Source organism: Felis catus, chromosome C1, assembly GCF_018350175.1.
Source record: "Felis catus isolate Fca126 chromosome C1, F.catus_Fca126_mat1.0, whole genome shotgun sequence".
Classification (NCBI taxonomy): Eukaryota; Metazoa; Chordata; class Mammalia; order Carnivora; family Felidae; genus Felis; species Felis catus.
In genome coordinates this window covers 21637037-22213752 of record NC_058375.1, presented here as the reverse complement: position 1 = coordinate 22213752, position 576716 = coordinate 21637037, and the positions used below count along the sequence as shown (strand labels likewise).

Sequence of the window (576716 nt, the reverse complement as noted above, 5' to 3'; positions counted from 1 at the left end):
ATGATGGTGGTGATGATGGTAATGATGATGATGGTGATGAAAGTGATTGAGATGATGATGGTGATGGAGGTGATTGAGATGATGATGGTGATGGAGGTGATTGAGATGATGGTGGTGATGATGGTAATGATGATGATGGTGATGGAGGTGATTGAGATGATGGTGGTGATGACGGTAATGATGATGACGGTGATGAAAGTGACTGAGATGATGATGGTGATGGAGGTGATTGAGATGATGGTGGTGATGACGGTAATGATGATGACGGTGATGAAAGTGACTGAGATGATGATGGTGATGGAGGTGATTGAGATGATGGTGGTGCAAAGGAGAACGGTAACGATGATAATGGTAATGATGATGACAATGGTGGTAACAATGGTGATGGAGGTGACGGAGATGATGGTGGTGATGATGATGATGGAGGTGATTGAGATGATGGTGGTGATGATGGTAATGATGATGGTGATGGAGGTGATTGAGATGATGGTGGTGTTGATGGTAATGATGATGATGGTGATGAAAGTGACTGAGATGATGATGGTGATGGTGGTGATGAGATGATGGTGGTGTTGATGGTAATGATGATGATGGTGATGAAAGTGATTGAGATGATGGTGGTGATGGAGGTGATTGAGATGATGGTGGTGATGGAGGTGATTGAGATGATGGTGGTGTTGATGGTAATGATGATGATGGTGATGAAAGTGATGGAGATGATGATGGTGCAAAGGAGACGGTAATGATGATAATGGTAATGATGATGACAATGGTGGTAACAATGGTGATGGAGGTGACGGAGATGATGGTGGTGATGATGGTGATGATGATGGTGATGGAGGTGATTGAGATGATGATGGTGATGGAGGTGATTGAGATGATGATGATGATGGAGGTGATTGAGATGATGGTGGTGATGACAAAGAGAATGGTGATGATGATAATTTACCAGCATTAATGAAGGTTAAATTATTTCTATGGTTGGCAGTGGTTGTGTGGAAGGCATTCCACCACCAAGCAGACAAGAGAACTAGAAGGCCACTAAGTTCTCTTCAAATACTAAATTTTGATGAGAAAATGCACTACAAGGTAGCTCACTCCCTCCATTGACATCAGCGCCCCCTCTGTTGATTCTCCCACCATGGGAGAGTTAGACAGAGACAGCGCTATAGAGACAGTGGGTTGCAGACTCTTGCGCCACCAGGCACAGCCTCTGGACGGGGAAGCCCTGGCCCAGATGGGGGTTGACACTGTGCTTGCCCATGTTCTGGGTAACTACAGGAGTCAGGAAGGCAGTGTATGGTCAGCTTGGAGTAGGCTCTTAGTTCTGTCAGCATTTACAGACATAACTACCCACACAGTTATAGTCAGTTGTCCTTGGATCAGAAAGAAACAGACATCTTCTCATTCAACTAACTCCTCTCATTTAACACAAGGGAAATTGAGGTCCTGGAGGAAAAGGGACAAGCTTAAGGTCACAGGTGAAGTCCAGGTATCCTGACTTCCAGTCTCACTCTTTCTACTTCAATAAGGTGGATCTGTTGTGCCAGTTATCAACTGATTGTCTCTCAGCTCCAAGTTCACCCTTCAGTATCTGATCTATAATAGTGGGTTGAATTCCTTTCAGCCTTTCTCCTTTACAGCAAGTATAACATTAAGCTTTCTCAGTGGAAAGTGCTGAAGGAACACAATGAGAGAAAGGGGCTTCCCCTTTCTGGTTCTAGCAGCTTCACAGTCAGTCAGCAGCATGGATCTGAGAACATCTGGCCATGCCTGGCCCCAGCTAGGTGCCCAGAACATGCATTCTTTGTGGCCTTGTAGCCCCACCCTGACCTGGTGATCACCCTGTGGTGACCTCCCCCACCAACACCAGCACCCAGATTCCCTCTGCATGGCTTCATACCCAGCCACCAGCTGCAGCTGGCTGCACCAGATGGTTGCTTCCTGCTTGCCTGGTGACTGCAGACCAGCTCTGGCCTGGACAAACCACCGAATGTCTCTGTCATCCAGTAAGCTACAACTCTACCTTTTCTATGAGGTTTAGACCATCCTTGAAGAGCGGGACCCCTTCCAAGCTTGTCCTTCCTTGGGTACTCTTCCTCAGTCCTAGGGTAGCACATGAAGTTTCTTTTATTGTGTAGTTACTCTTTTTTTAATTTTTTAAATGTTTATTTATTTTTGAGAGAGAGAGACAGAGTCTGAGTGGGGGAGGGGCCAAGAGAGAGGGAGACACAGAATCCAAAGCAGGCTCCAGGCTCTGAGCTGTCAGCACAGAGTCAGACACGGGGCTCAAACTCACGAACCACAAGATCGTGACCTGAGCCAAAGCCCAGTGCTTAACCATGTCATACAGTTACTCTTTATCATAGTTTGATCGTGTTTTATATCACACTTGCCCTCCCTGAACCACCGTGTGGTTTCTATCTCCTGGTTAGACCCAAGTTAATACACTGTCAAAACTTGTGTTGGCACAAGGAATCGACAGCAATCCTCTTGCCTTCCCATGTGGGGCTGACCTACATTTATAAGTACCCATCTGGCTACAAAAGCCAGCTCCATCTAGCTCTTATTTTCTAGAATATTTTATTTAGAGGTCTCTGTTCACTTTATATCAGCCCTGTCCTGCTCGCCCTTGCACTAAGAGAAGTTGCTATTTTCTTACCAATTCCATTAAAGTTCCTCTGGATTATCTGGGGTGTTGCCAGATCTCAGCCATCCATGAGCCTGCCCCAGAGTATCTGTTAGAATACGCACTCATCTGCCAGAAACAAGGATCCAGAAAATAAGGTCTTAAAGCAATTATTTATTTTTCTCTCATATAAAAGAAGTCTGGATGTAGGAAGTCCGCAGCTGCTACAGTAGTGTCAACCTTAAAAGTAAAACAGTCAGCTATTTTACTAACAAAGTGGGTTTATTCGGGAATAGCAGGGGAATTGCAATTCGGGACATGCAAGCTATAGCAAAGCAGAGCTCAAAGGAGAGGGAATTTACAGAGAAAAAGAGGAAGTTGGGAGGGGCTGCTTTGAATGACAGCCCATTGGAGGAAAGCAGAGTTCCGGGGTGATAACAATTTCTCATTGGCTAAATTGTATTTTCTTATTGGCTGAGCTTGTTGCTGGGCAAAGAGAAATTCTTCCTTCCTCCTGCTGGAGTAGTAAAGTAGGATTCTTCCTATTGGAAATGCAAAATACTTCTCTTCCCCTTGGTGTCTGCAATTAAGGACGAGTGGCATGGTGTGAGAGCTCTCCCTTCAGGGCTTCCCAACAACATTTTTTAAAAGGTTTTGTGTATTCAGTTTCACAATAGATACACAAAGCTGTCAAATCCCCAAGTTCCCTGTTTCTGTTCCACCATCCACAGTGGCACATGACTTTATCCTAAATGTTACCTCATGGTTACATGATGGCTGCTGAAATTCCAGCCCTTGAGAGCTGTTTTTTAGGCAGGGAGAAAGTTGGCGGGGGGGGGAGGTAGAGAAAGGGGAAAGAGGCTCCTTCCAGCTGAAAAAAAAAAACTCCCAAAGAAGAATTTTCCTGGAAGCTGCCTCTACCACCTCCACTCATATTTCATTGGTCACTGCTATCTGCAAGGCAAAGCCACCCGAACGGCACTGGCCTCTTGTTACTAATAAATAAGGGAAGACTGGATTCTGGGCAGATGACCAGCAGTCTCTTCCACAACCAGCAACCAGGAGATTAAACACAGAGGGAGCCTGAGATTAGAGCTCCAACCATAGAACTTCTTCCAGAAATCGCCTGAATGGGAGAAGAGAATCCCTTCTTCCCTACATCTGCTTTTAAAAATAGTTAAAAATAATAAAATAGCAATAGATATTCATTGCAGAACAATTTTTTAATAGAAAAAAAAACCAAGGAGTGCCTGGGTGGCCCAGTTGGTTGAGCGTCGGACTTCAGCTCAGGTCACGATCTCGCGGTCTGTGAGTTCAAGCCCCGCGTCGGGCTCTGGGCTGATGGCTCAGAGCCTGGAGCCTGCTTCCGATTCTGTGTCTCCCTCTCTCTCTGCCCCTCCCCCGTTCATGCTCTGTCTCTCTCTGTCTCAAAAATAAATAAATGTAAAAAAAAAAAAAAATTAAAAAAAATCCCTCTTAATCCCACCATCCACTGTGATATTGTGGTTTATCATAAATATATATATTTGTTCTTCCCCCACTGTTCCAGGCACAGAGTTTCTAAAACCCTTGTAATTTCCTATAGAAGAGCCTAAGGGGCAGCTTTTGTTACAATATTTAGTTTCCTTCTTAGTTCCTGAAATAGCTCCATAGCATAAAGGTGAAATAGGTGTCTTTTGTTATTCATAACCAGCCCCCTTTCAATGGCACCAGAGTTTATGTTAATGAGGTGACTTTCGCAAAGCCCCTAAGGATGGGGGCTGGTTGCCAGGGGAACCAACCACAAGATTAGAGGATAGGAACTTTTTTTTGAGTTTCTGTATTTACTTTTTTGAATTTTTTTAATGTTTATTTATTTTGAGAGCGAGACAGAGCGCAAGCAGGGGAGGGGCAGAGAGAGAGGGAGACACAGAATCGGAAGCAGGCTCCAGGCTCTGAGCTGTCAGCACAGAGCCTGATGTGGGGCTCGAACCCACAAGCTGTGAGATCATGACCTGAGCTGAAGTCTGGCGCTTAACCGACTGAGCCACCCAGGTGCCCCAGTTTCTTTATTTATTCTGAGGGAGAGCATGTGCAGGGGAGGGGCAGAGAGAGAGGAAGAGAGAGAATCCCAAGCAGCCTCCACACCACCTTGGCAGGAAGCCCAACTCGGGGCTTGATCTCATGAACCGTGAGATCATGACCTGAGCAGACATCAAGAGTCGGACACTCAGCCGACTGAGCCACCTCCTGGGAGGGGAGAAGGGCTAGAGATTGATTTGATCACTAATAGCCAAGAATTTAGTAAACCGTGCCTACGTAATGAAGCCTCCATAAAAATCCCGGAAGGGTTCTGAGAGCTTCCGGGTTGGTAAACAGAAATGCCACCAGGTGCTGGGAGGGTGGTGCGTGCTAAAGTTCCCGGGGACAGAAGTTCCTGTGCTCTGCCTTCTGTATCTCTTCACCTGGCTCTTCGTTCATATCCTTTAATATCTTTGGTAATACACCAGTAATCTAATCTAATAAGTAAACTGTGTTTCTGGGGTTCCATGAGCTGCTCTAGCAAATTAATCAAACCCAAGGCAGCGGTTGTGGGAACCTCTGGATGTACGACTAGCATCTGAAGTGGGGGGACAGAATTGGTTGGGGGCTGGGACTGAGGCTTTAACCTGTAAGATCTGACGATGTCTCTGGGTAGAGAGTGTCAGAATTGAGTTAAATTGCGGGACACCCCGCCGGCTGATGGTGAAGAATCGCTTGGTGTGGAAAAACCCACAATGTGGTGTCAGAAGTGAAAGAGTGCTACAGCAGAGGATTGAAGGCAGAGGAGCCTACTGGAGGGTGCTTTTCCTTTACATTAAAAATTGATTCAAAACTGTTGGTATTCTTGCACACTTCCTCCTGGGATTTCTTTTTCTCTGGGTATATTTAGAAAGTACTTTATATCCAGATCATCTATATGTTGGGGTTTTTTTCCCCTCTCACCCCTATTTTATCAGTATCTCCCCCGCATGAATTTCTTTTTGACTGTCTCGTTTTTAATGGCTACAATTACATTCCATCACGTGGTTGTTCTGTAACGGATGTAGCTAATCCCCCATTGTCAGGCGTCTAGATGGGTTCCATCTGAATGTGTCTCTTAGCAGGGATGTTGGATGACTGACTCTTCACATAGATCTCTGCCTCCATCCGATTGTTTCCTTATAACAGATTTGTGGACTTATCAGGGCAATAGGTATGGGTATTTTTCTTTCTTTTTTATTGAGGTATAATTGAAATACAGTATCGTATTAGTTTCAGGTGTACAACACAGTGATTCGACGTTTATATACATTAGAAAATGATCACCATGATAAATCTAGGTACCATCTGCCACCATACAAAGTTAATACAGTATTATTGGCTCTATTCCCCTGGCTATGCAATATATGCCCATGACTTATTTATTTTATAACGGAATTTTTCTAGGTGAGTCTTTTTTAAGGCTTTGGGATTTTTTTTTAATGTTTATTTATTTTGAGAGAGACAGACAGCATGTGAGCAGGGGAGGGGCAGAGAGAGAGGGGGTGACACAGAATCTGAAGCAGTCTCCAGGTTCTGAGTTGTCAGCACAGAGCCTTCTGGAGGACTTGAACCCACGGAACTGAGATCGTGACCTGAGCTAAAGTCAGACGCTTAACTGATTAAGCCAGCCAGGTGCCCCAAGCCTTTGGATTTGCTTTGCCAAATTGCTGACCTGGGTTCTGCTCCCCATGCGGGATTAGGAACGTCCTCAAATGGTTTCTGAGGCCCTCCTCACCTCCTCCCAACACCAGCCTCAGCCTCCTCTCCCCTGCTTCTCTAAGGAAACACAATGGAAAAGTTTATATTCTGAAATATTTAATCAGGTATTTATCTCTAAGTACTTTAAAAAGTCAACATAATTACTCTAGTCCCATTAAGTTTAATTTGTAGCAAATTAAGCATTTAGCATGAGGTTGGGGTTGCTTTGCTGGTTTCAGTGGAGCTAGAGTTTGGCTGTTGACAGCGGGAGCCGAGATGCCAGCACAGGCTGGGTGGGCTGTTTGGGGGGTGGCAGGGGGGACCCTCAGTGCCTTGCATACCCTGCCCCAAGTCTCCTGGGCCAGCTCGGCATCCACCTGCAGCAAAGAAATGCAGTAGTGGGCCGTTCCTGGCACACTCCCCACTCAGATCCTGCTTCCCGAAGCTTCTCTGCCTGGGGGATTCCCTAGTGCTTGGGGGTTTCTCTCCATTGTCTAGGAGGGGCTTGGCCACCCAGGCACAGGGCAGCCTGGAAGTGCCAGGGACTTGACACCCCAGGGCACGCCTCAACCAGTGAGGGATGGAAATGAACAGATAGATAACCCAGCTTCCCTTTGAGGGACAAGTCTAGGGCACATCCCACACACTTCCTCGGAGGTTCTCCAGCAGGACTGGGCCTGTGGTGGGACCTGCTCTCCGATTCAGGCTTTGGGGCTTTTCTCCCTGCAGGCCTCTGTCCCTTCCTCACTGTGCCTCTTGGGATCACCTCCCATATAAGCCACCCGCATTCTCAGAGGAACCCAAACCCAGATAGGGCTGGATCACTCCAGAAGGATGGAATGGAGGGTCGGAGAGGGCAAGACAGAAGAGCAGGACAGTGATGGGCAGAATGGGGCATGATGAAACCAGACTTTTCCCCATTCGAGCCTTTTGAGACCCTAAGCGGAGGAGGCAACTAACCTGTGGCCAACCCCTGGTTCTAGGCACTGAACACCTGCCTTTTCCTGAGGGCATATTATCCCTCCCAGCTAGTGTCTGAGGCTCTTCCTGTTTGCATGATCACAGTTCTTTTACGTCTCCAGCCTCCATCTGGGGCCCAAAGCCTACTGGGAGGTCTGCCTGATGTCACCTTCCAGCCAGGTGGCTGGGGGTGACATTAGCCCCATCTCAACCATTCTACAGCCAGGCACCAGGTGCTCCTGGACAACTCTTTACCCCCTAGCCTGGTCTGACCTTCCTTCTCCTGCCTTTAAGACCCCTGCCCCACATATCCTACCATGATAGTTAATTTTATGTGTCAACTTGGAGGGTGATTTGGGTAAGAGTAATGTCTAAAGCAGTAAACTTTGAGCAAGCAGATTGCCCTCCCAAATATGGGTGGGCCTCATCCAATCAGTTGAAGGCCTGAACAGAATAGAAACACTGACCTCCCCAGGCAAGAAGGAATTCTCCATCAGACTGCCTGTCCAGGCTGCTGCTGGTCCCCATGGCAGATTTTGAACTTCCCAGCTTCCATAATTGCAGGAACTAATTATCTATAATGAATCTCTTTATACCTATGTATATGCAACCTATTGGTTCTGTTTCTTTGGAAAAACCTGACTAATACATCTTCCCAGACCAAGAGCCCAGGGTTCCCAGGGCTGTTCTGATATTGAGCAGGTAGCCTCCCAAAGCCAGATGTCCTGGGTCCAGAGGCCACATCTTTGCTTGGCTCCCTCCCCTGCCCCAGAATTCTCCCCTCACCCCCTCTTCCCAGGGAGCCACTTTCTCAAGAATTCTCATCTCAGGCTCGGTTTCTAGGGAAGCCAACCCCAGTTGATTGGTAGTGGGTATGGTCCTAGGAAGACTCTAAGATGAAATTGTGCAGTGAGGACCCCATCACTGGGGTCACAGGGAGTAGCAGCAGCTCCTGACCTGTGGTAGCAGGTGCCATTAGTAAGACATCTCACTATAGGGAACAGGTGGAGGGGGGACACTGGCTGGGGGCAAGGTCTCTGGCACCAGAAAGTGTGAGAGGAGCATCATTCGAAGGAAATTGGAACTGTGAGCTATTGTTAAGTACCATTGATACATGAAGACCGAGAATTATAGACTCAGATTTATGAGTCTACAATTTGAAGCAAAATGTTCATCAGAAAACCTACTTGGCAACATATAAGAGACCCCAGCTCTGTAGCAGAGGCCGGGCAAAGGATGTCTTTGTAACGGTTGCCGAGCTTTAAAGAAGGACGAACTCTCTGCCCAAGAAAGTCTTCTGATAGGCCAGGAGTAAGTCGCTGAGACTTGGAGTGAGGTTATCTGGAGGGATGGACTCAAGAACCCAGATTCCCCTGCAGCTCTGAGGCCTGCAAAGTGACCTGTTCTTCCTTTGCTGGAAGACTGTGCAGAGGCCTCAGGTGTGGGGGTACCATATGCCCTAACACAAGCCTTCTTCAGGATCTGCGCCCTACCTTTCCTTTGGCCACCAAACCCATAACTAGGCTCAAATCTGAGCATAAGCTATCTGCTGAAGTACTCGGCCTGCCAGGGGAGGAGAGAGATTATATATCCAAGCTGCTGCAGGACCTGGCTGCAAGGACCATCAGGAACCCAGGAAGTGAACTAGAAATGGGTTGTGGAGGTGTTGGATCAAGGAAGGCAGAATACAAAGCCAGACAGAACAGCATGTTGATATAGGACTGCCCTGTGACACCGGGTGTAACATTCTGGGGAGCACCTGTTCCAGAACAGGCAACTATAGGGATGATAGGACCCCACAATGGTAGATGCCGTAAGTGTATAGTGGACAGCAAGTTTGGATGGCAGCCCCATGAAATTTAAAAACTGTTGAGCATTAAAACACACTGGTAGGAGATTGAAAAGACAAGCCACAGACTAGGAGCAAAGACCTGTAAATCATATATCTGATAAAGGACATGTTTCCAGAATATATAAAGAACTCTCTCAAATCAACAACAAAGAAGATAAACAATGTGATTTTAAAATGGGCAAAAGACTTGAACAGATACGGATGGCCAATCCATACGTGAAAACACAAACGGAAACCACAGGGAGATATCACTGCACATGCGAAATGGTGACAGTCACAGACTGAGGATGTGGGGAACTGCGGCTCCCCACGCGGCAGGTGGCAATGGAATACAACGCAAGCCCTTTGGAAACCAGTCTGGCAGTTTCTTAAAAAGTTAAGCATGGGGGCGCCTGGGTGGCGCAGTCGGTTAAGCGTCCGACTTCAGCCAGGTCACGATCTCGCGGTCCGTGAGTTCGAGCCCCGCGTCGGGCTCTGGGCTGATGGCTCAGAGCCTGGAGCCTGCTTCCGATTCTGTGTCTCCCTCTCTCTCTGCCCCTCCCCCGTTCATGCTCTGTCTCTCTCTGTCCCAAAAATAAATAAACGTTGAAAAAAAAAATTAAAAAAAAAAAAAAAAAGTTAAGCATGCCTCCTACCACATGACCCAGCCATCCCACTCCTGGGTAATTTACCCAAGAGAAATGAAAACATGAGCTCACTCAAAGACTCGTACCCAAATATTCGTAGCAGTTTTATTCGTTAACATCAAAAACCTGGCAATGACCTAAATGCCCATCACCGAGTGAAGGGATTAACAAACTGTGGTCTATCCATATATTGGATCACCATTCAGCAATAAAAAGGAGTGAACTATTGATTCACACAACCGCAGTGGATGAAGCTAAAAATAATTAGGCTGAGTGAGAGAAGCCAGGCTAAAAAGCACCTGTCCTAGGATTCTAGCTACATAAAACTCTGGAAGATGTAAACTACAGTGACAGAAAGCAGAGAAGGGGCGCAAAATGGGAAAAGGGAGAGGAAGGTAGATGGCTCTCAACTTGTGGTCCACTGGGGCTGGGAACTCTCTCTCTCATGTTGAGCTGAGCCCCTGCCTGTCTCAGTGTCTTTCTGGACTGTCCGCTCCTGGAGTGAGTGTCTGAGGAACCAGGCGAGATCTGACGGCAGGGATGAGAGGACCCCTCCCGCACTGAGGCAGCTCTCTGGGACAGTTACAGCTGCTGGCCCAGGGCCATCCTGGGTCATGAACAGTCTCTCCTATGTCAGCTGGGAGATGGGCCCCTCCCGAATCTGCTGCAGTGTCATTAAGACAGAAAACATTTGTTCCATGGGGCTCCTGATGGCCTTCAGAAACTGCAAGTTAAACACCAACCAGGAAGGGCTGCTCAGGGCTTAACCCTCCCCTTCCCAGCCCAGGCCTCGCCAATGGGGCCACAGATCACTGGCCTGGACTCTCAGGAGCCTCTCCCGGCTCTTCTCCGCCTGGAAGTGAGTGGGTGGGTGTGGGGGCGGAGGGGTGGGTGCACAGGGAGAAGAGGAACCTTTGAGGCTCTGGGCTCAGGTGTTTGTAGCCTGAGGCCAGTTGGAGAGCAGAGCACTGGGGGACCCACCTTGGGGGCTGGGCAACTTGAGGCCACTCCCTTAACCTCTCTGTGCTGGCTTCCTACAGGTGGAGGGGCTGGGTGGGCCTCCCAGGTCTAAGGTTCCAGGGTCCGTGTTCCACAGCAAGCAGGGCCTGGTGGTCTTTCCCAAGAGGCCTGATGCGTCCATGTCTCCCAGGTCTGTGCACTGAAACCTGTCACCTCTGGCCCCAGTGGGGAGGCCAGCCCTGGGGACAGAGGAGAGCAGGTGACCTGGGTGAGCTGACAGAGGGGAGGGAGCCCCTGTTACCCAGCGTCCCCTGAAAGCCCAGCACTGTGCTGGGACACCCCCTAACACACACACACACACACACACACACACACTACACTGCCCGGGGCCAGCCTCACAAGACAGAGTGGTCTCACCTCAATGCCTTACCTCCTCCCTGTGTGTGCACATGCAGTCTCCTTTCCTAGCCTGCCTTCCTCTCCTCCATCCATATCCTACACAGCCCAAGGTCTGCCTCCTCCAGGAAGTCTTCCCTGATGTCTCACATCCAAACCCCTCATGTCTCCACCCAGCTGGCCCTCTGGTTGTTTCATTACACCACACAGTTTTGGATTTTGTGCCATGAGGCCCAGATCCAAACATGAGCTCATTTCATTATCTCACTGGGAAATTTCCTGGGTGCTAGCTTGGAGCCAGCCATGTGGCGGACACAGAGGGAATGAGAATAATCATCGACCAAGCACCTGCAGATGCCCCCGTGCCTGGTCAGCCCACGTGGGGTCCGGGCAGGCTCCTCGCCCTGTTGGGAGGGTGAGAACCGAAGATCCAGAGGCAGGAGGAAGGTGCTCCGGTCCCACAGTGAGTCGGTAGCTGGGATTCGAACCCAGGCCAGACTCCAAGTCCCACCCCCGCCCCCATTACCTGCACCCAGAACTCTCTTTTTTAACTATTAATTTTTTTATTAATTTGTTATCCATTCATTACTTCCTTCATTTGGTCAACTAACATGTACAGAACAATATTACTGTCTGTATTCAATAAACTGCACATGAAATTTCTGGCTAGTTTAGTAACTCATCACAAGTCCATCACCCTAAACATCGTCGATACTCTACCCTGACCCCCGACCCCTAGTAACCCCCATTGAAATCTCTGTTTTTATTCTTTCACGTGCTTGATTACTTTTACATTTCAAATATAAGTGGTATCATACAGTACTTGTCTTCCTCTGTCTGGCTTATCTCACTTCGCATAATGTGTTCGAGGTCCCTCCATGGTGTCGGAAATGGCAAAACAGCCTCCTTTCTCACGGTTGATGAATATCAACCCATTGTGTACGTGTACCACATCTTTTGTGGCCATTCGTCCATCAATGGGCAGGGGGGTTGCTTCCGTATCTTGGCTATTGTCAATAATGCAGCAGTAAACATGGGGCACATACATCTCCTCAGATTCCTGTTTTCATCTCCTTTGGGTTCATTCCCAGAAGTGGAATTGCTGGATCAATATGTATGGTAGACCTATTTTTAATTTTTTTTGAGAAACTTCCATGTCGTTTTCCATAGTGGTTGGGCTGCTTTGCATTCCCACCGACAGTGCCCAAGGGCTCCCTTTCCTCCTCATCCTTGCCAACATTTGTTACTTCTTGTCTTTTTGATACTAGCCGTTCAGAGACGTGAGGTGCTCTCTCACTGTGGCTTTGATTTTCCTTTCCTTCACTGATGATGAGTGACATTGAGCGTCTTCTCATGCGCCTGTTGACCCTTTGGATGTCCTTTTTGGGAAAATGCCCAGAACTCCTTAAACGCCCTCAGCTGGGGGAGGATTCGTCCTGGATCCTGGAGATGTCTGGTAATACAAGTGGGGCTCAGGTGGCCACAGCTGTGCAGGGGAGGGGAGAGACACAGAGCAGTAAAACAGGGTCCCTTGGTGGAACCAGGGCAGGGGGACAGAGGCACCTAGGGAGAGTGCAAACTCTTTTTTTTTTTTAAGATTGTTTGTTTGTTTAAATGATTTTGTTTTGTTTTGTTTTATTCTGTTGGAGAAAGAGAGAGAGCACAAACACAGGAGGGGTAGAGAGAGAGAGAGAATCCCAAGCAGGGTTCCACTCTATTAGCGCAGAGCCCAATGCAGAGCTTGAACTCACAAACTGTGAGATCATGGTCTGAGCTGAAATCAAAAGTCGGACACTGAACCGATTGAGCCGCCCAGGTGCCCAGAGAGTGCAAACTTTTACGGGGGCGCTCACTCTCTGGGCATGCAAAGGCCAGCCTGCGGCTCGCTGTCACCTTCTGTTGGCTCTCCAGTCTACGATCCACCAAGGACTCCAGGCCCCCTGGCTGTATCCCTGCCTGTCCCCTTTCTCCAAACTGTCTCCAGGCCTGTCTGTAACCACAGGACATGATTAATCTGTCTTTAGGCTTCTGGTTCCAGATCTTTTCTCTTGCCTTGCCGGCCTGGTCTCCCCTCACCAGTGAATTTCTCAGAGAAATTCTAAAGGAACAGATGGTGGTCGCTGATCCCAGGTGGTAGAAGGGCCAGGCCTGGCCCCAGGAATGGCTCTGGGTGATAAATCCCATCCCTTCGAGCTGGTAATAACTTCTCCTGCAGATGTGGCTCAGCGTGAGAGCAGAGCGTGCCTGGGTGTCTGCGCGTGCTCATGCAGGGGCAGTAAACCCCTGCTTTTGCAGGCCCGGACTCCATCTCAGGCTCTGTCCTTGGGCTCCTAGTGTAAGTTCCCACTTTGTTAAGGAAGGCTAATAATGACTGTCAGCTTGTGACCGCACTCTGTGCTGCCCCTGGGTCAGAGAGAGACCGACAGACAAAAGAGAAAATTAAACCCCAAGATGCCACAGTCAGAAGGGTCCCCGAAAAACTGAGTCTAACTCTCGTTCAGATGAGGAAAGTGAAGCTCTGAGAAAGTGCCAGAAGTTTACACATCTGGGAAGTGCTGGGATTAGCACACAGGACCCTGAGTGTCGGTGCAATGTGTGAGATGGTGTGTGTGTGTGTGCATGTGCATGTGTGTGCGTGCGCGCACACACACACACCTGTCCTCCGGGTGTGTATTCAGGCTTCATTAGACATCTGCGTGTGACAGTCTTAAGTTGTGTATATGTGACAATGTCAAGGTACCCATGTGCAGGTCACAAGCACAGCTGTGTGCACTAATATCAGGGTGTAGATACGTGTGAGCATGACTGTGGTGCAAGAGACAGGACGGTGGCTGTCCTTGAGGATGAGAGTGATGGTCTCAGGATAACGAGGCTCTTTCAGAGCATGTGAGTGCGTGTGGGACCACACAGAGTGGGATTCAGTAAATATTTGCAGGATGCAGGGAAAGCTACGGGGGCTGGGGGCAGATCAGTGACAGTGTGCACAAGGTGCCCAGCACTGAGGCCGAAGCCCAGAGTCACCCCAGGGGTGAAAGTAACGCCCACCCTCTCCCACTACAGGTCAGGACCAATCCAGGGCTCAGACGGTGAGCCTACAAGTGGGGCCAAGTGGCCTCAACTATTGTGGGGTGGGAGGCCAGGCTGCCAAGCTCTGTGGGCAATGACTCACATGGCTCAGATGGCAACCAACATGCCTGGATGTAGGTTACAGATGCTCAGGACGAGTTGGGGTGGGCCCAGGTGTCCCCTCCAAGGGGTCCTTGGCCAGCGACCCCACAGCACTCTTGCACTTGCCCTGGCATTTTGCCTTCTCTGGTTTCCTAAGATCATTCCCCATCTTTGTTTATGGTGAAAGAGACTCTGTGATTTAGGACATAGATAGGACGCACCATCAGAGAGGGATGTGAGGAAAGGTTTGTCCAGGAGGCCAGTGCAGGGAGCAACACCCTGATCCCAGTTCCTGAGCGCCCCCCCCCCCGGTCCCATGATGCTGGGGAAAGTACAGCCCACTGATGCCACACCCAGGAGGGAAGAAAAGGGCAGACGGCCCAGGTGAGACCAACAGTGTGATGGTTAAGAGTTCAGGTTCCAGAATCAGACAGACTGGGGTTCAATTTGCTTGTGGTATGACCTTGGGCAAGTCTCCCCACCACTCAAAAGACAGACAAGTTATCTGAGCAAGCCCCACTCTGGGCTCTGGGACACTGGGGCTGTCTCTGAGACTCTTCATATTCCCAGAGAAAAGAAATTATTCTCCATCTAATTAATCTAATTAGAAGTAATCAAGTTGTGGAGACATGCACAGCAGGGTGAGTGATTACGAAAAATCACCTCCATGCAAGCAGTTTAAGTGTAATTTTTTTGGTTCCTCAATCTAAAAACCAAATAAAGAAGAGTGCGCTCTCTGTCCCAAATCCCTCTGGCAGAGGGTTCTCTGAGGTGGGGGTACCAGCCCAGAGAGAGGGTGAGACTACCACCAGTTCGGCAGGGGGCGTGGCCGACTTGTTTGAGACAGCCACCCACATGCTCTGGAAGAGATGCCCAAGAACACCCCCCACACATCTGGGGACAACCCCAGTCACACCCCGGGTCAGGCCTCTCTCTTACACACTCAGTCATGTTCATACACACTTTTATGTCCTTGAGCTTCAAGGTGTTCTTATATCTACTTCAACAGACCTTCCCTCAAGAGAATGCAGAATTCTTGTGAGCCAGAGATGGTTATATCGTGTGTGTGTGTGTGTGTGTGTGTGTGTGTGTGCTGAAGGAGGAGTTGCACTAACATCACCGCACTAACTTCACTGTCTCTGTCGGGTGTGTCTTAGATGGAATCAGGTGGGTAGAGTGGATTACCAGTGACCTTCATCAGAAGAAGCTGGGGAAAGCAGCCTGAGGGATGACAGTGGGTCACAGCAATGCTTAATCCAAAGGGATGAGTCCCTGATGGTGTTCAGTGCCTTTAAGAGTCCATTAATTCAGACTCCCTCCTTCTTCACTAAGGAGAAAGCCCTCAGGTTACTTCAGGACTCAGGACCTCTTTACTGAGAGCAGTGCCCTGTTCAGGCCATCCATCACTTAGGAAACTAAGTGTCTTAGGCAGAGCCTAGAGACAGTTATGTTTACCCCTGCTGAGTCAGGTGGACTGGCCCTTCCATTCACACCTTTCTCATTTCTCCCTCAATCTACCTGGGGCACCTCTTTGGGAGCAGAGAAACTAGGAAGAGAACCTTAGAAAAGGGTGGGAAGGAGGGGCTTCACTTGGCTAGTTGTCTGTTGGCAGGGAAAGGGAGACAACATTCTTCAGAGGAGCTGGAAGGATATCAGGATCTCCTCTTCCCTAGCATGTGCTTTTGGGTTTGAAGAATAATCTGATAGTACTCAGAACCATTAAGTCCAGAATGCAGTATCCAGAAGTATATAACCCAGAATCAAGACTGTGGAATCCCAGACCCCAGAGGTACGGATTCTAAAACCCAGAACCACAGAACCTAGAGGTAGAGATTCCAGATTCACAGATTACTAAACCCAGAAATTTATAATCTAAATTCATAGAATCCAGAGCCATGTAACCCAGAATTACAGAGCCCAGGGTCCAGAATCACAGACCCTGGAGCACTAGAACTAGGATTTTATTCTGTCTAGAATGCTCTCTGCATCCTATACTATCTTAAATCCTTCAGTGCCCCACTCAAATACGCTTTCCCACAGGAAGCCTCCCTAGTGCCCTCAGCTTTGGCAGGGCCCTCCTTCCTCTGGGCCTTTTTGGATCCTGTGCTACTGTCCATGCCTATCCTCTCCTGCCATTCAGATCTGATTCCCCTCTACATCCACTCCATCCTTGCATTGGATCTGACCCAGTTCCTTCCTCATGGTAGACACTCTAAGCATGTTTGTGGAGAGAGTGAATTCTTGAACTCCCTATTGTTTTTGGAGGGAATGCCTGAAGCCCAGAGAGAGTATATTTTCCTGTGGTCATACAGTATATTTGGGAAATCCCAGGGAAGACCTTAGTTCTCTTCATTCTAAGCCTAGGACTCCTTCTGTTCCCCAGAGTAGGTATAAAGGACTGGAGCACTGACATGGAATTCTATCATATTTTATTGTTTTTTAGTGTCCCCATGTTGGTTTAACTCTCAAAAGCCTCCAAAGTTTAGGATAAACTTCTTAATCTGGGAAAGGTGGTGATGGTGGCAGGGATGACAGTAGGCTTCCTGGAGGAGGTAGCACCTGAGGTCAGCAACAATGTAGGAAGCTATGTCAGTCAAAGAGCAGTATGTGAAAAGGCCCAGTGGTAGGAGATGCATCCTATGTTCAGAGACTACAGGTGAAAAATAACCATAGAGACAAAAAGGTCTTATTAAAGGAGACCCTGTAGGGTTGTGTGTGCCATCCTAGGATGTTTAAACCTTACTTAACATACATTTTACACTATATATATATATATATATATATATATATATATATATCATCCCTAGATTGCCTATAGCTCCTTGGGGCAGGAACTATGTCTTTCTCCCTAAAGCCCAAGGACAAACACAAATTTGACCAAGAGAAAAAGCAAAAAGTGTTCTGGCTTGGGAATACTACTCATCTAAGTTTCAACTGGGGAAGTTTATAAGAAAAGGAATGAATGCCAAGTTAGACCAAGTGGGTGTAATCAAGAGTAGCCTGAACATGCTGGATGGTAGAGGTTGAGTTGGAGGGCAAGAGAAGGTGTGTGAAGGTCAGGAGAGTGAACAGAAGGTCAAGAAGATTCCTGTATCTGTTAGTGTCCGTGGTTTCGGAACCATGGACAGCTCCCAAGACTGCTAGATGGCTTTTCTCTTCAGATTCCTGGGATCACTTACTTCCCTCCGTGTTTTAGATGGAATTATCTGGATTGTTACCAGGAATGAGGGAATGGGCCCTAGAGCCAGACTGCCTGTAGTTAAATTCTGGCTCTGCTCCTTGCTAATTACACAATCTTGGACAATTTTCTTAACTTCTCTGGGCCATAGCTGACTTATCTGTCAAATAAGGAGAATATTGGGACCCACCTCATAGGGTTGTGGTGAAGAATAAATTAAAAATTATGAACGTAATAGTTTAGCAATGTGGTTGAACATAGGTAGTGTTAAAAGAACATGTGAGCTATTATTGTTATTATTATCCTCAGACCTTTCTGTGCAAGACAGGACTTCTTGGACTCAGTTCCCTTTAAAATGATGCCATTTGTTTCATCTGTATCATTAGACTTTTTTACTATGTGTTTTTACATTACTTGGTCAGTTATTTAAAATAAAACAAAATAAAGAGAATGGACTAAGAAGCATTTGTGTTCCATAATTGTCCATTCAAAATGGTTCCTGGGTCTTTGATTCTGGACTTCCTGAGTGGATAAAGAGTTGAGCATGAGGCATAATGAGAGGTGAAGACTTTGGAACACATCATGGGGTACATCCATTGTAAAGAATTAGAAGTTCTTACTAATATGTTTAGCCTCTACATTGTTCCTCTTCACTTTCCTCAGTGTATGCTCAGGTTTCTTGACACCTTTAGCTATGATATGCACATGTTCACCACTCATCCCTCACATACCACACTTCAGTCCCATTGGCATTCTTTGGATTTCTTGAATAGACCATAATCCTCTCCTCTGAGGCTTCTCATATGCTTTTTCCTTTGTCAGGAAGTTATGCAGTATATATAGGATTCTTTGCAAATGGCAAAACCATAATTCAAAACCCAATTCAACCTGGCTTAAACAAATTAATAAAAAAAATGGGGGGGGCAATCAATTGGTAAATTTCCTGAAAACTCCGGGAGTTGATGACTTCAGGCATAGCTGGATCCAGGAACTTAAGTGATGTCATCAGGACATCGTCTTTCTACCTTCTGCATTGGTGACATTCACAGTCATGCTCTCCACTCTAGCATTAGAACTGTTAGCATTAGGATTACAACACACTGATTAGCATCTCTCCTGATTAGCAAAAGTTCCATATGATTCTCATTGGTCTGGTTTAGGTCATCTTCCCATGACTGAAATCATTATTACATCCAAGAGGTGAAATTAACTCAATGGCCAGCCTGGGTGGCTGGAGCCAGGAGATGTGTCAGTCACACCTGGATGGACTGAGAGTGGGTAAGAGTTGTTTTCAAAGCAAAATTGGGGAGTAGTCCTACCAGAAAAGGAATGAACTCTAGACAGGCACAGAAAAAAAAAAAGAGCCCATTACAACATTATGACTTGGTCTCTCTTCTTCTTGACATGTAGATCACCTTTCAGATCTCAGCTTAAGACACATCTCTTCAGAAAAGACTGTCCTGACCCCTGAGCTAAACCACAGCCATCTAATCCTTTACTTTACTTTCTAGATCTTTTGTATTCAAATTTGGAATTTTTTTAAGCACTGTTAAAGAGAACCTGAGCCAGATGCTAGTTAAAGTGATACAGAGAGATTTTATTCAGAAACTACTGCAGTAGGGAAAAAGAGACTTCAGTATAGAACTGAGCACAATCTCAAAGACAACACAAACAAGTGGGGATTTATAGCCAAGGAGCAGGGTGACAATATCAGTGAAGACACCAACCTTAGGGGGATTTTTGCTACACTGCCCAAACAAAATTCTTACTGAAGGCATACCAGTGTGATCAGATATCAAGGATGAGAGAGTCTCTCTAAACTGACTAAGCAGGATTCTTGCTAAAATTGAAGTTGGCAAGGATGGATATGCAAGCTCAAGGTCAAGGTCTGGTGAGAAGAGGGCTTAGAGGAGCCTGTCCAAAGTTCAGTCAAAGAGAATCTTTGTGGGGCGCCTGGGTGGCTCAGTCAGTTAAGCGGCCGACTTCGGCTCAGGTCATGATCTCACGGTCTGCGAGTTCGAGCCCCGCGTCGGGCTCTGTGCTGACAGCTCAGAGCCTGGAGCCCGTTTCAAATTCTGTGTCTCCCTCCCTCTCTGCCCCTCCCCTGTTCATGCTCTCTCTCTGTCTCAAAAATAAATAAACATTAAAAAAAATTTAAAAAAAAAAGAGAATCTTTGTCATTAGTGAGTAAGCACCAAGCACTTTCTAAGTGATTTAGACATATTACCTAATTTAACCTCTCAACTTCCCGATATAATATGTAATTTAATCTCCATTTTGGAAATGAGGAAACTGAGGCCCAGAGAGGTTGAGTAACTTACTCAAGTTCCCAGAGTCAGAATGTGACAGGGCTGGGATTCAAATCCAGCCATTTGTTTCTCAGAACTAACTTCTTTAACTACCCTGCGACACTTCTTCTAAACATAATTGTGCAAATAATCACAAGCTCAATGGTACTTAGGTTTTCTTGATGTGATTACTTACTGAATGAATGCCTGTTTTATCCATCCACTTAGACTGTGAACCTCACAGAGGCAGAGACATTATCCTCCTCGTCCATTATTGGATCTTGTCTGTCTTGTCCATCAGCTAACACTGTGTAGCACATAGGAGTACTTAGGTGTCTTCACTTTTCCAATGGGAATAATGAACCCACACAATGTTCTCCTCCCTACAAATGGGATTTGGAGAGTCAAATCCAAACTCAGACGCCATCTTGCCTTTTCCCCCTTCCTGGCTTACTCCTTTCCTTCCCTCAACTGCTTCCCTCCTTCTTGCCCTCCCTCATCCTCTCTGCCCTTCCCCTATACCTCTCTCCCACACCCTCAAGCTCTCCCCTTCCTCTGTCTTTATCCCATACTATCTGCTCCCAACTCTGGCCCCCAGCTAATTATATAACACTGTGGAAGTGTTTTATTTGCACTTGGCTCTGGGGCTGAGGAGGGTGGGCAACCATGTGTTCATTAAGCAGCTCTGTGCAGAGGAGTTTAAAGAACCAGTCTTATTGCAACCATTGTCTCATCTTGGCTCATTCTATGAGACAATTACATATTCAAGGGGGGGGTGGGGAGAGAGAGAAACATGAGTGCTTAACACTTGCGAATGGGTGAGGGGAGGAAGGCCCAGCTCTGAATCCAGGAAGAATTCACCTGCTTGCATGTCTGGGTGGGGGAAAAGTGCAGGGGAGGAAATGAAGCTGGATCCAGGATACTCCCAAACTCCTGTTATTGCAATGTCGCCATAACTAAGCAGGTCAGAGATCCCCCTTGGCTTTGACTAGGTCCAGGACAAAGTGTGGTTATCAAAGTCCTGGGGGTGGTTACTGCAGGAGTCTTCCAATCCATCTGTTGTATACCTAGCACCTAAGAGCACCAAGCACAGCACATACCTGGAATATGTGCATTAGCACACAACAATCCACTATTTTATTATACTAGGTGCTATTGCCATTATAGTGACGGAGAAATTCATCGAAAGCACTTCTGAATTCCTGGTAGCTTTTGCCCATTCTGCATTTCCCAGTCACTAGTATTGCATAATAGCAGTTGTAGCAGTGATAATAGCAGCCAGATTGAGCACTTAGTGAATACAGGCAATGGGCTTAGTGATGGAGTAGATTATTTGTTATTGTTATTGTTCCCCTTTTATGTGTAAGGGTTAAACTGAGGCTCAGGAGTAAAGTACTAAGACCGAGACAGTGAATATTAGACAACGGAAGTCAGTGATCCCTGAGAGATGGGGCACAAAGCAGTGAGAACAGTGAGTCCCCAACTTCTCATCTAGAGAGAATTCTAGGCCATGATGTAGGAGGAGGAGCCAGGTGGAGCTAGGTTAAAGAGACAGAGCTGAGAAAACAGGAAGAACAAGACAGAGTTTGTAGGACAGGGTAGCAAGAAGAGAGAGAGGAAAACAGAAAGAACTCTGAAGATGTGCATAGAGTCCCTTTTGAGTATTCAGCTGAGTACTGATGCATGCCTCCATTTCAGGAAACTGTCAAATACTGGGGAAAGAACCACCTTAAGCGATGACAGGTAAGAGTGCCAGCACTCCCATAGTGCTGGAAATAGTGCCTGTTCCCACTAGCCAGACTGGAAAACCTTATGGTTCACAGGGATTTGCATAAAGTGCACAGAAGGGTCTTTGCCTGGACAGTGGGAAGAAAATAGCCCTAGATTAAAGACTACTTCAGTTCCTCCTTGTTTTTAATTCTTAAAACCAATACCTGAAAATATCAAACTGTTAACAAGTAACTACACCCCCAAAAATAGCTTAAGAAATTTTATAGAAATACAAAAGTATCCAGCATCCAGCAAGGTAGGATTCACGATGCCTTGAATTCAAATGAAAATTAGCAGGCATTCAAAGAAGTGGGGAAATGTAACCCATAATGAGTAGATAAATGAATCAATCAAACCAACTCAGAAGTGACACAGATAATAGAATTCGCAGACAAGGACTTTAAAAGTTATTATAATTGTATTCCATATGTTTGCGAAATGAAGTAGAGACATGAGAAGATATTAAAAAGATCAAGTGGAACATTGAGAGGTGAAAACTACAATGTGTGAAATGAAATATACACTGGATGGAATTGATAGCAGATTAGAAATTGCAGAAGAAAAGATTAATGAACTTGACACCATAGTGGTAGAAACTGTTCAAACTGAAAAAGAGAGAAAAAAATAATTTTTTTGAAATGAACAGAGCAGCAGTGAGTTGTGGGACAAATTCAAACTCTCTAATGTACACATAGAATTGGTTCCTGATGGGAGGGTGGGAAGGGGGCAAAATACTTGAAACAATAATAGCAGCAAATTTTCCAAATTTAATGAAAACTATAATCCCACAGATCAAAGGAGCTCCAGGAAACAAAGTACAAGAATTATGAAGAAAGCTTTTTTGTAGAAATTGACAAATCGATTCTAAAATTCATATGGAAACAAAAAGGATCTACAGTAACTAAAACAACCTTGAAAGGAAAGAACAAAGTTAGAGGACTAACGCTTCTTGATGTCAAGACTTATAAAACTATGGTAATTAGGACAATGTGGTATTGGCATAAAATGAAACAAATAAGTAGGTCAGTGGAACAGAATAAAAAAGTCCAGAAATAGACTCACAAACATATAAAGACAATTGATTTTTAACAAAAGAGCAAAGGCAATTCATTGGAGAATGGTTAATCCTTCCATCAAATGGTGTTGGAACAATTCAATATCCACATGCAAAAAGTGAACTTCAATCCATACCTCATGCCATAGGTAAAAAATGAACACCAGGGGTGCCTGGGTGGTTCAGTTGGTTAAGTGTCCAACTCTTGGTTTCAGCTCTGGTCATGATCTCACGGTGAGTGGGTTCGAGCCCCACACCAGGCTCTGTGCTGACAGTGAGGATCCTGCTTGGGATTCTCTCTCTCTCCCTTTCTCTCTACCCCTCCCCTGCTCATGCCCTCTCTCTCAAAATAAATAAATAAATAAATAAATAAATAAATAAGCATTTTAAAAAAATTAACTCTAAATGGATCATAGACCAACATGTAAAACCCGAAACTATACAACTTTCATAAGAAAACGTAGGAGAAAACTTCTGTGATCTTGGATTAGGCAAATATTTTTTAGAGACAACATCAAAAGCAAGATCCATCAAAGAACTAATTGATATGTTGAACATCAACATTATGCACTTCTGTTTTTCTAAAGACACTGGTAAGAGAATGAAAAGACAAGCCACTGACTGGGAGACAATATTTGTAAACCATAATCTGACAAAGACTTGTATCCAGAATCTATAAAGAACTCTTACAACTCAACAATAAAAAGACAAATAACCCAATTTATAAATGAGCAAAACATATGAATAGATGTTTCTCCAGTGATATACAAATGGCCAGTAAGTACAGGAAAAGATGTTCAACACCATTAATCATTAGGTAAATGGCAAATGCAGGTCAAAACCACAATGAGACATCACCACACACCTATTAGGATAAAGAAAAGTAAAAAGACTGACTGTAACAAGTGTCTCAAGACTGTGGAGGAACTTGAGCTCTCATACTGCTGATGGAGTGCGAAATGGTGAAATGGTGCACGTACTTGGAAAAGTTTGGAGCATCTATTAAATATGTGACCTAGCCATTGGACTCCTAGGAATTTGCCAGGTGAAAGGAAAGTGTATGTCTGTACAAAGACTTGCACACAGATGTTCACAGCAGCTTTATGTTGATACCCCAAACCAGGGAACAACCCAACTGCCCATCAACAAGTGATTGCATTAACAAGTTCTGGTATATCCCCATACAGTGGTAGTGTACCCCTCAGCAGTAAAAAGGAATGAACTACTGATAACAGGCAACAACCTGGAGGAATCTCAAGATTATTGTATTGAGTGAAAAAAGCCAGACAAAAACAGGTAAATACTATGTGTTTCCAGGTACATAAAAATTTGGGAAATTCAAATTAGCCTATAGTGACATCAAGCAGATCAGTTGTTGCTTGGGGACAGAGCAGGGGGTGTGAGGATGGGTTGGGAGGGAAAGATTATGAAGGGCACAAGACAACTTTTAGGATGATGGGTATGTGCTTTATCCTGATTGTGATGATGATGATATACACATAAGTTAAGACTCATCAAAATACACATTTTAAGTACCGGTGACCCTTGGGCAACGTGCTTTGAACAATGTGGGTCCACTTACACATGGATGTTTTTTCAATATGTACAGTACAGGACTCTAATTGTATTTTCTCTTCCTTATGATTTTCTAAAGAATATTTTCTTTTCAGGGCGCCTAGGTGGCTCAGTCTGTTAAGCGTCCGACTTCGGCTCAGGTCACGTACTCGCAGTTCGTGAGTTCGAGCCCCACGTCGGGCTCTGTGCTGACAGCTCGGAGCCTGGAGCCTGCTTCTGATTCTGTGTCTCCCTCTCTCTGCCCCTTCCCCGCTCATGCTCTGTCTCTCTCTGTCTCTCAAAAATGAATAAACGTTAAAAAAAATTTTTTTAAGAATATTTTCTTTTCTCTAGCTTACTTTATTATAAAAATTCAGTATATATTACATATAACTTACAAAATATGCATTACTCAATTGCTTATGTTATCAGTAAGGCTTCCCATCAACAGCAGGTTTTAGTAGTTAAGTTTTGGGGGCAGGGTATTGGCGTCCCTAACTCCTGTGATGTTCAAGGGTGAAACTGTACATGCAGTTTATTGTATGTCAACTATACTTCATTAAGGCTGTTTTGAAAAAATGAAAATAATAGAGGCGCCTGGGTGGCTCAGTTTGTTAAGTGTCTGACTCTTGGTTCCGGCTCAGGTCATGATCTCACAGTCTATGGGTTCGAGCCCCCCATATCAGACTCCGTATTGACAGCTCGGAGCCTGGAGCCTGCTTCGGATTCGGTGTCTCCCTCTCTCTCTGCTCCTCCCCATTCATGCACGAGCTCTCTCTCTCTCTCTCTCTCTCTCTCTCTCAAAAATTAAACATTAAAAAAAATGTGAACGATAATAATAAAAGACAGTTCATAGCACATTAGATCCCATATTTCTTTGTTAATGATAAAAGAAAAAAATTTTAATGTGTATTTCTTTATTTTGAGAGAGAAAGCATGAGCAGGGGAGGGGCAGAGAGAGAATCCCAAGCAGGTTCCACACTGTCAGCATGAAGCCCGACACAGGGTTCGATCCCATGAACCGTGAGATCATGACCTGAGCGAAATCGAGAGTCAGACAGTCAACCAACTGAGCCACACAGGTGCCCCAATGATCAATTTGAAACAACTGTCCTCATACTCAAAATGCCCTGGTGATAAGTGATAATTTCTACAGAAGGCTCACCTCCCTCTCTGGGGTTAGCGTGGAATGAACAGTAAAGCATCTGAGTTGATTGAGGCAATAGACACGTATGTGAATGCAAGGGGACATTTGGGGGTCAGGAACCCTGTCTTGGCATTTATAGGGAAATCAGCTAAATCTGGGGAAGCTTCTGGCCCGGGAGACACGGGTCTGAGCCCTGGCGGTACCTCAAACTCACTGATGACAGCAAATTCAGCACGTAACCAAAGCTTATTGGACACCTACCAGACCCTAGTCTAGACACAGCGGATACATCGGCAGACACGGCTCAAGCAGTTCCCGTCCTGGAGAAGGTGACATTCCAAGGCAGGCAAAAGACACTCCCTGGCCATACGTGGCCTCACTTTACCCATCTGTATAGGGACTGTGGATCTCAGTCACACGCTAAAATGTCGTCAGGTACCAAGCAGGTAATGAGCATGACTTCACATAGGCTGGTGGGGACTCTGGAGACCCTGGGCCCCCAACTACAGGGGCATCTGCTCCCCATCTCCTGATGATTTGCTTTGCGAATGCCAACCCAGCGTCTACACTTCTGACTTCCCCGACGAGCTGGAAATCTGGATTTTTGTATGAAACCTGCAAACTGTTAGCGATTAACAACTAGTTCAAAAATTTTTTTAAAGCCGCCATGAATCTCTTCTGGGAGCCCTTGGCTGTCAGTCCAACTTCAGTGAAAAACAGAGGGCGGCTCCAGGAGCTGTGGGAGGGGAGAACCGGCCCCACCCACCAATCCCCTGCTGTGACAGTGGGTGCCCTGGCTGGGCTAGGGAGAGGCCCCCTTGTACTTTGTCAGTAGAGATGAACCTGAAACAGTCCTGGGCCCCCTGAGTCAACGTCACACATACTTATCGGTTCCTCACCGTGACCTCATGTGGAACATGAAATATAGCATAAGATTATCCTATTTTGCAGATGAGGAAACTGAAGCACAGAGAGAGTAGGCTACTTCCCGAAATCCCAGCACTGGTCCAGGCCAGGCGGGGATTCTACCCAGCGGTTGGACCCCCGAGTCCACACCTGACCCAGTTGGCTATGGTTGCACCATGACGGATATCCTCCGTGGAGGACCGACTGTATGTCAGATAGCGTCTTTACTCACATTACTTAATCCGCTCAGCCGAGTGAGGGAGGGATCCCTGCTCTCGTTCACAGCCCCCCCCCCCACTTCCTGACACTGTGCCCTGCCATCTGCAATAGCAACTTTGAGAGTGGAAGGGTGGTTTGGAGGTCCCCGGATACCCCTTCAGAGAGAGTGGAGCTGCCTTCCCACCCACGCCCTCCAGGGGTCCAACCCCAGCCCAGTTCAGACTCTGGGTCATCTGCCCCAGTGAGGCCAAGGCCACCACTCCCCCCTCCCTTATTAGAATTCAGACAGGCTAAAGGATTCTGCTGACCCCCTAGATCAGCAGAACTTCGGGTCCCAGAGGCCCTTTACTCTGCCAAGGGCCCTTTGCAGACAAGATTTGTTAACTCATTAGCATGGAAGCAGCTACACTGCTAACAATCCCAGGACATGTGAACCATCTGTGCCTGGGGCCCTGGCACGGAGCCGGTGCAGTCCTACCAGCAGGACCATGTCCCTCTCTTTACTGAGATGCAGGGAGGCAGGAACTGCAAAACTGACAGGGTCTGCTCTCTCTGAGGGCAGATCCTGGTGTAGGGGGGACTTGGATGAAATCTAGATGGGTGACCCGGAGGAGGTGATCTGGGCAGGGAAAGGGATACCTCAAATGGGCTAGAGGGGAGAATTCAACTTTCCTGAGCACCTACTATGTGCCAGGCATTTATACATAGCCTCTCATCCCAGCCTCATCACCTTGGGGAGTAGATGTCACCAACCCTACTGTGTGTTTATGCCCATTTTGCAGACAAGAAAATTGAGGCCCAGAGAGATTCAGTGACCTGCCCATGGCACACAGCTTAACTGTGGAGAGATAGGCTCCTGGTGACCTCTAAGTCCCTCTGCTTCCCCCAACCACGATCTAGGTCTGCTCTTCACTGCGTGGGGCTCCCCTTGGCTCCCCTACCTCTGTTGCGGCCCCAAAGCCACCGGGCCGCCCCTGGGAGAGGGAAGCCTCAGTAAATCCCTGCCTTCAGTGAGGAGGGGCCGAGAAGATCCTTCATGAGAAGCAAACACTTCCCGGCACAGTAAATCACCCGGCCCTGCAGCCACCCTCCCTCCCCAGGAAGTTTGTAAATCAAACCTTAGACCTGGATCTGCAGCCTGTGCTGCAGGGAAGTGAGGCAGGAAGCAGGGGGAGAATCGCAGGGAGAAGAGCAGAGCCCCTAGTCAGGCCCTGGGGGGCTTGTGGGATGGAGGGGGGCACAGGGTGGCCAGCGAGGGACTACTGCCCCCACGTGTCCCCCAGGGGGATGGACCGGACCTTCCTGGGACCCCTGTCAGCCCCGACATTCTGCGGGTCCCTGACCCCATGTGGGGAGCCGCTGGAGCAAAGGGTCTGGGCTCAGGGATGAGGCTGGGCAGGGGGCTTGGGGTCGGCAGCATCTCTGAGCTAAGCCCTGGGTGGGGGCGATTGGTGGGGAAGAGGGGGCTGGGGGCCACAGGGGACACGCCCGGGGTGGGGGTGTCCGGCCGGGGTCCTGGGCCAGGGCAGCAGGGACGAAGCCAGAGGGACAGGACGCCACCCTGGGCTGGGAGGCAGAGCCTGGGTCGGTTCTGGTTCTGCAGCTCACCGGCTGTGTGACCTTGGGGAAGTCACAGGGCCTCTCTGGTCTCTCTCAGCTGCCTCAGCTGCACAGTGGAGATGATTATTCCTGCTCTGGATGGGGGGCTGCTGGGAGGACTGAAGGGGGTCCAGCAGGGAAAAGCCAGTGGGGAAGGTCCCTCAGGAGCACAGGGGTCGGCCCTGCCCCACCTGCCTCTGCGCCCAGCCCCCTGGTGATTGGCCAGGCCCTGGCGTCCACGCCCCTCAGAGCGCAGCTGATTGGAGGAGGCGGAGCCTCTATGCAGATGAGGCAGCTCTCTCCCTGCCCCCCCTTCTCCCCCAAGGCCACCGCTACTGGGCCTCAAGGGTACTGGCTTGTTTCCCCAGGAAAGGCTGCAGCCTGGAAAACATGGGCTTTACTGTCTGAAGGCAGGACCTCTCTGGCTGTGTGTCCCCAGGACCCATGCTGCTCCCCCAGCCCCACCACCGCCCCTCCCTTCCTAATCCCTGTCCCCTCACCAGTCAGGTGACTTCAGGCAAGACCTTCAAGTCTCTGAGCGTCGGTCCCCTCCTCTGTTGAAGGGGAGACGAATGCCCACCTCATGGATTTGTCCTGTGCATTTACAAATCCCCGTGTCCTTAAACAAACGTTTTCTGGGAGCCTCCTGGGTGCCAGGCCCTGATATGGGTGCTGGGGACACAGAGGGGGGCAGTGGGGACAAGGCCCTGCTCTCTCTCAGCTTCCATCGTGGTGGGCTGGAGGTGTCCACGGCGAGGAGCTGGCAGGGAAGGTTTCTGTAAGTGACCAAGAGGCAGGGCAATGCAGAGTGGGTGGGTGACACATCCAAAGTCACAGGGTGGGTCATCGGCAGAGCCCAGGCCAGGCTCGTGACTCACCCCTGCTACGAGACCCACAGGGTAGACTTCCAGACCCACAAGCCAGTGAGGACGCCCCCTCATGCCGGAATGTCCAAGTTCTAGGGCATCAGCTCTCCTTGGAGGCTGAGAGGCCTGGGTCCCCCTGTCTCCTCGGACCCAGATGCAGGCTCTCAGGCTGTGCAGGTGAGGGTCACCTGGCCATGTGCGTCCCCCTGGAAGAATGACTCACAGCTTCCCCTTCCTGAGCTGTCACCCTGTCCGGCAGCACGAGGATGTCCAGCAGGCTTACCCTGGGACTCCAGGAGGTTTGGGACTGGACCCTGTCAGCAGAACATTCTGCCAGATCGTCAAGCCACAGCTGGCTGTGCAGGCAGCACCTTCCTCCCCACCGATGACAACAGATTGTTTAATTGTTATAATTATCACTCGAAATATTGTTTTGCTGGCACTGACAAAATGAAATGGAATTTGGCTCCCCTGCCTCTCTCTCTCTTCATCTTTGAATCCGATGGCGAGTTTCATAACAGACCCAGAAACAGGAGTTGGAGGAGGAGGTTCCTGAGGGAACTTCATGCAGGAAGGAGTCTGGGTAAGTGCGGGCGAATGTGGACGTAGAGACGCTTCTGGGCGCGAGGGTCTCTCATGCATGTGTGAGCGTGCACGTGTGTGCGCACGTGGGGTCGTGTGCTTGTGTGCACGTGTACTGATGGAGGGGGGCACAGGGGGCAGGCAGCACCTCCCTGGGGACAGGGCATGGCGGGTGGGGTCAGCTGAAGGTACCTGGGCAGTAGGTGACGGAGCGGTCCCCAGGGGTAACAGCCGGGGCCCTGGCGGCAGGTGGGCCCAGGTGCCTGAAGGCCATAGGACCATCAGCTCTCAGAATTAAGTGCAACAAGCCGTGAGCTCAGCACTCACAGGGTGAGTGGGGCAGTGTGGTGACCGCACAGGTGACAGGGCATGACTGTGGGTGATGAGGGGTCAGGTCCTAGGATCCAGGCAGCAGGCCCCGCTGCCTCCTCTAGAGAGACCTGTCCATCCTCCCAAGAGCTGGCTGGCGGGTACGGTGGTTTACAGCCCAGCCTCTTCTGCCCCCAGTATCCCCCAGTGGGAGCTTAAGACCCCATAGAGGCAACCATGAGGCCCCCGTGCTGGCACCTGCCAGAGCCTCAGTCTCCAGCGGGGGATGGGAAGGCACAGCCACTCCTGAGCACCTGCTGTGTGCTAACCACCCGTGCCTGCCTCGGCCTCCATCCTCCCAACAAGCTGCCGCTGCCCCCGTTTTACAGAGGAGGAAACTGAGGCTCAGAGCAGATGAGTGACTGGCCGAGGGCCACAAGCCACTGAGTGGCCAGGCAGGAACATGAGCCTGGGTCTGTCAGAGGACGGGACCCCACTACCCTCCCAGGGCCCCTCCGCTGACTACTCACCCGGGTGGAACCCTGAGCACCCTCTCCCTCTAGAGTTGGGAGAGTAGAGAGAACGTGAGGAGGGCAGATACCCCCTCCCAGCCCGGGGTGCAACTCTACCACGGGGCTTTGCAGCGAGACCTTGGGTGGGTCCCTCCCCTCCTCTTAGCCTCCATTTTCTCACCTGTCCCACGAGGACAAGGATCCCCACCCTGGAGCGCAGCGGGGTCTACACCTCGGGTGCAGAGCTTACACCCGACAGCCTGGGTTCAGCACCTGTGAGCTGCATGGCCTTGAGTAAATTGCTTAACCACACAATTTTCTTATCCACAAAGTAGAAGGGCCATAGTAAAAGCATCCGCGTCTTGTGGACGTGTCATGGGGATCAGATAATTCGGGAGCCTTAGGGAAGTTAGAGCAGTGTCAGGCACAAGGTCAAATCTCAATGAATGGGGGCCATTTTCATTTGCGGCTGGATGATCGTGAAGATTAAGCATAATGGTAACAGCGGACACGTATGCGGCATTTTGAAGAAAAGATACGACGCGGCGAGCATTTTATTCGGGACGAACTCAGCGAGTGTCGCTGTCCCCGTCGCTCCCTGCCCACCTCTGCTGACCTCTCCTGACCTTAGTGGGATGAGAGCTCAGGTTCTCTCTCAAGATAGAGCTCTTCAAACCACTCTGATGGGGATTAAAAGACTTGAAGATTTGTTTAAAGGAGAACAAACAGATCACTCTGCTGCTACATGGGAAAGAGGATTAGGAAGGGAGGCCTCTAATGGCAGAGTGAGGACATTGGACTGGATTGTGTAGGCAATAGGGAGCCATGGATGGTTCTTGAGCAGGATAGTGACACAGTCAGAACTTGCTTTAGGGAGCTGTCTCTGGAAGCAGCATGAGGCACAATTAGAGATGATGAGTCTAGAGGCAGGGAGACTGGAGAAGAGCCTGGAACAGTGACTCAGGAGGGTAGCGACGTGTGACCGTAGAATAATGATGTAACACTGGTGACCATATACTGAGCATCTGTGGATCCCAGGAACTTCACACGCTCCATCTTGTTTAATCTTCAAAGCCATCCCGTTAATGATTCCACTTTTCAGGACCTGAAGCTCAGAGAGGTTAGGTTAGTCCCTGAGAGTCACACATCTATAAAGCAGCAGCCCTCAGGCTTGAATCTGGCACTGCCTGCTCCCCCAGGGCTGGCATTTCTGGGATCCTGGAGGTGGCTGTGGGGAGGAGGGACATTCACACGGAGATTGGAGGGGACAAAGTGACAGGAGAGGGAGGTGGCAAGGTCGGATGAGAGTTGGGAGAATCGGCCTGGAAGTTTGAGCTTTTGAAGGGATGTTGGGGTGGAGCCTGGGTTTGTGGAGCAGGTAGTGAACCCGTTGGACAGTGTGTAGCATGAGGCAGGGACTACAAGGATCATTCCTCTCCCCGCTCTCTCTCCCAGTGTCTTCTAATCTGAAGGGGTTTTAAATCAATCACTGATGGCTCCCAAAATGACACGAGCGCCTCTCTGAGTTCCAGACTCTCTGCCTTGTATCAGTCAGGCTAGGCGAGGCCCTGCTGTGTAATAAACATCCCCCAAATCTCAGGGGCTTGAAGCCACAGAGCCTTCTTCCTCACTCATGCTACCTGTCCTTCTTGTCGGCTGGGCCCCCTGATCCACATTATCCTCTCTCCCTGCTTCAGGCTGATGGGTCTGAATGGATCTGGTGGGTCCGGTCATTTGGGCGCAGAGAAAAAGGAGCAAGGTGAATCGCGCACAGGTTCTTAAGCACCACTCTGCACATGTGACTTCCACTCACATTCCACCGAGCAAAGCAAGCTACTTGCTTGATCCAAATTCAAGCGGGCAGAGAAGAGAAATCCACCACAGGTCTGGGAGGAAAAAATTTTGGTGCACAGTACAAGGGTCAACGGCACATTCAGTATCCCCAGTCGTGCACCCAAGGGGCAGCTGAAACTTAACATATCCAAAAGAGAACTTCGTTTTCCTCAAACTTACCTGCTCCGAGACTTTCCTGTGCCTACAAACGGCACCTCCGTCTACCCAGTCAAATCATTCTGAGCACCTGAGAATCCTTCACATTGACTCTTCCCTTTTCCCACCACCTACATCAAATCCATCACCAAGTTCCATTGATTCAGCCACTATGCTGTGTGTGTCGCTTTCCTGCTCAAAACCCTCCGGGGGCTCCTGCTGCTCCCAGAATAAACTCCAGAGTCCTCGCCACGGCCACGAGGTTGTGTGGGAACCAAGAGCCATCTCCAGCCGCTTCCACGGCCTCCTCCTGTCCCACGGTCCCTCGGGTACCACGGCTCGGCCATCCGGCACTTTGGGACACTCCTGGATGGTGCCGACGTCTTCCTATTCACAGTGCCGGTACCTGGGACGACCATCTCATCCACAGACCCCGGCCTGAAGCCAAAGCCTTCCCAGATCCCATGGTGAAAGGGATCCCCCTTTCACCTTTTTAAGCATGGTCAGGGGCCGGTCCCGGCCCTTCCTGGTCCGTCCTAGGCTGGACGACACAGTGGGCATCTGTCTACATCACCCCTGAGCCCTGGTCCTCCTGACAAGGACCTTCCCCTGTATCCAAGGGGTTTGAGAACCAGCATGTGGCTTCTCTTCCACCTCCAGCTTCCTGCCTATACCCCACCACAGAGCCAGCCTGACCACTGGGACTTCCACTGACTCCGCCCATCGCAGGCCTGTTAAGAGGCCTGAAGACAGGATGTCCAATGGGGGAGGCCTCAGGATGGTAAGGAGAAGGGCAGTCCTGACTTTAGGAGACCCCACTCTAGGGAGAAGACACACATCTGCTCTTAGGAGCCACCACCTTGGAGGAAGATTCAGAGAGTCACCAGTGTAACGAGGGAGACAGTCCCGCCTTCAGTCCTGCCCCAACATCCGGTCAGATGGGAGCATCCTAGTTCTGATTTCAGGGTCAAGAGCTCTCCTGCTAAGGAGACCCCAGTCCCTGCAGACTCACAGGGGCATGAGCTCATGTTGTATCATGTTGTATCGACATGTTGTATCAACACCATCGGCAAGGTGGTCCCCTCATACGTGCCCCCCTCCCTTCCTGAGGCAAAGGAACAATCTGGGAGCAGATAGAGTCTGCCTTCCCCAGGTGAGTGGACCCTGGGCCAGAGCTGCTCTCTCCTGGGAGGCCAAACTTTCAGGTCCCCTGGCCTGGTGGAGGGAGGAGGGAGCCTGAACCCCAGCCCCACTGGGCCCCCGGCGTCCTGTGTCATCATGGACAAGCCCCTGCCCCTCTCTGGGCCCCTCTCCTCATCTGTGACTTGGGGCTGGGCCGGGAGTGACCTGACGCTGTTCCCACCCCCACACTAGAATCTCTCTCCTCCCCTTGTCTCAGGTCCCCCCGCCCCCACCCCTCTCACCCCATCCCCCCTGGTTCCTGTTCCTACAAGTGGGAGGATCGCAATTTGGCTAATTTCTTGGGCCCGAAAATCACCCCATGGGGAGGCCAGGAGGGCGGCCCCGCTTCACTCCATCACCCACCCTAATGTGTCGTCTGACACTTTCAATTTATTTTTCAATTCCTTTACCATCAGAAATGACGATTAAATTTCCAGCGTAAATACCGCTTTACCAAACTGAATTAATCCCGGGTGAGGAGGGGCAGACAGGCTCCGGCAGCCATCAGAGCATCTCAGACATTAACCCTTGTGTCCTCACTGAGGCCCCTCGGGCAGGGCCGAGGCTCTGGGTGCCTCCCTGGAGGGGAGGGACCTCACCGGGGTCACCTGTCCCGGACCACTTTGCCCTCTTGCAGCCGTTGTCCTGTGGGGAGCCCGGGAGAAGTCTTGTCCAAGGTCACCTTCCCCATCAGGGCAGAGTCAGGGGACGCCCATCTCTCATCCCCCGGGCTCTTTCCTGACCCTCCCCCAGCCGGGCCAGGATGGGGGCTGCGTGGTTGAGAGAGGGCATGATGTGGGGAGTGTCCAGGGCTTGGGATCATCCAGGCCACCCGTGGGGCCGGGGCTCCTGCAGGCATGAGGGCAGGGACCCCAGATGATGGCAGAACCTGGGCCGACAGGGGTCGTAGAGGGACGGTGGGGGGGCAGGGGGCAGCTGTGGTCCCCTCGCCCACGACCTTCACCATCGCCCCCCTCTGTCGTGGCTGCCAACATCAGCCCAGCCAACAGCCGCATTTGATATCTGTCTCTCCTCCCCCCACCCAACCCCCCACCCCGTCCTCCACCCCCGGACCTGACCATGGCCTCCTCACTGGCCTCCCCACTTCCGCGCCTGTCCCCCCCCATTACTCGTTACTCCCATCCATCAGCAGAGTCATGGTCCCAAAGTGCAAATGTAGCCCCCGTCACTTCCTGACTCAGAACCTTTCAGCGCTTCCCTCTGCTTTCAGGCCACGTCCCCGCCCTCCGCGGCCACGAGGACTAGGGTGACTTGACTCCTTCCCCCTCAGGTGGTCCTTCCCTCTGAACGGCCCTCTCCCTTCCTGACATCAAATTAGATGTCATCACCTCAGATGACCGTCTCTGACCATCCTCCCCCCAATCCAAATTAGTTTCTACCTCCTAAGATTCTTCCCTGAAATGTCTATTTCCTTTCCTTCAGGGCACTTAACACAAATGATAATTATGTATTTATTTGTAGGTTTATTTGTTTAACAGACCCTTCAGTGAAGGGGTTCTGCCTGGCTCACTCAATGCTGCAGCTGAAGCTCCAAGAACAAGACCTGGAAAGTAGCAGGTGCTTGCTGCAGACTTCTGAATGAATGAATGAATGAATGAAGGTTAAATCCTTTCCGTTAGCAGGCTGGGCTCTGGAGGGAAGGACCGGACACAGCCTTGGCCATCACACTCCTCACAGCCTTACAGGATGTCAAATATGCAATGACAGCACAGCAGTCTGGGGCACAGGGGACGGCTGAGAGGGCCCAGGAGAGAGCAATCAGCCCTGGGGCCGTTGATGAGGGCTTCAAAGAGAACCTAAAACCTAGCTGGGCTCTGAGGGATGAGTAGGAGTTTGCTCAGCACTCAGGTCATGGAAGGGCACTTCTGGTAGAGGGAACAGAAGATGCAAATGACAGGATTGTTCAGAGAATGACAGGTTGAGTGAACCTGAACATTATGAGGTGTGGGGGTGGGGGCGGGGAAGGGGCATGGAGGGTGGCCTCCATGATGCAATAGGGGCTGCAGCGGCCAGACCTAGAGAGACGTTGAACACCAGGCTGAGGTCTGCGGATTATCCCCCTGAGCGTGGTTGAAGGGGAGAAGTCCTTGGGAGAGTTCTCAGCTGGGAAATGTTCAGACGGCTGAGGTACAATGAGTGGTTGTGATATTCAAGACACAGATGCAAATGCCTGAAACAGTGCCTGGCAGAGCAGGGGGGTCGAGGAATAGTGGCTCCTTTATCATTATCACCACCAGATGACGGGGAAGAAACCATACTGGCAACTCTCAGTCTTTCAGATAACTCCCTCCTGCCGCAGGGCCTTTGCACAGACCGTTCGTTCCCTCTGCCTGGAATGCTCCTCCTCTCTCCCTGTTGCTTTGCTAGTATCTCCGCATCTTTCAGGTCCCAGCTCACCCATCGCCTCCCCAGGAAAATCTTCCCTCGCTCCCAGCTGACACAGGCATTAACGACCTGCCTGGTGGGCCGAACCCTGTAACCGAGCTCTGCGCGGGGAGAGCCAAAGTGACCCCCTTCCCCTCCTGGAGCCCCAGGCCTGGCTCAAAGCGCCACCTCCCCACCCCCACCCCGGGCCTCCCTGGACCAGGCTGTTTGTGTTTGCACACGAGCGGGCCCCGGGGAGGAGAGGTCACAGGCCCCAGGTAGAGCTGGGACAAGGGGCCCCTCCTCTGAGTCCTCCTGCGTCCGTCATCCCCACCCCCACCAGCCCCGCAGGTGGCTCTGACTACAGAATCCCTGAGCGCCACCCCGCAGGGTGCTCCCCCTGCCCGGCTCCCCAGTCTGCTTCTCAGACTGAACAGCTCATCCCCAGGCCCCAGCTCACACACCCCCGCCCCCTGAGGCCAGTGGATTGAGGATTACAGAAGATCCCCCTAGGAGATGTCACCTCAGCAAAGCCCCTAGAGAGGGGACCTAAACTCACATCCCAGATCTCCTGTTCAGTAACTTTCATTAATTCATTCACACATACACACACCCACCCATCCCCACCCCGACCCTGCCGCCCTCCCCGCCTCCCCTCCGCCCGCCCTCCCATCACTGACGAGCAGCTGCTCTGGCCGGCACTGCTCCAGGCACAGGACAGGGAGGCAGAGGACAGAAGGCACCCGGCCCCTCCTCGCGGCCCACGCGGTCACGGGGAGAGGCGACAGACTCACCAATGACGGGCCAACTCCGTGACAGGCCAGCTGGTGAGGAGCATGTGAGGAGGACTCTGCCTCTGACAGGACAAGAGAAGGGCCCCATGGACAGGACGGGGACACAGAACAGTGTGGAGGGCACCGGGTGACCAGAGGGGGCCGGGACCTCAGAGGGAGGTCAGGAGGGGCTGGGGGGGGGGGGGAAAGACACATGAGCTGGGATGTGATGTGAAGGAGCCCGGGGGCCAGAGGGGGGTCATTATTAACAGAGCCCCTCACTGTCCCCAAGTGTCCCAGATGTGACATAAGCCAGGAGGTTCCCTTTGCCAAGAGAGCTAAACGAGCTCATGCATATATGTCTGAACCCAGTGTGGCGCTCAGGACACGAGAACTGTGACGTCCTCCTCGCCATCACCCCTGCACTTTGGTTACTTCTGTCTGGACCCAGGTGCTACCCGGTCACCTGCTGTTTCGAAGTCTTACAAACCGGCAACGAGGGGCGTTTGGGGTGAGCGCCGTCCCCCCGTCGGACAGAGCCGCCCCCTCTTGCCCCGGGGCTGTCGGGGGAGACAGACCTGAGCCCCCACGGGCGGGGGCGCACCCAGGTGCGCGCAGTCAGCCTGTCCCCTGTCCCCAACTCCGCAGACCAGGCAGCTCCTGCTGACAGGCCGTCCTGTCGGGAACCTGGGGAAGTCTAATTAATTATGCTAATTGACACCTTCACCAGATGTCTGCCGTGTGACGCCCGCTCCAGCAATACGACGTTCAGATAATTCTGTTTGAACAGCACTTTCCGAGCAATATGCTTTCCATTTGGCTCGCCCAGAAAATGATTTCTTTTCAAGGACACTGCCTGGGGTGGGCTGGCTGGCCACTTGCTCCCCTCCCGGAGGGGTCAGGGGGTGCCTGGGCATCAGATCTGTCTCACTCGGGCGCAGAGAGGGCTGCTGGGAGAGGCACGTTCTCCCCGGCGACCTCAGGGCAGTTCAGCTTGGTGACTCTCCCCTCTCCCCTCTGCCTGGTTCTTCTCATGGTTTGCAAAGTCACATACCTGTGCGGAGGACTTCACCAGCTTTCAATCCCCTTCCTCTGGCCCCTTGCCCCCCGTCACACAGATCTTGGTCTGTTTTGTTCCCGATGTGCCCCCCCGCAAGCTCCTGGAAGAGTGCCTGTCACACAGTAGGTGCTCAATCAATGTGCACATCCTCAATCATGACAGCACACGCGCCGGAAGGCTCACTGGGCGCCCTCGCGGGCTCTGATTCAATCCCCACCACAGTCCTCTAAGAATAAGCAATAACCAGGGTTGGCATCTGTTAGAGCTACGCGCTGGCACCGTTTCAAGCCCTTCTAATGGATCGGCCACTTAATCCTCACCAAGCCCCACGGAGCGGGTACCGTTACCAGCTTCTCTCTTACACGTGACTTAAGTCCCTTGACCAAAGCCCCGTGGCTGCAGAGTGGCAGAGTGGCAACCTTGACCCTGGGGGTCCTCTGGACGTGCCAGAGTCTGCCTCGGACCCGCGTGCTGTACTACCCCATTTTACAGATGGAACACTCTAAGACCGGGTGGCTGTAAATAGCCACCGTCATATTATATTTCGCTCACAAGTTTCCGAGTCAGGAAGTTGGGACACGGAGGACAGTGTGTGTCTGCTCCACGGTGACGGGCTTGGCGGGTGGCCCTCAGGACCGCCCATCGCTGCCACGGCGCGACGGGGCCATCTGTCTGGGCCTCGGTTCTGGTTGTTGGCTGGCTCCTGGGGGCTTCTCCCGTCACGCCTGCTGGGGCCGGGACATCCCTCACACGCGTGCCACCTGGGCTGGCTCAGCCGCCACAGAGGGGGTCGGTGGGCACCTCTCTCTCCCTGTGGCTTCTTGGCTTCCTCACGGCCACAGTCCCACGGGTTACCCTGGCCTCCCCCCAGAGACAGGCAGACAAAGCCTCTGGTTGCTTGAGGCCCACACCCAGGAACAAGCACAGCATCACTTCTGCCACAGTCTGTTGGTCCAAGCCAAAGACCACTCCCCTCCAGGTCCGAGGGGCCAAGCCACACAGGACTGCAGCCGTGAAAACATGCAGCCTGAAGCCCGTGCGAATTCTGAGGCACAGATGTTACCCAGAGGTAGGTCTCACGTGCCCTCGGGGCCTTGAACGCCCATGCTGTCCAGTCTGGCTTTCCAATAAAGCCCTCTTCTCCCACCCCACCCCCACCCCGTGAGATTTCCACCCCTTCACCAGTCACCTGCCTTGGCCCTTGGTCCTCCAAGTCCAGCCCCGTGCCTGAGATGACACCTCAGGGTCCCCACAGTGTGGCTGACAGCCTCCTGGATGGGGGAGGGACTTGTGAACATGCTGATCCCAGGACCTTCCCCGGACACCTCAGAACCGGGACCCCTAAGGGTGGGGTGCGACCAGGGATCCGTATTTAACCTCCTCCCCGAGTGAGTCTGACGCTCTCCAAAGTCTGAGAGAGAGCACCTTGTCTGAGTCTGTCGCCTCCCCGCCCACCTCACCCCCCCCCGACCCTCCCCATAGCTGCCCGCCTGGGCTGACCTCCACCCCCCCACCCCCCCTGCCCCACGCCATCCGCCCAGCAGCTCTGGGCCCAAACCGCCACCACCCTGCCACTGTCCGCTCCCTGCCCTTGGCTTCAACCCCATCACCCTAACCTTCCCCCTGGACCCCGACCCGAAGGCCCGAAGGCACAGACGGGTACAGCCCCTGGGGTGGAGGCGGAGCCTGGGTGGAGAGGCCCCGCCAACTCTCACGCCCGCTCCCCAGGAAGGACTGACTGGGGGGCTGGGCTTCGAGCCCCCAGGCCCAGACCTTCAGTCCTGCAGCAGCAGAACGAAATCCAGAAGCCCTCCGTGGGTCTGGAACTCAGCTGACCCCCGCAGTGATTTCACCTGCTCGTCCACAGCCCCTCTCCGTCCACGCCAGGACCGGATCCAGCGGCGGGAGCCGCACCCCCAGCACCTGCCCGAACCCTCAGAGCCCGACCCGCGCCTCCTCCTTCCATTATCCCTCCCGGATCGCACCCGGCTCGAGGTGTGCGGTCCGGCGACAAAGTTAACCACCGCTATTTGCCTCCATTACCAGGAGACTTGGGTCTGATGGAAAGTTCTGGAACCCCTCCGTTTAAGGTCCTCGAAAGCTTGTGCCAGGCACACAGACTTCACCTGCCTCACCCCACCCGACCGTCACAAGATTCACCGGGGTGTTGTTACTCCCCATGGTGTACATGGGGAAACTGAGGCAGGAGAGGCGTGGATCCCGGCCCACAGGCAGCAGGCAGTGGCCCTGAGCCCCCCGCCCCGGCGGCGCTGTCCTGGCGCCGCCTGCCGTGCGGGGCCTGGAGCCACCACGGCTCCTGGGCAAGGATCTCGGGGCTCCACCGCGAGCACCCCTGGGAACGAGCGGTCACGTGCAACCGCCCCCCGCGGAAGCGTCTGCACCGGGGATCCCGGCGCCGGAAGAGCTCGGGTGAAAGTCCCGTCCGACGGCGCCACCGACTCGGACCCACGAGCTCCGTTCCGACCCCGTGACTTGCTCCAGAGGCTGCGTGGGGCCCACGCTGTGCTCGGTAAATGTTGACGCGGCCTCTGGCCAAAAGCAATAAAAATCTGACCTAGAAAAGTGAACAGGACTTGGAAATCATGAGCCCCAAGCCCCGGCCTGACGTCTGGGGGAGGACAGCGCGGGGCAGCAGAAGGAAGAGAAGGAAAGCGACCGGCGATCTCCCCTCCCGCGCGCTCCCTCCAGGCCTCCATTAACCTCTGCGGGGCCAGAGCCCGGCCTGCGAATGGAGAGCGGAGGCGGCAGGGTGGTGTCAGGAGGACGCCCGGCCCCCAGCACCGGGAGGCACCCTCGCAGGGTCACCTCGCCCTGGAGGAACCCCCCCCCCCCCGACCACCTGCAGCGGAACAGCCCAGAGAGAAGGAGCGAAGGGGCACCTGCCGACCCTGCCAAGGTCAGGACTGGTTCTAAATATTTGGGGTCACAACAATTTTTGGAATTTTTGACGGCCCCCTTGAAGGTGTCCCAACAATCCAGCCATGAGGCCAAGGCCACAGCGATGGCAGGATCCTGTCCACAATACCATGTTCTGCAATGTCCTTAGTCTCTCTTGCCCTCTGCTCTACATCCCTGCGTACATCTTGTCCACCCACCCCCCTCCGCCCCCCCCCCCCCGACCGTGCCTTCTTCCATGCTCGTGTATAGAAGTTTCTAGCCTAGGCTCAAAGCTTAGATGGGGCCTCCTATTCCGCTCCTACGTGAGTTCTGAGATTGGTTCACCTCTGGCTGACCATAAGGAGGAAAGACTTCCAAGAAGGGAAGCGGAGAGCCAGATGGCTGAGTTTGCAGTTTCTGGTCTCACTTACCCACCCAGTGGTTTTTCGGGCAAAGTGGGAAGGAAGAGGCAGGTCCTGTCTAAATCTCCTCACCACATGTCAGGGGCAGAAAGGTTAGGAGAAAGGCTATAGGGGCTCCAGCCTTGTGCCACAGTAACCCTGGTCCCAGTACCATGGCTCTGATAAATTAGATCGATAGCTCCTCCTCTGTTGTGGACTGGGGGTAACCAGGAAGGCAGAGGTGAGCTAGGCTAGAAACGAGAGAGAAGGTTCCCTACTGCCTCTGTCAGTCATACACCACAGACAGCCTTCCGCCAATGATGGGGAAGGACCCGGGAGGACCCTCACCCCGGCTTCCCTAGCCCATTGGTGGCATAGCTGGGAGGAGTGTTCTAGAAAGTCTCCTGGCATTCCCCACTGGGATTGAGCCCCAGTTGCCCTCAGTGGTAACCGTTCAAAAAATGTGCTTTGGCCTGCTGACTCTGAACCCTTCCTAGCTGTGTGGCCGTATGTCCCCTCAGACCCTGACTTCCATTTCCTCCTCTCGCCTGCAGCTTGCTGTGATTGGTGATAATGGGTGCCACGTGCGGGAGGCAGCATCTAGGTGCAGGAGGTGCTCCATCCAGCAAGGGTACCCTCGTGGGCATCAGTTCTTTGTCTCCCCAGGATCCATGTCCTCTTATTTCAACAACAGCCCTTGATTTGGGGAAGGATCAAAGGTACCCTCCTTTGTCCACTCTTAGTCTGTGGTTCTGGGTGAAGCTTCACCCAGGCCCCGTCTAGTCAGGGCATTCCATTAACTTGGCCATAGTTATTGGCTCAAGGATGGTCACACAGCCCAATAAGAGCCAACAAACTACACAGAAACACTGGCTGGGAAAGCTGGGACGGAGACATAGGTTCTTTGCCTCTGGGATTGAACCTGAGGGGACAAAAAGACTGCTGGTGACATCTTGCCACCACACAGCATCTGAGGATGGAGCCAATGGGACAGAACCAAAGCAAAGAGAGAGAAAGACTCAGATCCAGTGACATTACTTAAGCTCCTTCCTGATCAAGCCATTCCTGAAGCCCCACTCTTTGACTTTTCAGTTACCCGTGCCAATAACCTCCCCTTTGTGCTGAAGCCAGTTTGATGTGGATTTTCTTCTCATCCTCTGCAACTGAAAGCATTGACACAGATGCTTATTATCACTAACATTATTATTGTTGTTGTTGTTATTTACCCTCGGGCCTCAGTTCCCCCGTCTGTGTGAAAAGATTGAGCCTGCGGCCAGCTGTGACAGGCTGGGATTCTGCAGGACCTGAGGACCTGGCAAAGCTTGGAGCTCCCAGAGGCAGGGGTGGATTTTCCTTGCTCAGTCCACAGGGAGGACGGCAGACAGTGGGAGGGATATTGACAAAGACAAGTCAATCACAGCTCCCACTTATTCCCCTGCTAGGGGATTTGGCTCAAGAAAAATGGTGTCAGAGGAGGAACGAAGAACTTCTTCCTGGGTGCCAGCATTGCTAGAAAATGGGAGGAGGCCCTGGTGGTGACAATGACCCCCCCAGCCTCATGATAATCTCCCTGTCCGCTCAGATCTATAAAACGTATTCTTATCCGTTTGAACCTTCTCACTGCACCAGAGCTCAGGAGGGAAAGGCAGCTCAGAGAGGTTAAGTGGCTTGCCCAAGGTCACGCAGCCCTCGCAGAGCAAAGCCAGCACTTGAACCCACCTCCGCCTGTTTAGTCCTCAGTCTCCCCAGACAGCCCGACTGCCCCCTGGCTGGTCAAGCGTGTCCCCCACTCAGGTGGCCACGGGCGGCTGGGCTGACAACAGACACTTCCGGCTGACCACCCACAACTGCTAGGCGGAATCTTCCTGCTGTAACATACGAGCTCCCAGGGGCTTGTTAGGTGGGAGGTGGGTGACGGGGGTGGCCGTTACACGCAGCAGGGTTGTGGCATCCTGGCTAAGAACATAGGCCCTGGAGCCACAGGGATCCTGGCTCCACCACTCAGCGCGGTGGGACCTGGGAGCAGTGACTTAACCTCTCTGTACTTCATTCTCCTCACCTGTAAAACCGGCACCAATAAGAGTCCCTACCTAATGAGCAGGTCAGCTAACATTTACAGTGCTGTTCAGTGTTGCCAGGCCCACGGTAGATGCCACATAAGGGTCCGTGAGTGACCTATTTGTAGAGAGAACCTGTTCCAGGACACATAAGTCCCCTCGTGTCTCCGACGTCATCTAAAATCTTGGCCCTGACTCTGAAACCCCCTCCCTGATCTCAAATACTCGGCACAGTCCAGATGGAAAACAACCTTCTTTCCTCTTGGCCTTTGTACCTGAGCTCACCTTCAGCCCTCAGATCTGGCCTCCTTTCTCACCAATGCTCATCCCTTTGAACCTCTTCAGCGGGCCCATGAGTCTGCCTCTTTCAGGAAGCTCTCCCTGATTCACCCCTGAGCCTGTGTCCCTTTCTTCAGCTTCTCTCCCGTGTTCATGAGCTCCAAGGCCAGGGCTCCAGTCCTGCCTCCGCCACTAGACCCCCTCTCCCTCCAGTCAGGTCGGCGCCCCTCCCAGGGCCTCAGTTTCTTCACCTGACAAGTGGACAAGATGCCTACTGCATCTTACAGGATTTGAATGAAGAGCAAATGAAAGAGTGGCTGGGTGGGAAAATGCCCTGAAATGCCAGAAACCCGAGTGGGGACCGTGGTTGCTATGAGCTCCTGTGGGCCAGAGGGTCTTGTTCTGGCCATGGGTCCTGGGAGCAGACACGCCCCACGGTCAAGGCTGTGTGGGCCTCAGGAGGGTCTGGCTGGCGACCCACTCTGGCGGGTCCAAGCTGTGAGATGCTGGGTGAGTCACACCCGCTGCCTCTGGGAAGTCATTCCTCATCTGTGCAAAGGGGAAGCGCTTTGCCCACCTCTCGGAGGAGGTGTGGTGTTGCGGGGGGGGGGGGGGCGGGAGGGGGGGTGATGAGGGGAAATCTGTACCAAACCCAGGGATGGTGACAGGGAAGGGCCTGGACCGAGCAGTGGAGCAAAGACACGGGGAGCATTTGAGGTTTCTGCAGCTGGACCGGTTGGCTGTAGCCCACACTGTGGGAAGAGAAACGGAGCCAGAGAGGAAGGTTTAAGTCTGGTTACTCAAGGCTCTGAGTGCCAGGACAAGGCGTTGGGGCCTGGAGCAGGAAACGGGGAGCCTGGGAAGGCAGCTTTCTGGCACATTCAGCTCATACTCTGCCCCGCCCTCCCTCCCTCTCTAGGGCAGGGGGGGCAAAGCTGAGGTCAGGGCGTAACGCACTTGCAAAGATTTTCATCAAGTTAGCCATCTTGTACCCGTGTCTGTGCAAAAGTGATGTGACTGCTGCAGAGGAGATCCTGGGAGGGCTGTGTGGAAATCGGGCATGTACTTCTCAAGGCCTCCCCCCGCATCCCTGCTTCTCGGTACAAGGCAGCCCCTTCCATCCGCTGTGGCCCGGGATGGAGGAGGGCCCAGGAGCCCGGCTGCCCCGCCCGGCTTTGCCAGGAAGCGCCCAGGAGGGCATGGGGGCACATCAGAAACTGCCCGGCCCCGCAGCACCTCGTGCCTGGGCTCCAGCTTCCTCTCTGGCCTCCCACCTCCCTCCTCCAGCAGGCGGCCAGGGTGGTGTTTGAAAAAGTAAATCAGATCACACCCATCCCCCACCCCAGCTCAAGACCCTGGGTGGCTTCTAGCTGCGCTTGGAAAAAACTCCCGGCGGCCTCCTGTCTGCCCACAGTCTGGAATGCCCTTCCCCCACTCTCCATGCCTCCAGCTTCCCCTCATCTTTGATGTCTCAGCTGAACACGAGTCAGCACCCACAGTGCCACCCGGATTTATGCCCCTGGAATCTGTCTCCCTGGCTCCCTGGGAGGACAGGGACTCTGTCCATCTGTCCACCACTGAATCTCCAGTGGCCCCTGCAAGGCCTAGTGGGTGTTTGATAAAGGTTTATTTAGGGGCTCCTGGGTGGCTCAGTCGGTTGAACGTCCGACTTCTGCTGGGGTCATGATCTCATGGTTCATGAGCTCAAGCCCCGGTTGGGCTCTGTGCTGCTGCCACCATGGAGCCTGCTTTCGATCATCTGTCCCCCCTCTCTCTCTGCCCCTCCCCACTCATGCTCTGTCTCTGTCAAAAATAAATAAACATTTTTTTAAAAATTTCATTTAATATGCAAGTGAAGGACTGAGTCAAGTAATTAGTGCACTAGAGCAATACTGTTTTATGGAGAGGAAATTACTAGAGGTCACAGGACTAGGACTCAAATCCCTGACTCCCAGGCCAGGCTCCTACTTGCAGCCACTCCTAATTTCACTAGGAAAGCTGGGGACGGGGTGATGAGGAAGAGAAGGGCCAGAGGAGAGACACCAAATCCATTTCTCTCTTCCTAACTGAAGCTCACCCAGTCCAGCCTTCTCCAGTGTAAGAAGAGTTGGAGGCTGCCAGACAGACAGGGAGTGGGAGACATGCTCGGGGTCTTGGTCTTTGATAACTAAGCCCACAGCCCCTGGAGCCAGACTGACCAGGTTCAAATCTCCCGTTGTCCAGTTACTAGCTGTATGATCTGGGGCAAGTAACTCAACCTCTCTGTTGGGCTGAGAGCAAGAGGAACCCAGGGACGGGTTTCAGCAGGCAGGGGGCTGGCTGATACAACTGGCTTACAAAGGAACAGACTGGAAGGAGCCAAGTTGGATGTAAGGAGCCCAGTTGCCATTTGTAGTAATAGTCCAGACCCAAATGGACCTGGAGAAAATTGCAGCTAAGTTGGAGTCCATGAGTCCCGTCCCGAGTCCCACACCAGGGTGGCAAAGATGGAGATACTCAGACAGCATTGCACCCTGCCCTGTTCCTCCCCCCCCAAAACAGTTGCTACCCACCCCAAAGGTGTCAACTCAGCTTTTCCTCCCTGCAGCCCTCTGATAGCATGCTGTATTTTCTGCAAAGATAGCCCCCAGCATCCCACTTTTGTCAAAATCCAGATTTGAGTTCATTGAGCAAGACGCGATCTGAGATCTGATGCCCCCGAAATAATTTAACTTAACCGTGAATTTTAATTTTGTAAAAATGAATTTTAGCTTTGTAAAAAATGGCAAATGTATAGTGTGAAATATTCAAGCAACACTGAATGTTACCAAGAAAAAGTTCAACTCATTCTAGGCACCTCTCCACGCACATATGTAGCCTAGAAGGAAAGACCCATGAGGAAAAATTATACAGGCTATTTTTAATTAAAAAGTGTTGGATGTAATTTTACTTAAATGTAATGGAAGGATTAAAAACTGAGGTGAAATAAAATAAATATTAATTTCAGATAAATGTTGCTTCACAAGAGAGTTCTTGCCTAAAAAAAAAAAATACTGTTATAGTTAAGAAGAAAGTTTATAAAATATTAAGGTGTTGTGGTCATGCTTTTTAAAAAAAGCTGCATGTTTTTATTTTAGACCAAATGTATTGACTCCCTGGTAATAAGGTCAGGAAATTAGCACACTTACACCATTCCTTAAAACGTTATTATTACCTTGTCAGTGTTCATAACATTTCACGCTGTTCTGGAAGCACATTCTCATGGCAATTTAGAGTGAGCTCTGTATTTAAGTCGAATCCATTCGCATGCCTGGCCCTTCCCTTCTTCTTTTTTAATCTTAATTTTTAACCCTATTTTTTACCTTTCCTTTGTTCTTTTTTATTGCAAAGTTTTATTAATAGAATTTTTTCCTCAAAGACACGTGAATGTTGTTTCCTGAGCTCTGCACACTTGTGAATGTCTCTTGCCTTATTACTTGACAGACAACTTGGCTGGGTATAAAATTCAGGGTTGTACTTTCTTTCCCTCAGATCTTTACAGACATTGTTCCACTGTCTTCTAACATTACCACAGAAATATTTGTGTCAACAAATATTTCCCCCTACATTGTGATTTGAACTTTTTTGCCTGGAAAACCAAGTGAATTTTTTCTTTTTGAAGCTCAGCAATTTCATTCAGATTTGTCTTAGAGTTGATATTTCTTGGGCAATTTTTCCTGCAAGATTATGTGTACTTTACATCTTTGTATCAAGGCTTTTATTTTAGTGTGTCTTTGAATCTTTTTATACCATTTGTCCCAGACAAGGTTGATTTGCTGGATAACCTTTGTCTTTCATGCCATGTCATTCTAATCTTTGACCAAAGAAAGTTCTTCTCTTCTTTGTAATGTATCACTTTCTCTAGCTTATCCACAATGTTTCTTATTTTAGTCATACTCATTTTATTTGTTGATGTTTCTAATATGGTTTTAATCTCTTCTGTTTCTCCTCTCTCTCTCTCTTTCTCTCTCTGTCTCTCTCCCCCACCCTCCCTCCCTCTTTTATTCCTAAGAGCTGCCAGCTTGATTTTCATCTCATGCTGTTATTTTATAATCACTTCTTTCAACCCTCTTATTTCTTATTCAAGTCTTTCTAAAGAGACACTGTGTCATTTGAAATTAAGACTGAAAAAAAGTATTTTTCCCTATTTGGGCAATTCCTTTCACAATGCATTTTCTCATCTGCCTTTGCTTATGTTCCCTTTCTCCCTTTTTGCAGCATCCATGCACAGTTCCTGTCTTAGCTTATTTTGGATGGGACCAGCTTGTGGAAGGGTAGCATGGGACAGGGTGGGAGGGCAGCCTCCAGAAGCCTGCAACTTTCATCTGGGCTTGTTGTCTTAGACTCTCTCTCCCTCCACATCAGTTGTTGCCTGCAACACGGAAACACAGCTCATTGTTTGGCACCCAGCAGTCAATATGGCCTCAGCAAAGCCTCTGGGGGGGGGGGGGGCTGTGTCTGGGTCTCAGTGCTCTAAGTCAAGGATTTCTGGATGAAGTTTTCAGGTCTGGAATACTTCCTTTGGGATATATCCCATAAAGCCTAAGCTTTCCAATCCACAAAACATATTGCGGATAGTTGGCACAGATTCTCAATCTCTTCTGTGTGCTGTTCTAGACTTCACAGCATTGGGGCAAAAAGGCTTCAGAGTTTGCGGTTTGGGGCTGTGGTCATTTCTGATTTCAATAAAAATTTAGAGGAAAAAAATTCCCCCTATATACCATTTGCTGTTGGCGACTTTCATTGATTTTGAGAGGGGAATGGGATTCAGATGTCTTTATGCCCTCGTTTCTACCTGGAAATTAAATGCTTTTTAATTCATTCTGTCTCTCAATCCTGACACCAGCCCTAAGAGGTGAGCAATATTTTGTCATCCTGAGCTGGATAGTGGTGGCAGCAGGGCTGATAGCTAGAGGACCCAGGACTTGAACATAAAGCAAGCATGCATGGTCATTTTCGGTAAGAGCGGGTAGTGCTCACAGTTACCCTGCTCTGCCTCTGTGACAAATCCTGATATGTTAGCCAAAATTCTCTCATATTCTGGGTTTTGGTAGACTCAAGACTTGCACGGTAAATACATAGCACTCACTCTGCTGGTCCTGCATTCACCACTGATGGCAGACATCACTAATCAACCACAGTACTCTTTTTCGTTCCCCTGAATCTTTTCAACACTACATTGCAAGCAGACATTACCGAGCACAATGAAACCTATTTGCCACCTCAGTATTGGAGATTTTTCAGCCACATCAAACATTGACAGAGAAATCAGAAAGACCTGGGCTGTATATTAGCTCTGATGAAAGTGAACTACCCAAGGTGACCTCAAGCAAGACTTCACTTCTCTGAACCTCAAATTTTCCATCTGTAAAACAGAGATCCTGGTTATCACATGAAATTATTGAAAGGAATACATTAGCCATGGTAGCCATGGCTGCATTTAAAAAAAAAACAAAACTCTAAACTCTAACTTCTTAACACAATAAGCACATATTTCTTAGCACAATAGGCACATATTTCTTAGCACAATAAGCACATAAGCACAGTTCATGAGTCTGCAACGTAGCCAAGGGATTCTTTTCATCTGGTCGGGCTTGGCTCATTTCACCTTACTCAAATGAATGACCGTTATCTGGCTGCCATGTAGGGTAACAGGAGTGATTATGCCATGGGGTCTCCCATCTTCCATCATGCTAGCCCAGGCTTACTCCCATAGCAGTGGTAGGATTCCAAGGGATCAGGTAGAAGGATGTGAGATCTCTTGGGACCCAGGCTCTGCACTGTCATATTACCATTTCCATCCTGTTCTACTGGACAAAAGAAGTCACAAAGCCATCCCAGGTATGGGTGGTAAGGGGCAGGGAACAAACTCCCTCACTTAATGAAAAGAGCTGCAAAGTCATATTGCAAAGGGTTTGATTATAAGAGGCGGGGAGGATTGTGGCCACTCTTGCAAATGAGTCTACCATGGCACTTCACACACGAACAGCCATGGCTGACACTCAGTAGTTGGCTTGAGGAAAAAATTAAAAGTTACAAATTGCCTACTTTTTCTCTTAGTTGGTGGAGCTTATAAAGACTAGGTATGGCAAATAGTTTTCATCTCATGAATTAACTCCAGTATTGAATGAGACTGCCAGGTCCACACTCGGTGGGAACAGTGCTAAATCAACCCACACCATCTGCCGTCAGTGGTGACAGGGAGTGGCATGAACTGTGCCACCCTGTGCGTGCTGGGCAGTGAGACAAGAACATCAAGGAGCCAGACCCTGCCTCATCATGCCCTCCCCACTGCTTCTCACGGATCACACAGCATATGAAAAGAAGGGTCTCCTTTTGACGACATGGCATTTTTTGGTGGCCCTATGACAGTCTGGTTGCCCTCATCTTTTCACCAAGGCTGACAGGGACCAAGATTAATTCATGCAATGGGAATGTCACTGGGCATAGCATCAGAAAGCCTGTATTCTGGTCCCAGCTTCCCATGGAGCAGCTACGTGACATCAGGCAAGCCTCTTCTTCCCTGAGGATGGCAGGTAGCAGAGAAGGGATGGTGAATGAGAAAGAATGTTGTCTGACCCAGGAAATGGAGTTCACCCAGAAGAACCCTGAGAGGTACAGAATCAGTTTGTTAAAGAGAAGCTGCCACCAAATTACCACACCCAGCCTTCACCTTGACTTCCACCCCCTTTCTGGTTTCCTAAACAAACCCTAGAAGGTCACCATCTGCCCCCATGGAGTTAATGGGCACAGACCTGCCGCCTAATTTCATGCAAATCCCAGCCCACCTTATCGTGCCGGGGTTTCGGCTCATCTGTGTTTTCTTGGTGACACAATCCATCCTTGTCTCCAGCCGAGTCTCTAATCCCTGCAATTTCCATGGCGCTCGTAATTATGAAAAAAAAAACTGAAGCACAGAAATTTTTCACCCTGTCTATGAGATTACACACTTTAATGGACTTTATTAAATTTATTTTGCAGTTACTGAGGAGATGAAACTCACTGTGCAGCTCCAGAGGGCAAAACAAGGACCAGTTGGCAGAATCTTCCAGGGGGTAGGCTGCAATTCAAAGGGAAAAAGAACTTTCTGATGTCAGAGCCAGGTGTCACCAAGTGCCTCCCCCAGAAGGCCAGGGACCAAGCCAGCAGGACAGAGGGCCTGGTGTGGTCACTGCAGGGGACAGTGAGGGACGACAGCTATAGATCATAGCTGGGTCCATTCCCTTCCCACCCTTCTCAGGGCTTTGTTTGGAAAAGTGAGTTAACTTTTCTAAGCCCCTGGCTCCCACTTTCCTCCCCTGTAACTAGCCTAGAATGATGGTCAGTGAGTAGTCATGCTATGATTTCGTTAGAAATGGAGGGTGTCTTCTCCCCACTCTAAAGCCTCTTGACTTTAGAAAGAGATCTCTAGTGGATGGTCTAAGAGGTTAATCTAGAGACACAAAACTTGAGCCTGCTGATAGATTTTGAAGCAAGTGGCCGTCATCCAGTGGAGAGTGACACAGTGGCACTGGTCACATCTAGCTGTGGAGCATTTGCTTTGCACCAACTCTGGATGCACATCAATGTGTCAAACTTCCATATTGGCCTCAGACCAAATTACTACTGGGGAAACTGGCATGGGAAGCCCCCAAGCCAGTGGTCAGTGACAGATATGTCACAAGGGGCAAATGTGCTGCTCAGGACCGCTGTTGACAAAGACTCAGATTTAGGGCACATGGTAGAAAGGCTTATGTTGTAGGGTAGTGACATCAGGAGACAAAGCAGTAGGAACAGAACCATCAGGGACACCATCTGGAATAGATGGGCCCTGAAGTCCCCAGAGTGGGAAGAGAGAGAGAAACATTAGTTCTGCGTCACCTCAGTGACACCTGTTACTTCTGCTCAAAGCCCATTGGTCATAATGAGTCACATAGTGTGGCCTCAGCCACAAGAGAGGCTGGGAGATGGAGGGCAGCACACAGGCTATTTGGTGACTAATGTCCAAGCCACTGACTCCATTGAGATCATTCAAGTCACGGTTAGTCTTAAATCACCTGTCTGACGACTGCCATCAGCTCTCTTCTCATAGGTTGATAAGAAGGAATTTCCTCAAGGAAACATCCAGTCAACATCCTAAAGCCCCGAGTCTAGGAGCCCCTGCAATGCCACACACAGCCCAGTGGATGCAAACAGTCCCACAGGACCAGGAAAGATTCCGGAACCCAGAAAGGGCCAAACCAGAAAAGCAGCCCATTGGAGAATGTCACCTCAGCAAGGCTTAGCGTTTCCTCTGGGTGACAGACACCTTGAACACCACCGTTCTCCTGGACATGACAGGGAGGGGAAGAGAAACGAGTCTGGAGAAAGGTCTGGAGTCCCGAGAAGAGCCTCGTTAGTGGGAAGGATTGGGGGCGGAAGAGGTAGCTCCGGGTGGGGTTTCCGACGACAGTGACCGAGTGGCTGGGCTTGGAGCCTGCATGAAACGTCACAGCAAACAAACCAGCAGACGTGGCCCACTCACCACGTCTCCTCACCCGAGGGGTGTTAATCTTTCTGAGTGACCGGGGCTCCCTGCCCGGGAGGCTTCTGGAGCCGGGAAAGCAAAAGGCACAGAGTCAATGGCCTGGCAGGGACCCCGGCACGGTGGCCAGTGCAGGCTCTGCATCCCAGCCATGGTCCCAGTTGGGCTGTGCTCCCACGGTCATCACCTCAAGAACCTACGTGGGGGACGAGGGAGTTGGTGGTGGCGGAGTGAGGGGTGTGGCTAGCTCTTCTCTGCACGCATCAGAAGCAAACATTGAGCCACAAAAAGGGAGTGCCCGGTCTCAGGCCACACAGCTGGTGTGGAGAAGTGGGCTGCAGAAACCAGGCTCTGGGGCTTTCCCACTGCCAGTCCCCCCCCCCCCCCCGGGAGCCAGAGAAGCGACGAGGCCTGAAGTCAAACAGCAATAGCAATTCTGAGGTTGATACAGGGAAGAAAGCCTGAGGCCTGAGGGCATCAAACACAACCACCATACAGACACCACTGGGGAGAACGAGGAAAGGCTGGGCCCGCGCGTCACAGCCCACGGGCATCATACCAATGCCCATCTACCAGGCTGGTGGCCTGTGGGGCCAGGCAGTTCTGAACACACTTGTTAATAAAGATCTGAAGAGAACGTGTGCACAGACAGGCCTGGGGACACCGCTAAAGCCAAGCGCCGGTGTGGAACCAAGGAAACAAGGGGGCTGGTCTAGGCTGGGCAGGAACCAGCAGGCAAGGTCCTCCGGGCCTCACTGGAACAGCCAGGGCAGTTGCTAAAAGGCAGAAATGTGCCCTTTCTGGTAGGGATTGGTTCCTGTACTGCCCAGCCCCTCTCTCCGGACCCTCCCACCTCCTCACTCTCCAGCCTATCAGGGGCCTCTGGGGCTCTGACTGCCTCTAACCTGATTGGTCAGTGCCCTTGGTCCACCGGTTGGTAAATATTTGCAGCCCTATCCCTGCTCCAGAGACTATTTTTACCTGAGTGGAACCCATGCGGAGTTTCACTAGAATACTCTCTCCTCATTCTTCTTTGAGGACCCACCACCACCACCTTCCCAGATCCTCAGTGGTTTAGGTTCCAGAAGATGGGCTCATAACCTTGGCCTGGACGATTAGTAATTGGTAATATTGCGCATAACCTCCAGCCATAGTAACTGGCTAGAAGATGGGCACATCACTCAGAACTGACCAGTGAAATTCTGTCCTGAGACTTTTTCTGGACTTCATGGGCTAATGAAGCTGTTCCTTCTGTTGGAACTTCTGGGGGCCTCCAAGACGAAGGAAGCTGTATAGTAGAGAAGTGAGGAGAAAAGAATGAGATACGTTATAGGGAAAGAAGGATTCCTGGAGGCCTCATCTGATCGCCTGGATCCAGCCATACCTGAAATTCCCCTGGACTTTTTACTTAAGAAACCTATATTTCCTCTTTGGCATTCCTTTCCCTTATAACAAAAAGGGTCCTGACTCACACAACTGTTAGCCCCATGAAATCCTATTCCCATAAAGTAAATCATCTTGTCCCACACCGGGTCAAGCACAGGATTCAACCCCAAATCCACTTGTCTCTAACGGCAAAGATCTCTGAGGAGAGCTTTAAGACCTGAGGCCAAGGGAAGCAAAGTAGTAAGCCTTACTCAGGATGCAGTTTGCAGAGTCTGAAACCACTCAGCAAGGCAATCTAATTTGAGGGGGTCCAAATTGCAGGCAATCTTCACAATTTCCTGGAATCCTCGCCGCTCACCTCCCAGGGCCAGGCTGTCCGCAGACCATGACAATTCTGTTATCAAGCTTGGCAGGACACAAGCTGTTGCTGTGACTGCCGCTCCAAAGAGGTAGTGAGGTCCTGCCTTTCGCTTGCTGGGGAGCAGCTCCTCAGTGGCCATCAAGACAGTCTGGTGGGGGTGGCAGAATGTCTAGGAGGCCAATGGCTCAAATGAACCCTGACAGGTAATCATTCCCCTGAGGAGCAAGTGAATCCTGATTAGCAGCCCTGACCAGAGAAAGAAGCGGCCTTGTCTCTGCCAACTCCCGGGGACTCCAGCCGGAAGTTGTTCGAACCAGTGCAGGGGAGGCCTCCAGGTGCTGTGGGATCCTCTTTCTGCTATGGGCCAGTACCCAGCCTTTCTAAATGGCTCTCTGCTTGTGGATTGGAGGCTAAAGGTCAGGGTGAAGCACAGACCACGATCCCTGAATGGTCCTATCATCTGTCTCTCCTTTCACACGGCGATCCCCTGGAGGATGGGAAGGGTCCCTGGCCACCCTTGGCTGATCAAGCCCTCACACAGTGCTGGCCCCTTGGGCAGCTTTATTATTATATTTCTTGAGAGATTGAAGAAATGAAAACAATGAGTGAACTGAACTGAGCTTCACAGGTGGGGAAATCGAGGCCCACAGAGGACTCATAGCTCATCTGCAGTCTGGACATTGGAGCAGCCGCCACCAGCTACGAAACAAGTGGGTAGGGTAACCTTATGCCCCAGTTTGCCCGGGGCACCACAGTCTATGCCTGTTTCTCTGGGGTGATCAATAATAGTGCATTCTCTCACTCTCAGAAGTGTCCCCACTTGGACGATTTCTCAGGGTGGCCAGGGGGTGGTCTTTGGAGAGAATGGGGAAAGCCCCATTGACTGATAACCAACCAACAATGACCGGGCTCACCCTCCTCCGCTCAGTTCTCACAGCTAGCCTCCGTGCTACGTGGCTTTCTCCTACCATGAGCTTCCCACTGTCCGTAGATGCTCTATGACAACGATGTCTTATGACCAAGTGAGTTTGGGAAAGCCTGAGTGGAACAACAGGAAACTGGTTTCCTCGCCACAGCATTTCTCAGTGCCCTCGATATGCTAATAAGAGTGGCAGGAAGGAAGAAAAGACTCCCCCCCCCCCCCCATGACTCCGGGAAGGAGCTGGTGTGGGATAAATCTTTGTACTATTTCCCTCTGGTTTATTCCTTTGCCCAGACAGATAGATTACTGTGCTTCAGAGTGTTATTGAGTTAACAGGAAGGAAAAAACACACACACGTATTTTATGAAGCTAAAGAGAAGCTCAGAATAGATGCTTTTTGTTCAGTCAAGCAAGGCAAGGGCTTTTGATTATGCAAACATGAGCCCTAAGCTTAGTGTGGAGAGGAAGTGGAGAGGAGAGCAGACATAGGAAGGAGATGGACAAAATTCAGCAGGAAAAGGAAACCGGAAGAAGCAATAATCAAGAGACCCTAAACCCTGGGGAATTTGTGGGCCTCTTAGGGAGTCCCCTGGACTTTGCACAGGGCATAGGATGGGGCTCCAGCCACTTTACAAGACACTAAAGGAGAGGGTGTCTCCAATCATCCGAGAGAATGGGGCCAATCCAGCTGGAGCTAACTGAGCTGTGGGTGTTCTGTGACACCAATGGCAGGTTGGATTTTTATTCCCAACCCTTCACTCCCTTTCTGCCTCTGCCATGCGGGCTTGCAGAGTACGGGAACAGGTAGACGGTGTCTGCCGGCCTCATTGATCTTGGGCTGGCCCGTATGACTTTCTTTGGCCAATGGAACATGGGTGGCAGAGAGAGTGGCAGTTCCAAACTGAGGCCCTAAGAAGTAAGGGGGCTCCTGGGATTCAGAGAGTACGGGAGAAAAAGCACAGGGAAAGAGGAGCTTGAGGCATTCCATAAAGCTGTATATGAAGTCCTGGACACACCCCCAAACTATGCATGTATGACAGTGGCCCCAAACAACATAATGGAGGCTTTGAGAACTGAATGACAATGTAGTGTATTGTGTCCTGGGGACACACACATGGGAAATATCCTAATAGGACTGCAAAGTCTTTGAAATTTTAACCGAAGTTGAAACCACAGCCCACAGAAGATGGACCTAACCAAGCGGACAGTCTGCTTAAAAAAAAAAAAAATTCTCTGCAGAATTTTAAAAGAAACTAAAATCTCTAAATGTCCAGGATATAATCCAAAATTGCTCAATATACAGAGTTGAAAATCCCAACAACTTGCAAGAGAGTCAATAGATGCCAACTCCAGGGGCACCCGGGTGGCTCCGTTGGTTAAGCCTCCTACTTCGGCTCAGGTCATGATCTCATGGTTCGTGAGTTCAAGCCCTGCGTCGGGCCCTGTGCTGACAACTCAGAGCCTGGAGCCTGCTTCGGATTCTGTGTCTCCCTCTCTCTCTCTGCCCCTCCTCTCTCTCTCTCTCTTTCTCTCTCTGTCTCAAATAAATAAAATTTTTTAAAAATTAAAAAAAAAAGATGCCAATTCCAAGATGACAGAAATGTTGAAATTATCAAAGGTTTTTAAAGCAGCTATAACAATGTTTCATGAAATAAGAGAAAATCATCTTAAAACAAATGGAAAGACAGAATTCTCAGCAGAGAAATTGAAACTTAAAAAGAACCAAATTATATTAGCCTTAAAAAGGAAGAAAATTCTGACATAGCTACAACATGGAGAACCCTGAGAATCACAGGGAGGTCACAAAGAGATAAATGTGATCAATTCGCCGAGATGAAGTACTTAGAGTAGTCATTAGCATAGAGACAGAAAGTAAAATGCTCGTTGCCAGGGGTTACAGGGAGGGAGAAATGAGCAATTATTACATCATGCAGAGTCTTACAGGATGAAAACAGTTATGGAGATGGGTGGTGGTGATGGCTGCACAACATTGTGAATGTATTTAGTTCCACTGATGCACATTTAAAAATGGTTAAGACGGTAAATATCACATTATGTGTACTATACAATAAGAAAAACCGGGGGGGGGGGGGGAATAACCAAAGGAAAGTTTTAGGAAAAAGGGCACAAGATACAAATTACTGATATCATAAATGAAAGCAGGAGCTTTACTATTGGAATAAATAAATACCACAAACAACTCTATGCCCATAGATGAAATGGACCAATTTCTTAAAAGATACTACCTACCAAAGCTCACTCAAGAGGAAATTGACAACCTGAGTAGCCCTATATCTATTGAGAAACTAAATTTGTAGTTACAAAACCTTCCAAAAAGAAAAATTCCAGGCACAGATGGTTTCACTGGCAAATTCTACCAACATTTAAGGGATAGAATAATACCTCTTCTACACAATCTCTTCCACAACACAGGAAAGGAGGGAACACACTTTATGAGGTTGGGATCACCATGGGCAACAGATAAAGAGCCTATAAGAAAACAAAAGATTAATATTCCTTGTGAATAGAGATGCAACAATCCTCAGCAAATCGAATCCAAAAACATATAATAAAAATAATACATCATGGCCAGTTTTGTTTATTGCGGGGATGGAAGGACTGATTGAAATTTGAGAATCAATCAATGTAATCCACTATATCAACAGACTAAAGAAGAAGAAAAAATATGATCATATCAATAGATGCAGAAAAGACATTTCACAAAATTCAATATCTGCTCATGGTCAGAAAGAAAAACTGTCAACAAACCAGCAATAAAAAGGAACTTCCGTAACCTGGAAAAAGGCCATCTACAGAAAATATGCAAACTGACATTATACTTGATGGTCAAACACTGGTGGCATTTCTCCTGAGATAGGGAACGAGGCAGGGATAGCCACTCTCACGGGTCCTATTCATCAGCGTACCGAAAGCCCTAGCCAGGGCAATAAGGAAAAGGAGAGACACACAGATTGCATAATTTCACAATGTATACACGTATCAAAACTTCAGGCAGTATTCTTTAAATTTCTGTTTGCCAATTATACCTCAATAAAGCTGGAAAAAAAGAAAGAAAATTGTCTCCACTCACAGGTGACATTATTGCCTATGTAGAAAATCCCAAGGAATCTAGAAAAACTGGTTCCTAGAACGAACAAGTTCTAGAAAGTCCATAGGATGTATCTTCAACATACACAAATCTCTACAAACTACCATAAACAGCTAGAAATCAAAAATTTTTAAACAGTTAAAAACTGGGGCACCTGGGTGGCTCAGTCGGTTAAGTGTCCAACTCTTGATTTTGGCTCAGGTCATGATCTCCGGGTTCATGGGGTCAAGCTCCGTGTCCAGACTCCAAGCCCAACGTGCAGCCTGCTTGAGATTTTCTCCCTCTTTCTGTCTCTGCCCTTCCCCTATTCATGTGTGCGCTCTCTCTCTCTCTCTCTCTCTCTGTCGCTCTCTCTCTCTCTCAAAATACATAAACATTTTTTAAAAACAGCAAAAAACAAAATTTATAACAACTCAAAAAAATTTAAATATATAAGTATAAATGTAACAAAGTATGTACAAGATCTACATTGTGTAAACCACACACACACAAATAATGAAAGAAAACAAAGAAGACATAATGAAATGGAGAAGCATATACTCATGGATTGGAGTGCTCACTACTGTTAATATGTCAATTCTCCCCAAAGTAACCTATAGATTTAACACACCTACAATCAGAATTGTAACAAAATGTTTTGTCAGACATAAACAAGTCAATTCTAAAATTTACATGAAAAGACAAAGGAACTGGGTAGTCAAAACAATTTTAGAAGATAAGAACAAAATTCTTAAAGACCCAACTTGCTGATTTTAAGACTTACTATAATCAAGACTGTGTTCTCTGCCTCAGTGATAGGATAAGTATACAAATGAATGGAACAGAATCAGAGTCCAAAAATATACCCATACAAATACGGTCAATTGATTTTTGACAAAAGTGCAAAGGTACTTCAGTGGATAAAGGATTGTCTTTTTTTAACAAATAATGCTGCAACAATTGGAAATCATGTGCAAAAAAAAAAATCTTTAAAAGGTACCTCACACTTGACATGAAAATTAACTCAAAATGCATCACAGACCTACATGTAAAATGGCAAGCCTATAAACTTTAGAAGAAAACAGAAGAGAAAATCTTTGTGAACTTGAATTAGGCAGAGTTCTTAGATGTAACATCAAAAGCACGGTCCTTCAAAGAAAAAGTTGATAAATTGGACTTCATCCAGATGAAAAACGTTTGCTCTGCGAAAGACGTGGCTGAGAGAACTCATAATCGGAACAGGTAAAGAACTCTCCCAACACAGCAAGGTGAAAACACACAACCCAAAGAAGAAATGGGCAGAAGATTGGAACAGACACTTCACTGAGAGAGACGTAGGAATAGAAAAAAGGCACATGAAAAGATGTACAACATCCTCAGTCCCTTATTGTAGTGTCATCAGGGAAATGTATCCTAAAACCACAATAAAACACCACTATTTTATTAGACTAAATATTATGTATTTATTCTAGTCTATTAGAATGGCTCTTCGTTTTTTAAGTAGTGGTAATATTTGGTGCTGACCAGGATGTAGAGCAACTGAAAATCCCATACAATTCGAGTTGAGGTGCAAAGGGGAAAACACGTCGTTTCTGGAAGTTGAGCATACGCTTAAACCACGTGCCCCAGCAATGCTATTCCTATGTAGTTACACTGGTGAAGTCAAAACTTGGTGGGAAAAAGAAAAGAATTTACGATTGTCCCAAAGTGGAAACAACCCAAATGTCCTTCAACAGGTGAGTGGGTAGAAACCCAGGCACATCCGGGCAGTGGAACGTGGCTCAGGAGGACCGGACTACCGACACTCATCATAGGTAGATGGCAAACTCAGGTATGCGGAGGGGAAGAAGCCAGAATCAAAGGGACACCTGCTGTATGTTTCCATGTGAATGGCGCTCTGGAGAAGGCGCAGCTGTGGGCACGGACCACAGACCAGTGGCTGTCAGACTTGGAAGTGGGGAAAGAGTGTGACCACGAAGGGGTACACAAGGGAATTCGGGGGTGATGAGACTGTCCTGTGCTGATTGTGGTGGTAGTGACACGAATCAGCAGGTGTTACAACTCAGAGACCTGTGCTCCACCGGAAGATAGATTTCACTGTATGAAAATCTGAACAGATTTTTAAGACAAAGCGATGTTTAAAAGAAAGTCGCTGTGGGGCGCCTGGGTGGCTCAGTCCATTAAGCGTCTGACTTCGGCTCAGGGCATGATCTCACAGTTCAGGAGTTCGAGCCCCGCGTCGGGCTCCGTACTCACAGCTCAGAGCTCGGAGCCTGGAGTCTGCTTCGGATTCTGTGTCTCCCCCTCTCTCTGCCCCTCCCCTGCTCGCACTCTGTCTCTCTCTCAAAAATAAATAAACTTTAAAAAAAATTAAAACAGAGTCGTTGAATGTTCCTCCTTAGCGCTCTTATGGTCTTGTCATCCATCGTGGAAGAGCGCACCCAGGGGAGCTGCTGGCTCCAGGAGAGACCTGAGGGCATACCCGGAGCCCATCCCCACCCCGAAGAAGAGCTCTCTCACCTGCCATGAGCAAGAAGAATTTGCTATTATAACCCGTTTTGAGTTTGAGCTTGAGATGACTATGTAGCAGCAAAGTGACTGATACAGTTATGCAATCCGATCTGATTACAGAAAACACCTCTTAGCGTCTCTCGGCACACCCCGTCCCTCGGAGCTGCTGCTCTGGGAGGGGAGATTATTCTCCCGCAATTAGAATGGCTCAGAGCAAGACATAAAGGGGCCTGGTTAACGTCAGACGACAGTCCCTCTCCCACCCGAGGAGCACAGAACCTCGCTCCCTGCTCGGGTCTCCCCCCGATTATCTGTGAGCGACCAGGGGTGGGGGACTCATGCTCAGGCCTCCGTCCACCCTCAGCCGTCCACGCTGCCCTCTTTGTGGACTGCCGACCCCTCCGGGCCATCAGTGGGGCCCATCACCCCTGCCACCGGTGCCGGGAGCTTGCGCCCTGCTGAGGGCTGGGGTCTCTCCCTGTCGGATAGGCAGTGACCCCAGAAGGCCCCGGGTGGTGCTGGGTCGGTGGCCCGCTCTGGGGAGAAGGACCCGTCCCCACACTGGATGTGACCTGGGCCCCACACAGCAGGGCTTGGGTTTGGGGGCTCACGCGGCCTCTCATGACACAAACGGGCTCTGGTTCTCACCCCTCTGCCCAGGAAATCAGAACCCTGTCCCGTCCGCAGGGGAGGGAAAGAGCTTGATAGACACCCCCGCATCCCCCATCATCACTTCCGTCTTTCTGCCCAGACGCCTGCCTCCTGAAATAAACTCCCTTCTCCTTTATTCCAACGCATTTAACTGAGACCAACACGTACTCAGGATGATGCCTAACTATCCACTAAAGAACAGGGACCCAGTTCCAATCCACCCAGAACACCTCTGCCCATTTAGCAGATGGAAAAACTGATGCTCAGGGAGGTGCCACAAGTTGTCCAAGGCTGCGCAGGTGCTGAGGGATAAAGACGGGGTGGGGTGGGATGGGGGGAGTCCTGGCCCCGTTCTCCTGAAGATCTTTTCCATGTGGATAGCCCAGGAGGTGAAGTCAGGAGATGGGGGCAGAGGCCAAGGAGTCAGGGGCAATTGGAAAGTCTTTTGAACTCAGGTGTTTATCTTTAAACTGCATGTGACTTCATGATCTATCTTGGTTTTAATAAAAAGTATATTTGCCACAGGGATAAGGTAGGGTTTCTATCTGCTTATTCATATTCCCCTGGCATGGTGCAGATCCTCAGGGGGACGTCTGCCCCGGTTGAGAATCCCCAAAGTGCATACAATGCCAGACACTGCCACCCGCTCTGGGGATGGGGCAAAAGGTGCCAGGGGCAGAGGGCGGGCACGATTGTCCTGCCGCTAAAGGCTCCGGAGGATTGGGCTTTAGGGGGAAGGGGGGTCGTCTGGCTGTCATCCGCCAGCACCGGACGCAGAGACCAGGATATTCAACCTAGAAAACCGAGGAGCGTATCCTGGATGCTGACGCCTCCGTTTTACAGATGGGGAAAGTGAGGCCCGAAAAGGGAGGGCGACCTGCTCAGTCACCCAGAGAAATGGCAGCCAAATCTGAGCCGGAATTGGGTCTCCTCGTGCCCAGTCCGGGAAGCCTGACTCCTCGGAGTCCAGAGTGTGGAGACCGCCCTCCCTCGTCCCCCAGTCCCAGCCCTCGGTGGCCTTGCTCGTATTGCTGTTGACCAGAGGTGAGCGGTTATGGGTTCTGTTCTCCAGGAGCCCGTGAGTCATTGGCGTGAGGAAGGAGAACGGGCCACCTCCCCGGGCCCTGCTCAGGCACCTCCAGGCTGTGTGACTTTGGGCAGCAAACACGTCTCTGAGCCTGCGTGGCGTCAGCTCTGAAACGGGGACAATAATAGACACGTAAGGTGAGGACCGACTGAGATGGGTCAGAAGGGCACCGACCACGGAGCCCAGCGGAGTGACCGCTCTGCCTGGGTCACCCCTCACTTTCCTTACGACTTTGACTCTTGTCATCACGGTCATTCCTGGAGCCAGATTCAGGCTGCGGGAGGCTCTGGATGGAGTTTCAGAGCCAGGTGATCTCACCTACTCAGGGCCCAGGGGGCAGCACCTGAGTCAGGTCCCAGGGCCCTCGAGGCAGGGAGCAAAATCTCAGTGCCAAGGGTAGAGGGGCCCAGCGTGGGGGGAAGGCCCTGCTTTGAGCTTGGTCTGCGGGGCCAGGCAACAGCCGAGGAACCAAGAGAGATGCTGATGTGACCTGATAAGGATATGGGTCCAGCACTTGTCACGTGTAGACCATGACCTCATTCCCTGCTCAGAGCAGCCGCGTGAGGCAAGCATCATGTATGGGGAAACTGAGGCCCAGAGAGGGGAAGTCCGTGTATAAAACTCGAGCTTGGGTCTGTTTGCCTGCAAATCTTGGCCCTCTCTCTGGTTAGCATCCGGGCTCTTTCCACTTGCCCAGAGATTTGCAAATCGGCAGCCTCAAGCAGAATCCTACTCCCAGATGGAATTTGTTTGACACCTACAGTGTAATAAAAATCTGGAAATTTCATAGAAAAAAAAAACCCTCTGATTTTTCTTGAAAAAGCAAGAAATTGGGACGCTGCATTCCAAAAGTCCCAGATGGCAACCATTACCAGGAGCCAAGCTCCTCTCCAAGAATAGCTCAGGCTTAGGAGCCAGAGGCCTGAGTGACCTTGGGCAAATAACATACACCTCTAAGCCCCCCATTACATCATCTGTATGATGGGTGTGCCCCTGGTGCCTACCTCGAGGGCCATAGCAAGCAATAAATGAGCTCAACACATGTAGCATACAGGTTCCAGCAGGGCTATCATTGGGCTCACTCTGGCTCTCTTCTGGAACCTGCCCTCTCCTGCTGTCCACGGTTTCTTCCTCTGCCCGTTATCTGGCCTGCCTTCACTCCCTCACTCATTTATGTGGCTGGCCTGCCCACCCCCTCCAGCCCTTAGAGCTTCTGACCTCTGCGCTCCAAGATTTGGGCTGAAAAAGGAACAGGACTCAGCTATGGGTCACAAGTACCCAGGCCAGAAAATGCTCAATGTGAGTTCCAACCTGGACTCTGGCCTCAGTCTGCATACATGAGACTGCCTGCCTGCCTCCAGAGAACCCTCACCAGCCCACAGATTTATCCATGGGGTCATGGAGGCCCCCAGGGCAATGGGATACAGAGAATAGTCTGACAGGGGCAGAGACCCTGGAGGACCCACTAGTATCCTGCGGTGATGTCTACACAACCGTGAGGACAGGCGCATCACCTCCCATGTTCGCCCACCCAGGGCCTCTCGGGCTCCTGGCTTCTGCCGCCAGGTGACAGCTCCCAGCAGGAGCTTCAGGCCGGTGGAGGAAGAGGACCCCCCCCTGCTCCATGGTCCTGAAAAACACCTGTCATCATTGACAGGACGTGTGAACCGTCCATCAGCTTCCGTGGACACTGTCAACGGAGCCAAGCAGGGCACCTGGGTGAACTTGGAGGGAGAGAGCAAGATTGATTTTCAGATTATCTCCCAATCCATAGTTGTCAAGGAAGAAAAAAGACCTAAACAATCGTGAAATTAAATCAAATGAGTTTCTGGATGCTGAATGGTTTCTCTCTCCCGCCCACAGACTCCTTCTACGCGTCCCTAGGGAAGGGATGATGAACGCACTCCCTGCGTGTTTGTTCCCCCGGCAGTTCCTCTGACCATCCATGCATCTCTGCAGTCAGCAGGGACTTAGTGTGCGCCTACTGTGTGCTCCGCCCTGCATTTGGCGCCAAGAATCTGGAGGTGAATGGGCAAACACGACCCCTTCCTTGTGGAGCCACCGACCAGGGAGTAGTCAGACCCTCAAAGAGCAGTTACCACCCAGGACTAAGTGTTGTGTTGGGGTGAGCACAGGGCTCTGTGGGAACACCCTAATCCAGCAGGGTTGGGGGTGGGTGGAAAGGCAAGGAGGACTTCCTGGAGGAGGCTGAACTCTGCACTTTGAATAGCAGTGAGCCGGGCCAAGGCAGGGCCAGATAATAGGGGGGAACGGGGTGGCTCCAAGTAGCAATGTATGAAGACTTTGGACTCTGTTCCAAGGGCAGTGGAGGATCATGGGAGGTTTTAAAGTGACACCTGAGCAGATTCATGTCAAATCTTCACTCTGGCAGCTGTGCGGAGAACGGACCGGAGGGGAGCCATGCAGGGGTGAGGAGCACAGACAGGAGGGTCTGCATCCTTCAGCCGAGAGGAGATGGAAGCCTGAGTTCACACTGCAGTGAGCATCACCAAGCAGCCAAAATCACTCCCTCTCCTCCTGCGAGCCTGTGACCATCAGTCACCTGAGTGAGCCCACCCTGACCACCCCACATAAGACTGCAGCCCCTCCCCCAGCTCTTCCAACCCCCCTTTATCTTGCTCTTATCATCATCTTTGAACATACTTATTTATTAACTGCTCGTTGTCTGTAACACACATACACACACACACACACACACACACGAAGGAATATAATCTCCAGGGCAACGAGGACATTGCCATGATTTCTTCTATGATGCATCACCTGCACCTACAATGGTGCCTCGCACAGAGTGGGTGCTGAGTAAATGTTTGCTGAATGAGTGAATGATCGCCGACCTGGTCACCATTACCGTCACCCACCAGAACAATGACAGTCTTGAGACTAAGAGTGGGCGTCACCTTCCTCAGTTGCCACTGGGGGTCAGTGGTGGATGGCGTTTGCAGCTGCAGGGGGTAGGAGAGAGCTGGGGACGTGGTTCTAGGGCTAGTGATACAACTGGGAAGGGATTCAGATCGGAGGTGGCGAGAGGTTCAGAGTGCACCCAAGGGAAGGGGTGGGAGAGTGTGTGGCCAAGCTGAGAACAGGGGTGTAGCTGATGGCGGCGGTGGGTTCAGAGAGGTGCTAGGTGTGAGCAAGGTCTGGGCTAGGAGGGGAGGAGCGAGGCTTGGGTCCAGCCCAGGGCAGGGATGAGGCCAGGAGGACCAGTAGAAATGCCCTGCCCCTCACTTAGCACTGCTCTGGCCACGAGAGCCAGACAAGGACAGGGGGTCCATCCCCAGGCTTCAGCCCCCCAGATTGTTCAAGCCAGCCAGACATCTGGGAAACCCTCGTCTACCCACCACTGCACCCACGGAAAACCCGAGGCCCAGAAACAGCGAGAAATACCATGGATTTCTTCCCTTTCTGCTTTTCCTGCCTCTGAAGAGCGGCAGGGCCCCGGCTGGGAGATCAGGAGGCCTAGACACTCCTCTTACTCCGCCTGCCCCCTGCCCAACTCCCGTGCCATTAGGCAAGTCATTACACTGGCCTCTATTTCCCCACCTGCAAATTGAAAGCAAGAGACAATACCTTATTCCTTTGAGCCTGCGCAAAGCTGCACTCTCCAACTTCTGCTCATTTAATACATCCTTTAAACCGAACAGAATAAACCTTCTGTTTGCCCTTTGCTGGAGGGGAGGGAAACCCAGATTTCCCGAGGAGCTCCTGCCTGCCAGATTCATCCCCATTATGTTCTCTTACCTGATACGACAGTCCCGCGATCGTTTGCATTTTACAGACAGGGAAACTGAGGCTGGGGACAGGGTCATATGAGACACTGTAAAGGTTTCCAGCCTGCTTGTTTACTTACTCAGATATTCATTGAGCATTTACTCTGAGCCAGGTCCTGTCCGGGGGCCCGGAGACATGGCCTCAGGCAAAACCAGCCTCGCGGGTCTCTGCGGAGAGACAAATGGTGTCTGCCTGGCTCATGCAGTGCTAGGTGCTATGACACGGTGACATGCGTGCCATGATGACACATGAAGCAGGGTGGAAGCAGGGGGTGACGATGGGGGCATAGTGACTTACACAAGGTGCTCAGAACAGCTTCCCTGAGGAGGTGACAGCTGAGCAAAGACCTGGCGGGCACCCAAACGGTGTAAGTGCCCGTCGCCTCCACACCCCCCACTTGTCCTGCAGACGGTCGAGGCCCAGCTAGACCCCTCTGCCCTGGCACGTCCAGCAGAGGCCGGGGGCAGAAGGGCCCCTGCCATCCAGCAGGCCCCGGTTCCAGTCCTGGCTCCACCCCAACTGGCTCTGAGATCTTCAAGCCTCAGTTTCTCATCTGTGAATGGGGATAACTGTCCTCGTCTGAGACGATCCCAAAAGAATCTGTAAGAGTGTGTGCCCAGCAGGACAGGGGTAAGGAGCATGGGAAGCCCAGGATCAAGTAGCCCCCACTCAAGGGTCGGCAGACAGGGAGCACGTTGCCAGGGAAATCTGCCTCTTGGGTGCTTGGAACCATGCATGGCTATTCCTGTCCTTCCAGGGGACACACCTGTGGGGAGCTACCTCCTCCACTCACACGCCTGGGCGAACCCCCCTCTGAATTGACACTCAGTCTCCCCATCTGAGGACTGGGGCCCAAACAGTGCCGGTCCCCAGGGCTGCCCAAGCCGCCCACCGCTGACCTCACATTGGCACCTTCACTACAGACCCAGGGCAGGGCCTGTCCTCCCGAGACGGGCTGGGCCCAGAGCCTCTCAAATAGGAACTGCTGCACAAGGTGAGGACCACAGGTGGGCCCAGGTGGGGACTGGAGTGCAGTAGCTGGTGGAGGGACCTGGTTAGAGGAGGTTTTGAAGAAAGCAAGGAGGGGCGCTTGGGTGGCTCAGTCCGTTAAGCGTCCAACTTCGGCTCAGGTTATGATCTCACGGTTCATGGGTTCAAGCCCCGCATCGGGCTCTGTGCTGATGGCTCAGAGCCTGGAGCCTGCTTCAGATTCTGTGTCTCCCTCTCTCTCTGCCCCTCCCCCACTTCTCCCCTCTCTCTCTCTCTCTCTCTCTCTCTCAAAAATAAAACATTGAAAAACCCAAGGGTCCAGAGAACAGGGTCTCCCCTAAATGAGCCACAGGCTAGGCCTTATTCACACAGCGGTCTTCCGGGCTGGATTAAGAATGAAGATTCCCCAACTATGTCCCCAGAAGGCACTCCCAACCCAGAGCCGTGTCCCTGGGCCAGGGATCTCTGCTTCCTGTCTTCTCCCAAAGCGGAAATCCCCTGCTGTCTTTGCTCTGATTACACCACACAGGCCAGCTCCACGTAAAACCAAACCCCTCACGGAGAGTCCAACGCTCAGGAGCTGGCCTCCCAGGCTCCAGCCTCTGAAATGGGGCAGCACAGAGACTAATATCTGGATACCAGCATCAGTCAGTATGAGCATTTTTCGGTCTCCGTTGCCTAGTCTACAAAATGGTATGATAATAATACCTGCCTTAAAAAGCCATTGAGAAGATTAAATGGCTTAAGATGCTTAGAACAAAGTACAGACAAGTTTGATACACATTAACTGTAAACAGTAAAAATAATTTAGTCTCTACAGAATGGAAGAAAGAAAAGACAGTAAAATTCTCTCATGACCCTACTGCCTGGGGATGCCTACTGTCACGTCTCCATTTGGGGACATATCTTGCCTTTTTTCTGTGCATAGAAATATACTGATTATCTATTTTTTAATATAAAGGGGATGGTACAATAAATATGGCTTTGAAACCTGTCTTTTCCATCTCACAATATATAGATTTACATAATCTCCGTAACTGATGTCTTCTCCCACAATTTTAATTAAAGACCTATTGTGGGCCAGGCCCTCCACTGGGTGTGGGCTCTGCCCTGAAAGTGTTCATAGTCCTGTCTTGTCCGGCTGATGTTGTCTATAACAGGTATGTGTTCAAAACCGTGAGGAAATCCTCGTGTGTGTGTGTGACCACACCTGGGCCCTTCTTAACTGTTTCCATGGGATAAACCCACTCAATGGAATTGGATTTCTGGGCCAGTGGGTGGGCATATTTCTCAGGTTCTTGATCCGTGGAGTCAAATTGCCCTCCGAAGGCTCTGGCAAGTTACCCTTCCAAACACTGGGTGGAGTTTTAAAGGACCAGCTCAGCTTCAGGCTCACAGGAGCTCTGGGTGTGCAGAGGACACAGAGGAGCCGGTGCACAGGGTCGTAAGCCTTCACTGGAGCGTCTGCGCCATTGCTGACACTGGCTGGGATGACTCAGGCTCTGTGCTAAAAGTAGGACCCCAATCTCTAGGAACGCAAGGCAGACCTGTCAAGACTCGCCCTTCATGCCACAGACTGTCACTCTCCTGGCTCTAGTTCACAGCTGCTACCCCAGGACCAGACGGTTCTGGGCAAGATGGGGGCTCCGGCTTGAGGGGTCACATGGTACGGCATTTTCATGCTTGGGCTTGGAGCCAGCTAGACCTGCGTTCAAGTCACGGCTGCGCCCCTCGATACTCACAGATGAGTATTTTTTTACAGGATTTATTTTATACTATACAGTGACGTTATTTTTTTTTTTTTTTTTTTTTGGCACCCAGTTCTATAAATTCTAGCACAGGCATAAGTTTGTGTAACCACCCCCGCAGTCGGGATACAAAACAATCCCTTAACCCCAGTGAAGTCCCTCCGTAGTCCCCAAACCCCAGAAACTGCTGATCTGTTCTCATCACTCTAGTTTCATCTTTTCAGGAATGTCACACAAGGAAGTCACACAGGCAAGTGATGTTTTGAAACTGGCTCTTTTACACAGCACAGTGCCTTTCAGATTCATCCTGATTGTCGCATGAATAAATAGTGCGTTCCTTTTCGCTGCTGGGCAGTATCCCATGGTGTGGATACACCTGCATTTGTTCATCCAAACAGACATTTGAATGAAAGGATATTTGAGTTGTTCCAGTGGTTGGGGATTATGAATAGAGCCACTAGGAAGCATTCATGTGCAAGAGTGGGAACCCCGGATCCTGTGATAAGCACGTGTCCAGTGTTCTAGAAAACTACCAGTGTTTGCCAGAGTGGCTGCACCATTTTGCATTCCCGCCAGCAAATGTGTGAGAGTCGTTAATACACCTTGCCAATTGTTCCGCATCCTCGTCAGCACTTGTCATTGTCAGGACTTTTATTTTAGCCACTCTGATGTGTATGTCGTGGTATCTCATAGTGGCTTTAGTTTGCATTTCCCCGGTGGCTAAGAGTAAGGAACATCTTTTCATGGGCTTATATACCCCCTGTATCTCCTCTCTGGGGTCTAGTCAAGTCTTTTGTCCATTTTCTAATTGTGTTTTCTTCCTATTGGATTTTGAGAGCTCTTTATATATTCTAGTTACAAATCTTCTGTTGAATATGTGATTTCAGACCTTGTCTTCCAGTCTGTGGCCTGTCTTTTCATCTTTTTACCAGTGCTTTCTGCAGGGCAAAAGTTTTTCATTCTGATTAAGTTTATTTATCAACCTTTTATTTTGTGGGTCATGCTTTTGCTGTCACATGTAAACCCTAAACCCTTGCCTAAACCCAAATTATGAACATTTTCTCCCATGTTTTCTTTTAACAATGTCATTGTTCATTTTCCATTGAGATCTATGGTTTACCTTGAGTTAATTTTGTATAAAGTGTATCTTTTTTATTATTTTTTTAATGTTTATTCATTTTTGAGAGAGAGAGACACACAGAGTAGGAGCAGGGAAGGGGCAGAGGGAGGGAGACACAGAATTGGAAGCAGGCTCCAGGCTCCGAGCTGTCAGCACAGAGCCTGATGCAGGGCTCGAACTCAGGAACCATGAGATCATGACCTGAGCCAAAGTCGGATGCTAACCCAACGGAGCCACCCAGGTGCCCCTAAAGTGTGATGTTTAGAGAGAAGTTTACTTCTTATATATGGACATCCACTTGGTCCAAGGTCATTTGCTGAAATGACTCAGGCAAAGTGTTTAACCTCTCTGAGCCTCAGTCTCCCCATCTCTAAGATGGGGGGGTTGGCAACCACAGAATCTGTTTCAAGGGCTCTTATGTCATAATCTTCCCCTGTTCCCTCCTGATTTATAAAGTAACCAGGTTCTGGGCATGTTAGGATTTTTAGGCTTTTCACCAACTGTTTATTTCAGAGGAAGTCTGTAAAGAATAAAAGGATGATGTTTATCAAAAAGTTCCTGGTGTGCCGTAGGCACACAGCACATAGGGAGTGGCTGCGGCCAGGCAACCCGGGTTCAAATCCCAGCTCGGGTACTCCCTGGCTGCGTGCCTTGGAGAAGCTATTTAACCTCTCCGGGCCTCAGTTTCCTCACCTGTAGGACAGGGATGAGGACAGTAGCACCTACGTCTGGGACAGAGCGTGGCATGTGATGTGTGTGACACGTGTTCACTATCACTTAGGGCTCTTGACCCTCCTGCCTGTGGCCAGTACCTTGAATGCCGACCTCATTTCCTGCACATGTTGAAGGATGTGGGCAACTGCTTATGAAAAAAACAAGTTCAGGGGCGCCTGGGTGGCTCAGTGGGTTAGACGGCCGACTCTTGATTTCAGCTCAGGTCATGATCTCACGGTTGGTGAGTTCAAGCCCTGAGTCGGGCTCTGTGCTGACAGCGCAGAGCCCGCTTGGGATTCTACCCCTCCCCTGCTCGTTCGCTCTCCCTCTCTCTCTCAAAATAAATAAACAACCTTAAAAAAAATTAAAAAAAGACCGACCCCAGGAAAACACATCCACGGGCAGGTACAGATGCACAGACAGGTCAGCAGAAGCCAGAGAATAAGCAGCAACATTCTGGCGAATGACCACCTGTGAGGATAAACCTCCCTTCAGCTGGTGGAGCAGCCCAGGTGGGAAGAGCGGACCACATCAGTGCACCTGCCCCTGTGACGCATGACCGGAGGGGTCGGGAGGAGGGGCGTGTGTGGAGGGCCCACTGCATCCGACTGCAGATGGTGGGTCCTCCCAGGCTCAGCCCCACAGGCCCCTCCAGTTTCCATCACGCTGCCCAGTAGCTGTTAACTTCTTTTTTTTTCTTTTTTTTTAATTTTTATTTTTTTTACATTTGTTTATTTTTGAGACACAGAGCGAGACAAAGCGTGAGCGGGGGGAGGGGCAGAGAGAGACGGAGACACAGAAGCCGAAGCAGGCTCCAGGCTCTGAGCAAGAGGTCAGCACAGAGCCTGACGTGGGGCTCGAACCCGCAAAGTGAGATCGTGACCTGAGCCCCAGTCGGAGGCTCAACTGACTGAGCCACCCAGGCACCCCCGGTTGCTGTTAACTTCTTTGAGGTGGTCCCTCTAAGCCCCGACCAGTGAATTTTGAAAAGACTTTGTTGCTTTTATTTTATTTTTAATTTTTTTAACGTTTATTTATTTTTGAGAGAGAGAGAGAGGCAGACAGAGCACGAATGGGGGAGGGGCAGAGAGTGAGGGAGACACAGAATCCGAAACAGGTTCCAGGCTCTGAGCTGTCAGCACAGAGCCCGATGCGGGGCTCGAACTCGGGAACCACGAGTTCATGACCTGAGCCGAAGTTGGGTTGGATGCTCAACCGACTGAGCCACCCAGGCGCCCCAAGACTTCACTGCCTTTAAGTCAGACCATCCAAACGAAGCCTCCAGATTTGGTGAAAACCTTCAGGGCCATTTTCATCTGCTGGGATAACAGGCAGACAGAAATTTAATTTGATTTATAATAATATACATAAAAGGAAACTTGAAATATGCCATCATAACAACAGTGATCATCTCTGAGGAATGGGATGATGGGACACTGCTACTTTCTTCTTTATATTTTTTGGCGTTTTCCAGAAGAGCTATGCATTACTTTCAGAATCATCTCAAAGCAAACAGTACTAGCGAAAAGCCTGCTCTGTGATTTGTGTCTTCCCCCACCAAGCCGATGGCTCTCCCCCCAGCTGCGTAACCATAAACAGGTGTCGTGCACATTCATCACTGTGGGGATGTCCGGACCGGTTGGTACCCAGGTCAGGAAATTTCCAGAAAGGCGGGTGTTACCTGCATCTTCACAACCTCACTTCTGGCCCCTCTGCCCCTAAACTCCACTGATCCTGTCCAGTGGTCTCTGGGTGGCCCTGGAGTAGTGGCAGCCAAGGCCACAATGGCTGTGACTGGCCAGCCTCCAGTAACCACCAGGGGCCTGGGCCCTCGACCGACATGATCCCACTGCACCCTACAACAACCCTGCAAAGTAGGCATGGCTAGACCCGTTTGGCAGATGAGGAAGTTAAGGATCAGAGAGGTAGGGTAACAGGGCTGAGGTTACGCAGCTTGGACGAGGTAGAGCCAAGATCCCAACCAGCAGCCGCCACGGCCTGACGTAAGGCACAGAGTACCCCGACGATCTCCGTCGTCACCCCCAAGCCTTCTTAAATAAAATATTGCCAAAGATAAAGGTAGCTTTAAGACAACATCTCCGGCTTCCCCGGGCCTGAGGTGCCTCCAAGCCCCATCCGTCACGAGAACCCTGGAGCAGCCCAGGGCTGGATCTCAGGACGCCCTGCTCCAAAGCCCAGGGGCCTCCCTCCTCTCCAGATGACCTCTCAGATTTAGCCTTCACGGCGGGCAGAGACCCCAGAGCCTGGCTGTGCGAGGCCTGTTCCAGCCTAGGTGGGGGTAGGGGGCCGGGACGGGCACGTGGGGCCTCCTGAATGCGTTGACGATGTGGAGGCTGAAGGAGGCAGGGGAGGGACGGGTGGTCTCTAGGACGGCGGGGAAGTCAGAGAGCCTACAGTGTGTCCAACCATGGCCTTTCTGAACTGTTCCTTCTTTGCCCCGCTAACCATCGTGGGGAAACCGAGGCAGCCCGCCTCAGTCATCTCTCTTGTCACCAGCCCAGATCGCAGAGCTGGGGTTCAGGCACTTGTGGTGACCTCTGTCCCCATCCCTTCTCCAGGGCCAGTGAGCAGGCAAAGTGGGAACACAGACCACCAGGCTCCTGGTCCTCAAGGCCGGGGCCCGCCTGCGGTGGGCTGGGGGAGGGGGAGGGGGGTTGGTGCTTGCATTGCGTCGAGGGACACAAGGTTGAAAACGAAGCTAAGTGCAGCTCGCTCCCAAGCCGGGCAACCCTAGTAACATCAGAGGTCGCTGTTTCTTTTCCGTGGTTTCTTACCTTGGCTGTGCCTGGGCGGTGTTTCAGCTCCCCATCCTGCTGTCCTTGACAGAGGAAGAGAGAGAAGGATCCCACCCTGACTCAACCCTGGCATCAGCAGAAACTCTGGAGTGAGAGTCACCTGTGGGTTTCAGATGCCCCTGGAGATTTTAAAGGTTAGAGTAGGGGCGCCTGGGGGGCTCAGCCCTCTGAGCGTCTGACTTCAGCTCAGGTCATGATGTCGTGGTTCATGGGTTTGAGCCCCACGTCGGGCTCTCTGCTGTCAGCACAGAACCCACTTCAGATCCTCTGTTCCCCTCTCTCTCTGCCCTTCCCCCTGCTCATGCTGTCTCTCTCAAAAATGAATAAACATTTATTTTAAAAATACTAAAAAGAAAAAAAAAGTAGAGGAAGGGCATAATAGTCTATATTTATGGAGGGACAGGAGATTTATGTTACCTGTGTTTCTCTTACGTGCTGCCTCATTAAACCTCACCATAACCAGCGTGGGGTTATCTTATTGTCTTATTATCTCCATTTTAAGGATGAGGAAACTGAAGCCAAAAGCAGGCCTGACGTGGTCAGGTGACAGCAGGAGTGGCAGGGCCACCACTGGACCTCGGGCCAGAATGACTCCTTTGTCTGTCCTGTTCCCAGAGGACATCTGCCACCACAGTCACTCTCGGGCTCTCATGTGTCCTGAGAGGTGGGTGGCATGGAAACCAGGGCCCCATTCTACAGACAGGAAAACTGAGGCAAGGCAACATGGGTGACCTAAGGTTCTGTAACTTATTTGCAGCTGGGCTTACTCTAGAGCCCTGAACTCCAGCTTTTGGGCCAAATATGTATAATTAATTACATTGCAGGCTTTGTCTCTGGCTCAGTCTTTATTTTTTTTTTAATGTTTATTCATTTTTGACAGAGAGAGAGAGACAGAGACAGAGCATGAGTGGGGGAGGGGCGGAGAGAGAGGGAGACCCAGAATCCGAAGCGGGTTCCAGGCTCCGAGCTGTCAGCACAGAGCCTGACGCGGGGCTCAAACTCATGAGCTGTGAGATCATGACTTGAGCCGAAGTCAGACGCTTAACAGACTGAGCCACCTAGGCGCCCCTAAAAAAAATTTTTTTTCATAAAATAAAATAGAATGCACATTCCCAGGCCCCGCCCAGAGACTCGACTCTAGTAAAAGTGGGAATGGGGCCAGGGAGCCTGTATTTACACCGAGCCTACCCCCTCATGTAGGTACTTGGAGCAGATCCCGTATGTGCCTACCACCCTCGGAGAAACATTGGCGCGGGTGTTCCAGGCCCCACGCTCAGTTCTATGCGGACATTTTTAGAGCCCACTGCTTAAGATCAAAGATTCCAGATCCATCCAGTCCACACTCCAGAACCAGCTCTTCTGCCCCCAGCTTGAACCCACGGGAACTGACCTGACCACTCTGGGTCCAGTGTCCCCCGATGAAAGTGGGGATAATAGCCCCTCCCTCGTGAGGTCTTTGCAAGGAACTTTGGGTGAATACAAACAAAGCAGAACAGGGCCTGCACAGAGCGAGGCTTAATAATGACAATCCTCCGGGCGCCTGAGGGGCTCAGTCAGTTAAGCTCCAGACTTTGGCTCAGGTCATGACCTTGCGCTGACAGCTCAGAGCCTGGATCCTGCTTCCGATTCTGTGTCTCCCTCTCCCTCTGCCCCTTCCCCACTCGTGTTCTCTCTCTCTCTCTCTCTCTCTCAAAAACAGATAAAAACGTTAAAAAACTTTTTTAAAGAAATTACAATTCTCAAAACAGCCCTACTATGAAGAGACTCGAGCCCCGCTCCAGACGAGGAAATGTGGGTGCACAGATCAAGTCACCCGTGCGAGGACACACAGCTGGTGGGTGACAGAGCAGGGGCCCAAAAGCTCCCCCATCCGTGCGGACCACAGGATTCCCACACACACGAGGCTGCGGGGCCTCAACAGCGCGAGCTCCCTGACCCTGCCCTTGGCACCTGCACCCACAGGCTAGTGCCACACAGGAAGGGGTCAGGAAAGGCCGCCTCAAGCTTCAGGTGCAGATCCACTACGGAGTCCTGGAGACCTGCACCACGGTTCCATCACATGTGGGGAGTCTGTGTTGTGTGCGTGGAGGGCTCGCTTCTTGGATTCCCCACGAAAGGTTTACTTGAGGATCCGCACTGGAATAGAAACAGCCAGAAGAAAAGTAGCCAGCACACAGCAGGCCACTGAGGACAGTGCACTCTCAAGAAGGCAGAGCGGGCAGGCCCAGAGGTGGCAACTACCCTGAGGCTACAGGGGTCCTTTCTTTTTATGTGAGGAGTGGGGTGTCTTGGGTCATGGACGGAGTGGTCCCTAAAGGAGGCGGCTTCCAATCTTTTGGGGGCCGCCTCCCATAGGATGGGAGGGAGAGTCTTTGATCCTACAAGGTTTGTACTGGGGCTAAAACCACACTGCAAATGTATTATAATGAGTCTAGGGGTTACCCCAGAGCAGAGGGGGAGGAGGAGAGCCATGTTCTGTACTGGTGGCTCACTATTAGCCCCAGGGTCTTGGGGGCCCCAAGGCCAAGATGTTGAAGGGTCTTAGAAGCCTACAAAGTCAAGATGTGATGTCCCCAGCCTTCTAATGTGTGATGTTGTGCCCCTGGGCTTCTACCGTGCAACCTTTTTATCACTGTCCTTACCTCCAGCTCATGTCTAACTGTCTACTCTATCGGGTCTCCAACTGGTGCTGGCCACAGGCTCCAAATAGCATTCCTCTTGCCACAGATTCTTTAAGTATCATTGGGTCCGTTGTATCGCAAAGCCGAAGGGATGGAGCAGTTCACACTCGGCCTGGAAGTCCTGCAGACTTCCTCGGTTCCCGGAAGGAAATTCCTCGGTTCCCGGAAGGAAATTCCTCGGTTCCTGGCTGCGGTATGCATGACCCTGTCGTTGGGTGGAACTGGGCCAGCGTGATGTTCTGTGGAAAGTCAAGACAGCCGAAACTACATCATGAGCGATGCAGGACATTCAGCGTGCCCCTTAGGTAAGATTCTGACCGTATACAGCTGGCCCTGCCAGGTCACAGAAAAACAACTTCTGGTGGTCCCTACAAAATTGGTTTAGAGGAAAAGGCACCAGCAAGGTCCAGCTGCCAGGGCCCGTGTTGATTTGCTCCGGGGACACAGCTGGGGACACATCTGCAAGCAGAGTAACCACCTGACCATTGACAAGAATCCAGTCAATTCTCCGAGATCCATCTGACTTCTGAACCAAGCTCATCAGATTCGTTCACGCGCCCATTTAGAAGCACCCTTGTGTCTCTCAAGTTTGGACGGTGGCATTGATCCTTATAATCCACCCCCCGCCCCTACACACACACACAGGCAAACATACACTTACAAGGAATCATTATCACATTGGGTTTACCGCCTTTCTAGGAAGGGCAAGTTCCAGGGACTTCTACTTCGCCCTTCCTGGGCCAGAGAGACAAAGTGGGAACTCTACCTGCTGCCATACATGCCCAATCCAGTTGTATGTTCAGAACTAGGGAGATCACAGACCTGGTTCACTGCTAGATGAACTTGAAATCAGATTCCATCTATCACCTGCAGATCCCCACTTTGGTGGGCCACAGTGGCATGTTGGGTCCCCAGGATTTTGTATCAATTCGTAGCCAGTATCTGGTCACCTCTAAAAAGTCTGGGTCTGGGGCACTTGGGTGGCTCAGTCGGTCGAGCATCCGACTTCAGCTCAGCTCATGATCTCACGGCTCGTGGGTTCGAGCCCCACGTCGGGCTCTGTGCCGACAGCTCAAAGCCTGGAGCCTGCTTCGGATTCTGTGACTCCCTCTCTCTCTGCCCCTCCCCTGCTCGCGCGCTCTCTCAATCTCTCTCTCGCTCTCTCTCTCTCTCCTTCAAAAATAAACATAAAAAAATTTTTTTGGAAGGGCTGGGTCTGCCCTCTTCCCCAGCAGACAGTCACTCTGGTACAGGGATTGGCAAGCTGTGACCCGTGAGCCAAGTCTAGCCCGTGGCCTATCTTTGTATGACCCACCAGCTAAAAGTGGTTTTTAGATTTTTAAAGGTTGTTACAAAGGAAATACCATCTCTGCTGGCCTATATCCTGGGACCAGTTCCAGGACCAATTCTGTATCACTCAGGATCTAGACAGAAAATAGGATCACACAGTAATTTTATCAGGAAAGGTTGACATAAAGAACGATCGGCTGGGGGCGCCTCGGTGGCTCAATTTAAAAATAAAATAAAATATAATGAATGATCAGCTGGTAATGGGATGCGCTGCTAAGAAGTAAAAAGAAGTCTGGATTAAACAGAATTAGCTAATATATGGAGTTGAGGTGGCTGTTTCCAGGAACCAACAATTTTGAAAGAGCCACCGCCCCCCGCGCTGCGATTCAGACCTCAGGGGAGAGGGGTGTGGCTGGAGCCACTGAATGGGGAAGAAGTCTGCTGAGGTCCCCACAGGCTGAGAAAGCAGGAGACAGCCCGCTGGAGAGCGAAACCTACTGGCCAGGCCTCTCCTCGCTCCACCTCCTGTGTAAAACGGAGATGTGATTCAACAGCTCGGCACATGTGAAAGTCCTGAAGCAAGTGGGGGTTTTGTAAGTGTGCTCAAGTGTAGGTAAGCCCTCAGTAAACATTAGCTGTCTCATCATGACCGTCATCATGGTCCATCATCATCATCATCATCATTACCGTTATCACTATATTCCCCACGGGGAGAAAACTGACCTTGGAGAAGTGACCTGCCTGAGGCCACCCCAGGACACAGCAATCCTGGACTCCAAGCCCCAGCCCAGCTGGTGCCAGAGACCATGATCTTGGACGCCAAGCAAGAAACCCATAGCCCAGTCTCTGCATTAGATACATGGAGAAACTGAGGATCGGACAGTAGAAGGGCCAGAGTCAGGGCATAAGCCTCGCCCGCCACCACCCCCCCCCAACCCCCCCCCCCCCCCCCCCCCGTACCCGCCACCCCACCCCCTCCTGTTGACCAGAGGCAACAGGAACTCTGGTCACCTGTGCAAACGTAGCATTTCCTGCACCTCCTGGCCTCCCTCCTCCTTCCCTTCCTCTTCCTCCCGGCCTCCTGTCTGACGCTGATTTAACCTGTGGTTTTATGGTTAATCATCTCATAGTAAATCTCTGTCTTAATCTCCCATGGGCCACCCAGGCTGTCTTTTTATTAGGAAATAAATAGCGCGGGCACTCTGTGCCACGCTGCGGCCAACACGGGGAGCTTGGCGGTGGGAGGAGAGGCTGAACGAGTCTGGAGGAGTCTTGAGGCCCCGGAGACAAAGCGAATATGAGAATAATTACAAGACGATAGGTGTCTGGGCATTGTTGGTGCAAGACACAAAAGCTGTAATAAAATCGGCTTTTGCTCCAAAGCTCGAGGTGAGATTTTGAATGAAAGGATCAGGTCAGGGATGCTGGCTACGCTTGGAGACAAGAGTCCTTGACTTAAGTCCCTGTACCGCTGGTTCCGTGCTGGGTCACCTGAGGCCAGCCAGGCCCCTCCTCTGGGCTTCAACCTCATTGTCACGGGAAGGAGGGGGGAGGGGATGGTGCAATCTTCCCACCCAGCTGGACAGGCCCCGGCTCAGAAGGAAGCTGTGCCCACAGAGCCCTGGGCTGACGGCCTCTGAGGAGCCCTGCGGGTCAGCCCTGCCCTACTCAGCTTCCTCTCCATGACTCTGAAGGACGAGAACATGGACAAGAATCAAGAAACCTGGGGCCTCGGCCCAGCCTGGACAACCATTTGCTGTATGACCTTGGACAAGGGTCTTCCTCTCTTGGGGCCCAAGATACTGTGACTGATAAGAACTATATTTTTGGTCTTTATCCACTGTTTCTGGCACAGCAAGGCAGAAACCTTTGGAATTTCCTCTGTCGAAAGCAACCAGGGTTTTTGTTGTGTTAATGAGACGACTTTCAGAAAGCCCCTAGGTTAACCTCAGGACAGGGCTGGTTGCCGGGAGAACCAATCTTGTGATTAGAGGGTTGGAACTTTCAGTCCTTTTTCTGCGAACCTCCAGGGAGGGGAGAAGGGCCTGGAGAAGTCAGTTCCATGGCCCAGGGCCAACGATTTCAGCAGTTCCCACTAGGTAATGACACCTCTGCCCACATACCTTGCCCTAGGCCTCCCTCCCCTCTGGCCAGGTCCTAAGTCATATCCTTTCTTATAACAAACCAGCAATCTAATAAGGAAAATGTTTCTCTGAGTTCTGTGGGTGGCTCCGGCACATCATTCGAACCCGAGGAGGGGGTCTTGGGAACCTCTGATCTGTAGCCAGTCGGCCAGAAGCACAGGTAACCACCCAGACTTGCACTTGGCATCTGAAGGGGGGCACAGGGGGGTCTAGGGGGACTGAGCCCTTAACCTGTGTGATCTGACATCATCTTCAGGTAGACGGTGCCAGAACTGAGTTACTTTGGTGACATAGGAAAACCCCACATATCGGAGGGCCTCATCTGTGAAAGAGGGACATGCTGGACATTAATGTTCTTTCCAGTATCCCAGGTTCTGAGATCTGCCCCAGGATGGTCCACTCAATGGGAGGAAGGTGTGGTATGGGGCCTCTCTGCCCAGCCGCCCGCTACCTCTCCCCTGCCACTGTGGTTCCCGGGCGCCCGTCCGCCTCCTTGTCTTATCTCTGGGGGCCCCATATGGCACCGTCCTCACTCCCTGCTCCCCAGATGCTGGTGGAAATATTTCAGTGTCTCAATCGGATGCAAAGAACTGAGTCTCTCCCTCCAGATGGTGATGTCCTCTCCTGCTCCAAGCCCTAAACTTAGCCGTGTTAAAGATGAAAACCAGAGGCTCTAACTCCTCCTTGCCATAGCTGTCATCCTACAACCTGTGCTTCCGAAAGCAGTGCCACAAAAGAACCGAAAGCGGGGTTCTGGAAGAGATATCTGCACACACATGTTCAGAGTCGCGTTGTTCGCAAGAGCTACGGAGGAGTGGATAAGCAAGATGTGGGGTACACACACAATGGAGTATTCCTCAGCCTTAGAAGGAAGGAAATTCTGACAGGCGACACATGCCGCAACACGAAAGGAGAGTGGGGGTTGCCAGGGGCCGGAGGGAGGGGGGAATGGAGAGATGTTGTGTAATGGGGATCGAGTGTCTGTCTAATGGTTTACCGGATGGTGGTGATGGTTGCACAACATTAAGAATGTATTTACCGCCACCGAATTGTGCGCTTAAAAATGATCGAGAAGGCAAACGTATGTGTTGTAGGGGAGGAAAGCTTTTCCTTTCTTCCCTTCTAGGTTCTTGCCTTGGCTGGTCTGATAACCAAATGGAGGTAAGACAGATTAACAGGGGCCCCTGGGTGGCTCAGTAGGTTGAGCATCTGACTCTTGATTTCAGCTCAGATTTTGGCCCAGGTCATGATCTCATGGTTCGTGAGTTCAAGCCCCATGTCGGGCTCTGTGCTGACAGCGCAGAGCCTGCTTGGGATTCTCTCTCTCCCTCTCTCTCTGCCCCTCCCCTGCTTGTGCTCTCTCTCTCTCTCTCTCTCTCAAAATAATTAAATAAACTTCTTTTTAAAAGTTTTTTAAAAAGACAGATTAACAGGAGAAAAACACATTTAATTTTGTACACACTGGAGCCTATAAAAATACGAAGCTTGGGGCATCTGGGTGGCTCAGTTGGTTAAGCGTCTGCCTTCGGCTCAGGTCGTGATCTCGTGGTTCGTGGGTTCGAGCCCTGCATCGGGCTTGCTGCTGTCAGCATGGAGCTGGCTTTGGATCCTCTGTCCCCCTCTCTCCTTGCCCCTCCCCTGCTCGTGCTGTCTCTTTCAAAAATAAATCAACATTTTATATATATATATATATATATATATATATATATATATGTATATGTATATGTATATATGTGTGTGTGTGTGTATATATATATATATATATATATATATAATGGCTCAAAGAAGTGACCCAATAGCACTTTGTACACACTTTTTAGACCAAGAAACAATAATTTGTGAAGATTGGCCAAAGCAAAGAGGTTTGGGTCTGGGGGAGCAAATTAGTAAGGAAATAACAAGGTTAGTTTATACAGCCCTCTCGGCCTTAAATCCCCTATCTCTGGTGCTAAGGATGCCCCGTACCCTCCTGGTGCAGGGAGGGCGGGCACCTTTCACACGGGAGATTTATTTCCTGCCTTCGAGGAGATGGAGGAGGTCAGAGAGTCCTTCTTGTACCGGCTGTTTCTTAAGTAACTTTAATTCAAAACAACCAATATGCCAAATCGGCATATTTGGGGATGACACATGCTGCTCCCCTTCAGTATTTTACCACAATTTCAAAAACTGAAAAAAAAAAAAAAAGCAGTGCCCAATAATAACATCTACTCCTCTACTGATGAGTGAACGCTTACCACCTCAATACGAGGCACAGCGTTAAATGATTTACATGCAGGAATTCATCCACTGCTCATAACAAGCCTCCCAGAAACTATTATCTCGTTTTGCAGATGGGGAAACTGAGGCACGGAGAAACCAAGTAACTTGTCCAAGGTCACACAGCTGGTAACGGCTAAGCCAGACCCAGACGAGACACACTGGCCCTTGAGTCCCCGATACTGTCACCCAAAACTGGGTCCGCCCCTTGGTGGGTGTCGAGCCAAGAGACACAACCAAGCCAAGGACGAGGCAAAGGAGGGTTTTTACTTGCAACAAGCAATGGAGAACTCGGGGATGTTTCCCAAAGCAGCGTCTCCTCCAACAACAAAGCTGGCGAGGTTGGAATCCAGGGGCGCACGCGTATTCATGAAGGGGCGGCAGGACGGGGAATTAGCATGGCATTGGGGCAAAAGTCACCTTAAAGTGACAGAGTCCGGGTCCAAGTCACGAGGGCGGCGAGGGTAGGCATCGTCAATTCTCTGGCTTCAGTTGGTCCCGTATCTGGGTGCTCAGAGGGGTTTAGATCCCACAAAGATAACTCAGCAATGTGAGGCCGGTCAGTCTTCACTTTTTAGATCAGCGTCGGGAGTTTTCCACCACTGTAATTAGACTATCTCCTGGCCCGAAAGATCTCCCATCTTTCCTAAGATGCCCCGGGGCCTAAAATGACTTCTCTTATGTCAAGAAAACCATGTCTTTCTTTTTGTGGGGCCCCCTAACTCTTTCTGCCTCCAGTAATGACCTATGTGAGAGGCCTTATTAGGCCCAATTCCCTTTTGATAGACTTGTCCAATGAGACCCCGGGGGAAGGCTCTGGGGAAGGTGGGGTCAACGGAGAGTTCCACTTGGAGGACGAGGACTGTCGGCCATCAGCCCCTTCCCCCCAGTCCCAGAGCAGCCACCAGGCCATCCCTATGGAGAATGAACCACACTCAGCCCTCCAGGAGCCTCCAGGCCTGAGGCGGTGAGTACTGGGCTCAGCCAGGGGCATAGGGGTGGGTCCTGCATCATGTGGGGCCGGACCAGGAGCAGCCTGAAGACTCCATGACCCCTTGTTACCGAACCAGGCCCTTGGGCTCTCAAGCAACAGACGTTGACAGGAGGTTGAACGGGAGGTTCGGGCAAGGCTTTACTGGGGCTTACGCTAGAGCACAAGGGAGGCAGCCCAAGAGAAAGAATCCTCAAGCTGACTCCCTGAGGAGAGGTCGGGAGACTTTCTGAAAGAAACTTGGGTGGGAGGGGGGCTCCTGGGTGGCTCAGTCGGTTCAGCGTCCGACTTCGGCTCTGGTCATGATCTTGCGGTCCGAGGGTTCGAGCCCCGGGTCGGGCTCTGTGCTGACAGCTCAGAGCCTGGAGCCTGCTTCGGAGTCTGTGTCTCCCTCTCTCTCTGTGCCCCTCCCCCGTTCATGCTCTGTCTCTCTCTCTCTCTCTCTCTCTCTCTCTCAAAATAAATAAACATTAAAAAAAATAGAGAAACTTGGGTGGGAAAAGGGTGCCATCCAAGCCTGCAGGGGCAGGGATGTGTTAGCATCTGTGCACTTACAAATCATGCTTCTTCATGCGTTGTGTGCCTGATTGATAATTAAATCTCCACCCCTGGGCATGATTCTTAGTGGTATATTGAGGGGGAACTCGGCCAAAGGTCAGCACTGGGGTCCATCTCGGCACAAACTGGTTTCGTCTCTGCCAGGCTCTGTAGTCCAGTCCCTCCTGTCGGTAAGCGTGCTGCCCCCACGCTCCTGCGTGTTTCAGTTTTGGGTTTTTTTTTTATTTCTCATGGAGGCAGTCAAAGAACGCTGGCTTTTGCGATCAGGGTTGCGGGGATCTGTGTCCAATCCCTGTTCCGTCTCACTCCGAGGAGGAGAATCACTGAGAGGTTCCTGCTCTCAGTAAAGGGAGCCGCCAGGGCTGTCTGGGTAAGAGAAAGGTCAGGCCTTTGATCACCCTCCAGGAGGCTGGAAGCAGCTATGGCTGAGCCTTGGAAAGTCAGGGGTCAGCTCTGGTTATCTTGTCTTTCCTCCTCTGGAGGTCGTGACCCCGGTACTGGTCACGATCACCTTCAGGAAGTGACCACGGCAGGGACTGGCTTCCTTCCCCGCCCCTGGCCGGTCCCCCGGGGGCCTCGCCGGCTTGCTTCGCAAATTAACACTGTCTTTAAAAATCAAAAAATACAGAGCTGATCCCAGATCTGTCAAGGGCTAGAGGGGAAAGAGGAAGGGCTGGGGAACAGACAAGTCTGGGGCACTTACCGGTGCAATGAACTTGTGCCCTCGAACCATTCGCAAGCCACCCCTGATCCTCAGCCCTGTTGGCAGTAAATGGGGACAGTGACCTGAACTCACAGGCCTTGGGAAGATTAAATATGATGACGTTGGTGGGGTCTGACGCTCACAACTGTTTCATCACCTCTTTGCTCTTGATGGAATGTCTTTTCTCTCTGTCCTTGATGGAGCGTCTTTTCTCTTTGCTCTTGATGGAACGTCTTTTCGTGACCTGGGAAGGGAGGGAGGTAGCAGCCAGTGAAAGGGAACAAGAAAACATCTAAAAGTAAAACATTTTGCCTGCCTAAGCTTTGAAAATCAAACCTTCCCTCCAGGCTCAAGCCCAGACCCTCCTGCTGGGCCCGGCTCTGAGCCCCACACTCAGGGGCTCCAATGTGGCTTCTGTGCCTGGGCCAGAGGGAAACTGACACCTAGAGCCAAGCCAGCGGCTGAGCTGCGGGCCAGAGAAGGGCCCGGTGCCCAGGCAGAGGGAAGGAGCTGGAAGAGAGGCCAGAAGCCAGTGGGGAAGAGAGAGGGGGAAGGAGGAGGACGGGAGGGAGAGAGAGAAGGAGAGTCAGAGACAGGAAGGAGGGAGAATGACAGACAAGAAAGAGAAACAGGGAGAAAGAGAGACAAGGCAAGTGATCTGTGTGAATCCCTTTTGCTCAGGGCCCTTTCCTCCTCCCTGTCCCCTCCCTGCCCTGTCCCCCGCTGCACTCACCCCCACCTCCTCTATAATACTGCTCTTCTCCTGTAAAGCCAGACAAATCACAGCCAGCCCCTGGGGGCCCAGTGAGCCACCACAGCAGGTGTCCTGGGAAAGGTGACTCTTACGTTTGTTCCCCCTTCTCAGGAAGGCACGCGGGCTATGCCCAGTGGGGCCTGAGGGAAGCATCCAGGGGAATCAGGGTGGAATGGGGGCAGGAGTCACCGGCTCACGGCACAGGGAGGCAAAGTGAAGTCACCTCAACATATATAAACACACACATTAGCTGGAGCTGGGATGATAGTGCAGACTTTTCAAAGCACCCAGTAGGTACACAACAAAGATGTGTTGAATGAATGAAGGACATCCCATTCACAGATATGACTTGGTTCCCAGATGCCCCTGTGGATTGAAGAGGGTGATTGCCATGATCTCATCTTTCTAGACAAAGAAGGAAAGGCCCAGAGAAGTCAAGCAACCTGCCCAAGGACCCACAGCGGCAGCTGGTACTCCTGACACCTGGGGACCACTGAGTCCAGATCTCCTTTGACAGATCGGGGGCTCAGGCTCGAGGAACTGCAGAGTGATGGACCCAAGGGCACCAGCCAGGGTGGTACCAGGACTGGCCGGGACTTGGACCCAGGACTTCTCTGACCACAGGTTAGGTGCCTGGATCTAGGCTGTCTTTCCCTTGGGCCCTTCTGCACTGCCTCTTCCTTCCCCTCCCAACCCAGAGGTGTGAGAGCCCTGGTCCCAGCCCCACCCTGACCTCAGCCTTGGGAGGCCGGATGCCTGGAACTCGCCAGGAAAATGGAGCTGTGTGGTCCCTTCAGCTCTCTGTGGCCTCCTCCAAGATGTTCTCCTGGGTTCTTTCCCCACCAGAAGGGCCCAGGAGAACATGAGCACTCCTGTAGATGCTCTACGTTACCCTAGAAGTGAGCCAGCGCCCCCCCCCCCCCGCCAGCCCCCGACACAGTCTAGGACTCTAGATTGCCAAGTCCAACACCTGAAAGACACTGAATACAATACACCGAAATATCTCTTAGGACGTCGTCCCCAGGCCTTACTATCAGGCCTCTGCTCACACGCCTTCTGTGATGGGGAACTCACTCCCCCAAGTCACCCACCACACGGAGACAGCCCTGACTGTTAGAAAGCCTTTCCTTAGACTAAATGGGAAAGCTGTAACCTGTGGCCTTACCGCTCTGTCCTAGACACAACTCCCAGGGCTACGTAGGCTGAATCCCTTTTTCCCAAGGTAGCTGTTCAAATATTTGAAAGAATAATCATGGTCATCTATTCATTTCTGAAATACTTACTTGAAGACAGCCACCGTAGCTCTTTTCATCCATTCATTCATCTTCCTGGCTCCCAGGTCCTGGGCTGGCTTCTGGGGATGCGACTCCCCCGTCTCAGCTCTCAGAATGTCCCCAGTGTCCTGGGGGAGACAGATGCTTGGGCCAGCCGTTACACGCAAGGTCCCAGTGCTGTGATGGGGGGGGGGGGGCGGCCCAGCTGACTGTGAGAGCCCAGAGAAGCGGGGGGGGGGGGGGGGGGGGAGGCAGGGGCCGGGGAAGCAGAAGAAACAAGTTCCAGACAGAGAAGCAGGAAGGTCCGAAAGACCCCTGGCCCCAGGGGCAGTGAAAATGGAAGGATGATGGCTGCAGGGGAGAATGGGGGGAGAATAGACCCACTCTGGTCGCACCTGCATCCTGGACCACGCAGGCCAGAGACCCACCTCGCTTTGATGTTCAGGCAAATGTAAAGTCCAAGCCCACGGGAGCCAAGAGCAAAGGAGAGAAAAGGGCTGTGAGGGAGCGGAGAGCCCAGGCCCAGGGTGAGGGCCAGGCCCTGGCTGGGCTTCCCACGCGCAGTGGGGAATTGTCCTCACTGCAGTCCTGCGGAGGGACCCTTATCCAACTGCCAGACGAGCTGGTGGGGCACATTCGGTCACAGTGGGTGACCCTGTCAAGAGGGGGGCCCCCGGCCCTGTGTGCGGGCTCAGTAGCTCATCTAGGCTCAGGCTGGTCTCTGACCCCAGAGCTCAACCCGTGTCCAGGACTGCCCTGGGGCAGTGGACAAGGAAGCCAGGGTAGGAGTGACTGGGTGGCCCAGCTCATGGAAAGGCCCAGTGGCCAAACAAGGGCCAGCTTTGCACGACCTTGGGCTCAGGCTCAGGCCTGTCCAGCCCTATCCTGGGCTCGCTCCCTGGGAGCTGGGGCCAGTGGGGTTAAGGGCTCTGCTCTGGTTCAGACAGACCAGGATTTCAGTCCGTCCTGCCTCTGGGCTTCACCGGCTGGTCCCCCACCAGCCTATGGGCTCCAGGAGGCAGGAGGGGGGTCACTGGTAAGAGACCTGGAGGGGTAGACAGGAGCGCAGGCTCTAGAATCAGAGGTCAGAGCTCAAATCTTGGTTCTGACCCTGAACAGCCATGCCCTGGACAAGCCACATAACCTCTTAAGCCTCAGTGCCCTCATCTGGAAAATGGGCTGATAACAGTAATCCCCACCTCCCCAGACACACGGGCTGGTTGTGAGGGGTCCGTTGCCCATCGGGTGGAGCATTCAACATGGAGTCAGAGCTCTACTGAGGTTACACATAATTATCTTCACCTCTTGGTTCCTGGACAGAGCCCTGGGCTGGTAAATGGGACAGAGGCATTCACTCTCCTCCCTCCCTGAGCATCCATTTCACACGGATGAGGTAATGAGGCTGAACCAAGCCCCGCCCCCACCCAGTGCCTGGCACCAATCAGGACCTAGTGTATGGGGTTCCGCCCCTTTCCCCTTGAACTTGCCCCAGGCCTCGCCCTTGGTGGGTTGGCTGGTTAATCATCCTGGAGCTGGGCCGCCTGGGTGGCTCAGTCTGTTGAGCTTCCGACCTGGGCTCAGGTCATGATCTCAGCAGTTTGCGAGTTCGAGCCCCACATCAGACTCTGTGCTGTCAGAGCCCACTGCGGATCCTCTGTCCCCCTTCTCTCTGCCCCTCCCCCTCCACCTCCTCCATCCCCTGCTTGTGCTCCCTGTCAGAAATAAAAATAAACATTTAGGGGCGCCTGGGTGGCGCAGTCGGTTAAGCGTCCGACTTCAACCAGGTCACGATCTCGAGGTCCGTGAGTTCGAGCCCCGCGTCAGGCTCTGGGCTGATGGCTCAGAGCCTGGAGCCTGTTTCCGATTCTGTGTCTCCCTCTCTCTCTGCCCCTCCCCCGTTCATGCTCTGTCTCTCTCTGTCCCAAAAATAAATAAATGTTGAAAAAAAAATTAAAAAAAAAAAGAAAAAAAATAAATAAACATTTAAAAAAGATTCCTTTAAGCTGACACTTGTGATGAGCGAAATGCTCACAGCTGTCATCCCCCTGAGTCCTCCCAAAGGCCCCAAGCAGGCAGGCGCTGACCACCCCATGGAGTGAACTGAACAGCTCGGAGGTGAGCAGGGACTTGCACAAGGCCCCACAAGTGACAAACTGGGGAGCCCAGTTGGAACTCAGCCCCCAACTCAGCCACTCTCTCTGCCACCCACCCTCCCTGCCAGCAATGACAGGATGAATAACTAGGAGGTGACAGTCCCAGCTGTGAGGATGAGGCTTGAAGGGACAGAGCCCTCTGATTCCCAGTGACAAACCCGGTGACTCAGCAGGAGGGGGGCTCACTACCTGGCCTTGCCCACTGAGTCACTGTCTACGCAGACATGTCCGGGACACCCGCTCCTGATGTTTTTTATCTGTTGACCTGAGCAAGCCTGAGGGACAGAAGGTGAGCGCGGCCACGGCATTGCTAACATTCCTCCAAGATGGGGGTGGGGGGAGGGTTGGGGGGGAGGGAGGCTGCTCCACAACCAACACGAGATGTTGAGGACACCTATCCTGTCCCCTCCTGTGGTGGCCTCCCCGACTCCTTGGCAACTCAGTGACCTTGTTCCTTCTCCCCCTCATACTCTACTCCCAGGAACAGATAGCTCTCAGTGTGAACATGGACAGAGGGAGATGACCACTGTTAGTGGACACAGAGGGTTCCATCCCAGCAGGGGAGGGGGCCGCTGGTGACAAAAGGGACGAGCTTTGAAGTCAAGTCACTTAACCTTTCTGGGATCAGTTTTCTCATCCATAAAATGGGATGATAAATCCATGCCTTGGGAAGAGTATAAGAACTCTTATGAGGGCCCAGTGCTGGGCAAGCCCACCGCGGGTACTCAGTAAGCACTGGCTATTACTGCTATTATTAAAATAAAGACCATCTAGTCCAAGTCCCCTTAATTGTACAGAGAGAGAAACTGAGGCCCAGAGAGAGCAAAAGGTGGAATCCACGCCCCAAAGTTGTGAATAGGGGGCTGGAAGGAAGACTTAAGGTCTTTTGAGCCCGCAGCCCTGAACCTGATGGGTCTCAGCCCCACTGGGGATCTTCTGAGCCAGGTAACCCCCACCCTCCAAGGGTAATTTCCTAAGAGAGGAAACACTCCCTGTCTCTGATCTCAAACCCGGAGTCATGTCAGTGCCCTAAAGGGGGTCTCTGGAATGGGGAGAGGTCTGGGGAGAACCCAATAGGGGCTTCGCAGACACCCCTTTAGGAGCCCACCCACCCGTTTAGTACCTACTGCATGCGGGACGTGGTGCCTGGTGCTTCAAATCAGACAAGGCTGTGCTCAGAACCCAGCTCTGCTGCTGACTTACTACGGCCTCGGACAAGTCCTCCAACCTCTCTGAGCCGCCGTGTTCTCATCTGTGAAATGGGAATATACTCTCCACCTTACGGGAGGGCTGGGAGGAATACGTATAGTAATTTGTATGGGGCACCTGCAGCCTAGTGGGAGCCCACACACTCTAGCTCTCTTCCCCTCAGCCCTAACGAGCCTGGTACGCTGGATAAGCTTGGGCTCCCTGGTTCCAGCCCTTCCTCCAAGAAAACTGGCCTCGGGACTTCCATACTCCTCCCCCAACCCAGGTTCATCCTGGGGGCCCGGCTGCGGGCAGGGCAGGTAGGGGTGGGTGCAACGGTAGGGAAGAGGGAGGGGCCACTCTTTGAGAAAGAGTGGGGGGTGGGGAGGCTGGGGACAAAGAGAGTCTACTCTTCGCTGATTCAAGACTGATGATGAGGGGGAGGGTGATAATGGTAGTTGGGGGGGGATGGTGATGATGGTGATGATGATGATAGTGGTGATGGTGGTGGTGACAGTGACAGTGACACTGTTGTGCAGACAGCAGCCAGGATGACTGTGTCAGACAGTGGCACGGTACCTGCCCTGTGCCAGGCAGTGTTTGAAGCACTCTACAAAGGCGTTCACCCTTCCCAACCACTCTAAAAAGTCAGTATCGATATTATACCCATTTTGTAGATGAGAAAACCAAGGCGTGGAGAGGTTAGGCAACCTGTCCAAGGTCATCCGGCTGGTAAGTGACGATGTTGGGATGCCAACCAATCTGGCTCGAGTCTACCCGCTTACCCTCAGTGCTATGATAATAACGAGAGTAAAATAATGGCGATAGCAAGAGCTCCCAACGTCTATTAAATGTTGACAGTGTGCCAGGAGCTGTTCTCAGCACTTAGTATCGTCTCATTTAGTTTTCGCTAGATTCCTATGACAGAGGTACTATACCCCTGCCCCCGCCATTCTACAGATGGGAAACTGAGGCTCAGAGAGGCAGGGTAACTGGTCCAGTGGCTCAGTGATGGAGCTGGGATTTGTATGAGGCACCTTTCAGACTCCAGAGCCTGTGTTTTTCACAGCTGTAGATGGCACAGGGTACAGTCGGTTGTCCCTCCCTGGAGCTAGGACTCGGGATCAGGCTCAGCTTTGCTCTTCACTCACTATGTGACCTTGGGCAAGCTGTTTGCCCTCTCTGATCCCCATCAGCCCTCAGAGTCCAACCCATCCCTCCTAACTGGCACTCTCCCACTTACAGCTGCCTTCTGGATCCTCTCCCCTTGCCCTCCCCCCGTATGTCCCATGTCCGTTGAACCCACCCATCCAAAGCCAACTCCCCAGACACTTACCCCTGCCCTCTCTCCAGGATTCTGCCCACCTGAGGCCACAACTCCTGGGTCCTCGGGTCTTGTGAAACTTCCAGGCTCCCTCCCAGTAGCCAGCATACTGGTACCGGGCCTGCCTTTTTCTCGCGCGTTCCTCCCCACCCCTGCCCCCACATACACAACCATTGAGCCAATTCTTCCCCAGGAGCCCAGAGATCAGAAGCCCAGGCGCTGGACAGTAGCAGACCCAGTGTTGAGAATCTCGGCTCTGCTGCTTTCTGTGCGATCTCGGGCAAGTTTCTTTACCTCTCCGAGCCTCAGAAATACGCCTGCCGGTTATGGATAGCAATACTAACTACCTGGTGGGGTGATTGTAAGGATTAAATATGAGAATGTAGTATAAAGTGCCTGAGTGGTAGAAACTCTCGGCCCACGGTAGCTGCAGTCTCATAATTGTCTGCCCCTCCTCCACATTCAGCCGCCCCCACCCTGGTTCAGGTTCCCATCTCATCTCTGTCCTTGCCTAATGAAATGCCTCCTCCCCAGGTCCCCTGCCTGAGGTCCTCCCTCCCACCCCATCCTAGCCTCCTCTATCTTGCTTAGTGCTGACCTTCTTCGGCTTCAAGACCTCCCGGGCTCCCACCGCAAGGTCTTAACCTGGCATTTGAGGCTCTGCCTCTTCGCCCCACCAGCCCCCGACCTGTGTTGCAGCCACAGCTCTGACCATTCCCCTTCCGGTCCAGTGTCCTAAGTGACCATGGCCCCCAGATCCCCCTCTGAGCTTCCCCACTGCCAGTCCTTTGCGGAGACTCTTTCCTAGGCTGAGAATGCCCTGGTGCTTCTCTCCACATCCCATCTAAATTTCAAGACCCAGCTTGAGTCTCCTCCGGGAAGTCTGCTCTGATCTCCTCCAGTACTCCTGGGCCCTACCACATTCTCACTGAATAAGAGTTCTCCCTCTGTCCATCCCCACGTCCAGAACAGTTCTCTGGTCTGTGCTCATTGATAGCACTTACGCAGCCTATTCAAATGTTTACACACACACTGTATTCTCCGCTTCGCATGTCCTGCCAGCAAGAACGGGGCACTGTGTTCCCTCCCCTGGAATGTGGAGGCTGTCCCTGCTTCCACCGTGGAGTATGGCAGAGGTGACGCCAGGCCGGTTTAGAGCCTACCCTGTAAAGGGTCTAGCAGCTTCTGCATTGGTCTCTTAGAGCCCTGAGCCTCTGCCTGAGACCCCATCCATCCAGATGCCGCCATACTGGGAGGAAGCCCAGGCATGTGGACAGGTTCTGGAGGAGAAGGCGCCGTGGGAGAGAGAAAGAGAGCCAAGGGCACCAGGAGGCCAGCCATCTGGGGCAAGACGCCGTCTTGGAAGGGATCCTCCCTCCCAGCTGACACCAAGTGGCCCGGATGAGCCTTTCTCAAATCCCTGACCCACAAAATGGCAAGGAAAAGAAAATGGTTGTTTTAAGCCACTAAGCTTTATGGTAGTTTGTTCTCCTCCCCAGCTGAGAAGAGCTCAGCTCCTTCTCATCCTTCATGCTCTCGCCTCCAACATCACCTCCTCAGGGAAGCCCACCTTGACTTCTGGATGAGGTCAGATCCACACGCCCCCATCAAGACGTGCGGTCACCCACGTGCCCTGTGTGTGTCTGAACCACCCCCGGCGCCCCCTCTGGACTGAGCGGCCCTGCTGTACGGCCTGGTGAGCAGCCTGGTGAACCAGCCCAGGACCTATCAGGGCTCAATAAATACTTGTGAAGTGAATGAACATGTCTGTCTGAGAGGTGATGCTGTCTGTCCCAGCCCCACATGCAGGGTGTGGGCAGGATAATGGGCCCAGCCCTGCCTCCCAGTTTCCTCCTAATGATGAGATTCAAGGGGCTCAGTCACTCAAGGGGCTTGGTCACTCTGCCAGCCCGAAGGCTGCACCTCTGCGGAATCTTGGGGGTGGCCTTCCGTAGGAAGGGCACCGGGAGTACTGGGTTGCCAGGACAAATAAGGGGCTTCAACCTCCCGTTGCCCTCCCTGCCAGCACCTGCTGTCTCCACACCACCTTCTGGAAGCCTCCAAGGCTCCTCCAGGACCCCCAGCGGTTCCTCCATCCAGCGTCCACCTGAAAGCCTCTGGCCACACTTTGTGGCCTGTGGGTTTTGCCTCATCCTCCATTTATTGCCCCCCACCCGCCCGCCCACGCTGTGCACAGGCTTCCAGTCCTACAGCAATTAACTTTGTTTAATCTTTACAACAGTCCCGTTTTACTGAGGAAACAGAGGGTCAGAGAGGTTGAGTGGCTCACCCAAAGCCACACAGGAAGTTGAAAAGGCAGGACTGGGCCTTGATCCTCGGGCTCTGGGTGCAGTGTTTCTTCCACGAAACCAAGTGAGATGACAGGCTCCCCTCAGCTTTGCAATAGGTCCTGTCCCCGAGGATCAGCTAGGAGCTGCCTCCCTGCCAGGAAACTGATTTATCCTTCCTCAGAACTTGGGGCCCTCAGATCTGAGTCTCCCAGATCCCCGTGTTGCTATCAGCAGCAAATACAGGGTTGGGGGTGGGGGAATGAGCAAGTTTGAGAAGTAAAGACGGAGACATCAAGCCAGCCTTTATGAACACAGAGACATCACGTGCACACACACACACACACACACACGCACACATACACTCACACGTACAAGGTGAAAGGCGGGGGCTTGGAGATGAGATAATAGAAAGAGAAAGGAGAGGAAAGAAAAAAGAGGGAAAAGTAGATTCACCCAGAGAAGGAAAAACAAAGAATAAGAAATACCCAGAGGAAGATAAAGACAAAAATACAGCAACAGACCGAAAGATACAAAAAACATGCACATATACACAGTTAGACACACCCATGAAGAGAGCCACTGTGACAGGATGTGAAATTCAGAAAGAGAGAGAGGCTCAGGGAGAGAGTTAGAGGCACACACCCAGGAGATAGGAGAGGCCACCGTGAGACAGAAGAGGGATGAGGGAGGGGATAATAGAGAGACAGAGAGAGAGAGAGCAAGAGAGGGGCAAGAGCCGGCAGCCCAATCATCAGAGGCTGGAGCTCACACATTTCTCCCCCTACCCCCACCATCACACCCCCTTCCCTCCGCCACCTCCTGACCTGGCTCACAAGAGCCCGAAACGTTGGCCCCAGGTGACAGGTGAATTCTCCCAGGCCCAGCGGCCCGGCCCCCATCTGCCTTAAGCCAGAGTGCCCTTGACACAGAGAGTGTTAAGGAGTCCTCTGCATGGAGCAGGGACTTCTTCTCCATCTTCACTTTGAACCCAATGCCCTGATGGAAGGAGAGAGACCTGCCCCCCTCTGCTCACCAGGCCCAGGCCTCAGAGTCACTTGGTTCTCCCTGCTGACTTCTGAGCCACAGGGGCTGGAGGCAGGTGCAACCTGCAAACCTCAGCGGGCCTCTGGCGGGTGCCCACCGTGGGCAAGACTCAGCCCCCGCCCCAGGGAGCCTCTACCTGAGAGGCGGGCACCCGGGCTCCAATGCCCCTTCCTGCGTACGACTATGGTGAGTCACCTGACCTCTCCAAGCCTCAACACCCACCTCCGTGAAGTGGGGACAATCCTGCCGACCTCACAGATTGATAAGAAAATAAAAAGTGGGTGCTAGTAAACCCCTTACACAAAATCTGGCATATAGTAAGTGCTCAATAAACACTGGCTTCCTCTCATTGGGAAAGCTTGGAAAATACAGAGATAAAGGCAGAAAGTGAGACAGAGCCAACAAGAGTCGGGGGTCTTGGGAAGGGACAGGTCATTCTGTCCTAAGGGCAGACTTTGGAGGCCAGGTCTTGGAGCCCAGGGAGTGTTTAGAAGTCAGAGACGGAGCTCTCTGTCATCTTAATGATGAATAAATGTTTAAAAAAATTTTAATAAAATAAAAAAAAAGGAAGTGAGAGACAGAGATGGGTGGAGGGGTTGGGCACTCCTGGCAGTGAGAATGTCAGGCACAGAGGCAGGAAGGCAGGGACTGTCTGCAGAGCAGAGACCCGCTCTCTTTGGCCGCAGTGTAGGACAGATGTGGGACATGGGAGGATAACTTAGGACAGTACTCACATCTCACAGATGGGGAAACCGAGGCCTACCGAGGTTAAGTGACTTCTCTAGGCTCACTCAGCTGGCGAGTGGCAGGCCCAGCCTGCGAATCCAGGCCTGGGTCACTCGGCCCTTCTCCCTGTGCCAAGCCGCAGGTCAGCCCCGCGCAGGTGAGAGCAGGGACGCAGCGGAGGGGATCTCAGGGCTTCAGAAGTTTGGTGTTTGCCTACCAGCGGAAGTCCCCGAATCCAAGCTCAGGGAGGAGAGTAGGTTCCTGACGGCAAGGGTCGATGTCCGCCGGAGAAGCAGATAGAGCACATCCTGGAAAGCCCAAGCTGCAGCCGCAGGTGCCCCTCAAGTGGGATAAGGGGATCCGTCAGGCCCGAGGACTTGAAGGTGGGGCTCAGCCTGGGACTGGGAAATCCTCTCGGGGTCCTGCATCAGGCACGTGGGAGGCCGGGAATCGTCTGCCCTTAGGCGAGAGCTGGGGCTGTTAACCTGTGGCTTGTGAATCGGAGGGTGAGGTTCAGGAGATCAAAACTCCCTGAAATTTGGTCAAGCTTGATAGCACAAACACATGCACGGACAACTCCAAATTCTGTAGTGCTAATTGTGTTCCCTCATGCCGTCTAAGGAGGGTGGATGCTGCTAAAAGCAGCCGTCCTTTCTCCTGACTGCCTGGCTGGGTTTGGACCCACACAGGTGGGGCAGGAGCAAGGAGCTGGGTTGCTCTGCATGAAGAGGAGAGAACCTGGGGCTCACAGAGGCCACCAGTGAAGGGGAAGCAGGGGAAAAGAGGGGCGACCGGAGGGGAAGGCCGCCATTGCCGCAAATCAGGTCACAGAGTACGCAATGGGCAGTGACCTGAGCCAATCATTTCTAGAGCTGGGGGAGAAAAAGGGACCCTGGAAAGGGGCCCTGTAATCTTATGATTGTACAAATGTATATTTTCCCAAGGAGAAGATCATAGTTTTTATCAGATTCTCAAAGGGGTCTGTATTTGTCAGGACAGGGTAGCATTATTCTGAGTAACAAACATCCCCAAGTCTCTCTGGCTAGCAGTTTCTCCATCTCTTTATCTCTCACAAACTGCACTGAGGGCCGGGGGACTCAGGCGCCGCTGACTCCCATTGTGTTGACCCACTGATCCAGGCCGCTCGGAGCCTAGGTCTCATCCATCTCGACAGGCTGCCTCCATGATCTCTGACAAAGAAGAAAGAGCTGGAAAACCTTGCAGGAGCTCTTTACTGCTGTGGCCTGCAAGTGACCCACATCATTTCTGCTCACTGGTCACTAGCCACAAACAGGTGCAGGGTGCACCAAACTGCAAGGGAAGCTGGGAAGACTTCCAAGTGCCCAGGACGGCGAGGAGAACGGGACACGAGCTATGTTGGGGAACACCCAAAGTGCTAGCACCATTAGGATTAGAGCAGTGAGTCCCAAACTCCGACTTATAGACCACCTTTATCCGCTTTCTCCTGAAAGCTTTCAAGAAATGTAGATCCCAGGCCACGACCTTAGTTATACTCTAGGGTCCCAGAATCTGTATTTTTAACAAGTTTCACAGGTACAGAACAGGTTTGGCAATGCCTGGGATAGAGGGTCCTCTGATCACAGGACTAGCAGCTGCCTCAGAAGTCATCCTAGGTTAAAAAAAAAAAAACCCTCCAACTTGCTTGGTCTCCTTTCTCAACATCCTTCGTCCTGCCATGGAAATGCAACGTGAAATTCCAAAGTTCTCTGCAAGGATGATGCCAGGTGTCACTCAAAATTCCAGAACCTAGGCCTGTGTTCCTCCTACCAGCACTAGGATTGGGCCCATTTTACTGGTGGGACAACTGAGGAACAGAATGCTGCACTAGACCTGGGATTGCTGACTCCCGTCCACGTCTGGTCTAAGGAAGAAGCAAACCTCTTACCCCACAGTCCATCCCCCAGAGATCCACTTACCTGGTATTTTCCAGGGCAGTGGGCCTTTAAGACACAGGGTGCTCAGAAGTGCTCAGATATCCCCATTCTGGCCAGTTCTCTCTCTGCTGCTGTTGTTTAATTCCTCTGGAGAACGAGATTGGAAAGACAGTGCTAATTTAATTTCCCAGAATGAATAAAGATAAGACAGTATCGGAGGGTGATGAAGCGCGGGGAGCATATAATTCGCATCCCGAAACCAGACTCCCCGCATCACGACGGCCCTCCCCACGCTGGAGCTGATTAAGCCGGAACGATGCCAGTTAATTATCTTCCTCTGTCTCAGAGGAAGGCTGGCTTCCCGGGCCAGGCGGTGGGCGTGAGGGGGTTTGTAACTGGGCAAACGAGGTTAAGGGAAGGAGGGAGCCAGGGTTTGCAGACCCCTCCAGGGCTCACAGGTCACCATTGAGGTGGGGGTGGGGGACCGGTTAGGGGGGTGGGCACAGGTTCACTAGCAAGTGATTCACCAATGAACCTCGCAGGGTTTGGAGTCCAGTATTCCTGGAAGCTGTTTATGGGTCTCCCTAAAAGGGGGCCCTCCAAGAGGCAGTCAGGCTGGGCTGGATCCGGAGTACGGAACATCAGTTGCGTTCACAGGACAGCATCACTGTGCACATGGGGGCATTCATCCCCGCGCACAGGTTTCCATCCCTGCGCACAGGGATGTTGCGCATCAGCAAAGCGAGGAGTCTTTTCATGGAACCTGCTGGAGTGCGCATCAGTGGGAGGGCATGTGGGGATACATGGGGGCTGGTTTAGCTCCATGCACATGGGTGCGATGTCGTCAGAAGCACCCATGTTCAGACAGCCCTGGGGGTAATTCCTTGCCCCCCTGCTAACTAGTTGGGTGACCTTGGCAAAGTTTCTTTCCTAAGCCTCGGTGTCCTCATCTGAGGACTGGCGCTGGGAACAGCACCCCCTTTACACAGTTCTGGCGAGGACTGAGACATGGTGCCTGGAGGGAGCCCCGCTCAGCACCCGGCCCACAGGAGGGGCTCCATGATCATGAGTTACCATCAGTGTCATTACCGTGAGGATCACATGGCTCCTTCCCGGGTGAACGGAGGGCGTGTGTTTATCCGTGAACGCCGTGAGCGGGCCTGCCGTGCCGGTTATCATCGCGGTGGCATCTGTGGCCATAGAACCTTTCTGTCACATGCAAGGCTCCCTTCCACCTCTCTCTGTGGCCCAGATGAGGACTGGGGCGGGGCGGGGGGGGGGGTGGAGTGGGAAAGAAGGTGGAGAGCTGTTCCTCCAGGGTCAGAGACTGGACTTTTTCCAAAACCGGAGACCAACTTTGGTGGAGCCGAAAACGGTTTGCAGCAACCCGAAAGGAGGCCTCAGCGAGAGCAGGAGCCCCGGTGGTGACGGGGACTGATGGCGACAGAGTGATTTACATGCAGCCACAGCCGCAGCACACCTGCCAGGGACCGGCTGCCATTCTCACGGAATGAAGAAAAGAATCTGCTGGTTGGGGAGGAAAGCAAATCCCCACAGTCCCCAGACTCCGTGGCTGGGTTTTAATGTCCTTTTTCTTGGAGTCTAAAATGAAGACAGCTCGAGTTGGCGGCCTGGAATAGGGCGATCTTGGGCTCTGGGTCAGATGGGGCTGGAATTCTTCTGGGGATAAGGGAGAGGATGGAATCACAAAGACAAAAGGGGTTCAGGGTTAGAAAGGCTGGGGGGTTCGGTCGGTTGAGCGTCTGACTTGGGCTCAGGTCATGATCTTGCAGTTCACGGGTTCGAGCCCCGCACCGGGCTCTGTGCTGACAGCTCAGAGCCTGGAGCCTGTTCAAATTCTGTGTCTCCTCCTCTCTCTGCCCTTCCCCTGCTCGTGCTCTGTCTCTGTCTGTCTCTCAAAAATAAAGTTAACATTAAAATTCTTTTTTTAAAAAAAAGGCTGGACCAGGCCTGGGTTCAAGGAGTGATCTTGGCTGTGAGTGTGGGGTTTCAGGGAGCAGGTGGGAGTGAGGAGGGTCAGGTAGTGCAGAGTAAAAAGCCGAGGATCGGACTGTGAACAGGGGAGAGTGGGGTGGGGCCCAACAGCTTAAAAGAACAGGAGCCTGGCTCTTAGCCCCTCACCCCAACCCCAGGTCACTGTCAGGCTCCACCACCCCTCCGAAGTCTGGGCAGTCCTGGATTGAGGAAACGGAATGAAACCCTACCATCTCAGGGTCACAGAGAATCACAGAGAGTTAGGGATGAGAAAGCTCTTGAAACTAGCCAGCCCGTAAGTAGATTTAAGGATTGCCAGGTCTAGAGATGGGAGTGATATGCCCAATACCTCTCTAACCATCTGGATCCTTTTCAGCAAATATTCCCGGGCCTCGTTCCTGAGCCACAGTGTAGTTCTCCACCCTGCTGACGTAAAGCTTGGCCACGGGGCTGATTCCGGCCCAAGACCATGTGCGTGGACATGACGTTGCTGATTGTGAGTCAAGTCCTTAAGAAGACGTCCAGTGTTTCTGTTTACAATCTCATGTTTGTGCCGTTGTTGACGAGAAGAGCACGTCTCAGGAGCCACTGAGTCACGGAGGATGAGAAACACACGGAGCAAACCGGAACCCAACCCGTGTCCAAATCGTGTGCCGGGACAGGCTGCTCCACGGTCCACAGACCCACGGACAGGACAGACAGATGCCTAATGCTATAAGCGACTGCACTTTAGGTGGTGTTTCTTTACACATCATCACGATGGCGATAGCTGTGTGATATTTTTTTAAATGTTTATTTTTAAGAGAGCGAGTGCGAACATGCATGGGGGAGGGGCAGAGAGAGAGGGACAGAGGATCCGAAGCAGGCTCTGCGCTGACAGCAGTGAGCCCGATGCGGGGCTCGAACTCACGAACCGTGAGATCTTGACCTGAGCCGAAGGTGGACACTCAACCTCAACCAACTGAGCCACCCCAGCCGTGCGATATTTTGATGTATAATGAATATATATTTGGTCTTCACCTCCATGCCTGGCACAAAACTCCTAAAACTCTTGGAATTTCGTAAGTGCAGAGAGAGATCCATGTGACTTTTGTTACGCTAAAGGTGACTCTGGGAACACATCTAAGGATGGGGGCTGGCAGCCAGGAGAAACAGCCATGTGATCGGAGAGCTGGCAGTTTCAGACTCACACTCCACCCCTCCACCCTGCCCTCTGACCTCCGGGAGGAGGGAGCGTCTGAAGGTGAAGTCAGCCACCCATGATTTATTCAAGCATGCCTACATAAGGAAGCCTCCAGAAAAACCCGAAAGAACAGGATTTGGAGAGCTTCCTGGTGGGTGAACACTGTGAGACTGGGGACGGGGCACGGAAGCCCCAAGCCCTTCCCACGTGCCTTGCCCTATGGCTGCTCTTGACGTACATAAAGTGCTCGGATATTAGGCCGGGGCTCTAGTGAGTAAAAAGTTTCTGTGGGTTCTGAGGGCCACTCTAGCAAACTGGTTGAGCCTGAGGAGGGGGTCACGCGAACCTCTGATCTCCAGCCGTTGGGTCAGAAGCTCAGGGGACAACCTTTACTCGAGATTAGCATCCGAAGTGGGGAAGCCGGCGTCGTTCTTGTAGCACTGAGCCCTGAACCTGCGCGGGATCTGACGTCATCTCCAGATAAGGTTGAACCGCAGGACATCCAACTGCTATTGGACTTTGCTTAAAGTGGGGAAAACGCCACACGTGTCAGACGTGGGAGAAGTATACGCGGACAGCCACACAGTGAGTCAGGGCTGAGCCGGATCGAAGCCCAGGCCGCCCGCAGAGAGCGAGGGACACCCTCTGGCGCCTCCATCCCACCGGGGCATCAGCCTCTGACAACATCACAGCTCAGGTCTCCCTCTGAGGAGTCGCTCCCGCCGGGTGTGGCCGTCTCAGGAGGCCCCTGCCAGCGGCTCCCCGCTCCCCGGAAGGGCTGTGCCAGCCCCACCCCGTCAGCCCCCAGCGGGTCCGTCTGGGACCAGGCAGTGACGCTGCGTGACGGGGGCGGGGTCAGCAGGCAGCGCGAGGCCCAGCGAGCCCGGGAGGAGGGGGGGCCCGAGGGAGACAGGTGCAGGTGCCAGGTGGACGCCGCACCCCAGGGACCGCTCTTCCCGGGGACGAGCCGGGTGTGGGGCGAGCGGTCTGCCCCACGCACACTCCTCTGTGCCCCGGGCCGGCTGTCTCACTGCTCTGAGCCAGGGAAGGGGATAACGACACCGGCCCCCGATGACCGCCGTCCCAGGACCCAGTGATGTGCCTTGAAATACGCACCACGCCCGGCCCAGAGCCTCGCATGTGAAGGTCCCAGAGAGACGGGGCTCCCTCCCGGCCACCCCCCGGGGCAGGAATGTGTGCTCCATGGTCACACTTCTGTGACTTGTGCCCTGCTCTACTGTTTCCTGGCTGTGGGACCATAGGAAGCATGGGAAGCCCCCTCCCCTTCCCTGGGCCTCAGTTTCCTCATCTGCAAAATGGGAATCATGACAGCACCTCCCTCCAAGTCATGGTGAGGACTCAGTGAGATCCTCGCAGAGTGCCTGGCACAGGGCTGGGCACAGAAGACGCACGGATCAAAGGCAGCTGGTGTCCCCTCGAGCTGGGGCTCTGCAGGGGCCTTTTACTCGGTGAACTCCTAGACCCACAGGACGGTTGTTAGCCCCACAGCTACCGTTCACCCCGGGGTGTCCCCTCCAGAATTTCACACGGGGTCTGTGGCTGTCCCTCTCCTGCCCCTGACACCTTCCCTCTCCCACCCCATCCCGCTTTGACCCTGTGGGCCTAGCCCTATGTGAAAATGGATTCTCTGTTCACATGAAAATGTCAGGCAAAACAGTCATTTCTTCTACCTAACTAATGACAAGAGCAAAAAAATTTCAGTGCTCTTCCATTGTGCCTTTATGAGCACAGAAGCCGTCCCTGTATATGAAGCTCATTAAAAACCATCTGGCAGCACGTGGCTCCTCCTTTTAAGCCACATTATGTTAAAAGCGTTTCCTCTCCACTACCTGTTACCTTTTGCCTTTCTTTTCTTTTGAATGAGAGAAGAGAGACACCTGGCTTTCCTCAGGGGTAAAGGCTCTGTCCTTTTGCATGCTGAGCTGCTAACGTCTATTCTCCCCACTGACACACGCACACACACACACCCATGTACGTCCTGCGGGGGGAGATACAGGAAACAAGATGGCGCTCTGGAAGCAAGGAGCCGGAAGTAGGGCCATCAGGCTAAGAATCTCGGTGAACTGGGTCCTCTATCCCTCCTCTGAGAAGAAGCAGGTGCTGAAATACCGGAGACTGTTGTCTGGTGGTCAGGCTCCGACCAGGGCTGTGGAGTTGATCGCATCTGAGAAGCACTAGCTCCTCCCCACTCCCTTGAGATCTGACATCTCAAAATTTATGGAATCACAGCATCTCAGGGCTGCAGGGACTTCCGTAGGCACTTACTGATAACCTGCCGTGCCAGCAACAGGATTTATGGTCACGTTCGTGTTTGCTACCATTTTCTCACACACACACACACACACACACACACACACACGAGAATTTTATCTTTCCCCGCCCAAGCTTCCCCGCTTCGCCTGCCCTCCAAACAAGAATGTGATCTGTGCAAGATGGTTTCTGATGTGCGTGTACGCATGCTCGTGGCGCCAGATCAGGAGAATCGGTGACGGAGAGAGAAACAAAGGCGAAACCAAGAAGACCGCAGTGATCGTTCCCTTTAATGAAATGAGGGGGTAAAGGGGAGCGAAGAGAACACACAGCTCGGCAACCCTGCAGTCTGGGGAGACTTGCGAGCTTCAGCTTGTGAGAGGCTCTACGGCTCCCCGACGTGAGGAGCGGGGCCTGGAGAAAGGTGTGGTGCAGGCACACGTCGCATCTCCGTTAGTTCTCTTCAGGAAATGGAAGCCAAGTGGGAATTCCTTTCCAAGCGATTGTTGGTTACTGGACTGTCGGTTGGGCTACAGGACTGAGTGGAGACTGGGTCTCACAGGAGCCCAGTTATCAGGTCACGCCATCATGAAGGATGCAGAGGTGGGGTTGAAGGTGTCACCCGGCCTGTGGGGGGAGACGCTTAGAAAATAGTTGCTGACTTTCAACAATAGCCAGATTATGGAAAGAGCCTAAATGTCCATCAACTGATGAGTGGATAAAGAAATTGTGGTTTATATACACAATGGAGTACTACGTGGCAATGAGAAAGAACGCAATATGGCCCTTTGTAGCAACGTGGGTGGAACTGGAGAGTGTGATGCTAAGTGAAATAAGCCATACAGAGAAAGGCAGATACCATATGTTTTCACGCTTATGTGGATCCAGAGAAACTTAACAGAAGACCATGGGGGAGGGGAAGGGGAAAAAAAAGTTAGAGAGGGAGGGAGGGAGGGAGGTGAACCATAAGAGACTCTTAAAAACTGAGAATAAACTGAGGGTTGATGGGGGAGGGGGGGATGGAGGGGGGAGGGGAGTGATGGGCATGGAGGAGGGCACCTGTTGGGATGAGCACTGGGTGTTGTATGGAAACCAATTTGACAATAAATTTCATATTAAAAAAATAATAATAAAATAAAATAATCTGAATATTAAAAAAAAAAAGAAAGAAAATAGTTGCTGAGCAAACAGAGAAAGAGGAACAAAGGAGAGTCTACTTTTAGGAGTTCATTTGATAGAGAGTTTGTGGAACAACAGTAATGAATACAAGACTGTCCTGAGGGGAGTAATCGAGTTAACACTTACCAGGTGCCATACTGAGAGCCCGGCTGTACGAGGACTTCAACTCCCTCCATCTTGACCTCAAACTTTCTAAGTGATTAAGTTCTTTCCAGCTTACCTCTTAACTCAGGCAAAAGGCCCAGCAGGCAAAGCATCCCCTGATGGGAACAGAAACTACCGCCTCAAGCAATAAGGGCCGCCCTGAGCCAGCGAGACGCCGCGTGACTCACCCCAAGACGACGATCGACCCGACCTTCACGGTCACCTGCAAGGATGCACACGACCTGTGTCCCTCATTTGCCTTATGTGAACCTGAAAGTGTCTTCGGCACTTTGGAGACAGTCTTTGGGACACTCCCAGTGCTGGCCTCACATAAATAAATTCCTTTCTCATGTCACCGCCACACTCTTCTCTACCTTTGGATTTCTTCAGCAGCGTGTGGCCGAACCTGGTCTGTCTGGGACCCCGGAGCCAGGTGCTCGAGCCCCCCCCCCCCCACCTTGGGCCACAGTTACGTGGCTGGTCAGTGAGTGTCACCTCCCCACCCCACAAATGAAAAATAGACTCAGTGAGGGGCAGAGACTCACCCAAAGTTACGCAGCCAGGCAGGCTAGAGCTGGGTGCAAACTCTGCCTGCTTCTGCAGCCACACTCTCTCCACCCATACCCCAGGGAGCAGAGGAGGGAGAGGCAATCTACAGCTATGGGTGGGGGGGGGGGGAGGTTCTGGGCAGGCTTGGGGGGAAAGTCACATGAGCTGAACTTCCACGGAAGCTAAGGATTGTGACAGGCAGAGGTGTTAGGACTCAGGTCGTAGTAGAGGGAAGGCCATTACAGGTGGAAGAAGCCGCAGGAGGAACAGCCAGGAAATCAGGAAGCCTAGAACATCTTGGGGGAATAGAGACAAGTGGACTTTGAACCCCCCTTCTAGCACTTGACTTTTTTTTTTTTATTTTTTTTCAACATTTATTTATTTTTGGGACAGAGAGAGACAGAGCATGAACGGGGGAGGGGCAGAGAGAGAGGGAGACACAGAATCGGAAACAGGCTCCAGGCTCTGAGCCATCAGCCCAGAGCCCGACGCGGGGCTCGAACTCACGGACCGCGAGATCATGACCTGGCTGAAGTCGGACGCTTAACCGACTGCGCCACCCAGGCGCCCCTAGCACTTGACTTTTGTGTGAGACCTGGAGCAAGTTATTTCACCGCCCCACAGAGCCTTGGTTTCTTCATTTACAAAATAGGGAGTGACAATCTCGCTGAGCTCTTTTGAGGATCCCTCGGACAAGTGGGTCGGTGCCTGAATTGTAGTAACTACTTAGCAAATGGTGGCCTCCGTTATTCTCAGTGTTGTTTTATTTTTTTTTATTTTTTTTAATGTTTTTATTTATTTTTGAGACAGAGACAGAGCATGAGCAGGGGAGGGGCAGAGAGAGAGGGAGACACAGAATCCGAAACAGGTTCCAGGCTCTGAGCTGACAGCACAGAGCCTGATGCGGGGCTTGAACTCATGAACCGCGAGATCATGACCTGAGCCGAAGTCAGATGCTTAACCGATGGAGCCACCCAGGTGCCCCAAAACTGGAATATTTTTAAAAATAATGACGATAGGGGAAACTAGGTGCGGGGTTCATGGGAACTCTCTAGACCATCTTTGCAACTTTTCTGCAGATCTAAATCTCTTTTAAAATAAATTTTTTTTTGTTGTTAAAGAAAAAAAAAAAACCCACGAGGGCCAAAAGAAATAGACGTGAGCTGGATCAACGCAGTGGGCAGCCGTTTGCAAACTCTGTTCCTGATAGCACTGAAACTAAGCACTGCACACACATCAATGTGCACAGTCCCAGCCCTCACTCACTCCCACTTCCTGCTCAGGCTGGGTGGGGGGAGACGGGGAGGGTCCCCCGGAGCCACAGGGGTGAAAAGCAGAGTAGAGCAGAAGTGGGGTGCTGTGAAGCTGGGGAGTTCTGGGCAAACGTGTTAGGTTGACAGGCCAATGGGTTGTGAGAAAAGGGAACCCTCGTGCACTACAGGTAGGAGCGTAAGTTGGTTCAGCCATTATTGAGAACAATAAGGTGTTTCTTCAACAACTTAAAAATAAAGCTACCCTGGGGCACCTGGGTGGCTCAGTCAGTTAAGCATCCAACCCTTGATTTCAGCTCAGGTCACGATCTCACAGTTGCTGAGATGGAACCCAGCATCGAGCCCCCGCATCAGGCTCCGTGATAACAGCATGGGGCCTTCTTGGGATTCTCTCCCTCTCTGCCCCTGTCTACCCTCACCCCAAAATAAATAAATAAACTGAAGAAAAAAATACAGCTACCCTACGATCCAGCAATCCTACTTCTGGGTGTATATCTAAAGGAAATAAAATCGCTATCTTGAAGAGGTATCTGCACCCTCATGTTCATTGCAGAATTCTACACAAATAGCCAAGACATGAAAACCACCTAAGTGTCCATGAAGGGATGTATGGATAAATAAAATGTGATATATAGGGGCGCCTGGGTGGCTCAGTTGGTTAAGCATCCAACTTCGGCCCAGGTCATGATCTCAGGGTTCGTGGGTTTGAGCCCTGCATCAGGCTCTGTGCTGACAGCGCAGAGCCTGGAGCCTGCTTCAGATTCTCCCTCTCTCTCTCTCTCTCTCTGCCCCTCCCCCACTCACACACACACTCTCTCTCCCTCTCAAAAATAAATAAATGTTAAAAAAAGATTAAAGGAAATGTGGTATATATATCACATTGTGTATAATGAATATTATTCAGCCATGAAAATTTTACCAAAAAAAGGGAAATCCTGCCATTTGCAATAACATGGATGGACTGTGAGGACATTATGCTAAGTGAAATAAATCAGACGCAAATCCTGTAAGATCTCATTTATATGTTGAATCTCAAGGAAAAAAAAATCCAAACTCATAGAAACAGAGAGGAGAATCGGGTTTCCAGGGGGCATGGGGGTGCAGCCATGGAGAGATGTTGGTCAAAACGTACAGACTTCCATGGGGACTCCTGGGTGGCTCAGTCAGTTAAGCATCTGACTCTTGATTTCAGCTCAGGTCATGATCTCACGATCCGTGAGTTCGAGCCCTGCATTGGGCCTCACACTGACAGCACGGAGCCTGCTTGGGATTCTCTGCCTCCCTCTCTCTCTCTGCCCCTCCCCTTCTATCTCTCTGTCTCAAAAATAAATAAATAAACATTATTAAAAAAAAAAGTACAGACTTCCAGTTAGAAGACAAGTTCTAGGGATCAAAGATACCACCTGGTGGCTATAGTTAATGATATACCTGAACGTTGATAGGAGAGTCGATTCTAAACGCTCTCAGTGCACATGCAAAACAAAAACAAAAACCCTGTAATTATGTGAGATGATGGATGTGTTAACTAACATTATTGTGGTAATCGTTTTGAAATACATATGTGTATCAAATCATCACATTGGACACCTCAAGCCTACACAAGGTTGTACGTCAATCACATCTCCGTGAAGCTGGGGGTGGGGGCAGAAAGTTGAGAAGTATCAGGCACCCAAGGGGAGAAGCACAGCAGGCAGGTGGGGTCTGAGCCAAGCCCATCTTGGAGCAGCATCATCTTGGGAGTCGCCAGTGTGGAGGCGGTGTATCTGCGGAACTGGATGGTCTCCCTTTGGGGGAAACATCGCTGGAGGGGAGGAAAGGGCGAAGCACTGAGCCTTGGCCCTCTGTTAGCGACAGGACAAGAAGACAGGAAGGGTCCAGCTAAAGGAGACCAAGAAGGACCCGCCGGAGGGGTAGGAGGGAAGCCCCGGGTGTGTGTCCTGCACACAAGTGTGATGGGTGGGGACCATACGAGACTTGGCCATCTCAAGACCCTCTTCGATCGGGGTGAGAATGAATTCTGAGCTTGTTCTCCGAGTCTCTGACTCCAGCAGTGCAGAGCAAGGTCAAAGGCCTTGAGCTTTAGAGTCTGACACATCCTACCTCGACCCCTTACTAGCCGTGTGACTTCAGGAAAATCACTTCCCCTCTTCAAAGCTCACTTTCTTGATCTGCGAGGTCACAATCACTTTGCCTCATCTCACGGGCCCCAGAATCTCCCTGATCCACGTCACGTCAGGAGAGAGGGCACACGACGTCTCTCACTCTGACAGCCCCGCTGACGGCCAGCCGCCCTCACCGGTGACACTCCCCACGTTGCTGACAGCTCGGCTCCTGGGCTTCTCTGCTTCTCTGCTCCGGGCCTGGCTTCCCTTCCGGAGTTTGGTTTTGCCTCTTGATTGCAGCTTGTTTGTAGGTAGAACCTTTTCTTGCAAGGGGGCGGAACACAAAAGCCAAAGCAAAAGGTATAATGAGTTCTTGGCCCACGTGACTGATGGAAATACAGGGGTGGAACTGGCTTCAGGGAGGGCCGGAGGCAGGGGCTCAAACCATCCCCCCAGGGCTCTTTTTCCTCCCTCCTTTTAGCCCTGCTTCCCTCTGCTGCTGGCTTTTTCCTCCCTGGGGGGAAGGCAAGCCACCAGTAACCTCAGGCTTCGATAATCCTCACAGCCTGTGATCCCACAGAAAGGCCTGTCTCCCTCCCGGTGCCCATCTGTCAAATCAGAAGATCGTTAATGAAAGAGGGGTGGAGGGTCTGGACAAACACCTCCAAAGTCCTGTAGATGATCTGATGCCCCCTTTACCACTTAGGACCCTGAGGGCCCAAGGGTATGTCTCCCTGGGTCCACGGGGTCAGCAAAGGCAGGGGTCGGAAGACCCACTTAGTGGAAAATGCAAGAAAGCAGGAATCTGCCCCCTGGGTCGTCTGATTGGAAGCACAAGGGAAGACTGGAAGGACCGGAAGCCAGGCCTGAACCCCTTACCACAGTCCCCAGAGGCCCCAAGGCCCCATTAGAGGCAACGTCCCAGCTGTGCTGCCTCCTGCAACCGGGGGCAGAGCGAATAAACAACACGAAGGCGGATGCCTTAGAATAACCCAGGATTGCAGAGAACGGTATTTCTCAAGCAAGCAAACCACAAGAAGACCCAAGGAGCTGGGCCAATCAGCAGGGACCCCAGTCAGCAGGACCAATGAGATGGACTCATCTGTTCGGCCAATCACGTGCTGGGCGCTGCGGTGGGCACCTAGGAGAAGACAGGGGGGCTGGCATCGGTGAGGCCTCCCACTTCGCAATGACCTAGGACGTCCCGGGGCCTCCCCACCTCCCCCAGGAGGGGGTGCGTCGTACCCACCCCACGCAAAGGACAAACCGACCTCCCCTGGGGTGGCAGCCTTTAGAGGCGGGCGGGGAGGGGGCCCCTTGCCTGACCTTCGGCGGCGCGTCGCTACCCTGGCATCTCCAGGCTCCTGAACGTGTCAAAATGTTGTGATTTTCCTGGGAGAAGTGATGAGTGGAACCAGGTGGGACTAAATATAAGCCTGACTGGAGAGGTGGGCTGCTAAGTGGGTAGCCATGGTAACGGCATCCCTACCAAAGGGGACACCAGCAGTTGGAGGCGGAGGGGCCTGTCGGGTCCTCCTGGGGAGCCCACTCCCCAGTCTTGTCTCATTCGGGAGACTGAATGAACTTTGCTCATTAATTCCCTGACTCGTTCCATGTATTTACCTAGGCTCCGTTTGCCTTTGAACAGCAGGGAATGTCCCCTGTCCTCAGAAAGCGTGTGGTCTAGGGGAGGAGGGAGGCATAAATATTATACATCATATACAGACATGAATATTCAACAATTGAATATTACCTGGAGTCAGGATCAGTTCTTGTGAAAGCCAGAGAATAAAACAACGTGAGGGAGAAGGAAAAAAGGACATGACTCGGGGGTCCAGGGAGGTTCCCCTGAGGAATCATCTGAACTGCGACCAGAAGCCTCAGGAGCCAGTCCGGCAAAAAGGCCTGTGCAGAGGCCCTGAGGCAGGAAGGAACCCGTGGCATCCCGGGATCAGAGGCCACCGGCGTGGCTGGAGGACAGCTAGAAACCGACAAAGAGGTGGGACCACGCGGCTGGGCCAGGGTCTAGTGGCTTATCCCAGGGCAGTAGGGGCCACAGGAGAGGTGTAAGTGGGTTGTGAGGTCACTGGCACGTTTTTAAAGCTCTTTCGTAGGGCGCCTGGGTGGCTCAGTCGGTTAAGCGTCCGACTTCAACTCAGGTCATGATCTCGCGGTCCGTGAGTTCGAGCCTCGCGTCGAGCTCTGTGCTGACCGCTCAGAGCCTGGAGCCTGTTTCAGATTCTGTGTCTCCCTCTCTCTGCCCCTCCCCTGTTCATGCTCTGTCTCTCTCTGTCTCAAAAACAAATAAAACATTAAAAAAAATTTTTTTTGAAAGCTCTGTGTATACACTGTGGGGAGTGGACTGGGGGAGGGGCGGGAAGGGAGAAGAATGTTCTAGGAAAAGGCAGGGCAGACCTGAAGGAGCAGGATGTGTTCTAGGAACTGCCAGAAATGGGTGGCAGGCAGCATGGAGGGAGGGGAAGATGCTTGAGATGAGGGTAAGGATTTGGGGCATTATGGCCCCAGCTCTGTCCTTCCCAGCTGTGTGGCTTTGGGTGAGTTCCTGAACCTCTCTGAGCCTCAGAGGTCCAGAGAAGGGAAGCGACTCTCCCAAGTGTGGCAGATGGCAGTGGTGGGCAGCACCTGGGAGACTGAGAGCTGAGGATGCCGGGCATTAGGGTTGGTGCCCTCTGAAGCCCCGTGGACGTGGGTTCAAATCCCATCTCCTGCTCACCAGCTGGGTGCCTTGCTCAGGCAGCCTAACCTCTCTGGGCCTCAATCACCGCATCTGTAAAACAGGGTCATCTTCACACTGCCTCCCTCGAGGGGTGGCTGTAGGAACTGCAGCGGGTGGTGCGAGGGGGGGCAGCCACAAAGTTTCTGGCACCTTCATTCCAGGTTCAGTACCTGGTGATCGTGGCGCTGGAATCTGGCGCTTTCCCGGCCAGGCAGCAGGTTCAGAGTGACCGAGCCCACCCCACACGTGGCTCCTGGGACAGGACAGATGCTGCTTAATGAACTGACCAAAGAGAAGAACAGCAGGGCAACATGGTGAGGCACGGCCTGTGGAGGAGAACGCTCTCTCCTGGGGAGCAGTCACTCCAAGCCTTTTACATTTCAACTTCTCTTCTCCCAGTTGGACCTGCCCGATCTGCTGTCGTTTCTGCACAGAGGTAACAGTAACAGCGATGAGAATAATCCCAATTCTCAGGTCCTTCCCGTCAGCTGAGCTTTGCCAGCATCAGCGGCACCCACACACCTCCCCAGAGAGAGAGGTGCTCTCTCTGAGCAGGTCCTTTCCCATTCTGGGCCTCAGTTTCCCCATCTGCACAACACAGGCATTGAACTAGGTACTTATAGAGAAGGGAGGAGTCCCTCACTTGAAGCCACTAAGTTCGGAGGATGTTCAGGGAGTGTGTGTGTGTGTGTGTGTGTGTCCGCCCCTCTGACTTTATCCCCTTCTCTGCCCAACTCACACAGCAACAACCACAGTGACCTGCCATCCTCAAACAGGCTGTGCACATCCCCAGCCTCAGGGCCTTTGCACTTGCTGTTCCCGCTGCTTCTGCTTCTCTCTGCTCTAACCAGGTTTTTCCCGTCATTTCATTCAAGTGTCAGCTGAGACATCCTCCGAGTATTACCCACCCCAGCGTATCACTCTCTGACCCCCTGAATCTGCCCCCCCAAAATTCGCGTGTTGAAACCCTTAACCCCCAGTATCTAAGAAAGTGACTACATTTGGAGACGGCAGCTTCAAAGAGGTAAGAAAATTCAAATGAGGCAGTTAGGCGGCCCTAACCCAATCTGACTGGTGCCCTCTTAAGAAGAGGAGATTAGGACACAGAGAGACGACACGGGTGTGTGCACACAGCGAAAAGTCCATGTGAGGACACAGCAAGACGGTCGTCTCTGCAAGCCAAGGAGAGAGGCCTCAAAGAAACCGAATCTGCCAACACTTTGATCTTGGATTTCTAGCCTCCGGAACTGTGAGAAGTATTTCTGTGGCTTAAGCCACGACTGTGGTATTTTGTTTTGGCAGCCTGAGCAAACTGATATGCCCACCGAGCCTGCTTTGTTTTTCTGTACAGCACTTATCAGCCCTGACATGCTCGACACATGTATTTGTTTATTGTTTGTCCCCCTCCCCACCCCCTACACTACAACAGGAGCTCCGTGAGCCCAGGACTTAGCCTCTGTTCCCCAGACCACAGGACAGCCCCTGGTACTTAGTAGATCCTCAGTAAATGAGGAAGTTGGAGCCAGACATCCCTGAGCTCAGGTCTTTGATCCGTAGAACAGATCCAGTAATCGTGCCAGACTCAGAAGGGGATGGGAAGCTACGGTGAATAACTACAGGCAAATTGCCCAGCGCAGTGCCTAGTACACGGGGTACGCTCCAAAAATAAGACCTGCAATTGTGGCCGTTGTTATCTTAACAGTAGTCAGGTCATTCATTCATTCGTTCCCTCCACAAACACACACTGACACCTCTTCTGCTGCCGGGTGCTGGGGACACGGAAAATCAGACTCGGCTTCTGACCTGGAGATGCTTAAGGTTTAGTGGGGGAGACAGACCAGGGGGCCAGTAACTAAGGGCCGTGGGCAGAGATATAAATAGGCTCAGTCAGGAGGGCTCCACAGGAAAAGGGATGTTGTCTGGTGTGTACCTGGCTAATGTCCATGCCTCCGCGTGGCCGGTGCAGGGCTAAATAATTTGGATCATGATATAAGGACGTTGTGAAACCTGGGAAGGGTTTCCAGGGGAAAGGTGGGGGTGGGGGGACCCAATCGGCTTTGTGCTCCTGAGGATTGCTCTGGGGCAGAGTGGCACGTGGGCTAAAAGGGACCGGCTTGAGAACAGAGATGGTGTTGGTGCATAGAGCTGGGGCACCGGGGGGCTCGGCCAGAGGACCAGGGCAGGACCCAGTGGTCAGGTTGAGCCCCAGGTCAGCTTAGAAGAAGCAGCCAGGTCAGTGGGCTTGACGTGGAAATGTCTGAGCTTCGCAATAGGTTTCCCCCATCAGGCAGAGCAGGGCTGACAGGCAGGGCTTGGTGGCTGTGGGGTGAGAGAGCTGAGGAGGGTCAATCAATGCATCATTTTCACAATTCACAGTGATGTCAGGAAGGAACATTCTGTCAACCAGAACCAGGGCAGAAAACCTGACGGGACTAGAGAAGTTTCCTCCCACCAGAAAGCCAAAGGGAAACACATTTGTTTCCATGACACTTATGTTTTCAGGAGACCATGTGATTGTTTTTGCACTGAAAAGCCGTGAATGGAAAATTCCACCTGCCGTTCTTTCTCCAGGCACTAAACAATAGAGGAAGTTTCTGTCCCCGGTTTACTGGTGCCTGAATTTCTACCATTGGAGCGTCATTCCTAAGACTTGAAGCTTTGTCCTTTACTAAAATGCAAACAACTGCGCCGAAGTCATGTCTTCAACACAGACTTATTTTCATTAATTCAACAAATATTTATTGACTTCCTGGTCTAAGCCAGACAGTACCTAGAAGCTGGAAAGGAAGAGATTAATTAAGACTTGTCCTGTTTTTTACCTTTGTTTAAAAAAATGGCTGTAAAGAAGACAATGTAGGTGATACAAACTTTATTTAACACTTCATGAAGCAAACAGTCTGCGGCCAAGGGTCCAAAGAATTGCAAAATTGGGCAGAAGGCAGGAAGCTTTTATAGGATAAAGAACAAAGGAATGAGATAAAGGAAAAAACAGAAAATGAATAAGGAACAAGAAAATGAGCACAGAGCCCAGAGTTGGCTTAGCATGCAAGGCTTGACTGCCTGGACATACTACATTTCCCATGGAGGGAAGCACTTACAAACACAGGAAAGTTAGATTCTGAGTTTCCTGAGCTTTGGTTTACTGACCTGGAACCCTAGTCTAGAGCAGCTCCATCTTGGGCCTAGAAATTTATTTCAACACCTTCAAGGAGCTGGCAAACTCTGTGTGTATTGGGGGCAGCGTGGGGGATGATAGTCATGCTGACCATAATGGAGCATCAAATTGGGAGTGAGGTGCTGTGGGAGCCCCCAGCAGAGGTGACCCATTTCGTAGTTGCAAAAGCTGGAGCTTGAGCCTCAATCTACAGGATAAAAGGTGGGGGGGGGGGGTTGAGAATCCCAGTGGAAGGGCACAGCCAGGGCAAATCAATAGGGTCATTAGCCAGTATGGCGGCACATGGGGACGACATAGCACTCAGCAGGCTAGGGTTTAAGGCAGGATATGCCAGGTGGGACCGCAGCTGCAGGGAGGACCTCTCATTAATTGGACGCTACCTGTCATCGCAGGAGGTGGCCTCTGTCACAAAGCTTTCCTGCCTCCCCAGCTTCCCTCTCACCTCCTCCCACAAAGCCCACCAGACTCTCCTTTGGGGACTGCCCTGTGCCTCTCTCAGTCATGTGGTCTGAATGACTCACCCTCAGCTCCAGGGGCGGGGCCTGGTTAGTTTAAGCAGTCTGGCCCCGCCCATCCTGCTGATATCTAATTGGTTCAGGAAAGGGCACATGACCCAGCTCAGACCAATGAAAGGCCAGATGTTTGCCAGGGGTTCTGGGAAAGGGCTCCTCCCCTCTCCTCCAAGGGAGCTCCCAGATACAGCTGCCCTTTTTTTCTGGCTCCAGGGAGGGAGGGTGGTGGAGGCCAGGGGTGAAGACGACATGGGGAGGAGGCAGAGAGGAGAGAATGTTGGAGAAATGGGGTCTGGGTAGACCTACCCCTGCTGTTCTCAGCTGAGCCAGAAAATTTTTTTGCTCAGCCTGTTTGTTGTGACTTTCAGGTGAAACTTTCCTCACTGATGCCAGGCATTTCTGGAGGACAGCATTGGGTGGAGCTGGAAAAGGAACAGCCCGCGGGTGCCTGGACCTGGATGGGGCGGGGTTGGCCAAATCCTTTCCTTTGGATTCCACCTCCAGGTACAGTTCTTACCATGAATGAAGCTCTTTCCCCAGGAAACATCTCCTGACCCCTAACACTGGCAGCGCGCTGGGATGGCAAGTCCTGGTCAGACAGGCCAGCATCAGCAGTCCTGGGTTCTATTCTAACCCATCCTCTGTCGGACTGTAAGGCCCAGTGGAATCACACACCCTCTCTGGGCCTCCATTGGTGGTTCATCTGCCAGCCCCAAAACTGAGCTCCCCAAGGAGCCCACCCAAGGGGTGATGTCCAAGCCAGCCCCGCAGCCCTAGAGCAGGTGTCAGTGGGGCTGTTGACCAATTGGTGTGGGAACTATAACTTCCTGCTCTAACCTCTCAAGGTCAGGACCATGTATGATGCTGACAGGGACCAGCTATTGTTCTTCTATCCACCCCAAGGAGCTTCCTGGAGACCCCAGCCCCAAGGTAGAGTAGATGGAAGAGATTTAGCATTCAGCGTGTAGGCTGGAGGCCTCAGCTTACACAGAATCTCTAGTGCTATTGAAGGCTCACTGAGCCACAATTATACTGCAGGGTAAGAAAAAAAAAATCCCCCAAAAGCTCAACTCTTTGCTTTCCAACTGCAGCTTATCTGAACAGTCATGCTCTCCTCAGTCTACTCATTGCAATCAATGATGAAGAGCCCATGCCTGGAGGTAAGACTCAAAGAATAAAATAAATCAATGGGGGCCAGCCTTGGTTTACTACTTAAAAACAGCAAAGCCACTGCCCTGCTTTCTGCTGGATAGTATGGGCTTCATCTCAGAGTGCAGGACACATGTCTGCAATCACAGGCAGGATCAGGGAAGGCAGTGGTGGAGGGACTCACTTCTCTCATGGAAAATTAATACAACCTGAGAACACTGAATCCAAGGCCCAAAGGATCCTATGTATGTGTGGGATGTGTGTATGTCGTGTGTAGTTCTTGTGTTAGATGTGAGGGTGGATCAGGGGTGAAAGTGGGGGAAGAAAAGGAGGAAATGGTGGATAATTATACGAATTCCAAGCTAAATATCTGAACTTCACCCTGTAGGCAGTGTACCCCCCCAACACACACACACACACACACACACACACACACACACGCTTGCACGCACGCCAAAGGAATATTGGCCATGTGCCCAGCAGTACAAAAAGCCATAGGATAGGCATAGAGCATCCTTCCTCTGTGCCAATTTTACTCCAGAAACATGGAAAATGTCCATTATTTTGTATTTTATGTTGAAACAATTGTGGGTATGATAGAGGGCAAAATATGCATAGATTTGAAATCTTCAATTGGATGATTCAAAGAACCTGTGAGCCTGTGATCAGTCTAGATGAAGGACTGTCCGATGCTTCTTTAGGTAACTTGGGTGTCCTCATGTCCTGATGCCATTAGCAGGAAGCTTCCCCTTTTTCCTTCCTAAACTTGTCAAAATGGAACTGGAGGCTCTTCCAAAAGTGGGGGTGCTCTGTCCATGGTACTGAAACAGTATGACACCATTTCAGCAGGTGAGTTCAGACCTCAATGTTTCTATTGTGTCTCCATTTCTTGGAAGGGGATGAAAGAGATGGGCTCAGAAAAGACCCCAAGAAGTTGAGCACCCCAGAGAGCCAAGAGTAAATATCCCTTATTATTTGTTCTTCAGTTTAGGGGACAGAAACTTCAGGGCAAGATAGAGCTAGGGGGTAGGAAGGGATGCTGGAGGAACAAGATTACAATTATGTATGGCATTCACAGGTTCCAGAAAAAATACTTTCTTGAGTTTGGAGACTTTTTCTGCTTCTTAAGAACCATTCAATGGGGCGCCTGGGTGGCTCAGTCGGTTAAGTGGCTGACTTCAACTCAGGTCATGATCTCACGGTTTGTGAGTTCAAACCCCGTGTTGGGCTCTGTGCTGACAGCTCGGAGCCCGGACCCTGCTTCGGATTCTGTGTCTCCCTCTCTCTCTACCCCTCCATCACTCACACGCGGTCTCTGTCAAAAAATGAATAAACATTTTTTTTAATTTAAAAAAAAGAACGATTCAAGGTTCTTGAAGAAGGAAAATAGCCTCAAAAGATATTTGTGCATGCACGTGCACATGTACACGTGTGTGTGTGTGTGTGTGTGTGTGTGTGTGTGTCTGACTATTCAGGCAATAGATTCTGTGACTGATACTACGTCGCTCATACTTAAAAAACTGGCATCTCATAATTCAATTACTCAAGAGAGAAAATCTAGGACAAATATTTAGCTGGCATTTTATCCCAGTTCAAAACTGTGTGCATCCTAAATTGTTTCATCTCCACTCACAGCTTTGTGGTCATAGCCACCTGGGCATAACTGCTAAGAAGACAAAGCTCTGGCATCCATGCGAAGTGGGTGTGCCCCTACTGATGGTTACTGAGGGGACAGCTTGCAAGGATTTCATAATTCTAGGAAGCTGGAAAGCCCATAACTTGGCACATCCATCCATCTGGCCTTGCAGTCATGGTCCCTGGTTATGTTTCCTGTGCAGACCATCAGGACTGCAGGGAAGGTTTCCTCACCCCAGCTATCTATACTCCTCAGTTTATGGCTGCTCTGTCTCCCAATATTGCTGGGTTAGAAAGGTCTGGTAAGGTCTAGTCCAAAGACATGGTGTTGACCAACTTTGATGACTGGTCAGAGCCTCAGCTTCAGATGGCTGGGTTGGAGTCTGGGCTCCACTCACCTGCTGAGGGATTTGGGGGATGTTGTTTCACGTACTGCATCCCATTTGATATCAAGTGCCAATCCCAGTGAGTGCTCCAGGGTGGCTGCATACAGTCAGTGCCATCATTCCCTCTTCCATCTCTCTGATATCACACTCATTTCTTATACACGTAACAGTCATTTGATCATGGTTCTCCATTAACATTTTTTTGCAATTGATCTAGTGACATGAGCTTTGCCATATTATTGTAATCAGTTTAGCCAGCATTAGCACATGAATTGTTGTCCTCACTAACATAATTGCTGTTAGCCACATAAGAATAATTTCTACTATAATCAACACAATAAAAATTTGCTAACTGCGTTCTTTTGTGAGATCTAAGTTTTCGTGCCTCTCCAGGCTTCTTTCAACTTGGACAAACCCACCTTCTCCTCTACAAGAACAAGCCCTCTTGTGTTCCTGCATCCAGTCAGTGGGATGGATTCTACAGCCAGTCCCTGAAGAACACATTAATTTATAGATTTACAGCTACTTGCCCTGCATGCACTCTAGCTACTGTGTTTTGAGAACTTTGGCTAGGCATGGTGTCAAGCACTTTGCCAAGACTAACCCTAAGAAAGAGGCATCATGGATGTGCTCTGAGCACCCCGTTCCCCCAGGGGTCTCGAAGCCGGACGTGGTCTACACCACTGCTTGGCTTGGCACAATGCTCCACTTCCCCAGCAACGATTTTCATTCCTCCTGCTGGAAACTTGGCTCCATGCATTTGGGCTGAATAAGTTGATTTGTAGAAATTACCCTTTCCTGGGGCTGCTCACATCAGAAGCAGCAGGTGGGTGCTCTGAGTGCTTCTGAATGCGCCCCGGAGTCCAGCTGGGACAAATCTATCCCTCCAAAGCGACATCTGCTGGAAGGTGGCATTGAATTATGTCACATTATAATAGCATCTCACTCAGTTCCAGTAACCTTTATTTAACCGGCGTCAGAATCTCCCCTCGAGAGGCGCACGTCCTTGTCTGGGACTTTTTCTGGCAGGAGGGGTCCTGGGAGCCCACTGTGTTACAGAGGACGGAACCCGTGATGCTGGCAGGGTGAGGGGCCACAGAGCCTGGCAGGGGGGCAAGGGATAGGCCTGATGGGGGAGGAGAGGCTGGTTGAAAGGGCCACACTGATGGGATGACTAACTCTGCAGGGTCTGTCACCCTGGATGGGTGCCCTGGAGACTGTTGTTCATCCATTCACTTTCTCACACACTCACTCAACAAACACTTGTGGTCAGGGATGGCCGAGGAATGTGCAGGTGAAGGGGGACACAGAGGTGAGTAAGAGCTGTTCTTTACCCTTGAAGGGCTCAGGGTCTATCGCAAAAGATAGACTCTGCCTCAAGAAATACAATAATAGACACTAGGGAGCGGGAGAAGAAGCATGAACTCCCTTGGGGGTCAGGTGGGACAGGGGTGAGACAGGTGGGGCAGGTGGGTGGCAGGTGTGGGGCAGATATGGGGCAGGTGTGGGGTAAGTGTCGGGCAGGTGTGGGGCAGGTATGGGGCAGGGGGTTCAGGTATGGGCCAGGTGGGGCAGGTATGGGGCAGGGGTGGGGCAGGGGTGGAGCAGGTATGCGGCAGGTGGGGCTGGTGTGGGGCAGGTATGGCAGGCAGGAGTCTGAGGATGGGTGCCCAAAAGCAGACCCTGAAACAGGGGCTCTGGTGTCAATAGTTTATCTGGGAGATGAGCCCAGGTGAAGGATTGGAGAGACTGATCATGGAAGAGAGAAAAGCCAATTACACATGGATCAATGAGTGAGTCACAGCGATGGGCACCTGAGACTCAGTCCTGCTGGGGATGCTCTGAGGATCATGTGGAAGATGATTCAGAGCAATCCTCCTGGAGCAAGGGAAATGGCATTTATCCACTGACTCTCAGGGCCTTAACTCCTCCTGCCCCCTGTACTTCTAGGTGGGACCTACTACACACACCTGTCACACCAAAAAACAAGTTCTCCAGGTGCCAGAGAAAGAAGACAAGGCATTCAAGCATTTGAGGCGGGGCACTGTCAGCATACCCAGAGTTGCCTTAGTTGCCTGTAGAACTCAGAAAGTTGAGGGCAGATGAGGTGGGACATTAAAGCATCTGCTATGGCATCTCAGAAAAGCTAACATTTGAGTTGGGTTGAAGAATGAGTAGGAGTTTTGTAGCCGGAATGGGCATAGGGAGTGGCTAATCCAGGCAGCTGAAACAGCATGTGGATGAGAGGGGAAGAAGTGAAGGTGGCTCAAAGGGCCTGAGGATTTCAAGAAAAGAATTTATTTTAGAATTAATTAGGGGAGGGAGATTTGAGCAGACTCTACACAGGGAAACCTTAGGTGGTGGAATTGGAGGAGCTGACAAGTGGAAGAGCGATTAAGAGAGAGAAAGAGAAAGAGAGTACTCATTAGGGACAGCCTCCTGCACAGGCAGAAATGAACGGATCCAGAGGACAAGAAGAAATTGGCCTTCCACCAGGAGAGAAAATTTCTGTTCCTGAGCTGGTTGACAATAGGTTTAACTGTAGGAGAAAAGGGAGTACTCTCGGAAGTCAGTTACCTCTTGAGAGTGAAGGAGTCGACAGTTGGTGGGAGCGGGCTTGGGGAGGGTGGAGGACTTGAATAGTCCTTGAAGGTGAAGGGAGAGGGAGCAGACTGCAGGAAGGTCAGAGGAAGGATGGACGGTGGTAGAGCCAGCTTACGTTGGCACTTACTCCTTGGCAATGCTGCCAGGACTCACTGAGCACAGTGTTCTCAGCGGCTTCCCAGCAGCTCAGAACGGGAGTTGAGAAAGCAGATGGTTGCATTGAGAAATGACTGGGGTTTGGCAGGGCAGGGGTGGCAAGAGGAGAATGCCATCCACCTATAGGCACAGTATTTCTGGGGAAAGACCTCACTGGCTTCCCCCTCTCTTTTCCTATCCTTGCACCGGGGAGAAGAATGAGTGAGGGTAAGAGTTGAAAAGACCCCAGCTCAGAGTTAGGGGTCCTGGGCTGTCACCCAAGCTCTGCCACTCACTTTCTGTGTAAACCTGGGCAAGTCACTTCTCCTCTCTAAACCTATTAATTCAGGACTGCTGAGGCTCAGCACCGTTCATATTTGGAGCCAGATAATTCCTTATTGTGGGGAGCTGTCCTGTATGGTATAGGATATTCAGCAGTATCCCTGCCCTCTACTCACTAAATGCCAGTAGCACACAGGACATGCCCACTGTGACAACAGGATGACCCCTGACAAGCAAAACTGCTCCAAGTTGAGAGCCATTATGTTAATTGGAAGAAGAAGAAGAAGAAGAAGAAGAAGAAGAAGAAGAAGAAGAAGAGGAGGAGGAGACGACGACCACCTATCTGGCCAACCCATGAGAAAAGGGTTCTCATGAGGAACACATAAAAGAATGGGAACTAAGGCAGAGGGGACCCTTGACAGCTGATTAGAGCAGCTTGGAGGTGAGTAGTTATTTACTACAACTTCTCTTCCATTTTCCCACCTGTAAAACACATGGGTCAGTGACTGAGCTGGGTCTAGAATCCAGGCACCCTGCTCCCAAGGTGCAGGCTCTAACCACTCTACCAGCTTTGTGAAATCTCACCTTTTTGCAAAGCATCCTGAGAGGATGCCACATCCTTGTCTTTGCACAGTAACTGGGTTGTTCTTAAAAGATGGATCTGAAAGAGCAGAGGTGAGGAGAAAGGTTGAGATGAGAAGAACAAGAGGGAGCCCAAATCTTCCAAGGACAGGGATGGAGGCAGCAAAGGAGACTAGATATCAGGATAGAGAGTATTTGAGCCAGGGTCCACTCAGAGAGCACACCAGTAAGTTGAACATGGACATTTTAATGTAAAGAAGTGATCATTAATAAAAGGGGGTTAATCACTAGAAGGAATAAAAGATGACTCTAAAACACACAGGAATAGCAAATGTAGAGAAAACTTACTACCCCTCACCACGACTAAGGCTGTGGCTGAAGCTGGCCTGTAAAAGTGACCACTATTAGTGAGGAGAGCATAGCCTGAGGGCACAGTGGAGCTGGTTCCTGATGGCCACTGCTCTGAATGTTACTGGACAGCTCCCAAACCAGATGAAAGAAAACAGAAGGAGGTCCAACACAGGAAGAAGGGAAAAAAAGGTGCCTCCCAACATTATCATCTTGCAATATCCCCCCAGTGCCCTCTGTTAACAGATACTAACATTGCACCAGCTCGTGAAGAAGAAATGTTAATAGGGTCCAGCTCCAGTATCACAATGCAGGGCGAAGAAGGCTAGACTCAGAGCTGAGAGACAATAAAGTGATAGCTGCTGTAGTCCTCGTTTTTGGCTAATCAGCTTCTATATATACCTTCTACACACTTTTGAGCTTCTTTTTTTTTAATTTTTTTTTAACATTTATTTATTTTTGAGACAGAGAGAGACAGAGCATGAATGGGGGGAGGGCCAGAGAGAGAGGGAGACACAGAATCTGAAGCAGGCTCCAGGCTCTGAGCTGTCAGCACAGAGCCTGATGCAGGGCTCGAACTCACGGACCGTGAGATCGTGACCTGAGCGAAGTCGGACACTCAACCGACTGAGCCACCCAGGCGCCCCTACACTTTTGAGCTTCTATTCACAACACAGCAACTCTATATTTCCACCTAACAAGATACAGTTGTCGGGGCACCTGGGTGGCTCAGTCGGTTGAGCATCAGACTTCAGCTCAGGTCATGATCTCACAATTCGTTAGTCGAGCCCCGTGTTGGGCTCTGTACTGACAGCTCAGGGCCTGGAGTCTGCTTTGGATTCTGTGTCTCCCTCTCTCTCTGCTCCTCCCCTGCTCACGCTGTCTCTCTCTCAAAAATAAATAAAGATTTAAAAAAATTTTAATAAAAAAACAAAAAAACAAGACACAGTTGTCCTTGGTACAAATAAGGAAGGTCTTGCACTTGCCCCAAAATGAAATACATAGTTGCAACACCACTGTATTCATCACCAGCTATATGAATGACTCCTCAAGTTCAGCACAGTCACACTGACTATTTTGTTTATAAAGTTAACCTCTAATAGCCTGCATATAAATAATAATGGAAATAAGGAGAGGAAAGAAGAAAATGGTTAACATAAATATATATTTGAAAATATAACAATAGCGGAGAAAATATGCAAAGCGACAATAGTCTTCATTTCTGTAATCGATCACAAAGCTATTATTTATATACATGGCTTCCTTCTTCCACTCCCCATTCCACGTTTTCCCCACCCTCTACCAGAGCCTCAGTTAGTTGGGTTTGTTTTTTTTTTTTTTTTTTACCGGGAAGAGTGCAGTTAGTTGGGGTTTTTTAACCGGGAAAGAGTGAGCCAAAACTGTGTTCCTGAGTCATAGGAGTCTTCAACTATCCTGCTTTGTTGGGTTGCTGAAGTGTTCCACGAACCTTTACAATTGAACATGGAAGTCCTGAGACATGTCCCAGAGAATCCAAAGTTCCAAACAAAGTCCTCCAGGCCTCCATTGCTTAGCAGCAGCCCTTGGCAATCAGGATCAGTCATTCCACCGAGTACAGTAACCCTTTTTTTAGCTTCAATGTCTGTTTATGACACAGGGCCTTAAATGACTAGATAGCAGTCTCACCCTTCCCTTCACTGGAACCATTGTTGCATCCTCTCGTATGCCCCTCTTGGGAACAAAGGTCTCCAAGCCAGCAGAGCTCCAATTTGCTGAGACAAGAAGCAAAACTTCTGCAAGTGGGTGATGAAGAACAATAGTGAAAGGGGCGTGCGCCAGTTGTCATTTCTGGCTTCTCAGCTCTAAGTCCACCCTTCGGGGCCTGCTTGTGGTACTAGAACCTTTTTCCCTTGCAAGCATGATGTTAATCTGTCAATAGGTGGCACTGGTAGACCCTCTTTCTGAGTCCAGCATACTTTTTCTTGTTCCTGAAGCATTAGATGTGTGCAGGGCACTCAATGGAGCACATTCCTAGTGGTATCGGCAGCACTCCCACCACTGGCTTCCCAAAGGCAAGATTGTTGGGATCCCTGGCTCACTTCCAAGCTTTTTCCCAATGGTGTTCCCTATTCTCTGCCCTTCCCCCCAACTCAGTGAGAAACTTATTGAAGCCAGTACCCCAGCTGGCTTCCCAGCAAGTTCAACAGCAACCTCCATGGGCAGCTTCTAGATTGAATCAGCACCTCAGCAATTCTCTGCCCATTAACCTTGACCATCTCTGGCCTGGACAACCTAGTGAACTTTTCTGCCAGTCAATGGGCTGCACCCACATCCTTTCCAGTGTTCTGTATCTCAGCCATGGGGAGGATCTTCCCTCCCTTCCATGTTTGATTCATTACATACTCTCCTTCAATTAGTGGTATGCTTTAGAGTTCTCTCTTATTCCCCTCTAGTTAATTTGGTGTGGTTTCTGTCTCCTGATTAGACTTTGACTAACACAGAACCACTTCCGTTTCCACGCCTTGATTACTGGACCCATGTATTCTAACAATAAAGGAAACAGCACTATATAATGGCACCTGCATCAAAGCATATATTGTCAAAATATGGGTTTGTCTCTCCACTGGCACCATACTTGAGCCTTCAGTAAGCCTTTCCACTTTAAAATAGCCATTCATTTCCTGATGATGACGTATGTGGTAAAACCAGTTAATTCCATAACAATGAGCTCACCCCTGCATTTCTTTTGTTTTGAAATGAGTTCTTTGAGAAGAGGCAATTCTAGGTAGAATACCATAATGGTGAGTGAGGCATTCTGTAAATCCATGGATGGTGGTATGGACAAAAGCGTTACAGTCAGGATTAGCAAATCCATATCCCGAAGATGATTCTATTCCATAAAGGAAGAATTTCTGCCCCCTACATGATAGAAGAGGTACAATGAAATCAGTCTGCCATCAGGTAGATGTCTTGTCCATCCGGGGAATGGAGCCATATTGTAGGCTCATGTTGATCTCTTCTCTTGGAAGACTGAGCACCCAGCAATGGTGGTATCCAAGGCAGCTCTTGATAAGGGGAAGTTCATGTTATTGAGCCTATGCATATCCTCCATTCTTGCCACTATGGCCACTTCATTCGTGGGACCATTGGATAAGCACAGGGACAGCTGGCTAAAGAGGCTAACTGATAACCACAAAGCATGTCATATTGTTCACCTGATTATTGAAAGCCTGCACTGTACTTGACTCCCTTTAGTGAGCATTCACATGGGACACAAATCTTCACAGTCTATGCCCATTCGGAAGAGTCCATCCATATACCTTTCCCCCCAGAATTCCTTGTCACCAATCTTCTAATTATGTTTCCTCCAAGTCCCTAACAATCCAGCCAAACCATACCATGAATAATTGCTCATAAATAAACAGAGATCCATACTTCTAGCCATCTCTAATTCCAAAACAGACAACCAAATATTCTGCTTAAAGTTTTGCCCGCTGAACAGATCTTTCTTTACCATTGTCCTTCAGGGTCACCCCTGATGGGGTTGTAATGCTGCAGTCTTCTATTTTGGGTAGTACTAGCCTATCCTGCAGCATCATTTGTAAACCAGGCTTGGATTTTTATTTCTCAGTCCCCTGGTCATAAGGAACTCCTCATGAAGCCATAGGCATGATTTGAGAAATAGGAGGCAGTGAAGCAGAAATCTGAACCACTGACTCATACAATTTACTCATACTTTCCAGACTTGCCCAAGCATGGTCTCTTTTATACCCCTCCCACCTGATGATAGATTGCTGCTGCACAAAGCTAAATTTATGGCTAGCTGTGTCAAGGGACTCTTAAATGAAAATCTCAGGCTGTGTGGCCACCTGATGTCCTATAGTTAGGCATTCAGCCTCTACGACAGTTTAATAGCAAACTAGAAGCTGTTTCTCAGGGGGGGAAAAGTATTGTCTGCATAAGAAATAATATATTTACTCTAAAATCCTAGAGGTCTGCACTGTGGTTCCCCTTTGGGGCCTTGCCCAAGACTCTATGCACCATCCCTATTTGCTATGAAACCTTTGAGAATCATTGGATCTACTGAATTATAAGTACCAAATGGTAGAAGGAGTTGTACTGAAGCCTTTACTTGCTGTAGAGCCTTCTTGTGCTATGGTCCCCACTCAAAACTAACAGTTTTATGGAGATTTTGCCATTGGGTCAAAGTAGCACACACGCAAATGTCAAGTTTCCTCCAAAATCCAAAAAGCTTACCCAAGTGTTTTGATTCTTTTTTTTCAAGGTTGGTAGTATAAGGTGCAGCAACTTAACTTTCACCTTGGAAGGGATATTTCAACACATTCCACACCTTTGAACCCTCAGAAACTTCACTGAGGTAAGAGACCTCTGAAATTTGTGGGATTTATTTCCCACTACCTTGTTCACATATGTTGTAGTTGCTACTTCCTATTCATCAGATGCAGTCAGCTTGTCGTCAGTGGAGCACACCAGTGTGGTGCTTTGTAGAATGTCAAGATGATCACATCATCTGTAGACTACACAATGGCAGAAAACAAGACAATTGATTTAGCTCTGAAGCAAGACTGTGAAGGTATACTGTTAGTCCTTCCAGGTAAAAGCAAACTGTTTTTTGGTGATCTTCCCCAACTGGTGTGGAAAAATGGCAGTAGCTAGGTCAGTGGCTACATATCAAGTGCTACACTAAGTTGCTTTGCTAAGGACACCATGCCTGGGACAGCAGCTTCAATGGATGTCATCACCCAGTGGAGCATACAGTAATCTAATCATTCTCCAAAACCCATCCAACCTCTGCACAGGCCAAACAGGCAAGCTAAATGAGAATGGGATAGGAATCACCAATTCTGTGATTCCAGCCTTCAACAATATCTGAAATTTCCCAAGATGGAGAAGTGCTTTCAGTTTACTATCATGGTAGACAGAAGAAGTTTCAGGAACTTCCATTTAATGCTTCCTTCCATAATTGTCTTCACTTCATGAGTCAGAGATGCAAAATGGGGATTCTTCGGTTTGCCAAGTATGTCTACTTCAATTATGTGCTCAGAAACTGGGGGAATGATCCACTGGACGCACTTGGGTTAAATATCTACCACCTGAATACCTAAGTTGTTACTTTCACTGGTAGGCCACAGTGTTATTTTGCATTCCCAGGAATTATCATAAATTCAGAGCAGGGTCTAGTAATCTCCAAACTTTGGGTACCTTCTTTTACCAAGTGTGGTCACTCTAGTAAATGGCCACAGGTCCTTTTGGTGAAAGCTTAGAGGAAGAATTTGTGATATATACTTATAGCACTGCTGCAGGAGACTTCTTCAAGAGGCCTGCCTGCCTCTTCAAGGGGGTCTGATATGTAAATTGGCATAGGTCTGGAAACTGATGAGAGGTCACAACTCTCCAATATGGTGATTCAAGTCACATTTTGGCCACCAGTCCCAGACGTTGGTTGGTTCGTCGGTTGGTCAGTTGGTTGCTATATAGATCAAGCAATTCTCTAGTAGGCTATCCATCTATTTCCTTCCTAGAAACACACTGACCAATTAGTCATCACCAAAGATCCCTATGGGCAAAGGCATTCTGATTGCTGGTACATCCCTGCTGCCCTTTTTGATAAATGCACTAACTTTGTCTTTGGCTATTAGGTACCGCCGCTTAGCGTCTACCACTCCAGGATCCTATCATCCCCTTATAATCAGGAAGCCGATCTTAATAACAACATGCCCCTGGAAATACCTGGGCTACAAAGCTGAACATTTACAGAATATGTTAAGGATGTAGATTCTCATCTCACGAATATGTTTCTCAATACCTTATTAGGAAAGTGTCTTCTGAGAATTTTCATGGAACATAGTTTGGGGGTGGCTGTGCAGGTCACACATGATAAATCCACTCCAACACCCTATATCTTTAAGTCTTTGGGTTCCCTCTTCCACTTTATTCCACAAAAGTTCTGGCATCTCCACTCACTAAACAAAAGGCATCTTTAAGTTCAAGTTTCAGTCAACCAACCAAGTAAACTGTTGGATCCACCTTCAGGTGCACAAGCTAACACATTAAATCCCAAGTCCACAACCATGAATTCAAAATTATTTAGTGTTATGTTCCACCTTTAGGATCAACTTCCATATATATTTCCCAGGAATATATCAAATCCTGCCATTAGCCAAAATGTTGCCATTCTTCTGTTGTGTAAACTATCTCCTCCTAGATCATGATAGTGCCCACCTGACCTCTTGGAGCATGTTGAGATTTGACTTTCATCACGGATCTAACAGTAACAAAGGGTGCATGTCTTGGGGAGAATGGTCATCCCCTCTCAAGGCATCTGCCACAGGTGAAGTTTTCAAAGGGTTTTCAAACAAAAGAAAACTACTCTCCTCAGATACAAGAGGATAAAGTCTTCCTGTTGGTAAAAGGAGGCTCAGAGTGATTTTTTATTTCATCTGAGTCCAACCAGATATCTCTATTCCAAGTTTCAAGATCCCATTCTTTCCTAATTTGTGCCGAAACTCTCATCTGAAAAAACTGGTGATGCTGTAAACTTAACTGATGTTTAAATTCTACAACCCACACAATTAAAATTTATGTTTGATTTTCAGCAATATCAGATCTGTGGCTACATGACATAAGAGATTCTGGTAAGGATACCACGGAAGCTCTGTGGTTCTCAAACCATGATTTGAGCTTAGAATTAAATAACATGAACTTATCATTTTCTTTCTAGTAAATGCTCCAGTGCATTCAAGAATCCATCCCACACCACAGTCCTCGCAGTCATAATTACTGATGTGGTGGTCAAGTGCAGTAGTCACCTGGGCTCCAAAGACACTTGCTTCAGTTGTCATTGAATCAAAATCCATCACAGGGGATAATATAATTATGATGGTACTATGCTGTGGATTACTAGCATCCCATGTCCAAGTGACAAGGAGCTCAGCACCATGCTCAAGGCCCAGGGCACAACAAAACCAAGCAAAATCCTACATTTGAGGATCTGCCTCCTGGGACTACCCCTGATTCCAATTCTATATCAATTATGACCCAGTCAAGAGACAAAGTTCATAACCCATACGTTGAACATGGAAATTTTAATATAAATAATTGTTGACTAGTAAAGGGTTAAAAGAGGATTCTAAGGGACCCCAGAGTAGCAAGAAAGAAGCATCCAGAAGAAAGGATGTTCTAGGAGGGGTGGGGAGGAGCTACTATGTCCAGGCTGAGGGAGAGTGAATAACAAATGAACTGAAGATTGAAAAGAAGGTCTCCCCCAAAACCAAAATTCAGACCTGGGGTGCCTGCATGGCTCAGTCTGTTAAATGTCCGACTTTGGCTCAGGTCTTGATCTCACGGTTTGTGAGTTCAAGCCTCACATCAGGCTCTGTGCTGACAGTGCAGAGCCTGCTTAGGATTCTCTGTCCCCTCTCTCGCTCTCTGCCCCTCCCCCACTCTCTCTATCTCTCAAAAATAAATAAACCTAAAAAAAAAAAAACTGAGATTCAGACCTTTTCAGTGAGGGAGTGGTGACCACAAGAACATTCAGCCTCTAAGTGGCTAAGAAACTTGCCAGAGAGTGTGGGCTAGCACTGGTCTGAAGAAATGGAGAGTGGGGCCTGAGGGTATATCTGGGGCTAGTCCACAAGGGCCACTAAGGTCTTGGCTCCTGCACTGAGTTTTTGTGTTTTTTTTGTTTTAATTTTAGAGACAGAGAGCATGAGCAAAGGAGAGGGACAGAGCAGAGGGAGAAAGAGAGAGAGACAGAGAGAGAGAGACAGAGAGAGAGAGAGAATCGTAAGCAGGCCCCACACTTAGCACTGAGTCCAACACGGGGCTTGATCCCATGACCCTGGGATTATGACCTGAGCCAAAATCAAGAGTCTGTTGCTCAATTGACTGAGCCACCCAGGTGCCTCTTTTTTTTTTTTTCTTTTAAAGGAAAGAGGCCCAGAACTTGGAAGGGAGGTGCCTTGTTGCTGTTGTCACCTTACAGTGTCCCTCCAGCACCCTCTACTGATACAGTCCTAATATCGCTCCAGCTGGCAAGAGAGACCTGTTTACAGGGTCCAGCTCCAGTATCCCAAAGCAGGGCAAAGAAGGGTGTATTTGGAGCTCTGAGACAATAAATCAATAATCACCATGGGGAGCAAAGGCAGACACGAAAAGGAGCAAAGGGTTTGTTAGGGAAAGAAGCTAGAGGAGCGAGGCTTTCTCGCCTTTTGTGGGGGTGGGGAGCAGGCATGGACTGGAGCCCTGGAAAGAGAACTCTGTCCTCAGCTGTCTTCAGAAAGAGAATGCAGTCACATAAATAAACACAGCTCAAGAAAGCCACATTGTTCGGCTTTTGAATGAACAGAAAATAAAATTCCTGGACAGGTTCCCTCTTCCCACCTCTGGGAATAAGTAGGAAGTGAGTGGAGAGGCATTTCATTTTTCTTGAAGAGGCTTTCTCAGCTCAGCGGCTCCTGCTGACTCAGGCCACCCCCACCATCCACAGATTCAACAGACACTTGAACACTCACTCAACGGCGTTTTCTGCACACCTACTAGGTGCCTGCCACTAAGTCTGGGAGGCTGTTTGCCTGTGGGCCTCAGCTAAGGCTGTCTACAGCTGTCAGTGGCTGAGCTGGGCTTCGGTGTTGAGAAAGCAGACTGATTCCCGGACAAGATAAATTGCAGCAGTTGATGTGGTTCAGGTTCAGATTTGCCAGTATTTCTGTGATGATTAAGGAGCAAAGGCTTTGGAGTCCAGTGAAATGGGTTCTAATCTTGTCTTGGCTCTTTTCTAACTGTGTGACCTTAAGCAATTTGTCTCGCCTCTCTGAGCCTCTTTGCTCATATCAAACGGTTTTGGTGATATCTACCTTTCAGAATTGCTGGGAAGATTAGGGACAATGTCTACATGAAGTATAATGCAGGGACCTGCCAGCACAGGTGTCCAGACCCATCAGACCAAAGCCCAAACCACACCCAAGGTTTCACCAGACTCAGAAAGTAGATGCTTAAGCCAGTAGCCTGGCACCACTGAGTCATGTCAGCTCCAATGTCACTGATGTTGGACCGATGGTGCCCTACCTGGAATGGGCTCCTAGAGAGAACCTAGTCCCTCCTCCTCACTGGACAGATCAGAAGACTCAGCCCCAGAGAGGGCAGGTGTTTGTTCAAGGCCACACAGCATAGTGAAGGCTGAGCCTGACTTCGTGGCATTGAACCATTTGACCATCTGGAAGACTAAAGAGTATGCATATTTCATTCATTCAACAAATAGTCCTCGAGTGCCTGGCATGTGCCAGGCACTGGGCTCAGGGCAGGGGACACAGGGGACCAGATCCACATGGCCCCAGCCCTCTCACAGTCTGGTGGGGGAGGCAGTCAAAACCAATCAACGGAAAGCCAGTTAGTCACCCACTGTGAGAGGGCAACAAGGGACAAACATTCAGGGAGGGACCATCTGAGCTGGACCTACACACCAAGAAGGACCAGCCAGGCAGAGGCTGGAGAAGGGCATCCAGACAAAGAGCTCGGATTGATGAGGTGACAGCAGGCAGGAGGGACATGGGCAGAGACAGGGCAGAGGCCACGTCGGGCAGGGCCTTGGAGGTCACGGCCAGGAGCTCAGCCTTTACTTACAGAGCGCTAGGAGGTCCCTGGAAGGTCCGAGCCCGCAAGTGATGTGACCTGGCGTATTTCTTTCAGTCACTGTGGCTGCTGCAGTGTGTGTGGTACCTGGGGGCTCTGTGACGTTGGGCAAGCCACTTACGCTCCCTGAGCCTTGATCTCTCCATCTATAAAATGGGGATAACAGTGCCTACCTCTCAGGCTTCACAGAGCGGACACGTGACAGTCCACACAGAGCTCTCGGCAATATGCCCCCGGCACCGTAAGTGCCCAGTAAGGCTTCCCTCGTTCAGATCCCCACGTCCCCAGCCCTCGTCCTCCACCGACAGGACGCAGCTTGGCCCGTACCTGTTGAAGCCATAGGTCCCCGCAACCCATCCCACCAGCCAGCCTCCCCTGCCCTGGGGGCGCCACCACGCCTTGCCTTTTTCTCCTGTCACATCTCAGATGTGGCACTGAGGCTCGCGGAAGGTCAGGACGCCTCAGCGCCCCCGCGAGGACGAGGCCCTCGGACCGAGGCCTGACACCACGGTCCCCGCTCTCTCCACCGCATGGCAAAGTAGGTTCTGTCTACGCAACGGCCCCATCAGTTCTGAGCGGCCCTCGGCCATGGGGTGTCTATTAAGCTCCTCTCCATCAGAGGTCAGCGGGGGGAGAGGCGGGGGCAGAGGCCCAGTGACAGGCCCCGCTCTCGATTAGGGCCTCGCAAGCGGCTTTCGCATCCATCGAAGCCACGGCTCCGTCCTCTGGGTGCCCAGGATGGATAACATGTCCCACTCAGGGGCCGGCAGAGAGGTCGAGAGAAGTGATCGCTGCCTGGGCCGGCTCCCACGGCCAGATTGATTAGGACATAAAAAAGCAAACTCAGCTTCTGGCAGTACTAGGCAGCCGGCCCGTCTGCACTTCTAGAAACCCTTTCTGCGGGGATCTGGGTGGGCGGGGGCTCCTACCCCACACCTGCAAGGCCTGCGGCCCCGGGGCAGAGCCAGGCCGGACCTTCCGTCCTCTCGTGCTACAGGCTGCCTTGTCCGAGAGGCCCCCACCTCAGACACATTCCAGAGCACGGGAAAATCAGCGCCCAGGCCACACATTGGCCATTTGGTGTTGCATCAGGGGATCCCCCGGCTTTCCACGCCACCCAGACCGGCCACAGAGCAGAGCGTCAGAGGCCCGGGTTTTTGGAGTCAGCACAGCATGGGTTCCCAAGCTGTTGTACGGATTAAGTAGGAGATAATGCTGGCCGGCTTTTACCAGTCAGGGACCTTGGTTTATTTATTATGAAGCCAGCGCTCCTCCTAATATACAATCTGTCCTCCCTGTTCCTCTGAAAAGCCACTGGTCAAACAGGCATTTACTCCTTCCTTCCCTCTGTCACACCAACATTTCTAGAGCGCCAGCTAGAAGACCAGCCCTTTGCGGGGCAATGGATGTTAACAGGAAGAATGCAGAAACACTTCAAGCTGCCATCTACCCTGCCCAGAACACATACGTATCAGTTAGCTTTTGCTGCATTAACAATCCTCACACTCTGGCTTAAAAGAAAGGACAATTTATGTTATCTTTTCCAGTTCTGGGGGTTGGTTGGACAGTTTCTGCCCAGGTTAGTCACGTGGCAATACTCACCTGAGAGGTCAGCCAGGCTGGAAGGCCCAAGATGGCCCCATCCGCAGGTCTCGTAGTTGTTACTGGCCATTCATGGGATGTGTTCTGTTGGTTCCTTTCCATGTGCCCTCAAACCTTCCAGTAGGCTAGGCAGGCTTCCTTACATGGCAGAGTTCCAAGGGGGCAAAAGCAAAAGCTGCAGTCACCCCTTGAGGCTTGAGACCCAGAACTCACTTGCCATCACTTCCGCCATATTCTATTGGTCAAAGCAAGTCACATTCTATTGCTTGGCCACTATCTGACATGCGTTTGTCAGTACATTTGTCATTCATCAGGTAAGGCTTAGCAGTCAGTTCAGAATGAGTGTGGGGAGCGGGGGGGGGGGGGGGGCATGTACCCTAGCTAAGGGGGATCATAATAAATTCTTAGTTCAGATGAAGAGATGTTGGGTCCTGGAGCCATTGGTATAGGTTGTATTCTCTGGCCAATGGAGAAAGTGAGGCAGAGAGAGTAAGCCAGTGTGAGAACGGAATCAGTACATCATAGAACCAGTTTCCATATGAAGATACTGAGGTCCAGGAACATGAAATGTCTTGCCCAAGCTGACACAAGTTTATGACAGAGCCAGGATCCCTGGCTCTGACTGGGATCCCTACCAGCTAGCCCACTCCTCCTCCACTCCCCTCCCCCTCTAGCAGAAGCCCAAGGCTGGGAATGCCTGGGATGATCATCATTAAGCAGGGTGTGTCTGCCCCTCTTGTGTGTTTGTAATCAGAGCCCTTTCAGCACCCATGGCACCATGCAAGGCACTTAATCATGACTTCTGATCTTATCAGCATCATTCCCATTTTACAGATGGGAACCAAGGCCCAGGGAGGGCAGCTGACTTAGCCAGGGTCTTGCAGCTGGTGAAGCCCATCCACCTGATACCAAAGCCTGAGCCTCCCATGATGTCTTCAAAAGAGCTCAACCCCAGATCCAGCCCCCAGAGGTGAGAGGCAGCTCTGTGACCCTCAGGGGTCTCGGGATAAAGCCCACTGCCTAAGGAGCTGCTTCAGAGGCCTGAAGCGATAGTCAAGAGTTCTCTGGAACCTGCCCCTACAAGTAGAAGACCCCTGAGCGATGCTCTGGTCCACACCCCCACCATTTGATGAATGGAAAAATCAGGGCCTGACCGGACCCAAGCTTCTGCCTCCCAGCCCAGAGCCCTCCCACTGTACTAGGAGGCTGGGGGCAGGCGAGCAGGCTCCACTCAGGGTGGCCAGACACACACAAGGCTGCTCTGTGGCATTCAGAGAGCACATTTATTTACAAAGCGCTTTACAAACATCAGCTTATGCCTCCCCACAGCCCCCTGCGAGGTAGGTCAGTAGTCATATCTACAGTTTACAGATGGGGAAATTGAGGCACGGAATGGGGGTGTGGCCTGCCCCATTTTAAAGAGATTTTTCCCACCCACCCATCAAAAAATAATGAAATTAACAAGAAAGAATCGCTCCTTCATCCCAAAATACACCTTCTTCCTCTGAACCGTAGACGCTGCAAGCACCCCTGATCTAGCAGTGACCCGTCCCCAGTGGGCAGCCTCACCAGGGGCCACAGAGACCTCAACCCCAAGGGCTGTCGTTCAACCTTGCAGATTATCACGGCCTAGGCTGAGGAGTTCCCACCAGTGAGGCTTGAAAGTTACAGGAAGAAGGACTGAGGTGCCTTCATTCTGCAGGCATTGGGTCAGGCAGGGAAGGGGCCCCACAGGGAACAGGGTAAGGATGGGCAGATCTCGGTTCGAGGAAGCTCAGAGCACACGTCAAAGAAGTAATAGTGGGAGGGATCATGAGCAAAACAGCCCCAGGGCTGTAGGGGAGGCAGCAGGGTGGAGGAGGGGGCTATTGTCCCCTCCAGAGAGGACCAGTCTGATGTGCCCAGTCTACCCAGGACCCTCAGGGGCCAGGCCAGATGGGAGTCCAGATGCCAAGCCCCAGTGAACTCTCCATCCATATCCAGAGGAAGCCACGCCGGGTGGAAACTTTGGCCACACACAGGCCCCACAGGGCCTTACTCATCTCTGCCAAGGGCTGGGACAGAGTCAAGGGGCTTGAGCCTGGAGTCGAGGGGCTTGAGCCTGGGTCCTCCCGAGCTGGCAATTCTGAGCGCCTGTCACTCTACCAGGCAGTGCCAGATACACGGCGCAGACCTGCAGGAACCTATGGAGGTAGGCCGGGCTGCAGTCTCGCTAAGCCTCTCCTCGGCCCCCAGCCTGCCCATCGGACATGGTGAGAGGCCCCGGGCACCGTGGAAGGGGCACCGAGATGGCCCGGGGCCCACTCTAGTGCCGTCCCCCGGGGGAGCTGTAGCGGCGCAGAGTTAGGGGTCCAGGTCTTCCTCATCAGTGCTGGGCCTGGCTCTGAGTGCACAGTGGGTGCCCCAGGCCAGGGGCCCCGCTATCTTGACTCCAGCCCCTCCAGGTACTCCAGGGCCACATCATAGCAAAAGTGGTACTGATCCTGGGGAGAGGGAGAGAAGGAATCATGAGCCTGGTCCCTCTTTGGTACTGGGGAAGGGGGGGAGTGGGAGACAAGAGGGCGAGCACGAGCCCTGGCCCATCTCGAGGGGAGAGGGGGGCAAACGTGGATCCCTGTTTTGGCACCACCAGATCAGGACCCACAGCCCAGTGGCGGGAACCACACAGAGGGCAGTGGGTACAGAGGGACCTAGCTTGGCATGGACCGGGAAGTTGGAAGCGGTTGGACAGGGAGACACGGCCTCTCACCAGGGTTTCCACCATATTGGGCTTGTAGTTCCTAAGCGTTTTGGCAGCAAAGAAAACGTCCACCAGGTTGTGGCAGCGGATCATCTCCAGGACTGTGGCGCAGGCGCAGAAGGTGCCACTGCGGCCACCCCCGTTCCTAAATGAGACACACGAAAGGTTTGGGGGTGGGGCTTAAGAGAGGGAGGCCTGAGGCTGGAAAACCAAGTGACTGGCAGAACCGGGGAACCAAAAGGGAGAAGGGTCAGGGCCTGGGAGCCCAGAGGTGACCGGTGGAGCCAGGGAACCCAGGAGGGAGGGCCCAGGGAACCCCGAGGTGAGGGGTGGAGCCCAGGAGGGAGGCCCAAAGGTAAGGGGCGGGGCTTAGGGAACCCAGGAAGTAGGGGTCTGGGAGCTCAGAGGGGCAGTCAGAGGCTAAAACTGGCATCCAAATCCTGTGGGCAGTTAAGGAGACAGCCTCCCGGAGAAAGCAGATTCTGAGAGAAAGGAGGCTAGACACGCTCCAGGAGAAATCCACCGAGACAAAGACAGCGACAGAGGACGGCCGCAGAGCGACAAGCAAAACCCGGAGAGCAGGATGGAAAATGAACACCGAGAACACCAGTCAGCCCCAGCAACACAGACGCAAGGTGCACACACACACACACACACACACACACACACACACACGTACACAGCCACACTCCGAGGCTAAGAGAGACACTTCCTATCCCCTGTGCTCTCCCTCCTCTGCCCCCTGTGACCTCGGGGTGTAGGGCTCCCCTTGGGAGATGGGGGATAAACTAGGCCCTCAGCCGCCATCTCAAGGGGTCTCTCCCATTAGAACCTCCCTGAGGACCGGCCCTGCCTGACTCAGCTCCCTATCCCTATCTAGTATGCTTAGGCTGGCCCTAAAAGGGTAAAAAAGCTAAAAGCAGGGGGGAGTGGCAGTCAAAGGAGTGAGCGTACCCAGACACGCGTACGAGAATTTATGAATGGGGGCATGTGAAGGAATGAATGAAAAAGTTGCACGTGTGCATGCGCGGACAAAGACTGGAAATTCTTTGGCTTCGAGGGTGCTACTGTCTCACGCAGTGAACAATTCTGACAGGACTCTAATTAAACTGGCAAAGTCACGCATCACACGGAGAGTGCCGGGCAGTTGTTCGGCGTTGAGTCTACACCCTGGAAACCGAGCGGAGTCTTCCAGGGAAGACAGGGCCATCCTCGCACGGCCACGCAGAGTGCAGGCCACAGCCGCCTTCCCCGCCCGGGGGGGTTTAGTGCCAGCCGTGAGGCCCTCTCTCAGACTGGGCCTCAGGCCCCCACCCCTCCTCCCACCCCGCAGCAGGGCCCGCACTCACAGGCAGTGCACAACCGTGCGCCCGTCCCCACGCTCCGCCTGCCACTTGTCCACCTCGGCCAGCAGGTGCAGGAAGGCCTTCTTGGAGTCAGGCGTGTCCCGGTAGGCGGACCAGCGCAGGAACTGGAAGTGTCGCACCAGCAGGTGCCCTTCCTGCAGCTGGGGGCACGGGCGGCCAAGCAGGGGGTGTGAGCACAGGGGTCACGAGACCCTGTGGTGACCTCACGAGGGTCTGACGAGGCTGCCCTGGCAACCCCTCGGGTCCTCGCCACAGGGCTCCCGGCTCACTCACCCGAGACATGTTCTGCACCCGGAAGACACGGGCCACCAAGTCTTCATCCACTGAGCCCGACACGAACTCCACCTCCATGAGGCCATACTGCTGTCGGCCGGGCTCCGGCCAGTACTGCAGGCAAGGCTAAGAGCATGGACGGACAGGGAGGGCTGAGCAGAGGGGGCCAGGGCGGCCACCGCCGCTCATACCCAGCCCAGACCTCCACACTTGCCCTGGGGCTCCCGCACACCCTGACCCACTCACTCGCTCCCAACTCCCCTGCAAAGTCCCCCCCCACCCCGGTCCCCGCCACTCACCCATCAGAGCACAGTGCACACCGGCCCCCAACGCCTTCTGCACAGAGACAAACCCTTCCTAGGTGGGCACTAACAATCCCTGCTGTGCAGCTACACAGCTATACCTAACACGCTCGCACACACACATCCCCACGTGAGGCTGCCTCCTTCTAGGGCCAGGCCTCGGGTCACCCCCACCCACCCCATCACCCCTGCCCCCAGCTGTCTCTCTTGCTGCCTCGCTCCCCAGCATCAGCTCACAGAGCTGGGGTGTCCCTGGGGTTGCAGCACAGCTCAGGACCCCCACTCCTTCCCTAGGGCCCCACCATAGCCTCAGGGCCCTAAATGCCCCCTCCTCTCCAGGCTAGACTGGAGACAGCAGAGGGGTGAAGGAGGTGTATCCCCCCCCCCCCAACACACAGACAGACACAGGTCCTCCGGGCCAGCAGGTCCAGAGCCCCAGCTTCGAGGCTCAGCTCTGCCTAGAGCCCAGGCAAGGCTCTTCCTTCCTCTGGGCCCCCATTTCCCCGTTTGTGAAACAGTTCTCAAGCTCCTCCCAGAGGACTCCCGGCTCCGCCTGCTTCCCTCTCTGACCACGCCCACAAAGAGAGGACCCTAGCTTCCTCTCTTCACCCGGGGTCCTGGCCACTCCTTAGTACAGGCCCTTACACATGGTGCTCCCCCCTCTCCATGGATCACTCACCGGCCCTGTCTTCACCTAGTTAACTCTAACCTTCCTACACGTCTCAGCTCAGGTATCACCTCCTCCAGAAGCCTTCCCTGATACATGATCCCCCCAGGCTTCTCCACGTCCCAGGACCAGCTCCACGGCAGCCCCTTCCCTCTGTGCTGTCACTGTTGGTCTTTGTGCCCCGCTCCCCACGGGACCATGAGATCTGAGGGCGGGCTGTGTGTTCTTCTATTTCCCTACTGCCTGCTGCAGGGCCTGGCAGGCAGTGGCCAGTGGGAAAAGGTGGCTGAATGCATGAGCAAATGGTGAACACTGAGTGACGTCTGTGTGAGCCTCCCTCCGGGTCCTTCCCCTCCACCTCAGCAAGGGCAGATTCTTCTCACACTGGATTCCCTCCAGACCCCTGCCCTGGGGCAAGAACCCACCACCCGGAAGTCCTAGGTCATTCATACTAAGTGCCCAACTCGAAAAGAGCCCAGTTAGCAAGGCTTCTCAGCCTTCAAGAGACCGTCATGCTCAGGCCCAGGGATGGAGGGGACAGGGCCAGGCGTGGCTGGCAGGCTGAACATCTGCACTTCCTGGAAGTGCCAGCCAGCCTTGGGAGCCCCAGAAGGAAACTGGGGCAGCCCCCAGGCTGAGGCCACCGGGCCAGTGTCTGGACCAACCTCAGCAGCAACTGCAACATCTCTATCCCTGCCACGTACGTAGCACCTACTGTGTGCCAGGCAGAAAAGAAACTGGGGCTCAAAGAGCCAATGAACTTACCCTAGATCAAACAGTCAAAAAGTAAGGAGGCTGGAATTTTACTCTGCCTTAAAGGCCCCCACCACGGCCAGTTAGTTCCACAGGCTCCGGAAGAAGGCAGCCTGGGGTAGGGGCACAGCTCTGCGACCTTGGAGAAGTCACTTCACCTCTCTAGGTCTTGATCTTCTCACCTGAAGCCCGTAAGTGTGAAGCAGAGTCCCTGGCATACAGCAGGTACTCAATAAAAAGCAGCTATTTCCCTCCCATCCGAAAGCCTCACTCTACAGAAGAGGAAACCAAGGCAAGAGGGAGCAAGACCCATCTGAGGTCACTCAACAAAGAGGTGGTCCATCTGGGATCCGACCCTGGGCTTTGGGGACACGCCCTTGAGCACAGCGAGGCCCTGGGCAGCAGAGGCCTCACCCAGGCAGTGTTGGACTGGTGCAGCTGGTTGAGCATGACAATGGAGGTGCACCCGTAATCGTAGACCAGCCGCCAGAAGTCAGGCGTGGTGCTCTGTAGCGGATGCAAGGTCACGATGAAGGCTGCGCTCCGTGTGTAGCTCTGCAGGGAAACCGGGACTCAGCGGGGCCTGCAGCGCCAGGGCCTGAGCACCCCCACAGGCTGTCCTCCCACTCTGCCCACCCTGGGCTGAACAGCCCTCCCCTCGGGGCCAGGCTGCCTCCAGTGGCCCATTTTAGAGGCTGGCCGGCACACTGAGGCCTGAGTTCATAGGGTGAGCCCCCAGGCCTCTGGTGCCCAAGCCCACGGCCCTTGGAACTAACCACAAAAGGTTCTCACGTTTGTGACAATGGGAACTTGGGCATGGTAGTTAGAGGCTGGCCAAGCTTGCTCCCTGCCTCAGGGCCTAGGCAAGTGCTATTCCTGTTGCCTAGAACAAATTTCCAAAATATTGATATGGTTCTCTCCCTCCCTTCTTTGTGCTCTTTGCTTAACAGTCACCTGCGCAAAGAGGCCCTCCTTACCACCTCAACAAAAATCGCCATATACACACACTCCAAAGCCCCCACTACATATTTCTTCTGCCTGGTTGCTTTTTGTAGGAATTACCAGTGTATATTTGCTTACTGGCTATCCCAACCCATCACCCAAATACAAGTTTCAGGAAAGCAGAGATTTAGGGGTATGGTCTTTGCCCGGCACGTGGTAGGAGTTCAATAAATATTTTTGAATAAATAAATCTCCACGTCCCTTCCGACTCCATGGGTGAAGGGTCTGAGACCCCAGCTCAGGGCCCCAGACCAGTCACAGGCACTGACGCCACTCCCTGCCCTGACCTCATCCCGACCAGAGCCCTCGGCCCTTCCCCCTTGGCTCCCGAACCTTCCCAGATACTTCCCAGTGCGGGAATCCCAGAGCCCACCCCACCCCCCCAAGCCCTCACGTCAGTCAGGGCCGCGTTGATGTAGTTGTTAGGGTCCCCGTCGGTGGAGATGAGGAAGGGCAGGCAGCGGTCGGGCGGCAGGACATCCATGCTGCGGTTCTTGTCTCGGTTCCGGGGCAGCAAGGCGATGCTGCACTCTTCCACGTCCAGGGGTGGTGTGACCGAGTTCAGCGTCTAAAGGAGTGGAAGGAGCAACAGGGTGGGCGTGGGTGAGTATAGACATCCAGTGTTTGCTGGGCCTCCTCACAGCTCCCGCCGAAGGACACTGAGCTGGGCTACTAACCCCATTTTATGGTTGGAGACCTGAGGCCCGGACAGAAGGGAGAGAGGGCAGGGACCTCAAGCTCCCAGCCTCCAGACCGCGCAGGCTCTGAACAGCGCTCCGGAGACTCGAGTCTGCCTCCTTGCTCCCTGCATCACCTTAGACAAGCTGTCCTACTTCTCAGCACTGCTTTTCTCGGCCGTAAAGTGGGATAATAATATGCCTGCCGCGAGGGGCTATCGGAAAGATAAAGAGATGACGCCAAGGACCAAGCATGGCACCAGGCACATGGAAGGCTCCAGACGTGCAAGGCGCAGTGAGGACCGTTACGAGCTTCTCAGGCGCTTTCAAGAAGACAAGCCTGGAAGCCCCACGTCTTCTGCAAAGCGGACTCTGGGGGCCTGGCAGAGATGGTCAGCCCCGTCTGAACAAAACGCAAGTCCGAGGCACCTGTGCTGCCACAAGCCTGGGACTCCAGGTTATCTCCTCCACCTCGTGCCTCATATAGCCTGATCGATGGGGTCTCGGCTTCTTTCTCTTGTCCTTGGGGGTCCCTAATGGGGAGCCCCAGTCTCTCACGATCCCCAGAGCCCAACAGGCCCCAAGAATCACAGGCAGCATTTCCTATGACACCAGCCTACGCTGGCTGGACGGCATCAGGTATCCAGAAGGTGCCACCCCACGGAACCCTCACGGGAACCTGGAGTACAGCGGACATGTGGGGTCTCTGCCTGCCCACTGAGAACCAGCCCTCCCCCATCTCAGTCACATGACATGCTGAGAGTGGCTCCACCCCCAGAACCCCTCCTGGGCCCATCAATGTGTTCCATCTTCCTGGCCCCAGTGACTCGCTCCGGGAAGGCACCGGAGAGGCTGGTCTAAGACTTCTGTTCAGGCTGTTGGGAGTCCTTTCTCCAGTCTCCTGACATGAGCCTGGCACTGCTGGGGGCGGCCAGGGTGTGGGTCTGAGAAGCCGAAAACAAAGAAAGCAGAACTAAAAATGGGCAGAGGCTAAGTGTTGGCATCATCATCTGAGCCCCTGGATCCAGCCATAACTGAAGCTGCACCATCTTCAGACTTGTCCGTTACAAAAGTCATGCAGTTGGATTTTTGTCAGCAACCAAAGTTGCAAATCCTGAGAGTACAAACACTGCAGGGGCAATATTGACTTGCTTTCCAGGATAAGAAAACCAAAACTTGGAGAAGTAATGTGAGTGTTCAAGGCCAGTCTCTAAGTCCTTCCCAGTAGCCCCATTCGGTCCCTCTTTCTTGGCTCTCAATGACGCCTATAGCACTGAGGACTTCCCAATACACACACACACACACACACACACACACACACACACACACACAGAGTCACAAGCCACATCCACACTCCTATACACACACTCATGCCCCACCTGGAACTCTTCCCGCAGCTGGGAGGAATTACTCTGGGGGTCAATGCGGATCATCTCCTTGTAGGTGGCCTTGAACTCGCTGACAGGGATAGTGGTCTCCCCACACAGGCAGGCCTCCAGGATTGCATCATGAATGAAGATGTACTGCTCCTGGAACAGGAGGAGAGAATATAAGGAACCAGGAGGGGAAGGGGACCAGGACCTAGAGATTTGGGGGTGATGGCAGGGGGAAGCGAGCCCAAGGTTGAGGCAGGGGTGCTGGAGCCCAACCACGTGTTACTACAGGTTGGACCAACCCTGCTGGAAACAACTTTCATGGGTACGTTCACTCATCTCATATTCATCTCTATAATAACCCTGTGAGGAGCTCTGGAGGTGAGGGCAGAGCAAACACGAGTGGATCTTGACTGTAGAACCTGACCCTGGCCCACCGCTGTTTGACCTCACCCGAATGAACACAGTGGTGCGGACTCTGGGAAGACGCTAAGAGGCTGGCGGGCCAAGTTCAGGCATCTCAGCCCCAAGGACACCCCTCTGACACATTCCACCAGCTCTGAGTTCCGCCACGAGGGACCCAAGTCCTGGAGAGGGGAGGGGAGGAGGGCTGCGTCCCCTACTTCTGTCTGGATCATGTTGACGCGCCGGGAGCAGAGGGCCTTCACACAGTTGTAAATGTCCACAACGCCCTCACACTCCGCCATGTCCAGCATCACATCCAGAACGATGTAGCAGCCTGTGCGGCCGGTGCCCGCGCTGGGGAGAGAGCAGCCAGGGGCCCCGTCAGAGCCTGGGGAGGGAGCCCGGGACCAAGAAGGGAAGAGGGGTTCTGGGGTGCCTGGCCATGCCTACACCACACAGGGACTGGGGGATAGAGACAGACACCCCACTGCACCAGCAAGGAGGAGCCAGGGAGGAGTCTGTAGCAGGAGTCGTGGTGAAAGGTGACACAAGACAGAGCTGGGGACGGGCCTCAGGAGGGGAGAGGGGGAAGGGTAGCAACTTAGCTGGGGAGAGGACAAAGGTGATGCTCAGAGCTTCATCCAAGAATGTTCTTGCCTCCTGGGTATCCCCAGATCTACACACCCTTCGAAGCCCCACACGTTCACAGCCGCTCGCATACTCAATGGAGCCTCCCCAACCCTTCCCCCGACATCGTTCCTCTGAGCTCCGAGAGTAATTCGGGCAGGCTCTTATCAAACCCTCTTCCTGCTACGCGGTCATTGTTTTTGTGGCTGTCTCCCTGACCCGACTGGGAGCTCCTCGAGAGCTGGGCTGGGTCAGACCCATCTCTGGGATGCTCATGGTCAGAAAGAGCTGAGCAGAGTTGAGGGGCGGAGCGAGAGGACAAAAATGACACCAAGCTGTCAGGCTCGAAATGGTGGCATCGGAGCGTTAGCAGGAACGCACAGCAGTGGGTCTTCCACACGCCCCTGCTGGGGGCTGAAATCAGTACCGCCACTTCGGGAAGCGGTTTGGCAGTATCTACTTAAAAGCGGAATGTTCACATGGCAGCAATTCTACCCCACGTACATACCCCCCAGAAACGCACGCGTCTGCCGGCCCAAACACAGGCAATAGAATGTCCTTAGTGGCTCTATTCATAATAGCTCAAAGCTGGAAACCACCCAAATTCCTATCAATAGCAGAATGGATGAACACACTGTGGGTGAGTCACCCAGTAGCCTGTGATCCGACAGGGATGAATCTTACGCACATAAGGTTCAGACGCCAAAGAGTGCACACCGTAGGATTCCATTTATGCAAATTCAAAAACACAAAATGAATTTACGCTTGAGATGGCAGGATACTGATTGCTCCAGGAGCGAGCAGGTGGGTACAGACGGGAAGGCGGCTCAAGGGGGCTTCTGGATGCTGTTAGCGTTCTAGTTCTTGATCTGAACAGTGCTGGTGATTTCACGGGTGTGTTCAATTTATGGAAAATTGATAAAGGTATACACTTATTACGTGTGCACTTTGCTTTAAGTATGTTATACCTCAATGAAGTCTTATTTTAAAGACGGTATCTTGGGGCGCCTGGGTGGCGCAGTCGGTTAAGCGTCCGACTTCGGCCAGGTCACAATCTCGCGGTCCGGGAGTTCGAGCCCCGCGTCAGGCTCTGGGCTGATGGCTCAGAGCCTGGAGCCTGTTTCCGATTCTGTGTGTCCCTCTCTCTCTGCCCCTCCCCCGTTCATGCTCTGTCTCTCTCTGTCCCAAAAATAAATAAACGTTGAAAAAAAAAAATTAAAAAATAAAGACGGTATCTTAAAGAAGCCTAAAGACACCAAATGGAAATAGCCTGTGGGTGGCAGGGCAGGGAGGGACTGAGTCTGCCATGTGGTATTTGGGAAGCTGAGCGGAATCCAAGCAGAGGAGCCAGGACAGATACAGAGGCCAAGGACCTTTGGGTCGGGGAATCAGTAAAACCACAGGGTTAGAGGCTAAGCTCCCCAGGAGGGGAGTGGGGGCAGGAACCAGACAGGACACTGAAGAGGCAAGAGAAAGATGTGGAGCCAGAGAGGAAGCAGAGCAGAGGAAGGGCCGCCGGGGTCACAGGAGCCGAGCAAGGCAGGACCGGGGACAGATAGGAGTGAGGGCCAGGAGTTGCACAGGGTGTGAAAGCCAAGCAGTGAGAAGAGCCCATGGGACTTGGAGAAGAGAAAGCAAAGCCCCCCCCCCCCCCCGCCCCAGCACCTGGGCCAAACCTAGCACGCAGGTGTGCAATGCACACTTGCTGAACAGAAGCAGATAGAACTCAGCCTGCCTGGTGCCTCACCAAGCCCCAGCCCCCTCTGTCTCCGGCGCCTCCTTAGCCTCTAGGCCCAGGGCCTCTGCAGATCCTGGGAAGCATATGAGGGTGCCGACCTCAGAGCCAAAGCTCAAGGGGCCCTTGGGGGTCAGTCTCTCCTCCGTCTCTAAGCAGGATGAACCTAAGCCTAGTCTCCCTCTGGGACCTTGAACACCACCACGCCCAGTCCTCTTCTAAGGATCCCGGTGCCTCACCTGCAGTGGATGACGACGGGCCCGGCGTCAGGTGGGGTAGAGGCCTTCACGCGCCGGATGAAGGCTAGCAGCCCTGTGGCGTGGTAGGGGACGCCGTGCTCCGGCCATGCTGTGAAGTGGAACTGTCGGACCTCGTGCCGGGCAGAGTAGCCTCTCTGGGGAGACAGGCAGAGTCACTGCTGGCATCCGTTAGACACCTGCCGGTTAAGCATCTCACCCCAGGATCTCAATTAATCCCAGTGATAAACTTACGAATGGGTACTGATGACTCATCGTACCAGCGAGAAAACCAGGGCCCAGAGAGAAGAAACTGCTTGCCCGAGGTTAGACAAGATGAGCACGACACAGGAAAGGGGCCAGGGCCTGCCTGACGCCTAAACCTGTCTGCCAATCGCCCACCTCTGCCACCGCGTTGCCGTGCAACCTCCAAGAGGTCACTTTGACTCTCTGGTCTTAGTCTAAAGGGGGAAAGTGTCTCCTTTGAGGATTTACAGAGGATCAAATGGGATCACAGACGGGAGGACTCGGCCAGTCACTGGCCATGTGGCCTCCTGAGTGACGCAATGACTCCACCTCATTGTCTTTATTTGTACAATGGGACTAATGGAAACACTTCATTCCAGAGTTTTCAGAGTGGAACCAACACATGTCACAGCTCAGCACGATGCTCAGTGCAGAGAAGGACCAACACCTGGCAGCTGTCATCATCTCCAATTCCTCTTGGAGTCATCAGTAAAGGGCAGTCCCCTTCCTGTTCTCCCACAATGCTCCCAGTAATGCTCCTCTTCCTGTCCTCCTGTAGTGCTCCCCTTCCTGTGCTCCATCAATGCTCCCTGCAATGCTCCCTTTCCTGTCCTCTACCAGTGCTCCCTGCAGTCCTCCCCTTTCTGTCCTCCAGCACTGCTCCCTGCAGTGTTCCCCTTCCTGTCCTCCAACACTGCTCCCTGCAGTGCTCCCCTTCCTGTCCTCCAGCAGTGCTCCCCAGTCACAGAGCGACTGCCTTGCCAAGGAAGACAGCGGAGCCCTCCTCACCTCTCCTGCTTCTGCGCTGGCAGGTGGGAGGTGGACTCTGCCCCACCTCTGCAGGCACCCCTGGAGGGACCACGTGACAGGAGACTCACCCGCTCCAGGGCAAAGGTGCGCACGACATACTCGGCCAGAGTCTCCGTCTTCACCAGCGTGATCTTGATGTCCCCGTACATGTCCGAGTCCTCCGGCCAGTACCGTGAGCACTTCACCTGGAGTCCCACGGGAAGGCTCAGTAGGCTCTTCGCTGCCCCCCTTGGCCCGCCTTACCCCCTCACCCCAAGGCCCTGCTTACCCTGCCCACCTCCACCAGCTTGGTGATCATGACAATGCTGGAACAGTGCTCCTGCCACACCATGCGCCAGAAGTCGTAGACCATCTCGGGCTTCGGCCCTGGGGCGCAGAGGGTGCTAGTCCCTGAGGCAAGGTCTCCACCCAGGGCCAGCACACCTGCTGCCCGGCACCACCACCCCAGGCCAGGAGTCTCCCGAGCCCCATGGAGGGCTTCGTGCTCATTCCACGCCCACCCCACCCAATGCCAATTTGTGCCTGGAGGGCCCTGAGAGCATCAGAGAGGGCCTGGCTGGAGACCCCAATCATCCTGAGTGAAACCCAGGGGGGCAGAGCTGGAGGGCTAGATCCTTGGTCTATAGTGCAAGTCTCCCGGAGGGATGGACAAGTAAATGGTTGGCAGGGGCGGGGGGAAGACAGCCAGCGGGTCCCAGGAACCGCCCACCCCACCCCACCCCCCACCGAAAGGCACAATCCACACTCGTCAGGACTGAGCCTGGCTCCCCCCTTCTGCATGCACCACCTCAAAGACAGACAGATGGACAGACATGCGCTGAGCATGTAGGGGAGACACAAACACAAAGAGGGGCAGAGACTGGTGGCCGGGTTCCAGAAGACCCAACCAGACAGTGGGGCTCAGACAGTAGAAAGACAGCAGGGAGCAGACGGGGAGTCAAGCAGATCAGAGCGAAGGCAGAAAGGCGGCAGAGGGCATTCAGCACACGGGGGCACACAGGCAGAGGTGCAGGTACCTTGAGTGGCTATGAAGTGGTTTGACCTGTGGTAACCCTGGAACGGGAGAAGAGGGTGTGGTGAGACCCTAGGGAGCAGCCCCGCACTCCTTCAGATCTCACCCCCTCTGCCCTCCTGTCCCAGAAACAGCACACACACCCATAGGCAACTGTCCACCCTCTTCCCTAGGCCCTCCAAACCGGGGTGGCCCTGCCCTCCCAGCCCCCCAGCGAGGGAAGAGCAGCTGGGACACCAGTGTCTTGGGTCCAAACCCATCTCTGCCTCTCTGCAGTGTGACACCACAGAGGACACGACTCCTTTATGGGCCTAAAAGGTCTCTCCGCCCACAAACTGGGGGGAATTACCCACAATCAGCTTACAGCCCAGCTGTTTGGATACAAATAAAGACCATGGTGACCCTGCCCAAGTTACCAGGGTGTCCCCAAAGCCCCAGAGGCCTAATCAACCCCAGACCCCAGGCTGGGTCTTATCAGTCACCCCAGTCCCCTTGTGGCAACCAGATGGGCAGTGCCCCCTCCCCGCGACATGTCATCCAGAGTTTGGGGAACCCAGGGACCCAGATGAAGGCCTCAGGCTGGAAGCATATGGGCACATGGGTTACTCATGGCCCTCAGATAAAATGTTTTTTGAATCTTTAAAATCAATAATAATTTTTTGAGACCCTATTATGATCACATACTGCGCTAAGCACTTTACCTACACTATCTCCCACAAAAGAGAGGGCAAGAGCTACTGTATCATCCATCCCGGAGCCCTCGGGCTGCAAAGGGGAGCCAGCCCCAACTCCCACCCCGAAGCCACAGCCAAACCCCGAGGTCCTGCCCTCACGTGACTGACACCCAGGGCATCAATGCAGACAACATGGGAACGATCAAGCTCGGCTGCTCACCTCAAGTTCACGGCCACAACCCAGCTCCCCCCGCCACCCCTTACTCTGGCGCAGAGGGAACCCTGGAGTCAGGCTGCCAGAGTTCAAATCCCAGCTCTAACTCTTGCTCGCCGTGTGCCCTCAGGCAAATCCTATCATTTCACTATGCCTCGATTTTCACATCTACAAAATGGGAATTACAGTATTTCCCTCCTAGGGCTGTTGCGAGGAGTAAACAAAGTAACGTGGGTCAGGGGTTTGGTGTAGGTCAAGGTCAGTACTTAATCAATAGCAACCATTAGCACCTGCTACTACTTTAAAGTTCAAAAAGCGTATCCCTGAAGATTCAAATAGTACGGATGTCAATAATTCCTAGGGCAGACGGCTTACTACGGGGGTTAAGAATCCGAGTTCGGGGGCGCCTGGGTGGCTCAGTGGGTTAAGCGCCTGACTCTTGACTTCGGCTCAGGTCACGATCTCACGGTTCGTGAGTTCGAGCCCTGCATCAGACTCCGCACTGGCAGTTCGGAGCCTGCTTGGGATTCTCTCTCTCCCCCCTCCCCGCTTGTTCTCTCTCTCTCTCTTAAAATAAATAAACTTTAAAAACAAAAACAAACAAAAAAAAAGAATCTGAATGTGGAGAGTCATGTTGACCTGGGTTCCTAGCTCGGCTCTACAGAACAGCCATGTGGCTCTGGGCACTAAAAAGGCACTTCTCAGCCTTCAACGTGGACAGGAATCTCCTGCGGATCTTGTTGAAAGGGAGATTCAGATTCGGAAGGTCTGGGGTGGGGCCCAGGATTGTGCAATCCAAACTAGCTCCCAGGTGGTACCAGTACCGGATCTCAAGACACACTGGAGTAGCCGGCCCCTCAGCCTCTCGGAGCCTCTGGTCCCTTCTGCAGCATGGGGATAACAGTGAGACCCCGACCCCAGAGATGCTGCTCTACAGCTACAAACCATGCCCAAAACACAGTTCAAGTTACCCACAGTGAAGAGTGCCCCAGAGCCACTCTGCCCTCACTAGCGGAACCGCTCTGGATATACGCTAATTCCCCAGCCACCGCCTCTGCCTCAAGTCCTCGGCTGAGCTGCTGGGCAACCGGGTCCCAGGGGAAGGCCCAGCAAAGGGGCTCCCAGGGCTGCCCTCCCACCTCCAGCACCGGTCAAGCTGGGAAGAAGCTGCTCCCCCTAAAAGCAGTGTGCCTGAGACTCCCACACGAGAGCAAGCATCTCTTCTGATTCACCCATCTCTGCCCCTCCCTCCGGTGCCCGGCACAGTGCCAGCACCCAAGCTAGTCAGCCGGTACAGTACATAGCTGAACAAGTTTTAAACAGATCATCCTCAGTATCTGCACATTAACTTTTTCATTGCACATGTGCATTCCTGCACAATTATATTACACAGAGAACGCTACAGTGGGAAGTGTAAAACGATCAGGTGTTAGATCACTTGGAGCACACCCACTTGAGAAACCAGCATCTGAGAGCACACTGGTCCTCGCACCCTGGGCATCAGCGTGACCTGGGCGCCTACTCCTGGGGCACACACCCCCGGCTGCCTGGAGCCTCTCGTTGAGTGGTTCCGGGGGACTGACCACTTGCATCACGGACAAGAACCCCGGGGCATCTGGACGCTCCTCACCGGGAGAGAACCACAGTCTAGTATGAGGGTGGAGGGCTCCTGCTGGGCTTGAGGCCCAGCTCCGTGCGGCCATGAACAAGTCACTGAACTTTTCTAAGGCTCCATTTTCTCATCCACCAACTGCTAGTCCCTCCCTCTCAGAGTACGGTAAAGAGGAAATGATGGGCCTGAGGGTGCCGGCACAGAGCCAGGTGCCCAGCCGATGACACTCTTGTTGACTAGGATGTGAAGGTGTATTAAACCAAGTCTCCTCAGGGCACCGAAGGGCGACAACAAGGAACCAAAAGGGTGGGACTATGTGTTGTATGGAGATTCAGATATAAAGAAATGTACCTAGGGGCTTCTGGGTGGCTCAGTTGGTTTGCCTCAGACTTCAGCTCAGGTCATGATCTCATGGCTCAGGAGTTCGAGCCCCCCCCCCCCCCCCCCCCCGCGTGTCGGGCTCTGTGCCAACAAGCTCAGAGCCTGGAGCCTGCTTTGGATTCTGTGTCTCCCTCTCTCTCTGTCCTTCCCCCACTTGTACTCTGTCTCTCTCTCTCTCTCAAAAATAAATAAAATCATTTAAAAAAAAAAAAAAAAAGAACTGTACCAACTGTACCTATATTCACCACCTCCTAAAGGGGGCGCTAGGGCTGAGTATATCCACTGCATTTCATGGGCCTAATGTTCCATTTAAATTTGGGACCTTTACAAACTGTTTAAGCACACTCCAAATGGGGGGCAGGGGATGTCTGGGACCAGCTGCTGGTCCTCCAGCAGCTGTCACCACATGGACTTTTCACTTCATATATACAGAGATGTGTATATTTCTGTACTGTCTGAAATATGATAATGAACTATATTTTTACAATCTTAAAAAAATAAGAAATATTTTTTAAAAGAAAATTTTTTAAAAGAAAAAAGGAGGTAAAATAGAAAGATACCCACAAAATAGCAAATAATCCCATCAAGTTATCAAATATTATTTAAAAAAAATAATATACAGTTGACCCTTGAACCAGTATAGGGGTTAGGGGTGCTGACCCCCTGGGGCAGTTGAAAATCCACACATAACTTTTGACCCCTCAAAAGCTTTACTAATAGCCTAATTGACTGGAAGCCTTACTGATAATATAAACAGTCAAGTAACACATATTTTCATATGATATATGGTACTACACACTATATTCTTAAATAAACTACAAAAAAGAAAATATTATTAAGAAAATCAAAAGGAAGAGAAAATACATTTGCAATACTATACTGTATTTATTTTTAGAAAAAAGTAAGAAAGTGGACTAGTGCAGTTCAAACCTATGCTATTCAAGGGTTGAATGTATATTAAAAGCCAAATTCAAGGACTACTAGACGAATAGGATTTTTTAAAAAATATTCCTGGAAGGTCCAGAGATGACCTAAGTTTTGAAAACAGAATACCCAAACTGCACCCCCAAAATAAAACATTCCAAGTAGGGATAAATTGGCAGCAAAGTGGTTAGGTCTGAGTTTCAAGCAAACTGACCACAAAGGGATTTGAACACCCAGAGAAACTAGTTTTAAGGGGACCAGCAGGACCATTCTTACTTCCTTGAAGACCCTGCCCCCCAAGCAGCAGAAATGGAGCACCCAGAGCGGCATCCCCCGCCCACCCCTCCCAGGGCCCCGCAGAAGGTACAGCTAGTGAGACTCATCGGGCACGGGGATCTGGGGGACGAAGGTGACAGAAGGTGGTGGCTGGTGAATGGGGCCTGTGGAAGCACCCCAACCCTGATGCCCCATCTCCGGGCAGTGGTGGAGGGGAAGGAATTGCTTACAACAAGGGTAGTCAAATCTGCAGCCCCGAGTGGCCCCTGGCCAGGCTGCTGAAACGGACGGTTGGCATTGGGCACACGAGTGGAGGGGAAGGAGGATAGAGACAGGGACAGAGAGAAAGAGAGACAGCTAGAGACCATGAGAGAGTCTGAGATACAGCTGGTGAGACAGACAGACAGGAGGAGGAGGAGGAGGAGGAGGAGACGGGGAGAGAGATACTTACTTCACGGTTTATCCGAATCTTAATGATTCCAGTGAGGGAACAGTACAAAGCAAAAGAGACAGATATTAGGCCAGAGGCAGATGGAGATGGACGGAGCACAGGAGTGGCCAGGATGGGCAATGTGAGCAGGGGAGGCAGAGCAGAGATGGGGGCCGGGCTGGGCTGGAGAGCGGGGGCCGGGCTGGGCCGGAGAGTGGGGGCCGGGCTGGGCCGGAGAGCAGGAAGTGGCCTGAGCCTCCCGGGGCCCAAGGGAAGCCACCTGGGACACTGAGAAGGCCCAGAAGAGGCTCCTGTTGCCCAAGTCTAAGAGGCCAGGCCCGGCCCGTACCCCAGTCAAGGGAGAGCATGGGAGGTGGGGGAGAAGGCAAGGAATTCTGGAAAACATGGGGCAGCATATTTTCTGGCCCCCAGGAGGTGAAGAAGAGGGAAAGGCCTCCAGAGTCCCTGACTGTCCTGCCTCCCACGTACACACCTTCCCCCTCCTTCGCTCCTGCTGCCCCCCATTCCTGCCCTTTCCTCTCTGGCCACCCAAAGCCAGTTCAAACCCCCGCCTCCATGCAGCCTGCTGTGGCTAACTCTGGCCTACCACTGACTCGCTGTGCGACTGGTCATTCCTCTTTTCTGGCCTGTGCTTTCCCAGCTAATCTGAGGTTATTTCACTTGTCTGTATGTTTACAGGTCTCCCTCACTAGCACCTACACATTCCAGGAGAGCAGGGACGCTGTCTATCTTGTTCACTGCTGTATCTCTGGTGTCCAGCACAAGGCCTGGCACATAGCGGCCACTCAAAATACATCCGATACGTGAAGAAACGATTATCTCCCAAACTTGGCCTGCTGTCAGGACAGGGGAGTCTGACCAGGGTCCCTGGGCCCTGTTCCACCTCACCCTCATTTACACCTGGGGAGCAGATTCATCACCCAAACCCAGGCGTCCTGGCTGCCTGCCCTGTCCCTAGCCCCTTCCTCTGGTCCAGCCAGACCCAGCTGCTACACTGGACGCTAGGACAGCCTGATGGTTAGCAGCAAAGGCTTTGGAGACACAGGCTGAGATGTGAGTCCCTGTTTGCCCACTCCCTCGCTATGCGACCTTGGACAAGCAGCTCCACCTCTCTGAGCCTGTCTCCCCACCTGTAAAGTGAGGCCATCATGCTAACTACCGCATAGCATGATTGTAGGGATGATAGAAAATGACATCTTCCGTATAAAGCGCTTAGCACAGTGCTTGGCACACAGTACATGCTGGATAAACATGAGTTGTTATTCTTAAAGTACCACGCTGATCACAGAACACCTTTAGCAACTCCCTGGTACCCCAGGCGAAAGGCCAGACTCCTAAACCTGCCATCTGAGGCCTGCACAGTCCAGCCCCTGCCTACCTGCAGCCTTACTCTGTGTCATGCGAACCCCACTTGGCCCCTCACTGAGAGGGGCTCCTTCCTCAACTCCAGGCCTAGCTGTCTGCTCACTTGCCTTCATTCTGCTCCCCTCAAGCCCCCCATCTGTCTGCCCTGGGGGAAGCTTTCCTGATGGCTTTCTTCTGCCCTCCCCTCCCCTGAGCTCCCTGGAGCTGACTGCGGGAGGTAGGGGCAAACCCCCATGTATTCCCTGCCAGGTTTCTGCCCACCCCTCCCCCTCCCTGCCCTGGGCAGTGCGCCTGGAGTGGGCAGGGCCAGGCCAGCAGGGATGACGGCGAGGCACTCACGTCTATGTAGTTGGCGTTAATGTAGTCGGCATCCGGGCCTCCCAGCATCGGGGGCAGTTTCACTCGGTGCCGATCATCTGGAAACACAAAGCAGGTGGCCATGGGGTGGGTTGGGGAGTGCAGAGCTAGGGAAATGAAGGAAGGCTTCCTGGAGGCCTGAGGTGTGGCACAGGCAGGACAGCCAGGGGACCCAGAGGCTCAGGCTGACCAGGAGGCTCTCGGCACCAGAGAAGGCAGGACAGGCCAGTGGTTAGAATCTGGGCTGTGGTACCAAGGAGGCCCAAGGTCATGTGCTACTCGGCAAGTATTAGCTGTGTGACCTGGAGCAGGGGGCTTACCCTCCCAAGCCTCAGTTTCCTTATCTGTAAAGTGGGGGTTATAATATGTCCCATGTCACTGGGTTATTAAGGGTAGCAAGTAAAATTATGCGTGTAATAATCAGCACGTGGCTTGGCATGTAGGAGGCCCTCAGTAAGTGGTTCGCTCTGGCCGCTCTCGCCCTCCCTGCTCCCTCCCATCACTGCCCCAGTTCCAGGCCCTTCCCCAGGACTCACAGGCGGGCACAGGCTCTGGCCGGCTGCCCTTGACCTTGTCTTTCTTCTTTGTGGCATCCCAGCCTTCAAAGAAGCTCTGCCAGAAGGGAAAGTAAAGTGGTTGTCAATGGGGCAGAGAAACCCCCTCCCTTGTAAGACCCCATCCCCTCAACAGGATACAGGTGGGACCACAGATAAGGGCCAGAGGCAGGGTTCAACTCGGAGCCTGAGACAGTCACTGTATATCTCTTTATCGGCAAAGGACTACGAGCAAAAGCAAGGGGAGGAAGGGGTCAGAGTTTACAGACACGTTAGAATGAGGGTCAGGTTTAGGGTAAATCCAGGTTTGAGTTGGGAAGAAGATAAAGGCGAAAGTCAAACTGAGATCAGAATAAGGTGGTGTCACAGCCTAGATGGAGGGAGGACAGGCTTCAAATTAGAGTTCAAATGGAACTTAGGATGAGTCAGGGTCAAAGTCGGACTGGGCGTTAGGTTAGAGGTCAGGGTCGGTATTGGTGGTCAGAGTCATATCGGGGAGAGGACAGAGATCATGATCAGGGTCCAGATGGAGACTACGAGAAGATTCAAGGTCAGATTTCAAGCGAGGGTTAGGACGAGTGTGAGAAACCAGGTCAGTCTGAGGTTGGGATCAAAGTAAAAAGAAAAAAATTAGGTCGAGTTAGGGACTGTCAGAGCAAAGGTCCATCCCGGGCTAGGCTGAGGGTTGCCCAGGGTCAGGGTCCACAGTGAGGGGGAGCCAGGCGAGGCCCTGGCGAGGGGGCCCGGCTGGCCTGGGGCCCTGCACCTCGTACTCCTGCTTGAAGCCATAGCCCTCGGCCGTCTTCATCTGGTTGATGTGCTGCAGGAGGTCGGCCACGCGCACTGCGGGGTGCAGCTGCCCCGTGTGATATGGGGAGCCCTTCCGGCCACACGGACGCCGCGGTGAGCCCCCCAGGAGGCTGCTGGCTTCAGTGACCCCACCACTGCGCTGGTCTCCTGCAGTCAGAGAAAGGACAGGGGGTTCCTGACGCGCACAGCCCCCAGGCTGGGGAGTTCCAGACAGACTCGGGGATGGGGGAGGGGCGGGGGAGCATGGCCAACATGGAGGCCGATCCTGGGGGCCGAGCAGCCTGGCTGGGCCCACGCGGCGCACCCCTGGGCAAGTAAGTCCCTTCCCTCCTGCCTCGGTTTTTCCGGCTGTAAAATGAGCGGGTTGGGTCACGTGACCTCGGAGGGCCCTATTGGCCCAGCCCCGCCTGCTGGGATCCTGGGCTCCCCTGACTCCATCCTGTGGCTCCCCAGCCCGAACCACCCCTCTGTGACCTCACCACACTGCCTGCAGGGGGCAGCGCTCAGCAGAGCCCAGGAGAGTACCCCCCCTCCCCTTCTTCCAGGGAACAATCTGGAACAATTGGCAACTCCCAGTAATTACCCCCATTCAAAGACAAGCAAATCCCCAAATTAGCTGCCGCTGCCACCCCCTCCATAGATTAATGCGAGGCACCTGAATAGAAGCATTTCTCCTGCGCAAGCATTTCCATTGTCAGCCTGTGCAGCGGCCTCAGCCAATCCGGGAACAGGTCGAGGGGTTCACAGCGACACACACACACACCCAGGGAAAACTATCCCCTCCCCCCAGGCCCACCGACTCCCCACTCTCCCAGTCAGCCTCCCCAAGGACATCCCACCATGGCCCCCCAGATCAGGTTGTGGTACTGAGAAAAGTGCCCCACTCTGGACACTCCTTCTCACACACTCACCACTCATTTCCCTCCACTTGTCCTGGGTACCATGCAGGGGCTTAGTCAAGGCCAGCCCTCCGTGTTGCTCATGGCTGTTCTCTGCCCAGGTCTGAGCTGGACGGGGCAGGTGAGGAACTCCCACGAGGGCCTAGATGCCAGCACCCTCCCTTGTCACCACCTCCAACACCCTTCCCCTCCTGTTCCTGCCTGGTGAACTCACATCCATCCTTCAGATCTTAGCCAACAAGAGCCTTCCTAGGGAACCTTCAGTGCCAGGCATCTGCTTCCTACTCATGATTGACTCATGATTGAAGGCATGACACCAGGACAGACTCCTGTGCTGCTCACCTCCCCCAAACTCCAAGTCCCTTCTCTTCGAATCAGGGGGACTGCCCTGCCCTGCTTGGGTCCCTCAGTCCTGTGCCTCCGTTTGAAAACTGCCTCCAGGCAGACAGGCAATGTGATGGCATGGCCCACCTCATTTATTTCTCTTCTCTTGGGAATCAGTCCTGAGCTGCCTGCCACCCAAGGTCTGAAAACAATCACTTTACATTTTATCCAGATTTTCTAGTTACCTACAGCTGGAGGGCAAGTCATGTGCCAGTGACACCACTGTGATCAGATACCCCAAGCCCTTAATTCTTCAGATGGAGAAGCTGAGGTCCAAAGAAGAGAGACTTGCCTAACACAGTGCTTGCTAAAGTGCATTCCAGAAAATACTGACCATGGTAGTTGACTAAGTGTTACTCCATTAAAAAGAAGCAGACGAGGGGGTGGGGCTGCCTGGGTGGCTCAGTCGGTAAAGGGTCCAACTCTTAATTTCAACTCAGGTCATAATCTCATGGGTTCATGGGACCCAGCCCCGCATTGGGCTCTGCGCTGACAGTGTGGAGCCTGCTTGGGATTCTCTCTCTCTCCCTCTCTCTCTCTCTCTGCTCCTCCCCCACTCACATGTACACGCGCATGCGTTCTCTCTCAAAATAAATAAATAAACATTTAAAAAGAAGAATAAGAAGAGAAGGAAGGTGACGAGGGGTTCTCTGTTTCAAAAGACTCCATGAGGGGCTCCTGGATGGCTCAGTGGGTTAAGCCTCTGACTTTGGCTCAGGTCATGATCTCGCAGCTCATGGGTTCAAGCACCACGTCGGGCTCTGTGCTGATGGCTCAGAGCATGGAGCCTGCTTCGGATTCCGTGTCTCCCTCTCTATCTGTCCTCCCTCTGCTTGTGCTCTCTCTCTGTCTCTCTCTCTCAAAAATAAATGAACATTAAAAAAAATTAAAGGAATCTATGAAATTCCAGTTGAAACAAAAGTAAATATGTCTTTTTCCCTGTAAGACCTCTCAGGGCCTCTACATATTAGTGTGCATTTTAAATCTCCAAGAGATGGGGTGCCTGGGTGGCTCAGTCAGTTGGGCATCCAACTTTGGCTCAGGTCATGATCTTGCAGTTGTGGGTTCAAGCACCGCCTTGGGCTCTGTGCTGATAGCTCAGAGCCTGGAGCCTGCTTCCGATTCTGTGTCTCCCTCTCTCTCTGCCCTTCCCCCGCTCATGCTCTGTCTCTCTCTCTCTCTCTCTCTCTCTCTGTCAAAAATACATAAATGTTAAAAAAAAAAATCTCCAAGAGATGAGTAGAAATAGCAATGTTTCACCACAGAGAGCTTTTTGTTTGTTTGTTTCATGAAACATCCTCAGGGGATACAGTGTAACGTGGTGATTAAGAGACAGGCTCTGGAGCCAAATAGGCCTGAGATCAAATCCCATCTCCGCACGTCACCTTGGTGATGGTACTTCCTCTCCCTCAATTTCCCTCGTCACATGTCAAATGAAGACAAAAACTGTTACTCTCCAATACGATTAGATAAATATTAAGCAAGATAATGCATATAAAGCACCCAGTCCGGTGCCTGGCACAGAGTGAGCACCTGTAGTTGGGGCTGTTGACATAATTAGTCCCAGAAAGCCAGGGCAGCTGGCTGGCCAAGCGGGGGCCTTCCTTCCTTGGTCCTTCTCCACTGTAGGACCCCAGCCGGCTGCTTCACGGCCAGCCTGCCACCACTGACTCAGCGTGAGAGGTCCCCATGGTAAAGTTCACAGACTAAGCAGGCATCAAAATCATCGCAGCTTTCTGTTCCACACCACAAAACTCTGGCCTCCTCTGTTTGGAAAGCCAAGAAGGAGGTGGAAGCTGGACCAGGGCGGGCGTGGAGAGAGACAAAAGGAGTTGACACATGGCCCCCACCTCCCGAAGACACCTGGCCTTCACGCCTTCTCCCTGCCCTATGCCGTGCCCCAGGGCCCACTCCCCCTCTCACCATCAGCCACATCTCGTCCAGCCCCAGCCCAAAGTCTGACCACCGCTGCCTGAAGGTACATCTTTTCAAAACTCTGGCGGCACTAATCGTTCCCACTGTGTCCACATGGCAATGAGCCTGGGCCCGACTTCCCTAGGCCACGTCTCCCCAGCTGTCAGCGAGCTGGTGGGGGGGGCAGAGCCCACGCACCCTGCCTCTCTGGATCTCTCAACAAGATTCAGCAGCAAGGCATGTGCCCACACCGCCCCCACCTCCCACTCTCCCTGATGCCCACTTGAGTTTCCCACCCATTCACACCTCTCCCTGGTTTCCTCACATGCTCACCTCCACGCATCTGCACATGCTGTTCCCTCACCCTATGCCCTTCCTTTCCTATCTCTGCTGTCCAAATCCTGCCTGTGCCTCGGGGCCTAGCACGAGATAGTAGAAACAGCTCTTTGCAACTCAGAAAGACCTGCATTTAAATCTTGGCTCTGGAGGCGCCTGGGTGGCTCAGTCGGTTGAGCATCTGACTCTTGGTTTCGGCTCGGGTCATGATCTCGTGGTTCATGGGTTTGAGCCCCGCATCAGACTCTGCCCTGACAGCATGAAGCCTGCTCACTCTCTCTTTGCCCCTCCCCAGCACGTGCTCTCTCTGTCTCAAAAATGAATAAACATTAAAAAATAAATAAATTTTAAACATAATAATAATAAATAAATCCTGGCTCTGCCACTTTCTGGCTGTTTGACAAGTGAAGTCCCCTGTCTGAGCGTCTCTGTTTCCTTATTTGTAAGATGAGTCAGAATAGCTACCGTGCAGGGCTGGGGTGAAAATTTAATGAGGGAGATCACAAAGAGAACTTGAAAAATAAGTGCATGTCAGTGAATTTGAAGACTTAAATGAAATGGACAAATTCCTGGACAAATAAGACTTACTACAAGTGGCTTGGAAAAAAATAGAAAGTTTCAACAGTCCTTTGCTCCTTTAAACAGAATTAAAAGTTTAAAATTTTTCCATAAAGGGGGCACCTGGGTGGCTCAGTCAGTTAAGTGTCCAACTCTTGATTTGGGCTCAGGTCATGATCTCACAATTCATGAGATCAAGCCTCACATCAGGCTCTGCACTTGGTATGGAACCTGCTTGGGATTCTCTCCCCCTGTCTCGGTCCCTCTTGCACACATGCACGGTCTCTCAATAAATAAATTAACTAAATATTTCTGTAAAGAAAACAACAGAAAAGGATTGTGTTATAGATGAATTCCACCAAGCTTTCGAGGTGTCAATTATTCCAGTCTTTCATAACAAGGAAAAAAGAGAAGAGACCTCAGTGCATTTTACAAGACAAACAGAATCTCGATACCAAAAACCAGACAAGGATGGCACAAAAAATAAAAATCACGGGCCAATCCCACTCTGGAATACAGCTTTGAAATCTTGAACGACATTATAACTATACTGAATCCAACAAGGCGTAAAAAATGCAATGCATCATGACCAAGCTGAATTTATCCCAGGCATGGAAAGTCGTTTTAACTTTATAAAATCGAAAAATACCACACACCTCATTAACAAAATAAAAAAATATACATAGGACAGTAAGTACAGAAAAAGCAGTTGGTAAGTTTAATGCCCATTTAAATAAAACCTGCTAGCAAACCAGAAACTGAGGAGCATTTTGTTAATCTGATAAAACATTTCTACCAAAAACTGTAGCAAACTTCATTCTCAGTGTTTCGTGTTAGAAGCATTCCTTTTGAAATCAGGAAAACAAGACAAGGATTTGTGCTATAACCACTTCCATTTGACACGGTGCTGGAGGCCCCAGCCAGTGCCACACAGAAAGACAAGGGGGGAAAAAAAAGGAGAAATGAAACAAGGAACAGAACTGGCAGTATTTACAGATCCTTTGAACATACTCAGAAAACCCGAAAGATTCTATGGATAAATGAGAATTAATAAATAAGGTTATCAGGGAGTATGGATATAAGATCAATATATACACATAAAAAATCAACTATATTTCTCTATAGGAGCAACTATGAGAAATGTGATATTTTAAAAGTGTACTATTTGTGCTGGGGAAGACTGGACATCCACATGCAAAAGAATGAAGTTGGATCCCTACCTCACACCAGATACAAAAATCAACTCAAAATGAATCAAAGACCTCAATGTAAGAGGTAAAACTATAAAACTCTTAGAAGAAAACACAGGGTTGGGGTGCCTGGGTGGCTCAGACGGCGAAGCATCTGACTTCAGCTCAGGTCATGATCTCATGGCTCATGAGTTCAAGCCCTGAATCAGGCTCTCTGCTGTCAGCATGGAGCCCGCTGAAGTTCCTGTCTCCCTCTCTCTCTGCCCCTCCCCAGCTTGTGCTTTCTGTCTCAAAAATAAACAAAAATATTTTTTAAAAAATTTTTTTTAATTTTTTTTAATGTTTATTTATTTTTGAGACAGAGAGAGACAGAGCATGAAGGGGGGAGGGGCAGAGAGAGAAGGAGACACAGAATCGGAAGCAGGCTCCAGGCTCTGAGCCATCAGCCCAGAGCCTGATGCGGGGCTCGAACTCACGGACCACAAGATCGTGACCTGGCTGAAGTCAGACGCTTAACCGACTGCGCCACCCAGGCGCCCCTTAAAATTTTTTTTTAAATAAAGAAGAAAGTACGGGCAAAAGCTTCATAACACTGGATTTGGCAATAATTTCTTGGCTATGACACCAAAAGCACAGGCAACAAGAAACAAAAAATAGGCAAATTGGACCTCATGAAAATTTTTAAAAATTTGTGCCTTCAAAGACACAATCCACAGAGTAAAAAGGCAAGCCACAGGATAGGAGAAAACATTTGCAAATCATAAATCTGATAAGGGCTTAAAATCTAACATACAGAGAGAACTCCTAAAACTCTAGGACAAAAAAAAACAAACAACCCAATTCAAAAATGGGCAAAGTTGCCTGAATAGATATTTCTCCAAAGAAGATACGCAAATGGCACATGCCCAACATGACACGGTGCATCATTAAGCAACTGCAGATCAGAACTACAATGACATAAGACCTCACACCCACTAGAATGGCTGCTAGCAAGAAAAACACAGAAAATAACAAGTGTTACAAGGATGTGGAGAAACTGGAGCCCTCGTACACTACGGATGCCGTGGAATATTACTCAACCCTAAAAAGGGGGAAATTCTGAAAGATGCTAGAAGATGAAAGAAGCTTGAAAAACAAGCTAAGTGACACAGACCAGGCATAAAAAGACAGATGCCGTGTGACTCCACATCTATGAGATAATTAGAGCAAATTCACAGAAACCAAATAGAATGGGGGTTGCCAGGGACTGGGAAGAGGCAGGAATGGGGAGTTAATGCTTCATGGGAACAGAGTTTCAGTTTTATGAGATGAACAGAGCTGTAGTGTTGGGTGATCGTGATGGTTCCCAACATTATGAATGTATTTAATATCAGCAAACTGCACACTGGAGAATGGTCAAGGTGGTAAATTCTATGTTATGTGGATTTTGCCACACACACCCACACAATGTACCATTTGCAATGGAAAATCAAAAACATAAGGGATCAGGGGTGCCTGGGTGGCTCAGTCGGCCGAGCGTCCAACCTCGGCTCAGATCATGATCTCGTGGCTCCTGAGTTTGACCCCGACATCGGGCTTGCTATTGTCAGTGAGGACCCCACTGCAGATCCTCTGTCCCCCCATATCTCTGGCCCTCCCTGGCTTGCACTCTCTCAAAAAAAAAAAAAACACCCAAAACTAACTAAATAAAATGTAGCCCTTAAAAAAAAAAGAAAATCCTTAATTCATATCACGCACAAAAATTAATCACAGAGGGGTAAAGATTTAAATGTTCAGCACAAAATATAAAAAGGGGCTTAGAAAAAAATATTTTATGACCCTGCGAGGGAGGAACGCTTGAAGAAAACACAAAAAGTCGAAATCAGAAAGGGAAAGATTGATGAACTTGACTAAGTTAAAATAAAAACTTGTTCCTCCACAGACACTATAAATAACCTGAGAAGATGAGCCGCAAATTGGGAGAAGGTATTTGCAATTCATAAGTGAAAAGTGATTATCATCCTAAATATGTAAAGAACTCCTAAAAACCACTAAGAAAGCAACAGAAAACCTAATAGAAAATTAGGTAAAAGGCATGAACAGGCATTTCATAGAAGAAGAAAGCTGAATGGCCAATAATGATTTGAAACTATGCTCAACCTCATTAGTAATCAGAGAAATGCAAATTGAGACTATAGAGAATTCCCATTTTATACAAACCAGTTTGGCAAAAGTGAAGAAGCCTGGCAAACTCTGAGCTTGCCGGGGAGCAGCAGAATTTCTCACTCGCTGCTGCCGGGCGTGAGCACGGGCAAAGCCACTCCGGGACACAAGTCGGCAGTGCCTTCTAGAGAGCAGCAAGCACACGCTCTGTGAGCCGGCTGCTCTGCTTCGCGAATCTCCTGCGCAGGTGCATCTGGAGACCCACTTAAGCACATTCAGAGCAGCCTCGTTTGTAATAACAAGAAAACGGGAAGCAAATCAGATGTGGCTGCATGGCAGAATGGAGAAATGAATTGCGATACGTTCATACAATGGAAAACTATACATCAGAGAAAATCAAAGAAATGACAGCGAAATATCCACCTGGGTAGACATCAGAAACACAATGTTGAGTCGAAACACAGTGTGATTGCATTTTTTATAAAGCTCAGAAACAAGCGAAGTTACACAATGCACTGTTTTGGGGATGCGTGTCCACATGGAAAAACTGCTCCCCAAAAGGTAAGGAAATTATAAACACAAATTTCAGGGGGACGTTTATGTCTAAGAGGGATGTAGGGCATATACTCAGGGAGGGACACCCAGACGATGTTCTTTTTTTATTATTATTATTTGCTTTAACGTTTACTTATTTTTGCAAGAGAGACAGAGTGCAAGCCACGGAGGGGCAGAGAGAGAGGGAGACATGGAATCTGAAGCAGGCTCCAGGCTCTGAGCTGGCAGCACAGAGCCCGATGCAGGGCTCGAACCCACGAACCGTGAGATTATGACCGGAGCCGAAGTCGGATGCTTCACAGACAGAGCCCCCCCAGGCGTCCCCCAGATGATGTTCTAATACACCAGTGTGGTTCCCCAGTGTCTGTGGTATTATCACTGCATGACTTTCGCAAACATTGCGTATTTTCATTGGTACAAATCAACACTAACTAGAAGAAACAGACGTGTGAGGAGATGATTTATGACAAGCTCCTAGCACGTGTGGCTAATTCACCCTATTCTTCCTGCAAGCCGGGCACAGCACTAAACAATGTACACATAAGAGCTAACTTAGTCTTCCAGCAGATCTACCAGCAGAGATGATCTTTAGCTCCACTCTGTACATGAGGAAGCAGACATCCAGAGAGATTAAGTGACTTTCCCCGGATCACACAGCTAGGGGATGTGAGATGCAAATGCAGGTCTGTCGGAGTCCAGAGCAATCCTTCTTAGCCACTGGTCCCCTGTCTGTCACACAGCAGGTGCTCAATGGCCGTGAGACTGCTCTGGTCCCCTCTGATCACACTGAGCCCCCAGAGCACTTCCCCCAATGAACATGTGACCTCGCATTCCTTCCAGATGAGCCTGTGTCTAAGTCCTCCATCTTCCTAAAGCTCTCCTGGGGCAAAAGCAATACCTGTGCCTTCTCTGCTTTGCCAGCACCTGCACCGGTACCCCACAGGAGAACAACAGATGCTTCAGTTTGAGTTCAAGGTGTTACAGAACTCATCAGAGGGGCCCAGTCCTACTAGTTCAAGTGTGGAGCCCAGAGCCACGAGGAAGGGGCGGGAGGGCCAGGCACTCACCCCGGGGGCTGTAGCCGTGGGCGTCCATGAAGGAGAGGCCCAGTCGCTCATCCTCCTGCAAGGTGCTCTGGTCCGTGAAGCTCCGGTCCACGGCACTCATCATGTGGGTCTTCTCCTGGCGGTAATTGACGGTGGCTTTGGTCATGTTCACGGGCTTTCTGCAGAGAGGGGTTGACAAGAGACAGGGGTGCTGAGCTGGGCAGAACGACACCCAGAGATGGATGGGGAGGCCCGACAGTCAGGGGGCCTTGAGACCAGGAGTCATTCTAGAAGCATCTCTGAATACTGAGAAGGCTCCGTCTCTATCCTTTGCTCACCATACCCAGAGAGCTGCTACCTCCAAAAAAAGGGACTGAGCAGAGTTCTCCTCTTGGGGACCACTGTTGAGGACAAGGAATGAAGCAGCAGTGGCCTCGGGCTGGGACCTGGCTCCTGTCACTGGCCTCAAGGGCTCAGGAAATGGGAAGAATAGTCACCCTGGGACTATTCTGGTGTCACAGCTGTCATGCCATCCAAGCTAGGAAGATGGCTTCCCCAGCTCCAACCCCAGCATGCCCCAGAGCCATCCTCGTCTCCCCATCCTCACCAAACATGTGCCCTAAGAACTTTTTTGCCTACGAAGGGGATGGTGCTCCTCCTTCACGGCAGAGTCTGGCCACTGCTCAGCCAATGCTCAGGAGTCTTCCTCTGGGCATGGGATGAACTCCAACTGGCTTCTTCCTATCCCCCACCAACCCCTGAGTGGCCCCACCATGGGCCACATTAGACTTGTAAAGACATTAGGCTGTAAAGAGATTCCTGTCACTGGCAAGCAGTCCATCCAGCCACCGGAAGCAGCGGAGGGAGAAGGCAAGAGGCCCCAGTCCCCCCCCGAGAGGCCTTGTGAAGAGGGCCCTAGACAAAGGTCCTGCCCAGGCCTCTAGCCCAGCCTTACAGATGAGGATGGCCGTCTGTGACTCTAGAGGACTTGGAGGAAAGTGGGAAGAAGAACAGGGGCCACAGACCCATGACCGAGGGGCTGAGCAAAAGGGAAAGAGGAAATGACTTAGGACCATTGTTGAGACTGGAAGAGTCAGGGGCCCAATCACAGGAAGGGCTAAAGACAAGAGAGCCATTTATACTGCAGGGACCTGCAGTATGCAGGATGTGGGGTAGACCTAAGGAAGGACTTCCAGGTTAAGAGGGCTCAGGACCCCTGACCATCAGTGGAGATGAAGAGGCCAATAAAGGGATTTTCCCAAACAGGTAAATTCTGATCAGTTTGTCCTAGCTCAAGAGCTGTCTGGGGCAGGGAAGACAGGGTGATTCCTGGATGCCCCAACCACAAAGCTCTGGGCATCACCCTCACTTTGGCCCAGAGCACAGCCAAGGACCCCTCTGTGGACAGATGAAAAGCCTCTGGGACTGTGACCTTGATCACTGGCATAAAAGAGAAGTTGAAAAAGAAGGGGGAGCGGGCAGGGGGAGTGGACAAGGGAATCAGAAGAATAAGAGAAGGAAAAGAGGGAAGAGGAGAGAGGGTAAAGGGACAATGACAAGGAGAGAGAGGGAGGGACAGGCAGACGCCAGCAAACCACAGGGAGGGCAGACAGAGGGCCATGGCCAGAGGACAGCCGGTCACGCTAGAAGGCAGTCTCCGTGGTGTACCACAGGGCTCTGTCCCCCGCCCAGGCCTCTTGGTTCACTGGGAAGAACTACAGCCACCGACCGAGCAGATCCACAGAGGACAGAAGCCGGAGGGACACGGACACTGCCGGCCTCCAGCTGATCTCAGGGAGAGATTCGTGCAGCAGACGGGACGTAATACGGACACTTGGAAAAGTTCTGCATTTCTGTTCGAACATTAACTGCACAAGTAGAGGGGGAGGGAGACCTGTCTTGTCAGCGATTCCCGTAAAAGCCCGGCTGGAGGCTCCCCCTGACTTGCCGGGGGAAGGGGGGCTTGGTGGCTGGAAAAGCTGGTGTGACACTGGAGGACGTCCATGCAGGAGGAGGGTTCAGGGAGGAGGAGGTGAGAGCCCTCCATCCTCTGGGCTGTCCTGGGGCTTCCTGAACCTGCTCTGTAAGGAGGGAGAACAAGCACAGGTGCAGGGAATGTTCCGGAAGGCTGGCAGAGTAGGAGAAGACAGAGGCAGAAAACAGTAGCATCAGGAGGCCGATGGGGCCTGGGTGGTAACCCCAGCTCTGGCTCTTCCTGGGACCTCTGACAAGTCCCTTGACCTCTCTGAGCCTCGGTCCCCGCGTCAGTAACACGGGAGTGATCACGGTGCTGCTTCTCTCGGTGGCTGTGAGGATCCTGTGTACAGACAGGGCCCAGAGGAAGCGCCCAGAAACGGTGGGTCTGAAGAGCCTGGGGCCACCTGGCTGGAGAACGAGCTCGTGGTGACCCGACAGCTGTGTGCACTGTGGGGGACAGCTGCCAGGGTGGGCACACGCACGTGCACGGCTGTGGACCTGCGTGAGGATCTGCATGAGGACCTCCACACAAGAAGGAGGAGGAGGGGGGAGGAGGGGGGGAGGAGGAGGAGGAAGGGGAGGAGGAGGAGGGGGAGGAGGAAGGGGAGGAGGAGGAGGAAGGGGGAGGAAGAGGGGGAGGAGGAGGGAGAAGGGGGAAGAGGGGGAGCAGTGGGAGGAGGGGGAGGAGAAAGAGGAGGAGGGGGAGGAGTGGGAGGAAGGGGAGGAGTGGGAGGAGGGGAGGAGGGGGAGAAGAAGGGGAGGAGGAGGAGGAAGAGGAGAGGAAGGAGGGGAAGGAAGAGGAGGGGAAGGAGGGGAAGGAAGAGGAGGGGAAGGAGGGGGAGGAGGAGGGGAAGGAGGGGGAGGAGGAGGACGAGCGGGATGAGGAGGAGGAGGTGGATGAGGAGGAGGAGGTGGAGGAGGAGGAGGAGGTGGAGGAGGAGGAGGAGGGACGAGGAGAGGGAGGAGGAGGGGGGAGGAGGAGGAGGGGGGAGGAGGAGGAGGGGGGGGGAGGAGGAGGGGGGGAGGAGGAGGGGGGGAGGAGGAGGAGGAAGGGGAGGAGAAGGAGGGGGAGGAGGAAGGGGAGGAGGAGGGGGAGGGGGAGGAGAAGGAGGGGGAGGAGGAAGGGGAGGAGGAGGGGGAGGGGGAGGGAGAAGGGGGAAGAGGGGGAGCAGTGGGAGGAGGGGGAGGAGAAAGAGGAGGAGGGGGAGGAGTGGGAGGAAGGGGAGGAGTGGGAGGAGGGGAGGAGGGGGAGAAGAAGGGGAGGAGGAGGAGGAAGAGGAGAGGAAGGAGGGGAAGGAAGAGGAGGGGAAGGAGGGGGAGGAGGAGGGGAAGGAGGGGGAGGAGGAGGGGAAGGAGGGGGAGGAGGAGGACGAGCGGGATGAGGAGGAGGGGGTGGAGGAGGAGGAGGAGGGACGAGGAGGGGGAGGAGGAGGGACGAGGAGGGGGAGGAGGAGGAAGACGCGGGGCCCAGGGGGCGGGGCGGAGCTACTTACGGGTAGTAGGAGTAGGCATAGTGGTCCCTCCTGGCAGCGTGCAAAGAGAACAGCACAGTTGGGCCCGTGGTCCTGCCACAAGGTGGGCGGCACCCGGCCAGCAGGGAGGGGCCTGGTGCTTTCTGTGCCGAGGGGGGCGCTGGCCAGGGACCGGGCAGGTCAGAAGGACCTCCCTTGTCCCAAGGCCTGGCTGGGCTCGGTCGCTGAAACCGAGACCCCAGACCCTTCCAGAACCTTCCCCGAGCCTGCTGCTGGAGTGAGGGGGAGGTGGGGAAAGGGCCTCAGGAAGCAGAGCTGTCACACACAGTCACACACAGACACAGAGAGAAATACACGCACGTGCACGCTCGCACGTAAACAGACGCGCTCACGTGGACACACACGTGTTCACGCATACACACAGACACAAGCACTGACACACTCGTGCACTCACACAGACACACAGGTAGACATACTTGTGCACACGTACTCACGCACCACGACACGCACTCACAGGACACACAGACACAGTCACACACACACTCACGCACAGATGCGTTCCCTCTGACGCACAGACACGCCCTCACATGTTCACAGATGACTGGCTCTCCCCTGCAGCCCCACCCCTCGGTCCCAGTGCCACGCACACCTGCAGGCCCCTCTGCCTACACCTGTGCCTGGGAGGGAGCGGTGGCTGGCGGAGGGGGAGGCGTGGAGGGCTCCAGCTGGACTCCGGGGCAAAGGGGAGGCCGGCCCTCCCTCACCCAGACTGCCCCTGAGCGTGGGGTCCATCGAAGGAGCCAGGCCACCCCCTCTGGGCACCCGAAGCATCGCTTGGATCTGTCCCACTTTGCAGGCGGGGAAGACAAGTCCCAGAGGGTCACGGTCCGCCCCTGCCCAGAGAGGGGGTCACGGGCAGAGTGCCGATGCCGGTCCCGGGACCCTGACGCCCCAGAGCCAGCTCCCTCCTGAGGCCTCATCCAGGCACATCCGGGGGTTTTCCATTCACCTGCCCCCACACCACCCGGCCAGCAGGGACCCCAATGAACGGCCTTCCACAAGGGAACCCTGCAGACTGGGGGGAAGGGAAGGAGAGAAGTGTGGAAGGCTGAGGCCCAGCGAGTGGCTGGAGGTCGTACAGCACGTCTCCTGTCATCCATCCCGGGAGCTAGGGGAGGGTCCAGGCCCCGTGGCAGGTCACAGGGGCCCCCAAAAGGGTGGGGAATGGGTGAAGAAACGGCGTTCCTCTGTCCTCAGCTGAAATGTCAATGACTTTTCAAGGGCCTTCCCCAAAGACCCCCGTAATCACCAACTCTATTATGTCACCTTTACCCTCTCTCCATCCCCCACCTGGGCACACTGTTCTTTTCACAATTGACATTTGTGCTTTTTCTAGTTTAACGCCAGACTCCACACTCGCTGCAAAGCACAGGAGGGCAGCCTCCTTATCTCTTTTGCCCACTGCTGGGTCCCGGGACCCAGGACAGTGCCCAGGACATTACAACCCTCCAATAAATGTTTCATTGAATCGGGTACTCAATAAAGAGAGAAATTAAATAAAACAACTCCATCTCTATGAGCATCCATATCCTCCTCGAAACGAGTGAGGTTAATAATGACCACCCCCCCACACCCAGGGGCCACTGTCAGCCTCACCCTTCCCTGCCTCACTCCACCTGCTGACTTGGGAGCTAGGGGTTCAAGAGGACCCCCTTCCACTGGACCAGACCCTGGGGATGCACAGCCAACAAGACAAATTTCTCTGCCCTCGTGGGGCTCTCAGCCCAGCAGGGAAGAAAAATAAACAAGGCACTACAAGTAAGGAAAAGTGCAGGGAGAAGAAAGTACTGGAAAAGAGAAGGATGGGATTCTGGAAACAGAAGAAGGCATGTGACTCTGCCTGGTGAGTTCCCCAAGCGCGGATGCATCCAGGCTCACTATCCACTGAGGCAGGGCAGGATGGGGAACCCGACCTCCCCCTCGCTGCCCCCAGCCCCCACTGTCTCCCAGAACCACCCCTGCTCCAGGCCACCTCCTTCCTCCCATGACAATGAGCGGGGGGGGGGGGGTTGCAACTGGGTGTCAGCCCTCCCTCAGCAACCTCCTACCCAGTCCATTACATTTAATGTGAACACCTCCATCCCTGCCAGACCTGCTCTGGCCCCTGACACCCCGCAAGGCAGACTGGGGGAGCCCTGAGGAGCAAAGTGCACCCTGAAGGCAAGGGTAGGATTTGGGAGGATGCAGTGAGGTGCTATAGAAGCGGGCCAAATGGAAGGAAGGAAGGAAGGGAATCTGGGGGGATCCTAGGGGGTTCTGGGGTAGCCTGGAAAGGTTTATGGAATAGCAGGTGTATGAAGTGCGGGGTTTCCCAGTGAGGCCCCAGCAGCCTCTCTGACCGATCCTCTGCTGGGTGACACCCCGCTCTCCTCGAGTGTAGATTTCTAAGGCCTCAAATACTATCTGCAAGCCCCCCAAATCTGATCACTCCCTTACAGCCTTCTCCAGGGCTCCAGACCCAGAACTGACTTCCAGGTCCCCCACAGGGGAGGACAGGAACTTGCTAATTCTGGGCACTGACTGTGCGCAAGCCATGGTGAGGCCCTTCACGTCCACGGCCATAAGGAGCACGGGCTTTGCAGTCAGGACTGGGTTCAGACCAGGCCCCGCCACTTACCAGCCGAGTGACAAGGTCAAGTTGCTCGATTACAGTTCCCTCATCTGTGAAAAAGGGCTCTGACCTGCTTCATGGGTCAGGATCCAAGAAGGAAATGTTCTCTGATGTATCCTGAGCGCCAGAACGGTGCCTGGCACACAGTAGGTGCTCAGTAGCTAACGGATGGTATATGTAAAGGCCTTGGCACACAGTAATAGTCATCAAATGATGGTTTAAAATATTTTGCCTCAAGTAGCTGTGTAGGGACTAGGGAAGGGAGGAATGAGCTTAATGCCCTGGACAGGCCAACCCCACCTAGCTGGCACACCCTACCTCCAGACTCTCTGGAACTCTCTGCTGCCGCCTGCCTCAGGCAAGGGAGTCCTGGCCAGTTCTCCTTCATCCCCCCCCCAATCCTACATGGCAGCTCCCGGCAGCCCTGAAATCCAGCACGAGCCCAGCAGCAGCTGTGAGGAGCCCAGGTGGGCAGAGAGTGGAACAGGCTCTGCCTCTGGCTCCCCGTGTGACCTTGGACAGGTCCATGCCTCCTTGGGGCCTCAGTATCTCCAGCCTTCAATTGAGGTGCTTGGACCAAAGCGTCCTGGGGCTGTCTGGTGGGGAATGAAGTGGGGGGATGGGGTGGGGGGGGCCAGAGTGGTCTCTGGAGCCTCCAGCCCAGCTCCAACCAGAGGCTCAGCCTTCGTCTGCTCCACGTACTGGCTGTTTATTTGGCGTTTTGAAGACAGGTTCTGTCGCTTTAAAAAGATTTAAAAACCACTAGACTAGATGTCCTTGAACTACCAGGCAGCTCTCACCTTCTGGGCTCTGAGCCTCTACAATTCTAACTTTTGAGATTCTTCGAATCCCCAATCCGGGATTTCTGAAACTCTGAATTTCTAAGTTCCGGTTTCTCAGACGTGCCAGGATCCATGGTGCCCACTGCAAAAGGCACTAGGAAAGGCATCCCTTGGAAACACGCCGGACCTTGGAGGCCTGGGGGATGGGAGGGGCAGGCTCGGGGTCCAGGAAGACTCCACAAGAATCAACAGTACCAGGGTCTGGGGCGAGCTGAGCCCAAGGGAGGGTGGGGCGCAGGAAGAACCATGGCTCAGTGTTCTTGGTTTGAAGGGGAGTGAGCACCCCCCCACCGGCCACCACTGCTCAGGGTCAACACCACGACCCCAAGTTGGTCTGCAGGAGGCCAGAGATTCAAAGTCGGGTGACCTCCACACCCTCCCCGCGGGAACAGCCCAGCAGGCACAGCAGGGCGGCGCCCACTTCCAGCACCGCTCCTTGGCAGCTGGTGCGGAGCACCCTTCCCTAGATAGCGGCACCCGGCACCAGCCAGACCTGGGCTCCAGCCAAGCCGCTACAGGGCAGCTTCATTTGCAGAGGCTCTGGCTTCCCGTTGCCTGGCTCGGGCCTGTCCTCAGGCCTGATGCCCAGGCTGGCGGCCTTCCACGCTCACCAGGCGGCTGCCCTCCCGGGCCCCCGGCCACTGCTCCTCTCTGCCCACCAGTCACCGCTCCTCACTCACCCCTTACGGATGATGATAATGATGGCCCCCAGGAGAAGGATGAGCACGGCAAGTCCCCCCGCACAGATGCCCAGGATGAGCCCCATCTCCTCCGATCTCTGGGACACCTCCAGGGGTCGCTTGCTTTCCTTGCAGGCAGCTGGGGAGAATAAAGCAGACCAAGGGTCAGAGGGGAGATAGGAACCACCTACCCATTGCCGGCAGGGGCCTGAGCCCCAAGGAATAAACGAACACATGCGCTTCGCCCTCAGCTTACGTCCAGCCTTTCAGTCAGATCTTCCCCCTCACCGTCTACACCCACTGCACCCCTGTGTACCCCATCAGGAAGAGCTCCCCTTTCCTCCCTTTCTCAAATCCTGCCTTCAGTGGATGGAGGATGAAGGATGCCTGGGGCCACCCACCTGCCCCCCAAGAGGCAGTGGGGGGAAGGAATTATGTACCTGGGTGTGTTCAGGGCATCTCAGGATGAAAGCCAACCCCATTCCCTGTCTACACCGCAGGGTCCACCTCCCCTCCACCACAGCAAAGGGGGCAGACACAGAACCTTGAACCAGTGCCCAGTGCCATCACCCCCATGGCCCAACCATAAGGCTCCCCGTCCCCGTTCCAGGCCAAAGCCATTTCTGTGACCATGATCGAGAAGAGGGAGGTTAGCCCCGCTGTCCGGTATGGGAGAAGGAACCCTTCAGGTGGGGCAAATGGGGGCCAGGAAGGGAAAAGCTTCCTGACCCCAGGTCTGACAGACCACCCTCCTCTGCTCCCACAGCCCTGGGTGATCAGGGCCTAAGCCCCCCAGAGCCCAGAGGAGAGGAACTCGGTGCTGAAGGCCGGAAGGAACCCAGGGGGCCTTACCTTTCCTGGCAATGCGGATGCAATTCAGCCGGGTCTCCTGGAGGCAAAGATGGGGGGTCTCAGCACTGCCGAAGCCTGGACCTGACCCTCCCCATAGGGATCCTTGAGCAGCTTGTCTTGGGCCTGGTCGGGGCTTGTCTGGAGGTGACTGAAACTAAAGACACCCCTCCCGGTAGCAAGGCCCAGGGTGGAGGTGGGGTACCAGGGAAGGGAGGGAATGGCGTGCAAAGAGGGCAATGGCTTAGGAAAGGGGAATGAGTTCAGGGGGAGCAGGGAAAGAAACAGCATGGAAAGGGGGCGTCCTCAGTAATGAGGGCCAGGAGCCAGTTAGGAGGGGAAGCCTGAGGAGGAGAGAGCCAGGGAGGGAGGAGGCAGGAGAAGGGCAGGGCTTCAGGGAGGAGGTGGCTGGTGGACCTCAAGGTCTGGGGAAAGCAGGACCAGGAGATGGACCCCTCCCGAGAGACAGGAGCTTGAGACAGAGACCAGGGCCTCAGGGACGGGGAAGGGATAGACTGGGGTCTTAGACATAAGAGTCTGGGGGTAAAGTCTCAGGAAGGGAATATGCTCTAAGAGAAGGAGCCTGAGGTCAGAAGGCTCAGGGGAGGGGGGCAGGGTTCCAGAGAGGGAGTGGGGCTGGGGGAGGGTCTCTGGCCTCCGTAGGGGACTGTTCCGATGGCTCCAAGGGGTCCCCAGCCCGCCCCATCACCACCCCTGCGGGTCCCTCACCCCCTTCAGGTGGCTTGTTGCCTGGAAGTAGATGAGGTAGGCCTTCCTGGGCTCCAGCGGAGGGTTCCAGAAGCCGCGATAGGTCTGGTTGTCACCCACCGTGAAGGGCATGGCTTCTGGCAGACTGCTGGCCGCCAGTTCAGCCCCGAAGTAGTGCACCAGGCCCCGGGCCAGCGCAGCGTCAAAAGTCAAGGGTACTGGGAAGCAGTCCTGGCTGCCCGGCTCCCGTCGCAGCCTCCGCGGCCGCTCCTCCTCCACAATCACCTGGTACACGCTGCACAGGGGAGGGGACAGGGCAGTGGTCCCAGGCACGGGGAGAGCCATCCGGTGGCTAAGGACATGGGCTTTGGGGTCGGGCCCAGCCAGGGACTAATCTTGGCCCTGCCTCTTCTCACTCACTGGGCAACGCACTTAACCTCCCTGGGCCTCAGTTGCCTCCCTCTGTAAGACGAGCGTGATCACAGGGCAGTCCCATGAGCTAAATTACTTTCACTAAGGCAGAAAGAACGCGGGCCCTGCTCCATGGCACCAAGCCCTACAGCCCCACCCTGAGTCCTCGGTGAGTGCTCCAGTGCCACAGGACCTGGGCCACCACCGCCCCCCCCCCCCCGACCCCGGCCGCCAGCCCCCGCAAAGCCTCAGGCTCCACCACCATTACCGATGGTTCCCTTTGGGTCTCCGGAAACAAGAGTCTGACACAGTCTATTTATTCGTTCGGAAAGTATGCTAGGTGGGCCCTTGGGGACCTAGGCTTCCTGGAACTGACCTCCAGTTGGGGAGACAGTCACTGAGCAAGCAAAGAAGGCCACACGAATCCTGCATCACGAGTACCCTCCCAACCTGGAGGCAGCCTCGGGTCTGCCACTCTGGGCCTGTCACCTCCAGGTCCTGACAGCCGATTTGTGTTCCCTCGTCTGTATTCCCTCTGATTTGTGTCCCCTGGTCCCGACCGGTGGGTTTCTATTTATTTTTATCAGTTTACTGAATGGCCTTTTGCTGTGAGCTCCTCCAAATCCTCCGTGGAACAAAGCCAAGAGCAAATAAATGAGCGCTGACAAATTTAAATATTTCCCATCACAGCCTCGGCCACGTCTTGGCGTGTGACACCCATACCGCCAGCTGCACTCTGGGAAGGAGAAATGCCTTTTCCTGGCTCTCCAGCTGTTCCTTTCCAGCTTTGAAGCTGTAAGGGAATCACCCCAGCGCCCTGAGATTTGGGTCACACAGTTTCATTCTTTGTCACTAGCGCATTGCAAACACAAACCCAGGCGCCTCTCAGCCTCCATTTCCCTGAACCTCCCAGGTCAGGCCTCCCCCGGCCCCACATCCCACCAGGAGGTGATAACAATCAACACTGAACAAAGCATCTTGACTGGGATGATCCCCATCGTGCAGACAGGGAAAGGAAGGCTCAGAGAGGTAAAGGGAGAGGCCTAAGGTCACACAGCCCCTATGCCTCTCCCCTCTCACCATGTTCCACTCCCCCCTCCCCACCCCACCTTGTCTCTGTCATCCCTGAGGGACACTGGACAAGCCCGCTCACAGGATCTCTCAAGAAGACCAGGAAAAGAGAAGGCACTGCTGGGTTTCCCAGCTCCCAGACTCAGCCACACAAGGGCCCCGAGACTCCTGCAAATGCAACATGCCCCTCAAACACCCTGACTTTTTCCTGAGTCTGGGAATCAGCCCAGGACAGGCTCTGCAGGAGCAAATGCAGGGGAGGCAGAGCAGGAGAAAGGGGGGAGAGGAGGCGAGGGGGTATTAAGGGCACCTGGGCAACCCACTACCTCCTCAGAGGCTCAGCAGGTCTCTCCCAGTGCACGCTTCTTTGTGGAAGAAGGGGGAGGACCGCAGGGGCAGGGAGGCTCTGTGACTTCAAGAAAAGGCATAGGCTGTGCAGACAGACCTGGGTTCCAAACCCCAGAGCTATCACGTACCAGCTGTGTGACCCGGGGGGCAAGCTACTTAAGGTCGCTGAGCCTGTCCACTGAAGCGTAAAATAGGGGTAACAATACCGACTCCACAGGCCTCCATGAGGACAAAATGGCGGGTGCGGGTAAAGTGGCAAACACAGCGTCCGGCTGACAGGAAGCACGTGCGCACATCCCACAAACACCCTCACGCTCTCTCACGTACACACACTCACACCTCCGCACCGCACATCACACATACACACTGCGTGTCTTTATCACATACACGCGCCATCTTGTCTCCAGCACCTTCTCTCCAGCAGAGGCAGCCTCAGCTTTCTCAGTGGAGAAGAAACTAAAGACAAGCTCTTAGCCACTCCAGAGCGATGGCCCTATCTTGCTGGCTGCCCTAGCCTTCTAGAACGCCCATCCCTGTGTCTCCTGGGAAAAGCTGGGAAGAAAGAAGGCCCCAAGAGTTTCACTTCTTCAAGATGTCTGAAGGAAGGCCTCCAGGAGAGGCCCGGACAGTCACCTCTCCAGGCTGGACGCTATCCGAAGATCTCATGTCAATCTCCATCAGACACCCATGGGAGTGGCTGTGGGCTTTCCACCTGCCCAGGATCACAGAATGTCCTCCTCTGGACACACTGGGTCCTGAGTGGGAAACTGAGGGAGGACAGCTGAGCTGGCCTATATGGGGGGGCTCTGGGTCAGAGGATGAGCTTCTTCCCTATGGCCCTGACCTCCCACCCCTCCGACTAGGCTCTCCCACCTGATGGGCGCACCGCGGCCCTGTGCCGGCCTCAGCAGAACGGTGATGGTGTTCTCAGACTCGCCCAGGGGTGATGGCATGTCAGCATAATCAAAGCTGGGAGCTGGGGAAGGAGACACAGACGTAAGCACAGAGACTGGCTGCTAGACGGGGAATTCTGAGTCTCTAGCCTCCTGGACTCCGTCCTCAGATCTCTTCCCCTTCAGCCTTGTTCCCTCTGGCCTGAGATTCCCTGACTTCTGACCCCTGAACTCAGCCCTCAGGTTCCAGTCTCCTCGCCCCTCTGACTTAATCTTCCCTGACCCCTGAACTCAATTCCTAAATGGCACATTCATCTCAGCGGGGGCCCTCCATAAACACTCCCAGAACACCGCCCCTCCTCCCTCTGCGCACGGAATCCTGGGATTCTGGGTGTCCTCTAAAGGGGCCAGGCTGGGGTCGGGCAGGCTCACCTGAGATGTTGGTGGTGATCTCGGTGAGTGCCGCCTGGCCAAAGCCTTTGCCCGTGCGGGCCCGCACAGAGAACAGGTAGGTGGTGCCCGGGTGCAGGTTGGAGAAGACGTGGTAAGTCTCGTTGCGGAGCTTGGAGATAGTACGTCGTGGGCCCGGCACATTCACCGCCGGGTCTGATGACTCAATGCTCTGATAGCTGATCTAGAGTCAGGACGGGCAGGTAAGTGGGCACAGGGATGGGGAAGGTCATCACTGGCCCCATAGCCTCCCGCCCATCATAGTTCAGGTGAGCTAAGGAGAAGGCTGGGCAAAGGGGGACTGTGGATGCCCATTAGCCCAGGCCCTGGACACCTTCATCTCTATTCTTTCAGGGTCCCTGTCCCCATAACCCACAGGGCACAGACTTTGACCAGTGGGAGGAACCTCAGTGATCACCTCTGTCCCCTACCTTGCACCTCCCTCTCCAAGCTGTGTGCCCACCTTCCACCAGCGACCTCCACTATAATGAGGTCCAAACTCACCTCATACTGAGTGATGAGGCCATTGGGTTCCTGGGGCTCCTCCCACTTGAGGAAGATCATGTCCTCCAGTGGAGTGAAGGTCAGGGACTCGGCTGCAATCCCACCAGGCACTGCGAGTGAAAGTGGCACAGAGCAGGGGAAAGCCGGCTTTGGAGCAGATACCTGAATTCAAATTCTAGCCTTGCTATTTCTTGGCTGGTATGCTCAGGCATCTCAACTCTGAACCTCAGTTTCCTCATCTGCGAAATGGAGATGAAAATGACCCCTCCCTCACCAGGATTAAGTTATGTGATGTACAGAAAGCCCCAAGGTAAATATCAGGAATTTCACATGGTTCAACCCAGTCCCAAGGACTCAAAAGAGGGTAGCTGGCATTCTCATTACTGTGCAGGTGGCATTCAGCAGAGAACATCTGAATGTTCCAATTCTGTTCCAGTTGAATGGTTTTCAGAAAACACAGACCTTCGCCAGAGAAATGGAAACAATTGCATTAGACTGGCAGGATTATGGGTAGAGATGTTTTCTTGTCTAAAAATTTCTGATTACACAAAAACTATGCTCAGTGTAGAAAATCAAAATGAGTATAAAGAAATTTAGTGGCACCTACAATTCTGTCACCTGGAGACACCATTTACATTTTAGCACAAACCCTTTCAGGTCTGGCTTTGCTTGTTTTTGTTCTAATGGGTCATGTCACCTTAACAGCAGCCACAGGGAATTTCTTCTAGGAAGAGAATGGTCTTTGGGGAGACAAACTGATACACCAGTGTGGGGAAGCAGAAATCCTGAGGCAAGCAGAACTCAATGAACAATCACCGAAGCTAAAATGCTCTGGTTAAAACGAACAGTCAACAAGGCAGTCCATCCACCAAAATGATCAAATGAAAAAGACAATCCCAAGTGTTGGTAAGGATGCAGGCAACTGAAATTTCCACACACTGCATGTAAACTGATACAAGACCTTGGGAAAGCTGTCTGGAGAAATCTACGTATTATGAGCACAGATCCTATAACCTAGCCGTCCTAGGCATTAACCAATCAGAAATGTGGGAATCTATACCACTCCTTCCCCCCCCCACACACACACACACACGCATACCCAAAAGAATCTGCAAGTATTTTTCTTTACAGCACAATTTAAGTAGGATAAATGAATGTGGTACATTCACATAATGTAATAAGAAAGAATTCTCTGGAACCCTATACACAACATGGCTGTCTCTCTCAAGCATAAAGTCTAGAGAGAGAAGCCAGTCGTAAAAAGAATACACGCCGTAATGACCTCCACTGATAGAAAGTTCAAACCAAGCAAAAATTAATCTGTTGGATTATAGGTCAAGGTAATGGTTACCCTCAGGAGGCTGGAAGTGGGAACATAAAGGGAGGGCTTCTGGTGAGCTGCTAATGCTATTTCTATTTAAGTCTATTTCTTTTAGAGAGAGAGCACAAGCAGGAGAGGGGCAGAGAGAGAGAGAGAGAGAGAGAGAATCCCAAGCACGCTCCACACTGTCAGCACAGAGTCCCACATGGGGCTCGATCTCACAAACTGTGAGATCTGACCTGAGCCAAAATCAAGAGTCGGATGCTTAACTGACTGAGCCACGCAGGTGCCCCTGTTAATGCTATTTCTTGATCCGTGTGTGGGTTATCCTGATGTGTCCAGTCTGTGAGAACTCACTGAGTTTACCTTAGTAAGTACATTTCCTAAAACTATTATACTAATACCTAAGTGAAAAGGAAAAAAAAAATTAAGTAATAGGCAGTTATTGGAGGGAAGGAGGAAAGGGACAGAGAAAGAAGAAATAAAGCCACGCAGTCCAAGTGAGGCCTGGTTGGAAGGGAGTGAAGCAGACACAACAACATACCTCAGGGGGGAGACAGGTCAACAGACTTTAACAACGAGGGAGTCAGATGTTGAACTTGAGGTTAATTGTGAAGGGTAGTAGAATATGCCACCGCAAAATATACCACCTTCGCATAAAGATTATTTTGAGCTGAATCAAGAAGCAGCAAGCAGAGCCAAGAAAAGTTCTCTGCTCTCCCTGTTTGCCTAAAAGCAGGACATAAATATGTAAAGGTGCCCCCATCCCCTCGCTACCAGGAAGGAAAGAGGTTAATCACTGAGACAACCCCAGACCTTTATCAGATCAGAAGAATCTACATGAACCTTACTAAACTTTATTAACTAGCCCTTATCTACCACTGGCTTCCCCAAATATTTGCCTTCACATAATCTGCTGTGCCTGAACTCTCAAAAATCCTTTTCCTCTGTCTTGTCATTTCCCTACAAATTCATTGTTCTTCTGTTAAGACACTACGTAAGCCTAAGCTCTAACCACTCCTTTGCATAACTCATCAGAGAGTACTCCCATTTGTGTGTGTGTGTGTGTGTGTGTGTGTGTGTGTGTGTGTGTGTGTGTGAAATGCACAGGGTAATAAACTCCTATTTGGTTTTCTCTTGAGAAAAATGTCTTTTCTCAGTGTAATTTATGTGGCCCCAACCAATGAACCAAAGACAACTAGAAGGAAGAAGTGAAGTTTTTCCTTCTCTGCATTTGCAATGCTTCAGGGTAAACCCTGCCCCCAGATCTCACTCCCACCCCCAGAAAATCCTCAGCACATCAGCACAGGGCACAGGGCATACACTCTGTCTTAGGTAAGTGGGACTTTGTAGAAATCAAGGAAGGAGCTGAATTTTGTGTCTGGGCCCTTGCTGTACAAAACAGAAAATTCCACATGTAGGGAGTCAAGAAAAATTATCCACCAAGGAGCTTAGGTAGGGTACCTAAAGATTTGCAGATATCTGGGGGAAGGCTTTGGACCTGTGCTAGCATAACAGCATTGCTGTTAAGAATGAAACTCTGGAGTGCCTGGGTGGCTCAGTCGGTTAAGCCTCTGACTCTTGATTTCAGCTCAGGTCATGATCTCACGGTTTGTGAGATCAAACCCTGCATAGGCCTCTGTGCTGAGTATGGAGCCTGCTTGAGATTCTCTCTCTCCTTCTGCCCCTCCCCACTCATGTTTGCTCTCTCTCCTCTCTCTTTCTCTCTCTCTTCCTAAAAAATAAAAGAAAAAAGAATGAAACCTCTGCAGCAGATAGCCAGGTTTGAAATCCAATTTCTGCTACCTATCTTCTAGTTATGTGACCTCACCTGTAAAATCAGGACAGTAAACAGTCATCTACCACCAAGTTGTCATGAGGATTATACGCACTAATAGTATATAAAAAACATTCAAAATAGTGCTTGATGTGTAATAAGTGCTTAATAAGTATTAGTTTGACATAAATAGAACACTGCACCCAATAATGACAGATTGCACAATTTTTTTTCAGGTACACATGAAATACTTATCAAAATTTAACAATATGCTGGGCAATAAAACAAATATCAAATTTCAAAAGACCAAAATTAGAGTATGTACTCTGACCACAGAGGAATTAAGCTAGAAACCAATCACAGATAATTATGGAAATCTTAAAAATTTAGCAATGTAATTCTAACTCTTGAGTCAAAGAGGAAATCACAACAGATATTAGAAAATATTTTGAACTGAATAATAACAAAGAACATATCAAAACTCATGGGATGCAGCTAAAGCAGGGCTTTGAGGGAAATTTATAGCTTTAAATGCATATATTAAAAATGAAAAAGTCTCAAAATCAATGATCTAATAAGCTTCCATCTCAAAAAGCTAAAAGAAGAGCTGATCAAATCTAAAGAAAGTGTAAAGAAGGAAATACAGGGGCACCTGGGTGGCTCAGTCAGTTAAGCATCCTACTCTTGATTTCGGTTCAGGTCATTATCTCATGGGTCATGAGCCCAAGTCGGGCTCTGTGGTTGGGATTCTCTCTCTCTCTCTCTCTCTCTCTCTCTCTCTCTCTCTGTCCACCTCTCCCCCACTCACATTCTCCCTCCCTCTCTCTCTCTCTCTCTCTCTCCCCCCTCACCCCAATAAATAAATAAATAAATAAATAAACAAACAAACAAACAAACAAACTTTAAATAGGAAATACTAGAAAATAAATATACAATAAAGCAAATCAACTAAGCCAAAAGCTGGCTGTTTGGAAAGATAAAAAATGGATACACCCCTAGCAAGAGTGAACAAGAAAAAAAAGAGAAGACACAAATTACCAAACTCAGGAAAGAAAAAAAGGGACATATGCTATTGATCCTTCAGACATCAAATAAATATAATTAGAGATTATAACCAACTTTATGTCAAGAAATATGATGATTTAGGTGAAATAAATTCCTTAAAGCCCAGTACACCAAATAGATACAATTATAGAAAATCTTAATATTCATGAGGCTCCTGGGTGGCTCAGTCAGTTAAGTGTCTAACTCTTAGTTGGACAGTGGTCATGATCTCACAGTTTGTGAGTTCAAGCCCTGAGTCCAGCTCTGTCCTGCTAGTGCAGAGCCTGCTTGGAATTCTCTGTGTCCCTCAATCTCTCTCTGTCCTTTCCCCATGCGCACATTCTTTTTCTCTCCAAATAAATTAACTTTTTTAAAAAAATCTTAACACTCTAATACCTATTTTAGAAAGTAAAACTATTGGGGTGCCTGGGTGGCTCAGCTGGTTGAGCATCTGACTCTGGCCTAGGTCATAATCGCACTGTTCCGGAGCTCGAGCTCCACGTCTGGTTCTATGCTGACAGCTCAGAGCCTGAAGCCCGTTTCGGATTCTGTGTCTCCCTCTCTCTCTCTGCCCCTCCCCTGCTCACGCTCTGTCTCTCTCTCTCAAAAATAAATAAACATTAAAAAAAATTTTCTTTAATAAAAAAAAAGAAAGAAAACTCCAGGCCCAGATGGCTTCGTTGCTAAATTCTTCCAAACATTTAAGGAAGAAATTATACCAATCTAGCCCAAGTCTTTCAGAGAATAAATATTAGCCATCATTACTTTGTTGTTGTGTTATTTTAATCTTCAGCAAAAAATTTTCTATGAAAATTTCAGTCTCACAGTGGGTGCCTGCGGGAGGCACTGAGTATCCTGGGAACCAGGGCTGGGACTCTTACCATCCTCGTCTGTCTGGAAGGTGACCTCCTTGCCCTCCTTGCGTCCCTCGGGGTTCGTGAGGATGAGCCGCACGTGAACGTTCCGGTAGGGGGGCAGGTTCTTGATGGTGTAGCGGCTGACGCCCCGCTCCATCTTCACACACTCCCGGATGGTCTGGTTGTGGCTGCTGCCCAGCGTGTAGTGATAGCACAGGGACACCGTGTACGTGTGGCAACGTGTCACATTGTAGCCCAGAGGTTCCCACTGCAGCATCAGCTGGCGGGCCTGGATCTCAGCGAAAGCCAGGCCTTTGGGGGCCCTCATGGGTTCTGGGGAACCCGGGAAGCAGAGAGAAGGTAGAGGAAGTGGGAAGAGAAGTGGGGCAGGAGAGAAAATATCAGTCAGCTGCTGAAATCATCCTTCCTTTGCCCTCAAGAGTTCAAGAGACCATCTAGAACAGGGAGTCAAAGTGTGTGTGGTGGAGACAGGTGGGGCCACATCTGAATCCTAGCTCTGCCCTGTGCACCTGGCAACATTGGCTGAGTCCCTGCACCTCTCTGAGCCTTAGTTTCCTCACCCACAAAAGGGATTAATATGCCCTACCTCACAGGACGGTTGTAAAGTTTAAGGTAATGTGTGTAAAGCATGTGTGACAATGGCCACAAAAATGTTAGCGATAATTTTTTTTTAATTTTTTTTAACGTTTATTTATTTTTGAGACAGACAGAGACAGAGCGTGAATGGGGGAGGATCAGAGAAAGAGGGAGACACAGAATTGGAAACAGGCTCCAGGCTCTGAGCTGTCAGCACAAAGCCCGACGTGGGGCTCAAACCCACGGACCACGAGATCATAACCTGAGCTGAAGTCGGACACTTAACCAACTGAGCCACCCAGATGCCCCCAATTTTTTTTTTTTAATAACACAGTTCACCTCCTAGTTCAAGATCATCCTGGAAGACATCAGGACAGTCCAAATCAACCAAATGCTGTATTTTTCTTAATTTATTAATTCCAAGCTTGTTCTAAAAAAGCTTATAGTAGGGGCGCCTGAGTGGCTTAGTTGGTTGAGCGTCCAACTTCAGCTCAGGTCATGATCTCATGGTCTGTGAGTTTGAGCCCCACGTTGGGCTCTGTGCTGACAGCTCAGAGCCTGGAGCCTGCTTCAGACTGTGTCTCTCTCTCTCTCTCTGACTCTCCCGTACTCATGCTCTCTCTCTCTCTCTCTATCTCTCTCTCAAAAATAAATAAACATTAAAAAAACTTTTTTAAATAAAAAGGCTTATAGTGATACATACAATGCAATAATATATAGAAATCAGGATGATGGGGGAAATGAGAGTCAAATAATTAAATAATGCCAGAGAATATTAGGAAAACAGAAATTCATGCCATGGGGTCCCATGCAGATCCAAAGATAAGGTTCAAATTGAGTGGTGACTTCCCTGATTGCCAAAGCAAAAAGGGAAATACAATCTGTCACATAAGGGCAATAAGAACAATGACAGTTAACATTTACTGGGGGGGCTTTGTATGTGCCAGGCCTTGCTCCAGAGGCTTTAAAACACTTTATCTCATTTAATCTTCTCTGCAATCCAATAGACGGGTGCCATTATTAGCCCTGTCATATAGCCATGGAAATGGAGGCACAGAGGGATTAGGTAACTTGCCCTCAGTCAGTCCCACAGATGGTTAAGTGGTGAAGCTGGGATGCAAATTTGGACAGGCTGGCTCCAAAATCCATACTCTTCACCACCACTACCTGCCTCTCCATGAGGAATTCACGGTCAACAACATCACACCAATGCCACAGGAGGTACAGCTCCCCCAACACAAGGGGGAGCGTGTCACTGTGCTTTGTAGCCTCTTGATCAATCCATGAAGCCACTTATAAAATGGTAAAAGCACACAAACAAACAAACAGAAACACGAGGCTTCTGGAGCAAAGCAAGTATGGAGCCCAGGTGCTCAGCCCCTGGTTCTACATCTGCGTTGACCAGCTGTGTGATCTTAAATCTCCGGGCCTCAATTTCCTCATCTAGAAAATGATGGAGGAAGCCAAGATTACTGACGAACCTTCTCTTTTCTTGCGCCCTAACTCCGTGAGATGCAGCTTCATTACCCTCAAGTTCCGCGAGCACCTGCGAAGCGTCCCCAGTTAGAGACTCTCAGCACATGCCTCAGATGAGGAAATGCTGCCACTTGGCCTCTTGAGATGATTAAGTATGACCCTATGACCATGTCCCCGTGACTCATTTGCTCAGGCTGCTCTTTCCAAAGGAGCTGCAAAGGGAAACACCAGCCCAGGCTGCTCTTTAGTCGGGAGGCCAGAAGTAGCACAGCGTTTGATGCTGGCCCAAGGACAGCACAATACAAACTTCTATTTCCACCAGAGCTGTCCTTTCTTCCCTGGGCCACGGCCAAGTGGCAGGCTCCAGTCACAGATCAGGCCACCAAAGACGTATTTCAGCGCCTGCTAGGAGCAAGGCCCACCTCTTGATTTCTTACAGAATCTGGCTTCCTTCTCCCCCCACGAGCAAGGCAGACTCAATCCCTACCCAACGGAGACATTAAGGGGCTGATTCCACTGCTCACCGCACCCCAGGGGCTGCTGGCTGAAGCCCACTTACCACACTTATGTTTCCTCTCCCTTTCCTGGCCCACAGAACTTTTCCTAATGTTTTATATACACAGAGACAGACAGAGAGAGAGAGAGATTATTTATTTTTGCAAGAGAGAGACAGAGAGCAGGGGAGGGGCAGAAACAGGGGAAGGGAGAGAGAGAATCCCAGGCAGGTTCCATGCTGAGCGCAGAGCCCAACGCAGGGCTTGAACCCACAAACCACGAGATTGTAATCTGAGCCGAAACCAAGAGTAGGACACTTAACCAACTGAGCCACCCAGGCGCCCCCCGCCCCGCCCCCACCAATGTTTTTCTATCCGGTTTCATTTTAACCCACGTTCTTAGCTGTTCAGAGTACAGGGGGCGGGTTTTGGGTGTGTCCACTCTGCCACCTTGTTCAGAGACCTTTGCTTTATTCCCTGACTTCCAGGCCCTGGTCCTGGCTGCCCCATGGGTACTGTGTGTCCCAAGGTGTCCATGGGAGTCAAAGCACCACTGCTTTATTTGTTCCCTGCATCCCTGCTCACATCCCTGCCCCCGGGGACACCTGCCCCACATGCCTTTCCACCCTTGCAGGTTTGACCAATGTGCACTGCTTCCTTCACCCTCCTGCAGCAGTTAGACAAAGGCACAAAAAGTTACACATAAACTGGTGACACAGGCTGGGTCGGTACTATGACAAACAGGACAGTAAGTGTTCCATCCAAAAGGGACAGCTGTTTCTCAGCTCCAGACAATGTTCCCATGTAGGACTACAGACTCAGGGTGGTGAGATCCTCCCCCTTTAAAAAAAAAAAAAAAGATTCTATTTTTAAATAAATATACTCAATGTAGGGCTCAAACCCACAACCCCGAGATCAAGAGTGACACACTCCACCAACTAAGCCAGCCAAGGGCCCCAAGATCCTCCCATTTTTTTAAGAGAAGCCAGAATTTCATATTTTTATGTGAAATCTCCAGGTTTTTAACTATTGGCAACCCAGGGTGCCTGGGTGGCTCCATCGATGGAGTGTCTGACTCTCGATTTGGGCTCAAGTCATGATCTCAATGGGATCAAGCCCCACATTGGGCTCTGCACTGAGCATGGGGCCCACTTACGACTCCCTCTCTCTCCACCTACCCCTCTCCCCTACTCACATGCTTGCTAGATAAAGAGAGCCAGCCAGCCAGCCAGCCAGGTGGATAAATCCTGGCAACCTACTCAGGTTTTTGTAAAAACCACTTTGTAGGTCACTAAATAACTAACCGCCCACCTGGAGGAAGAAACTTCCACCCTCATGCCTCACTCTCCAGACGCTGTGTTAGCCACCCCCACCCCCACCCCCCCCCGCCGTTGTCCACCTCACTGGATTGAGGGAGTCTTCAGAAAGAAAGCTCACTCTCCTCTTCTCACCCCACTCTGATCAAATCTGGGCGGACCCAGGAGCTCAAATAGTTTGTTGACTACAGACGGATATGTTGATTGAGGGGTGTGAATTCACGAGTCGCTGTTTCCAAAAACCATTTGGCACCCACACATTCTCTCTTCAGCTGCCAGCACAGGCTGGCAAACAGCCCTTGGGGACCTCAAAGCCCCAGCCCTCTAAACTCCACCACACTGCAGGCCACTCAGAGATCAGAGGTCAGACGCACAAGAAAATAAGGAGGCTCACAGCAAATACCTGTTAAATCATGACACACAGTGCTGATTTTAATAATGCGAATGAGGATGCAATAACCCTGAAACTTTCAACTGTTTCTCACAGGAGGGGCTTTACAGGAGGGGCTTTGGAGCAGGGCGGGTGCTCCAAAGCGCAAATCCTATCTCCACCTCTCATTGGTTCTGTGACTTCAGGCAAGTTGCTTTGTTCCCTCTGAACCTGGACTGAAAAATGGAGATAGTAACGCCTGCTTTGAAGAGCAAGTGGCAGAGTCACGGGCAAGGATGTGAGCCAGACCGCCCGGCCTCTCGTAATTAGTAAACATGTGCGCGCTAAGATGAGGTAACGGTAGAAATAGAAATTAGTACAACCAGTTTTTAAAGCAATATACGTCGAAGCCCTTTCTTAAGCCACTCCTGACTATTTATCCTACAGAAATTACTCAGGGGGGCGGGGGGAAACACTATAAGCACCAAGTTTTTCAATGCAGTATTATTTATGATAACCAGGATCTGGAAACAAAATCGTCCAGCAATATGGAGACACTCCATGGACCTCTATAAGCCAATAAACATAATTATAAACAACACAACACATGGTACACCCCAAAGCGAAGGAAGCAGGATACAGAATGCCTTCTACATCCCAATGACAGGGGTGTAAAACTGTGTACCGTAGGCATATGGGCAGAGATTTGAAGAAGACAGAAAAACTGGGCTAGGATAGTGAGGTGTAGAGTGAGTTTTGTTAAATGTCTCTTCCTGACATTATATTATTGCTTTTACACTAAATCATATTGTAGGAGGGGAGGTTTCAGGGAGATGGGGTGGGGAGGATAACACAGCGGACCAACAGCAAAACAACTGCTGGTCAAGATGCCTAAGTGGGACGAGGGGTGAGTCGGGCGTAGGGGGTGGGGCAGAACATCAATGAAGGAAGCAAGTCGTTAAGACGGGCAGGATGAGTTGCTTGGGTTCTGTGCGTCTGGCCCCTGCCCCAGCTTCCATCCTCACCAGCCTGTGTGAAAAGTTCAGCAGTGCCTGGCACAATGTGGGGACTCAGCCCACGACAGCAATCGCTGTCACCGTGGCTGCTGCTGTTGTTTCAAACGCTTCCCTAGAAATCGGGATATTCTAACTTTGGCTCTGACTCTGCTATGGACTCACTGGGTAGATCTGGGCAAGGGACTAACTCTCCAAATCTCAGTTTACTCATCTGCAAAATGGGAATTAGCTACCACTCTCGCCATGAAACCCGGGGTCCTGACCCCAGTCCCCTCTCTGGGTTTCAGTACCCGCCCCCCCGTACGCTAAAGGGGAGTAGAACAGAGGTCAACTGCGGATCCCCTGGCTCTGATTTTTCTTTTGAAAACCTGACCAGAACTGGCTTTGAAGAGCTAAAAACACCGTAATGATAACAACTGTCATTTGCTGAGTACTTACCATATGAGACGCCATCGTCACACGTATTTAGTGCATTTACAGGCGATTATTTGCAGTTAACCTGAAACACTGGGAGGCCCGAGGGTGCAGGCCTCACATCTCCTCTCTTTGCCATCTACACTTATTCCCTAAAATCTAAGCACTAAATCAGGGGTCCTCAACCTTGGCACCACTGACATTTGGGACTAGAGAATTCTCTGTTGTGGGAGCTGTTTGTGCACCGGAGGACTTCAGCAGTTCCCCTGGCTTCCCGTACCCTTCAGATGCCATTATCACTCCACCCCCGGCTGTAATAACCAATGTCTCCAGACACTGCAAATGTCTCCCGGGAGACAAAATCACCCCCGGTTGAGAACCACCAGGGTAAAAGATCCCAGCCAGTCTCCTGGCTTTAAATACCATCTCTGTCTACACTGATGACTTCCAAATTTATGTCCGCAGCCTGAACCTCTTCCCTGAACTCCACACTCGTAAATCCATCTGCCTGACGGATATCTCCGCTTGAACGTCTAATAGGCATCTCAAAGTCAACATTTCCAACACAGAACTCTTGATCTACGGCACCCCATCACACCTGCCCCTCTGCAGTCTGCTCGTTCCAGCAAATGACAACTCCATCCTTGCAGCTGCTCGAGCAAAACACCTTGGAGCCATCCTTGACTTCTCTTCTCCTCTCTCTTATTGCATAGCCCGCCCATGAGCAAACGCAGTCAGCTCGACCTTCACAATAAACCCCGGAGCTAACCGCTTCCCACCACCGCCACGACCTCTCGGCTGCACTGTTACAGCAGCCTCCTCACTGGTCTCCCCTCCGGTCCTCGCCCTCCTAGAATCTACTCTTCACAAAAGGGCCAAAGTCATCCTTTTATACAAAGTAGGTGATGTCACCCCCTGCTCGCCAAATCCTGCCATGGTGGCGCCCAGTTCACTCAGTGTCAAGTGACTCTGCATCCCACATCCCCAGAGTGACTTGGCCGTCCTCTCGGGCCATCTCCTCCCTCAGTCGCTAGGCCACAGTTACACTGGTCTCCTTGCTACTTCTCCGTGTGCCAAGCATCCCCCAGCCTCCAGGTCCTTGAGCCCTGCTGTTCCATCCGCCAGGCTTGCTCCTTCCTCCAGCAATTTCTCCAGCTTCTATGTGGCTCAGTGGCTCGCCTCCCTCAGGTCTTGCTCATAAGTCACCTTCTCAGTAAAATGGTCCCTTGAGCCTTTTTAAAATAACAGTCGTCCTACCCCCACACCCAACCCCCCCCCACCCTGCTTTATTCTTCACAGCACTTATCATCATCAAACTATAAATCTCACCTGTTTTACTGTCTTCTCCTGCCACACGTGAATTCCGTGCAGAGTTCCCGAAGGAGGCACTCACATGCTAATAGCCTTGCTTGGCTCCGTCATAGTCCCACATCCCTAGCAACTACCATAGTGCCCGACGCATGACAGGCACTCAATAAACATCTGTTGAATGAACCCTAACACCGACTCCTGTGTGGTAAAGATTCTTATTCTTCTCATGCTATAAAACAAGGGCATGAAAGCTCTAAGGTTAAGTAACCTGACCTAGATCCCTCAGTGAGAAAGTGATTCCCATGGGAACACTCTGCACTCTGATGCACCACTCAAGAGTTTCTTCAAATGTGGCACTCAACTGGATTTTTAGGTGGCTCCCCAGATCAGCTCTGAAAAACACTTAAGAACACAGGCTGTCAAAAGATGAAAACCTCGTCTCTTAACCAAAAATTAACTCAAAGTGGATCACGGACTCAAATGTAAAACGTAAAACTGTAACTCTTTTAGGAAAAAAAAACGGAGCAAATCCTTGAGATCGAAGGCGAGGCATGGAGGTCTTAACCTTGACGCCAAAAGCACAACTCATAGAAGGAACCAGTTTTGATAAACTGGCCCTCATCGAAATTAAAAATGGGCGGGGCGCCTGGGTGGCTCCGTCGGTTCAGCGTCCGACTCTTGATTTCACCTCAGGTTGCGACCTCACAGTCGTGGGATCAAGCCCCACGTGGGGCTCTACTGACAGCTCGGAGCCTGCTTGAGACTCTCTCTCTCCCTCTTTCTCTGTCCCTCCCCCACTCGTGAGCGCGCGCTCTCTCTCTCTCTCTCTCTCTCTTTCTCTCTCTCAAAATTAATAGATACATAAACATTACCAAAAAAATGGTTGCTCTGTAAAAGCCCAGGTGAAGAGTATGAAAAGGCAAGCTAAAAGCAGGGAGAAAATATTTATACACTATATACCCAACGAAGACTAGTATCTACAATGTGTAAAGAACTCTCAAAACCCAAAAGGAATAAATGAATACCCCAATTACAAAATGGGCAAAGACATGAACAATTCGCCAAGGAGGATACGCAGACGGCAAATAGCACATGGAAAGATGTTCGATAACATTAGGCATTCAGGAAGCACCACTTAAGACCAGGATGGGCGATCACTACACATCCCTCAGAATGGTTAAGAAAAATGATGACAATCCCAAATGCTGGCAAGGGTGCAGGAAACTGGATCACGCATACATTGCTGGTGAGAATGTAAAACAATACAGTCATTCTGGCAGTTTCTGATCAAAACGAAATATGCGATTATCATGGGGACCCATCAGTTGCACCTGTGGGCATTTATCCCAGAAAAAATGAAGACTCGTGTTCGTGCAAAACTCTGTACACAAATGTTCACAGCAGCTTTACTTGTAACAGCCCGAAATAGGAACTAGTCCAGATGTCCCTGAACAGGTGAATAACCATTTACCTGTTAAACAAACTGCAGTGTGTCCACACCATGGAATACTACTCAGCAATAAAAAAAGAATGAACTACCAACATACACAACTTGGATGAGTCTCCAGGGAATTATGCTGATCAAAATAGCCACTCTTTTTTTTTTTTACATTTATTTATTTTTTGAGAGACATAAAGAGACAGAGCACAAGTTGGGGAGGGGCAGAGAGAGAAGGAGACACAGAATCCGAAGCAGGCTCCAGGCTCTGAGCTGTCAGTACAGAGCCCAACGCGGGGCTTGAACTCACAAACCATGAGATCGTGACCTGAGCCGAAGTCGGATGCTTAACCAACTGAGCCACCCAGGCACCCCAAATAAGCCACTCTTACTGCCAAGACAATTCAATGTGAAAAGAATACTCTTTCCAACAAATGGTGCTGGGACAACCAGACATCCACAAGCGGAAGAATGAAGCTGGTCCCCTACCTCACACCATGTGCAAAAACAAACTCAAAATGGATCATGGACCTAAATGCAAGAATTCAAACTATAAGAGTCTTAGAAAAAATAGGGGTAAATCTTTGTGACTTTGGATTAGGCAATGGTTTTTTAATATGATATCAAATGCACAAACAACAAAAGAAAAAACAGATAAACTGGACTCCCCCAAAATGAAAAACTGTTGTGCTCCAAAGGATACCATTAAGAAAATTATAAAACAACCCATAGAATCAAAGAAAATATTTGTAAGGGTCCAGGACCCAGAATACATAAAGAATTCTTACAAGTCAGTAATACAAAGACAAATAACTTTGAGTGCCTGGGTGGCTCAGTCAGTTAAGCACCCAATCATGATCATGATCTCACAGTCTGTGGGTTTGAGCCCTGCATCAGGCTCTGTGGTGACAGCTCAGAGCCTGGAGCCTGCTTCGGATTCTATGCTCCCTCTCTCTCTCTCTGCCTCTCCTCAGCTCGCACTCTTGTCTCTTTCTCTCTCTCAAAAATAAACATTAAAAACATTTTTTTTTTAAAAAAGACAACCCAACTTAAAAACGTGTAAAAAATCTGAATGGACATTTCTACAGAGAAGACATACAAATGTCCAATGAGCACGTGAAAAATTGCTCAATATCATTAACCATCAGTGAAACTCCAATCAAAACCCCACTGAGATACCATTTCACACCCACTATGAGGGTAATTATCAAAAGACAGATAATAACCAGGGTTGGTGGGAACGTAGAGAAACTGGAAACTTCACACACTGCTGACGGGAATGTAAAAATGACAGCTGCATACAATGCAATATTGTTTGGCAATAAAAAAGGATAAAGTAAATATGTGCTACCACCTGGATAAACCTTGAAAACATTATGCTAAGTCACAAAGACTACATATTGTATGATCCCATTTATATGAAATGTCCACCAAGAGGCAAATCTACAGAGACAGAAAGCAGTTTTAATGGGTGCCTAGGGCTGGAGATGATAGAAGGAAATGTGGGGAGGGATAGACTACTAAAGAGTGCAAGGTTTCTGGGGTGCCCGAGTGCCTCGGTCTGTTAAGTGTCCGACTCTTGATTTCAGCTCAGGTCATGAACTCACTGCACTGACTGTGGAGCCTGCTTGGGATTCTCTCTCTCTCTCTCTCTCTCTCTCTCTCTCTCTCTCTCTGTCTTTCAAAATAAACAGAAAAAAAGAGTACAAGGTTTCCTTTTGGGGTGATGAAAGTGCTCAAAAACTTATTGTGGTGATGGATGCACCCCTCTGAATATACTATAAACCACTGGACTGTGTACTCTAATGAGTGAATTTATGAGATGTGAATTAAATCTCAATAAACCTGTTCCCAAATTTTTAAAAGTCAATTTCAAAAGGTTATATGCTATATGATTTCATGATTTATGTAACATTTTTGAAATGGCAAAATTTTTTTTCAGTTTATTTTGAGAGACAGAGAATGCCAGCATGGGAGGGACAGAAAGAGAGGGAGAGAGAATCCCAAGCAGGCCCCACACCGCACAGCGCTGGACGAGGTACTCGATCCCACAAGTCATGAGATCATGACCTGAGCTGAAATCAAGAGTTGGACGCTTAACCCACTGAGCCATCCAGGTGCTCCTGAAATGGCAAAATTTTAGAAATGATGGACAGATTAGTGTTTTCCGGGGGCTGGGGTTGGAGGAAGGGAGGCAGGTGAGTATAGATTAAAAGGGCCATACAAACTGACTGAACCATCCAACATCTTGACTGTGGTGATAAGCACACAAGCCTGTACATGTGATAAATTGTATAGCACTAAATACATGCACACACACAAACAGGGACAAGGGAAACTGGGCAAGTCTGAGTAAGATCCGTGGATTACATAAATGTCAATACCCTGACTGTGATATTATCCTACAGGTCTGCAAAATGTTACCTTTGCAGGAAACAGGGTAAAGTGCATCGGGAATCTCTGCAGGTTTTCTTTTCTTTTCTTTTCTTTTTTTTTTAAAGTAATCTCTATACCCGATATGCGGCTCAAACTCACAACCTGGAGATCATGTACCGACTGAGCCAGCCAGGCACGCTGGCAGTTTTTCTTACGGCTGCGTATGAATCTACAATTATCTCAATAAAACTTCCAATTATAATATACTGCAATCTGTCCTGTTCTAGCCTCAATTTCTCTTCAGATTAAACAATGTCCTCCGGTGCATGAGTGCCACAGCTCCTAACAGCTGCTTGCTTATACCCTTTTTAAGGAGAAAGAGCAGACCTCAGGTTCAGATGCCCCCACAAGAGACTCTAGCTGAAATTTAATAACACACTTTTTTTTTTTAGTTGTTTATCTAGATGGTATGATGTGGAATTAAGAACACAAATTCTGGGGCGCCTGGGTGGCGCAGTCGGTTAAGCGTCCGACTTCAACCAGGTCACGATCTCGCGGTCCGGGAGTTCGAGCCCCGCGTCGGGCTCTGGGCTGATGGCTTGGAGCCTGGAGCCTGTCTCCGATTCTGTGTCTCCCTCTCTCTCTGCCCCTCCCCCGTTCATGCTCTGTCTCTCTCTGTCCCAAAAATAAAATAAACGTTGAAAAAAAAAATTTTTTTTAAAGAACACAAATTCTGGAGCCAGCCAGTCAGGGATCCCAATGCCAGCTCTGCCACTCACTAGCCAGTCACTTAACATCTCTGTACTTCAGACACCTCATCTGTAGAATGGGTATGACAAGAGTACCTAGATCAGCGTTGTGAGTTTTAAATCACTGTGCGCGTGTGTGTGTGTGTTCATAGACACACGTATAGCGTCAGGCACAAACTCTTAGCTATCATTATTATCTTTACCAAAACAAGGACTAGGAGGAAATAACCTTTTAGAAAGTTTTAGAAGCACAGGTGCTGGCCATATTACCTCTCAGAATGTATCCCCTTGGTCCCTCCCACGGTAGCCCTGAGCCCATACCCGGGTGTCCGGAGGAGGGAGTTGGGCCGGGAGGCACCCACCTGCGCACTTGGTGCGGCTGATGAGGGGTGGCCCAGGGCGGCCGGTGCCGCCATCACCTGGGCGCGTGAGCAGCACACTGATCTCGTACTCCGTGTCGGGGTCAAGGTGCCACAGCTTGTAGGTCTGCAGGCTGACGGCGTGCACCTCCGCCCATGGGCCGCGGGACATGCGGTACTCAATCTCCTTGCGCACGATCGGCCCGTCGCCAATGATGGAGTTGGTGTTGAGCTGGATGATGAGGTAGGTGGGACCCGCGCGCAGCAGCTGCGGCGGCGCGATGGGGGTGGGGGGCTCTGCGAGGACGTGAGGAACAGGTGGAGCCGAACGATGCGCTGTGAGACCCTGCCCTCAACTCGGGATCCCAGCACACCCAAGTCCCCAGTGACCCTCCCTGTCTTCCCAGGGGCCCTGATCAAACGCCCAGACCCTCGACTAGACTTCCTCGCTCGTGCCCACTAAATCCCCAGGCCTTAAGGGGTGTCCGCTCCAAAGGCTGTCCCCGCCCTCATCCTTAAGCCTACACCCTGTCCCTCAGTCCCCTCTGAATCCCCAAAGACTAGCGTTCAGGGGCTGACCGCACGCCCGTCAGATCAACCCCGGATCCCCACAGCCTGACCCCGCCTGCGTGGCTCGCGTCTGGCCTGGGTCTCCCCGCCTGCCTGCTTCTCAGTCACACCCCGCCCCCTGGAGCGGACCTCCTCCCTGGAGAGAAACTGTCCCCCCTCGACAGACCTGACTCCCAGTCTTCCCCTCACGGCCCCACCTTTCTACAGGCCACGCCCCTAGACCAGACCCCGCCCCCTCTCCTGGCCCCGCCCTTCAGATGGTGCAGGTCCCACCCCCAACCCCACCCCGGGAGAGCGCGCCCGCACGCGCTGACCCTTGACGATGAGCTCTGCGAAGTTCGAGACGCCCGCGCCGCGCGGGGCCTGGGACACGCAACGATACAGGTCCTGCTCCGAGCGGCTCACGGAGGCCAGCAGGAAGGTCGCCAGGAAGCGCCGGTGGCTGATGTGCCGCACGCTGGCCGCGGGCACCAACGCCCCGCTCTGCCGCTGCGCAGGGGTAAGGTCGACAATGTCAGGAGCGCTGGGGAGGGAGGGTCCCAATCTCGCTCTGACCCGAGCGAGAGGAGTAGTACATGTCCTGGCCCCATTTAGCCGTCCCTAGTACACAGGGGACTTATGGGGTTCCTGGAATCAGCTCCATCACAGGAAGGCGCGGGATGAGAAGCTGATTAAGGGAACGTGGTCTCTACCTCCGATGGAGAGTGGTTGGGGGATCCTGGAGTCACCCTCTATCCTGGGGGTATAAGAGGACCCAAGAGGGCAGAGCAGAGCCTAGGTGAGAGCAGGGATGCATGAGTATGGGTGCCGGAAAAGGAAGGAACGACTCCACACCCCGCAAGGGACCCAGGTCCCAGAAGAAGTTTCCCCCCACCCTGGCTAAGGTCCCTGCACCCCCTCACCTGCAGGAGAAAGCGCTCTGCCTCTGCTGCTCTGCCCGCTGCCATGCACTGGAAGGAGGCGTTCTGGCCAGCGTTGACCTCCACATCACCCAGTCGGGAGAAATGCGGGGCCTTCGCTGCGGGAATAGAGCCACAGTGTGAGCTGGGCCGATGCCCGCCACAGTCAGGAGCCGTGGCCACCCGCACCCCTCACCCTGCACCCCAGTGGGCTGGGACTCACCGCAGGGGTAGCTGAGAAGCAGGATGTCATCTAGGCCCATGTAGCCCCTGCGGTCTGGGGAGATGAGGGCCTCAAACAGCACCTGGGGGAGGCGGGAGGTTCCCTGTCATATCCCTCCAGCCCTACCTGGGGAGGTGCCCACAAGAGACCCCTTTTAGCTCTGCTCCAGTCCCATGCTCCTCAACCAGCAGAGGTCAGCCCAACTCACAACGGCCTTCCCTACCAAGCCAGCTAGTTGTGGGAAGGTGTGTCAGCAGCCAGAGCTAACAAGGTCAAGGCCAGAGGTTCTATCCCAGTTCTGGACAGTTACCTTCAAGCAGGAAAACTTTTCCCAGCAGACAGGGTTTCCAGGTCAGCACTGTTCCAACTCACCCTTGACCCCAGCCACAGACCATTTCTGTTGACAATGATCTCTGATGCTGAACCCAAACCATAGCAGCACTGAATAGCCTGATGCTGACCACAGACTGACCCCTGACCTTGACCACATATTGACTCCTGATGCTGAACACAGACTAATTCCAACCTCGGTCACTTGCTTACTCTGACCTCGGGCTCACACCTCTCTACCCGCTCCCCTAAGCACAGGCTGACCACAGACCAAACCCAGCCTACCTGATATTCATTGGGCCAGAAGGTGCTGACAGCCAGCTCAGCCTGGTGCCACTGACGACCATGCGATCCAGTCATATTCCAGACGGCACTGCCCAGGGGACCCCCATTGACACGCACGTAGATGCCCAAGGTGCCCGGGCTGTGCCCATCCCGGCTGTACAGAAAGTAGCTGAACTGCACACAGTGGGTATCATTCTCACTCAGGCTCTGGAAGATGACATGGGCCCGTTGGCCTGGGGCATGCTGGGAAGCATTGACCATCAAGTAGGAGCCTAGAAAGGGAAGAGGCAGGAGCTGAGGAGGCTTGGGGAGGACCAAGGTCAGGTGGGCAAAGGAGGGGGACAGAAACAAAGCAGTTCAGGCATTTGGACCCACTAGGAATCAAGGGTTTTGAGTTCTGGTCCCAGCTCTGACTCGCTACGCTGAGTCCCTTCACCTCCCTGCATCCGTTTCCCAGAGGAGAGAGCAAAAAACACACAAAACTGACTCTCTCCAAACCCTTTATGGTCCCTCACCACCTACGATCACAGTCCAAGCTCATGCTGATCTACGACTTTCCCCATGTGCTGAGCTGCCCTTGGAGGCAGGGACTAACTAACTAGGTCATTCATCTAGGAGTCAAGAGTCTGGCACATGACAGGCCTTCAAAGGCTACCTTTTCTGAAGTCTTCCCTCCCTGTCCCTCTATAGGCTTCTCTCCTGGCCCTTGGATCATTAATAAAGTGTCTGTCTCCCCACCAGCCTGTGATGCCTCGGAGGCTCCACTGTGTCTCCAGCATAGGGCTGAACCCAAGCTGAATGAGTGTGTAGAACAGAGATTGAATAAAAGGTCTCTAACTTCCCTTCCAGCCCCCACCCTGGGTCTAAACGCCTGGGATACAAATCTCTTCCAACCTGGAGAAAGGCAGCAATCTCCTTCCCCAGATCTGGGCTGTGTACTGGCAGGGGGTGGAGGGGGCCTGGCAGGGTGGGAGGGACTGGACTCCTTCGGGATCCAGCTAGGGGATTATGGCTTCCCTTTTGTGGGGAGAAGGCCCCAGCAGCTGCCAAGGGGGTGCCCACAGCCACCCAGCACCGCCTCCTCCCGGGCTTGGCTGCCAGCCAAAACAAGCTCATTCAGATCCCAAACCACGAGGCTCCCTGCTCTGGGAGGGCTCCCCAGGGACTCCACTGGAGGGGATCTCATTCATCTCTGCAAGCCAGGGGCCTGTGAAGGCGGCTCCTGGATCAGTCCCGGTGGGATAGTAAACAGAACTCCCAAGTCCCCGTCCGCACCCAGAAAGGGGCACATCCTGGCCCCCAACAGTGCCTCTTGGCCCACTCCTCTGCCCCTCTCTCTCCTCTCTTCTTCCCTAGTTTTTCCCCACTCTGCATCCCTCTCCTTCTTCATTTCCTCCCTTCATTCCTGTGGCTCTTCCTTCCCCTGTCTCTGAATCTCCCTCCTTCCTTCTCCCTCCACCCCAACTCCCTTCCCTAGAATGTGTGCCCTGAGAGGGCAGAGACGGTGGCCCTCTCGCTGACCACTGCGGCCTCAGGATCCAGCACAAGGCCCACGCGAAATGCTAAATGTCTCTCTCCCCTTTCTCACTGGGCATGTCCCTATGGGTGTGAGAGAGAGAGGCAGAGCCCGCACTGGGTCCCTGCCGTGGTGGGCACCTTGACAGATCACAGTCACACAGGTCAGACTCTGATACCCACTAGCACAGAGGTCAAACCAAGAGCTGAGAGCCGTTCCTGCAAAGGAGAGAGGAATGCCCCAGGGAGGGTGCTGTGTGAGCAAATGCACAGAAAGGGGAGGCAGGGAGGCCTCCAGGGGGCAAGGTGAGCAGGAGGAAACGGGGCTGAACGGCCGCCCATGCCAGGTTGCAGAAGGCCTCTCTGGTGGCTTCAAGTCCTGGCCTCACCACTGAGACCCTTTGCTGCACCTACCCGAACTCTCAAGAGCCAGTGCAATTGCAGCCATGTTGTGAGTGGAGTAGCAAAGGGCCTGGTCCGCTACTATGACAGGGCGAAGGGGAGGGGGGTCCTTAGGCTGTCTACTTCTGGAGTTCCCTCAGCAAGCCCATCTCGTTCTCACCCTATGCTATGTCTTCTAACCCAGCCTTTATCACTAATAAAGTTCATAGGCTGGCCTCCACCTCTCTTATCCTGTTCTGAATTCCCAGTTAATTCTGTACGCCGTGCAGAGGGCCCCCTCAAATACCTCCAACAATAGCAACTAACCATTCACTGAACCCCTACATGCCACTCCCATGCTATATACCTTGTAGGCATTATCTAATAACCCTGTGAAATGAATTATTGTGCTCTCCACTTCACAGTTAAGAAGACGGAAGCTCGGAGACGTTAAGTGACTCGCCCAAAGTCACACAGCTGGTAAAGTGACGAGGCCAGGATTTGAAGCCCAGTCTTCGTGATTCTGGAACCAGGATAGCAGGGGCCCTCATCAGAGTAGGAGGCCAGCACTACAATCCATGTAATTAGTCTCCTGACCCCCAGTCCAGTGCCCACGATGCCATAAATGCCTCATCCTGAAATGGGGCAGAGCAAGGTAGAAGCTGGGAAGGATCTGGGACTTCCAGGAAGAAGGGGGCAGAGGAAGGAAGGTCTTGTAACATCCAGCCCCCAGTGTTACTGCTCCATCAGCATCTTTAAGTCTTGGGAGACCAGGATTCAGAGGCTCCCAGGGAGGAGAGGGCCTCCCTGGCGGTGGAAGACTTAGGACAACCTGATGGGAGCCAAGCTGCAGGGGGAGTAATGGGAAGTGGGTTTTAACTTAGCACCTATAAGGGTCTTTGATTGCTTGAACCTGCACCCGATACACACTTGAACTACCCGATACACACAATTGGACAGCATGCACAGAGCGCCACATGCACGGTCCTACGTATGTCCTTACAGATGCAAAAGCAAACAAGGCCCAGAGAGGTTAAGGAATGTGCCCACGGTCGCACAGCGGGTGGCTAGAACTAGAAGGAGACCAGGGGGAATGGGAGTTGAGAGTAGGCTCACCGTGTGGCAGGTCTGCAGGAGCCCGGGTACCAGGGTGGATCTGCACTTGGTCCCACTGGAAGTCGTCGTACTGGGCCTGGCTGTACTCGCAGGGCACTGCTGGGTCGCTCGCCTCTTCGAAGGTGCAGCCGGCTGTGAGGGCAGGGCCTGGTTAGCCCTGGCTAGGGCACCACTGCTGGCCAGGAAGGCTCCTGGGGCTCCCCTCCAGGTGCCCCTCACTGCCCTGCCCACCCAGGCCCACCCTCCTCCCCTCCCTCTCCTAGGCCTCCCCTCACTGCTCCCTCCTCCAACCCTGTCCCTCTTTTCACTGTCTCCACCCAATACTGGGACGTCCCCACACTGCCCACTCCCAGGACCACACACTGCACAACCACCCACCAAAGGTCCTCCTCAGGGAAAACTAGTTAACATTATCACTACAACATTAGAGCCTCACAACTCATGAGGTCAGGTCTAGAATTATCCCCATTTTACAGATGAGGAAACTAAGGCCTTCCTTAAGGCCACACAGCCAGGTAGTAACAGAGCTGGGGTCTGAACGGAGATCTCCTCTCCTAACTCCTACTCAGTGTCCCACTCCCTGCCCGCCCCCCCATCTTCACGTAAAGGACAGACAGTGGGTCCCAGGACTGGCGGGCTCATGAATGCACTAAGCCAGCCCTGATGGTATCTCCTTAAGAATAACAATGGCCACTGATCATCTCAGGCAAGCCCGGTGCAGCGCTAACGGCTCTCAGGGTGGCATCTCCTTTAGGCCTCGCCTCCTGAGACCGGGACCCCTATTGTTCCTGCTTGACAGGTGAGTTTAGGGGATTCGGTCATTGCCCAGTCGCCCCGCTCCGGTCTCTGCCTGCAGGCCTGGGACACGCGAAGTCACAGTCATGTGTGGACGGGGCACGTGCATGACTAGAGAAGCAAGTTCCCGTGATTCGGACCCAATATTTACAGTTTGCACGAGGAGAAGAGGAAGGAGGGAAGAAGGCGGGGTAGAAACAGATGTGAGTCCTTTGCCTGGTAATGAGGTCCACGTATCTTAGTAGCCCATCGGAGCCCTGAGCCGGGCACCGAATAAATGTGAGAACACCACCAGCTGGAGAAGTTAACAGCAAACCGGTTCCTGCAGTCACTCCCAAAGCTGGGTGCTTGCGGCCCCGTCACAGGCCGTCCAAGGCATTGGGGAGCCAGGAAAATGCGTGGGCAAGTGGTGAGGCCAGACCCTGTGTGGGTTACGTACCAGCCGCTGGTACTTCTCCCCACCTGACGGATGAGGTGACCAAGGCCCCGGGGGATGAAGGGCTCCGTCCACAGTACAACACGTTGGTTATGTGGGTGGGCTTTGCCATGAGACAGACGTGGGATTGAATCTTGACTCTGTAATTTGTCAAGCTGTGCGACCATGGGCAAGTCGCTTCTTTCTGAGCCTCAGTTTCCGCATCTGCGTGTGCGGTTGTTGAGGATGCAATGCGGGAGTCCACTGACCACGACGCCTAGCGTGTGCAAGCGCTCAGGAAATGGTGGCCCTTCACGGGTGCCACTTGAGCCTACACGAGCAACAGACAGAAGCGGGACTTGAACCCGCGGCAGTCAGATACCAGAGCCCACGTTTCCTTTACTATGAGAAGGAGCACAGCCGGGTTCTTCCCAGGCTCAAGAAGAGGAAGGAAGAGAAACTAGGGGGTGAGGGCCATGTGCCAGCCACGGCGGGCATCTGCCCCACAGGAGTGGCTCCACTCTCGGGGGCTCTGCTGTTTCACCTGCTGCAGGGGACTTCTCTAGGTTGGCACACAGATCACGTGCAGTAGCATTTGGAAACATGCCCGGCAGAGCTGGGCACAAAGGGGGCTCGCCCTTGTTGGGGGTCCCCCGTTCCTCTTCTTACACCCCATCGGAGTGTAGAACAATGAGATGTGGGCATGAGGCTGGCACTGAGTGGAGGGGATGAAATTACAGAAGCCTCTCTCCAGAGCTAGTGCAGGACCCTTCCAAATGCTCTTTGCCTCTTTGTGCGAAAAGCTCTGGTCAGCATCATGCCCTGTGGCCCGTGGGAGGTAAGTTTTAACCCAATCTGTGCTGAGAAGGCCTCAACTCTCCCTCGAGAAAATGACCCACAGCACAGCACAGAGGGAGGCCATGGACAGTAGGGTTGGTCAAAGAGGGCTTCCTGAAGGAGGGGAGAGCTGACTTCATTCAGCCTGAGCTGAGTCTACAGTCTGCTCCTGAGGTTCTTAGCCAAGGCCTCCCTAAGGCAGAGGGATGGCCAGAAAGGGAAGCCCAGGATCTAGAGCCTGGATGGAGCTCAGGCCCTTCCTATTCCTTTATAAGGCAGCTGCCCAAGGATATCTCATCCATGGCCCTGAGGCAAGCCTGGGAGTGCCAGCTCCTTGGCGCCCCCCCACCCCCATCCCCGGTCCATCCCAAGCCAGGCCACATGAGCTGTCAGGACTCCCAGACTGACCAACCTAGTCAGATGGACCCTCAAGACCATGTAACCTTAGCCAGAGTAACTCCCAGACTGACCCAGGTCAGTGACCCCCCCCCAGACAGAACGACCTCAGCCAGAGTGACCCCAACACCATCCAGACCATCTGACTTTATCCAGAATGACCACCAGATTGTCTGACTGACCCCAGACCAGCTAACTCCGGCCAGAGTGTCCCCTGACCTCTGCCAAATGACTCCTACAATTGGCCTCAGGCAGGGAGGTCACCCTAGCTGACCTTCCCCCTCCACAGTGTCCCCTTAGGCAGAATGACTCACTGTCCCTGGTCCAGGTCCACCCCCCCCCCACGCGGTGCCTCTGGGGCCAGGCCAATTCCAACAATGGCACTTAGAGGATAACATCTCTGGTCCAGGCTCCTCAATGAGAGCCACATCCTCACATTCTCCCCGGCTCCCCCTGGGGTGGGAACAATCAGGCCTCCCAGGTCCTAAGGAAAAACCTATCACCTCCAGTCTGGATGGTTCAAGGGCCCCAGAGCTAAGTCCCAGCTGCTGCTAGAGAAAGATCCAACTTCGGCTGGAGGCTACTGGCCTGGGGTGGGGTGGGGGGAGAAAAACTAGATCAGACTTTGGGTTCAGAGCAAGAATGGTAGCAGGGAATCCCTCTTGACTCCATCAACACAGACAGTGGCCGCAGACGTGCACACACACACGAACACCACCGTGAGGGGACTGCCACGTTCCGCCATGGCCACCTACACCCATGAAACTTCATAGGAATTCATAAGGAGGTACTATTATTATTCCTGCTTTACAGATGGAAACTGAGACTCAGAGAGATGAGGTGGCCATTCTAAGGCCACATTCTAAGTCCCGGAAGCTAGGATTTAAGCCACTTACTTATTCAAGGAGACTAGGTCCAGACAAAATAAGGCCCTGGTATTCCGCTGGCCACATGTGTTAATTCGGTTCCATTCACAGGAAATTTGCTCACTGACAGTATAAAGCAGGTCTCAGCCTGACACTAGTAGAGGCATAAGGATAATTAAGATCCTGCCCTGGCTTCAGGGACCTCCCAGTCTGAGTGGGGCTGACGGAATAAGACAAAGCAGAGGAGGGTCAAGGCCACAAAGGGGATCCAGGGGAAAGATTTTCTGGAGGTGGGTGCATCTGAGCAGAGCGTGGAAAGATGGGTGTCATTCTGGCCAGTAGAGATGGTGGGTAGAAGGGCCTCTGAGGCGAAGGAGGGCAGGGAGTAAACACACAGTCCAGAGCATAAAGGGGAGCGCAGACTGGCCAAAGCGATGGGAAAGGAGGCTGGAAAAAGGAAGACTGAGGCCAGATCAGGGAGGGAGGGCCTTGGGCGTCTGGGCAAGAAGTTGGAGTTGGGAAGCCAGAATAGGTGTTTGAGCAGGCTTCAGATGAGACAGTGACAAATCCTCTAAACCAGGAGGGTGGGTAGGTTCTCCAGAGGGCGCCACAAAATCAGGAGGGACAAGCCACAGTCAGATGTCAGGAACTGAGGTCCCCATCCTAGATGCAAACAGCACATACTCTAGTCACACCCAGAGAGATACACAACACACACACACACACACACACACAGCCCCACACTCCCCCCCTCCCCACGCCTAGTACAAGCCTCGGGGACACAGTCTCAGCCTGGCTGGGGTAGGGAGAAAACCAGACCCCACAAGGGGGAACCCATCTCTGCCCTGGCCTCCCAGAGAGGGTGGGCTAAATCAACCCAGGACCCCCACCGGTTCCCCCAGCCTCAGCTCAAACTGGCCCAGCTACATTCCTCAGCTAATCTCCCCAATCTGGCAGGCGGTTGCCTCAGCAACCGTCAGCCACAATTTGGGAAGGCAGGAGGATGGCTTATCCACATCCGGCTGGGCTATGGATGGGGCGATGGAAGGGGCAACACAACCTCTGCAGGAAGTCAGGGTGTGGGAAGAGGGTCTCCCCGGCATGAGGGCCTCCTCATCTCCGTTTGCATGTGTCTCCATATGCAGACGTGTGTGTGTGTGTGCGCGCGCGCGTGTGTGTGTGGCTGTGAGAGTGACAGCCTGGTACCGACTTGTGAGCACACAGCTGGGAGGCAGGAGACCTGGATCTAATAGCTGCTGAGCGCCTAATTCCCTGTGTGATCTGTGGCAGGTGACTTGCCCCCTCTGAACCTCGGCTTCCTCACTTACAAAATGAGAATGGGGACCCAGGTGACCTCTAAGGCCACATCCACCTCTAGAATGCTGGTCTCATTTGTGTGAGTATGCCCGTGAGCAAGAATAATTTGAAGGCAGAGAGAGACTGTGGGGCAGAGGTATGTGAGTGAGGGTAAGCATGAGTCTCCCAAGTGTGGGTCCCCCAGGCGGCATGCTGTGAAGGTGTGGGTGTGTGGGTGTACATTCGCGTGCGGAGATATATGACCACACTCGGGGATAAGCATGGACCTACAGAGGAGGTGAATATATGTGGTGGGGTAGAGGGAAGTTGTGCACATGTGTGCATGTGTGTGTGCATGTGTGAGCACCAGACTTTTCTCCCCACCAGACAGGGAATGGTGCTCTGTGCCAACTGCGGCTGCCAGCCACAGTATTTTCTGAAGGACCCTAGGTAAATAGGGTTTGTTTGCCATGAGATTTTTGTTCTCTGATTTGTCAATAGAGCATCCAGTTCCCAAGGGTGGCCCCAGGAGAAACAGAACCTCCCCCAACAGACTAGAAGTTTAGGGGCTGGGATCATACCCAACCACAGGCATAGCCCCAACCCTGGCCTGGGGAAACCAGATACAACCCCAATAACAGCACTGTTCTATTTCACCATCTGAAGCCACATCTCTATTTTAGGTACCCTAACCCAACCCTGCGACCGACACTGGCCTCACCCCTGGACATTCTTGCCCAACCTGGCCCTGTCCTATGTTCTCCACCCCAACTACAGCTCCATGTCAGGCCCATCTAATAACCCCCCCTCCTCCTTCCCTAGAGTCAGAGACTGTCTCTTACACCTTCGAACCCCACCCCCCGAAGTCCTGTGTATAGCAGGTGGCCAACAGTGGCTGGACTTATTGACCCCATGATCCCAACTAGTCTCACCCCAACCAACCCCACCCAGGCTCAAGGACCATGACTTCATCTCAGAGACCCAGTCCAGCCCATTTCACTGCTTTACCTGCCCAGATCAACACACCCAGACTTCAGCCCGGGGTTCCCTGGAGCTGTTCTCCAGAGCCCTGAATAACTGATGAGTAATTAATTAAGGGCGGGGGTGACTACCTTCTAATCACCCAGGATTCAGCATGGCTGGAACTAGGAAGATCACCCTGGGCAGGACCACAGAGAGAAAAGACTGAGCTGGTACCCCACCCCCCACAGGAGCCAACACAGACCCCAGCAAGGCCAACATCCTTCCACTTCCACTGAGGATAGAAGGAAGCCAACTAGACCAGGGACACTTAGGCCAGAAGCACTCCCCATCTCCCGGACCAATATGCACCACAAATCCTGAGGAGAACGGTAAGGCTGCCATGTTGGCGCTCTAAGGGGAAGGCACAGGGCTTGGCCCAACTCCAGACAGAGGCCAAGGGCTGAATGAGGGGTTGTGCTATGCAGGGGGATGGGGGGCAAAGAGTACACAGACCCCCTGCCGTGTGGACACTCTGTGTCACATAAAACACAACGCAGCAGAGCAGGGAGGCAGAGGGCCATGCACAAACCCGTGCCGTGTAAAAATCTGTACTTTATAAAGGTCCGTGGAGACAGAGGGCTATGGAGTGCCACAGTGTGATGTGTTGAGAGCTCAATGCAGCAGCTCCACACTGTACAGAGGCAGAATACAGTTACACAACACGGGGGAGCAGAGCCCACGGTGAGCATAGACCCCAGTGCTGACACCCGGCACAGTGTGGCAGAGCTGACCAGGGCCACGATGCAGCACAAAGGTGCCACAACCCAACGCGGGCATGACCCAGGACTGCACGGAGGCCCGGCACACCAGCGCAGCACCTCTAGAGGTACCCTGGGCTGGTGCTCGGTGCTACACGACAGGGGCACGGAGGAATGCCAAGGTGCCGAGTTCAAGCCTTACTGGTTCAGGGGGCGCCTGGGTGGGTCGGTCGGTTAAGCGTCCGACTTTGGATCAGGTCATGATCTCGCAGTTCGTGAGTTTGAGCCCCGTGTCGGGCTCTGGGCTGACAGCTCGGAGCCTGGAGCCTGCTTTGGATTCTGTGTCTCCTCCTCTCTCTGCCCCTCCCCTGCTCATGCTCTGTCTCTCAATAATAATAAATAAGCATTAAACAATTTATTTTTGAGACAGAGAGAGACAGAGCATGAATGGGGGAGGGACAGGGAGAGAGGGAGACACAGAATCGGAAGCAGGCTCCAGGCTCTGAGCCATCAGCCCAGAGCCCGACGCGGGGCTCGAACTCACGGACCGCGAGATCATGACCTGAGCTGAAGTCGGACGCTTAACCGACTGAGCCACCCAGGCGCCCCTAAACAATTTTTTTAAACAAAATAAAATAAATAAACACTAAAAAAACTTAAAAAAAAAAAGAAAAAAAGCTTTACTGGTTCTTCTCCCTCTCCAGACACTAGCACGGGGCCAGGTACATAGCTGGTGCTCCATGACTTCTCGCTGAAACCATGTGTCCAGCGTCAGCATGCACAACAGTACAGAGACACGGGGATGCGGAGGGTGTGGTGGGGCGCAGAAGGAACTGCCGGGCACGCAAGCCCAATCCGGAATACAAGCCGGACGTAGTCCTGAGGAGCAGGATAGGGACAGAGTCAAGGGCAGGGGTGGAAAGAGGCACAAAAACACAGTGCCGTGAAGATGCTGTGCGGAACGGTGAACTCAACGCAAGGATCCTGGGGTCCTGAAATCCGGCAGAGTTCACACAACCTAACAGCGAGCACCTGCAGTGCAGGCAGAGGCTCAGGGCAGTAACCCTGTGCAGTATGCGGGGTCCTGGGCAAAGGTGCTAACCCGCAAAAACCCAAGCCGGTCCTAAAGCCCAACAAAGCGGCTCCAAGCTGCAGTGTGAGTCCAGACTCCCCGAGCAGTGTGCGGGGTGGGGCAGAGGCCCGCACACAGGGGGGACGCCCGAGGCAAGGATGTTGCTCAACCGGGCCTGCCCACAGAAGCCTGGGGGAAAGGCCGCCAGCAGACTCCTCAGTGGTAACACCAAGAGAGGCTGGGATGCCGTGAGGGGCGGCGTTCGGGCAGCAACGGCACGGTAGGCACACATGGCCGGAAGGCACGTATCCAGAGCCGCGATGTAGTGCAGTTGTTAGTGTAAGTTGAAGATGCGACACACGACCAAAGTGTTATAGAGAGGTCGCGTGTGCTGTGATGCCCTAGAGAACATGGACGCGCCGACTCCTGGAAAACCCTGTGCCTCTAGCTCCGCCAGCCTGGGCTGTCTGAACCATGGTTTGGGGGCTGAGGCCCCGTCTGCCCTGTGGGCTTCCCTCCACCCTGCCCCCCCATGCCCACATCTTCCACCCCAGTGACTCTCCAAGGGCACAGGATGAAGCCATCGCTCTCCAGGGGACAGGCAGCCAGAACTGAGCACATTGTCCAGGTATTCGTATCTGAGCAGGCCCCAGCCTGCTGGCAGGCAAACAATGAATTCAGATTCTGCTGAAAAGCCTTTGGGCAATTAAAGCATATCGCCTGGCCCCCAGCCCAGGGCAGGACAGTGTGGGGCAGGGCAGGGCAGAGACAGAGAGGGAGACCTATTAGACCGGGCTCTGGTGGCAGGATGATCCGAAAGTGGGATGAACAGCGGGGAGGATGTCAGAGAGGAGCCAGATCTAACCCCCCTGGCTGGTCGCTCCCGCCCTCCCCTACCGCCAATACCTCTGGACTTCATCAGAAGCCAGGAACAAACTTTTCTGAGCACGCAGGATGCCTGCACACACACACACACACACACACACACACACACACACACACACGTGCTTAATAATCGTTATCACTTCCACCGTGCTTACTACGTGACAGGCCCTGTTCTAACTATATACCTACGTCGATAAAATAGATCCTCATGGCAACTCCATGCGGCGTGTTCTATAATTATCCCGATCTCACTAAACGCCCAGAAAGGTCAAGCAACTTGCCCAAGTATTACACAGTTAGTGACGGCGGGAGCTGGGATCAGAACCCAGAACCCGTGCTCTTAACCACACTCTAGGTAAAACACATACTTATGCACGTGCACGACACGTACATACACGTAAACACACGTACGTGCATTCTGAGCCACGTACCTCCGCTCAGCTAAGACCCACCTATCCTTGTCCACACAGGTTTCTTTTTTTTTTTTCTAAGTTTTATTTTTTTATTTTTTTGAGAGGGAGAGAGAGAGAGTAGGGAAGAGGATCAGAGACAGAGAGAGGGAGACAGAGAATCCCAAGCAGGCTCCTCACTGTCAGCACAGAGCCTGACACAGGGCTCGAACTCACAAACCATGAGATCATGACCCGAGCTGAAATCAAGGGTCAGATGCTTAACCGACTGAGCCACCCAGGTACCCCTACACAGGTTTCTGACACCTCGCAGTGGTCGCCTCTTATCCCCCAACTGTCCCATGCCCTCCTGTTCTCTCCATCTTCCATCTGTCCCCCAACTCTCAGCTGTCCCCCTACCACCTGTTCCCTCAGCCCCAGCTGTCCCCAGCCCCCAGATACATCTTCATGGATAGCCATCTTCCATCCCCATTGTCCCAGCTGTCACTCTGCCCTCAACTGTGATCTTGGCCATCAAATATCCCCAACCACACCCTTCCCCCAATTTCCCCAACCCAGTCCTTCCACCCAGCTTCTATACTCCACTCCACAGTCTCAGGAACCCTCTGAGTCCCATTCTCCACATCCCTTCTGATTCACCACTAGGTTGTGGGATCCGCACCCTGGGAATGTGCCCAAGACTTCCAGAGTCAGACAGCAACAGCCTCTTCTGGGCTGTCCACCTCATGAGTCCTCCCCCAGCCATTCTGCAGGCAGTGGCCGCCCTGCCTGGGGCAAGCCAAGAGGGCACACTGGCCCCCATCCATGGCTGCCCTCAGGAGCCCCAGCTCCACACTCCACCCGCTCCAAGCCTTCCCTGCACACCCAAGGTTTCACAATGCAAACACTGAGTGGGCACCAGCCACATACAAAGTCCTGGGGACAAAAAATGACAAAGACCCAGCCCAGCCCTCAGGGGGCTTCTGGCCTGGTAGGCAAAGAAGATGGAGAACAACTCAGCGTGTGGTCATACGTGCATTAAGGGAGAAATCTGAAAAACTGTGCAGAGGGATAGGGTCCGGGAAGGCTTCCCTGGGGGAGTGACAGAGCTGGACTCTGAGGCTGAGCAAGTCAGCAGGCCCCCACGAGGTGAGAAGGGCACGGAGGGCATTTCCTGCAGGAGGCACGGCTTGTGCAAAGGCAGAGGGCTGTGAAAGGGCCCTGCAGGTTCTGGGATCAGCACTGGCCTGGTGATCCTGGATCGTAAGGGGACAAGGAGAAATGTGGTCAGCGGAGGAGAGGCATAAACACGAAACTATTCCAGAAAGCAGGGTCTGCATCATATAGATTTGGGTTTTGTACCCTAGACAAAGGCTGGAGACCCTTCAGCTTGGGGCAAGGGAGTGGCAGCATCCTCTGCCTGCCTGCTAGAGATCATTCAGGTCACAGGCGCCAGCAGCACTGGGGAGTTGATGGCAGAATGGAGACCAAGAAGGGGGCTACTTCAACAGTCCAGCACGAAATGATGGGCTGGGAGGAAGCAAACACGGATTCAACAAAACCTTCTGCAATGGCTGCTGAGTGGTGGTTCGGCCAGACCAATTCCACTCCCTGAGGTGGCCAGGCCTCACACCTCCAGGACAGCACTGTCCATAGAACTTTCTGCTCTGATAGAAATGTTCACTATCTGCACCCACCAAGCCGGTGGCCACGCAAAACGCAAGATTCTTGAGAATGTGAGATCTGCCAAGTGTGGCCGAGGGATTGGTTTTCTATTTTCGTGAATTTTAGCCACTTTAACTTTAATAACCACGTGCAAATAAGCGGCCGCCGTATTGGAAAGTGCAGGTAGAAAACATTTCCATCACTGTCAGAAGTTCTATTGTAGGAAGTTCTCTGGAAAGTCAGCTGTAGACTGACTAACGATGAAGAAGCAGAACCACTGGAGCCTTCTCCAGAGGCTCCTGGCCTTGGGGTCTGAAGGGAGATTGGGAGGCAAGCCTCAGTCCCTGATCACAGCTGCACACAGTCACCGGGACACTCCCTACCCAACACATGCACACCCCTTTCCTGGAGACAGACACACCTAAACATACAGACACGCCTACAACAGGGCACCCCACACCCAGACTCACAAACACCTAGATACTCCAATGCATGGGTACCCTGTTCCTGGGCACAGATACCCCCACACTTTGACATCCAGATACTCGGGAACCCAACACTCAGACGCCCACGTACTGAGACAGCCCCCCAACCCCAACACAGAGGTAGGTGCCCCCTTCCTCGAACACCCATTAACCTGAGGACTCCCAGACACCCGGATATACCCACCTTTGGATGCAGAGACACTGGGACATCCTTAGGTTGGCACGCTCTGAGCCTCCCACACGCTGGTATTGGGATACCCACACCTAGATAGTGAGATACCACCCACCCAAAGAGGTCTGCTCCCAAACTCCAGGAATCTGACACTTAGATACCAAGACCCCCTAGCAGCAGGCTCCCCAGGGATCCAAATAGCTGGTCACCTCCCTATTCCAAAGTCAGATCCTGCCACACAGGGTAACCAGATGGCTAGACAGCCTGACAAGCCACACATATGTTCTGTGCCCCAGGCTACAATTATACAATCACACACACACACACATACACACACACACACACACACACACACACACACACACACACACACACCCCTCACCCCACTCTGACTGCCCAGATGCCAGGATCACACCTGCACACACCTGGGCCAGCCTCCCACAACCCCACCTGCAGGGGTTACCACCAGGAGTAGCCCTCCTCCCTTCTCTGGAGCTCACCAACAGCCAAGACACCGGCTGTGACCCCATCTGCCCACTCCTAGATCTGGGACAGAGAACTGAGGGAGTCTCCCCCTCCTGATGCGGGGCCTGCCCTCCCTCCTCCAGAGACGCTCAGCTCAAACTGACGGTTGGGACCCCAAGCTTCTCACCACCTGCCGAGGCCTCGGGCACAAAGGCTGAGCCTGGGGGCTGGACAGGCCCAGCCAGCTGCTGGGGGGGAGGGTGGGTTTGGAGACTGGGCTGGAAGCTGGGGGGAGGGGCTGGCAGGCAGGAGACCGCTCCCTTCAGTCTCTGCCAGGGCCTCAACCTCCCCAACTCACAGCTCCCAGAGGACTCTCTACGTGGCCTTTTCACACACAACACCATCCCCCGGCAGAATTTTCCAGATTCCTGGAGGGAAAACCTAGTTCTTTAATCTCTACTTTCAATGGAGTCAGTGCGCCCCCGTCTGGCTTCTCCAGCTCAGAACTTGACCCACTGGACCTCACTCATTCTTTCTTACAACATAGATTTATTCATTCAGCAACAGTGGGCCAGGACTTGTACCTGGCACTAAGGATTCTAAATACTAAATACCCAGTCTCCGTCCTCACAGAGCTCACAGTCTGTAAGAGACAAAGGACCAATAAACTGTAATTACAATAATTACAATGCTTTGAAACAATCGAATCAACCCCCACTCTCCCTTCCCGGGCTAGAACAGGGAGTAACCAAGGAAGGCTTCAGGGAGGAGATGATATCTAAGCTGAGACCTGAAGGAAAGGCAGGAGTTCACCAGGAGAAGAGGTGGAATTAGAGAATTCTGGGGAGGAAGTACAGCTTAGAGGACAGAAGGGGACTGAGGGAGGAGGGGGGGCACAAGGCACCCCTAGCAACTCTAGCTAAGCCGCACCTGCATGAAATGGCCACCTAGCTTAGCACAAGCAAGCAGGTGCCGACCCTGAGTTTTCGCTGACACTTGATCTGGGCAGGGGGCAGCCAAGGAGCTCAGCACCCCCACTCTGGCCACACTCACCACCTCCTGACGAGTCTCCTCCCCCCACCCCAGGGAGAAGGGCCAGCTGCTCAGACAAGCCTTTATTGCCCAACCTGAAACCACCGGGCAGCCTCTCCCTCATTCCTGCTGTCCACAACCCCAGCAACCAAAAGGACAAAATGAGCTAGAACACAGAGGAATAAATTATTGCCAGATTTGCATGACTGGGAGACATCACACACCCACCCTCGGTGGGGCAAGGGACTCAGGAGGCATTCAGGGAGCTGGGCTGACTTTACCTAGGTGGGGGGCAAGGGCAGATCTACCAAGTACCGTTATTATGATGCCCGGAAGGCAGATGAGGAAACAGACTCCCCAAATGGAAGTAACTTGCTCAAGGTCTCACTCCCATCCCAAACTTCAGTTCTTGACCACCCCCAACCCGCTGCTGGCAGGAGGTAAGGCACAGGAGGGCTCTTGGAATCAAGGCGAAGTGGTAGGGGGTGGGGGAGCCCGGTAGTATCCCTCTGGTTTGATCTCAGGGTGGGGGAGGGGTTGAGGGGGGTAGAGGAAGCCAGGCCCCAGCTGGGAGGGAGCCAAAGGCAAAAGCGACTGCGGGAGCCAAAAGAGCTCCGCCGGAGAGGCCCGAACTCGATCCCGGGGAGACCAGTTCTCGGAGGCCTGAGGCCAGGAGGAGTCTCCCTGGGGCAGAGGTGGCCTGGCACGTGCCTTGGCTCTGATCTCTGCTGGGGCGTCTCCCCGTTACTCAGCGCCCTGGGTACCGGGCTGGAGCCACCCAAACGGTGGCTGACAGGATGAGGCCGCGGGAAAGGGATGCCCCAGGGGACGTGTCGGGCACAACTCCGCGGGAGAGGGCCACAGTCTGGAATCCCGGGCCCCAGGGAGGGATATGGAGGCGCGCGGTGGGGGGGTGGGGGGGGGAGAGGTAGTCAGACACACGCACACAGCCGACACACCATCCACACGGTCCACAGCACACGCGGACACACACACACAAGCCCCGGATACACACATTCAGATACGCGAACACACACACATACACTCACACGCACACGCCCAGAGACCCCCGCGACCACACAGCAGTTAGAAGCACGGAGACACACGCTCACACACGTACACACACACACACACACACACACACACACACACCGCGGGCCCGGCCCGCGGGGAGGCCGCACAAAGTTGCGGAGTCGACCCGGGGAGTGTCCCGAGAGACCCCGGTGTCCGCGGCGCCTCCCGCGCGCCACAGGAGGGGGCGCCGTCCCGCGGCCGAGGGCCAGGCCCTGCCCGAGCCGGGACGTCGCAGCCCCGCCCGGCCACAGCGGCCGCCGCGCGCCGCCCCCTCCACGGCCGGCCCGGTGCGGCCGCGGCCGAGCCCCGCAGGAGCGCCCGCCCGCCGGCCCCGGCGCGCCCCGCGGCCCCGGGCGACCGCCTCCAGCGCCCGGCCCTTCAGCGCCACCGGCCGGGGCGCCCCGCGGCCCCGGAGCCGCCTCGGAGCAGCCCGGCCGCCAGCGCCGCGCAGAACTTGCGAAACAACAAACAGCCCGACATGTCGGAGTCGGCGGCCGCGGGGCCCCCTTCCTCCCTCGCGAGCCTCAGGCCCGGCCCGACCCCGGGGCGGAGGGGGCGCAGCCGCGACAACTTGTTCGGGGCCCGCACGCCACACACGCGCGCGCACGCACACACACACACACACACACACACATCCTGACACCGCCCCCTCGAGCGGCCCCGGGCCCCGGGCACACACTCGGCCACCGCCCAGGCGCGCACCACACTCGCAACATTCCTGGACACGCAGCCAGCACGCACGGACACACACACTCACATCCGCTCCAGACCCGCTCCTACACGCGCATTCCCGGCACACTTGGCATTCACTCGGACCCACGCAACCCCCGGTGGCGCACACCACCAACCCCAGACACTCCCACACGTACACATCGCGCACACAGCGCACGGACACACGTTCCGGACCCGTTCCCACGCCTTCACACACGTACACGGACCTCACAAGCACACACACCACACACGCGTTCCCTGATCCACACGCGGGCAGGATCTACAGAGCACCCCCGGTCACACGCATAACACACACAACACATTCGTGGACATACGAGAGAATCACTCTCTGCTAAGGCACACGAAATGCAAACAAATGCAACACATTCGCAGATACAACTCCGGCCACACAACCAAACTCACACACACACACACACAACCTACTTGGCCGCACAAACACTACACACTGGCAGGCACACAAGACACTCAGCGCACACCCAAAGCCTCGATGCACACAACATTCACCCGAACACACTCGTAGACGCACAACACACACAGCACCTTCGCGTGCACACATAACTCACGGACACACAACATTCGCAGGCACACAAGACCCTGAGCAGCCGATCGCACATCCAACACTCAGACACACACAAGGAGCAGGCTCGGGAACGTTCGGTCACCCAACACTTACACTTTCTTGAGAGCTACGCCACGGGCCCCGGGGGCTCCGCGGGGCAAGCTTGGTCGGACGGACGAGCGCTTACCTGCCGGAGTCTCGGTCTCGGGCGCGCAGAGCTGGAAGGTGAGCGCCAGGACGAGAGCCTGGGCGCGGGCCATGGTGCCCCGCCGCTTGCCCCGGGGCCCGGCACGGGGTTGCCGCCGCCGGAGCCCGAGCCGAGCCCAGCCCGAGGCGAGCCGGAGCCGGAGCGAAGCGGCGCGGCGCGGAGCGGGACTGGCGCCGAGTCCAGAGCGGGAGCCCAAACAAGCGGGGCGCTGACGTCAGGCCCCGCCGCGGGTTCCGCGGTCTCGCGGCGCCCCCTGCTGGCAGCCGCGCGCGCAGCCGGTCAGGTCTCCCGCGGCCTGGACGCACCCCTCCCCCACGCCGGCGCCCCCTTTAGGAGGTCCGGAACGTGGAGGACCACCCCGCCTCTACACCCACAGCACCGACATTCTCAAGCCAGCACGCTCGCTGCCCACACTTTGCTCTGGCACAGCTCTCTCCGGGACAGAAACCTAAAGACACCCTGCTTCTCTGTCCCCTCCGATGCTTGAATCCCCTCCTTACCTACACCCCTCCAAATGCACATTCACGCATACCTCCAAGGACAGGGTGCTCGTCACCAACCAAAAACAGGTGGTTGGGTCTTTGGAAACGTTGGCTTTTAAAGCTGTTCATAACATTCCTTTATTATCTTTTTAATGTCCATGGGATCTGTAGTGATGTCCCCTCTTTCATTTCTATTAGTAATTTATGTCCTCTCTCTTCTTAGCCTGATTAGAGGTTTATTGATTTATTGATCTTTTCAAAGAACCAACTTCTCTTTTGATCTCCTGTTTTCAAGGCAACTGATTTCTGCTCTAATTTTTTTTTCTTGTGCTTCTTTTGGATTTAATGTGCTTTTTTCTTTTTTTCCTATTTCCTAAGGTGGAAGTTTAGGTGAATGATTTTAGATCTTTCTTCCTTTCTATAGATGCATTCAGTGCTATAAATTTCCCTCTAAGCACTGCTTTTGCTGCATCCCATAAATTTTTAGAAGTTGTGTTTTCAATTTCATCAAGTCTAAAATGTGTTGTTGTCGTTGTTGTTTCTCGACATTTCTTCTTTGATCCATGTGTTATTTAATCTCCAAGTTGTTTGGGGTTTTCAAGCTACCTTTCTGTTATCGATTTCTAGTTTAATTCCACCACACTCTGAGGGCGGACACTGTATGAATCCTAGTCTTTTAAAGTTAAGATGTGTTTCATGGCCCAGAATGTGGTCTATTTTGGTGACTATCCCATGTGAGATTGAGAGGAATGTGTATTCTGCTGTTGTTGGATGGCATAGTCTATGGATGTCCATTATATCCACTTGATTGATGGTGTTGAGCTCAACTATGTCCTCACTGATTTTCTGCCTGCTGGTTCTGTCCATTTCTGATGGAGGGGTGTTGAAATCTCTAATTATGGAAGAGAATTCATCTATTTCTCCTTACAATGCTGGCTTTTAGAAAGTTTTTACTTTTCATGACACGAAGTCCACCTTCTCACTAATTCTCCTTGGTCCCAGTCTACCTCTGGCTACAAAGGTTAAGTATATTTGGGCCTCTACCCAGTACAGGCCCTGTACAATGACCACAAACTAGTTGTCCATTATTATGTAAGACCATGCACCTTCTATATGCCTTACCCACAGAGGGTCACTTAATTCTCCCCACTGTTGTTTATTATTCCCATTATATAGTTGAGGAAATTGAGTTACAGAGAGGTGACTTTTCCAAGGTTGTGCATTATTATGTAGTGGCACCGGGAACTGAATCAAGGCCATCTGGTTTAACTTGAATGGAGGCTGAGATCTGCCTCACATCTGGAGCAAATTAACAAACACCAGGTAGTGATTTGTTTGTTCAACAATTCCTATAAGCCAAGGTGGAAATAGAAAACAGACAAAAATTCCTACCCTCATAGAGCTTGCATTCCAGTAGGAAAACAAGAAAAATAAACAGCCAAACAAGCAAATGCTCTGGTACATGAGACAGTGATAAACTATTACTCCTGGTATGAGACAGAGATGTGCCAGAGAAGTGGAGGGATAAACAGTGGGGGTGGGGGGGGGTGTCTGACATGTAGTTGATGTTCAAAACATACTGACGCTCAAAAAATACTGAATGGATAAGAATGAATACAGACACGGTCTTTGCCCTCATGAAATTTACACTCTCAGGGAAAAGACCAACAGCAAAAATGCAAATAAATACGTAATTACAATCTGAGATGTGCACTCTAAAGAAAGTGGGGGGAATGTTGTGATAAATAATTAGGGGGGATCCTACTTGAGTTAAGGGGATCCGAGAGGGATTCCCTGGGGAAACAATGTAGTGATATTTGAGCGGGGACCTGAAGTAAGGGAAGAAGCCAGCAAGTCAGTAGGGGAGGAATATCGCAGCCAGAGGGGACAGCCTGCAGGAGCTGGTGCGTTTGAGGAACAGCCAGGCCAGGGTGGCTGGAATGGAGTGGGGAGGGAAGGGGAGCCAGATGCAACTAGAGAGGCCAGCAGGATCTGAAGATCATGCAAGAAACTATGGGGCTTTGGATTAAACCCTAAGAGCAGTAAGAAGCTATTGGAGCATTAAATAGAAGAATAAAAGGTCCTGAGCTTGCTTGCTTTTTTTTTTTAAGTCTTCCAATGAGCCAAGTGGAGACAGAGGACCCCATAGGCAGATGGATCTAACTAGTGGGCAGTGACCCAGGCCAGAGCCTAGGAGTCCAAAGTCTATCTAGGCCCTACCTGTGCCCTGCCTCCACTGCAGGCTGGCTCCTCAATGAGCGTGGAACAAAGGAGGTTGCCTGAAGGAGGCAGGGCACAGGCCTTGTGCGCTCTTAGCCCTCTCTCTTGTGAGCCCTGATGAGCTCCATGCTGAGCTAGGGAAGGGGCCAAGGAGAAAGGTGAGAGAATTAAGCAGAGAGAGAACCACAGGGAGAAAGACAGAAGAAAAAGGCAATGGAGAAGAAACAGAGAGATCCTGGAGAGGGGAGAGGCAGGAAGGTCCAGCCAGAGCAAGAAACTCAAGGAGAGAAATCCAGTGAATAGAAGAAACAACCAAGGATGATGCTATTTTCAGAGGACTCCTCATGACAGGAGTTTGCCATTGATTCCATTTTTTTTTTTTTTGTATGTGGACACTGAGGTTCAAAAAGTATAAGGCATTTGTCCAAAATCATCAAGCCAGGAAATAGTGGGCCCGGGACTCAAGCCTAGACTTAACCAATTCCACATCCATCTGCTCTTTGTGCAGGAGAAGAACGTAGAGCAGAGACTATCGTGGAGGGAGGAGGAGAGCACAAGCAACAGGTGGACAGATAAAAAGAGAACATTCTGCTTCACTTGAAAAAGATCACAGACTTCTAAAACCCACAAGTGGCCTGGAGTGACCTGCCCAAATCTAGGGGAAAAGGAGACAGCACCGCAGACAGGGCCAGGCAGTGAAGAAATTCAATGACTTTCAACTCATGGAATATTTATGACACCTACACTGGGCCAGGCCCATATTGGGTGCTGGTGTCATGGAGATGCACCAGCCATGACCCCCTGTTGGCCAGAGGGGTAAGTGGACATGTAAATAAATAACCAACTGTGTCCTAAAGGCCATAACACCAGTTCAGAGAAAACACAAAGGTAGCAGAGGTTGACGCAGCCTAGGGAGTTGGAAAACAACATCCAAGAAATGATATCTGACCCTGTAGTTTCCCAGGTCGGCAAGGCCAGGAAGAGCATTTCAGACAGAAGAAGCAACCTGAATAAAGGCACAAGACATGGGATTGCTAGGAACGGTGGGTATCGGGTGCTCTTGGATCATTGGCTATGCATAGTCTTATAGCAAGAGATAAAAACAGTGTTGGACTCAGAGTGCAAAGGGTATTGAATACAGGGCCATGAAAACTGGACTTGAACCCCTCAATCAGTGGTTCTCCAACTATGCCCCTGGCGAAACCCAAGTGTTCCTCAAGCCAAGCTGAGGGGTTCTGCCACTGAATTAAAAGTATAGTCATCTTTTTCCAATTTGCAAGAAGGTAACTTAATTACAATGAATAGAATTTTCTTTGTTTTAAGGTGCTTTTCCTCCATACACTTTTCTAAAGACTTTAGCACATGTCAGTTGTGCGAGAGAATGAGAGAGTTAGCGTAGAATCACAGTTTCATTTTGTTTCGGTTTTTTACAGTTTTCGGTTTAACATATCCATAGTTTGTGGTGTTCTACAAAGAACTGTGACTTCTGGATCTACCTAACTATTGAGGAGTCATAGAAGGACTTTAACCAAGGGAAAGACAAAGTCTGATCTTTCTGTTTAAAAAAAAATCATTCTGGGGTGCCTGGGTGGCTCAGTCGGTTGAGCGTCCGACTTGAGCTCAGGCCATGATCTCGCAGCTGGTGAGCTTGAGCCCTGTGTCGAGCTCTGTGCTGACAGCTCAGAGCCTGGAGCCTGTTTCAGATTCTGTGTCTCCCTCTCTCTCTGCCCCTCCCCCACTCATGCTCGCGCTCTCTCTCGCTCTCTCTCTCTCTCTGTCAAAAATAAATAAACATTAAAAAAATTAATTAAAAAATAAAAGTAAATCATTCTGGAGGTGCCTGGCTGACTCAGTCAGTAGAGCATGCAACTCTTGATCTCAGGGTTGTAAGTTCAAGCCCCACATTGGGTGTAGAGATTACTTGAAAATAAAATCATTTAAACAAGTCATTCTGGAGGCCTGAGAAAGAAGGAAAGGGGAGGGAAAGAGAGAGGGGAGGATATCAGTCAGGAAGAAGGCTATTTTCAAAGTTCAAGTTAAAATTGATGTCCTGGACTGAAAGTGGGGGCTATTGGGTTGGAGAGGGGGACTAAGTCCAGCCTCCGAGAGGAAAACCTGCTGTGATTCTCCAGACTTTCCAGCCAGGCTGCCCAGGGAAGTCACAGGAGCCAATTTGGTAGAGAAGATAATGTCAACAGCTCACTGTCACCTAGAGAGTCTTCAACAGAAGTAGACCTCTGTGTCTCAATGAAAACAGAAGGTAAGCAAAACTAGGTAAGGTGTGTGTGTGTGTGTGTGTGTGTGTGTGTGCATGTATGTGCACATGAGCACTCCCATACAACTGTGGGACCAAGTCTTTCCCCCATCATGGGACATCTATTTTCTCTAATAATAAAAACAGATTTAAACATTTTTTAAGTACATAGTATGAGCCAGATCCTAGTCTGGGTGTTTTACCCAGCTAATTTTCACAATAACCTAATAACATTTTTCAAATACTTTCATGTGCCAAGTATTGTGCTAAATGCTTCAAGTGAATAATATCTCACTTGATCTTCACAATAGCCTTGAAACTGATACTATTATTTCCTTCACTTTAAGGATAAGGAAATGAATACACAGAGAGGCCAAGTGACTTGTCCCAAATCAAATGGCTGGAAAATGGCAAAGCCAAAACTCAAAGCCAGTTTTGCCAGAATCCAACCACCTGCAGCTTTCAACGCAGCACTTTGCTCTCTTCTCTTCCTCGGAGAAAAGGCTTTTGAGCTGGTAAGCTTTGGGTCAATAAAACCTAGAGAAAGGAGCTCTTCCTTATCCTTCAAAGCCCTGGCTCAGTGTTTGTCTAAGCCAGTTTCCTGGCCCACCTACATCAGAATATTCTTTGAAAGCTTGGAGGAATTGTAGATTCCTGGACTTGTCCCCAAAATTCTAATTCAGTAGGCTTGAGATAGGACCTTCGGGTGATTTTTGTGCACACTGAAGATTTTGAGTGGGACAGGCTCCAATACTGCCTCTTGCAAGAGCCCTCATCCCCACCCTGGCTCCTTCCAGAGTACCTTTCTCCTTCAGACTCCAACAGTGCCCTCCTTCCTACTATTCCAACTTAGGTTTTAGTTATGTTCACGTCTCACCTCCACTACAAATATGATCTAGTGTCTTTACTGGGCTACATCTTCTTACAAGGCACTTCCATTGTCCCACTAAATCCCTTCTACACTGTGAGCATTTTGAGAGAGGGCCTCCTCCTTGTGATCCCTCCTTTCTATCTGAACACACGTAGCATTTTACAACGTGTTCTGCCGTTCACAACGTCATCCTCTTGTTTCATCCAATCCTCACTACAATCTTGAAGGAGGTATATTGTCCCCCACTGTACACTAGCCCAAGGTGGCCAAGCTAAGAAGGCGGCAGGACTAGGAGTTGAACCTAAATCTTCTAGCTCCGAGCCCAATTCTCTTGCCTCCACACCAACTTACGTCTACCCTATTCAGTGGTAGGAAAGTAAACATTGCTTCGCTATGGTGTTACAAGGTAGCAAAAATAAATCGGATGATGCTTTAAAAGATCTGGCACAGCGAGCACACAATAAACGGTGGGGAGAAGGAAAAACTGAGGTCAGGGAAGGGTAAATGACTTTCCTCAAATCAAATACCAAATCGCAGACTGTGGACACAGCTTCAGGCTGGCATCAGACGCTGCTAGTTGGGAGAACAACTTTGACAGGCCCTGAGTCTCCGCGAATCTCTTCCGTACCTCCACCACGCATCCCACGCAACCCGTGCAGTTTCCCGGAGCGCCACCGCGCGGGCAGCGGAGGAAGGGGGTCAGCCTTTTTTTAAAATATGAGCAAGGGGCGTGGTCACGCGGCGGGGCGGGGCGGGGCGCAGGCGCGCGGACGCAGGCAGATGACGTAGGCGCGCTGTTCGGCTCAGAGTTGACTGAGGGGCCATGTGGGGTTGCGGCGCGCTGTTGGGGGCGCGAACCAGATCACGGCTTTGGCGTGAGGTGCTCGTCGCTTGGGGCCGCCGCTGGTCTGCCGCCGCCCCCTACTCCGCATCTGCCGAGCCCTCCCGGGTCCGGGCGCTGGTCTATGGGCACCACGGGGACCCAGCCAAGGTCGTCGAGTAAGAGACGGCGCCGAAACGGGGCAAGGGGACAGGGGCTCCTGGAGGGGGTTAAGACGCGCCGTGGAGAGGGGGGACTGAGAAAGGAGGGACCGGGTCTGAGGAAGAAGGCAGAGAATAACGGGACCCAAACCGAAGCCCGGGGCGCGATGGGTAGCTCGGAAAGTCGATGCGTCCAGGTAATTGAAGGCCAGAGAGGCACCATTGATTATGACGGCGATAGTGGCTAACTTTTTTTTTTTTTTGAGGTGCAGTTGACATACAGTATTAGATTAGATTTAGGTGTACAACGTAATGATTCGATATTTGTAGGTATTACGAAACGATTGCCCATTAAATCCAGTTAACATGTCACCTTACATAAAGACAGAATTTTTTTTCCTTGTGATGAGAACTTTCAAGATCCAGTCTCTTACCACCTGTCAAACATGCAGTATTACTAACCGCGTTGGCAAGCTATACATCACATCCCCATGACTTATTTTATAACAAGAAGTTGGTACCTTTTGACTCCGTTCACCCATTTGGCTCCTACACACCACACACACACACACACACACACACACTCATGCACACACACACACACACACATCCCTGAGCACCAATCTGTTCTCCGTTCACCCATTTGGCTCCTACACACCACACACACACACACACACACACACACACACACACACACACATCCCTGAGCACCAGTCTGTTCTCCGTGTCTATGAGGTTGGTGTTCGTTTGTTTAGATTCCACATGGAAGTGAGATCATACAGTAATGGTCTTTCTCTGTATTATTTCATTTAGCATAATGCCCCCAGCATCCATGTTGTGTCATGTGGCAAGATTTCATTCTTTTTTATGGCTAAATAGTATTCCATTATTTTGTATATCTAATATGTCACATTATTATATAGCTATTAGCCCACTACTTTATATATATACACATATATATATAGGCCATTACATTTTCTTTATCCCTCAATAACTTTTACTGATCGAGTATTATGTGTCAAGCACATAATGGATGTGTCCACACGGATGCTCTCATCACTTTTGGGGTAGGTACTTGATTTAGTTCCATTTGCCAGTGAGAAAACTGAGGTGTAAGAGAGGTAAAAATCACTTGCCCAAGGTCACACAGCCAGTAAGTGGCAGAGTTGAAATTTAAACCCATGTCTTACTGACTGATTTACCTGAGTTCCTAGGCTCTTATTTTTTTTTTTTTGGAGAGTATTTTTTGGATGCTTTTATGTCCGTTCTAATCTTCCACTTCCCAAAAGGTAGGTGAGAGACATCATTTTCAGTTTACAGAAGGCAGGGGACTTGTCCAAACTGAAATAGCTAATAAGGATTGAAACAGGGACAGGAACCCACAGCTTCTGACTCCTATCTCGTGTGACTTCCTCTCTGTTGCACTATGCATATGCCTTTAGCCAGTTAAAAAGAGCTCCTGTTTTGGAACCTTACAGACCCTAAGGTCAAATATAGACTCCACCTCTTATTAGCTGTTTGATCTTAGACGAATCACCCAGCCCCTGCGAGCCCTCGCTCCTTTTATGATTATGTTCTCCTAAACTTTTGTTGCCTCTTAATCCATGGTTTTTGCATGTGGCTGATAAAAACAGCATGTGACTTGTCAACCACTGTAAATATGCCCATAAGTGACTGTACCATCCAAAAGGGCTGGTGGGGTCACTGTAGGGGAGCTAAGAGAAAAGCACTGGTCTGGAAATCAGACCTGGAGTCCAATCCTTACCCCATCCTGTGTGTTTGGGCAGGTTACTGAAGTTCTGTGAGCCTCAGTTTCATCCTCTGGAAAAGTGGAGACAATACAGGTAGAGCTACGTAGCTGAGGTCAAGCTAATGCTGCCCACCAAAAAGCGCCCGCACACTTTCCTAAGGCCCCTTGTTTGCAGCTCTCTGAGTCCCAGCACATGGTTTGATTGTTTTCCAAAGAGTAGGCAAACACGGAATTATTATTATTATGGCTAAAATACAAGCTAGAGTGCTCACTTCAGCACGTATGCTACCAACAGAACGACACAGAGAAGATTAGCATGGTCCCTGCTCAAGGGTGACATATGCAAATTCATGAAGCATTCCAAATTTTTACTCAAAAAAAAAAAAAAAATCCAAGCCAGATGTTTTGACAACTGGAGGAGATAAGCCTCAGTTAAATTCAAGGTCATGCACTCAGCCTAGCCACATCCACCGTTAGAATATTGAGGAGACACCTCAGTCAGTAAACCTCAACTTGTATGTTGATCACAAGTAATGATCACCGTGTCAGGAAGACTTGTCCCTGGGGACTGTGCTGTAATGAGTTGGTAAAGCTCTGATGAACATTAGTTTTCCAGGAATGCACCCCAAATGGGAGTGATGTGCCTCTCGCACAGGCTTGTAATTTCTGTTGTCTGGTACACGAGCTGCCACAAAACAAGTGCTCCAAAAACGTTAGTTAATTATGAATCTAATTTCTGTAAGAAATGTAATTTTTTGTTGTTGTATTTCAGTGTTTATTTCTAAGAGAAAGTACACGCAAGAGAGAGCAAGGGAGGGGCCGGAGTATCCGAAGCAGGCTCTATGCTGACAGCAGAGAGCCTGACGTGGGGCTCAAACCCACAAACCGTGAGATCATGAGCTGAGCTGAAGTCAGACGCTTAACCAACTGAGCCACCCAGGCACCCCAAGAAGTGTATTTTTGTAGAGTTCTGTGGTGATGAGGATGGGACCCTTTGGAAAGGCCTGGGAAAGTTAGGCAGCTGGGTGCGGTTGCCTCCCGATTGAGTCCCTCCTCTTAGAGAGCCAGCGAACTGGAACAGACTGGTCTGGTGGCAGCTGCCACTTAGGGAAGAAAGAGCTCTCTTGTCTCCTTGTGTGGAACCCTAATAACTTCCCAGAAGTTCAAAACGAGATAGTTTGATGAAGCGTTACTCGGCCTTGGCTTCACACCTCGCTCCCCTGTGGCACTTTGAGTCCATATTCCCAGGAGCCTACCCTGCAGTATTTAGTGGGTCTAGGACGGCACTGAACATCTGTGTTTTTTAAAGCTCCCCAAGTGATCCTGGTACCCCGGCCAGGGTTGAGAACCATTGCCCTTGTGGATACAGACTCTTGGGCAGTAATTCTCCATCTGCCCCAGAAAAGTGGCTTTCCCTTCTGACCCAGATTCGGGCAACTTGACTTGTTCGTGTATGGACTGAGGCCAGAGACTGGGATTCTCTTCTTTGTAGTCATGTCTTTGGAGGTTTAAGGTAACCACCCTGTCACAGAAAGAATCAGGTGTCCTTTAAATATTCCGCTGACTGGGTGTGTGGGTCAGGTTACACCAGGCAGGGTCATGGAACCACCCAGAGTCCAGGCAGAGTGTTCCCCAAGCTGGCGTAGTTTGTGATGCTTGGTATGCTTGCACCGTGAGCCAGAGCTCTGGGAGCAACAGGGAGGGAATGGAGAACAGGCTTCTTGGGTTGGAGGGGTTGCAGAATTCCTCAGAATGAGACCTGCAGGGATCTCTGAATCTAAATGCCCTTTTCATTCCTGTTGGCCCCCAGACATTCCATCTGGTCTCTCTACTAAACCTTGTTCCTCTGTCTCCTAGAGGTTTTTTTCCTCTCCCCCAGAATGGCCTCCCCTAAATAAGCACTTGGGCCTTTTTCATTGGGAGGATCAAATGATGTAAAGTAAGACCGCAGGAGAAAATGACAAACTTGGGAGAATTACAGACTCTAGAAATTTCAGAGGTCCCCCACGGCCATCGCCCCTTGTGCAGAGTTCTGGATTCTCCATCGATAGTTCCCGGAACCTCCAATGTCCTCTTTCCTTCTGGTCCTGAAAGTCCCCTTTCAGAGCTTTGCCGTTCTCTGGGTCTTATGTTAAAAACATCTTTCATTTACTGTGTACCTACTATGTGGCAGGTATTGGGCTAAGTTCTCCACATATATTATGGAAATAAAAAGTCACAAAAATCCAGTTTGGTCATTATTATCCCCATTTTATAGATAAGGGAACTGAGCTCAAGAAGCATAAAAGTCACATGCCCAAGATCACACAACTAGGATGTCCCTTCTTTAATAAGAGTCCTTGATACAGGACCTGAAAAAACAATGACAGTCATCTCCAACGTTTTTTGAGAATGAGATATAAAACTGGGGAAAAGATAGGTCAGAAGAGAAGATGAAGTTACTCGGGTGACCCCAAGTGTCCACCCTTCATAGGAAGGGCAGCCCCAACCTAGGGAAGATGGTAGGAACATTATTCTCTGTCTGCCCTTCTTTTGAAGATCCTGAAGTGTTCATAAAAATAGCATCCTGGTTGGCGCAGCTTTCTCCCCTGCCTGTTGCTAGCACAAAATCAAATGTAGCTGTGAAACCTGGACAAACCCATTCAGTGTTAGCCATATGGGATTTGGGGAAGCAGGTGGTGACGACCCAGTCTGTATGGGTGGTGAGTTCTCATGGTAGGACACTGTTTACCCTCGGATTCCTTTTTACAATTGATGTCAGTGTGTGCAACCAAATGTCTATGCAGGTGACTTGGTTTTTAAACCAGAATTACACTACTTTGAAAAAAGACTCGCACTTTGGTTTGGCATTCTATTGAGAACTGGGATTTTATTTGTCTGTCTCCTGGAGACTTTTACTGTGGTCATGAATGAAGGAGGAGGGAATCGAACTCATTGATGTAGTAAGTTAGGCAGGAGTTATTCTCTGAGGGCCTGCTACCTGTGCGGCAGGACTGGGGATGCAAAGACGAATAATCTGTGGTCTTTGCCCTTAAGGAAGTCACGCTCTAGTCCAGGAGATGGGTGACCATAGGCCAGTGCAGCAGTGCTATATCAGGTTATGTGTAGACTGCTGTGGACACCCAGAAGAGAGGTACCTGGCCCCCTCAGAATAGTCAGAGAATGCTTTCTCTAAGGACACAGAGTCTAGGTTGAGTGCCCCCAGAAGATCAGGTGGGCAGTATATGAGGAAAAGTGTTGAAATGTTCCAAACAGAGGACCCTGCATGTGTAAAAGCCCAGAGGGAAGAGAAAACCTGTTGTGTCTGACTGACGAATATTTATGGAGCGCCTGCCGTGCACTCAGTATGTGGTCCTCGAGGGAGGTGTCTGCTGCCCCAGGCTCAGAGGGGACTAGCTTGAGATCACGGGACTCAAACGCAGGCTGGATTCCACATCCTAAAGCGCTTGTACGTTGCCTTCCTTCTGGACTTCACCCTAGGCTGGAGTTGGGGGCCAAAACCCTGAGGGTGGAACCTGGCGGGCAGAGCTCTGAGGTACTGCACAGCAGGTAGGAGATCCCCCTGTATCCAGAGTGTGGGAGGAAAGCTACCCACCCCCCCCCCAGCGCAACCCCAAGTTATTACGGTTGTCTGGCCCTCCCAGTGGCTGCTGCAGCTCTCTCGGGTGGTTCCAGGCCTCTCCCACTCTGGATGGGATGGGAAGGATCAGCATTTTAGAGAAGGGAAAGCAAAGATGCCATGAGGTTTATCTGTGGCTCAGGATGTGTTGTTGGGGACCCACCCACAAGGGCACTGGCCTGGGTTCTAGTCCCCACTCCACCACTCATGGTTAGGGTGAGGAAATCATTCCAGTCTCCTTTTTTTTTTTTTTTCAGTTATTCTTTGATAAAATAAAGGGGTTGACCAAGGGCAGCCATGGTAAAGACGGGCATGCATGCGGTCTCTTCCTCCCCCCACACCTTCTATGCCAGTGACAAACCTTCACAGCTCCATTTTCCATATACCTCGGAACGTATACACCTCTTTACCCTGTTCTCCCCAAACAACACTTTTTTCTTCTAAGACAAGGGGAGGCCTTAACATCCTTCTCGACATAATGCTGTAGCCTCGGAAATGGTTATGAGACCAAATCCTCTTTGTCCAGCTCGGACAACTCTGTGAAACCGGTGGACGTTGGACTGCCTGCTCCCCAGTGGTTGTTCTAGCAGACTCCAGGGAGCAGTGCTGTGGCTGGAAATCGGGGGTCCTAGGTACAAAATTTCACTAAGGCCCTGTTTGCTCTTGATTGGTATCGTAATCAGCAGCCCTCCAGGCAGGGGCTGCATGGTCATTGTTGTTCCTGTCAGAGAGACCAAAGCAGCTGCAGACAGGGACCTGGTCCCCTGCTGTGGCCCAGTCTTATTCTCTGGATCGATAAGGTTAGGCCCCCGCAAGCTAAGCGACAGACTCTAGCTCCCTTCAAGCAAGTTTCCTGATGTCAGCAGCTGTAGAACATTCTAGGGTTTACCAGCTTACTGGTAATCTTAGTTGAGAGAAAGTAGTGGACTGAGAAAGTAGTAAGAGGGTTTCTTTGCCAGCTCTGGGTAGAAACTTCCAGAAGTTCCCCCCCTAAGTCTCTAATGCCTTTCTATTCAAAATGACTGTCCTGAAGTGCAAGTGGTCCTGAATGGTGGGAGGGCAAGATGACTTTGAGGCAGGGAAGCCAGAAGAGGCACAGGGAGCAAGCGGGCGTGCCTAGCACACCGACAAAGTGTGCGAGCTAGGCTCAGGAAAAGGAGCTTTCCCTGAGAGCCCAGGACTCCTTTATAGAACCCACCAATGGAGGCCGCCAACCACCCCTGCTGCGGGGCGAGCCAAAGAACTTCATTCTTCCACAATCCCCAGTGTGTCTTATTAATTATTAATCAAACCTCTGAGCAATGTACCCAGCACAGCATTTCAGCAGATCACATGGGGATTGCAGACAGACTGGAGAGAGCCACATAAGATGTGGGTAACTTTTACCCAGTGCCACATTCTTAGCTCTCTGCAGTGAGCACATGAGAAAGTCTCTGGCCCGTGACAGTCTCTCCCTGCCTGTTCTTCCTGCTCAAAATGATATTGACCAGTTTGAGGTGACTGAGTGGAAGATGTGCAAATGGTTGCTAATTACATGCGGAAGGCGGGAAAGATATCTTCGCTGAGCTGGCCAGTGCCTGCCTTACACAGCAAATATAAGTGAGCCGGTCCCCCGAGTACTGGCCTCTTTTTCCCCCATCTCAAAAGGCTCTTTCTTCTGCCTGCTTTTGTCTCCCTTGTAGTTCATATGGCATCACAGGTGTACAGCCGGGGCCTCAAAGGAGCCATTGTGACCTTATCCAGTCTGGGATCTGTCGAGTGAAGACAGTGGCATCCCTCCGAGTTGCATGGCGCCATGACATTCACAGGGGAAGGCCGTGAACACTCCTGGGGAAGTGACTTGAGATCTAGCCAGGCTGTGTTTGGGTGCCTCCTTTGCACTCTACAACACAGCCACTGGTTCCTCTGGCGAGTTAAAAAAAAAAAAAAAAAAAGAAAGAAAGAAAAAGAAAACAAGGAAGAAATTGCTATCATGACACCAGAGGTCCAACTCCTGGAATCCAGACTTGGCCCCCGTTTTCCTTCCTGTCTCGGCAGCATGGTATCCTTGACGACGACGCTAGGACTGTGTGCAGGGACGGCAGTGTCTGTGGTGCTAATGGCATTCCATGGGGCAGGCAGGGGCCGGTCTCCCTGGTGAGATGCAGCTGACCCACACACCTCCTGCCGGGCTGGCAGCGCAGCCCCTCCCTCAGCCACCTGGGTTCGCAGCTTCAACTCTGCAGCCCCTAGACCCTCATCCCTGCCCCGCTCTCCTTCCCTCCCGCTTCTGTGACTTTCAGCCAGCACAGAGCGGCGAGGCTACCCAGAAGACAGAGAAGTGGGAGCGGATTGTAGCCCCGTGCGGCACTTCTCAAACTGCTGTCTGGGGGCAGGCAGTTACTCGGTGTGCTGTGAAAACAGTGTCCCCAGCTGAGTTACCTCTGGAGGCTCTGGATGACACAAAGTCCCCTGGGTTTTTTCCCTGGGTGACTTCTCCCAGCCTTTGTGACGCTGGGGCACCGTCTGAGTCCTATAAAGGGCGTTTACTGGGCAGCATTTCTCAGACATATCCTACACCCCGGGAGTGCCTAATACTGTCTCTCAGGATGGAAATTCCACACGGTGTAAAGGATGCTGGCTTAGTGTTCAGCAGTCTGAGCTTCAGAGTCAACCTTTAGGGCAATTTTTGCCACTTAATCAGAGTTTTACCTTAGACAAGTTCCTTCCTCTGAGCTTCAGTTTCCTGTTTGTGAATTGGGGAGATAACACCCTCCTGATAGGTGTTTCGAGGACTAACCAGCCTCACGTGTATAAAATGCTAAGCACAATGCCTGGAGCTTAGGAAACTGTCAGCATTAGTTTCTCTTCATTGTTCAGCCAGATCGCCCAGAGCAAGATGATCTGCCTGCCTCGACTCCCACTACATCCAGCTGACTCACAGCTCTGTACGTCTAGCCTGGAGTGCCCTCTCCCCATACCACGCGGCTTCAAGCTCCAAATATAACACCTCCCTCCCCGCTCCAAACCACTCTCCCTTCCTCTCTGTGTCAATATCCAGTTGTCCACGCCAGAAGCCCAGGAGCCGTCAGAGATTTCCCACTCCCGTGTGGAGGGAGTGACATCAATACCACTTCTTATTTTAGAGATCCCAGGTTATCAAATCCTCTCCATTCCCCTGGCTCCTGTCCAGATTGCACCTACTGCCTGGCCAACTATCAAGTCAGATTCTTTGCCATTCCTTTCTTTTGCAAGAAAGCCTACCTTCCTCCCTCAGTCCACCCAGTAAACTCTCACTTATCCTTCAAACCCCAACTAAGGTACCACTTCTTCCAAAGCCCAATGCTTCTTCCAATGCTGGCTAACCCTGCATTTCCTCCCTCCGGGCGCAGTCTGGGATTAGGACCGCAAGCCTGCCTCTGGGGTGCCTGCCTCTGGGGGTGCCTCTCGCAGTGACTCCACGTGTGAGAGTCCCCGTGCCATCAAGCTCCCAGGCAGGAGAATTTTTTTTTTTTTTATCCTTAAGCCTCTTGGCTCAATACCTGACACTGAGTAGGACTGTCAGTAAAATATTTGCTGAGTTAAATTTACTTGAGTTTTCCAAAAAGTCGCCGTCTTTCAGTGATTCAGTGATTCTCTTCAGAGGGATAGCCAACTAATTGTTTCAGAGGCTTCCTTGGATATTCCTGCACTGATAACAGCTGCCATCTCTTCAGCATCTACTATGTATCAGGTACTCTAGCAAATTATTTACATTAACTCATTTACTCCTATGAGCTAGTTTCTAAGTGTTCTCCCCATTTCACAGATGAGTATTTTGAGGTTATCTAGCTGGTAAATGACCAAGGCAGGATTCAAACCCAGGACTGCCTATTCACTTCAAACCCATGCTCCTCCCTTCATCTGTGAACTAAGATCCACCTGTATTCCCATCTCGACCATGGCCATCTAGATTTTTAAAGTACGATTTACTGCAAACCTCACCTGCACTTTCCTGTGAGGAAGAGAGCCATGGGTTTTTGCTTAGACCAAACTCTCTGAGGGACAATCTCCATTCTCATTTGTACCCATCCTTCAGGGTTATTTTCCTAAATAGCCCAGAACCAGGAAGAGCAAGTATAAGCCTCAGTAGCTAAATCCCTGTGCCTTGAGCCTCTCCCCTGATTCCCCAAAAATGGCTGACACCTTTATGTCACATTTTCTCAATAGGGAGGAAAGTCGCGTAATTTCATTAGGAAGCATTCTTGAGCACTGCTTTGGTCCCAGGCACTGTGCTAAACACGGAGGTAAGACTAAGAATTCTCTGCTGTCTGGGAGCTCACAGCCAAGTGGGGAGACAACAGACATGCACATTCTGGCTGTAAAACTAAGGGATAGGTAAAAAGAGTCCTGAACCGAGTCCGAAAGACCTGGATCCAAATCCAAATTGGAATCTACAACGACAAAGTCAGAACGTTCTGTCAGCTGACAGTTCTGTTTTGATTTCTGTTGTTTTACAACTCATTTGGAGGGAAGACCTCATCTTGTGTGAAGTTTTTACATTTATTCTATATATTCATATATATGTGTTTATTCATCCCGCTTAGCGTGAATATTCATACATTTTGCTGCAGAAACAGTGTTTCTGATCACAGAGTGCTGCCTCAACCCCCACAGGGGGATGTAGATAATAACATGGTTCTGAACTCTGGCATACATACATCTCCCCCACGTAGTTTGGGGAAAGGAATGTGAATGTAGGCCTGTTGTGATGAATTGAAAAGAAATATATGGAAAGACTTGATAAACTAAAAAGCGATAAACTCATGTAAGATGGTCTTAAAATGGTGTCACCCCTTCTGTGTAATGAAAACACTGAGGATGGAGCAAGTGATTTTTTTCAGGACCAAGAAGAGGGTCAAAAGAAGTCTTAAAGGGTGAATTGAACTTCCTGCTCTGTGGAGAAGCAGTGGAAAAGAAATTCTGGGCTGAGGGAAGAGCATGTAAAAAATGGGCAGAAAAAAATGTCTTTAAGCAGCTTGAGTACATGGACTTTGTTGGCTTACAGAAAAACTCTGGTTTCTGCGAAACGTACGAGAGAAGCAGTACAGATAATATAGAGAGGCAGCCAATCTGCAACCCATTTGCTCTGGGCGGGATTTTTCTCAGAATGCAGGCTTACGCATCTGTTCTCTGTGTGTTCGTAGAGAAGCATCACTGTCCGGCTGATGGTCCCTGTTCTGCCTGCTGCTAACCCCTCCCCGTCTCCCCAGGCAGGTCCAGCAAGGACCAGGCCTCTACACCATGCTGCCCTCTGCTTGGTCTGCTTAGCCCCTTACCATCTGGCTTCTCTAGCATCAGACCACTAGGTTCAAATCCGATCAGCCACTTACTTACTACTTTTGGTGGCCTTGAATAAGTTATTTACTTCTTTTGTGCCTTTGTTCCTCAGCCATAAAATCAGAATAATGGTAGAAAGCTGGCATTGAAAGCACTTAGCCTAGTGTCTCTCTCACTGATAAGCACTCGAACAGTACTTATGATGATGATTATTATAAGGACTCCCCCCTCCTCCAGCTGTGTATAAATACATACATTCCTTAATAAGCACCTAAACAAAAAGAGCCCTTTCTTTTTTCTCCCTGCCTTGGTCCTAACTCCTTCCTAGTTAACTATTTTCTATAGAGTGTCTCTAATCCAGTTTTTTGCAGCTGTTTCTTAGTCATGGTAAGGCATGGTCTGTCTTACTTTGGTCATGGTCCGGGACAGGGATTCCCAGATTGAGCCCCTTAGGTCGTTAGGGGTCCTCGTAGGCAGTCAGGGGCGTTCCCAGGCTATTTTCAGGATTCTAATAATAGAGCACAGTAATTTGGAGTGCCAACTTGGGAAGTAGGGGAGCCCTGCCACTGACCGGTTATCTCCCCCTGTGTACGTTTCATAATCTCCAGGAGCCTGCGTTTCCTACTTGACCAAATGGGACTATTCATACTTTCCTCACAAGGGAATTGTATCTTAGATCAGATCATGTATTTAAATCCCTTAGCACAGGACCTGATATATTACAAATACCACATAAATACCTGCCACCATTATTGCTACTATTAATACAAGGCATTTCTTGAAAATCACACTTTTACCTCCAATGGAGCCTCAGGTATAATTAAAAGGTCAGATTTCTGCCAGAAGTGGGTAGGGTTATATCAGCCTAGTTTAGTAACACTGTTGCCTAATGCTAAGAACCTTTGTGTGGCAGTTATATGTGCCTTCGGTAACTAAAAATGAGAATTATTACAAGTACATTGGGTAGAGGACAGGGTGCCTGGGTGGCTCAGTCGATGAAGCGTCTGACTTGAGTTTGGCTCAGGTCATGATCTCAGGTCTCATAAGATCGAGCCCCATCAGGCTCCACACGCTGACAGCACAGAATCTGCTTGGGATCCTCTCCCTCTCTCTCAAAATAAATAAACCACCAAAAAAGTACATCTGGGTAAAGGAAAACATTGCGAACATGAAGTCTTGGTGTGGAGAAATAAAGGAGTCCCTGGTAATTAAAAAGTCACCAAGACCCACTGGTCTTGTACACTGATCAGTGCTTTCTGGGTGGAAGGTCTCCTATTTTTTTTTCTTTTTTTAACTTGCAAGAGCATGCACAGGGGAGGGGTGGGGCGGGGGGGGGGGGAAGGTGGGGAGAGAATCTTAAGCAGGCTCCTCAGCCCCAGAACGTCTCCTTTTGTAAAAAATAAAAATAAGGGGCACCTGGGTGGCTCAGCCGGTTGAGCGTCTAACTTCAGTCATGATCTCACCGTTTGTGAGTTTGAGCCCCGCATCGGGCAATGAGCCTGGAGCCTGCAGCCTGCTTCCGATTCTGTGTCTCCCTCTCTCTCCTCCCCTCCCCTGCTCACGCTGTCCCTCTCAAAAATAAATAAACATTTCAAAAAAACATTTAAAATAAATAAAAATAATACATGGACATTGCCACCAGCCCTTTAGCAGGTTTAACCCATTAACCAAAGCTCTAATGCATAAAGACATTAGTCCCATGGTGCCTAGGGCCCACTGTGAACAGTTGTTACCACCTAGAAATCCCACCTGTAATGGGAGAGGCTCTTGGCAGTGCTATGGCTCAGCTCTCCTTTCAGCATCCTTTCTGACCAGGATTCGGGCCCAAAGGGACATCACTCCAGGGGGTGGATCACAGTCACCCAGGGAGTTCTTCCTGAACTACAAAGGGCATCTCCCTGTTTCACCTGCTCTGCAACTAACAGAAATGTGAGAAAGAAAGAAAGAAAGAAAGAAAGAAAGAAAGAAAGAAAGAAAGAAAGAAAGAAAGAAAGAAAGAAAGAAAGAAAGAAAGAAAGAAAGAAAGAAAGAAAGGAAGGAAGGAAGGAAGGAAGGAAGGAAGGAAGGAGAGAGAGAGAGAAAGAAAGAAAGAGAAAGAAAGAAAGAAAAAGAAAGCAGAGAACAAATAAGCTAGCCCACTGTGTCTCAGTTATGGCTGTCTATAAGACCCACTTGGGGCATCCCTTATCTTGAGATTCTGGTTCAGTAGGTCAGAGCTGGGGCCTGAGAATCTACATTATGCGTAAGCACACCAGGTGATTCTGATAAGCAAGTTTTGGAAAACACAAGGCTAATCCAGGCCAGCAGAAGGTCTCACTGCTTTCTGTCCCAGAACGGGCAGTGGGATTGAGAGGGCGCTAGAGATTTTCCATTTGCAGTTAGTGAGAGAGTTAACCTGTAGCCTGTGCTAATTCCTTACAGCACCTTTCTCTCTTCTAACAACCTTAACTCCCGGCCACACAATGGCAGCTCAAAAATCTGGCCACCCTGACCTACTTCGGGGAGATGATTTGAGCAAAAGACGCCCTGTCTATCCTGGGTGACATTAACATCTCTCTCTTTGGCTTTGTGCTTAGACTGAAGGACCTGGAGCTAGCTGCTGTGGGCGGATCAGACGTCCATGTGAGGATGCTGGCGGCCCCTATCAATCCATCTGACATAAATATGATCCAAGGTAACCTTGGTTTCTGTGGCTTATGTTAATTGGCTTTTTTGCTTAGCCCGCCACCTCCTCGATTCCATTCTTCCTCAGGTGCGGGTGTGAAATTCCTGTGATTAGCAGCAGCTGTTCTCCAGATGAGCCATCTGCAGACTGCAAGCCCTCTCTGGCCTCCCCTCTCTGGAGTGTGAGGCTTTTTGAGAGTTAGGAAGATTGCAGTGGGGAGTAAACCAACCACTGTGAGGTGCCTGCGATATGCTGGGCTCATTTCATACATTAGCTAATCCCCATAATAACCACGGATGCTGAAAAGTATTTCCCCTTTACAGATGAAAAGGCTGAGGCTCAGAGAGGCTGGTTAGTTACACAGCAGGCCAAAGGCAGACCCCAGATCAGGCTCAGATCCAACTCTATAAAGTTCATGCTCTGTCACTGCCCGAGCTTCACCAGGTGACCCTCTGCTCTTCTCCCTTAGGGAATTATGGCCTCCTTCCCAAGCTGCCTGCTGTTGGAGGGAATGAAGGTGTTGGACAGGTGGTGGCAGTGGGCAGCAGTGTGACTGGGGTGAAGCCAGGAGACTGGGTGATTCCAGCAAATGCCGGTTTGGGTAAGTTTCTCCAGGTGTCTGCAGCCTTTCGTTGTCCGGATTGTATTCCACCCACACTGGAAATGTTTGCACATTGGCTCAGTGTAACTGAGCAATGCGGGATTTATTATTGAGTCCGTGTACCCACTGCCAGTAGGGATGGGAGCTGGACAAGGAGAGCAGAAAGTCTGTTTCATCTGCTCTGGGGGTGACGACCTGTCCTCTCATCTCCTTGGGCCCGTACTGATCAGAGCGGTGATTCTCTGAATCCCTGCATCCCTAAATCCCTGCTAGATGGTACAATGGGAAATCCAAATAAGACAGCCCCTGCCCTGCAGGAGGTTAAATTTTAATTGAAGAAATCTCCAAACTAGTAACTTCAATAAAGGGTGTGTTACATGTTACAAGTTTACAGGAAGCCGAGGACACTTCTGGCTCCTCTGTGTGCCCGCGAATGTGTGTGTGAGAGAGAGAGAGAGAGAGTGAGAGAGTCTTAAGGAAGGATCGGGACTTCACAGAGGAGGCTTCTCTGGAATGGATGTTTGACGGGCGAATTATGTGAGGTGGAAATGAGCCAGAAATCATTGCATTTGGAGGGAGCAAAATGAGCAGACCCAAAGGTCGGTTTGGAAAATAGTGAGACATTCAATGTAGCCTTGGCAGAGGATTTGCGCACAGAAGTCTGCTTAAGTGATAAAGAAGGTCACACAGGTAGTGGGGCCACATGGGGGAAGCCCTGCAAAAGCCAAGCTAAGAAGTTGGGGTTTTCTTTGATATATGGTGAGTCGTTGGTGAGTTTTGTTCTTTAACACTTCACACTTTTTGAGGCACAGACATTATATACAGGATCGTGAGAGCAATCACGAGAGGGAAGCAGGGAAGACACTAACCACCCCATTGGACATATAAGGAACTGAAGCTAAGGGGGCACCTGGGTGGCTCAGCCAGTTAAGCAGCCGACTTCGGCTCAGGTCATGATCTCACGGTTCGTGGGTTCGAGCCCCGCATCAGGCTCTGCGCTGACAGCTCGGAGCCTGGAGCCTGCTTCGGATTCTGTGTCTCCCTCTCTCTGCCCCTCCCCCACTCTCACGCGCACGCGCTCTTTCTCTCTCTCAAAAATAAATGAACATTAAAAAAAGAAGAAGAAGAACTGAAACTTGGGAAGAAGCCCTTGTCCAAAGAGCAAACTGAAAGAGAACCCACCAAACTCTTATTCCCACTCTGTTTCTGCTAAACTACAGTGTTAGGACCCTTTGGGTTATAACTTACAGTCAGCGCAAACTTGCTCTGCAAAAAAAGAAGTTAATTGATTTCTGGAACTGGGACGGGCAAGAGATGGAAAGCTGGATCCAGGAACCCCAGTGATATCAGAGCTCATTGTGTTTTCTTGCTAGTTCTCAGATAGGATCTCCCCACCTAGTGATATAATAGCATTAACAAATATTTGTTGTCTACTCCCTTTGCACCAGGCCCTGTTCTAAGCACTTTACATGTATGAACTCAGTTATTCCCACAACAGGAGGTAGATATGAGATAAATATTAAATATTAAGCAACTTGCCCAAGATCGCCTAGCCAGTAAGTGGTGCAGCTGAGATTCAAACCGACCTTTCATAGATGGCCACCAGCATCCTGAGGTTTGCATCAAACTGGGAACAAATGAACATGGCCTCCACAATCTGTCCAGTGCAACCACATCCCTCCACCAGCAGGGCTCTGCCCGACACTGCCTGGGTCTTTGCCCATCCATGAACCCCTTCATACTCAGTAGTTTCACACCATCTACACCGCAGGTTTTTTCACAGCATAACTGACTGGCCGTAGGCAATTTTGCTGTAGAAGACAAAATTGTGAAAAATAAAAGAGGGACATTCACTAAAAAGGACATCATCAAACACAAAATGGGTAATGAAAAGACTACTGCGAAATACAAACTATTTCAGTACATTCAAAATGTATAGTGTAGATTCATGGCAATACACACAAATAACTGATTTTATTCTGTGGATCCACAAAATGTACCTAAGCACTTGCCTTCAGAGTCTTTTGTTCCTAGTATCACACGGTTTTTTGGTGCTTGTTGACTCGTCTCCTCAATCAGTATGGCACTGTTGTTGTTGCTGTTGTTGCTAAAATGTCTTCCTTGATCAGATTCCAAATACTAGGATGCACATTTGTAACTGGGCTTTGTATCGGGTTGTGAAAGCCTTTCACACTGTTGTCTGGTTTTGGCATATTGTCTCATTTCCACTGATAGACGTTCCAAAGTTCTCTGGGAAATGTGGGTTCAAAACTCTCTGCTACTTTTTAGACTGTTACAAGGGCTAAAGTTGATATAATATGAAATAGGAGGACTGTGTCAATGGAGAAATGAAACCAAACTGTCAGCCAGCAGATGAAACCAACAAACTGTCAACCAGTTTTTGTTTTGTTTTGTTTTGTTTTGTTTTGTTTTGTTTTACAGCAACATTGCCTTACGTAATTAGTTATATGGCAAAAATACTTGTGGTAAAGATACTTATGGCCTAGAACCACACCAGGAGTATGGGGTTGGGTCATTCCAGTTGCCTCAATGGAGCGTCTTGCCCACCTCTGTGGTTTAAAGGGTGGGGCCTTGTGGTTGACAGCCTCAGAGGTGAGGAGGGAGCAGTTCTAGAAAGAAAAAGGTACCAGGCAGGAAAAAAACAGTAACAGAAGTCTATTAGAAGCTCTTTTCTTTGAGATCAGATTTGCTGCCAAGAATGGCCCCACTCTCTCCTGCAGCCCCACCTGGCCATGAAAGAGCCACGCCATCTGAGCAAACTGAGAGCTGCAGGATTCACTATCGATGCCGTCGGACTGGTGCTTTGAGGCCGCCCCCGTCAGACACAGTCTCTGCCCTCAAAGTGTTCTTGGCTGGGGGTGGGGAACTCGAGAATGGAAAAACAACACGTAATACGTTAACAGTCTAGTTAGCGCTATAATGAGAGGATGGACACGAAGGCAAGAGCCCCCCCATCTCGGGGAGCATTTGGAGCAACTTCCCAAAGAAGTGGTGCTTGAACTCCATCTGGAAGACTGGGTAGAAGCATAGCCAGTGGGCTAGGTGAGGAAGCGCTGACAAGCAGTGCAGCACGTGCAAAGGTACGGCGGCAGGAGAAGGCTCGGCACTGTCGGAGCTGCTGTAGCCTGGTGCGGCTGTGTCCCTGCGGGGACGTAGGAGAAGCGAGATGAGGCTATAGAGGTAGGCGGGGACCCGGTCATGGAGGGCTGACATCTATGGTCAGGGAGAGCCCAAAGAAGAGTTAAGAATGAGTGGGGGCGCCTGGGTGGCTCAGTCTTGGTTAAACATCGGACTCTTGACTTTGGCTCAGGTCATGATCTCCAGTTTGTGAGTTTGAGCCCCGCGTCGGGCTCTGCACTGGCAGCTCCTCTCTCTGCCCCCTCGCTTTCTCTTCTCTCAAGATAAGTACACTTAAAAAAGAAGAAGAAGAAGAAGAGGACCAGACTTGGACAGCACAGAGCATGCTCTGGAGAGGCAGAGGGTAGAGGCAGGAAGCCAGTAAGGAGGTGGCTAAACAGATGGGGCTTCAGTTGATAAGGGTCTGAACAAGGCAGTGCCGTGGGTCTGGGAAGACAGGTTGGAGTTAGGAGCTAGAGGAACAGAACTCGGTCACTAGATTTGGAGAGAAGAAGGGACGTCTGCCAGGGGAATAGCGCCTGTAGAGGTGGGTGTCAACCAGAACGGGGAATTCTCCCCAAAGAAAAGGGGAATCTTCCCCACCAGGTGCCAAAGAGCAAGAGGACTTTATAATGACCGGGACTCTAGCTCTGTTTATTTAGTAAACATTTTGTGAGCTGGGCTCTGATATAGCAGTGAACAGACGTGGCCTTTCTTCTAGTGAAGACTGCAGTTTGGTAAGAGTGGCAGCCATTAAACAAATACGTCCTCAACTGGCCAGACCTTGGTCATCCTTCATGTTACTGAGCTGTGCCCATGGCCAGCTTTTTCCCACATGTCGCCAGTCCCCAGGGAGACTGGGCCAGAGAACGTGCAGACTGACTTTCTCATTGGAAACCCTCAAAACCCTCTCGAGGCAGCACAGGGCAGCAGCGAGAGCACCTGCTTGGGAATCTTCTTTCACCCTCTTGGGTGACCTTGTTTAAGTCACAGCTACTTTGAGCCTCAGTTTCTGCATCTCTAAAGTGGAGCTAACCATTGTTGCTGGCATATCTCAACTAATTCATGCAGCTCAGCTGAGGGATACGTACAACCATTATTGCGAATTAAAATTCTATACACATTAGATCAAGGTCAGCAAACTTTTTTTTAAAGGACCAATTCATGGGGTGCCTGAGTGGCTCAGTCGGTTAGGCATCTGACTATAGCTCAGCTCATGATCTCATGGTTTGTGGGTTTGAGCCCCACATCAGGCTCTGTGCTGACAGCTCAGAGCTTGGAGCCTGCCTCGGATGCTGTGTCTCCCCCTCTCTCTGCCCTTCCATCACTTGTGCACGCTCTCTCTCTCTCTCTCTGTCTCTCTCTCTGGCCTTCTTTCTCTCTCTCAAAAATAAATAAATAGACTTAAGAAATTGTAAAGGACCAATTTGTAAATATTTTAGGCTTTGCAGGCCAACTGCCTACACTCAACTCTGCCATCGTAAACCATCATGGACAATACATAAAAAGTGATCATGACTATGTTCCAATAAAACTTGGCTTACAAAATCAGGTGGTGAGCCAGGTTTGGCCCACGACCGCAGTTTGCCGACCCCTGCGTTAGATAGTGGAGATGGTTAAGGGTCAGTTGCACAGGAGCAAGGAACAGGAATCCTGAGAACTAGAGCATGGGACTTAGGACCAGAAAAGGAAACCAAGAGACATTACACACCTCCTATGTACTAGGCACGATGATAGTCTGTACAAATGTCATATTTAATCTTCACACAATGACATTAGTGTCAAAGAAGGTAAAATGAGAATTCTAAATCACACAAATCAGGAATGGCAAAGCTGGGAGTTTTAAGCAGGTCCCCCACTCCAGGATCTAAGGATTTTTACTTTAAAACCCTGAAAGCCCTCAGGGCTGACCATGGGCGCTGCCCCCATCCCACCCAGGTTCTCTTTAGAAGAGGATGAGGAACTGCCAGGCCCCAGAAATTTGTGTCAAGCTCTGAATTTCCATTGTTGTGCCTTTAAGGGAAATTAGAAAACACCCCTAATTTCATGCATAGAAAACCCTACACTAGGTGATTGACCAGAGTAGACACGGCACACGTTGGCCAAGAGAAGTAGGGGCCATGATGACGAAGGTGACCGTGAAGATTTGAAAACCAGGCTGGGTGAAGCCCAGAAAAATGCCAGGATACCGCCTAGATTCCAAAGGGAGCCGTCAGTTTTTCAGTGTCTTATTTTCTCAGCCACAGATCTACCAGTGCAGCTCTTAATAGAATGTGTTCCTGCCTCTTGTCTATACTACCTGGTCCCTAAAGCCCACATTGTCTCTCTCCACTTACGGCGCAAGTAGTAGTCACCTAGGCTGTCCCCTCCACCCCACCCCTGACCCTGTGGAGCCAGGGTACCATTAGAATCCCAGCAACTGGGCAGGTGCACACGCTCCAGAGCGGCCCCTAAGATACCACAGCCACCAGATTCCAAGCCAGTAACCGTTTCTCTAAGGCGACCTCATGAGTGCACGGCCCAAGAGCCAAGGCTTGAATCGCGTCTGTTTGTCTCCAAGTCTGTTCTCCTCACCTCTGCTTTACACAGGATCCTGCCCGCATGGGTGAGCACCTGTCAGATGCAGGTTGTGACCCATCAGTGAAATTGATCCAATGGGTTGCAAACGGCACTTTTTTCCCCTAAAATCAGTCACAGTAGAATAGAAAATAACAGGATATCATACACAGTAGGGTAAATATTGTCCCATGAGCCTTTGATTTCTGTTACATGTAGGGGTACGTATTTATATATGTGAATGTACTCAGGGACAGCATAGCTCACGGTTACTGTGGGTCAGGATTGTGAGAGTCTGGGGGACGTTCCTGTGGTCCAAGCCACTTCAGCCATGGCCCGAGCCTGCCTTCCCATCACTCTCCGCCCTGCAGCGTGTATCCTCCTAGGTCCATCTTCTGTCTGTCCTGCCTCAGAGCCTCTCCATATGCTTTTTCCTCTCCTAGACCATTCTTGGTATACTCCGTGAGTGACATTCTTGGCGTACTCCGTGAGTGACATTCTTGGCCTCAATACCCTTTAACTCATAGCCTGCACCTCCTCAGAGAAGCTGTCCCTGACCCCCATCTCAAGGAATTCTCCCCACTGCAATTGTCTGTTTCTCACCTGATTTCCCCTGGAATGAAACTCCATGAAAGGACGGAACGCGTCTACACTGTCCGAGCACATGGCCCCCACTAAGTATCTGTAGGTGGGGCGCCCAGATTAGTCGGGTGACTTTGGGCAAGTCACTTTAAATGTTAAATGAGGAGGTTAAACTCGATGCTCTAAGGGCCTTCTCAACACTGACATTTTACAATTCTTTTGTCTGCAGCTAGAACGTGGCCTGGAGGTTAATGGTCACTTCTCTCCAGTTTACAAGAGTTTGTCATTGCCCTTGTGTCATTTGATTTGTGCAGCAGCTCTTGGAGGAGGCCAGTATCATTTACATATGAGGGTAACCAAAACGCAGTAATTTGCGCAAACCAGCAGACCAGCAAAACCAGGTCCCGAAGCTAGGCCTTTGACTTCTACTTTCATGCTTTTTTCCGTAATACCGCCCAACTCAACGTGCCCTACGTAAGGAGAATGAGGACCGAATAGGGAAAGGGAGGCTTTCGCAGCGTCTCTTGCCCTGGTTGTGATGTTACTCAGAATCCAGTAGCTTCAGATCCTTAGCTACATCTGATGGAACTAATGGGCTAATAACAAAATCGCTATCATGAGGACTCAGAGATTCAAAAGGATTTCAAGATCTTTTTTCCCTGAGTCTTACTTGAATTGAAGGCTGATGTCTTAGGTGCCCATTTACTGAGGAGGGTGTCTTGGGGCCAGTTGTGGAGAGAGAGCCTTTCTCACGACTCCGGCCCCATCCCCTGACTCAGGAACCTGGCGGACTGAGGCTGTGTTCAGCGAGGAAGCACTGATCGGAGTTCCAAGTGACATCCCTCTTCAGAGCGCCGCCACCCTGAGTGTCAATCCCTGCACGGCCTACAGGATGTTGATGGACTTTGAGCAGCTGCAGCCAGGTAGGAACCGCCAGGTGCGGGGAGCAGGCTGGGATCTCCTGACTGGGTGTGACCCACATCCTGACCCCGAGGCCCTGGCAACTCACCAGTAAGGGGCCGAGAGGAAGACGGGCCCCTAACCTGGGCAAGTGTGTGGTTGCTGCTTTTGTTTTGTTAGCTTAGTTCCTAGAAAGTGTGCTGGAACCCCATGAGGAGAACACTCTGGAAAACCGCTGAGGGATCACATTCCCTAGAGCTTGGGATGGGATTCTGCCATTCAGCAGAAACGTATGGCGCTGTGCTAAGGTCTGTGACACAACAAAGCCAGACAAGATAGACGGTGCCTGTGTTCTCAGTAAAATGCTGAACTGAGTAATTCCACTCAGCATTTCTATGGCACTTTCCAGGTCACATAAGTGCCTTCCCATGCGTTACCCCAGTGACTGCATTAAATGTTCAAAGCAGTGTGGTGAGGTTGGTATCACTGGTTGAGAGTTCAGGCCCCAGGCAGACAACCTCAGTCTGAATACCAGCCTCACCTTCCACTATGAACTGACCTCTCAGATCATCAGATTTTTCACCTATAAAACGGACAATAAGGGGTTTTGATGGTTAGCTGGAACACTGCGGTGTAACAGCGCGGGGCCTGGCACACAGCGCAGTAATTAAGCGCTGCTTTTATTATTCTTCCTTTTCATAAAGGAGGAGACTGAGGTCCAGAGAAGTAAACTACTTGGGCGAGATCACTCAGCAAGGAAATGACAAAGCCGGATGTTCTATTTGGGGTTCCCTGAAAGCAGAGCCTGAGGCAAGGACTGAGTGAGGGTGGACAGTTTGCTGGGGGGGTGATCCCAGGAAGCAGGAGTGAAGGATTGGGAGAGGGAGCCAGGGAAAGGAGGAAAAGCCAGTGAAGGCTGATTACTGCTGTGGGCGAGCAGGGCTCAGTCTTGCTGGGAGGAGGCCTCCAAAGATCCTCATAGAACCCACCTCAGCATTGGCCTCCCATTGTTGGAAGGTCACCCTTCACACTATGCATGTCCACGGGCTATAGAAGTCACCTAGTCTAGCTCTGCCACGCCAGTGAGGAAACTGAGGCAGAGATGTTGGAACGCGATAAGCTTAGATTGCCACTAATGCTTGTAGCTGGCTGAAAACCAGTCCCAGCTTCCTGCAAAGAGAAAGGCAGGTTCTCCCAGCTGTGCCAGGGCGATCCCGGGAGCCTTTGGTGGAGAAAACCAGTCCTGGTTAAGGAGACATTTTGGTCGCCTGCGTCTCATCCCCTCCGGCCACCTCTAATTTGGGCCACAGTTGTGGTGGACATCAGGGTATTCTGACACCACCCCACCTCAGTTGCCCGTGGCATCTCTCCACCTGCCTGCCCGAGGGCAGGTGTGGTCTGGGCTAGATCAGTGTTAAACTAAATTGTCATACTGACCCATGGTAAGAATTACATTTTACACTGTAATCCAGTACATAGATATATGTATGAGTATATATATAACGGAAACCAAAGTTTTATGGAGCAGTATTTGCCCTTACTATGTGTGATGCAGTGTGTTCTTCTTAATTCTCTGTTCCTCAATCTTAACTGAAAAAAAAAATGTTGCTTACAACCCACTAGCTTGATTTCATAACCCACTGATGACAATCTGTGAGCTGACTCCTGCCTACAGAGAATAGGCATTCTTCTTCCAGGAAATCCCCTGTCTGTAGCACCAGATCCCTGCATTTCAGATCATATTTCAGGGGTGACAGAGCACCTTCCTGGACACAGTGGCATTCGACTAATCCGGAGCATCCTGATTGGCACTCCCAGGATTCCTGTTTTATGCGGAGGAAACGGAGGTCATGACCTCTCTCATGTCATTCAGTTACAGCCAGTGGGGAAGCCGGGACTCACACCAGATCGATCTGATTTCAGAGCCCACGTTTTCCCCAGCATGCCACGCTGCCTCCCCCATTGGCTAGTTCCAAAGCCTCGGCTTTGACCACAGACTATCTGTAGGATGCTGTTTCTGGAGCTCTGGGTTTCTCCAGCATTGATCCCATTTCAAGGCAGTGTGCCCTTACTGAGCAGCACAAAGGGGGAATAAGGCATGGCCCTGTCCTCAGGAAGCTGCAGGCTCTTGCTAGAAATGGGCATGTCCACAACCAAGTATAAGACGGGGCACACCATGTGCGGAGAGAGAGCCAGAGGAGCACACAGAAGGAAGATGGGAAGGGGGCCGCGCTTGAGCTGTGCTTCAAGGAGTATATGGGATTTCAAAACGAAGGAAGAGAGAAGGAGGGAAACATTGCAAACCATGGAAATAATCTAAGAGATTTGAGGGCATAAAAATCGAGAGGATGATGAACAATATAAAATCGTTTACACAGTGGGATCTAAATTACATATAGTATGGACTCTTAATTGCCAAGCCCTGGGAGGCACCATGGGTGTCATGGAATTTGGAGGTGGGGGGGGTCACTGGGAAAAGAGTAAGCAACACTCCAAGATCTGAGAAGACTCAGCAGCCAGGTCCTGGGTCATTCTGAGCCTGAGCACTCCCATCTCTTGCCCTATAATAGTAACCCAGACAGGAAGCACTTGACCTGTTTACAGGTCTTCAGGACTTGACTTGGGTCTCTTCCTGGCTCTACAGGAGACAGTGTCATCCAGAATGCGTCCAACAGTGGAGTGGGGCAAGCAGTCATTCAGATCGCGGCAGCCCTGGGCCTGAGGACCGTCAATGTGGTCCGAGACAGGTGCGTGGGGGGGGCCTGATCCCAGTGCACGAGACTTAGGCCTTTCCACCCAGCATCCCTGCAAGCGCCCCTGTGTCCACCAGATGGCGCCCGTGCATAAGCAGCCCGCAGACAGATCCTTCAGCCGCCGGAAAGGAGGCCCACTTGGCCTCTGGCTATTGGATGAGTGAATATCCCAAATGTAAAAGGAGAGCAGGAAGGAGCTGAAGCCGGCCCTTGCTGAGCAGCTGAGAGTTTTTGCGTCTGTGATAACCTCGTGATTTCAAGGCCACGCTTCATATTTGGGAATCTGTTAAGCTGTGTTTGTTATTCCTTCTGTAAACTGTCTGACCCGGGGCCCTTTCTCCCCTTGCATCTGTGTGGCACCTGAGCTGTACTAAATATGGATGTGAAGGAGATGGGGCAGGCTTGTCATCTGTGTTACAGTGAGGAAACAAGGTTCAGGGAAAGGAAGCCATTTGCTCAGGAAGACCCAGCAAGTCAGTAATAGACTCAGTTCCCTGCCTTGTTCCCTTTCCATCGTGCCTTCCAGTTTCCTTAAGCCTCGCTGTCAACAAACGTGGCTGTATCTGTGGTGGAAGTCCAGTCTCTGGGGGAGAATTGACACTCGCTTCCCTTCCCTGTTCCCTCAGTTGTGTTAACAAAAATCAGTCTGTTTGCCCTGGCCAAAGAGGCCCAGAGCCACCCTTGGGCTGGAGTATGTTTGCACAACACCCTGAAGAGCCCCTTGAAAAGAGGAGGAGAAAGGAAATGAAGTTTGTCATTTCAGTAGACAAAATCAGGAAGTGAAATGACTTCTCCCTGGGCCAGACGGTTTCTAGCACCTTTGAGCTGGCAAGGACTGTGGAAATCACCCTGTATTGCCAGTGAGGAAACCGAGGCCAAGAGGTGTTGGAGTGTGATGAAATCCGGTAGCCAGCCCCTGCGTAGGGCCTGGCTTACCCTCAATCCCAGCTTCCCACAAAGAGAAACTCATGTTCTCACAGCCATAGCAGAGGAGTCCTAGGAGCCTCTGGGAGAGAAAGGCAGCAGGAGTGACTAAGGGCTGTGGATTGTGCTTGGTTTCTAGGCCTGACATCCAGAAGCTGACTGACAGACTGAAGAGTCTAGGGGCCGAGCATGTTCTCACAGAAGAGCAGCTAAGGAAGCATGAAATGAAAAATTTCTTTAAGGTATGTGGGCTGAGGGGCATTGTGCCTTCATTCCATGCTCATCTCCCTGGAAAAAGTTGACCTGATAGAAAAGCTGGGACTGGCCCCGTCACTTCTCTCCAAATCCTCCCTTCGTCTCTTTGTGGAAGGACAAAACCCATTCCCTCAGCCAGGGGACGGCATGCATCAAGTGCCCAGATGCTGTGAGGGAGGCGGTAGAGACAGACGAAGTCCAAGAAACCCTGGATTATTTGTACTTTTGAATATTTTTAGCAGGCCACATCAGCCCATACAGTTAGTGTGAGTCTCAGAGCTGGGAGAGGACCTGAGGAAACTGAGCCACAGAGAAGGAAGAGAAAGGAAAGAAGTACGTCTCTGAAGCCCTCTCTTTGTATTGTATCTGATAATCCCCACAAAAGGTCAACAAAGCAGGTGCTCTCTCTTTTCTAGATGAGAAAACCAAGTCTCCAAAGAGATAAAGGATTTCACCAAAGCCACACAGTTATAAGTGGAGTCAGGGCTGGCCCCAGGTCTCTCTGAACTCACAGCCTCTTAACCTTCTAGAACCTCCACCCCCAGCATACCTAACAGGTGACCAAACTTCAGCCTCTTTCTCCTGAACCCAGGAGTGACCAAACACACACACCCCCTCGAGAACACCTGCCTCTTAAGAACATTTCCGGAGCGGCAGATCAGCACCTCTAACTCAAACCGAGCTGTGAGCACAGAGAAGAAGTACACTTGGGGGACCTAGAGTCCTTCAAAAAGGAATGTACGTGCCCTCTGTCTGTCCTTTCTTAGAGAGGAGTTTTGAACAAAATTCCAAAACGTAACAGGATTAAGCTGATAAAGCAAAGGTCCTTGCAGAGCAGAGTGTGAAGGCAGCACTATCCCATTTTCCTTCACTGCCCCCCACCCCCTGACACAGCACCTGTGGAAAGGAAGTGCCGTTTGTGGCAAGCTTTAGACCCCACGAGTAAGGGGGCACCTGGCGGGTTCTGTCGGTAGAGCATGCAACTCTCAGTCTCAGGGTCGTGAGCTCAAGCCCCACACTAGGCATGGAGTCTACTTAGAAAAAAGAAAGAAAGAGGGGCGCCTGGGTGGCTCAGTCAGTTGAGTGACCGACTTCTGCTCAGGTCATGATCTCGCGGTCCGTGAGTTCGAGCCCCGCGTTGGGCTCTGTGCTGACAGCTCGGAGCCTGGAGCCTGCTTCCGATTCTGTGTCTCCCACTCTCTCTGCCCCTCCCCCGCTCATGCTCTGTCTCTCTCTGTCTCAGAAATAAATAAACATAAAAAAAAAAAAGTTTTTTTAAAGAAAGAAATCCCACACATACAGTGGTAGCTCCCTCACTACAGGTTCCTTATTTTCCAGGACATGCCCCAGCCCCGACTTGCTCTCAACTGCGTTGGCGGGAAAAGCTCCACAGAGCTGCTGAGACACTTAGCGTAAGTCCCTTGGCCCTGCAAGTCTCGTTGGCCCCAGCTCTCCGGGCTTGTAGCTGGGAGGACTGGCAAGTGACCCAATCCCAGTGGGCAACGCAAGCCAAGCCAGGTCAGCATAACCCTGGGTAGGAAATGGATCGCCATCATTTCCTGGTTATCCAGGCACTTCCTTTCTCAGCCTGTTCCTTTATAGGTGACCGACAGACCCAGCCGCTTTGTTTTTCCGAGGGACCCCAGGTAGATGGCTAAGCTTTCTGTGATAGGGGAACAGTTAAGGATTCATAACCTAGGGGCCTCTTCAAAAGTCACTTAGTCCTAGCTTGTTAGCTTTTAAATTTTTTATTAGCTTTTAAAAATAGATTCTAATTTTAGAGGTAACGTTATTGCTATCGCAAAGCATTTTGAAAGCATGTAAAAGTACAAAGGAAGGGGCACACCTGGCTGGCTCAGTCGGTGGAGGGTGCAATTCTTGATCTCAAGGTTGTGAGTTTGAGCCCCATGTGGGGTGTGGAGATTACTTAAAAAATAAAATCTTCCCCCAAAAAGGACAAAGGAAAAATTAAGCAGGAAAGTTAGCTATCATCCCACCACCAAGGGGGATAAGCATTGTTGACAATATTAACAGTAGGTGTCCTTCCATTCTTTTTGCCATTAATATAAAGTTCCTGGGGCGCCCGGGGGGCTCAGTCGGTTAAGCGTCTGACTTTAGCTCAGGTCATGATCTCAAGGTCTGTGAGTTCCAGCCCCGCATCAGGCTCCGTGCTGACAGCTCGGAGCCTGGAGCCTGCTTCGGATTCTGTGTCTCCGTCTCTCTCTGCCCCTCCCCCGCTCGTGCTCTGCCTCTCTCTCTCTCTCTTTCTCTCAAAAATAAATAAACATTTAAAATATACATATAAAGTTCCTGAGCTGAGGAACTTTCCAACTAAAGCAGGGATCCCCTCAGCAACATTGGTTGACACATTCTTGCTAGCACTCACTAGCTAAGAGACACAGAGATGGCTCAGACACTGAAGGAACTCTCTAGAACTCCTAGGCTAGATGGGGAGATGGGTCATGTGGTCAGAGAGCTGTGATAGTGATCTCTGAGTATTCGCCTGTGCACCAGACTCTGTGCAGAGTGCTTGACTTACCCCACCCCCCTCCGCAACCACCAAAGTGGGGGATACTCTGCCCATCCCCATTGATACAAGGCCCAGAGAGGGTAACTACCTTGCCCAAAGTCTAGGAAGTGGAAGAGCCAGGCTTAACCCCAAGTTCTCGTGACTCCTGCGTCCACCCCTCCCGCCCTACTTCGGCAGCCTCAAGGGCAGCCCGTGACCCCCGCGGCACTCGCTGTAGGAGGAAGCCTTGAGCAGTAGTTACAGATGTAGGCGCTGGAGTCAGAAAGTCCCAGCTCTGCTACTTACGAGCTGTGGGCCTGTGAAAAGTTAGGCAATACGTAAAAGATCCAGGCCTCAGTCTCCTCGCATGTACAGTGGGGGGATAGAAACCCTTTCTGCCTCAGAAGGGTCGTCTAAAGACCCTGAGGTGATGCACAAATCGCCATACAGACAGAGGTGGGCTTCATTTTCCCCGCTGTAAAATGAGAGCAATGAAAGTGCTCCCTGGGGGTCCCAGGGACGACTCACCACATCAGTGCACATGGAAATGCTCAGACCTGGCCCCAGCACCTAAAAAACGCCCAGTAAACGTCAGCTATTCAGATTAGAACAAGTGCAGAGGCTGTGGGGAGTTGGGAGGGGGAGGGCTTGATCCCAGAAAGGAGCTACTTTCTGGGACAAGTGTCAGGCGCAGGGAACTTAAGACCAAACTGCCCACAAACCTCATGGACAAAGAGTTACGTGCCTCACACGGCAACAGCTTCCACTTTGTAGTTCACAAAGCACCACGTCCACACCCACCATCATCCTTGACCAGCAGACTCCTAAAAGCCAGGGAGTGGGGAAGGGAGCACAGGTTAAATGGAGCACAGAAGTCCAAGCTTCTTAGTTTTTGAAAATCATTTGAGCCTCTCCCCTGTTGGACTGCTGGGGCGGATGTGGGTGTCAGACAGCAGGTCCTGGCAAGACCCCTCCTGCAGCGACGGCAATTGCCCACTGCCCTCCCTCTCCCCACCCACACTGTTCCTTATCTGTATGGCCATCTCACCTCACGGATCCTCAGGTGAGTCCGGACAGACGGAGGGCAGAGGTCTGCACTGCACCAGTGTCTGTGCACTGCCCAAGGCCACACATCTAGGAGTGGAGGGGAGCCAGGTCTTGAGCTCTTCTCAATAGAGCGTGCTTCTTTGTAACACTTCATCCAAGCCCGGCTGGGTGGTTAGATCGGTGGGTTCCCAACCCTGGCTAAACATCATGTCATCTGGCAACGTGTTTGTTGGTTGACTTTAATACAGGTTCTTGCTTCCTGATACATTAGGTCTGGGTCGAGCCTAGGAATCTGTAGTTTTTGAAACATTCCCAAGGATTCTGAGATCAAGGTTCAGAAACCAGGCTTGGAGGGGCGCCTGGGTGGCTCAGTCAGTTAAGCATCTGACTTCGGCTCAGGTCATGATCTCACAGTTCGTGAGCTCAGGCCCCACGTCGGGCTGTGTGCTGACGGCTCACAACCTGGAACCTGCTTTGGATTGTGTCTCCCTCTTTCCCTGCCCCTCCCTCCCTCTCTCTCTTCCCACCCTCTCATTCTCTTTTTTTCTCTCTCAAAAGTAAATATTAAAAAAACATTTTTTTTTAACAAAACCAGGGTGGGAATAGAAGTGTTCTGGCAGGTTTGAGAAGAGCTCTATCTCTGTCTCTACCCACTCTGTTCTCTCTGGTCTCTTCAGGCCTGGGGGAACCATGGTGACCTACGGGGGAATGGCCAAGCAGCCTGTCATAGCCTCTGTGGTAAGCTGGTGAGGGAGGCAGACCTGGACACCACAGTTGTCCAAACCCACATGGTGCCCTTGTCCTTGGGCAGGAGGGTGGGGGTGGGCGGGTCTGTACCTTAGGCATCACCCGAAGTGCTTGCCCTCAGAGCCCAGTACGTCCTTGTGTCCACAGAGCCAGCTCATTTTTAAGGATCTCAAACTTCGAGGCTTTTGGTTATCCCAGTGGAAGAAGGACCACAGTCCAGGTGAGTGGATGATGGCCACATTGCGAACAGTCACATGAGAGGGCAGTGCCTACTACAGAAGTGACCAGCCGTTCTGAGCTCTGGAGAGGTGGTTGGCTCCCCAGCACCACGGCAGTTTAAAGGAAAATATTCTCTAGCCACAGCCGCAGCCAGCAAATAGGTATTGGGGGAAAGTGGGCTAGTCCTGGGGGGTGGCGGCACTGAGCAAGGCAGACACCGTCCCCGTCCTGAGCAGCTGCCAGTGGGGAAAACTGCCATGGAAGACAGCCACGTAAAGGGAGTAAATTCTGGAGCCGGCCCACCTGGGTTCGAATCCTGCCCCCACCATTACTAGTGATAGGTTCTGCCTGGCCTAACCCTGGGGTCTGCACAAGTTATTTCCATCTCAGTTTGGATATCATAGTAGCCTAGACGTCGTTAGCCCTATGTGGTAGAGGAGGAAACTGAGGTTCAAAGTGGTTAGGTAGCTTGTCCAGTCGCCCCACCTAGGGAGTGGTGCAGCCACGGTGTGAACTACTCTCTTCGAGTCCAGAACCTGAGCCAGTACACTACTCTTCCTCTTCTGGAGGGCTGGCTGCCCAGAAGGTGACCCCTCGAGCTGAGACTGAAGAATCACATGGAGTCGCCCCGATGAAGGGGAGGAGAGTGGTGGCGTCAGTGGCATACTTCAGGCCGGAAAAGTAGCCCGTGCAAAAGCCCATTGCGGAGGGTGGGAGCCTGGCCAGATAAGGTTGCGACCAGATTATGACAGGCCTTGCAAACCCTAAGGAGCTCAGACTCTACCTGAAAGGCAAGTGAAGATCCACCGAAGCGCTTCCAACAGGGGGCGTGATCAGAGTTGAATGTTGCATGATTTGATGTCTATGAAAAAACATTTGTCAGCCTAAGCCAAGACCATATTGCCACTTCCCATCTTCCTGGACCATATTGGGGGCAGGCCCTAAGAGGGGATGTTCGGGACCTCTCACCTCGTAGGGTTCTAAGGGAGCCCTGGGCTCTCAGGCAAAGCTCCTTTCCCTGAGCAAAGCCCGTCTGTTCCACTCCAGCTGGCCCGCCAGGCACACCCACCCCTCCCTGTGCCTCTTCTAGCTGCCTCTTCTAGCTGACTCAAAGTAATCCTGCCCCTCCCGCCATTCAGGACTCCCAGTCACATCCCAGTCAGGTTCTGTGGGTCTGCGCCCTCGTAGCCACCACTCTGCCTGCCCATCAGCTCCTGGGGCCGCTCCCCGTCTCCTCTGTCCTACCCCGCCGGGGACCGGTTTGCCTCCACAGCCTCCCTATCCATGGCCAAGCCTGGGCTCTCGGGCTTTCCTGGAGTTCAGCGCCAGCTCCTGCCACTGGGGGTGGCCCACGGTCTGTCTTGCCGCTGTTCCCACGTCTGACTTCCTCCAACCTCCCACAGCCCAGTTCAAGGAGCTGATCATCACACTGTGCAGTCTCATCAGCCGAGGCCAGCTCACGGCCCCTGCCTGCTCCGAGGTCCCACTGCAGGACTACCAGCGTGCCTTGGAAGCCTCAGTGCAGCCCTTCGTGTCTTCAAAGCAGATTCTGACCATGTGCTAATCGCATAGGAGCGGAGCCAGAGTGAGGTGGGAGGGAAGACGGATCGGTAGGACTGGTTTCGGGCCCCTCGGTCAGGGCCCTCAGCTTTCCCCAGGCTGCCCTCTGACTAGGGGGGTTGTGAAGCCATCCAGGGCCAGCCCCTGGGTATCTAATAAAGTCTGAACTTCCTAAGAACAGACACACACAAAACCAACAGAAGTCATCCCTGTCGAGAAGAACCCTCAGTTGTGCACCTGCCATTCCAGCATTAAGAAGCCCCCTTGCCCATCCTCCAACTTGTCCTCCAGCGATGATTTCCTGACCACCCTGAAAGCAAAGTGAGGGTGGGGAGTGGCAGGTACAAAAGCCAGTAGGATGCAGTCTCCACCCCCAGGCTGTCCCAGAGGAATAGAAAGGAAGGTTTGACTCATTCTGGGTGGTGCGGGGCTCCGTGTGGGACGGGAGGAGGATCAGCTACCTGAGAGGGTGAATGCCAGGCTAAGGAGCCAAGGAGTCGGGGTCTCAGGTGGCTGGACCACCCTCCTGGAATGTCTGTCCTAACTGGGGAAATAGTTGTTACACCAGTGCTTCTCAACCTGAAGTCATTTTACCCCCAAGGACGTTTGACAGTGTCTGGAGACGTTTTCAGTCATAATTGACAGGGTGCGATCGGCATCTAGTGGGTAGAGATCAGTGATGCTGCTCAGATAGCATCTGGTGCACAGAACAGCCTTCCTCAACAGAATGATCCAGCCCAAGATGTCCATAGTGCCACTGTTGAGAAACCCTGAATTAAGCTAACAGTCCCACAATCACTGCCCTGGTGATTCAAGTGCTAAAGAAGATGCATGCGAAGTGCTATGATGGTATAACTGAGGTCTTGTCCTAGGCCTGGAGTCAGGGGAGCCTTCCTTACATGAAAGTGGGTTCTGAAAATGAGTAGCTTTATTCAGAGAAAGAGAAGAGTTTGACATCATGTGACTTTTTGTGTTTCCCTTATGATCCACTCACCCTGATGGAAAAAAACTAGAGACTCGGGAATGTTCCCTGGTCACCGGGCCTACTTTCTCTTAGCTCAAGAGCCTCTTTCAAGGAGTATTTACTAGATACCCAGTGTGTGCCTGAGGCCAGGGATGCCTGTGAGGGGGCGGAGGCGGGGGCTGGCCCTCTGGCTGCTTAGCCTAGTGCAGGGGACCAACCTTCCCAGCATACCAATGAGGCCTCTGACAGAGGTGTCCAGAGGGCCCTGGAGACACGGCAACTCTGCCTGAGGGTTGAAGGAAGGCTTCGTGGAAGAAGTGGCGTCCACCACATATGGTGAAGGCCAAGCAAGAAAACGTGCATCCAGCAGCACATGCGCGAGCCTGCTTCTGCTGCCTGAGGTTGGAGAGTGTGAGGGCTGAGATGGGAGCTGTGGGTACAGGTCAGAGCAGAAAGGTTCGAGAATTCAGGACTTACCCTTCAGAACTGGCGAGGCACAGAGGGGTTTTCAGCAGCAGGGTGATATGGGGAAACTGGCTCAGAAGACCAGAGGGCACCCAGGCTTATCACAGACACGTACGTAGGCCCCTGACCTAATGCTCTTGCCTTTGGGAGCATCTTGTGTGTCCTCTGGAGAAAAGGACTTGGCTTCAGCCCAGAGCTGGGGAAGGTCTGCACGTGTCCTCTTGATAAGAGTTGCTACCTTGTGCACGTAGGCTCAGGATCAGCCCCAGCTTGCCCAAGTCCCTCCCGTCCCGTGTCTTCTGTCCTTGAAAAAAACGCCTGAGAGGGTGGAGGAGGCTGCCCAAAGGCTACAGCAATGAACGGTTAGAATTAGGTTCTTCAGGAGGAGTCCACAGTGTTGGGTTAGGGGAATGATGAGCCTGCAGCCATGGAGAGGGGGCAGCCCCTGGTACAGACTCAGAGGAGATAGACACGATGGAGGAAGGTTCCTAACACTATGGTTAGAGACCCTGTGGAGGGCCGTGCAAAACATCCTAAGAACAGTATCTCTAGGGGTCTGGAGGTGACATTTGGTTGTGCTTTATTGTCTTTATTTTTATTTTTTTAAATGTTTCTTTTTGAGAGAAAGAAAGAGCATAAGCAGGGGAAAGGCAGAGAGAGAGACACACACAGAATCTGAAGCAGGCCCCAGGCTCTAAGCTGTCAGCACAGAGCCTGACGCGGGGCTCAGACTCACGAACTGCAAAATCATGACCTGAGCCGAAGTCAGACACTTAACCGACTGAGCCACCCAGCTTCTCAGAGAAGGGAGACATGCCTTCTAGACTAAGGGACCAGATTAAGCAAAATATATTATGGAGGCAGGGCATTTATGTTAGAATCTTGTCATTTCCCCCCAAATACCCATTCTCTTCCTAAGAACACATGATTTTTACATAGGCACATGGTAGCCTGGAATAAATAGTTTTCCTGCCTTCCTTGCAGCAGACAAGATCCATCCCTTGTGATGCAGGCAGAAGTGGTAGGTGTTGATTTCTTAAGAACCTCTTTAACATATAGCCAGCATCCAGCCTGTACCTGTTTCTTCCCCTTCCATCTTCCTCCTGGCTGGCACACAGACCTGATTCCTGGAATTTGTACAGCCATCTTTGATCATGTTAAGAATGGGTGAGTGACAAGATCCAAGAAGCCTGGGTTCCTGGCACCCAGAAGCCCCAGCTGCCCACCTCAGGATTTGTTTTACATGAGAAACAAGCCTCTGTGTTATTTAATTTTGTAGAATTTGGGCTGTCTCTGAAGCTAACCATAAGTGATACATATTCTATGATTCAATTTATATTGGAATCAATCAAGCTGAAGCTGGAAAACTGAATTGCGGCTGTCTGTGATTCCCCGCTAAGGAATTTGAACTTTAGCCTGTGGGCAATAGGGAACAAAAGATTTCTGAGCCAGAAGATGAGAACTGTGCTTTGGGAAAACAATTCCTCTGGCAGCAGTTTGGGGGACAGTTGGGAGAAGGGAGGCACTAAACGAAGAGATAAAGTCAGAAATTCCCAGGCTTCTGAATTTCAGACAAGTAAAATCCGCAGAAATTTCAAAGGCCGGCGTGAGGATTACCAACATCTAGGAGGCCAGCAGAGAAAGGAGACCGTGACAAGACCGTGGCAAAAGAGGGTCTGACTTCAACTGGATCATCTCTTCCATATTCCACAAGTATAGGCGGCTGTTTTTCATTTTCATGCTGTGGAGTTGGGACAGCTCTGTTGGCCCACTAAATAAACAAAATCCTTTCTAAATGGCTGGGGGAGGAACCTTTGGCCCCAGGAGACTGAAAGAAGACGAACAGGCATTACCTCCTAAACCAAAAAGCTTGGGCACACCTGACGCCCTGAGGCTTCATGACTGTGGTGCTCCCTGTTTGTTGTTTTCTGGGAGCATCCACCCTGCCACCACCTACAGCCACTGACATAATATTGACTGCTTTGTGCCTTGGGAGATGAGATAGATAAGCCTGCTTTCCTCAGGGAAAGACGTGAGGCCCAGAAGAAAAAGGTTCTTGCATTCATCTGAGTGTCGCAGGCACGCATGTCCTTGCCCCTGAAAGCTCCTGGCTGCATCTGCCAGCCTCATGCTTCTTGGTAGGCACCATGCCCTGGGTAAGACACTGGGCCCATCCAAAGCAGCTGGAAATGGTAGAGAAGAGAGACTTAGGCCTGGCACAATATCTGCCTGCATTTGCAGGCAGGAAAATCCAGGAACATGGCAGAGGTAAGGAGATGTTCGCACTCCCTGAAAGAAAAGAAAGCTTTCCCTGTGCCCTTAACCCTTTGCAGTGTATAAACCCTTTCACCCACATCTCCATTTGATTTTTGCAACTTCCCTCTATCATTGAGATTTTAGTATCATAACTTTACAGAAGAGGAAGACGCCAGGCGAGGTGAAGTGAATTGCTCGAAGTCATACAGCAGGCAGCAGATCTGACACTAGGAGCCAGGTCCCCTGATCCTGTCTGGTCCCTCTACCAGTCCTGATTTTTTTGACTCCAGTGATCATTAACATGTCAATCAGAAGAGAGTTCAAATTTCCCTGAGTCTGTATCTCACGGAGAGGCAGGAAAAAAGGGGAATCAGGAGGCTGTTAAAGTAGTTCAGGTAAGAGATCATTCATTTGTTCATTTAGTAACTATTTTGAATGCCCATATGTGAAAAGCACTGTCATGGGTGCTAGGGATACAGTAGGAGAGAGACAAAGAACTTGGCCCTGGATACCAGGGAGCTTACATCCTAGTGGAGAAAGCCCATGAACAAGTGAATAAACAAGGTAATTGCAGAGTCTGGTAGGTGCTGTGAAAAAATCAAATAAAATACAGTGGTATCCTAGTGATGGGATACTTGAGATAAGGTGGGCTGGGAAGGTCTGAGACCTGAATAAGGAGTCAACCATATTGCAGACAGAAGTAACAGCCCAGGTAAAAACCCTGATGTGTGAACAGTGTGACAGGGCCTGAACTAGCCAGTGGGAGTGAAGTAGATGCATCTGGCAACATTTAGAAGGAAGAATCAACAGGATAGACTAGGTGTGGTGGTTGCAGGTTGAACTTTATTTAGCACTTTGCTGGATGGAGGGTGTCACTGCCTGAGTTAGGGAACTCTGGAGGAGGAAGAGGGTTTAGAGCCTGGCATTTCCCCTCTGCCAGGGCTGTCTTTCCCATCTGTATTAACAGGCTGATCAGACTATAAGACCACCAAGGTTAGTACCAGTTCTTAAGAATATTATGATCCTTACACAACTAGATTCCAAATGGATCAAAGATTGCAATATAAGTCCTGAAAATAGCATAATAAACCATGAGAGGTTGTTTTTGGTTTTGTTTTAAACCTGAGTGAGAAAAACCACCACACAAAATCCAGAATCAAAGAAAAATAAAGGATGGATAAATTGCCTCCATAAATATCTTCTGTTTCTGCATAGCAGAAGACACTCTGGGCAAAGTCAAAAGTCAAACTCAGAAAAAATATTTCCAATTCATCTAACAAAGAGCTGATTTCCCTAATATATAGTGAGCTCTTATGAATCCATAAATAAAAAGGGGGAGAAATGTAAGCAGACACAGAAAGGAAAGTCTAAGTGTCTCTTAAAGATATGAAATGTGGGGCGCCTGGGTGGCGCAGTCGGTTAAGCGTCCGACTTCAGCCAGGTCACGATCTCGCGGTCCGAGAGTTCGAGCCCCGCGTCAGGCTCTGGGCTGATGGCTCAGAGCCTGGAGCCTGTTTCCGATTCTGTGTCTCCCTCTCTCTCTCTGCCCCTCCCCCGTTCATGCTCTGTCTCTCTCTGTCCCAAAAATAAATAAACGTTGAAAAAAAAAATTAAAAAAAAAAGATATGAAATGAGGCTCACTCCACTCAAGATAACTGCAAATTACACTACCCCGACATAGTGTTTTTCAGCTATCAGATTGACAAAGATCATAAAATTTGATAACATGGTGTTGATGAGATGGAGAAACAGGTACTTATGGAAGAGAATTGAGCAATATCTATCAAAACTACACTTGCCCACACCCTTTGACCCAACTGTCATACTTCTAGGAATACATCCTACCTATGTGTATATACAAAGTTACTCATTACGGCAGGTGTAAATAACAAATGGTTTGAACCTATCTCAAAATCCTTCATTGCTGCACCTATTCAGTCAATTACTGTGTATAATGGTATTTTATAAGCCATAAAAACGGTCCCGAGGAAGCTCCTTTTGTACTGATGGAATGATTTTCAAAATATAGTTAAGTGCAAAACTGTACATATAGTACACTATATTGCTTTATTTGTGTGAAGTACCTCCCAAAGAACGTTTAGGAAACTGATTACATTGTTTGCTTCGGGGGTGGGAAACTAGGCGGCCAGAGGACGGAGATGGTAAGACTTTTCGCCGTATTACTTGAACCAGTTAATGAATTATCCTTTCAAAATACAATTTTACAAATAAATAAAAACAGCAAACAAAACTTCTTTGTGGTTCTAGGGAAATTGGGTTCGTGAGAAGGGAACCAATATTTATTGGTTCCTACCACGTTCCAGATACTGTCCCAAACAGTACACTCTTCCCTATATACTGCCGGATTTAGTTACCCAGGTCGTCCAATTGAAATGGGATAAATTAATTTTACAATAGAAAATAAATTGGCCAAGTAACTTAGTCAGTGTCAAGCCTAATTTAGCTCCAAAACTCCAGCCTTCTCCGCTTTCCACACTGCTCTTTAAATTGTCCTATTTTTAAAAAAATAATAGTGGTATTATTTATTGGGCACTTGCGATGTGCTGGGAACAGTACGAAGTGCTTGACGTATTCTCATGTGTAACTCTCTAGTCAACTCTGGAAGGTTGGAATTGCTATTCCCTTTGCAGGGAGAAGACCAACGAGACTCAGAGAAGTGGCGCGTAACCGGCCCAAGGTCACGGATACAAAGACGGTTAGAAGCCGGACTTAACTCCAAAGCTCCTGCTCAGAAGTCGAAACCACTCCCGGTTCAAAGGACAAAAGCAGGAACGCTTGCAGGGCGGGAGGAGCCTCAGGCACTTCCGGGGGAGAAGCGAAGCCACCCGGCTGCGGAAGGCGGCGCAGGCTCAGCCACAGCGAGCTCGCGAGAGGACGTGCCGGGAGGCGGGCACCGTCCGCCCCGCCTGCGCCGCCTGTCGATCATCTGGCCCTGCCTCACGCTGGAGCGCCCATGGGCAAGCCCCGCCCCCACTCCTGGCCGGGCGGGAAGCGAACGCGTGCTCCCTCCCGTTACCCTCCGCCTGCGGGGAGGGCGGGGAAGGCGGGAGGCGCGCGCTCGCGTGCTGCGTGCTCGCGTACGTCGCTAGGGTTCGGCTGCGTCCGTCCCGCCGCTCGCCCGTTGCCGCCGCCGCCGCCGTCGCCGTCGCCGCGCTCTCGCTTCGCCGGCCGCCGCCTAAGGGGGGCTGGGGCCGGGCCAAGCTGCCGCCACTGTTGCCGGAATGCCGCGGGTGTACATCGGCCGCCTGAGCTACCAGGCCCGGGAGCGCGATGTGGAGCGCTTCTTTAAGGGCTACGGGAAGATCCTGGAGGTGGATCTGAAGAACGGGTGAGGAGGGCAGAAGAGGGATCGGCCGGGTGGGCACGGGGCCCCGGCGGTGGCGGGGAGGCGGCGGGGACGGGAGAGCGACGCCTGCCCGGCGCGGAGCTACTACCGGCCTGCTCCGGCTCCGCCATAGTCGCGGCGCCTCGGGGGCGCGGGTAGGCCCTGGTTCCCACTGCGCCTGCGCGGGTGGGGGTGGTGGAGGGATAATGGGAATGATGGTGAGGATCTGAGTGGGACGGGGAGAAGGAAAACCCGAGTGGGACTGGGACTCCAGGAGGGAGGGTACGGCTCCAAGGCCCCGAGGAGGCCTGGGTTTTTCCTTCCCGGGCCCCGCCAGCGGGGCCTGGTTCGTCTCCGTTTAGAGACCGACCTTTCCCGCTCTCAGAGCTGCTGGAAATAAACAAACAGGATTTCCTGCTCCCTTTTCACCTCTTGCCCAGTGTAGTGGATCAGACGGTCACCACGCATCTTTCCCGGGGACAGGAGCTCTGGAGGGAGGCCCCTTTTTTGACTTGCATGTGTCACACTTTTTTGGGCGGGAGACTCGGGTTTGAGTGAGTAGTCTAGTGACAGTTTCGAAAGTATCGTCTTGCCTTACTGAAAGCCTTGGCGATCTCTCTACAAGAGTAAATTAAAGTCGTAATTCGTTATCTTTAAAACTCCGTACAGAGTTTCCATGGTGTGGTTTCCGTTCCACAACTTGCCAAAAAAAAAAAAAAAAATACTTTGTCGTTGTAGAATTTGATAGAGAATCGTGGCCACCCTGGCTAGTATCTGCGTCAACTAGTTAATGAGACAGATTCACAGCTCGAAATTGCTAACTGACTGCCTCCCCGGGTATGGTCTGTTCTTTTCCCGTTCTACTTCTGCAAAGCAGGGCCAGCAGGGGCTACACGTTTCAGGGAAAACAGATGAGTCCTGCTTGGAGAAGATGTTGAAAGAGGAAAACTATGAGAACCAGGGAACGTTAGGTAGGACTTGAAAGCCATGGATATAAAAATTAAAAGGAGTAGGGGGAGCATTTTAGGGCTAAACCTTGAGTTTTGAAGGAACTTTTGGCTTGTTAAAAAATAAAAGACCTTTGCAACAGGTCTGGTATGGCTACAGGTTACTCCCCGTTGTAATACTAGCAGCTCACACTTAAGTTATGAAAAATACCTAAGTATGAGTTGCGCATTTGAGACAAATTGGTAGCTTCCATATACTCATGTTGTTGATTAGGTTTTAAAAGTAATTTCAGAATGATGCTTTGGAAGAATCATCATCTTACTAAAGAGAATGTCCTGGATGAAAGTGTTTATTATGGGGTCGCCTGGCTGACTCAGCCCCTGGAGTATACGACTGTAAAAGGCTTAGGAAATTACTCATTCGGGACCTAGAGAAATTTGTTTCTTAAGAAATTTACTAAGTAAAGTGAGTTTTTGTTGTTACTATGATACATATATGAAAGATCAAGTTAAAATGCCCAGTTTTCTTCAGAGACCAACTAAGTTGACAGAGTAACCAAATTTTGTGGGGAAAGCATGGTTTTTGAAGCCAGACAGACTTGGGTCAAATCCTAGCTTCACCACTTAACTATCTGTGGGCAGGTTACTTCCATGACTCTAAATTTTCCCATCCACACAGAAAAGGAACATTAGAGATAATTGTAATGCGTTTGGCTTGTAGCTGTAAACGGTAACTAATCAAATGGATTTGACTGTGAGCATTTGGAGACAGGTTAAGTGTTTGATAATGTGAAGCGCATTTGGTGAGATCTGTTTTCTAAAGTCACTCAAGTGATAGCAGGAAATTATGTTGATGTTAATGGTAAAGTGGTTAATGGAACAAATCCGTTGATAACCCACCAACAAGATACCTGCTGCTGTGCTAAATGGATTGGAGAGAAAGCAGAAAAACGCCTCTGCTCCCAAGTAAACTGTTGATGGTTATGGCATGTACACTTTGAGTTAAGAAATGCTTGCTCTCCCTTTAAACTCAAGTAAAACTTGCGATGGTGTGTTTGAAGAGATTTGTTTGAAATAGTCTTTGAAGAATGAATTGAGTGGGGCTTCAAATAAAGTGGGAATAATGTATGTCATAACCAGTGGTGAGGAGGTTGTCCTATTAGGAACACTTGAGAAATAATGAGTAACCAAGCTTGGATTGAGTCTCATGAAGGATCTAGAAATTTTAACGACATAAACCAGAAACATCAACCACAAAATTTTACACTGAGCATCCAAAATCCTGGATAGGAATTGAACGGCTCTGGAGGGAGTGATTGAGCAATCTGTGAAATGGTAAGATACAAGAAAGGACAGATCCTTGCAGAACTCTAAATACCTGGATCTCCTTTGGGGAACTGTTCCCTTTTTACGGTTCTGCTAAACCATGATCTGTGTGAAACCTGTGATGGAAAGTGAAGGTTGAGGAACGGGAAATCATTTCAGGGATTCAAAGGCAGGTATGACAAACGGGCTCACCTGGAAGCATTCGGGGACTCCCTTCAGAGGAAAGCGACTGCTGAGCAAAGGACCAATGGTGTGGATGTATTTCAAGCAAGAACTGACTGGACTAGATTGCAAAAGCACACAGGAGTCTAAAAGGAGCAAAAAGAAAGATGGCATAATTTAGCAACATGCGTAAGCCTATGGTTCTGGACGCTAAGGTAGCAGGTCTCCCTGAGTAGCAGTTTTTAACATACATGGATTGTAATTATTAGTAATTGAAATGCTAAAGCAGATTTTGGCAGGATAGGCTTTTGATAAATTGCTGAGGAGTTCAAATTTGTAGAGGTGAGATATATCAATAGACAGGTAAGTTCAGAATTAAACAGGCATAAAGTACTGGCATATGAGGAACCAGATGAGCTCTCCAAAGGAAACTCAGTGACCAGGAGAGGATTTTATGGATCCTCATGGAATTTTAAGAAGTATGTATGCAAGGGGTGCCTGGGTGGTTCAGTCGGTTGAGCGTCCGACTTCAGCTCAGGTCATGATCTCACCATTAGTGAGTTTGAGCCCCGAGTTGGGCTGGCTCTGTGCTGACAGCTCAGAGCCCGGAGCCTGTTTCCGATTCCGTGTCTCCCTCTCTGCCCCTCCCCTGCTCATGCTCGCTCGCTCGCTCTCTCTCTGTCATTCTCTCTCTCAAAAATTGAAAAAAACATTTTAAAAAAAGGTATATATACAATAGTTCATGGCCCACCTTTTTATTATTCCAGGCAACTGTAATCTAGATTGCCTTTATTTTAGAGAACTCCTAGAAAAGTGGTTCAGTTTGCCAACCACAAACGTGATGTAGATCTCCAGGACCATGTAGACCACTCCAGATCCCCTAGGGGTCTCCTCCATTCGTACCTGCCACACCAACTCCAGCAAGAGCCACTGTGGGACCAAGGGTCAAGAAAGCAACAATGTTAGCACTACCTGTCTGTAGCCTTCCACCTCTGGCAACTTTTTGCTGCCTCTGATTATTTGTGAATTCTGTGGGCTTTCTTTTTTATTAATCGCTTCATGTAAAGTGTAGAAGATTTTTTAATACAGTCGTTTCTCTTGCTACAGTATCTTGTGGTTTCAGTCATAGATTTTTAGATCTTAATTTTTCCATATCTTAGTTAATAAATTTAACTTGTCACACCCTAAGATTATTTTACTTGCCTAATAACTGGACAGGTAAACCTCCATATCATTGAGGGTTTTCATTTTGTTTGTTTTATTTTTAGGTGGCTAAAGGAATGAATTAAAACCCTCCAGAAAAACTTGGCTATAATAAATTTCACACCTATGCTTCATATTACGGTGAAATTGTGAATAGCCGGAATTTTTAAGGGGTGTCTTGGTCCGTTTAATAGAAATTTCACAGTATATTAAATATTACCAGGAAGTTTTTGTTTTCTTCCTCCTTGAAAATTCCTTTAAGTAGAAGGTACCTTGCTTAATTTTGTAATATGTTAAGACTCTTTCAGTGAGTCAAATCCTTGTGTTTGTCCCTGATCACTGTAGAGCATTGTTAGATTTTAGATATGGAAATGAATCCCTGCCAACCCCAGAATGTACGCAGGGATTTTCTCCCAGCCCTTGATGGGAGCTCGTTTTGTTTGGTTTCTTGTCTTTTCTTTTAAAAGGGCAATAGCAGAAATATATTAGGTTAATGTTCCAGGTATGGTTTCTGGTTAATTGAATTTTGGGAGATTATCTTCACGTGCCATCAAATAGCAGATAAATGCTTTATCATTTTTGTGATAACAGTACAACTTGTAGGTGCCGGGAGTGACAAAGAAAAAGCAGGCACTCTCCCTTTAAGGACCCACCACCTTTTTGTCCTCAGGCAGTTCTGCCCTCAAAAATGATGGCACATTTGAGGGGCACCTGGGTGGCGCAGTCGGTTAAGTGGCTGACTCTTGATTTCCACTCAGGTCACAATCTCATGGTTCACGGATCTGACAGTGTGGAGCCTGCTTGGGATTCTCTCTCTCCCTCTCTTTCTGACCTTCCCCCGCTTGTTCTCTCTCTCTCTCTCTCTCTCTCTCTCTCAAAATAAATAACATTAAAAAAAAATTTTAATAAACAGTGGCACATTTGAGACAACCTCTATCAGGTTAAGATAATTATCTTGTTTCATTTGTACCAAAAGTTTCTTATTACTTATAAATGAGTGTTGGATTTTGTCAGATTCTGCATCTAAGATAATTGTTTTATGTTTTCCTTTTAACCTGTTAATAATGGTATATTACATTTCCAGAATTTTTTGATGCTGAACCATCCTGGAATTCTTGAGATAAACGCGACTGATTATGATGTATAATTTTTTTATGATAGTAATTTAATCAATCTTTTATTCAGGATTTTTGCATCCATTTTAAATAATTCTATGGGTGACATACCCTAAAAGCAATGGTTAAAGTGTAAATAACAATAATAATGGCACATTTGAACTCTTATGGTCCAAGGCTTTGAACCTTTCTGTTAAGAAAAATAAGGCATTTGGGATGCCTGGGTGGCTCAGTTGGTTAAGCGTCTGGCTCTTGATTCCAGTTCAGGTCATGCATGATTTCACGGTTCGTGGGATCAAGCCCTGCATTGGGCCCTGTGCTGACATCACAGAGCCTGCTTTGGATTCTCTCTCTCTCTCTCTCTCTCTTTCTCTCTCTCTTTCTCTCTCTCTCTCTTTCTCTCTCTCTCTCTCTTTCTCTCTCTCTTTCTCTCTCTCTTTCTCTCTCTCTCTCTCTCTCTCTCTCTCTCTCTCTTTCTCTCTCTCTCTTTCTCTCTCTCTCTCTTTCTCTCTCTCTCTCTCTCTCTCTCTCCCCCCCCAAGAAAAAAAGAAAGAAAGAAAAGTAAGGCATTTGGTTCTAAATTTTATGACTAAGAAGAGATTAAAACAGTTTTGTTTAAAGGAGCGCTTGAAAACTTTGTTTATACTTAGTTAAAATTAAAGACCCATTCTTAATTCTTAAAACATTTCAAAATAGCATGTATTTATTTCTGATTATAAAATGTTTACGTATTTATTGTAATTTTTTTTAAATACAGAGGACAAAAATAATCATCCAAAGATGACACTGTCTCCATTTTGAGACTTTGCCTTTTCTGACCCACACATGCATTTGTTTTGCTTCCCCATCTTTGTTACAAAGTCGGGGTCATGCTATACATCCTATTTTGTAACCTTTCTGTTTCTACTTAATAGCCTGATCCTTTACCTTTGTCATTAAGTGTTCTCCTACAACTGCATTCTTAAGGGGTTCATAGTGTTCCCACATAAATGTTATTTAACGTACATAATTAAAACCATGTTGCAAGACATTTAGGTTGTCTTCAGTTTTTTGCTAATTTTATGCGTTATAGCACTGTGCTGAATATCCTTTATATAAATCTTGGGGTAGATTCCTGAGTGGACTTTGGGAGTCTGAGTGTTTACACATCTTTAAGATTTTTGCTACCTACTGGGTTCCATTACTCTCTAGACAAAGAGTATTTTCACCTGCTGTGTTTAGGAGTTCCTGTTTTTTCTGATTTCTCAGCTACCCTTCATTATAAATTTTTTAGTATTATGATTTTTTAATTAGAATGTTTAAAATTGTATATGAGGAAGTTATCTTGCAGCCTTTAAGCCTCATCCATTTAGCCTACCAAGCATAACAGATTCGAGAACTTTTTAAAAAAATTTTTTTGACTGGTTAGAAATTAAATACAAAATCCTTTTAACATAAGGTCATATGTGCACTTTTATGTTCCACTTTTTCTGCCTAATTTATCTCATGTTATTTTTTCTGTTACATAAAAATCTTACATCATTTTAATGGCTGCAGAAAATTCATTGTATGGCTGAATCATGATTTACCCAACCATTCCTCTTAGGTCATCTCTAAATTCTGGCTGTTAAAAATAACGCTGTGATGGGTATCATGTGCATAAAACCTTGTATTTTTATCGTTCCTTGGGACAGATTCTATGAGATAAAATTCATGTGTCACAACAGGAAAGAATGTTTTCAGGGCTCTCAATGCATATGATGCCAAATAACTTTCAGAAGAGCTGTGTACCAGTTACCCTAGAACCAGCGGTGTATGGCGCCTGTCACGGCAGCCTCACCAGCATTGGGCACACGTGTTGTGTAAAATCCTTGCGAATTTAACAGGTACGAGTGGTCTCGTGTCTTAACCAAGAACTTTTTTCCTTAAGCCAGAAATCATGAGAAATGGGACTATGGATTAAGCAGCGTTCTTTATTAGTAGTTATAACCATTGCAAATGTGACCACGTTGTTTTTATACTGAGGTCTCTTGTGGAAGTCTGCCTACGTCCAGAACTTAAGTATGCTATCTTTTATTTCTCCTAAGACTTGGGTAATTTTTTAATTTCTATCATTTTGAAAAATCAGTGCCAAAGGATAATACCATACTGCAATATTGACCAAATGCTGCTAGCCTCATTCCTCTGGCTTGAGACTTCCACTCTATGGTCCTGGTTTCCCAGTCAGTTTGTGATAAGAATAAACATTACTTTTATTATTTGGTCAAGTCATTTTAAGCCCCTGTTCCTCACTTTAATGCCTTGGTCCTCCCTTCCTCATTGAGGTATCATAGGAATAAAAGGGCCATGTGAAGTATTTGTCCCTTTTTTAAAAATAAGCATAGGAGGGACGCCTGGGTGGCTCAGTCAGTTAAGCGTCCGACTTTGGCTAAGGTCACGATCTCACAGTTCACCCGAGTTCAAGCCCCGCGATGGGCTTTGTGCCGACAGCTCAGAGCCTAGAGCCTGTTTCAGATTCTGTGTCTCCCTCTCTCTCTGCCCTTCCCCCCACTCGCGCTCTGTCTCCATCTCTCTCTCTCTCTCTCTCTCTCTCTCTCTCTCTCTCTCTCAAAAATAAATAAACATTTGGGGCACCTGTGTGGCTCAGTCGATTGAGCATCTGGCTTTGGCTCAGGTCATGATCTCGCAGTTTGTAGGTTCGTTCGAGCCCTGCATCAGTCTCTGTGCTGACAGCTCAGAGCCTGGAGCCTGCTTCGGATTCTTTGTCTCCCTCTCTCTCTTCCCCTCCCCTGTTCGCTCTCTGTCTCTCAAAAATAAATGTTAAGGGGCGCCTGGGTGGCGCAGTCGGTTAAGCGTCCGACTTCAGCCAGGTCACGATCTCGCGGTCTGTGAGTTCGAGCCCCGTGTCAGGCTCTGGGCTGATGGCTCAGAGCCTGGAGCCTGTTTCCGATTCTGTGTCTCCCTCTCTCTCTGCCCCTCCCCCGTTCATGCTCTGTCTCTCTCTGTCCCAAAAATAAATAAAAACGTTGAAAAAAAAATTAAAAAAAAATAAAAAATAGATGTTAAAAATGTTTTTTAATAAAAAATAAATGTTTAAAAATAATAATAAAATTTAAAATAATAAGCATAGGATGTAGACTAGATAAAACGTGTTTTGGGTTCCCAATATTTCTAGATGTTTCCAAGTAACTTAAACAAAATTGTACTTTGAGCTTCTCTAAGAAACGTGCTCCTGGTATCTGAGAGGATACTATTGGAGGTGGTATTTATAAATTTGTAAGCTAACAGTAAAATTTCAAAACTTTAAAAAACAGCAGCAGCATGCGCTTGTGTGATTTATTTTTCAACCGCATATATCAAAGCACCTTACAAACAAGTGTTGTCTCTAGTTTGTATTGATGGGGAAACGGAGGTATGGGGCAACTAAGTGACTGGCTCAAGGTTACAGAATGAGTTATTGACAACTGTGGAAACTGAAGCTCTTTCTTATTCCCATGCCAGATACAGCACGAGCAGTGTCAGCCAAAGCTTCTCGTGCTGTTTCCTTCCAGATGGTTCAATCCTATTGTTCTGGCACTTGCTTGCGTTCAAGGTTGAGAAGGTGGTTTAGGTTCCACAGCCTGTTCAGTCTTTAGTCTTTCATCAGAGTCTTCAACAAGCTAAAAAGTTACTGCCAAAAATGAGACAGGTAGTACTGTTTTTTGACATTGGCCCTGGACAGAAACTGCTAGTGATAGGCTGCTCTTTGAAGAGCTGTAAGGTGATGTCAGCTTTGTCATGGCTGACTGGGGTAGGATTTGTGCAAGGAGACGCAGTTAAATGATCTCTGTCACAGTATCGTTAGGGCTGTCTGATCTTGGAGGCACCTGAAGGCGAAGGATCGGGCTGTGCTCTGGATTTGTATGCCCATATTTTGAGGAAATGCCCTACATGACCCTTCCTGCGTGTTGAGATCAAAGTTTGGAGGTCTCGGGAACCACAAACGATACCTGAAGAAGCACCCAAACGACACTTGTTATCCCTCCATCAAGTCCCCCAGCCACGTCTGTAGGCCTGGATGCCAGAATGGGGGGGAGGGGGGCATTTGTAAACAGACCTCACAAACCCAGACGAAGCCAGGAGACCAAAGGAGGGAGGTGTGAATCCGGCCTTCAGGAATGGGAGAGGTAACCAGGAAGCTCGGGCACAAGAGTCAGGAACCACAGAGCAGAAGCACTGACTTTGAGAAAAGTTATTTCATGTGGATGAAAAGAAGTTGTTGATCCATTAATGTTAAAAGAACTTGAGAATTTTGTTAAAATACTAAATGAATTAAATGCCTGATTTCGAGGAAAGGGCATCCCTGAAAAATAGCATAGGAAGTGGCATCTTTAACCAAAAAGGAAAAGAAACTGGCTGCAACCCAGGGACTGTGGAGTGGTTATGAGGGATGTGGGGACAGCCAAGATGGCCCCGGAGGTATAACCTCTAAGAGGCTTTAACACCTGTTACCCACTCATAGTGCCATTTAGAGGTAAGTATGAACTGGGTTTTTTTGTAGCTTTTGTGTGGAATCAAGTAGCACTGTCTGCTGGTTGTAAATCTCTGTTTCATTTAGGAATGAGTAACATACAGTAATCTTTTAAGTCCCAAGAGTTTTTTTCTAAATTGGTAATACGACGTTCATCTCTTGAAGGTTTGGGGGTTTTTGGGGGGTTTTTTTGTTGTTGTTTTTTTTATGTTTTTTTAATCTGTGATTGTCTTCATGAACGTCAGTGTGTCACCAGGGAATATTTGACCCCTTTTCTTGTGGGATCTTTTCATTTCATTTACTCTTAGTAGTGAGTGTCAGAAAATTGAAAAGGACACGGGTGTGATTGCCCCGTCCCCTTTGAAGAAAGTAGCCATGTTGAGTTAAATACATTTTGTTATGACAAGGGTTATGGTTGTAATAGTTTGACCCACAAACTGTTCACAAGTGTGTTACTTTCTAGGAGTACTCTCGTTTTATAGGGTAGAAATACAGTGGTGGCCTCATAAAAGTGAAATCGCTTAACAACCTTTGATTCATTTTGAAACAGGTTTTGGATAGTTGAAAGGAATTGGCTTTCGAAAGGCCCATAGAGTAGTTACGAAGTAAGACTAAACTTGAACTTGATACAGATTCCTCTCTACCTTCTCTTCTGGAGGAATTTTGTTTTATGCTTGGTATTTAGGATATTGAATGTTCCTATTATGTTTTCTTCACCCCAATACATAAATATTTCTTTAGAGATGGCCTGGCCATAATGATGTTACCTTTCTCTGTTTTCCTAAACTTTGATAGACTATAAAATTTGGTAATTTTGCTAGGTGTTGTTCCACTAGTAACTTAGATTATAAATGTTCACAACTTACTGCTATCAATACCTGTCAGATGCAGAAATGCTATTTCTTACCGTTTAATATTTGCCATAAGATGCTGATATTCATGTGGGCATTTGTCAAACTGTGTCTGCTCTTTGGACCGCATCTTTCCGTTGGTGTATGGGAGGCAGTAACACATGTTATGGATGTTGACTTTAGGGTAGGAAAGACTCCAGGTGTTGGGTAGCCTCGGCAAGGTACTTTCCTGCGTGGAGTCTTAGTGTCCTCTGTGAGCTGACAGTAAACCTTAGAGTTGTGAAAATTATTACAAAGGAATTTGAAGAAGGAAAATTCTGGTGGGCTGCAGTAGTCCTGTTAATAGTAGTTTGGAGTTAAAAGTAAATCCAATCTTAGCTGCCTGTCATCTGCGAAGTACTTTCCTGGTCGCTGCTATAATCCTGATGTAGTTGGAAGTCTGTAAACCATGCAGTATTCTTTGATTTCTGGTCCATTTTTTTCCATACCATTCATGCTTATATTTATATTTTTTGGTCCCAGTCACCATTTCTTACGAAACTAATTAAATGCATCCTTCTTAAATACATAATCTTGTCAGTATCCATTCACATCTACCACCTCTGGGCCTGACCCTCTGTCATCTCTATGCTGGTCTAATTTTTGCCGAGCCTTAAAACCAAAGACAGATTCCAGGGGTTGTTGTGGGACCTCCAGAATGGGGATTGCACAGAATAATCTTATTTTTCCTCTATTCTTCTAGTCTGTTATGTTCTGAACCCACACATGTTTTCCGAAGGACCAGATGGCTGACACTGGCTAATGGGAACCAAAAGACAAGAGTGAAAGTAACCCGGTTGTCACATACCCCAAGTTTAGAGGTGCCTCACCCTGCCCCAAGATCAATTTCTCTTTTCTCTGGAGACTTTACCCCACTTACCAAAAAACTTGAATACAGCCTGGCTTATCTGAGGTTAGATTATCAAGTCAGGCAGCAGCATTTGTTAAATGAAAAGGGTTTACTCAGGACTGGGGGAGAGAAGAAGCATTTGCTTTTACAAAGGCAGGGTAACCTTGTAGTTAAGAGCTTGAGTCTGGAGTCAGATGGATCTGGGTTCCGATCCAGCCACACCGTTGATGAGCTCCTTGACAATGAACAGTAGCTTAGCCTCTCCAAGCCTCAGTCTTCTCAGGTGTAAAATGGGAATAATTATAATGATCATAGTACATTCTTCACAGATGAAGAATGAATAGAATATAAGAGATGAATTATTTACCCTGTGCCAAGTACTACACTAAATATTAGTCTTTGTCATTAAAGAGCACGGAATCAAATGAGAGGATCAGCACAAAGAAAAAAGAACAAGTCCTTGAAAGGCCATGGAAACAGCATGTAAAACATAGAATAGAGCCAAAGAAGGTGCTCAGATGATTAGTCAGGCAAGGGTGTGAGACCTGAGTCTGTGGAAGATCGGTTTGCTTCCCCTTGTGTAATCGAGGCATTCAGGTTTGGAGACCGGTCTAAACAAAGATATTTAGGAGTCATGGTAGGCCTCTGAGCAAAGGGATGCTGTAGAAGCTGGCTTTCCCTGCTACACCGAGAGACAGGTTGACTAAGAATAGCCACATTCATGTGGAATTAAGTAAGCTGATGAGACATGAAGAAGATGGCCTCAGGGGCCCAGCAGATGAGAAACCTGTAGAACTAGGCAGCAGACTGAATGGGCAACCGGAGAGGAATGGTTAGAGGTGATTATGAGTCCCGGGAGTGAATTAGATGGTCAGGGGCTCCAGCAGAGAGAAGTCATGAGGTAGGTTTTCTTCTTTGAAGGTGGGGAAAGACCAAGTGCAGACTGAGCTGTGGCCAGCGTTTGCAGACCAGGAATCCACACTAGCTCTAATCAGAGAGCTCTTGGTGTGCGGGAACTGCCAGTTTGCCGACGTGAAAAGAGCCCCAGACTGGGTACTGGTGAGCCCTGAAGTCGCACCCCAGCTCTGCCACTCAGTGAGCACGGGTAAGTCATCCACCTTCTCCGGGCGGCCTCGATGGCCCTCCCTCCTCTGAGGCTAAAGAAAGGGGAGGCCAGAATGCCCAGAGCAGCCTCCTTCCCGTCTCAGGATAGGAAAGGATCTCAGGAACCTACTTGATGTGGTAGGAGCTCCTGGTTGGCGGGTCATAAACAACCCACCGTTACCAGGAAAGTCAGATTGCAACCATAATCAGTGACCCAGAGCAGTGAAGGTGACACTGGTTAGCTCTACTCTGAGGGCCTGACCACTGCTTCCCTGGAATGTTGCAGACCTTTGGAGTGGGGGCAGTTACGGTTCTCACGCACAAGCTTCTCTCTGAGTTGGCCTCAGCCGAGCGCTAGAGAAGGGCCGCAGAAGTGTCTGTCTGCCATTTCCCGAGCGCTTAACGCAGACAGCAAGGATTACTGTTTTAATTACTATCCTGTCAGTGTGTCCTGACTTTTTTCACCTCGTAAGCACCAAGTTGACTGAAGCGTAGGACCGACACTGAGTACTTTGAAAGAAAGCTGTTTGATTCCTGTTCACTGAATGCCATTTCTTTCAGGGTAGATTTAAGGGCCTTGCCCTTAAAGAACAGTGCCATTGACCCTAGTTTGAGGGTTCAAGCCACCCCATGGGTTAACTTCAACAGATGAAAATTTTTCCTTGGCTACAGCAACATCCCTAATCCCGACCAGCCATGGAGAGGTTCGGTTCTTACAAGGAAAATGAGTGAATGTGGGAATGGCTCACCACATTGGGAAAACAAAACTCACATCCTGCTGATGGTTGGCTGAGGACTGTCATGTCCACATACAAAGAAAAGCATGTGGCACAGTTGTAGGACAAAGGTGAGCAGAGATCTACTGTGGAAAGGGGCAAATGTTTCTTATAGAGAGAACAACCAAGGCGTGCCCCTCGGTAAGCAGCATTGGTGGGTGATCGCAGGCACACGCATGGAGGCTCGCTTTCCCTCGCTCCTCTCGTCCACTCCCCGCCAGCTGGCCGATAGCGGGCACCCCGTTAGTCACGCCCTGCCCGTTAGCTTGACGGCATGCCTCCAGAGAAGTCCTGCTCCTCGTTTTTCAGACAGGACTCTTCCCCGGCCTCCCTATTCAGTGAAGACGTCTGGAAGACAGAGAGGACCCTACCCGTTCTGAAAGAGGGGGGATAGAAGGGCACATGCTCTCCAGGGGAGCGTGCAGAGTGGTGTCGGGGGGCCGTTGGTGTAGATTGTTAGGACCAGGGGAAGCCTATTTAGCAGTAGCACGGGCTCGGATGATCATTCTCGGGTGGAAAAGTGTGATTAACATTTCTGAAAAGTGAAGTCTTGGAGTGCTTTCGTTTGAAAGCCGTGCGATTCTAGTTCCAGCGTTGCAGAGCTCTGAGAGCCCGGGCAGGACACCTGCTGTTGGGGACCAGAGCACTGGCAGTGGTAGAAGCCTGGACTGAAGTGGACAGCAGCCCACATAACTCGGGGTGGCTTTTCTTGTGGCGTCCAGATGCCTGTCCATACTGGGTAACAGTCAGGGTCCCCAGTTTTTAGGGAGAAAACGACAGGCACGCCCATCGTTGTTTGTTTGTTTGTTTGTTTGGGCTAAATTTGTCAGCACAAAACACGACCCAGAGGAAAAGAGGGAAAAGGCAGGAGCAGAGAAATGTTGAAGAAAGGTTTTCTCCTAATTGAAAAATAGTGTGCATTTAATAGGCCATACTTTTTCTTTCATACAGGCATGGGGCGGGGGGGGGGGGGCATGCGGTGAGAGATGAGATATCCAGGAGTAAAGCAAGAAGAGGCACATTGGAAGGGTTTTGTTTGTTTTTATTTTTAGCAAGCCCTGCCATGGAGGGATTTTTAAGTTTGTTCTTAGATTCATTCTCCTGAATTCCTTCATTTTCTTTATTCTCATACTGCATTATTGAAAAATGGTAGGTTTTAACCGAGTAGAAGGGGAAGGGTGTCCACAGCTAGAGAGAAATCTGTTGGTGGTGTCCGTGAGCTTACAGGTCACACCGGAGGTGGCATGCATCTGTACACGCATGCCGATGCGTGCTGTGCGTTTACATGCATGTGCGTATTTTGTGTCCCTCCTTATTTTGACAAAAGGGTTCAAAAGCAGAGTGCTTTGGGGGAGATTAGTTTCCTGTTATTTGCTACAAAGCACAAAGGGATGTTCCCATCAGTTTAGAAAGATCCCCTGATGTCATTTATCAGGGAGAGCTTTATGATCTTGAAGGCACTAAAATTTAGTTGAGATATTAAAACCTAAAACTAAAATTGGGACCCATACAAATAGTTTTAAAAGGTACTCTAGATGATAAAAATTAAATTTATCCCTGTCCATCTGCCGCTGTTGTATTCCTCTGATGCTACCATATTGGCTAAAATTCTGCCATTATAACATTTACCTCTCATACCTTTGATGTTAGGAGAGGTCTTAGGGAGGTGTAGTATAGCTCCCTCGTTTCACAGATGAACTAAGATCCAGGAGAATAAAATGATTTAGAGCTGGGTGGTAGCAGAACCAAGATTAGAACCCAGGCCAGTTCTTGCCACTCCAGTCTTCGTAGTTAGGAGTTTGCCCTTTGGAGTCCTACCACAGGCTTTGAACGCCAGCTCTGCTGTTTTATTATGCAAGTTCTTCAACACTGTGTGTCTCTGTTTCCTCATCTGTAAAATGGGGATAGTAGTACCTGGCTCTTGGGTACTGTGAATATAAGATAACATTGTCTAGTCTATAGAGATTACTTAATAAATGTTAAGTAACATTTTGTTGTTACCATTTAGTCGTCCTGCCTTATCTGGGGAACCCATTCACTGCATATTGAATGAAACAGCCATTCTTTCAGTAAAGCAGACCTAAATAAACAATAATGTGGTAAAGCAACCACACTGATCTGGTCTTTACTTTGCCCTCAAAACAGGAGTCCTGTCAGGTGTGGCTTGTGATGCAAGAGGATATTTGATTTAATCTTCCAAACCCACCCAGCATGCGCTTGGCCAAGAGCAGTGACAGTCACATGCCCAATATAATCCTTGGACTGGACTTTGACATTTAAAATGTCCCAAATGAGGGTGACCGGCTGGCTCAGGCAGTAGAGTGTGCAACTCTTGATCTCGGGGTCATGAGTTTGAGCCCGTGTCAGGCATAGAGTTTACTAAAAAATAATAATGAAAATTAAGAATTTCCCAAATCAGTTTTGTGGAGTAGTAGCCAAACTTTTTGTGCAAAATAAATTTGATTTCAAGGTGGCTATTTTAAGTGATTTGGATAACCCAGAAATGTGTCTACGAAGTGACCCACTTAAGAAGCAAATATTAAGGAAGGACTGATTTGTAAGGGCTGTTTTCCTCTCATAACACAAATTTGTCCCTCCAACTCAGGGAAGAATTTTATTGGCAAGGTATGCCTTGCTTCAGCCTCGGCTGCAAAGAAAGATTGGCCTGTCTGAGCATTGATTGTTGTTTTTAGATAATTGTGCCTCCATTTAACAGATTGCCGTTACTTCCCCGTCCAGGTCAGAATGGGTTCTGCATGTAAGCCGTGGGGTAGAGTGAGCATTCACAGGACGGCCTTTGAGTCTGGGAGAGTGCATTTCCCCAGAGGTCTGACAGAAGCATCGCTTGTTAACAGAAGTTGGGCTTGCTGTTTCAGATGATTGGCAGAGCTTAGGGGCTTGCATATTCTCTGACCCTCGAGTCGCTGTAAATCCTAATTATCTTGAAGAAGACTGTTTGGATGTATCTGTGATTTGTTCAGTCTTTGGGAGTTGTTGATGTCCTTCTGACATCACATTTGATGAGTCAGGGTCAGTGAATGGTGCTGAGCCAGCAGGCCACTCCTGGAGGGGCACCGGGGGGCACTTCATCACGCCTGGGGCTGAAGGTTTTCTCGCATCGCTCGTTACTTAGCATCAGGCTCTTGCCCATATGATGCCAAGATCAGTGATGCTGTGGGCAAAATAGACCTATGACCAGTCTTGACGGCTAAATGAAGGAAGGTACTTTTGGGGGCAGGGGAATGTTTTATGATTCATTGAGAAATAAACCTAAGTAGAAAGTTTGATTTTTTAATTTGTTTTTTTGTTTAATTTTTTGTCCCTAAAAATGACAGTGCAGCTTTCCTATTCTTTCCACTTTTAGGAAGGGAAGAAGCAGCTACAATTATATTATCGATTACAGATTTTCAGTGACTGTAAGGCACTTAACGTAGTTAAGTCAGTGATTGAGAGAGGCTTTGCTTTTGTCAAATAATGACCTTGTGTAGCATGACTCTCAACTAAGCTGCACGGCAGTTCCAGCCTTATGGAAGCATAAAACCATGTTTTAGATTTCATAGCCCATAAACTGAGCCAGGTGGCTTCTGAATTGTGTTACTGCGAAACATTTCCAAAACATTTCCCATTGAACAACTGGATGTGTCTGTGACTTGAAGTTTGAATGCCACTCATAGACATTTCAGCATAAAGAACCCACCAAAGTTGTCAGCTGTATGTTGTCACCTTGGGAGACTTGTTTGAAAGGAACTCTTCAGTAAAGGGAAAATTCTGCAATTCCAGGTTTCTCTCACTCACTTACCATGTTGCTGAGTACAGCATTACATGCTAAGGAAACTGGAATAATTTTGGTCAGGCTGGATGAACCTGTGGCAAGCCTTGTAACCTGTTCTTTGTTCCAGTGTGTTTAGACACAGCAGAACACTAGTCAGTGTTTTCCTGCGGACACAGCTTTGTTAAAGACATTGCTTGTAACTTTCCTTGGTGACTAAGTATAATCATTAACATGGTTTTGGTTTTTAAGTATAGGTAGTGGTCACAAAGCTAGACTTCACAGCCGTGGTGTTAGACCACACTGAAAGTGTACTGATAATATAGTTTATAGGGTGTTTGTTTAACCTTACTTAGAAATATCTGACACATTTGCTGTTGAGTATTGCAAGTTGTGTTCTTTACCAGGCGTTAGTAGGATTCAGGGGGGGAGGGTGTCTTCTTCGGGAAATGTGTTAAACTACCAAACCTCTTTGTCGGAACATTCCTAGCAGTACTATGTAAAGAAGTTTGTAGTCATACATAGATTTTAGAGAATTCCAGCCTACCTAAAACCTCATGAAAATGAATTTGCAAAACATGAGGAAGTGAATAGATCTGAATTTTTTTTCCACTGATAATTTCTGGAACAAGTTAATTCACTTGTGACTCATTTGTTTAGGTAGAAGAACAGGAACTTGAAAACTTTTTTCTTTCACTGAGATTTGAGGTGCTGTGTGGATTGTTTACTCGGAACCTTATTCCAAGCACGACCTAATAGCTAGGGCGCAGCGCCTGCACGCGGGTCTAGCTGTTCTCTAAGCTCTCACTTGGGGGCGAAAGCTACCAAAGAGGAGTTTTTATGTGACTTGAAAGAGCCGACACTCAGCCTTGTAGGGTTCCGTATTTTGATACCTGATACCAGGCGTCCCCTGTGGGGGTCTGTGCAGTTGTCACCAGAACTGCTTGGGGAACGAAAGAAGTGGTGGTCTGTGTGTTTTAGCCCGCCTCCTACTAGAAAGACAGGAGTCTACCTTGAGCAGCCTCCCCATCCTCTGGCGGGGCCTGTTGGCACAAAGCAAAGCGGTTTCAGCCACAGGGAAGAGAAAGCCGATCCTTAGTTTGCAGAACCCACCTAACCTTTGCTAAGCATGACCCTCGTTGCTTTCTCTTTAACGGTAGCAAAGCTGGGTGTCAGAGCGGTGCCAACCGGGACTTCGTTTGCTCTCTTCTAGATATGGGTTTGTGGAGTTTGATGATCTGCGTGATGCAGATGATGCTGTTTATGAACTAAACGGCAAAGACCTTTGTGGTGAGCGAGTAATTGTTGAGCATGCCCGCGGCCCACGTCGAGACGGCAGTTACGGTTCTGGACGCAGTAAGCATTTAAAAGGGCATTTGTATCGATGACATACATGCCTTTGTTGTTCAATGTGAATTTTTTAAAGTAATTGATTAATTAATGTTACACTGAAATGTATTGATATTTAAGCCATTTGTTTTATAAATTATGTATCTTTTTAAATGTAAAATTGCAAATAAACATCTTTGATACTGTTTAATTTTAATTTAATTAATGACATAAAGTTCTTGTTTTAATACTTTTTAAAATATGTTTAATGATGTGTGTTTGTGTTGTTGTTTTTTTTCTCTGTAATGCAATTGTTTAACATAGATTTAACAAAGACCTCAATGTTTTAATTAAAAGAATCCTTTGAGGCTAAGATGACTGCCTGTTCCATTTGCTGACCTTGGGTTACCTTTCCATGCGTGGCTCTTTGAACCATTGTGGCCCTTGGCTGACCAAAACAGGAAGCCATGTGACGACCGCAACCTTTCCCCATTAGACCTGGGTGGTGAGGATCCCAAGGGTTAGACACAGATGAGATTAAACTGAAATAGGTGCCTGAAAATCTTTTTTTCGTATAAAATATTCACAAAAACTTTAATCACTGTGAGTAACACCAGTAACTGATTTAGTAATTTGGTTACTTATTTCTAAATTGTTAAATTGTTAATAGTTTTAATTTATGCATGTTAATTTTAAATATAATATTAATGAATATATATACTTACCACTTCGTAAATTAAATTAAATTTCATGTTTAGTTGATTGCTTTTTAAAAAAAAAATCTAGTTTAGAATTAAGGGGTGGGGATAGAACTAAAATATATGTGCTGTGTTGTGGGGTGGGGGTAAATGGTACACTTCAGGGGAATATGTGCTGGGTCACTTTTTCCTTTTCCTCCACTGAAGTCATGTTATCTATTTGAACCTTCCAAAGGTGGATATGGTTACAGAAGAAGTGGCCGAGATAAGTACGGCCCTCCTACCCGCACAGAGTACAGACTTATCGTGGAGAATTTGTCAAGTCGGTGCAGCTGGCAAGACCTAAAGGTTTGGGCCTCATTAACCTTCTGGGATAAGGCTGGGCGGAGTTATGGTTGGGAAAGAGGTGTTTGTATGCAGGCCTAGGCAAACAATGTAATGGGATTACATGTTTGAAAGTTTTCCCAGAGCATTTGGGAATTCTTGAAAGGGTCCCAGGCACCTGGCCGGCGCAGTCGGTGGAGCCGCACGACTCTTGATCTCGGGGTTCTAGGTTCAGGCCCCATGTTGGGTACAGAGATTGCTTATTAAAAATAAAATCTTCTAAAAACGTAAAAATAAAAATATTTTTTACAAGTTCTGTAGTAGTACAAAAGACATCGGAATCTCACTACTGTATATTAGGGGACCATGGCTGTAAAGACAACCTGTGTTGGAGATTGTTGTCCACTGTGCAGAGCTTGTTGTAGAGAGATGCCGTTGTAGTTTCTCAGCAGTAGAAGAAAAAGTTGCAAGCGTTTCCTGTAACATTAGCTGTGATCGTGCAGCTTTGTGTCAGCTTCCAGTGTAGCTCTTCATTGGTGAGAACGACTGTCAAATTTTGTGTTCTTTCGTGTTTTTAATTTTTCATGGAATATTCATCCTGAAAGAGTCTTAAAGATTAAGGTCCAGTGCTGTGTTGATCCAGCATACTGATCCCAGCTTGTTTTTTGAGAACAGTGCTTTTAAGCTCAATAGGGAAGAAATTAGTATCTTAACCTGGATAGTTTTAGAAGGACAGATGTAAAGGATATTCATTCACACTTCTGTGTCTTGCTTCTCACTTTTAGTCCCATCATTAAAGTCCTGTCTAGTGAAATCAGTGAGTATATTTAGGGTCAGCAAAAAGTAGTTAAGAATCTTACATTCACAGTTTTAGCTCGTCAGAGCAATTAAAAAAATTTTTTTGACTTTATTTTTTGAGAGAGATTGAGAGAATCCCAAGCAGGCTGCACACTGTCAGCACAGAACCTGATGTGGGGCTCGAACTCACGGACCATGAGACCATGACCTGAGCTGAAACTAACTGAGCCACCCAGGTGCCCCTCATCAAAGCAGTTTTATATCCGCCCCCCCCCCTTTTTTAATTTGTTCCCAACAGTCTTTAGATAAGAAAGGATGAGATCCAGAAAAGGTTAATTCACACATTTGGTCTTAGCAGAAGAGCCTGGACCAGTACCTGAGCCGGTGTTTCCTCTAGTGCATGGTGCTGGTTGTGGACGAGGCCCTCACTGAGTGTCTCCCAGCAGGACTGTGCTCACAGGAGGAGCACCCCAGTGTTCTGAGAGTGAAGGTTGAGTGTTTGGGTAGAAACTGGAAAGGCTTTCAGACTTTCGGTTAAAATGGAGCCTAGCCAGTGTCTTCAGTTGATTTTATACGTCTGTACCTTTGGTAGTTTCACTCTTTGGAAAGGAGAGCACTGGAGCGGACTTCCTTGTAAGTCAAAGCAGACTTAAGAACAGGGTTCTGGAGCCCACCTGTCTGGGGTGCATCCCAGCTCTGCCACTTGTCCGTTATTTTAGTTCAGCAAGTTACTTTCCTCTTGTGCCTCATGGTTTTCAACTATAAAAATGAGATTAATACTCATTTTTAACTCAAAAGTTATTGTGAGAATTGAATGCCACTCAGTATAAAAAGTCCAAGAATCGTTCCTGGCACAATAAGTGCTAGCAGTTAATCAAGAAAATGCAAAAATAAATTGAAGGGCTATTGTCTCTTAAATGTGTAAGTTCATAACACCCTGTGATGGTGGTGTTGAGATGAAATTCCTCTAGTAGTCTACCTCCAGGGACCTGGAGATTTGGCAGTTTCACCCATCGGTTGGGGCAGGAAGTGTTAATTCGGGTTCTCAAGTCTGGCTGCTTGTGTTCAGGCCTCAGCTCATTCACTTACTGCCTGAATGATGGCAAACAGTTTACTTAGTCTGTATATTCTTCTACTTCTCTGTTCTGCAAAATGGGGGGAATAATTGCATCTTCTTCATGTGGTTATAGTTAGGGCTTTAGTTAAATCATCCCTGTCCATACAATAGACGTTTAACAGTTAGCTGTTGTTATTAGTAGTCTGGAAGTATGGCGGTATAAAACAAAAGTAGTTTTTTAAACTACTAGTAAAACGCCCTTTTACTAGAGTTCTCCTAGGTCTTGACCTGTTCAAGACAGTCCCAGCCTTGGTATAACTTAGTAGCATCCTCAGTCTCAAATGTGTCCAAATTTGGATGATATTATATGGAATCCCTGTTTTCTACCCAGAACCTCCATTCCTGCAAATAATTCAGTTGAAGAAATTTTCTATAAAGTCATTCCTGGGCTATGAATGATAGCAAGTGATTATATATAACCTAAAGGTCCCAACAATTGGGAAATCCTCAAGTAGTAATGAGCCACCCTAGTTATGAAGATTGTATATGTTAAGACACGTAACTGTTTTATGCAGTGAGCAAAGAAGGTACCTGATGGCATGTGTTCAGTGTTTGTAAAATACAGAGAGGAAAGCAATAACAAAAATAAATTTCTGTGGAATATGTCTGCAGTCCACAAATGTTATGTGTATACTACATGCCAAGAAATAGAGGAAAATTAGCCAAAAATCCTTAAGTGTTAAATTTCTCTAAATCTCATAGTCTTTTCAAACACTAATCCGATCTCATCTTGTTTATACTTCCCTTTAGTGTTTATCTAGCATGTCGTATTCTCCCACTGGATTATGTTAAGTCCTCAAAAAGAATGAGGAAAGGGGCTTGTAGTGAAGGAACATGGGTAGTCATTGATCATTGAACCTTTGAAGCCCAAGCTTGACAGAACTATTTTGTTGCCTTTGTTTCGAAGAGATAGTATATAGCAATTTCATTTTTTTTTTGTTTTTTTTAAGTTTTATTTAAGAGATCTCTACACCCAGCGTGGGGCTTGAACTCACCACCCTGAGATCAAGAGTCACATGTTCTTCCTGCTGAGCCAGCCAAGCACCCCTACCAGCAATTTTAAACAAAACTGAGGTGCTAATCTCGTAATCCCTTTATGGATTGTATTTATATGTTACCCTGGATATTTTTCAGCATTTGTACGTTTTCAAACAAGGATTTACAGTGAAATGTAAAAGACCTAACTTTCACATTTACTCATGTGGTGACATGAGCCTCCAAAGGTGCTATAAACAAAAAGCTTGCCAGTATAAAATTCAGAAAATTATAGTTAAACACTTTCATATTCACACATCACGAAAGAAACAGTTAAATATTTATTGTGTCTACCTCTCACCTGATACTTTAAAGAACCTCAGGGGCACCTGGGTGGTTTAGTCACCTGAGCATCCGACTCTTGATTTGATCACGATCCCAGGGTCATGGGATTGAGCCCCGCGTCAGACTGCACTGAGTGTGGAGCCTGCTTCAGTCTGTCTGTCCTGTCTCTCTCCTTCCTCCCTCCCCCCCCCCCCCCCCCCCCCCCCCGGCTCGTGCTCTTTCTCACTGTCTAAAATAAAAATAGAGAAAGAAAAAGGAAGAAAGAAAAAGAACGAACCTTAGTTAGGGGCGCCTGGGTGGCTCAGTCAATTGAGCGTCCAATTCTTGATTTGGGCTCTGGTCATGATCCCAGAGTCGTGGGATCGAGCTCCCCTCCTTAAAATTCTCTCTCTCCCTCTGCCCCCGCGCCCCCCCCCCCCCCCCCGCTTGCTTGCGTGCACACGCTCGCTCGTTCTCTTTTGAGAAAGAAAAGAACCTTAATAAATGGGTTGGTATGTAGATGGAAATATTTTAAGAGTAAACTTCGTTTTGTTTTGTTTAAGAGTAAACTTCATTCAAAAAAAAAAAACGAGCTTTTCTTCCCAAAGGAAAGGGAAAACTTTAATTATAATCGCATTAGATATCTTCACAAAATGTATCATGACCTTGTTTGGGGTGTTTTGTTTCTTTAGGATTATATGCGTCAGGCGGGAGAAGTGACCTATGCAGATGCTCACAAGGGCCGTAAAAATGAAGGGGTGATTGAATTTGTGTCTTACTCCGACATGAAAAGAGCTTTGGAAAAGTTAGATGGAACTGAAGTCAATGGCAGAAAAATCAGATTAGTCGAAGACAAGCCCGGTTCCAGACGCCGCAGGTCCTATTCCAGGAGCCGGAGTCACTCCAGGTACCGTGGTTGATCATTGATATGTGTGCGTCGGAGCTTTTGCTGTAAATTCATTCGTGAGCACACAGACGGACAGTCCCTTTCCCATCTCCTGTCCTCCTCAGGAACATGGTTCTGTCTGGTTCAGTGACGTCACTTCACACCAAGCATTTATCTGTGAGACTCTTGAACTCTTACATCCTGGGTAGAGATCGAAGTGCTTTTCCTGAGGCAGGTGTCCGTGACCTGTTTTCGCATTTCTTCTTGGGTGCCCCGCTTCATACCCGTATTGGGAGCAAACGTGGCCAAGGGTCCTTTGTTACTTTCTCAGGAACTCCAGCTACTCACGAGCGGAGGCTTTTTATTCAGCAGCCGCTCGGCACTAGGCCAGGCACTTGTGAATAAAACAGACGTGGTCCGTGCCCTCCTGAAGCTCAGCCTAGTGGAGGAAACGGGCATTGAGCCAATAATGACCAGCGTGATAAGTGTGCGTCAAAAGGAAACGTACACGGCACGAGTTTGGAGAACTGGCAGAGGCTTCTCTAAGGGCGGGCACGTCATCAAGGCTGGGCCCTAGAGGAGAAGCTGGAGGGGCGGGCAGAGAAAGGGGTGAGGGCCCTTCTAGCGGAGGGCAGCGGGAGCAGAGCGACCGGAGATGAGGCAGAAAAGGGCCAGAGCCTGCCGAGCCACGAACCAGGGTAAGGATTTAAGAGCAGTAGGAAGTCACCAGAGACTTCTAAGCTTTCCAGGTTTGGTTCTGTTTTTTAATTTTTTCTTATGGAAAATTTCAAATACATAAAGCATTAGAGAAAATAGCGTAAGGAGCCCTGAATTCCCTTATTCCTGTCACCCATCCAGCTGTATTACTTTTTATTTTTCCAGTCTTGTTTCACTACCCCTCTCCCTGCCTCATTATGGACAAGTCTGGGCCTCCTGTCATTTCACCTGTAATGTAATTATTTCACTATGTACGTCTAACTAAAATCTAAAATCATGGGGCCATATCACAGCCAGCAAATAGGTATTCACATTTTCCCAGTTGTCTCAAATATGTATTTTGGCAGTTGGTTAGCTCATATTAGGGTCCCAACTGGATCTGCACGCTGCCGTTAGGTGGCGTGTCTCTTAATTCTCTTAATCACAGGTATGTCCTCCTTGGTCCTGTTTTTATTCTCCATGCATTTAGTTGAAGAAACAGTTGGCCTGTTTGAATATGTTCTCATAGCTGAGATTTTTCTGCGTCCTTGTGGTGATATTTACCATATCATCCTATTACCCATGTTTCCTGTGAACTCATAGTTAGGCCTCGAGGCTTTTAGAGGAAAGTCGGTATTTTATTAGCACATGTACTTTGTAAGTAGTACCTTATGCTTCTTGTTGCATCACTTGTACGGTGCTTGGATGTTCCACTTCAAATGACGAGGGATAGCATGCATCATTGCGTCCAAAGTCGTGAGCCTGAGCCATCTGTTTTAAAGTTCCACGTCCACAGTCCACCTGACAGTTTTAGCATCTACTGATCCATCGTTCCCTAGAGCCACCAGTTGTCATTGCCAAGGGATAACTTTCCAGTTTCCTCATTCTTTCTGCATTTAAAGGCTGTAATTCTATCATGGATGATTTCCACTCTTTGTTACTCTCAGGTATAATTTTTATAGGAAATGCAAAATAAAAGTTTGACACCTTTATTTACCACCTTTTAGAATTTTAAAGGTGCTCTAGGATTCCCCAAAGGTAATGATGCGGTTGGTGATTTAATATCATTTTGAATGAATTCTTGGATGATAATGTATATATTTAATAACATTTCATTTACTGCAGTCCTCATGTATTATGCTCAAATTTTTGACCCTTGGGAGCCCTTCAGGTTGGCTTCTGTGTCTTCGGTTGTCTTGGTTTTGTTTGGTTTTCATGTGGATGTGCTTTCCTAAATATTTTCTCAAATTGTTTACTGCAGTCATTTTCAAACATAAAAGTGGAAAGAATAGTTCACGAACACCCGCATACTCTCCTCCTGGCTTCAACAGTCGTTAGTAGTTCGTGTTCTTCTGTCTCTTTCTCTGTGTATATATTTATGCACACACCCCGTACGTTTGCATTTTAAGGGAAGTTGAAGACAGGACGCTTCACCCCTAAATACTTCAGCGTGTGTCTCCCAAAGTGAGGATGACCACATTTATATTCTCTTACCTAAGAACCTTAACAGTGATTCCGTAAAGTCATCTTCTATCCAGGCCAGTTGCATGGGTGTCTCTATACCTGCATTTCTCTGCTGACCGGGACCCAGTCCAGTCCTGTATTGCAAGAGCTTGTTAGGTCTCTTCAGTCTGAAGCAGGCCCCTCCCCCCCCCCCATCCTGACACTGACTTTTGTTTTTAATAGTATCCCACATTTGCATTCATCTGTTTCCTCGTCATATTGTTGTACTTGTACTTTATCCCCACTTCCCAGTAAACTGGAAGTTATGTCTTGAGAGGTGTGACTGGGGAACAGGTTCAGTGTTTTTGGCAAAAGTCCTTTCACAGATGGTGGAGCCCAGCGGTCTTTGAACATTTCCTCTTTCTGCCATGATGAGATGTTCTAGGCCCATCTCGTGCATTCTCTGCCCTACACTTGGAATAGTCGATTCCCCTGAGGAGCCCTGCTTACTGTGGTAGAAAATAGAGTTCACAGTCTTGGCTTATTGACGATTTTTTTTAAAGCTTGGAGTGTGTTTTTTAAAACGCTCTCTGGTCCCAGTGAGTGAATTGATAGCCAGAGGGCAAAAGTGTTTGCAGGAAGGCTAATGAGGCTGTTGAGGGACCAAGAGAGACGGTAGTGGCTTGGTGGGGGGGGCAGCAGCAGAGGTGGGTAGACTGGAGGCAAAGAGGCAGAAGCAGGAGTATGTGTGGATGGTGGGGGAGAGAAGAGACTGGGGTGGCTACAGTTCGTGGTACGAGGAACTGGCTAAAGAACCGTGGCACCCGTGGAAATCAGGAAGGAACCCAGCAGAAAGAGCGGGTCTGGGGGAGACGTGGGGTCTGAATCAGAGGTTCTGAGGTTCAGGGGAGCCATGCAGGTACCAGATCTGTGAGCCCAGAACCTTGGAGAGGGTTCTTTTCCAACACCGAGCCTGGACACAGCCAGTGCCGTACGTATTTTTCAATTGAAAAAGGTCTCGGTGTTCAGCTAGCCTTCCGTCATATTCTCTCCTGCTAGGTCTCGTTCCCGGAGCAGACATTCTCGTAAGAGCAGAAGCCGAAGCGGCAGCAGCAAAAGCAGTCATTCGAAGAGCAGATCTCGGTCCAGGTGGGTCTTCCTTGGCGTGAGCAGAGGAGGTCCGCGGGGCACGCCCGTCCCGCTTCCCTCTTGGGTTTTAACCACGTTACCAGTCTTCCCTCAGCCCGGGTTTTCCAGCTCAGGATGGGAATCGGGGTTCAGAAAGCGGTCCTTGGCCACCGCAAGCCATACGCTTCGCGTTAGTCTCCTGTTGTCACAAGCGGCGTGAGGCATGAGGTCGCCCGTGACCCCGATCCCCGTGTCTCCTCAGGTCGGGCTCCCGTTCCCGGAGCAAGAGCCGCAGCCGCAGCCAGAGCCGCAGCCGCAGCAAGAAGGAGAAAAGCCGGAGCCCCAGCAAGGACAAGAGCCGCAGCCGCAGCCGCAGCGCGGACAAGCGCCGCAGCAAGAGTAAAGACCAGGCCGAAGAGAAGATCCAGAACAGCGACAACGCCGGCAAGTCCAAGAGCCGGAGTCCCAGTCGGCACAAAAGCAAGAGTAAAAGTCGAAGCAGGAGTCAGGAGAGGCGAGCGGAGGAGAAGCGGGCGAGCGTGAGCAGAAGCAGAAGCAAGGAGAAGAGCCGGAGCCAGGAGAAGGGCCTGCACAAGAGCCGCAGCCGCAGCCGCAGCCGCAGCAAAGGAGGCAGCCGCAGCCGCAGCCGCAGCAAAAGCAAGGACAAGAGGAAGGGGAGGAAGAGGAGCAGGGAGGAGAGCCGCAGCCGGAGCCGCAGCCACAGCAAGAGCGAGAGGAGCAGAAAGCGGGGCGGCAAGCGAGACAGCAAGTCGGGCAGCGGCAAGAAGAAGAAGAAGGAGGACGCCGAGCGCTCCCAGTCCAGGTCGCGCTCCCGCTCCGCCTCCAAGGAGCGCGAGCACGCGAAGGCCGAGTCCGGCCCGAGGGAGGGCCGAGGGGAGAGCGCGGATGCCGGTGCCCATCAGGAGACCCGGTCCCGGTCGAGGTCCAATTCCAAGTCCAAACCGAACCCTCCGTCAGAATCACGCTCCAGATCGAAGTCCGCTTCAAAAACCCGGTCTCGGTCCAAGTCCAGATCCAGGTCTGCGTCCAGATCGCCCTCTCGGTCTAGATCCAGGTCCCACTCGCGGTCCTAACTGGCTACGACCACAGCTGGAACTCCCCGAGAAGTCTTTTGTACATGTTTGGTAGCCGTAGCACAAGTGATCGAAGTAGAACATACGTCACTGCTGTACATTTTTAACTCCCCTAATGGTGTGTCTACAATTGTTAAATCTAAGTGCTTCCTCTCCGTAAAGCCTCCTGGCGCCAGGCCTTCCTGCTCGACTGAAAACAATCTTCTCTTTGAAAACCCCCTTTACTCCTGGCCCACAGTAGAATATCCAAAACGCCTCGGCTCTCAGGCCTGGCCTTTCCCACAGGGAGCTCAGTACCTGGATGGCTTTCAGGCTGGAACGGTGACATAGGTAGGTACGGTGAGTTCGGCCATTTTTGCCCTCGAATTGATGCCCTTTGATGTTTGCCATTTAGTGAAAGTGCTAAGTCTTAAGTTTCCTACCACTTTGGTTTCATACTTTTGGACTTAACAAAGTTGTGAATAGCACAGTCGAGGAAAATTGATACCTGCAGTAACCCATAGGAAATAAACTGTAGAGTTCCATATTCTGGTATTGTGATTATATTGTTTTATATTAAAAAAGAAAAGAAAAGAATTTTTTTTAATTTTATTTTTCCCCGTCTTGCAAAGTATAGTGACCCCTGTTTCCATTAAATTTGAATAAAGACTATTTTTGCTTGACAAGATTTCATGGTGTTTGAATCCGAGTTGCATTTCCTGAGTTATCTTGCTAATTTCTTTTCTCAGCATAAAAAGTTCGTGTCATGGCTGTTTTGTTCCTGGAGGTCACCCATGCATGGGTAGGGAGCCGCCCTTTGTTCCTAAAAGGATTTTTCTCACCCAACAGAATAAAGGCAGATTTCTTAGGAATTTACAGTCCTTCCTCGCAAGAAGCTTATTTATGGCCAGGCTGATGAGAGACGGGTCAGGTAGGGAACTCAGAGCATCACCAGATGGTTTCTTCACAAACAGCGCTCTCCTCTAGACCGTTCGTTGCACTTCTCACCGTGAATGTGACGCGACATACCTCATCGCCTTAGGATTTGGACTGACCAAAAGCCAGGAAGAAAAACGATACTGGATTACCTTTGTTCCCCTCGTTCTCTGCATTACTTGTCTGGCCTGGCCCTGAAGAAAGGAACAGAGGCACGGTGCTTTCCAATCTGGTCTCGGCCCCTAAAGGACTACTGAGGCATCCGAGCAAAGCAGGCACTTGGAGGAGGGAGTTGTAACTTCATCTCAGTCCAGAGATCTCTTGAGCTAGCACTTAGGCTGAACCTCTAGAGAGGTGGGGGTGGAAGGCATTCCTGTAAAAAAAAACAAAAAACAAAAAAAAACATCTGTGCGCCAACCCACGGAGTTGGGAAAGCACAGGGCAAGGTGCCCAGGGAATGTGGGGTGTGATGATCGGGAATAAGAATCAAGTTTGGCAGATGGATTGGGTCACGGTGCTTTCGATACCAGGAGGAGGAATTTGGTCTTTGTCCTATAAACATTGGGAACAAAGGAAATATTTAAACAGGAGGGTAAGGGTTGTACAGCTAGGTGCTGCAAGGTTGGTCTGACGTGCATTCTGGGAGCCCAAATGCATGGACACCAGCAATCCGAGAGGCAATACAGTTGACCCTTGAGCAGCATGGCTGAGAACTGCAGGCCCATGCATACCTGGGTTTTGATACAGTACTCTGTGTTTTCCTTGTGATTTTCTTAATATTTCTGTGGCTTGCTTTACTGTGTGAATTCAGTATATAACACATATACAAGATACGGGTTCACTGACTTCCCATCAACAGTAGACTATTAGTAGTTGGGGAGAGTCAGGTTATATGCAGATTTTTTACTGTAAAGGGGACACTGCCCCTAATCCCTGCATTAAGGGTCAACGTAATTGCAGGTGATGTGGGACCTGAACAAGGCAGGAGGCGACAGAGAAGGGTTCAGTAGGTGACCTGGGGAAAGGAGTGTCAGAGGTGTTCGTGAAGCCTGAGAAATGGGAAAGACGAAGTTGAGCGAGTTCAGTTTGGGAAACGTGGAACTTCAGGGACTGGAACCTCAAACCCCCTGGAGCTTTCCCTCCATTCTTGCGTCATCATGACAAGATGGTAGCTCCCAATCAGAATTCCCACGGCCTCAGACCTCATGTTGGTCTCCAGTAGGTGAGGAGAATCCAACATTCATTCCCTAATATAAAGACGGGGACGTTTCTTTGGGCTTTTTTTCTTTCACAAGTTAAAAAATTTTTAAGCCCAATTTTTAAAAAGTCAACTTAATTTTACTATCCCTAACAGCAGCTCTTTCCAAATTCCCTTCCAGGCTTTTTCCTGTTCATCCATATTCTAAACATAGTTCCGTCACGTTTGTATAATTTCACCCTGTCATTTACACGAGCATTGGGAAGCACTCACTCAAATGTCGCGGGCACATTAGTTCTAACCAAATGAATTTATTAGCACATGGAAAGAGTGTAAAGGATGGAAATTCCGTTTGCACATAGAAGGGATTGGCATTTGTTTTTCCCCCAGCAATTTTAAATTCATTTATATTAAAAAGTTAAAAATCAAGAGACAGATGGAAACTCATCTGTTGGGTTCCAGGCATGCACCAGAGATGAATACTTTCACAAACCTGTTTCATCTTGTTCTCACACCACCCTGGGGTCAGTATTGTGAGGTTCAGTTGCAGGTGAACTTGTCCTGCCCCCGGCAGTGTTTGGATAATATCAGAGTGTGTGCCTTCTGTATGCCAGGCACTGGGAATAGTGTATGAAAGGACTGAGAAGGCCCCTCTTACAGAACATGTTTATAGACTAGGATCCCAGGGCTTGCCTCATGATGGTATCAGTACTAAGTGCCTTCTGTGAACCAGATACTGGGCCAGCATTCAAGGCAAAGCACCCTTGCCACCCCTTAGAAAAGGTCAACCGGAGACCACAATAACATTTGAGGGTAAAGTTGCATAGTGTTTGCCTTTTCTCCCTGACCTCATCTACCATGGCCCAAGGGAAGAATGAGCTTGGGAAGCTGAAAGAGGAAGGCCCTGAATTTGATTCATTTGTCGACCTGCACCTGCTATGAGCTAGGTGCTTTTATGTACGTTCGTACGTAATCCCATTTTTTTTTATTTTTTTTTTCAACGTTTATTTATTTTTGGGACAGAGAGAGAGCATGAACGGGGGAGGGGCAGAGAGAGAGGGAGACACAGAATCGGAAACAGGCTCCAGGCTCTGAGCCATCAGCCCAGAGCCCGACGCGGGGCTCGAACTCATGGACCGCGAGATCGTGACCTGTCTGAAGTCGGACGCTTAACCGACTGCGCCACGCAGGCGCCCCCGTAATCCCATTTTAAAAGGTGAAGACAAAAACTCAAGAAACGTGCAGTGATTTGCCCAATGTATAGCTAGTGACAAAGCTAGGCTTAATTTTTCGATTTCTCAGGTTCTCCTTCCTTGTAAAATTTCATCACTTGTGGTATAATTACAGGAAGATTTGAAGTTAACAACAGCTAGGATTTGAATTTAGGTTAAGTCACGCAGGATTTCTACAAGACCATCTGCTTTCCTGGAACAATTTCTAAGTTGCTGCAGGACAATGCCACTGGCCCGCTTCTGTGAATTTTAACTGTCCCATCGTTTGATCAAGGCCTGCCTGGGGGCACCCATTTGTCTAAGCCCCGGTCATCGTCCCACATTCTAGATGCCAAGGAGTGAAGAGAAGGATGGCTCATTTTAGCTCCTACAGTGGGAAATGTGCATTGATGCCTGCAATAAATGCAGTCAGTAAGAAATTTCCCCAAAGTAGGAAGCAGCCAAAGAAATACAAAGCTCCTCTATAACCTCTTTGGATGCTCAAAGTCCACACATACCTTTTTTCCATACTTAATCTCCTCTTGTCCCTCTCCCACCCCAAAAAATGGAAGACAAAAATGTAACAAAACAAGGACAAGTAGAAAGTAGCAACAAATGTGGTAGATTATAAATTATATCAATAATTCATTCATCCCAGGTGAATTCTACCAAACATTGAGATTTTCTCAAGCTATTGCAAAAAATACAAGAGGAAGGAAAACTTCCAAATTCATTTTATAAGACCAGTATCATCCTGGCACCAAAACCAGATAGACACTGCAAAAAGGAACTACAGGCCAATGTCTCATGAATATTGAAGCAAAAGTCCTCAACAAAATTTTAGCAAACTAAATCCAACAATATTAAGAGTTACATACAACCAACCAGTGGCATTTATTCCCAGGATGCAAGTGGTTTGATATTTGCAAATCGGTTGTGATTGCTTATCAAGAGGATAAAAACCATATGTTGATTTCAACAGATGTAGAGAAAGCATTTACAAAGTACAGCATCTATTCATGACAAGAAAAAAAACCCTCTGCACAGTAGGTGTGGAGGGAATATACCTCAACATAAAAAGCCTTATATGAAAAACCCATAACCAACATCATACTCATTGACGAAAAAACAGCTTTCCTCTAAGGTCAGTAACAAGAGAATGATACCCATTCTCACTTTTATCAACATAGTATTGGAAATCCTAGCCACAGCAATTAGACAACACAAATCAAAGGCAGGGTGCCTGGGTGGCTCAGTCGGTTGAGCGTCCAACTTCGGCTCAGGTCATGATCTCAATGGTTCGTGGATTCGAGCCCGGCATCAGGCTCTATACTGACATGTCAGAGCCTGGTGCCTGCTTCGGATGCTTCGGATTGTGTGTGTGTGTGTGTGTGTGTGTGTGTGTGTGTGTGTCAAAAATAAACACTAAGAAAAAAATTTTTAAAGAAATAAAAGGCATCCAAATTGATAAGGAAGGAGTAAAATATTTACAGATGACATGATAACAATATAGAGAAAGCCCTAAAGACTCCACCAAAGAACTACAAGAGCTGACAGGTGAATTCAGTAAAGTCACAGGATCCAAAGTTGATTACAGAAATCTATTGGATTTCTGTACGCTAATAATGAAGCAGCAGAAAGTGAAATTAAGAAAACAATCCCATTTACAATTACACCAAAAAATAGACCAACTGCTCAATCGAACAGAATGTAAAACCCAGAAATAAACCCACAATTGTATGGTCAGTTAATCTTCAACAAAGGAATAAATGGATATACAATGGGAAGAAGTCTTTAAAGCAAATAGTATTGGGAAAACTGAACAGCCACAGGTAAAAGTCTGAAACTAGACCACTTTCCTACGCTATACGCAAATACAAACTCAAAATGGATGAAAGGCCTAAATGTGAGATCTGAAACCATAAAAATCCTTGAAGAGAGCACAGGCAGTAGTAATCTGACATCAGCTGTAGTAACATCTTCCTAAATGTCTCCTCAGGCATGGGAAATAAAAGCAAAAACTATTGAGGCTACATATAAAATAAAGTTTCTGTACAGCAAAGGAAACCATTGACAAAAGGTGACCTACTGAATGCAAGAATATATTTGCAAACAACCTATTCAATAAAGGGTTAGTATCCAAAATACATAAAGAACTGGTACAACTCACTACCCCAAAACCAAATAATCCAATTAAAAATGAACAGGAAACATGAACAGACATATCTCCAAAGAAGACCTCCATATGGTCAACAGACACATGAAAGGATGTTTCATCACTCATCAGGAAAATGCAAATCAAAACTACAATGACCTATCACCTCAAACCTGTCAAAATGGCTAAAATCAAAAACACAAGAAACAAGCATTGGCAAGGATGTGGAGAAAAAGGAACCCTTGTGCACTATTGCTGAGGATACAAACTGGTGCAGCCACTGTGGAAAACAGTGTGGAACTTCCTCAAAAAGTTAAAAATAGAACTGCCCTATGATCCAATAATCACACTACTGGGTATTTACCCAAAAAATACAAAAACACTAGGGATACATGCACCCCGATGTTTATTGCAGTATTATTTACAATAGCCAAACTATGGAAGCAGTTCAAGTATCCGTTGATGTATGAATGGATACAGATGTGACGTGCGCGTGAGCGCACGCACACACACACACACACACACACACGAATATCCGGCCATAAAAAAAAAAGAATGAAATCTTGCCATTTGCAACGATGTGGATGGAGCTAGAGTGTAATGCTAAGCAAAGAAAGTCAGAGAAAGACAAACATATGATCTCACACATAGGTGGAATTTAAAAAACAAAGGAAAACGGAGAGAGAGACAAACCAAGAAATAGACTCTTAACTATAGGAAATAAACTGATGTTTATCAGAGGGGAGGTGGGTGGGGAAGGGATGGGAGAAGTAGGGGATGGGGATTAAGGAGTACACTTACAATGAAAAATAAAATGATTTTTTTTTAAGTTTTCTTAACATTTATTTTTGAGAGAGAGACAGAGTGCGAGTGGGGGAGAGGCAGAGCGGGAGACACAGAGTCCGAAACAGGCTCCAGGCTCTGAGCTGTCAGCACAGAGTCCGATGCGGGACTCAAACTCAGAAACGGCAAGATCGTGACCTGAGCCAAAGTTGGACGCTCAACCAACTGAGCCACCCAGGTGCCCCAAAAATAAAATGATTTTTAAACAAAACAACCCCCCCCTTACTGGAAAAAAATAAAAAATAATCAGATATCAATGATTAAATAAAAGACAATAAGGAAGTCACTTCTCTAAGAAGATGTAAAAATCCTTCATGTATACGCACCTAAGAAAGCATCAAATACATGGGGTAAAAAGTCCCTAAAACTGCAAGAAGAAAGAGACAAATCCAACTATCACAGCTGAAGACTTCAACATCCCTCTCAATAAGTGACAGACCCAGCAGGCAGAAAATCAGTAAGGACATAGTTGAACTAAACAGTGTCATCAATGAACTCAATCTAATTGACAAAATACTTCAACTCAAAATACAGAATACACATTCTTCTCAAGCTTACATGCAACACTCACCATAATAGACCACATTCTGGGCCATAAAACAAACCTTAACAAATTTAAAAGAGGGGCACCTGGGTGGCTCAGTAAGTTAAGTGTCCAACTCTTGGTTTCAGCTCAGGTCATGATCTCATAGTTCATGAGTTTGGGCCCCATGTCAGGCCCTGCACTGATAGCACAGAGCCTGCTTGGGATCCTCTCTCTGCCTCCCCTACAAAATGCTTTTTTTTTTTTTTTTTAAATCAAAAGAATGATATCATGTTAAATATGTTCTCAGACCATAATGGAATTAAATTGGAAATCAATAACAGAAAGATAGCTGGGAAGTCCCCCAAATACCTGGAGACTAAACAACACAGTTCTGAATAACACATGAGTCAAAGAAGTCTCAAGAGAAAGATTTTGAACGAAATGAAAATAAAACCTAAGATTTGTGGGATGCAGCAAAAGCAGTCCTTAGAGGAAAACTTAGAGCATTAAATGCACCTATTAGAAAAGAAGAGGGGTCCCTGTCTGGCTCAGTTGGTGAAGCATATGACTCTTGATCTCAGGGTCATGGGTTCGATCCCCATATTGGGCATGGAGCCTACAGGAAAGGAGAGGAGAGGAGAGGGGAGGGGAGGGGAGGGGAGGGGAGGGGAAGAAAAGAAAAGAAAAGGCCTAAAATCAATAAAGCTTCTGCCTTAGGAAACTAGAAAAAGAACAAATTAAATCCAAAGTAAGCAGAAGGATTAGAGCAGAAATCAATGAAATTGAAAACAAAATCAGTAGAGAAAAAAAAATCAATGATTTTTTTTTTATTAATAAACTTCTAGCCAGGCTAACCAATAAAAGACACAAATTATTACTATCAGAAATGAAAGAGGCCATTGCTACAATCCTGGGACATTAAAAGGATAATAAAAGAATATTATGAACAACTATCTCCACAAATCTGATAATCTAGAGGAGACGGAACAATTCCTTGAAAAACAATCTACCAAAACTGACATAGAAATAATCTGAATAGGCCTATATCTATTAAAGAAATCAAATCAATTATTAATAGCCTTCCAAAACAGAAAGCACCAGAGCCAGATGGTTCGCTGGGGGATTCTATTAAACATTTAAGAAAAGAAATACCAGTTCTCAATCTCTTCCAGAAAATAGATGCTCAGGAAATGCTTCCTAACTCATTTTTTGAGACCAAAATTACCCCAATACCAAAACCAGACAAAGACATTGCAAGATAGGGAAACTACAGACCAATATTTATGAACATAGATACAAAAATCCTCAACAAAATTGTAGCAAATAGAATCCAATATTGCATTAAAAGAATTATATACCACAAACAGCTATTCCATGTATGCAAGACTAATATTCAAAATTCAATTAAAGTAATCCATCACATGACAGGCTAAAGAAGAAAAATGACATGAGCATACCAATAGGTGCAGAAAAGGCATTTAAGAAATCTAATACTCATTCATGACAAAAACTCACAGTCAACTAGGAATAGAAGATTCCCAGGGCACCTGGGTGGCTCAGTCAGTTAAGCATCCGACTCTTGGTTTCTGCTCAGGTCATGATCTCACATTTCGTGAGTTTGAGCCCCGTAACCGGCTCCATGCTGACAGTGCAGAACCTGCTTGGGATTCTCTCTTTCTCCCTCTCTCTCTGCCCCTCCCCTGCTTGTGCTCTCTCCCTCTCTCTTTCTCTCAAAATAAATAAACTTAAAAAAAAAAAATGGAAGAGTACCTCCTCAACTTGATAAATCTACGAATAGACCTACAGCTAACCTCATACTTAATGGTGAGAAACTAGATGCTTTCCCCCAAGATCAGCAACAAGGCAAGGATATCCCCTCTCACCACTCCTAGTCAATATGATACTGGAAGTCCTAAGTAATACAATAAGACAATAAAAGGAAATAAAAGGTACAGATTGAGAAGGAAGAAATAAAACTGTATTTATTCACAAATGATATGATCTTTGTAAAAAGTCCTAAAGAATTCACAGAAAAACTCCTGCCACTAAATCAAGCTGTTTTTAGGATACAAGATTAATACACAAAAGTCAATTGCAATGAACAATTTGAAATTAAAAAAAAAAACAAAAAACCTTACATTAGGACCCCCCCCAATGGAATACTTATGTATATAAATCTAACTGAATATGTACAAGATCTCCAGTGGAAGAAGTCAAAGATCTAAATAAATGGAGAGATATTCCATGTTCATGGATAGAAGGACTCAATATTATTAAAGTGTCAGTTCAACCAAATCAAAATCCTAGCAAGTTATTTTGAGGATATCAACAAACTGATTTTAAAATTTATGTGGAGGGGTGCCTGGGTGGCTCAGTCGGTTGGGCGTCTGACTTCGGCTCAGGTCATGATCTTGCGGTATGTGAGTTCGAGCCCGTCATCGGACTCTGAGCTGACAGCTCAGAGCCTGGAGCCTGTTTCGGATTCTGTGTCTCCCACTCTCTCTGACCCTCCCCTGCTCATGCTCTGTCTCTCTCTGTCTCAAAAATAAATAAATGTAAAAAAAAAATAAAAATAAAAATAAAATTTATGTGGAAAGAAGCAAGGGGAGAGCAAGAATAGTCAACACAATATTGAGGTAGAAGAACAAAGTCAGAGGACTGATTCTAACTAACTTCAAGGCTGACTATAAGTTTTAGTGATCAAGACAGAGTTGTACTGGCTAAAGAAACTAACAAACAAACAAAACAAAACAAAAAAACCATAAAATACATCAGTGGAATAGAGAGCCTAGAAACAGACCCACACAAATTTCGTCAACTGATATTTGGCAAAGAGCAAAGGCAATTCAATACAGAAAGGATGCCCTTTTCAACAGATGGTGCTGGAACAAATGCATATCTACATGGACAAAAATGAACCCGGACACAGATCTTACACTTTTCACAAAAACAATTAACTCAAAATGGATTATAGACCTGAATATGGAACACAAAGCTGCTACAAGATAGGGAAAAAAATCTAGGTGACCTTGCATTTGGCAATGACTTTTTGTTTATTTTCATTTAAGTAATCTCTACACCCAACATGGTGCTCAAACACAACCCCGACATTGAGTCACATGCTCCACCTGCTTATCCAGTCAGGCGCCCCTTGACAATAACTTTTTAGATACAACACTAATAGCACAACTCACACAAAAAACTGGCAAACTAGGCCTTATTAATAGTAACTTAAAAAAACTTCTGCTCTGTGAAAGGCACTGCTGAAAGAGTAGAAAGACAAGTGACAAACTAGAAGAAAATATTTGCAAACTACACACGTATCCAACACAGGACTTGTATCCAACACACACAACTCTTAAAACAGTAAGAAAACAAACACCCAATTAAAAAGGAAGCAAAAGATCTGAACAGACACTTCACCAAAGAAGACATACAGATGGCAAAGGAACCAATGACAGGATGTTCAACCTCATATGTCACCAAGGAAATGCAAAGTAAAGCAATACTGAGATACCAATACATGCCTATCAGAATGGCCAAGATCCAAAACACTGACAACACCAAACGCTGACAAGGATGTAGAACAACAGGAACTCACTGCTGAAGGGAATGCAAAATGGTACCACCACTTTGGCAGTTTCCCACAAACCTAAATGTACTCATAATTACCAGCCAGCAATCACGCTCCTACTTACCCAAATGAGTTGAAAACATATGTCCACACAAAAACCTGCACGTGAATGTTTATAGCAGCTCTATGCATAATTGTCAAAACTGGAAGAAACCAAGATATCCTTCAATGGGTGGAAAAACAGATAAATGGTGGTACCACCTACAATGGGGTGTCACTCAATGCCAGGAAATGAGCCATCAAGCCACTGAAAGACATGGAAGAGCCTTAAGTGTTACTATCACTAAGTGAAAGAAGCTGATCTGAAAGCCCATGGACTGAGAGATTCCAACTATATGATATTCGGAGAAGGCAACACTGTAGAGGCAGTAAAAAGATTAGTGGTTGCCAGGGGTTCAGGGATAAGGGAAGGAGGGACTCAGGGGGCCCAGGGCATTTCTAGGGCAGTGAAACTATCCTGTAGGATACTGTAGCGATGAATATGTGACATGACGCATTTATCAAAACCCATCGAATGTACAACATAGCAAACCCTAATGTAAAGTATGGATTCTGGTTAATAATACTGCATCATTATTGGTTCACCAACCATAACAAATGTACCACACCAATGCAAGATGTTAACAAGAGGGGGGGAAGAGGGGAGGCGTATATGGGAATTCTACTTTTTCTCAAACCTAAAAAGTCTGCTAATTTTTATTTTAAGTCCAGGGAGTCAACCTACTATCTCCCCAGTATCTACAAAACCCCTCAGGTAATTTACACATTTCTAGTTCTGTTAGTTACCCCTTGTTTGTATCCTGCAGCCTATGGACTAAAGGAAGGTCAATGAAACACAGGATATCCCTAAATCCAGCCTACTGCCTATTTTTAATAGGGCCCTTGAGCTAAGAATGAATTTTACATTTTTTTAATGTTTATTTTTGAGGTAGAGGGAGGAACGGAGAGAGAGGGGGCCAGAGGATCCAAAGCAGGCTCTGTGCTGTCAGCACAGAGCTCTATAGGGGGCTTGAACTCACAAAGTGTGAGATCATGACCAGAGCCAAAGTCTCAGACATTTAACCAACTGAGCCACCCAGGTGCCCCTAAATTTTACATTTTTAAATGGTTGAAAAAAATATTTCACGATGCATGGAAGTTCTACAAATTTGAGCCGCACTGGCCACCGTTGGTGCCCAGCCATGTTCGTATGTGAACGGTCTGTGGGCAGCAGAGGCAAATCATTGTAACAAACATTTAATAGCTCTCAGATTCTAAAAAACTGACTCATGGCTCATTTGGGGGTGAGGGGGACAGGGTGTTTATAATTTTGTGGTCTCCTTATAGAAAATTTGCTGACCCCCATACTAAATGGTAAATTTAACCAGAGCCTATATACGATAATGAGGAAAAGGGGAAAGAAAACTATTTAAAATATATAAATGGATACATGATGTCTCTAACAATACAGATATAAACATTGGTATAGTCTTATTATACCAGTCAGAAGGCCTTGGCTGACCTTACCATTCCTTCCCTCCTTCACGGGTGAATTTTAATGACCTAAATAATACCTCATTGAAGCTGATATTTTAAAAGATGGCTCCGCAGGCCACCTATCATTAAGCTACAGGACAACCATCATGTCCCAAGTGTAACCAAACCGAAGTTCATTTGCCTGATACACAGCAAAGCCAATCACTGAGACAGGGAGTGTGCAGCAAGGAAAGGGTTTAAGCGAGAGGCAGCCCAACGAAGAGACCAGAGGGCGAGGTTCCACTCTGTCTCCCTGGAGGAGGAAGGAGGGGTATTTAAGGGCAAACAGAAAGGTCTTGGTAAAGGGTTGCACCTATGCTTATTAATGCTGTTGGTTACGGGTTTCAATCCCTGCTGTCTTTTGATCATCCCTCACTCATGCGGGAATTGGGACAATGACCACTCTAGTTACTTCCAGCTGAAATGGGGTTAGATCAGGGTTAGAGGAACAGAAACTTTATGTATTTAGAAATATCCTTTGATTTCTTGGGACCAGCTCCCCAAAATAGTAGTTTCAGTTCCATCACTAGTCCAAGCAGGATCCTTTTTGATGTTCTCCTTGACAGGGTGCCGGGAAACTGTGGATTCTTGTGGAACCAGCTCAATGTGGTGGTAAATCCACTTAATTCTCCGTAAGCTCACTGAAGAATGGGGGGTCAACAGCACCTCATAAGAGGTCCCGTCCAGTGAGGTTGGATTGGTACTCCAGGTGCCCACTCTCTCAGGTGTTCAGTGACACCAGCCTCTAGCATGTTCAGGCAGTGTAAGGGCACATGTGGGACAGGGGGGTACATCAACCTGCCAGAAGCAAACTTAGAGTATTTCCCAATGGTTGAATGTACCTGATAGGATCCAATTTCCTAATGCGAGCCCCATCAGGAACTCCTAAGTCATGAAGAGTATAGAAAGTGTCTTCCATATAATATTTTATAACAGGCTTACACCATACTTACTTCTAGAGGTTATTCTTACCCAAAGCGGGGCAACCAGCAAAGCTCTTTCCCAAGTGGTTTCTTGGCAAATTTTTGCCAAAGTCGGTTTTTTTTTTTTAATTTTTTTTTTAAGTTTACTTATTTGAGAGAGACAGAATAGCACGAGCGGGGGAGGGAGACAGAGAATCCCAAGCAGGCTCCATGCTGTCAGCCCGGAGCCCGATGTGGGCCTCGAACTCGACAAACTACGAGATCAAGACCTGAGCTGAAACCAAGAGTTGGATGCTTAACCGACTGAGCCATCCAGGCTCCCCTTCCCAAAGTTCGTTTAAGTACAGGGTTCATTTTTTCCAGGGAGCATGTGATTTCCACTGAATGGCCAAGGCATTGGACACTTAGTGTGACTTTCACCATACATGCCACTCCCTTGTCACTCTGAATTGTTAGTGGCAATCCAAATGTAGGAATTATTTCATTTAAAAGTGTTTTGACAGCTTCCGAGGCCTCCTCTGGATGCACAGAGAAGCTTCAACCCAACCTGTAAAGGTGTCTATAGGAATTAGCAAATAGGTCTCAACACGGGCCGTTGTGACAGTTTCTCTGGAGTTTACCTCAAGTCGTCTGGCTTCAGTCTGCAGGGCTTCAGGAAAAAGGGCGGTTTCAGTTCCCAGTGATGCCAAGTCAAGAGAATGGAAGAAGACTGGACACCTCAGTTTGGAGAGTCATAGCCAGATATTCGAGGAAACCAGAATTCAGAGTCCAGCCCAGCTTTACAGGCAAACAACACTCAGTTGATCGAACATCTACAAAGGTATGTTACTGACGCATAATTTCTCTAAAATCACCCTCATTTCCAAAGATAGGCAAATTAAGACGAATTTATTTTGTCCAGCTTTAACAAAGTCGGCCTAATTATTTACATAAGGGTGGCGAGAATGTGACTGGCCATATCGGGGGTTTTTGTCTTTTATTTTGTTTTCCTCTGCTTGGCTGGAACTTTTCAGCCTCTTTTCAGCTTTGCTGGAACTTAACAGCCTCTCAAGACCAAACAGCCAAGCCAAATACTTGCCCTCAGAGTCTGCCTGCAATGCCTATAGTTTCAGATGAAGTCCTCTCTTCTGAAGGTTCCCAAAGTATCCTGAGGTCCCCGTACCCGCTAAGAAGTGACCTTCTTTACTCGCCTGATAAGGCTACCAGCAACCCTGTAAGCAAAAGCTACCCGGCCAATTTTTCCAAAGGGTTCATTGGTGCCATCAAGTCACCCTTAGTTCCTGAGAGCTGCCTGTCATATGTGAGTCTCCGCATGTCTGTCTCAAATAGGACATTCCAGCCAAAGTCTTGGTAATCTAACGTTTCCAACTGTCTTGTCAGAAGGAGAACAGGGCCTTATTGAACTTATGTAAATACTTATGTTGCCATGAGAATATAAGAATATGCACTGAGAGTTTCTGAATTTTGGAGGGATGGAGTAGGGAGGAAAATATTTATATTTTATGTTTGTTTACAAAGGAATATTTTACCAATTTCTGTAAGTCATAGATAGCTTAAAACAAAAATTTTTTCTTAAATATGGAAGAGCAAACATTAGAGAACCAGCAATGTTTCAAACAAGAATCATAAAAAAATATAAATCAACACCTTTCCCTATTACATTACTTTTGGGGTATCATCTTCCAGAAGTTGGGGGGGGGGCGCTTATTTTTTTCCAATTCTTCAATAATTAATTCTTTTTAGCACCTCCCAGGAGGTCCTAGCTTGGTAGTCCTTTTACACGGTGTACCAGTTTGAAGGTGGTAAACCTTTGGGCCTTTTTTTTTTTTAAGTTGTTGTTTTTTTTTTTTTTAATTTATTTATTTGGAGAGAGAGAGAGGGAGGGAGAGTGAGGGAAGGGCAGAGAGAGAACCCCAAGCAGGCTCTGCACTGCTGGCATAGAACCTGATGTAGACAAATCAGAGACTCCAGCTGCCTCGTAGTGACTGGTGAGCCATCTAACCACTGGCTCTGTTTCCAGAGCTCAAGGTAAAAGTCTTGAGGAATTCGAGCAGCATCTGGAGATCGTCTCAGACGGACATACCGCAGAGCATAGCCAGTGTACCTTCTCCACAGCTGGTGGGGGATTGTATCCAGGGTTCCTCCAGGAAGCACCTTTAATCTTCCTGATAATGTTGTATCAGAAGCCACTTCAAGGGGGCGCCGGTGGCTCAGTCTCTTGAGCATCTGACTTCCACTCAGGTCATGATCTTGGTTGGGTTGAAGCCCTGTGTCCTGCTCCGCGCTGACAGCGAGGAACCTGCTTCTGATTTTGCCTCCCTCTCTCTGCGCCCCTTCCCTGCTCGCTCACATTCTCTCTCTCTCTCAAGAATAAATAAACATTAAAATAAAAAAAAAGAATGAATGAATGAAACCCCTTCAAGTACAGAAGTATTTGAATCTGGACCATTCAAATGACCATGGTTCTCTGCTTTCCAGCTCTTAGCATAGTAAATCACACGTTCAGACAGTAAATGGGCATGTTTCTCACTTCTAGTGTAACAACAGAAAGACCAAGTCAAATCTGGACTGCAAGGCTCTCTCCCTTTTTAAATCCTCAGAAGTTGGGGCGCCTGGGTGACTGAGTCGGGTAAGCATCCAACTCTTGGTTTCGGCTTAGGTCATGATCTCACAGTTCGTGAGATCAAGGCCCACGTCAGCCTCTGCGCTGACAAGTGCGGAGCCTGCTTGGGATTCTCTGCTCCCTCTTTCTCTCTGCCCCACCCTCACTCGCGATCTCTCTTGAGAAGATAAATAAACTTAATTTTAAAAATTCTCAGAGGCTGTTTGTCTTTATTTATTTTGAGGAAACTCTACACCCGATGTGGGGCTTGAACTCACGACCCCGAGATCCAGAGTTGCATGCTTTTCTGACCAAGCCAGCCAGGCACCCTCCAGCCAGACTTGCAGCAGAATCCTGGAAGTTCTGGCAGGGAGGCTACAAACCACATCTGCCTCCACACCTTGCTGCTCCATAATCTAACAAGGTTTCATGTTGATTACCTATCTTGTCAAATTCATCTATTCCACAAATACGTTGATCGCCAAACACCAGGGCACCAGCTCCCAAAGCAACATCTCCAGAATAACTAGCTGTTCAAAGAGTTACAGTCAAACACACCGCATGGAGTAATGCCGAGTACTGCCTGTAGCACTGGGCACTTTCCCAAGCCTGGATCTCCAGCAACAAGGACACATGGGTCTCTTCAAATGGGCATTCTGTTTTTGTCATCTGCATATTTTTGGCTGCCCCCAAAGGGTGCTAATGCCAAACCTGTTTAACAAGTTCATGAGCAAAAAGGACATGGCGAAGCGAGCTGACAATGAGTTTAAACAGGTTTTTAGCTTCAGTCTCTTGGATGGCAAATGCTCCATGCTGACACCCGTCCTTGGAAGCCTTTGTTTTCTGTCTTTCGCTCTTGCTAACAAAATCTTCTCCAATGTACAAAAGGAACATGCATTTGTCATTATTTCAAGAACCTTCTTAGCATTTGAGACTTTGATCAAACAACTCACCTTCCTCAGTTCACCCAGTCCCCTCTTATTATTCTGTTCGAATGCAGTCTTCCCATTAGTTCCGGAAATTGTCAGAGAGCTGTATTTGTCAAGAGTCCTCTGTATGAATCTCCTTAAAGCTGAAACACTTTTGCGAGCATCAGAGCCAAACAACGACCACAAATGACAAAGGACTCAACACCGACGGTGGCCAAAGATCTGGTTAGAGTTCATTATGATGCGAATGACAAGGAAATTTGGGTACTTCTGTGACACACAACACTTTAATCATTAGAATTACAAGTGATGACGTTAAACCAGGGCATATCAAAACCTTAGGAATTTCTGGAACAGTTAGAGCATTCACCCATGCAATATCACCTCTGAAGGTCTATCATCACTTATTTGACGATGCTGCCCATATAATTTGACATACCAAATAAGCCTAATTAGTAAAGAAAATGAGACACTTCATTTAGAAGTTAAATTTTAGGAAATCTGTCAGAAATCTCAGAATGTTTTAAAGCACAGGACTGAATAGGATTACGGATCATTACAAAACTTAATAATCTTAATTATCTATTTAGCTAAAGTGGCATTAAGAGATTCAAAGGCAAACACAGAGAGTTATATAGTTGTTAGCAAAACTTAGCTCTTTTAATATTGAGAAGATTCAGCTTTAAGTAATCAAAGACCCTAGGGCAAAACACGGAAAACTTTTTCTAGGAAGATTACGTTAAAAGTAAAGAGAAACCTTTGTTTACGATTTCTTATTACGAGTAGACCAATAGCTAAGAAAAATATCATTTTTTTAAAGATTTTATTTTTGAGTAATCTCTACACCCAATGTGAGCCTTGAACTCATGACCCTGAGATCAAGAGTCTCATGTCCCACTGACTGAGCCAGCCAGGTGCCCCAAAAACTATCATTTTAACAGAGAGAGAGAGAAAAAAATCCAGTCTTATCCTGGTGTATTTCTGATATTAAACCTCATCCCTTCCAACAAAATGAATTTTTTTAAAATATGTTTGTTTTAAAGTAAACTCTACTTTAAGTAAACGTGGGGCTCAAACTCATGACCCTGAGATCAAGAATCTCATGCTTCACCAACTGAGCCAGCCAGGCACCTCCAACAATAAGATGAAGCTTTAAAAAATGTATGCAGTCCCTCCTTTTTCCTACCCTGTCACCCCCCATGCTGATATATGCTTACTGGGACCAGGATACACAGGGCGCTGTGTGGATCTGAGCTGTGCGTGTTGGGACGTGCTGACCAGAATCTCCACCAGGAACGAAGGGCTTTCAACTGTGGGAACGCGGCCAGCAATCTCAGCAGTCAGGCGCCATCAGGGATGGACTTGACTGAAGAAAGCTGCCTTGCCAAGGTCATGTCCTCTTCTTCGGTGGTCACATCCAATGACTATCCAATAGGAGAGTATAAAATTCCAGCTCTTTGCCCCCATTTAAGATGGTTCTGAAGGAGAATCCAACTTTTGGATCCAATTTCAGGGAATCAGCTGAAGCTTCTGCTGGTGTATCACCTCTCAGCGTCTACCTGGTGCTGCTTTCTTGCTCACCTTTCCCTTCCCTGGGGGCTGATCACTCCTTAATAAGCTTTATAGACTCCATAACCTTTCTCAGTCCCAACCGCAACAACATTCTTCAGAGACGCCCTTCTCACAAACCTTCTACAACTGTGCTTTTGACATTCAGATTTTGTCCTAAGTCTTCCCTCTTGAAATAACCGATCTCACTTTCCTTTTTCTTCTTGTTTTAATGTTATTTTTGAGAGAGAGAGAGAGAGAGAGAGAGAGAGAGAGAGAGAGAGAGAATGCAAGCAGGGGAGGGGCAGAGAGAGAGGGAGACACAGAATCCGAAGCAAGCTCCAGGCTCTGAGCCATCAGCACAGAGCCCGATGCTGGGCTTGAACTCATGAACCATGAGATCATAACCTGAGCTGAAGTTGGACGCTTAACCGACTGAGCCACCCAGGCACCCCGAGTTGTTTCCCTTATTATTTCTGTAATCATGATTATATCTATTCTTAACTCTTAAAAACCTTAGTTTCTAGTGAAAAGTAGTCATTGTGAACTGTTTGTTGTTATAGGTTTTCTGTAACAGGAGCAAGAAGCAGATAAACCTGTTTAGTAATTATTTACGTCTGTTTATTTGTTCTCAGTAATCATGTTTGGATTACGCCTAAGACTTTAAGGAGGCATCAAAGTTGTAAGGTTCTTTTTCCCTTTTTCTAACAAATTTGGCAATAGAGATAACCTGAACCTGCCTGACTTGCAGTAAACATAGTAGAACAGAAGTTCTGCATCTAGCGCTAACTCTAAAAAGATGTTTTCATTAAACCAACAATCCTAAATTAGCTCTGTCAAATATTTCCCCAAATTATGTGAACTTGAGTCTTAGAATACCCAGTTCTTACAAGCACTTGCCTTTATTTTTTTTTTTTAAGTTTGTTTACTTACTTTGAGAGAGAGAGAGAGAGAGTGCACAAGAAGGGGCAGAGAGAGAGAGGGAGAGAGAATCCCAAGCAGGCTCCGCACTGTCAGCACAGAGCCCAATGCAGGGCTCGAAACCACGCACTGTGAAATCATGACCTGAGCCCAAATCAGGAGTCGGATGCTTAACTGACTGAGCCACCCAGGTGCCCCTAACAAGCACTTGCCTTTAAATCAACTAAATAGAGCTCTTTTACAAATTAATTTTAACACCACCACCCAGAGGAAGAGGAGACAGCTCACATTTACAGCATACATGGATACAAATACACAAGATCCAAATAAAAATTTAAACGCCAAATTTTCTTTTCTTTTTTTCAAGTTTATTCACTTATTATTTCTGAGAGAGCGAGAGAGAGCACGAGCGCGCACAAGCCGGGGCAGGGCAGAGAGGGAGACACAGAATCCGAAGCAGGCTCCAGGCTCTGAGCGGTCAGCACAGGGCCCGATGAGGGGCTCAAACTCACAAACTTCGAGATCATGACCTGAGCCGAAGTCGGACGCTCAACCGACTGAGCCACCCAGGCACCCCTAAAGGCCAAATTTTCAAATATCATAGTCTATGGATCCACTCATTGGTCATTTTTCTCTAAAATCTAACAAACACTGTGGCCAAGAAGTGCTGCAAAAGGAGACTGCCCAGTGTTGGAGAACACAGCCCGGAAGGGCTGCATTCGGGAATCAAACTTCATTTCCCACTTCCCAACGAGAACACAGCCGGTTGTATCCAAAGATACCAACAGCCGCAGCAACGGACAAACCACATGAAGCCCAGGGTGCCTCTGCGAACGTTGGTTCCTCCCCAGAAGTCGAGACCTCACCAACTGAACCGAAAGGCCTTCTAGTCAGTATTTTCTCAAGCGAAGGAGGTTAAGGGACCGAAAACCCCCTAATTACAGGCAACCAAAGGGGAGGAAGAAATAAGCTCAGGGGCCGTCACACAAGAAGTGCTCACCAAGGGATGTCTGTCCACGCTGAAACCACAAACTGTGTCCCTAGGCGCTGCAGGGTGGTGGCCCCCTCATCGGGGCAGAGCCCTGGGGACAGTCCCAGGACAGAGCGTAGATGGCTGCTTGGACTGTCACTGCACTCCCCTTGGTTCTCCTCCCAGCGGCCTCCCTGAAGGCCAAGGCAGGGGCGTCTGAGGGCAGGTGGGAAAGGTCAGGACAAAAAGTTGCAGCTGCGCTTACTTGGCCTATGAACCCAGCGATTACTGGTTTCACTTGTGCGTGGGGTGTCCTTTCAGTCTCTGTGGGAGCTGGAGGACCTGCCCGGACAGCGGGCCAGAGTCCAGGCCGCTCAAGAGGCTGGGCAGCAAACTCCCAGGGCGATAGAGGGAGGACTTCACTCCCTCAGCTTCAGCGAAGGGAGCACGGCGCTGCCTCCCCGCCGAGACGCCCTACGGCCCAACTGAGGAGCACCCCCATCCCGGGCCCCAAGTAGACTAGAGAGGCAGGGAGGAAGGCGGCCAAACACTGACAAATTCCTCCCACACATTTGCAAAATCCTCCTCACGTCTTGAGGAGGATTCGAAGGTGAACCAGAGATGAACCAGACAGGGAAGAGTCTTCAAGAGGCTAGAACCCACGAACAGCAAGATCATGACCTGAGCCAAAGTCGGATGCCTAACCGACTGAGCCACCCAGGTGCCCCAATGTAATCAAATTTAAAAATCATTCAAAGCTGTTCCTCTTCCCACCAAAGGTGCTTATTTTCCAATAGTAGAAAAAATTCACTTTCTTAAAGTTTTTTTAGTTAACTTTTATTACTGTTATCATTATTTATTTATTTTTGAGAGAGAGAGCCCAAGCAGGGAAGGGGCAGAGAAGGAGAGACAGAATCCAAAGCAGGCTCCACACCATCAGCACAGAGCCCGATGTGGGGCTCCAACTCATGAACTATAAGATCATGACTTCAACTGAGATCAAGACCAACTAAGCTACCCAGGTGCCCCTCAACTGTAGCTGTTTTAAAAAACGAAATTGGGGCCTCGGTGGCTCAGTTGGCTAAGTGTCCTGACTTTGGCTCAGATCATGATCTCAGGGTTCGTGGGTTCAGGCCCCGTGTGGGGCTCTGTGCTGACAGCTCAGAGCCTGGAGCCTGCTTTGGATTCTGTTTTCCCCTGTCTGCCCCTTCCCTGCTCGTGCTCACTCGCGCTCTCTCTCAAAAATAAATAAATAAACATTAAAAGAAACAAAGAAACTAAACCTATTCTAGGTTGTGTGTGCTTTTGGCCAAAGAGAAAGGGCCACGGGCCTTCTGGGCCTGCTGGCAGTGTTCTGTTTCTTGACTGGTGGAGATTAAATGGGAGTCCATTTCCTGCAAGTTTACTGAGCTGGACATTGGTTTCCTGCCCCTTCCCAGAGGTGTATTAGATTCTCAGTGAGAGTTTCACCAAAAGGCAAGTGGAGATTTAATCAGATTGTATCAGAACCAAAATTCCTTTCTTCCTATGATAGAACACTTATCCTTAATTCGCACTTTCCAGGAACCCCTGGTGTTGCTGAGAGTCTGTCCAGAAACTCAGGGACACTGCTAAAGAAATGCAAATGAGGAACTCCCCCCAACCCCCACGAAGCTTTTGCATTACACCTGGCATCCAATATGGAACCTGTGGGCCAATGACACAGGGAGGGAGGCACCTGCCCTGGAGGTCCCCCTGCGGCCGGCTACCTCCTTGGTCAGTTCCCTAACATGAGCCGATACAGACACCACTGGTCTGGCTGCCCTCTACATCTCCAGCATCCCAAGTGGAGGGCGGAGAGGGCACTTGTGAGGGAGCTCCCTGGGCCTCTGGTCCCCTTGCCATGGTGAAATGGTCATCACACAACATCCCAGGTTTGTGGCCGGTGATATAAAGGCAAACTTCTCCAGGCTTGGCCTGGATGCCCAAGCTAGGGGTTGGGCTAGGCAAGCTTGGGATGCGGAGGGCACAGCAGAGCCCGGGCAAGTAATCCAGGGCCAGAGTTTGGGTTTAGATCAGGCAGTCCTGGGGTCCAGCTCAGCTCTGTCACTTACCATTTTGGGTCTCTGTGCCTCAGTTTCCTGTGCTGCGGATACAGGAGCCCGCGTTTCAGCAGCGCCTGGAAGGGGCTCCCACGCCGCCGGGTAAATATGACTCCACCTTCCACCCCCACACCTCACCGGGTTTTGTCCCTACAGCTCTGACACAGTTTTGTGTCGTCCCTTCCCACGCAGCACGGCTTCCCCAGGGCCGAGTCCTTTTTTTTTTTTTTTTTTTTTTTTTTTTTTTTTTTTTTTTTTTTTGAGAGAGAGAGAGAGAGAGAGAGAGAGAGAGAGAGAGAGAGAGAGAGGAAGGAAACACAAGGAGGGGAGGGGCAGAGAGAATCCCTAGCAGGCTCCGCACAGCGCAGAACCGGACCTGGGCTCAAACCCACTAACCGTGAGATCAGGATCTGAGCCGAAGCTGACGCTTCACCAATTTAGCCACCCAAGGCCGAGTCCTTTCTATCGGAGGCAACCTATGGTTTGCAAGGAAGCTCATCCTTGAGGCCGGAGGCCAGTGACCCGGGTTCCGGATGAGGCCCCGGGAGGACACGTGCGCCCCCAGGATCTCCCGGAGGGGAGTCGGCTCTCCGCCGGGACCTGCCCCGCTTCTCCGCCGCAAACTCGGCGGCTCTCTGCACCGGCGAGGCGGGCGGGCGCAGGTGCGGAACTTCGCCACCAGGTGGCGCCATCGCCGGCCACGGCCTTCCCCCTGCCCGCGGCGCCCGGGCTTCTCCGAGTGCGCTCCTGTCCACTAGCGCCCCGGCTCCTTTGCTGAGTGTCTGGCTGACTTCCCGCCGCGCTCCTGTCCTGGGTCTGGGTACCAAGCCCTAGAGCTGCAGTCCTGGCTCCCCGAGATGGGGGAGGGCGAACTGGGGTGACTTGACACCTCATCAAGCCGGGTGACCATGGGCATGTCACTCACCCCCCGCGGGCCTTCTTCCTTCGTCTTTACAGTTTACAAAGCCCTTTATTCAAGATCTGGAAGCTGGCATTGGACTTCATGGTACCGACAGAACCGGGTCCAGCCCAGGGTTGCAGTGTGGGGGTGAGAGAAACGACCATATGGTCTGAGAGCCTGAGAGTCGCTCTCTGCAGGCCCGGGGGAAGGACTGGGAGATGGAGAGGGCCCCTGTGGGGCTGCTCTGGGCACAATCAAGGGGCGGGAGGTAGCTGGCCAGCATGCTGCCAACTCCTTGGCCCAAGCAAGGGACCTGCCCTGGAGGATTCTCACCTTGAATCCCGGGCTCCGGGGGGAGGGGGGAAGAGGAGGGGGGAGAGGGGCAGCCTCTGCCTCCCCACCCCCACGGCTGGTGGTGTGCGGCTTACTGCATCAGCAATGCGATTTGTCACCAAATGGAGGCGCCACATCCCCGTGGTATCTTAGTATCTTAGCAAGGACTGCTAGTTGTCTCCCAATACCATTTCCCAGCCTCCCTTGGGGCTGGGTGTGGCCCACAACCTCCTTCTGAGGAATGGGAAAGGAACATTCTGGATGTGCACATCCGGTGTTGTGCCTTTAAGGGGGGAGCACAGCCCCCTTTCCCAGCCCCCTTCTCCCTGGCTGGTCCCCAGACTCAGGGAGGGGGACTAGTGAGCATCTTCAACCACGGAGACCAGGTGGCTGCCGCGCCTTCCGGATGGCAGAGCGACAAGATGGAAGGAGCCTGGGTCCTTAACTCTGGGGTCTTCCTGTTGATGCTACACAGCTCATGCTCCAGCGAGAAAACGAAGGAGAAATACATTCCTATCTTGCTTACAGTCACCTGAAGTTCTTTAATTCTCCTGTGGCAACATCAGCTAGGTCCACTGTTCTGTCGCCGAGCAAACAGTCCCAGGACTCGCTACTACTGAGCTGGTGCTTCCTATACGCCAGGCGTGTTAGTCTCTACCCCGCTGTCTCTGCTGCTGTGACTGACCACTCCGATCTCTGCAGCTTACCGCACACACAGACTTTTTTTTTTATCTTTTTTAAACATTTACTTATTATTGAGAGAGAGAGAGAGAGAGAGACACAGAGCATGAGCAGGGGAGGGGCAGAGAGAGGGGGAGACACAGAATTCGAAGCAGGCTCCAGGCTCCGAGTTGTCAGCACAGAGCCGGACGCGGGGCTCGAACTCCCAAAATCGCGAGATCATGACCTGAGCCGAAGTCGGTTGCTCAACCGAGTCACCCAGGAGCCCCATGCACAGACTTCTTGTTGGCGGTAGTGACCAGCTGCTGCCCTACTGTACTCCAAGGCACGTCTCTCTCCACGTGGGGCTGTTAGCCTAACTTACAGGGGAGGGGGAAACACGGGATGTAATTTTCTCAGTTGTGAAAATATTCTGTGTTTCCTGCTGTGACCTGTCTGCTGTGAGCACTTCCAGAAGAATGAGGGGGAAGCAGATTTTCACGGGTAATGCCCAGCTTCAGTGTTTCTTGCTGGACACTCATGTCGTGGCTAAGTCTATGGGTGGCAGGCATGTGCCCCAGTCACATTTCTGGCCAGCAGCGGTACTCTAAGCTCCTGGTAGATCACCCAGTTCCCAAGGTCCTAGTCCCACCCCCTAAGTCTGGCAGGCACTTGTAGGGACCTGTCACCCTCTCCAGGGTATCTGAGAGAATCTACATTTCTGGCCCCTGTCCCTCTGGACCGCCTGACCCTGGTTTCTCCCTCCAGCTCCAGCTGTTTGGATCAGGGAGAGCCACCTGACCCCAGCTGAGCCAATCAGAATATTCAAGAAATCAAAAAAGAACACAGAGATGAAGCAAAACATCAGAGCTAAGTTAACAGCAGTATAAAAAACAATGACAACAAACGGTTCACCGGGCACTTCTGGGCCAGTTCTGGGAGCTCTTGGCAAGAACGAAACCCTCACAGCCCTGTGAGACAGGCAATTGGCATGTAGTCATATGAAGAAACTGAGGCTCAGAGAGGTGAAGTGACTACCCTGAGGTTATGTGGGCATGTGTCTTTAGAAATTAACCCCTTGAGGGGTGACTGGGTGGCTCAGTTGGTTAAGTGTCCAACTCTTGGTTTCCGCTCAGGTCATGATCTCCCAGTTCGTGAGTTCAAGCCCCCCATCTGGCTCTGCACTGATGGCGTGGAGCCTGCTTGGGATTCTCTCTTTCCCTCTTTCTCTGCCCCTCCCCTACTCGCTCTCTCTCTCAAAATAAATAAAACAAAACTTAAAAAAAAAAAGAAATTAACCCCTTGAATGAGGCATTCAGTCCTCTCCTGCCCCCTCCCCTCCCCTCCCCACTGACCTTCCTGCAAATGACTCATAATTCCTTCTCTTCACCCCTCCTGCATCTGCCCATGCGGCAACTTCTGCCTGATATTCCTCCCAAGCCCTCACTCAAATGGCCCCTCTTGCAGGAAGCTTCACTATTTCTCCTCCACGGGTGCCCTGGGCCCCCAGCACGTGGACACGTTCCAGAGACCACATGTGGTTTCCCCTCTTCCGTGGGGATCGGCCTCACTAGGGTACGACCAGCTTCAGGTGGGAATCCCGGAGTCTATGCTGGGCCTTCTCACACGCTAGCTCGCTTCACGTTCTCAAAACTTCTTGGAGTGGGGCTCTTACAGCAGCTCCCCATTCTACAGAGCATGAAAAGGAAGGCTCAGGAAGACAGAGTGATCTTCACTGGGTCGCACAGCCAATAAGTGGCCAGGCCACAAGTCAAGCGTCAGTCAGTCACGGACTCCTAAGTAGGGGCTCTTCTCGAAATCACTGCCTTCCATTCCTGCCACAGGGGCCCCAGAGGATGGGAATGGAGTAAAGCAAGGGAGCTGGGAAGGGTCAGGGGTGGGAGGGAGCTGGCTGCCTTCAGGGACAGAACCAGAGGACCTGGGAGGCAGTGGGGCTGCCATTTTTTCCCATGACCACCAGGTGCCTTCTCTCCTTCTGCGGCGTTAACCTTCCTTGGCCCCATACCTGCTCCTGTGTCGGCCTGGGGCTCCACATCACGCATCTCTTGTTGCCCTTGGAGAAACTATTCCAGATGCCACATTAAGAGTTTGTAAAGTCCGTCCCCAGGTGTGTATGGATCAGGCTACTCCCCTGCTTTAAAACCTCCCATGGCTCCCAGTGCCAGAGGGCTGAGCCCTGGATCTTGAGCCTGATGTTTGGGGGCCCCGACCCCCTTCACCCCATCCCCTGCTCCTTCTCCAGCACCTGACCCCTGCCCATGCTTCCAGGCTGTGTGCATGCTGTCCCTGCAGCCTGGAATATCCTCCCCCTCTGCAGCCCGCAGGGCTCTTCTGAAACCCAGCGGGAATGCCCCCTTCCTCCTCCATGAAGTCCTCCGTGTTGCCTGGCCCCCACATGGAGTCGACTGTTGCTTCCTCAGCTTTTGGTGGATGGTCTATTCACTCCACCCCTTGAAGCATCTGGATGGGGCCCAGGGCTGGCTCCTCTCTGGTCCCCAGAGGAGGTGGCTGTAGAGATACAATCAATAGCCTGACTTTCACATTTTATAGGAGAGGAAACTGATGGGAAAGAACCCGCTGAAGGTCAGAACTCTAGGGCCACCATATACAGTCTCCTGTGGAGTCCCGTCCTCATCACAGGCCCCTGCAGTCGTTGCTACCATTGTCCCTGTTTTGCAGAGGAAACATAAGGCCAAGCTGACTTGGCCACGGTCACAGGGCTGGTGGGAGGTAGTGTAGCATTGCATGTGTGACAAGGGGTGAGAGTGTCACCTCTCTCTCAGGCTTGTCTTGCACACTTAAGGAGGTAACAGCTATGAAGGAGCTGGTAGCCAGGGGGAGCGTGACAAGATGGTGACTTCCTACTGTCATCCCTCACCCTATGGATTCTGGCAGGAGGCTGGCTTTGCCCTGTCTCCCAGGTCTCATCTCCTTGGCCTTCCCAGTGTCGCCCAGGTTCTCTGTTCCTTCTCTTCCCTGGGCTTTGGAGAGCAATGGAGACGGGGAGCTCATTCTTCCTAAGAGCTTTGCCAGCGGCACAGAGACACCAGGGGAGAAACCCACCGCCCAGCTCAGAGCTTTGGGTGGGGAGATGGACTGAGTTTTCACAACCCAGCACGCCCTGAAGAGCCCTGGGTGGGACCCTGTAACTGTGGGGCCTGAAGCCCAGCCCTGCCATTCACTGGCTGGGTTGCCCTGGTCAAGTCACTGTGCCTCTCTGGGCATTGGTTTCTGCCCCAGTAAAATGGGGCATTGGGAGTGGGGTTCTGGATTCTATTTGCCAAACATTTCTTATTGAATCTCCCACCAGTTCTTCCTGGGAAGGTCCGGTTACAGAGGCAGAGGAGGGAGTCCTGGCATGTGCCCAAAGTCACACAGTGAAAGACCAGTAGAATCAAAACTGGGTCCCAGAGTCTGCTCTCTCCTCTGCCCGGGTTCGGGATTCTTAGCTGAGGCTGTGGTCTTGCTGGGAGCCACACAGTCACTCAGCTGTGTCCTGTAAGTGCTCCTGGGGCAGCTCAGAGACAAAGATGGATTTAGAAACCCCTGGGGCTCAGGCAGGAAATCCGGGGCGTCCTGGACCCAGCCAGCCTGGCTGTTCCTAAACTGGAGATGAGGGAGATTAATTCCCAGGCCCTGCTGTTCTGTGGCCTCGGGTGGGGCTGTGACATGCAGGTGATGACAGCTGTTCCCTCCCCACAGTGGCTTTCAGAGAGAACATGGAGTCTCAAGTAGGCAGGGACCTCAGGGTCCCTGTGTCTGGTTCAGAAGGAAAGGAGTCCTGGCACACAGGAGCCAGGGCAGATCCAGGAGGAGACTGATGTCCCAATAATAAAGCCACTGGCTGCCCACACATCTGAACGTCCATCCGGCTAAGCAGGGCCCATGGACATCCCTCTGTGGAGGGGAAGAGCACTTACCGGCCCAGCTGTGTGTCTGCCAGCAGGTCTTGGCCTCTCTGAGCCAGTTTCCTCTTCTGCGAACTGGGCATATCACTGACCTCGCTGAACTCTCAAGGAAACCGAATGGGGTTATATCTAGGAAAAGAGGGGGCGCCTGGATGGCTCAGTCGGTTAAGCGTCCGACTTCAGCTCAGGTCATGATCTCACAGTGCGTGAGTTCCAGCCCCGTATCGGGCTCTGTGCTGACAGCTCGGAGCCCGGATCCTGCTTCGGATTCTGTGTCTCCCTTTCTCTCTCTGCTCCTCCCCTGCTCAAGCTCTGCCTTTCTCTCTCAAAAATAAACATACTAGCAAATGAATAAATAAGCATTAAAAAAATAATGTCTAGGAAAAGAGGACCCCTTTTCACCACCACCCCAAATGATGCCAGGGAAGGTTCCTACAACTCCCAAACACTGTCTTCTGTGCCCCAAACCCCAGGGTCAGAGGAGGGATCAGCTGTTTGGTGGCATCCACTTTGTGCCAGATGCTGAACATGTGTGCTCCTATTTAGTCTTCAAAACAACACTAGAAAGTAGTGTCCCCCCCCCCCCCTTTTTGTGTAGATGAGGAAACTGGGACTCAGAGAGCAGAGTCCTTTCCTGCTGTCTGGGCGGTGTGGATTAGGAGGGACCCCCGGGTGGGGGAGAAACAAGCCAGTGGAGGGCCAAGACAGACCCAGGTCTCCCCTCGGAGCTCACCACCAGGGGGACATAAGACATAGGCTCAAATCCCAAACACCGATCTCAGTTCTCCTGTGCAGTGCTGCTAAGGGGAGGGTGAGGGTGTGGAAGGCAGGGGTCTGGGAGGGGCGGGGCTGACCTACTCTGGGGTCACAGAGGTGCAAAGAAGGTCTGAAGGAGAAGGAGCCAAGGGGATGATCAGAGCAGTGGGATTTCATGGCAGGAGGCAAGGCCCGGGTCACACCCCAAGGCCAGAGCACAGATGTGGGGATGGGAGAAAGTTCAGCTATGGGGGAGGGAGGGTGTGAGGGGGCAGGACCCAGTTTGTGGAGATGAGAAGGGGTTTTGAACTCCATTTAGACATCACTGGGGAGCCACTGAGGGTTTTAAGCAAGAGTGAGTGATTGGTTTAGATCCAGGGTAGAAAGATGGCTGGTGACCCTGCGCAGAACAGTGGCCCTGGGACAGGGAGAAGGCAGCTAATTGGGGATCCCAAGCGGAGGGTCCACAGGACTGGAAGGATTGGAGAGAAGGCAGAGAGGAGCGAGCCTAAGGTGACTGCTGGTGGAGATGGCCTTGGGGTGAGCAGGGGGGCCCTTTACAGAAGGGGGAACAGGAGGAGTAGGAATGGGCCATGATCACCGGGAGCAGGGACATTTCTGGGGAGGTGTCTGGTTGCCCAAGGTGAGGATGGGCTTGTGGGCTCAGGCTGGAGGAGCCCCAACATGGGAGGGGGGGCGGGGGGAGGACAGAGGGGCCTCGAGGAAGAAGAGCCAGGAGGGGCAGGCAGGAAGAGCACGTGTAACCGCCAGGGCAGGTGGAGCAGCAAGGACAAGAACGGGACACTGAGCTTTAGCCTGGAGTTGGTGTCCCCAGGAAGAGCAGCGAGGCGGGCGGGGGAATGGCGGGGACGGTGTAGGGTGGGGTGGGGACCTGAGCCGCAGGAGGGGTTGCCGGAGGGCCGGGGTGGCGGCGAGGAGCAGTAGGTGTGCGGGAATGGACTGAGTGCAGGGTCCACGGGGGTCTCGAGCAAAGGGGGTGGCCGGAGGAGGCAGGAAGGAGGCCACTGCCTCGTGGAGCGCAAACAACAGCCCGGCGCAGGGCGCAGGGAATTCTCTTCGGAGCTCTGGCCGCAGGAGCCTTCAGTCTCACGCGGCGGCGGGAAGGCGACCCCGGCTGGCTCTCCGACCCCATTTGACCCCAGCTTGGCCCTACCCGCTCCGCAGGAGGCCGGCATCCGCGTTTCCCCGAGGAGGCTTTGGTCGCTCCCAGGGATGCCTGTCCACGCTGGGACACGCTGGGAGAGAAACTCCCAGGGCGCTGATGCCACCCCCAGTCTCCTCAGTCGGGCCAGAGGGCCGGGGCCTGGGTTCGAGGCCTAGCTGTGCTGAGTGGCGCCCTGCGAGGGGGCGGGGATGGCCCAGGCCGGCGACTTCCTCGAGCTCCCCCTCCCCGCCCCGGGCGCACAGCCGGGTCTCATTACCGCCCCTCCCCCTCCCCCTCCCCCGCGCCCCGCGGGCCGGGGGGTCTCGGCGGCCGGGGGATGGGAGGGTTATAATCAATCCCAGGCCGGAAATTCCTCCCGAGGGGCCCGGCCGGGCAGCGGGGGCCAGGGGGGGCCCGGCTCGGAGCCTGGCCGGCCGCCCGCGCCTCCCCCCGCTTCTCCTCCGAGCCCGCCCCCCGCATCATGGAAACTGGGCCGCCAGCCGACCCCCTCGCTCCGCTCCGCATTCCAGCCTCGGGGGGCGGGCTGGGCGAGAGCTGCGCGGCCCCGTCGGGCCAGCGGCTGGGGGCGCTCCCAGTGCCTCCAGAGCGGGGACCAGCGCCGCCTCCCCACTCCAAATGGGGCGCGTCCTCTCAGTGTTAGGGAGGCCGGCGGGACCCGTGACACTCCGTTAGACTCCCTCAGCTCTGGGAGAGGGCTCAGCCCCACCGCCCCCACCCCTGCCCTGGGCTGCTATTCACTGAGCGCTCGCGGGGTTACCCGGGGCTGCGCCCCGTGTCGAGTGCCCGCCCCCGACGCTGGATTTTCGCCTCTCCGCATCTTGCGAGGCGGACACCTTGAAGCCCATTTTTCGGGTGAAGGCAGTGAGGTTCACGGACGGGAAGGGCTGGGGGCGCGGGCGGGGCAGGAACCGGACCGCCTCCTCCGGGGAGCTCCCCGGACGGCGCGGGGCAGCAGCGGGCTCTCTCACACGCCTCCGGGGTTCCTCTCCCCGGCGCTTAGAATGAAGGGCTGAGAGGCGCGGGATGGGGGCGTGCGGGCTTCGAGTCCTCAGTCTGCGCGCTCGCTACGGAGCCCGGCAGGGTTCTCCAGGTTTCCCCACGTGAGATGAGGGGGCCCTCCCAGGCCTCTGCGAACGACAGAAGCCGGGGACTCGGACCCCCGGGTCCTCCGAGCCACCAGGCCAGCACACAGCGCTTACCTGCGACCCTCAGACCTGAGCGGCTGCCTTCTTCCCGCGGTGGGGCCTGGCGGGGTGCTAGCCAGCCAGTCCCCCGGGCTCCTGGGGGGCGGGGCCTGGGCGGCGCTGGGCGGAGCCCGAGTAGGGGGCGGGGCCGGGGGGGGTCAAGATTCGGTGGAGACGGCGGCAGTGCCGCGCGACCCGCGGCGCGCTGACTCGGACCGGGACCCTCCTGGGCGCGGCGGCACCAGGTGAGCAGAACTAGGGTCCGGGGTTCGCCTCCCACTTTCCTCAACTTTTTGTTTCCCCTCCCTCCGGAAAGGCCCTGGGCGGCGGGAGTCCGGTCCTCCCTTTACCCCGGGCAGAGTGTGGACGCTGGCTGAGTGCAAGGGACCCGGCCCGGAGCAACTTCCCGCGGCCTGAGACCTTCCGACTGTGGCTCCAAGTTTCTGTCCCCCTGGGGTCCCCAGCGTGGACTCACGCTCTCCAGAGTCTCGGGGTCTCAAGGCATGTGGCCATCTCTCCGCAGGCCTTCGCCCTCCTCCACGCAGAGACGCGCGGGGTCTCCGGGCGACCTTTTCGGGGTTGGGCCCGGGACACCAGCTCTGGCCTGGGGCGGGGTGGTCACTTCTGAGGTTTCGGGCTGGGGAAAAGGCTCCGCACTCAGAGACGACGGGGAACGGCCCTTGCCTCCTCCCACGACGCTCCCGTGGCTGTGCACAGCATTGGCCGGGGTCGGGAGGCCCGGCGTCGGGTCCCGGTAGAGCCCCCTCCTCGTGTGACCCCGGCAGTCTCCTCCGCCTCTCTGGGCCGCAGTTTCCATCTGTGAAAATTAGGCTTTGGACGCGGCAGACTGCGGCTCAGTGCTAGGCCCCGGGCCTTAGGCACTCCTGTTGGAGGCAGGGATGGGGTGTCGTGTCTTGAGCTTCGGGGGTGCGGATGGGGAGTGAGTGGGGTAGCAAGGCCTCCTTCCTGGGGCTTCGGCTGCAGGGTCCAGCACTGAAGCTGTTTAGAAACCATACTGGGGGAGTGAAGACGCACCACCGGACAGCGAGGTCCTAACTCTCCCCCTGTGGGCCAGGGCTCCTGGGCGGGGGCCCGGTTTCCGCCCACACCCTCCCTCCCATGGGGGCCACACCACACACAACCCAGCTACTCCTTACCCGGCCCCGGCTCCAGTCCTCAGGCCACAGGCCGGGAAGGGCTTAAGCCGGGCGGCCCAGGCTGGGGCGGCCTGAGGTGCTGGGGCGGTGCTGCTCCGTCCGGGACGCGGGCCACAGAGGCCTCGGGTGGAGGAGGCCGGAAAGGAGGACAGGCGGCGGGAAAGGGGGATGATTCATCCCGAGGAGCTCGAATTGGAAACGCTGCAACCTGGGAACAGCCTTGCCCAGGCCGGCGGGAGAGCCGGAGGGGAGCTCTACCGGCAGGGCCCCGCGCCCAGCACCTGCAGCCCCCTGCGCCCTGCCGTGGCCACTGCCCGGCCGCTGGGGGAGGAGAGGCCTCGTCTACGCGGAGTTTAAAGCAATCCCGGGCAAAGTCTGCCGCTGGTCTTGATCGGAACGGTCTTCCTGGAGTCTAGCTCAAGTCTCTCCTGCTGCAGCTTCAGTGCAGACTGAGGAGGTCTGAAAGGAGGGGGCGGGCAGGAAGAGGCTGAAGTCAGTGACACCCCCTCCTTCCTACGCTGCGGTATGTAAAGCGCAGTAGGGGGGAGGTGGGGCCCGCGAGCGACCCCAGCGGACCCGGGCGGACTGAGCGCCCCCTCCCTCCTTTACGGTGCACCCACGTGCGGGGGTGAGGTCGATCCCGGGCGGGACTTACCCTGGAGACGCCACTGCCGGGGGGCCCGCACACCTCCTGAGGCCCGGGGCCGGCGGGCTGGCGAAGAGGGCTCTGGAGGCCGGAGCCCCGCAGCCGAGGATGCGCCAGGTAGCAGCCCGCGCCCCCCCTCCCTCCTCTCCGCCCGCGGGCCCGGCCAACTCCGGCTTCTGCCGCGCGTCCCTGGCTCCGAGCTCCGCTGCGGAAAACCCGAGCGGGGGCGGCTCCCCGCCTCGCGGCCCGGGAAAATCCGGGGGTGGCCGCCAGGGATCTCCAAGCGGCCTGGGCGAGGCAGCCTGAGCTTGCCTCCCGGATTTGGGCCCCCCACCTGACGCTCCGACCCTAGGCCCGTCGGTTCAGTCCCTGCCTCCCATCTCTCTGCAGAGCGCCTAGACGACGGCGAGATGACGGCTGGGAGCCCTGGAGACTGCGGGGAGGTGCGCAGGAGCCCCGAGGGCCGCGTCTCTCGCCTGGGCCGCCGCCTGGGCCGCCGCCGGCGCCCGCGCTCCCCGCCCGAACCTCTGCGGGTGCGGGCACGGCTGCGGCTGCGCTCGCCGTCGGGGGCGTTCGCGGCGCTGGGGGCGCTCGTGGTACTGGTGGGCATGGGCATCGCCGTGGCCGGCTACTGGCCGCACCGCGCCGGCGCCCCAGGGCCGCGCGCCGCCAATGCCAGCGCGCCCCTCCTGAGCGAGCTGCGACGCGAGGGTCGCGGCGCCGGCCGGGCCCACGGCCCGCACGAGCGGCTGCGGCTCCTCGGGCCGGTGGTCATGGGCGTCGGCCTGTTCGTGTTCATCTGCGCCAACACGCTACTCTACGAGAACCGCGACTTGGAGACGCGACGGCTTCGCCAGGGGGTGCTGCGGGCTCAGGCGCTCCGCCCTCCTGACGGCGCCGGCTGGGACTGCGCCCTCCTCCCCAGCCCCGGACCCAGGACTCCCCGAGCCATAGGCCGCGCAGAGCCAGAAAGTTGGGACCTGTCCCCGCGTCGGGGCACCTCACCCGTCCCGTCAGTGCGGAGTCTGCGTTCAGAGCCTGCTAATCCTCGCTTGGGGTTACCTGCCCTGCTCAACAGTTACCCTCTGAAGGGCCCAGGGCTGCCCCCACCCTGGGGTCCACGGACCCAGACTGGTCATGTGATTATCACCGTGCAGCCCTCTGGTTCCTGCATCGAACATTCCAAGTCTCTGGATCTGGGCCTTGGGGAGCTCCTACTTGGGGCCCCGGCAGCTCGAGACTGCGCTCACCGGAGCTGGCCACGGCTGGACCGCCTCAGTCTGGGGGGTTATGCCAAGTTGGGAGGAGGAGGGGACTTGGGAGCCCGGGTTTGAGGAGCAGGGGACAGCCTTCTAGGCGGCTGCAGCATGGACATTGGTAACAGGACCAGAAGTCCCAATATCTAGTAGAAGCATCAGTCACATCCCAGACTGGAGGTGGATGCTCTGGCCCCATCAGCTGCTAAGGCATCCTGACTTGCACGTCGGCAGACAAATGCCAACTGCACAGGGTTCAATAAGCTGGAGACAATGAGCTTTAATGTGGAGTCTGGAGACCAGCATGACTCGGCCTTGGGATCTCTTTTAAGCCTCCAAAAGTGGCCTTACTTAGCCTCGGACAGGTACCTGAGGGGGCTGGAGGTCCAGGTCAGGGTGACTGGGAGAAACCTGGTGTCTTGGCAAACCCCAAGTGGTGAGCAAGGACCCCTAAGACTCAGAAGGTAGGTTGGGATGTTACAGGCTGGGATGGGCTCCCTCCAAGGTGGTGCCAGTTGCGGGGTCGGGGAAGATGGGCAATGGGGTAGAGCAGAGACCCTCCACTGCCATCTGGGATGGGGCCTGAGGCTTTATCTCCCACCACCTCAGCCCCTGTCTCCCCTCAGCCATGCGGGGTACACCCCACTAGGGCTACACTACTGCCAAAGTCTTCCTACCGAGGGTCTGGCCCCTCCCTAAACAGGTCTGAGAAGCCCCCTTCTCTCCTCTGTCATGGCCTGTGCTGCAAAATCTCCCTCCAGCAGGCAAAAAGCATTTGTCAGATCTCCTTTTATACAACGTTGAAGCCACATTTTGGCCAATGTGGGTAGCTTACTTTAGAAAGTGGCTTGAATTTGGGTCTCCCTTACCCATGTTTAATTTTTACCAGATTGCTGGTAGGAAAACAGAACTTTAAAAGTTGATCAATTCTCACAGATTCAGTCTTTTTTTTTTTTTTGTAAGTTTATTGAAAAATGCAATACAAGAAGCAAGACCAAACACGAATCTAAGCACTACACCACTTCTCTTACTACAAAAGGCCAAAACAGCAGACCTAATTATTGCCTTTTTACTCTAGAGATTTTGCCAATTTGATTCTGCTGCCATAGTTCCTATTTGTCAAGAAATGTAAACAACTACTTGATATGATTCATAATTTTAAAAAAATTTACAAAGCTCCTTCATTTTTGTCACCAAAATAATACATTTGAGAGAGATCTGTAAAAACAGCCAGCCGGGGGCTGAGATCCTGGGCGGGTATTTCCACGAGCAGTGGGCATTCTGTGGTGTTGGTCAGGCCATAGCTCTGGCTCCACTTCCCAGGGCAGACGGTTGTCCCCTCCCCCCCCTCCACCGCCCTGCAGAACATGCGATGGGGAGGCCTGGGCCGGAGGGCAAAGAGGCCCTGGAAGGTCCCTGTGGCCAGGTTCTTCGGGCCCTCGGCTTGGAAATTTAGGTCCTGCTTGGTGGGTGGGTGGGTGGTGGGTGGGTGACAGAGACCTCATGTGGCTTGGAGGAAGTCTTTACTTCTCAAGTGAAATAAAAATAAAACTGCAGCGAGAATTGTTACTGTGGTGTGTCTGAGTCACTTTAGGGAAATTGCTGCCAAGTCTCTGACCCTGGAAATGAAACTCTCCCCTCCCCTCTTCACCATTTCCACCTGGACAGAATCTGTTTTTCTTCACACACACACACACACAAATGCACACACAACTGCAGGAAGAAATAAAATCCAAACAACTGTCGAACCCTCAGATCTGTTACCAGAGAGGCAGGATAGGGAGAGAGGCTTGGAAGGACACCTTCTGCCTAGCTTGTCCAAATCGTGGCTTCTCAGTGCTGGAAGGGCATTCGCGATCTTCTGGTCCAATTTATAGTTAAGGAAGCGGGAGGAGAAGCACTGTGAGCGGGTGACAGAGCCGAGGGGAAGCGTGGGCCCCTGTCATAGGTCCTGTGCGGTGAAAGCTGCCGCATCAGTGCAGGCAGTGGAGAACCCGGCATGCCAGGCCGCTGATGCTCACCCTGTGCCCTCTTCCTTACCCCGACCCTCTTCATTCCACAGCTGGCAGCCTGGGAAGCTGGCAGCTCTTTCAACAGGACAGCTGGCCACGGGCAAGGGAGCTCACGTTACACGCCTTCTGATGTGAGCTGGATTCCTAACCTCACCACCACTCCTGGCGACGCAGCCTGGGCACGGGTACCACCAAGAGAGCCCCATCGTTTCAGACCCTGTGCCCACGGGCTGGAAGTCTGCTCCTGAGACAGGACAGTCCTGTCTCCGCAGGCCTGTCATATACCCTACCTGAGCTCTTCATCCCTCTCCAGAGAGAGCTGCCTCTCGGCTAGTAATATTCTCACATAAGTACTAAAGGAAAATGCACACGTCTGCAATCAGTTCAAACCAGCTGCGTTTGCCTAAAACAAGACTCAGCCAGAAGAGGATTTGGACACAGGTGGCTGCCTCCCACAGTGGGGAGCAGGGGTTTTCGACGTCTCTCACTGCTCCGGAGCCCCCCGAGACTGCTGACTGTGATCTGCTGTCTATCTCATGAGGTTCACTTCTGTCCCAGAATAAGATGCCAAGAACTTCCGGGCAGATGTGTTTGTGGGAGCAAGCTGGAAGATTCGAGAAGTGCTATTAAATAAAAATGCCCCCAGACGTACCAGGAATGGTGGAATTGGGCACATCAGTCAGTCCCATCTTCAAAACCAAACGAACAGCAACAACAAGAAAAAAGTAAAAGTAAAATAAACCCACAACCCACCACAAAAATCAAGCCTATAAAACCTGACAGGCCTCAGATGGCGAGTGGGAACGAGCAGGGCTGGTGTTTGTTCCCCTTGTCGTGCAGGGTTTTGTGGGAAGGATGGCCCCTGAAAGTCAATTCCCTTGCTCCAGAAGGGTGTCTGCAGGCAGGTACCAGTCAGGAGAAGAAAGGACAAGGGACAAGACCTCCTCTCTGAGTCGCATTCCCTGTCATCCCAGGATTACAGAAAGAGGCCCAGCGTTGGTCACCTGGAAATACTTCTTAGCAAGATCTGACTGAGGTAAACCCCACCATTCCCCTGTGTGAAGTGCACATTCCCAGAACTAGAAAACCTTTTTTAAAACCTCATTAACTTTCTCCTTGCCTAAATCGCCACTAAAAATGTGCCATTGGAGCTTCTGGCCAAAAGTGCCTATTTTTCTGTGAGTTTTGGTCTCCTGAGATGGGAAGTGGGGGGAGCACTTAGCAGAGCCACTGCTTCTGATGAGGTAAAAGGGGAGGGAGGGCAGGAAGGTGAAGGCCACGGATATGTTCAAACATTCACAGTATCAGATAGATATGAAACCACTTCTTATGTCTTTGATCTAAAGAAGCTCCCAAAAGAAAGAATAGGAGGAAAGAAGGAAAAACAATACTACATTCTTAGCAGAGATCTCTGCCTCACTGAAACCACCCTCAACAAAGGGACAGGGACGTTTTCCTGGGGCCTGTGGATCAGGACAGCTGCCCTGCCTCACATGGTAAAGTCACATCATTGGCTCTGAGAAAGGGCTGGTGAATGAAGTTTCTGCTGACATCCAAAGGGTATAAAACTAGGGGACGAGCAGGAAAGCCCCATTAAGCTGGCTTTGGCCCCCAACACAGCTGACAGAATCTCTGGAGGATTTCCCCAAGAATTCTGTGGACCTGTCAGGATCTGGGTTGGAAATAAATGGAGAGAGGCTAGGTTAAAGGGGTTACAAACCACCCCATAAAAAAACCAAAAAGCTCTTTAAAAACAGTCCATAGAGTGAAAAGTTGAACAATTTCTGGTATCACAATGTAGAAAAAGTATTAAAAGAACCAGTGATGTCTAGAAGACTCTCTTGGTATAAATTCCAAATAGAAAGTGAAATTTTCTGGCGGTTTAGAGTAGTTTTCAAAGTCTGGTGTCTGACTATTGCAGGAAAGCTTCTTTATCATTTTGCTGGTTTTCTCTTGGATGGGAGACAGGCGGGGAGTTGGGGTAGGATAGTTCCTAGAGGAGAGAAAGCACACTCTTTAAATCCAGCAAAGGAAAACAGCCACCCAGCCCCACTGCCAGTTCTGGGGCCCCAAGTCACAAGCAGGGCCTGAGCAGTTTTACAGAGCCCAGTCCTACCTGTGATCGATGGCTTCTTCGAGTTGTTTGTAAACTACTTCTAGGCGTAAATTTATCTGGATCCCTGGGCTCTCTGAAAGCTGCTATGCTGCTTTCAACTTTCTAGTCTGGCCTGGCCCCCTCGTCCCCTAGCCCCCAAGCCCACATTTCCGGACAGGCAGGTCCTGCTTTTCTTGGTTTTGTTCTCCTCTGGCTCTCTGAGGTTTAGACTCAGAGATCCCTGTGACGGCAGAGAGCAGATCGCAGACAGAAGAGAGAGGGAAGGCTAAGTGAAGAAGCAGGAGGAAACGGGAAGATTCAGGGAGTGAGTGGGGGGTTCCATCCAGGCCTAGGGTGTGTCCTCCAGCCTATCGCTGCTGGCCTGATAAAGGCAGGAGGACCCAAGGAGGCTAGCTGCTCTCACTGGAGCCAAATCCTTAGTAACTTCTCTGTCTCCCTCATCAGCCTCTCCTTTGCCTTTGCTTTATTAAGTCCCAGTGTGGACACCTCTGGGGGATGTTCCTGCTCAGTGTTCTCTGAGGGGGGGGGGGGGACAGTGGACCCCCTCCATGTTCTCTGAGGGGGGGGGGACAGTGGACCCCCTCCACCCCACCAAGAACAGCCCATACCTGAGCTCATTCCTCAGAGATTTCGGTCTCCTGATGGACGACCACCTTGGTCACTGACATGTCTGGGTGCTGCTCCTTTGCCTCCTTGATGGCCTGTACGAGGACCTGAGAAAGACAGAAACAATGTTCGTCAGGCAGAAAGCAGGCTGGCTGGTGAAGGAAGGCAGGGGTCTCAGGACATGGTTTCTCTGGCAAATTCAATCTTTCCGTCTGTAGTACCGGGGCAGCATTTAGGCTAAGCCAAGCTGATAATAGCCTTACCTCCCCTATCCTGCATAGGGAGGCTCCTGGAGTGAAAACACAGAGACAGGGAAGGCTAGAGCTGTCGTCAAGGAATCATAAAGGGACTTTAGGGGTGACAGCTGTACCTGCTGGGTGGGTCTGGGAGGATTCACTCAAGAAGTGAGTGGAAAATCTGTATTCACTATAGGGTAGCCGGGAAGTTCAGAACAGAAGAGGAAAATATAGAAGCACGCTACAAAAAGGAAGAGGTATCTTCGGCTAACGGAGAGGAAAGAAAGTAAGGAAGAGTGGGAGGGCCTATTAGATGCCATGCATTGGCCTAAGCACCTTATTATTATTATGTACTTAATCTTCAGGATGGCTCAATGAAATTAGGGTAGCATCATTGTTTCCACTTCATTTTAAACTTTTTACTTTGTAATGTTTATTTTGAGAGAGAGGGAGGGAGACAGAGACAAAGCATGAATTGGGGGAGGGGCAGAGAGAGAGGGAGACACAGAATCCGAAGCAGGCTCCAGACTCTGAGCTGTCAGCACAGAGTCCGACGGGCTTGAACCCACGAACCGTGAGATCATGACCTGAGCTGAAGTTGAACACTTAACTAACTGAGCCACCCAGGCACCCCATGTTTCCACTTTGTTTTGAAGTAAGCTCTGTGCCCAACGTGGGGCTCAAACTCACAACCCCAAGATCAAGAGTTGCCTGCTCTTCCAGCTGAGTCAGCCAGGCGCCCCTCATTGTTTCTATTTTACAGACAAAGAAACCGAGGTTCAGTGGTTAAATAAAGTGGTTAATGTTTCCCAGCTAGTAAGTAATGCAGCAGGGATTTTAACTTAAATCTATAAGGCTTTCTCCTTCACTACACTGTCATTTAGTTTCAGGGAGACCCTGTGTTAGCATCTGAAGGAATTCTGATCATTTTAGAAAAACTAAATGAAAACAGAGGGAAAGTCAGGGAAGTTATACCACTACTCTTCCTGGGTAGCAAGTCTCTGAGCCTCAAGCTCACAGCACCCAAGGTGCTTTGGGGAACGGTGATCTGGGGATTCTCAAGAGACAGGCCCTCCCTATTAAAAAGGACACTAGGGGAGCCTGGATGGCTCAGTCGGTTAAGCATCTGAATCTTGGTTTCAGCTCAGGTCATGATCTCACGGTTTGTGAGTTTGAGCGCTACATCAGACTCTGCTGACAGCATGGAGCCTGCTTGGGATTCTCTCTCTCCTTCTGCCCCTACACTGCTTTCTCTCTCTCTTTCTCTCAAAATAAATAAATAAATCAACTTAAAAAAATTTTTTTAAAAAGGGGTGCCTGGGTGGCTCAGTTGGTTAAGCGTCCAACTTTGGCTCAGGTCATGATCTCACGGTTGGTGGGTTTGAGGCCTATGCTGGGCTCTGTGCTGACAGCTCAGAATCTGGAGCCTGCTTCAGATTCTCTGTCTCCTCTTGCCCCTCTCCTGCTCGCACTCTATCGTTCTCTCTCAAAAATAAATAAACGTTAAAAATTTAAAAAAAAAAAAAAAAAAAAAAAGGATTCTAGCTAGATCTGAACACTTGACTATTGAACCTGGCTCTTAAGAACTATCTCTAGGAGGGATGAGGGAAGAGGGGAAGTTCCTCTTTTGGTCTCCTGACTCCATGAAACTGGCACCTCTATAGGCCCCTGCTCATTTTCCCTGATCTTTTTTTTCCCAACCCACCTGCTCATGTGTCAAGGCCCAGCCCAAACCATCTCTTCGGTTACTCTGGCTGACACCTCTCTCTCCAGGAAAGCCTGCAACACACTACTTCTTGCTTTAATTGCCTCCCCACCCATCCAGCATACACCATATCTCATCCCTTCCGTGCATCCCTCATACCTAGCAGAACTGAGGGACAAAGGAGCATCTCTCTGAGCTCTCAAGTATGTTTCTAACAATCCTGAAAGAAATCTAGGATCATCTTTCTTTTACAGATGGCAAAATTACAGCTCAGAGAAGTAAAAAAACTTGCTCAAGGACACACAACTAGTAAGCTGCAGAATCAAGAGTCAACTCAGTGCTGTCTCACTCCAAACCCGAAACACCTTCCCATCCTCCTGCTCTTGCTGTCTAACACAGACTGAACACATAGCAGGGGCTCAAATCAACCGGACCAAGTAGGTGGGTGCAGGCAGGTAACAGTGGGGTCCACCAAGCAGAGGCGAACAGGCTGCAGGGCCTCCCACTTGGACTCGGCAGCCATTCTCAGCTGGGAGTCTCAGCCCTGCTACCAAGGGAGCTGCCCGTGGTGCAGCTCAGGTTTTCTTTTTCTTTTTCTTTCTTTTTTTTTAAGGCACTCAAGATATCAGCATAAAGGCCACAGAATGATTGCTCCAGCACTGCTGTCAATGATTCCAGAAGCATTTGCATGCAGTCCCTTCCACCCCCTCTTCTCTGCAGCTTTACTGTTCTCACCTCACTCAGCAGAGAGCTAGGAGCATCAATCCTGACCTTATTATTTGTTAATTGCTTGCAGCACAATTAGCATCTAATTAATATAGAAACATAGATTTTTAGCACTCAGAAGAGCCCAGAAATGATCTAGATCAACCTATTCTCTTTTAGGAGACAAAAAAGAATCAGAGGTAGTATGGTTTGCCCAAGGTCAAACAGTAAGTCAGTGACAGATCTAGGACAGAATCGAAGTCAAGGCTCCTGATTCTCAGTCTACCTCCTCCTGCTTCCCCTCATCTCCTCTGCCACTAAGCCCTCTGAGGGCAAGGATCACACTTTCCTTTTGTCTTACTATCTTGTTCTGTCTCCAGTACACGTTTAGGGACACGCTGTCCCCTGAACAGCAACAGCTCTGTTCACCCGGAGCCCACCATGTACCTCATGGGGGACATCCCCCATCTCACCTGATTCTCACAACCACTTCGAGAGGAAGATGCCATAATGCCCATCCTAAAGATGGGGAAATGGAGGCCTAGGAAGCTAAGAGCTACAATATGGAGAGATCCAGGATTTGAACACAAGCTTTTTGAGTCTAAAAAGCTTTCTATTCCTTCTATTCCACTTCATGCTCCCCCCACCTGCAGCCCCCATCCCACAGGCCTCCGCGGTCTGATTCCCTTTGCCCTTCCCATTTAAGCACTAGAGTGGTCCAGGGGGTTCCTCAGGATGAAGCTGGCAGAGGCGTCTTTTGAAAGCCAACTCCTATATCCATCAATCTTCCCTCCCAGAGACCTCCTCCATGCCCATAATCTCTTCCGTGTTCCCACCTGATCATGGTCAATATCGGCATCTCCTGTGATCACAATTCTCTTCTCAATCCGCGTCTCTGAAATCCCACCTTTTACAGTCTGAAACCAAAGGGAGGTGGGCATATGAGAAAGAAAGGAAAGGAGAAAAGGGAAAAAAACCCCAGCAATAGTAAAAGATTAATCTGAAAGCTCTACTTCAAATTTTAATCTGCTGCTGGGTACTGTCTAGAATAGCTTGCTTACCCACTTGCCCAAACCCTTGGCTGCACCTACTAAAATGAGCACATCTCTATTCCCTTGGATTGCTAAGATCTTTAATAAGCAAAACAGAAAATCACAATTTGCTATTTACTTTTCCCTTTTTCTTCCTTCTAAATACCATAGATATTCAGTGAGTAAATAAAAACAGATAGGTTTTTCTTTTTGCTCTTTTCTGTATATTTTGACTATTTTCAAGGGGAAAAATCAGAAGACTGTGAACAAAAATGTCATGGAGCTTGAAATTAGGCTCTTTATTCTCAAGCATTTTCGTATTATTAATATCAAAAGATCCTCAAATAACCCCCTCAGAGTGGGCAGGTTTCCTTAAATAACAGATGAGGAAAACTAAGGTCTAGACACAGTAAGTAACTAACTTCTAGTCATCTGTGTATTGATACTAGAGCTTGGTCAGAAATCTAGATTTCTTACTTACAAGAAAATACATTTTCCTCTAGTGCTACAGCAAACACGGACTGTCTGATTTTCAGGGAGTAGTTCTGATTTTAGATAATTTGTGCTGTTTGTCCCCATAAACAATATTCTAATAATTCCAATTATTTCAGTGGGCAAACTATAGTTCCCATGGCCTTGACGCCGGACATGATATAAAAACTCTCTGTTGGGCCCTGAGTTCTGATTTTTTACTTGGAAAACATAGCTGCATAATAATACCAATGACGCCTGCCCTTAAACTGACTTTTTCAACCTACGTCCAGACAGGGTAGTGATCAGTGAGACGCACGTGTAAAGACAACAAGCACATACGACTTTACGAGACTCCTCACTAGACTAGGACACCCTCAGGGTCTCCCTAGGTTTACCACTGGGGAAAGCAGCAGGGCCTTTCCATCTGTGACAGTTGGAACAATCTGGCTCAGTAGGGATCGAACTGGAAACCCTTGCTTACGACCAGGGTCCTTCCTACAGAGGCACCACGCTTGGCATAACACTGACTTCCAGAAGGAAGTTCTAACTGGTCTGTTACCTTGGTAATCTGAGTTGTGGTTGTACTGCTTGTGGTCTCAGATGTGATGGTTTGAGCTGTTAGCAAGACTCCTGGGTCCAGGTCTCCGTTGCTATCATCAGTCTGCAGGGAAAAAAACCACAGCTCATCAACATGCCTCTCAGGAAGCCTTGTGGGCAAATGTGGCAGGAAGCAGTTTTGCTCTTTGGCTGTACATTCTAAAGCAAAAACCTAATTCCCTTACAGCGACCTCTTAATAAAGAAAACAATCCCCTGGCAACAAGGCTCCTTCTAAAAACGTTGGATGGTCAGTTTTCTTAGCACTGGGTCAGTGACAGGAGTGGATCAGAGAGAAGGCAGGAAAACAGCCAATAAGAGTGACAATGACCACACATGTGTATACGGCATTTTAGAGTTCACAAATGGCTTTTAAAACATTGTCTTTTAGGGGAGCCTGGGTGGCTCGGTCGGTTTTGCGTCCAACTTCAGCTCAGGTCATGATCTCATGATTTGTTGAGTTCAAGCCCCCTATCAGGCTCGCTGCTGTCAGCACAGAGCCTGCTTTGGATTCTCTGTCCCCCTCTCTGCCTCTCCCCTACTCGCTCACACTCTCTCTCAAAAATAAACCTTAAAAAACCTTTGTCTTTTTTGATGCCCACACAAGCCCTGTGAAATCAACAGAAAGGGCAGAGACTGATTAGCATTCCCAGGTAAGAAAATGCAGGCCCAGAGAAAGCGAGTGATTTGCTCAAGCACTCAAAACTTGTATGTGGCAGCTGTCCTCTCTACAAACCTGAAGCTCTTCACACACCATCTAAGGCAGGAGAAGTGTAAACTCTTGGGTGCTAAGGCATGGGTAGGTTCTGAATCATAGGGCAGAACTTTCCATAAAGGACTGGGAAAGGTCCTTGCCAGGGCTTATGGAGCCAAGGAATCTCAGGCTATCTTCTTTGAAAACTGAGATGGGAGACTGGAGCAAATAAGGTAGGAAATATCCCTTTAAGACACCACGGGAAGAAACCTACAAAATACCTTAATGACCCTTCTGACAACAAAACTAGTATTGAAATGGACCATCCTTATCAGGAAAAGTTTAAAAGTATTTAGAATGCCAGGCTATGAAACTAATCTACACAGAGAACAAGGGCTGCGGCTACTTCTTGTTTCTCTAGAGCTCACCACATTATGACCAAAACCAATGTATTATGATCAGGTTGGGAAATGACACTAGCAAAAAGGAAGAGAGGTGGTTATCAGTGGCCGTGGGGTGGTAGCAGGACTCAGAACTGCTGACAGCCCTGTGACTGGGATGGAAACAGAGGAGACTAGAAGGGTGGAGGCTGCTCAGAGCCAACACGCTGTCCAGAAAACAATGACCAGTAGGTTCTGGTATCGTACACGGGCTCAGAGGAGATTTAGAGAATTGCAATCATTCTCATAAAGAACCTGCGGTAAAAAAAAAAAAAAGTGTTACATTACTATGTTTTTCTGCCTCTTTATTTATGTAAGTCATTTGTATTATAAGCAGAGGCCTCCAGCCTTTTTATGAGCAGGACCACATTTCATTGAGGCAAAACTTTGAGATATGGGGGGTGGGGAGACAGGAGGAGCAGATGAGAATTAGGAAGAAGAGTTTCTGGCTGGAGTTGCCTTGCAGGTAAGAATCTAGACAAAACAAAGAGAGGGGACATGCCTGTGACACCTACATCTCACATAATCATAAATCATGCACATACATGCCAGCACCATGCTAGGTATATTGCTGGCTCGTTCGCTAACACTTTCTTAGCCCAGACCCACTCATCTACCTTAGATTCGAACTAAACTATTATTTATTGTACTTCTACTATGTGCCAAGCACACAATGCAACTGTTAACTTAGTTAGTTGGGCCAGAGAAGTTCAATAATTTGTCAAGGTTCTATAGGCAATAAACGTTTGCACTGCAAGTTAGGGCCAGAAAACTTTTGGTCTGAAGACTGAGGTTTGGGTCCCAGCTCAGACCTAACTAGCTATGGGATCTCGGGCAAGTCCTTTTCTCTGAGCTTTAGTTTTCTCGTCTATAACAGGCAATACTGTAAGATGGGCTCTGCCCCCACCATGGCATTATTGTGCAGATCTAAAGAGATCGTAGAAGTACTTTATACATGATTATAAGAATATAAATTTGGGTGTGCTTGTTGATGCCTCAGTCTTAAGGTTAAGCCTCTGACCCTTGATTTTGGCTCAGGTCATGATCTCACGGTCTGGGAGATCAAGCCCCACATCAGATTCCTCACTGAGAGCAGAGAGCCTTCTTTGGGATTCTCTCTCTCTCTCTCTCTCTCTCTCTGCCCTTCCTCCCTCACTCCCTCCCTCCCTCTCTCTCTCCAAATAAATACATTTTTTAAAAAAGAATATAAATTTGTGTGTCAGGAGGGCTAAACCTTTTTGAGAGCTCCACCTCTACTAAATCTGTGACTCTATCGTATTTTTCTACTTCCCACCGACTGCCTCCCTGCTTTCTGTCTCTGAAGAAGTGGAAGATGGAGGAGACTTTGTTATGATTTCTGACTTATACTCTTCCCACAAGTGGTCTCTTTCCTTTGACCCTTTAACCAATGTTTCCTTAAAATGGTATGGTGGCTTTGACAGCCGTTTATAAAATTAAACATCCATTTATCCTATGACCTAGCAATTCCACTCTTAGGTGTTTACCCAAGATAAGTAAAGACATATGTCTACACAAAGACCTGCACATGAGTGTTTGCAGTATCTTTATTCACATTTGCTCCAAACTGGCGTCAACTCAAATGTCCATCAACAAAGGAAAGGATAAACAAATTGTGGTACACTCAAACAATGGGATACTATTCAACAATAAAAAACAGCAAACTACAGACTCATATAACTTTGATGAACCAAACAAACAAACAAACAAAACCCATGTTCGGACACAAAAGTGTACTACTGTATACTTCCATTTATATGGAATCCAAGAACAGGTAAAATTAAGCTAAGGTGATAGAAACCAAAGCAGTAGCTGCCTAGAGGGGTAGGAAGCAACTAGAAGAGTTGAAGAGGGTTTCAAGAGTAATGGAAATCTTCTGTATCCTAAATGTGTCTGGTCACACGGGAATATACATCTGTGGAAATCAATCAAATTGAACACTTAAAATCTGTGCATTTCCCTGTACCTAAGTTTTTTTTTTTTTTTTTTTAATGTTTATTTATTTTGAGAGAGAGACAGTGAGACAGTGTGTGCAGGAGCGGGGAAGGGGCAGAGAGAGCCTGACACGGGGCTCAAACCCACAAACCGTGAGATCATGACCTGAACCAAAGTCAGATACTTAACCAACTGAGCCAACCAGGCACCCCAGTGACAACTTAACTTGAAATGCACATTAACTTGTTCCTTGCAACAACCCTATGAGGTGGAACTATTATTAGCTCCATTTTACAAATGAGGAAACTGAGGCACAGAGTGATTAACTTGATTGCACACTAGTAAGTGATGGAGCAGGTTTAAACCCAGGAAATTTGATTCTAAAGTCAGTACTTTCCCCACTCTACTCTGCTATCTAGCATGAGTAATGAGAAGTGATTTGTATTTTGGCTGACTGTCTTAAGCCTAATTAAAATGAAATAAAGGTAGGGGCGCCTGGGTGGCTCAGTCGGTTAAGCGTCTGACTTTAGCTCAGGTCACGATCTCACGGTCTGTGAGTTCGAGCCCACGTCGGGCTCTGGGCTGATGGCTCAGAGCCTGGAGCCTGCTTCCGATTCTGTGTTTCCCTCTCTCTCTGAGCCTCCCCCGTTCATGCTCTGTCTCTCTCTGTCTCAAAAATAAATAAAAACGTTAAAAAAATAAATAAATAAAATGAAATAAAGGTAGATATATAACAATATAATATAGTAATAGCTACCATTTTTTAATACCTACTATACGCCAGGAAAATATTATCTTTACCTTAATAACCTTATAAATATATTTTTCAGATGAGAAAGCTAAGACTCAAAAAGTTTAAGTGACTTACCAAAGGTCACAAAACCAGCAAGTGCTGGAATTAAGATCCAAGTCTAACTCCAAAGCCCACATGCTTTCTCTAGCACATGATGCTGCCTCTGTATTTCTCCTACATGTGAATATATTTTAAAATGACTGCTTCCTGGGGCACCTGGGTAGCTCCGTTGGTTAAGTGTCCCAACTCTTGATTTCAGCTCAGGTCATGATCCCGGGGTCATGGGATTGAGCCCTGCATCAAGCTGTACCCTGAAGGCTTGAGATTCTCTTTCCCACTCTCCTGGCCCCTCTCCCACTTGCATGCACACACATACACTCTCTCAAAAACAAAAACAAAAGCAAAAAACAAAAACCTAAAATGATTGCTTCCTTTTCCTTTTTTTACAGGGGCTACACTCAAACCACGTGGGCTTCTGTGTGCAGGTTGGCCCTAACAACTTTCACGCATATGCTACAAAATTCACTTCAAAATGGAACAGAATGAAATGTCAGTCTCCTCCCACTCCTGACCACAGTCCTGTAGTCCCAGATCCTTCATTGAGGCCACGACTGCTTTTTGGGGTTTTTTTTTTGAGTACTCACTCATTCAGAGATAATATATTCATATATGAGCCTCCTCTTTCCCTCCTATAAACAGCATATTATTTATACCACATTCCACTATGCTTTTTAATCTATTAACTTATTACACAGATTATTTCCATCAGAAGCTTTTTTTAATAGCTGTGCCGAATTATATTAATTGGATATATCATAATTTATTTAACCTGTTCCCTACTGGTGGATAGTTAGGTTGTTTCCATGGCAATGACAATTTAAAGAGTTTCCTACCATATGAAAGTAATTCTTACATCCTCTGGTTAATAACATGCACAATCTTAAAGTAATTTCCTATTCCTTCCTTTTTCAACCCCCTGCACTGCCAAGTCCTATTCATTCATTTCTGTCTCTCTTGACACAGTTCTTTCTTCTCATTTCCTCCAGCAACACTTCAGTTCCTTATAAGCATCTCCCCAGACTAGCTCTAGTCATATTCCTGTCTCCAGGCATCCCCCGACTTTAAAATATTCAGCACACAGCTTTAGGAATCATCTTCCAAAAATCATGCTTCAATGATGTTGCCTTACCACCACTGCTCAAACACTTTAAGCAGCCTTTCATTATTTTTAAAATTTTTTTTTAACATTTTATTTATTTTTGAGACAGGGAGAGACAGAGCATGAACGGGGGAGGGTCAGAGAGAGAGAGGGAGACACAGAATCCGAAACAGGCTCCAGGCTCTGAGCTGTCAGCACAGAGCCCGACGTGGGGCTCGAACTCACGGACAGTGAGATCGTGACCTGAGCCAAAGTCGGCCGCTCAACCGACTGAGCCACCCAGGCGCCCCAGCAGCCTTTCATTATTTATCAAACTCGAATTCCACACTCTAGACCACAAGAGAGAAGAGGGAAGCATACAAACATTAACTGAACATCCACGAATGTGCCAAACACTGTGCAGACATCATTTCACTTAATCCTCCCTCAAATCTTGCAATGGAATGTGATATTAGCCCCATTTTACAGCCAAGAAAACAGAGGGTTAGAGAGATTAGCGACTTGTTTAAAGTTATCCAGCTAGTATGTGGTTGAGCTAGGATACAATTTCTGTTTGTCTAATTGCAAAGCACATGCTTTTAATCGGCAAGTGACACTGTTTGCTAAAAGGGATATCTTCATCCAGTTCATAGTGTGAGAATTAACCATAAGGATTTAGGTGAAATCACTCAGCCAGAGCTTCGCACAGCTGCCTCGTTCCCGTCATGCAGGCTTCAACCAAAATGTGACCTCCTCAGACAGGATTTTCCTGACTATGCCAGCCCCACTGGAACAACCTTTCATACAATCTCATATTGTCTAATTCTTTTTTTTTTAAGTTTATTTATTTTATTTTCAGAAAGAGAGTGTGTGCAAGTAAGGGAGGAGCAGAGAGAGAGAAAGAGAATCCCAAGCAGGCTCCCCGCTGTCAGTGGAGAGCATTATTCGAGGCTTGATCTTAAAAACTGTGAGATCATGGGGCACCTGGGTGGCTCAGTTGGTTGAGGTTCTGACTTTGGCTCAGGTCATGATCTCGTGGTCTGTGAGTTCGAGCCCCGCGTCGGGCTCTGTGCTGACAGCTCAGAGCCTGGAGCCTCCTTCGGATTCTGTGTCTCCCTCTCTGTCTGCCCCTCCCCGTTCATGCTCTGTCTCCCTCTCTCTCTGTCAAAAATAAATAAACGTTAAAAAAAAAATTTTAGGGGCACCTGAGTGGCTCAGTCAGTTGAGCGCCCGACTTTGGCTCAGGTCATGATCTCACAGTCCGTGAGTTCGAACCCCACGTCGGGCTCTGTGCTGACCGCTCAGAGCCTGGAGCCTGCTTCAGATTCTGTGTCTCCCTCTCTCTCTCTGCCCCTCCCTCTGTTCGCACTCTGTCTCTCTCTCAAAATAAAGACACAAAAATTAAAAAAAAAAAATTTTTTTTTAAAACAAACAAAAAACCAACCGTGAGATCATGACCTGAGCAAGTCGGATGCTTAACTGACTGAGCCACCCAGGTGCCCCTCGTATTGTCTAACTCTTTATCCTATTTTAGTTTCTTTATAGCATTTACCATGTCTGAAATTTATATACTTGTTTATGTGTTTTGTTGTCTGTTTCTGACAACTATAACCAAAGTTCCAGACAGTAGATCCTCTGTCTACCTTGTAGACTGCTTTGACCTAATACACAAATGCTCAACAAATATCTGCTTATATTTGCTTATCAGTTTATAGAGGGAAAACTTTTTCTAACTTTTGGCTTCTGTGAATTTAAAAAAAAAAAAAAAGGGAAAAAACCTGATTCAACATAAAGCAACTCTTAGCTCATTCAAATTACCAACAATGAAGGAGAAATTTTGCTAAAAGTATACAAAATTTCTATTTAAATAAAAATTGTAAATACTTAAATTCTTGTGCGAGACCCTGAGATCAAGACCTGAGCTGAGATCAAGATTTAGGCACTTAACTGACTGAGTCACTCAGGTACCCCAATTCTTGTGTGGTTTTAAATTTAATTGGAATACATGATAATCATCATAGCTGTTACTTATTTACACTTGCAGGCATGATGCTCAAGTCAAGTTCATACAGTATGTATCTTATATAATCTTCATAATAAAATCATGAAGCAGATACTAACATCATGGGCGGGGTGGGGGAAGAAGGGGAGGGGCCAATCAAGGCTCAGAGACATTCAATCACTTGCAGTAACGGAAGTGGAGAAGCTCCACTTTGATCCAAAGCCCATGTTCTTAACCATTACACAGACTGCCTTCCCTAATTGAATTGGGTGGATATAAGCAAACAGACACAAGACAACTTTGCTTTTAATGAAGTACTTTGGGATATCCTTAGATCAGTAATCTCTTCTAAAAAGAATTACCCCAGAAAAGCCCAGCATTATTTGCAGCAAATAATTAGAGACTCTGTAAAGAAAGGAGGTTTATTGTGTTTACTTCAGTCTTGGCTTCTGAAACATCACACCATGTCCTACCTGGGCAGCCTCGTAAGTGATGGTCTTGGTCTCAGTGTGAACAATAGGGACATCTTTGGTTGGGATTTCGCTTTTCAAAGCACTGGCAGTATCTGAGATGGTGACAGTCTGAGTCTTCACCAGGGGAGGCTGTGAAGCAGTAAAGAAACAGAGTTACCAGAGTCTTCTGAAGGCTACAGAGAACTAATCTTCTGACATTGATCTGATCAAAGTGGTAGCTGTAATCAAGCGAAGGGCTAGCTCAGTCTCTGCCCGAGACTTGGACACTATTCCAAAGTAGCCTTGACAAGGTGTCAAATCATGAGGGATATTAAAAAACAGCATTACTGTAATCATTTTCATATGCTTAATGGAAAGCTGTAAGATCAGACAGTTATGATCGGTGATATAAAACACTTTAGGCTGACCTTCAGAATTTGAATATAAAACTGTTTGCCAAACAGCAGTCACTTTTGTTTGTCCTTGTGACTGTGCCATTATAATTAAGAAAATCGGTCGCATTTCCTCCACTAACTACAAATGGTACATGAAACAGCAGTGGCATTGGAGTGCATTATCCTGGAATTCATCAACTTCTTTCAAATCAATGTCAGACATTCACTTTGGAGTTCTTGAGAAGAAAAACAGTATTTGGAAAACTGGAAAGAAAATAATCACTTCTACCACCACCTGGTGATTAATCTCAGAATTTCAGAAGAATGAACATTAGTAGAATATCAAAGGCTTCTTGTCCATCAGCTCCCCTTCCAAAGTCTATGAATCACCCTAAAACTACCACTTGATTGTGATAAAGGTAAGTGGCCATCCACCTTAGCATAGGAGATTAGTGCCTATGAGCACGGAAGTCCTTGTGAGTGGGGTCAGTGGGAGTGGTGGGCTATACTATGCGGCTGCAATGCATAAATCATTATTTGGGGTCTGAAAGCACATAAACAAAAATCAGTTGCTTCTTTTAATTAAGAGTATTTGAATCTTTTGAGCATGGCCTCCGAACACTTAATGGCTCTTCATCATGGAAGTCTCAGAAATTTACCTCTTTATATAGCCCATACTTGAACAAGGGAAAGAGGAAGCCACTTACACCAGCTTCATAAAGATAAACAGCTGGAATTCACCCCCAAGAATTTTGTTACGTCATCAGGGGAGAAAGCATTTCTAGCCATGGAGTTAGTCCCTCTGAATACATTTATCTGTAGTAATCGAGGGCTTTAATTTTATTCTGTGATTCTGAAGAAAGCAGAGAGGCCACTGCCCTCATCATCACCACCACCACCACCTCCTCCACACAGCAGATTCTGGCCCTCTCCCAAAGTGAGTCATTAGACCTGCATCATTGAAATGGTTACTACCTGGAAACTTCGAATGAGGGTGGGGAACTGGTTACCCACACGAGAGTCAAGAAATGATCCATTGTGCTTTCCAAGTGGCTCTCCTGGTGTAACATGTTCTTCACTACTCTCTGCCTTTTTTTCACCAAGTTGCAGCTGAGAGGAAGCTGGTGATACTGAGAACTGTAAGACACCGGCCTGTTCCTCCACTCCTATACATTCCCCACTTGAGCCTCCCGGCATTTCCTTAATATCAAGATAGCCAGCTGCTCCCTGCTCCTTCTCTTCTGTCTCCTTGCTGCTTATGGAGAGGGAGCCAAACTCAAAGCTTTGTGGAGACTCCGACGGGGTGGTCATTTGGCTCTTACTAGGAATTAGTGAATGCTTGGGACCATCCCATTCAGAGTCAGGGCTGGTAGATGGCCCCTTTGTCACGGCAGCCACCTCCTCTGTGCGAATGCCGTTTATATTCTACAAATGAATGAACACATACAAAAGCAAGAAGATTAGGAATAAGTGGGGAATATTGTGAACTCTGAGAATCAACAATGATTTTTAAGAGGTCTAAAAATATTACTACTAATACAAACCAAGAATCTTAGCTCCTGAGGTAGCCAAAAGGAAAAACTGCTGTTCACTAAACATATCCATGGCTAAAGCAGTTCCAACCTCATTTTGGTAGTATTTCTATAACACTGGTAACCCGTGAAATAATTGCGATGTGCCTCACAGAGTACCGAGCACTTTGTATTACTGTGATCTTCCCTGTATAACACATACTCTTCATACTTAAAAGAGTTACTTTGCTATTCCTAAATACCTAACTCATTACTATGCACAGGGAACTATGCAATTTATGAGCCAATCAAAAGATACTCTCCAGTAGCCTGATCAGGTTGAAAAATGCCTCATATCTCCAAGCCGTAAATATCATCATATTAGCCCCTGAGGGAGAAGCTAACATCTTGACTTTAGACTAAAAGGTTCAATACATCCAGAACGAACTTAATGTAACCACTGTCATGACAGTAAATATCAAAAATAGTGAAGTGTTTCTTCACTGTAAACAGTGACCCAGCAGCTGAGATATATTTCTTCATAGATGAATGACATATCTCCAACCCCTAGGAGAAGTAAGTCCTGGAAACAGTTCCCTCCTGGGCTAAATGCCTCACACCACAGGAAAAAGATCTAAAATAAGTACTTCCAAGAGAACGTGGATGACAAGATAACATCACCGTGGATGCACATAATCCGAAAGTTTAAAGAAAGTTTCTGTGGGTAGAAAGGAAGGAATTCACATCAGTAAAAAACGAATATGAGTCATTTGAAAAATGAAGTCTGACAGAAGCCAAATGTCATAAAAGTAAACATCTGTGTGTGCTCACCAGAAAGCCACTTAGGCCTGAAATTTTGGTTCAGATCAACTTACCATATTCCATACCACCTAGCAACTTAATAACTGAAAAGGACTGTTTTAAAAAGGTATTCCTGGAGTAAATGACACATGCCTCGTTCAGCTTACACATTTTCGTACTCAAATCATGTTACATATATCATATATTTTTTAAAAAACCACTGCTAGTCCTTAACTTGTAAACCAACCTACATTGTGATGAATACAAACCAGTGCCCTATTAAGACAAGAAAAGATGCACTGCTCGAGAACCTCAGGCCAACTTCACTTGTAAGCCATCTTGAAACAGTCAACTCAAGAGCATCTCAGAGTGGTACAAGTTGAATTTCAGTTAGGCAGGTCTTTTGTGGACTGATTTGAGTATTACTTAGGGCATGAAAAACAGGACTGAGAGATGACAACAGAAACTGCCTCTGTCTGCAGATGAATCAGAGATACACAAAATCTTGCTAAGGGTATTTGAATTCCCTCCTATTTAAAATGAGAATAACACCTGGTTTGACTCATGGGGTCTGAAGATCAAATACGATAATAAATGTGAAAGCCCTTGGTAAATTTTTTTTTTCAATTTTTAATGTTTATTTATTTTTGAGAGAGAGAGACAGACGGACAGACAGTTTGTGAGCAGGGGAGGGGCAGAGAGAGAGAGGGAGACAGAATCTGAAGCAGGCTCCAGGCTCTGAGCCGTCAGCACAGAACTCAATGCAGGGCTCGAACTCACGAACCACAAGATCATGACCTGAGCTGAAGCCAGAAGCTTAACCGACTGAGCCACCCAGGTGCCCCTAGCACTTGGTAAATTCTAAAGTACCAGATAGATTCACTTAATTCAACCAACATTCTAAGCTCCTATAATAGTAAGGTCTGGGGACACTAAAATAAATTTGTTATTATTTACACACGGTATTACTTTCTAGGGCATTTATCTCACCATTTCTTTGGAGTCAGACAAGCTGTTAGAGCTGTCCAAAAATAGATCAGCTGGTAATAAACAAATAGCCTTCCTCAAATTGCTATATGCTACCTCTAGCACTGTGAAGAGCATATCCAAACCCACTCACATGGAGAAAAACTTCATGGCTTTTCCAAACAAATTTGTCACAACTGAGGAAGACTTATAACCAGGAAAATACCTAAGATAAACAAGTAAGAGCCTATTTTATACCAATAGGTATAAGTGACACGTGGTGGTCTGTCATCAAGAAGCCATTTGTGAATAAACATTGTTAGGCCAGCAACACCTGGTCCAAAGCTGCCTGCTGTTGAGTAAAATTAGAGCAGTCAGTTTTTTCAAAGCATGTATACAGTGGACCACAGCTAAAAGCTGCAGCCATAGTAATAACAACAAATATTCACTGATCACTTAATAAGTGTTAGTCACTGGAAATAAAAGGAAAATTGATAACAGGTTATATCACTAATTAGAGCATTTTTACATATGGTCAGATCAACCTCCCAGTTGGCTCTGTTGTCCAGATCTCTTGGACACAGCCAACTACTTACTGGACATGCTCCCAGCCATATGGAATGCAATATGCCCCAATCTAAACTCATCTCTGCTGCTGCCTGGACCTGCCACCCCCACTTCTTTCATCATTTCTATTATATTGGTAAACGGCACCACCATCCATCCAGTCTTCCATGCCAGAATCCTGAAATCATCTTCAATGCCTTTTGTACACACATCCACCAACCCCCAGAGATTACTCAATCAAGTCATTTCCATTCCATTTTAATATCGCCCTTATCTATGTGCTTGTTTCTATTCCCACCTTTACTACCTTCATTCAGGCTCTTGTAATGCCACACCTACCTTACTGCTAATGCCATGAACGGTTTTTCTTCTTTGCTTTTTTCCTTCCTTCTTTCTCATCTCAAACCTTCCTTGAACACATCCTCTATTCTGCTGCTAAAGAGTTTATTTCTAAAATGAAACATTGCAAACTCTATTCTGCAGCTTAAATCCCTTGAAATGAAATGAAATGAAATGAAATGAAATGAAATGAAATAAAATAAAATAAAATAAAATAAAATAAAATAAAATAAAATAAAATAAAATAAAATAAAATAAAATAAAATAAAATAAAACAACAAACAAAAATCCTTCAGTGGTTCTTCACTGCCTTCTGGTTAAAGCTCAGACCCTTTAGTAAGACATAGAAAATACTTTATTTAACCAAGAGTCAGATGCTTAACCAACTGAGCCACCCAGGTGCCCCAACATAGAAAATACTTTAAAATATGAATCCTGCCTCTCTTTCCAGCTTCACCGTGCTGCACCTTCACAGACATCCTTCTTTCCATTAATTCAAAACCACTTGCAGTTCCTAGTACAGGGCATGATTGCTTTTGCCTCCCTGCCCTTGCAAATATTGTCAGTATTTTTCCTTTTGCCTGGAAGTCCATGCTCAGCTTAAGTATCAGTTCTTCTGGAAGTCTCCCCACTGGCTGCTTAAAGTATGGTTAGATATTATTCCTCTTTTGTTCCTATTGCACCTTGTTATTACTGGTTTAGTAATCTATTTTTCCCATTAGACTGTGAGTTCCTTGGGTGTGTTGAGGGAGATAAGGACTTCCTATGTTACTTAGTTCTGTATCTCTTCTGTTCAGTTTTTGTCACATAATAGATATTCAGTAAAACTTGTCAAAAGTATATTCAATAAATCCAGGTGACTTGAGAACTTCTGTCTGGTCTTATGCTATTCAAAAACTGAAAAAGTGTGTTCAGAAAGAACATAAAAAGTGGCTAACTAGGGGCGCCTGGGTGGCGCAGTCGGTTAAGCGTCCGACTTCAGCCAGGTTGCGATCTCGCGGTCCGTGAGTTCGAGCCCCGCGTCAGGCTCTGGGCTGATGGCTCAGAGCCTGGAGCCTGTTTCCGATTCTGTGTCTCCCTCTCTCTCTGCCCATCCCCCGTTCATGCTCTGTCTCTCTCTGTCCCAAAAATAAATAAAACGTTGAAAAAAAAATTAAAAAAAAAAAAAGTGGCTAACTTGACCAGACCCACTGTCTAGTCCAGCATTTCATCTCCTATACCAGTAAAATAAGAGGAAAGTGTTACTCATGTTCATCACATGCCAGGTATTGCACTAGTCACTTTAAAGTTTATTTATTTTGAGAGAGAGAGAGAGCAGGAAAACGGCAGAGACAGAGGGAGAGAAAGAATCGCAAGTAGGTTCCTCACTGTCAGCACAGAGCCCGACGCAGGGCTCAAATTTATGAACCCTGAGATCATGACCTGAGCAGAAATCAAGAGTCAGATGCCTAACTGACTGAACCACCCAGGCACCCCTGAGCTAGTCACTTTAACATGTTTTCTCACTTAATTTTCAACAACCTCACTATGAAGTAGTCACTATCTCTATTTTATAGATGAAGAAATGGAGAGGTTAAACAACTCAGAGCTAGTTAAGTGACAGAGCTAGGGTTTAAACTCAAGTTGGTTTCTGGTTCTAAAGCCCATTTCTTCCCCTGGCAACAAAGTATTTACTTGAAGTAGGACCAGAGGACACGTCCTATTATGTTCAAAAGAATATACACCAAACCTGACTATACTCTTAAGAAGTACAAAGACCCCTTAGCAGGGCCTGATTTTAGTGGCCAACACTACACTTTTATTTTAATTTTTCCTTTAAGTTTACTTATTTGAGAGAGAGACAGAGCAAGAGCAAGAAAGCAGGGGAGGGGCAGAGAGTGAGGGAGAGAGAGAATCCCAAGTAGGCTCCACACTGTCAGCACGGAACCCCATGCCAGGCTCGAACCCATGAACCATGAGATCATGACCTGAGCCAAAATCAAGAGTCAGACGCTTAACCAACTGAGCCACCCAGGCACCTCTAATACTTTTAAAAATAAGGATAAGTCGGAAAAGCCAGAAGAATAGATTGAGGCAAAAAGAAGACATAAAATCTCCATGACATAATATTCCCAAACTTTGACATATAACCTAAGTGAGGAATTTTAACTGATAGTGTTGTGCCTTTAGCTATGACCATCAGCAAAGGCCACTGGATTATATAAGACTACACAGGGGCGCCTGGGTGGCGCAGTCGGTTAAGCGTCCGACTTCAGCCAGGTCATGATCTCGCGGTCCGGGAGTTCGAGCCCCGCCATCGGGCTCTGGGCTGATGGCTCAGAGCCTGGAGCCTGTTTCCGATTCTGTGTCTCCCTCTCTCTTTGGCCCTCCCCCGTTCATGCTCTGTCTCTCTCTGTCCCAAAAATAAATAAATGTAAAAAAAAAAAAAAGACTACACAACTGCATATACCAAATGGGCCTGGGAACTTAAAAGGAAATTTTTTTTTAATGTTTATTCATTTTTGAAAGACAGAGAGAGATAGAGCACAAGCAGGGGTGGGGTGGAGAGAGAGGGGGACACAGAATCTGAAGCAGTAAATGGTCCTGGAAACTTTAAAGGAATCTTCTCAGGGTATGAACAAATATAGGACTTTGTGTGAACATCCCACAGTAACTGACAAAATTGAGACTTAATTGTGATCCAAAGGTGTTCATGCAGATGCTGTTTATCTGGACTGCTGGGAGATCTAGAAGGAGAGAGACACTACAATAGGAAGACCAGTTGCCTGTACAAAGTACTGCTGGGCAATGTAACTGGTTTCAAGAATATGAGGAGGAAGAATGTTAGAGAAATATTTAATTGAGAACACTATTTGAAAATTTTCAATTTTATTTGAAAAGTGAATGGTTCCTGCTAAGTATGAGAATTCACTATTTTATTTGGGGGGAAGAAAAGGTTTTTTTTCCAAAAGGGTTTCTCTTGAAAAGTTTTTTTTTCAGAAGGATTATGTCTCAGGATCATCGAACCTTTGTAGGCATGTGCCCTTGTGAGTTCTAAATGACGTCTCCCTTGACTTAAAAATCCCAGACATCGTTAAGAGCAAGATATGGGTGCCCCAGGTGTTTTCCTGCCACCCCATTAAATGCAACCCAGTCTTTTTCTTTTCAGTTATTATTATTTTTTTACATTTTACTTATTTTGAGAGAGAGAGAAAGGGAGAGAGCACAAGTCGGGGAGGGGCAGAGAAAGAGGGAGACACAGAATCCGAAGCAGGCTCCAGGCTCTGAGCTGTCAGCACAGAGCCCAACATGGGGCTCAAACTCACAAACCGTGAGATCATGACCTGAGCCAAAGTCGGACACTTAACCGACTGAACCACCCAGGCGCCCCATCTTTTCAGTTATTTTTGAAGCAAGGTATTTGTATATTAGACCAATGAAAGAACCACAGTTGTGCTTATAAAACTATCTTATCCTATAAGCCTCACAAGGAAAATAAATCCAAAAAATCTTCCTAAAACTTGGCCACATAAGAAAAAAAAAAAAGCATATTAAGTTTTCTCTGGAGGGTCCAGGCTTTTCCCACACACATTTGTTTCCTGTGTCAGTGAAGACCAATTTTACCTTTGGGCGGGCGAAGGAAAAACACTTCATTTCTGTATTAAAAGGAAGAAAAGAACCTGCTGTTGTCTCATTTTATCTTTCTATATATTAAAATCCTGGGTACACAGATAAGGACCATCACTGCCAACCTTGCCATGTGATTTCAGGGGACTACTTTCACGTCAGGACCATGATTAGATATTGGAATGAAGATGAAACTCTCCCCTTAAATAAAAAATAAAAATTATATTTTCCTATGTGTATAACTAAACATATGAAAAAGACTTCAAAGGATATTAAATATCAGTAGCAGTAGAACTGCAAATAATTTTTTTTTAATTTTTTTAATGTTTATTAAGTTTTGAGAGAGAGTCAGAGAGAGAGAGAGAACAGGGGAGGAGCAGAGAGGGAGGGAGACAGAATCCAAAGCAGGCTCCAGGCTCTGAGCTGTCAGCACAGAGCCCAACACGGGGCTCGAACTCACAAGCCACGGGATCATAACCTGAGCTGAAGTAGGACGCTTAACAGACTGAGCCACCCAGGCGCCCCAATTTTTTTTTAAAGTAAGCTCTGTGCCCAATGTGGAGGTTGAACTAACAACCTCGAGATTGAGTTGAATGCTCTACCGACTAAGCCAGCCAGGTGCCCCAAGAATTGCAAATAACTTAATTTCTTTCTTGGTGTTTTTTCATACTTCCTAACCTTTCCAAAATGATATGCATTACTTTTATTATAAAAAATGTTACTAAATTATTTTCTTATGCAACCTTTTGTATTTGGCTCCATAATGAAATGATCTGCAAAAGGTGGAGTCTGGTAATCAATTTATGAAGTGCTGATAAATCCTTAATGTCCTCCAACCCTTTAAAAACAATTAAAAATAAACCGTAACAGTTTCCCAAAAGAAAAAGTCGTTAATGGAAAGAATGATAATGTAAGCAACTGGTAACTAATATAAACCTTTTCTTTTATAAGGAGAATATAATACAAAACCTTAGTAATTTAGCAAGTGGATTTTGAAAGTCAAAGTCAATGACTGTGGACTTAATGTATCTGGCTGGAAAAGAAATAGTTCAAATTTAAGGTGTAGCTTCATTATATTTTGTTTAATGTTTTCTGATTTAAGGATGACAGGGATATTCTCAGGAATGTGAATGAAAATATGGTCATGTCTGTGATTTAATTCCTTAGTAGATTTTCTTATTAGATAACCTGCCTCTGAAACCAGTAAAGACATGCAAAAAAATTATCATTCTCTTGCCAGTCATGACAGCAACTGGGAATATAAAATGTTAAAAATCAAAGAATCCTAAAACTTGATCTGAACAGTAACTCTAGATTAGTGACATATACTACAAATCAACACTATGATTCTTCATATCAGAATGATCTATATTTTTCTTTTTTTGTCTAAGGGCCCTGCACTTCAGGCTTAAATCTTGTTTTACTGAAATCAAGTAGAAGACATCAGAAAGACTGAACAAATTCAATAAGCAGTTGTTTAATTGCCATCTCAGAAGAGAAAACACTTTTAGGTGATTGGCGGATAAATGAAAGAAAGAAGTGATCCAATCTCTAGGGTATTTAGATTTAGTTGAATGAAGATACTGACAATGATACGTATGGATGGCAGTCAAATATATTTATATAAGATAATATGTCTTATGGTGGTGGCAATGGTGGAACCCTGGGGAGAAGGCAAACTTTTATCAGAGCTAGTCTCAAGCTTAATTACAGTGTTTTAATTTTTTGGTGCATTCTTAGATATTATAATATTACACTAAGCACCAAAATAAGCCAGTCAGTAATGTAATTGAGCCCACATAAACAGAATTAGATAGTGGGCAGAAAATTTTTGAAAGAAAGAAGAAAATAGTCATGTCAGTTATAAAGCTAACTTCTAATGAGAGCCTTGGAATCAATACATGTTTAATTTTAAGTCTGCAAAAAAATGCTTTTCCGTAATATTCTATTCAATGTTTCCAAAGATTTATCCTTAGAATACCTGTGAAAATTTTATCTTCATATATATGCATGTTCAAATAGACAGCATAGACTAATAAATATGGGTGTTCTTACTTACTAAAATTATACAAGACAGATTTTAAGAGAGGGCCATTAACATGCCAAGGTGACATTTTACTTTATTGAATCGACTAAATTGTAAGTAGGAAACACAAATAATAACTGCAAAAAATTCTTCATAGTCCAGCCACACCAAAATACAAATTCTGTCACTAAATTGCATAAATATCCTGGTTAATACACTTTACCAACACCATCTTAAACAATCTCAAACACTACAAATCAGTAAGAGTTTCACACTGACATAAATATACTTAGGGACTTGAGTACAGAGTACCAAAAATATTGGTACTTTTTTTTGATGAAGAACAAATAATCACTAGAGTCACAAAATGTCATTTGGTTTGACAATGAAGTGTTTTTCGTTTGTTTGCTTCTGGATACCAATCTAGTTTTCTTCTGATCTTCCACAAAAGTTTTAATTTAATTAATGGGACTTTAAGCTATTGATCTACCTAAACATTCCCAGTATATATGTAAAGGAAGCTACTAATTATTTTCTTCTAAAAAGTTTAATTCTTGGGGGTGCTTGGGTGGCTCAGTCGGTTAAGCATCCGATTCTATCTCTCGGCTCAGGTTATGATCTCACAGTTCTTGGGATCAAACTCCATGTTGGGCTCTGCACTGACAGCGCAGAGCCTTTTTGGGATTCTCTCTCTCCCTCTCTCTCTGCCTCTCCCTTGTACCTGCTTGCTCTCTCTCTCTCCCTCTCTCTCTGCCTCTCCCTTGTGCCTGCTCTCTCTCTCTCTCTCTCTCTCTCTCTCTCTCTCTCAAAAATAAACAAACTTTAAAAGTTTAATTCTTTTTATTGAATGATTTTAATATCAGAAATCAGATTATCCCCAGGGCCAAATAAAGCCCTGAGATCCTGGTCTCAACAATAGGCAAGGCCTCACTTCTCATCCTTATCTTTTGTTTCATATAGACTGAGAGAGAGATACTGTTTCAGGTTCTGGGATATTCTGCAGGACTCAACCCAGGGGATTTAACTTAAGATAAACGGAATCCAGCAGTAATAAATAAATTCATTAGTGGCTTAAGGATCTTAGAGAACCATTTCCTTTTTAGCGAACCATTTTTTTAACTTATTTTTTTCTTATTTTGAGAAAGAGAAAGAGCAGAGGAAGGGCAGAGAGCGAAGGAGAGAGAGAATCCCAAGCAGCTCACAGTGCAGAGCCCAACGTGAGAGCAGAAATCAAAAACTGAACGCCTAACCAACTGAGCCACCCACGTGCCCCAAGAACAATTTTTAATACTCAGTTTTATAAATCATCAAGGTCTCACAAGTCCCAATCTTCTCCTTAATTCACTCTCTGTAACTTTTACCACATTTTCATTTGGGGACTGAGTGACTTAGGAGACAGCTGTGGCACGACAGAATGTCACTGGACTATAACAGCGAAGACCTGGGTTCTAGCTCTTTCTTTCGCTCACAAACTGCTTGTTCTTGGGCAGATCTCTCAACCTCTGAGACTCAGTTTCATCTTGTGAAGCAAGAACATCACTGTTATGGTTACTATGAAGGTTCACTGTACAGGTGTTCAAAATGAAGTGATAGGCAAATACTAGATACTATTTGTCTTTGTACTATATTTCTTAAAACAATACTTTTTGCAAAGAAACATGAACCAGAGCAATAAAGACACCTCGTGCCTACATGGAAGTGTTTCTTGAGCACCTGAGTGGGCCAACCCTATAGATTTAACTAAGGCTGGTCTTCTTTCCGCTTACCAAGTTCTCAGCCAGGTTCTCCTAATACTTTAGAGAACATCACCAGATAGAATTTTGCAGAAAGAAATTGTGATAGAATATAAGAATTAAAATGAGAATACTTAATAAATATTCCTGAGCCAAGGTCCTCATGAAGAACACTAGATAGGCCACTTTTAATAGTTTTGACATATATACTGTTAAGAAAGAAAATTAGGAAAAACATTTCTGAGTAGTCACAAAATTTATAACCAGTTTAAAGCTTCACAGATTTACTTTGTTTCTAAGGCAAAATCGTATCTATGTTACCACCCACAGATTTTGCTTCCTGAAATCATTAAATTTTTTGTATAAAGAGTCTAAGATTTAGCATACTATCTCCATAGTCATTTTACACAATGGAATCCTAAATCCACCACATCTATTAACTTACTTTTGGTTTTCACATTCTGTTCATTGGTTTGTGTTTGTGTTTTTTGTTTTTTAATTTTTTAAGTAATCTCTACACCTAAGGTGGAGATCCATCTCACAACCCCGAGATCAAGAGTTGCATGCGCCACAGACTTAGCCAGCCAGGGGCCCCTCTATTTTACCATTCCATCAAGTAAACAGAGTTATGGGACTGGCCCTGTATATACTACTTAATGATATGACCAGTTCTGTAATGTTACCATCTTTGCAGTGACTTTGTGGCCTGTTCAAATGCAAATACCTCGGGGAAAGTTAATACATTAAACTTTTATTAGTGTTTCTGTACAGAAAAAGGGGATTTGGATATTTGTTAGACTTTTTAATAAGATTTATATAATTAAAAAAATAAATTTGTTAAGAAAAAGGGAGTGAGCAGAAGGTGGCAGTAGGAATGAGGGAGAGAGTTGTGCACAGACACACATACACCCACACAGCACATTACCCTTGCTTTGCAAACCCAGTAAGAAATGCTTTGCACTGCAAATGCCCACAGAACCAGCAGGAATCGAGGTTATCTTGCTAAGCACAGAAGGAAGATACCCAGCAGTAGAGTCCAGCTCCTGGTTCTTTACTAAAGTAAACAATAAATATTACAGTCACTTAACGTATCAACAGTCTATTTAAATAATACCCCCAAATGGTCTGCAACATGCAAACTAAAAAATGTAGAATCCAACCCTGATAAGATCAGTTAATTGCGAGTGCTTTGTTTCTACATTCTTCTCTTTAACAAAACATGGCGAGTTTATGTTTCAGCAAAGAATGCTTTAAATGCCTTGGGGAAAAGCACTAAAAAACAAAACGTATATCTTTATATATAAATTTTGTATCAATATTTGTAATCTTAATTCCTTTTTTGAAAATTAATAATATCAGTCTTTCCTATGGTTGTATAATAGTCAGTTGGAACATCAACCTGGTGATTAAAAAAATTTGTTGAAACAAATGCTTTTACATGGGCACTTGCAATAAGAGATAAATCAGATGTGGTAATAGCTTCTTTTGTAAAAGCCATGTGTAAACAGCACATAAAGATGACAAGTCAAGCAGCAATAGCCCATTCTTCAGCCAAAAAAGGAAACAAATGAAGAAAGAACAAAATTCACCAAAAAAAAAAAAATCATCTGCTGCCTCCCCAACCCCCAAAAAGCCTCATAAATAATAGTTTTGGTACATTTTCAGTGGAAAATTCAGGCCAACTGATAGTTTGAAAAAGGACATTAGAATCACAAACACTCAGGATGGGGATAAACTAACAACAGAGTAACCATGTGGCTAGCAAAAGATGATTTAAAAATTCTATCTTTCCTCCCTAGTGTGCCATTCTTTATCTTGCAATACATTTCTCTTCATTCTAAATTTTCTCTCTTGGCTATATCCACCCCCACTTTTTTTTTTTTTTTTAAATAAGGTTTGTATGCTATTGGTCCCTAGCTAGAAATACATCCTTGTAGTGCTCACTAGCTTCTCCACAAAATTTGAGTCATTTTCATGGTCCATTGCCATTCTCTGGCATATAAAGATTATATCTGGATAAAGGAGCTTACTTAGGAGAAGTTGGCCTTTATTAAATTACAGTTGGTAAAACTGCTTATTATAAGAAAATCACTCCGTAACGCAGCCTCTCACAAATGCCAGCAAATGAAATTGCCAATAACAATGATCCTTCAAACATAGTTTTTATTATTTCCTTAATAGTGCTGTTATTAGATTATCCCCAGAAAAGGTGACTGTAAAAGCAAACAGCTTCAAAATCAATGCCTGATGCAAAATTTTAACTATTAGGTAATAGAAAATTTTGCCTTAACACTGCACTCACCAGCAAGGACTCCACAGATCAAATGAGTGTTCTCAAACCTGAATAGAGCTATAGAAGTCAAAGTTTTCAGCAAGTATTAAAAATTATACTAAACATGTCTAGGAGACCAGAAGCCTTTGGTTGGTCAATTTTATTTCATTATACTAAGAAGGGCTGAGATAGAGAAATGGAGATGAAGAGGAAGAAGTTATAACCAGTACAAAAACTCTGATCATTTAGTATGGAACACAATTAAATATATTTGGCAGGATTTCTCAGAAGTCCCAATTCCAAAAATTATTAAAGACATGATAAGCACTTAAGAAACACATTATGCTCCAATTTAACATCTAGAAAACAGCATCTTGATTCCACAGAACTAAGTACAACAGAAAACTCTAATTAGATATTAACTAGCTGTGCTTTCTCTCCCTGAAAAATCCTATAATAATGAAAATGACTTTCCATGTTAACATTTTCAACAAATTCCTAAAAAGAACATGGCTTTGAAGAAACACTTCGAAATTTTTATACTACTCAAACATGGCCACAAGCACATACTTCAAGCTGGTAAACAGACCACTTCAAAATGTGGAGTGTTGGTTTTCAGTAATTACCTGGATAATACGGTAGAATCTAGGACTGAGAGTAACATAAGAGATAAGGTTTACCCAAGGTGAAGTGAAAGACAAAGCGGTATACCTTCTGTCAATTCCACATCACAGGAGCAAGCTCTCCGCACACCCACATATCCATTCCCACTCCATTCTCCGCCCTTCACTAGGATCACAGTGGCAGTACTGGATGGTTAATAACCACTAATTTGTAGAGTGCTTTTTGAAAAAACAAAAGACAAACTCAGCATATTAAAAATGCTTCTAACAGATGCGACAATTACATGTGTTGTAATGACTGATTAAGACGGTTAAAAAAAGTTATTTTTAAAACTTGGTATAAATAAGTCAAATGAGTTCCAAGTTGGTTTAAAACATTAATATTCTGAGAACTGAACACATGCCAAGGTTATCTCTGCTTTAGGACTGAGCAAAATACAATTCCTGGGACACAGAGAAGAGTGAAAATACAGAAAAACAAGGGAACTTTTCTAGAAAGACTGGCTGACAGTATTTCTTGCAGACCCCCTAAAACAGAGGTTCCTTTTCCTTTTCCTTTTTTTTTTTTTTTTTTTTTTTTTTTTGGTAGTGGGACTATGTCCTGCCTTGCTGGCTCCTATTTCCTTAATGACTACTATCAACCAGAATCAGATTTTCAGTAAGATTTATTCATGATAAATTTACATACTAAGAGCAAGTAACGTGAGAAAAATATCAAAGAAAACGTTCCAAAAGAGAAGTTCTTAGCAGATTTCTTTAGGCTTAAATATCCTGCTGAACTGCTAAGGGATAGACTATTTAGCCTAGTATCACAGCTAATGCATCCTGGACCAGGGAACTGAAGGGAACATAAGTGCACCGATTTATTAGAAAGCACCTCCCAAAGCTAACCACAGATCAAGGAATCTTTGACACAATCATGTCCATGTCAACTAGGAAGCAAAGACACTTCCAAAAGAATATAAATTAATTTTATTCTCATTTACTGGTAAATACTGCCCAAATAGATCCTGAGTTGGGGGATTCCTCTTAAAGAAATCTCTTTATTTAGAAAGAGGAACCCTTCTAAAATGTTTTCCTTAAATTCCCAATGTTAAATTTATACCACTGCTTGAAACACTAAGGCGTACCAAAACTCCAGAGTGAAAAATCATTTCACTTTCTTTACCATGTTTGTTAGATACCTCTAAAACCTGTCTAAAGAGAAGATGAATTTGGGAATTGTTTCTTTATCTCTTAGGGGAAAATGAAGGCAGACCCTTAAAAACCAAACCAAACAAAGGGGTTAGCTGGATTCATCACTAAATATATTAGGAGCACAGTTGACATTGAACAATCTGGAAAACTGAGAAAGGCAGAGGTGTTGTGGGAGTTACAGATATGTTTGATTACAGTTCTGGTGCATCCCGACTACCCAATAAATAGAAACAGATGCCTTGCCTTTTGTTTTCCATTTCCAGTCACAAAAAAGACCAAAAGTATTTCAATACTGAATGAAGACACTAAGATCGCATCTACAGCTCTTCAAACAGTACAAAGGCAGAAAGAGTAAATTAATCAGTTCTCTGGTTCTCTAGACCAATATCAGGGGTCAGCAAACTACACCCAACAGTCCAAATCCAGCCCTCTCCTTGTTTTTATATTGCTATGAGCAAAGAATGGTTTTATATTTTTAAATGGCTTGGAAAACATAAAATGATACTTAGTGACACATAAAAATCGTATGAAATTCAAATTTCAGCGTCCATACGTAAAGTCTGATTGGAACACATTTACGTTCATTTGTTTATTGTTTATGCTGCTTTCACTGTACAATGGCAAAGGTGAGTAGTTATGACAGTGACTATATGGCCTACAAAGCCTAAAATATTTATTATCTGACCTTTATAGAAAAAGTTTGTCAACTCCTGGTCTACCTGATATAAAAAACCCTTGAGATCACAAGAGTTTGATACATTCGGTGTTTTTATACCATGGAAAACACAAGAAAAATGTGTCAAATTGTTCTCTGCAAGGCATTTTAGATAAACACAAATTGTCAACAGGTTCCCTTTATGGTATCACACTCCAAGATGAATTTATACATACAAACAAGCAAGCACCCAGTCTCAATGATACCTTCTATAGGGAAAATTTATTACCTTTGGTAAATGGATAAGAGCTTTTAATTGAACCAACTTACAAGACGTTAACAAGAGAGACTGATACCTACAATAGAGGTAAATGTAGATTCTTTGCATAAACCACAGACCACACTATAGGATTAATAAGAGAGATAGTGGATTTTGGACCAAATATGGTTTTTTTGGGGGGGGGCTACCTGCATACACTAATTAGGAATATGGTGATTAATTTGGCACAAATTTGTGTCCCAATGTAAGAAATTCTAAATGAAAAGTTAAAGCTTATCCATTACCATTTGTGACTAATCATTTAATTCAATTTAATACATTTTAATTATTTGCTATGTATCTTGAGACACAAAGGTGGTAGATTGGCAAACAAATATGAATAAAACAAGGCCTCTCACCTTTGAGAATCTCACAGTTTTAAGGGGACAGGGACAAGCTAAAAGAGATGTATTAACAAAATTTCAAATTTTTCATACCACTTTTCTGGTGGGGATCTAAGCCATGATCAGAATGCTAAACAGAAAGTAAGTTTCCATAAGTTTTTTATGTCACACTGGTATAAATCAAAACACATGGGGGTGCCGAAGTATGTAAAGATTAGTCAGGCTGTCAGAGAAGGCAAACAAACTTACGATGTAGGCGGTATGCTTCTTCGAAACAGAATAGTGATTCTGTCTTGTCAGTAGAGACTGGGCTACAAGACGTTTCCAAAGCTACAAAACTATCATACCCTCGCTCTTTTATCTAAAAAAATTTTTTTAAATCCCACGTGCCTGTATCATCTGTGAAGCTGGGATTTCTAGGAAATTTCAAAATGTTCTTTTTAAGAGAGATGGCAAGTCAACGGGTAAGAACCTAAGATGAATAAACCACAGGGGAGTAACCTATGGGCAACGGACCAGAAAGCAAAAAGAGCTGATAAAACAAGGGCAGCGAGAACAAGAAAGGATAAAGGAGGATAAATGTTAGGAGGAATATTGGGGCAGATCTGGATATCAGATGGTATGTTATCTGAGGGCAAGAACTATGATTAATCTCCTACATGAGAGTCTTAACTATGTGAAGAGCTTATAATGTGGAAGATGGAAAATTCTTCAGGATGCCTCCATTCAGGGCCAAGAAATGAAAGCTATAGGGAAATGGATTTTGAGTTAATATAAGAATGACTTATATGCAAAAATCAGATTAGGTCCAAAGATGTAGTATGCTATGTCTTAGGAGACACTGAATGACAGGCTAGTGAGCACTTGGCCTATAAAGGGTCTTTAAATCCCTAAGTGATATTGTACAGAAGAGTCAAGCATTGGGGTGGAGAGGAGTTGCATTAGAGGCTTATCCAACCCCCAAATTCTGATAACTCTGCCTCTTTGCATCTGTGCCATACATTGTCCTAGTGTGCAAAGAATAAATGGATAGCAGTAACCATGTTTTCCCCTTAATTCTTATTCTCTGTGTTTTACTGAGATAGGATCCTGTACATATGGAGACTCTTCTTTAAGAGACAGTAGAGGGGAAAATGAGAGACTCAACTGCACCCTTTAATAACTTGTGTGGGTTGGGGAGGGGGGGGACCTGAGAGATGGTTGGGACTCATGCTTTCCTCCTGCCCTTTAATCTTTGGCATGTTAGATTTATTCTAATTACTGCAAATAGGATTCTGACTATGATAAAGGGGAAGGCTATGCTCTAGGATATCAATCACAAAAGATTAGAAAAGCGTTCCTAAAGCATACACTTCCTCAACGATCTGTCACCCATACATTTAGTTAGGCTATGTTTAAAGTTATTTAGCTTTTAGCTTGTATTTCTGATCTGTAGGAGTAATAAATGACTGTCTCTTCTTTCTGTCTCTCAAGTTCTAGTATGATAAGAATTTCATTTATGAAGTGAAATCCTCCATGAATTTGTAATTGTTGATCACAGCCACCCCTGCTCCCCTTTTGGACTAACCTTACGTGGCTTCCTTGCTCTAATAGCCATACCTTCTTAACCGTTTCCAGTGCCCCATCCCAGGTCCACACCAGTGTTTGTTTGTATCATGCTCTGCTGCAGTAAAGAAGGATATCCTAAGGCATGAGGGGTAACAGAAACAAGAAACAGAGCAGACTCACTGATCCACTATCCACTACAATGTACAGGAGGCAGATACGGTTATCCCATGTGCCATGCATAATAGAGAATAAGAACTCGTTTCCATTTCTAGTACCAAAGTTACAAACAACAAGGTTAGTTTGAGTGCAATGAAAACAAGTAAGATTTCTTCCTCAGTGTGGTAGAGAATGCTGTAAAGAAGTTTGGATTTTATAATTTCTATGAAGAATACAGGGAAACTGTAGAGAAGTTCTACGTATCTTTTTTCAAAAAAAGTTTTTAATGTTTATTCATTTTTGAGAGACAGAGACAGAGCACAAGCAGGGGTGGGGCAGAGAAAGGGAGACACAGAATCCAAAGCAGGCTCCAGGCTCTGAGCTGTCAGCACAGGGCCCGACGCGGGGCTCGAACTCACGAACTGTGAGATCATGACCTGAGCTGAAGTCAGACGCTTAACTGACTGAGCCACCCAGGCGCCCCTCTATATATCTTTACAATACTCAATACTCTTGGCCAAAAAACAAAACAAAAACACAGCAACAATGAGAAAGTGTCTAATTATTTTTGAATTTTCTGTCTTCCTTTTGTAAATACGTGATCACTAGGTAAAGCCCACATATAAATTTTGCTCGGTAATGCCATCTAAAAAATAACCAGACCTCAAACGCCTAGAAAGCAATATACTAGGACCTAGGATGACAAATGGAAATCTAATCCACAGAAGATCCCTAGTCTAATATTAGCCAACAGAGTCAATATCTTCTCCTTTCAAAACTTTTACCAAAGATGTAAACATGCTGTAAAATTGACCCATGCAAACTGAATCTCCTTTGTATTCTAAGTGTTAGCACAAGAAAATGGCTAAAAGATAGGTCCAAAAGATTGATGCAGGGTTTATTTTCCAGTTTGGTCCACTGTAAGAATACCATAATGATAAGATGAATTGCTTAAGAGTATGATGAATTTGAAAAGACATTTTTACCTTTAATAGTTTTAATGCTTGGTCAAATATCAGTAGAAAGTAGATGGAAATCAACACAGCTGCTTGCTTTCATATGAAAAATTCCAAAAAGTTAATGTCTGTTTGTTTTTAAGTTTCTATCTTGCCAATCCACAAAAGATCAAGAAATGAACAATAACCAGAGCTTTTGGTTCCTGGAACATATTACAGATTCATTCTCATGAGGTAGGTTTGTCTCTATGTTACAAGGTGGAAATCTGGGCACCAAGTAGTTAAGTGAACTTCTCAGAGTCACCCGAGAAATGATTAAAACCAAAACCAAGGCAAAAAACAAAAACAACAAAAGAAAAAACAAAAAACGATGAAGATTTTTTTTACTGGTTTGCATTGATGCCTTTAGTCCAAATTGTTTGTTGGGGTTTTTTTTTTTAAGTTTTTTATTTATTTTTGAGAAAGAGAGCATGCATGAGTGAGCAGGGAAGGGGCAGAGAGAGAGGGAGAGAGAATCTCAAGCAGACTCCACACTGTCAGGGCAGAGCCCGACACAGGGCTCGATCTCACGAACTGTGAGATTATGACCTGAGCCGAAATCAAGAGTTGGACGCTTAACTGACTCAGCCACCCAGGCGTCCCCCTCCCCCCCGCCCAGAATTGTTTTTCATTTATCAACCAGCCATTAAGAAGCTGACCCAGGATAAAACCAATACACAGTTATTTGTATCTGTCTCTGGTATTGAGAATGGAATGAGATGTGAGAAGGAAAGAAAGACTAGTCTTACACAGCTTTGTTACAAATTTCAACAGTATTAATGTTAGTTAACACAAAGCTGTAATGTCTACTATTTTTCCTTTGATAACTGTGATCGATACATCTTTTGAACCTGCACTAACCAGCTTAATCCAATACAAAGGCTTGGCCTTTCTCCTCCCAACCATTCTTATCCTATTAATAAAAGAAAGGGCCTCTCTTTTATCTATCAGTAAGAATCTCTGAGGATTCCCGCTGCACTTTAGGAAACTGAAAAATACTATTGGCTTACACTAGACTTTGAATGGATTTGGAACAGCTCTAAAACAAAGGGAAAGAAAATCCAAGGTGAAGTTTACAATAATAATTAATAAAAAACTGTGTACCAGGATGAAAACTGGAAATATAATCTTAAACAGTTATAAAAGTATCAATAAAATCCTGATTATTTCCTTTTCAGTCCTCGAAAAAATTTTAAAAGACTCTACCCAATGTTATAGTTTTGTTATTTCATCAGGAAAGCTCTTATATTTCTATTTCACAGATAAAGGGGAGTACTTATGATTATCACTTTCTGTGTTCGAGGATAGCTGTGCAATGTGTCAGGCTGATTTGAAGTCTCTCTTTTCTTATGAGTGAATCAAGAAATATGCTTAGTTCCAAAATATTTGTTATAAACAGACATAGCCTGTGACATGAAAGATACACACCCATAACACATTTTAAAATTTAACCTGCTCCTTACTTCTTTTCCCATTTTGGGGGGAAAGCCTGTAACGATAGAATTGCAGTTTTTACAAAAATACCAGAGAATTATTTCTACATGTCTCCAGAGAAAATAGAATAGTGGTGGGTGTTGAAGGACAAAAGATTCTTGGCATTAGTGTTCTCTCTTTTTTTGCTCTAAGAAGCCATCATCTTAAAAACAGAAAGTCTTGTTTAGAAGTTTCATCAATTAAAAAGTGTTGAGAAGTATAAACAAAGTGCAAAAATCTCAGTTTGATAACCTCATGAACTCAGATTTCAAAACAAAGATTTGTGACAACATGAATCAAATTATCCATATTGGTACACTCAAGTGCCATAAAAAGTAAGCTACATGCAAGAAGATATCATTAATACGGAGGCAAAAAATAACAGGTTAGGTATCCGAGCTATGTTGTGAAGACAGAGCACACTCATATTTACTTCAGGGAAGCCTTGAAGATCAACATGCAAACAGAGGACACATACTTGTCACGATAGAATTTTAGCTCACAAGGCCATCAATTAAAAACAGTTGATTTCAACACAAATGTAGGAATAAACAGGTCTGAGGTCTATCAGGAAAACGGAATATATCAATATATATTTTAAACTTACTATAATGGCTAAGTATTGCTTCTAGCAATATAATTACTTAAGTTGTAAAGAAGTAACACAACATTTTAATTCAGAGAAAGGTATATTTATGTACAGATCTTGAATAAATCTGTATCCCAGGACTTTTAAAGATGGGTAGAGTGGTCTGGAAATTCAGCCCTGGCTGGAGGCTAAGGGGCACCAGCACCATTTTCCTTAAACCATCAACATTCTACTTGTGAAAAGCTGGCGTTTAACCTTTGCAGATACCTTCTATACACCAGGCAGGATAGAGTTGTTTTTCTCTGTACATCTCAGAAATACACATAAGAAGGCCACAGAAGTCAAAAGCCCTTTTCCAAAAAGGGCCTTTGTATATACTGGTTTGATATCTCAAGAAAAGGAGTGGTTATGGATTCATAGGTTAAAATGTATCATTTTAAGGCTTTTGAAAAATTAGCAAGTTGAATTTTTTCCTTAAACTACAGAGGCCATGCCACATAAATGACTATAGAAGATTAGGAAATATTCCATCCAATGTTTCTACAGAGTATCCTGCTTTGCGTGAAACACTGAAGAGGAGGACAGCAACAGTAAACAATAAGAACATGCAGGATAAGAGTTAAAGCTTTGGGGGAAAGTACCAACTGTCATATGCTTAAATCTGATTTGTCTAAACTTGTTAAATATCAGTGAGGAAAGCTGGCTTGGGCAATCCATTGCTACTCCTTTGTGCCCCACAATACATATTCTACAAAGAGTAACATTTTATTGACAGAAAAATGATCACAAAGAGCTCCCCTAGGACAGTGAACTATCAAGATCAGAGGGCATCATACAGGAGACAACACAGTAGAAGCAAACAACAAAAGTTCAGTGGTTTTAGTCTTGACATTTCAGATGAGCACCCTGTCTTCCGATCATAGAAAGACCAACCACCAAACAGCCAACGCAAGAATCACGAGAAAAGACATCATGAAAGGAATACGAGGTGATGGGAAAGTACTAGAGTAGAGGCGGCACTTTTTGAGAGGCTTGTGATCCTCAGGGATTGGAATAGAAACCTTGGGAAGAATTTCTTCATTTTCTTGCTGGGGCAAGGCTCTCTCAGTAGATCTCTCTTGCCTTTTAATTTTCTCTTCATCCTGCACTAACAGAGCACGTTCCTGTGTCTGCTTTCACGGTAGAAGATCAAGAAAGACAGAGAAAGATGAACAAAATGACAGATGGAAAAATGCTCAAAAATGATACTTGGGGATGTGCAAAGGATTTGGGAAAATCTTATGGACACTCTTTATTTCACTTTACTTGGGCAATTTATCCCAGCAAAGTTTCCATAACACAGGAGAGTACTCCATAGATCATTTTTTGAATGAATGCACATTAGAAGTCCTGAAAGTTCAAGGAATTACTTGACTTATTTAGTTATAGTATTTGTTCCTTGAGGCTTCAAGGATACTCATAGGAATTTTGGGTCATTTTGCATTGTTTTAGTGCTGCCAGTTTTTCTTAGATCAATTGGGCAAAGCCAATAATGAAGCATTCTTTTCACCATCAGAAAAGTTACTTTTATTACAAATAGAATGGCAGAATATAAAAAGTTATCCTCATACCTCTTCACACAGACTTAAAAAGCTCTAACAGTTCATTCAGCGTGGCGATTAGCTTTTGCTCAAAGCAATAAAAATCTTAATCCCATACATTTTAAAGATTGCAAAAGAAAAACAAAAGTATAAAAGTTTATATGTGCCTCCAAGGTCTACCAAAAACAAATACCCCCCCCCCCACAAATCTCAACAACTGTAAACTCCCTCCCCCTCTTGCAGAATCATGATTAAAAATAACAGTGATAACAATCATCGTGAAGGTTTATACATCACATTAAGCAAGTACTTTTGACACTTTTAAGGTAAGTTGTCTTTTCCAACTGTCCAATTAAGACGTTTTCTCCCCCCCCACAATTTCTGTGCTCTGCCATCTACTCAAGACAGATATTATCTATGAAAGAAAAAACTTGGCTCTAAGCTCTCTCAGTTGGGCCAGCCTCCTCTGGTCAGTTTGGAATTTCGACACAGGTTCTTTGCACACCCCTAAGTGATATGTATCAGGGAGAAAGTAGCTGGGGGACTGGTCAGCAAAAAAGAAACAAGGAAAAGAAAGGATGCAAAATTATAATGATTTTCCAAAGAAAATAAAGAGGGAGAAGAAAGACAACATAAAAAGAATAGGGTACAATTAAATTCATTTTCTCTCCGAATACATATTTACATCTTCATGCAGCTTTTCAACCAGCCATGCGCCGAAATAAGCAAATTGAAAGCTGCAAAAGCTGCAGCCGTGGAAATGTTATGTGTTAGGTCAAACGGCAGTGGGGGTGTGAATTTACTAGTAGAGCCAAAAGAAAAAAAATTACTCAGCAACTGCTGTTCAGTTCTGGGGATTATCTGCTTAGTGCCATGACAAGAGCAAATTCGGATTAAGAAGCACAAGTCATAACAGCAGCTTTACCTCTGGCCCACCAACCTTTCTTTCCGAGGGAAGGACAGAGATTTTCTTCACCTGGTCATACACAAATTACATAAAATTCAGTAGCCTTGCAATGCAACAACAATGCTGCCAAAGACGGAAGAGGTATCCCCAGAGAACAGAAATATCGCCCTAATTATTAAAGTAAGATATGCCAGAAAGTGGAGTTATCCTATATAAAAGGTTATCATAGTACAGTTCTTATTTATTCTGTTATTCATTTAGAGGAGTAATATACATAAGAACTAAGGTGGCTCAAATACTCCCCACTAATCTAACTTATAAAAAGTCCTTTCTTTAAATCCACAGAATGAATCCATTTCCAACCAGCCCTGAGGTGATTTCTGGAGGGTTTTATTAAGATATAAGATGTTTTCTGGAAATGGAGACTGATTCAAATTTACCAAACTTAATCCAAGAGAGTAGTAAGTTACTTTTTTGAAGTAATTGAGCATCTTTTATTATTTCCACAGAGTCAAAAAGAAAACTTCTAGAAAATATGCAGTTATGGTTTACAGAGAGGGTTAATCAGGCATGATAGCAACAAGACATTTCTCCTGCTATCTAGGTTTGTAGAAAGCAGAGTCATTGTCTTAGTTCAGGGTACATTATCTAGATTTAGGATACAAAACGGATGTCCATTTATATCAGGGAATGGAGGCAGAGAGGACAATGAATAAGGACAACGGCATCCTGTCACCCCCAGTAACCAGCTACCGATATTCGGGAATTCTCCAGTCTTGGTGAATTGTTAGCCAATTCCAATCGCATTTTGAAAAATATAAAAAGTACCCTTCGTGAGACAATTTTTATCATCTTCTCCAGTTCCAGAAACTAGACAAACGTGGATAGTTTACCATGAATTCTGAATATAAAAACAAGGTGTTTTTTTTTTAAAGGTATTAAGACATCACTACCTTTAACTAGAATTGCTACTGCTTTTGGCAAAAAGCAAGCATATAATTTTAAAAATCATCATAACCACTCATTAAGTCATTGTGACTATTTATATAAATATTAACCTGAATAGGCTAAAGATTAAGTAGAGAATTTTTAAATACATGCTTAAGGTAACTTTTAAAATATTCCATTTCACAGATTTATTTAGTCAAGTGTAGGATTTCTAAGATAGGTAATGACAACAATAACACAAAAAGAACAGCCTCCCAAAGGTGTCTCTAACTTCTTCTACTTGTGATTATCTTATAAAACAATGTGTTAAAAGTTTGATGTGACTCATAAAGATAAAATAAATCATCAACGGTTTTTCTAAAATTGAAATACAATCACTAATATGTGGTATTCTGCATTCTCTGGCTTAGGGGCCTCCTTGGTTTATTATATAATTGTGGTCAACCATTCCAGACATTTTTAAGTTGTGCAAATGTTCAAATAAAGTTTAAAAAAAATGTTTATCCTGTTCCAATTTTGACCTTACTAAATTTAGTAAACTCTCTGGTCCTTGGAGGCACAGTTTGAACATAAAGTTCCACTGGCTTATGGTCAATTTGTAAACACACACTAGCCAGAAGGAGGGAGTTCTCAAGAGTCTGATCATCTAATGGTAGTTCTAATGGCTCCTATAATTCCACTGGGTAGCCCACAGGACTTAAAAAACAAGTGTTTGATTATGCATGCCTTAAAGCTGTAATGAACTGGTAAAGAATCAAAACCAAATTTCAGCTCTAAACTTACTTTCAGATACAGAACATTAATACACAAAAACATTTATTTCATTCATTCTCACAAGTGGTCACATGGACAAAGTACTCACTCCTTCTCCTGTGGGAAGCTGCCCATTGATGTTAAGTGTTCGGAATGGGGAGTGAGTGGATAAGCGTTTATCCCATTCACTAGGCCGTGGTTCTGGTACAGATTCCATAAAGTTCTTTTTCAGCTCACTGATGCTGGCATGATGTTTTTTTATCTCTTCTTGACTTTTGTCTAAATCCTATAGTTGAAAGGACAAAGATGCAAAACAATAAATACTCAAGAGAAAAAGAACACATCAAAGGAAGCCCATCAGACTGCGGGCACTGGTAGAAAACACACCACATCCAGGGCAGATGTTATGAATCCATAAATTGCATTCAAATTTTAAATATGCAACATGGTATATTGGCTTGACTTTTTTTTTTTTTTTAATGAGGTGCTTTTCTTGGAAGCAGTAAAGCATCATAACCCACAGCTTTTAGCAGTTATGTAACCCATGGACCTCACTCCTTAATTTTACAATTTTTCTTCCCATTATGACACAGTGTTTGATCTCCAACTCCTCATCCCAAGAAGGTAATCTCACAGCTCAATTAGTCTCAGCTTGATAGGAACTGATTGAGGCTCAGCTTAGGCAGGATGGAGATAGCAATAAATAAGGAGCAACTAGTTAAACAAAGGACATAATAGAAGACGCAACTGCCACCATTGGTTGCTTTGCTTTGGTGAGTTGCAAACATATAGCATCCCTCTATTTCTACCTGGAGATCGTTTGGCTTCCCTTTTACTAGGTGGCTATTGCTGGTCTTCATAAACAAGAAAAGCCCTTTCTTGTTGTAAGAATTTATTACTTGAATTCCTGGCTCAAGCCTCGAGAGCAAATTGTTACTGCCTCTGAAAAATCACTTGGGTATGTAATATAATGACTTTTTTTCTTTACCAATACTATTCACACAAACTAAAAGTTTTATGCCTTCCAGCTTCTGAGAGCTTTACTTCATCTCTTAGTATAATTCAAAGTAGGGACCTTCTTCCAGTAATTTTCAACAGATTGGAAGTGATTTAACAAGAATTCATCAAATACCTTATATATCTCCTTGACAATTTAAAATATCTCAACTGTTCCAACAGAACTGAATACTGGACAACTAGGTTCAAGCTCTTAAATGGGATATTCCAGAGACAAAAGATCAAAACTAAGGTTAATAAAGCTAGAAATAATATTCAGGTTTATGTAACAGGAGGCATATAAAATTTCCACAAGGTAGACTTGGCAAGAAAAAAAAATGAGAAATACTACTTGGAAGACAAAAACTCAAATGTTTTTTGCCCAACATACTTCTCCAAAAAAAGTCAGGAGATCTATGCTTGAGATCAAAATATGTGGGAGCCTGTCACTTGATGACTGCTAAAAATTCTGTGTTTATTATATATCACAGCAGCTCTGTATCCAAGAAAAGCATAATATTAAATAGATCTTTTAATATGCTCTGTGAATTTGGGGACTAGTTGTTCCTTTTTTGGGAAAAAAAAACTGGAACTCATTTAAATAAAAATTTGTTTGAATAATTTTTCTGGAGCAATGTATGTTTCACCTAAATAAAATTTTTTCAAAGGCAACGTCCAAGGGAAAATAGCATAGGAGAAAGAACTGGCGAGGCACACGACATAATTTTGATTCTGGAGATATATATTCAGAAAATTCCTTTAAGTCTATACTTTTAATTTTTGCAACACTAAACCATCTATATTTGCTTTGAGATCAAAGAGAAAACTAACCCAAAAAGGGCAATCCTGTAGCTTCCCCATAAAAGTACCTCTTGCTTGTTGGGATGAAATGAGTATAGCCCACGAATATGGGCTTTACCATGGGGAAACAACAGTGTGCACTTTTATTCTAGCTGAAAGCAAGAAAAGCATGTTTACTAGCTAAAGAAAAGCATGAACAAGCTTGGTCAAAGACTCAGTAATGGGCTGAGCAACTGAGACCCACAAGGCATGTAAGGCCCTGTGACCCAGCTCCTAACTGGAAATTACATCTGCTTGGTTGAAGAACAATTGAACACATCTGGGAGAGTTACAAGTATGAATGGAGGAAAACAAAAATGAGTGAGAGATGCTATGGTAAAACTGTAACTCTCGAGGCTAGCCTCTTAATATGAGAGTGGGGATTTGTTGTTCTTCTTGCCTAGCTTTGGATTGGCTTGGAACCTGAGAAAATAAATGTTGCAATAAAATCAGCAGCTTCTGAAGGAGCTTTCTCCATCCTTCTTAGCTGGCTCTGTTAGAAACCTGTGGGGGCACAGAGTAAAATTAAGATCTCAAAGGGACCTGTTCCAAATAGAATTTGTCATAGATACTTGCTACAGGTTCTCTCTGGGAGATGGAGGAGGAGGCGGTAGATCTAAAAATGAACTCGACCTTATTTGGCCAGAACAAAGCATTAGTGGGGGTGGGGGAGGAGTAGGGGGAAGAGAGATGCTTTAGGGAAAAAAAAAAAAAAAAAACCCTGCTAGAGTGACAGATAACTTGGGAGAACCTCCTTGGCGGGGTGGGGGAGACAAAAAAACTTTTTACCATAACTAGAGAATGATGGTTAGCCAAATTACTTGGGCTGTTTTTAGGCTAGACACTTTTTGATGCTTATCATCTTATAATTTTAGCAGCAGCCAAACCAAACCATTAAATATAAAATGTTCTCAAAAAGTAGTTAGTAGTTTTAATTTTCAAACACACACTTATTTAGAAATCCCCTCTTGTGGCTGTCAGTGAAATGCTGGGGGGAAAAAACACACCACACACAGAGATTCTGTGAGTCTCAGAAGCCATAACACACCTGAACAAATGACAAATATATGATTGGCACTGCAGGTTCCAGTCAAGAGGAAGCACTAAAGACGGACCCGTGAAGGAAAAGGCATGTTTGAGATTGGGAGAGGTTACCTTGCCAAGAACAAGGACATCAACGGACATATGCCATTCTTCCTAATCTCAGAAGCAGAACCGTTTAGGTCTAGTTTCAGTGATGGGCTAAAGCAAAGAGATCTAGTTGCCAAACATCCATGAGATTTAAAAATCTCATGTTACATGAGGTAAATGTATGTAAAACGCTTGGTATTGTGCCCATCACGCAGTACGTGATTACTGAAGGCTGGCCATAATTTTTATTATTTATATTAAAGTACCTTATACATACATAGCTAGCACTCAAAAATACATGTTTTGACAAAAAATAAGACAAGGTTAAGTAACTATTAGAAGCCATTATATTAAACCAGAGATCTATCTAAAAAAGCTTCTCCAAATTTCCAGTTTAATAATATTTACCACATTTCATATATATTCATCTTTCAGGTCTCAGCTAATATGTTTTCTTTTCAGAGAGAACCTCCCCATCTATCTTATTCAGAGTAGATCTCCTTCCTTAGCACAGCATACAGTTTATTTTCTTCACAGCTTCTGTAACAACTTGAAGTCATTTTATCTCTATTTGTTTACTTGTGTATTGTTTCTCTCCTCCCTACTTCCACACATTGTTAAGCTTCTTGAAGGCAGGGACCAACTTCCTTTATCATCTTCCAATATATTTATATTTCCTTCAAATTGAAGTTCAATCCCCAACGTCAGAGTTATACTCATTTCTTTTGGCTCTGTCTTGAGCAAAATTGTGAGATAATCTGGTCAACTGTAAGAGTCTTTGTGATGTGTAAACTAATGTAACCTCAGTTTTTTCTACACATTATTATTGTTCCTCACTTTTTCCATGTTCCTACACATTATCCATGTTCCTCACTTTTTCCTCAGAGTTCCTCTGATCTTCTAATTAGTTTTATATTTCCCTATCTAATGTGGAGGCCCAAACTAGGTAAGTTTACTAACATAAGTCTGGTAAAAATCTCATCACTGTTGAATGTAACGAGAAAATGACCTTACAATTCCTATAGTACACAGTATATTGCTATCTCTATATGGAAAAAGTATAGTTTAATAGAAATAGATAGACCCTTAACTCAAATCCTAGCTTTACCAATTTATTAGCTTTGTGACCACAGGGAAATTAATTTCTCTAAGCCTTAGTTTTCTTATCTTTAAAATAATAATCTTATGCCCACAGACCTGTTTTTGTAATTAAACTACCATATATCATACTAACTACTTATTAAATACCAGGTCCCCTCCTTCCTTCCTATATCTTTTTCTTTTCCCTAACTTTCCTGTCATTTTCTGGTATCCCCAATATTTTAAGTCCATTTTGAATTGTGATCATTTTCCTATTTTTCCACATTCTCTCAGTTCAGAAGATGAAAAAAATTGTTAAAAATTTGATGCTTGGGACATATGGGCGTTTATACTCTTGGAAAATTCAAGGAACTTCTAACAGCAATGTAGACTTTTCTACAAGTGGGTAAAACAATGGAACCGCAAGAGGCAGAGGTAGTCCCAATCATATATTTTTTAGAGAAGTATGACAGATGGAAACTAAAAAGAGTCAGAAGGAGAGATGGTTGCATATCTTCATGTTTACCAACATGCAAAAGCATTTAAACCTAAAATTCTTTCATGCAATGGCATGCAAAACCAAACACAGCATAAAGAAAGGAAATCAGCGAAGAATGCAGAAGGCTACAGGCAACCAACTGAAATAAGCTTCAAGTTCATACAAACCTCCAACATTAAATTGCTATGTCTGATATAAATGTTTTCACCATCTAGTCTCTCTCTCTTTTTCTGTGAAAATGAAAGAGGGAAAAACAGAAAAGCATAAAAAATTAAAATGTTGTTCTTGCGGGAAAAAACTGCAAACTGGCAAACCAAAAAAATATTTAAAATTAAATGTCCACAGCGAAGCATATGCCAACATGAAATGGTCACAAAACTACAAGGACACACACAGAACACATTACCACTAGAAAACGGATGACCCTGTCCATGAATGATGGAAGAATATGATGGTGTTATTTAAATAGACAGTGCTCCTAGCTTCATTGGCTTCTTACATAATAAGCTGTTTTATGTTCATTTTTGAAATTGAGCTGTTTGAGGGGTATCTTAAAATACATGACTTTAAGAAGCTTTGAAGTTCCATGGCACAGAGAAATACTTTAAAACATTATTTACCTTTTTTGGACATATTTCATACTTAGTAATACCACAGTATGTATTCCTCTAATACCTCTCATAAGAAATTCTAAGGGCACTTTATACATGATTAGTCAATATTCCATTCCGTACGAACTGATATATCCAACTCTATACTTGGGAAGAAAAGACACAGAGCAGCAAAACACATAGCTAATAACAATACCAGGAGGTGCTGCTATGATGATTTCCATAGTAAATATGCATCAAATATTGTCAATGATTCTAAGAATATGGTGCCAACTGTGAAATACTTCTTAACTTCTTATAATGTTTAAAGGACGGGTTTGGTCTTTAGTAATTGTCTCATTGTGTTTAAAAAGATATTTTCCTACTGGAAAGTTTATTTTAATGAAAAATTTCAACAAATAGTATAGGGTAATAATTTGGTATACATATGTAGGCGAATATATGCAAATACATATACATACACAAATATATATCTACTATTTGTAAGTAACTTCTGATTAAGAGAAATCAATGAAAAGAATGGATCACTGTCTTTTTAATGCACTGTAGAAGTCAGCATGGGTGATGGTAATGTAGTTTTGTGAAAGTGAAAAATGGCTGACCTTCCTCATTCTTATCAGATCTTCCGTTTTTTCTGCAAGCTTCTGTTTTGCCATTATTAAAAAAAAAAAGAAAAATGATAAAATATTGGCCCACTGAAGTTTGTTTGAACCTTTATTTCATAGTATTTTTTTTAAGGAAAGGGAGTTGGGGGGAAGAAAAAATTGAGGAGGGAGGAGAAAAGGAACAAGTGGCCTGTTGGCACAAACCTGTGTTTGGTCACCATTTGAGGTAGGTACTGTGACCTCGATGTGGGTTTTTTCCACCTACATTTAAGAAATAAAGTGGTAAAAACATTTTAGGTTAGTAGGTGTCTATGAATCGCATTATTTACAAATAAGCCGCATCTTTAAGCTGGTTGCAAAATAAGCTGATATGTAATCAACATGATGCAGTCTTCTGGGGGTGTTACAGGGAAGGACATTACTCTCAATAGTAGTCTATTAGTTCACCATCATATTTTCAAGGCTGAAAAAGTAATATGGACAGCCAAATGATCATAAAAGAAAATTAAGATAATTATTCTGTTGATGAAGAAAACATTTTTATACTTATTTACAAAAAAGTATTTATACAAAGAATAATTTGTGCTTAAATACGGCAAGTCGCTTTTTTTTTTGCTTCTTTTTATGATCTAGAAGTATTTTAACATTTAAAAACAAATTTACAAACGAAGATATCAAGGTATGACATACATGACAGAAACAAAAAGAAAATCTTTACAGTTAAAGCACACATATAATAAACCACATATGACACAAAGCAGGTAAATACAAAAAAATTTGTTAGTTGATCAATATATTTAAGGAGGCAGTTTCACCCTTGAGTTTATTAGATAACAAAACATCAAAATAAACTCAATCCAAATTGTTACTGATGCATGCAATTACTTCCAAGGCTGATTTATAAATAAGCACACAGAGGGCTCAGCTGCAACATTCAGTGCTCTGTAATCTCCTCTCCAGGGAGCCAGAGCCCATGTGTTTGCTGGATGGACAAGATTCATCCTTCATAATAGGAAGAGAATAACTAAGTCCTCCTGTCTACCTTTGAAATACCTTTAGTAATAGTCATTTTATATACCCCAAATGGAGTAAGTATAAGTTTAAAAAACCCAGACTATTAAGAGGAAGTATTTTAGAGTGGGCAATGCCTAAAGCAGTAGATATTTCAAAATTAGAAAACTTTTTATTAAGGGTCAAATCAATCACTTTATATCATTAACTTCTTTACAGAACCTCACCAATCTGTGGTTTTGACACACGTTTTTTGATCACACTTGGCAGCATTACCTTGGAGTACAATGTCATTGTGATATTTTCCCTAGGACAGAGGGTAGACCAGAGAACACCAACCTTTGTGACACTGTCAAGTCGTAAGCACATCCAGCTACAGTACTTCTAACTACCAGGATAACTGACAATTTGGGTCATTTCTACTATGAGTCCCATCATATTTGTTGTGTGGTCATTAGCAAGTTATTAAACCTCTCTGAGTTTGTTTTTTATTGATAAAGTGGAAATAATATCTCCATAGAGTTGTAAATGTTTAGCAAATGGTAATTTTAAGTTATTTTGTAAAGCTTAAATTACTTGTTTCAATGAATAATGATTTTTTTGCTTTGGGTCCTTAGCAATCCAACAGCAAGAAACTGAGAACCTCTACTTCAGTCTAAGAGTGGAGGGCAAATAACAAAGGTAGCTATACCCCTTGGGAGAATATTAAATGAGATAAAAGTGTACATAGGGAGAAGTACTATTCCACACCAATAGGTCTTGTCAAATGACTCAAGATGCCAAAAAGCTACCTCCATCTGGCACCAAATTCATGTTAGAAAAAGAAATTTATAGAGTCACAAGGTTATTTTATTACCACGATTGCTTTATATAATAACTATGGCTTCAGGTAAATTTCATAATTATTTTCTATTACTGTGATAAAATCAACTTAGAGCCACCCTTAATTCTGTCACCACTATTACAGTAATGGAAGTTTATAAGAGATGGTTTTCAGTCTGATCTCTACACAAGTATCTCAAAACATATATGTATACAGAATTAATTGGCAAGAAAATCACCTAGTGGCACTTAAATGGGAAGCATATACCAGGAAGTGATGTTGCCACTCTGCCAAGGTCCCAAGAGCAAAGGGAACCTATTTTTGAAGATACATGTGTCTAATTTATAGGCTAAAGAACAAGTAAGTTAGCAGAACACCAAAGGAATCTTAACCACTCAAAAGGATTCCTTTGCCAACTCCAGGAATCCAACACTTCCCAGTTGGTATAACAAATGGAGAGATAGTAAAAAGCGCCAGATGAGCTATCCTAACAGTAAAAACTGAGGTAGTCTAGGGGTGCCTGGGTGGCTCCATTGGTTAAGCATCCAATTCTTGGTTTCAGCTCAGGTCATGATCTCACAGTTTGTGAGTTCAAGCCCCACAATGGGTCCTCCGACAGTGTGGAGCCTGCTTTGGATTCTCTCTCTCTCCCTCTCTCTCTCTGTTCCTCCCCTACTTCTGCTCTCTCTCTCTCTCTCTCAAAATAAATAAATAAACTTAAAAAAAAAAAAAAAACCCTGAGGTAGTCTAATGTTAAAATGGCACTGTTGATACTGAACCTGATGGCCAATGTCATGCACATTTGGCTAGGTAAAAAAATGCAAATATACACCATTCACTCAATTTTTTTCTCTCTCTGGACTCAAGTTAGTCTCAGAGGACAGTAAAAATGGCATGTCATGTTGAACAGTTGTTTTTGTTTTTTTATACAGTCAAAACAGAGCCAGATTGTCCAATGCTCTACAGATAAACTAGATATTGAACTGACTCCAAAAGAACAGGGTTAATCCATCTGCCAAGGTGAGAGCACTTAACTAAGGTAAGTGCTTAAATTTCTTAATAAATATAAAATGTAATTTTTCTTACAAAAACTGCCTCTTGGAGGGGTTGTGGGAGGGGGGATGGGCAAAATGGGTAAGGAGCATTAAGGAAATCTACCCCTGAAATCATTGTTGCACTATATGCTAACTTGGATGTAAATTTTAAAAACTGCCTTTATTAACTCCTGTTGTCAATAGTGATACTTGTATTTATGTCAATACATCTGAACACCTCAACTCCATCACTGCTTAAATGTGTTTAAAAAGCTTACCAACACATAAAAGATCAGTCCATTTACGGTTAGTACTGGGAAATCTGCTAATTGTTGATTTTTAAACAAGATCAGTGACTGTGAGTACAATCAACTCACAACTGTAAGCAACTCAGTGGCATAACCTCTCCTACATAAGAATCTTTCCCTTTTTGTAAGCAACTTGATTTGAACAACCATATAGATATGCTTTAGGCAATACTAGGATATTCTCTGGGTATGGTGCACACATATTCCTCTTAGGGAATCAAGTTATATTTTAATCCTATTAGAGCATACTCTTTTTTTTTTTTTTTTTAATTTACATCCAATTTAGTTAGAATATAGTCCAATAATGATTTCAGGAGTAGATTCCAGTGATTCATCCCCTATGTATAACACCCAGTGTTCATCCCAACAAGTGTCCTCCCTTCCCCTTTTAGCCTCCCCCCTCCCCACCCCTCCAGCAAACCTCAATTTGTCCTAGCAGAACTTACTCTTAAAAAAGAATGTGAAGATTCTTTCTGGATGAGTAAAAATTATTTTTAAAAGCAGATGATCACAGTGCTGATGTGCTTTCTAGATGCATTTTGTTGTAGTTTTGTTTTGTTTTGTTTTAGATATAAGTTAGGTGTAGGTAGGCCACCTGAAAACTTCTCGGATGGCTTAGTTTTCATGACATCATTCTATGAAAATATTTTACAGGTTCATGGGGAGTACTTTTTTCCAGAAAGAGTAAAGAAGAAATCACTTTGTTAGAATTGTACAAGAATCGGTGCTTTGAAAACCTTCCTGGTCAAGGAGTTAATCCGTCTGAATCAGAAAGTGAATGAGCTGGATATTTGGGACTTATGACATACCTTCCACACTTCTGTGGGCTCTGGCTCAGCTTGCTCTGGTGGCTCTTCTTCCTTTTTCACTTCGAACTTCACTGTTTCCTTCTGTGCTTTAGAGACCACTGTTTTTTTGACAGATGCATCTGGAACACTGCCTTCTGTGACCTGACTCTGAGCAATGGCTGGTGCAGAAGTGGGCCGAGGACTTCTGTCTGAATCAACAGCCGCTGCTATGTGAGAAAAGAAAAAGGAAAGAATCAGTGAAGGCAAGAGTCACTGTACTACTTCAAAGTCACCAGGTAAAATAATTGTGAATCGAGGACACAGTGTCCAGTGGGCTATCATACAGAAGGTATAAAATAAATCATCAGTGCTCTGCCAGGTAACTGATGGCAATAAAAAAGCAAAAACAGAAAAGCTAAACTGTGCTATCGTGGCCCATAAGGCGGTATCAAAATAAGAAAATTAAAAACTCTTTTTGTTAAAGTTAGCAAGATTGTTTAACCTTGTTAAGCAAAGGGTTAATTAAGTCTGATTCCTTTCATGAAGACTTTTTGAAATAAAGATCCATTTATTTAGGGGTGCCTGGGTGTTTCAGCTGGTTAAGTGTCCAACTTCAGCTCAGGTCATGATCTCAAGGCTTGTGAGTTCAAGCCCTGTGTTGGGCTCTGTGCTGACAGCTCCGAAGCTAGAACCTACTTCGGATGCTGTGTGTGTCTCCCTCTCTGCCCCTCCCCAACTCACGCTCTGTCTCACTCTCTCTCAAAAATAAATACACATTCAAAAAAAAAAAGAAATGTCTTTTAAAAGATACATTTATTTATAAGTGATTTTAGAAACCTAAAATACATATTCCAAGAAAGAAGGATCAAGTCTGATTTCTTCTGTAAATCCTGCTTGGAATGCATACAAAATAACCTGATAAACTGATCTTCTGGTAAGACATGCACACTTCTTGATGCTTATTTAAGGGCAAATCTTTGAACCAGACACTTTCCTTTTTAATAAGTCACTTGATTAAAATAGTATGAATTCAAAACCTTTGGCCTTTAGTCCTTAAAAAAATAAAAATCAACCTTTTGAGTTCTATCCTACCCTCTCTCAGAATCTTACCAATTTGTATTATAGTTTCTCTTCTCTAATATATCCAGGGCAGTGGTTCTCAACCAGGGGTGATTTTGTCCCCCAGAGAATATTTGGGAACATCTGGAGACATTTTTGATTGTCACAACTGGGGAGAGAGGTAGTAGGGGGTCCCTGGTAGTGTGTACAGACCAAGGTTGCTGAGGGTAAGAAACCTTGACTTAGGGAAAAGGCCATATATAGACTCTTTTAGAGAGTATATGCAATACAGGCTTATGACAAAAGCTTGAGCTTTCCAGAGTTAATAGTTGCTCTGGTTTGGACTATTAGTATCTAAGTTTCTGATCACTTACTTCAAAAACAACTACTCATACTCTTTTTATGATTTTTTTATCTTCATTCTTTCAGGGACTAAAAGAAAACCTGTACATACTTTGTAGTAAACCTCATTTATCTGGCAGTGTCTAGGAATGAAGTGTGTTTCCACAGGATTTAATATTTCTGATGACAGATCATTATCCTTTATGTACTGAGACTTTTGAATTTTAATTATTTTGCATGGAATCCTTACAATTCAAAAAATTTTTTTAATGTTCATTCACCCTTGAGAGAAAGAGTGCGTGCATGCATGCGCACCTGTGTACACACACACACACACACACACACACACACACACACACACACACACCCCACACGAGTGGGGGAGGGGCAGAGAGAGAGGGAGACAGGGGATATGAAGCAGACTGCACTGACAGCAGAGAGCCTGAAATGGGACTCAAACTCTCGAACCGTGAGATCATGACCTGAGCCAGAGTCAAACACCTGACTGAGCTACCAAGGTGCCCCAGAAATACTTACAATTTTTATTGTACACTTTCTTCTGCTTTCTTAAACTGAATATACTGAATTTATCGTGATAAACTTAGATTGATAGGCAGTATATATTAGCCAAAACAAAGGAATTCCATGAATCAGAACAGATAAAAAACTAGAATTCACAACTACCTTACACATACAACACCAAGAAAAAAAATGCTTGTTACCCTGTAATCTCCAGTGAAAGAAATCATTCCTCAGATAATACTTAGGAAAAACAGTAGAAATGTAAGAATCATCTGTCTTCCTTCCAGTGAAAACCCTGTGGCCTCTTTCAAGTCCTTGGTACTCATGGGTGCTCTAAACTACTCAATGCAAGAATGGCAGATGGCAGACCAAATCTAACAACACAGGGGAATGTGACAAAATATTTTGCTCACAGTTGTGTTAAACTATCATTATACATGTGTATTCACACCTCCTCTCAAAGAATTAATTCAACTCTGCCTGGCATCATAGAAACATAGCCCATGCTTTCACCATGTGTTATTTTGCCACTTGCATTTGGTTTTAATCCAATACTAATACTGCAGAGCCAAATGATTTATGTCTTCAGTATTCCTAGCCCTGGCAATCTGTACTGTCTATGGAAAAGTAGGTATAAGTGTGGAAACTGGCAGTTAGAAACAGAGGCATAAAGTTTCATCATTTGTAAAATGTGGAAGATATTAACTCTATAGGACAGTTAGGGAAGGCATACTCAACGGACATAAAAAATACTTTAAAAATGCTAAATATCAATAACTTTTAATGTCATATCTCTAAGTCCTTATATTTCTTTGTCATGGGTTAATATTTCAACAGTATGTAGGGCAAAAATTAATTATGCACACACTGATAGGAAATTCAAGTGGAAGATATCACCTGGGAGCCCTGGAGAGAGGCAAATTTCTTTCCTTTTCTCAATAAGAAGGCTACAGGGGCACCTGGGTGGCTCAGTCGGTTAAAGTGTCTGACTTTGGCTCAGGTCACAAGCTCATGGTTCATGAGTTTGAGCCCCGCATCGGGCTCTGTGCTGACAGCTCAGAGCCTGCTGGCTGCTTCAGATTCTGTGTCTGCCTCTCTCTCTGCCCCTCCCCCGCTCAGGCTGTCTCTCAAAAAATAAAATAAATAAATAAACAAACAAACAAACAAACATTTTTAAAAAGGCTACAAAGTATGGATTGCAACTGAGAATCATGGTAGTGACTCTGGTTGTTGTTTTTTTTAAACATCTTTATTGAGATACACTTCACATACCATATAATTCATCCATTCAGTTGTACAATCCAATACTTTTTACTATATCTACATTATTGGGGGTAGTGATTACTTTTTAAGATGTTTTGGCTCTTCAGTTTTGTGAATTCATTTGTTAGCTATTTTAAGATTTAGGTGCATATATAGAGAACACTTAACTTTAAAAATTCAATTACTTCCCATTTCTGAATGTCTAGACAAAGAAGAGTGTTGTGATAATCTTATGGACCCATTAATTCTAGTATTATATTGTTCTTGTTTAAAAACAACAGAAACTTAGGGGCAGTTATATATTAGAATAGTGAAAAGTAAAACTCAAAACTATATCGAATAAAAGGAAACTTAAATTTTAGATCTAGCTCTGTTACTTACTAGCACAACTTCTGTTAGTATGGTATAGGCACAATAGGTATGGAGTGGATCAGTGGTTTCATTATCAGAGGACCCACATAAATCAGCTGCAGATCTTGAAAAACAAAAAAATGCAGCTGGGGGCACATGGGTGGCTCAGTTGCTTAAGCGTCAGACTCTTGATTTTGGCTCAAGTCATGATCTTGCGGTCTGTGGGACTGAGCGCTGTGTGATCAACGTGGAGCCTGCTTGGGATTCTCTCTCTCCCCCTTTGTCTGCCCCTTCCCCTGTACGCGCGTGCGCGAGCGCGCACACACACACACACACACACACACACACACGCACACACTCTTTCTCTATCTCAAAATAGATAAACATTAAAAAAACCCAAACAAACAGTTGATGCTCAAGTCCACCACAGACAGATGAGGGATCTCAAAGTAAGGCCTGGGCACTTGTTTTGCTTTAAAGCTCTAAAGATGATACCGGTGTACCCCCTGGCAAGAATCACTGCAACCACGACCCACTGAATGGATGAACTACCTAGTTAAACGACCCTAGCAAGTTATAACCTTTTCTGTGCCCAGTTTCCTCATGATTAAACCAAGAATTCCTAAATGCTTCTTGTTCATTAGGTTGTTGGTACTAATTACGATATATGGAAATGGTTTGAAAAGCAAAAGGTGGAACAAAAATATAGGCTGAATGCCTTGTTATCATTATTAGCTATCCTTATGACTTACTATTCTAACGTATAAACTGGGATCTGAACCAATTTTAGCTCTTCAGCTGGTGAAGCAGATGCTCTGAACACCAGATATAACAGAAAAGGGAGCGTTCATTCATATCATTAAAGTGAGGTCCCTTATAAAACAATTCTTATAAAAGTTTCCATCTCCAGCTTAGAGGCATATATATACATATATATGGAGGGGTCTAACAGGGAAAATCTCTCTCTCAAGATTCCTAGAAGGATCAGGGGCGCCTGGGTGGCGCAGTCGGTTAAGCGTCCGACTTCAGCCAGGTCACAATCTCGCGGTCCGTGAGTTCGAGCCCCGCGTCGGGCTCTGGGCTGATGGCTCAGAGCCTGGAGCCTGTTTCCGATTCTGTGTCTCCCTCTCTCTCTGCCCCTCCTCCATTCATGCTCTGTCTCTCTCTGTCCGAAAAATAAATAAATGTTGAAAAAAAAAATTTAGGAAAAAAAAAAAAAAGATTCCTAGAAGGATCTAGGAAAAAGAGGGAAAATTAGTTTCCATAGACCTGTTTCTAATTCTGAGAATTAGAATACTAATTAGAGAATTAGAATTCTAATACTGAGAAGACAGCACACAGAGAAAAAAAAAGACATTTGGAAACAAAACTAAAAAAAAATTGTCTTATTTGGTTTATATGTAATTCAGAGGCTTAAAAGATACCACCATATGTAAAATATTTAGAACAGTGTCTGGAACATACTAAGCACTCAATGATTATTACTATTTTTTATTCTCTTTCTTCTAAAAAAAAAAAAAGCTGTCATGGTGAAGAGTAAAAACATGGGTCTGGGAGAACAGTCCTAGACTCTACTAATTTCGTTGCTATGTGACCTTAGGCAAGTCACTTAAATTCTAAGGTTAGGTTGTAAGAAATAATGAACAGCAAAGGGTATCCATTTCAAGAAATGAAAAACAACAGTTCAATAAGATAGAAAGAAAATAATGAAGATATTAACTGGCATAAATTAAATTAGAATATTTATAGTATAAAAAAACCCAAAAGTTAGTTTTTTGAAGAGATTTAGGAGGCCAGCATAAACTTGATACTAAAACCTGACAATATCACGAAAAAAGAAAATGACAGGCTTCTCTCTCTTACAAAAATAGTTACAAAAAATTCTAAAATAATATAGTAAGAAAAACATAATCAAATTGCATTTACTCCAAGAATGTAAAGTTGGTTTAATGACTGAAAATTAATCAGTGTAACCTACCACTTAATACAGAGAGGGAGAAAAATCATATTATTACAGCTGACCCTTGAACAACATAGGTGTTAGAGACACCAACCCCTCCATGCAGTTAAAAATCTGTATATAACTTTTAATTCCCCCAAAACTTAATTACTATAGTCTACTGTTGACTGGAAGCCTTACTGATAACACAAACAGTTGATTAACACATATTTTATATGTTACAAATATTATATATTGTATTCTTACAATAAAGTAAGCTAGAGAAAAGAATATTATTAAGATAATCGTGAGGATGAGAAAATACATTGATAGCACTATGTTATATTTATCAAAAAAATCTGCCTGTAGGTAGACCCATGCAGTTCAAAATCAAGTTTTTCAAAGGTCAAATGTACATTAACCAATGAATTAAAAGTCACCATTCGTTTATGATAAAAACTCTCAGGAAACTAGGAATAAAAGAAAACTTCCTTATCAAATAATGTAGCTAACAAACCCTAGAACAAGCATCATACTTAATTATGAAATACTGATGCTTTCTCCCTGAGATTGGGAGTGAGACATGGATTAAGAACTCCTATAAACTAGTAAGACAGACAGCACAATAAAAATATGAGCAAAAAATTTGAACAGGCACTCCAGAAACGATAATATACAAATGACCTATAAACCATATAAACTATGAAAAGGTATTTAACTTCATTAGTCATCAGGATTTGAGTGAAGGTTTGAAAAATAAAACAACAACAATACTTTTCTCCCAAGTGAAAAAATTAAAGAGAGGGACAACAGTTGTAATAGGATATTCTAATGCACTTAAAACATCAAATAGAAAGTAGAGCATAAAATTCTGCTCACATTCAACTCAACAGGAAAAATTAACAATCTTATTTTCAACATTCATTTATTAAGCACTTACAATGTAACAAGAATTGTGGTAATTATCAAGATCAGTCATCTTGATGATTTAAGATGTAGTTGTGCATCTTAAAAAAAAATTCTCAGGATGTAAAGATACAAAGAAAGCATCATGGGATATATGAAGGTAAAAAGGGACTGACCAGAAAATGTACAGGATTCTATTCTAAGTTTGTACTTAGGATACATGTACTTTGGAGAAATTACTTTTTAGGCTCACTTCTATAAAATTAGGTGGCTGGAATAAATTATTTCCAAAAATTGTATCCCAGTCCCAAAACTCTGTGATACTAATGGTCAGGCCACCAAAGCTATCTTCCTTTAGAATTGTCTTACATGCTTTAGTTTTGGAATCTCAACCAGTACTACAGCATTTTGAAGACATAGTTTTTGAGAGTTACTCCCCTAAAAACATAGAGTATAATTTAATAAGAACTAGCTAATGTTAGTCAATAGAGACATCAAGATTTTTTAAAGTCTTCAACTGTGACGTCTCTATAGCTAGAAAAAAAACAGAGACAGGATGTGATTTCTAAAAGTAACATAAATCTCTCTATAAGTAAAGCTTTCTAAATTGTTCAAGATACCAAAACTCATGAATACTTGAATCTTTGGTTATTTTTGCTATTACAAAGAGAGGATACATCAGACATAGTATCTAAACAACGAAGAATTTCTATTTGGTGGAAAAAGCCATGGGATACGGTATCAGACAAACATAGGTTTTTGTCCTAGCTTTGCAACTTACTATCTGTGAGACACTGAACGAGTCACTTAAACTTTCCAATCTCAGTGTTTTCACTGAAAATTAGGGATAAAAACAAACAAACAAAAATAATAGCTCCCCAAATTCAAGGTAAACTGGAGGTAGGATACTTTACTCGACAAAGAAGGAGATGCCTGATGGTGTTATATAAATATGGCAGACATAAAGATGGAGTGATCATATTTAAAACTTAACATGCCTAAAACAGAAGTTTTGATTTTCCATATCCCCAACTGTGCTTCTCTCTCAGACTTTCCCATTGTACTAAATGATCAAACCTAGGAATAAATCTTGATTTTCTTTTCCTTGCCATTTCCAACACTTAATTTATCAGTAATTCTGTCAGGCCTACCTCCAAAATGTATCTCTGACCACTTTTCCCCTTCTTCATTGCCAATACTTAAGCCCCAGCTGTCATCATCTCTCACCCAGATCCTGCAACAGACTTCACCATGCTTCTGCTTTACTGCCCCTTCAATGGAGCATTCACCCAGCAGTCAAAATGGTCTTTTAAAAATGGAAAATCAGATCACATCATGCCCTCTAATAGCTTTCTATTGTAACTAAAATAAAATCTAAACTCTTTAATGGCCTATAAGGCCTTAGACAATCTGGCCCCTTCCACTTACTTCTCTGACCTCATTTTTTTTCTAAAGTAGGGTCCACACCCAGCACCGAGCCCAACTCATGACCCTGAGGTCAAGACCTGACCCCAAGGGACACCTGGGTGGCTCAGTCAGTTAAGCATCAACTCTCACAGTTTGTGGCTTCCTAACCCATGTGGGGCTCTGTGCTGACAGTGTGGAGCCTGCTTGGGATTCTCTATCTCCCTCTCTCTCTGCCCCTCCCGCCACGTGCATATGAGCATGCTCACTCTCTCTCTCACAAAATAAATTAAAAAAAAAAAAAAAAAAAAAGACTTGACCCTGAGATCAGACCTGAGCTGAGATCAAGAGTTGGATGCTTAACTGACTGAGCCGCCCAGGCACCCCTGACCTTACTTACTGTTTTTACTCCTTTCCCTTCCATTTACTAGGATCTAGACCTGTGCTGTCTAATATGGGAGCCACTAGCCACATATGGCTATTTAAATGTAAACTGAATTATAATTCAGTTCCTTAGTAACTTAGCCACATTTCAAGTTCACAATTGGCCATATGTGGCCATAGGTTACTAAACTGGACATCACCAAACAGATTTCCATCGGTACACAAAGTTCTATGAGACAGCACTGATCTAGACCCATGCCAAGGTCTCCTACCTGCAGATCTTTGTACTTGTTACTCCCTCTTTGAGAATGTTCTTCCCCTGGGTTTTGGGATGGCGGGCTCCTTCTCATAATTCAGGTCTCAGTTCAAATGAAGCTCCTCAGAGTAACCTTCTAAATTTACATTTAGATACAAACCACTCAATCTCAAACAGCCTTCCAGTGTCTCCCATCCTCAGGCACTCTTTATCCCATCACTCTCTTTTATTTTCTTCATAGCACTTATCACTATCTGATACCGTTTTATCTTTGTTTCTACCCAGAGAATGTAAGCCGTGTGAGGGCAGAGACCATGTTTGTATGTTCACAGCTTTATCTCCATTGACTAGAACAATACCTGACACATAGGAAATGTAAAATAAGTTACTGAACAAAGGAATAAGTGAGTAAGTATCTGAAAGAACATGGGTTTTGGAGTCAAACCAGTATGTACCCCAATCCACTTATTAGCTATCATATCTTAAGAAAAGTTATTTAATTTTTGAGCCAGATTCCAAATGTTGCCATGATGACTGAAGAAGACAAAGCCTGCAATCTGCCTTGTTCTGTTACTATTAAAACAGCCCCTTCAAACTCAGGACAGTAGAGAAACATCAGAAAGAAAGAAGTATGACTTGCACTGTGGAAGCATAAAAGTTCTGCTTGGGTCATCTCTTTTACAAGTGTGACACTCTTAAACTGAGCAAGGTGTCTCTGATATATGTTCCCATCGTGCAATAAATCAAAATATGGCAGCATAATTTTGGATGATATAAAACAAAGTAATAATGCTGTGGCCAGAAAATTAACAATATCTTAATGATACCTAATATTTTGTGGTCACTTATTAAGTGCCAGCCATTGTGCTAAGCACCATATATACATCATCTGATTTATTCTTCACGAAAACTCTTTGAGGTACAATTATATTATTGTCATGCCCATTTTATAAATGGGAAACCCAAGGCATGGAGATTAAGTAACTTGACCCAGAAGATAGATCATAAATGCAGGGGTTGAGCTTGGAACCAGGGCTATCTGATTCCAGAACCCAAACCTTTAACTTCTGTAACATGCACCTTGCTTTTACAGCAGATATCATAGAGCTGGGTCTTGGTGAGTCCTTAATAAATATAATCTATAATACTCTATTTTGGTTATTGCCTTCTGAAATTTTTATTAGCCACATACTGAATATGACTTATTACTTTATTTCAGTAATACTCTCAATCCTTGAGACTAAGAAAAATTCAGAAAGATCTTCTGTTTTATATACAATCATGAAACTTATCTATTTCCTGTTTAAACAAAATTTAGAGACTCCAATAACACAACTGCTCTTTCTATCTCTAACTGCCACATGACAAATGATCTAAACTTTTTACATGACCGCTCTAGTGAGTGAGATGCTTTTCCTCTTTCCTACTTGAAAAAATAACTATTTCAAAACATTCAGTATAATGTAGTATACAGTATAATGTAGTATACTACATTAGGTGTTCACTCTGTGGTAAATATTCTGAATCCTAATTCTAATGGTGTTTATCCACTACTACCTAGCAGTGGAACCTTGATCTAGTTACTACTCTCTCTGAATTATGCTTCTACTTTTCTTGAGATGAGCCCACTGAAACAGACAATTAGTAAGATCCATTTCACTTACCACTGAGATTCTTTCATTTGGCTCCCTTACAGACAACTGTACTTCTTTTATCTCTCCCTAATGAGTTAGGATCATAGGAAATCATTAATATTCAATACCAACCTCCATCAAGGCTTCGGGATGCCCGTTTGCTTGCTGTACGCTCAAAGTGTGGAGCAGGCCTGTCAATCAGAGCACTAGCTTGCCTGGTCTGAGCCTGAGTCCGGCCACTGTATCGAAATTTGGATCCCAGGGCAAGAAATTTGCTTTTAGGAATGGTGTCTGTAGATGTCAGTCTAGAGAGGGAGAAAAACATAATTATACATATTATTTCTCTCTAATGAGACTGTGAGATTAAAGAAATCATGAATTAATCTCATAGTTTCCTTACAGTTACTAAGATGGAGTTCTAATCAAGCAATCATTATTTTAATTCTACATCATTTCTCAAAGCAACATGTATAATTTAATTGAGGCCTATATTAATAATATCATCATATATCCCTATAGATAGGGCTTTATGGTTTTCAAAATGCTTTTATAGCACTGTAATATTTTCACCACTTTACAGATACAAGAAACTGAACTTTCAAAAAGAAGTTACTGTTTTAAGATCACATAGCTATTAAGAGGTTGGGCAGCAACGGGGTCCAAGCCCAGAGTACTTTTTCCATTCTATTAAAATAATAATTTTGTCAGGGTACCTGGGTGGCTCAGTTGGTTAAGCATCTGACTCTTGACTTGGGCTCAGTTCATGATCTCATGGTTCATGGGTTTGAGCCCCGCATCAGTGCAAAGCCTGCTTGGGATGCTCTCTCTCCGCTTCTCTGCCCCTCCCCTCCTCAATAAATAAATACACTTTAAAAACTGTTGAAAAATACAAAATAATAATTTTGTCAAAGGCACTCCGAACTCAGTTAGTGCCTATGAACCCATTAAATAGGTTATTTGGTGCATTTAACACAGTTAGGAACCCCATCTTCTTTCTACGTTATACCCCTATAATTTCTTTTGCCAGGACATTTACTACACTGAACTGAAACAATCTATTTATGTGCTGGTCTCCACTACAAGGCTCTGGGCTCTCTATGGGTAAAGGAGAAAGACTATGATTTATTTACCTTTGTGTTTTCACTCCTGGCATAGTGCCTGGCATGAATTTGCCACTCAATAAATGTTTGCTGAATAAATACATAAATTGTTATATCAAATACTACAAAAAAGAGAGTACTTCTTCCCTTTGGGATAGTTTATTTTAATTCAGCAAATATTTACTTCCTTTTGTTTGCTGAGGCATCACATATTAATATATTCTCTTATTTTGATAAAACAGATCTAAATATGCTGTCCTACAAGTAAACACTTTGGCTCTAGCTGAAGTCTATACCATAAATATGAAACATTCAAAAAACTCCTTTTCACCCTTACCCTTTTTAAAAACTCTATTTTCTTGGTTTGATTTTAAAGAAGAGGATGATAAGAACATAGGGAAATATTTCAATGCCAATAATTAAAATTCCTTAATTGGTTATGAAGTGAATCTTTATGTTTGTCCTGCACTGAGAATTAAAATGTTCTTTTCCCTGATTTTTCTTCCTGTCCAGTGTGCTATGGTGCTAAGTATGATATGAACATACAAATAGAAGTAGAAGATATCATGGTCATCTCTCTTAAAAGCCATTCATAAAGAGCCAGCTGACATAAAATCTGGGATTTGCTTCAAAACACTCTGGAAGGGAGTGGGAAGGAATGGGTAGGGGGGATATAGATGAAACAAGAATGGCCTTGAGGTGATAATATTTAGGCTGGGTGATAGATCCAAAGGTAGGTACAAGGGCAGTTCATTATACCACTTTCTTTACTATGTATGCAGTTTCACATAATAACATTTTCTTTAAAAGGCAAAGGGACAAAACTAGCTGGCTCTCCTTTCTTTCTTTCTTTTTGTAAGTTTATTTATTTATTTTTGAGACACACAGGGTGAGAGGGGGAGAAGGGGAGCGGGGGAAGGGCAGAGAGAGAGAGTGAGTGAAAGAATCCCGTGCTGATAGCACACAGAGCCTGACTCGGGGCTCAGTCTCACAAATTGTGAGATCATGACCGGAGCCAAAATCCAGAGTCAGATGTTTAACCGACTGAGCCACCCAGGCACCCCTAGCTGACTCTCCTTTCAATGCAGGTAAATACTTGTCTAAGGTCTGTCTTCTCTGCTAGACTGTTCCCTCAGGACAGGGACTAGAACTATCTTGTGGTATATTCTCAATGCCTACTACAGTGCCTATACAAAGGGTAAGCACACAGAAAATGTTTGGTAAATGACTACAAGCGGTTAATGATGTAGCCTCTTGAAGAGTAGAGCAGATTAAACTTTCTCCCATCTTCTGATTATCTGATACAACTGGGCTTTAAAGACGGTTCTCTGTACTTCTTTTCTGGGGTTGATTAGAGCCAAGATAATGATCAGCTTCCTACCTTTCACCTTTTAATAGAACAGCCCCACAGAAAGTAGTTAAGCATTGCTTAAAGAAATTCCATGTGGAGGTAGGTCAGGGTACTTCTTCCTGACAGACTGCATTTAGTTTAGCTCCAGTTAAGATGATCACAGAGCCCCTAATAAATACAGATTCCTTTTTCTCACTTCTTTTCTCCTTCCATCATACACAGAATGGTGCTTTGGGAATGTTGAGGCATGTTTTTCAACCCAAGGGAAGAAAGTGGATTTATTTTGTCTCGCTTAAGATGATCTCACCTGAGCTAAATAAAAGAATGCCAGACATACAAAGAAGGGAATTTCAATAGCAGGTTTAAAATAGAAACATGCATAACTTATCCTTGAAAAATACTTAAGTGAGAACAATACCTGAAAAATGTGTGATGCTCTACACAGACTTTCCATAATTTCTTAGCTGCTCGGTAACTGGGAAGTTTGAATCCAATGGTACTTTCATATTGCTCTTGCTATAAAAACATGAATAAACATGAAACGTGATTATTTTACTAAAGTGATACAATATCAGAAATAAGGTGTTACAGAAGAGGACATTGTGAATAAAAGAATGTTACTGGTTTCAAAACATAAAGTATCATTTCAAAATTTTTTCTACTTACCAACAGAAATGTACTCAGGGCTTTTTCAACAGCAGGGAAGCCAGGGAATGCATCTTATATAATTTATGCATCTTATTTTATTCAGCACCCATTCCCCCCACAGACACAGACACACACACACACAGACACACACAGACACACACAGACACACACACAGACACACACACACACTGTACATTTTTCTGAGACATAATTAAGTCACCTTTTGATTGTCCAGACTACTTATTCTTCCTTAGTCACTGTCTGCATTTGGGATACTTCTACTACTATATGACCAGGGAATGGGATAGCAGATGATTTCTCCAATCAACCAATATTATTATGCAATTATTATTAGTAATAGAAGCTTAAGATTTTGGCTCAAACCAGATTCCTGAATTATTAAATGTCTTCTTTTTCCTTTGATTGACCACTAGTTTATCTGAATACTTCTTTGAAGCAAACCATAGCCTGCCAAGGATACTAGAAACACTGTCCTGCTAGTCTTTTGCCTCTTTGTTTCTACCTTAAGCATACTTTACAAGATGGAAAAGAAACTGACATTTTTAGTGCCTATTATTGCCAATAACACTATGATTAAATAGTGTCATCTATATTTTTACACATGAAGAAACTAAGATCAGAGAAGTTATTTGTTCAGTCTCATAGCTATAAGTGGCAGAACCAGATTTTCCCGGTTTCTACTATACCATGTTACTGCTAGGTCATCTACTGTAGACATAATACTATACTTCTCAAAATCCTACTCTTGTTCCTAAATGCTTTCTTAAGAATCCTGTGTTTTATGGGGCGCCTGGGTGGCTCAGTCAGTTAAGCGTCCGACTTTGGCTCAGGTCATGATCTCATGGTCTGAGTTCAAGCCCCCTGTCGGGCTCTGTGTTGACAGCTCAGAGCCTGAAGCCTGCTTTGGATTCTATGTCTCCCTCTCTCTCTGCCCCTCCCCTGCTCATGTTCTGTCTCTCTGTCTCAAAAATAAAATAAAAACATTAATAAAAAAAAAAAAAGAACCCTGTGTTTTAGTATGTATTATACAGGTGTTATTTAAAAAAACCCAAGTATTTCCTTTATCATATTTGTGTGTGTGTGTGTAAAGTTTTTGCCCTCCCACATTAAATGTAAGACAGGTGGGGTGCCTGGGTAGCTCAGTCAGTTAAGCGTCCAACTTCGGGTCAGGTCATGATCTCACAGTTGGTGGGTTCCAGTCCCGCATCGGGCTCTGTGCTCACAGCTCAGAGCCTGGAGCCTGCTTCGGATTCTGTGTCTCCTTCTCTCTCTGGCCCTCCCCCCGTTTGTGTTCTGTCTCTGTCTCTCAAAAAAATGAATACACGTTACAAAAAAAGAGATTAAAATGTAAGATTGGTTAGGGATGAACTCTTTTATTCACTATTATATTCCTAGACCCTAGAATAGTGCCTGGCCTAAAGAAAGCCCTCAATAAATATTTGGTGACTGAATGACTCTTAGATTTGAAATTTTTGAGGGAAGACACTGATTGTTCTTTGTTAGGTACAGGTAAATAATTATGGTATTAAATAAATGCTTCATTGAGCTTATCCAAGATTGTTAAGGCTGTACATCCAGTATTACCCAGCTAAAATAATGAACCATTTTTCACCAGCAGATGGTGATACACACACAAAAACACGCCACATTACATTAGTGCACTGCTTTCTTATTTCGAGCTTTTATAGCTGTCATCTCATGTGATCTTCAAGTCAAGAGAGAGAAGGTATTTTCCCGCTCAAATGATAAGGAAGCTGAGCCATAGACTTGTCCTGGTTATTTTGTTTAGTAGGTGGTAGAGGCAGAGTAGGAGCTAGAACTTTATAAAATTTAATTCCTACTTAAACAATTTTCTACTGTGCCATGATAGCTCTTTAATGTAAAGTTAAGTTTGGCCAGCATTAGTATATCCTGAATCTTGAACACCAACTAATAACTGAGTTGTCTGGTATAAAGTTGAACATCCAACTCTATTAAAAATCTAGAACTTGAGAGGTGCCTGAGTTGCTCAGTCCGTTAAGCATCTGACTTCGGCTCAGGGCATGATCTCATGGTTCGTGGGTTCAAGCACTGCGTCTGGCTCTGTGCTGACAGCTCAGAGCCTGGAGCCTACTTCAGATTCTGTGTCTCTGTCTCTCTCTGCCCCTCCCCTGCTTTCACTCGGTCTCTCTCTCTCTCTCTCTCTCTCTCTCTCTCTCTCTCTCAAAAATAAACATTAAAAAAAATTTTTAATCTATAACTTGACGTAGAATACATTCTCAGTAACCACTAGAAGCTACACATACAAATAAATCTTAATTACATCAGGTAAGGTGTTGGTGGTGCAAAACATGAGTATCTTAACCCCACCATTTAAAAATCTCCTGCTACTTAATTTATAAATATTTATAAATATTTTTCCATCAAGATTTTACCTGGAGTAAAGAAACAAGTTTATCAATCCAAGATTAACTTTCGGCCATGGTATATTTACTTCCATAAAGAGAAACCAGAAGATCAGTAGTGAGGAAGACAAGAAGCATCATGGGGCTGATTAATTTAGAAAACAGAACTATCAGCTCCTGAATAGTTAGCTACAGAGAGACTGCTTATTTACTTATTTTATTTAGAGAGAGAGTGACTGGGGGAGAGCCAGAGAGAGAAAGAGAGAGAGAGAGGGAGAGAGAGAGAGACAGAGGGGGAGAATCTTAAGCAGGATCCACGCTTAACATGGAGCCCAATGCCAGGCTCAATCCCACATCCCTGGGCTCATGACCTGAGCCAATATCAAGAGACAGACATTCAACCTACTGAGCCACCCAAGTATCCCAAGAGATCTCTTTGATGACATAACAAGGAAAACAGGAATGAAAAGGTATTTTCAACATGGACTATGTTTGATTCAGGAGGAAAGAAGCATGAATTATGTACCTCTCCAGGTCGAATCTTGATGAAAAAGCTGCTACGTTTGTAAGAAATCTTCAGCACTTTGGGCCAAGGAAAGCGGTTAATTCTCAGCTTATCTTTATAAACCAGAAGGCCACTAGAGCAGACACCTAGGATGATATCCACTCCCTCCAAGTCCTGAAAAACAAAAGTGTTAGCAGCTCAGTGTTCAGCAAAGTACTCAACACATTGCTCTTATTTGATATATCAATAACCAAAAACACAAAGCATACATTAAAAAGTAAAGCTCAACCTAACAATCATAATCTACAGGACTGTTCAGTCCATATAAAAATGTTACTATATGTTACTAAAAATGTTACTATACCACCATGAGTGAACATCCGCTCTTCTCAGGTCCAAGAAATACTGACATGCACACATCTTACCCACTGAAGGAACTAACTACTCTAAGGAGCAAGATAACCACCACCGCCACTCCCCAAAGCCATTGTGAAATGTCATTGGGCTTGCACCTCATCTAACTTTATAACACTTCTCCCATAAAACTGAGCCTCTGTATCTTCCAAAAAGGTGTTCCTTAATAATCCAAAAAGAGACACTAATCTACTTTTACCATGCCTGTCTGCATATGAGAATTCTAGGGTAAACATTCATGTTCTCATTTTGGTCTCCCAGTTCTAAAATACTCAAACTTGCCACTATCATAATCAGTAAATAATAACTATGGTAGCTACGGTAGCTACCTATGTCCTATACATGTATGTTTAAGTCAGTAGACCACATGACTTCTAGAGGCTAGGGCTGAGGGCTATGTCTACTACCAAATATGCATGCACAATTATAATTCTTGTTCTTTTTATGATAACGTGGCCACTCATCCAAAAATCATGGTAAGTAAAGGAGTTCTCTTCCTATATAAACTCAGTATGGAGAATCTCAGACTTTTGTAATTACTGATGTTAAGTATATTAAATTATAAATATCATCCCAAAGTCAAGAAGGAACAGCGAGATAAGATAAAGACATATTTATATGCCTCTTTAGTAATTTTTTAAAATTAAATATATATTAATCATCCCTGTCTAATAAGGAATAAATTTCACCTGAATAAATCTCTACAGACAACTATTTATATAGGTAATCAAAACCCAGAATCAAATGTTTCTTGACTACTCCCTTCCCCAAAATGAGTATAGAGAAACATGTTAATGGCATATGTGTTATGTACAAAAAAAACCGAGAAGTAAAAATTATAAACTCAATGACTATATAACTGAGAATTTCCCAGAAGATGCCCTCTTAAATTCTTAAAGCCTGTGGGTACAACTACACCCCTCTCTTAATTATGTTTTGGAGAAACAATTTGCTTTACAACATTTGGGAAAGGAACATGCTGCCTGACTTCTTCATCTATTCCTGATAATTACAGCAACGATATCAGCCTGCAGCAAGAACTGAGAAGCAAAACCAAACAATTTCAATTCTGATTTTTCTGCCGTCTACTTTACAGATTCACAGAAGTACCCAGCCCCAAACAATCCAGAGCAACATTTTAAGAAAAACCACTAACATGTAATGAAATTTTATTAGAATTAATGGACTCTAATAAGGAAGGAAAAATCTTCACATACCAGATTTTCAGGGTGGGAGAAGCATGAAAGGTCATGTTAGTCCAATCACACACCAGATATTTGAATGTCCTTTTCTAAATTCCTACCAAGCGATTATTGTACGATTCTGGAATATCTCCAGCGACAGAACACTCGCTATGGAATGAGGTAACCCATTCCATCTTAGAATAGCTCTGTTAAGCAATTTGTCAAACCGAGCTGAATAGTATTTCCCTGTAATTTCCATTTTACCAGCTCTAGCTTTATATTTGGAGGCATAGTGAAATGTCTACTTCACACAGTTATCCTTCAAACACACAAAGACATCTTCCCTAAATTTTCTCTTCTGTGGGCTAAGTATCTGTATTCCTTTGCTTTCTCATTGGACATGGTTTTGAGTCCCCTCATGATGCATCTTAGTTATTAAGTTCCTCTAAATGAACTTCATATTGGGGCACATGGGTGGCTCAGTCGGTTAAGCGTCCAACTTCGGCTCAGGTCATGATCTCACATCTTGTGAGTTCAAACCTCACATAGGGCTCTGTGCTGACAGCTTAGAGCCTGCAGCCTGCTTCGGATTCTGTGTCTCCATCTTTCTCTCCCTTCCCCCACTCGTGCTCTCTCTCTCTCTCTCTCTCTCTCAAAAAAAAAAAACATTAAAAAAAGTTTTTTTAATTGTAAAAATAAAAATTAAAAAATGAGCTTCATATTATCTCTTGAGCCCATTCCCTCACAAACTCCTCACACACACACCCTCACCACTCCCAGCCATTTCAGTAGCTGAAGACGAGAGAAGTCAAGGAACTTCCCTTAAGTATTTATTTGTTAGGTTATATGAGGCAGAACAACCGTTAAAGCCCAAGTTTACAATTCTTAACCCAGTAGTTTCCAAATGAACCCTGTGGTTCATCCCACGTGCACTAGAATCACCTGGAGAGCTTATAGAAAGAGCTTATAGACAGAGATTGCTGGGCTCCACGTGTAGCATTTCTGATTCAGTAAGTCTGGGATGGGGCTTGAAATGTGCCTCACAAGTTCCCAGATGATGCTAAATGTTGGTTATGAGGCCATCCTTTGAGAACCATTACCTTAAGTCAATGGTTCTCAGGTGTGATTCAGGTGTGAATGAGCATAATTTGAGATGTTTAGTAAACTTGGAGATCTAGCATCTTGTTCAAAGCAATTCAGTAAATCTGGGAGGAGCTTGAGACTCTGTATACTTAATAAACGTTCCAGGTGATTCTGATGTAAGTGATGTTGGCTGCTATCTCTATATTTTCAAATATTTAGGAAAATATCACTTCTGTGCTGTACCTTTGATCCTTAGAGGGGCTTAGATGTGAAGTGGCATTCTGACGGTGGAATTGCAAAGGAGCAATTCAAATTATACACTTAAAGTTCTAACAAGAACTATCTTTTTTCAATGTTTTATAGTACCCCAGATGCAAGTTGGTAACAAGTATTATATGACCCAGGTCTGATACACGCTCAGTAACAAAGGCCAAAATTATCATTACCTTTGCTTTATGAAGGTCAACACCATACATAGACAACTTTTTGGCATTCTCAAGAAATTCCAGGTCAGCTTGAGCTGGAGTCATGGACCTTTGGTAGAATAAAAATTGAAAATAGAGCATCACAGTGCCAACATTTACAATAATAACACTCATATATTAGTTGTACTTCATATAAACACACAAACATATATATATATATATATATATATATATATATATATATATATATATATATATATATATATACCAAGATGTACATGGATATATTTCATAGTCCTGAAAGCAGAATATTAGGGAAAAGGATTCTTATCACTACCTGTGTCTAAATCATTGAAATATGCCTTAGTAAAAGAGATCTCAGAGAAAAACAAAGTCACCAAAAAGCTATTAGAAAAAAAAGGTTTTAAAACAAATCTTGCTTAACAGTTTCCTTAAAGCTTCCACCATCCATTCTACCCTCCCTCTCCTCAGCCTTTTTCTCTAACACACACAAGCTCCTCCCACTAATTTTTCTTGCCAAGGAGGCGACCAAACTAAATCCTCTGAGGGCATGGTACAATTTACAATATCCTCTTAGCTGCCTTTTTCTCTGTGTACTCCTGAATTATTATGGAAATTAAACAGGAGGGCAGCTGAAGTTACTTAACTGGCGACTCTTAATGGGGACAGGCTTGATGAAAAGAAAATTTCTGGTAACAGATGGTGTCCTGCCCACTGATCTAAACAAAATAAATTGGTTAATAGAAGCATGTAGATAATGGGGCTGCTTTCTCTGTTATTAAGATGTCTTCATTACTAGGCATATAATGAATTAGATCTGTTTGAAAACAATCAGTCTCACTGTCTAAATGGTCACTGTGATGGTCTTTCCTTCTCCTTTATAACCTTCCCCTCTTTTGAAAAGTGCTCATGAGCTGTTATGTTGAGCTTTGAAGAAAAAGACATCACTCCTAGTGCTGCACAATTCAGGCCAATCAAATATGACTTCACACTGACAATAATGCCGCCACACCTCCGAAGAAAAACCGAGTAAATGCCTGCTTCCAGGAGGACTGCCTTAAACTATACAAAGCAGCAGTAGCCTATTCATTTAATGGAAAAAAGTCTCTTCTAAATCCATCTGTCCTTAGTCTCATTAAAAAGAACAAAGGGTTCCTTGGAACAACCACCAAAATCTCAGGAGAGAGGATGCAGCTCTGTTAATGACTCAGCCTCCCCAAATAAACTTTTTTTCACAAGCACTAAATCATCACACCTGAATTCTATTTACTAATAGATCTAAAACTTGAACACACACACAAAAAGGAGAGTGGGAAAATTAACACATGTGCAAGTCTGTATATTCACGTCACTAAAAACAGCTCAGGAAAATTTTACAGGGTTGTTCCTCCCGCTCACCCCCCTCCCCCATATAAGTTATATACTTTTCTAGTTAAGGTTACTCCTAATCATTTTATAGTTTTTGTTATTGTTGTTATTATCGATGGCTTGAATTTTTAGGTTTTGAAGCTGGATTGGAGCTTGAAGATTATAGAGTCCAACAGTTTGATTTTGTGGTGAAGAAATAGGCCCTGAGGGATAACATAGCCACAGACAAGTTGTGACTTTAAGGCAGAAGGCTTTAGGCAGGATTCAAGTCGCATTACTCAAGCTGGAATCATGCGTCCTGCACTTGAGAGTGGTGACCTGGCGTCTCCCTCAATCTTCTAACTATAAAGGAAGATTCATAATAATACCTAATTCCAGAGACTAGGATAGGCAATGAATTTTTTATTTTACTGAATGAATGAATGTGATTAGTAGGATAAAATGAGATAATGGTTGTGAAACTGCCTGCAAAATATTAATGTTTATTATTATTGCAACTTTAGGTTTCTGATGATGGTACAGTGGAACATTTATACATAATTCATAAAAGAGAAATAACTGATCACTTGAACTTGAAGGCAAATTTTAAAACATTAAACGAGGCAATCATGATAAAATCTTCTCTATCTTTATTCCTCCAACTCTAAGGGACATTAATAGGGTCAATTTAAATACAGATTTAAGTTTCAGACTATGTGGTTAAAGGCTTTTCTAAGTAAGCATGCTTTAAAATTATATTAAGGGCAGAGGCACCTGGTTGGCTCAGTTGGAAGAGCATGTGACTCTTGATCTTGGGGTCGTGAGTTCCAGCCCCCTGTTGGGTGTAGAGATTACTTAAATAATAATATATTTTTTTAATATAAATAAATAAATTATATTAAGGACAAGTAGTAAGAAGAGATCTTTAAAGCTATGAATTTCTTTGTTAGTTGAAAATAATACTTATATTTGAAATTTGGCTGATGTTTGCATGAAAAATTTTTAATATAATTTAAACATTTTTGAAACACACTTAAACTTAAAAGTTACCTACAGTGCAAATAATATTTTCCTGAACTATCTCAGAGCAAACTGTCAACCTGATCACCCATCTCTCCCAACACTTTAACGTGTAATTCCTACAAACAAGGACATTTTTCTATGTAACCTCAATACAACCATCAAAAGCAGGAATAACTCTTTTTTTTTTAATGTTTTTATTTATTTTTGAGACATAGAGAGACAGAGCATGAGCAGGGGAGGGGCAGAGCGAGAGGAAGACACAGAATCTGAAGCAGGCTCCAGGCTCTGAGCTGTCAGCACGGAGCCCGATGTGGGGCTCGAACTCACAGCCCGTGAGATCATGACCTGAGCCGAAGTCGAATGCTTAACTGACTGAGCCACCCAGGTGCCCCGAAATAAATTTTATTTTATTTTATTTTATTTTTTATTTTATTTTTTTTTTAATTTTTTTTTCAAAGTTTATTTATTTTTGGGACAGAGAGACAGAGCATGAATGGGGGAGGGACAGAGAGAGAGGGAGACACAGAATCGGAAAGAGGCTCCAGGCTCTGAGCCATCAGCCCAGAGCCCGACGCGGGGCTCGAACTCACGGACCGCAAGATCGTGACCTGGCTGAAGTCGGACGCTTAACCGACTGCGCCACCCAGGCGCCCCCCGAAATAAATTTTAATACATTACTGCTATCTAATCCTCAGACCCCACTCAAGTTTAGTCATTTGTTTAAAAAATGGTCTGTACAGGGACGCCTGAGTGGCTCAGTTGGTTAAGCATCTGACTCTTGGTTTCGGGTCAGGTCATGATCTCAGGGTTTGTGAGTTCGAGCCCTGCATTGGGCTGTGCACTGACAGTGTGGAGCCTGCTTGGGATTCTCTCTCTCTCTTCCTCTCTCTGCCCCTCCCCTGCTCGCACTCTCCTTCTCTGTCTCAAAATAAATAAGCTTAAAAAAAATTATGTTCTGTACAGCAGAAAGGCCCAGCTTAGTGAGTACAGGAGTGTCACTGAGTTCATGTCTCTGGTCTTCTTCAGTCTGGAACAGTTCCTTAATCTCTCCCTGACTTTCATAATCTTGACCTTGTGAGGATCACAGGCCAGTTATTCTACAGAATGACCCTCAATTTGGGCTTGATGTTTCTCCATGAGTTGATTCAGGTTTTGCATCTTTGACAAGAATAGCACAGAAATGGCTCTGCGTTCTCACTGCATCCTATCAGGTGGTAAGTACACAATTTCAACTTGTCCTCTTGTGGATGATGTTCTTTTTCATCACTGATGTTGCCAGGCTTCTCCGCTGTGAAATTCCTATTTATCTCTTTGCAATTAATAACCATTTTGTGGGAATATAGTTTGAAACCTTTGAATATCCTATTCCTTATTAAACTTTCAACTTATTCCTTTATATCAGTATGGACTCAGAGATTCTCATTTTATTCAATGCAATATAATCAATTATTTTCCTTATTTATTTTAGTGCTTAAATTGGACCAGATTTGGCCAGTGGGAGCCTCCCCAAGCTGGATTCTGTACCCTTCTGGTCATTTCTGGCATTTTTAAAGTACCTCCTTCTAGAACAACGTAGACTTAGAGTATGTTAGTATGTGTGTGTGTGTGTGTGTGTGTGTGTGTGTGTGTGTGTGTGTGTGCGCGCGCGCGCCTATTTACACATCTATCTATCAGAAATCATGAATTAGCACTGACACCTCCAGTTTTAATGCAATACCACAGGGTTTCTCCCTCTCCATACTGTGTATCACCCTTTACTGACAGTAAGAAATCTGACTCCCATTATCATTAATATACTAATTTGATCAACTCCTTGTACATAACCAATCTCTCATTGCTACCACTGACTCCTCCCCTACATGGATGCCCTTTTCACCTTGACTGGACTCTAAACCCCCCATGCTGGGTTGTTCCCCACACAGGGATGCCCTCATTACCTCACTCAGGTTCTGACTTCTAGTGGTAGGCTATCCCTTCCATGGACATCTTCTTCACCCTGCCCAGGCTTCAACACCTTGTATCAGGTACCACCCCATGTGGATGGCCTCCACCCAATGCAGGCCTTACCCCCACATGGATGCCCTTCTCAATCTGCTCTGCCTCTCATAACTACCACCACGTGCCCACTTCATACTGTTTGAGCTCTGGCTCTTCATGCCAGGCTGGCCCCCTATCCATGAATAACTCTCTCCACCCTGCTTAGACCCCAATATCCCCAGCCAGATGGCCTCTCTGCATGGATGACTATCTTCCTCTATGCTACCTAATGGCAAAACAAAATTGTTTCAGGAAGCTATTTATGATTATAAAAATCATACACATTCATTGTATAAGAACATGGGGGGAAATAAAATCTCTCATAATCCCACTACTCACAGAACTGTACATATAAATACAACACATTTATTTTACAAATTTAATATCACAAATTAAATTTAAATTATTTTCACCTTAAAATTTTAAAGATCATGGTTTCTCCTAAATTTTTCTTGGAAAATTTAGTTCTGTAGTTCTCTAAACCCAGATTCACAGACTCCTGAAGTATAATAAACTAGCTGGGAAGAGGTTAGATACCTCTAAACCATTGTGAATTTATTCAGTACCACCTCATAATTTACTACTTGAACGGACTGCAAACTTACAAAAGCATCTAACCAGAGAGCTTTGGCACTGGTTAAGTCCTGCTCATTAAAAAGAGAAACTAAAACAAAGTTTCTCTGTATTTATTTTGAGCAAGTGTGGTCCGGATATAGAGCCATTCAGTGAATTCCAATGTTATGTGACAGCCTTTTAATAATGTTTGTTGCATCTCCTAATTAAGGACTGAGATTTCAAATAATTAAGTGGGGGGCAACTGACAAGTTTACATACTTTCCTAGTACCCATACATGGACGGCAATTCATTTTAAAGCTTGATTTGCTAGGATAAATTTAAAGTTAATTATAGCTTCAAAGTCTCCGTCTGGGCAAAGGGCCACTAACTAAGGGTTCCATGTACGTAGGCAGTCTTCTGTTTATCTGAGAACGGGGTGGTATTTGCTTGTACTTTTCAATGCATAGTAAAATGTTTCTGCTTCAGCAGAAGTTTCTCTGGATTATTTAAAGTGCCATGTTGTTGGACATAATTAAATTTTCCATTTGGCTTTCTGTTTGTAAAGAGTGCCAATCTTTCCAAAAAGGAGCAATTCCAAGATGACTTACCTCTAAATTTTCTAGTCATGGAGATCTATTACTGCTTAATTTCTATCCATATACCTCACAGAATATCAAACTGGACCATATCCACCTATCTCTTGAGATCGTTTCGCTTATTTGGGCTTAAATTCAGTTAAGTTACAAAAAGTAGTTCCCTAAACCCAGATTCACAGCCATCACTTGTAAAATGGGGTTAGGAATTATTAGGCTAAAAAATACTCTCACTATATACTAGTCACTATGCTAACCACTTCATATTTTTAACAATCACAAAATTCCTATCACTATCCTTATTTTTCAGATGAGAAAACTGAACCTCAGAGGGCTTATGTAATTTACAAGAGTCATAAAGCTAATAAGGAACAGAGTCTCACTCAAAGTGAGACAGGCTGATTCCAGAGCCCATGCTTCCATCTCATCACCTAGCTCAGGGGTTCTTAAACTTTGACCTTAGGATCCCTTCACTCTCAACACTTATTGAGGGCTCCAAACAGCTTTTCTTTATGTGGGTTATATCTATCAATATTTACTACATTAGAAATTAAAACTAAGAAAAATGTTAAATTTTTATTAAATCTTTAAAGAATAATAAACTCATATTTTAACATTCATAACTTTTTTGTGTGTGAAAAATAACAGTATTTTCCCAAAATGTAGTAACACAAAAAAGTGACATTATTTCACATATTTACAAATTTTTTAAATGTCTGGCTTAGAAGATAGCTGGATTCTCCTAACTCACACTAACATAACTCAGGGTACTGACTCAAGGCCAAGATCAGACATTCATGTTAATAAGCTAAGGCAGGCTGTAAAATTTAGCTACAGAAGTCACTTAAGTAACAATGGGACATACAGAGAAAGAAACACAAATTATTCCGGCACTTTAATATTAGCTAACATCAGGGTGCTTGGGTGGCATCAGGGTGCTTCTGACTCTCAGCTTTGGCTCAGGTCATGACCTCATTGTTCATGAGTTCGAGCCCTGCAATGGGTTCTGTGCTGACAGTGTGGAGCCTGCCTGGGATTCTCTCTCTCCCTCTCTCTCTGCCCTTACCTTGCTCACTCTCTCTGTCTCTCTCAAAATAAATAAATTAATTTTTAAAAATATTAACTAACATTTACTGAATTTTGACAATGCGTAAGACACTATATTAAGTTTTTCCACACAGTATCTTTTTTAATCCTAGCCATTGCTCTATTTACTCTGAGGTAATAATCTCCATCAGACGTTAAAGGAACCTGAGGCTCAGGGCGCCTGGGTGGTTCAGTCGATTAAGCTGCCAACTCTTGATTTCAACTCAGGTCATGATGTCACAGTTCGTGACTTGGAGCCCCACATCAGGCTCTGTTCTCACAGTGTGGAGCCTGTTTAGGATTCTCTGTCTCCCTCTTCCTATCCCTCCCCTGCTTGCTCATTCTCTCTGTCTCTCTCTCTCAAAAATATATAAACATTAATTTTTTTTTTTTTAAAGGAACCTGAGACTCAGAGAGGTTAAGTGAATAACTTGGGGTCACAAGGCCAGGACCAAGCAGAGCCAAGATTTCAACCCAGCTCAGTCTGACTATAAGTCCTTGCTTTTGATCACTGTGTGATGATACCTCCCAACATTACCAACAATCTCCATGAAAAAAAGCATTGAATTCAATCAAGACTTTTAAAAATACCTTCAGGGGGTTCATGGGTCCTCTGAAGTTTATCCATGTACAGATAGCCTAAGAACCCTGCTTTAATGATCTTAAAGTATCTAATATATAGCATAATAATTTTAAAATCTGAAAAAAGGTAAGATAACAATAGCTAACATTTATTGAGCACCTACTATGTGCCAGACACAGTGCTTAGTGCTTTCCATATATTGCCTCATCTAGTTTTCATCCTACAATGCAACACCTATCACTCTGATGAGAAAACAGGAGGTTCCAAGGACTTAAATGACCTGCTCAAAGTCAAACAGTGGAGGGGATCGAGCTGACTCTTTCTACAGCACCACATTCCCTCCGAGACAAACACCAAATCAAACCAGGTCAAGAGTTTAAACTTATTGCCAAAGCAAACACAGAAAAAACCCTGGAAACATACTTACCTGTATGACTTATGCAGTTCCATGACCTTCTCTTCAAGTTCCTTGGTCTGATTTGGGGCCAGTTTAAAATCACTAACATAATCCGCACCATGAAGTTCTGGGTCATAGTCTCCCAGCTCAGACTGGATGGTGTAAGAACCTAATAGCGCTAAGGTTGCAAAGGAACAGGGCAGACGTCCTGCAACTATGTCCTGTCGAAGCTGGAGGCATAAATAATACCTACAGCCAAAAGAGAAAAAATGTTACTATGTCAGTAACAACAAAAACAAAATATAGAGAAAGAGGAAGAAAGGGGGAATGAGACAGAGATATGGAGGGAGAAAAACAAGAGAGATTAAGTAAGTATGAGATAATGCTAATAATTGTTTAACCTAGGTAGTGGGTACATGGTTGTTCATCATACTATTATTTTTTCCTTTCTGCATGTTTAAAATTTTTCCACATAAAAACTAAAAAAAAAAAAAAAACACCTTTATGTTGGGCTCATGTCTGGAAGGCAATTTAAAAAGAAAAGAAGTTGCTAAGAGAGTAGATCTTAAAAGTTCTCATCACCAGAAAAAAAACATTTTTGTAATTATGTGTGGTGATGGATGTGAACTAGACCTATTGTGATCATTTCATAATATATGCAAATATTGAATCATTATGTTGCACACCAGAAACTAATATAACACTATATGTCAATTATATCTCAATAATAAAAAAGAAAGAAAAGAGGAGAAACTGGGAAAAGTCTGAAGGAGGTAAAGAAATTAATATTTTATTGAGTACATTAAGTACCATATACACATAAATTATCTCATCTAATCTTCACAAAAAAACGTGTTTGGTGGGTATCATCACCAAATTACAGATAGAGAGGCAGTTTCAAAGACTAAGCTTGCTCAATGTCATATAGTAATAAAGGCTGTTTGGCTACAAAACTGGACTCATTCTATCAAACTGCTTTGCCAAATGTGTAGATACTGTCCTTCACATAAAAAGATGACATTATTGACACATTTTTAGTAGGATATGAACATTTTCAGCTGTTTTCTCTTCAAGATGGGCTAAGCCTTCCATTCACTCTCGTCTTATAGGACTGATGCCACCAGTGTGCTACATTGTTGGGAATTCATACTGGGGTTAAAACTGTTCAGTAGAACAAACCAACCATGTGCCCCTACATGTTAGGCATTCATCTCCATCAGTATAATGTTTACACCTGTGATCCTGACCTGCTTAGCACTTTTTCTGAGTTGACCAATACAGACTGTTTGACCAAACAGGAAAGCTGGGAGATATGATTAAATTGAAAATTCCTGTATTAATTAGAATTATATCCTTGCTTTGACCATAATAAGGTGTTAAATAATGTAGATATCAACAATCGTTTTGCTATCTATAATTTGTCACTACACACGTTTTTATTTTTTTATTTTTATTTTATTTTGATTTTTTTAATGTTTATTTATTTATGAGACAGAGAGAGACAGAGCACGAGTGGGGGAGGGGCAGAGAGAGAAGGAGATACAGAATCAGAAGCAGGCTCCAGGCTCTGAGCTGTCAAAACAGAGCCCGACGCGGGGCTCAAACTCACAGACCGCGGGATCATGACCTGAGCGGAAGTCGGTCACTCGACCGACTGAGCCACCCAGGCGCCCCTACATATGTTTTTAAAAAAAGAGGAATGCCAACCAAATCACAAGAATCTTAATCTCCTCTAAAATGTGGGTAATTAGCAAAAAATTTCAGGGATTTGTATTGTTTTATACATAACCTCAAGGAAGATGAATAAGAAGCAACTTTAAGAGACAAATATTACATGTGAAAATGAAATAACCAAAACAATTTTTTCAGGCCAGAGATGACATCTCAACTTCAAGAATGTACTAAGGATTATCTAGACAAAGAATAATTTTTTAAAACTTTCACAGTACAATAAAACCTTGGATTGTGAGTAACTTGTTCTGTGAGTGAGCAAACATTCTAATAAATTTTAACTTGATAAACGAGCGAGGTCTTGCAATATGAATAGTACATGACGCCAAAAGTCACATGATCACAACTGAGTCAATGGTTCTTTCTCTCGCTGTGGGATTGTGGGTGATCATCTCCCATGCTCTGATGCTCGGTCTCAGGCGATGGTATCTGGTAGGAATCAGTGATTTTTCAGAATGTTGGAAGGCACCCACAACTGGCACTAGTGCATTTTTTTAACTTCAAAGCACCGATGGACAGTCCATCGCTTTTCCGTACAAGAGTAAGCTTAGGAATTCTTTGCTTCATTCTAGGTCACGGCTGCCTGCAGATATAGACCCTTTCCTCTGCTGCCTTATTGCCAGTTATATTAAATAGAGTATATAACAAGAGTTTATTAATACTGTAGTCAACATATTTGCAAGCGTATACAATAGCCCCGTTCAGAAAAAGGTTGAAAAGAAGGTGGTAAGAAGAAGGAGATGATTACAGCGGAAGTTAAAAAGGAAATCATCAAGAAGTATGAACAAGTTATGCAAGTGGCCGAAATTGCAAGCTTTTATAAGAAGTCTATGTCTGCATCTCGTCTGGAGAAGAGGAAGAGGAGAAAAAAAGCAGAAGAATCCCTCACTTCAAATGAGATTAGGGAGATGTATAAAATGGGGGAAACAGTGCAAAATTTTGTAGAAAAGCACCACCCAAGTAAGACTGAGGCAGTCTGAGCAATAAATCTGTTTAATGACAACGCATTGTCAATTTCCACGAAATCCTCAAAAGGAGGCAAAAGCAAGTGTCATTGGATAGTGTCCTTGTTAAAGGTGCACGAAAAGAAAAAGATTTCATTGAGCCAATAGAAGTGATTCCGTTAGTGATAGTGAAAGTCATCCTACACAATAACCCTCCTCTCTCATCTCCCTCACACCAGCCACAAAGGTTTTCAAAGTTAAGTGCAAGTTAATTTGTTAATTTTTCTTTATATTTTGTATTTTCTTTATTATTTTGTATTATATTACAGTATTGTAGTCATTATTATATGGAATGAATCATCTGAGTTTCCATTATTTCTTATGGGGAAATTCTCTTTGATATACAAGTGCTTTGAATTACAAGTATGTTTCCAGAATGAATTATGCTCACAAACCAAGGTTTTACTGTACTTAACAATCAGAGTTGGAGTTTACTTAGGCTATTCCCTTATTTGAGCGATATGAAAACTGGGGTATAGAAACTGTATATTAGTCAGATAGTTGACAACAAAATCAGATTAGAAAGTCATTTCTCAGTAACCAACAGTTCAATTTAACAAACATTTGCCAAGCACCTAATATGTATAAGGATGTTATGGATATAAATAAATATGTATAATAGTATTCTTTACAATATGCTGGTTTTCAATTTTCTTTTTTAATATTAATATTTATATAGAATCCAATAAAGGTCACTTTCCTAAAAGAAATCAGTAAGTTGTTTTCAAAGAGTACAAGATTTATTTCATAAATCAAGTGGGCTCAAAAATTACTGAAAAAGATTCAGCTCATAAAGATTATGTACCTAATCACACACTTTTAATTTTTTTTTTCAACATTTATTTATTTTTGGGACAGAGAGAGACAGAGCATGAACGGGGGAGGGGCAGAGAGAGAGGGAGACACAGAATCGGAAACAGGCTCCAGGCTCTGAGCCATCAGCCCAGAGCCTGACGCGGGGCTCGAACTCACGGACCGCGAGATCGTGACCTGGCTGAAGTCGGATGCTTAACCGACTGCGCCACCCAGGCGCCCCAATCACACACTTTAAAAAAAATTTTTTTTTTTTTTTACATTTTCATTTATTTTTGAGAGACAGAGAGACAGACCACACGTGAGGGAGGAGGGGCAGAGAGAGAATAAGACAGAGAATCCGAAGCAGGCTCCAGGCTCTGAGCTGTCAGCACAGAGCCCGATTCGGGGCTTGAACTCACAAACTGCCTAATCACATACTTTAAAAGGGAGATAAGAAAAAACAATAGTAACACAGGCTTCAGCTTTTTTGATCCCTGTAAAGAAAACACAGTGGGGAAGGAGTATCAAAGGGAAAAAGTAGAAGAGCTATTTTACCACTATATTTGCATCCTGCCCTGTGGAGGGCATGTGGTTTATAGGCGTCCTGTACACAACTTGTCATAATACCCATTAGAAGCAAGGTTAATTCCCCTGCCAATTTCCTCTAGGCACATCACAGATAAATGAGGCCTTAAGGCTCACTTATTTGCAAACCTGTCTTGAAGTGACCAGAAACTTCCCATTTTAATAGCACAGAATTTTTCTTCAGTTCTGAATAGGGAAATTCCCAGAGCTTATGAAAATGAGAATTACTAATTCTATATTTAACTATTAATAAATTATTTACCTTGTTATATCTTCTGTTAACTGTGCTGGGTCAGGTGGATAAAACTTGACATTAAAGGTGAAATTCCAGGGGACACCTGTAAAGGTAAACACAAAAGAATTGTATGCTTATGCCTAAGTTTCTGATTGTTAGAGCACCAAAAATATTCAAAATTTTCTTTTCCTGAGTTTTTTTTAATATTCTCATGCTTTGTGGAAAGATTTGATATTTATTTAAGAAAGAAAAAGTTGTTTAGAACCACTTAAGAGTTTGAAAGTGTGATTTTTTTTTCTCTTTGAGCTCTGTATTAGGTTAATTGATATAAAATACTTGATAACACCTATCGTTGGTGTGGAAAATAAACACAATTATCTATTGCTGATATGAGTATAAATTGGTACACTATGGAGGACAATTTGACAAGATCTTTCTAAACATAAAATGCATATATCCTTTCACCTTGCAATTCTATTTCCATAAATGCATTTATACATATGCTTAAATGAAGTCAGAATGGTATATGTGTAAGATATTGTTTGTAATAGAAAATGTCTGAAAACAACCTAAATATATATTCATTTAGCAAGAGAAGATATATCTCCAAGATACAGCGTTAGGTGAGAACATACTAAGGTCAAGAATAGCATACATATAGAAAGCAACCATGAATGTTGGAGGGTAGAAAAAAGTCTATGTTACAGGTATGATTACACATGCACAGGCAATCCCTATAAGGATATATAATAAACCAATTATAGTAGTTGGTAAACTAGGAAGGGGAACTCCAGGAGACGAAAACTGATAAGATAGGGGAAATATATAGGAGGAAGACCTATTTTCACTGTGTACTCTTTTATACCATTTGAATTTTATACATGTACTACTTATTAAATATAAACATTTACCTTCTTTAAAGGATAATCTTTAAATGCAAATTACTGGGGCTAAGAACTTTTGCTATTTTATTTGGTGCATATCCCTAGGATTCAAAACAGTGCTTGGTAGAACATTGATGATCAAGAAATATTTGTTGAGTGAATGAAGGAAATAAAGGAACTAATCTCACAGCATTGTTGTGAAGGTCATATGAGGATGCTACAACTTCAGAAAAAAAAGAGGTACTAATATATTAAAATTATCCAGTAATCCAGATCCACCAATGACTTTATGTTGTTAGATGTAATCAAATGAAAACAAAAGCAAACACCTGTATTCCAGTTGCATTTTTCTCTCCATTCAACCCCAAACAGGAAAGTTTAACTGTATTAGAAATAACCATATCTAAACATAAATGTCTCAAGTACTAACTCTTTTACTTTTCTTAACAGCAATCGTAAGAAGAGAAACTCAAATTTTCAGTTCCCATTCTTCTCTATGTAAGAGATGCAAGTTTGGGATATTGCTAATGAAGATATTCAGGTTCACTGTGAGCTAGTTCAGGGTTAAATGCAGTAAAGAGACTAAAAAAAGTCACTTGGAATTAAAAAAAAATATATTAAGCTTAAGCTTTAGTTAGTGACTGTTTCTGGAATATGATTCATAAAATTAGTAATATCTTATGGAGAATATTTAGTGGGGGAAAAAAAGGTGACTGGAACAACTCTAAAAAATGTTAACATTAAAATTCATGCCTTCTAACTCAACAACACTTCAACAACATTCTCACCAAAGTGCATAAACTGAAGATTCATGTACTATGAAGAAATATCAAACACACTCAAAGTGACCAATTATTGAAATAACTAGCCTAGGGGCGCCTGGGTGGCGCAGTCGGTTAAGCGTCCGACTTCAGCCAGGTCACGATCTCACAGTCTAGGAGTTCGAGCCCCGCGTCAGGCTCTGGGCTGATGGCTCAGAGCCTGGAGCCTGTTTCCGATTCTGTGTCTCCCTCTCTCTCTGCCCCTCCCCCGTTCATGCTCTGTCTCTCTCTGTCCCAAAAATAAATAAACGTTGGACAAAAAAAAAAAAAGAAATAACTAGCCTAGACTCTTCAAAATATCAATGTTATAAAATACTTCAAAGACTCAGGAACTGCTCCAGCTCAAAAAATCTAAAGAGATGTGCCAACTAAAGCAAAATGTCACCATAGACTTTATTTTGCTATAAAGACTATTATTGGGACAACTGATAAATAAGGTCTGTGGGTTGCAGTATTGCTTCAATGTTAATTTCCTGCTTTTAATAACTATTATAGTTACATGAGAAAGTTCCTAGGTTTTAGGATATTTTAGAGGTAGAGAGATACCATAACTGCAACTTATTCTCTTTTTTACTGAGGTGAAATTCACATAATATTAACCATTTTTAAGTATACAATTCAGGACATTTCGTGTACAATTCAGTGGCATTTAGTACATTCACAACGTTATACAACCATCATCACCATCTAGTTTCAAAATCTTTCACCACTCCCAAAGGAGACTCTATCCATTAAGCAGTCACTCACTCACTGACCCCCACCTCCACCCCTGACAACCACTAATCTGTTTTGTTTCTATGGATCTATTGTGGCCACAATATGTGGCCATTAATATTTGTATACACACACACACACACACACACACACACACACACACACACACACATATATCACATTCTGTTTAACCATTATCTATTGACGGACACTAGATTGTTTCTCCCTTTTGTCTATTGTGAAAAGTGCTGTCAAGATACAACTTTAACATGGCTCAGGAAAAAAATAAATAAAATTTAAAAAATAAAATATTAACATTTGAGGAATCTGGGGAAAAGGTATCCAGGAGTTCTTTGCAGCTTCTTTCAACTTTCCGTTAGGCCTGAAGTTACATCAAAAATATTTTAAATTAACGATTGAAAAAAATTCCTGCCTTCTGAGGACACAGGAAACTAGAAATTCTCATACTACTGGTGGGGAGGTAAACTGTTACAACCATTGTAAAGGAGAGCAATTTGGCAATATCTGGTAAAACTAAAACGTACTCTATAATCTAGCAGTTCCACTTTCAGGCATACATCCTAAATCAAGTGTTTTTTTAAAACTGTGGATCATGATCCATTGTGAAATCAGTTTAGTAGGTCAAAATCAGCAGTTTTAGAAATGAAACAGAATGCAAACAAAAAAAAATCAGGATATCCTTCATAATAAAGATTAAGAATTGTTTTGTGAAATTTTGTTTTCACCTGAGATGAATTTCAAAACTCATGCTGAATAAGAAAAGCAAGTTACAAATTATTAACTATTATATAATTCAATTTACATGATGTTCGAAAAGGTAAACCATATTTTTAGGTATACATTCATAGGGAATAAAAACCATTAAAAAATACAATGAAATCATTAACACAAAATTCAGGACAGTTGTGACCTCTGCAGGAAAAGGAGAGGAAGATTCATTTGCAAGGGCACAGCTGGACTACACAATTTTTTAAACATAATTTGGGTAAGTTATAGATCTGTATTTTTCAGTATATATACAAGGTATGTGGATTTCTTGCTTTTGCTGTGCACTATTCCAGAAAGGGGTGGAGGTGGATAGCCACACTCAGTAGGGGGAATCTCTCTTATTCAGAACCAAGGGAATTCAGCTGGGAGGAGAAAGAGAGATACTGACAAACCTCAGAAAAAGGTTCAAATGGATCATGTTTGTCTGAGGGAAATTAAAAAAAAAACAACAAACACAGACAAAGCAATATTATCCATACTATATAGATATGGGATATATAAGATAAAATATAAAAACATGGATTTAAACACCCCAAACTTATGAAAATAGTTTTCTATGGATAGGGAGAGAAGGGGATAGGACTAAGAGGAAAACAAAAAAGATAAAACTTACGTGCACTATTCTGTTCTATTATAAATTTAAAATGTTAACAAATGTTAATTCTGGGTGATGTGTACATGGATATTTCTTAGGTTAACCTCCATTCTTTTCTATATCTTTTTAATATGGAAAAAATATTGCTGGTGAGTATCTATTTCAATTTTAGATATTCATATTTTTATTCTACTTCTAGGAACTTATCTACAGAAACATGTAAGTATGTGTGTGTATATATATATATATATATACATATATATATATATATAAAATGTTCACTACAACCTTGTTTGTAATAGCAAGCTACTGAGAGTAAACCAAAATGTCCATCAACAGGACTGCCTGTATACACACACACATACACACGTGTGTGTGTGTGTGTGTGTGTGTGTGTGTGTGTGTGTGTGTATGGTGCTACAAATACATAATCATTAAAAAATTTTTAAACAGGGTGCCTGGCTGGATCAGTCAGTAGAACATATGACTCTTGATCTCAGGGTTGTGAGTTCAAGCCCCACATTGGGCATAGGGCTTACTTTAAAAAAAAAAAAAAAAAAAAGGAGAGAGAGAGAGAAAGAATTTATAAAAAAAATAATAAATTTAAATTTAAAAAAGAAAAATTTTAAACAAAGTGAATTTATATATGTTGATATGAAGAATATTCCAAATTATGGGGCACTTGGGTGGCTCAGTTGGTTAGGCATCCAACTCTTGATTTCAACTCAGGTGATGATCCCAGGGTCATGGGATCAAGCCCCATGTTGGGTTTTGTGCTGAGTGTAGCACCTGCTTAGGATTCTCTCTCTCTTTCTCTCACTCTGCCCCTCTCCCCCACAGGGAGGCTCTCTCTCTCGAATAAAAATAAAAAATAAATTTTTAAAAGAATACTCCAAATTATGTTAAATAAAAAATATTGGTTGCATATTTATATTAAATACATATGAAACATACCTACCAAATACATATTTATGTAACATATGCATATTAAATGTAACATTTATTTAAAACACATACGTATTAAACAAAAATTATATTAAATATTTTTATAAATATACATATATTAAAACTTAATATAAATATGCATCTATTTACACTAAAATATTTGTATGTACATCTCTGCAAAGAACACAAAGAGTTAAAGCACAGGGTTAGAAGGGCAATTTACTTTGCATTAGATTCATTTGTATCTTTTCATTTTACTCCACATATTTCTACCACCTATTTAAACAAATTTTAAAACTATATATAGCCTACTACATAATGCATACATAATATAATACAATACATAATACATAACAATGTATAGTAGTCCCCCCTTATCTGTGGTTTCACCTTTCCATGAACAGCCACAGCCTGGAAGCAGATGATCTCCTAATGTGTGGTCACAAGATCAACAGTAGCCTATGACTAGGTCACAGTGCCTAAATCATTCACCTCGCTTCATCTTATCACATAGGCATTTTATCATGTTACATTATCATAAGAAGGATGAGTACAGGATAATAAGATGATTTGAAAGAGATCACATTCACATAACTTTTTTATAGTATATTATTATAATTATTCTATTATTACCTATTGTTAATCTCTTACTGTGCCTAATTTATAAATTAAACTTCATCATAGACATATATGTTTAGGAAAAAACACATTATATATAGGGTTTGGTACTATCTACAATTTCAGCCATCCACCGGGGGACCTAGAACGCATCTCCTGTGGACTCGGGGGACAAGAATACTGTATAGCATAACTGTATTTTTGAAAGGCAAAAACTTCCATATGCCTAGAAAAAATCTTGTAGCTTATACCAACTTAACAGTGATTGCATCTGGAGGATAGAATTTAGGGGCCTTTTACTTTCTCCATGATGTATTTCCATAATGTTTCAATTTTTCACAATGAGTACATATTACCTGTGTGATGCAAAATATTCAAAAAAAAAAATCTTTGCGATAGATAAATGCCAACCTTCTCTTCGGCTTAATAAAATATTTACTTTTTGATTCCCTATTTAAGTTTCTATTATAAACAGGGTTTTTCTTTCCAACGTTAAAGGAAGGATTTTTGTTATGTTGCAGGGTTTTTTTTAAGTTTATTTACTTTTGAGAGAAAGAGAGAAGGAGAGAGAGGGAGTGCAAGTGGGGGAAGGGAAGGTAGAGAGGGAGATGGAGGACCCACAGCGGGCTCCTCTTTGTCAGCACAGAGCCTGACTCAGGGCTCGAACTCCTGAACTGTGAGATCATGACCTGAGCTAAAGTTGGATGCTTAACCGACTGAGCCACCCAGGTGCCCTGTTGTGTGTGTGTGTGTGTGTGTGTGTGTGTGTGTGTGTGTGTGTGTGTGTGTGTTTTAATGACAAACACGGGTTCTTTTTCTTAGCAAGAGATTTTTTTTCAATAGCCAGGAAGATAATCAACTAGATATTCTTCTCTACTCATCATAAATTCTGTTTTAACTTTTCTTCCTAACTACTCTTCTTATGTAATCATTTGTTCCTGAGTAATACTGCATATTAAAAGAATTTTCATTGAGGGGTGCCTGGGTGGCTCAGTCGGTTGAGCATCCAACTCTTGATTTTGGCTCAGGTTATAATCCAAGAGTTGTGGGATCAAGCCTGGCGTGTGGCTCCTCACTGAACGTGGAACCTGCTTAAGATCCTCTCCCCCTCTCTCACTCCCCCTCTCTCTCACACACTCTCTCCCTAAAATTAAAAAAAAAAATTTAAGAATTTTCACCGAAAGGGACTTGGAGTTATGTTTTTCTCATCATATCTCAAATATTCTGAACATTTTTTGCTCTGACTTGCATTTAAAACATTTTATAGTCAAGGAACAAATAGGGACAGTTGCCAGTCCAAAGACGTATTTTGTTTTTCTATCTTGAGAAATATAGATTATAAATAGGGTCTAAAGGAAAACATATCACCATAGCAAAGTTTTTCTTTTAAGAAACAAATGAAAAAATTTGTTTTCAGATGACAGAGTTAAAACTTACTAACTTACTAAACCTCTGCAGTTTCTAGAAGTTTCCTTAAAAATAAAGTAAACTAGGGGCGCCCAGGTGGCTCAGTCGGTTAGGCATTTGACTTCACCTCAGGTCATGATCTCTCAGTTCATGAGTTAGAGCCCCACATAAGGCTCTGGGCTGACACCTCAGAGCCTGGAGCCTGCTTCAGATTCTGTGTCTCCCTCTCTTTCTGCCCCTCCCTCCACTCGCACTCTGTCTCTCTCTGTCTCAAAAATAAACATTAAAAACATTAAAAAAAAAATAAAGTAAACTAAAAGTACATTTAGTCATAAACAGTAAGAAAAAAGTCTCTACCTGTTAGCTCATTGGGCCTGGAGCTACAAACTACTAATCTATGCTTTCTTCGACCTAGACATATTTATCTCAGGACAGCATCTGAGCAGAGGGTGCAACAGTAATATATACTAGTGGGCTTGGAGCTAAGAGAAAGCCACAATGTCTGAAGGCCACTGGCAAGGAATTCTTGTTCTTCTACTAACTGAAGAACTGTTTGGAAGAAGATTGTTGAAAACAGACAAAAAGAACTACAGAGAGGAAAACACGAAGGTTAGAATGTAACAGTCCAGAACAATTTAAAAGGAAGAGGACAAGGTAGCAAACTCCTTTGAGAATGGACTCCCATATCCTTTTTCTTTCCTTATCTTTGTTCTTTTCTAACTTGTTTTTCTCAACTGTTCCAATCTTGCCCAACTGTGCCTAGTTGTAAAAAAAAAAAATCAAGATCTGACCTACATCTCAATAGTGTCCACCTCTGCTGTATCTTTCTATTATGGAATCTCCTCCTTCCAGGGGAAGGCTTTATCTCAATTCCAGAGCCATCTGCCATAGTCAGGATTCTAAAGTGACTCAGAGCCAGAAAATGGTTGAAACTCCTCTGACCTACTAAAAGAAAGAAAGAACTATAAAAAGGGCTATATTCACTTACCACGAACCTGCTTTTTTATTTCTTTGGCAGAATCCAGCCATGTCTGTAAAAAGAAGAAAAGTCATTCACAAAGAGCTCCAAAAACACATAAACCACAGAGTACCAGAGCAGGGTTACTGACTGTCATCGAACAGAGTCTCCAGGTCAACCTACATGTCTGATACTAACTTCACACAGGATAGTAAATCTGAGCAGAGAAATAGGGAGCCAGACAGTTAGGCCTGAATCCTAGCTCCACTATTAGCTAGCTGAGTGATTTGAGGCATCTATTCATCTCAGTTTCCTCACCTACTAGAGGAAATTTAGATGAGATACCAGAAGTAGAGCCTATCTCAGAGACATATGATGAAGATTAAATGAGTTCATGTATATAAAGCCTTAAGTAAACAAGAAATGCTAAATGAGCCCTTGTTATTTTATCATTCTATAAAGAGTAGTAGGGATCTGTAACCAAGACTAGTTAACATCCCCCACATCTTATTTTTCCCTCCAGTTCTGACCTCCAATCTCATTTAAGTTTTCTTTAAAAAAAATTTTTTTTTAATGTTTATTTTTGAGAGAGAGAGACAGAGAGAGAGAGCATGAGCTGGGGAAGGGTAGGGAGAGAGGGAAACATACAATCTGAAGCAGGCTCCAGGTTCTGAGCTGTCAGCACAGAGCCCGATTTGGGGCTTAAACTCATAAACTGAGATCTGACTGAAGTCAGATGCTTAACCAACTGACCCACCCCAGGCGCCCATCTCATTTAAGGTTTCTATGTCAGCACAGCTTCTGGTACATGGTTCATGCTCAGTTAATATTTACTGGATGAATGGTTATGTTGTTTTCTCTGACTACTCTTGCCCACACTAATCTCTCCTTTTACTGTTCTCCAAGTCCACTTACGGTCTACACACCATGTGGGCAAGGTTCTTCCACTTGTGGTAGACCGTGCAAAATAATGGCACTTGGAAAGAGCCTCACCATTAACATCTTCCATAGGCTCCTTGGAAATGTTTAAAGAGAAACTTCTAAATTAAATTGTTTAAAATATTTTTATTGGTATGAAACATACAAAAAAGTACCTAAAACATAAGTGTATAAATCAATAAATTCTCAAAGTGAACACATAAGCTCAACATTATTAGTACCCAGGAGCCCCTCTCATGACTCCTCCCAATCCCTCCCCATTCTCTCCTCCAAAAGACTTAAAACTGAATTTCAGTGATATTTAGAAAAGAAGAGTAAAAGTGTCCCCTCCTCACCCTCTATCCACAACGACAAAAGGCCCAAGAAATGGCCCTACCCAAGAAATGAACTTGAAAACCAGTCTTATATTTGATTATATACTACTTTAACTGTTAAATAAAGATAGTTATCACAACAGGCAATAAGCACAAGAGTGAGGACTAATTTCCTTTTCTTTCCCCTTCTCCCACAATTAACATAGAAAATTAAGAAATATGTGTTAAAAATATACCACTTAACGGGCACCTGGGTGGCTCAGTCGGTTGAGCGTCCGACTTCGGCCCAGGTCAGATCTCATGGCTCGTGAGTTTGAGTCCCACATCGGGCTCTGTGCTGGCAGCACAGAGCCTAGACCCTGCTTTGGGTTCTGTGTCTCTGTCTCTCTCTGCCCCTCCTCTGCAAACGCTCTCTCTCTCTCTCTCTCTCTCAAAAATAAACATGAAAAAAAATTTTTTAAATACCACTTAATATAAAACTGTTCCTTAGAATAAAAACTAGATACATAATTGTTTAAGCCCTGTCAGAAAAGCAGTAACCCTCATCTCTCATTATGATTAAAGAACTTTAAAGTTGTTGTAGGTCCAAAAGCAAAGGAAAACTGTAAAAGCACCATTTAGGAAGTTTTGTGGAAGCTCTGAGAATCATTTTTAAATTTTTTTTTTTACATTTATTTCTTTTTGAGAGACAGAGAAACAGAGCACAAGCGGGGTAGGGGCAGAGAGAGAGGGAAACAGAATCTGAAACAGGCTCCAGGCTCTGAGCTGTCAGCACAGAGCCCGATGCGGGGCTCGAACTCACAAACCGTGAGATCATGACCTGAGCCGAAGTTGGACTCCCAACCAACTGAGCCACCCAGGTACCCCAGAGAATCATTTTTTTAAATGTTTATTTATTTATTTTGAGAGAGAGAGAGAGAGAAAGGGGGAGCAATCACAGAGAAGGAGCGGAGAGTGAGGGAGAAAGAAAATCCCAAGTAGGCTACTCACTACTTGGAGAGAGCCCTATGCAGCACTTGATCTCACAAACCATGAGATCATGACCTGAGCCAAAGTTAAAAGTCAGATGCTTAACCAACTGAGCTATCCAGGTGCCCCAAGAATCATCATTTATACCATGCAATCCAGAACTCTTAACAAAGACTACTTTTTACCACTTTGGAACGAACATCTCCCACCATTATGAGGCAACTCTATATTTTCCACTATTTTTCAGAGAAATCTCCCAAGGTAACCTGAAGATGCCAAGTTTCTTACAGAGACTGTACAGTCATTCTAGAACTCTGGAGCTAGAATTCCCACCAATTTGACATAAAGAGGGCAAACCCAGATTTGTGTCAATCACATATGACTCCAAGTAAATGACCTTATAGAATAAACCATCGCTTCAGTATCTAGACGTCCAAATCAAAATCAAAAACAATGTGTACAAAATAATAAAAATCAATGTATATAAGAATTGGCACTTTTATGTTCAATTTAAATGATTCCATTCACAGCATTTAGCCAACAAATACCTGAGGAATGCCCCCATGTGCTAGCCACTGTAGTTTCAAAAAAAGGATTTAAAAATAGCACTTGTCCTCACAGAGCTAGTCTAACGGAAGAGGTGAATAGCAAACAATTGATTTGTTTGTTCTAGGTGTGAAAATGACTATGACAGAAATGTGTGAGAGTGCTATGAGAGAGCATAGAGTGTTCTAGGAGCACAGAGGAGGTGCACCAAGATGAACTGGGGTAAGAGGCAGGAAACGTTTCTCAAAGGAGTATTTGGGAGTACTAAACTGTATCTTAAGGGACAAACAAGAATTAGCCAGGCAAAACAGAAGATGAAGTAAATAAAAAGGCACAGGGTATAAGAGAACAGGATACATTTGAGTTGCTACATGCAGTCGAGCATAGCTAGAACACAGAGGTGAGGAGGGGAGATACACAATGCAAGAGAATGGTTAAGGGTCAGATCATGGGGGATGCAGTATTCCACAGTAAGAAACTTGGACTTTATCAAGTGCCAGGCAAAGGGGAGCCATTGAAGGATTTAAAGTAAAGGAGAGACATCAATTACAGGAAGCATGACTGTAGACAGGGAGACCAAATAAGAGGTGGTTTCTGAGAATGATAATTGTGGTACAGAAGAGAATAATGATCATGGGTACTGGCTTTGAAGTCAGACAGTCTTGAGTTCTAATCCTGTCGCAACCTATCATTTATTTACTAGCTATGCAACCTTATCTAAGATCATCTAAATCTCAATTTTCTCATACACAAAATTGGGATAAAACTACCCTCCTGACAGAGTTATTATGGATTAAATTATTTGATGTATTTAAAAAGCACATAACCAGCACTCAATAAAGTGTGCTGATATTGACAATCAAAAGGGTTTGATAGGATGACTATGGGTCAGAGAAAAAAGATGTTTAGGAGCTTGAATGTATGAGAAGGTGGCGTACAGGGGGAATGATTTGAGTTGGTAAGTTATAAAGTTAAAGGATAATTCCCAAGTTGCCACCTTAGGGAACTGGGAAGAGTAGTACTATTCACTGAAATAGGAAATGTAGGATATAAAAAAAAAAATCGATTTTCTTGAAGAAGAAGAAAAAAACAGCAAAAAAAAAAAAAACTGGAAACAACTCAAATGTCCATCAATAGTGGAATAAATAAATTGTGGTATATTTTGTAGATATATTTTTGAGGCATCTTTGGAAATCCACATGAACTATTTCAATAGACAGCTGGATAAACAGGTCCTGACACTCAGTAGAGAGATTTGGGCCAGAAATATAAATCTGGGCACTTTTCCCATATAGGTGATAGATAAAACCATGAAAGAAGACAAAAATCACAGAGGAGTGCAAAGAAAGACACTAAGGACAGACCTTTGGGGAACACTTGCATTTAAGGGATGGAGAAAGGGCAAAGAGCTGAGAAATAAACTGAGAAGGGGTGAGCAAAGTGGCAGGAGGAAAACAGGAGAGACTGGTATCACAGAATCTAAAGGAATAGAAAGCTTCAAGGATGGGCGGACAAGATCATCCATGCTACAAAATGGACAGGAAACATAAGGATGAAAAACTCAGATTTATCTTGGCGAGAGTAGTTTCAGCTGAGTGATAAGAGTAGCAATCCAAATGCAGTACCTCATACTAAGTGCAGGTGAGGATGTGGCACAGCTGGAACTCATTCAGTGCTCGTAGAGTGTCAACTGGTAACACCACTTTGGAAAACTGTCTGATACTATCCACTAAAGCTGAACATATGCGTTCTTTATAACCCAGCAATTCCACTTTAGGAATACACCCAACAGAAATGTATGTGACAAGATGTGCACTAACACACATGTACAAGAATGCTCCTAGCAGCAGTATTCTTGAAAGCTCAAACTGTATACAAGCCAAACATCCATCAACAGTAGAATACAAAGTGTGGTACAAACGATGAAATTTTATACAGAAATGAGAATGAATGAGCTACTGCTACTCACAACATGGATGAATCTCAAAAACACAATACCGAACAAAATAAAAGAAATCAGACCTAAGAGAACACATGTATGATTTCATTTATGCAACACAGTTTAAAAGCAGGCAAACCTAACTCATGGTGATAGATGTTAGGAAGACACCTGTTACTTTTAATGGGGGGTAAGGTAGGGGTAATGATTGTTAGGGGATGGAGGTAGTGACTTAGAGGGGGACGAAAAGGGATTCTGGAGTTTGGTAATCTAGGGGTGTTTATCCAAATGTGTTCCCTTTGTAAAAATTCTTTGAAATATGCATGCGTGATTTATGCACCTCCCTGTATTATGTTAGACTAATAGGCAGTGAGGAACTAGAGATAGTTATATGTAAACTAATTTCTCAAGAGCATGGTTGTGCAGGACAGGCAAAAGGATTATAACTAGTGAAAAGAGACAGAAATTAACTGATAAAACAACAAAATGTTGAGAGGACAAAAGAACTGTATCTTATTAGGGATCTTAAGATGCCCTCTCAAATAGCACTTCTGATGATCTTCTGGTTTCTATTTGAATACTTTCAGTTACAAGGGTTCCCTTTAATTTTTTTTTTTTAAGAATTCCCTTTTGGGGCGCCTGGGTGGCTCAGTTGGTTAAGCGTCCGACTTCGGCTCAGCTCATGATCTCACGGTCTGTGGGTTCGAGCCCTGCGTCAGGCTCTGTGCTGACAGCTCAGAGCCTGGAGCCTACTTCGGATTCTGTGTCTCCCTCTCTCTCTGCCCCATCCCCACTCATGCTCTGTCTCTCTCTGTCTTACAAATAAATAAAATATTTAAAAAAAATTTTTTTTTCAATATATGAGTTTATTGTCAAATTGGTTTCCATACAACACCCAGTGCTCATCCCAAAAGGTGCCCTCCTCAATACCCATCACCCACCCTCCCCTCCCTCCCACCCCCCATCAACCCTCAGTTTGTTCTCAGTTTTTAAGAGTCTCTTATGCTTTGGCTCTCTCCCACTGTAACTTCCTTTTTTTTTTCCCTTCCCCTCCCCCATGGGTTTAAAAATATGGAACGCTTCATGAATTTGCGTGTCATCCTTGCGCAGGGGCCATGCTAATCTTCTCTGTATTGTTCCAATTTTAGTATATGTGCTGCCGAAGCGAGCACTAAAAAAAATTTTTTTAAAGAATTCCCTTTTAAGGGTCCATTTTGCCAATCATATCGTGTGAGTTAAATAAATTAACATTTCAAGCAGAATTTAAGTTTGTGATTCAAAAAGAATCACATTCCTTCTTGTGCTTAAAAAAAAGTTTCAAAACAGCAGAGATGAACAACAGCAGTAGCCTGATATAGATCTTCATTCATTCAACTGAAGAATTACAGGTCTCGCTTGTGCTCTCCTACTTCAAAACACCTTCTCACGTGTTGTCCCTTTCACTTTGAATTCTCTATCCCAATTTCTTCATCTAGAAGATTCCTGACCATCTCTTATAAGTCAGATCTTATGTTACTTCCTGCAGGAAACCCTTTCTATGTGGGTGCCCATCTTACTACTGCCCCCTCCCCACCCCCGTCAGTCTGGGAGCTCCCTGAGCAACGAGACTACCTATGTGTTTTATAGCTCTGCCTGGCACAACACAAATGTTGTCTACTCGATAAACGTTTGATGAATAAACGAATGAAAAATGCTCCCAAAATAAGCCAGGATAGAGGTGATAAGGTTTCAACTAAGGCAATGGGATTTAATGAAGTAAAATGAATAGGAACTTTTCATATCTTTTGCAGCAATTATAACCTTAGGTCATAAAGTTTTAAGAAAGAACATGCCCTGAGTTGGTCATGATCTACCCTTATCTGGAGGTCCTAAAACCCCACACATACATGTAAGTGATCTATACAAATCCTTGCCTCTTGAGGTAAAAGCTATACACTCCACAATCTGTCTTCCTTAATTCTGAGGAATAACGATTGTTTATGCTACTGTTAGTATTTTTACTTCAAATCACTGCTCCAATAAGTTTATAGAAACTCTCTAACATAGTAATTCTAAATCTGACTCTTCACATGTTAAAAAAGCCACATTTAAATCCACTAGAGACGTCAAATCAAATCTTCCTAGCAAAAGCCAAGATCCTGAATACAGCCTCCCTACTCTACAAGTATGTTTACAAAATTCATTTTAGTCTTTCTTATTTACTAGACAATAAAGATATAATCATTACTGGTACTTGCCTTCAAAGCTAGCCAATAATCAATGGAAAACAATCCATCCTTTCAAATGACTATAAATGAAATGCCTCACACTATTGATTTAATATTCACTCCAGTGGTGTTTACTATTTGCCTTTGCAAGGTGAAAGAAAGACCCTCTTGGCTGTAACTGATTATTCAGAGTTGAAAATCTGACTCCTAAAGTAAGAAAATTCATCCACACAGAAAATGGAAGAAAGGAGAAAGACCATATACTCTTGAATTGAATGAACTCCTCATTTAAAATTCTCATTATTGGGGCCCCTGGGTGGCTCAGTCGGTTGAGCATCCGACTTTGGCTCAGGTCATGATCTCGCAGTCTGTGAGTTCGAGCCCGGCGTCGGGCTCTGTGCTGACAGCTCAGAGCCTGGAGCCTGCTTCGGATTCCGTGTCTCCCTCTCTCTCTGCCCCTCCCCCACTCATGCGCGCGCGCACGCGCTCGCTCTCTCTCTCGCTCTCTCTCTCTCTCTGTCAAAAATAAATAAACATTAAAAAAATGTTTTTTAATTAAAAATAAATAAATAAAATTCTCATTATTTACCAAAAGAGCTCACGATTTTTGCTTAGAGAAGGAATTTGGAGCAGGGGTAGGAATTAATGTGGATGATATTTCTCCAAGAGGGAAAAAAAAAATCCTTGATTCATTCATAAACAACTAAGCAGGAATAAAATGTAGGAAACAACTGCTTAACTCCTGTAATTTTGATTCATAGTGGTAATAAATCTCTCATAGGGCTATAGAAGTTTGCTTCTGACTGCTTTTCCTCTTCTCTAGCCAGACTCAATCTGGCAATACGTCTGTTATTATGCAGTTAGCAGAGAAAGAGAGCAAGCAAGCCATTCCACATGAGGAAAAGTCAATTCAATTAACTTTCCTCCCTGCTAAAGGTATCCAACTGTCTACAAACAAAACACAAAGATCCAGAAGCTCTTTAGGAGAGAAGTTAATATACAACGGACAAATCTTTACACACAAAAAAGAAGACAACAGGCTGGGAATGGAAAGAGGATATTCATCTCCGTTTGTATTATGGTTCACATTTCTTCCCACAATTCGAGAACCGTTAAAAAGAAAACCATGGGCCCAAAATGGAGTCACTTAGGTTAAGGCCCCAAGTCAGTAAACCAAGACTTAATACTGCAGAAATGTTAACTAGTCAATATGGGAATTTCCTGGTCAGCACTAGGAAATTTACTAACAGACCCTTTCTGTTTCCCTTAGGAGGGTGACTTTGCCTAAAACAGTAGATTCTTTGCTAATAATTTCCTTTTTTCCATTCCCTCTCTACCTTAAAAAACCTTTCCTTTCATGTAGCCCTTTAGGGCTCCCCTCCACTCCTAGGTGGGATACTGCTCAATTCATGAAGTGATTATTAAAGCCAATTATTAGATCTTTAAAATTTACTAGGTTGAATTTTTATAATTTAACAGGAACTAATTCTGTAGATGGGAAACAAAAGCAGAGAAACAAAGACAAAATGTAAAAATCAAAGACAGAGGAATAAAAAGTTCTTGAAGAAGAAAATCATTTAGGACGGAGCAGGAGGCAAGGAATTTCAGGAGTAAACAGGCTGTACAGCTGGGAGGAAACCATTCTGCCTTCATATGCTTCAGTTTTCTCATCTCTAAAAGGAGGGGACTGAACCCCAGGAGCTTCCACAGCTCTGGTATCTGTTGTGTTTTCAGAATGACAGAAACTGTGGATAAATGACTAACAAACATTAATGGTTTTACAGATGTAATCATTTCATGAATCTCTATATATTTCTAAAGAGAGTATCTGGAAATCTAGCTTACTGACAGTAGATACACATAGGTAATGGTAACTAAAATGAAATTGAATAGCGTGCCAGGCAGTGCAGCTCCACCGTGTCCGAGGGCAGCTCAGCAGCTGCAGCAGCCACTACCAGAGGGGCCTTCTGCAGGTCTCCCCTGTCCCCTCCACGCCGGGGATGAAATTCCGGAACAAGAAGGAAGCAGTTACGTAGCATCAGTGGACGAAAACTAAACCAAGATCCAGGCCCTATAGCTCTGTCCCCATCAGCCTGATAATCACCAGTGTCGCCTACCTCCCTCTGGGTTCCTGGGCCAACAAGATGCTGGAATGAGACGCAAAGGTGAGGAGTCAGCCCGGGGACCCTGAGTCCCTTCCCACTGGCAAGGAACCAGGAACCAAGGGAGGAGCTCCCCACCAGGGCTCACCGCACAAGTCCATCCAGTTGGTTCCAGGGCCTGCCACTTCTGCAGGGGCACCTTCCAGGCCCCTCTGGCAGCCCCACCCCAGCACCCACACTGCTGCTGTGACTATGACAAGGCTTTCTCTTACCAGTCCAAGCTGGCCCCATTCCGGCTGGCACACAGCACAGCCCACCCCCATCCGTGCCCCAATTGCCCCAAGGCCCTCTCTTACCTTCAACCTGGCAGCTCACCACCTCACGCACAGCGAGTGCCTGCCCATACCCGTGCCTACACTGCCCAAAGGCCTTTGGCCATAGCTCCAAGCTGGCAGCCCACTTCTGGGCGCATATGCCAGCCCCCACCAGTGCCCTCACGGCCCCAAGTCCTTCTGCTACCCCTCCAAACTTGCACCTCACCGCCACACACACCATGCCACCGATGGCCAACCCTATCCTCGTTGGCAGTGCCCTATGGACTTTTTCATTCCCCTCCAAACTGGCCACTCAAAGCTTGTGTCACGTACCCCCCACCTCGTCTCCCCACGGCACTAGGCAGCAAGCCCATGGCCCAGGCATCACTACTCCAGCTGTGAGCAGGCCTTTGGCCAAAGACGCTTCCTGCTCTGTCTCCAAAGCAGCCAACACCAGACTGAAAGCCAGGTGGAGTGAGAGTGAGCTCTTTCCCCTTGGCTCACGGTACCCTCTGCCTCCAACCTGGGTCAATAAAGAGGTGGCATTTCTAAGCTGGTCTGTATGGACTTTTCTCTTCCAGATAGCTGGCAGGGAGACTGGCTCCACACTGGGCTCAAACTTACAAGGCGGAGGAACCCTTTCCTCACCTGTTTTGGGCAGGGGAAGGTGTGAGCCAAAACCATGGACTTGGAGCTGTGGTTCGAAAGCAAGCCCTGGATTTGGTTTTTCCCTTCTATTCAGATTGCAAAAGTAAAAAATCTCCTAGCATCGTGGGTTGGTGAGAGTGTGGGGAAACAGGGTCTCTCCCTATTGTTGTAAATTAAATCGGTACCTCCATTTTGGCCGTTTGACTGTATCTGTAAAAAAAATTTAAATGCAAAAATAAAATGAAATCAAATAATATGGCTAGATATAGCAATTAAGTAAAGAGTATGCTGTTCTCCAGGTAGATTATTTAACCCAAGAAAGATCAGGTAGATTACTGAGCTTGAACAATGCTCCAGAATACACCTCTAGATTATGACATACAAATCTAATTTTTTAAAGCAAAACCATTGTTTAGTTGGTAATTTTATTTTAAAATAATACTATCAAAATAATAATGATAATACCTACTTTTTATTGACTGCTTTCTACATGCCATGTACCATTCCACATGTTTTTATGTAAATTATTTCATTATCATTCCCATTTTACCAATGAGAAAAAAAGAAGTAACTTACCTATCTCACAAGTATTAAGTGACAAATCTGTTCTCTAAAACTTAATAATACGTCTCACTCTTAAACATTTATGGAATGCATACCACAAGGTAGATAGATAGAGGGAGGGAAGGAGGGAGAGATGGAGAGAGGAAGAAAGGGAAGAAAGGGAAGGAAAGGGAAGGAAAGGAAAGGAGAGGAGAGGGGAGGGGAGGTGGAAGGGGAAGGGAAAGGGGAAGGGGAAGGAAGGGGAAGGGGAAGCGGAAGGGAAGGAGGGAGAGAGGAGGAAAGGAAAGGAAAGGAAAGGAAAGGAAAGGAAAGGAAAGGAAAGGAGAAGAAAATAAGATTCTACTAGCTTAATTCTACAAAGGGAAAGTCATATAGAAGATCAAGAATCAGAATGGCTTTGGCCTTCTTAATAGCAACACTGGAAGCTAGAAGACAATGGAGCAATGTCTTCAAAATTATGATGGTTCAAGTATAAAATTATATACCCAACCAAACTAACAACGAAATGTGAAGGTAGAGTAGACCTTTTTAAGACATATAATGTCTCAACAAGATTATGTCTCATGTGCTCCTTCTTTCTCAGAAGAAGCACTCTATCAAAACACAAGAAAAAGCTGAGACAAAGGAAATAGGAGAAACATCACAGGAGAAAGGCAAATCAAATCCCCAGGATGGGGGCACCTGTGTGGCTTAGTCAGTTGAGCATCCGACCCTTGATTTCAGCTCAGGTTATGATCCCAGGGTCGTGGGATGGAGTCTCATGTTGGGCTCCATGCTGAGTGTGGAGCCTGCCTGGGATTTTCGCTCTCTCTCCTCTCCCTCACTCACACTATCTCTCTCTCTCTCTCTCAAAATAAAAATAAATTTCAAAAAACATCCCCAGGATGATGGTGATGGTAAATACCAGGGACAACTATGTATTAAGACAGACAGAGCAACTCATCCACACTAAAGAAGTGTGACTCAAGAGATAGTATATTGAAGAAGGATGGTCATTACCAAGGTGGCTTTTGCTACTGTACTGGCCCTTTCACCTGACAGTGCTAAGGTAAGTCTTCCCAAAATTTATTTTTGTACAAGATTTGCTTGGAAGTTCCTGCTTTCCCTTCTATGCCCTACTTCCTGGATCAGCCTAAAGACTCGCATTTTAACCCCAAAAAACCCTCTGCTTTGACCCATTTCTGAGAGCTGAAGTTTGACCACAATGAATTTAGAAGCAGAAAATATAGAAAAGTTCATTGCCTCTGACCACGTTCCTGTTGGATATCCTGTAAGAACCTGGACCCTGCTATAGACCTGTCAAATGCTCTGAATATGATAAGCCCTATGTTTCCCAGGATTCACTTACCCACTGACTTCCCCCTAAGCGGCTCTTATAAACTATCAGGGAAGTTGAAACTAGATTATGATTCTGAGACAAAAGCCCTTCTCTTCTAGAAATATTTTATCTAAAAGGGATAACAATGCCCTTTTTTTACACAGCCAGGTTTATACTTTGCTATTCAGCTTTTATATTAGCCACTTTTTAAAAAAATGTTTATTTATGAGAGAACGAGAGCATGGGAGGGGCAGAGAGAGAAGGAGAGAGAGAATCCCAAGCAGGCTCTGCATTACTAGTGCAGAGCCTGACACGGGGCTTGATCCTATGAATCATGAGATCATGACCTGAGCCGAAATCAAGAGTCAGATGCTCAACTGACAGAGCCACCCAGGTACCCCTATATTAGCCATTTTTAAAATCACTTTACACACACACACACACACACACACACACACACACACAAATATAAATAATATAAATAAAGCAATTTAATATTTGCCTATTAAGATTTTGAAAAGTATAAGGAAAATAAAACTTGCTGACAGGACAAATATGGATGGGACCAACAATGGTGAAAAGTTTTCACTGCAACTGAAAGTTTTTGTACCAATGTGGGCCCTAAAAACTCAACTGCAAGTGGAAAAGAATTTCCTCTGCTGAATGTCTTTAGATAAGCTAGCTTCTCAAAATTTAATTATGCATGGTTCATAGAAAAAATATTTTCAGTTATATTAAACAAGTAAGTACTCAGTGACTTTATTTACATGCCAAATTCAAGCATTCTCAATTATTCTCAGATGAATCTTGGGTTTTTTTCTTTTTGTACCCACAAGGTAAAAACATTGAACTTTACCTCACTGAGCTTGTATAACATAAAATACTTTTCTGAGTATTTTCCTTGATTCATGGAAGAATTTTCTAGCCCACAGGTGCTGAATGTTTTTCACTGTAGTTTGGGGGTATTGTTTTTTTAATTACCTTCAATCTTCCCATATCAATCGAACTTAGAGGTTTCAGTACAAGTTGGTTTGAGCCTTTAAGGGCAAAGATTAAGTCCTTAAAGAATAATATTAACCTAGTGCTGGCAGACATAGTTCTTCTGTTTGAATAAACAGTCACTCACATAGAAAGACAAACTGTTGCAAACTACTAATTAACTACTAGTACATTCAACAAATAGATTTTATTTAGGCAAAGGGCAATTCCATGTCTTCTACTCCGCATTATCTAGCTCAAAATAATCGAACTATAGAGTCTGCAGCTGTTAAAGGCTGCTGCCCCTCAACTTTTCTTTTTTTCTTATAAAATTTAATGTTTATTTATTTTTGAGAGAGAGAGAGACAGAACGTGAGTGGGGGAGAAGAGAGAGGGAGGCACAGAATCTGAAGCAGGCTCCAGGCTCTGAGCTGTCAGCACAGAGCCTGACACAGGGCTTGAACCTGTGAACCACAAGATCATGACCTGAGCTAAAGTTGGACACGTAACCAACCAAGCCACCCAGCCACACCTCAACTTTTCTTAATAAATATAAATTATCTTGGAGAAAGAATCAACTAAAATGTTTTTTTCTTGGTTTTGTTTTGTTGTTTGTTTGTTTTTTTAGTTTTAGAGAAAGAATGAACAAGCAGGGCAGAGGGAGAAAGAGAGAATCCTAAGCAGGTTCCACACTCAGCACAGAGCCTGAGGCAGGGCTCGATCCCATGAAACTGGGATCATGACCCGAGCTGAAACCAAGAGTCGGATGCTCAACCAACTGAATCACTCAGGCGCCCTTGAAATGGCTTTAAATATATTGTATACAGGGGCACCTGGGTGGCACAGTTGGTTAAGCATCCAACTTCGGCTCAGGTCATGATCTCACAGTTAGTGAGTTCAAGCCCCGCATTGGGCTCTGTGCTCATAGCTCAGAGCCTGGAGCCTGCTTCAGATTCTGTGTCTCCCTCTCTCTCTGCCCCATCCCCACTCATGCTCTGTCTCTGTCTTAAACATAAATAAAACATTTAAAAAAATTTTGTTTTTAACATCTTATATACAAAACTCTCTCAACATGGCTTGGCTGCTGTGTAGCTCACCAGATTCACCTATTACTCTATTCCTCACTCCCTATGTTTAGCCAGGCTCCTACTTTCTCAAATGCCACTCTCTCAATTCTAGGCCTTTACACAAGCCATTCTCTCCCCACTTCACTTGCCTGCTTCATCCTTTAGTTCTCGGCTCAGGCATCACTTCCCCAGAGAAGACTTCCCTGGCCATACCCTTTCATGACATCTTGTTTTTCCTTTTGTGTAACACTCATCCACTAAACCACAAGCACCAGAGGGAAGAGACCATGTCTATCTTATTCACAGCCATATCCACATCATCTTGTAAAGCACCTGCAAAGACTTGTTAAACTGTACTAAAGTTTTCATCACTAAATTTAAGCTAAATGTTTGTAATTTTCAGTAAATTGGGCTAGGAAATAATTCAAGTTTTCTGAAGTAAATACCTGACTTTTAACCTTTCCTCCCCTCTCTGTGTTCTCACACTTTCTTTTACTTCTTCCAAAAGTTAACTACTGGTTTCATTTGGTCTGGAAGAAAATGTCAGATTCGTTGTAGGACTATTTTGATAATATTGGGACTTTATTCTCTTTTATAAAATTACTCTCAAATTATAAATATATGTTATAATTATCCCATAACTATAATATTGGTAGATCATCCATTCAATAAGTATTTATTATGAACCTATTAAATACATACTAACTGCATAATATATGAAGTTATTGGTATCTACTTACTAATCAGGACATCATAGCTCTGTACCTCCCCTGTTTTTTAAAAATATAGTACAGGGGCACCTGGGTGGTTCAGTTGGTTAAGCATCTGACTTTGGCTCATGTCACGATCTTGTGGTTTGTCATTTGGAGCCCCAAGTCGGGCTCTGCGCCGACAGCTCAGAGCCTGGAGCCTGCTTCAGAATCTGTCTCCCTCTCTCTGCCCCTCCCCTGTTCGTGCTCTGTCTCTCTCTCAAAAATAAATAAACATTAATAAAAATTAAAAATATAGAACAGTAGATTCTTTCTCTCAATGATGAAAGAACACACCAGCAATGATCTTTTTTTTTTTTTTTTAATTTTTTTTTTAAGTTTGTTCATTTCTTTTTGAGAGAGAGCAAGCAGGGTAGGGGCGGGGGGGGGGGGGGGGGGGAGAAAGAATCCCAAGCAGGTTTCACGCTGTCAGCACAGAGCCCAATGTGGGGCTCAAACCCATGAACCACAAGATCATGACCTGAGCTGAAATCAAGAGTTGGACGCTTAACCGACTGAGCCACCCAGGTGCCCCAGCAATGATCTTTTCTTTAAGATGTTTGTTCTAGAGGGAAAATCTGAGAAATAAGAAGAGGCAAGAATAACTCTTAAGTGCACTGTGTCTTGGAGAGGCAGGCATAAATACATCTTTAACAACAATATAAGATTAAAACAAATTTTTTGACAAGCAGTCTCCTCACCTTAGAGGTTGCATTATCCCAAACGGCTAGTCCGAAGTAGTCCTCTTCCAAAAGATTGAGGTGCTCACACACTCGTTTAAGCAAATCCTGTCCCTTAGCATGTTTCTGCAAAGACATATATATTATGAGGTTTCCTCTTATTCTTGTATTTATCACCAAATAAAATAAAATGTCACTTCACCGTTTCCTCTTTTACCCTTGGTTACCACTACTTTCAGATGGTTATAAAGTGTAAGTAGAACAATGGTGGGTTATAAAAATCTTGTTTCTTAATTTGTCAGCTTAAATATGCAACACACTTAGTGGCCTGGAACTAGTGCTAGAATTCAAAGCAATATTTTACCTTCCTTTCATCAACCATTCCCTACCTCCAACCCAAACATCACATTCTTTATTTTTGGTGTAGTATTTCCTGAAGCTTGCTATGGTCTGCTGTCATCACGACCACCTAAATTCACTGAATCTGCTGTCGACGTTGACAATTAATAATGGCTATGCTATGGAAATCATTAGGCTTTCTACCATTCTCAGACCAAATGTCCCAGGAGAATAGGTTGCTGAAAAACACACAAAGTCTAAAATTCTAGATACCCTACAGACATTACCTGTTGCAGTGGCTTTTTCAGGTGTGCTACAAATCATTTTCTTAATGTTTCTTTACGTAGGAAATCATACCACTGCCAAATTTGGGTACTAATACTCCTACTTAGCCTAACTTAGAGGCTAAGATGTACAGTCAAAAAGTCCTGGCTCCTCCATTTACAAGCTAAACAACCTGGATTAATTCTATTAATATTTCTGAACATTAGCTTTCTCATATGTAAAATGGTAAGAATATTTATACCTATAATGTCTATTTACTGGAATTGTTGAAAAAAATCAAACATGCTAACAATTGCTGAGAAATGTATTTTTAAAAATACTTCAAAAAAATTAGAATATTTTTTGACACACATACACATGTCCTTCTCTCAATGAGCAAAGTTGCTTTTAATGACTGTTAGTAATTTACATAGATATTCATTTTCAGACTTAACCCATCTATATTACATCATTTTCTTCATTTTTTTCCCCTCTTAGGTTTTCATTCCAAATGACAGAAATGATTAGGGAATTCTTCATGTATAGGCCCCTACTCCTTTATTTATAATTCCAAAATCCAAAAGCTCTAAAAAGTAAAATTTTAGGCCTTTTTTTTCCCCAGGGGGAGGGTGTTCAAAGTTCATTTAAAGGCAAATTCTGTCCTGAACTGTTATGAGGGTATTTATGATCTTTATTTACCCATCTTAGAATGAATCTTGGTACTGCCACACACCCTAGTGGGTGTGTTATGAAATATGCAGCATAAGTAAATACTGCCTTTCTAAAGTCCAAAATACTCTGAATTCTGAAACACATCTGCCCCCAAATGCTTCAGATATAAAGGACCCATATCTGGACCTTAGTCTGAATGGGAAGATTGAGTGTGGAATAGCTTTTCCCACCTCTCAACTAGCTAATGATGAGAAGTAGAAAGAGCAGACCATAGGTCTCTAGTTACCAAGTGTAGTGATTATTTTCAAAGTACAGTAGTGTATTTTTCTAGATTTCTTTTTTAAAACCTGGAAAAGGAATGTTTATTAATAAAGTATAATATTTTAGACTATTAGAGCTTTGATATATTTGCATACAGATAATTCAATTCAGACATATTTATTACATACCTAAGATACAAGTATATGTGAATTATATGTCTTATCAATAAAGGCTATTATTAGTAATATTCATAACAACTGCTTTATATCAAGCGTATAACTGATAATTACTGCTCTAGTTAAAAAAAACAGTTACTAGATTTTTAAGGATTTTAATTTGTCTTGAAGGAGCAAAAGAGTAACCACATAATTGACATTTTCATTAAATCCCAACTCAATTACTTATTCTTTCAGAAAATAATAGAGTATTTTAAGAAATGGCATTACTTGATTTAAATTTCTTATATCCTATTTCATGGGGCTCAAGAAATACATTGAATAAACCAAAGCTTATTAAGGTTTAGATCTGGGACAGCAGAAATGAACACATAGCAATTTTTTGACAAATACAGTTATGGGGATAACTAGACCTAATATCAGAAATTGAGGTTACCTGGAAAATCTAATCATGCTAGGTCACTCTATAAATAACAAACCAATTGCTTTTAAAGAAAATTGTTTTGGATTCTAAAAGTAACACGTGCTTAATTCACAAGATTTGACAGATACAGAAAAAAACTGGAGAAGAAAATAAGACTCGCTCATAATCCTTCCACACCTCCACTTCCAGAAAATTACTATTAAAATTTCAGTCCATAGAAATAGTCACTGACACTACTCACTCAACCCTACAGGAAACAACCTGTAAGAGTTCTGACTACGGAAATTAAAATGCACTCACCTCCACAACACATTCGTAAACTGTGTCATCCAACAAAGAAACCTTGCAATGCATGTTTCTGTGTCTTCTGATTGATTTCTGGGAAGTTTTTAATTCTCTTTCTGCTTTTGATTCAGGACTTTCTTCTTTCACTTCTATTTTACAGCACTCTTCAAGTCCTCCTCCTTCTTTAGTTTCAAAATCTGGGTCTTCTCTGTGTTCTTCCTGGGCAGGCTACATATCCGTGACATCAAGTCAGTAATAAAAACATTTCACAAAATATGCTCTATACAGTTTTACCTATAATGATGCTACCAATAAATGCACTGAAGAAGAAAAAAATGTTAAGACAAATTTAAGTGATATTAAGATTAAATAATTATTTATCTATAAAAGATATTATAATCTCCTACAAGATCTACACACTATGCTATCTTCAAAACTTCTCAGGTAGAATCCTATCTTTCAAATCAATACATGAAGGTTTCTGATAAACTAGAGGACACCAATCTATTGCGCTCAGCATATACATTCTTCCTGGCTATGCCATTATGTATTATTAAAGTTTATTAAAACCTTACCATCTCTGCCCCATGCTCCTCAATTTTATTTATTTTTTTAATGTTTACTTTTGTTTATTTTGAGAGAGAGCAAGAGCACCACCCAAGTGGGGGAGGGGCAGAGAGAGAATCCCAAGCAAGCTCTGCACTGTCTGCACTATCAGTGCAGAGCCTGACACGGGGCTCAGTCTCACCAACCATGAGATCATGACCTGAACCGAAATCAAGAGTCAGATACTTAACTGACTGAGCCACCCAGATGCCCTATAGGCTCCTCAATTTTACTTTATTTTTTTAAAAAATTTTTTAAGTTTTATTTATTTATTTTTGAGAGAGAGACAGAGAGAGTGAGTGGGGGAGGGCCAGAGATAAAGGGAGAGAGACAGAATCCCAAGCAGGCTCTGCGCTGTCAGCACAGAGCCCGATGCAGGGCTCGAACTCACACATCGTGAGATCATGACCTGAGCCAAAACCAAGAGTTGGTCTCTTAACCAACTGAGCCACCCAGGCACCCCAACTTTTTTTTTTTAATTTTTTAACATTTGTTTATTTTTGAAAGATAGAGATAGAGAACAAGTCGGGGAGGGGCAGAGAAAGAGGGAGACACAGAATCCGAAGCGGGCTCCAGGCTCTGAGTTGTTAGCATAGAGCCTGATGTGGGGTTCAACTCACGAGCCACCGTGAGATTGTGACCTGAGCCGAATTTGGATGTTTAACCAACTGACCCACCCAGTTGCCCCTAAGCTCCTCAATTTTAGCAAGGTAGCCTTATGAATTGCAAAATGAGATGTGATTTATCACATATTCTAAATCTTATGAATGGCTAACAGGGATTCCTGGGACCAATTTTAGAGCATAAAGCAACATTATAAACTAGGCTAACAACTGTAATACCAGTTAACTTCTTTCTACCACTTACCAATCATGCTAATTGTGAAGCAGACTCTAAGAAGCAAGGGACAAATTGAAAACCTAGGGTTATCATGAAGTCATCCCAAAGTTACACAGGTAAGTGAAATAACATTTTGGCACATACTTTCTTAATTCCAGCATAATAAAACTGCTGAAAGGTTCTTAACTATTCTTAACTAAATCTCGCTGATTCTTTTCTTTCAGAAGAATCCATGATTGACATTTAGGAAAAAGTATTTAATTATTTGGCTTCTGCATTAGATATTGGAGGTGGTCTAAAAGGCTCCTTCCCATCCTTCATGACCCTTTTAAATGCAACCTCTTCAGAGAGGCCTTCAATTGGCAATCATATCTATCCTATCCCCCACTCTGCTATTCATGTCAGTACCCTGTATATTGCCTTTATAACATTTATTATAATAAATGTTTTATATTCACTCATTTTTTTGTCTCTTCCATTAGACTAGGAAGTCATCAAGAATAAGGACTACGTTTTATAACAACAACAACACTACATACATAACAATTAAAATGGACCAGTTACGGGGTGCCTGGGTGGCTCAGTCGGTTGGGTGTCCGACTTCAGCTCAGGTCATGATCTCATGGTATGTGGGTTCGGGCCCCGCATCAGGCTCTATGCTGACAGCTCTAAGCCTGGAGCCTGCTTCGGATTCTGTGTCTCCCTTTCTCTCTGCCCCTCCCCTGCTCACACTCTGTCTCTCTCTCTCAAAAATAAATAATAAACATTTAAAAAAAATTTTTTTAAATGGACCAGTTACTATTCTAAAAGCTTTACTTATATGAACCTGCTTTATCATCATAATAACCCTGTGGGGAGAGGACTATTTGACAGATAAGAAACAAAGGCCAGAACCATAGCAACATTTTTCTAGATGTCTCCTGAGGCAAAGGAAACAAAAGCAAAAATAAACTACTGGGACTATGGTAGGATCCCCTCCTTAAGGAAAGAAAAAAAAACCTCAAGGCAACCTGGCTATAAGTGACAACATCCCTCACGACCTTGTAACATGAGACCACTTAATTAGACTGCATGCTTGTGTGTTACCATATATGGGAGACAAAGAAGTAAAAAAATATATAAAAAACTGCCACGTGGCATTCAGGGTACAAACCCAACTGAGCCATGCTGGTACGAATAAAGTTGCTTCCTGGAAAGAAAAACCTCGGTGTTACAACTCTCTGTGTGAGAATCCTGCTACAGGAATACATCAAAATAAAAACCTTCTTCACAGCAAAGGAAACAACCAACAAAACTAAAAGATAACCTACTGAATGGGAGAAGATATTTGCAAATGATATATCCGATAAAAGGTTAGTATCCAAGATGTATTTTAAAACTTACATAATACAAAAAAACACATATAATCTAATTTAAAAATGAGCAGAAGACATGAACAGACATTTCTCCAAAGAATACATACAGATGGCCAACAGACACATGAAAAGATGCTCAACATCACTCATCATCAGGGAAATGCAAATCAAAACCACAATGATATTTCACCCCACACCTATCAGAATGGCTAAAAACACAGGCGCCTGGCTGGCTCAGTCAGTGGAGCATGTGACTCTTAATCTTGGAGTCATGAGCTCCAGCCCCACATTGGTGTAGAGATTACTTACAAACAAAATCTTTAAAATCAAAAACACAAGAAGCAAGTGTTGACGAGGATGTGGAGAAAAAGGAACCCTTGTGCAGTGTTGGTAGAAAAGCAAATTGGTACAGCCACTGTGGAAAACAGTATGGAGACTCCTCAAAAAGTTAAAAATAGAACTACACTACAATCCAGTTAATTGCACTACTGGGTATTTACCCAAAGAACACAAAGACACTAATTTGAAAAGATACATGTACCCCTATGTTTACTGCAGCATTATTTAAAACAGCCAAATTATGAAAGCAGCCCAAGTATCCATCAATAGATGAATAGATAATATTATTCAGCCATAAAAAAGAACGAAACCCTGCTATTTGCAACAATATGGATAGATCTAGAGAATACAATGCTATACAAAAAAAGCCAGTCAGAGCAAAACAAATACCATATGATTTCACTCATACATAGAATTTAAGAAACTAAATAAAGAGGAAAAAAAGAGAGAGACAAATCTAAAAACCAGACTCTTAACTATAGAGAACAAAGAGATGGTTGAGGGAGGAAAGGGGAAAATAATAGGTGAAGAGGATTAAGGGCACACTTATCTTGATGAGCACTAAGTAATATACAGAATTGCTAAATCACTATATTGTACACCTGGAACTAATATAACACTACATGTTAACTACACTGGAATTAAAATAAAATTTTAAAAAAGAAATTAAGTTTATGATATGAAAAAAATAAAAATGAAAATAACCTAACTGCAAGAAAAAAAAATTAGATGAAGGAGATCAAGAACACTTATCATAATGAGCACTGAGTAATGTACAGAATTGTCAATTCACTATATTGTACATCTAAAACTGATATAACACTGTACTTAACTATACTGGGATTAAAATGAAAGAAAGAAAGAAAGAAAGAAAGAAAGAAAGAAAGAAAGAAAGAAAGAAAGAAAGAAAGAAAGAAAGAAAGAAAGAAAGAAAGAAAGAAAGAAAGAAAGAAAGAAAGAAAGAAAGAAAGAAAGAAAGAAAGAAAGAAAAGAAAGAAAAGGAAAAGAAAAGAAAAGAAAAGGAAAAGAAAAGAAAAGAAAAGAAAAGAAAAGAAAAGAAAAGAAAAGAAAAGAAAGAAAGAAAGAAAGAAAGAAAGAAAGAAAGAAAGAAAGAAAGAAAGAAATTGTAGCCCGAGAAGCTAAAGTAACTTGCTTAGGATCATTCAGTTAATAAGTGACCAGTCTGGCTCCAGATTTTATGATCTTAAACCTATGTCATATCATAGTTTTCATTTACCAATGATATCCAGCTTAAGGCCTGGCACATATAGTAGGTTTTCAATAAATATTTGGGGGGGTTTGTAGTACTTTTTTTTTAAGTTTATTTTTATTCATTTTGAGAGAAAAATAGAGAGCAAGTATGGGAGGGGCAGAGAGAGAAGAAGACAGAATCCCAAGCAGGGTCAGCTCTGTGAGCACAGAGCCTGATGCAGGACTCAAACTCACGAACCATGAGATCATGACCTGAGCTGAAATCAAGAGTTGCATGCTGAACAGACTGAGCTGCTCAGGCACCCCTAGATAAAAATTTGTTTAGTGAATAAATAAACATTAAAAACTTACATATGGCTTCCAAAAAACCCAAGGTATCCTAGATGAAGACTAGGTTTTTAAAAAACCTGGATAGAAAAGGACCACTCAAATGAAACTCTACCACATATATAGAAATATGGTTAAGCAAATAAACTTTTGCCCACAAGGTTCTGATCTAGAAGGTTTTGATTATAAATACTAGCTTCTAAAAAGCCCAAAATAGTTTTCTCCTTTAATCAATATCTCCTTGAAATTTATTAACAGTACTAATATATTTTCTTTTTCTTTATATATAAACACCTGCATACAATTTATCACAATTCTGATTTAATAAAGTTTCAATGAATGAGACTTTAGTTAAATCTAAAATTAACTTTGTCCGTCATCTGTTTTAACTTCAGTACAAATGCTATGATCTTTAGATAAAATAGACTAGCCTTCATTCAAATGCTAACTAAAACAAAATATGGATTTTTCCCCACATAAAAAGCAGAGGAGAAAAAAGCAGTTAAAAACCTCTTCAAAGTATAAGGCTTCCTGGAAGATAATGTAATTTAACTCCTTTAGTATTTCTAAAAGTAAATTAAATTAATAATATTAAGATATGTAGGGTTTCTTTGCCTTTTCTGTTCATATTTATTAACTGAGTAATAATAATAAACATTTAATGGGTGCCAGACAATGTCTTAAGAGCCTTCTGTTTATCTCGTTTAATCCTCATAATAGCCAGAGGTGGTGAATGTTATCCCCATTGCACAGAGGAGGAAACTGATTAAGCAAATGTGCCACTCGGCTATGATTTCTTAGACTGATTCTATAGCCTGCATTCTTAACTTACACTATATAGTAAATCTTCTTTTCAACCTTGTTGCACTAACAGCAAGTACGTAATTACAACTTTATCCTAAATTTTACTCTTAGCACTTTTAATATACAAGTAATATTTTTAGAAATACATATATATTTTTTTAATGTTTATTTTATTTTTGAGAGAGAGACAGACAGAGCACGAGCGGGGGAGGGGCAGAGAGAGAAGGAGACACAGAATCCAAAGCAGGCTCCAGGCTCTGAGCTGTCAGCACAGAGCCTGACGCAGGGCTCGAACTCACAGACCACGAGATCATGACCTGAGCCGAAGTCGGACGCTCAACCGACTGAGCCACCCAGGCGCCCCTAGAAATACATATATTTTTTTAAAAATCTAATAAAATTGTTTATCCCAAACCTGAGTCCTATAATAAAAACATAGGATTTATACTTTTAACAATGCAAATAGTGCTCACATACTTCAGAAATAAAAGTAGTGGTTTTTTTGATGTTTATTCATTTTTGAGAGACAGAGTCCAAGATGGGGAGGGGCAGAGAGAGAGGGAGACACAGAATCCAAAGCATGCTCCAGGCTCTGAGCTGTCAGCACAGAGCCCGACGAGGGGCTCAAACCCACGAACCGTGAGATCATAACCTGAGCTGGAGTCGGCCGCCCAACCGACTGAACCACCCAGGTGCCCCTAAAATAGCTTTTAATTTGTAGTTAGTAAGGCTAAAAGCAAATGGGATTCCTACACAATAGTTTGCATTATGGTACTAGTACTTTCTAATATTTTTGGATACCAGACAAAAAAATAAACAAATTCACAACTCATGTTTAGTATATTCTATATATGTACTTGTTAAATTTTAATGTGCATTGAATCACCTAGCAATCTTGTTAAAATACAGATTCTGATTCAGCAAGTCTGGAATGGAGTCTGAGACTGTGCATTTCTAACAAGCTCCCAGATGTTGCCAATGCTGCTGGCCCAATAGCCACTCTTTGAGTAGCAACGCGTAACTGTGACACAATTAGGTTCCCAAACTACTGTATATTACAAAGGTGATATAAACAGCTAGCCTTCCTTATCTATAACTTACACACTGGTAACATAATCTAGTTGGAGAAAACAATAAAAATAAGGCAGGCATGGCTCAAACCTAGCACATACCTCTGGATGGCTTGAATCTATTACATTGCTTTTTTGAGGGAGGATTTTCATAGAAGGACCATATTTGTAAATAAACTGTCCCATTCCTAATAATTCCAACAAAATGAACTCTAAACCACCTCACTTCTTCCCCCCTCTCATTAAAAAATCTTGGACTTGTTCTATTATTACAGCCAAATGATATATAGGCTAAATAAACTCATCTAATAAATACTTTTCTTTCATTTTGTTTTGACTTATAAAATGTAAATATAAAAGTACAGAGTATATCTTTTAAAAAGACAAGTTTTGGGGCGCCTGGGTGGCGCAGTCGGTTAAGCGTCCGACTTCAGCCAGGTCACGATCTCGCGGTCCGGGAGTTCGAGCCCCGCGTCGGGCTCTGGGCTGATGGCTCGGAGCCCGGAGCCTGTTTCCGATTCTGTGTCTCCCTCTCTCTCTGCCCCTCCCCCGTTCATGCTCTGTCTCTCTCTGTCCCAAAAATAAATAAAAAACGTTGAAAAAAAATTTTTAAAAATAAAAATAAAAAGACAAGTTTTCAGGGGCGCCTGGGTGGCTCAGTCAGTTAAGCATCTGACTTCGGCCCAGGTCGTGATCTCATGGTTCGTGAGTTCAGGGCCCCGCGTCAGGCTCTGTGCTGACAGCTCAGAGCCTGGAGCCTGCTTCAGATTTTGTGTCTCCCTCTCTCTCTGCCCCTCCCTCTCTCTCTGCCCCTGCCTAGCTCATGCTCGCTCTCTCTCGCTCTCTCTGTCAAAAATAAATAAACTTCAAAAAAAAATTTAAAAAGACAAGTTTCCATTGACTATAACAATTTCCTTACAACAGAAATTCCAAAGTTTCATGTTAAACTCACTACTATCAATGCCTAGGTCAACTGGTCAGTAAGAAATAAAACCAAATGTTTTTAAGAGAAAAACAAAGTATATAAATGATCTTCATTACACACCTCTCACACATTTGCACATCCTTACCTGTGTTTCTGCACTGCTTAATGAATGAAGATCCAAGGATGGGTCTGTTTTGAGTTCAGGTTCAGGAGCTGCAATTGGGGCCTTTAAAATGATCTCTTCATCAAGGCCGGTTCCAAATTCTATCTCTTTCTGACCTCCTTCACATTTCTCTTTAGCTGACTCTACTTCTTTGCCTTCTTCCTCAGACACCTGAGACTTAGGCCTTTTGAGAAACGAGGAGAACAGCCGTGATAAGCCCCTGTTTTCTGAGGTCCGTTCCTTGTTCTTGGTTAAGTCTTCATGTGTAGGAGTATCTCCATTAGATGTTTTCAGCTTCTGTTCACACTGATTATCTCCTTCAGCTGCCTCTTGAGAAGGCTCCTCCAGCTGAGTTTCTTGTTGGCCGGAATTTGTGGCTCCCTCACCTTCTTCCTTCTGTTGTTGGTGCTGTGAATTTTCAGCCTCAGCCACTAAACTCTTCTCTGTTGTCATAATGTTGCTATTAAAAAGACAGAAAAGGGGAACTCTTATAATCAAAACAGATTACTGTAGGCAAAACCCTAAATCATGTCAAGTGTGCCAAAATTAATATATTTAGATATTTAATCACCCACAGACAGTACTCCAGTCCATTAAGAATGAGACTTTGCATTAAAGTACAAAAAAATACCTTACCTATACATCCTGAATAAATTATTAATGCTGTGACTTGCTAAATATGTGCACATGGAGAAATTACCTTGCCCCTGAGGCCACCTCAGAGAAATGCATATTTTTAATTCAATGCTCAGAACTGTATATAGCAAATACCATTTTATCCTTCCTAAAAAAGGATCTTATTTGTATACTATGCTTATTTGTATACCATCAATCTAATAAAAGTGCAAAGTTTACAGGAATTATACTTTCCAAAATTCTCTACACCCCAATAAACGGTGAGATTAAAAAGTCCCCAACTCTTTATTGTTCTTTTTCTATGTATTCCTTAGAATGCATTGACTTCTCTAATAAGAACAGCAAATGCTGAATTCTGATCAATTATTAGACTTGACAACAGCAATGACAAGTATATGATTAAAATAATCACCAAAAAAAATCCTTAAATTTTCATGTTACATTACTAAATTACAGCCTCTTACAAAAGTATCCTGCTGTAAGTTCTTTAAGATATTTTTTCTTCTGAAAAATATGATTCTGAATACTTAGTGTATAAGAGTAGACAGTGAAGCTATTACAATAGAGAAAAATAGAAAATAACAGAAAAATAAAGGAGCAAAATAGAGAAGACAGATTTAGAAAGCAAATGCTGAGAGCAAAGGAAAGAAGAAGGCAGGCTATAGACCTCACATATTTGAAACTTGTTGGTTTCTAGCCTCTTAATCTCAAAAATCCCAGTACTATTAGGTCACATAACAATAGCCAAAAAACATCGTCACATCTCCTTTACTGAAGAATAACCAACATACAAGGGAACTTTTGTGACACCAGGAAATAAAGTTGACTATTGATGATCTTATATGTTGATTCACTACTAAGAAGTACTCAGGGGGGTCTGGGTGGCTCAGTCGGTTGAGCGACTGACTTCGGCTCAGGTCATGATCTCACGGTTTGTGAGTTCGAGCCCCGCATCAGGCTCTGTGCTGACAGCTCAGAGCCTGGAGACTGCTTCTGATGCTGTGTCTCCCTCTCTCTCTGCCCCTCCCCAACTCATGCTCTCTCTGTCTCAGAAATAAATAAACATTAAAAAAAAATTTTTTTAAAGTACTCCATTTAAAAAGTGGCATTTACCATGTCTTCACATCTGCTTCACACTGTTTAAATGAAGTAATTTTATTTGAATGTTCACAATCCAAATTAATAAACTATATTTAGCTCATTCCCTCCTCAGGCCCTTTGCATTTGCAGTTCTTTCTACCTATGACGTATTTCTCCTGGCAATTATTTTAAGCATTAAAAATATTTTAAATGATAAAAAATTTACCAAACCACATTTTCTACTCTCATTTACTAAGTCATAAAAGTTTACTCTGTGCTACTAAAATATGCAATTCAGTCTTATAAACTACTTAAAACATTTACTGACCAATACACATTCTTCATTTGTTACCTTTGTGTGAGGTACACTTGTACTTAAATAAAATAAATAAAATTGTCTTCAATTTCTCCTATTAGGAGTAGGCAATTGATTTTTCCAAAATTCTTTTTTTTTAATCTCTAAGTAATCAAACGACCAAAAAGAAAACCTGGACATCAAACTACTATTTATTCTAAAAGACTAATGATTTGATTTGAGAGCACCAGTTTATTTCATACTTCCTTTGCAAAAATAGAGGATGGGATGAGAATGTAGCATTATTTCCCATGAGTTTCATATATGACTTTATCATTCACCCTACTAAAAAGGTACCAAAACCACTGCTACATTAAAATTTTCCCATACAACAGACTATAGCAAGGTCTCTCATAAAGGTCTATTTTAAAAAATTACAAATCTTTTGTGAAAGTTTTAGCAGATGTGAAAATCACTTAAGCCCCACTTCTAACAGTATTTTACCTACATCTTACTGTAAATAAAGAGTATGTATTTATTCCCATGTTTTATAATTTTTTCATATAGTTTTAAAAATAGAAAATATTTTCTAAGGATATTTTTGTAATTCCTTTCACATGAAAGGGAGTCTTTAAGAAAGTAACTGAATGAGTAAAAGTACTCAATTGTTTAAAAAAAAACACACAGATGGTAACAATCCATATGCTATATATGTACTTGTTAAATTTTAATGTGCACTGAATCACCTAGAAATCTTGTTAAAATACAGATTCTGATTCAGCAAGTCTGGAATGGAGCCTGAGATTCTGCATTTCTAACAAGCTCCCAGATGTTGCCAATGCTGCTGGCCCAATGGCCACTCTTTGAGTAGCAAGGCATTAAAAAAAAGACTATTACTTTTGGAACATACTCAAAATGCCTAAGAAATAAAGATGGCAAAAAGCTACATTTAGAAAGTAGAACAGTGAAAAATACTTGACACAATAAATGCTCAACAAATGCTCGCTGAAATAATGAATGAAGCAAAGAATGCAACATATTGTTAAAAGTAGAAGCTGAACGATTAGCGTTTTTCAGAATTCTTTTTGTTACTTAATCAAAAGTTAATTGAAAATTTTATCCATAGAGCTATGGTAATTCCAAATTGTCCAAGTAGTCATACTAGGCAAGTCATACTTGCCCAAAATCAGTGCTCTTGGTATCTCCACTGGTATGATCTCTTTGATACATTTAGGAATGAATGATCAAGACATATGTATAAAGTGATCCAACAACTTTATACATTATGCTGTGTTCACCACAAGTGTAGCTACCATCTGTCCCAATACATCGCTATTACAGTATCATTGACTATATCCCTTATGCTATATCTTTTAATCCCGTGCCTTACTTTATTCCATAACTGGAAGCCTGTATCTCCTACTCCCCTTCACCCATTTCACCCAACCCTCTACCCTCCTCCCCCGGCAACCATTAGTTTGTTCTCTGTATTTAGAGATCTGATTCTGTCTTTGTTTATTCATTTGTTGCTGTTTTTGTTATTGTTTTAGATTCCACTTACGAGTGAAATAATATATTTGCCTTTCTCAGTCTTATTTCACATAGCATAATACCCTCCAAGTCCATCCATATTGTCTCAAATGGCATGATCTCATCTTTTTTATGGCTGTGTAATATTCCATCACACACACATACACACACATATTAACCACATCTTCTTTATCCATTTCTCTATTGATAGACACTTAAGTCACTTCCATATCATGGCTATTATATATAATGCTGCATTAAACATAGGGGTGCATGTATCTTTTCAAATTAGTGTTTTTATTTCCTTTGGATAAACAATCACGGAATTATTATTATATAAATTCTGTGTCAACTGTACTCACATTTAAAAAAAATTAGCCACCAAGACACTATCAACTCACCTTGTTTTAACTACCTGCATGGCACTTATTGTCTAAAATTACCTTGCTTATTTGCTTTCCTTTTTTCCTTTTTTTTTTTTTTGAATTGTCTGCCCTCCCCAACAGAATGTACAACACATATGAGGACAGTGTCTCTGTCTTATTTAGCAGAAACTCACAAGTATGTCAAAATGTCTGATAAATAGAAAGTGCTCAATAAATACCTTTAAATAAAAAAAGATATATGAATAAAGAATTAGAGAATAACATCTATCAGTGCAAAACAGATACATCTGCCATATAATTGGACATATCGTAAAAAGCAATGTAAGTAAAGAACAGGTAAGAGCCCAATATAAGGAAAAGGCATACAAGCAGAAGGGCAAAAGAATTCTATTGGACATACTAAAACCAACTTCAGGTAATATCATACATTAAATGCAGGAAAACAACCAGGAAATCAGATAATGTAGTTAGTATTCAGCAGAGATGTTATAATTCAGCGCATGCAAGGAAAAATAAAAATAAATTAAGGATAGTTTTCATGCATGCTCTTTCCAGCCATGCATACATGAGTAGCAACACTATTAGTAAGAGCCACAAAACCATAGGGGATTGAGAGTAGGAAGAGAATATTAAATGAAAACAATAAACCAGGCAAGAATCTCCAGTTAGCTGAGGCCGATCAGGATTAAACAAAAACTAAATAGCAGAAAGAAAACATCCTATGGACCATTTACTAAAAGCTCAAATAAGCTCATCCTTACAAATCTGTTATACATGCAGCCAAGTTCTTCAGGTTACAAATGATAAGATGGGTAACCAGAGGAAAAGACACAAAGAAATCAAGCAGCAAAGACAGGATAAATGCTCTACAAACAGGCCCTTCCTGTTTGTAGTAAATGATACTCCTTTCATGCTTGATACAAGACCCAAAAGGAGGTATCTATTTACTTAATGTCAGAAAGAGCTCTTTCGATTAAAAAAAAAAAAAAAAAAAAAAAAAACCAGCAATGAAGACAAAGCAGTGAGTTCCCATTCCATCTCAAACTTAATCCTCCAAACCCTTGGAATTATACCCCATCTGGTATAAAACAAGATACACTTGTTTTAACAGGGTGCATCTGTTGACTTCAGGCAAATCAGATTTTTAAATAACTGATACTGAGCAGATTTGCAAGGGCTGGACAATATCTTTCACCTTTTCTGTATCTCTTTCTAACATTAGTATAGTCCATACTCCATTAATGTTTCCTAGGTGGAAAACTTAGTAAAAACACTACAGTTTGGCACCACTCAGAAAATTCCCTATGATCACCATTTATGGATGAAGTATAATGATTTAGGTATTGGTAACACTCTTCAAATTAGCTCTGTGTACTAATCTATCAAGCTTTTCTGAGTGCTAATCATGTGTAAGGTTTGGGCTTAGCAACTGAAAGGGACCCAAAAAGAGACAAGACATACAGGTATCCCCCACTTTTTGAAAGTTTGAGTGATGCCACTTTGCTTTCAAGAAAAACATACATTAGCACAGATCTTCCTCCACTTATGATCCAGTTATGTCCTGATAAAACCACAGTAAATTGAAAATGTTATAAGTTGTGAGTACATTTAATACACCTAACTCACAGAACATCAGAGCTTAGCCTCGCCTACCTTAAACATAATTTACATTAGTCTACAGTTAGGCAACATCATCTAACAAACTCTACTGAATTATAAAGTGTTGGGTAATGCATGTAATTTATTGAATACTGTACTGACAGTGAAAAACTGGTTGCGGTATGGTTGTAAGTGTATTGGTTGTTTACCCTCATAATTGCGTGGCTGTGAGCTCTGGCTCACTGCTGCTCTCACCACTGCTACCGCCCAGCATCACAAAAGAGTATGATATTGCATATCACTATCCCAGGAAAATATCAAAATTCAAAACTCAAAGCATAGTTTCTCGTGAATGTGTAATAGCTTTTGTACTAATGTAAAATCAGAAAATTGCAAGCTAAGCCATCATAAATTGGGAACCATCTATGCCTGTTTTTACTAACTGAAAGAAATCTGACGAGGATTTGAACTTTTCCAAAAAAAGAAAAAGAAAAGAGCATTCAGCATTTGTTCTGCAGCAAGCCATTATAGAGACAGAGTACACCCTGAGCAGCGACAGGATAGCACCACCAAGCTCCTTCCCGGAACTACACTCAGTATCTCAGCATCAAGCCACCATAGCTTTGAACGGTGTCTATGAGTATCTTTGCTTTATCTAGACTTACTTTGTGCATCTATTAGCAAGATGTGTCCAAAGGTATCAGAAAAGCTTTAAGAGAGGTTATTTTTTTGGATCCGGGAACACCCCCAAATTTTTCCATATAATTGAATGGGTAATTGCTTCTTTGCATTTGGCTTTCCATTTTGGCTTACAAAAGGTTTCATACGAATACTCTACTTTCAGAAAGCAGGGGCATCCAGTATATATAAATAACTAAAACACCAGGTACTACCTGGTGCTTAATCAGACAAAGCCTCAAGAGTGGAACCAATTAAGCATTAGAGAAGTATAAAGTAAGAACTTTCAATTAGAGTGATCACAAAAGGCCATATGGAAAAGGTGGTTTTTAAGTTACAGTTTGAAGAGTGTCAGATGTTAATAGAAATTTGAAGTGCAAAGGGCAAATGGAAATGCAGACAAGAGAACAGACATTACTAAGAATATTGTAGCTATTCAGGAACTAGTAAGTAGTCCATACTTGTTAGAAAAGGGCTACAAAAGGGAAGTAGAAGGAAGTAAGGTTAGAATAGAGTTACCACTGAAAATTAATTCTAGCTAAAATAATAATAGTAGATACCGTTTACTGAGTACCTACTAAATACCACCGATTATTCTACTTTACCATGTTCTCTTACAACTACTCTATAAGGTAGGTGTTTTCGTTTCCCAGATAAACAAACAGGTTCTAGGAGGTTTAAAAATTTGCCTCAGATCACAGACCTAAACCATACTTTATTGAAACAGGGTTGTGATTCTATTGTAAATTCCCAGAATAGTATCTTTCTAAAACTTGGTCCATCACATGCTTCTACCTCACTGTTCTCTGCCAAATAAGCCCCTGTTAAGAATTTACAGACAAGCTATTCAATCTGGCCAAGACCACCTCCATTCCCACCAGTTTCAAATCCCCTGCTCATGTACATACTTCTTCCATACGGTGTAAGGAAACAGACAAGCAAAGAAGACAGATTATGAAAGGACTTGACTAACATGCTTAATAGTTCAAACTTTATCCTAAAGGCAGTGGAGAACCACTGAAGGTTTTTAAGCAGGGAAGTAGGTAAACAAAGTAGAGGCAGGAGAGGCTAGAGGCAGAGAGAAACTCAACAAATGATTGGGTAAATTCAGGTTATCAGTGAAAAAAATTCACAATAGGGATCCCTAGGGAAGCTGAAACCAATACGGGAGGGAGAAACTTGAAAAGCCTTGCAACCAAAGCTTAAGAACTACCGTCCTCCTTAGTTTCTCGAGCTTATTTCATTAGCATGCTTCTCATTAACCCAGGCAGTTTCGTGTCTGAGTCTGAGGTCTTTTTATAATACACCTTCCATGACCCACTGATAAATGGCTTAATAAAAGAACTATAGCAATAGAACCAAAACAGAAGAGAGAGGTGGCTATCTCATGAGCGTCTCAATACAACACATCCAAAATTAAACTCTTCTTTCTTTTTCCTATCCCAGCAAACAGCTCAGTCCTACCATTCCGTAGCTCAAACCAGAAACTTAAGCTCCAGCCTTGTCTCAGTCTTCTCCATTTCGCTTCCCAATCAAATCCATCTGTTGGTCCTACAGAGTCTATATTTAGAATCGATCCATTTTTCTCCTTCTATACGGCTACCATGTTTGTGCAAGCCTCCTTCATTTCACCTGAACTATAGCTCCTTGAATGATCTCAACAACCTCGCTTTGTTCCACTTTCCTCTTGGCCTCTATATTCTAATCATACTAGCCAAGTGCTTTCCTCACTTAAGACATTCGTCGTGCATGCCATTTCCTTACACTGGAATACACCCTACCTCCTGCAAAAAGTCTGGTGTCTTCTTATACTTCAAGTTTCAGCTTGAATAATCCCTCCTCCAAACAAGCTTCCTTGATTGTCCTAATATTTACAAAGTCTCCCCCATAAGTCCCTTCTTTAGTTCTCTATCCCAGAGCCTACTTATTTCCTTCACAGCACTTCTCTCAATGTATAAGAACATACTGAACATTTACTGTTTAATATCTGTCCTCCCCACTATACCACTTCCAACTACACTGTAATACCCATGACAGAAGGGCTGTTTTCCCTTCCACAGTATACCTAGTACCTAACACAGAACTTGTGTGCTAGGTTTAGCACAGAACACAGTAGGTACTCAGTATTTGTTCAGTAAATGAATATAAAAAAGGATAAATGAATAACTTAGGCTTAACCATATATTATACATATACAAGATGGAGGTTAGCCAATTTGACAACAGTTCATAAGAAAAGGATATTAAGGAGCACCTGGGTGGCTCATTCAGTTACGCGTTCAGCTCTTGATTTCAGCCTCAGGTCAGGATCTCACAGTTTCGTGGGCTCAAGCCCCAAGTCGCACTCTGTGCTAGTGGTGTGGAGCCTGCTTGGGATTCTCCCTCTCTCTCTACCCCTCCTCAGCTTGGGCGCTCGTGCATGCTTGCTCTCTCTCTCTTTCTCTCTCAAAATAAATTTTTTTTTAATTTTTAAAAAGAAAAATAATGGGGAAAAAACAGAAAAATAAAGGAGAAAAGGCTCTTTCGCTTCTCTAATCAGACAACAGAATTCAGGGGCATTCTTTTAGATGGAAAGAAAAAATGTTCAAATATTGAAGTTTCAAAAAATATGCAGAAAATAGTTTCCCAATAAAAGCAATCCCTCAAAACCACAGGAAAGTGTCTTTCCTTGATAACTCAATTTAAGTACACCAATTAGCACTTCTAGAAAAATAGGATAACCACCTATGGGGTTTTCAGATAAAAATGGTAGTTTAAAATACACAAAAAATTCCTTCATGATTCTCCATCCTGCCAAAATTATTTTGACCTTAAACTACTCCTAGACTTTTTTTAAAAAAAATTTTTAACGTTTATTTCCTTTTGAGAGAGACAGAGAGGGACAGAGCATGAGCAGGGAAGGGGCAGAGAGAGGGAGACACAGAATCCGAAGCAGGCTCCAGGCTGTCCGCACAGAGCCCAACGTGAGGCTCGAACCCACAAACCATGAGGTCACAACCTGAGCCAAAGTCGGACGCTCAACCAACTGAGCCACCCAAGTGCCCCAAACTACTCCTAGACTTTTAAAGAATACTTGCCATAATGAGCGAATCAGAAATGTCACTCAGCATGAACATGCTGTTTTCAACAACTTGATTTTTAATTTAAGACATTTCTGGGTGACTAACACCATTGAATCAACTCATTCAAAGATATTTTCAAATAAACAAACTTACCTCCTTCTAAGAAGACCAAAAAATAAAAATAAAAAAATGCTCTTCACTTCTCTATAGAATTCAAGCTTGCACTAAGACAATGTCTGGACATATTCTAAAATTATACCACCTAGGCTCTCCCAAAAGGACACACTAACCCCCATGAATACTAGGCATCACTGAAGAATTGGTGAAACCAAAAAAAATCGTTTTTCAAAGAATTGAGTTTTACTCCTTTTGGGTGTCAAAATGTGTCAGGTTAGCCGTTCGGAATGGAAATCTTTTATAGAATGGATATGCTTCCTGTTTCATCTAAATAACCTGCAGAACATAATTAAACTTTTACTGATTTAGTTACCATCATGAACCCCAATTACTATGTAGTGCCAATGTCCTCAAGGGCTATTAAGGTCTGTGGGGATGGTGAGCTCCGCCACAGGAATACACGAGCATTGGGTTTTTTATTTTTTGTATCTGCCTTTAATAGTTTTCCTATTTGTTTATTTGCAGAAATTAACTCAAATTGCTTGCAGATGTCAAGGTGGCCTGCCAATAAGTAGCTTCCAACATCTCTTCTTCTAATCTGCTATTTGCTAATCTACCATTGACTCGCAAACTAAATAGCCAAGAGTATTAAGTCATGTCTAAAATAAGAAGAATAAGACTAATGCTTCATGTTAATGGAATAACTTCAACACGTGTATCTTATGAAATATACTCTGAACCTTCAAATACCATGTAAGCCTACAATGAAGTTCCCATTATATCATGACTAGCAATTAGAGGCTGTGAATAAGCTACATCAATATAAAGACATTCTCTTTCTTTATAAGTAGAGATCAAAAGTCTTTAGTGCTGTTATTTATATAAGGTGTTGTATTCATATAAACTCTTCTGGAAAACAAAGAACAATGTAATAGTGTAGTCTGAAAGTGTAACAGAAAGGAAGTACTTCTTTAAAGCTCAAAAATCTCAAGGCAAATACATACAAAAACCTGAAAATTTCTAACAGCAAAGCAGTTTTCCCCAAGACTACTAAATTTTTCTTACATCTGATTTTCCTTCTATTATCTTAGAGCCAATTCAATCTAGCAATACCTACTAATTTCTAAACTCAAAAAGTTCTCTCAGATTTATTATATGAGTAAAATTTCACTACAGTAAATAAAGTGAACATCAAATACCATCTGACTAGAGTACAAGTATGAATCAGAAACTTGCACTGGACAGTGACTTGTTTAAGGAAACATTCTAAAGATTCTAAAGACTGGAACAGAGGCTATGGTTGCCTTCCACCACTGATAATGTGAAAAATATACTACAGACTACCAGAAGATAAAATGCTTCCTTACACAGTTTTAACACTGACACAGAGAAAATATCTACCAACAGTAAGTATTTCAGGGAGGTGAGTGGGGGGAGGGGTTAAACTGGTGATGGGGATTAAGTAGTGCATTTGTTGTGATGAGCACTGGGTGATGTATGTAAGTGTTGAATCACTATTTTGTACACCTGAAACTAATATCACACTGTTAACCAACTGGAATTTACATAAAAACTTAAAAATTTTTTTTCATTAAGTTATAAATAAATAGATAGATAGATAGATAGATAGATTCTATAGCTGTAAATCCGAGGAAGTTATGATTTGTTGTCCAATGAAAAATAAATGTCTTCTGTCCAAACAACAGCAACACAACAGAAGTAAAAGTTTTCATAATAACAAATAAAAGTCCAATAAACTCCTTCACTCTTAAAAGAATAATGGTATATTTCAGATAACCCACTATTTGCTAACAGAATTCAAGTATTGACTAAGCTTGATGACATTTTTCTCTCAAAAGGGAGGGGGCTGGGGCACCTGGATGGCTCAGTTAGTTAAGCATCTGACTTCCGCTCAGGTCATGATCTCAGAGTTCACGGGTTTGAGCCCCACATCAGGCTCTGTGCTGACAGCTCAGAGCCTGGAGCCTGCTTCGGATTCTGTCTCCCTCTTTCTTCCCCTCCCCCACTCTCACTCCATCTCTCTCTCTCTCTCTCTCTCTCTCTCTCTCTCTCTCTCTCTCTCTCTCTTTCTCTCTCATAAATAAATAAACATTAAAAAGGGAGAGGGGCCCTATTAATTCCAAGCAATAAAGAATAATTGGTTGGTAACATGATAATATCAGGGAACTTGGCAGAAAATAACAATTTCACAAAGTTTGTATACTGAGAAAAGAGGTCAGTCAAATTTGTAAGCTTATTACAAACAATTTTTTAAATTTTAAGGGGGAGGCAGAGGGGGAGACAGAGAGAGAAAGTGGGGGGGGGGGGGAGAATCCTAAGCAGGCTCCACGCTCAGCACAGAGTCCAACACAGTGCTAGATTCCATGACCCTAGGATCATGACCTGAGCCAAAATCAAGAGTTAGACTTTCAACTAACTTAGTCACCCAGGTGACCCATAAACAAATTCTTAAAACACATGAAAGAAAAGGCATGATTACATGGCCCAGGATTGTACAAAAATATAGAACTCGTAAGAACAAGGTAATTCTGGAAAGTAAAGCTCATTCATTACAGGTCACAGATTAGATATTAAGTACCAGGTTCTTTTCTAGGCCCTGGGGATATGGCAATGAAATTGTCTTTACACAATCAGAAATTTTTAGAAAAACATGAAGAAATTATTAAAGACACAGTCATGAACAGCAGAAAGATTAAAAATAGCATTGTAAAGGAATACTTATAAAAATAATGGCCAAAAGGCTAAGGCCACTAAAGGATAGAGCTTTAAAAAAAAACAAAAAAAATGAAAAGAAAAACAAAAAACCTTCTAAAAATGTCAAGAAAGAGTGGGAAAGCAGGAGAAAGAAAAGAAGGTCAAAGCCAGACTACAGCTTGAAAAAAAAACAGAACACTGTTAACAAGTGTCAGAGACTAAATCACCTATGTTCTTTAAAATGAAACAATAAATGAAACTGAGCCTGGGTGACTCAGTTGCAAGTGTCTGACTCTTGATCTCGCCTCAGGTCATGATCTCACAGTTGTGAGATTGAGCCCGACTTTAGGCTCTGCACTGACAGCATGGAGCCTGGTTGGGATTCTCTCTTTCTTCTCTCCCTCTGCCCCTCCCCCTCTCCCTCTTTTGCTCTCTCAAAAATAAATAAATAAACATTAAGAAGAAAACAACATAAAAGAAGAATTTATAGTCAAAGATAGTTCAGGCTAGTATAAGTAATCTTACACATTAAAATGTGTTTTGTTCTTCACTTCCAGAAAAATTGTATTTCAATGTAACTTGCAAATTTGATCTCTGATTCATTAATATACCATCGTCCTTAGCAAATTTGCAGCTGTATGATTGGATCATAGTTCAAAACTATCTCAAGCTGGAAAGACAGATAAAAATAATCAAGGTGGCATTTAAAAGAAAAGTAAGGTTTCTGCATTGAAGTTTGAAAAATAATTACAAAGAAAAAAAGTGGAAATAAATATTAATCAGAGAACAGATGAAAAAATTAACTATGAATTAAGAGGACAGAAATTACAGCAGTGAAAATGAACTAGAACTACACATATCAACATAGATGAATCTCATGTGCTGTCAGCACAGAGCCTGAAGCGGGGCTCGAATCCACGAACTGTGAGATTATACCTGAACAGAAATACAGAGTCAAATGATTAACAGACTGAGACACCCAGGCACTCCACAAGCAATACAATTATATGTCACATATATGTGCATATATATATATATATATATATATATATATATATATATATGGCCTAGAAATACATATTTAACAAAAGTATAAAGAAATGTATAATCTCAAAATTTAGAATAGTGGTTACCTCCAGAAACAGGGAAGGAAATGAGATTGGAGAGGTACCAAAAGGACTCTCAGTAATGTTCAATTTTGTAAATTGGGTAATGTTTATCTTTTTCTGTTCCTTAAATATTTTACAATAAATTTTATAGAATTACATAATCATATTATGAAAACTTAACTCGGTAACATTATTTTTCAAAGATTCATGTGAACAAAAAATGCAATGTGGTTCCTAAAAAGATTAACATAATCTTGATAGAAGTGTGGTATCCAGATTATAGGAATAAAGGAGCCACTGTATTCTTTCTAGTTAACCACAGAATATTGTTTCATTCTGAGCACCACATTCTAACCAGGACATTAATAAAACAGGGTATATTCAATGACCAGAATGATGAGGAATCTAGAGCCCATGACCTCAGATAATCAATCAAAAGAAGTGAGGATAATAAGGATAGAAGGATAATAAGACTAAAGGGAGAAACTATATAGTTATCTAAATATAAAAGCAAGAGTAAGATGAGGGGATTAAAATGTGGCATATACATGCAATGGGATATATTCAGCCTTTAAAAACATTGAAATTCTGATACATTCTATAACATAGATGAATCTTTTTTTTTTTTTAAGTTTATTTTTGACAGAGAGAGACAGAGCATGAGTCGGGGAGGGGCAGAGAGAGGGAGACACAGAATCCGAAGCAGGCTCCAGGCTCTGAGGTGTCAGCACAGAGCCCGACATGGGGTTCAAACCCATGAACTGTGCGATCATGACCTGAGCCAAAGTCGGACACTCAACCGACTGAGCCACCCAGGCGCCCCTAACACAGATGAATCTTAAAAACATTATGCTGAGTGAAAGCATTATGCTAAGGCAGACACCAAAGGACAAATACTGTGTGATTCCACTCACATGTGATACCTAGAAGAGTCAAATTCATAGAGACAGCAAACAGAATGGTAGTAAGTAGTTCGCAGTGGTATGGGGGGCTGGGAGAAGTGGGAAATAGGGAGTTATTGTTTAATGGGGGAAGTTTCAGTTTGGGATGATAAGAAAGTTCTAGACATGCATAGTTGGAATGGTTGCATGACAATGTGGATATACTTAATGTCACTGAACCATATACTTAACATGAAGACAATATATTTTATGTTATGTATGTTACCACAAGTTTTTTTTTAATTTTTTTAATGTTTATTTATTTCTGAGACAGAGAGAGACAGAGCATGAGTGGGGGAGGGGCAGAGAGAGAGGGAGACACAGATCAGAAGCATGCTCCAGGCTCTGAGCTGTCAGCACAGAGCCCAACATGGGGCTCGAACTCACAGACCGCGAGATCATGACCTGAGCCGAAGTCGGATGCTCAACCAACCCAACCAACCAACCCAACCGTGACACCGAGGCGCCCCATCCACAAGTTTTTTTAAAAAAGGAAAGAGTAAGTTTTCTCTGAAATTCCAAATCCTAAGTATCTCTCCTGTGTACCCCTCTAGTTATGGTATTTTCATATTTGTTACATTGTACTTTACTGTAATTGCTTGCTTAAAATGTTCCAAAGGCAACAACTCAGTCTTTGTATCCTTTGCATTTACTACAATGATTGACACTCAAGTATTTGATGAATAAATAAAAACATTTTCTAGATACTGCAGGGGATACAAAAATGAATAAAACTTAAGTCATGCCTTCAAAGAGCTTAAAATTCTGTATAGAAATAATTTTTTGTTTTCTGATTGGTAACCCACTGTTAAAATGGCTATCCCTTCATTCTAGTTTGGTATCATTGTTAAAATCATGTAAATCTACAACTGAAAAAGCCCTTAGCTATCAACTATCTAATTCATTCAAATATGAGGTCACTAAGGTTCAGAGAAGATAAGTAAAGTCATTTACCTAAGATCACTCAGCTAATGGTGACCTTAATAACTAATAACCTAAGAACTATTAATTTAGCTAATAACTAAGCCAGCATGGTAGGAATACAGGCATTATGACCCTTGGGCCATTGCTATTTCCATTACAACATCATAAATCCTTATCTTTATGTAACAAATCAGCATCCCAGTGGAGCTAGGTAACAGTGCATAAGACAGAGTTAAGGAAGATGAGTTTCCTTTTAGCTACAGTGATCTCAAACTAATACCAAATGGCATAAAAGATGCCTCTGATTCAAAAGCCACAGTCCATCCAAATGAAATGGGAAACTCCAGCCATAGGTGTCATCCTTTTAAATGTCCCACTAATACAATTCTCCAAGCACCATCCAGTTAATTATTACAGCCATAGTTGGGCTGTCAAGTATCCTATATATAACAATGGTCCTCTGCAACTTATTCTGCTGAAATGAAAGCTTTTAATACATAATTGTCTATATTTGAAAGGAAAATTGCGAGTGGGTGTATGTCTATAATAAGATATTTATAACACTCTAGTCTAACATCCTGACAGTTGGCATCATATAAATCAGTTCTAATCCCAAGAACTTAGAATCCTGGAAACAAGCATTTTCCACTAAGCATGCATGCATATGCATGTGCACAAACACACAACAACCAATTGACATTTCAACATGATCTCCAAACATCTTCTTTCTCCCTTCCCAATAAGGCACTACATGGGAACCTGGCAACACAAAAAAGCTGAAGATATAAAGACTCACTCCGACAATGGCTGTTCAAAATTATTAGAATTTGCTTTCTGCCAAGCAACTTACAGGACTCATAAGGATTTCCCACCATAGAACTTTAGGAAGTATGTAAATGACTTCCACAGAATCTTCATAGTTCTAAAATACAAGTTTATGTTAGAAAAATCTACTCTGGGGGGCTCCTGGGTGGCTCAGTCGGTTAAGCATCTGACTTCAGCTCAGGTGATGATCTCACAATTCATGAGTTTGAGCCCCACATCAGCTCTGCGCTGACAGCTCAGAGCCTGGAGCCTGCTTCAGATTATGTGCCTCCCTCTTTCTCTGTCCCTCCCCTGCTTGTGCTCTCTTTCTCTCAAAGTAAATAAATAAACATTTTTAAAAATTAAAAAAAAGGAAAAATGTACTCTGAGTTCTTTGAATTATATCCCTTAGTCATGAGGAGTTTCATTTGACATGGTTATATCCCCCATTTATCAACTTCCAATGTATTCATTATATTGCCCAGACACAATTTTCCACACCAATGTCTCCACATTAGTTTGTATAAACAGAAAGAGATGACTTAATCCTTATTCTAGAAATACATAATAAGTCCATATTTCCTACATCATGGAATATGGGTAAAATAGAAATTATCAAGTTTATTTCTAAAGATGCAGATCTATCCACCAAGTCCAACACTGAAACACAGCTAAGAAATAAAACATGACCCCACATTTCAGCATGTCTAAAAACATCCTATTCCTTTTAGGGGAGGAACAAAAAAATCTTTCCATTCCTTTTTTCTCTACGTGCTTTAAATACAATTCTTCCTGCAGATACTGTTTTTCTAGCACAGCATCATGAAATTCCAGACCAACATAGTGACCTAGTATTTCTCTAGTAGCTATCATTAGGAAGGAATATAAGTTATAATGCTGCTTATATTAAAAATACAAGAAAACACAGTTTTCAAGTATAGAAATAAGAACACTGGGAAACAATAGATAATGTGGTATGAGAAAGATATATTTGAAAACCAAGGACCTAAAATTGTCTATCAATGTAATTCAACCACCTAAAAAAGAGCTCATTGTGCAGATAAAGATCACATACCATAAAAATCAGGTTCAAACCATTCCTAAATTGTTTACAAACAGAAACAAAAGCATTTGTGTTTAAAATAACAATTTTCCTACAATAATTGGAACAGCTCTTTACGGAATTAAGAAATAGCTAAATAAATTTTTTTATCAAATATCCATTATACCTTCAATTTATAGCAACACAGGGGAGAAGCAACTCTCCAAAAAAATTACTCCTTCAGTGAAAAAACAAAAAAAGAATACCTTTGAGTTAAAAATCTCTCAGTCCTGGGGCACCTGGGTGACTCAGTCAGTTGAGTGTCTGACTGTGGCTCAGGTCATGATCCCACAATTCATGAGTTCAAGCCCCACACTGGGCTAGCTGCTATCAGCACAGAGCCCGCTTCAGATCCTCTGTCCCCCTCTCTCTGTCCCTCCCTCACTTGTGCTCTCTCAAAAATAAAATAAAACATTAAAAAAAACCCAAACCTCTCAATCCTTCTCATGACAATGAGTAAAAAGCTTCATTTTTGCTCATATTACATGAAGATAATAGACTCAACATGGAAAGGACTTTAATAAGTTATCTAACTGCTCACTCAGCACAGGAATCCTTTCTGACCTATTGCCAACCAGAGGTAAGCAATCTAGCTCTCATTTAAACACTTTTGATGACAAGGATGCTGACTTTACATACTCCATTGTTAGGTACTCACTCTAGAAAGATCTTCCCTTACATTGAACCCAAATCTGCCTGTCTATAATTTGCATACACTAGTCCTAATTTGAGCCACTAGATTATCCAAAATAAGCCTACTTATTCTTCCCCCCCAGATTTTCAAATCTTTGAAGACAGTATTAATTTGAACCAGATGAAATTGTCAATATTCTACTTTTTTTACCTTAAAAAAAAAACAGCAATTTCATATGGGTCAACCTAATATTACTGTTTTTTACCTTTCACACTGCTCTCCTCTGTTTTGGTCTTCTCTTTCTAAGGCTAATTATCCCCAGATCCTTAATCTGTTCCTCATATCCATATATGGGGATATTTAGTTCCTCATTGTCCTAGTCAACTTCCTCCAAATAGTTTCCAGAGTATCAGTATCTTTCTTTCAAATGTGGTGCTCAAACTAAACTGGTTTTTCTAAATGATTGAAATCAGAAAAGTTCTAATATGATTTTTATTTTAAAACCTCATGCTGAACTGAAAACTGAACAGCAAATTCTCAATAGAGGAGCTAGAATGAGCCCGCTAAAATTTATTTTTTGTTTTTTTTTCTAATAAAATCTGTTTTTATTTTTAAATTAAACTCTACACCCAACGTAGGACTCACACTCATGACCCCAAGATCAAGAGTCCTATGCCCTACTAAGCGAGCCAGGCACCCCAATTTTGCAAAAATCCACTGCCCAAACCCCTCCAGTGACAGTTCATTCATTGAGAATAAAAGCCAAAGTCTTTTCCACCATCTCCCCTGCTCCAGCCAAATCAGTCTCTTCATTGTTCTTTAAACATGCTAAGCACACTCTTATCTGGGCCTTCATATCTGCGGTTTCCTCTGCCTGGAAAGTGGTTTCCCAGATAGCCACAAGGCTTACTCCCTTTGAGTCTTTACTGACGCTTTACTCAGCCCCCCTACCTGAAATTGGAGGTCCCACTGCACTTCTTTTCCTGCTTCAGTTTTCTCTGGACTTATTACTCTTTGGTGACATACTATTTCATTCTATTTAGTGACTAATTTTTACTTGTTTTATCATCTCTTTACCCCACTAGAATATAAATTCCATTGGAGTATTTTACTTGTTTTGTTCATTGCTACATCCCTAGTACTTACAAGTCTGCACCAGTAAATATCATTTGAACAAATAAATGAGCAAATAAATGAAAGAAACTGATCTTGATATGCACAAAGGCCAAAAATGATTTTCCTCAAGATAAAAGATGTATGCAAGTCATTTGGTGGACGAAGAAATAAACAGACTCCAGACATATTCAAGAATACAAAAGGCCTGGGGCACCTGGATGGCTCGGTCGGTTGGACATCGGACTTCAGCTCAGATCATGATCTTGTGGTTTTTGAGTTCGAGCCCCAGGTCGGGCTCTGTGCTGGCAGCTCAGGGCCTGGAGACTGCGTCAGATTCTGTGTCTCCCCCTCTCTCTGCCCCTCCCATACTCATGCTAAGTCTCTGTCTCTCAGTAATAAAGCATTAAAAATTTTTTTAAATATTTTTTTACATGGATTTATTTATTTTTGAGAGACAGAGAGAGACAGCACAAGCAGGGGAGGGGCAGAGACAGAGGGAGACACAGAATCCGAGGCAGGCTCCAGGCTCCGAGCTGTCAGCACAGAGCCCGACACGGGGCTCGAACCCACGAACCATGAGATCATGACCTGAGCCGGTCAGATGCTTAATCAACTGAACCACCCAGGTGCCCCCAAACAAATTTTTTTTTAAAGAATACAAAAGGCTTATTTACATATCCAAGGTACTCAAATACGTCAGGTGTGGAGAACCTGACTCCTTTTAGAATAAATTGATGATGGGTAATAATATCAGAAACTTTGTATTATGATTCTAAAGACTTTTTTTAACCTACACAGTAAATACTATTCTAAAGAAAACATTCACTCATAGAAGAATGCTTTTGCAATTTAATTACAAAACAATTAGCTAATTATTGTGTTGCCTACCAGCAAAGGAAATTAAAATGCCAAGACCTTGAAAATGCTTGTTTATTCCAAATGTTTTCTCGTGTAGTCTAGATAGTCTCTAACAAAGGTAACACTGAAAGGAAATCAGAGTAATGAGCATCAATGCAAGTGGCAATGACCTCAGATTCCCTAAGAGTACACAGTTCTGGGTCAGCTCCCAGGAGTCTGAGTCCAGAGAGAAGCTGGCCGAGTCATTACTACCTAACCTCTAGGTCATTCTTCATTTATATGCACTCTGAAATCATGAGGTTTTGTTTCAGTGCTACTGAGAGGATCATGAAGCAAACTAGATATCTGGAAATGTCTTTAACTCATTCTGTATCCACATCTGATTCATTCATCCTCCTTCTCTTTGACACAGGCTCCGACTGACTAACGCTTATTCTTTTAAGTAATATTACCCTACAAGAAACCCTATCAGGAAATAACTTTCAAAAAAATTCTTAGAAAATAATTATAAAATGCTTTCCCAGTTTAGGTTCTATGAAAAATTTTAAACAATGTAATAAAATTCTCATTAAAGGCCAATAGGAATTACAATAACAAAAAAAGGTTTTTTTCATGTTTAAACAACTACATATTTTTCTTTTTTCTCCTTTGAGGAAAAATAAAATTAAAGCTTTACCATAATTACAAGTAATATTTTAAAAATTCACTAGTTCAAATAAACCTATGCACTAATTCAATAAACACTTACTGAACAAATCCTAATATTCTAGGCACCATGCTGATAGCCAAGATGTGACCTCTACCCTCAAAAAGTACACATTCCATTAAAAATACAGGCAAGAGCAAGCAATAATGTAGTAATATATGCAGAAAGTAAGCCAAGCACAGAGAAAAAGCATTTAAACCAGCCATCAGGAAAGTGCTTTTGCAGACAACCTGAGCTAAGTTTTAAAGGATAAGTAGGAGTGAAGTTAGATGAATAAAAAAAAGGAAAGAGCATAATCACCTGGATGAGTAGTAAGAAAGAGTCTGAACACCTGAATGGGAAAGGACAAGCAGTTCCCTACAGCTAGAGTATAAGATACAGGAGGACAGAGAATATATAAAGAAGACAGGCTTGGGCCTGGGTAAAGGTAGATTAAGGAAGACCTACCTTTGCAACATTCAAAAATGTATACCTTAGCCTCTGTAAAATAAGGAGCCATTAAGAGATTTTAAATATGGAATTTTTAACAGAGTAAAATCTGTTTTAAGAGAATTTTCTTTGGTGGGTGGGGGTAAGAGATGATAGGATATGAAAACAAAGAGACTAGTAGGAAGCTCTCATAATAGGCTTGATAAAGACCATTGGAGCCTGAACCACAGTTGTTAAGATACAAAAAAAGGATTGAATTCAAAAACTACTGAGGAAAAACAGTATAACAGAGTGGATTATACAACGTCAGCTTCAGGGTAAGAAAAACCACTTACTGGCAATAGGACTTTTGGCAAGTTCCTTTACTTTTGCAAGCCTCAGTTTCTCCATCTGTAAAATCTTCCCTATTTCCCAAGGCTCGGGAAGAATTAAACGAGAAAATGTAAATCATTTAGGTCGCTAATTGGCACTTGATAAATATTCATTTTATGGTAGCAATTATTATTCATAAGGTAAAGTGACCAGGCCTTAGTGACTGAATATAAGTCATGAAGAAAGGAAATCAGGATTGAGATGCACGTTTTTACTGAAGTGATAAATGGATAAGTGCAAATTTAAAAGAAGAAAGAGGTTTAAAGTGGAAGGTGATTGGGGCGCCTGGGTGGCACAGTCGGTTAAGCGTCCCACTTCAGCCAGGTCACGATCTCGCGGTCCGTGAGTTCAAGCCCCGCGTCGGGCTCTGGGCTGATGGCTCGGAGCCTGTTTCCGATTCTGTGTCTCCCTCTCTCTCTGCCCCTCCCCCGTTCATGCTCTGTCTCTCTCTGTCCCAAAAATAAATAAAAAACATTGAAAAAAAAAAGTAAAAAAATAAATAAAGTGGAAGGTGATTTTTTGTTTTTTGACGGGTTAATAGCAAAATCAATGTGTATATCCATGAAGATGTGTAAAAACTATTTCAAATGTGTTTGAACTTCCCTGCATAGTCTCCCTCATAGGAAAGGCTTTTACTATATAGTGTGGTTCCACCCTGTCAAAACCAGATGGCAGATGTAAGCTGTACCCATAGGATATACTGCCTATACCAACCAAATCTGTAATGCAAAAGCCTCCAAATAGGGCTGACTTACAGCAGATTCAACCACACTCCTATCCATTCTTCACATTACATACAATCTCATCTTTTTAAACAGTGCTTTCTTCGTGTCTGGCCTATAGAATTCTTGCCCCTTTTTCAAGGCCAAGCTCAAGTTGCAGCCCTTCCAGGAAGCCTTCCCTAACTCTAGCCCTTAGTAATCTCTCTTCCTCTCCTTGGAATTTAGAGAGCTTGTTTACACATTATCCATTAAATTCTACTTTGTCTTCTATTTCTTCTTTTTTATTTTTCTAAGTAGGCTCCACGCCCAGCATGGAACTCAACTCAGGACTCGAACTCATGATCCTGAGATCAAGACCTGAGCTGAGATCAAAAGTTGGACGCTTAACTAACTGAGCCACCCAGGCACCCGTCTTCTATTATTTCACATGTACTACTAGAGTGCAAGGTCCTTAAAGGCAGGGCTTATATCCTAAATGTCTATATATCCTACAATACCTATTTAGAGGAACTGAATAGTAGGTGCTCAATAAATAATATTTTTAGATGATTCTTACTGTGAAATATCTTATAGTCATGTTAATGTTAAACCTTTGAACATAATTCTCCAATGCTGGAATTCCTAAAGTTTATTTGTAGTTATGTGTTATCTAAATGCAATACTGGTGATACTGATCACAACCTAGCACAAAGACTAATTTGCCAAGCCAACTTCCTAGAGACAAATAGCTTAATCTATGACTGTTCTCCAGTTTCAAGAAAAAGTTCCTGTTCTTAGAGACCTTATAGTGTAGACAGATCTGCTGAATGAGCCAGCAGTTATTTACTTTCAATTCTTCAAAACTAATTTTTCCATACAGCTGTGTTTACTCACACCATGTCTCATTTATGCGAGAGGTGTAAAATAGCAAAGCCCAGATCTCTCCCTCTCTCCTCTTTATATTTTGTCTTGCCTTTGTTATTTGCCTTTCTGCAGCTTGCTAGCCAAAGCTGTAATTAGTACCCCACGGGGATCTATACTTTTCTAATAAAGAACAGCCTACAGCACAATGACATGTATACACACACAGCCATGTGTGTTCCTAACAAATTAGGAATATTTTACACATGCAAGCCTTCAACAGCTAAATGAAAGCACTTTACATAGCAGCTGAAGCTGATTCACAACACTGACTGCAGATTGATTCATCCCTTTCTCTTACTGCACACAGACCTAATTTCAAGGAGGGAAACAATCCAAGACTGAGTAAAATTATTAATAAAAGTCCTAAAGCAAACTTTAACAAGTAAACCACAATTGTTAAGGAGTTATTTTTCTCAAATGACACAAAAGTTGTAGTGTTTGTTAGGTAACAGTTTACTGTGATCCTTCTGTAAAGTCAGTTTTTCAGTCAAACTGATTGATTAGTGTTTAAGACAGTTAAAATGGATAACTGTTAAGACAGTTAAAATGGATATATATATATATGCAGGCTCTGGAGCCTGTTCTACGTTCCTTCACCATCCAGTCTCCCATCCAGCATCACCTTTCACTCAATCTTCTCCACTGCTCGTCATTAACCTTGTCAAGTTCCCACCCACATCCATTCAGTAAAAGGAGAAGAGTCAAGTAGAAGAATAAATCATCATACTGTAAAAATAAAACCGGGGCACCTGGGTGGCTCAGTCAGTTAAGTGTCCAACTTTGGCTCAGGTCATGATATCAGGTTCTGTGACCTCTCTGCCCCTCCCCTGCTCTCTATCTCTCTCAAAAATAAACAATTAAAAAATAAATGAATAAAGATAAAACCAACAACTCACTCCTTAAACGTTTAATTTACAAGTATAACTCAAACACAAAGAAAAGATTTGCCCCTTTACTTCATCCTTGTACAAATATACACTGGAAACTGTAACTGGTCCATGTACTTGCATTACCAAATGTTATCACTAGTAACAAAAATAACCAACTTACCTCACTGAAAGTTAAGGCCATGAACCCTTGAAAATTTTGGAATTTAAAACACGGGGTTCAAAAAGCTACGGGCACCAATATCGTCTATAGAGTAAATAATAGCTCTCATATATACTACTATTTTTTAAAAGTATATAAATGCTGTTATGATTAATAAAATCAAAATGCATTTAAAAGATGTATTGATTTATAAGTTTTGTCATGTATTTTGTTAATCAAGAATTACTAAAATTATAGTTACTCTTACATGAAAATCTACTAAAATGTTTTACCTAAGAAGAAGTCTATATAATTAATGGTTATTAATTGATGTTGACAATGAAGGTTGAAAATCACTTCATGAGGCTGGACCCCTTGAATTGGGACTGTGTATTTTTGTTGCCAGTGGCACATAGGAGTTCTTTAATAAATGCGCTTAACACACAGACTCCGAGTCACCCTTTTGCATGTTTTTGTCAAGTTGATAAAAGACTTTTTTAAGTTTATTTTATTTACTTTGAGAGAGAGAGAGAGCACAAGCAGAGAAGAGGCAGAGAGAGAGAGAAAGAATCTCAAGCAGGCTCAGTACTGTCAGCATAGAGCCTGATGCAGGGCTCGATCTCACAAACCATAAGATCATGACCTGAGCCAAAATCAAGAGTCAAATGCTTAACTGACTGAGCCACCCAGGTGCCCCAGTAAAAGATTTTTAAACCCTAAAACTGGAAGATCTATTAGGTACAAAATAGAAGTATTTATATATTGCATGAAGAACCTTTCCTTAGAAAATGTTACTCAAGAGCTAAAAATTTCTTACCACACTAACTAGCATGTCTAACCTGTAAGAATCTACTGTAAATGTAATTGAAATGTCATCATTCATCACTGGCTCACACAACACATTGTTTAATGAAAAGTTCAAAGATCTAATGTTAATCAAGGGGCTTCTCTCTGCTTCGAGGTCCTTTGGACCAAACTATTTTTAATCTCCCTTTGGGAAATATTAATAATCTTAAAATAGCAGATATGTTTTTGCAGCAAGAGCATTAATACTGATTTATTGAAAACAGGTGCCAACAGCTCTTTGCTGGTTAGCACTTTACTTTGCCTTCTACAATGATAATAAATAGCACAGTATAAACAACGAATCTCCGTAACCATTTGCCTCTTTTATAATATAAAAAGTTTGTAACATTTTAAAATGTAAATTGAATGCACATTTCTTGGAAAACAATAGAAAATATGGAGGTACAAACTATAAATAACTACAGCAGTGGTTCTCAATCTGGGGTGCACGTCCGAATTGTTGTGAAATGTTAAAAAAATACAGATGCCCAGGTCTAAGCCTGGCATCATCAAGAGTGGTTGTTGTTTTTAAGCTCTAAAGGTGGTTCTAATGCAGCCCCTTGGTTGAACTTGAGCACCTAAGAGGTTCTCAAAGTGTGGTCCCCTGACCAGTATTATCAATGTCACCTGGTAACTTGTTAGAAATGCAAATTCTCACACTCCACCCTGACAAACTGAATCAGAAACTCTGGGGATGATGCCCAGCAATTTGTTTTCACAATACCTCCAAGTGATTCTGATCATGCTAAAGTTTGAGAACCTCTGCTTTAGACCATGGTGTCCATCCATTCTTCACTAACTGTTTAAGATGAAAATGAGATCTAAATAATATAAATATACTTAAAGGCATTTTTTCCAACTGATTTTTTTTTGTTTTGTCTTTCCAAATCATTAAATTAACAAAATTAACATTAATGTGACCTCTATTGAAAAAGGTTCAACTAATCAAGTTCTCGGATCAGGCTTCCTTTTTAAACACATATGTGCCCAGCATTAGACAAGAGATCCAAAGTTAGCATGCCATTTGGTCTATTAATCTGGTCCCTGGGCAGCAGGAGTTTCTCAAGTCATTTGATTAATTGCAACACTTGAGACAGAAAAAAAACCCACATGGTTTTTCCTTCTTGATTTTAAGAGTAATTGATGTCTAGATGTAACTATCAATTTACGAGAAATACAAATAACAAAGAAACCTGTTAAGCCCTACCATGGAATTGGAGTTGGCAAAATCCAGACTGAGTAGAAATTCTACAGGATTAAAAAAAAGGAAATTCTACAGGATAAATCACCCAATTTCTTTAAACACACACACACACACACACACACACACACACACACACACACACACTAGAAGAAAGAAAGAAATACACAGGAACTACAGATTAAAGAAACTTAAGAGACATATCAATCCCCTGCAATGCATTCTAACTCAAACAAATTACCAAAAAATTATATTTCAGACAATGGGAAATTTGAACACTAGGTGGGTATTTTATGTTAAATAATATATTCCTCATTTTTAGGTATGGTTATTTTTTAAAGTTTTTTTTGTTTTGTTTTTTTATTTTTGAGAGAGAGCATGAGTGGGGCAGGGACAGAGAGAGAAGGAGAGAATCCAAGGCAGGCTCCAGGCTGTCAGCATAAAGACCAATGCAGGGCTCGAACCCACACACCGTGAGATCATGACCTGAGCCAAAGGTGGAAGCTCAACCAACTGAGCCACCCAGGCACCCTTTTTTTTAAGTGTACTTATCTTAAAAAAAAATACCAATTTTCACAGGTAAAATGATATGTCTTAATGATTTGCTTCAAAATAACACAGGAGGAAGAAAAGAAGACAGATGATAGAGATGAAACAAGAGTTGTCCATGTGCTGATAATTGCTGAAGATGGGTGATGAGTACCCGGGGTTCGTTATAGTATACTGTCAACTATTTTATTATATATGTCTAAAATTATCCTAATTTTCTTAGTTTTAAACTAAACAGTTAAAAGAGATAGGCAGGGCACATAGGTGGCTCAGTCGGTTGGGCATCTGACTCTTGATCTTGGCTCAGGTCATGATCTTATGGTTTGTAAGATCGAGCCCCATGTCAGGCTCAGCACTGACAGCTCAGAGCCTACTTGGGATTCTCTCTTTCCCTCTTTGTTCCTTCCCCACTAACATGCACATGTACATCTCTCTCTCAAAATAAATAAACATTAAAAAAGAGAAGACAGATTGACAAAGCTGTGACAGTAACATTTGTCCCATGCATTACCTGAAGTACTGAAATCAAGAAAAGATTCAAAATAAGTCTACTTAGGACTGTTTGGGGCTTACATACACAAATCTAAACACTGTACTTTGCAACTTAAGGAACAAGATGCCTAAAGTACATTCTTGTGAGCTGCTCAGTTTTCCTACATTTTTGAAACTCTCTAGGAAAATGGGGGCGCCTGGGTGGCTCAGTCAATTAAGCGTCCGACTTCGGTTCAGGTCATGATCTCACAGTTTGTGAGTTCGAGCCCCATGTCGGGCTCTGTGCTGACAGCTCGGAGCCTGGAGCCTGCTTTGGATTCTGTGTCTCCTTCTCTCTCTGCCCCTCCCCAACTTGTGCTCTGTCTCTCTATGTCTCTCAAAAACTAAATAAATGTAAAAAAAAAAAAAATTTAATTCTCTAGGAAAACAACTATCTGACCAGTATTTTACCATCCCAGTAGCTAGGTCCATACAGATAATTATGTTGATGACCTTGGCTGCCCAAGGCATTATTAAATGGTTATAGAGTGTATACATATGCTCATTCTTCCCTTGGGCCAATATCAACTTCTTCCTAAATGGGGTAATGGAGAAACCACAGCTGAGGTCCTGCATGAAATCTGTCACACTGTTTCCAGAAAAGACAAGTTAAAATTTTTATCTGCATCCTAATGTACACAAGGAGTTTACAACAACAAAAATTTTAATTAAAAAAAAAGAAAATGGGCAGAAGAAGAGAAAAACTTCTACAGAGCAGCCCTTGTCTGGAAATATTTATCTTCCAAAATTTATATAATATACATAATTGACAATCGAACACCATCATTATGGATACAGTATGTTTAAAAATATACTACTGAAGAAATATGCCAAAGATAATAGAAGTTTCTTCCTCTGGAGGGTTGTTTTCCTTTCCCCTTTCCTGTATTTTCCAGATTTACTACAATGAGTATGTATCACTTGGATAACCAGGGTGTGGAAAAAGTGTCCCTCCACTGCAGGGACAGAAGAAAATTTATTGTACCCCATTATGTAGTAAATTATAAATCCCATTACACAATTCAATTTGGCCCAATTTAACACAGGCTATATTTTTTTCTTCTAGCACTACCCTTGCTCGCATCCCCCATATGAAATAAATATCTTTTTCCCAGTCCTCTTCCTGAGTGAGGAGATAATCCCCTCTGTTTTTTTCTCCATAAGTTGACTTCACAGGTAGATAACACTGATCAAGCCCCTTTCTAGTTTCTTAAGTATAATACCCTCTAGATCTCCTGATTTCAAGAAATATTCATAAACTAGTATCTTCTTCCTAGATGACTTCTGTCATCTTAGGCCAAATTCCCTTAGTAGCAATCCCCTTATTTCAAGTCTTTTCTAAATGATTTGGTTTTGCTCTAGTATTAAACTCCTTTCAGTCTCCTGCATCATTTCCTCCAACATAAACCAAATGACTTCCTTTTTTGATATCTTTTTTATTCAATTCCTGCCCTACTTCCAAGCACCAATACATTGAGATAATGTAAGAATAAAGTAAAATTACATATGGTCCAACCTAATGTTCAACCTGATTATTAATCACATGTCAAGATAGGTTTTCACAAACACATTTTCTCAGTAATTGAAACGAACAACTATAATACTACCCTTAGTAAATTGAACAGGGTTGTATTTATTTATTTGGCCTTGATATATATGTGCAGAAACTGCTAGGTGCCTGTCCAAGATCTCTTTTTCTTATTAACAAAATCCCCATACAGCCTCTTGATTTCACCTAAGGTCATGGTCTTACGGTTCATGAATCCCAGCCCCATGTCAGGCTCTGCACCCACAGTCAAGAGCCTGCTTGAGATTCGCTCTCTCTCCTCTGTCTCTCCTTGCCTCTCTCTCTCTTCTCAAAATAAATAAACCTAAAAAAAATCCCCATATAATTAAGAGCAGAATGAACCCAACTAAAACGCTACATTTCCCAGCTCCCCTTAGAGATAGAGGCAACCACTAAGAAGATATAAATGGAAGTCACTGCCCTTTGGCCTTCTACCCTTCCCCCTACTCTGCCTTCCTGCCTAGATCACAGATGGCTGAATGGGGTATAAGCAGGCATCTTACGACCTTCAGAAGAAAAGCCATATGCTAAGGTTGGCTGAGCATAAATTTAGGAGACTAGGTCCCAACATCATGAGACCAAGAAAGTTTTTATTGATATAAACATAGATTTTACTCTCTGAAATAGATCTTAAACATTCACACTAAAAAGCATCTTAGTTATACTATACCTGAAACCTAGTTAGGGACACTTACCAGAGAGTGGTAAAACACTTTACTGATTAGGAGTCTGGTTCAAGTTAGACAAACATGGGTCTGAACTTGTTCAGCTACTTGCTACCTGTGTGGCTTCTTAGACACCTCTAAACCAATTTCTTTATTAAATTGTCAATAACTGTGGGTTGTTCTAATTATTAAATTAAATATGAATGCTTAGTACCATGCCTGGTATTATCTTGTAAGGCTGAACATGTACATTCTATGACCTAGCAATTCTACTCCTAAGTATCTACTCTAGAAAAACTTTGAGGTGGTTTTACACGTCTACACAACTAACACACACATACATACAAGTAGACATATACAAGAATGTGCACTGCAGCATTCCGAAGTCTGTAACCAGAGAAATGCACAGATTAATTGTGGAATAGTCACTCAGTGGAATAGTATACCCCAGTAAATCAACTACAACTACATAAAGTAACAAATGAATTTCTTAAAAATGTAGAACAGAAAGAGCAAATAGCAGAAGAATTCAAAATATTCCACTTTCATAAAGCACAAAAACAAAAGTAAATATTATATTTTTAAGGATATATATATATATACACACACAGATGTATCTTTTAAATAAATGTAAACTACAAAATGCATAGCAGCAGTTATCTCTGAGGGGAAGGCAGGAGAAAGAAGAGGGGAACACTGGTAGATTTAACACTACTGGTAATGTTCTAGTTGTTTTGTTGGTTGTTTGTTTGTTTGTTTGTTTGTTTGTTTTACGTAGGCTCCACACCCAGCTTGGAACCCATCACAGGGCTTGAACTCACAACCCTGAGATCAAGGCCTGGGCTGAGATCAAGAGTCAGGCACTTAACCAACTAAGCCACCCAGGTTCCCCAGTGTTCCAGTTTTTAAGTTGGATAGTAGGTTTATAGCTATTCTTGTTATTATTACATACGTTACATTTTATGTTTCACTTATTCTTTTAATATATCAAATGCCACATGATATGCATATAAAAATAGCATGAAAGGATATGAAGTGTTGATTTAAATCATTAAAAGACATTCCATTCTTGTTGCACTTAAATAGTTGCAGCTTCAGAGTTGCAATAACCAATCTCACCACTGAGCACAAATAAATAAAGTACTGTCCTTAGCAGTTTTCCAAGAACTGCTGATTTGTTTTCTCTCAGAGTATGTGTCAAATTTCTCTTGAAGAAACAAAATTTCCACATGATTTGAGATATATAAAATAAAATTTCTACAGTATGAATGGTATAAAGACTAAGATGCGATTATTTCCACAAGTATTTTTATAACAAATCAAAGGAATGTTTTATGAAAAACCACACATGTAATTACTAAATAACTTCAATTGTAGCAAATCAAACTGCATTCTAATCAGTGTACTAAAATAATTGAAATAATTTAGCTAGTTAAAATTAATATGAAATATTGTAGCATTAAATATTAAGGTGTCCAACCTATTCTGTGGCATATCTAAAATACCTATATTTTTAATGGCATCCAAACACTGGAAGAGTCCCTAGCTGTATCTAACAAAAAGAAATCCATTCACCCTTGAGGGATTAAGAGGCCTATTTAAGATTCATAATTAAGCAAAGAATTTAAAGTTACACTTACCCATTAATCTGGCCTTCCCATGTGCACACGCCCACAGCTGCTCCATTCCCATTCCTGAATAATTATGTACTCTCCCTTGTCTCACATTTTGTCCTACCACACTCTGCAGTCTCTCCATATACAGGATCTTTCCTTTCCTTTCAACAGTGATGTAGACTTCTCCACCTCTCCTTTTGTATGGGTTTACTAATCATTCCACATTAAAAACATAAAGCGCTTGAAGGAGTCACTACACTCTGGCCTTGTAAATGCTTTTAACACATCAAAGAGTATGAAGTAGGCCAGCGAACCCTAGGACAGCCCTTTGAGATTTAAATCAGCTAGCCATCTTCCTCATTACTTGACTTTTATTGGTCAAAGTTATGATAATTGGAGAGAGGAGAAAGTATGGGCATGAAACAAAATGTAGTTGCTACCTTAAGGAAAAATGGACTCACTACTGCAAGTAAAATTCTAATCAAGTATTTATTCATCAAGTTGCAATTATTTACACATTACACAAATCCCAAATTTTTATGTAGTGGAAATCAACAAGCCAAAATTAAAAGTGGGCTCTAAAATATCAAATATCTAAAATTTTCACACCAAGCCTAGTTATCCTGAATTGTTTGTGTCCCTATTTTGCCAAGTTCCACTTCAACTGGCTGCGGATAAGCAGACGAAATTGCTGCTTTGAATAAGAAGTTAAAATAAATTTTAAGGTTCTTTTCAATCATAAAAGTATTACATCTATTGATAAAAACAACAACAACAACAACAAACATTTACTTAAGGAATAAAATCTTACACATTACCAACAACCCAAATCTGTGTCAGCAACATATTTATTCTGACAGTTAATTCATAATACTTATCTGAAAGACATAAACTCATCTTCAAAGATAGATTTTCCATACACCATATGATGTCCATTCTCCTGTCACAGTCAGGACATTCTAACTGATTCACAAGTATAACAGCAGCCTGAGGCCACCTTTCAAAATTAGGTTACATTAAGTACAATAATATCTCTGGCAAGTCTTGACTAATTTTAGTTGTCAATCTAATTCAGCCAGCCCAACAAGATTTGTATCTTTGAAAGTAAATTTATTTTCTAATTGCATTGCCAAGTCTATTTAAAGAACCCCACTAAGACAGACAATTATTAAAATGGGTGATACTCCCCTGTTAACACATAGTATTCTAATGATAACCTCACAATGCACATCAATCCAATACTTTTAGCCCATTTTCTAACTTAAAGAAAATAAAGGAAAAAAATAACATTAAATATACATTCTACTGGTCCACAATACCCTTCTTCTTTCAGAGTTATGAAAGTCCTTTTTTTCCTTTAAAGTTATGGTATGTTACAGTATAAAAGATAGCTTCTTAGATCTACTCTTATTAACAATATTTTGGGTTGGAGATATAGCCCCTTTAAAAATCATCAGTTTAAAAATTCTAAATGTCAAACACCAAGTAATCATTATCATACACAAACATTAACTGAATGCCTATCATGTGACAGGCACATCCATAAAGAGACATGTACTCCAACTTGATCAATATGATTTTAAAATTAAATTTTAAATTTTAAAAAGGGGACTTATATCCCAGGTGCAGTTCTCTTCAGGAACACATTATTATCCAAGAATTGTCTCATTGTGATCATCACAATATAATTCACCAAGTAACTAGAGGGACAGTGTAGTCATTAAGTCCATTACAGTGTAATCAGACCCAATTTAATTCATATCATCACTAGCAAGAACTATTTTTTATTACCAACAAATTTATAGATTTATAAATAAAGTTGTATCCTGGTTTTTCAAATTAGTTTTGAAATCCTGATTTTCTTAGATGCAAAGAAATTTTATTATCAAAAGCTTTTACCAAACTAATGTCAGATTTCATTTGCTTTTTTATCCCAATGATGAAGGTTAAAACCTATACTCCTAGCATTTAAGTAGGACAGGAACTTTTTCTTTTCTCTCTTCTTCCAATAAACTGAGTTAATTTCCTATTATCTAGTTCCTATTACAACTAGAAAACAAAGTAAAATATCCCAATAAAATCACAGGGAGGGTTTGGAGCTATAAAATCCATAAAGCTCCATATTACCCAATCAAATGAAAAATATAAAAGGTCAGAGAGAAATACCAGCAAAATGTTTATGGTATTATCATTTTTTAATAAGATTATGGGTAATTATTAATTTTGTCTTTATACTTTTCCAAATTTTCTAAAACTCCACAATTATTACTTCTAAAATCAGGAAGAAAGGCATTTTAAATCATTTATTTCTAGGGGTGCCTGGGTGGCTCCGTCGGTTGGGTGTCCAACTTCAGCTCAGGTCATGATCTCATAGCTCATGGGTTCGAGGCCCGCATCAGGCTCTGTGCTGACGGCTCTGAGCCTGGAGCCTGCTTCGGATTCTGTCTCCCTGACCCTCCCCTGCTCATACTCAATCTCTCTTTCAAAAAATAAAATGTTAAAAAAATTTTATTTCTATGAATCTTCTTTGCAGAAAAACCACTGATAAATTAATACCACAACTTAGGTAATTTTTGACAACTACTTCTTATAACTCAGTATAGGCTCATTAAAAACAGTTCTTCAAAGAACACTCATCTAATAAAATCTGGCTATAATCACCTACAACTCATTCTTCCTCATCATTTGACTCCACACCAAATGATATGATAATCTGGTCAAAAACTGCAAAAACACATTCTGAAAGCCAAAATCCGCACCTAGTGATTTTCTATGTGCTCTTCATATCCCATACCTCAGGGTAGTAGATAATTGATTAAGACTTGCAGACATGAAAAGTCCAGAGTAAGAAAAGTAAAAGTCATGCTTTCATTTTCTTATCAACCAACACACTGAATATCCTAACACATATTTCTTGGCATAACACATGTCAGACAGTTGTAAACATTTTCTTTTGGTTACACAACATGCAGCCAATCTCTGGATATTTTGGTTTCCCTACTTAAGACTAGAATAACTCATCTCAAAATTAAACATAATTGTTTAGGTTAGAAATTTCCCCAGTAGACTTGATTTTCCAAAAAATACTAATCTTTGAACCAAACATAACATCAAAACCAGTTATTTCAATCATTTCCCAAGAAACATTTTACCATCTGATTTCAGGTGATATATATTTTTTGAAGTTTATTTGTTTTGAGAGAGAGAATGAGTGGGGGAGGGGCAGAAGGAGATGGGGACGGAGGATCCAAAGTAGGCTCTGTGCTGACAGCAGAGAGCCTGCTGCAGGGCTTGAATTCACAAACCATGAGATCATGACCTGAGCTGAAATCGGATGCTTAACAGACTGAGCCACTAGGCGCCCCTCAGGTGATATATTTCACTGTCTGTTACCTAAGTTTCATCAGGTGCTTCCAATAATTACTCTGACAGTTACACCCAAAGCAGAAAAGAGCAGTTTAAATTCAAGACTAACGTTCTCTACCCAATTTAACATTTGTTAACAGCTGTGGTAATTGGGCTACAAAGACAGCCACTAACAACTCCTATAAAGTGTTAAAGTCTTCGGAGAGCCTAGGTGGTTCAGTCAGTGAAGCACCCAGCTCTTGGTTTTTTGGCTCAGGTCGTGATATCACGGTTTCGTGAATTCCAGCCCCACATGGGGTTCTGTGCTGGCAGCATGGAGCCCACTTGGGATTCTCTCTATCCCTCCCCTGCTCATGCACTCACATGCGCTCTCTCTCTCTCTCAAATAAACTTAAAAAAAAAATACTTTCAGATGAATGGAAATAAAAACAAAACATACTTATGGAATGCAGAGAAAGCAAAGCACAGAGGGAAATTTATAGACATAAACATCTATACTGAAGAAGAAAGATATCAAATCAACAAGCTAAACTTCCACTTTAAGAAATTTTCAGAAAGAAGGGCACCTGGGTGACTCAATCAGTTAAGCTTCCAACTTCAGCTCAGGTCACGATCTCACAGTTCATGGGTTCAAGCCCTGCACCAGGCTCCACGCTAATTTTCAGAGCCTGCTTGAGATTCTCTCTCTCCCTCTCTCTCTCTGCCCCTCCCCAACTTGTGTTTTCTCTCTCAAAAATAAGTAAACTTAAAAAAAAGATTCTTAAAAAAATTAGAAAAAGAGTAAATTAAACCCAAAGAAAGAAGAGAAAGAAAAAAATTGATAACAGTGGAAATAAGATAGAAAAAAACATTTAAATAGAAAAAAAATTTAAATTAGTTCTTCATAAAGATCAACAATTGGGGTGCCTGGATGGCTCAGTCAGTTAAGCATCCGACTTTGGCTCAGGTCATGATCTGGAGGTTTGTGGGTTCGAGCCCTGTGTCAGGCTCTGTGCTGACAACTCAAAGCCTGGAGCCTGCTTTGGATTGTGTCTCCCTATCTCTCTGCCCCTCCGTGCTCACACTCTATCTCTCTCTCTCTCTCTCAAAAATAATAAATAAACATTAAAAATAATAATAATTTTTAAAAAAATATCAACAAGATTGACAAGCCTTTGGCTAGACTAACCAAGATTAAAAAAAAAGAGAGAAAATTGAAATTACAGAAATAAGGAATGAAAAAAAAGAGACATTATGACCAACTTTACAGAAAAAAAAAGAATTATAAGAGAATATTATAAACAACTGTATGCCAACAAATGAGATAATCAAGACAAAATAGAAAATTCCTAGATACTAACTACCAAAACTGACTCAAGAGTAAAACAGAGAATCTGAGTAGACCTGTAACAAGTAAAGACATTAAGTTAATATTAAAAATCCCTCCCACAAAGAAAAGCCCAGGATCACATGGTTTTACTAGTGAATTCTTCCAAATGTTTAAAAAATTAACATCAATCCTTCATAAACTCTTTGCAAATAAATAAATAAGTATGAGAAGGCAACATTTCCTAACTCATTCTATAAGGCCAGTATTACTCTGATACCAAAACCAGACAAAAACAATATCCCTTATAAATATAGACAGAAAACTCCTCAACAAAATACCAGCAAGCCAACTTTAGTATATAAAAAGGACTATTAACCATGACAAAGGGGGGTTTATCCCAGGAATACAAGGTTGGATCAACATAGAAAAACCAATGTAATACACCATCTATAAAGACAAATTCTTCATGATGTAGAAAAAGCTTTTGACAAAATCCAACATGCTTTCATGATAAAAACTCAACAAATGAGGAACAGGAGGAAATTTCCTCCACCTGATAAACAGAACCTATGAAGACCCTAGAGCTAACATCAATATGTCCCATAAAATAGAGAAAAAGATTGAAAGTTTTTTTTTAACGTTTTATTTATTTTTGAGACAGGGAGAGACAGAGCACAAACAGGGGAGGGTCAGAGAGAGGGAGACACAGAATCTGAAACAGGCTCCAGGCTCTGAGCTGTCAGCACAGAGCCTGACGCGGGGCTCGAACTCACAGACCACGAAATCATGACCTGAGCCAAAGTCAGCCACCCAACCAACTGAGCCACCCAGGCGCCCCTGAAAGTTTTCCCTCTAAAATCAGGGGGAAAAAACTAGGATGTCTGCTCTTACCACTTCTATTCAATACTGTAGAGGAGGTTATAACCAGCACAATTAAGCAAGAAAAAGAAATAAAAAGCATCCAGATTAGAAGGGAAGAAGTAAAATTATCTCAATTTTCAGATGACATGATCTTGTATATAGAAAATTGTAAGCAATCCACAAAAAAAACCTACTACAACTAATAAGCAAGTTAGCAAGGTTACAGGATGTAAGTTCAACATTCAAAATTCAATTGTATTGGGGCACCTGGCTGGCTCAGTCGACAAAGCATGCGACTATGGATCTCAGGGTTGTGAGTTCAAGCCCCACACTGGGCATAGAGCTTACTTAAAAAAAATTCAATTGCATTTCTATAATGCAGTAATAAAAAATCTGAAAATTAAATCAGGAAAACAATTCCATTTATAATAGCATCAAAGAGAATAAAATACTTAGGGGGCACCTGGGTGACTCAGTCAGTTAAGTGTCTGACTCTTGATTTCCACTCAGGTCATGATTTCACAGTTTGTGAGATCTAGCCATGCATCAGGCTCTGCACTGACAGCATAGAGCTTGCTTGGGATTCTCTCTCTCTTCTCTCTCTCTCTCTCTCTCTTTCTGCCCAACTCCCTTCCCCTGTTCACACTCTCTCAAAATAAATAAGCTTAAAAAAGAAGAAGAATAAAATACTTAGGAATAAATTTCACAAAAAAAGTATAAGACTTATACTAAAAACTACAACACATCAATGAAAGAAATTAGAGACCTAAATAAATGGAAAGGCATCCCATGTCCATGGATTGCAAGACTTAATAGTGTTAATATGGCAAGATTCTCTAAAATGATCTACAGATTCAATGCAGGTGCTATCAAAATCCTAACTGCCTTTATGCAGAAATGGACAAGCTGATCCTGAAATTCATATGGAAATGCAAGGGATAACCAAAACAATCTTGAAAAGTAAGACCACAATTGGAGGACTCACACTTAACTGATTTCACAGCTTACTACAAAGATACAGTAATCAAGACACTGTGGTACTGGCATAAAGACAGATTTGTAGGTGAGTGTAATAGAATGCAGAGTCCGTAAATAAACCCACACATCTATACCTAATCAGTTTTCAACAAGGGTGCCAAGACAATACAGTGAAGGAAAGAAAAATCTTTTCAACAAATGATGCTGAGACAATCAGAAAGCCACATGCAAAAGAATGAATTTGGACTCCTGCCTCATACCATATAAAAAATTAACTCAAAATGGATCAAAGATATGAATATAAGAGCTAAAACTATAAAACTCTTAGAAGAAATCATAAGTATAAATATTCATGATCTTGGATTAGGCAACAGTTCTTAGATATGACACCAAAAGCATAAGCAACCCAAAAATTTTTTGATAAATCGAACTTCACCAAAATTAAGAACTTTTGTGCTTCCTAGACACCATCAAGTAAGTAAAAAGACAACTCACAGAATGGGAGAAAATATTTGCAAATCATATATGTGATAAGGATCTGGTCTACAGAACATATAAGGAACTCTTATAACTCAATGATAAAAACACAATCCAATTTTAAAATAGGCAAAGGACTTGAGTAGAAATTTCAACAGAGAAGGTATACAAATAGCTAATAAGTATACTAGAAGATGTTCGACATCAGTATTCATTAGGAAAATGCAAATCAAAGCCACAATGATATAATGATGTACCATTTCACACCCACTAGGATGGCTTTAATTTTTTTTTTTTAAGGAAAATCACAACTGTTTGTGAATATGTAAAGAAATTGCTACCCTCAATTGGTGGTAGAAATGGAAAATGGTGCAGTCACTGTGGAAAACAGTGTAGCAATTCCTCAAAAAGTTAAACATAGAATTACCATGTGAAACAGCAATTCCATTCCTAGGTATATACTCAAGAGAACTGAAAACAGGTATTCAAACAAAAACTTGTACATCAATGTTCATAGCATTCACAATAGTCACAAAGTAAAAACAAGACAATATCCATCAACTAATGAATGGATAAACAAAATGTGGTACACCCATACAGTGGAATATTACACAGCAGTAAAAAGGAATGGAGTACTGATACATGCTACCACATGGATGAACCCTGAAAGCATTATGCTAAGTAAAAGAAGCCAAACACAAAAGCCACATATTATATGATTCCACTTATATGAAGCATCCAGACTATACAAATCCATAGAGATAGGAAGTAGAATAATGGTTGTCAAAGGCTGGGGGGAGGGGGAAATGGGAGTGACTACTAACATGTAAGGGTTTTTCTTGTTAGGGTAATGAAAATGTTCTGGGATTGAAAAATAATGATATGAATACTAAAATCCACTAAATTATATATTTTTTGAATTACACATTTTAAAATGGCAAATTTTATGGTATGTAAATTATACCTTAATTTTTTACAACAGGCTACAGGGTTGGGGGGGGCAGTTGCACATGGTGAAAAGAATACTGTACAAAGTGAGAGAAAGCCAAGGATCAAGTTCTGCCTCAGCCATGACATATTCCATGTGCTCCAGGTTTAGGGGCCACACTTTCCTTATCTCTAAATGAGGAAATGAGCCAAATGATGTCTGGAGTTTCTTCTGTAGATTTGACTTCTAATTTTGACTATTAAGTATCAAATAATATGATAAACATGTAAGTCTAACCATTCAAAAAACTAAAAAACCCAAAGATAAGAATACGGAAAGTGGGAATTAGCTTTGCAATGTTAGAGAAAAAAAAGCAAATTGTGCCAAGATTGGAACAGCATAAGAAGGAAATGAGAGATGAATCATTTAATAATGAGAGAAGTAAGTTAGATAAGGCCATGAAAGATAAACTAAGGATATCTGATCAGAGAAGCAGTACTTTGCTACAGTAACTCTTAAGGAGAGAAACTACCTATGCCCTGGAAGCTCTATTAAAGGAAGATAAGGGGCACCTGGGTGGCTCAGTTGGTTAAGCGTCTGACTCTTGATCTTAGCTCAGGTCATGATCTCACAGTTCGTGAGTTTGAGGCCTGCATCAGGCTCTGCACTGGCAGTGCGGAGCCTGCTTGGGATTCTCCCTCTCTCTCTTTCTCTGTCTCTGCCCCTCCCCTGCTCATTCATTCGCTAAATAAACAAACAAACAAACAAACTTTAAGAAAAAATAAAGGAAGATGAATATGGCAGGATACACTGGAAGGAAAAAGACTAAAGGCAAGAAGATCAACTAAACAGTTAATATACACATACTGGTTCTAATACTACTCTCCAATAAAAGGAACCAGGGCTCCTTGGAAAAATGACTGATTCTACAACTGGGGCAGGAGCGGCACCTGGGTGGCTTAGTCGGTTAAGCATCCAAATTTGGCTCAGGTCATGATCTCACAGTTTGTCAGTTTGAGCCCCGCATCCGGCTCTGTGCTGACAGCTCAGAGCCTGGAGCCTACTTGGGATTCTGTGTCTCCCTCTCTCTCTCTCTCTCTCTGCCCCTCCCCTGCTTGCACTCTGTCCCTTTCTTTCTCTAAAATAAATAAACATTTAAAAATAAAAATAAAAACCAGTGAAACAGGAAAAGTGAGGCTGGCCTTAGAAATGCCTACTGAACATCTCCCCTTAAGCCTCCCCTCCTTGTTTGACAAAAAGGAATACTTTTTCAATTAGAATCAATTCTCCCTGTATTCATCTTTTTAAATTTTTGGATTTTCATAAGTTGAGCTTTCCTAAATAGATTCAGTATGTTTATAATGCAATTTACATAAAAATCAGAATAGTGGTTGCTCCTGAAAGGGTTGAGTAGGCAGGAATTAACTGGGAAAGGATGTGAGGAAACTCAGTGAGATTAAAATAATGTTCTAATCAGTGATTCTCAAATCCCCAGACTAGCATCATTGGCATCACTGGCATCATTGGGGACTTGTTAGAAATGCAAATTCTCAGGCCCCACTTAAGATCTACTAAATTAGAGACTCTGGGGATAAGGGCCAGTAATTGGTTTTAAAAAAGGCCTCCAAAAATAGAAAATCACCATTAGAACTCCACAGTAATAACTACTGCAGGCAAGATCCCTGGCAAAGATAAAAATCAACCCATGACACTTTAAGAAACATGATATTTGCATAGCTTCAAAGTATCTCCCCCAAAATATTTATTACTTATTGTGGTGGTTTTAACATATATCCATAAACTCTTGCATACTCTCCCTCCAGGAGATAGGGTTTGATTCCCTCCACAATGAATGTAGACTAGACTTAATAACTTGCTTCTTAGAATATGGAAAGCAAAAAAATAGTAACTTTACAGTGGAGCAACCTAGCAGATACTACCTTAACCAGTAATAATTTATATAACCAGTAATAATAATTATTGATATCATATATCCCCTAATATACGATAAGGACATATCGCCTCTGTAGTATTCTTCCCAAAATGCACAACCTACCTACCTAATCATGAGAAAAATCAAACATGGTGAGTCTGTTATCGCTGGGGACATGCCTGGGCTTGGCCTGGTAAGTGGACTTAAGGCCACCAGAGCCCTGTGTCCAGCCTCCTGCTCTTGTCCCACTCTCCTTGGGGGTCCCACCCCTGCCCACCTGGCTCAGCATCCAATCCCTGGACTTGTGGCTTGTTTTTCTGCCTTGACCCCAAAACAGGAACAGCCCAACTTTTTTTATTTTAGCTTGTTTCTTATAACTCATTTTTCCTTTGTACAAGTAGCATGCCCTGATCACTCAACTGGAGTTGAGATTAAGGTTTGGGAACAAGTCACCCATTTCCTAAGAAACGGTGATTCAGGGTCACTGGGTGGCTGAGTTGGTTAAGAATTTGACTTTGGCTCAGGTCATGATCTGACAGTTTGTGAGTTTGAGCCCTCTGTGCTGACAGCTCAGAGCCTGGAACCTGCTTCAATTCTGAGTCTCCCTCTTTCTCTGCCATTCCCCACTCATGCTCTCTCTGTCTCTCAAAAATAAATATACATTGAGAGAGAGAGAGAGAGAGAGAGAGAGAGAGAGAGAGAGAGAGATGGTGATTCAGCCAAACTTTATTAAATGCCTACTACATATGGAAGCTTTCCAGTTCTTATAACTTATTATTTCCAGTCTGCTGTGCATTTGTCTTAGACAAGTTTGCCCTACCCTCACCCCATAAATGCCTAATGGCAATATCTGCAACTTTTAAAGAATTCATTATGATCTCAAGGCAACAAGCATTAATGACAATATCAAAGTTTGAAGGATTTCTCATTTTAATCAATGTGCATGCATTACGAATTTAAAGTACATTCCTAAGTTATAGATTGCATTTTAGTACTATAAAGAAACAAAAGTGTAGCACTTATGTTCACCTGAAGCTAACCATCTGTAGTTTTTAAACCAAGCAAAGAGCGATATATTGGTGTCCCAGGAAAAATAAATATTAGAAATAACCATAAAACCAACTTACTAGTTTTATTCTCCCCAATCATTTCTTTAGAAATAACCTATTTCAGGGGCACCTGAGTGGCTCAGTTGGTTGGGCGTTGCTCTTTAGCTCAGGTCCTGATCTCCCCATCCATGAGTTCAAGCCCCAGCTCAGGCTCTATGCTGAAAGCTCAGAGCCTGGAACCTGCTTCGGAATCTGTGTCTCCCTTTCTCTCTGCCCCTTCCCCGCTTGTGTTCTCTCTCTCTCTCTCTCAAAAATAAATAAACATTTTTTCAGGGCGCCTGGGTGGCTCAGTCGGTTGGGCATCTGACTTCAGTTCAGGTCATGATCTCTCACGGTTCATGGGTTCAAGCCCCGCATCAGGCTCTGTGCTGACAGCTCAGAGCCTGGAGCCTTCTTCAGATTCTGTGTCTCCCTCTCTCTCTGTCCCTCCCTGCTTGCACTCTGTCTCTCTCTCAAAAAGAAATAAACATTTAAAAAAATGTTTTTAAATAAATAAATAAACTTTTTTTCAAAAAAAGAAAAAGAAATAACCCGTTTCAGGTGCCTGGGTGGCTCAATCAGTTAAACAACTGACTCCTGACTGTGGCTGAGGTCATGATCTCATGGTTTGTGGTTTCACCCCCACACTGGGCTCTGTGCTGTCAGCGTGGAGCCTACTTGGGATTCTTTCCCTGTCTCTCTGCCCTCCCCTGCTCGCTTGCTCTCTCAAAATAAATAAATAAATAAATGAATAAATAAATAAATAAATAAATAAATAAATAAATAAATAAAAAAGAAATAGCCTATTTCATTTGAATAACAAGACTGACACTTTAAATTAGAATTTCCTTTCATTTTTCACGATTTTTAAGGTATTTAGAAAATAGTTATTCATCTTCAGGAGTAACAGAATTCTAGAAGGGACACTGAATATCCTCTAATTTGGACCATTTTTTTACGACAGTAATTTTTGAATTATACTCTACTGGTAACTCATCCTGAATTGAAGTTAATGAAAGATTTGTTACAATAAAGTGAATATCAATTATTAAATGTTCTTTTCCCCAAAAAGAGTCATTTATTTTACTAATATGGTATTTTGCTTATGTAATATTTTATCTTTTTTAATTTTTTTAATGTTTATTTTTGAGAGAGAGAAAGAGACAGAGCACGAGTGGGGGAGGGGCAGAGAGAGAGGGAAACACGGAATCTGAAGCAGGCTCCCAGGCTCCGAGCTGTCAGCAGAGAGCCCGATCCTGAACGGTGATATTATGACCTGAGCTGAAGTGGGACACTTAACCGAATGAGCCACCCAGGCGCCCCTTGTTTATGATCTCAGTAAATGTACTGAATTTACCCTTTTAAACAAACTGCTCTTATATCTTAAGGAAAAAAAAAAAAGGCAAGAAAACAATCAGACAAACTCAAACTGCAAGACATTCTACAAAATACCTGGCCAGTACTTTTTAAAAGTATCAAGGCCAAAGGGTGCCTGACTGCCCCAGTAGGTAGAGCATGCAACTCTTGATCTTGGGGTTATGAGTTCGAGCCCTATGTTGGGTGCAGAGTTTACTTAAAAAATAACTAAAACCTTTAAAAAAAAAAAAAAAAAAAAAAAATATATATATATATATATATATATATATATATATATATATATATATATATATATATATATATCAAGGCCATGAAAGGTGGAGACTGAAAAACCGTCACATAAGGAAGACATGACCACTAAATGCAATGTGGTATCCATAGACTGACTCCTGGAAGAAAAGACAACAGTGGAAAAACTGGTGAAACTGAAATAAAGACTATAGTTGTTAATAGTATCGTACCAATGTTGATTTCTTACTTTTGATAAACGTGCCAAGGTTATGAAGGATGTTAACATTATAGGAAGCTGGGTAATAGGAATGAAAATTTGTACTACCTCTGCAAGGCTTCTGTAGCAATGATTCTAATGTAAACTCAAGTTTGAGAACGACTGTGTCCTATATCTTTTTTTTTTTTTTTAAGTAAACTTGACACCCAATGTGGGCCTCAAACTCATGATCTCAAGATCAAAGAGTTGCATGCTCCACTGACTGGGCCAGCCTGGTGCCCCCATGCCCCACCTAGATCTTGATAAGGATGTGGGTTACACAAGTATATGCACTTGTCAAAACTCACTGTTCACGTTGAGATTTCTGTATTTCACCATATGTAATTTATACCTCAAAATTAGGTAACTGTAAAAATCCAATCACAAGTGTTTCCCTTCCCTGCCCCAACACACAATTTTGAGAACCAAACTGCTACATAATAATCAAAACAGGTAAAAGAATGCAAAACAGGCAAAGGAATGCACATAGACACTTAAATGAGTCAAGTATTTTACCAAGCAAAACATACTAATTCATGTAGGAGGCAGCTCTATATTAAGTATTTCATAATTAGGATAAGATTGACTACGAAAATTCTATTCATCCTCAAAAGTAAACCAATAATGAAAAGCTCAATGAAAAGTATTCAAAGCACAGTCTGGCACATAGTAGATAATACTTCGGCTCTTGGCTCTTCCTTAACTGTAAGATTGCATCTACTTCTCTAGTGTACATAACACAAAGTACCAATGCCTGGCAATATCAGAGCAAAGTTATCAACAGACTTTCTGTGTCATCCTTACCAAACATTATGAAAAAAAGAGATGTCTTATCTGTCTGTTCTATACCTGGACTCTCACCCTTCCCCCTCTATCATCTTAAAATGGAGACAACTGTTCTCTCATTTAGCAGGGCCTTAAGACTCAAAGTATGGCCCAGACCAGCAGATTAGACATCTTCTAGAACACATTAGATGGCAGAATCCCAGGACCAATCCCAGGTATCTACTGCATCAAAATCTACATTTTAACAAGATCCTCAGGTGATTTACATGCACATTAAGCTTTAAGAAATATTGAAATAGGGCATAATTAATTTAGTATGATTTCACCCAAAATATTTTGCCTAAGAACACCACTGTAAAATTTCAGTATAGATTACAATAAATTATGATTTCTGAAAATCTGAATAGAATGAAATGAAAGCTGGCCACTGCCCATCCATAGTAGAAGGAACTACCAAATCTAATCACCACGTTATAGAACACTTTTGGATCAGCTAAACCTGGATTTGTTTTCCCATTTGGTTATTAGTTGCATGAACTTCAGACAAGTTTCTTCACCTCCCCTAGCCTCAGTTTACTTACTTATAAAAGGAAAATACCACTACCTGACTCATGAGACTGCTGTAAGAATACTAAGTGAAGTACTCAGCACAAGGATACCCAATAAATCTTACTTCTTTCCTTCTTCCCCCCTTTCCTGTTTTTTTGAGCAGAGTAAGATAGACTCAAAGACAAATGTTACCATCTATTCAACATCAAAATACAATGAATATAGCAAATATGTTTTGATCCCAAATGCTTTTCTGATGTTGCTTTTTATTAATTCAAGTTCAAATATAAAAAATATATCAATGAAAGACAAAAATTCAAATATTCAGGGGGACACATTATCAGACACTTTTCAATGGGATTTGGAAATCATTTTCTTCTTTGAAATATTTAAGTGAATGTTTTAAATACGGTATATTATGTAAAATAATGCACTAAGAAGTAAATTACCTGACGTAAAATTAAATTTGGATTAGAATACGTAATGGTGCAGGGCGGCTCAGTTGGTTAAGTGTCCAACTCCTGACTTCACCTCAAGTCATGATCTCACAGTTCATAAGATTGAGCCCTGCACTGGGCTCTATGCTGACAGTACAAAGCCTGCGTGGGGATTCTCTCTCCCTCTTTCTCTGCCCCTCCAGCTTGTGCTCTCTTACTCTCCACCTCTCTCTCTCAAAATCAATAAACTTAAAAAAAAAAGATGTAATGGCGCTTCAAAACTAAAATAAATACACAAATATACAAACTATACAAAATATACTGAGCTCAAAATCTAACTGTATTGGTCTCTCAATATGTATTTATTTTTAAATGTTTATTTATTTCTGAGAGAGCAAGAGAGCATGCATACAAGCTGGGGAGGGGAGGAGAGAGAGAAGGAGACACAGTATCCGAAGCAGGCTCAAGGCTCTGAACTGTCAGCATAGATCCTGACACAGGGCTCAAACTCACAAACTGTGAGATCATGACCTGAGCCGAAATCAGATACTTAACTGACTGAGCCACCCAGGCACCCCTGTGCTCTTAATATTTATTTTTTATTGAATTGTAATTGACATACAATATCTTATTAGTTTCAGGTGTGTAACACAATGATTTGATATCTTTATACATTATAAAATGATCTCCACAATAAGTCTAGTTACCATCTATCACCATACAAAATTACAATAATATTGACTATGTGCTCTCCCTATTTAAATTGTCAACTGAGATATTTAAAAATCTAACAAAATGTTCAGACTTTTATGTACAAAACAAAGTATGTGCCTTGGAAAAAAAGCGTTAGTTCTTCTACTGTACTAGCTTCTCATATTTTTCTGTCCTATTTATAAACCACTGATCTCCAGAAAGTCATACTATCATGAAGCAAGTTTACTTCTAAATGACTTGCAGAGTATATAGTCTTTTAATACGGTACTTGATCTACACTAATAGCAAAAAAAGAGATAAACAGGATTAAAACTGACATGAAAGAATAAATGTACTGAGAGCCTGAACAAATAGACTATTTAGTCTGAAACTAAACAGAAGAGACATCTCAGGCTGAAAATTATATGGCTATATCAAACTCTGGCTTGGACTGTTTTTTATCCCCACACTAATACTACAAACTATTTGGGAAAGAAAGATACCTGCATTTGAAGTAAGGGGAAGGTGTTTAAAAAAAAAAAAAGGCTTTTGCAATTAAGGGTAATTAATACTGCACATTCCTGATAGAAAGATAAAGAAATGTATACAAATAAATGTATAATTGAATATTAAGTCCAAAAAATAATTATTCACAGGAAGTAATTTATACTAAACAATTGCAATCACTTACTAGAACACAGAAAAAGGCATATTTCAACCTTTTGGTTAATATCTTAAGATTACTTAGTATGCAGAGAGACATTTACTATAAAACTAAAGAAGCTTAAGTTTCAGGGCCCTCATTTAAACTGGTCCCTACCAAGACCAAGTGATACTACAAAGCCATAATATGAAAATCTCTAGAAGAATATAAACCCAGAAATTATAGGAAAAAATTTAAAATTTTTATGCTATTTTCTGAATTTCATGATGGTTGTGCTATTTTTCAGCTTTTAAAAATATGTTATTTGAGGCACCTGGGTGGCTCAGTCATTAAGCATCTGACTTTGGCTCAGGTCCTGATCTCACGATTCATGAGTCCCACGTCAGGTGAGCTCGAGCCCTGCTTTGGGCAAAAACAGGAGCCTCACTTCACATGAGCCCTGCTTCTCTCTCTGCCTCTCTGTTTCTGCCCCTCACAGGACACACTCTCTCTCTCTCTGTCCCTCACTCACTTGCCTTGTGCCCTCTCTCTCTCTCTCAAAAAAAAAAAAAATTAATTTGTTGGGGCACCTGGGTAGCTCAGTTGTTTGAGCAACCAACTCGATTTCAGCTCAGGTCATGATCCCAGGGTTGTGGAATCAAGCCCCCCATCCAGCTCTGCCTGAACATGGAACCTGCTTAAGATTCTCTCTCTCTCCCTCCCCTCCTCTGCCTCTCTCCCCTACTCTCTCTCTCTATATGTAGAATAAAATTTTTAACAAACATAATTAGTGGATTTATTTTCTCATTCCAAATATTTATTTTCACCTCTAATTATGTACCCATAATCTTATATTCTTTTTCTTTATCTTTTTTTTTTTAAAGTAAGCCTGACTTAGTTCAACCTTGTGGAACTTTCTGTACTTCTATTTTTTAAATTTTTTTTAATGTTTATTTATTTTTGAGACAGAAAGAGACAGAGCATGAACAGGGGAAGGTCAGAGAGAGGGAGACACAGAATCTGAAACAGGCTCCAGGCTCTGAGCTGTCAGCACAAAGCCCGACGCAGGGCTCAAATTCACAGACCGTGAGATCATGACCTGAGCCAAAGTCGGCCGCTTAACCGACTGAGCCACCCAGGCGCCCCTATATTCTTTTTCTTTAAAAAGCCGCTGTTGTTAAGCATCTCAAGTACTGATGGAATAATTTAGCCTGCCTCATACTTTTAGTATCACTGTATTAAAGATCTATTTAAAGATCTCTCTTCTCAGGGCACCTGGGTGGCTCAGTCAGTTGAGGTTCCAACTCGATTTTGGCTCAGGTCATGATCTCACAGTTCATGGGATGGAGCCCCATCTGACAGTGCAAAGCCTGCTTGGAATTCTCTCTCTCCCTCTCTTTCTGCCCCTCCTCCACTCATTCTCTCTAAATAAATTTGTTTACTAACAAATAAATAAATAAATAACTCTCCTCTCATCACAGATTTTGAGTTTTCACCACCAGGTATACCATAACAAGGCATGGGTCAAATTTCAGTGGAATTTTACTTAGAACATTTATTTCTTAAAACCATTTTTACCCAGAGGGGAAAAAAAAAAACGGTAAAAAAAACTGATGAAATGGAAAAGAACGTTGCATGGATAGGTGTTACATATATAGAAAAATAGAGATTCATTTGCAATGACATTATCTGTTTAAGCAAGATGGGGTACAGGTAAACAGTAAGAATGTAATCAAAAATAGTTCCCCAAGAACTACTGGTGAAGATGGTTGATAGAAAACAGGAGAACATGAAATCAAAGAGAAGAAAATAGGGCACCTAGGTGGCTCAGTCGATTAAGCATCTGACGCTTGATTTCGGCTCAGGTCATGAACTCACATTTTGTGACTTCAAGCCCCGCGTCGGGCTCTGCACTGATAGTGTGGAGCCTGCTTGGGATTCTCTCTTTCCCTCCTCTCTGCCCTTCCACCACATACATGCTCTCTCACTCTCTCTCAAAAATAAATAAATAAACATTAAAAGAGAGAGAAATGGTTAAAAAACAGCCAAAAGCAATTCTTCAAAATGTTAACATAGAAGTAAGTACCATATAACCAGCAATTTCACCCCTAGGTATATACCCAGGAAAAATGAAGACACATGTTCACACAGCATTATTCGTAATTGTCAAAAAATGAAAGCCACCCAAATGTCTATCAGTTGATGAATGGATAAATAAAAGGTGTGGGGGTGGGGTGGGGAGGTGCAACAGATAAAGATTAAGAGATAAAAACTTTCAGTTATAAAATAGTCACGAAAAGTACAGTACAAGGAAGCAATAATACTGTAATAATGATGTATGATGACAAATGATGATTACACTCATCATCGTGAGCAATACTGTATAGAACTGTTGAATAAATACATTGCATGCCTGAAATTAATATAACATTATATGTTAATTATACTTAAACTGTTTTAAATTGGATAAATCAATAAAAATAAATAACAGAATGTGGTATATTCATATTCATACAATGGAATATTATTCAGCAATAAAGAGGAATGAGCTATTCATACACCCTACCATGTGGATAAATCCTGAATATTCTAGGCTAAGTGAAAGAAGCCAGTCACAAAAGACCATATATTGTATGACTGTATTTATTTGAAATGTCCAGAATAAGTCAAACAATAGAAACACAAAGCAGTCAGTGGTTGCCTAGCACTGGAGTTGCAGAGTAGGGAATGGGAATTGACTGCTAATGGGTTTGGAGTTTCTTTATGGGCTGACAAAAGTGTTCTAAAATTAGATTGAGATGATGGCTACAAAACCTTGTGAACATACTAGAAAACACTGAATTGTATAGTGTAAATGGGTAAATTGTATGGTATGTTCATTATATCTCAATAAAGCTGTCAAAAAAAAAAAAAAAAAAGCCAAGGTCAGAACATATGTAAGTCAAAGTACAAGCTAGATTTTAAGGGAATGTCACTTAAAATAATAATAATAATTAGTTTCTACTTGTTAAGTGTCCACTACGTGTGAGGCACTATGTTAAGCATATTACATTTTACCATTGACTCTTGAGCAACACGAGTTTGAACTGCACAGATCCACTTATATGTGGATTTTTTTTTGTATAAACACAGTACTATAAGTATTTTCCCTTCCTTATGATTTTCTTGATAACATTTTCTTTTCTCTAGCTTACTTTATTATAAGAATTCATCTGTAATATATATGCCATACAAAATATATGTTAATCGACTATTTATCAGTAAGGCTTTTTTGGTCAACAGTAGGCTAGTAGCAGTTAAGTTTGGGGGAGTCAAAAGTTACATATGGATTTTTTACTGCGCAGGGGTCAGTGTCCCTAACCCCGAAGTTTGTTTAAGAGTCAATTATTTCTAATCTTTTCAGTAGTTCTAAAAGGTAACTTATAATGTTAAATGTTGTATAAATTAAACAGATGAAGGAACTGAGAAACAGGAAGGATAACATGCCCAATTACACACAGCTAATCAGTACCAGAGCCAGGATACCAAACCAGGCCTGTGACTCCAAAGGTCTTTGACCCTAATACTCTTTGGCTATCTTAGAAATAAGCCCATGAACCTTGTATCAATAACCTAGTTCCATATCCTCTTGCACAATTAATAGTCTGTGATACAAAGGACACCTCCTTTAACATTTAAACTCAAGCCTGCTCAGGGCACCAGGTGTTCCATTCTGATCGCACCAGCTATGTTCATCACCACTGTTCTCAGCCAAACTTTGGACCTAATTCAGTACTAGAATCTCCTCAACCAAAACTCTGAGATCAAAATTACAATAAACTAAAGGGTAGCTCCTCAAGTATCACATGGTGTTAAGAATCAAAGAATGGGAAGGGAATATTTATTCAGAGCTATTTTGTGCCAAATTACTAAACTATGATCAGAGATATTATGATCTGGGGTAAATGGTTAAAATGAAACTCCCCTCCCACCTCTACCCCAAATCCCCTCTACTGTTTGTGTTTCTCTTCAGTGAATAGTAATTTGATATTCTATGAGTAACCGTGGTCTCCCCTAAGAGTTGTAGAGACCTGGTATTGATCACCAGCAAGGAATGGGTCTCCTCTCATATATAACCATATGCTGGCAAGATAAAGAATCCCTATGTCCTCTGAGCCTCCTCCTATGGGTTGAGAGCAATCTGGATATGCTGCTGGAGGCACTCCAGGTAGAAGAGTTAGAGACGGCTTCTGCCACTGAAAGGCAGGTATATGTGTTAGAGTCAAGAAGGGAAGTATTCCGATAGAAGAGCACAAATTGAAAAGGAGTTTTATCTTGTGAACCAGATTATATCAAAGTGTACCTCTGTGTTTATTTCCTTTTGGTATCTCCTCGCCTCTAGTAAAGTTCTAAATGTTCCAGCCTGGTCTCAGCTGTGTACTACAGGAGTATTAAGAGAAGACTTCACCTTTGGGACAGAAAATTAAAGAGAAAGGAAGAGTCCCTGAGGTCAGCAAGGCATTTCTCAAGAGAAATCTTGAATCTTTGGGCACAAAAATCCCTACTGTGAGGTCCAATTATTCCACCACATGTGCAGAATGTCCTTCTAAAGCCAACTCTGGAGGTTCTGGGCTTTTATTTATTATAAAAGAAAGGTTTTTTCCTATCAGAAACAATCTTACTGTAAACCCAGGTCTATCTGATTCCAAAACCCCTCTCTTTATTGACTGCTACATCACACTGCCTCTGAAACGCTATTAATAGAAAACTGTTCAGCAAGAGTATGAGAGAGAATCATTTAAAGAAAGGAAGAGGAAGAAAGGGAGGGTATAAGAAGGAAGAAGAAAACGGGAAAGAGGAAGGGATTTCACCAAAGCAATAAAAACTCATTATGAATTGAATGTCAAAGATGGATTTATAATTAATATATGCACCGAGTTAGCATATATGGAGAGTATTACCTGATATATAGCTAGCGTTTGATATGTGTTAATTCCCTTCCTTAGGAACAAAGACAAGAGCCAACTAGAAAAGTACTGTCTTAAGTTTTGACTTTTGAATAAGTTCAAGTATAATGATATTAGAACAGATATCAATAACAATAACAATAACAATAACAATAACAAAGAAGTCTGTACTTTCTCACTGAAAAATTATTCCAGGTAAAAAGAACCCAGAATTGAATTGGAGTGACTATAAAGTTATACATCAGTTTGCTGTTCAAACGAAAAGAGGAACACACTCTCTCACTTCTCCAATATGTTTAAATGCAAAAATATATGCAAATTCATGAGTTGGTTAAACTTCACAATCATTTGCTTTTTTATTTACTTTAACCCATTAATGTATATCTTATTGTATCTGCTAAAAGTCGCAAAGATTCAAGGCAGTTCAGATTTCAGGTGGCTTGTGTGCAAGCTCCCCTGCAAAAATACCCTCTCAACGAAAATCAGCCAAACCCCTTCCTGTTTTTCAACCTCGTATGTTTACTTTCACATCTGCTGCAAAAGATAAAAGCAACAATGGGGACATCAACCACATGATCACGTCCTACCAACCCGGAAATGAAGCTATGAAGCCAGAGTTGCTGTGAAATGGGTCTTTAGAAAACTCACACTTAGGCTTAAAAATTTTATAGAAGTCTGAATCAAATGCAAAGATCACCACTAGACACACATAAAATCCTGTAGAGCTAAATTACATTTATTTTTATATAATAATCATAGATGCATGTAGATACCCAATTTAAGTAGAAAAAAGATATGGATCAAGAAGCAAAAATTATTCTCCTTAACTATAGATTATTTCCCATCTCTATGAGGCCATATTTTATCGAGGGAAAAAGGAACTGAGTATCTGTAGGCACACAATAATGTTTGTTTTTCTTTGTTATTACTATGTAATGTGGGTATCATCCTCACTTTACAGAAGAGGAATCTAAGGCATGGAAAAGTACTTTCACAAGAGCATAATCATTAAATCATTACCTTTGACAGAAGGCCTGTATCCAGATCTCTTTCCCTGCTTGCTCATGCATATACTGAGTAAGCAAAGGTGCAGCAGTAAAGAATGTGGCTTTGAAGACCATTTTCACTTGCTAATCATCTAACTTTGTACAAGCTACTTAACTTTTTAATCTGCTCCTTGAAATGTAAAATGGGATTATAATCATACCTGCTGCATAGGGGATGTGGTGAGGTTTAAATGAAAAAATAATGGCTAGCATTTATCTGGTGTCAATGTTCTAACTACATATATTAACTCATTTAATCATAGTAATCTGTAAAAGGTACAGATATTTTTATCATCCCCATGTTATATAATGAGTATTGAGGTGGGGCGCCTGGGTGGCTCAGTCGGTTGAGTGTCCGACTTCACTCAGGTCATGATCTCATGGCTCATGAGTTCAAGCCCTGCGTCGGGCTCTGTGCTGATAGCTCAGAGCCTGGAGCCTGCTTCCAATTCTGTCTCCCTCTCTGCCCCTAACCCACTGGCATTCTGTCTGGGTCTCTCTCAAAAATAAATAAACATTAAAAAAAAAATTTAATGAGTATTGAGGTACCAAAATTAAGTAACTTGCCCACGGTCACCAAGCAAAGAGTGACACAACTAGAATTTAAAACCAGGCATCCAAGTGCTGGAGCTCACTCTTCAACAACACCTATGTCATATCTATAAAGCACACAACACAGAGCTCACTCAGTTCATATAGGTCATCAACAAACACTAGCATTATTTTATCTCACATATAATACCACTTAGTAAATAGTTGCTTGAAATGTATGAAATCAAGTAGAAGAGCGAGAATTTTAATCCAGGTTTTACTCTGTGCTTTTCCCATAACTACATGTCTTTCCATGACACAGTGCCTCTATTCTTAAGTTTTTTGTACATGTCCAGTCATTTCTACTAACACTAGATCATTAAACTTCCTTAAGACAAGAGTCACATCTTCTACATTTTTGTGATCACATTACACCCACAGGGTCCTGCTCATTGTGCATAATCAATTAATATGCATTAAATGATCATGCCATTTCTCTGCTCAAAATCCTCCCGCGAATTCCCATCTCAGAAAAAAACGCAAAGCCTACAGCATAGCCAACAAGGTACTACATGCACATCCCTTCTCCTACCTACAAGCTTTCTGAACTAAATTCCTACTATTTTCTCCTAGATCATTTTGATCCTGCCCCACTGGCTTACTTAACATTTCTCAAACACACCAAACATGCATAACCTTTGTACCTATTGTTCTTCTGCCTGGAATGCTCTTCTCTAGATATCATTCTACTGCTCAAAAGTCACCTTACCAGACAGGTCACCTCTGACCACTCTCTCTACTATCTAAAATAGCCACCCCAGGGATGCCTAGGTGGGTTAAGGGACTACTCTGTCTACTATCTAAAATAGCCACCCCAGGGATGCCTAGTCAGTTAAGCATCTGACTCTTGATCTCAGGGTTGTGAGTTCTAACCCCACGTTGAACTTGTGACCCCACACCCAGCGTGGAGCCTACTTTAAAATATAAAATAAAATAAAATATCCACCCCATCTCCCTCACTCTTTATCCCCTTATCCTGCTTTCCCTGATCCTCACGAAAATCTTATACTTTACCCCTGATTTGTATACTTATTTGTTCTCTCCCACTAAAAGGTAAGCTCCAAAAGAAAAGACATTTCTACTTTATTCACTGCATGTCCCAATGCAATTAGGACAGTGCCTGGTAAATAGCAGATGACCAATAAAAATGTATTAAATTAATAAATGGTAGATGTATTAGTATCTATTGTACAACAAATTACCCCCAAAACCGGGCACCTGGCAGGCTCCATCAGTGGAACATGTGGCTCTTGATCTTGGGATTATGAGTTCAAGCTCCACATTGGTTGTAAAGATTACTTAAAAATAAAATCTTAAAAAAAATTACCCCCAAAACTTGGTGGCTTAAAACAACAAACTTTTGTCTGTTTATTTTTAAATGTGTATTTTTAAGAAAGCGCGAGCACACACACAAAAGTGGGGGAGGGGCAGAGAGAGAGGGGAACAGAGGATCTGAAGGGTGCTCTGTGCTGACAGCAGAAGAAACTGACTCAGGGCTCGAACTCATGAACCATGAGATCACGGCCTGAGCTGAAGTTGGACACTTAACAGAGAGAGAGAGAGAGAGCCATCCAGGTGCCCCAAAACAACAAACATTTATTATTTTAGTTTATATGGATCAAGAATCCAAGCACGGCTTAGCTAGGTGCCTTTGGCTCAGGGTCTCTCACGACACTGCAGTCAAGTGTCAACCATGTTTGCATTCCTCTCAAGGCTCAACTCCCGCCTGAAGAATCTGCTTCCAAGCTCACTCACATGGCTGTTACCAGGCCTCAGAAGATCTGCCTCCAGGGGCGCCTGGGTGGCTCAATCAGTTAACCATCCTGTTAAGCATCCGACTCTTGATTTCAGCTCAGGAGCCTGCTTGGATTCTCTCTCCTTTTTTCTGCCCCTCCCTGGCTCTCTCACTCTCAGTCTCTCAAAATAAATAAATAAACATTTTTTTTAAAGTTCCCTTAAAAAAAAAAAAAAGGAAGATCTGCTTCCAAGCTCACTTACATTGTTGCTGACAGACTTGGTTTCTCACCATGTGGGCTTCTCTACAGGCTGCCTGTACATCTTAGGATATGGCAGCTGGTGATCCAAATTGACAGGAAGAGAGCCAGAAAGTGCCCAAGATGAGAGGTCCCAAGACAAAAGCCAAAGCCTTTCTCAACCTAATTTTGGAGGTGACATCCCACCACTTGTGCTATATTCTATTCATTAGAAGTTAAGTCACCAGGTCCAGGCCACATTCAAGAGGAAGAGATTACACAAGGGCATGAATACCAGGAGGCAGAAATCACTGGACGCCATCTTTGAGCCTGCCTACCACCGTAGGCATAAGAAAAGTCTAAAAACCAAACAAAACAGAAACACCTTGCCCTTTGGCCACCTGATATATTCTATAGTATATTTATTTATAGATGATGTTATGATTATTGCAATCATTCACCCCAATGCTAGTCTTTTCAATTACATAAAACATCAAAGGGAATACTTAATTACTGAATATTTCTTGTTAAGCAGTGTTCATTATGGTCATATTAGAGACAATAGAACTAGCAAGAATAAGTCAACAAAAATAGCATCTGGGGGCGCCTGGGTGGCGCAGTCGGTTAAGCGTCCGACTTCAGCCAGGTCACGATCTCGTGGTCCGTGAGTTCGAGCCCCGCGTCAGGCTCTGGGCTGATGGCTCAGGGCCTGGAGCCTGCTTCCGATTCTGTGTCTCCCTCTCTCTCTGCCCCTCCCCCGTTCATGCTCTCTCTCTCTCTCTCTCTCTGTCCCAAAAATAAAAATAAAAAAAAGTTGAAAAAAAAAATTAAAAAAAAAAAAATAGCATCTGGAAAAAAGGAATCATTGGATGAATCCTGCTAAGAAGATGACATTGGATTTGATATTGGTTGATATTATAGAAAGATTGTTAATTTTCTTAGGTATAATAATAGCATTATAATTATGTAGGATAATATCTTTATTCCTAGGCTATGCATACCAAAGTGTTTAGGAGTAAAGGGTCATGATATCTGTAACTTACTTTCCAAGAAAATATGACACACACACACACACACACACACACACACACACACACACAGAAAGGCAATCAGAAGCAGTCAGAATTACAACCCAAGTCTTAAATCTTAATTACCCTGGGAATTCACATTCTCACTACACCTCTATACGTCTAGTGTGTCCCCTATGTTATGTCTCTAGCTACTGTACTATGCAATATCTGTGTTTGAGGTGATGAGGATGAAATGACAGGATACTGACACTCTGTCCCTCAGAAGCTGGCAATCTCATTGGGGAATAGCAGTTTTATATACGATATAAAACAAAACACAACAAATCTGATACATAACAAATAAACGCTGCACAAGTTTAGAAAAGGATACCAATAAGCCTTCAGAGAATAAAATATCTTTGAAACCTCTTTCTTCTAACAGGTTTCTTATTCTTGGCATCCCTTCCGTTAAGTACTTCTCCTTTATTTTATCTACTTGGCAACAACCAACTGATTATTTCCTACATTTTAACAAAATTATCTGGAGACCATCTAAAAATAAAATACATGTTTGCCTGTTTAGAACACAGGACATAATTTTTAAAATAAAATGCTATTTACATTTTCACTGGAAAAAAACACTAACTACACTATGTGGATTTTCTTGCCTTCAAAAGCAACTATGTTATTTCAAGAGTTGAGGATGCCAGAAAGCTTGAAGATTTAAAAATAACCTCACAAAGAGCTCATTTCCAACAGCAGATGGAAAGAAATTACTCTAAAGACACACATGTGGGAGGGCATATATACAACATCATATGACACCATGCAAAAGGTTTATATAATTACATAATACCATCAAGATTATCAGGACTCACAGGTAGTAAGTTAGCAACACTGTCAATTCTCTGAATCATTAAAAAAATTGATAAAAGGGCAAGAAATGGCAAGTGGGGGCGGGGGGGAAGTGCCTTCACTTTTAAGATCCCTTCCATGAGTCCCTATTGCATACTGAAATAGTTGGCAGGTAAAATTTGAGGGCTTAAATTGTTGGAGCTCTTGACAGTTCTGCCTGTGTCTATATGGTCAAAATTAGAGGGAAACATGAAATTCAACAACCTGTGCCAAGAGTATTATTAAAGTAAAAAACTTCTCACTTGAATATACATAGAAGTTCAAATTGGTAAATTAAAATACTTGATAAGGGCACCTGGGTGGCTCAGCCAGTTAAGCATCCAACTCTTGATATTGGCTCAGGTCAGGATCTCTCAGTCGTCAGATCAAGTCCAGCCCCTGTCAAGTTCTAACGCTGAGTTTGGAGCCTGCTTAGGATTCTCTCTCTCTCAAAATAAATAAACAAACATTAAAAAAAAAATACTTGACATACAAATTAAAATAGCAATTCTTGGGGCGCCTGGGTAGCTCAGATGGTTAAGTGTCCCACTTTGGCTCAGGTCATGATCTGGCCATCGGAATTCGAGCTCCATGTGGGGCTCTACGCTGACAGCTCAGAGCCTGGAGCCTGCTTCAGATTTTGCGCCTCCCTCTCTCTCTGCCCCTCCGCTACTCACACTCTGTCTCTCTCTCTCCCTCAAAAGTAAATCAACATTAAAAAAATTTTTAATGGCAATTCTTTATAAGATAATATACTCAAAGATTACTGTTAAGCTCTTATTGCGTTAAAATGATTCTAACAGGGGCGCCTGGGTGGCTCAGTCAGTTAAGCGTCCGGCTTCTCTCAGGTCATGATCTCGCGGTTGGTGAGTTCAAGCCCCGCATCTGGCTCTGTGCTGACAGCTCAGAGCCTGGAGCTTGCTTCAGATTCTGTGTCTCCTCCTCTCTCTGCCCCTCTCCTGCTCATGCTCTGTCTCTATCTCTCAAGAATAATAAATAAACTTTAAATTTTTTAGAAAAATAAAAAATAAACAAATAAAATGATTCTAATAGAGTTATTTAATTTATATCAGCATTAAGTAATAGCTGAATAGCAATCACAACTCAACCTTGACATAGTACTATATATATTCATAAATTACCCAAAGTATGCATTTCTATTTCACTTGTGGGTCACAGGCTTAAATTTAACCAATTCAAAATAACCCTATGCTTTTTTTTTGTTTGTTTATTTATTTATTTTAAGAGAGATGGAGAGAGCACTAGCGGGAGAGGGGCACAGAGAAAGAGAATCCCAAGCAGACTCTGCACCAGCAGCCCAGAGTCCAATGTGGGGCTCGAACCCACAAAACTGTGAGATCACGACCCTAGCGGAAACCAAGAGTCCAACATTCAACCAAATGAGCCACCCGGGCACCCCAAAATAACTCTATGCTTTAATGCTGTTAAATCACTGAGAATTATTCAAAACTTTTATAATTTTTTTGACTTAATGCAGATATTATCAAAATAGAATATAAAAGTTTTCTGTATGAATATTAATGTAGAAAGTATCTCAACCTCTATGTTGTATCCAGTCCACAATTCAGACGTATAGAGAGCCTACCAAAAGTCGGTTTAGGGGCGCCTGGGTGGCGCAGTCGGTTAAGCGTCCGACTTCAGCCAGGTCACGATCTCGCGGTCCGTGAGTTCGAGCCCCGCGTTCAGGCTCTGGGCTGATGGCTCAGAGCCTGGACCCTGTTTCCGATTCTGTGTCTCCCTCTCTCTCTGCCCCTCCCCCGTTCGTGCTCTGTCTCTCTCTGTCCCAAAAATAAAATTAAAAAAAAAAAAAAAAACGTTGAAAAAAAAAAAGTCGGTTTAGAGAAGGACACTTTTTATATTTTAATTTTTTTTTAATGTGTATTTATTTTTTAGAGATAGACAGGTTGTGAGCAGGAGAGGAGCAGAGGGGGAGACACAGAATCCGAAGCAGGCTCCAGTGTCTGAGCTGTCAGCACAGAGCCCGAAACGGGGCTCAAACTCACCAGCTATGAGATCATAACCTGAGCTGAAGTTGGACGCCCAACTGACTGAGCCACCCAGGCACCCCTGGATAAGGACACTTTTTGTAGACGATGGAAGGTGCAAGAAACAGGCAGTCTGCATTTATAAATCAAAATTAACTTCAACTTCAAGAGTATACATTATACACTATTTTATCTTAGTATTTCCAACTACTTCCAAAAAGAAACAGGTGTTCCTGTCCCTATTAATAGATAGTATTATTAGATAATAGAATTTTACAGAAACATTGAATATAGAATAGAATTAGATAATATTAATAGAGCTGCTGCTTCTACTGCTTCTTCCAATCTTATTTACCAACATAAATAGTCATTGTTCCTATCTATTCCATCAGATAATCTTGCCTTTTCCTACCCACTCTGCCAAGATTACTTTAACCCTACCCAAGGCTCCACTCCACATAGCTCAGAAACAATTTTAATTTCTACAGAGATTTCCCCAAGAGTTGAGAATGATAGAAGAGGGCCTAGATTAATTTGGTGGCAGTGACCCAAAGAACCCTCAGCCATGAAAGGGAGACAGTCATAAACAATCACAGTTTAATCCATATGGATTTATTCTGGAGATAATTAAGAGATAACTGCAATATGAGAACTGGTCTTAATAAGTGCAATAACAAAATAATAAATAATAAAATAAACATGATGCCAGAATGGCTCTGGAATTTTCATATATAGGGGACTTTTAGGGATAGCATATTTACTTATGGGAACTTTGAAGGATGCTGATAAAGATTAGGGGGTAGGGTATATTAAAGTGTCTCCAAGTCATTCATTGAATTGTACTGGCCACACACTATATTGGGATTTTGCTTTTCTTTAAAGTCCAAAGAGCTACCCAGTTTATTTTCAAATACTTCAAGGTGAATACAATCCCATTTAACAAAAATAATTAACAAAAATAAGTACAAACAGACTTTCATCATAGTCAGATTCTCTCATTAAACTTTCCTAAAACCAACATGTGAAGTAGCGTCAGTGAGGCAGCTAATTCTAAATAAGATCAGCACTCAAAATAAAATATCAAAGTTCTCCTTTCTAACGCCTCCAGTTTCTAAATACTGTTCATTGCTATAGCTTCTTTAATCTTTCTCACTGTGTATTCATTTTTTGGCCGCAGAGTAAATCAAAATACTAATTTAACCCAGTGTGTACAACAGATTATTTGTTATACTGCATTTTACTGAACATACCATAAACCCACTCATAAAAAGGCCATAATGACATACTTTCAACAAACTTAAATAAAAAGCAAAAATTAACAAATATATTTGGAATCTGGCTTTTCGCCAACTAAATGCTATTTTAAATATTATGAATCAATTACCTTCTAATAATTCTAGATTCTCTACATAAATAAGACCCAAACCTGATAAATTCAGAGGCCTCTTTTAAATGTTTTTAAGTTTCATCATTGGGAGTGTTTGAGAAAAAAGCAAAGATGTCATTAGAAAAAAGCTCTTAAAATTATTGCTTAGCTCACAAAATAAGGTGATTCCATTCTCAAGCAATAGAGGAAAAAATAAGTTCTTTAGAAGTGGAGATGAATCTGAATCTGAATTTGCCATGTGACCAATCACAAATTTGATAAGGCTCTTGGAAAAATACACTGGCAGCACTTGGGCTGGACAGCTTCTTAGATAACAGGGAAACAGATTGTGGCCTAACCGTATGCTCCTCTTGATTTCAGAACAAGATTCGGCGGCCACGGCCACTGATACACCAAAGTTATAAAATCAGATCACCAATATTAAATTGGATTTGGACGTTCAGAAAACAATATATGCAAGCCCTATCACTCACATCACAAATTATAGACCTATGTCTTATTTAGATACATTTTTTAATGTTTATTCATTTATTTTTGAGCAGAGAGACAAAGTACGTGCACCAGCAGGGGAGGGCCAGAGAGAGGGAGACACAGAATCTGAAGCAGGCTTCAGGCTCTGAGCTGTCAACACAGAGCCCAACGCGGGGCTCAAACCCATGAACCATGAGATCGTGACCTGAGCCTAACCAACTGAGCCACCCAGGTGCCCCTAGACCATATATTTTAAATTACAATCTATGGGTACACATATCAAAGTACCTGCAGAGAATTCAAGAATCCTGTGACTTTTAGGCAACACTTCTGATGGACTTAACTGTGAAGCTTTCTTAGCAAAAGTAGGCAGTAAACACTATAAGCACACCATGTCCCATATTATTATGAATTTGTTTAAAATTAAGACTATAAAAACTGAAGAATGGGATAGAAGGCTAGCTCTGTAATTTCCAAAAATGTTAAACTCAAGCTGCACAAGAGAAAACACCACACTGGTGAACTTTAAGTGTAGGGCACAAACCCGACAAAAGAGAATAACAGGAAAAAATATATAGGTCATACCTCAACAAATACCACAACCATTTTTTTTCAGAGGAGACAGGAATCATTTAAAATCATTTGTTAATTTAGATATTAGCTTAGAAGTGTTTCATAAGGAAAAAAAGGGATAAGATGAAAGCACTTTTAAAAATGCAAAGAGGAAAATTTGTGCATTATTTTGCTAACATCATATAAATTGTTATATTATGTTATTTCATATTTTATTTTGAGGATAAGCCTACTTTAAAAACTAGGTTTGTTCAACATATCTTCTACTTGACCACCACAATTATGATTTAAGTGCTTAACAAACATTAAGGAAATGCTGACCCTTAGACCACCAAGAAAGAGAAGAGAGAGATGCATAAAGCAAGCAGAGACCTACCTAAAAGATGGGTCTATTAGCTTAGATTAGCTTAGTCTATTTATAGTAGCTTAGTCTATTTGCTGACAGCCAGAATTTCCAAGCATTAAACTTAAACTTACCAACTGGCAGGGTTCTTAGCTGTGAGTAGAATGGAAGCCTAAGTAGTTTTCCCAATCCATCATCGGCCATCATCTATTTACTAGTAAGGGCTGCACATATCAATGGGACACTTAGGACCTAAATCCTTTTAACAAACACCAGTTAAAGCAAACTCCATCAAGTTCCTTCCATATATGGAACTTTTCCCCCATACTTCAAATTACTAAGATATGGAGCATTTTTAAGGTAAAAGACTTTGAAAACAGTCAGGAAGAATATATGTGACAAGCATAGATGGAACCGCATGGCCAAAGGGAAAGCACGAGTTTATTACTGAACAGTTCTTCTTGGTTGAAAAATACAAGTAATAAGGAGAATAAAGGTGGAAAGGTAGATTGGGGACTCATCTATGAGATATTTGGTATAAATGTTGGGAGAATTTTGGCAAGGCCTAAAAATTAAAAACATTATTTCTAAGCCTGAATTCAATTATAGAAGGGAAGAAAGTGTAGAAGAGAGAGAAATCGCAAGGTTAGCACGCTGAGCTTGGGTCTGTCGGTGAGCTCACTTTTAACAGTGGCAAAGATATACCCTTCTTTGGCTTCCCCAGAGATATGAATAACTCCTGCTCTTTACTTTAATTATAACTTTCTTGTAGAAAGCACTCTGAATTTGTACCTTGATGCCAAGCAATCTGATGTTCAGTTGTATCCACTTTTTTATCTGTCATTTATTGAGTGCTGACTGCCAGCACCGCTATGTACTCTACGTGGATTATAACACCCCAAGAAACTATTTTACAAAGCCAAAAATTGTACAGCTGGCAAAGAACTTACGATGTTTCCAATTTACAGAAAAGGGAAATGAAGAGTACATCAAGTTTCCATGAAAAGTAAGGGGGACTATAATAATCTGCTTGATTAAAAGCATAAGCAAACTAAATTTTTTGCCAGGATTGAGAATACAGAAAACAGTAGTGAGTAACAGCACATATAGTATATCCTCAAGAGGAGCATAAATCTCTCTATAATAAAATCCAAGACACAAGACATAACCATTTCTTGCAATTTTCCCTAAAAACAGCAAGAACAAAATAGCAGCTGTGAAATCACCCGGACTACTAAAAAAAGGCTCAGCATCTCTTAAAACACACACAGACACGCACACACACACACAAACCCCTATCTCCTAATCAGCAGTACATGCCAAAAACGACAAGTCCCCACAGACTAGACATTTCTGGGAGGGCACAGTTAGGGGAACAACAGGATGACAGTGGCTATCATGTGGCCAGAAACGAATCCGTCAGCAATTTGCTGCACGTGAGATCACTTTCTCTCCAGAGAACGCCGGTTCCTGGGGACGAGGAACCCGGTCGGGCAGGCCCCCCACCCGGAACAATCGCCGGGTGGTGCAGCTCGGAGGGCGAGCCTACATCCAGCCTCCCCACAGGTAGAAGCAGCCCAGCAAGCAGGAGGAAATATTTCCAAGTCGACAGATGCAGGAACTGAAAAAGGAGGTCACGATGCTGAGAGAATAGATTTAACCCTTTGGTTCCCTGGGAACCGCGAAGACTACGGGGAGCGAGCGCGGCAGAGCCCCCCGGGGTCGGGGGATTCTTTGAACGAGGCGGGTGTCTCCGGCGGGAAGGTCTCCCAGTCCTCGCGGGGCTCCCTCCAGCCCTCAGATCGTGCCAGACTTCTCCAGACAGCCCAGCCACCCCGTCACGAAGAAACTGCTCTGCGGCTGCACCCAACACCTTCACCACCCGGAACCCGCAATCCTCCTCCATTTGGTTTCCTTCCAAGGCTCCTGCCCGCGGACAGTGATTGGCAGACCTCGTCAAAAACGGACCCCAAGCCCAACTTTGCAACGCTCCCTCCGCGCAGCCCCCGCCTCCTTCTCCTCAGGCCGGCCGCGTCTGGGCTCCAGCCCCCCAGCCTCTGGCGCGCGGAGGCCCCGGAGCCCGCGCCCCCGGCCCGGGGCCTGCGGGGGGCTGCAGACAAAGAGGCTGCGGCGCCGCCGCGGCCGCCCGGACCGTCCCCTCGGGGACGGTTCCGCGCCCCCCAACCCCGCTCTCGCGCCGCCGCCGCCTCGCCTCACCGGTGGCCCGGGGGCCCGGGCTCCCGAGCCCGCCGCTGCAGCCGCCCGACGAACAATAGCAGGAGAAGGCGCCGGCGCCGAGACTCGGGCCCTCTGCGGCTCGCGGGCCCGCCGGCTGCTGGCGGACTGACTGACTGACTAACCCACCGGCGGAGGGAGGGAGCGAGCGAGCGAGTGAACGAGCAGGCGGCCCCGGCGCGCGCCCTCCCGCCTTCCCTCCGTGAGGCGAGGCCGCCCGGCCCGCAGCCAGCCAGCCCGCGCGCGCCCCTCCCCCTCTGTTCGCCACAACATTGTAGTAAATTTCTATTGGTCGGCAACTGAGGGAGGGAGGGGGCCGGGCCCGCGGCCCGTCAGCCCATTGGCTGAGGCCAAGTTCTTGGCTCCTCTAGTTTCCCCCCTCCTCAAGGCCGGTAAGGGCAGGGGAGGGGAAGAAAAAGAGGGGGGAAAAGGCAAGGAGCTGGCCGCGTGTGCGCAAGCGCAAATCGAACTCGCTCTGGAGTCCCGGTGTTCCTGGCTCCTGCAGCACCCACGTGGGGAATGAGGTAGGTAGCGACCGGGACCGAGGTGAGGCCCTTTCCGCCCGGAGGAGGCCCAGGTAAGAGTCCGAGATTTGAAAGCCTCAAGGAAAAGCCGAGGCTGCTGTCAGGCTGCAGCAGCTGACTGCCTACTAACGCACCTCATGACCTTGGGTAAGTCACTCAGCTTTTCTGGGGCTCAGTTTACCCATCTACTAAATTCGATGATCTCTAGGCGCCATTCCAAACCTGACATTCGTGGAAGCTTCACCTCTCCTGACAGCTGTGTAAGGCCTGAAACGGACGCCGAATGTTGTGGCCATGCCAAGATTTCACCTGTCTTTTGCATTTAAGGGTCTCCTAATTCCACCCTGGCACCCTCAAAATCATAAAAACCTAGCTTCCGAGATCTGGGCTCCAGCTGAACTTAGGGTTGCTCTGACAATTGCCTGATGTGCCTTTATTTCCCTTCGGAAGTTTCAGAGGCCGCTTGACCCTTCACACTCCCTGCCAGGCTGGTCTCTGAACAGGCTGGGACCCCACAGAGTAGAATGAAGGCTCATGTTTTAAGCACAGTCCCTAGATGGTAAGATAGGTTCTGGTATTCCCATTTTAGAGATGAAGAAACTGAAGCAGAGAGGCTTAGACCTGCCAGGATAAGAAACTGGGCAATCTGACATCAGAACCTTCCTATGCCAGCTTCACTGTCTCCTGGTATCTGATCACAGGCCCCTCCCATCCCAGCTCAGCCTCTAGAAACAGACACCTGCTGGGTTCAAGTCTCAGCCTCCAGCCCTCCCTCATTGTTTGGACTTCTATGTGTCAGTTTCTAACCCCATAAAAGGGGATAATCATAGTTCCTACCTCATAAGAGTTATTATAAGAATTAAATCAGTTAAAATATGTAAAGGGCTTAGAATAATGCCCAGCTCATTGTAAGATCTACATAAGCGTTAATTATTACTGCTATTTGGAGACTAAAATATGGACTGAGAGGTGTAGAGCGGGCTGACATAATACTATGTTTGTTAAGCTCTCAATTGTTGTCAACACTGAGCTGAGCACATTACATGAATTATCTGTCTTAAACATCCTAAGTGAACCACTTGAGGACTACCTGACTACCCTATCTAAACCAGCCTCCACCCACACATCCTTGCCCTGAAACTTTTTAACAAGAGTTTCTTTTTAAGTAATCTCTACACCCAACATGGGGTTCAAACTCACAACCCCAAGATCAAGAGTCACATGCTCCACCAACGGAGCCAGCCAGGCGCCCCCCGCTTTTTTTTTAAGATTTTATTTTTCACCTTGCCCTGCTTTAATTTGCTTCATAGCCTTTACCTCTTCCTGACTTTCTATATATTTAATTATTTATTGCTCCCCTCAATAAATGGTTGCAGTTTAGATCCACTAAATGGCAAGCTCCAAGAGGACAGGGATTTTGTCCCTCTTATTCATCTCCCAGAACAGTGCATACTCAATAAATATTTGATGAACAAATGAACAGATTATCCCCATTTTATATATAAGGAAGCCGAAGCTTAGTAAGGTCAAGTGAATTGGCCAAGTTCATTCCGTGGACAAGAGGTAAAGCACCTATTTTTGAATATTCTGGTCCCCTGCCTCAGGTTCTCAGGTTAAGCCATACTTTTGATTCAAGGAGCTCTAGCCCTACCATGTCTGTGCCTCAGAGGCTTCCTTCATATGGACCTGGAAATCTGGTACCTGAAGATCAATCACCAGATGGCTCGCTATGACCACTATGTTATCCAGCAAATTCAGATTCATCAAAACCAATATTCTCTATGCCATGAAGTGCTAGCCAATGATACATCATATTTAAGGAAGCTTGTTTGGGTGAATGGAGTGTGTAGTATTTAGTAATCGTCACCCTGAAAAAAAAAAGTAGGAGTTTCAGGCTAGGAAAAAACAGCTACACTAAGGCAGGTGTAAACCACTCTTATATTCAGAGTGCTGTGCAAAACCCCAAAAAAACTGTTGGCACAGGCTTTAGAATATAAAAGACCAGGAGAGCCTGAGTGGCTCAGTGGGTTAATTTCAGCTCAGGTCACGATCTCACAGTTCATGAATTCGAGCCCCACATGGCTGAGCCTGCCTGGGATTCTCTGTCTCCCTCTCTCTCTGCCCTTTCCCTTCTCCTTCCCTCTCCCTCCCCCCCCCCCCCCATCTCAAAAATAAACGTCTGGGGAAAAAAAAAAAAGAGTATCAGAGACCTGAATTCAGTCTTCCTTTTTAATTCTCAGCCTGGACATGAAAGGACTTTGTAAAGTACTATGCATACATGACTGGTTTTGTTATTAATTAGGTTATACACCATCACCTATTAGGCAAAGTGCTCAATCCCTGAGTGTAGCTGGGCCCCCCACATAGTAGGTAGTGGGGGGCTAAGTAATGCCCAATCTGAAGGCAGAGAAACTACCCATACCCATATGCCCATCTGCCCTCTAAAAAGACTCCTCCACAAACCACACATCTAGTGCTAGTTCACCCTGCAGAGGCAACCCCTGGGTTCCAAGGGTAAAGGTCCCAAACACCATCCCTGAGTCTAATTTTCTAGGCAGCAACTCAGCTCCCTCCCTGCCTGCTCCATGCTCACATCTGGATGGCGGCTGTGCCATGCTCCAAGCCCCAGGTTGGGGTCCCCAGGGGCCATCTCTATCCCGCCTGCCAGCTGAGCCCGCCGCTGCCTCCTCCACCACCCCTCCTGTTCCTTCCTAGGGAATACAGGCCCTGCTAGCTGCCTGTCAGCCCCTGGAGCAGTCAAGGGCACTAAGAAAAAAGAGAAAAAGACGGCATGAAAGGGTCTTAATCCTTTCCCACTGCAAACTGGGCTCAAACACCAGCTGCACGGGAAAGGGTGAAATTAGATGGTGAAATTAGGTGGTGACCAGCGGGGAAGGCCAGGGAGGGTTATATGGGGCCTCCGATGACCTGGAAGAGATGAGATTGGGAGAGAGTGGGGGTAGCGTGGGGGAACAGTTGGAGTCCGAACCATTCCCAAATCTGGGACGTGGGCGGATTAGGGACACAGCTGGCCTTACACCCCAGTGATAGGGCTCATGGAAAATATGTGTCTGTTGTGGGGGGTGGCTTAAGATGAAGAGGGCTTTTTGAAAAGCTGGGCCCACCAGGAAAGTGTTCTCATCAGTCACTATTGAATAAAAACCAATCCTTGTAACAAAAGTACATGAAAAATAGTTGTCTTTCCGTTCTGCCTATGGTCATAACATTGCAGTTATTTAGACCTTTTAAATACAAATGGTAAACAAGCTATGATAAGGCAGGAAAATTACTATTCATACAATGGTATGACTTTGTAGGCAATTATTTTTAGTAGTAGTATTTGAATTCGTCGTAGAAAATATAGTTAAATAAGGGGCACCTGGCTGGCTCAGTCAGTGGAGTGTGAGACTCTCAATCTTAGGGTTGTGAGTTCGAGTCCCATGGTGGGTATAGAGATTTAGTAAAAATAAAATCTTCAAAAAAAAAAGGAAAAAAATATAGTTCAATAAAAAGAAAAAATTAGGGGCGCCTGGGTGGCGCCGTCGGTTAAGCGTCCGACTTCAGCCAGGTCACGATCTCGCGGTCCGTGAGTTCGAGCCCCGCGTCAGGCTCTGGGCTGATGGCTCGGAGCCTGGAGCCTGTTTCCGATTCTGTGTCTCCCTCTCTCTCTGCCCCTCCCCCGTTCATGCTCTGTCTCTCTCTGTCCCAAAAATAAATAAACGTTGAAAAAAAAATAAAAAAAAAATTAAATCATCATAAACCATCAATCAGAAATAACCACCATCGGGATGCCTGGGTGGCCCAGCTGGTTAAGCATCCGAATCTTGATTTCAGTTCAGGTCAGGATCTCACAGTTTGTGGGTTTGAGCCCTACCGCAAGCTCTGCACTGGAGACTCCTTGGGATTCTCTCCTCTCTCTCTGCGCCTACCTCCACTTCTGCGCACACACACTCTCTCTCAAATATAAATAAATAAACATTAAAAAAAAAAAAACCAAGGGCACCTGGGTGGCTCAGTTGGTTAACATCTGACTTCAGCTCAGATCATGATCTCACGTCTGTGAGTTTGAGCCCTGTGTCGGGCTCTGTGCTGGCAGCTCAGAGCCTGGAGCCTGCTTTGGGTTCTGTGTCTCCCTCTCTCTCTGCCCCTCCCCGACTAGCATACTCGTGAGCACACTCTCTCTCTCTCTCTCTCTCAAAAATAAACATTTAAAAAAAATTTTTTACTTAAAAAAAAAAGAAAACACCATCAATATTTTGGTGGGGGACTTCCCTTCTAGTACCTTTTGTTATACATATACTTTTTTATGTGTATTAAATTAAATCATATGAAATTGCTGATTTTATAAGTTAAAAATGATCAAATAGCAGCCATAGCGTATAGTTCAACCTAATGTGGTTTTTTGTGGGGGTTGTTTTTTTTTTGGTTTTTTGTTTGTTTTAGATCATACTGTTTTGGAACTGACTTTTTCACCTAATAATATACTGTATTGTGACATTTAACAGTGCTCTCAAGTGGATATACCACAATTTAGTTAAATCTAAATGTTGGACATTTAGGTTATTTCCCATTTTAATCTTTTATACTCAATAAACATCCTTTTATCTAACCATACTCATGATTATTTTTTTTTAGGCTGCATTGACTGCAACATATTTTTTTTTTTAACTATAGCACACAGGTCTGCCTGTTCTGGTCATTTTTTGAGATAAAGGCAAAGGAAATCAGCATATGCAGTAATTTTATACAATATCTTATCTTTTGTATTTGAGCAGGCTTTGACCTCTTTGACACAACCACTTTGCTTACAATAATTGCATTAAGCTCAGTCCTAACACAATAAGAACAAAAAATGTGATTGAAATACATACATTGGAGTTGGCAAGTTATGTCCTTTTTGCTGTGGAGACACTCCAAGACACAAGAGCAGAAGGAAAGGAAGTTGAAAAGGTAAAAGAGGACCCAGTAGACGGTAGCTAAGAGACTCCTCTAGGCCTCTAGATTCACAGAATCTTAGAACTGGATAGGCCCTTAGAGACCATCAAGCCTAAGCTGCTAACTTTTAAACAGATTGGGAAATGGGTACAGAAACTGGAAAGCACTTGTCCAAGGTCACACAGCAAAGAGTGGCAGAGCCCAAACTTGAACGCAAGGCTTCTGACCCTGGATTCTGTGGTTCCCTGACTTCTTCTGAGCCCACCTACTTTTCCCTTCCAAAGCTGCAATCCAGGCTAAATTCTACAGCCATAAAAACCTAGGAATGTCTGAGCTGGAAGGGCCCTTAGAGATCATTTATTTTTTTATTAAAAATAAATTTTTTTAATGTTTATTTATTTTTGAGAGAGAGAGAGATGGAGCGTGAGCCAGGGAGGGTCAGAGAGAGAGGGAGACACAGAATCTGAAGCAGGCTCCAGGCTCTGAAATGTCGGCACAGAGCCCAATGCAGGGCTGGAACCCAGGAACCGTGAGATCACGACCTGAGCTGAAGTTGGACGCTTAACCAACTGAGCCACCCAGGCGCCCCTAGAAATAATTCATTAATAAAACTAATGATAACAGCATTTATTAGGTATTTACCATGCGCCAGGCACATAGTAAGTACTTTATATGCATTTATTGCATTAAGACTCACCGCAATCCTACAAAGTAATATCACCCTCAATTGCAGTTGAAAAAAACTACAGCCTAGAAATGTGAGGTGATTTTCACAACCTCACACGGCTTAAACTAGGTCCGTCTGATGCCACTGTCCTCTGCTGTGCGCTGCTTTCATATCACTCTCAGAAGAGCAGTTTGGAAATGATACGAATGAGCAATACCAACATCTGTCCCAGGACTCCAAGGAAAGGCTGTTGTGACTACTGACTACAGCCCTGGGACATTCAAGGAGGGACTCAAGGATCTGGCCTCCAGTGACCCTCCCCAAACCCCTTCTCTTGCCAGCTGGAATGAGTCTAATGGCCCTGATCCAGCAAAGCCTCCAGCTCACTCAAGCTTAACCCATTAATTCTCTCTCCCCGGGACCAGGTATCTTCTAGGTCTAGAGGGTTTCCCAAGAAACATGGGGAAAGACTCCGTGCCACCAGCTAGCCTGGCCCCTTCTAAACCCGTTAAAGTCAGCCTGGTGCAACCCTCACCTAGGAGAGGACAAAGGAGGAGTTACAGGGAAGCAGGCAGGACTGAGCACCCGCTTCGTGTAGTCACTGGGGATCACGGAATAAATGAGATGGGTCCCCTGACAATAAGAACAATCGTCATTATCATCATCCCATAAATGGGTGATGGTAAGAAGTTAGAAGGCAGACAGACCTGAGTTCAAATCAAAGTTCCACCACTGAGATGCTACATGAGTCTAAGCAAGTCACTTCTGCCCTCTTCCTCATCTATAATATGGGGGAAACGTGTGCCAAACGCTGTGTACTAAGTACTTTTTATTGCAATATGTCACTGAACTGTCACAACAGTTCCTTGAAGTGAGAAAGCAAAAAACTTACCCATGATCACCCAGCTAATAAGTGTCCAAGTTGAGATTCAGATCCACCTCTGCCTGGCTTTACTGCTAGTACGCTTCTTACAGTTTACAGATTGCCTGCATTTCCACAGTGGTCATTGTACTAATGCCAGCAAAGATACACGGCTCACTCACTAGGTGCCTATGTACCTTACCCGCATTCTCTTAGTTGAGAATTTCCAGCTTTGGAAACTGAAGTCAGAGCGATGAGGCACTTTGCCCAACGTCATGTAGTTAGGGAGGGCTATGGTTGGGAAGCCAAGTTTGTCTGACTCCAGAACCCTATCCTTTGCCCACCACACTATCCCGCCTCTCTTTCCAGTGAGGCCAGGTAGATGTCTTTATCTCTGACAGATGAGAAAGCTGAGGCCTAGCAAGAGGTAGTGACGTGCCTGTAGTGACCCAACAATCAAGCAGCTAAGCAGGGACTTGAACGCAGGCTCCGGAGTATTAAACCCAGGATTATTTCCTTCACCCATAATACTGTATCCTGACCATCAGAAAATGCCCCTGTCCACTGGATATTTAGAAACCTTATACCGAGCTTCCCCAGGGGCAACGGGGAACCCCTGCTATACCAGGCCAGGCATAGAGAGCTAAGGGTGTGGAGGAGAAACTTTCAGGATACTACCTGCGGAAGACAGCGGTTGAGCTGGTAGCCCAGATGCCCCTAGCTTTGGACACCTCGGTCTTGGTCTGCCTAAGGGATGGACCCATAGCTGGGAAGGGGGGAGTTACAGAGGAAGCTGCCTGAGGCCTGGGCTTCCCTGACTGGCATAGCTTTCTGCTGTGATTTCTGCTGAAAAACAAAAAGCTCAATCCTCTGGGCCTATGTGCTAATTACCAATAATGACATAATAACCATTGTGGGCCCAACAGCCAAACAGCCCCAACTAGAAATTCTGCATAGCTCAGGCTCCGGAACAAAAGATTTGGGTACTCCAAATGAAACTGATGCCCTGGCAGAAAATGTCAGAAGCAAAGGGCTTTAGGGTTGACCCAGACAAAGTATTATCTGGCAAATGGAGAGGATGATGGCCACTGAATACAATTATTTACTGAGAATTATTTATCTGCATAGCATGGTGCCAGACCCAGAGAGAAGACGCTTCATGTTTTCATTAATTCACTCCACAAATATTTATTTAGCACCTACTATGAGCCAAACACTTTTCTAGGTACACGGGAATAACACTGAACAAGACAGACAAAAATCACTGTCATCACTGAGCTTACCATTCCAATGCAGGGGACGGGGGGTGGGGTTGGGGGACAAACAATAAACAAATATTCCATAAAATATAGTGTGTCAAAGGATGATAAGTGCTATGGAGAGAAAAAAGTAGGCCTGGAGGGAAGATAGAGAATGTTCGTGTTGTGGTAGGAAAGGGTGTTACCATTTTAAATACGATAGGAAGGTCCTTTCTAAGAAGGTGACATTTAAACCTTCTTAAAGGGGTAAAAAAATTAAAGGGGCACCTGGGTGGCTCAGTCGGTTGAGCGCCGACTTCAGCTCAGATCATGATCTCACAGTTCATTGAGGTCAAGCCCCACGTCCAGCTTGCTGCTGACAGCATGGAGCCCACTTCGGATCCTCTCTTCCCTCTCTCTTTGCCCATCTCCCACTCATGCTTTCTCAAAAATAAATAAACATTTAAAAAGATAAAAATAAACAAAAAAATTAAGGACATGAGAGAGCAAGTCATGAAAGTATTTGGAGGTAGAGAGTTCCAGACTGAGTGAATAGCAAGTGCAAAGGCCCTGGGGTGGAAGTGTGCCTGATATATTCAAGGACTTGCCTGAGATCATAGATCCAGTCATTAACAGGGCTGGGAGAAGAAAGGAACCATACACAGACTAATCACCCACTGTGTACCTGAACTCTCTTAAGCCTTAGGACAACTCTGGAGGTAAAGATCACCATCTCACAGATGAGGGAGTGAGACCCAAAGAAGAGAAGTAACTGATCCACATCCCACAGCTAGAATAGGCAGGTCTGTTTGGCCCCAGCCTGTTGGTGCCTCCCTGCTTCTCTTCTCTATGTCTTGCCCATGCAAATCCTAAGTATTTGTCGAATTAATTAAAGAATGAACAAATTAATTTCTCAAGTCATGCCCTTCCAATGAACTGCTTGCTGACTGGCCTTCTTGTCTCTACTAATCATAGAATAACAACAACAATAATTCCAATGTGCTAGCTGTGGACTGAGTATTTTACCTGAATTACCTAATTCAGCCCCCCTTAGGTAATCTTAAGAGAAGGTGCTAATATCTTTCTCATTTTATTAGTAAGAAAACTAAAGCTCAGTGAGGTAGAACTCACTAGAGGTCCCACAGCTGGTAAGTGGTGAAGCTGGGATTTAAACCGAGGTCTGTCTGCTCCCAAATCCCTTCTTTTAATCCTATAATATTAGTAGAAACCTCTGACATCAATCCATCCCCTTCCTTTTATAAACCAGAAAACGGAGGCTCAGCAAGGGCAGGTGAAGAGCTAGGGAGGGGCGCAGCCCTCCAGCGCCCCCCCCCTCACCCCCCCCCCCATCTGGCCTCCTTCCTACTCCACCACATGGGGGCTGTGGACCAGGTTTTCTTTCCTGTGCCTGCCTGTTTCCCTGCCTCTGCAGAAGTCTTGTTGTCCTAGCTCCCTGAGGACGGTTGCAGGGAGCTTACACTCCACCTCTGCCCCCTCAGCCTTGGCCTGGGTAATGCAGGACCCTTCCTACTCTGCCTTCCCAAAGTGCCTGCAGTGGCATTAACCAGTGGCGGCTGCAGAAAGGAAACTGTCCCCGTGCGGCTCGTGGAAGAGAGACAGTGCAGGCTTGGCGCCAAGAGGGCAGAGGTGGGCTGGGGGCAGGGGCCAAAACCAGGCCGAGGGTGAGGCTAGAGTGTTCCAGCCAACCAGAAGAGGGGGGAACGGGGGAAGAGGGTAAAAGATCCTGAGCCTCTGGCTTTGAAACCAATTTACTGGGTGTCATTTGTTCAACCAGAAACTGTATCAAATACTTCAAGTCCCTAGACTGGGAAGAAACAGGACAGAGAAGGTTCTGGACAGCATTTATAACAGCATTAATACTTCGTACCGACCACTGAAGCCTCATAGTGCTCAGGACTGAACTGAGTGCTTTATCTACATTGTTGTTAATCCTCACAGTAAAATCAGCCCCGTTTTACAGCAGAGGAAACTGAGGCTCAGACAGGTGAAGTGACAGCCAAGGTCACCTCATCACACTCATTCATAGGGTAGTGCCACAAGGGCCCGGAGACCTGGGTTCCTGCTGTGTGACCCTGCACCATCTACCACCCTCTCTGATTTGAGGCTCTCGCATGTATACCAAAAAGGACTTGCTCAGAAGCCTTTATTATAAAATGCAGGAGGCTCAGGGATCCAGTTCTGCCCAGACTATGGGGCCTCCCACAGATACAGGACATCACACTTACTCTCCTTCCCATCACCCCCCAAAAAAAGGGCCTGGGGATCATCTTCCAGGGGGAAAAAATAAAGCCACAGATTTTCAAAATATTTGTCCCTGTTTCAAGGCTACTGCTGGCTTTGGCCTCCAGCCAGGAAGGGGCCCCTGAGATGGGGAGTTGGGGGGTAGCCCAGGCCTCAAGACTGAGAGTCCTTGGGCCTGGGGCCAAGGGGGGCGAGGGGCAGGAGGGGGCGAGCTCGGCAGTGGGCCAAGACCCCTCAAGAGATTTGGGCTTGTTTCTTAATCCTTTCCTCCCTTTGTTGGCCACAGCCAGCTGCCAGGAAAGGGGGGGGGGGAGGGAAGCAAGTGGGCAGGACCAAGGAGATTGAGGAATCCAAATAATGATGGCTGAACTGGAGCTCCTTTTCATGGGTGCCCAGTACAGGGAGACTGTGCAAGGCCATTGGTGAGGATTATCTCATTGAAACCACTGCCCCTCCACGTGAGGAGGGCCTGCTGTCCCTTTTACTGAGGTGAAAACTGAGGTGCAGAGAGGGCAGGTGACTGAAGGTCGGCCATACAGCTCATAAGCGGCAGAGTTGGCAGGGAACCCAGGTTGTTGACTCCCATGAGAGGGAGCCACTGGGATTGACTGGGGTGGGGGTGAGGTGGGGGGATAGGGGGAGCAGGGTGGAAAGGGCCCTAGCAGTCTCAGGAGAGCCGGCAGTTACAAGGGTGATCACCTCCAAAGTGACCGTCCCCAAAGCCCTGTATGATCTGGGCCCTGCTCCCCTGCCCAGCCTCAACTCCTGTCACAGCATCGCCTCTCCCTTTCTGTTCTGGCCATACCAAACTACGGTACAAGTGTGCCCTGAGCACATTACGTGGCTTTAAGCCCTCACACATGATGTTCCCTATGCTTACAAAATTGTTCTCTCCACTGCCCGCCTAGAGAGCTCTTGCTTACCCTTCAAATCCCAGCTCAACTACCCAATGCCTAGAAGGAGTTAACCACCCACTCACCTGAGCTCACGCAGAAGTGCTTCAAGCACCCAGAGTGGCAGGAACCCCACCTGAGTCATCTTTGTGCCCCTAAGAACCCTGCACACAGTCAGTGCTCAGTAAGTGTTTGTTGTCTCTAAGTACGTTTTATCACTGAATCTTTGAGGCAGGCAAAACAGGTTTCCTTGTCCTCTCTCTCAAGGCTCAGAAAAGGAGGGCAAGAGAGAGGGAGTGACTTCCAGAGGTCACGCAGACATTCAGTGACGTGACACTGGTAGAGCCGGAAGCCAGGCCTTCTCTGCACCACACAGGTCCCTGCCTGGCCCCCCACCCCAAAGAGCTCCCTCATCCCTGCCAGACCAGCCAGGGTCACCACAAGGGGCCCCAAGGCAGGAGTGGGGGACATGGGCCCTGGTGGCCAGAGGTCTTGCCCAAGTGTCCAGCTAAGACATAACTGCTGCCTGCGGGAACCGACACAGAGGGTGACAAAAAGCAGACAAGTGGCTCTATCCCCCAACCCCTCTCGGACTCGTCTTCCTGGGTATGTCCCTTAGCCAGAGACCCCAGCTGGCCCCATCCGCCCCACAGACCCCACCTCCGTCCTCTCCTGCCTGCCCACTGCAGTCTGTTATCACATCCTGCTGGCTCGGCCTCCTAAACAGACGTGCTCCCCATCCCATAGCTCAGTCCCAGGCCCCATTTCAGCGTCCCTCATCTGGAGAGTTGCCCCTGCCTCTCCTCTCCCACTAGTCCTCCGAATCAAGCGACCCTCCCCAAATATGAGCCTGATCATGTTGTTCCCCGGCTTCATATCTGATGGCTCCCCACTGCCTCTGGGACAAATCCCCCTAACTCTCCTGAGCCTGTCCATCTAGCTGCATTCCCACAAGGGCAGGTCATGACTCTGTACCTTGGCAAAACAGTTCCTTCCACTAGGAATGCCCTTTCTCCTGGTCTTTGCCTGAAAAGATATTCACGGTTCACATTTCGGTGCATCAGTCAAAGGTGGAGTTGGTAGTTCTGTGTCTTTCTCCCCAGCTAGCCTCTGAGCTAGGACAGGGCGAGGAGGCAGAGACCACACAGATTGATCTCTGTGCCCCATGCCCGGCACAGGGCCTGGCACAAAGTGCGTACGAATGAAAGCAGACGGGTAGGAAAGAGAGGTGTGTCCTTACTTCCAAGAGGCCTCTTCCTTCCTTCACCCACTGGTGTCTTCCAGAACCTGTCAGACTAGGTTGCTACCTGCCTGTCCCCAGCAGGCCCCTCCCAGACCTCATCTCCACTATCCCAAGAGGGATATCTTTGTAATCCTAAAATAACACCCAAAGCTATAACTATAATAATAATTACATTGCTCAGCATGTACCTCATTGCATTATTTAATCCTCACAAGGACTCTAGGAGGTACACAGGTTCTTTTATTATCCCCATTTTATAGATAAGGAAACTGAGATTCCAAGAGGTTAAATGTCTTGCTCAAGGTCACACTGGTAAGCAATAGATGTGGAATGCAAAGCCAGATCTGTTTGACTCTCAACCACTATGCTATCTGGCCTTCTCCTGCTTTCTGGTGTCTCCTCTCTTCAAAACTCTTACAGCACCGGCCTGGGTGGGGTACACTGTGTGTGCATGTGCTTGTGCGTTCAGCAAACAGTCCTGTAGCCCTCACCAGCCCTGTGCTGAGCACTGGAGATAGAGAAGAATCAGGCACAGTCCCTGCCCCCTTAAGAATTTGGGTCTTGGGTTGAGCAGACTTGGGTCTGAGCTCCAGGTTTACCCCTAAATAACTATGTGAGTCTGGGTAACTCACTTGATTTACTCAGTACCGGTTCCCACACCTGCAAAGCAGGGACCATAATGCCTGGATTGCCAGGAGGACCAGATGAGATAATGCATCTGAAATAGCATATAACAACCCACCTAGCATATGAGAAACATCTGAAGGCAATAATACATATGATGACTAGAGACTCCCAGGATCCCAAGGCCAAGATGGGATGTAACTCTCCAGGGCCCTCCCTTGGAGCCTCCTCAGCCCGACCCAAAAGTAATAGTGATAATAATGCCTGATCCACCCATTCGCTCATTAAATAATTCTTCCAGGGAAGTGTTCTTTATTAACCCTCTTTTGTAGGTGAGGCAACCAAGGCCCAGAGAAGGTAGGTTACTGAATCAAGTCACACAGCAAAAGAACGGGACCTACTTTCACACTGGGTAGAGCCCAGCCCTTAGCCCAGGCCCTGGCCAGACTGCTTGAGAGTCTGGGGCTCCTGACTCCTAGATTCTAGTCCCGGCTGGGTGGGAAGTTAAAATAGTAGAATGGAGGTAAATAAAGGTATACTTTACTTAGCCCCCTCCCAGAAAGAGCTCAGGACTGGGTGGAAACCAATAATTACCAAACAGGGCCCTGTACTGGGCACTTCTCACCGGCTCCTTCCCACACCCATGTGGGGGAAGTGTTATGATATGCATGTTGCAGACGAGGTCTCCAAGACAAAGAAGTCAATGGCTTGTCCCTGTCACACAGCAAGGTTAGTGGCAGTACTGGGAGGCAGAGTCCCTCCTCACCCCTCCCTCCTTCAGCCCCAGACCTTCCCAGCTGCCCCTCTCTTCTGATGACACCTAGAGGTTCTGTCCCTCTCTCCCCAGGTCTAAGCAGAGGCCCTGCGAAGGCCCTCTCTCTGCTGATTGAAGGCCCCACCCTCAATTCAGAGGACCCAGAGCTCACTTAACCGAGCCCTGGCCCTGAAGGAACTCACAGTCTAGTGAGCAAAGACAGAACACATTTCACTGAGCCCCTTTGATGTTGGTCATTTTATATCCATTAGCCATTTAATCCAATACAAAGCACATTGATGGGGCATAGTGACAGTGAATGAATAAATATGCTCATTCGTTCAGAAATATTCATTGAGTACATACTACATGCCATTATACCCTGGATGCTGGAGATATAACAGTGAATAGATAAACAAAAATCCCTGCCCTCAGGGGTCTTACATAAAGAAAAGAACAAACGTACCGTGTCAGGTAGACACCGAGATTCCCATTTTGCAGACATGAAACTGACATGCAAAGAGCCACCCAGCTACCAGGTGCAGAATGAGGATTCTATTCCTGACCAGTCTGGCCCCTAAGACCTTTGCATTGTGTTACGTGTCTCAAAAATCAGCCGGTGTGTTAAGCATCTGGAGAGAAGTCAGCTGGTTGTGGTAGGACCCAAACTTCACAGAATGCCCTCCCTCAGTTCCTCCACCCCTACTGCTGGGCTCCCTTTACACCTCCCAGTGGCCTGGGAGCTACAGGACATGCATTAGAATCAAGCCCCAGAAGCAGTCATTTAGCCAAACCAGTACTCACCCAGCAGCAGCCGGTCGGGGTCATACAGCCCGTCAGGGAGAAGTCGTGGAGCCATCACCGCAGGGGCACATGGAAGCAAAGGACAGAAATGAGACACAGGCACAACCACCCAATAAGCTCTTTGGGGCCCCTCTTCATCCTGAGCAGGGGGAGATCCTGCCTCTGCCTCTGTATCTGCCTCTGGGGTTCTGCTAGGGCAGGTACCCTGTTAGTCAGCAATCTGATAATCTGATATTGCACCCAGAGCTCCTTTTAGGACCCAGCCCACTGGAGGCAGCAAGATCCCTCTAGACAAATATTAACTCAACACCCAGGTGTTGGGGATACAGGATGAAAACAGACATGGCTGCTGCCCTCATGGAGCCTATGGTTCAGTGAGAAGAAGATCATGTAATTTACGAATGGATTACAACTGTGTGAGTGCTTCAAGGAGGAAATTTAAGAACCCAGGCTGGGGGGCACCTGGGTGGCTCAGTCAGTTAAGCATCTGACTTCAGGTCATGATCTCACGGTTTGTGAGTTCAAGCCCCACACCAGGCTCTCTGGATCCTCTGTCTCCCTTTCCCTCTCTCTCTCTACCCCTCCCCCACTTGCACTTGCTCTGTCTCCCTCAGAGTAAATAAATAAACTTAAAAAAGAACCCGGGTTCAAACCCTGGCCCTCACCCACTAACTTTGTGATATGAGGGTTCAGCTTCTCTGTGCCTCAATTTTTTCTCTGTAAAATGGGGATTGATTGCATTAGTGCCCACCTCCAGGGCAGTTGTAAGGATTAAATGACTTAATATATAAAAAACACTTTGCACAATGCTTGGCACACAGTACACTGTTCATAACTGTTAGCTACTGTCATTACAGGGAGCTGGAGGCATGGGTTTTGGAGGGACCTAGTGTGGGCCAGACCACCACCTACCTGACAACATACAGATTAAAAGAGACAATAGAGGTGAAGCTCTGGGCCCAGTGCCTGGCACATGGTAACCAGACGATAAATGGTGGTGGTATTCTTAGGGCTGTTCTCTAGCACATCCCCAGGGTACAGCATCTCAGCAGAGGCTGTCAGAAGTGCCCTCTCCCCACAAACGCAACCCAGAACTGCAACTCTGGACTGAAAAATAACCAGCATTCTCACCTAATGCTACAAATACCTCATCTTTGACCTTCACAATGACCCAGGAAGTGGACCAAGGCAAAATTATTCCTATTCCCATTTTACAGATGAGGACAATGAAGGGAAGGTACTCCTCTCTCTTGGGTGTGTCACTTCATATCTCCAAACCTAGGTAAGTGGTCGAGCCAGGATTCCAACAGGCATCTGCCTGGATTTTGTTCTCCAGGTCTCCCCTTGTGTTTTCCCCCCAGTGCACAGCCCCACACAAGACTTGGAACCTCTCCTGCATCAGTCCCTTCATCTGAAATACTTACAAATAGCCCAGGATCCAAGCTGTTCCTGACCCCAACTCTTCTTCCACAGGCTTAGCCGCTGCTACTCTGACCCTGCCTCTAACCTTTTACCCCATCACCAACTCCAGCCACAAACCCATGGGCCAAGGAATGTCTGCACTCAACTACTAAAATCCATGTTTTACAGATGGAGAAATGGAAGTCCAAAGGTGGGCCACATATCCAAGGTAGCCTTTCGGTGCCCAGCTCTTATACCTTGGCAGTAGTCGGGTGCGGCTGGCCCTCTGAGGAAACCTTGGGTAGGGTCCTGACCTGCAGGTTGCACCCTCTGCTCTTCTCCCCCCCCCCACACTGGGCCTGGTGGGCACCTGCACAGCCTGGCCCCCAGTTCCCCAGCCTAAATATCCCAGAGCTCTGAGCACACCCAGAAAGAGTCAGACAGGTTCCAGAGGTAAAGTCTAGGCATCATGTGAGCCTTGGTACCTTCCAGGTGGTGGCCTCCCCTTTCAGTTGAGTCTGAGCTTTGGAGTCAGACAAACCTAGATTTAAATCCCAGGCCAGCCACTTCCCAGCTGTGTGACTCTGGTTAAGTAGATTCACCTCCTTAAACTCCTAAGAAATAGGAATAATACCTATTCCCTCATGGGGTTGTAAGGATATTAGCTAATGCTGCATATTAAAGGCTTAGCACAGAGCGCTGTGGATAGTAAATGTGGCTCTAATTATGATTAGAGAACACAGGCCAAGAACAGGACATGAAGGCCCATCACACTCTACCTTGCCCTTGCCCCATTCTTTCGCCTCCCCCTCCTGTGGGGTGGACTAAGCCCCAAAGCATGTCCTGGAGGCTATAATAATGGGTGCTGCAAGACCCTTTGAGGCTCTAAGCTCATCTCCCCTTCTCATTTCACACAAAGAGAAACTGAGACCCAGGGAGAAAAAATGGGCCCACAGACTATATAGGAATAGAATCCTGCCCCCTCTAATAAACATCGGAATCCCAGGACCCAAGAAAAATCTGAAAGCCCCACACTCACCAGGGAGGGATCATAAAGACCCATTCTGCAAGCCCCCAACAAATCTCAGGCCACCATGACCTTTGTGGCGAGCCCTTTGTGGGTATCCTGTTTAGCTCTGTGGCTAGCAGACCCATATGTGGTGCTCAGGAAGGGCTTAGGGACAAACCCACGCAGTTCCTCTTCAGTTCCACAGAGAAATTCTGCTCAGGCTCCCCCTCCAGAGGTGTCTCCTTGCATCTCCCTTCCTCCCACCCTGGCCTCTGTCTCACCCTGCAGCCCGGGTCCCATCAGCTGGGCGCAACCCCAGCCAGCAGAGCTCTGGGCCTCCAGAGGCCTGTACAGCGTCAGCATCTTCCCAGCCAGACTGGGATGTTCCTGCCCAGCACAGCCAGCCAGGCTCCTGGCCAGGGTCCACTCTGCAGAGGGGGTGCTGGCCCTGGCCTGCCAGGGGCCCCACCCCCACTGGCCTAGCAGGTGGGGCAGCCTGGGAGCCCTGGGAGCTTCTCTTGGCACCTGCAACCTACAAGAGGGAGGCCAGCCTAGTCTAGGCAGTGCAAGGATGGGCTGATCAAGAGAGAGATGGGTGTGGTGCCTCTTCGCCCCACAAGCAGGTGCTCCACCTGCACCGCACATTGCTGGGCCTGGGCAGGCCCTGCCTCCTAATACACAGAGGAAACCTCAGGACCTCCCCACTCCACTCTTAAAACACCCCACTGGCCGACTCCCAGACCAGCTATCGTTCTGGTCACTGCACACTTATTACCTCCGTTGATTCTGCTGCTAATGCCTGTAAGGTCTGGATTATTGGAGAAGGAAGAAGCTGGGACTCAGAGAAGTGAAGTGATTCATGCAAGGTCACACAGCAAAGTGGCAGGGCCAAGATTTAAACGCAGTTCTGCTGCATGCAAAGCCTACAGGGCACCAGATGTCACCTTTCCTTCCACCTCTCTGCTCCCTAAAGCTTCTGGATCCCCGTCTTCCCAAACCTTCCACCTCTCTCTGCAAAGTCTCTCCCTCCACAGTGCTAGTCAGAATTAATCATTTCCCACCTCATGGCTGCTCTAGCACCTTGTTTACACAATAGCAGCAGGGTACAGGAGTTATTTCTGAGGTGTCTGCCTCACTGGCACTCAGAAGGGCCTTGAAGGCAGGGGGTGAACCCAGTACATGCTCCTCAGACCTGAGAGTCTGTCACCCCAAACTCCACCCTCTCCCTACCCCCATGCAAAAGTCCTCTGACCTCCTCCTGTTGATCCCCTCCCCACCCCTAGCCTCCTGCCCAAGCCTGTAACTGGGGTGAAGGTAGGGAGCTTGCTAAAACCTCAGGGGCTCTGTGCCAGTGCTCTGGCCCCTCCCTCTCCCCTTCAGTAGCTGAAGGTGTGACCCAGACCTGACACCAGCCGGTTCTCACAGGGACTCCCAGCTGCCCTCAGCACCAAACCCGGCCAGACATTCCCCAAACCTTCTCCTTCTGGAGAAAAAGGCTCTAGAAGCAGAGAAAGGGCTGCCTTCAGCCCTAGTCCGGGAACTTGAGGGGTCACATTCAGCCACTCCCACGCCAGGGGACACTGTGGGCCTTGAAATAACCCCCCCCCCTCCCAACCCTACCGGAATAGTCCTACCCTTCCCCCCTTCTGGGGCAAGCTAGGGCTGAGGTCGGTCTGGACAAGTCCCCGCCTCCAATTTGCCAGAGGGGAGAACTCTTGTTTTACCCCAAAAGAAGTGGGGTCTGCCGGAAAGTATAGGTTAGGACGAGAAAACTCCCGGGGAAAGACTGAGAACAGGGACAGGAACACAGACAGAGGAGAGATGAGGGACACAATGAATCGGGGGATGAGAGCAAGCAGGAATCTGAGAGCGATAGAGAGACTGGGGAGACCAGAGACAGAGGAAAGTCCCCGAGACCAAGCCTGGAAGGGAGCGTGTGGGCCGGGGCGGTGACGGGAGGGCCACCGTGGTAGGCAGAGCAGGCGCCCCAGCTCTCGGGTCCCTCAGTCCGGAAACCCGAAGTCAGTTACGTAAGGGGCCGGGCGCGGGGCTCCAGGCCCTGGGGGCCCCCTCCCGCTGCGCGCCGCCCGCCCTCCCGCTCCGGCCAGCGCTGCGGCGGGCCCGGCAGGAGCATGCGGGCCGGACAGGGCGGGGCTGGGGGGGGGGGCACCTGGGGCCGCAGCAGTCTGCAGACACCCGCCCGCGCGGACCTAAGCAGGGACCCCCGCGCCAGAGAGGCCGGCACTGCCTGGGACCGCCAGCGGCAAGCGTCCACCCCCGGACCCCCCTCTCCTCTCGCCCGCGCCCCTCCCCGCACCCTGAACTTGGAGACTTCCAGACCCCTGTGGACCCCCAGTTCGGACCTTGTAAGCCAGGACTCCTAGAGACCCTCTCCCCTGACCCTTAGACCCTAGTCTCGCCCCTACCGGGGCGTCCCGGGCCCTTGGGAGTGGGTTCATCTGTCCGTCACCCCGTCCCTCCCGGGGACCCAGGATCGTCCCCAGACGGTCCAGGCTCACCTGGGCCGGACGGGGCGGGGACCTGGCCGGGCCGGGCCGGGCCGCGTTCTCGCTCTCCGCCGCTCTCGCCCTTTAAGAGGTTCCTGCCACTTTGCCCCGCCGGGGGCCTCCACCTGCACTGACAGGGCAACTCTGGAGTGAGGCCCCGCCCCCGACCCGGGAGACCTTCTGATTGGCTCAAGCAACTGCCAATCGGCGGGGCGGCGGAGCGGACGGTGCCGAGAAGTAGGAGCGTCGTCGCAACCGGGAAAGGGCTGGGGCTGCAGGTGCGGCCTGACCCGGACGCCGAGCTCTTGAGCGGCCCCGGGTTGATCCGAAGGCTCAGGGGAGGACTGAGTAGGGAGCTCCTGGATTGGGTGGTGTGGTGTCTGATGTCATACGGCAGAAGTATGATGCAATTTGTCACGTGATGCTGCTCCTAACCTAAGGGCTGGAAGGGTGGTAGGAAGGGAGTTGGTGGTAGGAAACCTAGGGAAGTGACCCTGGGGAGTCTCACCTCGATCACCTGTCCCACCATTTAGCCCTGTGTGACCTTGAGCAAGTCACTTCTCTGAATCTGAGTTTCCTCAACTATAAATCTTACAATACTTTTCTGAGCATTGGCGGTATACGTTAAGTGCCAAGCACACGTTTGGCACAGAATAGGTGCCATATATATATGGGGTTTCCTGTTCCTTTCATCCTTTCATCTTTCCACTCTTGTCAGAGACTTTCGCCCTCCTTATGGTCCATCCCATCAGCACTGGGAGGGGCTTACATGGTCACTGGTCCACGTCCCCTGTCCCCTCGCTACCTCATTTTTGGGCAAATGGGCAAAACTGAGGCCCACTGAGGCCAAGTGGCTTCCTGGGAGTTAAGTAGTCCTCATATTAGATGAGCGCTGGAAGCAAACTGCCTTGTCTCAATCCACAGCGCTGCCCTTACTTTGGGCAAGCTACTAACCCTCTCCACGCCAGTTTCCTCCTCTGTAAAATAAAAGTATTTTCCTCAAGGGTTGTTGTGAGAATTAAACGAAATGATCCATGTAAAGTATTGCCAGTCTCATAAGCATCCAAAAAATGTTAGCATTTATTATGATTACTGATGTTAATATTATATCAAGGTCATAAATTAATGTATTGCCCTGGCCAAATTCACTGCAGCTTCCGAGTCCGGTCTTGTTTTAGGCATCAGGGCCCTGGTCCCTGCCTTCAAGAAGCTCACAGTCTAGCAGGGGGTCTGACTGAGCCCCTAGATCTAGGGGATGCTTTCTGAAATCGGTGGGTAGACTCCAAAGCACCAGAGAAGCTTTAGTTACTTTAACCAGAAATCTGGATACTTGAGACCTTTTCAGTCCCTGGCCCTGTAGACTGCATGGGGAAAGCTGACATGCACATGCAGGCTCCCAAGCGTGTTGACAAACCTTTCACTTGCCCACATTTTCACCTGCCCACTAGGCAGTAGTGATGCCCAGTGGTTAAGAGCTTGGGCTTTGGAAGCATTTGAGTCTGGGCTCAGTGATTCACCACTTTTGTGCCTTTGGGCAAGTCACTTTCCCTCGGGGATAAAATGGGATAAATAATAGCCCAAACTTTGCATAGAGCTGTTGCGAAAATTAAAAAAGAGAATGTGAAAGTACATATGCAAATACCCAATAATGCATCCAGTATTGTTTTTTAATTGATCCCACATGTATTCAGAAGACCCAGGAGAGAGCAGGCTGTGAACGCCTAGGTTCAGCCACTGCAAAAGGGGTTTCCTCTCTCCCTCCCCGCATTCTGACGCTCCGCCTCAGTCGAGGGGGCGGGGCGAGGAGGATCCCCGCAGGGCCGCAGGAGCTATTCCGAGGATCTGCCGCAGGCCCCGCCCCCCCGTCCCTCCCCGATTGGGGCGGGCTCGCGGCTCCGGCTTCTGGGGCCGAGCTGTGCGTGGGTGACTCAGCAGCGCCCGCGCCTGACCCGGCCTGATAAGTGTGTGTGCGGTGAATGTGTGTGTTGGGGTGGCCGGGGAGGGCTCTGTGTTGACGAGTTTGTGCGTGGGGAGTACATGTGGGGCTGTGTTTGTGATCTTGATCTTGTGTGTGGCTCTCTGTGCACTTAGGTGTGTGTGGAGGGGTGCATCTGTGTCACGGTGTGTCCCTGTTGTGAGTTTGCATAAAGGGTGTGACTCTGTTTGTGTTTCCCTCCCTGTGTCTTATAAACATGTGTGCCCCCCTTACTCCGCTCCCAGGCCCTGGGGGCCTAGAGAGCCACTGCCGGGTGGGGGTCTCTCTACCTAGGCAGCCTCTGTGCGTTTCTTGTTGAGATGATTTATGAACTTGTGTGGGTGAATGTTGGGCTTGTCATCACTGAGAGGGGGAAGAGGGTTGGGGTGCTGTCACTGCCTGGACTTCAGGCCCTCCTGCCCCAGTACCTCTGCCTATAAAGCCTCCACCTCCCTTCCCAGATTGTAGAGAGCAATTTTGGGAGACCTCCAGAGGAGATAACTCACATTTAGTGATCTCTGTTATTTTACATGCATTTTCTCATTTGATCTGTCTGAGTCCTTTCAGCCAAAAGTGTTCTAAAGAGGGTCTGAGACTTGAGAGAGTGGAAATGACAACCCAAGGTCGTGCAGTTTAAGAGCAATGGAGGCCGTCAAGGTAACAGAGGGCAGATCTCCTCCTAAGCTGAGCACCCAGTTTGCCTGGAGCCTGTGGGGCGGTGATAAGCTTGTGAGGCAAGGGAAAGAACCTGTTTGTGTCCCCCCTCCTCCTCTGAGTTTCCTGGGCCTCCAGCCAACTCCTTATCCTGCCAGAGCCTGAGCACTGCCACCAACTTGGATTGGGTGATTGGGTCTTGAGCTGAGTGATTAAAAAAAAAAAAAAAAAAAAAAAAAAAAAAAAAAACAGGGAACAAGCTGGGGGCTAGGGAGAGGGCCCAGGGCCAATGTAGAAGCATCTGTTACTTCAAAAAGACTTTATTGAGCACGTTATTAAAAACTGGCCAATACCCTGCTCTGTCTAGGAAGGGAAGAGAGTCACAAGACCAAGCCACAAGGAATGGTGGAGCGGGCAAGCTCAGGCCTGAGGCAGGGGTGTGGCTGGGATCTGTTGCTGGTTTCAGTCCTGACTCCACCATTTAAGGGAGGCCCTGAGACCTGGCCAGTCATATTTCTCTGTTAGCCTGTCTCCCCGTCAGTCAAATGAGGTAATGGCGCTAACCCTGCCTGCCTTCCCGCACTCCAAGATGCTAGGAGGGAAATACATTTATAAACAGTTGTTCTCCAAACATAATGGGCGGTCCTGTTGTGACTCATGGCCTCCTATGAGAAAGGCCTTAAGGAAACTGTATACCCAGAGCCCAGAGAGGGGAAAGGGTCCCAATGGAGGGACTAGGGAAGGCTGCCTGGAGGAGGTGACCTACTAGCTAGATTTTTAAGGATGAATTTAGTATATGGAAATAGAAGAGGGTGTCCCAGTACATAAAGAAATAGAAGAGGGTGTTCCAGCCTACATAAAGGCCTGGAAGTAGAACAGTGAAGTTGTATGTTGGGAACAAAAACTGGTTTGGTATATTTGGCACAGAGTGAATGCCAGGTTTAGACTGGAGCAGGTGAGGGGCCGGAGGGAAGCAGATGTGGGGACAGCCAGGAGGTCTTTGGTCCTGTCTGGCTGGGGTGTGGCAGTCCTTTGGGGAGGGCAGAGAGGAGAGGGAGAATGGGCAGGCATCGGTTCAAGGACCCCCCTCCCCAGAACAATCCATTTGCAGCCTGGGGCAGATCCCCAGGATGACATGGAGGTGGGCACAAGGCTGCGGAGCTCCCTCCAAAAGAAAGATGGAGAAAAAGATAAGTCAGATGCCCTGGTCCAGGGAACGATCCAGACATGGGCACAGAGGGTGCCCACGAATGAACATTTAAGGGGTCTGGAAGGCCCCGCTGCCAAGGAGTTCCTCTGGGTTTGCTCCAGTGTGGGGAGGGAGTCATTCCCACCGGGAGCACTCCTTCCCAGGGAAGGCAGCCTCTCCAGAAGCCCCTGTTGAAACAGCAATGGTTGGTAATGATTGATTAGCCTATTATGTATCTGCCAGGTACTTCGCTAACCTGTTCCCATGAGGTACCCCTGGTATACGGATGAGTAAAAGGGGGCTGAGAGGCGAACTGTTCTGTTCTCCATCACACAGCCAATAAGTGGCGAGGCCAGGACTCCCCGTTTCCTGAGATGTCAGGAAAGAGCTGATGGAGATGTTTGTGAACGGCTGAGATTCTGTGGGGCAGGAAACTGGAGGAACCCTCGCCAGGGAGAAGGAAACGTGGTGTCTGCTGCCACCTCGTGGTCACAGAGCCACTTGGGGCAGAGGCGCAGAGCTGAGCTCCCCAGGCTTCTAAGAGGGTGGCTGCTTTGGGTGCAAGGTGTCAGCAAGGGTAGTGAAAGGGAGGGCACGCAGGTGGGACTGTCCTGGATTGTGAGACCCCAGGCATGCCTCTTTTCCTTGCTCCTCAGTTCTCAGTTCCTTCAAGAGGACTCAAAGTCGGGGCGCCTGGGTGGCGCAGTCGGTTAAGCGTCCGACTTCAGCCAGGTCACGATCTCGCGGTCCGCGGGTTTGAGCCCCGCGTCAGGCTCTGGGCTGATGGCTCAGAGCCTGGAGCCTGTTTCCGATTCTGTGTCTCCCTCTCTCTCTCTCTGCCCCTCCCCCGTTCATGCTCTGTCTCTCTCTGTCCCAAAAATAAATAAACGTTGAAAAAAAATAAATAAATAAAAAAGAGGACTCAAAGAGATCATCTTTACTCCTGGGAAGATCTTTCACAGCCTCTGCTCTGTCTTTGCAGCTGGGAAAACTGGGGACCCGGTGGATCCAGGATTGTGGGACCTAAAGCTTATCTGGGGGGCCCCCTTTAAAAAGAATGAAGGGATGCCTGGCTGACTCAGTAGATCAAGCAGCTCCTTTTTTTTAATTCTTTATAACGTTTTTAATTTATTTTGTGAGAGACAGAGTGTGAGCGGGGGAGGGGCAGAGAGAAAGGAAGTCACAGGATCTGAAGCAGGCTCCAGGTCCTGAGCTGCCAGCACAGAGCCGGAGGTGGGGCTCGAACTCACGAACCGCGAGATCATGACCTGAGCCGAAGTCGGATGCTTAACCAATTGAGCCACCCAGGTGCCCCCATTAGAGCAAGCAACTCTTGATCTCAGTGTTGTGAATTCAAGCCCCAGGTTGAGCATGAAACCTATTTAAAAAGAAAAAGAAAAAGCTAGAAATGCCTGGGGCACCTGGGTGGCTCAGCCGGTTAAGGGTTAAACTTCTGACTCTTGACTGATGATGTCAGCTCAGGTTATGATCTCGCTGTCATCCCATGGTTGGGGTCTGAGGACTGAGCATAGAGCCTGCTTCGAATTCTTTCTCCTCCTTCTGCCCCTCCCCCTCATGCACGTGCCCTTGATCTCTCTCTCTGTCTCTCTCTCTCCCTCTCTCTCCTCTCTCTTTCTCTCTCTCTCTCAAAATAAAGAAATAAACATTTTTAAAGAAAAGAATACAAAATACCTGTAGCCACTCAAGACTATAGAACACAAATTGGAGGGAAGGGAAGTCAGAGTGGAAAGACCTTAGCCAATTCAAATAAATATATTTTACTTTTGCAAATTTTACAGAAACATATGACTTTGTGAACACAAGACCAGGGTTCCTTTAGGGCCGATGCTAGTATGAAGTCTTGGCTGATACATAAGCCTCACAGTGAGCCAAGCATGAGGTCCCCCATGGGAGATTTGGGGATTCTGAAGCCAGAGCAGGATCCAGATTCATGTCTCCCACCTCCCACCCCCTCCAGGCAGGCTTTCACCTAGATTTTCCAGAGCTTTTACCTGGAAGTGAGTCCACTCTCACCCCACCTTGTGTGTGGCCACATCCTAACAGTTGGATTTCTCCAGCCAGGACTCCTCAGGGATCCTCTGTTCCATCCGGTTGAACCCTCCTTTGCTTTCTAGGCATGGAGGTCCAACCGCGTAAGCCCCGGGAAGCCTTCTCTGCCCGCCCTTGCCTCCTCTGGTAGGGCCAGCACCGTGTGTGGCATGGAGGTCTGTGGTCAGTACAGAGCTGTTGGCTGAGTCCCTGCAGGGCTATCAGTCTAATGTCACCCACATGTGGGCAGTCTGCATGGACACATCCTGAGCCCCTCCTCTTGTAGCCACGCCTACAGGATTGGGGTTGAGAGACCGAGAGAGGACTCAGACCCAGTGTCAGCCCTCCTCCAGCTCATAGTCTGGTGACCAAGTAAGGCATGGACTGAGTCTTAAAACTTTTAGACCTGAGAATAACTTAGAGATCAACTAACCCAAGTGATTGTCTAACTCATTTAGCCACAGAAGCCCAACGTGGGAAACAGAGGGAAGCGGAGCTATTCGGAGTGAAGCAGTGGGTGTGTAACGGGTGTGGGGGTGCCGTCTTCTGGGCTTCCCCCCAACCTCCCCCAGCCCTTCTAAGGAACCACGAGTTGGAACAAATGTTGAAGTTCAACGTCCTTTGCTTTAACTGAGGCCCAGCAAGAGTAAGAGATTTGAGGGGCATCTGGGTCAGTTGGTTGATCATCTGACTCTTGATTTCAGCTCAGGTTGTGATCTCACGGTTCATGGGATCAAGCCCTGTGGTTGGGCTCTGCGCTGATGTGCAGAGCCTGTTTGGGAGTCTCTCTCTCCCTCTGCCTCTGCTCCTCCCCTGCTCACATGCACAGCTTGCTCACTCTCTCTCTCTCTCTCTCAAAATAAATAAAAAAAATATATATTTTTAAGTAAGAGATTTCACTGAGGTCACAAAACAAGTTCATGGCTAAGGCTCGATTCAGACCTAGGTCTGCCTGACTGCAGGTTTGGGGCTCTCTTTGCTCAACCTCAATCCTGGACATTTGGGGTGGAACCATCCCTTCTGACCCACATCTCCCTGCTGTCACTCTGGATCCCCATCCACTCAGCACAGCCAGCAAAGAGAAGTTCAGAGGGGTGCCAGGGAACCCATGGGGGTGGGGCAAAAAGCAAGGAGCCCTTTTGGAGCTGCTGTGCTGGAATGAGGGCAGAAACTAGACTTCCCTCTGCTTGTTCACTGCTCATCCTCAGTCTGAGCACAGAGCCTGCTACACTGTACATAAATATTAGTTGAATGAATGAATTTGAAGCCATAACTCAGGGCAGGGGAACATTGCTGGGAGGAGAAACTATCCCGCCAGTGCCTCATCCACCTCTGGGCACTTCTCCTCTGCGGTTGGGATCTGAGCTGAGTCTCCACAGCTTAGTAAAGATTTTCAGCTTTGCTGCATCTTCCTTTTCTTTCTCTTCAGAGCAACACCTTGACTGTCGGAGCTGTTGTGTGACTTTGGGCGTTTGCCTTGTCTGAACTCCCATCTCCTCATTTGTTAAAAATATCCTACATTAGGGGCGCCTGGGTGGCTCAGTCGGTTGAGCATCTGACGTCGGCTCAGGTCATGATCTCACAGTTCGTGAGTTCAAGCCCCCTCATCGGGCTCACTGCTATCAGTGCAGAGCCTGCTTCAAATCCTCTGTCCCCCGTCTCTCTCTGCCCCTCCCCCACTCTCACACTTTCTCGCTCAAAAATAAATAAAACGTTAAAAAAAACTTACATTGGGGCGCCTGGGTGGCTCAGTCGTTAAGCGTCTGACTTCAGCTCAGGTCATTCATGATCTCGTGGTTTGTGGGTTTGAGCCCCACGTCAGGCTCTGTGCTGACAGCTCAGAGCCTGGAGCCTGTTTCGGATTCCGTGTGTGTGTCTCTCTCTCTGCCCCTCCCCCTCGCTCACGCTCTGTGTCTCTTTTCCTCAAAAATAAATAAACGTTAAAAAATAGAGAAAGGAAAAGGAAAGAAAGCAAAGAAAGGGGTAAACTAAATAAGGGTGCTGATGCCAGGCATGGCCAGTAGGTGGCAGCAGCGTCTGTGACATGAGCTTGTCCTGCCTCCTTTCCTCAATATCTTCGAAGACCAGCTGTTTGGCTGTCTTCACGTGCGCGAACATAGATGTATAAAGGAGTGTGTGCCCCAGTGGGAGGTGTGTGTACAAAGAAGTGTGTGTGCATGCCTGTGGTATGAACGCACGTGTGCATGTGTGTGTGAGCAATATGTATACAAGTGCCAGGAGTGAGTCTGTGTGAGAGAAGAGAATGTAGCCAGCGGTGAGAAGCAGTGTGTGCATGAGGAGGATGTGCACAATCAGGTGTGTGTGTGTGTGTGTGTGTGTGGCCTCCAGGTCTGTGGGTCTATTTGCATGTGACTGTGTTGTGTGTATGGACCACCACCACCACCACCACCCCCCCCCCCCACTCCACTCCGTGAAACACCTCTTAACTTTTCAGTCCTGGGCCCCCGGAACATCTAGCGAATCCTGCAGCCAGGCACACAGTGGCGCACACCGCACACGCCCTTGCAGAGGGCTCTGGGATCACCTGGGAGCTGCTGGGGTTTCCCCTGGGGAAGGAAGAACACTCATATGTTAATTAATAGGATGGGGAACCATGGGTGATGTTCTTTACCTCTTCTTTTTCTTATCAGGTTTCTCAGTTTTTCTAACGAGCATCCTGTAATAACCATAAACACTGGGGGGAGAAAACCCACCTGTGTACCTTTCCACGGGTCTTTCCTTTTCCCTTAGGGGGTGGCAGGGTTCGCATATGTCTGGCAATGCAGGCCAGCGGCTTGCACGAGGGGGCCCTGATAGCAGCTGTGGCGGGATCTAACCAGGGCAAAGGATCGGTACAGAGCAATCAGAGAAGGCTTCCTGGAAGCAGAGGGAAGCGGAGCGGACCTGGAAGGGTGACGAAGCTGGCACATGACAGTAGTCTGTCCTGCCTGCTGCACTTTCTCAGAACTGCCTGCCCTTGGGCTGGGCCTCAGCCGTTCTCTTCCCGAAGTGCGTCCTCATCTCCCTCTGAGGGAGTTTGAGGTTGCAGGCAGGCAAGACTGAAGTTAGATTCCTGGAATCCCCCATTGGGAAGGGGCATGAGAGGTCATCTGGGTTTTTCAGGCAACTGGGAGCTATTGAAGGTTAAAGGCAGACTGTGCCCCCCCCCATCAATAATTCTGTGTCCCGCTTACCACGTACAGCTGTTGGGTCACTGGGTCTTCCGGAGAGTCCTGGTACGTTAGCTATAATAATTATGCTATTTTACAAAAGAGAAAGCGATGCTCAGAGTGGTCATGCAGATGTGCTTCTCCTCAGGCCATACACAAAGGTGAATAAAAACCTCCACACCATGTACTGGGGCACCTGGGTGGCTCAGTCGGTTAAGTGTCTGACTTCAGCTCAGGTCATGAGCTAGAGGTTCATGAGTTCGAGCCCCGCATCGGGCTCTGTGCTGACAGCTCGGAGCCTGGAGCCTGCTTCGGATTCTGTGTCTCCCTCTCTGCCCCTCCCCTGCTTGTACTCTGTCTCTCTCAAAAATAAACAGTTTTTTTAAAAATCTCCACCGTGCACAAACACTAAGGTGCTCTCACACATGCTGTGCAATCTCTCTCTCTCTTTCTCTCTCTCTCTCTCTCTCTCTCTCACACACACACACACACACACACACACACACACCCTTCAGAGCAGTTCTTCCTGGCCTCAGTGGGAGCTCTGGGCAGAGGTGCCAGACCTCTGTGAAGTCTTCCGCACCTGAGTCCCTGTCTGTGAGCCCCTTCCCCATGCTGGGCAGTCCGCAGCCCTGCCCGTGCCCCTGCCCAAACAGCCTGCAGCTGTGCGGGGGTGAGATCCCAGTCTGGGTCAAGGCCGTCCACCTGCATTGGTGCTCATCACCTTGACACAGCAGGCCCCAGGGTGGGCAGCCCCCGCTGAGGCTATGGGTCTCTGAAGGGAGGTTGCCTCAGCAGGGGAAGGGGGGAGTCCGGGCTCTGGCGCCCTCTTGAGGACCTGATCACACCTGGTGGGGAGACGGATCCTGGAGCAGGAATTTCCCTTCCAGAGAATTACTTATTAACCATCAGCAACCATTTGAGGCGGAGAACATTGAGGAGGTAGAGGTCTCCTGGGACATCAAACCCCATGCCCAGGGCTGCCCTGAATGCACCCAGAGGAGGTTTGGGGCTTCTATGGCCAAAAGGAGGGCCAACAGGACAAGAGAATGGAACGGAGGTGGGAGTAGGGTGGAGAGAAAAGGAAGGGGAGCTAGTGGGAACCCCAAGAAGCACGTGAGGTGGGCAGGACTCTGGAGGACAAGGGACTTAGATTAGGGGGTGGGCCACAGAGAAGAAGGAGGAGCCAATCTGGAGGGTTGGGGGAGAGGGGGCTCCTGGAAGCCTGCTTTGGTTTGGGGCATGCTCTAGGAAGTAGCTACAGCTACCTTGTGTATGTCTCTCTCCCATCAGATGGTTTTGTTTTGTTTTGTTTTGTTTTTTAGATTTTATTTTTAAGCAACCTCTATACCCAACGCGAGGCTTGAACTTACAGCCTGAGAACAAGAGTTGCATGCTCTACCAACAGCCAGCCAGGCCCCCAGATGGGGTTCTTAGGGACAGTATTGCAGCTCCCTCCAAGATAGTCCTGAGCATAGGACTATTCACTCATTGTGAGCAACCAGGTCTGTGTCACACACACACACACACACACACACACACCCCACCCCCCCCAGACTAGCCGCCCCCCCCCCCATGAGGGGACCACAGAAGGTCAGCAAAGAAACAGCCAGAGATGTGGACACCGAGAATAGTGCTTTTCTTTATTGGGAAAACAGAAGGTTGGTCCTTGGTACCATGATAGGACCTGGGATAGGCAAAAAGCCAGGTGTATGAGTCAAGCTTCATTTTGACTGCCTCCCTCATCCCCAAAGCAGGGCAGCTCCAACTACAAACACCAGACCCCCAGGCATCCTTTCCTCTGCCTTGGACAAACGCCCAGTGGTTTTTACCAGCAGATGTCTGTTTCTGGGATCAAGGAACAGAAGGGAAAGGTCTCTGTTCTCTCCCAGCATGTCAGAGCCCTCAGAACCCATCAACTCCTACCTCTGTCCCTCAATTGTATGAGGCCCAGAGAGGGACAGAGGCCTGCCCAAATATACATAGCAGGAAGTGGAGGACAGAGTCAAACCCACGTTCCCTGTCTCCTGGCTTGGGACTTATTCCAAGAGGAGATCCTGGAAGATGAGCCCCATCAGGTGGATGTCACCTGCATGGACACCTGCCAAGGGGCTCCATCCCCATGACTCAAGTGTTCTGGCCAGAAGGCCCAGGTCGGTGCCACCTAGGGATCTTTCATTCCTCCCAGACTGTGCCTCCCTCTTAGGTGTCGGAGAGGGCAGTCTTGGTGAAGACAAAAGGGGACAGCTACGTATAAAGCACTTGGGGAGAAGACGTCCTCTTGAAAACTGCCTCTCCAATGCATGCTGTCCCATCTCCTGAAACTCGAGGAGACGGTTAAAAGAGAAAGTCCTTTGCTCCTGACCCACCTACAGCATTAAGAGATGTGGGTCAGAGCAGGTATAACCTAAAATGTTAGATCACATTAAAAGCTCCACTGTTGAGCATTTACTCTGCATCAGATGCTTCATTCATCCACTCAGGAGAATACTGTGTGCCGGTTACAGGCAACATTCGTGTGACTGAAACAGACAGGCCTTTTTGTAAATCTTCACAACTTCTTGTGTTGTCATCCACGACTGAGGAAAGGGGCTCCAAGGGTGAAGTGACTTGCCCAAGGTCATACAGCAAAGTCATAGCAGGCAGCTGAAAAATCATAGAACGAGCAAGCCTTCCAAGACAGAGAGGGAATGGATGGACAGAGGGACCTGCCAAGGTCAAGGCAGTTTCTTGGGAAACTGGGAAACTATGACCGCCTCATCACCTGCCCAGGTGATGAGACACAGAACCCAGCACCGAGAAGGCTCAGTCTGTGACTATGAGCTGGACACCCGTCCAGTGCCCTCTGCGTAATCAGTTTCCTCGTGGGAGGAAGGCGGGGAAAAGCAGAGGAAGTGAACTTGACCGATCTAAGATGGGATCCTAGCTGGCGCAGCCATGGGCAAGCCATGTGGCCTTGGGCAGCCCACTCCCCTCGCTGAGCCTCAGTTTCCTCATCCGTAACGTAGGGGTAATCATTGTGATAGTGCCTACCTCATAGTCATGCTGTGAAGATGAAATAAATTACCCATGTAAAGTGCTTGGAACAGAGACGGGGGCTGTGTATCGCACACTATCTTGCTCTGCTGGCCTCTCACTGAGGTGGGTGGGAGAGCACTCTGCACCAGGTGGGGGGCTCATGGCCGGCACTGCTGATGGGGCCAGAACCCACGCAGCACCCAGCCCAGCGCTCTACCACGTCAGGATAAACGAAGGCTCTCACCAGCCCCTCTGGGCCCCATTTTCAACTCCCAAGCTGCCTGCTGCCAGAACCCCACAGCGGGCTGTGCTAGTCCCCAGTCTCCTCTGGTCCCCCAACATCTGTAAGCTCGGAGTTGGGGTCGGGCCCAGGCCCTCTCTCCCCACACTCCCCGGAGCCGCCAGCACTATGTGCTCAGTGCCCAGGAATTAAAAAATAATAATGAATAAATAAATGACAAGAGAAAGTTGTGTGTTGTGCTGTGTGTGAGTGCTGGGACCATGTTCTGGAGGTGGGGGTGGGAGTGGGGTCACTCCCTAGGGGTTTGGAACCTCTGAGCTGGTTCCCAGCCTGGATCTGCAGTAGGTCCAGGCAGAGAAGGTGGCCAGAGGCCAGGCTAAGGATCCACTGCTGAAAACAGAGAGGCTGGCCTTTGGGCAGAGGCCAGGTGGGGGCTCAGTCTGGACCATGCTCCTCCAAGTCCTCTCGGGGCCCTGGGGGCTTCCTCCACCTTGAGGAGCATTTCAAATTCCAAGCTAAGCAAACCTCCTTAGACAGCTGCCTCTGGCTCCCCACTATTGTCACAGAATAATTCTGTATTGGGGGCCTACTATGTGTCAGGCACTTTGGCAGGCACCTCCCTCACCACATCCCTAGTCTTCAGATGGGGCTCGTGGAAGTGAAGTTACCTGCCTAAGATCATACTGCTGGCAAGCGGCCAAGAATCCAACAAAACCAGGACTGAACATCATACTAGAGACTCATCCATTCCCTCGTCTTAGAGCTAAGAGAAAACATAAACTCAGAGAGGGCAAATCCCTTGCCTAGGTCACACAGCCAGTTAGCTTCAGAGCTTTGAATCCAGATTTAGGCCTTCCCAAGCCACGTAGGAAACTCAACTTGAAGGCTCTCGTTTATTCCCATCACCCTCCTGCCCTCCCCACCTCCAATCTCTCTTCTATGACACCTGACATTATCCATCATTCCCTCCCCCCCGGGAACGCCCTCCTCCTCCAGTTTCCATGGCAACACATTCTCCCCATCCTCCTCCTGCTTCTCAGGCAGCTTCTCACTCTCCACTGTGGTTCCTGAGCCTAGAAAGCAGGGGGATCCCCAGGGTGGGTCCCCCATCTCTTTTCTCTTCATTGCTGTCCCTGAAAGCTCATCAACTTTTCCCTCTAGGTCTCCAGCTCTGACCTTGTGCTGCAGCTCCACTTCTAGGTAATAAGAGCTACTTACCATGTGCTAAGAGCTTACCTGTGCTCTGGACCCCATCTATACATTAACTCATTAAATCCTCACAACAACCTTGTAAAGGAAGTCCATTCTGCAGAGCAGGAAACTGAGGCACAGAGAGGGAAAGCCAAAGTCTGACTCCAGCTTTCACCACTACTTCTATTACAAGAAAAGATACGAAATTGTAGGGCATTTTGAAGCCAGAAGCAAAAACTTGCTTCTACCTCCTGAAGAGAGAGGAATGGAAACCTTGGGGGAAATCAGACCTACTTCACTTTTGAGAGCCCTGTGATGATCTAGAATTACACTGTCAATTTGGAGCTTTAAAATGCATCATGCACGGTACACTTTGAAATGTGAAGATTTGGAGAGCTTCAGGAGGAACAAAAGTTCATGGAAAATTGCCCTTTTCCTTCAGATTTTTCCATTTGGTTTGAAGTCTTCGAAAATCCTCATCCCAGGGTTCCAGCAATTAAGGCTCTTCTATTTCAATGATGCCTGGGCTTCACCAGAACCTTGGACCCTGGAGTCCTACTGACCTGAGTTCTGCCACCACTAACAGGCTCTGTGACGGAGGGGTGAGTGGATTGACCTCTCTGAGCCTCTTGTGTAAACTGGGCTCTCACGAGGATCGGGTGGGATAATGTTCATAAAGTGCTTGGCTCAGAGCCTGGCACTCGGAAGGGCTCGGTTAAGCCCCAGGCTTCAAATGCACACAGCTTTTCTCAGGTTTACCAAGCACCGGAACATTTCCATGCTTTTGCACATGCTGTTCCCTCTTCTTGGCAGCCAACTCCTACTCTTCCTTTAAGATCCTTCGACTGACTCTTTTCTCTTCTAGAATTGTTATGAATGTGTTTTAGTATAAAGCTAGGAAAGGCACTTCCCTACAACACTCTCCCTGGGGCTTGCAGTCACTGCATGCATCACACACTGAGGTGCAGTGATCTGTTCATGCCTTGTCTCCCCGCATGGGCTTGAACTTTCTGAGGGCAGGGCTGTATCTGACTTATTTCCAAGTCCCAGTGCCCAGTGTGCACAGCCCCTGGCGTGATGTCGATTTCAGTATGTTTGCTTTACCCTAGATGCACCTGGCCTGGACGCAGCCTCTGCTGACCCCAGGACAAATTTGGACAAATTTATGTATGAGAAGTAGTAAAGAGCAGCCAGATCTGTTACAGCCACAGGAAATGGCAGTGAGCAGACCCAGAGCAGCCTCGAGGGCGAGCGGAAGGGGACACAGTCCTTGCAGAGGGAATCAACAGCCCCGACTCCAATGTCACTTTCTTCAGAAGTGTCCCCCAGTTCCTAAATTGCCCCCTCTCTGTGACATCTCTCAAGGGCATTAGTAAGAGGAGTCCCATGTGATGAGGAGCGCCCCCCCTTGCTGATACACCCCCAACCCCCATTCAGACACAGAAGTCTCTATGGTCACTGGGCACTGTCCTACATCTTCCCGAGTGCTACTGGAGCCACTTGCTGGACAAAGAAAATTCCCAGGTCTGGAGCTTCTGGGGCCTCACCCTGAGAAGGGGGCTGTGCTTTGTCAACTAAGGGCATCCCTATCCCTAATGTGCAAAGCTCAACCTGGTGCCTAAGCCCGCAACCTCCTGAATGTCAGTTCAGCCCCTGCTGGAGTGACAGTCAGCCAGACAAGGGAAAGGCTTTTGTTCCTAGGAAATGACTGTCAAAGAGAAAGAGAAAAGAGGTATCTTGTTTCCTTTTTTTTTTTTTTTTTTTATGGTTTGAGACAAAGACGTCAATTGCTCTCCATCTGTCCCAAAAAGGGAAGAAAGTTAATTTGTTTCTACAAGGATGTCAGCTCACTGCTTCAATAGGGAGTCAGGGGTGTGTGCGCCTGTGGGGGGGAGGGGAGGGGGCGGGGAGAGGCGATGGAAGCACGGGGGAGGCTCAGGGAACAAGGACAGACCCCCATATTCAGGAAAGCAAAGATCTGGGAATGCCTGAATAAAATGCCAAACACATGAAGAGAAAAACCTCTATGCCTTGCTCGGGGTGGACTCGCCCTCCGCAGCTTGAAGGGGGCAGCTGGGATAAGCGGGGCGGGGGGGGGGGGGGCGGGTGGCTGCCTGGACACACTGGGCGCAGCCAGGGGTTGGGAGAAGGGAGAGGATTTCTCCTGGAGGTCCTTACCAGACACCCAAGACTGGGAGGAGAAAAATCCACATTGGTCCTTCAGATGCCCCTATCCAGTCCCAGGGTCCATGGAGCTCTAACTAGCGCGGTCCTCCGTCCTCCGTCCTCCGGTACCTGGGCAGAGAAGTCAGGCCCCTGGGACACCCCCCCCCCCCCACCCCCGACAAGCGTCTGTCCTCCGGTTTGAGGACCTAATGTCACAGCGGAAGTTCCCCAGCCTCGCCTCTGCCCGCCCACCGCCCTTGGCTCAGAGGCTGACTTGTAGCTCTGGTGTTGGAGCTGCAGGACCTCCTTCTTAGCCCCACAGAGCTCAGGGCTGGAGACGCTACCCCAACTGAGGCCCTGCCTGAAGCCGCTAGCCCTGCTCCACTGTCATGTCCCAGGGCCCACTGGCACAAAGTGCTGGGGACACTACGTCGCTGCTGAAGCCATTCCAAGAAAATGGCTGTCAAGGACAGAAAAGGTATATTCTCTCTCCCTCTCTGTTTTATTTTCTCTTTATTTATAAAGTCCAGTTGGACCTAGGGCTCGGCAAGCCCCGCCTCTTGCTAGAACTCAGGGCTTGGGACTCTACCCCAAGGTTGAGGCGCCCACCCCCTGCACACAGGCCCTATCCTATCTCATGACCCAATCTGGAGCCGCAGGCCGCCTCACTGTCCTGTCCGTCCCCCTTGCCCCCAGAAGAGGCCCGGCCCCACCACACAGAGACCCACTCTTGCAGCCCCTTTGTCAAGCCTCCAACTCTACCACTGCTCCCTGGGTCCCGGGCCCACTTCTTCAGGTCCCAGGCCAGCAAGCCCGCTCGGGCCAGAACCGGAAGCTGGCTCACCGCAGAGGCCCCGTTTCAGCCGCCGAGTCCCAGAGCCACAGGCCCTGCTCCACCAGGATCGCCAGCTCTTCGCACCCAACACCAAGCCGACCGCGCCCCCACCCAGCCCGGAGGCACCGCGCCTCCGCCTTGCCCGGTGCCCCGTGCCCCGCCCCCGAGGTCCACCCCGCCCCCCCTCCCTCGCAGGGGCTCCAGTCTCTCGGCCCCTGCCTCCCCTCCAGCACGGCCCCCTTCTCCAAAACAGGGCCCCTGTTCGGCCCCACTCCGCGTCGCGACCCCGCCCCCTGCGAGCCCGGGGAGTCGGCCAGGTCACCCCGGGGAGTGGGAGGACGGCGGCGGGGCGGGCCGGCGCGGTCACGCGGCCGCCCCCCCGCCGGGACCGTCGGACGGGGTGCAGGCGGTGACCCGTTCGCGGGCCGTGGTTTCGCGGGCGCGGCTAAAGCTGCTCCGTTCCGGGCGGCCGCAGGGCATGCGGCAGAGCTGGCGGAAGCAGCGCTTGAAGTTCTCGTCGAGGAAGGCGTAGAGCACGGGGTTGAGGCTGCTGTTGGCGTAGCCGAGAGCGATGCACAGGTGCAGCGCGGCCACCACGAGCGGGTCGCGGCGGTCGATGTCCACCAGCGTCCAGACGATGACGAAGATGTGGATGGGCGCCCAGCACACCACGAAGGCGCCCACCACCACGAGCACCATGCGCGTGATGCGCCGCAAGCTTCGGTCCTTCTCCTTGGAGCCCGAGAGTAGGCGCACGCTGCGCAGGCGCAGCAGCATCAGGCCGTAGCACACGGTGATGATGAGGATGGGCACGACGAAGGCGAAGAGGAACACGCAGATCTTGGTCACCGTATCCCAGTACCAGCTGGGGCTGGGGAACTGGAGGGTGCATACCACTGCCCCGTCTGCCCAGGAAACAAGGAGAGACAGACAGGAGGTGAAGGTTGTGTGGGCCTGAGCATACCCTGCCTGCTTGCTACCGTTCTTGGTTTGGGCAGGTCCCACGCCTCCTCCTGGCCTTTGCTCAAGGTAATTCTTCTGTCTGGAATGTCCTCTTACACTTCTGTACTTGATGAACTCCAACTCATCCTTAAAGACCCCAGCGGGATTGGCCCTAATCTAGGAGGTCTCCTTTCTGTATTTTCTTCCAGTCCCTTCCAAAGCCTCTACATCCGTGGCCAGCAGTAATTATATAGTTTAGCCCAAAGCCACCAAATGCCAGTCGTTGTGAGAACTCAAAACACCCTACCCATTTCCAGACTAGCTGCAATGGGGACAATACTGCTAAGATTGATCTAGAGAGCATGAGTTAAGAGAACTCAGGCCTTACTAAACCTGTGGTGTGAACCTGGGCAAATTATTCAGCCTCTAGGAGAGCTTCCACAAAGTAGGACTGATAACAGTACTTAAACCTCACAGGGTTGTTGCAAGGATTCAATAGGCTACGGCATGTGAAACATTAGTACAAGGTGGTTCAAGCTCTTGGTGTAGTCACAGGGCAGAGGGGCAGATACATATAGGAGTCCAGAAGTCAGGGCTAGGTCAGGGAGGCAGATCCCAGCTTAATGGCAGGAAGAGCTGACTGCTAGATTTGTCCAGAGGTGTACCCAGGGTGGAATGAGCTCCCTGTTCCTGGAGTGTGGGTGTGGGCTGGATGAGCACCTTGGTGGACATTTTGGGATTCAGAAACAGGCCTGAGACTGTCCTGGGGAGCTCCCAAGATCTCTTGGAACTCTGGGATTTGAGGAGCCATGCTGTGGACTTGGATCCTGAGAGTTGTAGAAAGGGTGCTGGGGATCCACAGAGGGGGTCCACCGGACAACAGGATGGCAGGACCCCCAGGGATGACTGAGTCCAAGGACTTCATTGTGCAGATGGCAGAACAAGGCTCAGAGAGGAACAGCACTTGTCCAAGGTCACACAGCAAGCTGCATACAGAACCAAGTGCTGAGTGGGGAGGATGTGCAGGGGATGGAGTGCGGAGAGAGGAGGCCCATCTGGTCTGACCCCTAGCAGGGCTACAGTTAATGGCCCATAAACTGAAGGCTGGCAGTGAGCAATGGGGCCCAGCTGCTGAGTCAAGACCAATTACAGGGAAGCTGTATGTGATGGTTAAGGTGGTCAAAAGGCCTCCCACCAAACCTATTCCCCTTCCACCCACAGCACAACCCTCTGCAAACCTCCAACTCAGGGGGCAATAGGAGTAACAGATATAAGGGCAGGAGCCTTGGGTGCTAGGCCAAGTTCCATCAAATGCCTAGCCACGTGACCCTAAGTAAGCCACCTGACCTCTCTGATTCTGGATGCATCCCTGCCTTGTCCTGAATATTTTACACACAGAGCCTCATTTAATCCTCTCAACACCCCATGATACAGTGTGGCTAAGATAGGTTAGTGACCAAGGTCTTTAACATGGTTAAAACTACTTTCTGCCCCACTTCCTTATGTCAAGCAGGAGCCACATAACCAGCTATCACTAGGAGGAGATGGGCCATAATGTCTAAATGTTGGCCATACTTTATCACTCCTCCATATCCATCTGCTGGCCAAATGCCAGCAGTGGAGGATTCCAAAACCATCTTTAGGAGCCTGGGTTCCTGAAGAACTGTGGAATAAGAGCTCCTCCTCCTCTGATTCACATTAGACTGTGACATGAGTGAGAAATAAACTATACTGTTAAGCACTGAGCTTTGGGGATTGCTTGTTACAGCTGCCACCCTGACTGATACAAGTAGTTACTAAACTAGTTACCATTTTTACTCTGAGGAAATGTACCTGTTATTCTCTAACGGCCATTCTCTAAGGGCTTGCTTTGGTCATCTGGGCCAGTGGTTTTCAAACTGAGGTGGAAGGGCATTTGGGATGAGACTGTAGATCTTATGGCCTCCGCTGCTCCCTGGTCAGTGACACCCTCACCCAATTGGCCACCCATCTCCCTTTAAGCCAGTCATCCATACACTCCTGGCCAGCTGCTACATCCCCACAGATCAACCCTCCACCATCCCATTCATAAATTTCCGTTGGCCAGCAACCCATCTGACCACTGACCAGTCATCCATTGTCACAATAGTCAACCATTCATGTCCAATTGGTTGACTACGCACCCTCTCACTAGCCAGCCACCCACACTTTGATCAGCAATCCACACCTCTACTGGTATGGAGCCAACTACATCCACTCTAGTAAGTGGCCTGCATACCCACAGGGGCCCGCATGCTGCCTTCTGTGGTCAGTGGCTGTACCAAAGCTTCCTCACTCACTCACCCCGGGGGCGGGTCACGGCCATGACCATGATGGGTACACCAACACCTGAGGCCAGGACCCAGATGCAGATGTTGATCAGCTTGGCCTTGGCAGGTGTGCGGAAGTCCAGGGCCTTGACAGGGTGGCAGACAGCAATATAGCGGTCGACACTCATCATGGTGAGTGTGAAGATGCTGGTGAACATGTTGTAGTAGTCAATGGAGAGCACAACCTTGCAGAGCAGTTCTCCAAAGGGCCATGTCTCCATCAGGTACTTGGCACTCTGGAAGGGCAGTGTGCTGGTGGCCAGTGCATCTGCCAGGGCCAGGTTGAAGATATAGATGTTGGTGGCTGTCTTCATCTTAGTGTACCTTAAAAGGAAGTGCGTGTGTAATTGTCCCCATTTCACAGATTTCAGTTGCACATGAGACTCAGAGGAAATGATTTGCCCAAAGTCACAGACAGAAGGTCAGTGGCAGAGGTGGGACTAGAACCCTAAACACTCTGACTCAGCATCACTCCTTCTCACTATAACAGATGCAAAAGGATTTCTCTGGCTGTGGGTGACTTTGGCAGAAAGTATTTTAGGAAAAAATCCTTTGTCATCTGAGGGGTACTAAGCAACATGGTTAAAAACAAAACTGGGCTCCAGAGGAAAACAGGTCTAGGTTCTAACCCTGCTTCTACTAGTTATTAACAGAGGGACTCTGGGCTGGTAATTTGAACTCTCTAAGCCTCAGAGTCTGTAAATTGTAAAAAGGGGGTGATGCTTTTACCAACCTCATAGAGTTCATAGATCATACAGCACGTATCCCTGAGCCCAAAGCATGCAAGGGCTCACTATATGATAGTTATTATTCTTCATATGTGAACAATGAAGCTGGGAACTATACCAGAGTGACCTGACCCTCTGGCTTCTTCCACTGACCTTTTGGAAATATGACTGGCCAGCTCTGAGGAAGGGACTCTGCCTAGCAGACTGGCTGGGGCCTTGGACCTCCTGGGATGCCCTGTATGGTGGACCAGGGCTCCCAGTCCTTCCTGTGGTTCCTTCCAGACCTTCTTATCCCCATGCAGCTGGACTCACCCATACATCCAACCCAAGGCATGAGCCCTGGTGTCCAAGCCAGATGTCTGCAGCTAAGCCTTCCTGCACCTGAAACATCCCTCCATGATCTACACTGCCATGCAGCTGCCTGCACCACAGCTGCCCGCTTGTTTGGCCTACATTTCCATCATGGCCCTCTCTGTACCAGGGCCTGTGCTGGGCACAGGACATCCTGGGGGGGAGGGGGAGCGGGGGCTGCATACACTGAAATATGTCCCAGTGCGATGTGATCGGCGTAGAAACACACAGGTACACCGAGGCAGGGAATAGGACTTCTTTCATGCCCCTAGAGTGATCTGAGAAACCCAGAGAAGGGTTGCACGAATGACTCCTCAAATTTCAGAGCAGGAAGAGCCCTTGAGAGATTGAGGGAAAGTGATTTTATGCAAGTATGGTCCAAGGACTCCCTTCAGAATTCCTAGAAGTACAGACTTGGACCCCACCTCAGACCTACTAAAATCTGAATCTATGGCACCCAGGCCTAGCAATCTTCATCTGTTTTTTTTGTTTTTGTTTTTGTTTTTTTAAGTAAGCTCTAGGCCCAACGTGGGGCTTGAACTCACAACCCCGGTATCAAAAGTCACATCACATGCTCTACCATGTGAGCCAGCCAGGTGTCCCAGAAATCTTTAACAAGCACCACCCGCAAGTGATTCTTATGGGCTCTAAAGTTTGAGAAACACTACGTGGCCTAAAGCCCATCTTGAGAAAAGACAGGGAAACTGAAGCCCAGGGAGGGGTCATGGCCCACCCAAGATCACACAGCCACAGTGGCAGAGCCAAGGCGAGAACTTAGACCTCCTGACTCCCAGACCAGTGCTCTCTTTCCACTCTGCCCCAAAGGTGGAACCACACTGCCTGCCTCCACCCCTCTAGAAACCCCCTGCTATCACTGGGTACCAGTGTCAGTACCCAGGACACTGTTGTGGCAACTGTGAGAACGTGCAATGAATGCACACTGAGTGCCCCCAATGTGTTTTAAATGACTGAATTAATTCGTATCAGCGAAATCTCTTCCTTTATGAAGGGACTGATTTTTTTCAGTTAAAAAAAAAAATGGACTCTCTCATTGTCCTCCAGGGCCAGCATCTGTCTCACTCCCTCCCCCAATAGCTGTCATTTGCCCCAGGGCTGGAGAAGCAGAAAGTTTTGCTCAGAGACAGCAGAATTGCAAGTCTCGGGAAGCCTGTCTTCAGCGGGGTGCGGGATCACAGCTGTGTGGGAGGCGGTCTCAACCCCACAGCTGACTCGTCTAATTTCGCTTCTTTTACGCAGAACAATTAGCGGCTGTTCTTTGCCTGCTATTTTGATTTGTGAGGATCCTTCAATTCCCAGAGGGGGCTGGGATGCTGGGAAGTGGGTGATGAAGCTGCTGTAGCTGGTCCAGGCAGGGCTGAGTGGCACCGCACTGACTGCTGGGCAGAGCCCCAGAGGCTCCAGTCCTAACCAGTGCCCCCACATCCTCCTCAACTAACCCTACTGGGCTCCTGGGACAAATCATGTCATTCTCCCGCTCTCAACGCCCCCAGGAGCTCCCTGGGGTTCTCTCCGTATTCCATGAACTGGTTCCTACCACCTCTCAGGGCCTCGGCTCCCAGAACTTTCCCCTTGCCAGATGTGCCCCGCCCCCACCCCATTGGCCTCTCTGCGGTTCCTTGGGGCACAGCAAACCCATTCCCACCTCAGGTCCTCTGGACTGCTCTTCCTTCGGCCTGGAACCCCACATTTTGCATGACTTGCTCCTTCCCTTAATTCAGGACTCTATTCGAATGTCACCTCCACAGAGAGGCCACGCCTGACCGCCCTGTCTAAATACCCCTATCCCCACCATCTCTCTGTCTCCTTAAACTGCTTCATTTTTCTTTATAGCACGAGCCACCACCTGACTTATACTTCTTTTCTCTCCGTTTGCCTCTCTCACCCATGTAATCTCCCCGAAAGGCTGGGGACTTGGTCCATTTTGTTCCCTGCTGCATGGCTGGGCATACCAATAGCACCTGGCAAACAGCAGGCCCTTGATAGACATTTGTTTGCGTGCAGGTCTTAGTCCAGGCTCTCACGGAGACCATGCAGCCTCCTCCCTCCCCCACAATTCATCGTCCAGGTAAGTCAGGGTGCTCACTACAAAAGTAGACTTGCTCAGAATACTCTACGGCTTATTAGTCTTCCACGACTCTCCATTGCCATCTGGATGAAAATCAGACCCCTCAGACTGCATTCCAATGGGGTAGACTCCTTCCCCATAGTGCCTTCCATGTCCCACCAGATCTGTAGTTCCTCAGATGCCCAGTCTAGCATGTCCTTCCTGCTAAGGAAAGCCACTGTAATGGTTTGGTGGGAATCCTTCCAACACACACACACACACACACACACACACACACACACACACACACAGAGATTTTTATAAAATTTTATCTTTGCCAATGTAATGCAATTACAAATTACTTTGTGTAAAAAAGTCATATAGTACTATAAATGAAAACAGGTTCCTAACTCCTCTTTCCTGCTCCCCAGAGGCAACATTTTTAATATGTTTAATTATTCTTCTAGTGATTATCTCCATAATTCTAAGTAATATGCATAGTTGGCTATTTCTTAATTTATCAGTTTTAGACAGTATATGTTGAAGTTTGTATCAGTTAAGCCAGGCTACACAGCAGTAACAAATATTTCAGTGGCTTCACACAATAAAAGTTTATTTCTTATCCTTTCAGAGTCCATGCAGTGTCTCCAGGACAGCTATATTCCATAAGGCAATGCCAGTTCGTTTCAGACTTGTGGCTCTGCCATCTTAACCCAAGTCCTCCTTGATTAACACAGAGGGAAAAGAAACAGCTGCAGGTGACTGACCAGAACTAGTCACGTGGCCCCACCCAATGACAAGGGGTTGAAAAGTACAGTCTTCTATGTGCCCAGAAGCAAGGAAAACCAGATATTAGTGAATACTAGTAATGTCCTCCATAACCCCTAATACACTAGATGAGTATTAATTCTTTTACACTACCCAGCTCCATTTCCTGTCTCCATCCATTCAATATAGTTTTATCACAACTTCTAAATTTTTAGTTAAATTAAAATCTGGGGTATAATATCTCTTTTTTGGGGTTTACATTCTCACTACTTTATAGATATTGCCCATTGCTGAACCAAATGGTATACTATAATTAAGTTTATTTCTCTGTACATATTTTTGGTTTTCCTGGAGTTGACAATTGCCTATTTTTTCCTCATTTGCTTAGTTCTACGTACATATTGTGAAATCTCCTCAAACATTCCAGCAGACTTGTAAAATGCTTTTTCTACACAGTCACATAATCTATCAGTTCCTTTTGTTTTGCTAGTGACTCACCTCCTGGAATCTTCCTCCTCCCTTTTAATTTGGGACTAGTTGCTTTCTAGGCCAGCTGCATAGCTGTCCTCCTGTGCTGAAGAGCCTGATTCCTGGTTTGCAAGTCTTTTCTATCTTGGATAATGCCCTCACTTTAGTGAAACACCTCTTCTAGTCACTTCCTAAGAAAGGACACATAGGAAGTAAAATTTTATACCCTTTTTATACCCATTTACACATGTCTGAGAATGTCTTTATTCTATCCTCACTTCTGATTTGACTGTATATGGAACAGTAAGTTGGAAATAGTTTTCCACCAGAATTTTGAAGGCATGGCTCCCTCATCTTCTAGCTTCAAGTGTTGCCACTGAGGTATCTGAAACCATTCTGATTCTTGGTGATGTGTATATAATCTGTTCTCTCCACCTTCAAAACATATAGGGTCTTCTCTTTATCCCTGGTATTCTGATATTTTGTAATGAGATGCCTTAGGGTGGTTGTTTTTCATTTGTATTGGTCCCTCTCATTCTGAAGATTCATATCCTTCAATATGAAATATCCTCACTTCCTATCTTTGATAATTAACTCCCTTCTGCTTTCCCTGGAATCCCTAGAAAATTGTCAGTCAGATATTGGGCCTCTTGATTGATCCTTTAATTTTCTTATCTTTCCTGTTTTCCATCTCTTTGTCTTTTTGGTACATCCTCTGGGAAATTTACTTTTCATTACCTCTCAACCTTTCTATTGACTTTTTTATTTTATTTTGGCTCTCATGTTTTATTTTCCCAGTGTCATTTCTCTTTCTTTTATTATTTCTTTTTTATATAGCATTTATAGCATCCTATTTCATGGATACAATATCTTCTCTTATCTCTCTGAGGATACTAATAATTTCTGTTTTGTATTTTCTTCTGCTCACTGCACTACTTGCTTCAAACATTTCTATTTATTTGTCTACTTTGGCCTCCCTCTTTTATCCTGGAGACTTCCTTCAAATATCTAGTGATATGTGACTAAGGTTGATCTTTGAGTAAAGCACTAAATAACTAATTGGCAGCTGTGTGTGTGTGTGTGTGTGTGTGTGTGTGTGTGTGTGTGTGCGCACATGCGCACATGTGTGCATGTGTGCATCAGTGTGGGGCTCCTGTCAACTGCTGCGCCTCACTGTAGGGGGACTAAGCAGAAACCAAGCTTTTATATTGGGAAACATCTAAATATCAATGTCAGCATGTCTCTTCTCTGGGACCTTGAGAAAAAGTCTTCTAACCTCCTGCCTGGGGAGCATACTTCTGGCTGTCAGGATTATGGTAGCAGAGCTGGAGAGGAAGTCTGTGGATCCCCCACTTTCCATTTGGTACCTCACTCTGATCCTTTCTGTGTCTGCTGGGCCCAAGTTCAGAGTTCCTCCAGCTTAACTTCAGGCAAAAACCCTTAACCTCCTGCAGAGTGGAGCATTAGTCACCTGACTGTGCAGGGTACAAGAGTTGGGGGCCTAAGGGTCTCAATGCTTCCTCTATAGATAATCCATCCCCTGCGCCTGTTTTCAGCCCTATACCTCACCCCTGCTCAGCCTGGCACTACCCTTCGAATTGCTCTGCATCATCCAAATATGTGTTGACATCTCTTCAGGAACATAAACTGAGGCACAAGAGATGAAGTGACTTGCCCACAGTCACATGACCAGTAAGGAGTAGAGCTGGTATTTAATTCATGCAGTCTAGTGCCAACATGTGGTAATGACTTTTCTATACTGCCCTTTAGTGCATGTTACCTTCCTTCCTGCCCCCCTCCCCTGCCCAGAGTTAGTGAAAAAGTCAAGGAATGTGAACTCACTACAGGTTGAGGTTTGTTCACTCTTCCAACAGGTAGATTATTGATTAATAATCAAGCATCTGGTATGTTCCAGGCACTGAATAAGGAATACAGGAGTGAGGACGACAGTCTAGTTTCTTGAAATTTATGGTCTCAGGGAGGAGACAGACATTAAACAAATTGCTGCACTGATTAATGTACAGTTACTCACTATTATGGCTCTACCATGAAGAATAAGAACAGGGTATGGTCATGGACACTACCCAGAGGGAGTGTGAGGGGGGTTTGTGGAAGGAATCTGGCTTCGATTGGAAGGTCAACAGTGGCTTCTCTGAGAATGTGTGCTATGAACTGAATTATAAGAGACACTTGAGAGCTTGCTCCTCTCTCCCTCTCCTTCCCCTGCCCTCTCTTCTTGCCAAATGAGGACACAGCAAGAAAGTGGCCACCTAGAAGCCAGAAAAAGAGCTCTCATCAGAAACTGACCATGCTGGCATCTTCATCTTCCATTTTCAGCTTCCTGAACTGTGAGAAAATAAATTTCTGTTGTTTAGGCCAACCAGTCTATGGTATTTTGTTATGGCAGTTTGAGCTGATTAAGACAAGGTGACATTTCTACCAGGTTGGAAAGAATAAGGAGTCAGCCATGTGAAGATAAGGAGGTAGGTTGTTTTAGGCAGAAAGAACAGCATGTGTAAAGGCCCTGTGGCAGCAAAAAGCTCAATGAGCTGCAGGAAAGATCAGAAATTAAGTGTGACTAAATGGCAGTAAGCCCAAGAGGAAGCAACAGAAGATGTAGCAGGAAGTCAGCAGAGGTCAAGTCATGCACAGCAGGAAGTTTGGATTTTATTCTGAGTGCAACAGGAAGCCACTGGAGATTTTAAGCAAAAGAGTGATGTGGTTTGATTTGTGCGTGTTTCTTAAAAGATCACTTCGACTACTGTGTGGAGGCTAGATGAAGGGAAGAGCAAGACTGGGTGAGAGACTGAACTTTCTAGAAAGATAAATCATTTACTGCCCCACCCCTCAAAACCCTACTGTTGGTCTCTAATTTTTTTTCCTATTTCAAAAAGCTGTAGATATGACATTAGATCCTTACCTTATGCCATATAAAAAATTAAACTCAATGGATGAAAGACTGGGCACCTGGGTGGCTCAGTTGGTTAAGCATCCAACTGTTGATTTCAGCTCAGGTCATGATCGCATGGTTCATGAATTTGGGCCCTGCATCAGGCTCTGCTCTGATAGTGCAGAGCCTGCTTGGTATTCTCCCTTTCTCTCTCTCTCTCTCTCTCTCTCTCTCTCTCTCTCTCTCTGCTGCTTCCCTGCTCATGCATGCATTCTCTCTCTCCCTCTCTAAATAAATAAATAAATTAATTAATTAATTAACTAACTAACTAAAAAAATGGATGAAAGACTTAAATGTAAGAGATAAAACTATAAAGCTCTTAGAAGAAAATATAGGAGGAAAAGCTACATGATGCTGGATTTGGCAATGATTTCTTGGATATGACACCAAAATCACAGGCAATAAAAGAAAAACAGGTAAACTGGACTGCATTCAAATTAAACAACTTGGTGCATCAAAGGATGCTATCAACAGAATGAAAAGGTCCCACACAGACTGAGAGAAAATATTTGTAAATCACATACCTGATAAGGGCTTAATATGCAACATATATAAAGAACTTCTACAACTCAATACTTAAAAAAAAAAGCAAACACCTGGTTTAAAAATTGGGCAAAAAAACTTGCAAGAAATGCAAAAACTTGCAAAAAAACAACTGGATTAAAAACTTGGGCAAAAATAGACATTTCTCTAAAGATATCAAAATGACCAATAAGCACATGAAAAGATGCCCAACATCATCAATCACCAGGAAAATGCAAATCAAAACCACAATAAGATACCACTTGATACCTATTAGGATGACTACTATTAAAAAAAAACAAACAAACAAAAACAAAACAGAGGGATGTCTGGGTGGGTCAGTCAGTTAAGAGTCCGACTTTGGCTCAGGTCAGGATCTCACAGTTTGTGAGTTCGAGCCCTGAGGCGGGCTCTCTGCTGTCAGCACAGAGACCGCTTCAGATCCTCTGGCCCTCTCTCTCTGCCCCTCCTCAAAAATAAACATTAAAAAAAAATGTCAAGTGTTGACAAGGATGTGGAAAAATTGGTACACTGTTCGTGGGAATATAAAATGGTGTAGCCACTGTGGGAAAACAGCAATAGTGATTCCTTAAAAAACCTGAAAACAGAATTGCCATATGGTCCAGCAATTCCACTTCTGGGTACATACCCAAAGCATTAAAAGAGGGTCTCCAAGAGGTATCTATATACATTCAAAGTAGCACATTCATAATAGCCAAAAGGTGGAAACAACTCAAGTATCTATTGACAAATGAATGGATAAACAAGATGTGGTCTATACATACAACAGAACATTCCTTTTTAAGGAAGAAAATTCTGACACATGCTACAACATGCATGAACCTTGAGGACACTGTACCGAGTGAAATAAGCCAGTGACAAAAGGGCAAAAACCTCTGTGACTCCACTCATAATGAGGCACTTAGAGTAGTCAGATTCATAGAGGCAGAAAGTGGTTATCAGGAGCTAGGGGAAGGGGGGGTCTTATTTAATGGGTAGGGAGTTTCAGTTTGGGAAGATGAAAAAGTTCTGGAGACGGATGGTGGAAATGGCGGCACAACAATGTGAATGTACTTAACGTACTTACAATTCGTTAAAATGGTGAATTTTATGTTACTTGTATTTGACCATAATTTAAAAAAAAGTGAATCATAAAGTGCTGTTATTGTGTCTGTTTTCTAAGTTTAAGAGTGTGGTGTGGGAATCCTTTAGAACTTGGTTCCTCAACATACTTATTACTTCACCTCTCTGAACCTGTGTCCTTGTTGGCAATTTCAGCGTAACTGGCTTTTTAGGAGCAACACATGGGAAAGTATCTAGCTTACTGGCCGGCGTGTAGACAAGAACTGACAGCCCTTGGGGTTCTTTTTCCCCTGATACTATTCTGCTTCTTTCTCATAAGGTTCCCACTGGGTCCACCTCTGGGGGTGAGGATAGTAAGCCTGGCAAACCTCTACTGACTGTAAGATGCCCTGGGAAATCCTTTGCTTTCCTTCTAAGTCAAAACCCTCCATTAGGTCATCTTGAATTACACAGCTGCTAGGGGAGTTTGCTCTCTACAAAGAAGGATAGTGATCTAGTTTCTCAGTCCTCAGTGAAGCCCCCTTTCTACGAAGCCCGGAGTGGCCGGCCACGTTCATTCCACAGCCTTAAACACATTCCATCATCTGTCGGACAAGCCCCATTGGCAGGGAAGATCATCACCACCTCAACGTGATGGAGACCGGGTGTGCTCTGTGCCTGAAGCACATTGTCCATACATGCTCCTGCGCCTCTGGAGAGCTGCACTTCTCAGCTGACAAACCCCTAGTAAGAATTTTCACCCCCGGGGAAAGCCACGCACTTGGTTAGAGCGGCTGCTATCTTAGTGCCTGGTGCTCAGAAGGTTAAAACGCTCCCTCCTCTGTGCAAGGCCTGCATGGGACGGGTCTGACAGCTTTGGGTCGGTTGTTTGTGTTCTTTAAGCAATATTCTCTGTGTGTCTTTTCCTTCATGGGCCAGGCACCATGCCAAACCAGTGACTGCATGACTTCATTTCCTTCTCACTGCAGCCCTGAGTGCTAATTCCGTCCTCACTCCACAGATGAGCTAAGATGGACGGCTCGCCCCAAGTCACGCAGCTCAAAAGTGCCAGCAATGGGATGCAGCCTTAGATCTGGTCTCTGCACTTTGCTGTTCACTGTCCCCCAGCCTCCCTGCCACCTGCACTAGCTCATCAAACAGTAGCCAGGGAGAGGGGCCCAGCCTGGAGGCCAAGACCAAGTGGAGTAAACATCTGGACGTGGGCTAGCTCCACAGAGTCCTGTTTTTCACACATTCCTGCACCCTGCTATGGTCTGGGGGTGTGGAGACAATCTGCTCACAGTCCGGGTGGGGTTGGGAGAGACAGACCCACAAACCTCAGAACAATGTCACAGGCACAATGGCGACCCATGAGGAAGAGAGCTCAATTCAGAACTAAACGTACACCTCTGGTCACAAGGGGGTGGCAACCAGCATTTACAGACAAGCACAATGTGCCGGGTCTTTCCCAGGCATGATTTTACATACTCTGTACACCTGAGTTTTGTTCCTTTTTCTTTTTTTTTTTTAATCTTTATTTTTGAGAGACAGACAGACAGATTGAGAGCAGGGGAGGGACAGAGAGAGAGACCCAGAATGTGAAGCAAGCTCCAGGCTCCAAGCTGTCAGCACTGAGCCCGACGCAGGGCTCAAACTCACGAACCTTGAGTTTATGACCTGAGCCAAAGTTGGGCACTTAACCAACTGAGCCACCCAGGTGCCCCCCTCTTTTTTTTTTTTTTTACTAGATAATAAACATTTATTGGACACAGAAGATGTGCCAGGCATGGGGAAAACATTTTCCATCATTTAGTCCTCCCAACACCCCCACAGGGTAGAAAGTATTTATTATTCTCAATTAACAGAGGGCAGTAAAGGAGCAAGGTTGCAGAGTCAGAAAGAGACTGAGTAGAGATTCAAATGGAGTGCTTTTCCCTGAAAACCCAGCACCTTCATTTTAACTTTGGTTTCAGCTTCTCTCCCATGGACCCAAAATACTCTGTGCCCCCCTCACATAGTCTTGTTGACAATTAAAATAATAAGCTCTCTAAAGGCATGGTGTTTCTCTTGCTCACCACTATGTATCTAGAACCTACAGCAGTTCCTAGTACAAATAATAATGTGCTCAAAACCCATTTGTCAATGAAATAAATGTCATTGTGTGTCTTCCACACTAGACTGGGGCAAACTTCAGGCAGGAACTGTGTCCCCTCCATGCTGTATCCCAGGTCTCAGCACAGGGCCAGGTCAGAGGAGACACAGGGTTTACTGGAGGAAGCCCAGTGGGATGGAGGAGTCCAGGTGCCTAATCCTTGAAAGGAACCAGCCACAGACTGAAGAGCTCACACTGAGCCAATTCTTCCTCCCCACCTCCTCCTCACTTCTATCCTCAACCCAGACCAACCCAGGTTCCCTGAAGGACACCTGAGCCTGACTGACCCTGTTTGCCCTGAATCTGAAGTGACTCAGATCTGCCGTGGCGAAGGAAAATGTCAGATCATTTATCCAAAGCAGCTAATTTGTTTCTAACTAAACGGAGGGGTATTTTCTCCACTTAAGACACCACAGCCCATGGGGATCAAAGTGGGGGCAAGAGACCTGAAAAGAAAAACAATTAACAGCAACAAGGTAGGAGCACCACCCTCAGTCCAATCCAACCTTGTGGCACCTGAGGGGCAAATCAAACAAAATGGCTTCAGCCTAGATCGAAACACATTTGGTTCCAAAGAGCATGGTTTGCTGGAGTATTTACAATCAATTTTGTTCCAAATGCTTTTTGAGATCTCAAAAATAATAGCTGCTCACTATAAAATGTTCAAATAATACAGAAATCATTTAATAAAGAAAATTTAAAACCACTATTAACATTACAGACCATTGTTACAGATAACTTGCAAACACTCATACCCTGTTTTATATAAATGGGATTTTGCTCTAATACTGTTACATAACCTGTTTCTTTCTCTCAAAAGTATGCTGTGACCATCTCTCTATATCCATAGATACAAATTAATGTAATTTTTGATGACGGACTGTTATTCTAACCCAGAGGTCAACAGACTTTTTCTGTAAAGGGCCAGAGGGTAAATATTTTAGGCTTTCAGGCCACATAAGATCTCTGTTGCATATTCTTGTTTTGTTTTTTTACAACCCTTTCAAAGCATAAAAACTGTTTTTAGCTCAAGGACCACAGAAAAACAGACTGCAGGCTGGGTCTAGTCTCACTTATGGACACTGAAGCTCCTGCATGAAATAATTTAATAAATTCCCTATTGAAAGATATGGACGTGGGGCGCCTGGGTGGCGCAGTCGGTTGAGCGTCCGACTTCAGCCAGGTCACGGTCTCGCGGTCCGTGAGTTCGAGCCCCGCGTCAGGCTCTGGGCTGATGGCTCAGAGCCTGGAGCCTGTTTCCGATTCTGTGTCTCCCTCTCTCTCTGCCCCTCCCCCGTTCATGCTCTGTCTCTCTCTGTCCCAAAAATAAATAAAAAACGTTGAAAAAAAATTAAAAAAAAAAGAAAGATATGGACGTTGTTTCCACTTTTTTGTTATTATAAATAATGTTATGATAAACACCTTTGTGCACTCAGATATCTGTTGGTCTCCTTGGGAAAAAGATTCCTAGAATCTCAGAGCTGGAAGGAACCTTTACAGTGACACAGGCATTCCTTCTAAGGCGCTCCAGACAAATGGCCTTGCAGTTTCTGCTTGAGTGTGCCCAGAGAGGGGGAACTCACCACCTGCAGGCACAGTCCAGCCCACTGTTGGGACGACTCACAGGGTAAGCAAGTTCTCTCTCTCTTTGTTGGAACTAAGGGCTGCCTCTTTTTCACCCAGTACTATTTTTCCCAGTTCTGCTCATGGAATCACAGAATCTAAAACTAACCCTTCTCCCTTCTGACTGTTGGAAAATAGGAGGTATTAACAGTACACATCTCAATTGTGGCTCCGTGGGTTAAGCATCTGACTTTGGCTCAGGTCATGATCTCACAGTTTGTGAGTTTGAGCCCCATGTTGGGCCCCCCTGGGGCCTGCTTCAGATTCTGCCCCCTCTCAGAGATTCTCTCCCTCTCTCTGCCCCTCCCCTGCTCGTGCCCTCTCCTGTCTCTCTCAAAAACAAATAAACATTAAAAAAATTAAAAAGAAAAACCAGTACGCACCTCATCCAGCTGTGGTGAGATCAGAGTTAATACAAGTAAGTGCTCAGTCCATGTGAGCTGTTATGGCCGGTTGGTTAGCTGCCTTCTCAGCATCACAGGGCCATACCTGGAGCCCTCAGGTACGCCCTCAGGTTACTCCTATCTGAGTAAATAGGATACCCTCCTCTTGGGTTAACGGAGGGCCAGAGATGATGCAGGTAAGCCACACGGCAGGCACACAGATGGTGCTCAGGCCTGGCCTCCTCCCATCTCTCTAAGCAAGTAAGTGAGGCCAAATCCATTTTCTGTGGGATCTAAAACCTCAAATCCATTAACGTGGACATATGCCGCAGCAAGCAGGGCTGGCCTCTGCGGACAGGTGTCCAGGTTTCTGCCTCGTGACTGGCTGCATTCTGCCCATACCCAGATGAGGTTTCCAGTGTTTCCTACCTCACCCATCACTGCTGGTGGGGCATCAGCTTAGGCTGCACCCCCTGTTACACAGGCCCCCAGGTGGGTCTCCTCAGCTCACAACTCTGTTCATCTCCTTCTCCTTCTGAACTGCTCCAGAAATTCCCTGCCCCCTGCACATCCGCACTGTGGGCCAGGGGCTCAGCAGAGATACTGTCACCACCAAGCCTTTAATAACTGTGGTGGGTGGAATGGTGGCCCCGAGAAAGACACTTCCATGTCCCAACCCTTAGGGCCTGTGAATGTACTGAATTTACTTGGAAAAGGAGTCTTTGCAGACATCATTAAGGATCTGGAGATGAGACCATCCTGGATTCTCTGGGTGGGCTATAACGCCAGTGACAGGTGTCCTTGTAAAGGTGCAGACAGAAGCAGAGGCTGGGGTGATGCAGCCACAAGGCAGGCCTGGAGCCACCAGAAGCTGGAGGAGGAGGCAAGCAAGGACTCTTCCCAAGCGCCTTGAGAGGAAGCACCGCCCTGCAGACACCTTGTGGACTCTTGGCCTCTAGAACTGTGACAGAATACATTTCTGTTGTTTTAAGTCCATGTTAATTTGTTAGGGCAGCCCTAGAAAACTAAGGGAGTAAAGGTGCAGCCCAGAGAGAAGCATGGCCTTTGGCACCAGGTACACCTAGATTTAAGCCTCAGCCCTGTCTCTAACTAACTGTACAACCTTGGGCAAGTTCTAACTTGTCCCGAGCCTCAGTCTGCTCCTCTGCGAACTGGGAATAATGATCCTTCCTCAGGAGGGTGTGGTGAGTACCAAATGAGTTCATGCTTATGATGTCCCTAGCACACTGCTTGGCACACTCATATCATAGTGGCTTCTCTTGTCCAGACAGGGGAAAAGGGCCCAGAATGATACCTACTGACCTGCCCTGGGGGTCCTGGGCTCCCTCCTGGCTCCTGTGCTGGTCTTTGGTAACCTGTCACCATTTTGGTGAGACACAGAGCCCTGTGCTGGAACTTCAGCACTGGAAGAGGCTCTGATCTATAACACTGAGTTCTAACCTCCTCTCCCACTTTACAAATTGGGAAACTGAGGCCAGGAGAGGAAAAGACAGTTACACGAGGTTACGCAGAGTGTCAATTCTCCTGACTCCCGAGAGGCCAAGTTCTTTCTTCTCTACCAAGCTGTCCTCCTAGCAGCTAACTCTCAGATGAAGGGTTCAGGTGGCTGAGGCCAAAGGGAAAGGGGCGCTCCAGTCCAAGGCTTCGGCATTCCTGATGGAGGCCTGGGCTCTTACTAGATGCCCACATTCTAAGTCCCTGTGTCCAATGATTAGCCAATGTCAGGGAGGTCCGTGGATGGAACCATCCCCCTCCCCATCATCATTTTCACCATCTCTATCACAGCAGCTACGCTGACTCAGTGCTTACACGGGCTTGACATAGTCTATAGAATTCTATCGTGACATTTACATAGATTACCTTGTTCAATTGCTCCAACAACCCTATGCAATTGCTACCATTATCATCCTTACACACAGGAGGAAAATGAGACTCGGGGAGTGTACTGGGTTGAATAGGTCCCCCCCCCCAAATTCATGTCCACCTGGAACTTCAGATGTGACATTATCTGGAAATAGGGTCTTTGCAAATGTCATTAAAATGAAGTCATACTAGATCAGCATGGGCCCTAAATCCAATGTGACTGGTGTCCCTATAAGAGGAAGCACAGAGACATACACGGAAGGAACATAGCCATGTGAAAACAGATGCAACCACTGCAGAGATGCAGCACAAGCCTAAGTGACGCCAAAGATTGCCAGCAACCACCCGAAGCTAGGTAAGGAGGAATCCTTCCCGAGAGCCTTTGGAGGGAGCATGCCATGCCTGATTTCACACTTCTGGCCTCCTGAACTGTGAAGGATACATTTCTATTGTTTTAAGCCACCCAGTTTATGGTCATTTGTTACGGCACCCCTAAGAAATGAATACAGAGGGGTTAATCGTCTTGCCAGCTGTGGCCTCAAACACAGAAGCAATCAATGTCTGTTAAAATGGCGCCACTCCCCAGTTCTCCCAACAAAGGGACTCTTTTTTCCCTCCCATCGGGAATATAGAATGTTAGCACTGAAAGGAAAGGTGGCTGGTGAGAGTATTTACTGAGCACTTACTATGTGCTGGTTGTGCTGCTAAGTAAGTGCCACAAGTGTGTTCCTATCCCACTGAATCTGCACAGGAGGTGAGCATTATCCCCATTCCACAGGTGAGGAACGTTGAGGCTCGGGGAGTGAAGAAACCCACCAGAAGTCCCACAGCTAGGAGTGGCGGATTCGGCCTTGGCTCCCACTGACTCCAGAACCCACTAGCTTAACCTCTACCCCATCTTCTTCTCCCAGTTTGTCAAGGTCAATCCCTCTGCTTTACAAATGAGAAAACCGAGGCACAGCCACAGCAGTGATCACAAAGGCTCGGCCCACTGTGGGGAATAAATAGCTTAAATAAAGCATCTGCCAGCCAGCCTGGGTCCAGTTGGGGCTCCCTGTGTTTGTAGACAAAGGGCGGTTGCTCTTCCCGCTGACAAAACAAGCCAGGCTGGGCAGCAAGGGCTGCAAGCTGTGTCCCTGCCCACCATTTAACAGGAGTGGCAAGTCGCCAGAAATTAATTAGCTGCCTCAGTTTTGGCAAAGCCCAAGGAAGGAAAGTGGTTAATTATAACAAGGCATGTCACAGGAGATGATTAAAGGCTGGAACATGGAAATAAAGGGCCCTGAGTTGAACAGGAGTTGGGGGGCAGGGAGGTCAGGTCAAGCTCAGCAATAAACAGAGCAGACACCTTGTGCAGTTCATGCTCATGGAAGCCAGGGAAGAGAAGCTCCTCTCCATCAGCCCAGCTCTGCTTCTGGCTGTTATAACGATGGCTGGACCAAGGAATGGGGCAGCCAGACACAACAGAGGCCCCAAGAAAGCAGAGTTCCTCAAGTGTGGCATGTCAGCCCATGGGTCTCTGGAAATAGGACACATCCCTCCTACAAACGCCTACGGACATGCTGCCTGAGGGTCAGACCCTAGGTTGGGGCTCCAGCTCTGAACAAAGGCTACTCCCCCTGCCCCACACCTGCTCATCTGAAGAGGGAGAGAGGAGCAGTCAAGTGTTTGGAAAAATATGTGCGGATGGGGGACACAGGACACTGTGGGAACACAGAGGAGGGGGGGGTCTGTTGGCCTGGGGGCAGCAGAGAAGGCTCCCTGGAGGAGAGATTTACTAAGCTGAGAGGCAAAGTGTTAATCTAGAGAGAAAAGAGGTCTGAGGCTCCCACACATCTTCCCTCTTGTCTTGTAGTTGGAGGATTTTTATTACAGATCCCAACTACTCCATAGAGAGAAGCTCATTAACAAAGTGTCAACTAGATATTTAGGAAACAGAGATGTCTCCTTAGGACCAGGGATTGAACTAGGAAATAGGATAGAAGATGAACGGGGCACAGTTCCCACCCTCCAGGAGCCAGCAGTGTAAAATGGAAAGCAAACACCACATTACAACTAGAAAACACTGTGTCATGACCACATGTGTCTCCCCTCATTCTATGCGACAGGCACGGACAAAGGCACTTGATTTACATCATTGCATTTCACCCTCACAACAACTGTGGTGAGCACTATCGCTGCATTTGGCAGACTAGTGGACTGAGGCTCAGAAAGGCAGAGAAATTTGCCCAAGGTCACACTGCCTTTAGGTCGTAGTACCAGGACTTAAGCCAGGTCTGTCTGATTCTATGATGATTAGTTTTATGTGTCAACTTGGCTGGACTATAGTACCCAATTATTTAATCAAAACGAATGTAGGTGCTGCTGTGAAGGTATTTTGTAGATGTGGTCAATAACTGCAATCAGCTGACTATAAGGAAATTATCCTTGGTAACGAGGTCAACCTTAAGAGCAAAACTGAGCTTTCCCAGGGGAAGAAGAAATTCTGCCTGTTGGTTGCAGCATCAGCTGTTGCCAGAGAGTTTCCAGCCGGCCACCCTATCCTACAAATTTCAGACTTGCCTTGCCAGACCCCACACTGCATAAGCCAATTGCTTGAGATAGATGCTACTGGTTCTTTTTTCTGGCAGGACTATGTCTGATACAGACCTGAAAGCCCAAACTCTAGGCTAAGGTTGATGCTGGGAGCCACACACTCTCCTCACGAGAAAAGGGAAATGACACCAGCCACCATGCAAGCGTTGTAGAGGCTGAGATTTCACAAGGTCCCCTGTATGCAGCCTTATATCATTACCAAAGCACATGCTCATTTTTGCCATAGTTGTATGTGATGGATCCTTGAATTATTCTGATTCTGAGTCCTTCCATTGCTAAGTACATGTCCCACAATTCCATGTAAAAATATTGCACACCAGGTTGTCATTCTTAGTGACCACTCTGTGGGTGATACAGGGATGGTTCAGTTTGCCTAACCTGTCCCCGGCCCCCAAGGGATATGCTTTGAGGACAAGGGGCAAGGCAGGCCCTGTGCAGAGGACTTCACATCCATTCTCTCCTTTGACCCACACATATATTCCCACTTTGTTCATGGAAAGAAACTGACCCACAGAGGAGAGGTGCTTATCTAGGAGTTCAGAGTGGACAGAACCAGGATCCAAAGTCAGATATTCCAAAAAGCCCAGGTTTTCCACCTCTAGGCCTCAGACCATGCTGTACATTACTTAGGACATATCCCTCTACCTGACACACGGAATTTCACCTGTATTTTATTTATCAACAATTTATCATTTTAATGACTCTACAACTCAGTCTACCCTGCTCCATGGCCTCTCCTAAATGCCAGCAATATACAAAAGTCATTTTCCACAGTTGGAATCAGAGGGTGTCATGAATTTGACCTTCTTCTCAGCCATTGCTTCACGGTCTCTTTGCACACGCAGGCTCTGGGAGTTATGGGGGCCTCAGTTCAAAGGCTGACTGCCATTTATTAACTGTGGCCCTGGGCAAGTGAATTATCATCTCTGAGCCTCAGTGCCCTCATCTGTCAAATGGAGAGAAACATGGTACCAACCTCATAGAGTCGGGAGCATTAAATGAGATAATATACAGGAGGCACTCAGCACAGAGGTGGCCACCTTGTCAGCATTCAAGAAAGGTCAGCAGTGCTATTTCTGGTGTGAAGCCCTGTGGAGTCAATATGCCATGCTTTGCCATTGAACCCTCTCGCATCTGGGATGACAGGACTGAGCAGGTGAGGAAAGTGTCTTAGGACTACTTGCCCCTCCCAGCAGCATAGCCCTGTGGCCATGTGCTGGCCTCCACTTCCTGCCCTGCCTCTCCCAAGGAGGAATGGAAAATCACTAGATGTGGGGCTTTCCCAGCACTCCAGGAGGATGAGTTTTTGTAACCAAGGGAAACAGATCATCTCCATCTGTACTGCAGGGGCATCTGGGCCAGGCGAAGCAGGTTTTCTCCCTCAGCTTAATCCCTGTCCCAGGTTCCCAAGAGCTGGGAAACCAGCCAGAAGACATCATTATTACCAACAACTTCCTGTTCCGGGCCAGGCCCTGAGCTAGGGCCATACATCATCTCCCTTAACCTTCACTGTTCCCTCTACCCAAAACACTTCCACCCAGGGACAGGCCTCTGCTTAGTTGTCTCCTCCTCCCCAACCTCACTAGACACAACTGCAGCCCCGCCATTCTCCCTCCCCAGTGCTGTCTTAGTTGGCTTCACTGCCTATAGCCTTGGCCTTACCCCAACTTATGTATTGTCTATCTTTTCCCCCACTAGAACGTCAGCTTCATGAAGGCAGGGACTGTGTCTTGATCGCTGTTACATGCCCAGCCCCTAGAACCATGCTCAGTAGGAGGAGGGGCTGCTGAATGTATGCTTGCCACAACCCCACGATGCACGTGATGGTCTTTCATCCCCATTTTACAGACGAGAAAACAGGCTCAGTGAGGTGAGCCCAAGGGTGGATGGCCAGCAAGAAGCAGACCTAGGTTTGAACCTCAGTCTGTCTGCCCCTGACGGATGTGGCCACCTTGCCAGGTGCTAGCTCTGCCCCAGGAATCTTGGACTTCTCTGGGCCTGTGAGATGTTGTCAGTGGCCCCCAGGCCAGGCTGCCCTGAGCAGGAACCCACTGCCCTTGCTCCTGGGTACAGCTATTTCTAGATACCCTTTGGCTCGCCCTTAGCCCAGTTAATCCCAGGTGTGGAAAGAGATGCAATAAGGGATAAGGGGTTAGGAAAGGCAAGTTCCAGTCCTGCCTTGACCACTAACTCAAGAGACACTGAACCTCTCAAGCCTCTGTTCCTTCATTTTTGTTTTTATTTTTTTAAGTATTTTTCGAATGTTTATTTTGAGAGAAAGAGAGAGAGAGAGAGAGGGGAGAGAACATGAAATGGGGAGGGACAGAGAAAGGGGGAAAGAGAATCCCAAGCAATCTTTGCACTATCAGCGCAGAGCCCAATGTGGGGCTTGATCTCACCAACCATGAGATCATGACCTGAGCCAAAATCAAGAGTCAGTTGCTTAACTGACTGAGCCACCTCGGCACCCTGTTTCCCTCATTTTTAAATCAGAGGGGCTGAACTTGACATACAGGTGGCAGAAGATAGGGTAATGGTTAAGAGTATGGGCTCTGAGATCAGAATGACCCAATTTCAATCTGACTCTGGGCCTTTGAGCAGGTTGCAGAATTTCTCTGTGCCTCAAGTTTCCTCATCTATAAATGTGGGCAACAAACTCACCTCATATGGGTCTGGGAGATTCAATTGGGATACTGTATATACATCTCTAAGCAGACTGCCTGGCACAAAATCAGTAAAGAGAATCATCATCCATGATTCAAAGCTCTAAGCCTTGGTGAAAAGGTTACCTCTGCAGGGGAGAAGGGAGTGTCGTCTCCACCTCTCCCTGTGTTGTGTTTATTAGATGGGGCTTTTTGACCTCACAGGACTTTGAAGTTTGAGTTCTTTCAATTTATCCAGACTCAGAAAGCTACAGAAGACAAGACTCTTTCTGTACACACCCGCCCTGGCCAGAGACAAAGCTGTTGATTTCTGCAGCTGCACTGGGAGCTATAAATCAATAGAACCCAACCCAGACACCCCATCCCACCCCATATCCCCCAGCTGGTAACAGGGCTGCTGCAGCCTGCATGATGGTAAATTGCTAATTTAAGCCAGGCTTTCTGCTCAAGCCCACGATTATCCCTCTTCCTGTGCATGTTATGATGTTCTGGGTAGCCAATTGGATTTAAAGGTCCCAGGACTCGGAGCTTAATGAAATCATGCCTTGCCCTTGCACAGCTTCCAGGCATCATCTGCCAGGAAGGGGAGAAGGGAAATCTGAGATCACAGCATCTCTGAATTTCAGATTTGGGAAGAGGAGCCTAAAATTACGTTTATCTTTTCTCCACCCAAATCCCCAGTGCCATGCCTCCACCCAGTGGTTTTCCAGTGTCCTCTTGCATACCTTCAGGGATGGGAAGCTCCCTACATTACACAGCAGCCCGTACCTTCTTGGAGAGCTTTGACTGTAAGAAAATTCCTTGTAAAAATAATAAGAGGTGTGCACAAATGTAAGTGTTCAAGAATGTTCACAGATGCATTGTTTAGATTGACATAATATTGGGAATAACAGAAGTCCCCCCCCCAAATAGAACACATTTATACAATGCAGCCATCAAAAAATTATGTTTTCAAATAGTGTTGATAACTTGACAACATGCTTATGATATAATGTCAAGTGAAAAGACAGCTTACAAACTACTGTATATAACATGATCACTATTCCAATACTGTGATCCTGATGTTATTAAAACACACAGACACAGAAGCAGAGAGAGAGAGAGGGACGGAGAGAGAGGGAGAGATGGGAAGGAAATACACCAAAATAACAAAGCTTTTCTCCTTTAGTGAGATTAGGGGTAATGACTGTCTCTACTTAAACTTCTCCATATTTTCTGCAATAACTACTGTGTTACCTCTACAGCAAAAGAAAATTTTTAATATTGAGCTAATAAAACTTCCCTGTAAGATCTACCCAATAATTCTAGTTCCTCTGGGTCTCAATAAATGTTGGTCAAATGAATGAGAAGCAAGCCTTTGAAATAGACACGATAGAAAATGTTCACTGAAAACTTGCCAAACGCCTAGTTCTGTACTGAAGTCCTTCACATCACGCCTCATAAACTTCTCAAAACCACCCTATGAAGGTCTAATGCTACTCCCATTTCACAGATGAGAAAACTGAGGCTCAGAGAGGTTGTGCATGTATTGCCTACGCTCACTCGCTTAGGAAACGGCACAGCTGGGCCATGATCCCAGGTCAGTCCTGCTCTGATGTCAGGGCTGTCGACTGCTGTCAGCCCACACAGAGGTCTCGGAGATTTGCAGACAGCAATCTGCCAGTTCCTCCCTTGCTCTAACTAGACGTTGCCAGCTCTCGCTCCATGTGTCTCATGGACAGTGGTGGCAGAGTGGACATGGAGTGCGTCTGGAGTCAGAAAGGCCTGGGTTTGCACCTTTCGGGCTGTGAGAGCCACCTGCTCCCTCTGAGTCTCCTGGGCCTCATGTGTAAATAAGAATCTACAGCCCCCATTGCAGGGCCGCAGAAACCTCTGGCACATAGCAGGGCTCAGGAGAGGCTTCTTGGTGCCCTTGGTGACTCTGGGCCCACCCCTGTGGATCTGTGAGTTACATGCTCCCCAGGGAACAAACCCGAGAGCTGGAAAAGTGTCAGGCTGGGGGCAAGGCCAGGAGAAGCAGTGGAACACGGGCCAGGGCAGCCGCTTGCCTTCCCCGAGGTCTCACCAGGGCTCCCCTGGCCCAGCCTCCGGCCTTCTTGACAGTCTGACAGCATTCCATTTTAGAAAGGGGACAACTGAGGCCAGGGTTTGATGACCCATTCGAGGTCCCACAGCTCTCTCCTGTCACCCTGAGCCAGCCTCTCGGGTTTCCCTGCACTGAGGCCCTCCGCCTCCATCCTGCCCCGTGCCCATCCACGCCCAGTTCATCATCCTCTTGAACACCATTCCGCACAGATCACTCTGAAGTCCTCTTCACCATGACCTGTGACTCACAGCTCCCACATTTCCCACTATGGTCCCCTTCCCGTGGAACCTGAGAACCCATCCAGCCTCAGCTCCCACTGTCCAGACCTGCAGCCTCTGGCCCCTAACACAATCATGCCAGCCTGTCTCCAGGCCTCTCCTCAGACGCACCTCATCCTCCCCACCAGAGCAACTCCCTCCAATTACCTGGGGCTGGGCCATGCTGCTCTTTGAACATTCCTCTAACACTGGGAATTGTGGAAGGCAGAGACCAGCCCGGGTGGATGCATCACTGGCTCCAGGGCCTAGCCATGCTGAGGACATCTACTTGCAGGGCATATGTTGCTTTTGTCCCTGAAGCCTCTCTGCTTTCACAGCCCCCTGAGCCCCTGATACTCAGCTCAACCACTGTGACATTCCCTGCCCTCAGCAGCTCTCCATCATCCTGCAAACCTCTCTTTGCTCTTGCTGTTGTCTCTGCCTGGAATGCTCCACCCCCACCTCTCCAAGTAGCCAACTGCCATTGCTGCTTCGCGACTCAGCACCACTCAGCACCCGCAGTACCTCCTCTGGCCAGGTCAGGGGCTTGCCCTGGACTCCCCACAGCTCCCAGAAGATTCGATTGTCCCTGGAGCTGTAACTAAGGGGCGGGGGGTGGGGGATGCTGGGGAACATGGCTGTGTTAGAAGCCAGAGGCCAGGCTGAAGCTTAAGCCGAGGGTCTGGGCCATGGGACCTAAGGCTGGATAGGCCCGGAAGGGGTCAGCATCAGCTGATGCTTGCTGTATGAGTAAATGGGCAGACGATTCAGGAAGCAGGAAAGGGCCCAATATGGAAAATGTAAATAATCAGGTCCCACAGTCATGCTCTGCCCGCCTGGAGCAGCTGCAGGGGTGCTGGTTAATCATAGCACCTGACACACACTGAGGGCCTACTATGTGCCAGCTGCTGTGCTGTGGCCTTTACATGCATGAGCTCATCTAATCATCCCCAAACTTATCCTGATCACCCCAGTTTCACAAATGCAGAAATGAGGCTCAGAGAGGGTAAGCTGTTTGTCCAAAGCCACACCACTGGGACACGGTCGGGCTGGGATGGAGACCTGGCAATACCTGATCCCCAGATGTGACCTCTACCACTGCACCATGTCACCTCAGTGGGATCTCTCCTGGCCTAGGGACCCTGGGTCCACAGACCCCAACCCAGGCAAGAGAGGGGAGGGAGACAAGAAGTTAATGGCCTCCAAAAACAAGATGGGGACTCAGAGCTCCCAATCCTGCAAAGTTGACACTTTAACACCTATCCCAGCAACCCCTGGCACCTCAGTAGTAGAAAGAGGGGACACCCAGAACCCATTCACCTGTCACAACCCTGCCCCAGTCCATGCTGTCTGGCCCACCCTCCTTTCCCCGCTCTGCGCTGCAGTTAGGATGGGCGGGAAAACATGATGCTTCACCAATATCAGCGTGTCATCTTTAGGAAAAAGGTGTTTATGAGTCAGATACTACGATCCACATTTTGCAAATGAAGAAACTGAGGTGCAGTGTGGCAATCCAATTCATTAAAGATCTTAGTAGGTGGCAGAGCCCGCACTTGATACAGGAGTCGTCAGAAGAGACAGGGGCCGAGGGCGAGACCAAGTGGCAGAAAAGCACATGGCCTAAAACAGTCACGAAGAGGCAGGCTGGGCTAGTTACATGCAGCGGGCAGGGTGGGAGAGGTAGGGATGGTCAAAGACACACAGCAGGGTCCAAACCCCCTGAAACCAGGATCTGGGAGAGGTGCAGGCAGGGAATCAGGGCAGGCTGTGGAACAGACAGGAGGCCATGTGGAAAAGCATCAACTCCATTCTCCTGCCTGGATTCTGGGGCCGATGAACCAGGAAGTCCTGGGTCATGCAGAGGGAGGATAGACAGGGTCACCTGTCAGAGATGGGGACCTGCTAAGCCCTTCACACTCTGCCCTACCCAGTAAGCCACCAGTGGGAACTCCTGGATTCCAGCCCTGCTCAGGACACTGACCACCCAGAAAGAGGGGCTGTTGGGAGGCTGCTCTGAGGACCCACAGGGCCACCATACTGGCTGAACTCACACTGCAGGACTAAGGGGCAATGCTCTGCCTGGGAACTAGATGTCCCCCCAAATCCTGCTCATATTCACAGAAGCCGCGGAAGCCACAGGCCATTTGTTAAGAGCACAATTCCCAGACACCCCTCTCATGTCTCTGGAAGGATGAGTGGGTTTCTCAAACGGATGTGTGATGTATGGAGAGGGCCAGAGTGTGGGGGAGGCAGGACTGGAGGGTGCTTCGTGATGTGGGATTCCGAGAGTCTTTTTTCTCAGCCCCTCTTCCATGTCAAGCTTCTCATCAGGGGCTCCTCTCTTTCTTCTTTTTTTTTTAATGTTTTATTTTTTGAGAGAGAGAGAGAGAGAGAGAGAGAGTAAGCGAGTGGAGTGCACGACTGGGGGAGGGGCAGAGAGAAAGGGGGACAGAGGATCCGAAGCAGACTCTGTGCTGACAGGCTGACAGAAGAGAGCCCATCTCAGGGCTCCAACTCACAAAGTGTGAGACCATGACCTGAGCCAAAGTTGGATGCTCAGCCGACTGAGCCACCCAGGAACCCCTCTGTTTCTTATTACCCCCTCCTCATCCTTCAGCTCCTCAGAGACACACATCAGGGGCTCCCAAAGCCCTTCCCCCACACCCCCCCCACACTGTCTCATCGGCTGCTACAATTACAAGTCTGTTAGATGACTAGCGGATGATTGTCATTTCTCCCACCGTGAGGGCAGGGATGGTGTACTTTCCTCACCATTGTATCTCAGCATCTAGCACAGTGTACCATAGAATTTTCTTGAATGAGTTAATTCTTTTCATTCCTTTGCATACAGACGATTCCTTTCTCAAAAGCAGTAAATGGCTCAGCTACAACACGTTAATCCTCACCACAGCCCCGGACACATTGTTCTTATTCCCACTTTACAAGGGAAGAAATGAGCTCCAGAAAGGTAAGGTCAGTAGCTCAAACACACAGCAGGTAAATGGCTTTGAACTCAGGATTCCAACTTAGATATGTCTGGCTTCAGAGCCCCACCTCTGCCACTGTACCAACCCGCTCTCCCACCCTAAGGGTTTCCCTTTGGAAACCTACCCCTGCCCTCAACTGCTGGAGCTCAGCACTGGCACGCAGAATCCATTCCTTCAACCATTCATTCATTCAACCAATCAGCTAACTCACTTTTTGGTTGTGCCAAGCCCTGCATGGGGTGCCAGGAAACCAGACAGATCAGGGGCTCTCTTCAGCCTGGGCTCCCTTCTCTCCACTGCTCTTAGGACTTTGCTAGCAGAAGCAGAGCCCCTGGCAGCTGCCCCACCGTTAGTCTCTCCATCAGTGGGGGAAGAACTAAGTGCCAGCCCCATCATCACCCCTCCCTCCAAGGACAGCACCCTAAACTACACAGGCCAAAGAATGTGTAGGATCACAATCTTTTTGTCTCCATTGTTCTCTGATGATTCTAGGACAAGAGGAGGAACAGAATTCTGCCCCCTTCTTCCGTGAAATTCTTTGACTGTCCTCTACCCCAGACAGCTCTGGAAAAAGTTCTAGACTTGGAGTCACAAGACCAGGGTTTTCGCTCCAGGTCTGGAGCTAGCTGTAGGACCTTAAGTCATCCTGTGTCTCTCTGAACCACAGATTCCACATCTGTAAAATGGAGGCATCATATTGAGGATCTGATGCTTATCCCACAGGCTTATAGGTGAGGATTAAATCGTTCAGACCCAGAGACAGCTATCACGTAGATGATTGGCCCAGGAAATGTCTTAGCAACATGGGGACCTATGGGGGCCAGCTATATGGCTTGCAAGAGGCATTCGATGATGGGATTTGGGGAAGGTTGGATGGAGCAGCCCTAGCAAGCTGAGCCCAGAGCATACGCTGAGGGGACCCTCAGAAGTGAGAGGCCTTCCCCTGGCTCACAGGTAGTGGGGGAGATGTGCTCATCGGCCCAACATCCAGAGCCCCTGGAGAAGAGGCCAGGAATGGCACTGAGCACATTGACAGGGCTCTTCCCAGACTCCAGCACCTAGAGTTCCCCAGAGAGCATACGTGCCAGGAACCTGGAACTCAGAATTTTAGCTGCCCTCAGGCCCACTTAGGACAAGTACCTCCTTCTTTAAAAGGCACTAGATTCCGAGGCATCTGGAAAATTCCTCCTCTTCATCACACAGACAGCTTCCATTTATCGGATCCAGGCACCAGGCCAGCTGCATTTTATATGTTTGCTCACTGACACTTCACAAAAACTCTGTTGAAGAAGGTTCTATTATTACCCCATTCAAAAATGAAGAAACTGAGGCTCAAAGCGGTTAAGTAATTTCCCCAAGTCACAGGGCCATTTCGTGGCAGAGCTGGGATTAATACTCAGGTTGGCCCCACTCTAAAGCCTGTACTACCTCCAAAGACAAGGTGAGGAGAATGATGAACAAAAATGCACAGCAAAGATCAATCCTGCTGTGCTTGGGGGAATTTTCCCAGAGTAGCTGGTAATGAGTCATTGAAAGCACAGGAGATTCTTGTGCCCTCCACTCTTCCTGGGGGAGCAAAGATTCCCCCAGAGATAATTGATGCCAAAGCTCCTTCAACACCCACACACCCATCGATGCTCCAACGCACGTGGCCCTCCCCTGCAGAGACCCCATACTCTGCAATTCAGACTCCAGAGATCGGGTCTCCATTCTTCAGACAGGGAAAATGAGACAGATGGGGCAGATGGTGTGGGACAAGGGGACTGGGGTGCCCTCTGTGATGGGCATCAGTGACTGGACTGAGACCACAGTTCACATTCCCAACCTCTGAGTCCACAATCTGCCCTCTGCCCTGCTTGGTGGCACCACAGCCCAGAGAGGTTTAGGGCTGTGCCCTTGGTCAACCAGCATGGATGACCCATTTCCACCTAACAGTAAATACAAGGGCATCTTTGTTGTTATAAGGATAGGAGGTTCCTTCCTATCCTTTTTTGCCCATGTCTGAAATAGCAGAACTGGGTCAGGAGGCTGCTGCTTCCAGGCAAGCCGATGATGTTTTAGATTCTCTGAGAAAGTCCCAGCACGCTACATAGACACCAAGAAGAGAACTTCTCTTCCGGAGGCAAAAGCTCAGCTCCACTCCCACCCAAATAAAACACCGTTGCCTCTAGCAGAAAGAAAAGCCTGTTAGAGAAGAGGAGAGAATGAAACAGGGCATTTGTGAGGAGCTGAAGCCTCGCTGAATCGCATCCAGACCTGGAGACCAGATGGCCACTGAGGAGGGAAGCAGATTACTGCCTGGCTGGCCCACAGCTGCTGCCCCCTGCACCCAGGAACCACAGGCCCTCCATCAGCAAATGCACACACAGGGGAACAAACACAAAGATCCGAAGCCACTCCGGATGCTCTCCTCCCCCTTGGGTTTCAAAGATTTGACAAGAAACAACACAGTCACGGGCTCATATAGAGAGAATCACCAACTGACAGTGTGGGACAAGCACACACCAACACAGGAACCCCAAGAGACGGGCATCAATGGGATTTGGTAAGTGCCCCCACTGAATGGTGCAGATACACAAGCACTCCCCTGTCCCCCGACCAGCACAGACAGCTGTCTCCCCAGAAGCCCGCCCCCAGGACGTTTTTAGAGGTCCAAACATTCAATACATTTGTACCGTCACAAACACAGAATCACCCACTCATATACTGACAGACCACTAACTGTCGCCAAACTATCCCACATAGCCTAATGCAGAAGCAAGGGGGGCGAGGGCGCGAACAAATGATCAAATGTTATTTAGACACACACACACACACACACACACACACACACACACTCACTCACTCACTCACTCTCGGTGTCCGTCTCTCAATGGAAGAGGTCTCCTAACTGGCCCCCGGGCTCCCCCTGCAGGAAGTGCGGGGGCGGGGGGCCCGGGGAGCCCCGGGCCCGAGGTCAGGGGGGCCGGTCCCCGGTCCCCACCGTCACCCTGGGGTGCCAGCCCGCAGTGGACTCACCGGACGATGCCAAACATGACAAGAACGTTGCCCAGAAGCCCCACGGCACACACGGCCGAGTAGAGCGCTGTGATGGCGATAGCCAGGGCGAGGGACGAGGCGCTCCGGGCGCCCGGCGGCCCCGACGCATTGGCGCCGGCGCTGGTGAAGGCGCTGGGGAAGGCGCTGGGGAAGGCGTCTGAAGAGTTGGCTAGGAGCGGGGGCTGCAGCTCGGCGTCCGCAGAGGGGGACGGCTCCATGGCGGCCGGTGCCGCGTCCCTCCCCGCCGTGCGCCCTGGGCGCAGAACCCCGGTGCGAGGGACGCGCCGAGGGCCAAGGCCGGGGCCCCGACGCCGCGGGCTGCAGCGCCCGGGCCGCCGGGCTGGCCCCGCGCCCCCTCCGTGCGCCTGGCTTCCCGTCCGCCTGCCCCCGGCGCCGGCCCGCTCTCCTCGCCCGGAGCGCTCTGAGCGGGAGCCGCTGCGGGCTCCTTGGACGCGCCCGCCGCGCGCACCACGTGGCCCGGAGGCGGCCGCCAGACTGCGCCCGCGACCGGGGGCGGGCGCTGCACCACCGGTTTAGAGCTGGGCCGGGGAAGCTTCCCACTCCTCCCTAGGGATGCTCCGCGGGTTCGGGTGCACCCCTACCCTGGACGGGGTCACCTCCTCACCCTTTGCCGCTTTGGAGTCAGAAGGACCTGGATGTGAATCCCACCTCCGTACACTAGCGAAAAGTGACCTTGAGCTAGTCACTTAAGCTCTCTCAACCTCATTTTCCTCGTCTGTGTTGTGGTGGAGATTGAGAGGACTGGAGTAATGAGTGCCAGGCACAGAGTAAGTGTTTCATAAACAACATTATTAGCCATGATATTCTTGCACCCCATTCATTTGTTCAACAGTTATTTTGGGGTTCCGAATATAAGAACCGGGTGCTATTGGGGATCTATCCATTAGAGCACAAAAACAGATGTGAAGCCTACCTCCTAGGGTTTACAGCTCATTGGCGAATCAATCCTAAGATTATACTACTGAAGACAAAGTGAAGCAAAGCAAGACATTCCTGTGGCAGGACCAGCAAAACCCACAGGTAAGCACAGTTTCCCTGAGGAAATGACAACTCAAGTGAGATGTGAAGTTTGGGAAGAAACTAACTTAGGGAAGAAACAAGTAAAGGGAATTCCAGACAAAGGGACCACACGTACAAAGGCCCTGTGGTCAGAGGAACTAAAAGGAGGCCAGGAAGCAGAGAAGGCACAGAGCAAGTGTGTGGAGAATGGGATGTTGCAGTAGGCAGGGTCTCAAAGACTACCTTAAGGATCACTCTGGCTGCTGTAGGAGCACAGGGAAGGGGGAGCACTTCCTATACCCTTGCCCTAACCTGACCAGCCCAGACCCAGAGCCATCCTCCTTATTGGGGCTCCTGTCCTTCCCAGAACATTCTCTCTACCAACCATTACTGTGTTCCAGGCACTGTGATAAGCACTTTATCTATGCATCAACACTTTCGAGTAGATTCTATTACTAGGGTGCCCATTTTACAGATGAGAAGTCTAGGCTCAGTACTAAATTATCCCATAGGGCAATTATTTCTATCTGAGCTTGTTTCCTCCTTGGGAAGACCAGGCCTGATCAATTCCCACACCCAGTAGAGGGCTGGGGTCACAGTGGGTGCTCAGGAAATGCTGGTTGGATGAATAAGAGTCTGAAGGGGGAATGGAATGGGCTAGTGTTGAGGTTCCTAAGCTCTAGGCTCTAGGGAGATGCTCTTGGCTTTGTAAGTGGCTGGGCAAGGACCCCTCACTCATACCACTCTCCAACCTGAGTCATCCATTTATGTGCAAGGCTCTTACCTTTTCCCAGAAAGAGCAAAGCCGAAATTCCCAAGTTCACCCTCCTCTTCATTCTCTTTGCCTCTCCCAGCTGCTGTCCAACCCCCTCTACCAGCTACAGCAGACTCCTATCCAAGGTTTTCCCACTCAACCATCTAAGGACTCATCAACTAAGCAAAAATTTTAAGGTTACTTTATTTTTTTTTTAAGTAAACTCTACACCCAACGTGGGGCTTAAACTTATGACCCCAAGATCAAGAGTCACATACCCTACCAAGTGAGCCAGGCAAGCACCCCTAGATAGGCAATTTTTGCTCTGTAGTCACAAGGGCTGCCAAAACTCTCCCTTGTCCCAAAGGGCCTGGTACTCTGGTGGCAAGGGAGAGAAACTGGGATAGAAGGAGGAGGGCTACTTTAAAAAAAAATGTAATATTTAAGCTGAAACTTGAAGGATGAATAGCATTTAGCCTGGAGAATTGGCTGAGCCTTGCAAGTAGAAGAAATAGAGTGTGTAAAGGTCCTGAGGTAGGAAAAAATTTGGCTTGTTGGAGAAATAGGGACTGGGGCAGAACTCTAATAATGTTTATTTTTGAGAGAGAGAGAGAGAGAGAGAGAGAGAGAGAGAGAGAGAGATAGGGTGTAAGTGGGGGAGGAGCAGAGAGAGAGAGGGAGACACAGAATCCAAAGCAGGCTCTAGGTTCTGAGCTGTCAGCACAGAGCCTGATGAGGGGCTCAGACTCACAGACTGTGAGATCATGACCTGAGCTGAAGTTGGACGCTTAACCGACTGAGCCGCCTTAAATAGTACTTCTTCCATGAAACCTTCACTGACTGTTACCCCCAACTAGAGCAGGTGCCCTTGTTATTTGTTCCCATGGCATCATGGGCCTCTTCTTTACAGAAGTTCCCACATATTTATTTGTGTAATCATTGGATTTTTGTGCATCACCTTTACAATAGGTCTTGTGAACTTCTGTACCCCTGCCTTAGTACAGTCCCTGGTGCTCAATGAGTAATTAAAGTAGGAAATTCAATTCCAACTTTGGCGAACTCCCATTTTGATGAGGAAGAAAGATATAGCATAACATAGGAGTTAGGAATCCTTTTAAGCAACTAAAACGTGTTGCATAAATTCTGCAACTACATCTTATTTGGATAATACTAGTTTCCAGTTCCATCCCTCCTCTCATTGGCTGGCTAGCACCAAGCAAGTCTATCTAACTCCTTAGCATTGCGTTTGGGGCCCTCCCAAGTCTGATCCCAACCAGGGCTTATCGCTGCCCTCTTCTGACTCCTTCCCTATACTGGGCTGAAGGGAATTTTTTTTTTAATTTTTTTTTCAACGTTTATTTATTTTTGGGACAGAGAGAGACAGAGCATGAATGGGGGAGGGGCAGAGAGAGAGAGAGACACAGAATCGGAAACAGGCTCCAGGCTCTGAGCCATCAGCCCAGAGCCCGACGCGGGGCTCGAACTCACGGACTGCGAGATCGTAACCTGGCTGAAGTCGGACGCTTAACCGACTGCGCCACCCAGGCGCCCCTGAAGGGAATTTTTAAAAACTGCATTCCACAATGTTTTTTGAGTTCCTCCTGGGTACAGAAATGCTATGGTGCCACGGCTATGGTGGAGGCAAAAGACAGAAAAATAATCCCCTTAACTTCTCTGAGCCTTAGTTTTCTCATCGATAAAGCGAAGAGGTGCAGAATTGGGATGAGGATTTGGTGAAACAGCAGATGCTCTGCCAACCAAGAAAGGCTACGTGAGCATAAGACCATTGCTGTCTTAAAGGAGCTCACAATCAAGAAGCCAGGAAAGATATGTAACTGGCCAAGTACATGAACAAAATAATTTGTAGGGAAACATACATTCTGTTATGGACTGTGCCTTTTAAGAGTTTGCTTGCTGTCTCTGCTGTCTTGTGTGAGAATACAAGTCAGCAGTCTGCAACCCAGGAGAAATTTCTAACCAGAACCCAACCATGCTGGCGCCCTGATCTCTGACTGCCAGCCTCCAGAACTGTAAGAAATAAATTCCTGTTGTTTATAAGCCATTCTGTCCATGGGACTTTGTTGTAGCGGCCCAAACTGACTAAGACATATGCCAAGTGAGTATGAATTGCCCCCATTGAGGACACCAGAAGAACACATGGAAACTTGAAAGACATCTAAAGGGGTTTCCCCCATGGCCTCCCCAAGTGGGTACTTTGAAGAGATCAACTCTTACTTGAATGTGAGCATTCTAGTCTATTTATCTTTAAAAGGCAGTCTCATTTCTGTGGTCACAACTCATAGATAATCCTATTGTCTACCACTTATAGAGAGCTTGCTACGTGCCAGGCACTGGGCCAAGTGCTTTGTAGATTATCTCATTTAATCTTAACAGCCCTATAGGTGTGAGGTTACTACTATTACTATTCCATTTTACAGAGACTAGGTTAGCTGCCCAAGCCGGATCTGGGATGCCAAGCCAGGTCTGTGTGACTCCAAAAGCCAATCTCCTGACTACCACTCAACACTGCCTCTCAGAGAGAAAACTAGAAAGTCCCCTCACCAAAATATAAGAACCCATCACTTCTGTCTCTGCTCAGCAGAATTTCCCCACTATGGAGGATGATGAGTCACTTGGAGCTCAGGAGATTCTTGAGTCTGACTCTGCTCTTGGAGCAGATTAGACACAGCCCTCCACCCCTAGGTTACCAAAGGGTTTGGCTCTGCATGGGGCTCCTCCCCATTCTTGATTTCAAGGGAAAACAAAAACAAAAACAAAAATGGATGGGAAATCCTGGGCCAATCTAGGCATCAGCAGGCAGGCGTCAGCAGTAGAGAAGCAGAAATCATTGAAGAAGTCAGAGCAGAAAGGAACTCCCTGGGGAAGCTATTAACAATTTAGTGTGTGGGAATGTGGCTCCCACCTGCCAAAGAGACAGATCTGCCTGATGGAAAATACTGTGAGTGAGCGGGCAGCTCCCCTGGGCTGCCTTTCAGTCTGGCTTTATCTGCAAGCCCCAGGAGGGCGATGACCTTAACCATCACCATAAAATAATAACCACTTGCATTTGCAAAGCACTTTTGACTTTCCAAAGCACTTCCAGATTGATTACTTCATCTTATCTTGACACCATCCATTCGCATGGGGAGGTCAGGTTTCATTATCTTCAGTTTCTAGCTAGGAAGACAGACATCTAGAGAGCCTGGGTGAGATGCCCAAAGATACACAGCAGATTGGTGAAGGAAATAGGGTTGGCACCATCCATCTGGCCGCCCAAGCCAGAAACCTGTGAATCATTCTTGACTCCTCTCTCTCTTCCCCCTCACCAACCCCCACTTCTAAGCAATCACCAAGTCCTGACCATTCTTCCTAGATAACCCATGCAACCATGCTGCCACTGTGCTTAATTCTTACTAGCATCTTCCCAGTTGGACGTACCACCACGTCTCACCGAAGCTACTGAAATCGCCCCTGAAGCAGCCTCACTGTACCCAGGCTTTGCTGCATTTGAGCAGAACTATGGCTGCAGGTGCTCCGTCCCTTCACTCTCCCTACCTCGCTAGCCCCTTATCCCACCTTCCCCTTCACATGCTGTGCTCCGGCCAAAATAAGCTGCTTGCGGTTTTCCAAATAACCTGCTCCTCCCACCTCCAGTTTCATCCAAATAGTTAAGGGGACGGCGGTTGGTTTGGAGTCAGACTGGTTGAAATCCCAGCTCAGCCACTTACAAGTTGTATGACCTTGGGTGAGTCATTTGACTTCTTCCATAAGCTTCATAAAACGGGGACAACAGAAGCACCTGCTTTACAGCACCCAGCATGCAGGCAGTGTTGAATGTGTGTGAGCTACTGCCGTGGTGACGGTTCCTCCACCTGGAGCACTCTACTGCAGGCTCCCAGCCTCTTGTCACCTAACCCACTCCTACACCCCCTTCACATCTCAGCTGAGATGTCATTCCTGTCCCTGCCCCCCCAGATTAGTTTATGGCACACACTGTCTGTTCCCTTGAGGCACATCTCCCTCCTGGAAGCATAGTCAGGTCCTGGTTTTCTAGAAGACCATCCCACCCAGATGTTGCCAGGGAGGTCTAGGTCTGTCCAGAGGAAGTGGGAGTGGAGTGGATGAGGGAGGGTGACTCCCTGAGGAGAGGATGGAGGAGGTTGTAGGTTTCTTGAGTGAGGGCTTTGATGGGTAGTAAGTAAGAGCCTGCAAAATGTCTGCAACAAGTTCAGGGTCAGGGGAGGAGAGATAAAGGCTCCTGCTTTCAAGTGGACCCCTAGGTCATAGACAAAAGCACCTTAGAGGTGACCTTGATGGACAGAATGCCAAAGGCCTCATGTTTCCTGGATCATGCAAACCTCAACGAAGGAGAATGCCTAATCCATACCCCTGCCACGCCCTCTAATGTCTGACACAAGATTTTCCCACAACCCTGCTAGATGGGAACAGGGGCGGAGTTTGTTTTGTTTGTTTGTTTAAAGATTATTTATTTATTTTAAGAGAGAGAGCGAGAGAGCAGGAGCGGGGGAGGAGCAGAGTGAAAGGGAGAGAGAGAATCTCAAGCAGGCTCTGCACTGTCAGTGTGGAGCCCGATGGGGGGCTTGAACCTACAAAACATGAATCATGACCTGAGCCAAAACCAAGAGTCGGACACTTAACTGACTGAGCCACCCGACACCCCTATTTATTTATTTTTAAAATTGTTTCTGTAGCACTGAATGTCAAGGAGGAAAAGTATATACCTGTTAGAGGAACCATCATGAGGCCCTGACCACGCATGGACACAAAGACAGACGAAAATCACTGTCTTCAGAAGAAAGAAGGTGATAGGGAGACATCCAAGCTGCAAAATGTCCCATCCCCTCCTCGCACCTGGGATTAGCCCCCTGTCTGGACACTATCAGCCACCTGCCCAACAACCATGTCTTCCCCTTATTCTGTGCAGCTGAACTCTGACCAGGGGTAGGTGTGTGTTCCCTTGATTTTGGGGAAGAGAGCTCCTTCCCTGCCTCAGGGGGTGAACCAGTCCAAATACATCACAGTAATCTGTAGTAGATTGCAAAATGGTCGTGATTCTTCATTCCTCTCCACGTCTAGGCCCTTTGGAATGTGACTTTACAATTCTTCCCGTCAAGCAGTGAAGTCTATTTCCTACCGCTGTACTTGGGCCAGCTTTGTGACTTGCTTTGCCCAAAAGATGGGATGGAAATGACAGCACACCAGTTCAGAGTCCGGGATCTGAAGTCCAGAGGCCTTGTATGTCTTCAGCCAACCTCTTGGAACTCTACCCCCACCATGAAAACAAGCTTGGGCCGGCTTGCTGGATGAGAGACTCACCATCCATCACCCCATTTGACAACCAGCCAACACTAGGCATATGAGTACATAAGGCCATCCTAGACCAGGCAAACCCTAACCCACCCAACAGCTGACCACAGGCACACAAGGAAGACCAACCAAGATCGGCCAGGTCTGACCCCGATCACAGAACTACTTAGCTAGCTATTGGCAGACAGCTGATGGGTAATAAATGGTTGTGGTTTCAAGCCACTATATTTGGGGATGGTTTGTGAAGCAGGAGCCACCATAATACATACTTTCCTATATCATCCTGCATCCTAGGGGTGGATATGTAACCAATGAGATGTAAAAACAAATCTGCTGATGGGCTTTCCGTATCTAGGATAAAAACCAAAGTCCTGTCAGAAGAAAACTGTTTGTCCAAACCCTTGGGATGCTGATATGATGCCTGGAGCTATAGCAGCTATCCTGCAATCATGAAGCAATAAACATGACAATGAAAAGCCAATATGGCAAGGTTGGCAGTGGGAAGACAGGACAAGCCTGGGTTTTCTGTGATGTTGATGAGCTCTAAGTACACCAGCTCTGGACTGCCTGCATCAAGAAATCTTGTGTAGGGGCACCTGGGTGGCTCAGTCAGTTAGGCGTCCAGCTTCAACTCAGGTCATGAGATCTCACAGTGAGTTTGAGCCCTGCGTCGGGCTCTGTGCTGACAGCTCAGAGCCTGGAGCCTGCTTCAGATTCTGTGTCTCCCTCTCTCTCTGCTCCTCCCACACTCACGCTGTGTCTGTCTCTCAAAAATAAATAAACATTAAAAAAATAGTATGGATTTTGGGGTGGCTCAGTCAGTTGGGGTGGCTCAGTCATTTGAGTGTCCAACTCTTGATCTCAGCTCAGGTCTTGATCTCAGGGTCATGAGTTCAAGCCCTGTGTTGGGCTCCATGCTGAGTGGGGAGCC

At 46.6% G+C, this 576716-nt stretch overlaps 6 protein-coding genes, 2 long non-coding RNA genes, 2 other non-coding genes and 2 pseudogenes across 45 annotated transcripts; 6 read left to right on the top strand and 6 right to left on the bottom strand.

The window, feature by feature from the left end:
* Positions 1 to 133054: 133054 nt before the first annotated feature.
* PTPRU (protein tyrosine phosphatase receptor type U) lies at positions 133055 to 219314 on the bottom strand. 8 transcript variants are annotated; one of them, XM_045035404.1, is made up of 32 exons: positions 219287 to 219314; positions 197768 to 197899; positions 194756 to 195027; positions 194141 to 194222; positions 193921 to 194036; positions 193333 to 193507; positions 192452 to 192745; positions 180557 to 180865; positions 175534 to 175643; positions 175012 to 175213; positions 174560 to 174662; positions 171878 to 172151; positions 171152 to 171188; positions 170300 to 170438; positions 166128 to 166157; positions 162679 to 162836; positions 153590 to 153780; positions 152806 to 152881; positions 152252 to 152328; positions 150548 to 150565; positions 146020 to 146056; positions 145272 to 145369; positions 145072 to 145188; positions 143951 to 144105; positions 141568 to 141703; positions 140951 to 141100; positions 139289 to 139462; positions 138307 to 138447; positions 136171 to 136296; positions 135880 to 136037; positions 134540 to 134675; positions 133055 to 134273 (listed from the first exon to the last, which is right to left on the bottom strand). In XM_045035404.1, the coding sequence occupies exons 1-32, from the start codon at positions 219297 to 219299 to the stop codon at positions 134211 to 134213; spliced, it is 4299 nt and encodes a 1432-aa protein (XP_044891339.1). In that variant the 5' UTR covers positions 219300 to 219314; the 3' UTR covers positions 133055 to 134210. The 8 variants fall into 8 exon arrangements, 7 of the variants coding, with proteins under 7 accessions (XP_044891339.1, XP_044891335.1, XP_044891340.1 ...); XM_045035400.1 differs by lacking the exon at positions 219287 to 219314 and adding an exon at positions 212811 to 213009; XM_045035405.1 differs by lacking the exon at positions 219287 to 219314 and adding an exon at positions 208774 to 209041.
* A 119-nt stretch (positions 219315 to 219433) lies between these two features.
* On the top strand, positions 219434 to 256493 carry MECR (mitochondrial trans-2-enoyl-CoA reductase). Of its 5 annotated transcripts, XM_045035424.1 has the most exons (12): positions 219520 to 219657; positions 226691 to 228720; positions 229197 to 229273; positions 232883 to 232980; positions 233441 to 233572; positions 240628 to 240771; positions 243393 to 243495; positions 244565 to 244667; positions 246019 to 246092; positions 248914 to 248974; positions 249131 to 249203; positions 250606 to 256493. In XM_045035424.1, the coding sequence occupies exons 4-12, from the start codon at positions 232935 to 232937 to the stop codon at positions 250764 to 250766; spliced, it is 897 nt and encodes a 298-aa protein (XP_044891359.1). In that variant the 5' UTR covers positions 219520 to 219657; positions 226691 to 228720; positions 229197 to 229273; positions 232883 to 232934; the 3' UTR covers positions 250767 to 256493. The 5 variants fall into 5 exon arrangements, with proteins under 5 accessions (XP_019692081.1, XP_003989836.2, XP_044891359.1 ...); XM_019836524.3 differs by lacking the exon at positions 229197 to 229273; XM_019836522.3 differs by lacking the exons at positions 226691 to 228720; positions 229197 to 229273; positions 250606 to 256493 and adding an exon at positions 249736 to 250090 and having other exon boundaries at positions 219434 to 219657.
* Positions 221654 to 221759, top strand: LOC111562069. The gene has a single exon (XR_002745128.2). It is a non-coding gene; the product is annotated as a U6 spliceosomal RNA (small nuclear RNA).
* Positions 256494 to 257456: 963 nt separating the features above from the next.
* SRSF4 (serine and arginine rich splicing factor 4) lies at positions 257457 to 285898 on the top strand. Its single transcript, XM_003989779.5, has 6 exons — positions 257457 to 257796; positions 275638 to 275780; positions 276687 to 276799; positions 280682 to 280896; positions 284074 to 284163; positions 284405 to 285898. The coding sequence occupies exons 1-6, from the start codon at positions 257690 to 257692 to the stop codon at positions 285234 to 285236; spliced, it is 1500 nt and encodes a 499-aa protein (XP_003989828.1). The 5' UTR covers positions 257457 to 257689; the 3' UTR covers positions 285237 to 285898.
* Positions 285794 to 307430, bottom strand: LOC123379537. Its single transcript, XR_006584099.1, has 2 exons — positions 305157 to 307430; positions 285794 to 286524 (listed from the first exon to the last, which is right to left on the bottom strand). It is a non-coding gene; the product is annotated as an uncharacterized LOC123379537 (long non-coding RNA).
* LOC123379536 lies at positions 300984 to 303473 on the bottom strand (annotated as a pseudogene).
* An 8042-nt stretch (positions 307431 to 315472) lies between the features above and the next one.
* TMEM200B (transmembrane protein 200B) lies at positions 315473 to 320195 on the top strand. Of its 3 annotated transcripts, none has more exons than XM_023258398.2 (2): positions 315473 to 317836; positions 318350 to 320195. In XM_023258398.2, exon 2 carries the CDS (start codon positions 318370 to 318372, stop codon positions 319291 to 319293), a length of 924 nt encoding a protein of 307 aa, XP_023114166.1. In that variant the 5' UTR covers positions 315473 to 317836; positions 318350 to 318369; the 3' UTR covers positions 319294 to 320195. The 3 variants fall into 3 exon arrangements, with proteins under 3 accessions (XP_023114166.1, XP_044891361.1, XP_003989827.2); XM_045035426.1 differs by having other exon boundaries at positions 315473 to 318076; XM_003989778.6 differs by having other exon boundaries at positions 315474 to 316401.
* Positions 320160 to 520573, bottom strand: EPB41 (erythrocyte membrane protein band 4.1). Of its 21 annotated transcripts, none has more exons than XM_019836513.3 (22): positions 520335 to 520573; positions 436474 to 436934; positions 428866 to 429078; positions 426451 to 426555; positions 411126 to 411168; positions 403392 to 403467; positions 399045 to 399263; positions 391393 to 391480; positions 388287 to 388439; positions 385126 to 385223; positions 382389 to 382561; positions 372218 to 372423; positions 368437 to 368493; positions 368230 to 368271; positions 367184 to 367246; positions 362580 to 362756; positions 337538 to 337987; positions 336189 to 336317; positions 328660 to 328761; positions 327432 to 327512; positions 323952 to 324056; positions 320160 to 323220 (listed from the first exon to the last, which is right to left on the bottom strand). In XM_019836513.3, the coding sequence occupies exons 3-21, from the start codon at positions 428917 to 428919 to the stop codon at positions 323958 to 323960; spliced, it is 2415 nt and encodes an 804-aa protein (XP_019692072.2). In that variant the 5' UTR covers positions 428920 to 429078; positions 436474 to 436934; positions 520335 to 520573; the 3' UTR covers positions 320160 to 323220; positions 323952 to 323957. The 21 variants fall into 21 exon arrangements, with proteins under 21 accessions (XP_019692072.2, XP_019692069.2, XP_023114154.2 ...); XM_019836510.3 differs by lacking the exon at positions 520335 to 520573 and adding an exon at positions 515406 to 515457 and having other exon boundaries at positions 436474 to 436951; XM_023258386.2 differs by lacking the exon at positions 520335 to 520573 and adding an exon at positions 500582 to 500811 and having other exon boundaries at positions 436474 to 436951.
* Positions 388982 to 413904, top strand: LOC123379538. 3 transcript variants are annotated; one of them, XR_006584101.1, is made up of 3 exons: positions 388982 to 389155; positions 404354 to 404488; positions 413565 to 413904. It is a non-coding gene; the product is annotated as an uncharacterized LOC123379538 (long non-coding RNA). The 3 variants fall into 3 exon arrangements; XR_006584102.1 differs by lacking the exon at positions 413565 to 413904 and adding an exon at positions 406723 to 406789; XR_006584100.1 differs by lacking the exon at positions 413565 to 413904 and having other exon boundaries at positions 404354 to 404582.
* LOC111562015 lies at positions 416868 to 416974 on the bottom strand. Its single transcript, XR_002745076.1, has one exon. It is a non-coding gene; the product is annotated as a U6 spliceosomal RNA (small nuclear RNA).
* LOC102899091 lies at positions 419877 to 420961 on the top strand (annotated as a pseudogene).
* A 16464-nt stretch (positions 520574 to 537037) lies between the features above and the next one.
* On the bottom strand, positions 537038 to 569085 carry OPRD1 (opioid receptor delta 1). Its single transcript, XM_003989776.5, has 3 exons — positions 568663 to 569085; positions 540075 to 540424; positions 537038 to 537715 (listed from the first exon to the last, which is right to left on the bottom strand). Exons 1-3 carry the CDS (start codon positions 568899 to 568901, stop codon positions 537174 to 537176), a joined length of 1131 nt encoding a protein of 376 aa, XP_003989825.3. The 5' UTR covers positions 568902 to 569085; the 3' UTR covers positions 537038 to 537173.
* Between the last annotated feature and the right edge of the window lie 7631 nt (positions 569086 to 576716).

Excerpts from the sequence above, each read along its gene's own strand:
- PTPRU (XM_045035400.1), bottom strand. The coding sequence starts at position 212,883 with ATGGCCCGCGCCCAGGCTCTCGTCCTGGCGCTCACCTTCCAGCTCTGC. Across the intron at positions 180,866-192,451 it reads CAGCCGCACCAAGTGCGCAG|AACCCATGAGGGCCCCCAAA; the intron begins GTGGGTGCCTCC and ends CGGGTTCCCCAG. Across the intron at positions 134,676-135,879 it reads CGCACGGTTGTGCACTGCCT|GAACGGGGGTGGCCGCAGTG; the intron begins GTGAGTGCGGGC and ends TGTCTCATTTAG.
- MECR (XM_003989787.6), top strand. The coding sequence starts at position 219,482 with ATGTGGGGTTGCGGCGCGCTGTTGGGGGCGCGAACCAGATCACGGCTT. Across the intron at positions 240,772-243,392 it reads CTTTGAGCAGCTGCAGCCAG|GAGACAGTGTCATCCAGAAT; the intron begins GTAGGAACCGCC and ends CTGGCTCTACAG. Across the intron at positions 246,093-248,913 it reads GAGCTGCTGAGACACTTAGC|GCCTGGGGGAACCATGGTGA; the intron begins GTAAGTCCCTTG and ends TGGTCTCTTCAG.
- SRSF4 (XM_003989779.5), top strand. The coding sequence starts at position 257,690 with ATGCCGCGGGTGTACATCGGCCGCCTGAGCTACCAGGCCCGGGAGCGC. Across the intron at positions 275,781-276,686 it reads CAGTTACGGTTCTGGACGCA|GTGGATATGGTTACAGAAGA; the intron begins GTAAGCATTTAA and ends AACCTTCCAAAG. Across the intron at positions 284,164-284,404 it reads AAGAGCAGATCTCGGTCCAG|GTCGGGCTCCCGTTCCCGGA; the intron begins GTGGGTCTTCCT and ends GTGTCTCCTCAG.
- TMEM200B (XM_023258398.2), top strand. The coding sequence starts at position 318,370 with ATGACGGCTGGGAGCCCTGGAGACTGCGGGGAGGTGCGCAGGAGCCCC.
- EPB41 (XM_019836510.3), bottom strand. The coding sequence starts at position 436,944 with ATGACAACAGAGAAGAGTTTAGTGGCTGAGGCTGAAAATTCACAGCAC. Across the intron at positions 426,556-428,865 it reads TTTACGAATGTGTTGTGGAG|AAACATGCTAAGGGACAGGA; the intron begins GTGAGTGCATTT and ends ATGTCTTTGCAG. Across the intron at positions 362,757-367,183 it reads ATAGCAATTTAATGTTGGAG|GATTTAGACAAAAGTCAAGA; the intron begins GTTTGTATGAAC and ends TTTCAACTATAG.
- OPRD1 (XM_003989776.5), bottom strand. The coding sequence starts at position 568,901 with ATGGAGCCGTCCCCCTCTGCGGACGCCGAGCTGCAGCCCCCGCTCCTA. Across the intron at positions 540,425-568,662 it reads GTCATGTTTGGCATCGTCCG|GTACACTAAGATGAAGACAG; the intron begins GTGAGTCCACTG and ends CTTCCTTTTAAG. Across the intron at positions 537,716-540,074 it reads GGCCGTGACCCGCCCCCGGG|ACGGGGCAGTGGTATGCACC; the intron begins GTGAGTGAGTGA and ends TTTCCTGGGCAG.